This window comes from Drosophila yakuba, chromosome 3R, assembly GCF_016746365.2.
Source record: "Drosophila yakuba strain Tai18E2 chromosome 3R, Prin_Dyak_Tai18E2_2.1, whole genome shotgun sequence".
In the NCBI taxonomy this organism is placed as follows: Eukaryota; Metazoa; Arthropoda; class Insecta; order Diptera; family Drosophilidae; genus Drosophila; species Drosophila yakuba.
The window spans coordinates 10,232,051-10,781,053 of NC_052530.2; the positions used below are offsets into that span (position 1 = coordinate 10,232,051).

General features: G+C 43.0%; 77 protein-coding genes, 3 long non-coding RNA genes, 7 other non-coding genes and 1 pseudogene across 140 annotated transcripts in view; 43 read left to right on the forward strand and 45 right to left on the reverse strand.

Annotated features, from left to right (window-relative positions):
• Positions 1–310: 310 nt before the first annotated feature.
• On the forward strand, positions 311–43,406 carry LOC6536232 (dopamine D2-like receptor). 2 transcript variants are annotated; one of them, XM_015192130.3, is made up of 7 exons: positions 311–666; positions 13,206–13,940; positions 32,878–33,110; positions 33,412–33,640; positions 35,417–35,555; positions 35,639–36,028; positions 38,997–43,406. In XM_015192130.3, exons 2-7 carry the CDS (start codon positions 13,532–13,534, stop codon positions 40,327–40,329), a joined length of 2,733 nt encoding a protein of 910 aa, XP_015047616.2. In that variant the 5' UTR covers positions 311–666; positions 13,206–13,531; the 3' UTR covers positions 40,330–43,406. The 2 variants fall into 2 exon arrangements, with proteins under 2 accessions (XP_015047616.2, XP_039231451.1); XM_039375517.1 differs by lacking the exons at positions 311–666; positions 13,206–13,940 and adding an exon at positions 26,705–26,916.
• A 4,400-nt stretch (positions 43,407–47,806) lies between these two features.
• On the reverse strand, positions 47,807–51,530 carry LOC6536233 (putative odorant receptor 85e). Its single transcript, XM_002096788.4, has 3 exons — positions 50,725–51,530; positions 49,543–50,083; positions 47,807–49,477 (listed from the first exon to the last, which is right to left on the reverse strand). Exons 1-3 carry the CDS (start codon positions 51,510–51,512, stop codon positions 49,403–49,405), a joined length of 1,404 nt encoding a protein of 467 aa, XP_002096824.1. The 5' UTR covers positions 51,513–51,530; the 3' UTR covers positions 47,807–49,402.
• Positions 51,531–57,847: 6,317 nt separating this feature from the next.
• On the reverse strand, positions 57,848–57,940 carry Trnay-gua. Its single transcript has 2 exons — positions 57,904–57,940; positions 57,848–57,883 (listed from the first exon to the last, which is right to left on the reverse strand). It is a non-coding gene; the product is annotated as a tRNA-Tyr (tRNA).
• A 241-nt stretch (positions 57,941–58,181) lies between these two features.
• On the reverse strand, positions 58,182–58,274 carry Trnay-gua. The gene is made up of 2 exons: positions 58,238–58,274; positions 58,182–58,217 (listed from the first exon to the last, which is right to left on the reverse strand). It is a non-coding gene; the product is annotated as a tRNA-Tyr (tRNA).
• A 143-nt stretch (positions 58,275–58,417) lies between these two features.
• Positions 58,418–60,896, reverse strand: LOC6536236 (probable cytochrome P450 313b1). The gene is made up of 6 exons (XM_002096789.4): positions 60,638–60,896; positions 60,193–60,582; positions 60,069–60,138; positions 59,891–60,017; positions 59,659–59,838; positions 58,418–59,608 (listed from the first exon to the last, which is right to left on the reverse strand). Exons 1-6 carry the CDS (start codon positions 60,789–60,791, stop codon positions 59,021–59,023), a joined length of 1,509 nt encoding a protein of 502 aa, XP_002096825.1. The 5' UTR covers positions 60,792–60,896; the 3' UTR covers positions 58,418–59,020.
• A 2,481-nt stretch (positions 60,897–63,377) lies between these two features.
• On the reverse strand, positions 63,378–66,516 carry LOC6536237 (dual specificity mitogen-activated protein kinase kinase 4). The gene is made up of 5 exons (XM_002096790.3): positions 66,209–66,516; positions 65,206–66,047; positions 65,007–65,147; positions 64,643–64,728; positions 63,378–64,571 (listed from the first exon to the last, which is right to left on the reverse strand). Exons 1-5 carry the CDS (start codon positions 66,237–66,239, stop codon positions 64,397–64,399), a joined length of 1,275 nt encoding a protein of 424 aa, XP_002096826.1. The 5' UTR covers positions 66,240–66,516; the 3' UTR covers positions 63,378–64,396.
• Positions 66,517–66,707: 191 nt separating this feature from the next.
• LOC6536238 (28 kDa ribonucleoprotein, chloroplastic) lies at positions 66,708–67,223 on the forward strand. The gene has a single exon (XM_002096791.3). It carries the CDS (start codon positions 66,842–66,844, stop codon positions 67,115–67,117), a length of 276 nt encoding a protein of 91 aa, XP_002096827.1. The 5' UTR covers positions 66,708–66,841; the 3' UTR covers positions 67,118–67,223.
• On the reverse strand, positions 67,115–68,660 carry LOC6536239 (dihydroorotate dehydrogenase (quinone), mitochondrial). The gene is made up of 2 exons (XM_002096792.4): positions 68,467–68,660; positions 67,115–68,412 (listed from the first exon to the last, which is right to left on the reverse strand). Exons 1-2 carry the CDS (start codon positions 68,512–68,514, stop codon positions 67,240–67,242), a joined length of 1,221 nt encoding a protein of 406 aa, XP_002096828.1. The 5' UTR covers positions 68,515–68,660; the 3' UTR covers positions 67,115–67,239.
• A 96-nt stretch (positions 68,661–68,756) lies between these two features.
• On the forward strand, positions 68,757–69,632 carry LOC6536240 (protein SYS1 homolog). The gene is made up of 3 exons (XM_002096793.3): positions 68,757–69,046; positions 69,116–69,237; positions 69,323–69,632. The coding sequence occupies exons 1-3, from the start codon at positions 68,882–68,884 to the stop codon at positions 69,516–69,518; spliced, it is 483 nt and encodes a 160-aa protein (XP_002096829.1). The 5' UTR covers positions 68,757–68,881; the 3' UTR covers positions 69,519–69,632.
• Positions 69,573–70,459, reverse strand: LOC26534974. The gene is made up of 2 exons (XM_015192131.3): positions 70,355–70,459; positions 69,573–69,911 (listed from the first exon to the last, which is right to left on the reverse strand). The coding sequence occupies exon 2, from the start codon at positions 69,883–69,885 to the stop codon at positions 69,649–69,651; it is 237 nt and encodes a 78-aa protein (XP_015047617.1). The 5' UTR covers positions 69,886–69,911; positions 70,355–70,459; the 3' UTR covers positions 69,573–69,648.
• A 748-nt stretch (positions 70,460–71,207) lies between these two features.
• On the reverse strand, positions 71,208–76,518 carry LOC6536241 (ATP-dependent RNA helicase bel). Of its 2 annotated transcripts, none has more exons than XM_015192132.3 (4): positions 75,734–76,518; positions 73,762–74,134; positions 71,712–73,562; positions 71,208–71,644 (listed from the first exon to the last, which is right to left on the reverse strand). In XM_015192132.3, exons 1-4 carry the CDS (start codon positions 75,776–75,778, stop codon positions 71,526–71,528), a joined length of 2,388 nt encoding a protein of 795 aa, XP_015047618.1. In that variant the 5' UTR covers positions 75,779–76,518; the 3' UTR covers positions 71,208–71,525. The 2 variants fall into 2 exon arrangements, with proteins under 2 accessions (XP_015047618.1, XP_002096830.1); XM_002096794.4 differs by having other exon boundaries at positions 71,721–73,562; positions 75,734–76,517.
• Positions 76,519–76,692: 174 nt separating this feature from the next.
• LOC6536242 (Hermansky-Pudlak syndrome 5 protein homolog) lies at positions 76,693–79,665 on the reverse strand. The gene is made up of 3 exons (XM_002096795.3): positions 79,405–79,665; positions 78,822–79,322; positions 76,693–78,763 (listed from the first exon to the last, which is right to left on the reverse strand). The coding sequence occupies exons 1-3, from the start codon at positions 79,486–79,488 to the stop codon at positions 76,868–76,870; spliced, it is 2,481 nt and encodes an 826-aa protein (XP_002096831.1). The 5' UTR covers positions 79,489–79,665; the 3' UTR covers positions 76,693–76,867.
• Positions 79,666–79,903: 238 nt separating this feature from the next.
• On the forward strand, positions 79,904–83,145 carry LOC6536243 (peroxisomal N(1)-acetyl-spermine/spermidine oxidase). The gene is made up of 5 exons (XM_002096796.3): positions 79,904–80,499; positions 81,226–81,631; positions 81,694–82,468; positions 82,526–82,646; positions 82,706–83,145. Exons 1-5 carry the CDS (start codon positions 80,233–80,235, stop codon positions 82,886–82,888), a joined length of 1,752 nt encoding a protein of 583 aa, XP_002096832.1. The 5' UTR covers positions 79,904–80,232; the 3' UTR covers positions 82,889–83,145.
• A 478-nt stretch (positions 83,146–83,623) lies between these two features.
• LOC6536247 (transketolase-like protein 2) lies at positions 83,624–89,476 on the forward strand. Its single transcript, XM_002096797.4, has 4 exons — positions 83,624–83,816; positions 85,303–85,741; positions 87,458–89,056; positions 89,125–89,476. Exons 2-4 carry the CDS (start codon positions 85,638–85,640, stop codon positions 89,300–89,302), a joined length of 1,881 nt encoding a protein of 626 aa, XP_002096833.1. The 5' UTR covers positions 83,624–83,816; positions 85,303–85,637; the 3' UTR covers positions 89,303–89,476.
• Trnay-gua lies at positions 83,898–83,990 on the reverse strand. The gene is made up of 2 exons: positions 83,954–83,990; positions 83,898–83,933 (listed from the first exon to the last, which is right to left on the reverse strand). It is a non-coding gene; the product is annotated as a tRNA-Tyr (tRNA).
• Positions 84,465–84,558, reverse strand: Trnay-gua. The gene is made up of 2 exons: positions 84,522–84,558; positions 84,465–84,500 (listed from the first exon to the last, which is right to left on the reverse strand). It is a non-coding gene; the product is annotated as a tRNA-Tyr (tRNA).
• Trnay-gua lies at positions 84,905–84,997 on the reverse strand. Its single transcript has 2 exons — positions 84,961–84,997; positions 84,905–84,940 (listed from the first exon to the last, which is right to left on the reverse strand). It is a non-coding gene; the product is annotated as a tRNA-Tyr (tRNA).
• Positions 89,477–89,788: 312 nt separating the features above from the next.
• Positions 89,789–90,933, forward strand: LOC6536248 (39S ribosomal protein L19, mitochondrial). Its single transcript, XM_002096798.4, has 2 exons — positions 89,789–89,948; positions 90,001–90,933. Exons 1-2 carry the CDS (start codon positions 89,885–89,887, stop codon positions 90,855–90,857), a joined length of 921 nt encoding a protein of 306 aa, XP_002096834.1. The 5' UTR covers positions 89,789–89,884; the 3' UTR covers positions 90,858–90,933.
• Positions 90,934–90,965: 32 nt separating this feature from the next.
• Positions 90,966–92,317, reverse strand: LOC6536249 (protein unc-50 homolog). The gene is made up of 3 exons (XM_002096799.4): positions 91,883–92,317; positions 91,268–91,627; positions 90,966–91,212 (listed from the first exon to the last, which is right to left on the reverse strand). Exons 1-3 carry the CDS (start codon positions 92,211–92,213, stop codon positions 91,076–91,078), a joined length of 828 nt encoding a protein of 275 aa, XP_002096835.1. The 5' UTR covers positions 92,214–92,317; the 3' UTR covers positions 90,966–91,075.
• A 306-nt stretch (positions 92,318–92,623) lies between these two features.
• On the forward strand, positions 92,624–93,953 carry LOC6536250 (putative transferase CAF17 homolog, mitochondrial). 2 transcript variants are annotated; one of them, XM_002096800.4, is made up of 2 exons: positions 92,624–92,762; positions 92,828–93,953. In XM_002096800.4, the coding sequence occupies exon 2, from the start codon at positions 92,829–92,831 to the stop codon at positions 93,873–93,875; it is 1,047 nt and encodes a 348-aa protein (XP_002096836.1). In that variant the 5' UTR covers positions 92,624–92,762; position 92,828; the 3' UTR covers positions 93,876–93,953. The 2 variants fall into 2 exon arrangements, with proteins under 2 accessions (XP_002096836.1, XP_015047619.1); XM_015192133.3 differs by having other exon boundaries at positions 92,638–92,762; positions 92,811–93,953.
• On the forward strand, positions 92,631–94,688 carry LOC6536251 (cysteine-rich DPF motif domain-containing protein 1). Its single transcript, XM_002096801.4, has 2 exons — positions 92,631–92,762; positions 93,990–94,688. Exon 2 carries the CDS (start codon positions 94,002–94,004, stop codon positions 94,464–94,466), a length of 465 nt encoding a protein of 154 aa, XP_002096837.1. The 5' UTR covers positions 92,631–92,762; positions 93,990–94,001; the 3' UTR covers positions 94,467–94,688.
• On the reverse strand, positions 94,672–95,786 carry LOC6536252. The gene is made up of 3 exons (XM_002096802.3): positions 95,678–95,786; positions 95,590–95,615; positions 94,672–95,530 (listed from the first exon to the last, which is right to left on the reverse strand). Exons 1-3 carry the CDS (start codon positions 95,736–95,738, stop codon positions 94,679–94,681), a joined length of 939 nt encoding a protein of 312 aa, XP_002096838.2. The 5' UTR covers positions 95,739–95,786; the 3' UTR covers positions 94,672–94,678.
• A 4,803-nt stretch (positions 95,787–100,589) lies between these two features.
• Positions 100,590–100,841, reverse strand: LOC26535028. Its single transcript, XM_015192134.2, has one exon. It carries the CDS (start codon positions 100,839–100,841, stop codon positions 100,590–100,592), a length of 252 nt encoding a protein of 83 aa, XP_015047620.1.
• Positions 100,842–106,854: 6,013 nt separating this feature from the next.
• On the reverse strand, positions 106,855–113,824 carry LOC6536253 (protein hunchback). 2 transcript variants are annotated; one of them, XM_002096803.4, is made up of 2 exons: positions 113,336–113,824; positions 106,855–110,025 (listed from the first exon to the last, which is right to left on the reverse strand). In XM_002096803.4, the coding sequence occupies exon 2, from the start codon at positions 110,005–110,007 to the stop codon at positions 107,728–107,730; it is 2,280 nt and encodes a 759-aa protein (XP_002096839.1). In that variant the 5' UTR covers positions 110,008–110,025; positions 113,336–113,824; the 3' UTR covers positions 106,855–107,727. The 2 variants fall into 2 exon arrangements, with proteins under 2 accessions (XP_002096839.1, XP_039231608.1); XM_039375674.2 differs by lacking the exon at positions 113,336–113,824 and adding an exon at positions 110,278–110,411.
• Positions 113,825–126,378: 12,554 nt separating this feature from the next.
• On the forward strand, positions 126,379–128,700 carry LOC6536254 (sterol O-acyltransferase 1). Its single transcript, XM_002096804.4, has 2 exons — positions 126,379–127,165; positions 127,575–128,700. Exons 1-2 carry the CDS (start codon positions 126,517–126,519, stop codon positions 128,603–128,605), a joined length of 1,680 nt encoding a protein of 559 aa, XP_002096840.1. The 5' UTR covers positions 126,379–126,516; the 3' UTR covers positions 128,606–128,700.
• On the reverse strand, positions 128,625–131,987 carry LOC6536255 (cyclin-dependent kinases regulatory subunit). Its single transcript, XM_002096805.4, has 3 exons — positions 131,823–131,987; positions 129,173–129,249; positions 128,625–129,102 (listed from the first exon to the last, which is right to left on the reverse strand). Exons 2-3 carry the CDS (start codon positions 129,229–129,231, stop codon positions 128,871–128,873), a joined length of 291 nt encoding a protein of 96 aa, XP_002096841.1. The 5' UTR covers positions 129,232–129,249; positions 131,823–131,987; the 3' UTR covers positions 128,625–128,870.
• Positions 129,681–131,748, forward strand: LOC6536256 (transmembrane protein 216). 2 transcript variants are annotated; one of them, XM_015192135.3, is made up of 3 exons: positions 129,681–130,050; positions 130,371–130,812; positions 131,323–131,748. In XM_015192135.3, the coding sequence occupies exons 2-3, from the start codon at positions 130,596–130,598 to the stop codon at positions 131,514–131,516; spliced, it is 411 nt and encodes a 136-aa protein (XP_015047621.1). In that variant the 5' UTR covers positions 129,681–130,050; positions 130,371–130,595; the 3' UTR covers positions 131,517–131,748. The 2 variants fall into 2 exon arrangements, with proteins under 2 accessions (XP_015047621.1, XP_002096842.1); XM_002096806.4 differs by having other exon boundaries at positions 130,376–130,812.
• A 782-nt stretch (positions 131,988–132,769) lies between the features above and the next one.
• Positions 132,770–133,951, forward strand: LOC6536257. The gene is made up of 2 exons (XM_002096807.4): positions 132,770–133,192; positions 133,421–133,951. Exons 1-2 carry the CDS (start codon positions 132,937–132,939, stop codon positions 133,612–133,614), a joined length of 450 nt encoding a protein of 149 aa, XP_002096843.1. The 5' UTR covers positions 132,770–132,936; the 3' UTR covers positions 133,615–133,951.
• A 1,059-nt stretch (positions 133,952–135,010) lies between these two features.
• LOC6536258 lies at positions 135,011–136,555 on the forward strand. Its single transcript, XM_002096808.4, has 2 exons — positions 135,011–135,229; positions 135,288–136,555. Exons 1-2 carry the CDS (start codon positions 135,208–135,210, stop codon positions 136,424–136,426), a joined length of 1,161 nt encoding a protein of 386 aa, XP_002096844.1. The 5' UTR covers positions 135,011–135,207; the 3' UTR covers positions 136,427–136,555.
• A 143-nt stretch (positions 136,556–136,698) lies between these two features.
• On the forward strand, positions 136,699–138,431 carry LOC6536259 (transcription factor Ouib). The gene is made up of 4 exons (XM_002096809.3): positions 136,699–136,887; positions 136,961–137,478; positions 137,661–137,909; positions 137,977–138,431. Exons 1-4 carry the CDS (start codon positions 136,768–136,770, stop codon positions 138,209–138,211), a joined length of 1,122 nt encoding a protein of 373 aa, XP_002096845.1. The 5' UTR covers positions 136,699–136,767; the 3' UTR covers positions 138,212–138,431.
• Positions 138,432–138,568: 137 nt separating this feature from the next.
• Positions 138,569–140,336, forward strand: LOC6536260 (transcription factor Ouib). Its single transcript, XM_002096810.4, has 3 exons — positions 138,569–139,332; positions 139,397–139,836; positions 139,894–140,336. The coding sequence occupies exons 1-3, from the start codon at positions 139,135–139,137 to the stop codon at positions 140,252–140,254; spliced, it is 999 nt and encodes a 332-aa protein (XP_002096846.2). The 5' UTR covers positions 138,569–139,134; the 3' UTR covers positions 140,255–140,336.
• Positions 140,337–140,508: 172 nt separating this feature from the next.
• On the forward strand, positions 140,509–142,039 carry LOC6536261 (transcription factor Ouib). The gene is made up of 4 exons (XM_002096811.4): positions 140,509–140,721; positions 140,779–141,326; positions 141,395–141,640; positions 141,694–142,039. The coding sequence occupies exons 1-4, from the start codon at positions 140,602–140,604 to the stop codon at positions 141,974–141,976; spliced, it is 1,197 nt and encodes a 398-aa protein (XP_002096847.1). The 5' UTR covers positions 140,509–140,601; the 3' UTR covers positions 141,977–142,039.
• Positions 142,013–143,339, reverse strand: LOC6536262 (transcription factor Ouib). Its single transcript, XM_002096812.3, has 4 exons — positions 143,144–143,339; positions 142,527–143,083; positions 142,229–142,474; positions 142,013–142,171 (listed from the first exon to the last, which is right to left on the reverse strand). The coding sequence occupies exons 1-4, from the start codon at positions 143,261–143,263 to the stop codon at positions 142,060–142,062; spliced, it is 1,035 nt and encodes a 344-aa protein (XP_002096848.1). The 5' UTR covers positions 143,264–143,339; the 3' UTR covers positions 142,013–142,059.
• A 58-nt stretch (positions 143,340–143,397) lies between these two features.
• On the reverse strand, positions 143,398–145,127 carry LOC6536263 (transcription factor Ouib). Its single transcript, XM_002096813.4, has 4 exons — positions 144,893–145,127; positions 144,121–144,824; positions 143,818–144,063; positions 143,398–143,714 (listed from the first exon to the last, which is right to left on the reverse strand). Exons 1-4 carry the CDS (start codon positions 145,031–145,033, stop codon positions 143,549–143,551), a joined length of 1,257 nt encoding a protein of 418 aa, XP_002096849.1. The 5' UTR covers positions 145,034–145,127; the 3' UTR covers positions 143,398–143,548.
• Positions 145,128–145,487: 360 nt separating this feature from the next.
• On the forward strand, positions 145,488–149,337 carry LOC6536264 (VPS35 endosomal protein sorting factor-like). Of its 4 annotated transcripts, none has more exons than XM_015192136.3 (12): positions 145,488–145,625; positions 145,692–145,782; positions 145,846–145,959; positions 146,017–146,191; positions 146,251–146,906; positions 146,967–147,133; positions 147,192–147,474; positions 147,530–147,840; positions 147,903–148,234; positions 148,293–148,601; positions 148,659–148,927; positions 148,992–149,337. In XM_015192136.3, exons 1-12 carry the CDS (start codon positions 145,531–145,533, stop codon positions 149,097–149,099), a joined length of 2,910 nt encoding a protein of 969 aa, XP_015047622.1. In that variant the 5' UTR covers positions 145,488–145,530; the 3' UTR covers positions 149,100–149,337. The 4 variants fall into 4 exon arrangements, with proteins under 4 accessions (XP_015047622.1, XP_002096850.2, XP_039231965.1 ...); XM_002096814.4 differs by having other exon boundaries at positions 146,020–146,191; XM_039376031.2 differs by lacking the exon at positions 145,488–145,625 and having other exon boundaries at positions 145,692–145,786.
• Positions 149,338–149,371: 34 nt separating this feature from the next.
• Positions 149,372–161,229, reverse strand: LOC6536265 (PP2C-like domain-containing protein CG9801). 2 transcript variants are annotated; one of them, XM_015192137.3, is made up of 3 exons: positions 160,882–161,229; positions 152,268–152,581; positions 149,372–152,196 (listed from the first exon to the last, which is right to left on the reverse strand). In XM_015192137.3, exons 2-3 carry the CDS (start codon positions 152,399–152,401, stop codon positions 150,201–150,203), a joined length of 2,130 nt encoding a protein of 709 aa, XP_015047623.1. In that variant the 5' UTR covers positions 152,402–152,581; positions 160,882–161,229; the 3' UTR covers positions 149,372–150,200. The 2 variants fall into 2 exon arrangements, with proteins under 2 accessions (XP_015047623.1, XP_002096851.1); XM_002096815.4 differs by lacking the exon at positions 160,882–161,229 and adding an exon at positions 159,032–159,252.
• A 232-nt stretch (positions 161,230–161,461) lies between these two features.
• On the forward strand, positions 161,462–167,883 carry LOC6536267 (protein NASP homolog). The gene is made up of 5 exons (XM_002096817.4): positions 161,462–161,625; positions 165,851–166,188; positions 166,296–166,900; positions 166,958–167,235; positions 167,295–167,883. Exons 2-5 carry the CDS (start codon positions 165,872–165,874, stop codon positions 167,574–167,576), a joined length of 1,482 nt encoding a protein of 493 aa, XP_002096853.1. The 5' UTR covers positions 161,462–161,625; positions 165,851–165,871; the 3' UTR covers positions 167,577–167,883.
• LOC6536268 lies at positions 162,057–182,172 on the reverse strand. The gene is made up of 5 exons (XM_002096818.4): positions 181,647–182,172; positions 168,267–170,007; positions 167,939–168,178; positions 164,528–164,665; positions 162,057–164,461 (listed from the first exon to the last, which is right to left on the reverse strand). Exons 2-5 carry the CDS (start codon positions 169,450–169,452, stop codon positions 164,181–164,183), a joined length of 1,845 nt encoding a protein of 614 aa, XP_002096854.3. The 5' UTR covers positions 169,453–170,007; positions 181,647–182,172; the 3' UTR covers positions 162,057–164,180.
• A 1,198-nt stretch (positions 182,173–183,370) lies between these two features.
• LOC6536269 lies at positions 183,371–185,177 on the forward strand. Its single transcript, XM_002096819.2, has 4 exons — positions 183,371–184,016; positions 184,077–184,352; positions 184,410–184,595; positions 184,671–185,177. The coding sequence occupies exons 1-4, from the start codon at positions 183,513–183,515 to the stop codon at positions 185,025–185,027; spliced, it is 1,323 nt and encodes a 440-aa protein (XP_002096855.1). The 5' UTR covers positions 183,371–183,512; the 3' UTR covers positions 185,028–185,177.
• Positions 185,167–186,742, reverse strand: LOC6536270 (phenoloxidase-activating factor 2). The gene is made up of 4 exons (XM_002096820.3): positions 186,511–186,742; positions 186,247–186,449; positions 185,934–186,190; positions 185,167–185,873 (listed from the first exon to the last, which is right to left on the reverse strand). Exons 1-4 carry the CDS (start codon positions 186,677–186,679, stop codon positions 185,285–185,287), a joined length of 1,218 nt encoding a protein of 405 aa, XP_002096856.1. The 5' UTR covers positions 186,680–186,742; the 3' UTR covers positions 185,167–185,284.
• Positions 186,743–187,425: 683 nt separating this feature from the next.
• Positions 187,426–187,826, forward strand: LOC6536271. Its single transcript, XM_002096821.4, has 2 exons — positions 187,426–187,595; positions 187,662–187,826. Exons 1-2 carry the CDS (start codon positions 187,464–187,466, stop codon positions 187,785–187,787), a joined length of 258 nt encoding a protein of 85 aa, XP_002096857.1. The 5' UTR covers positions 187,426–187,463; the 3' UTR covers positions 187,788–187,826.
• Positions 187,827–188,310: 484 nt separating this feature from the next.
• On the reverse strand, positions 188,311–193,828 carry LOC6536273. Its single transcript, XM_002096823.4, has 5 exons — positions 193,142–193,828; positions 189,339–191,917; positions 189,201–189,278; positions 188,992–189,135; positions 188,311–188,931 (listed from the first exon to the last, which is right to left on the reverse strand). The coding sequence occupies exons 1-5, from the start codon at positions 193,719–193,721 to the stop codon at positions 188,644–188,646; spliced, it is 3,669 nt and encodes a 1,222-aa protein (XP_002096859.2). The 5' UTR covers positions 193,722–193,828; the 3' UTR covers positions 188,311–188,643.
• On the reverse strand, positions 191,799–214,221 carry LOC6536276 (intracellular protein transport protein USO1). Of its 3 annotated transcripts, XM_015192140.2 has the most exons (12): positions 213,717–214,218; positions 211,567–212,284; positions 210,888–211,119; positions 208,097–208,210; positions 207,208–207,471; positions 200,780–201,007; positions 200,611–200,712; positions 199,631–199,909; positions 198,215–198,367; positions 196,289–198,001; positions 196,141–196,239; positions 191,799–191,917 (listed from the first exon to the last, which is right to left on the reverse strand). In XM_015192140.2, the coding sequence occupies exons 2-12, from the start codon at positions 212,139–212,141 to the stop codon at positions 191,903–191,905; spliced, it is 3,774 nt and encodes a 1,257-aa protein (XP_015047626.1). In that variant the 5' UTR covers positions 212,142–212,284; positions 213,717–214,218; the 3' UTR covers positions 191,799–191,902. The 3 variants fall into 3 exon arrangements, with proteins under 3 accessions (XP_015047626.1, XP_015047625.1, XP_002096862.2); XM_015192139.3 differs by lacking the exon at positions 191,799–191,917 and having other exon boundaries at positions 194,784–196,239; positions 213,717–214,221; XM_002096826.4 differs by lacking the exons at positions 191,799–191,917; positions 208,097–208,210 and having other exon boundaries at positions 194,784–196,239; positions 213,717–214,220.
• LOC6536275 lies at positions 193,964–194,644 on the reverse strand. Its single transcript, XM_002096825.4, has one exon. It carries the CDS (start codon positions 194,568–194,570, stop codon positions 194,037–194,039), a length of 534 nt encoding a protein of 177 aa, XP_002096861.1. The 5' UTR covers positions 194,571–194,644; the 3' UTR covers positions 193,964–194,036.
• LOC6536278 lies at positions 208,219–210,880 on the forward strand. Its single transcript, XM_002096828.3, has 3 exons — positions 208,219–209,065; positions 209,177–210,337; positions 210,399–210,880. Exons 1-3 carry the CDS (start codon positions 208,818–208,820, stop codon positions 210,820–210,822), a joined length of 1,833 nt encoding a protein of 610 aa, XP_002096864.1. The 5' UTR covers positions 208,219–208,817; the 3' UTR covers positions 210,823–210,880.
• Positions 214,222–215,891: 1,670 nt separating the features above from the next.
• Positions 215,892–220,645, forward strand: LOC6536280 (T-complex protein 1 subunit eta). Its single transcript, XM_002096830.3, has 5 exons — positions 215,892–216,049; positions 216,228–216,488; positions 216,558–217,377; positions 217,471–217,794; positions 220,273–220,645. Exons 1-5 carry the CDS (start codon positions 216,047–216,049, stop codon positions 220,497–220,499), a joined length of 1,635 nt encoding a protein of 544 aa, XP_002096866.2. The 5' UTR covers positions 215,892–216,046; the 3' UTR covers positions 220,500–220,645.
• Positions 217,961–220,182, reverse strand: LOC6536281. Its single transcript, XM_002096831.4, has 2 exons — positions 219,588–220,182; positions 217,961–219,521 (listed from the first exon to the last, which is right to left on the reverse strand). Exons 1-2 carry the CDS (start codon positions 219,892–219,894, stop codon positions 217,987–217,989), a joined length of 1,842 nt encoding a protein of 613 aa, XP_002096867.3. The 5' UTR covers positions 219,895–220,182; the 3' UTR covers positions 217,961–217,986.
• Positions 220,646–220,768: 123 nt separating the features above from the next.
• LOC6536282 lies at positions 220,769–221,920 on the forward strand. Its single transcript, XM_002096832.4, has 2 exons — positions 220,769–221,056; positions 221,111–221,920. Exons 1-2 carry the CDS (start codon positions 220,843–220,845, stop codon positions 221,659–221,661), a joined length of 765 nt encoding a protein of 254 aa, XP_002096868.1. The 5' UTR covers positions 220,769–220,842; the 3' UTR covers positions 221,662–221,920.
• Positions 221,921–223,339: 1,419 nt separating this feature from the next.
• On the reverse strand, positions 223,340–225,719 carry LOC6536283. The gene is made up of 2 exons (XM_002096833.4): positions 224,133–225,719; positions 223,340–224,072 (listed from the first exon to the last, which is right to left on the reverse strand). Exons 1-2 carry the CDS (start codon positions 224,268–224,270, stop codon positions 223,503–223,505), a joined length of 708 nt encoding a protein of 235 aa, XP_002096869.2. The 5' UTR covers positions 224,271–225,719; the 3' UTR covers positions 223,340–223,502.
• A 948-nt stretch (positions 225,720–226,667) lies between these two features.
• On the reverse strand, positions 226,668–228,834 carry LOC26536001 (annotated as a pseudogene).
• A 1,389-nt stretch (positions 228,835–230,223) lies between these two features.
• Positions 230,224–235,077, reverse strand: LOC6536284. Its single transcript, XM_002096834.4, is given in 4 exon segments — positions 230,224–232,176; positions 232,179–232,250; positions 232,252–233,644; positions 234,333–235,077. Coding segments are annotated over 3 exon segments (951 nt in total). The 5' UTR covers positions 233,083–233,644; positions 234,333–235,077; the 3' UTR covers positions 230,224–232,128.
• A 1,217-nt stretch (positions 235,078–236,294) lies between these two features.
• LOC6536285 (vasotab) lies at positions 236,295–237,227 on the forward strand. Its single transcript, XM_002096835.3, has 3 exons — positions 236,295–236,453; positions 236,827–237,024; positions 237,082–237,227. The coding sequence occupies exons 1-3, from the start codon at positions 236,426–236,428 to the stop codon at positions 237,138–237,140; spliced, it is 285 nt and encodes a 94-aa protein (XP_002096871.1). The 5' UTR covers positions 236,295–236,425; the 3' UTR covers positions 237,141–237,227.
• LOC6536286 (iron-sulfur cluster assembly scaffold protein IscU) lies at positions 237,213–238,583 on the reverse strand. The gene is made up of 4 exons (XM_002096836.3): positions 238,378–238,583; positions 237,754–238,197; positions 237,657–237,697; positions 237,213–237,433 (listed from the first exon to the last, which is right to left on the reverse strand). Exons 1-2 carry the CDS (start codon positions 238,462–238,464, stop codon positions 237,820–237,822), a joined length of 465 nt encoding a protein of 154 aa, XP_002096872.1. The 5' UTR covers positions 238,465–238,583; the 3' UTR covers positions 237,213–237,433; positions 237,657–237,697; positions 237,754–237,819.
• Positions 238,584–238,827: 244 nt separating this feature from the next.
• Positions 238,828–241,733, forward strand: LOC6536287 (armadillo-like helical domain-containing protein 3). 2 transcript variants are annotated; one of them, XM_002096837.4, is made up of 5 exons: positions 238,828–239,024; positions 239,103–239,304; positions 239,367–239,823; positions 240,024–240,979; positions 241,034–241,733. In XM_002096837.4, the coding sequence occupies exons 1-5, from the start codon at positions 238,971–238,973 to the stop codon at positions 241,486–241,488; spliced, it is 2,124 nt and encodes a 707-aa protein (XP_002096873.1). In that variant the 5' UTR covers positions 238,828–238,970; the 3' UTR covers positions 241,489–241,733. The 2 variants fall into 2 exon arrangements, with proteins under 2 accessions (XP_002096873.1, XP_015047629.1); XM_015192143.3 differs by having other exon boundaries at positions 239,370–239,823.
• Positions 241,734–242,017: 284 nt separating this feature from the next.
• Positions 242,018–328,446, reverse strand: LOC6536288 (tight junction protein ZO-1). Of its 16 annotated transcripts, XM_002096838.4 has the most exons (15): positions 327,255–328,442; positions 293,544–293,619; positions 280,843–281,356; positions 257,419–257,588; positions 253,718–255,280; positions 253,058–253,655; positions 249,863–250,096; positions 248,955–249,538; positions 248,744–248,892; positions 248,578–248,677; positions 247,340–247,580; positions 246,974–247,265; positions 246,761–246,893; positions 243,460–245,642; positions 242,018–242,900 (listed from the first exon to the last, which is right to left on the reverse strand). In XM_002096838.4, the coding sequence occupies exons 1-15, from the start codon at positions 327,793–327,795 to the stop codon at positions 242,677–242,679; spliced, it is 7,602 nt and encodes a 2,533-aa protein (XP_002096874.1). In that variant the 5' UTR covers positions 327,796–328,442; the 3' UTR covers positions 242,018–242,676. The 16 variants fall into 16 exon arrangements, with proteins under 16 accessions (XP_002096874.1, XP_015047641.1, XP_015047635.1 ...); XM_015192155.3 differs by lacking the exon at positions 249,863–250,096 and having other exon boundaries at positions 327,255–328,443; XM_015192149.3 differs by lacking the exons at positions 293,544–293,619; positions 327,255–328,442 and adding an exon at positions 281,452–281,894.
• Positions 277,896–277,968, forward strand: Trnar-ucg. The gene has a single exon. It is a non-coding gene; the product is annotated as a tRNA-Arg (tRNA).
• On the forward strand, positions 278,945–279,017 carry Trnar-ucg. Its single transcript has one exon. It is a non-coding gene; the product is annotated as a tRNA-Arg (tRNA).
• Positions 301,918–302,963, forward strand: LOC120321839. The gene is made up of 2 exons (XR_005561567.1): positions 301,918–302,452; positions 302,508–302,963. It is a non-coding gene; the product is annotated as an uncharacterized LOC120321839 (long non-coding RNA).
• Positions 328,447–331,635: 3,189 nt separating the features above from the next.
• Positions 331,636–334,985, forward strand: LOC6536291 (maternal effect protein oskar). The gene is made up of 4 exons (XM_002096839.4): positions 331,636–332,246; positions 332,489–332,927; positions 333,035–333,799; positions 333,859–334,985. The coding sequence occupies exons 1-4, from the start codon at positions 331,676–331,678 to the stop codon at positions 333,959–333,961; spliced, it is 1,878 nt and encodes a 625-aa protein (XP_002096875.1). The 5' UTR covers positions 331,636–331,675; the 3' UTR covers positions 333,962–334,985.
• A 271-nt stretch (positions 334,986–335,256) lies between these two features.
• On the forward strand, positions 335,257–339,733 carry LOC6536292 (succinate--CoA ligase [ADP-forming] subunit beta, mitochondrial). Of its 5 annotated transcripts, XM_015192158.3 has the most exons (10): positions 335,257–335,327; positions 335,390–335,464; positions 336,339–336,442; positions 337,186–337,338; positions 337,400–337,562; positions 337,623–337,890; positions 338,015–338,017; positions 338,124–338,548; positions 338,609–338,778; positions 339,372–339,733. In XM_015192158.3, the coding sequence occupies exons 2-10, from the start codon at positions 335,396–335,398 to the stop codon at positions 339,529–339,531; spliced, it is 1,515 nt and encodes a 504-aa protein (XP_015047644.1). In that variant the 5' UTR covers positions 335,257–335,327; positions 335,390–335,395; the 3' UTR covers positions 339,532–339,733. The 5 variants fall into 5 exon arrangements, with proteins under 5 accessions (XP_015047644.1, XP_015047643.1, XP_039231771.1 ...); XM_015192157.3 differs by lacking the exon at positions 338,015–338,017; XM_039375837.2 differs by lacking the exon at positions 339,372–339,733 and having other exon boundaries at positions 335,259–335,327; positions 338,609–339,284.
• LOC6536293 (beta-catenin-like protein 1) lies at positions 339,731–341,749 on the reverse strand. The gene is made up of 4 exons (XM_002096841.3): positions 341,652–341,749; positions 340,161–341,594; positions 339,912–340,107; positions 339,731–339,850 (listed from the first exon to the last, which is right to left on the reverse strand). Exons 1-4 carry the CDS (start codon positions 341,679–341,681, stop codon positions 339,765–339,767), a joined length of 1,746 nt encoding a protein of 581 aa, XP_002096877.1. The 5' UTR covers positions 341,682–341,749; the 3' UTR covers positions 339,731–339,764.
• Positions 341,750–348,951: 7,202 nt separating this feature from the next.
• LOC6536294 (ichor) lies at positions 348,952–359,660 on the reverse strand. 2 transcript variants are annotated; one of them, XM_002096842.3, is made up of 3 exons: positions 359,367–359,660; positions 359,025–359,165; positions 348,952–350,855 (listed from the first exon to the last, which is right to left on the reverse strand). In XM_002096842.3, exon 3 carries the CDS (start codon positions 350,768–350,770, stop codon positions 348,989–348,991), a length of 1,782 nt encoding a protein of 593 aa, XP_002096878.2. In that variant the 5' UTR covers positions 350,771–350,855; positions 359,025–359,165; positions 359,367–359,660; the 3' UTR covers positions 348,952–348,988. The 2 variants fall into 2 exon arrangements, with proteins under 2 accessions (XP_002096878.2, XP_039231864.1); XM_039375930.1 differs by lacking the exon at positions 359,025–359,165.
• A 19,874-nt stretch (positions 359,661–379,534) lies between these two features.
• Positions 379,535–381,512, forward strand: LOC6536295 (beta carbonic anhydrase 1). Its single transcript, XM_002096843.4, has 4 exons — positions 379,535–379,798; positions 380,542–380,626; positions 380,691–380,878; positions 380,947–381,512. The coding sequence occupies exons 1-4, from the start codon at positions 379,706–379,708 to the stop codon at positions 381,346–381,348; spliced, it is 768 nt and encodes a 255-aa protein (XP_002096879.1). The 5' UTR covers positions 379,535–379,705; the 3' UTR covers positions 381,349–381,512.
• LOC6536296 (ras-related GTP-binding protein A) lies at positions 381,431–383,063 on the reverse strand. Its single transcript, XM_002096844.4, has 4 exons — positions 382,937–383,063; positions 382,779–382,878; positions 382,330–382,714; positions 381,431–382,258 (listed from the first exon to the last, which is right to left on the reverse strand). Exons 1-4 carry the CDS (start codon positions 382,946–382,948, stop codon positions 381,820–381,822), a joined length of 936 nt encoding a protein of 311 aa, XP_002096880.1. The 5' UTR covers positions 382,949–383,063; the 3' UTR covers positions 381,431–381,819.
• A 398-nt stretch (positions 383,064–383,461) lies between these two features.
• LOC6536297 (nuclear factor related to kappa-B-binding protein) lies at positions 383,462–389,343 on the forward strand. Its single transcript, XM_002096845.4, has 4 exons — positions 383,462–385,007; positions 385,183–387,673; positions 387,748–388,508; positions 388,574–389,343. Exons 1-4 carry the CDS (start codon positions 383,802–383,804, stop codon positions 389,102–389,104), a joined length of 4,989 nt encoding a protein of 1,662 aa, XP_002096881.1. The 5' UTR covers positions 383,462–383,801; the 3' UTR covers positions 389,105–389,343.
• Positions 389,344–389,478: 135 nt separating this feature from the next.
• On the reverse strand, positions 389,479–391,653 carry LOC6536298 (zinc finger protein 687b). Its single transcript, XM_002096846.4, has 4 exons — positions 391,356–391,653; positions 390,478–391,306; positions 390,375–390,422; positions 389,479–390,319 (listed from the first exon to the last, which is right to left on the reverse strand). The coding sequence occupies exons 1-4, from the start codon at positions 391,542–391,544 to the stop codon at positions 389,616–389,618; spliced, it is 1,770 nt and encodes a 589-aa protein (XP_002096882.1). The 5' UTR covers positions 391,545–391,653; the 3' UTR covers positions 389,479–389,615.
• A 373-nt stretch (positions 391,654–392,026) lies between these two features.
• Positions 392,027–393,565, forward strand: LOC6536299 (WD repeat domain phosphoinositide-interacting protein 3). Its single transcript, XM_002096847.4, has 4 exons — positions 392,027–392,234; positions 392,318–392,404; positions 392,482–393,243; positions 393,311–393,565. The coding sequence occupies exons 1-4, from the start codon at positions 392,168–392,170 to the stop codon at positions 393,415–393,417; spliced, it is 1,023 nt and encodes a 340-aa protein (XP_002096883.1). The 5' UTR covers positions 392,027–392,167; the 3' UTR covers positions 393,418–393,565.
• A 449-nt stretch (positions 393,566–394,014) lies between these two features.
• On the reverse strand, positions 394,015–402,543 carry LOC6536300 (facilitated trehalose transporter Tret1). Of its 7 annotated transcripts, XM_015192160.3 has the most exons (7): positions 400,583–400,703; positions 399,138–399,399; positions 398,896–399,032; positions 398,263–398,465; positions 397,821–397,937; positions 394,478–395,851; positions 394,015–394,386 (listed from the first exon to the last, which is right to left on the reverse strand). In XM_015192160.3, the coding sequence occupies exons 2-7, from the start codon at positions 399,185–399,187 to the stop codon at positions 394,117–394,119; spliced, it is 2,151 nt and encodes a 716-aa protein (XP_015047646.1). In that variant the 5' UTR covers positions 399,188–399,399; positions 400,583–400,703; the 3' UTR covers positions 394,015–394,116. The 7 variants fall into 7 exon arrangements, with proteins under 7 accessions (XP_015047646.1, XP_015047647.1, XP_039231779.1 ...); XM_015192161.3 differs by lacking the exons at positions 399,138–399,399; positions 400,583–400,703 and adding an exon at positions 402,432–402,543; XM_039375845.1 differs by lacking the exons at positions 399,138–399,399; positions 400,583–400,703 and adding an exon at positions 402,447–402,496.
• Positions 396,472–397,545, forward strand: LOC6536301 (venom allergen 3). Its single transcript, XM_002096849.4, has 3 exons — positions 396,472–396,624; positions 396,685–396,753; positions 396,815–397,545. The coding sequence occupies exons 1-3, from the start codon at positions 396,505–396,507 to the stop codon at positions 397,466–397,468; spliced, it is 843 nt and encodes a 280-aa protein (XP_002096885.1). The 5' UTR covers positions 396,472–396,504; the 3' UTR covers positions 397,469–397,545.
• A 314-nt stretch (positions 402,544–402,857) lies between the features above and the next one.
• On the forward strand, positions 402,858–404,194 carry LOC6536302 (MYG1 protein C27H6.8). The gene is made up of 3 exons (XM_002096850.4): positions 402,858–402,978; positions 403,045–403,354; positions 403,412–404,194. The coding sequence occupies exons 1-3, from the start codon at positions 402,954–402,956 to the stop codon at positions 404,151–404,153; spliced, it is 1,077 nt and encodes a 358-aa protein (XP_002096886.1). The 5' UTR covers positions 402,858–402,953; the 3' UTR covers positions 404,154–404,194.
• A 54-nt stretch (positions 404,195–404,248) lies between these two features.
• On the reverse strand, positions 404,249–405,075 carry LOC6536303 (proteasome subunit beta type-3). The gene has a single exon (XM_002096851.4). It carries the CDS (start codon positions 404,947–404,949, stop codon positions 404,332–404,334), a length of 618 nt encoding a protein of 205 aa, XP_002096887.1. The 5' UTR covers positions 404,950–405,075; the 3' UTR covers positions 404,249–404,331.
• Positions 405,076–405,338: 263 nt separating this feature from the next.
• Positions 405,339–406,951, forward strand: LOC6536304 (E3 ubiquitin-protein ligase Iruka). The gene has a single exon (XM_002096852.4). The coding sequence runs from the start codon at positions 405,591–405,593 to the stop codon at positions 406,731–406,733; it is 1,143 nt and encodes a 380-aa protein (XP_002096888.1). The 5' UTR covers positions 405,339–405,590; the 3' UTR covers positions 406,734–406,951.
• A 449-nt stretch (positions 406,952–407,400) lies between these two features.
• Positions 407,401–409,225, forward strand: LOC6536305. Its single transcript, XM_002096853.3, has 3 exons — positions 407,401–407,608; positions 407,690–407,881; positions 407,944–409,225. The coding sequence occupies exons 1-3, from the start codon at positions 407,558–407,560 to the stop codon at positions 408,970–408,972; spliced, it is 1,272 nt and encodes a 423-aa protein (XP_002096889.1). The 5' UTR covers positions 407,401–407,557; the 3' UTR covers positions 408,973–409,225.
• Positions 409,226–409,227: 2 nt separating this feature from the next.
• Positions 409,228–413,913, reverse strand: LOC6536306 (E3 ubiquitin-protein ligase Kcmf1). Of its 4 annotated transcripts, none has more exons than XM_015192166.3 (7): positions 413,766–413,913; positions 412,310–412,493; positions 411,824–412,248; positions 411,027–411,287; positions 410,652–410,927; positions 410,344–410,582; positions 409,228–410,235 (listed from the first exon to the last, which is right to left on the reverse strand). In XM_015192166.3, the coding sequence occupies exons 2-7, from the start codon at positions 412,323–412,325 to the stop codon at positions 409,635–409,637; spliced, it is 1,818 nt and encodes a 605-aa protein (XP_015047652.1). In that variant the 5' UTR covers positions 412,326–412,493; positions 413,766–413,913; the 3' UTR covers positions 409,228–409,634. The 4 variants fall into 4 exon arrangements, with proteins under 4 accessions (XP_015047652.1, XP_039231781.1, XP_015047655.1 ...); XM_039375847.2 differs by having other exon boundaries at positions 410,344–410,585; XM_015192169.3 differs by having other exon boundaries at positions 410,344–410,585; positions 413,687–413,846.
• A 65-nt stretch (positions 413,914–413,978) lies between these two features.
• Positions 413,979–414,371, reverse strand: LOC6536307 (splicing factor 3B subunit 5). Its single transcript, XM_002096855.4, has one exon. The coding sequence runs from the start codon at positions 414,275–414,277 to the stop codon at positions 414,020–414,022; it is 258 nt and encodes an 85-aa protein (XP_002096891.1). The 5' UTR covers positions 414,278–414,371; the 3' UTR covers positions 413,979–414,019.
• A 13-nt stretch (positions 414,372–414,384) lies between these two features.
• LOC6536308 (abasic site processing protein HMCES) lies at positions 414,385–415,848 on the forward strand. Its single transcript, XM_002096856.3, has 3 exons — positions 414,385–414,525; positions 414,575–415,274; positions 415,340–415,848. Exons 1-3 carry the CDS (start codon positions 414,506–414,508, stop codon positions 415,754–415,756), a joined length of 1,137 nt encoding a protein of 378 aa, XP_002096892.1. The 5' UTR covers positions 414,385–414,505; the 3' UTR covers positions 415,757–415,848.
• LOC6536309 (aryl hydrocarbon receptor nuclear translocator homolog) lies at positions 415,784–419,022 on the reverse strand. The gene is made up of 2 exons (XM_002096857.4): positions 418,863–419,022; positions 415,784–418,721 (listed from the first exon to the last, which is right to left on the reverse strand). The coding sequence occupies exon 2, from the start codon at positions 418,667–418,669 to the stop codon at positions 416,744–416,746; it is 1,926 nt and encodes a 641-aa protein (XP_002096893.1). The 5' UTR covers positions 418,670–418,721; positions 418,863–419,022; the 3' UTR covers positions 415,784–416,743.
• Positions 419,023–419,348: 326 nt separating this feature from the next.
• LOC6536310 (protein neuralized) lies at positions 419,349–438,573 on the reverse strand. 2 transcript variants are annotated; one of them, XM_002096858.4, is made up of 3 exons: positions 438,275–438,573; positions 421,111–422,852; positions 419,349–421,046 (listed from the first exon to the last, which is right to left on the reverse strand). In XM_002096858.4, the coding sequence occupies exons 1-3, from the start codon at positions 438,297–438,299 to the stop codon at positions 420,798–420,800; spliced, it is 2,016 nt and encodes a 671-aa protein (XP_002096894.1). In that variant the 5' UTR covers positions 438,300–438,573; the 3' UTR covers positions 419,349–420,797. The 2 variants fall into 2 exon arrangements, with proteins under 2 accessions (XP_002096894.1, XP_015047657.1); XM_015192171.3 differs by lacking the exon at positions 438,275–438,573 and adding an exon at positions 432,409–432,949.
• On the forward strand, positions 422,859–430,368 carry LOC120322029. Its single transcript, XR_005561785.2, has 2 exons — positions 422,859–423,208; positions 423,263–430,368. It is a non-coding gene; the product is annotated as an uncharacterized LOC120322029 (long non-coding RNA).
• Positions 438,574–438,875: 302 nt separating the features above from the next.
• On the forward strand, positions 438,876–441,429 carry LOC6536311 (parafibromin). Its single transcript, XM_002096859.4, has 5 exons — positions 438,876–439,196; positions 439,272–440,415; positions 440,576–440,738; positions 440,804–440,945; positions 441,015–441,429. The coding sequence occupies exons 1-5, from the start codon at positions 439,066–439,068 to the stop codon at positions 441,049–441,051; spliced, it is 1,617 nt and encodes a 538-aa protein (XP_002096895.1). The 5' UTR covers positions 438,876–439,065; the 3' UTR covers positions 441,052–441,429.
• A 179-nt stretch (positions 441,430–441,608) lies between these two features.
• Positions 441,609–449,611, reverse strand: LOC6536312 (bifunctional methylenetetrahydrofolate dehydrogenase/cyclohydrolase, mitochondrial). 3 transcript variants are annotated; one of them, XM_015192172.2, is made up of 3 exons: positions 449,433–449,611; positions 441,962–442,749; positions 441,609–441,896 (listed from the first exon to the last, which is right to left on the reverse strand). In XM_015192172.2, the coding sequence occupies exons 1-3, from the start codon at positions 449,444–449,446 to the stop codon at positions 441,769–441,771; spliced, it is 930 nt and encodes a 309-aa protein (XP_015047658.1). In that variant the 5' UTR covers positions 449,447–449,611; the 3' UTR covers positions 441,609–441,768. The 3 variants fall into 3 exon arrangements, with proteins under 3 accessions (XP_015047658.1, XP_015047659.1, XP_002096896.2); XM_015192173.2 differs by lacking the exon at positions 449,433–449,611 and adding an exon at positions 448,247–448,399; XM_002096860.4 differs by lacking the exon at positions 449,433–449,611 and adding an exon at positions 447,563–447,903.
• LOC6536313 (nuclear factor NF-kappa-B p110 subunit) lies at positions 443,268–447,097 on the reverse strand. The gene is made up of 2 exons (XM_002096861.3): positions 445,662–447,097; positions 443,268–445,386 (listed from the first exon to the last, which is right to left on the reverse strand). Exons 1-2 carry the CDS (start codon positions 446,565–446,567, stop codon positions 443,371–443,373), a joined length of 2,922 nt encoding a protein of 973 aa, XP_002096897.1. The 5' UTR covers positions 446,568–447,097; the 3' UTR covers positions 443,268–443,370.
• A 290-nt stretch (positions 449,612–449,901) lies between the features above and the next one.
• On the forward strand, positions 449,902–451,302 carry LOC6536314. Its single transcript, XM_002096862.3, has 2 exons — positions 449,902–450,208; positions 450,268–451,302. The coding sequence occupies exons 1-2, from the start codon at positions 450,042–450,044 to the stop codon at positions 450,821–450,823; spliced, it is 723 nt and encodes a 240-aa protein (XP_002096898.1). The 5' UTR covers positions 449,902–450,041; the 3' UTR covers positions 450,824–451,302.
• A 263-nt stretch (positions 451,303–451,565) lies between these two features.
• LOC6536315 (jmjC domain-containing histone demethylation protein 1) lies at positions 451,566–462,355 on the forward strand. 3 transcript variants are annotated; one of them, XM_015192174.2, is made up of 6 exons: positions 451,566–451,719; positions 452,640–452,875; positions 457,016–457,176; positions 457,429–458,807; positions 458,874–459,634; positions 459,700–462,355. In XM_015192174.2, the coding sequence occupies exons 2-6, from the start codon at positions 452,732–452,734 to the stop codon at positions 461,305–461,307; spliced, it is 4,053 nt and encodes a 1,350-aa protein (XP_015047660.1). In that variant the 5' UTR covers positions 451,566–451,719; positions 452,640–452,731; the 3' UTR covers positions 461,308–462,355. The 3 variants fall into 3 exon arrangements, with proteins under 3 accessions (XP_015047660.1, XP_015047662.1, XP_002096899.2); XM_015192176.2 differs by having other exon boundaries at positions 451,583–451,667; XM_002096863.4 differs by lacking the exon at positions 451,566–451,719 and adding an exon at positions 452,400–452,518.
• LOC6536317 (protein Red) lies at positions 462,245–464,178 on the reverse strand. Its single transcript, XM_002096865.4, has 2 exons — positions 462,502–464,178; positions 462,245–462,439 (listed from the first exon to the last, which is right to left on the reverse strand). Exons 1-2 carry the CDS (start codon positions 464,083–464,085, stop codon positions 462,359–462,361), a joined length of 1,665 nt encoding a protein of 554 aa, XP_002096901.1. The 5' UTR covers positions 464,086–464,178; the 3' UTR covers positions 462,245–462,358.
• Positions 464,179–464,327: 149 nt separating this feature from the next.
• LOC6536318 (adenosine deaminase-like protein) lies at positions 464,328–465,565 on the forward strand. The gene has a single exon (XM_002096866.4). It carries the CDS (start codon positions 464,500–464,502, stop codon positions 465,511–465,513), a length of 1,014 nt encoding a protein of 337 aa, XP_002096902.1. The 5' UTR covers positions 464,328–464,499; the 3' UTR covers positions 465,514–465,565.
• An 87-nt stretch (positions 465,566–465,652) lies between these two features.
• Positions 465,653–549,003, reverse strand: part of LOC6536321 (maternal protein pumilio) — a 177,995-nt gene continuing 94,644 nt past the window's right edge. For 4 of the 8 annotated variants that reach the window (XM_002096869.4, XM_015192177.3, XM_015192181.3 and 1 more), the window contains 5 exons: positions 479,510–479,974; positions 478,668–478,884; positions 471,109–472,386; positions 470,859–471,027; positions 465,653–470,793 (listed from right to left, as the gene is read on the reverse strand). In XM_002096869.4, the coding sequence (XP_002096905.2) occupies positions 470,301–470,793; positions 470,859–471,027; positions 471,109–472,386; positions 478,668–478,884; positions 479,510–479,974 (2,622 nt within the window). In that variant the 3' untranslated portion in view covers positions 465,653–470,300. Of the gene's footprint in view, positions 470,794–470,858; positions 471,028–471,108; positions 472,387–478,667; positions 478,885–479,509; positions 479,975–491,514; positions 491,563–498,030; positions 498,073–541,154; positions 541,167–549,003 lie in introns of all 8 variants that reach the window. The other 4 variants (XM_039376763.2, XM_039376764.2, XM_015192179.3 and 1 more) reach the window with 4 other exon arrangements.
• Positions 500,929–510,638, forward strand: LOC120322027. Its single transcript, XR_005561783.2, has 2 exons — positions 500,929–510,019; positions 510,079–510,638. It is a non-coding gene; the product is annotated as an uncharacterized LOC120322027 (long non-coding RNA).

Here is a 549,003-nt window from a genome sequence, read left to right on the forward strand (position 1 = left end):
TGTCTAAAGAGTTCGCGTAAAGTGATATCCCTTAGTTTTATTTAAAAAAGGACCAAAAAGCAGGAAGTTAACCACTAATGACGACTGACGTGGCGCCCACTTTGAGCCCGCTCATCAGCTGTTTTGGCCCTATCACAGCAGCTGGTGCCGCTGATAAGAAGCCACCTCCCCGTGCCACCTGCTCATTGGAAGCGGTGCTGCAACTGGAAGGTTACGCATCCTCGGCATTTTGGTCAACGGTCGGCTCTTCGTCGGCTGTTGTCGGCTGCCTGCTTTTGGCCACTGTCGCAACAGTTTGGCCAAAACATCCGCACGTTTCAGTTCCTGTACGGCGTTGCACGTTGACGGTATTAGCGGCGTTTCAAGCGGAATAAAGTTGGTGGCGGTTGCCAACAAGTGACGTTTACAAATACGATTGGTAATAGTGATCAAATGTGTTAGCAACGATCTGAAAAAAAAATTATTCCAAATTTGTTCTCTGAACAATTTGGACACTGAATTCGTGTTAGAATGTATTTAATTATTTAAAAAAAAAATAGTTTGTTCAAAATTAAACTGCACAAGGTGTCTAACGCGGCGTATACGTTATATTAATAAATAATTTGCCTGCGTCTACACCAGCAACATATGTAATATAAATTGACAGAAAACTAAAGCCGATTGCTTGTAAGTCATGTTTATTTAATTGAATATCTCAATTTAAGTGGGCGATTCAACTAGAGATATTAAATATGTATTTTTGAATATTCAAATAACAGTAATTGTTATGGTGAAGTAATCAAGTCTTCGAAAAGCGATAAAGTTATTAAAAGCTGTTATTGAAAAATGTATTATAATTTGGAACTAAAGTTTTTTTAAATAATAGTCGTTTTATAAAAATGGGGGATACAATTACCTGTCACAAAAGATCCAACCCACTTTGAAATTAACCTCAGATGTTTTAAGATATTTATTTCGAGTTAAAGTTTAATTTAATGAAATGCATTATAAAAGTTAGTTAGCTATCACATTTGAATATAATAGTTACTAACGCGAAATTATTCTTATAACCTGTGAATATGTAGTCACTTGCCTTGCATAATCCTGGCTTAGCTGTTTCAATGCGAATGATGTACGTGGGTGCAAGCCAGAAAAACTGAAGTCGAAGGACTCCGGCAAGGCTAAATAATGCGGAACCACGCCAACAAGTCGGATTGCATCCTTAAGCGCAAAATGCCGTGGCATGTCAACGGGCAAGCAACAACGAACCACAATATTGCGAGACCATTAAGAACCAGCAAACACTAAAAACCCCAAAATAACAATAATAATGGCATAGTCGAGGGCCAAAAAGAAATGGTGGGAATGCAGGAAATTCACTTTCTCCAGCGACAAGCAAAGCAATTTCTTCCCTTTATGTGCCGAACTCGTTGAAAAACCACCGAATGAGGAATGGCAGGGGGCGGAAGGGATGCGGAGACTGGGGAGGTAGCTGGCATCCACAAATGCATTTTCGGCTTTTGCCACCCACTTTCCCAACACCCCACAGCCACACCTTCGTCTCCTTCATGTTTTCTTTTCATTTCGCTTTGCTTGTGCCTGCAATTTGTTTTTCAATGACTTTGTAATTGAGTTAAAAGTTTTGTTCTAATTTCGTCTGCACTTTTGCGGAATTTCAATAACAATAGACTTTTGACAGCAGCCAAATCGATTCAAACCGAAAACCACCGCGATAATATATACAACCATATCTGCGTAAAGCTACCACCCAGTTGATTAAATTATATGACATGAGCTTCATAAAACTCGTTTGTGGCTCAATAAATTAAACAATTAATGGTCCGGCGAAGGACATCAATGAAATTGCAGCATCATTCCTCAAGCGGCGGCCAATGAATCCTCGATTCTGCGTGTCGGCTTATCCATTGCCAGTATAAGGACTGTAAGGACTATAAGGACGATGAGGATGGGAACAAGGACGAGTGCGAGCCGATTCCAAATGCGTGGCGGACAATTAAAAAAAGCTCATAAAAGAGAGCGAAAGACGAGTAAACGACCATCGAACAATTTACAGGCGTAACCAAAACGGGCAACGTCATCCGGACAATGGCAGGAAAATCGTTGGCCATCAGAGCTCCATGTCACGTTTTTTTTGTTCGCCTTCATCTCCACCCCGCCGCCAGTTTTTCCTCTTGCATTTCCCGACCTTCCATCCAGCAGCTTCACTCGGCCAGTTATTAAGGGTAAAATTTTTAATTAAATTCTCGCTTGAATTAGCCTCGTTTCAGTCACGTGTTAATAATAATAATCAAATGTCCAAGACAACTTCTCGGACGTAATCATCCTCATTCTCATTTCTATCCATGGTGGCCATGACGCAGGATCCCTCCCCTTTTGGCCGGGAAAATCCAGCATAACAAGTTAAACTCACTACGGCCAATTGATTTTTTTTTTTTGGTGCTTACGTACTTTTTTGGAATTCAGAACTTTTTGCGGCCTCTATTCGTTTGTTCGAGATTTATGGCCAAAGGTTCGATCGGGCGCAGGGCTACCCTGATTAAAATATTGTTTGACGTTGGCCTGTTGTTGATTAAGGCCAGTTATAATCGCCCATTGCGGCAGGTTTATGGCAACCGAACTGAACAGAACAGAACTGAACTGAACTGGGAACTGGAATAACGCAGACTGGCTTATTTATACGAGCCTTTATTGACAATTGAGGTAGGTGCCGAAAGGCAATATTGTTGTTTACGCCAAAAATATGACTATTTTCGTTTCATTGCAAGGCAAACATTTATCCAGTGCGCTGAGCTGCGGCAAACATAATTAAACCAAAAAAAATGCGTCTGTGTTAAAACCCGTGTTTATCACTTAATTACATTTTTAATTTATATAAACTTCATATGCCTTTGCTGAATTCCACTTTGGTACTATGGGTTCTATTTGTATGGCACATAATATAAAAACTAGCTAGCTACTTGTGTTGCCACTGAAAAACTTTGGCTTAAAATATGTCAGCAATGTGGGCGCCATATATTTGCATATGCTCCAAAGGAAACACGGAATTCTGTCTAGCCGCCCATTCTTTAGACCAAATATTTTATGACAAAATACTGGGAAGTATTCAAAGATGCCGCTCCTTGCTTCGTGGAATTTGTGGATATCCTTTATGCAAATATTTAAGCAGTAATGCTTGACAGCTTAAGGGGGTAGCTGTAGACTTCTGATTAGCAGGGGGACGGGCTCCAACTTTAAAGAGGATCCCGGGAACGCTAAGTACGCACCTAGCCACCTCCACCAACATAATGCAGCATCCACCATCGCTATCACCATCACCAGCTCCATCTCCATAGCCCACGTACCCACATAAGCATCCGTATAGAAGCCGCCACGTCCTTGTCGCCGTGTTTAAATCAATTTACGCGCGCTTTGGCATATTTAGTGGCATAAAACAGCACAACATGCTGGGGCTGCTGTGAAAGGGGCTGCCCTTCCAGCGAAAGTGAAAAGTGCCGTTGACAGATTTTTCTCGTTTTCGGCTGGCTGCCATCTACCATCTACCATCACGCACCATGCTCCGCGGCAAATGGTTGGCGGGAAAAGTGGGTAAAGCTGGGGGCACTGACATGCCGCAGACACTGCAAAATTTATGAGCGCCAGGAAAAAATAACACCAAAGTGGCGCGGAATGCGATGCCTCGCAGGTGGAGCTATGTTGGCCAGAAATCTGAATGATATGCCATACTTGTGTGCATGTGAGACAGCAGTTAATTAGCCAAATTGTATGACACTTTTATTGGCCTGAAAGGTGTTCATTTATTTTAAAGATGCCTCAGGCATTCAAATTGATATTTATGAATTCACTTTTAAACATTTATAAGGTGGAGAGATATTTTAAAGAAAAAACGCAATATTTTGGATTGTTCACTTAAACTTAAGATAAACTTCTTCATTTTATTGAAGCACGTACCGCAGCTAATAAACTTATAACTGACCAAAGTTGAGCTGCCACAAATAAATCCCAAATTCACCATTCCAGTTTTTTAGTTCCCGAGGAGAAGAAGTTCTTGCGAAGTTCTGGAACAATATAATTTTCGGGTTTGGGAACTCCAAATTCATATATAAAGCAGCTGCAAACTAAAAAAGATTTAATATAGCGTTAAAGTGGAGGCAAATTAGAAACAGGCGTTTCCTATGTGAAGAAAAAAAGCCCAAATAAACACATGGATATTGTATACACTCAGCACATATGCCTACATATACGTACGTATTTACATATTGATAGGTTCAATTAAGTGCTTGGACGCTCTTGGGTTCAATTTGCTTAGGCGACCCTTATGCTATACGCCCATACCCCGAAAACTTTTTATTGCCAATTTTTGAGCCTTTTTTCCTTCCGTGTTATTGTTGCCCAGCCTAAGCCACAGCATAAATATTTAAATTTGTTGTAGCCGCCGGGTGAGGAAAATTGATAGGATTTAATGGCATTAGGCAGGAGACAGCCACGCCATCGATGCTGGCGCTGCGATGTTGAGTTCCCGATAAGCCTTCGCATAATGCGATACTACCACTGCATATGCTGATGCCTTTGCTGATGTGTTAACTCATACGAACTGCCACCCATTAGAGCCGCCCCCTCATCCAAGGCTTTGATTTATGGCCCGCACATTTTGGGGGCTCATTAAAAAGCCATAAAGTGCTGCCATTAGACAATAACCCAATTTCAACCAATAATAGCCTCATTAGCTTAAGTGTGAAAATGGTCTGAATAAAGATTTGCATGAAATGAAGGGGCCTTCTTAGGTATTCCTTATTAAATAACATAGTGTCCATCTTACCGACAGTAGAAATAACTTTACGTTATCTATTTGAACTATTTGCAAATATCCCAAGTCCAATTCAATCGTGCGCAATCCGGCAACATAAATACTTGTATGGCGATATCACTCTATCTAAATGCAATTTACAGTGTTTGCAACACAAAACGCTGTGCAAATATTTCAAATTGCACTTATCAATATTTGTTGCCATTGCTTTTATGGCTAAGTACTGGTGTGTGTGTAACAGTTATTATTATCATTTGTACTTTTACCGTGCGCTCACTCGTTCGTTCGTCGATTTCTGACGTAGGTACGTAGGTTAAACGGCCAGGCATTCACATACATTCATGTAGATACATATATATATATAGATACATATATGGGAGTCTCGTCTTTAGCCCGTTTTGGCCACGTTCATGGCAGCAAAGAGTCCAGTGGGGAAATCACATGGAGAGCATTTACAACATGCATGCGAATGCCGAGTGGCAGCTATTTGCCGAGCTGGCAACTTAATTAAAAGGCCAAGCCGGACCAAGTACACAGTTGGACAATTATATTTGCCAATGAATATTTGATTTCATTTTAAAACTCTGGGTGTGGGCAGAGTGGTGGCAGAACTTTTAGCAATTGCTACCATGTAACTGCAAATTAGATGGCTTTGGTTTCTCGTATCCTTGGCATAGAAATGCAAAAAATACTTTTAAATATGCATCGCACGGTTTTCGTTGCATATTCGTAGGCCAAAAAGGAAAAGAAAATATTAAAATTTGAATTAAACTGCTGCCATACAGTATCATTTACTTTACTTTTGCTCGTTTTCGCATCGCCTGACAAATCGCCTTGAGAATGTGTACCTCGCTGGAATTTTAAAGTGCCAAGTATAAAAGTATAAAATAAATTCTTTATGGGGCACTTAACAAACGAGATGCGTTTGTGCAGATCGATTCATTCGAAAATGCATGACTCCCAAAGTTTCGTTGCACATGAAAAGGGGTCCTGAATGCATATGTTGCACGTGTGTATGTGTGTGTGTGTGAGTGGTAAGTACATTTTGGATGCATTGTTGTGAATTTATAAGGGTGCATGAGATTTAAATTTAAATGGGTACACACGAAAAAATTTAAAAGAACAGAAGTTATTTTAGATAATTTTGATCATAGTAAACTAGTTGTAGTTCTTTTTAATTATTCTCAAATCAGATCAAAGATGCTATCTTATAAGTATATACTAAACCTTATTTAACTTACTAAATCCTATTGCTCTCGATTGTGGTTGTAACATGTCGCTCAGTGTAAAAATCCGTCTTCACATTGTAGCTGCAGCTAGAAAGTAACAAAACTGTGTGGCACGACTGGCAGGACGTGGTCGCAGGACATCTGACTGTGAAAACTAACCAAATTGTAGCGATACATGTTGCATGTTCGCCAGTGCGGAGTGTGCGAATGGCTGGCTTGCCGCATTATTCATATGTCGGCTGTGGGAAGCAAGACTCACTATGCGGTTGCCACCGATTTCAATTCGTAGTCTCTATGCCGATGTACGTAGGTGGTTGCAACATGCGGGCCACGGATGCATCCACAATTGATTGTCATGATTGCCTGGGAGCCAACATTGTCGGGTGTTTACTGGTGCTTGTGCTCCTGCGATGTCTGCACTTGTTGTGGCCATAATTGAATTTTATGGCCGCTTATTTTTATTGCCATCCCCCCGCCCCCCACCCACTTCGCTGCCCCACCGCACACAGATGCCAATTTATGACACAAATCGAAATTGACACAGGGAGTTGGCGGCGGTGGAGGTGGTGGAGGTGGTGGAGGTTATGTAGGTGGTGCGAAGGCGTTGTGCCCCACGGGAGTTGTATAAATAATTGATGCACGCAAATAGGTAAATATCCCATCAAAATTTGCTACGAAACTCGTGTTCAGAAACGTAATGAGGAAAATTGGGAAATGCGGTCAACTATTTGATAGCTTATTCACTTCCTGTTCTTCACTACCCGCATGAAATCATTCAAGAGTCCATCGACTTCAACAACTATTAAGACATTATAAGTATTGTAAGCCAGTGTTTAAGCCATTTAAGCCGCTGTTGTAAAATTGAAGACATTTCTATATGAAAATTGGTTTAGTTGAATACTCTACAAATTGCATAAATTTATTTGCCATTTCTAAATGTCCATTCGAATACTCAACAAAACACGTTGAAGAAAGGGTATTTAACTGTCATGCCAGACGTACATACTGCAATTTTTCTTGTTTTGTCACTGAGCAAATCAATATAATAAATTATACGTGCTGATATAATACTTTCTCCTTTCGCCTTGGCCGACGATGAAAACTTTCCCCTATGCGCTGTCCTGGGTTTTTCCACTCCGGCACACTGCCTCCTTCACACCTGCGAATCCTGGCCAAACAATAATGGAAGACACAACGTGAAAAATTGAAGCCAGCTGTCTGTCCGGCCTAATGGTGAATATGGCTAAAAACAACAACAACTACAACAGCACGGACAGGATCTACAGTGGCAGGACAGAAAAGGACGCGGACTCGGACTCGGAGTGACCTAGACACACATCAGTGGACTCATAAATCTCAATTTGATTTGGGTTTCCCGTGCTTTGTCTCCGCGTTCCTTCGACTTTGCACATTCAACGATTTTTGTGGCGCCCAGCTCGCCATAATTTATTTGATTTTCCCGGATATGTCTCAGTTTGGCCTTGACTTCTCCCTTCGAAATCCTTATTTCTGGCCGGAGGCTGGGTAAAGGCGGTTTCGTGTTTGTCTGTGTCTGTGTGTGAGTGTTTGCCTTGGCCACGCCCCATTGTGCCCAGAGTGACAGTGTCCTTCTAATTGTTTTGCCATTGTCAATTTCCCGTGTAATTGCCTAGCAATTAGGCGGCTGTTAAATGAGCTTACATAACTCATGTGGGGGCGTAGGGCGTGGGCGTGGCAGCGGCTCTGTGCGTTTCCTTTACTTTCGTGCAAAGCAATTAAATGGAAAATCCAGGAAGAAAAAAGAGTAATACAACTGGTGCACTTTCAAGAAGGTTCTCATATAAAACAATAGTAATCCCCAAATAAAATACGACATATAAGATTTATTATTACGGATCCTCATACAAAGTCATTTTATTTATAGTAGTCGTTTTAAAGTACCATGCTATCTTGTTTACATTCTGTGCGATGCAGGCTGACATTAGCCGCAAGTGAAGGGAGTTCCGATGAGCTCGATCCCGGCTTTGGTTAATTAGTTTAGCTCGCTTACTAATTGCATCAGCGAGTGTCGCAGCTCCAGGCATTGCGCCACTGGAAACTTGCGCCTGACAAGCTAATGAAATTGTCAATGGAACCACACGGGTAACCATCGCCCACTTCTCCACTTCCACCTCGGTCATCCCAATCCGCCCGAGCGTCCTGCATCCCGCTGCCAGCCCTCTCGCATAAGAATTTAATTTATAGCCCAGGACCTAAGCCGTGAAGGAAGCTCAAGGGTCACCGATGTCGTGGGTGGGCGAGATTGCTCCGTGTGCTGTGGCGGAAACTATGACAAGGATACTGAGAAAGATGTCCCTCTAGATTAGCATCGATTCATTAGCTATTTATAGCGGCAGAGGCCCCAATGAGTTATTACTGCATCATTTTCATCTAACATTTAACATTTCATCTTTTTAAACAAACAAGTTTTTTCAAATATTTTTTATATTATATAAAATATTTATAAGTCCAATGAAATCATTTGCTTTCCCTGTGTAGCTGATGCACATTAAATTGTCCTGGCCATGTTGCGAACTGTGGTGATCCTCTTTCGTCGCGAAAGAAATGGCTGGGCAACAGTAAAGAAATCAATTAAGTGTGTGCGACCATGTGGGCAGTGGGTGGTTGGTTCCGTGGAAAAGTGGGAGCCGGGAAGTTTCCAAGTTTCCGGCGTTTCCTGCGATGGCGATAGATAATAATGAACGATAAGTGTTAGAGTTGCCGCCTGCCATCAGTCACCACGCCCATTCAGGGCCATTCGGGCCATCCATCCGGATCCAGCCACCGATGGATGGGGTTGGAGGTGAATCCTTGAGCTCTTCGAGAGCATTGTTTGGCATCGCCAGCCCGCCTCTTCATTTGTTGACTTCGAGCTGAGTGCATGTGTAAATTTAGCTAACATTTTAAGTGTCAACTTGCTATGACAACTAGTTGGGCTCCCGCCTCGCCCAGGAAGTCCGTATCCGGAAAACGGCACTGGAGGCAGCTTTGTGTGATTAATGGCACGACGCAGCGCTTATTACGATGGAAATGGAAATAGCATGGAATATTTCTGAGCATTGAGCCTGAAACTAAAATTTTCCTACCTTGCGGGCATATGAGTCTTTAGTTTTGCATGATTCATGTTAGACAAAATACTTGGAAAGAGGAAACATATGTACGCCGTAAGTTGAGTTGACATTTGGTAAATCATATCCTTTAAATCTGACTTTTTAACTTATGTCATCTTTATTTGGAGTTGAAATTTCAATATACATTTGTAGATACTTGGAAGTACTAGTTTTTCATAGATATTTTCTTAATAGTAACTATAATTTCCAAGCTTAACTCTTATCTGATTCCACAGCGCAGAGCAACTGCGTGGAAATACGTGCAAAAGTGTTCTGCAGTATAGTCACTGTGATTAATCGTTGATGGTTACACCGCAGAGGGTGCGGTTCGCTAGGTTGACGGAGTGAAATTGTTTTCGGCAAGCCGGAAAAGTCTAGTTAACGGAATATTACGCATTACATCAGCGCCCAAAGTAGTCGACATGCATGCACATAATTCTGGGTGACAGAGGGGAGATGGATGGAGATGGGCCAAAATTTCCACTTTCTGGTGAGGGAGCTGGAAAATTGTTTCCTGGAAACAAAGCTTGATAGTTCTTAAGACGATTTAAGCCCTTTGTCGGCTGCTAATATGACTTTGTGTTTGGTTCACTTTCGAGCGTCATATAAAATTCATTCAATTGCGAATTCGCAATGGAATCTCACAAGGAAGCAAATGTCATCGCTCTCTACCATACTGAGTTTACAAATTCAAATTTCATTGGCCCCGAAAATTTTTGTGGGCTTCAGTTCGCTTTGATCGTTGCAGAAAAAAAAAGAATAATAAATAAATAAAGCGAACAGAAATTAAATCAAATTGCGTGCTTAAGCTGCCGGGGCAAATAAAAATACCGAGCGACCGCACCTGTCTCAGTTTTCCATTTTCCGTGTTTCCGAGCGCCCGCGTTTTCCGGAGTTTTCCCTTTCCGCCATTTCCCCCGTGGCCGCTTGTCGCTGACATGTGAAAGATATTTTAAAGCAAATATTTGCGCAGTGTTTGCGGTTCCTCGGATTGTATTTTACTTTTTTCTTTTTTTTTTCTTTTTTTTGTGCCCCATAGGCAGTACACATTCGCAGAGCGACTGAAACAGATATGCGCCCTTGGGCGGGCCGACGTGGCGTATGCGTGATGCGGTGTGTGCGCTGTGTGTGCGATGTGTGCGCCACCCTGGCAAGCCGGCAGATTACGCTGCGGATAAGGAATGTGAGGGGGAATGGGCGGCAGATGAGCAATGAGCATGCGATTAGTTGCACTCCTGCCCTCGGGAAACCTCAATGGACTTGGAATGGCATTCTGCCGGTGTGGAATTGAGTGGAAACACTGATCGGATTGGGGACTTGAACTTGATTTCCCCGGAAGTAATGTCGATTTCGGGATTTTAAAGTTTTTTTACTTTTTTACAATAAACGAATATGTCTATGTTTGAATAGCAATTTAGATATAAAAGAAAGTGATTACATTTTTCTATAGATAACAAAGCAATATAAACTTGTGAATAAATAAAATATTGTATCGATCGTAAATAAGCAGTTGCACTATCTATCATTTATTACAAAACTACAAAAAAAGAGAAACAAACCATTTCCTCCATTTTATTTGCTTTCTGCGTCTTGACCAACTTATGTAAACGCCTAGAACACCTCAAATTTGTGCCATTTACTTATTTATTGACTTTGACGGGGCGGCAAACAGCCGAAATTGACCCACATAGTCGGTTTATGTCCATCAATGAAGTGACAGACAAACAAAAGTCGTCCTCCGTCGCCTCGCCCGAGTTGAGTTTTTTTTGAGTTGTGGACCGGCTGCCTCGCATTTTGGCTACCTTTCGCTGTTTTACGACTTAATGACTCCACCGGGATTAATATGACTAATGGTGCTCCGCTTTTTATTCGATACCTGCCCACCTGACCACCTGGCTACCCATAGCCACGGCCATAACCATAGCTCGAGCGCCACAAAAATATGGCTTTTCTGCAATTCATGTCCATTGGTGGTCGGGTGTGGGGAGTGAATAATAATTATGGGCTCTCGGGCTGACTTTGTTGGTTCTGTTATGTGCTGACATGCTATTTTTCGCCTGAAAAGCATTTCACGTTATTTTTACTCTTTAAAGAACGGAATTTGATGGGATGAGGAGATATTCTTGAAATTTATAAGCATTTCGTGTTGTTGCTGGCGAAATTACAATAAATATCAGTTTTCTAGAAAAATATAATTTCTTAGAGGGTCTATAAACCTTGCCCTTTCGGAATACATAATTATATTTATAAATATTGAACTTTAAAAGGTAATAAGCCACGTAGCCCTTGAGCCGTTCTATCTGTCGCAAATGCCTGTTTCGTGGCCTGTATAACCAAGTAATCTATAAATATAACTGTAGCAGCTGGAAATTTAAACACTTGACACCCACACAAAGGCAAACAAGCACGCACACACCGAGAGGAGTACTCGACACGCACCCGACCTTTGACCCATGTACAAGCCCATTTCAAGTGGCCGTTTGGCTGTCATTAGCTGGCTGCAGTGACAGAGTTAACAGCAGCAGCAACAGCAACTACAACTTGGCCAACAGCGGGGCAAACAAACAGTTTATCAAGTAAAGGGTCAGCCAGAAGTCAGAAACCAGAAGTCCGAAGTGCCCCACTTATCTGGTGGCATGCATCAGTCAGTTAGTCAGTCAGTCACTCAGTCAGTCATTCACTCATTCAGATAGCCAGTCAGTCGGGAAATTAATTAACAACAACATTGACACTTGAGCATTTGGCAGGACGTGCAGACAGGAACGGCCCCAGCTCCTTGCAAAGTCAACAAGGTGTTGTCAAGTTGAGGTCCTTGCCGAAGTTTCCTCGACTTGCTGTACAAAGCCAGCCCAACCCAATCCACTCCACTTCATTCCTTCGATCTCGGCAAATGTTGTGTATTGTTTTGCAACGTTGAGCCTGCTGTTATGGCAGCACTGAGGGAAAATGCGTTGTAATAAATGTAATATAATTGTATATGATATATATGCTAAGCTGCATTGCAGCGCTTTAAAAGATTCTCTTGTACATTATTTTTATTTCTTATACGCTGCACTTTTCTCCAAGTGTAGCGTACCTAGTTGTGTGTGTGTCCATCCTGGAACAGCTTCTAAAATAGCCCACTCGTGTCCCTACCCCCCAACGTGACCACTCTAAGTTATGCTTCTGCGGCTGGGGCATTGTGTTATTTGTTTGTTTTGGAAATAAATTCGATGTTAGTGCTGTTTTGGGGCCAGATACTCCACCGCCGCCCGTGGTCTCCGTCTGCGGTTTCCTGGGCTTTTAGGGCTGTTTTGAATTCGGATATTGGCCCTGCCATTGTTTCTGTGTTTTTGGGGGTCTGGGGGCCTGTGTCTGTTGCGTGAAATATGTCTCAATTAATTATCCATGTTTGTGACATACGCAGGCGGGGAATTGATTTGATTTCTGTTATTGTTGCTTATCACTATCGATTTCGATTATTCAAAGTCCCTTTTTGCCCTGCGGCCAGTGGCGATTGCCCACAGTTCCTGCAAATCAAATGCAATTATGTCGTTCAATCGCCTGAATGCTGAACGGTAAATCGAGTAAATAAGTGTGGGCGGAGGTGGTCTAAATAATTTATGACCGCCCATTAATTATTACTCATAGAGCGGTGCTATGACTTATCGACTTTAAGCCAAATTGGGGCGGGGCTAAGGCGCGCAGGCCAACTCGATCAAAGCCAAAAATCAAAGTGTGGGCATTAGTGTGTATTTCGAAAATTAGAAGGCCAATTTGAAAGCAATTCCTGTTTGTGATACAACTGCTGACCTCCATTGTACTCATAGTGCTTCTAGGAATTCATTAAATGTATCCAATTTGCTGTCAAGGTGATTTACTTGGCGAACAATTAAGTTCGGGTAGCAATGTTTGGTCATTCGAAAGTTATGTCTATAAAATAAACTTGGTATAAATTGTATGTTCTATTCATAATTAAGCAACTAGACTGTAGTTATTCCTTATGAAGAGCCTATTAAAATAGTTTTCATTAATGTTTTAATTCTTTCCTTTTCTCGATTGCAGCTCAAACTTCCGACGCTTTGGTGGCGTAAAATGTTTGCCACCAATATCCGTTCGGTGGCCGTAGAAATCGTCCTGGTGTTGCCGTGAGCGCTCGTCCTTTTTCCTTTCGCGAGTCCTGAATCCGCGTCCCTCGCTCATTTCCGGTTCGCCGTTTTACATTTGCAATTCGAATCGAATTTGAATCGGAATCAGAATCGGCGCGAGGACATTTCCATTCCTTTCCATTTTGTTTTTTTTTGCGCTTTGCGTTGCATATGCGAGGGCTAATTAGCATGCTGCATTTCCAGCAATCAGAGTAGAGCGCACAATAGGAATAATAACGCGGAATGGAAGAGGATGTGTATGCCTCGCTAGGTGCCTACAACGACAGCGGTGGCGAGGATTGGACCAGCTCCGAGCACCTGGTCCTCTGGGAGGAGGATGAGGCGCAGCGGGTGACGGTTAATGCCAGCAATCGGCATAATCATTTGCATGTGGCCAGGTGGAATGCCAGCGGCAATGCGAGCATCACCGCGAACTTCGAGGACGTGCCCTTCGATGCGAACAACTACTGGGCACTGTTGGCCCTCGTCCTCGTCCTGGGAACGGCGGCCGGGAACATCCTTGTCTGCCTGGCCATCGCCTGGGAGCGCCGGCTGCAGAATGTGACCAACTACTTCCTCATGTCGCTGGCCATCACCGATCTTATGGTCGCCGTGCTGGTCATGCCGCTGGGCATCCTTACGCTAGTGAAAGGTGAGTCCTTTGTCCCATTCAATGTCCGGAACAGAGCTATTTTTTCCAGCCACCTTTTGTTGAGGGACTCAATGCACACCTGAGTAAGTCACTTGTGCGCCAGGATAGGCTTGGGGTTGGCGTGGCTAATCTTAGTCGGAAAAGTTCTTTTTCCATAATTTTATAGTTTACTCTACCGAAAATGAGTTGGTCGAAAAACTTGTTGAAAATTAATATTAATTACTCGGGGCAAGGGAATTAAGAAAGGAGTGAAAAGTTTTGATGGTTGTTAATTTCCAAACGCTTTAAAATAGTGCTTGAGTATACTCAGCAAGGAATCCAGAAATGGAAAAAATTTACATCATTACTTTATTAAAATCCAATTTGCTCACCTTCGTTACTATAAAAAGGTAAAGTCTTGCAAATGAGTGGTTTAAAAAAGTGTCTGCAATTCGTGGTGCATACGAATCAATTGAATAATGTACACAGAATTGAAGGAAAATATGGATATTTACGGATTCCTTTTGCTGCAACTCAATCCGCATAATAATCTCTCCAAGTGGAAGAGTATAATAATCAAAACCAGCGACAGGAGCGTGGCAAGGACATTCAGGCCAGGACCTCCTGCGATGTTGGCGACAACACGAGGCAGGAGTTGCATTTAATGAAGCTGCTGGTGGGAATGGCGTTGGCGGTGTGCAGATTGCATTATGTCTCAGATATTTCGATCAAAGCTGGCAAACGTAAGCCCGGATAGAAAAATGGCATCGCTGGCGTGTCCATGGGATGGCAGGGCGAAGTGGAGCTGAGCGGCGTCGTTAGACAATTTAATAAGTGCGCCCGCCTTTGTAGCCTGGCCAGGACGAACCGCTGGCGCAGACAGGGAAGCCCAGAAACAATGCCAGCGAGATGGCAACGGAAGCTTCCAAAGCCTTTGCAGGCGACGGAGCAACTGCAGCATAAGAATTGCATTAGGGGCGGCAAACGAGCGCCGGCGAATTTCGCTTTGACTTAGTTCGGCTCTGGAAACTGGGAACATCTGCCGACACTTTTCTATCCTGCAATCACACTGGACAAAACACTTTTAAATGCAGCACTATTTCAATCATTTCTTTACTGCGTTTCATCGTGTGCTTACGAATTTGCACTTGAAAGTTTGAAAATATTCAATAGTTTTATTCAGTCTAGAAAGTGGTGTTTTAATTGAGCTTTGAACTATAGTTCATTTATGTTAATACTTTTATTTTAAATCCAAACTCTCAAACTCCCAGCTGGCTACACAAATATCATACCAAACAGAAGTTGGAAAAGCTATTGCTGTGACTTTCAAAATGCGTTATTCGATGCTTATTTCGTTGCTGCATTTATGTGAAAGCTGCTTCCGGCGCCAGTTGTACGTTTTTTCTTCGATTTTCGAGAACGAATTGCTGATTTAAGGACTGCATTTATCTGAGTGCTGCTTCCGCCTCCTGTGGCAGTCCTTTTTGTGCCACCCCCTGCAGATGCTGCAACACTGATGACAGTTTTGTTTGTGCGCTTTGGGAGCCATTACAAACACAAACACAAACACAGACACGAGCACGGGCACCAATACAAACAGAAAGGGCGACGCACACACGCACACTCGTACATACACCTGGAGCAATCCTTGGCAAAGTGGGCAATGTAGCAAGGAGGACCAACAAATGGCTGCTTGTTATATCAAGTGTGAAAAATATTGCAGTGGCAGTGGCAGGAGCAGTTGTTGCTGTAGTTGCACGGGCACACGCCCGCCGACTGAAGGCAGAAAAGGACGAAATCGGGATTTGCCTGCTGTCGACGGCTTTGCAGAGGGTCCTGCGACGGAAGCTGAAATCTCCAGGGAACAGCAGGTATTAGATTCCAAGCATTAAGCTCTTTCAATTCAAAGGCACAATGACACAAGTAGCAACTGGATATGAGTAAGCCGTGCAGTACATTAATTGCATCGGTTAGGTAAGTTACGTGTGGCATACAATGGCATTGAAACCGACCCGCATTTGTATTTCTATCTGCTGTTGAGAAGTATGCAAATCCTACTTTCTTTATAGGCTGAGGAATCGCGAAAATTATGCCTATGGCCAATAGGCGTAGGAGTAATATTACAAGTCAAAATTCTTAAAAGCAATATAATATCAAACATAATTCAACAAATTCATTCAGTGTATGGATAAGGTGTAATAATATTAAAAATTAAATTTTTGGCAAAAACAATTTGATTCGTTTAGTATAATCTACTATAGAATGAACCAACTATAGAAATGAATGAAATTGTTAAAATAATATCAGCAGTAAAGTCAACTAACAGCTTAGTAGAAATTAAAATTGTATTTTTACTTAGCTACAGAATAAAAAGGTTATGCTATTATGCAAAATTCTCGGGAAAAGCCCAAATGCCTACATCCTTTGAGTTTGAACTCCGAACATACTTTCCACTTGATCAATCGACCTCTTGACCACAAGACCAAATCAATTAAACGGCGTGAGCGATGCGTTGATGCCATTTTAAGCGATTGCAGTCGTAGTGCGAACACGTGAATTATGATTACGCAAGAACAACGTAATTAATGCATAATTAATTTCATTTTAAAATCTGCATTAAGCGCCAGTTAATTAATAACAGTAAACGCAATTACTGCATAGCCATCAAAAGCCATGAAAAAGACTGTAAATTGAATTACAGCATGCCGTCAATGGTCGTGAATATTTAAGTAATCGCGAAAAGCACGCAAATGTTTGCAACTTAATAAATTATGCTTGGGACGAAAAATGATAAACAAGAGAAGAGCCGCAAATATAAAAAAGAAAAGCCAAGCGAAAAAAGGCGCGAGACGAGAAGCAGGAAAATTAATTGAGCGCAAATTGGTGAAGCTGCGATTTTCTGCGTCAAACACAACACAAAACAAGGAAAACAAAATAGGCAATGAAATTTTACACAGATATCTTACTGTGCTGAAAATGGAGTTTGTGGCAATGGAAAATGGGCAACTGGGAAATGGGCAAGTGGGATGTCAAATGAAGGGGATTCTCTGGGAATGGGGGCTGAAAGACGGCGCGTGGCTTACACGAGAAAAACCATCTAAAAACAGTGGGAGGGGGAACGAATTTATCATTCTACCACTGGCATCAGACAGTTTGTTGCTACTATTATTGTTGTTGCTATTCTCGTTGTTATGCTTGCTGTTTTTGTTGTCAAAAAGCATTTTAAGCGCTTAAGCCAGAGCATAAGCTGCGACACGCACAAATCTCGAGAAGAAGGGTGGCCAGGACCCCACTTTAAACCAGTGATGCCAGGGATCCTAAAAAAGTTAAAAATCAAATTTTCTATATTTTACTTCAATGTACTAAAGTATCTATGTAATGTTATTATATCAAAAATAAAAATATAATATATTATAACTTTTTCCTTGACTTTAAAAATAATTTGAAAAATGTAGAAAATGTAGAATTACATAAAAAAATAATCTATAGATCATAATTATTTATATAAGCATATATATCAACTTTTATCTTAGCTAGTACCTTTTCCATCACTGTCAATAGAATACGGAACCGTTCTGCTAGCAAACACAAAAATATGGAAATGCCCCTTCATCGAATTAATGCACAAACTGTCATCAATAAAATACAATCAATTTCTGTGCTATTTGACATTTTAATATTCAGAAAGCTGCATAAATTCTGATAAATCTTTAAGCAAACTTCTCGATATTTCAGTTGAAAGCCCCCACTGGGAACGCTTCGTTTGGCAATCAGATTCCTTCATTTCATAGATAAACGAGCCGCAATGAGCCAATGCCGTAGTTAAGGCCAAAGTTGGCTAAACTTTCTGGGTCACCCCGCCCCAATTTTGGCCCCACTTTCTCCTCACCGATCCCACTAGTTGGCTTAATCATAAATCTTTAAGCTACCTGGAGGCCCTGGTGGCCAGATGGTGGGTGGTGTTTTTTGGGCGTGGGGAATTGACATGTCTACGCATAGCAAATGGCAGGCACAAAATGGCAGCTGTCGGCCGGCTCACAGCAGCCAATTAATTTTTGGTCAGCTCCCGAAAGAAGGCAGTTCCACCATGCTCCCATTCCACCACCCACTCATACACCCAACTTACCCATCGTAACATTCGGATTTGGGGGCCTAATGAAGTCGGCCTCCCAAAATCGGTTGAGTTTAAAGCACCGTTATGGAGTGCGACGTAGGTGAACTGGGGCGTGGCCACGAAACCCTTTTGGCAATCAGTGCGGAATTTGTTTTGTTTTTGCGGTCAGCCGGAGTAAAGAGCTCATCCGGCTGGCTGGGAGTTACGATGGGTGTGGGGTGTTGGGTGTTGGGTGTTGATGGCGGCGAAGGATGATGGAGGATGTCCACTGGAGCAGCTGCTCGCCGCCCGCACATCCATCAAGATGTCATGGAGAGGACTCAGCAACTCACATGTCGTGTCCCGGAAACTATACACTGGGAAAAAGCGAAGCATTTAGAAGTCATTATAGCTAAAACTAAACTCACAGCAAAATTATGAGATAACCCGTTTAAGGAACCACGTATTTATTTAGTGAATAAATTATTCATTGAATGCAGATAGTATAAAATGTTCACCTATTTTTCCCTATGATATCACTATGATTTTTCTCTCAGTGCAGCACTATCCTTTCGGTGGCCTGAGCGCGTGTGTGCAGCTATGTGTAAAAAGTCAGGGGGATCTCTCGCACTGCTGCGCATCGCTGGCAACGCTTTAGTTTCAGCTTTTGGCCTGGTCCGCCTTCGTCCTGCGTTCAGGATCTTAAAGTCCTCGCTGTGCCGCAGACACATGCATGCAAGGCGGCTGGCGCGGCTCGCCTTCGCTCATTACTTATGCAAAGTCCTTTTTAGCTGTTAAGTGTTTTGTGTCTACTTACAAATGTAGCTGTAAATCAAGCGGAAGTCGTTTTTGCGGGGAAACCCCCTTTCTGGGAGGGGGTGGCGTGCTCCAAATGGGGCGCAATTGACTGCACGGGTTGTGGAGCCATTAAATTTTTCATGCGTTTACTATTTCCGGAGCGGCAAAAGTACAGCTCTTCATGGCCAACTTACAAGAAAAAAGGGCTGAAGAAAGAAATATTAAAGGTTCCCCCATGGCCCCCCATATATGCAAATCTTTTCCTCTTGAGATTGGGCACGAAAATTGATTATAGCTATATACCGCCTGGCGTGAGGACAAAAGTTTTGTTGAGTCCATTAGGCCGATAAACCTGCCCATTTGTTTCGATGATTTAAGGTCAGCTACTTAATGCATGAAAATCAGATTCCTTTTCACTATACTCCAGGTCAAGTGTCTGATTCCATTAAATTCGTCTATTACTCAGTTTTAAATTTTGATAGAAACCCTTAAGTTTCAAGGCACTCATTCCTAACAGCTTTATACGAGGTTGCTATTATTTTCTTTTCGACAGCGACAATTGTAAAATTACACAATTAATGATTAATTGCACAAGTGGTGCCAAAAAGCATTCTAGAGCAGAGAAAGCGAAACAGAACAGCAGAGCAAATGCTAAAAGCCATTACTCTAATAATATTTGACTTGAATCGATAACTTGTCTAAATTGCAAATAGCCAGAATAAGAGGTGGGGCAAGTCGCAAGGGGATAGACACAAATAAACAAGGAGCTGGCAGGATAAACAGCCGGCAGACAGGGCAGAGTGGAGAATAAACAAGGCAGGCAGGTGCAGTGAGACGAGTCAAGGAAGTGGAACCGAACTAAAAACCAGCTAAAGGTAACCAAGACCCAGACCGAAGCCAAAGCCAAAGCCAAAAACCAAGACCAAGACTCTCTCTCACCGGACCGCCTTGACAGTCAATGCCAAAACAATTGAGGTTGGCCCGGCGCAGGAATGGGGCTCTTTGGAGGGTCGACAGAGAGAGTCCGAAGGACGAAAGGACGTAGGAACGTGTGATGGGAACAGACATTTGGTCGAGGAGCACGTATGTGTGTGCCTTTGTGGCAGTTGCCTCGAGACTAGAGGCCCGCACTGGGACAGGGCCAACGCCATGGAACACCCAGACCAGACCCAGGTCGAGGTCGCCAAGAAACAGACTGACTGGCCGGCAGCCAGTCCTCCCACCAAATGAATGACACACTTCCGTAACTTTGGCAAAGCAATGACGTATTTCATTGATTCTATACTAGGAAGACTATTAAAAGTTGTAAACTAATTTAGTCAGGATTCAAATCTATTCTGTAGAAATCTATGATTAGGATCTATTCTGTAGAAATCTGGGCATGATTAAGATCTATTCTGTAGCAAGATAGCAATGATTAAGATCTACTCTGTAGAAATAATTAAGATATTTCCTGTAGAAATCAGCTATGATTAAGATCTATTCCGTATCAATCTAGCAATGAGACAGTTTGCGAGCCAAAGGATAACTTGTGAATTGATAATTAGCAAACCGATTTAAGTTCTTAAAGAGCTTGCCATAAAGAGCTTGGTGCAGATGCGGAAGTTTGGAATGCACTTTTGCAAATTGCCTGACAGATTGCTGTTGTCGCTCCATCGTCTCCGCATGTGAGCTGCCGAGTAAATTGTGGAAGGATGGAAGGGTGCAAGGACTCTGCCATTATTCATTCATCGATTGTTTGCATGCGATTGTCTGAGTGTCCCGAGGACTCACGAGGTGGGGAGCTGCAGAGAGTGGAATGAGTGGAGATGGTGGACCTCCCAACGAGTGCAGGCATTCGCTCGTATATTATTTTTAAGTAAATGGCAACGCTAATGGATTAAGAATTGCATTTTTCATAGTCGTCACCGGCTCTGGGGGGCTTTAATATTTAATTCGGGCAATGGTATTGTGAAAGCACTCTTGCACTTTAAGTGGCCGCAGGTTCATTTTGCTGGGCGCAAAGTAAGTGCCATGTAATTTATGTGCCGGCTGGCTGACATTGCGAAAGAGTGCGAAAATTGCCGCAAGTAAGAGCCCCATCGCGCAGTGGCTTTGCCATCCTTTCATGGCGACTTGAATGGCGCCCCCAGTGTCCTTTTGTCGCTTGCTTATTCAGTGGCAGCTTAAAGCGTTCAGGGGATTTTTCTGTTTTCTGCTTCTGTTTTTTTTTTTGAATGCACGCTTTCACAGAGTGTTTATTTAATTAAGGAGTCAAAGAAGTCGTCGCATGTAAAATAGCCTGCATGCAAAGTAGCCAGCCCGCCAACAGTTGGGGTTGGGGAAATCCATTGGATTCCGGGATTTCCAGGCCCATCATTGGCCACTTCATTTATCAAGCTTTGACACTGACAGGCCGTCCGAGTTTGCATCAAGTTTCGGCTATCCTTTTTCGGGATTTGATTAACGAGCCGTGGCGCCGGACAACTTTTGGCCAGCTCCGGACTAGTTAGCCCAGCCAAAAACAGCAACTGTTGAGCAGCGGCAGTGCGGAATTGTCAAGTCATATTTCATTTTTGGCCAACGCCCACGTCGGACAAATTCGAATGAAACATCATATCGCATTTGTATCCCGCTGCTTGCCACGACTACAAGGGGTTTTTCAGGTTTCTGGGGTTCGAGTGTCAGGCGACAAACATTTGCGACGCATTTGCGTGACAAGTTCGGCCCTGTCGGCCTACTTCAAGTTGACTGTCAACAAGCGCGACGACCTTGCAGCAAACTTACCTGAACACGGCCAAAAAATAGCTGAACTATAAATAATTTTACATGAATAATCCATCATCGCATCAGTTTCCTCAAGTTCACTTCCTTTTTTGAGGTATTTAACTTTGTTTGATACAATTGGGACGTAAGAAAATATACCTAATAAAACTAAATGTTTTCAATCGTAAACTTGTTGGAAGGATAGTAATATTTGAATTAATCTTATCAAACTGTATGCAAAGTAGGCTCAATTATTCACCGTTTAAGAAGAGATGTTGTTCTCTGTGTATCTGCACACGGCCAGCTAAGCGCACTTAAGAACTGAAAGCCCAATTCAGGCGGCAGCAGCACGTGCTTGCCCTTTGACAACGTGGCGTATGCGTAATGCGGTATAAGAAGCTCGCAATGCGCGTCCCCTGTCGTTCTGCCGGCACTCCTACTGTTTTGGCACGTGAGTTATAAATAATTATAGACAACCGAGTAACCAAAAATTATACCGTTAAGCATGAATAAAATGCCAGGCACGTTTTAGCTGCCTTTGGCTTAACTACGCCTGCGATTCGAATAATTGGAGAGGCCGAGGCTCTCGAGGCAGCCCACTTGTACATATTCAGCGGTCGCGACCGCCACAGGACGTGACAGGCCCAAATTGGAATTATTGCCATCATGTCACTCGATTAGTGGCGTTAAATTGCCAAAGCCACCTCCCATCGCAGGATCTCAGGATTCCAGGACCCGCGATATGGCATCATTTGCATCTGCTTTGATACGCTCGCTTCGTTCGGTCCAAAAAAAAATGCGTCTGCTTCGCATTCTGTTTAGCTGCCGGCTATCATTTAATATCCTGTCACTTAGCGAATGGCTGGACAGGCAGGACCTTTTTCGCCTCTGTGCTCAATTTAAAGTTGAAAAATATTTGCAAGGAGTTTAAAGGCACTTTAAGGTGCGGTAAAATGAAAGCTTTAAGGTGTTTGTTGAAGCTGTCTGTGCAAATATTTATATATTTATATTTTTTATTTCAGACGTTGCCCGTAGACTTATTTAAATTATACCACTACCTCAATGCTATATGAATTTCCGTAAAAATTCTAAAAGCAATTAAACAACTGTTTATTTGGAAGCTAGTACGTTATATTGTCTACGATATATAAAATATCATTGATGCACATTCTAGCCATGTCAATTTGTGATATGTTACTGGCCTCTGCCTAAAATCACTTCTGTTTATTTTGGCCTTGTTGAGAACGTGCAATGGCATTGCTTGTTTTGTGCAACCAAAATCTCCGGTTGCAAACATAAGCAACAATCTCAGGATACCAAAAGCCACAATGGGAAAATGCATATCGTGTAAATTACATCTCCATATGTGCATGGTTCTTTAGCTCTAGAAATTTCCCATTTAATTAAATCACATATCCGATGTGTGGGCAGCATTCTCCCTCTCCGCTTTTGAACATTTCGTTCGACATATTGTTGATTTTTTGCTTGACCATTTTGAGCCTTTCATTAAAATTGTAGAACAAGCTACTATGCAAATATGAACAGAAGCCACCGGCACTTGGGAGTGTCTTTGCACATAAAACTTAATATTCCTCTAGTATTTCCGGCCTGACTTGCCAAGTCAGCAAGTCAGCAACTTGTGAAGTGCCTCTTTTAAATTGTAATATAGGTAACAATCTGGAAATTTTACCACACACGTCCAGCTGCTTGGGTAAATATTGAAACTGACACGTGTCGAAAATGGCCAGGGAATTAAAAAAAGGCAACTATGAATTGTATAAGAGTGTGCCAGGGACATTTTCATGGAGCATGTAGCAAATATAGCTCATGGTTTAGGCCAGATTCGACGGTATTAGCCCCGGCAATGTGTAGTATTTTTAGATCAGTGGCTTTGAGTTTATAATACCAAATCGAGCATACAAAGCCGGGGCGTCGGAGCAAAGTCAATTCAAATTATGCATAAATCTCAATATAATTGACATTGAACGACAAACTTTTGCTACTTTGCGTTGAAATTTTCCCGAGACTATTTTTACCATTTGAGAGGGTGTCCTTTGGCCGCAGACGGGCCATTATATCCGAGTCAAGCCCAGTGACTCACAAACAGTGTCGAAAAGTTGGCCAACGTGAATGAAAGGATGAATCTGGCTTACACCCAACACCCACTTGACATATATGTAGTAAACATATATAAGTCCCTTCGTGTGTACACGTTCATTGTGAAAATTATGCGAAAACTTTTTCGTTTCTCTGAATACGACGGCTGAAAGTGTATTAAATTTTGCATTGCACTTGGCATGGCCAGTTGCACTTTCGCAAAATCTCAGCCATACAAAAGCCTCTAAAATAGCTCAAAAGCATTTTGCGGTTTTGGCTTTCCGGCCTGGGATGAGTGTCCATTGAGACTGCTCTGCGGTTGTCGGGCTGTCTAAAAAAAAAGATACGAGAAATGCCTTTTCCCCCAAAGTTTTCGGTACTCTTCCGGTCTTTAAATGGGGGCAATGGGTGAATATGGCTGGCACTTGTGAAATTATGTTTAACGGGCCATCAAAACTTATTGTTGGAAAATGGTTTTCGGTTGGAAGTTCGAAAATAGTTTAAAGTTTTTATTCCTTTCGAATATTCAACCCAAAGATAACATAAGAAGCCGAGTTGATATGTTCTAGGATAAACGAAATTTTCAAAATGACTTTAATTCCAGTTTAAAAATCTGGCAAAAGCCTCGAGAAACCATAAAACTAGTCCTTGTAACATTAAAATGCCTGCTTTTGCAGCTTATTTGATTAACTGGAAACGTGGGTTGGGGGAAAATGCGAATTAAGCTGTGCCAGGGAAACATCTGCAGATGAAATTCTTGTCATTGTGGTCGTCGCATAAATGTCTCAAAAATATGCTCTTGTGCGGCCGCAAAACAAAACCATAAAGATGAGATATGTGTGTGGGATTCGTGCATTGCTCACATGCTCATATGCTAAATTCGCCCCGGCGTCGACATCTTGTAATTTTATTTTATTATGCCCAAAAAGGACGAACTGTGTGTATGTGTATGTGTGTGTTGGTGTGTGTGTGTGTGTCTCCTGTGTTTTCGGACCTTTTATATCCGCAAGGAGAAAAGTTTGTAATATCTTGTGATGTTCCGGTTGTCTCAACAAATTGGCAGGGAAACATACTAAATAAACTGCCGGCAGCCGGTATTGATGGCATGGCTAATGACCTTGAAAGTGATATGGTATCCCTTTTCCTACCTTATTGTTTTGGGGTTTGTTTGTGCAAAGTTTGATCATAATTTGATTGAAAACAGTTTGACGACCCTGACCAAATCGCTAGCAGTCTGTGGCGCCGGGGGTTGTCCTTTAAATTATTAAATAGCTTTATTTTCCTTCTGAAAGCTTTGCAACATGTTTTGATTTTGTATATTGTTATGAGAATTTTGTTGAAGACAGTTTTTGGAACTTAAAGCCAGCTAAACGAATGCTACAGATGTTTGTGCCCTTTAACAAAACAATAGCAAACTTTTCCAAAACCCTTTAAAGTGATGGCACGGACTTCCGTATAAACTTCGTTTTGTTGTTTGAAAGTTTTCCTAATGATTGGTTTTCTTCATTGATAAATAAAAAGATTGAAGAAAAATACTTTTAGGAAGCCTATAAAGGCAATCCTAAACATTCCTTGTTTTTCTCCGTGAAACTTTAGTTATTGGCATGTTTTCCTTACTGATATAAACTAAGGAAAGTTTTCAGTTGGCGCGAGTTGTAACTAATAGATGCTGCTGGTGAAAATGCTGAATGGGTTTTCATTGGGTTTATATATTTAAGCAGAGTTGCAATAACTATGCGATGCACAACGGCAGCGGGAAAACAAAGGTATTACAAGTGCTTTGTAATCTATTTGAAAACTTTTCCCCCAGTCGGAAAACACACGCAAGCCAGTCAGGCAGCCAGCCAGCCAGCCAGCTAGAACCCAAAACGAGAATAATAAAGCTGAAAATGGGAGAATGGAAGGATGGCAGGATGGGTGGATGGGGTGGAAAAGTGTGCTAAAGAGTCCATAGGAAAAACTCTCGTAATAGACAAACAATGAGTATAATGAAACGTTAAGGCGTCGTGTAATGACGCAACGGAAGCGAAGCAATTTACGCAAGCTTCCACAGCGAGTTAGGAGTTTAATGAATACCAGGAATAGAGCGCTCAGCGTAATGACGCTGCTGAATGCCGCCGAATGGTGGAAAATCGCTGGGCGGAAAATCGAAGCAGTCGCCACTTTATATGCCACATTAGAGCAATGTCAATTGCAGGAGCAAAAGTTGCGGCCCAAAATGAAAGCCGGAAGGAAGCATCTCACCCAGAGACACCTCAATCTCCGCCATTTTCCCCTCGATTTTTTGCGCCAAGCGAGGTGGAAACAATACAAAAATAAAGCTGTGTAAATATAAAAAGTTGGCAGGAAGGGAATAGAATGGCGACCAGGGCGAAATGGAGGGCCAATAGCACTCGACGAGACATCGAGAGCCACAACAATTATGGCAAAAGTTAAATGAGTGGGGCTATGCAATGTCGAACTAACAAATACCCTATAATATGGACAATAAGATTTATATTTCTGAAAAACCTTTTAATATAGTAACCATATTAATGCAGTAAGTTAAAGAAACTCAAATATAAGGTTTATGCTACATAAGCACTGTAAAATCGTATGTTATTCTTGCTTATTTTATAAAAATTTAAGTTTAAGGTAACATTTTATATCAACCATTACACCGTACTTTATTAATTCCTCCCTAACCAAGCGGTAACTCATTAAAGCTGGACAATAAAGGACCTGTTGAGTACACGGCTCGCCCAACATGGGTTCAACTTTTCAGGGTGTCTGAGCTGTCAAAAACGAACAAAAACGCAGACAACATAGATACGTATTAAAAATTCAATACAAAACACGAGGAATGTGCTTAAAAAAAACTTGTTAGAAATTTAATTGAATTTCGTGTCTTGTCCTTTATCTGTCTGTGCTCACCATGTGATTTTCCAACACAAACAAGCATTTATTTATATACATATATTTGCTTGGGGACCCAGACGAGGACCATGGACCCAAAAGGACACCAGCTTCCACTCATATGGATGTATGAAAATTTCTTGTAGTTTCAGTTTTCCGCCCTTGCTAAGCTGGCAGCTGTCAATGGCGCGAGTTTTGGGTAGAGGAAAAGCGGCGAAGGTTTGCTTACTTGCGCTCGGAAAAGTTGAAGACCGTGCCGAGTTTTCCTGAGCATATGGATAAACACTGGCTTCATCTTGAGATATAAGAAAAAGGCGAGAAAGTTGTCAGTGGAAAATTTTGATAAGCCGCTCCTATGGCTCTTGTGGGGTAAGCTGATTTTGTATTTCATTATTCCCAAAAAAGGGAAAACTATTCAAGAATTTGCTGCACACTGAAGGCTTTCGGGGGATTTGACAACCTCGTACAGATAATATTGAACTTTTATAATTGCTTTATCATATTTTATGTGCTGAAACTGAGGGTCTTTAAATGACATTTAAATGATGTATTCGAATTTGTGGGTCAATTATGAACACAATATCATTGCGAGTTCGTCCCTAAGAATAACATATAAAATACGAAAACGAATTAAGTTTCTTCGTAAGCGGCTCCATAAATCAATCACGCTATCGACCGCAGCATTTAAAATGCAAATGCAATCAAAAACCATTGCAAATTCATAGCGTTTTCCATATTAAGGTTTTAACCATTCGGCTGCCAGCGGGCAGACATCAAAGCAAATCAGGAAGCACTCGGTTCGCTAAAAATAAAAGTGTCAGCGGCACTAGAAAAATTCCCAACAAAGGAATCAAATGGTAGAAGCAAAGGCCAAAGTCAGAGCCAAGCACCTGGCAGCCAGGTGAGGACGAACTTGTGGGTCACACGGAAGCCGAAGCCCAAGCCCAAGCCAAAGCCAAAGCCATTTGCATTATTATTGTCGGCGGACCCAATGGTGGTGTGGTGGTTGGGTGGGTGGTGCGATGGGAACTTGAAACGAAATCAAAAGTCAAAGAGGGCGACATGGAGGTAGTGGCAGGGTGGCAGGGTGCTGGGGCTGAAAATGAAGATGACTCTGTTAGGGCGAATTGCGTAAGGAAAACGATTTCACCGGGCCTGATAAGAAGGACGTTCGTGGTGGGCCATCCCTAATCGACCTCCAACCACCAGCAGTGGTAACCTCGATTCAGTGAACAGCTTTCGATTTCCGTCCGAGATCCGATGGCCTGGGAAAATGCGTTTATGGCACATCGATGGAAATCGAAAGGCCATTAAATAGTTTACTTTATGCATGGCAGGCAGATTTCTACCCTAAGGTTATTTACTCGCCCATACATCCCAGACTCATCAGCATGATGTTGTTTGCGATGATGATGATGGACCCGTCAAGCGCTTTGAGCCAACTTAACATCAACCACATGAACAACTTTTCTTTTCTTATTTTCCACTTTTTTGGCCTAGCACGTAGTTACCGCATGTTTCGCTATGAGTTCCTTGCCTTTCCGGATTCCTAAGTGTCCTGGCCAGCAAGTTGTGCGGAAGTGTCTATCATATGCATGCTAATAGCTTCCCCTAAGGCAGTTCCTGGGCCCAACTATATTACGTAGTGATTATGGGTGTATTTTCTATGCATTCAAAGCCATTCACGTTTGTAAACCGGCTCAGGTGATTCGGATGTGTGTTAGTATTCATAAAAATAAAATGTGTCCTTCATAAGGGTTCTTTACTTATTAATTATTGTTCACCACAAATACTTTCATAGATAGAATCCCAACTCGTCGAGTGCATCAAACGCAAGGAAAAAGTCGCATTGTATGTAACGGGAATCCCTTTGCGGATTTTCCGCATGGCGTTAATGTTTTTGCATGCTGTCAACACAAATATTTGACCACATTACAAAAAAGTTGCGGAAACAATGCCGCCGAACAACAGAGTTTCGCAGCATCGGTTACAAACAGCAGAACAACTAAAGTTTTTTTTGCAAGCTGACAACAGATTCATATGTGTGGCAGTACTCGAATTGTATGTGGCCATCAAAAAATAATTGTGGTGAAAAATTGTTGCAATTTCTATTTTATATTACTCAAACATGTTGCATGAGTATACTCATTGTATTGGTAGTCTATCTGTCTGTAAACATTAAATAAATAGACCAGGAATTATAAAGAAGTTTTAAACAAGTCTTTTATACCCTTTGTTACCTATTCAGTAAGCTACCCAAAATACAACTCGCAGGGGTCGAAGGTCGCAGATTCAAGCAGACTCAAATATATTCACATGTATTCACATACCCAGGCCATACATCTGCGTATGAATAAACATATGCATGACCATGCAAATGTGTCAGCGGGACGCGCGAAATGCAAATGAAAATGATATGTGTTTACATGCTAAGGGCTAAGGGCGAAGGGCGAAGGGCGAGGGGCTAAGAGCCAAAAACTGTTGTCAGTCAGCGAAATAAAAAGGGAGCTGCGAAATCCCCGCCGGACTAAAAACAGTCATCTCTGGCCTCTTTTCGCAGCTCCCCATAAATTTGGATGACAGCCGAGGTGACAACGTGTCAACAAGCACCGCGGGCGGCTGCCACGCCTCCTCAATCATAGCGCCCACGCCCATTCACACACACACACATCCACGCACATGAGGGGTCATAAAGCGAGCATCAAATGTCTGGCAAATCGGGCAATTAAGTATCAGCTTTAAGAACACGAGTGTGTCGCAGAACAGGCGCTCTCTTTAAATGATTGATTATTCGCGTTCGGAAATCAAGGGGAGCATATCGATGGGGATTCTAAGACTGACCCCCCGCCATCTATGTTCTTTACCTCAGGCGATATCTGGTGAGGAATACAGTTGTTAATAAAAATATGTATACAGATATTGGGAAGTCATTATTGACTTGAGTATACGGATGGATATCTAGAAGAGGGCGCATTTAGTTTTATGTAGATCCCCCCTTGGTTAGTTTCCTACGCCCCTGTCAATATTTCTTATCACTGTTATCGTGACTGTTGTAAGTGGCTGTCGCTGTCATCTGCCAGAAGCAGAAAAATAAAGGAAATGGAATCAAATTCGACACTTGGCCCCCTCGCTGCTGGTTCAATTTGTTTTCCTCATATTTCTGTGATTTGTTATTGAAATTGTTATTGTTGCTGGTTGTTGCCCCCCTCAAATGTGACAGCAGCAACAACAACAGCAGCAACACGGGCTTATTTTATAATCACAGCAATTTTCAGAGCTTGGCTCAATGATTCTTTCTTTTTGTTATCTCACATATTTGCATTTTATTATCGCTCGCCCTTTTTATTGACACAAATTATTTGGGCTTGGGTATATGCACGTTTTACTTTTTGCTCGCGTATGTGTGACTTTTATTTGTCGTCAGGTATTTGATATTTTATTTCTGATTGCCTTGGGATTTACGTTGATGTTTATTTTGTTTGCATATTTGCCAAATATTTTCAAAGGATTTCCCACGAATTGTAACCAATTTAAAGTGACAAAAATACAAGCACAGATTGAATTATTTCCATTGACATACGATGTAAATTTTGTGAATGCTATTCAGTAGCTTAAATTAGATAATTTAATGGAAATAAACCATAATTATTATTTATGCCACACACCTAATGCGGGTAAATGGATTTTAATTGGCGATAAAAAATGTTACAGTTTAAGGGTAATTATAGGATTTATTTTCAACTGCAGATGAGCTCATTATTCCTACTGTTGCTTGCTGGGAAATACATTATGAAACTTCTCCCAATCGGTTGACCTAAAAAAGAAGAAACGCAAACCCTTTCTGGCCAGTCATTTCCCTGTCATTAAGTCCGTTTGCTGGGCAAACACAATTTTCAGAAGACTTGTATCTAATTGACGACGGGATGCTGTGTTTGAGCCAACTGAAACTAAAATTGAAATCGATGCCGCCAGAGAAAGCAAAGTAGGAAAGTCCAACAAAGGCACGTTCACACACACACATACACACGCACACACAACAAAACACACACACGTGTGCGAAATCGCCATTCATAAATCATCATATTTTCACCCGATTTTTCCCCATTTTTCCGACCGTTTTCAGACCTCTGCGGGAATTGTTTGCCTTTGGCTCAGCAACGCAGGAAAAAAGTACAAATATTTGTTATGGTAGCTCACACAAAGGCTTATGTTGTCATGGACCGCGTTGTATGCCATACATATATCTTCTATATTGTATTCACTGTTTTCATGGACAGTGGCATGTTTTGTCATTCACTCAATTTGGCAAACAACCGAATCATTAGCCCGACTGGACCCTACTTTCCATTGCCATTCTGCTGCTGCCGCCTCTATATCCACTTAAACTTACAACAAATTAAATAAGTTTCAACTCATTTACCAAGTCATTTTCCTGCCAACTTTGCTCGTCATCAGCTTCGCCGGCTATTTGTGTTTCAGTTTAGTTTTATGACGAGCCCTCCGCCCAATTTTAGCCCCATTTTATCCCCATTTTGGCCCCATGCAAAGCGTATTCTACACAAAAGAAATCAGCTAAAAATTTATTTACCCTGACTTTGGCAGCGGAACTGGAAAACGTGAAAGTTTTGCGCTTTTGTTTGAAATTTGTTTCGCATTTGTAAGTTGAAATGCTTTCCCCAAGAAAGGAGGCATCTCAAAAAATAAAAAAAGAAACAAAACACAAAAAACCAAAATAAAGACAGAAACACAAATAAAAGCTTTGTGCTGCTCCTCAAAGGAGAAGTAAGCGACCTGGGCACTGAGGTTCCAGGAAAACCATCCCCCACCAGAAAACCAGACCCCAAATCTCAGGTTCCGTTTGCTGTTTTCCCTGATCAGAATGTTCCCCAAGTTTCCCTTTTTTTTTGTTTTTTTTTTTTGCTGGCCAGCTTTTATTCAATTTAACTTGCGCCCCCGTTTCCATTCGTCTTTCAGGTTACGGCTTAAACAAATTTCGTCCATTTTAAAGGTTCGGCTACCGTCTGCTGCCCAAATTGATCTTATTGACACTTTACTTACGGGCCAAATGGCCTGGACGGCACTATTTTTAGCCGAAACCAATGGCCGTGTCATTTGTAACATTTTCGCTACGGACTCGAGGGCTCAGCATTATTGCAATTTGAGGGTTTGATGGGCGCGAAATAGGGGGCTGGAAAATATTGCCTGGCCATAAAGAAATCCTTATGGTTGTTTCCGAAAAGAAAGAATGAGAAAAGCTACGGCATTCAACAGATGCCAGTGCCTTCTCAAGGGCATTTCGTTAAGAATGAATTCTGAAAAATGTATAAAATGAAATGGACTCGTCATTAGGTCAATTTGTTTGGAATCAAAATTTACAAATGAAATGGTTGTACATTTCGGAAAATGAACCTTAATTTCCGCAATGAATACTTATCGGAATATTGGCCTTTAAGCGACTTTAACTTATGAAAGTTATATTTAAATACATACAGTTTCAACTGAAACTCTTCCTACGCCTTATCGATCCATCTTCCCCCAAACTTATCCCACTTTCTGTGGGCTATCTCGTTAAGAAATTCCTTTTCCCAGCGGCAATATGGATTCATGTTCCACCAGATTCTGGACACAAATCCCGCGCCCAAATCTCAGGGCACACGCAACAACAGAGTAAACACAAGTATCACTCACCAAATATGTGGCGTATTCAACCTACAAACCTACAAACTAGCTTCACTCAGAAAAATTAAAAAAGGAAAATGAATGTTGTCTATAAATTCTATGTAAGATAAGAAGATTTTTGATAATAGTCTAGGAATAGTTTGTATATCATCCTTATATTTGATATAAGTTGGCAGAGAACTTTTTTAATGATATTCTAAGGAGTTTTTTGCAGTGCATGCACAATTGTACTTTTATGGGAATAGGGCGAGAGTGGTGCGCTGAGTTATGACGTCCAACAGCTGTGCAAAACGATGGCCACAGCATCGGGAATAGCCGCTCATATGTGGGCCAGTTGGCCTGAAATATGTTGCATAAGCTCCCCTCGGGAGGGGGGGCAATATCATTTGGCAGCTCACGAATGAACCGTGGCTCCCGGGAAAATATGGCCAACATATAAAAAAACGAAAAAGCTGGACAGTATTAAATAAAAATGGCTAGCCGCCAGTATGTTCTTGCATTGTTCGTCCGACCAAACCAATCGTAAATCGTGTGTACACATACCCGTATAGGTAGAAAATGTATTGCAGCCACTTGATACAGTCATAAGTCGGCCAGGGAACATTTACAAGCTGGCCAAAGAATACAATGCGGAATCGGTTTCCTTTGCAGGCTACTTTCCCTTGGGCTCGGAGCACTGCCTGACCTGGATCTGCCTGGATGTCCTCTTCTGCACGGCCAGCATCATGCACCTGTGCACCATCTCCGTGGACCGCTATTTATCGCTGCGCTATCCAATGCGTTTTGGCCGGAATAAAACACGTCGACGGGTCACTCTCAAAATTGTTTTCGTTTGGCTGCTGAGCATCGCCATGAGCCTGCCCTTGAGCTTGATGTACTCGAAGGTGAGTAATTCAGCTTTTCTTTCATTTAGGAATATTTAATTACTTAAATTAACAAATTGTTTCTAACTATGCGACCGAAAAATAGTGCCCTTTGGCATTCTATGTTTTACATTAAAATAATAGTGAAAATTCATTAAGAAAATACATTGTAATTAAAGTGTAGAGTAAAATTAACAAAGACTGTGCCAACGCAATAGTTAAACCCGCAGGGAGACAAATGTCTGAAATATTTTGTGCATATGTCCTTTACTTAGCCAAATTAATTCCGTGCTCGCCCTGCTATCTCCCCGTTTGATTCCAGAATCACGCCTCGGTGCTGGTGAATGGAACTTGCCAGATACCGGATCCGGTGTACAAGCTGGTCGGCTCCATTGTGTGCTTCTACATTCCGCTGGGCGTGATGCTGCTGACATATTGCCTGACCGTCCGCCTTTTGGCCCGGCAGCGCCAGAATCTGGGTGGTGGACAGCAGACGGCGGCGGCCACTCCCGGATGGGCCAGTGGATGGCTTGGCCAGGCACCGGCCTTGGGTAAGGATGCTAGACACCACACTTGTCCGCCCACTTTTAACCCAGAAGAGTCCACGAAGTGCTGCAGCAGCTTAATATGATTTTCAGTTTGCCTAAAATTTGCATTTTGTTCTCCGGGTTGCACTTTTTGCACTGCAGAACTTTACACGACACTCGACAAAAGTAGAGAAAATGGGCGGATCAGAATCCAAATCAGGATCAGGAATGGGAACGGGAACGGGAATGGGAAAGTGCTGAAAGTGGAGGAAGGACAACACTAGACAAACAATGCAGAGACATGTGCCGGATACGCCCTGAATCCGTGTCCCTGGGATTTCTGAGGCCCAAAGTGCGACTAAGCCGCAGCAATGCACACAAAATCGACATTGTCGTCGACATTGAACCGGATGAATGGGGTGCAAACACCGCAGGACAATCACCCAGCACACCCACCACACACCCACACACCCACTTGCACACACAACCTTACAAATGGGATGAAAATCCGGCCCACATGTGTAGATAGCTAATTTCCACGATGCCATGAATCGAGCGAGAGCCAGCAACGTAAATGGCTTGTAATGCTCTAAGAGCTTTTCTATAGTGCTCAACTAGTTTTAAAACCGAAGTTTTGAGCACCAACTTTTCGACGCAGGCTCGTTATAAACTCGTTGCGATGGTAGTTTTTAAAAACTCAAGAGCTGGGCTATACTTGGAGTTATGTTAACCACTTTTTGAAATTTCCATTAAACTTTTCCGCAAATCCAAAAAATATAAGGAGATCTATGAACTCGTAGCTAAAACTCGAATTGAAAAGGCTTCTACAGGCAGTTCCTTTATATTTAAAGAGACTTAATTGTTTTGTACATCCCTAATTATCCTTCTCGTATTAAGCCCAGTTTACTTGAGCTTTTGGCTAAAAACAATTCAAGATTCTTCGCTTCCATTATCCCCTTACAATTCAATAGACCAGATTCAATTTATTTTAAGCATAACTAAGTGGGTCCTAATGCCTTTGTCTGCCCACAGAATTTATTCAGCGCTCCCATTTCTCCATTTCTCATCCGATTGGATTGCCTTGAGCCCCAAAGGGGACAGAGAGTAATTTTCTGGGGGACAAGCCAGAGCTGTGGATGCCGAAAGTCAATACAGTTGGCGAATATTTAATGGACTGCTGGTGGTGAATGGTAAATGGTGATGGTGATGGTGATGGTGATGCTGATGGTGACTGCAGCCGAATCGCGTGCACTGCAGGGCATTTTTGCGGATCGCAGCAAGCATTTAGGGGCGCTTCGCAGGACGCGGTGTTCCCGATTCGTCTGAGTGGATTTGAAGCCTCAGCTGCAGGCATTAGGGTGTGTATGTGTGGGTGGGTGCGCATCTGTGAGCGCTCAAGTGCGACTGTGTTGGTGCCGTGGATTTTGGCAGTTATTTTAAGCCAAATCTCTGCTGTAAAGCGTCCGAATTTCGGTCAGGCACGTAGTTCGATTTGCCATATTGTACTTTTTACACGGAGAGAAATATCCTGACATCTCTCATACAAAGAATCAATATATTTAATTAATATAACAATGATATTTAATAGAAGTTGGACTAGTTTTAAAAGCTAATTCACAAGAACTGAACTGGACTAGGGTGAACATTTTTCTCAGTGCATATGTTGAAGGGGCATTTGAGTGTGCTCGTGCGAGTTTATTAGCGAATTTGTGACTTCTCGTAGCGCACTATTGCGCTATTGGACTGAATGCAATTTAATGGAAACCGTAGATCCGTTTAACTCCTGTTCGTGCTCCACAGAACGACGATGCACCTGGCGACGCCTTTTGAAGCCGGGTCCGGGTAACGCCTCCTCGGTGCTGCACGCCCACTCGGCCAATTCCACGGACACGGATCTGAGCACTCTGGATAACCACGAGCTCTGGCTGCCCGATTCCAGGTGAGTTATCGAGTGGGCCAATCAGTGTTGTAGTGCAAATTACCATATATGTACATATATATATATGATTTATGTTTATGTAGCATAAAGGAGCCAACGCCCACGACCATGACGGCCCTGCATCAGTTTGGTGCCGAGATGCTGAAGCTATCCCGTGGCCTGGAGTCGGTGGCCTCGTCATCCACCACTGGTTCACCCACCAAATCCGAATTTTCCCTATCGAACCACCTGCAGCTGCAATACCCCAGCAGCCCCCAGCGATATGCCACCCACCAGCAGACCCACCATCAGCACCATCAGCACCAGCATAACCACCAGCAGCATCCGGCCGGAGTTTACCACCAGCAGGCATCGCCCAAGGGTCGCCACGGAACCACAGTCCTGGGCCTGTCCACCACCACGCTGGGCATCGAGCGGGAGAGCACCCGGAATTCCCTGGCCAGCAGTCGCATGGGCGGCGAACAGAGCGATGGGTGAGTCCATAAACAGTAACACTCTGGAATATGAAATACTATTAAATAATGGGCCGTATCCCGCAAGGATGTAAATTACTGAGTACCAATAACTTGTAATACAATATTATTACAAGTCTGGAAAATGGCGTTACTGCAATTATAAACCACGGTTGCACTTTGTTCTTCTAAACCTTTACAACTTCCTAAAGATGTAAAAATATACCACTTAACCAGAGCAAGCAGGGTCTCTCTAGTCACAAATAATATTAACACAGACAATTAAATTCATTTAACTTTATCCTGCCTGTGGGTCGCAATTTTCAGTAGTATTGTGGCAAATTCCTCGAAAAGCGTAGACAATTCGGAAAGGTACCTGGGAAAAACGTAAAGTTTTCTTGGTTCTTCACCTGACAAAAGGACAAACAGCTGCGATGGGCAAACCGTTTTGCCAGAGTGATCCTTTCTAGGCGCTCGCAGGACCTTTTGTTGTCGCTGTCTCAGCCGGTTTTCGAGTTGGCCAAGTGTGCTGACCACACCAAAAGCCAAGAAAATGCTCACCTCGAGTTCTTTTTGTGACTCGTTCACTTTCTCCTTTTCCATTTATTTAGTTTTTTCTGTGAGCTCCTTTTTGTGGCATTGCCTTTTGTTGTCCTTCCGCCTTCGACTCGTTGTGAAATTTTTCGTAATAATTAATTTTTTTCGCTTTCGTTTTCCTTTTTCTTTTTGTCGGTGGAAACTGTTTTTTTTTTTTGCCCTAAAGGGAAAGGCACTGCCTTTTTATTTGGCATTCGAGCCGCTCAAGTGATTTTGGCGTCGACTGAGGCCTTTTGCCGAAATGTGTTTTTCATTAATTTTCTAATTTTAGTCGACTGGCTTATGCTGGGATAAGTGATGCGACGGGAAATTCAATTAAAAAACTGAATTCATAGAAGACGAATGTTTTGAAAATCCCAAGAATTTAATAAGACATCAAAAAATGTATATACAAATAGATAAGGCGGTGTATGTTTATGGCCATTCAGGTGGAACTAATAGCAACTATTTAATTGCGTATAATATAAAATTCTATAGAAAAGCCTGAAAATTTAAAAAATTGCTTTTCTTGACACTTGTTCACGCATTTATTTTGATTTAATTGGGCATCAGATTCTGTCTGCCAAATGCATCCAATAAAAGATTAAATTTTTCGCAACGAACATCACTGCAAAAACGAACATTGATATCTTTAATTCCCAGCTCGATTTTAAGCTTGAATAAAAGGCAGCTCAACTTACGAAATGACTGCACATTTTATCTCGCTCATATTTTCCCATTTAACCAATCCCTTATGCACGTTTGTATCATACTATAGACTATATATCATTGTGACTGTGCGCTTTTCAAACAGATGGGTGGAGTATTGGAAGCACTATGTGCCACATTGTTTGACAGTTGAACGAATTTGCACAATCAATAAAATGGATTTGGCTTTGGCTTCCTTTTGTCCGCAATGGATGGGATACCAAGAGGGAAAGGACGAAAACAAATGGAACGGGGTCAAAGTCGAGTGGCTTTTAATTGTTGCACAATTTGCCGTCTCATGCGGGAAAGTTGACAAATGATGCTGGCGATATTCTAATTTTTGAACTTGGCTTGGCACTCAAAATCAGCTTAACACTTTGCCACATAAGATTATATACTATATATATGTAAATTCTCGTATATGCATGTGGGGTCGGTCCCCTGTGATGTCCTGATGAGCTTGGCGGCTGTTTAATTCCTTTGTGGGGGAAACAATAACAAAGTTGGCATCAGCTTGGCTTTGTTTCACTTGCATAATGAGAGGCTGGCCCCAATCCCCCATCCCCAGTCCCAACTGCTTAGCCCTGTTCCAACGCATCTCAATTTATGCGCACGTCTCGTGCACACAAATCAAAAACGCGAAGGATGCATAATGAGCTGACATCCTTATCCTGCGTCTTGGCAGCACCGAGCATCCCTGCCCTCCGCCGCTCAGCCACCTCCACTTGGCCTTCTGTCTGCTAACGCCTTCATTAGCAGCTAACCACGCCCCCATCGCCACCGCCCCTCCGTCTTGGCCAAATAAAGTTGGCGCGCATTTGCATGCAGGGAAAACGGGCGGCAGGACACAAAACCGCAAAGGCAGCTCGCAAATTTATGCGCTTTATTAAAATGAATGCAAAATGAGCCGGTACAGAAAAAAAGTTAATATATTTATATGCACACACTTTCAAATTAAAGCTACAAATATTTTTTAATTAAATATTAAATATTATACCAGACTCTAAATTGCTTTAAAGTACAGTAAAGTTTACAAAATGTTTTTAATTCAATTTTAATCGAAAATTTATAAAAATGTATAAATATGCCTATAATTCAAACTCCTTAATTGCAGTTAAATAAGCTAAAAAACTCAAGAACATTTCAAATAATACTGTAGAAAATAATGCATGATTTTTCTAAGTGTAGCGCGAACAACGGCGCAAATGAAAGGAAAACCTCTCAAGAAAAAATGTTAGAAGGCGGTAAACCACAAAGAGCAAACACAAAAAATGTTGCCTACTATTCCCGGCAAAACAGGTGAAAGAAACGAGATGACCGCAAGGCGTGTTGCCTTTTGTTGAATTGCTGTTAGCGAGTGTTCACTGCATTGTTTTAGGCACCTCGCCTTCGAATAGAGTTTTGCCAATTGGCTGCGCAATTTTAATTAAAAATGTACGTCGCCAAAGGGGAGAAGGTGAAAGAAAATGGCTGGATATTGGGTACTAAATCAATAAATCGGTGGGGTATGACATAGACATATTTTATATATTTTCGTTATTAAAACCACATGGTGTGCTAGGCACCATGCAGCTTTAACTTGGAGCGGGGAAATCGTTTAATAAACCACAGTTTTAACAAGAATTTTAAAGACTTTGACTTGATATATGCTATATTATATTATATAAAGTTTTGATTATTTAATTAAAAAAGTTGTGTTTTTTAGTACTCTTTCACAGCTTTCTCAACGATTGCGTGCGTATAAAAAGCGACGAAGAGCTTCGTCAGCTGTTCCAGGACGCGACCGACGTTCGGGGCACGAGGACGCAGACGAGGATGTGGACACGCCCACGTCAACGCTGCGCCGTCACAAGCGCCATAATAGCCTGCCCAAGAATGCACTCTATCCGCGGCACACCACTGTACAGGAGAGCCTCGATGATGACGACGACGACGAGGAGGAGGAGAGTCCGCAACAGAAGGAGAAACAGGCGAAGCCGAAAGGCTGCCACTCGGACACTGAGCTAGATCCTCCGCAGAAGGCGAAGCAGTGCCACATCGCTGGCCAAAATCACCAGACGGACTACCTGCAGCTGCCCTCCGTTTGCACCTGTCCGTATTTCGGGGACAGACCGCTCCAGAATTGCGTGAAATCGGCGGAGGTCAAGATTATCTCGTCCGCCTTCCGAGTGACCACCACCACGACGGCGGTGAGCAGCTCGCCCAGCGAAATGGAGCTACTCATGTGCAGTGGCGGCAACAAGAAGTCACTGACCTCCAGTGTGAGTGCCGGCACGACTGGTGGACCAGCAGGAGCAGCTTCTGCCGCAGTTGGCTCCACCCTGAGTCCACACTCTGCCCACAATCAGGGCAGTTCGCTGACTGTTCAGAGCGATGGTAGTGGGTACTTGGCTGCGCCGGGGACTCCTTGTCCTGGCCGACGAAAGCTGAGCATCTCAAAGACCGCATCGGTGGTTACGTGGGATTCAAGTCGTCATCGGCGGCGGGGCAGCAGTTTTGGTGGAGTGCGCACATCCCTGCTGCTGACGCCCACCAAAACAGCGACCGCCTTCAACTCATCGACACCCTTGAGAAGATCGGCCACCTTGAGGAGTCACCAGAACATGAACTACCAGGGAGCAGGAGATTGTGGAAGCAAGACCAGGACGACCACCTCCTCGCCCTGCATGTTGCAGCGGCAGCAAACGGTGCGATCTCATCACTCGAGGAACTCCAGCGTGATCTCCAGGAACTCCTCGCGCCACGGCCGGATCATCAGGCTGGAGCAGAAGGCCACCAAGGTGCTGGGTGTGGTGTTCTTCACCTTCGTCATCCTGTGGTCGCCATTCTTCGTCCTAAACCTCCTGCCCACCGTGTGCGCGGAATGCGAGGAGCGAATCAGCCACTGGGTATTCGATGTGGTCACCTGGCTGGGCTACGCCAGCTCCATGGTGAACCCCATCTTCTACACCATCTTCAACAAGGTGTTTAGGCAGGCGTTCAAGAAGGTCCTGCTGTGCCGGTATTCCAGCACGAGTGCCTGGCGACCGAGCAGATAGCAGACGCCCGTTAAACCGGGCAAACTCAAGACGAATACCCACAAGTGCGCCAGTGTGGATTTTCAGGATTCCACTGCTCCGGTGCGGGGCGTTCTGAAAAGAAGTGTGGCAGTGGCAAGTGACATATAAATACGGCAAGGAGCGGTCATTTCGCCTGCGGTCCACCGCACAACGTGCCGTATACGCAATCTCGAAGGGACGATAATGCCCACCCACCCAGCACTCCACACTGCTCACACGTGTGTCCTTGGGGCTTAAATGCTTATGTGCCTCTAATTAATTTCAAATTCAATTTGCATGCCGTTGAAAACACATGTCCCAGGCGTAAGAAGTGGAGCTGAGTGAATTAGTTTGAAGTGAATCGGAGTCGGATTCGGATCCCCGCAGGATTGCCAAGGGTTGGGGATTAAACTGGACGCAGACAACAACATAACGAGCTTGGTACTCGCCCCATTGTGGTTCCTTTGCAAACCACCATTTCCCACAGCTTTCAGCCTTCAGCAAAACGGCAAGGATGCAATTAATTGCGGAATGTTTGCTTTCGAATAACGTTGTACCGGCAAACACATTTTCTCTTCGACCAAGTTCTTGCGCACAGAAATTTCGTGTCAATCTGAAGATATATAAAACCACTTACTGCGAAATTTCTTTTAGATTCACTACGTACTATAAAAAAGAACTTCTCTTAGAAGAGAGTTTGAAAAGAATTTTGGTAAGTTTAAAGCTTGTCTATAAGGCCAAACTTTAAAAATTCCTATAATAGGAAAGCGCCAATGTAGCTTTGCAAACTTCGATCGATAAACGCTATTTTGTTCGGCTCTTGGCAATTATACATTAAATTTATGGCAAATTCGCAAGCCGCAAATGCACAAAGAATTTCATCGGTAGCCATTAAAGAAACCGACACGTACACAAATCCACGGCAATTTGTGACTTTTGTTGTTTGTTTGTGTGGTTGGACCGGCAGATTGCTATTTTTATTTGAAAAGTTCATTCATTTTGTTTTATTTCTGTGGCCAAATGAAAAATTTCAGCTGGTCACGTAAGAATTTGACGGTCAGGATGTGAATGGCGACTTCGGTGGCCGGAAGGCAGCTGAGAATCCTGTTGGCCGAATCGAAACCGAAGTCGGAGCAGCTGGCTGAATGCTGAAGGACATCAAACAACAAGGGGCCAACTGTAATAACGAAAGCCGGATGAAAGTTTCGAATGTGCTGCCAAGTTTTAAAGTCCCAGATGAGCGGTACACTTTTTGCTTGGTTTGGGTGGTGGCAAATGATAGGTAATGACGCCATTAGTGACAGCCACTCAAAGCCCCTGTCTCGATGACACCTCACCAAAAAAGAAAAAAGAAAGCCGGCAAAATTTGCGCCATTTTTGCTGACAAATTTGTAGCGTCCCCGCACCGAAACTTCGCACAGCAGGCGGCTGTGGAAAATGCTGAGAACAGACATAAGGAAACCCCCGTGGCACTTGGAAATTTATAGCAATTTTATCGCCGGCGGAAATATTTTTTCCACTTCATTGAATCCTTGGCAGGAGCAGGTCGCGTCCCAGTCTCGAAGTGTCGCACTCGTGGAACTTCATTGAACTTTAATGGCAGGCCGTCGGGCAAACAACAAAGCCAGGCCATCAGAGACACTCGATGGACCTGGCTGTAACCCAGCTTCCGTGTCTCCTATCACCTCGCCTTCCGCTGATTCTGCAACATATGTAAGCCCGTTTGGGCCAAGAAAATAAAAAACTAACTGGGGGCGCACAGCCATTACAGTGGCCCAAATACCTGGGAAAAGTTTTTGGAACTCATTTTAGGGCCGCAAAATGCAAAGAGTGTAAATGGTCGGCTATCAAAAACTTTCTTCGTTGTTTCCTTCGCTGGTACATTTCTTCATTCATAGAACACTTTACCTTTCAAAAACGATTTCCCTAACAAAAGCATTCTGGGAAAGTCTACCTTCAGGGTTGTTTAAATCATATCAACTATTTTTCCCTGACCACTACCAAAAGTTTTTCAACTTTATTGGTCTGATTAAAAAGTTGAAGAGCTCTTATAGTTACTAAACGGCAAAATACATACACAATAGACAAGTTTTGATTGTAGAAAATACTCAACAACACATGGCATGAAACCATTGTCTGAAGCACATAAGACCTAAAACAACTTCACAATAGCATAAGTTTAAAACGAATTTAAAACCAACTCACACAGCACAGTAAATATAACTTGTAATAGATGTTTCGAAAGCGAATTATGTACTACCCACTAAGAAGATAGAACTCTGTAAATTGTAGATTGATTAATCACTGATTTAATAAGATAAATCAGGAAAGGGGAGCATTGTGACAAAACGCTTTTACCAGTAGTTATAAGGAGTGGCACTTAGCAGTTGCCAACTCTGGACCTAAACTGACCTATGGAATAAGTAACTCTTGTATATACTTCAACCAAACAACAATAACACCCTTGGGGCAATCAAGTTGTGTATTATTTGTGTTTAGTCTAACGACCGGATGATTGGAGTAGAAAAACCCGTCAAGCCCTGCCCTGATTAGATTAGATTGTAGTGTAGCTTGATGGGGATGTTTTGTGATTTGTCGACAGATGGAACATGTTTTCTATTAAAAAACTAACTATCAAAACACCTCCAACAATGGACAATGAAAAGCCGAGAGCATTTTTTGAGGGTTCAAACTTAAGGTTTCCACAGAGCGAAACTTTCGAATTTGTAAAAGAATTTAGAACACCCAAACCGAAACCAAGCTTAAATTGCTTGCGTGTTTTACATGATATTTAACAATAAGCAGCCGAATTAATCAAAATTGCTTTCAATGATACAACAAAGAAAAACATATTAATAAACAATAACAAAAGTCTAAATAGCCCGAAATGACATATCCCCATGTATAAGTGTGTATTTTATGATATAGCCATAGCGTATCCTTCCTAATCTAAGTCAAAGACACTAAAACGTAGATAAAGAAATATGTGAAACATATTAGCTATAATGTTTTATGATTTGTACAAATGTTTTCTGATTGTATTCGGTTTGTATTAAATGTGCATTACATAAATTGCCCGCCACTGCGTTTTATTGAAAAAATATTATTTGCAAAATGAATGAAATGTAAATGGCAATGCTGATTGGGCTGCCAGTCAATCCATCGGAACTACGTTTTATCTCAAAGGAAGCGCTTTTATGCACCTCATAAAACTCCACATTAATATCCATATGGAAATCCACTTAATTAAGCTGCGAATAAGCCACGTTTATTTATATATATTCCACTTTAAGCATCGTTTAAGTGGAAAACGTTTTAAAATATAAGTGAGTCTGCAACAAAAGTGTGCAAAATAATGGTAAGTAAGGAACATTTTTTGTCTGAAGTATTCAAATAGCAACTGTGTTAACCCTTTTCTAAGAACCGTTCTCGTGGGTAAAACAAAAATAGAACATTTTCCACAGACAGCCTTATGGCACATCTGCAATTCAAACTTAATTTCTGTTGCCCACGTAGTGTCCACTCAACAAATATTGCGTATACGACCAGATGGTCTTTGTGAACCGCATTCATTTGCAGTGTGGGCGGCACTTAAAAGACAAGCCAAACAGAAACGAGCTTGGTGCATTATCCTCACAAGTTCAACGATAAAATGATAATTATGCCCGGCCACTTGACAAATTAATGCACGCTAATGCGGCACAAATTTTGTACTTCAAGAGGCCGTTGAATTTTGCAAAGTGCGCAGGGAAAATCCCCCAAGCAAAGTAGCCAGGCTAAACCGACCAAAAAAAAAAGCCCGTAAAAAGTGAGCAAAGTCAAAATTGCGACTACTCAGCGTCTGTTAATTTTATTTGCAGCTTTAAGGGCTCGTAAAGTAGCGCGGAAAAAGCGTAGAGGCCGTTTAATGGATTCCCTTTGGCCCTTCTCTCCTCTTCAAGCTGGCTAAAAAAAAGGTACCCTGCTCTTGAGAAAAAGTTACCATAATAAACGGTTTTTGCGCGATGCGACAACGCCGACAACTTGAAATTTTTGGCCAAGAGCGCCTGCGGGTAGGCAGCAAAAAATGCATAAAGAAATGGAAAGCATTCCCGAAACTGTGAAGCACTTGCATGCGCTTTCAATCTGCATATGTGTGCGAGCTCAAAGGTGCGGGTGATAATAGTTCTTTTTTTCGCAAATATTTGCGAATGCAAAAGCGGTTTTTGCGAAAAGTGTGGTGACGGGGTGAGGTTGTTGCTGCACTTAAGTCTGCGGGCCTACAACCAAGCGGCGAGCGGAAAAAACCCACTCACATTCTGTTTGTTCATTGGTCGCACATATCAGCGAAACAACAAAGGAAAGTGAAGCCGTAGTTGGTGTTTAAATATTTTTGTTTCCCCAATAAAAAACACCGGTTAAACACAGTTGAGCGACTTATTAATACCCTACTAACGAGAGAAATGCACTGGTACTTACATATTTTTAAAAGAAATTGATTGTGCAGCACCATCAATTGAAAAATATGTTACCCATTAGGACTCACTTTGCATTAAAAGCAGGAACCTGAAATCAGCTTTAGCATACCACTTGGATTTGAGTGGCAAGACGGATTGTGTAACAGGATTTCGCAGTGCTTATGTTCAATTGCCAACAAATTGTGTGCACTTTCTGTCGAACTGCAGGGTATGAAAAGCCTCAGTTGTTGCAAATTCCCATTTACCATTGGCTTTCAACCAAATGGACATGCAATCCTACACATATATATATATATATATATATATATATATTATATCGCAGCTGGGAAGTGGGGAAACCATGCCACCTGCCATGAAAACTGTATACATTGATTGCATTGATTTATGGCCCAGATGCTGTTCCATGCGGCTTGTTGCGCACTTTATGGCCATTTCGATTGGCTCTTTGCATCAGCAAAAAAGGCTGAATTGCAATGCCGTTCCTTCTGCCAAGTGCCGTGCCATTCTGCAACAATTTAAAGCCGCTTTGTGGCAAAAAGCCAGCCAGAAACCCACGCCCACGCACGGGCCCACAAGAGCCAACTCACAAGGACTATAGTCACATTATGTCGAATCACATTCAAATGGCAAGGCGCTGACAATAGGCGGATGATTTCGAAAGATGCGGCTGAATGCCGCATTACACTGTTCTTGATATTCAACATTTTGGGTGTGCTGTGAACGTGATGAAGTATAAAAGGGCAGTTGCAACCATTTTTGTGAAATTGTTCCAAAAATATCCCGAGTGCTTATAACCTGCAACTATTTTTATTCGACATTTTAACCAGAACCAGACCTAAGATGTGGCAGGGAGAAAATCTGCATGAGGCTAATTGAAAGCCCGCATCTGAGTGTGCGTGACAAATTGCCGAGCTGGTAAAGAAGCCGTTAACAAGGATATCCACTCACCGGCAATCCGTAATGGGAAATTATGGGCGACTTTGTTTTGCTTCAGTCTGCGTGAGTGTGTATGTGTGTGTGCCTTTCGGGGAGGAGGTCCTTTTGTTCCGGCCACAGGCGAATGGCCGTTGGCTGAATCGTTTGCAATTTATGTGACAGCATCAGAGAGGCAAAAGCAAACAGCCACACACAAAACCCTATTTACCTTTATGTGTGCCGTCTGATATTGCGACATGCGACATGTTGCACAATCCGATGGCAATTGGGCTCTGAATTTCACAATTACGCGCCCAGCTGCGGACAGCACGCAAATGTAATATGAAGTAATAATGAAATTAGCAAACAACGGACGAGCTCTTTGACATCAGCAGGGCTGTCCTGATTAGATTACCTCTCCCCATAATGATGTTGATGGAATAGCAATTTGGCAGGTGCCTGGCTGGTCCTTTGCTGAGGTGTGAATGGAATTGGAGTTCATGGGATCACAGCTCAGGTTGGCAGTTATAATGACTTTTAATAATTGCATTTTGCCTTCTAGTAGCTAATGTTTCCTCACAAATTCATTTAAGTAGATGTGTTGATGGAGAATGCTTTAAATAAAGCAAGTTTGCTGCGTAAGCACCGTCGATTTTTTATAAATTTTAAGCTAGGCATTAGAATGATTTGAAATCAAAATAGTCGCCATCCTAGACAGCTGTCGTTTGGTTTCCTCAAGCATAAATTGGAATTTGGTGCTGGCGATAATATTGATTGCTTTCAATTAAAATACCGCCAGCTGACTGCCGAAAAAGTTGACACGGCATGCCTTTGTGTTAATTTAATTTCAGGAACCCTACTACTTCAAAGTTGTTGACTGCGGGGCCAAAGTGCCAGGATATTGACAGCAATGCCTGCGGCTAGATCCTGTCAATTCTATGCGGGCACAGTTTTCAGTCTACACAGTTTTCGTTGGCCCAATGCCAGTCCGCTGACAGGACGACAGCCAGGATCCGAGTGGAAATTCTGTTTTCATTCAACCACTTAACTTTAATTCACTCAGTTGTAGCTACGGCTTAAAATCAAATTATTTTCTTTACACACGCGTTCAAGTTTTTATGTAAAGCTAATGGGTCAAACGAAATTAAAGACCATTAACGTGCTCCTTTAAATCCTTTGCAATTTACAGGCACGCAAATGTAAGCCCCTCTGGTGCATTTTTTATGAATAAATAAAACTGGATATTTTAATGGATATAATTAAAGGCCGTTTTTCCTCATTATTAAAGTATTTGTGTTTAACCAACTTTAATTAAAATGTTTCCTCTTTTAAATAATATTCGTATCGGGAAAGACAATTTTGGTATTTATACCCGTTACTCGTAGAGTAAAAGGGTATACTAGATTCGTTGAAAAGTATGTAACAGGCAGAAGGAAGCGTTTCCGACCATATAAAGTATATATATTCTTGATCAGGACCAATAGCCGAGTCGATATGACCATGTCCGTCTGTCCGTCTGTCCGTCTGTCCGTCTGTCCGTCTGTCTGTCCGTCTGTCTGTCCGTCCGTATGAACGCTGTGATCTCAGGAACTACAAAAGCTAGAAAGTTGAGATTAAGCATACAGACTCCAGAGACATAGACGCAGCGCAAGTTTGTCGATTCATGTTGCCACGCCCACTCTAACGCCCACAAACCGCCCAAAACTGCCACGCCCACACTTTTGAAAAATGTTTTGAAATTTTTTCATTTTTGTATTGGTCTTGTAAATTTCTATCGATTTGTCAAAAAACTTTTTGCCACGCCCACTCTAACGCCCACAAACCGCCCAAAGCTGCTACGCCCACACTTTTGAAAAATGTTTTGAAATTTTTTCATTTTTGTATTGGTCTTGTAAATTTCTATCGATTTGACAAAAAACTTTTTGCCACGCCCACTCTAACGCCCACAAACCGCCAAAAACTGTGTTTAAGACTCTCCTCCCTTCCACTAGCTGAGTAACGGGTATCAGATAGTCGGGGAACTCGACTATAGCGTTCTCTCTTGTTTTTTATTATTTAATGGATATAATTAAAGGCCGTTTTTCGTTATCATTAAAATATTTGTGTTTAACCAACTTTAATTAAATTTTTACATTTTTTAATAATATTCGTATCGGGAAAGACAAATTTTTCCAATATTGATATTAATGAATTCCTTTGATTAGCATTTTAATGAGCCACCACCCAGTGAGATAGATCCATGCTGATGCTTCCAATGATTCCAGATGGCTGGATTCATCCGGGCAATCATAGCGCCAGCTTATGTCTCCATTTACGGACTTTGGTCGATGGGCGATGCAAATGCTCCTGCCATTGAATGCATTATTTTTCCAGCTAATACCATGGAGACCGGCCACTTGGGCAGTGTGCTTGACCTTGGTCCGTTGCCGATGCCACGATGGCCTGCCTCGCTTCCCGTTGCCATGGCATCGAGTGGCTTTTGTGGGGGAAATATGGCAGAACATTTGTCTGCGGACCGGCGAGCTCAACTGTGCAGTGCGCTTATCAAATATCGTGTAATATAAATGTCCTGCTGGCTCTGCGCGTAGACACGCATAAAGGTAGTTAGCATGGAGAGGAAGCGGAAGTGGAGAAAGTGAAAGGCATTTCCGCTGACGAAACCGAACCGAGCGAACCGAGCACAAAAAGCACAATACAAAGCGAACAAAAAGGTAATCATCTAAGCGCTATGGGTGCCCAAAGTAGGCGGCAAAAACTGAAACAAATGAGTCCCTATAAATACACACGTAGCAATGCCCCCCATTCACATGCCTTATACCTCATTCCTCATTCCACATGCCCCATTTCGCATTTCCCACTTTCCCGGCACCGCCAACCATTTATCCACCCGGATCCAAAGTTATAGCAAGTCAGTGAGCAAAGAATGAGAACTTTTTGCTATGTGGGTGTGGGTGTGGGTGTCTGGGTATTTTGTGTCTGTGACACAATGAAAAATGCAAAGCGCAAATGAGTTGAAAACTTTGCCATAAGTTTCTGTGCGTACGACGTGCAATCGCAAAATTAAAGTCGACTTTTAGGCGTCTTACAAAATCTGAGAACTTTGCACAACAGATACGCGTAGGACATTACAACAAGGCCCATTTTAAGTGGGTACATTAGCTGGCACTCAAAATTCTGTCAAACAGAATATTTTTGGAGCCTTTTGCATTTTGGCTTGTTGAAAATACTACAGACTTTAAGCACCAGTGTGTGTACCATAGGAAAAAAGCTTTTAGTGTTTAAATTGAAAAATCAAAACTAATAAATTTGCATGAATAGATGGTACAATTTCGTTCACTTATTTCTGACGGGCTCTAGAACTTGCGGAAGAAAAAACCCAAGTACACCTTCCTCTAAAGAGCATCTAATTATCGCCTTACAAAGTGCTTAAATTTTCAAAACGTGGAATCTGTCCCGAAAACATTTTTGAGGAATGGGCTGTTTATCAGTGACAAGCCGAGGGCAAAAGAGACATGGGACTCAAAGACGCTCTCGCGGAGGTTTCCTGCGACCAAAAGTGAGTGGGACCCACAATCTGGCTGTGCTGCAAAATGTTAAGCAAACATTGGTACGCGGAAACGCAAATATTATTTGCATTTTACTCGACTGGTTTTTAATGTGCAAAATAAATATCAACGCCTACGAACGAGTGTGCTACCAGATTAGAGGTCCGATTCCGTCTTCTTGGCAGCCAGCTTTTGCAGCAAAGTCAAGAAGCTAAAGGCCTGCGTTATAACCTGAAACCCAAATTGTCTTTTCAAATTAAATGGTTAGTTTATAAAAGAAGAAAGGATTTTCTTACCGATCTTAGGCGATTCACATCCATCACATAAAACTTGCCAGCCGTCACGTGAACTGCCCGTCGACTATTAACCAGGAAGATGAGGATGTCCTGGCGAATGAAGTGGGCGTGCTGCCACCACGCGCCCCTCCAAAAGGCGTCGCCAGATCGAATGCTATGCCGACTGAGGAGTTCGCCGCAATAGGTGAACATCAGGAGCTCGAAGATGGTCAATCCCAAGTACTGCAGCTGGTTAACAATCCGCAGGACCTCCCGAGTACCCGAAACGCCCACAAAGACCAGCAAGCAAAGCTGGATGGTGATCTGCAGGGACTTGACCAGACAATATGGGCTGAATAGGTTCTCCAGCTCCTGGGCACAGTGCAGGATGAAGCGATGCAAGCGAACGCATTCCACCAAGGCGTTGTGGAATGCATTGCCCTGGCCAGGACATTTTCGTCCTGCCGACATCCTTAGCAGATCCGTCGGGTGCTCCTGCAGCAGAGCGTACTGATTTAATTCCCGGGTCGCGTCTCCCAGCAGCAACTCCTCTTGCAGCAAACTAATATAAGCAAGAGAGAACGCTATAGTCGAGTTCCCCGACTATCTGATACCCGTTACTCAGCGGCTGGAAGTGCAATTTCCACACTGGCAGGGGTGCGGGGTGTGGTGTAACACTCTAAATGCTAAACATAAATAATATGAAACATAATATTAAAACAATAAATTCTAAACTTAATGCTTTTTTTTTTATTGATGAAAAATAATCAATATTTTTTATCGATAAATAAAAGTAGTTGTCCAAAAGAGGAATGCCATACCTCATTGAATTCGTAACCAAAATCACTATCCTCCTGTGTTAAAAAAGAAAATTCTAATTTTTGAAATTTTTTTTAATAAAAACATTGGTCTTGTAAATGAAAAATAAGATTATTTCTTTTAAAACTTCAAGAGACAAGAAAATTTCGGATGTGCGGTGCGGGGTGCGGGGGGTTACTCTATGAGTAACGGGTATAAAAAGGCACTGGTATTAACTAACTAAATGTATGCATCTGGCCACAAAGGTTGCAGCTCAGAAAGTATAAAAAAAGAACAAACAAAAGTTGAATTAATTAATTCACTTAAGGTTGCAGCTGCTCGTACACAAAACAAGCTGCAAAAACGGAATGTTTGGAATTAAATGACTGTCGAACAAATACCAACCTTAGGCCGTTTATAGACTCCCCGGACAGCAGCTTGGAATGGGCATCCAGGTTCTTCAGGCTGCAGTAGAGCACATCGAACTGGCCCAGGAGCAGCAGGCTCAAGGTGACGAACAGGGATCCCCCGAATGAAAATGTCATGCCCACGAGGATCTGGCCGAAAAGTTGTGTGGCATACACCGCCGAATATGTGACGGGTCCCAGGGCATCAAAGGGATACCAACAATGGAGCGGCAGCATACGTATGCCCATCATCAATGGCGAAACGCCCCAGAATATCACGCCCAGCAGGCAGGACATCATCCACGCCAGCGTAAAGTTCCTGGACATCCTGTAGGCCGCATGGCCACTCACAAAGGTCACACCAGCCAGCGAATGATGGCGATATTCCCGGTTCATGTGATCCATGTAGGCCAAAAGGCGCCTGGAGCGCAGGCACCAGTAGATGGTGCCGTAGCCCGTGAAAAAGTATATTATGGTCATGGTGAGTGCATCGGTTATGGCCTGCAGCTCCCCCGTCGGCAGGACATCCAGTGTGGTTTTGGTGAACAGGACACCCAAATGCAGCGAAGTAAATATCACCATGGAACTATAGGCCTTGGCCAGCACTTGGCCCATCATTTCCAGCCGCTTCGGCCACCATTTGGGCAACCGCGGAGATGGCCGCGTGCCCATCGCCAACTGTTGTCTCATTAGCAGGCGGAAGAGGTTCGATTCCCTAGCCGGATCCAGGCTAATATCATACCTGATGTCCGCATTGACATTGCCGTGGAACTGAAGACTGGCCATCGACTGAATTTCGGGTGCCCAATCGAACTGCTTATGGACTCCCAGAGTCTTTTGGGGCTCCTATTTAAAGGACCCGGAATTTATGCATTAATGAGTTTTTAAAAGTTTTCCCCCACCGAATATGGCAGGGTGTCTGGCTGGGCGTGGCTCATAATTAACCGACTTAATGCCTAATTGCTTCTAAAAGGCAAAGTTGGCGAATATTTCGAAATATATAGCTCAATTTGATCACGAAGTGTTCTTATAAATTATAATTTACAATGGGTTCAAGGATATAGCAAAAATCGATGCTTTCTTCGCTTCTGTTTATACTGAATAATGAATAATGATGTCTAGATAAATCTGGTAAATTAATTTATTTAGGGAAAAGATCGGAAAAGTTTCTCAAATATTTTGAAACGCTATATTCTAGCTCAAAATTCGTTTTATATAGACAATTGTACAACTTATTAAAACTATCATTCATCCTTTAATAATACCCATGCAATGTGTCATTTCATTCGTTTTTCCAACAAATGCCAAGCAGGATCAACAACCATTTAATAACCATATTTACCCTCTTTATACATTGTTTTCTTTAATGCAAACCTGAAACCACAAGCAATTGACTTGTATACATATGCGTCGTTATTTCCAGTGAGCTGTCCTCTCCTACGCATTTTTGCATTACAGACATGCGAAATTGCGGATAACGTCAAACTTGACCTTCGTGACAGAAATTATTAAGTATAATTGCCGCGCACTTTGCATTTATTGAATATGAACGTAAAAATCCATAAGCCGTATTACGAATGCCTAATTGCCCCCAGACCTTCGAGGCATGCCCCTTTCCACATTCGAGAATCGGCATTGAGGAATCAAGAAAGGAAACGGGTGAAATGGCTCATAGAAAATGCTAATTGCCGAGTGAACTTTGCACACCTTGCAGGTGGCAAAAACCAAACCATATGCTAGCGTGTCGTGATCATGTAAATTAGTTCTGCCGTCGAGCTATTTAATTAGCCCCCAGCGACATGCAATTAACTGAACAAAATATTTAGCGAGCGGTTCAGGGTTCAAGTTAAAGTTGACAAGTGTATTTGCAGCTTTTGAGCGACCATGGCCATGTCCAATACAAATGCGAACTAATTTAATACCCTGCGGGCTTCATTTTTATTTCCAGAAATTGTTACACACTGTTGGCATAATGGTGGTCCGAAATGGTCGTCGTTTTGCAGGCCTGCGGGTTTGGTTTATGTCCGATTTATCTCTGGTGCTTGGCAGCTACTTGGCCAAATTGTTGTCGGGCTGTAAATGGCGAAACTTTAGAGCTCCATCGTCCTGCGGCTCCTGGGCAATACGTTTTATATGTAAGTCGATTTCATTATATATGCATGCCCTCCTGTTCAGCGGCCCCGTTTCGAGTTCCTTTTTCATTTTCCAGTCTGTCAGCGTGTTCTCACGCATGTCGGAGTGCCGTGTTTCGAGTGAATTTCACCTGCTGTGATTTATTCAATCAACTTGGGCGACGTCCTCGAGCTCTCGAGTTGCCTTTATTATTTAGACATCTTTGTTGTCTCTGCCGATGCGCCTTATGCGAGTTTAATGCCACTCGTAGGCCTTCACAATCTTGGCTGCCACATTTAATCTGCATAATTTTTATGAAAATTACAATGCACAACTCGGGGGGAGGACGGCAAATAAGATACAATTTTACTCATAGCAAAAGAGAATTACTTCTAAGATGTTCAGCAATCATGGTGGCGCTTTAATTGCCGTCACACGCGGCGTATGCTTAATAAAAATGTTCATTTCTGCGTTTTAAGTGGTTTTGGTGTAGCAATTTATTGCTTGTTGCAATCTACGTTAAATGTTTTTATAAATATTTATTGAATTTTTAATTTTCGTGTTCATATACATTATTTATAAACTGCCTTTTTTTTGTAAGCACTCAATACAACAAATGGCCGTTTACCTAGATGTATTTGTATTTTAAAGCCAATACATAATCTGTGTTTAAAAAACACTTGTAAGAAAATAAATCAACTTTTGAATATCAACGATTCATATCGGACTATTTATATGCATTTGTGTCAAAAATTGATTGAAATAGTTCGCAGCAAATCCTTTTCCATTTTTAAAACTCCCTTTTTTGCACAATTTCAAGTTCGTTTATTTTGTTCATTTCAGATTCCCGTAATCCAGTGATAAAATACAATTAACAAAAAAAGAATCCACTCATTTCGCTTTGGAGGCACCTGGCGTATGCACAGTTTTTAATTAAATGTCGCACCGACATATATGAAAATAAAATATATTCCCCACCACCTGAAAAAATATTTTTAGAGCTTTGCGCCACCTACCCCGCAACCTTTCGCAATCCCGTGGATTCGGGATTCCGAGGATCTGGGTGCGATTGCATTGTGCAGCAAACTTTTTAATTAATTGCGCTGGCCAATTTTTCGGCGGGGGCCAAAAGCTGTAATTGCAATTGAGTGTTGCACAGAGCAGATGACCGGATAGCAGAGTGGACCACACGGACATCGCTAATTTGCTGCCATCAGAGGAGCGGGAATAGCGGAAGAGGCGCGGAAACAGCGGGTCAATCAGTTGGCCATTTGGGTGGCCCAGTCGCCCAGTTGGCCAGGTACTAAAGGTTCTCCAGTCACGCGCTCCGCTTGCCTCATGTTTGCTAATTTATGCGGCACTGCAGCCGCAGGGCAACAGTCAACAGCGAGCGGTAAAACTTTCCCAACTGGCACTGAACATGAAGAAACGGTTAATCAGGCAAGCCGGTACTTGGAATACCCTTTCCAAAGATGTACCTTGACACTTCGTTTCCAATTTATCACATGGGTTTTCGAAACTTTTATCTCTTTAGGTCTGAACTCACACGTTAGTAGTAGTATTTATAATAAGTTTATTTTATGAATATAAACAATTAATTCCAAATATATTTAGATAAACATAAATATAGCAGAACAAGATCTACTTTAGTGCAACAGGTATATATATGCCGTGAACGTTAGACTTTCAGGAAGGGAATAAAAGAGCGACACTGTTGGCAAAGCGGAAAATGAAATGGAAATGAGAAGTGGAAAATGGGAAATGGGTAACAGGAACAGGATCGGAAAAGGTCTGGCTCCTGGCAACGCCTGTCATTGTTTTTGCTGCTCTTGTTCGCGTTTCAAACTTTGCTCACGCCCCGATGCCCCCGCCCACATTCATTACACATTGATGGCCAAGAGGTCCGACCGTTGAGCCACCCAACGCACCCAACCACCCAATCCTGTCCAGGAACTCCGCCCACTCCTCATCCGCTTTACAGTCGAATGTTGCCTTTTATTTCGCTCGGCCGCTGCACAAAACAATTTGTCAAACAACAAGCGAAAAACTTTCTTCACTCCAGGGAGGTTAAGGTTCAACACATTTCCACTTTTATGAGGGCTCCTTAACCCCACACAGAACCAACCATTTTGAATTGATAGAAAAAGTTTTAGTTGCACTCTAGCCAGTTTTCATAATTCATTTCATTTGCATTCAGCACCACTTACGACCATAATTTGCATAACACCATTAATTTGAGGTCTACAGCCTGTTTAAATATTGCAGATTTATATTTTATTTATAAATAGCACATATATATTTGAAATCTTGGCCGTCAACGGGTTAAGTCTGTTTCAGAGGTGAACGGCAATACAGCAGATTCTTTAAACTTTCGTTTAAGTTGGCAACTGATACGATGAACACAAACTGCCGGAGTCCAAATGCTCAACTCGAATAGCTGACATCCCTCGGAGGCTTGACTTAGAATTCGCACAGTTTGTTAGGCATTTTGTTCGGCAATTTCGGGCTGCCTGACAAACGGAAAAAAGTTTCTAATGCAATTTTGTTAAATATTTTTGCTCTGATTTTGTTTGGCTCACCCGCCCACCTCTTTCCACACAGCAAATAGTTACGCAGCCCAACGGCAATCAAAATGTACCAACTATAAGCTGTGATGGCGGCAGGCTCTACTTTTATTTTGAGGCAAGTGAAAACTAAACTTTTCGACCTGCCAAATTGAGTTTGGAAGTTGCAAACTGTCTCAACTGGCAGGCCACATATGAGGCTAATTCAATTTGAGGTAAGTGCTGGCACTTTCCCTCCCCACTCCCCCTTCCACGACCGCCCAAGGCCATACGAAGTACAATAACAATTAGCATTAACACATTGATGAGGTGCCACCCCGCCGCCACACCCCACTCCACTCTGCGGTTTGTTGTCCTAGTCAATGTGGCCGGGATTTGCTTTGGCGCGTGTCTCGTAAACGAGAGTAAACTTAATTACAGCCAGGATCTGCAGCAGCAGCAGCTGCTTGTTAATGCGGTTTTTGGGGAAATACCCACATATAACTCAAACTCTGGGCTTATACATAGGTATGTATGTGTGTTTGGTTTATTAGTTACGCCTGGCGGCGGCTTCACAAATGTCTTACTGTAATTAACGCCCAGGGCTAGGCAAACAAAAGCCGTCTAAACACACGCGACTGGTAGGCGCTGCATTAACAAAACTCAGCCAAGTGTTACCTGCCTTGCGGTTCAACGGAAATCGGGCCAAATTCTTTGCAAGTGTCAAAGGGGAATTACAATTAATGGTGTATGACTAAAACGCAAAGGCGTTGAATCCACAAAGGCGCAACTAAATTGTGAGTTTCTCAAATGCAAATAAATAGGGGGTATCTAATAAAAGTTCGGTTTAATCATAAAAATTCTCTGTTAATATGACAAAATCAGCGACTAATACTTTATAAATATTTTATCTGCAGAACTCTTTTTACAGCGGTTAGAAATGTCATAGAATTAGGGTAATTGGACAAAACCAACGAAAACTGAAATCTAAAAAAGTAAAAAACGTTTCGCAGTAGTTCACTAGCTCTATCCATCTAATCAGGCTTAGGTGGAATAAGAAATCGTATTTCTGAATGAATCGCCATCCAATTAGGAGACGGAATATGTGCCCATTAAAATCTGATTTCGTATGCAGGCGAACAAAGCCGCCAGTCTGCAAATGAAAGAATCATGTGACGTGGAAATCGGAGACCTTGACTGCAGCTAGATGGCCAACAGGTGAGCTGGTGAACTGGTGACCAGGTAAATGGAACAGCAGACAGCCAAGCTGTGGCCAGTCTTGGTATTCGGGCACCTGCTTGCCCTAATATTCAATTAATCACATTATGCAGGCTGTCGACTCGGATTAGCAAACCCTGGCCGTGTCCCAAGTGTAACACAGTAATCAACCGAAACCGAATCCGAATCCAAATCCGACTCCAAAGTCCCGGCTTGTTATACAAATAACTGGTGGGCAGTCAATTACGGCGACTGGCCAAGGAAATCCAACTAAATATTTTATTATGAGCCAGCGTTTGTCTTGATTATGCGCCAAGTTGCTGGAGGGGAGCGCAACTAATTGAAAACTTGCTAAAGTTTTTCTCATTAATAATAAGCCAGACCGACCGACCGGAGCCACTGGCGACTATTTGCTTACGGCGCGGAGCGACTCCTCGCCATCGTCCTGCTCTCATCCAGTCATTTTGATTTGTTGTAAATGATTTAATTACTTATTGCAAGGCGCTGGGAAAGCTATTATTAAGTTGGATGCCCGCCAGGCCGCACTAAACACGCGTATTAGATTAATGTTGTGATTACACAGTCATGCCCAACGATAGATACTTATCCAAATGGTAAGCATTGAGTTTTCGTATATTATTCACTCTGAATAAGTCAAACATTATTTATTAAGCTAAAACGGAAGTATAAACTTACTTAATCAAGTCTAAAAGTATTTTCCTCGTCGTTAGTAATAGACTCCTATTATTTTGCCCATAGCTGTCTGGCACACCGCACTCCATCTCCCGCTGTATTTTGAAGCGTTAACGAGTCGCAATCGCTTATTGCATACTTTTCAGCTTCCGTCGAGGGGCTTCCCCCTTCTCATTCCGTATTCCGCAGGATTCACGTTGGCAAGGACGCAGCTCCTGCTATTGAATTATGCATATTTCGTTGCAGGCAGTGGAGCTTGAAGTGAAATGGTGGCTGGAGGCGGGCTGCCCAGACAGCAATCTATTCGTTTGTCGTGAGTTGGTGGCGCGGGGAAACGTTAGAAGCGGGATGGGCGGTAAATAGAATTATTACCTCGGCAAAGTGTTGATAAATTGTATTTGCAACAAGTCAATGATTAAGTTATTTAACAACAACTACGAACCCAGCTGACCAGCAGTCTATATTTTCATTCGAGTTTCACAACACACTCTCATAATAGTAACTTTCACTTTTGTAACGTTTTAGCACATAAAAAAAATATTACTAAACAAAAAATCCTTCGAGCCGGATTTGAACCAGCGACCTATGGATTTCTATTGCTTGTTTTCCAACTACAGTCCACCGCTCTACCAACTGAGCTATCGAAGGTCGGTGAGGGACGCCGTGTTGGGGGGATTGATGTGCTTTCGGAACTATACCTCCAACATTTATTCGAACAAATTTCGTGGTCAGCTAAATTCGCTTATCAGTTGGAGCCCGGCGGTTTCGTAGTAATGAGACTCTCCTAAAATTAAAATGCTAGCTAAACTAAAATCATATCTGTTTTACTTTCTAAAGTAATTGCAAAATTAAAATAAAACTTAACATAAAATAAAAAAAAAGCAAAAAATCCTTCGAGCCGGATTTGAACCAGCGACCTATGGATTTCTATTGCTCGTTTTCCAACTACAGTCCACCGCTCTACCAACTGAGCTATCGAAGGTTGGGAACTCGGGTGGCCAATGTATGTTTTGTGTATATGTGCGAGCGAGCGAGCGCTGGCTGAAGAAACCACTTCGATCTCAACTAATGACGTAATATCTTGATCAGCAGCAAGTTTATAAATAATGCACACCACAGCCGAAATTTATTATTATTGGAGTTTCTAAGGAAATACTTTATTATGCATTAAAAACCCTTTTTGCCACATTTTTTATAACAATTTTAAATTTCGAACACTATTGTAGGTCTTTTAAAAGTCATGATATTTTATATCTTAAATTTTTTTTGATATTTTATCTCTTAAATTTTTTTCATAGGGGGTGTATTTCTCAATAACAATAGGTAATAGTTTTCCAATTGAGTAATGAAAAGTGATGAATCGGCAGAACGGATCCACCACCTTCGAAATCACCTCCTCAATTTCATTGGGGGCAGGAACTTTGAACAGCCCTCAACTGCAAGAGATAGCACTTGCAACAAGCAGTCTTCGAAGGAATTTAATCAATTATGTGCCGTATACGCAACGTGTGCTGCAAAGTTGTGGGTGAGCTGGTACAAGTGCAAACTGAAATCCATTATAGCCATTTGCAAGCTGGCAATTTGTGCAAGGGGGGAGATGGTCATCGTTAACGAGGTCAACAGCAAAAGATGAAACAAACTCAATTTCCTACGATGGGAAAATGCAACAAAAATGGCACTTTTAATTGGAAAATTACACCGACCAGTTGTGGGGCATGACCCTCTCTGTTATCTCCGTTCCACGCGGCACAGCGGGTAATCCTTAAGCTTCAGGGAGATATTACCCTTGACCAACAGCTCCTCCAAGCGGGCCTCCGTGCTGATTCGATAGCTGCGAAAGATCTTCGCCAGCAGCAGTTTCATCAGCATTTGGGCGTATCGGTAGCCGATGCACATGCGCAATCCCTTTGTGAAAGGGATGAAGGCAAAGGGATGCCTTTGTGGCGAATCCAATCCGAAATGCGCCTCAGGATTGTAGGTACGCGAAAGTGGTCCCCACACCCGTTCATCCCGCTGCATGTTGTAGATATCGATGCCAATCTGGGTGCCACGTGGAATGAGGAACTCCCCGTCATCGCGCTTGAGCTGAATGTCCTGATCCGCTGATCGCAGTACCATGGGCACTGGTGCAAATAGCCGCATGGCCTCGTTGATGACCATTTCAGTGTACTCCAGTCGTTGTAGCTGCTCCAAGGATATGTCGCCATACGACGGCAGCTCTTTGACCAGTTCTTCGTGCAGCTTCTCCTGGTAGCAGGGATGCATGGCCAGGCAGAGAATGGTAAAGTACAATGCCGTCGATGTGGTCTCGAAAGTCTATAAAATGAGTCATCATACGTTATTCTTACTGTATTTTTTGGACATACCGCTGCAATGGTCACATTCGCCTCATCCCTCACATCCTGCCAACTCAACTGACCGCGCTCCACATGCTCCCGCACCTGCTCGATGAAAATGGCTTTGGACTTGCCTCTCATCTCCAGTTCCGAGCGCTGCTGCTCCAGACTGCCATTGGCGGCCACCACCGAGACTATGGGTTCAAGAAGCTGTCGGAAAAAGAAGCTCACCATGGGTAATCGCATAAGTACATTACCTTACCTGTTCTATAAACCCGAAAAGTATGCCCACGACCTTTTCCTGCAGGCGGAAAAGTCGGGAACGACGATATATTAGGTCCGGATAAAGCCAAGGTGATAGCATTCGTTTCACACACACTTCGGTCAAGCTAAAGAAAAATATTCATATTAACCAGTATTGTCTTATCCTATTAACTAACCCATTATATGCTTTAAATATGGCTATAGATCCGTCGTGCTGGAAGTTCATTTTCTTGCCCATCGTTGTCTCTACAAGTAATGCCGATGAAATATAAACGATTGAAACGACATGTAAATACTCACGACAAGCTGCCTCCAAAACGATTTTCTTGAGTATTTGGTAAATTTCCAGCCTCTTACCATGCTGCACTCCCTCAAGCTCCAGCTTCTGCAGAAGTACCTCGGCTTCGCCATTAAAAATGGGCAAGAAGTTGCTGAGAATCTGGCGTCCAAAGGCGGGATTAATGAGGCGACGATGTTTGTGCCAGCGAGGCGAACTGGACGTGAACAGTCCGTCACCTATGGCCGAACTCATGAATCGGTAGAAATCGCCCTTATTGGTGCAGTGCGTCGAGTTGAGTATCTGTTCAACGCTGGATGGATCGTTTATGTAGAGGAAACAACTGGTACCCATCCATGAAATGAAAGGCGCTTTAAACTGTCGCGACAGACCATCCATGTACTGCAAAAAGGCTGTCAAATATGCCAGGTTACCGAAGGCCTCACGAAAATCCTGTCCAGCTCTTACTCTCCGGGTTCATCATCTGTAAGCCCATGCCTATTAGGGGCCAGCCAATGGGGCCGCGCAACTGCCATGCGACTTTATAATACCTTCGCCGGCTCCACAGAAAGTATATCCACGCCAATAGCAGCCAGCCGATTAAAATAATGCCGGTCAGCATGTCGATGAACCTGGTAGACTGGGAGGCGACCCGTATCCGTAGTCGAAAATTTAATTGCTCCTCGCACAACGTTCGACGGCAGACTGAGCTAGCAATTTCCAGCTTTAAGATCCATTCAGGTTTCTATATGTTCGAAACACACAATTGTCAATTAATATGCAAAATACACAAAAAAAAAATGTAAGCCATACTAATTGACAGATTTTATGGAATTATCAGGGAATACACCTTTAAAAAAAGCAGCCTTATCGACTGGCTTTTCGAACTGAACTCATCTGCTTTTCTGCTCGCCGCCTCGTATTCTGCCAAAAGTCGGTCAGAGAAGGGGGTTTGTACTTGTGTACCTATATTTTTCTAGCTGGGGATTACGCATTTGCGCCTTTAATAGCTCGCTTTCCATGCTCACCGCGTTGTGGGCCGATTCTCGTTTGGGTGGCGATTTTCATTCGAGTCGCGTATGCCAGCCAATGATAATATGCATCAGGTAACGACAAAATTTCAGATACTCTTACCTTTAAAATAAATAATAAATACTTCTTTGGGATACGTAAAATAAATAATAAATACTTCTTTGGGATATGTAAAATGTTGTTGTTTTTATTATTTAATTCGAAGTTTAAAGAATCAAATTATAAAAACAAGGATGAATATATAATACTAGTAGAATAATTTTAAAGTCAAAATACGAATTTCAGGAAATTATACCCGTTAGTCGTAGACTAATGTCTGTTTTATCTAGAAGAGACAAGACCCCCACGCCACAATTATTTTGAATTAATTAGAATTATTTATTTTATTATTTATTTTTACTTTGTTTTTTTTTTTGCCAATTTCTATTGATATGCCAAAGAGAATGTTGAATGTTAGCTAAGTAAAAGGAATTTGATAGTCCAGGTTTTTTTAAATATGAGCGCAGACACTTTGCCATTAAAATCGTACTCATGCTCAGTTATCTTGTGACGAATACCACCAACGTATACGCCAGTTGATTGGGCCACAAGTTACGATGCCCAATCTGAACCCCATTTAAACAGCTATTACGCATTAATTGAGTTTCTGAAATATAATTTGTATTTGCTATTAATATTTTTACAAATTGTTTTATTTGTGGTGTTTAGCCTTTTCAATTTTGTTCAACAGTTCTATGTTATTAATCTGAGTGTATTTTCTTGCCATGACATTGAATAGTTCCCTTTCGGTATTTGGTTATCCTTGTGTAGTTTTAGTTTTGGCTTCTTGGCCGACTTGACGGGATTATTCATATATAGACTGGTATTGGTATTCAGTAAAACTTAGTGCACTAAGTGTTGAGTGAGCGGCTCCCGATTCCGCAATGGGTTTCATTTAGGATCTGGACCCGAATATTAAGGATCCCACAATGTTTCGTAAGTCAGATGTAAGCTAGGTTTAAAAGATTGCAAATATTAATATTGTTGTGGACGTTGCGTTTCCAGTTTTGTCATTGGTTAGATTTAGTTAGATTTAGCTTTAGGTTGTGGCATATTTTAGCAATTTAATATTATTCAAAGGCCTTGGATCATTGGAAGCCAATTACTGGGGGTTCTTGGTGTTAAATTTCACTTGGGAATTTATTCGGCGATTGACAGACATAAGTACCGTACTTGACTTGCAACTAGTTCATAGATAAGTATATATAAATATTTGCCAGTCATATGTCCTTAGTATATCTACCATATATACACAATCCATATGTCCTTGCCGCATCCCCTCGAGGGACGTTTAGTTTTCCTTACTTTACAAATAAATTATACTCCATTTATTGTCAAAAATATTGACGACTCGCGATTGCATTATTCCTGGCATTACACATGAGTTGTATAATATGATTATTATGTTTACCTCTAGTCTTATCAAAAGTGATCTGCCCAACTACTTAGGTAATTGTTTTCAACTATACCACCTTGTAATTAGGTGATTAAATTCAACATTGCGGTCAGTTAGTTTCAATAGCCACCATTGTCATGTTTTGTCTGCAACTGCAATAGAAACGATTTTATTGGAGCTATAGATGAGTTTTTCGAATGGAATGTTAATTAACTTTTGTCTTACGATGCTCCAATGCAGATATATTTAATATAATTACTTTTCCCTCGGCTCACACCGCACTTTACTTGACAAGTCTATCTGCAAATTCTGGGATGTTCTGTGGGCTTAATAAAAATATATTTCATATTTTTATGTGTATATATGTATGTATATCCGCTCTAACTGCTGCATGCTTTAGGATTTTATTTCGCAAACAAACTTTGAAAAAATAAAAGAGAAATGCAGGCCCTTGTTGCTTTTCTTACTCTATATGCAACCCGTGCAAATATATTATGCATGTATATATATGTATACAAAATAAACTTTGCTTTCACATTGACGCTTGCGTAAAAATGTTAATCAAAAAACATTGGTTTCACGTTTTTTGTTGTTTTTACCATTTTTGTTATTTTGAGACGGGGACATAGACGGTGCAATTGTTTGGCTGTGAATATTTGGGCGGGAATGGCATGGAATATGCCGTACGGCTATATAAGCGGGGTTTAAAAGCTAGGCTAAGGATTATAAATGGCTTATGTGTTTTTGATTAAATTTAAATTTTAGTTCTCTTGGTGAGTGTTTATCATTCGGTTTATACTTAGGCACAATACATTTATTTTGTTTTATTTGTAGTTTTCACATGACTTTTGTTTTTTGTAGCTGTAACTTTTTGCTAAATATTTTCGCTTGGCTTACAACTAATTTCTACGCATAAAAACGTGTGTAATATATGTGTGTGTGTGTGTGTGTGTGTGTGGTGTGGATGTGTCGGTGTTATGGCTAATTATTTCATATATTATGGGATTAGCTTTGCATTTATCTGCAATAATTTCTACTACAATTTAAACATCTCAGCCGCTTGGCAATTATTTAAAGCTTTTCACAATCATTTTCATATATGCAAATTAAAAAATATAATAGGATTACAAAATCTTTTCAATAAATAATGTAAAGTTGTTTTTCTTGATCTATTTATTTACGCATATAAACGCGTATTGGTGTTTCTGTTAGTTTGTATGGGTAGTTAACTCTCGTTATTACGAGGTTATTTACAAATATTGCTTAAGTTTCGCATGTGGTTGCTTATTAACGCAAAATGCTTTTCCAATTGGTCTGGTATCATAAATTATAATAGAAAAATCAACTGGAATATAAAATGCTCCCATGATTGAGGCTAAATAGGCTTTTGGCTGGGAGTCCGCAGCTGGTCAAGTTATTGGCCGATGTATTCGCCTGTAACCGCCGCTTGCCTGTTGTAAACACAAATTTATTTTCAACACAAAACTTTACGCACAAAACTGCGAATACAAAAGTTATTGAATTACAATAGGCTTTAGGGACTTTAAACTATACACACATTTTGCTTACTATCAGCTTACACACATTTCGCTTAGTTTTGTTTTTCTGTTTAACAAAATATGCGCTAGGTTTTCTACGAATGCTACAAAGTAGACAACAATTAAAACTTTTTATCTGCTTTCCATCTGTTTAGTTATGCATGTTGTTGTGATCCTCTTGAATCTTAGTTAATTTATGACTTGCATTCTTGCTTAGGGTGATTAACTCTCCGCCGGCTGGTTGGCCGTGAACTGTGTTATGCCATCTTTCTCCATTGACTCCAGAATATCGGCCACATAGACGGCAACATCAGTGTGGCTCGTTTCACCACGTCGAATGAAGGGCATCTCCAGCAGCCGGCTATACTTCGGTCGATCGCTCTCCTTTTTAATTAGGCTTAAAAAAAATGTGCATTGTTAGACAATGTTTTGAAGATTCACTAGATTCAATGTTTTATTAGTGCTTACCAAGTATTGACAAAGTCCACAAACTCTTTGGAGAACTCCATGCCGTTATAGGATGTCAAAAGTCGCGGCGGTTCGCCTTGCACAACCTAGAATAGGGTAAATATAAATACAAAAGACAAATTATTAACAAAACTAGCTACTAATACAATGTTCTAATATTTTTTTATATACAAAAAACGAAACACGATAGGACCAGCAGAAAACAAAATGAGTCATTAATCAATCTACTTTATCTCTGTAAGATAATTCCTTATGACGAAGGGCACAAGACAGGAACGTTATTTGTATCGCATTTTCAAAAACAGCATTCATTGAATTAAGAAAACTGTCTCATTGAAATGTTGACCAGACATTTTATGTTTACCTGACACAACTGCTCGAAAACAGAGTCCCATTTGCGATAGGGGAAATTACCGGTCGCCACCTCCATCAAAGTTATGCCCAATGACCAAACATCGCTTCGTACATCGTAGCCCTTGGCACGCTCTGGATCAATGCGCTCCGGCTGCACAAAAACAGACAATTGTCGTAAAAATGTTGTTGATTCAAATAAGTTTCATTACCGCCATATAGGGCCTGCATCCCGCATCCTTGGTCTTGGCAATAGAGTCAACCAGCTGACCGGAAATACCAAAATCACACAGCTTTATGTCTCCGCGACGATGCAATAGAATATTACTCGGCTTCACATCCCGATGGATAATCTTAAGCTCCTCCTTCAAATAGTTCAGTGCATTGACCGTGGCCACTGTTATCTTAGCCAGTATGGACTCTGGAATGTGGCGCTGCTGTTTTTCGTAAATGTACTTGTAGAACTTGTCCAACGAGGTGTCCATCAGCTCCATACAAATCCAGCAGTCACCCTCCTTGAACAGTGCGCCGTAGAACTGAACAATGTAGATGCACTCGTTGGACTTCATGACCACCTCGAGATCCATGAGCAGTTGCTTCTGTTCCTTTTCGTCTACGGTGGATCGAATGCGTTTCACGGCCATTACCTTGTCCAGTTTCTTGAAGATCATCTTGTTGACTGCCCCAAATGCACCGCGTCCAATTTCGCCCTCATCCTCGAGATCGTCTGAAGTAAATGTGTGTGTATTGGCGGCACCGTCACCAAACTGTAGCTTGCCACAGGCCTGTTGCCGAATACGCTCCCGGTGACGATCGGCAGCGCTGCTGCTCGATGCTGCCGGTACCGGTGGCACATGACTGCTGGCCACCGGCGGGGTCTGCTGTGGCTGCTGGGCGCCAAAACAGCGGGTCACATGGTTGTGCTGTGATGAGGAACTTGAGCCCGAGGATGTGGATCCCGAAGATGTTGACGACGTAGACGAGGGCGGATGGCGTATGCTAAGGTTGTTCAGGCTTAGCTGATCCGGAGGATTGCGGGAGCGACTGGATCCGGCTGGAAGGTGGAGGAAATGGGAGAATTTAGGAGGCTTCATGGACGGCTTATCGCCGCTGCACCCGATTCCCGAACTATGCGTCACCCAGCGAGTATGTGTACCTCCTCGCCTGCATATGTATGACCTGCGTGGGCGGCCCGAGACCGAAGGGGTAACTCACTTGCAAACAAATTTTTCGGTCGCTCGGCCATTGTGTGCGGTAGCTAAAAGTATCGATGTGCCTTTGTGTGGCTGTCCTAAGGATGTTTTGTCCGTTTTCTGCAGGCGCCGCGCCCCGAATACAACACGTCGACTGGATGCTCCTTTGGCCCTCCGATCGCCTGGTTACTGGGCCGCCTTTGATGGGCTCTTCGCCGTTTGCAACGCAACTACTTTTTCAGCAATCGAGCGCACCGATATGCACTTTTTCCGCAATTTCGCTAAACATTTACATAAATAGCAACCAAAACTTAAAAGAGCTAGAGATGAAACATTGATTATTTGCGTCCAATCGATAGCCATCGATAGGCTGCGGACTAGATAGCGATAGAGATAGCCCTGCAAGGTGCAAAAATGGTGAGGTGGGTAATATAAAGAGTTTAAAAGTGTCATTTAAAACTATTTACTACTTTAATAACATGGGTTATTGATTTTTTTTCATATTAATTCCCCTTACGCAAGTGTTTATCTAAAAAACCTCCGTTCCGTCATACGTGGGGTGGTCGATGCATACGAATACCATACTGTGCGCCACCTTAAAATCAGTGCACAATCGCCAGTAGTTTGAAAACAAAAAATTAAAGCCTACATAATCATGTCCAGCGGATTTGTGCGCAGCAGCTACAAATTGTTCGTAGGCAACCTGCCGTGGACGATAGGCAGCAAGGAACTGCGGACCTACTTCTCGAAATACGGGCACGTGGCCAACGCGGAGGTGGTCTTCGACCGGCAACTGGGTCTGTCCAAGCACTATGGCTTCGTGGTGTTCAGCCAGCGGGATGCCTTCAACAGCGCCAGCAACCAGAACACCCACTTCCTGGAGGGACGAGTCCTTACAGTGCAGCAGGCCAATGAAAGCCCTCAGAGCTAATAGATGATGAATTTATTTATTTATTGGTTATACCGAAAGGAAAGCATGAGAAATGGCTGTCGGAGCAGCTTAGTTGTACAGAAATGAATGCAGCACTTGTTTCAAATCCTGGCATTTTTGATTCATTTGTTGGGCAAATAGAACTTGCTGTTGGTACCCACAACGTCCGCAACATTGGTGTGACCTAGCCGGGTAATCAGCGCCGACAGCTCCGCCTTTATGTCGTCCACGAGTGCGGGTCCCTCGTACACCAGAGCCGTGTAGAGCTGGACGTACGAGGCCCCAGCTTCGATCTTTTCGTAGGCGTCATAGCCGGAAGCCACACCGCCGACGCCGATGATAGGAATCTTGCCATCGGTGAGCTGGTACATCTGGGCAATCATCTCTGTGGAGCGGGCTTTGAGCGGAAGGCCACTTAATCCGCCAGTTTCCTCGGCCAGTTTGTTGTTTCCGATGTTTTCACGCGACACCGTGGTATTGGACACGATCAGGCCATCCACGCGGCTTTTCTTGCGCTTGATAACCCACACAATGTCCCTCATGTCGTCCAACGATAGATCCGGCGAGAGTTTTAGGAGTATGGGCACATTCTTGTTTTTATCCAGGGAGTTTTTTGTATCGTTGACTTGCTCCAGGAGCTCTCTTAGCTTCTCCTTGCTCTGCATATCTCGCAGGCCCTTGGTGTTTGGACTGCTTACGTTAATGACCAGGTAATCTGCTACGGGCCCAAAGACCCGCACACCCTGTACATAATCGGCTATCGGGCTCATGGTGGTCTTGTTCCGGCCCAGATTGACGCCCACAACTCCGTTGAAGTTCTCCTTTTTGCGAAGCAGGCGCAGTCTTTGGAGCACCGCCTGATGACCCTCGCTATTAAATCCGTACCGATTGATGATGGCCCTGTCGTCGGATAACCGGAAGACCCTTGGCTTTGGATTGCCCTCCTGGGCAGCTGGGGTGACTGTGCCCACCTCTATAAATCCGAATCCTAGATCCTGCAGGCCGTCCACAGCCTCCGCGTTTTTATCGAATCCCGCGGCAATGCCAATGGGATTGCTAAGCATTCTGCCAAAGAACGGGGTGTGCAAGTTCTGGTCATCATGGTACTGTGAAACCGGGCACAGGCGGTACTTGCACGCCAGCACAGCCAGTTGATGACTGGTTTCCGCCGGAAGCAGTCGCACCGCTGGCATCACAAAGGTCCGGAACAACTGGTCCTGCTGCTTGTACGCCGTGATGCCTGCCACCAAGGCAGCTGCTCCGACTGTAACGATGCCCAGCGACCGCAGACGACCCTGTGGGCGGAATCATTCTGTAATCCGCCCCAGTTTAAGCCGTAGTTTACTCACAACTCTCCGCGTGGCGTTTTTGGCATTCTTCAAGTGATCCTGATCCATGACGACTATCGCCGGATATCGATTGTACCCGATAAAGTATTAAAAGTATAATAAGTAAAAAGCATGTGTGGATTCTAATAGACTTTTAACAAAAATTGAATTTGGGAGAAAGTCGTGTCATTTTGAAGGAAAATTCATGCGATGCCGTACTTGAGTAAGAGTTACTACGGAACAAATTTATATTCCCTTTCTAATAGGATTTTGTTTCTTTCTGTGTAGCAAAGGGACCCCTTCCATTTGCCGTCCATGACTTCAGAAAATCGATAGTCCGTCAGTGTCATCTCTAATGACTGAGTCAGTTTGTTATGGCCAGCTGAAATTTGGAACTTTCGTTCTCTAAGCGCTGATTTGGCAACCCGTGGCAACCATGAAGGGCGGAACCTTTCGCAACACCCAGTGGGATCCCACGCTGCTGTCCTCCCAGATTGTGTCCATGCAGTTCTGCGTGTACTTCACGCTTGGCCTACTCGTCTTCGTGGCCAACAAGTTGTCCGGGGACAACTATAGTCTGGATCACTTATTCGAATACCATGTATGCCATATAATATATATTTTATGCCGTAAACCTCTTTCCTAACACTCCATTTTTTCTTGCTTAAAGGAGATCCACATCTACGACATGGGCGGTCGACTGGTGATCTGTGCCTTTGTACTAAATGCATTCATAGCTTCCCTGACACTGTGGTGCATTGTAAGAAGAGCCAAGCTCTGTCTGGACTTCAGGTGGGCATCTTTAATGAGCTTAATAAGGCGAAGAAATAAACTTAATCAATTGCTATTACAACTCACCCTTTCATTTTTACGGCAGTTGCACCTTTCACGTCCTGCATTTGCTCATCTGCTGGTGGTACAACCGATCGTTTCCAGCGAACGCATCCTGGTGGCTGCTGAACGTCATCACCGGCACAATAATGTGCATAGGCGGCGAGTTTCTCTGCCTGCAGACCGAGATGAAGGAAATCCCAGTGGGCTATGCGGCCCTTAATCAAAAGTCGGACGTCTGACTGTGAGCCACTAACTTGTGATGCCTGCTATTCAACCATGCCACCCAAAGCAGCTTCTGTGTACATTTAATTTATTGTTAAACTAGCGTAAGAATACATAGCATATAAACACTACACTATACTGCTTCTTTTAATGTAATATCTGGTAAACGAACGGCGGTCTTTGCCGAAGTTTAAGTTCCTCAGGTACTGCTGACGGCGGCATGGAGTACTTTATTCTAGTTCCACTGTAATTGTTGGATATCATAGACCAAAATGACTCCTCGCGCGGCACAAACATCCAGTAGCTAAAGGCCAGCATAAAAGTGGCGATCAGCGATGCCAGAAGAAGCAACATCCAGCACAAACCTTGATGTGGCTTCTGCATGCTCGTCGTGTTTATTAGTTGGGAGTCTGAAATTGACACAGCTGAGATCCGCGAATACAACAGAGAGTGCACTGAAAATTCCCGTCAGACCGCCAAAATAATAATAAAACGGGGTGTGGCCTAGTCAAGAGTCTACGCTGTTTAAAATTGCTAAATCCAGCGATCAAGAGGCGGAGAGCTTTGCTCTTCAAGCAAATTTATCTGGCAAACAACGAATCGACAAGCTCCCCTCCAGAAAACATCAGAGCAAACTAATCAAGTTGCCCTATCTAATCTAATTAGCAAGCGGGTAGGCATCGCCACGATCGTCACATCCTCGACACGTTCTGATGCATTTTCCGCTTACATTTGCTCCCCACGAATTGAACTTTCAATTATACTGATTGCTTAAATGTGCATAATTGAAGCTTTGCGGCAGGGAAACTGGTGACAAAGCTCTCGTCTGAGGAGCTTCTAAAGGTTCACTAACCTATTCTATAGATATTCCACTCTTTAATTCAACATATATGGCCAGCAGATCGTCGCAGATAAAAATCCGACTATGTAAGCAATCGTCTTTTGCACTGAAACCGAAACGTAATGGGTCGAAAACCCTACTGAACTAAAAACAAAGAACAGGTAACTCGCCATTTCTTATCGATGGAGCTAATTCAACAAATGATATCAGTAAGTAAATAAATCTTAATCGAACAAGTTTGGGGAAAGATAATAGGGCGCCCAAGGTATTAATAATAAATGTAGTTGCTTTACAAGCGATATCTGACAATCTGGTAACCAAAAGACCTCTGTTACACCAAATCCAGATAAAATTAAAACAACGATAGATCCTTTTCCATTTGCTAAATTATTTATTTTAAGTTTAGCAAACTTGTTTTTTTTAATTACTTGTTTGTGTTGGTTTCTTGTTTCATATAGTACATTATATCTCGATCTATATATTTATTAATATATATACCATTACTATTTTTATGTTTTCTTCGTTTAAAATCATCAATTGAAGTTCAAGGATTTGCGCATTCATCGTTTCGATTCGATATCGACAATATTTATGTCTATATATATATATATGAATATATATATATGTATTTTAAGAGTTCCAAGAAAAATGATGTGTGAGAATTGTAACTTATGGACAAAAATTCAAAATTGTATCATTTGCTTAAATATTCTTAATATTTGTGGTTGTTTAGCATATTTTAAATATGTATGTTTGCATATCCTTCAACTACGCGCATCGAATCCATAAAATATATGTAATGATGGAGGAGATGGAAATGGAGGGCTTGGGCTTTTTGGGCTGGCTATACATGAATGTAATATACTTTCGCGATGGATTTGCACAGTTTATTATTAACGTTTGCTCCTGGTTTTTGAGGTTGTGAGAGAGGAGTGAATTGCTAAACGAGGGTGGAGGGTGCATCTGTGTATTTTTTCTGTATTTTCGTGTTTTGTGTTGCGCTGCGCACAGACAGTTTCTCTTTCACATTTGCTGTTCCTATATAGTATACGTGTGTGCACATATATATATATAGTTGTTATCGACTTTGTTTTTCTCCGTTTGGTTAGTTGCGAAAGTGGCTACGATGCGACTGCTGATGCTGCTGCTGGCCCAGGTCCTTTGCCTGAAGCTGAGGCCTTGCTCATTGAGCCCACCAGTCGGGCGCGTTGGACGAGTGCGAGGCACTACCGCCGTAGGAGCCGCCATAGGAGCCACCACCGGCGCCGCCGCCATAATATCCACCGCCGCCTGAATTGCCGCCTAAAATGAAAATTGTTAAGTATACACGTTCAAACTGGTAATTTCTGATGGATGGTTCCACACTCACCAAACTTACCGTACGAGTTTCCATTGCTGCGGTAACTTCCACCGCCGCCTCCCGATCCAGAGCCACCGCTGCGTGGTGGTGGTCCACTGCGTCCGCCACCGCCTCCGCCAGAGCTTTGACGGTAATCCCTGGAGCCGAAGCCGCCACCATAACGTCCACCACCGCCGCGTCCAGCCCGCTTGGCTCCGCCATGGCCGCGATCCGAGCTCATGTCCTCCATGAAACTGGGGATCTCCTGCTTCGTTTCGATCAGCAGTTCCAAGAGATCGGAGCAAATGTTGCGGTTCTTCTCGTTGAAGAAGGAGGTGGCCACACCGAGATTACCCATACGTCCGGTACGTCCGATACGGTGGACATACTCCTCCACATCCGAGGGCAGGTCAAAGTTGATAACGTGCTTCACGTGCGGAATGTCCAGGCCACGAGCGGCCACAGCAGTGGCCACCAGGATGGGGCAGTCGCCCGAGCGGAAGCAGCGCAGAGCCTCTTCACGCTCCTTCTGCGTGCGATCACCGTGGATGCTGGTCACGGGATGGTTGCACTGGTACAGGAACTCCTCCAGCGAGTCTGCACCCTTCTTAGTCTCCACAAAGATCAGCGTTAGGCTGTCTTTGGTATATTCGGGGCCATCGCGGATAGACGAGAGCAGATCCAGCAGATACGAGCGCTTATCGGGCTCGTAGACCCACAGGATGGTCTGCGTAATGTTTTCAGAGGTGGAGCCCACACGACCAACGGCCAAGAAAATGTAGTTGCTGAGGAAATCGCTGGCCAGCTCCTGGATCTGCTTGGGGAATGTGGCCGAGAACATAAGCGTCTGGCGCTGCCCGGTTGGCGGCATGTTCAGCTGTTCGACGATGCGGCGGATCTGCGGCTCGAAACCCATGTCCAACATACGATCAGCCTCATCCAGAACAAGGAACCGAATGTTTTCCAGTCCCACTTTGCCGCGTGTAATCATATCCTCCAGGCGACCGGGTGTGGCCACAATCAGGTGGCAACCGCGGTCCAGCTCGCGCATCTGCTCACTGGTATTGTTGCCGCCGTACAGCACTGCCGGGCGCATCCGGGAGCGATAGGCGAACTTCTTGGCCTCCTCAAAGATCTGGGTGGCCAGTTCGCGGGTCGGCGCCAGCACCAGACCCAAAGGATACTGCTTGCGCCGGCTGTACTGCCGGGTGCTTTGCGGCGGGGGCACATGCCCCAGCTCGTACATCTGGTTGAGAATCGGCACCAGGAAGGCGGCCGTCTTGCCGGATCCGGTCTGGGCGCAGGCCATTAGATCTCGGCCATTGATAATGATCGGAATGGCGTACTTCTGCACCGGTGTCGGTTTGTCATAACGTGCTAGGGCCACGTTGTTTCGGATAATCTCCGTCAGCTGCACATCATCGAACGATGTGATGTTCGGGGGCACATTCTGGCCCGTCGCTTCCACGGGTATATCCTCGTATTTGTCAAAATTGATTCCCGTATTGCCCACGCCGAATAGCTCCACCTCCAGGCGCTCGTCTCGGGCGCCCAGCTTTGTGTAGTCGACGTTTGAGCCGCCGCCCTCCTTCCAACGGCTGTTGTAACCGCCGCCTCCGCGCTCGCCACGATTGTTGTAGCTTCTGTTGCCGCCGGCAGGCGGTCCGCCCTCGCTGCCATCGAATCCGGCAGAGCGTTCTGGCTCCTGCCAGCGATCGTTGCGTGGCTGCTGCTGCTGTGCCTGGCCATCCTCGGCAGTCTGCTCGTTGAGGTTACTACCGCTTCCGCCGCGGTATGATGGTCCGCGTCCAAAACCGCGACCTCCTCCGCCTCCGCCGCTGCGATTCCAGTCACCGCCGCGACGCGAGTCGAATTCACCACCTGCAAAAGTAATCAAATATTCTATAATAAGTTTAAAGAACCAGGCAGTATGCTTTTAGCATCATAGAGATAATTACATTACGAAGATAAAAACTACTGAAAATCCAGTATCCCTGTATGTAGAATATACTTTTAAAATAAAATCAGCATGTCCTTTTGAAAATGTCCTATATACCCGTATACTTATAATAGTACCCACCGTTGTAGTTGTCCTCGAAGCGACCACCACCTCCACGTCGTCCTCCGCCGCCGCCGCCGTTTCCGAAACCGTAGTCGCCGCTCTGGCGATTGAAGCCGCGACCTCCACCGCCGCCGCCTCTGCGGTATTCGCCTCCGCCGCCGCGCGACTGTTGCGGGTCCCTACTCTCCTGGCGCGGATTCCCGGATCTGGAGTCGAAGCCCTGGCCTTGTCCTTGGCCCTGGCTTTCTGCGTCCGCTGCGTTGTTATTGCCACCACCACCACGAAGATGCGGGGGCACATACACACCACCGGTGACCGAGTTAGTGGAAGTCTTGCTTGTTATGGGGCCGCTGTAGTCAGCAGAGCCGCCATTCAAGTCCAGACCAGCAACCTGCAAGTGGGAGAGATTGAATCATTAGTCTTGGTCAGAACTTCAGCATAATCACCATTCTGTTTAATATATAACACAATAAATAAAGGAAGTAGTAGTTTCTATTTTCTGCATTTGACACAATTAATTGACACTGATTAGGAATCACTAGTTTTCTTTGTTATATATTAATAGTAGTGTAACAAAGTGCATTCAAGATAAGAACTAAAACTAAACTATATAAAGAATCGGTGCTCCACTAATGTAAATAATGTGTTGTATATGGCTAATTAACATATGATTGGCCGTGTCAGCCGGCACCTGTTCAAGTTTCAAGTTCAACAGATTGCCCAAAAGATTCCCCAGGGCAAATCTCCTCTAGAACTCCCAAAATGAATTCGTGCCCGCTTAGCAACATGTGCTATTTACCGCTCTTCCTCTTAGCAACGCAACGTGTATATATACATGGGTACATATGTATGTACGTGCAAATCTCTGGAATATATATACAAAGATAGAGAGGCGCAACTAGTTTAAAGCTTCGAATTTAGTTCTCTCTCTGTAAGCGTCTCTCTCGCACTCGCAGGCAACCTTTTACACAAAGAGAGACCGCCTGGCCACCCAACAAAAACAACACGTGAACGAGCCACCCACACACACATAGGAAAATAAATCGCACCGTAGTGGCAGAACACTAAGCCCGGTTGTGGAACCCAGGGGAAGAGAATGTGGAATGAGATGGGAGAACTCTTCTAAAAAATACTTTACAAATATGAAATAATTATTATTGTCGTATAGCTTGTAATATTAACCATTAATTAACAAAGACAGCAACAAATTGAAAGCGAATTTCTTAAACGTCTGGAAATATTCTAATTTTTATACGGGGAACCCCACACTTTAATTCCATTGTGGTTGGCACAAATGGTGAAGCATATAAAGCTAAAAGAAAAGGCTTAAAGCAAATACACTACACTTATTTATTTTAAACTATTATTTTTATATCACATATCTAACACAACAAACAGTTGTGAAAATAAAGTACATGTAAAAGCTTCCTTTTTTTTTATAACTATTTTTTTTTTTTGCAAAATCACCCTTGAAATTAATCACCAGATCGCTAACTCCTGGCAACCCTGCTTACAACAGCTTCCACATGTGTGCGCAAGCGAGAGAGAACGAGATATGACACACACACACACACACACCCAGCCTTAGAACAGCGGCACTGCTCACACACACACACGACACACTCAGCATGAGAGGCCGAATGAAAACTTTCATATGTATATAATATACACGTCAAATTGGAGGCAAGCGAGCAAAAATTATACAAAAGAAATTACAAATTGGAATGACGAAGAGGAGCCCAGGCGCACACACACACACACGACGCATGCAAACCATTGACACCGACACGATTCACCGTTGTAAAAAGAGCGATAGAGACATTAGTGTGTTATGAAATCAATAAATTTCTAGGCGAACTTTTTCAAATAGCCGCATGAGCATCACGCACACACACAGGCACTCATCGTATATACATACACACATATGCATATACTATTCTTATATACATGGTAAATGGTAATTTCACCAGTAAAAAACGCTACTACTTACTTGCTGCTCTAGACCTGTGCCATTTTGGTTAATAGCATTACTCATATTATCCTCCAATCAGTTGCTTTTTTTTTCTTGCTTTCCGTTTAGGAAAATTTTGCAATGGTTACGCTTTGATTTTTTTTAGGTGCACACTTGCAATTTGCGACAAAAAAATGTATACGATCGTTGTGTTGGTGTTGCACTTTGTGTCTATACGTTTTTCCTTAGTTTTTCCGACAAAAACTTCTTACGTTCCACAAGCTACTGCGTTCTCGTGTGAAATTTCAGGGGTCTGTACTTTTTTTTCGGTTCTTTTCGTTCCTCGCACACAATTCCTTTTGTTCGGCTTGAAACTGAGACGTTTCCGTATCGGATTTGGCTGGCCTGCTTGTGCCAACAATTACAATTACAAGCGCTATGGGCTTGGAAAATGCTGCTTTTCCGACGAGTTCACGTTTTTTTCCGCTTTCAGACGCGTGTCTAAAAAAACAGGGCTGCTTAAGCACGTATATCGATGAGGAATCGATAGCAGAATCGAGGAAAGCAGAGACTACAACCTGGGCTCTCGGCGGCGGTCAGTAACGGAGACTCTGGCAAAGGCGTTGCCAGATCGGTTTGCTCGTCTCGCGGTCTACGGAATTCAAATTGTATTTTGTTCACTTTTGCTATTTCGGTGCGTCGATCTCTTCTAGGCTGTTGTTGTTTTTTGAATGGAAGAGAAATGAGGCTGGGCAGTTAATTTTGTTTCAATAAGGCCAAAAATTTTGTGTTTATGTTCAGGGGTAGTTGTTTATAAAGCGTCAGTCGCTGTACCCCATTTTGTTATTTGAAGCAAAAGTCGAAGAAATTCACATTAAATTTGTGATTTTATATAGGGATTCACTTAAAAAATTAAAGCGGTAAAGAAGAATTTCGAATGTGTGGACAACAACCATATTCAAATTCTCATTAACTCTACCAAAGAAAACTAAAATACGAAGTTTCGAACTCTGGAATATATTCATGCACTTTCGTCTATAGAATATACATATTGTGGGTGTACATGTTTATATAGAATAAATGCTTTTGGTATTGGCCTTAGCTTGAGATAAGTTAGTGGAACAATAAATATGGCTATAATCGTATGTATGTATATATAATTTTATCGATCGTTTAGCCCTTGAGCAGGCAGCGGGAGTAAAACTCCCGGTCGATAGCGTCGTTTGGAATGTATGAGCTCCACTTGAAGATCAGCGCCAGCGTGTCCCCGGCGGACATGTGGTCCAGTGCGATGTTGAGGAAGCAATTCCAGTTGTAGAAGAAGTGGCGCCCCAACTGCTCCTGCTCCACGCCAGAGATGCACTCGCAATTGGCGCACACCAGTCGCCCGCCGCGTTGCAGTTCCACGAACTGTTCAAAGCAGCGACCCCATGCGCCAACGCTCAGTTGCTTGCCCACGTCCGCCAGAAGTTCTGGTAGTCCATAGTTGAGGACGATGGCCACCACCTTGGTGAGATTCTGTTCGGCCAAGTAGAATTTAGCTAACACGTCTAAAAGTGCCGGCACGGATTGAACCACATCGAAGCACTTAAGTTGCTCTCCACGGGACCAGAAATAACGCAGGAGCACTGCTCCAAGCTCATGATACTGGCAGGAGGTATCAAAACGAAGTGGGAACGAACAATGCTCACACTTCACAATCTCTGCATTTTCCGGGGCATTGAGCAGCACAAAGCCGGCAGCTATGTGATCCCGCGTAGCATCGTCCACCTCCCAGATCATCTCCGGATCCAGGTAATCGAAATACATCTCGTAGCAGTTACGTTGCGCTTGGTCAGGCTTATCACCATGCTCCACCATCACCTGGGCTAGTTTCTCGAGCAGATTCACCAGCTCTCCAGCAGCATACTCATCGAAGACACCTCGATAGCGATCGACGCACTGCGTCCGGCTAAACTTCGCGCTTTTGGCGATCAGGTAAAGGTTGTAAAGCGTTTTCTCCTCGGGACTGATGTGTGGTGCCTGGGGTGCCGGCTTTTTACAGCGCCTTACAATTTCCTCCTCCTGATCCTCACTTCCCGACTCGTAGCGTGCCTTGATGTCCTTGAAGGGTAGAGAACGCTCGCTGGCTGGAATTAGTTCCCTGACCAACTGCTGCTGTTCCTCGGCGAAAATATTGAACTTGTACTTTATGATGTTCTTGCCGAATTTACCAGTTACCGTCAGCAGGGCATCCTTGAAGTGGCCCGTTTTGAGAGGCTGCTTCAAGTTGTCACAAAATGCGTTTTCCAGCACGTACACTCCCTTTGGCGGAGCTCTCGATGAGCTTCCTCCGCTCAAACTGCGTTCAGTGGTGGCCGAACTGCCTCCCGAACTGTGCGTATCCAAAGCACTCCCTGTGCACTGAGTTATGGCATCAAATATCACGGATATATCGTTCAACAGCTCGTACTCCTGCCTCTCGATGAGGTGCTGTTTCAGTGGATTTAACTGCTTCAGCTCGTAATCCTCACGAGCCTTGTCCGCAAAATATCGGACATGCTGGCGGAGTAGATTGGCGCAAGGCAGCAATTTGGATTGTTGTATCAGAGAAACTGCGTGCGATTGCAGCGTCTGCAGCTGGACACTATAAAGAGCGCCGGACTGCGTAAACACAAAGATCTCCGAACCCGAGGAGCGGCAGTCGGCGATTCTCTCGAACTGATTGGACCACAGCACCACCGCCGATCGTCGAACATCAAACACATACAGTCCCAGCTCTGTATAGGCCAGCAGGAAGTCCTCGTTCAACTTTTGGACCTTAGCGAACTGTAGATTCTGCGGCTGATAGTCCAGCAGCTCGGCATTGGCGTCTAGTTCGTCTGTGCCGCTACCAGGTCGCTGAATCCTGGCAGGAGCGGTGGCTAGGGCGCTCTTGAACTGGTGCGTCTGTATCACCTCGCCCTCAAAGTCCACCTCCCACACACGACTGCCTGGTCGGGCGCAGTAGATCCGCGATGGCTGCAAAGACTCCTGCGGAGAGACAAAGAAGCAGGCGCCAAAGGCTCCATCCCGCGGACGGTTACCAATCTGAAAAGAATTTGACATAGGGTAAGAAGGTAATCGATTGGTAAGTATCAGAACGCACTTGTTTGTATTCCTCGTACTCTGTGTTGCACAGAATGCACTTGGAGCAGTTGGACACCAGCAGTAGGGACTCAAAATCGTCGATTTGTACGATGGGAGAGTCCAGGTAGAGCAGCGGATGCACTGTCATGTTGAACAGCAGACTGTGTCCGATGAACGAGGAGAGCAACACGAGGCTGACCTGTCCTCGGGAGTCGCCATAGTAGAACTGCTTCTCATCCTGCGTCCAGTGGATGCATGTCACCTGTACGGACTGGTCCAGATGAGTAAAAATCACTTGCGGCGTGGCCTGGGCGGACAAATTCACGGCGTACACACAGATCAGCGAACGTTGCGTCGCAAAAGCCACATATTTGCTGTTTGCCGAAATGCTGAGGCTGGTGATTGCTCCATGCTTGTTCGGTATCAAGAGCAGGAACTTGCCGTTCCGATTGAACAGATACAGCGATCCGGATGAGGCCCCGAATATGATATAGCTGTCGGAGATGTCGAAGCAGGTGTACTGCAGGGAGGAAGGGGGGGCATTAGTGGGTGGCCTGCTATCAAATTACTGGTGAGATGCGATTGGAGTGGCTTGCTCTCACCTTGATGCGATTGTGGTGTTTCAGCGGCAGCGACAGCGACAGCGAAAAATCAATAAAGTTTGTCAGGCAGTATGTGTCGGCCATCTTGCGGGCGTTTTCGTAGTCTAAGTCGTTGGTTAATCACATCGCTCGCTTTTTAATCGCGATTAAGTCATTGTCTTGCACATCTCAAGCAATTATTTACAGGAGTTGTGTTTCTTTATCTGTGCCACCAGTAATTTGTGTACACAGGTCGTTGGAACTGTCTGGCAGCTCTGTTAGTGCTGGCAGGTGGTCGATAGTCAGTGGCTTATCGGGCGACCTAAAATGATTTCTTAATATTATACTATTCTGATTGATGTTTAACAAAATGATTCATCATTTCCAAACTATATTTAAAACAAACGTTTTTTGAAATCACAGTTCTTGAAGTATCGATACATTCAGTGCTGCAAAATGACAGTTGTCTTGTTTACCTTCACAAACTTCAAGTGTGGCAACATCGTAATCAACAGCTGTGGTTCAACTTTGACCTAAACTTTCAATTAAAATCAGTTTTCCACAAAGAAGCGCTTGTCAAACTGCCATACCCAGAAGTGAAACTGTTATAGCACAATGTTTGCCATAAATAATTGCATATTTACAAACCAATCGAACAGCTGTTCTCTGCTACCTCCCCCAACCCATAAACCTGCTGTCAAATAAACGTCAAAACAGTGGCGCGACTCGCCAACCGAAAAAACCAGCAGAAAAAGTGAAATGAGGCGTGATAGACAATAGAAGAAAAATAAATAAACACCGGGGATCCACAATTAAATCGCTTATGTACATAGAAGCCAAAGTGTAGCAATGGTCGACAAGGAGGAGCCCGTAACACCCGCTCCCTCGCCCACGGAGGAGGGAATGGCCACTATTGGGGCTGCTGGAGCCGGGGATCAGCCACAAAGTGCAGGGAATAATACCAACGTTAAGATCGTGATTATTGGAGCCGGAATGGCTGGCTTATCGGCTGCCAATCACCTTTTGCAAAACGGCTGTGAGGATTTCCTTATTCTGGAGGCACGAGGCCGGGTGGGCGGACGCATAGTGTCCATACCGCTCAGCAATAATCAGAAGGTACCTATTGTTATATAACCTCCTCAAGTCCAAGAACCAAAACAAACCATCATATGGGACCATATGACGTTAAAAGGAAAACACTTCCGACCACGGAAAAACCACAAGCATGCTGTAACAGATTCATCGCCCCAGCGAGTTGATTATAGATTTTTCCAAGCACTGCGCAGTCGGTCAGCTGTTTACGCTTTTCATTAAAGCTATTTTTATACATGTTCCTGTTCCCTATTTGCCTATTGTAAGTTTCATTTGTTACACATGCTTACATGAGGTAATTCATGTGATTGCATCCGTCGTGATTTCTACTCACGATTTTCATTGCGTTTATTTGCATAGTTTTGACCGGTTTGGCGGCACTTTATCAAGAATTTGTTATACAACTTTCTTCGGCAACGTTTGGCAGATAAGATAGGGTTATTTTGTGAATTAAGCCAATGATGACGTATCCAGTGCAATGCCCTAAAAAACTCACGGGCTTGCGGGCTGACGATCACGTAGTCTTAGTTATAGGACAGAAAAATGTATTATTATTATTCCAGTTTTCTATATTGTCTGCTGAACTTCTTGTTAACTACATACGCCCCTTAAATAATCTAATATATGTAGGTCAGTTCTTATCTTTTTATTACTAGAAAGTTAAAATGCTTAACTTTAGCTACTTATCTTAGACATACCTAAAAATTACCTACTTAAATACTTCTAAACAATCTCACTTTAAAATCACAGGTTGAACTTGGCGCCAACTGGATACACGGCGTCTTGGGCAATCCCATCTTCGAGCTGGCCGTGCAACATGGTCTAGTCAGCGTGGTCAACGTACCAAAACCGCACAAGGTGGTGGCCACCACGGAGGACGGGCACCAGGTGCCCTTCAACATACTTCAGGAGATCTACGAGGCGTACGTCTGCTTTCTGAGGCGCTGCGATGAGTATTTCCTGTGCCAGTACAGCCCGCCACCGGATATACACAGCGTGGGCGAGCACATTAACTATGAGATCGAAATCTACCTGAGCGAGGTCCAGGATCCCAAGGAAAAACGCCTCAAGCAATCCATATTTAACTGCCTGCTCAAGCGAGAGACCTGCATTACCGGCTGCAACAACATGAACGAGGTGGATCTCCTGGAACTTGGTAAGGCTAAGTTTAATAATAATTAATACTATATTACATTAAAAATATATTGTTTATTTTAGGCAGCTACACTGAGCTTCAAGGTGGCAATATAGTGTTGCCATCTGGCTACAGCTCTATTCTGCGACCGCTGGGTGCTCAGATACCCAAGCAGTCCATCCTGACCAAATGTCCGGTGAAGAAAATCCACTGGAAGCGAAAAAAGACCTTCACTGGACTGGAGACGGTGGACGAGAACTCGGAGGACGAGCACTCGGATGACTCTGAACGAACGGTGACGGAAGTGCCGACGGGGGATCTTCGTGGCGCCTCCGTGGAGTCCAACACCAGCAGCAATTGTGATTTTCCTGCAGGCAACGTGCGCATAGATTGTGAGGACGGTCGAGTGTTTCATGCAGCCCATGTGATATGCACCATACCGCTAGGCGTACTGAAAAACACCCATCGCGCTCTCTTCGACCCTGTGTTGCCGCAGTACAAACAGGAGTCCATCGAGAATCTCATGTTCGGCACCGTGGACAAGATCTTCTTGGAGTACGAGCGACCGTTCCTCAGTGCCGATATATCAGAGATTATGCTTTTGTGGGACGACGATAAGCGGGATATGAACAGCTCCGAGGAGGAGCTAGCCAGCGAAGATTATCTCAGTAAGAATTGGTTCAAGAAGATATATTCGTTTGCCAAGGTGACGGACACGCTGCTCTTGGGCTGGGTTTCGGGCCGGGAGGCGGAATACATGGAGACACTCGACCATAAGGCAGTGGCGGAAAAGTGCACGGAAATACTTAGGAATTTCCTGCAGGATCCTTACGTGCCCAAGCCAAAGCGATGTGTTTGGTAAGGCAACGAAACATTGTTAAAAATGTTGTCTATTAACGGAAAAACTCATTCTAGCACCAGTTGGAAGTCGCAGGACTTTACCGGAGGGGCATACACCTCAATACCGGTGGGGGCAACACAGGAGGACATCGAAAACCTCGCCCAGCCCCTCTATGCCACGCCTCAGGCTATGAAGGTCGGTTCAAAAGTCTTTTTACATCCAACATTGGTTCTTATTTTATTATGTTTCGCCAGCCCGCCATAGTTTTTGCCGGAGAGCACACCCATTCCAGTTTCTACTCTACTGTACACGGCGCCTATTTGAGCGGACGGACGGCAGCGCAGCATTTGCTGGCGAGCGATGAGCCAGACGAAATCATCATGGAGTCGGACGGCAGTGATCTGAGCGCCTGGATACAGGGCATTGCTCTGGACTGAGTCTAGGCTAATCAACGACCACTCATCGATTTTGTATTATAATTTATTATCGTTTTTTGTACGCTCTTGAAACGCTTTTTAGCTAGTGATATTTAATTTGTTTGATTGTAATTTATTTTGCTAGCGTCTTAAAACAATTCAACTTATTTGTGTACATCCCTTGTAAGCATTTGTTTTATTTTGTTGATGCAATTATTTTGTAATTTATTTGGAACCCGCTTGTACAATACTATAAATAAACGTTACCATTTAGCTGAGCTGATCAATGTGCTGCCAACTCGAACAGATCGTGCACCCGCAACAGCTTTCACTGTACTTGGACGAAAAGTGTGCACAAAGACATAATGTTGTTTAGACCTAATTACCGATTAGCAACCATAAGTGTATGAATACAAATATATTGCCTATTTTTATAAATTCGTATTTAACGTAGAAAAGGTTGCACCAAAAGATTGACACTTAGACGGTCAAACACTGAGTGCAACTAGTGTATATTTGAAAGTAACTATTGTTAACGTTAACTATTTTGCTAACTAAATTATGCATTGGTTGACTCTTTAAGGCGGTAAAACAAAAGTTGATATTCATAAGTCCGTTCTAACACTTGGATCTGCATAATTATTTGTATTTGTGACAAAGATATCGACTTGTACGCATAAATGAATAAAAGAACACGCTAAATTATTGAAGGAAAATGTTTATTTTTGAATAGTAAAGCACTGTAGAAGGCCCTTCTGATCTTTTAACAACGGAAAGTAATTCGTACTATAAAAATCAAGTTGTGCTTTTTGTTTTAGGCCAACAAAGTCTATAATTCAAAATATATCCTAAATTAGTTGAAAATCTTTGGAGTTGCGCTCATAAATTTTTTGTGGATACATTTACACGAATTTAACTGAGGTGTGGTAAAATATCGTACAAGTATAAGGTAGGTGAAAACAAAATAGATTAACTAAGCTTATTTAAAAAAAACACTCACAATTCGTTTATAAAAAAATTGAACAAAAAATCCTTCGAGCCGGATTTGAACCAGCGACCTATGGATATCTATTGCGTGTCTTCCAACTACAGTCCACCGCTCTACCAACTGAGCTATCGAAGGGGGCGTGCTGGGGTGTTGGTTATGCACCGGGTATGCGTATAATCGCGACTAAACTTTGGTTGGCCATCGCTTAAATTAATACATATTTTACTTTTTAAAGTCTTTTTAGTGGATTGAGGTCACGGTCAAATTATGTAATGTCTTGTATATGCATCTCTTTCCGATTGTTGCTAAGCCTAAATTTATTTATATTTAATATACATACATATGTACATACAAACAAATTAAATAAGACATGTGCATTTTTCACCTGCTTTTAAAATTGCTATATTTTTAAAATAATGATTATTTTTTATTACATAGTGGATTTTAAGCCAGCTATATTTAATTTTCGGTACTTTTTTAAAATGGTTAATGCATTTTCTTATTTTTAATATATAATATATATATATATTTTGTACTGGATACGGGTCTTAAAAAATATAAAATATTTAATTCTAATATAAAAGGAATATTAAAAAAATCGACAAAAAATCCTTCGAGCCGGATTTGAACCAGCGACCTATGGATTTCTATTGCACATTTTTCCAACTACAGTCCACCGCTCTACCAACTGAGCTATCGAAGGTTGAGTTTAGAGTCGGCCAATGCGCGTTTTCTGCATGGGCACAAGCAAAATGTACTATGTTTTGGTATTTCTTTTTCTTTCGCTTACTACTTATTTGGGTGAAATAAAAGTGGTCAGCTTTCTCCATTCAGTCAATTGCAGTAGTCTACAGAGGCTAAGGCCAAAGTGTTTGATAGCGCCGGCATCTTACACAAATTGCTTATTTATATTCTCTATTTAGTTTCTGACATCTATTTATTTCTTATTTTATTTTCATTAGCTTAAAATAATAATAAAAAATTGTAAAATAAAATATTAATTATAATTAAAATATAATATATATACAAAAAAATTTTACATCTTCTGATCCTTCGAGCCGGATTTGAACCAGCGACCTATGGATTTCTATTGCATGTTTTCCAACTACAGTCCACCGCTCTACCAACTGAGCTATCGAAGGTTAGTTTCAATGACGGCAAATTCGCCTTTTGTTCAGGAGCGAGAAGGGGAAAGTAATACTGATGGTCAAATAAATAGGGCCCTAAATTCTCGTAAACTAATATTAAAAGTAATAGCATTCTAAATCGTTTCATGGTTTCAGTTCAGACCAAACTCTTGCATGAAGTTAGAAAGCCAGCTATACACTATTTGACCTTGGTTTCACATCGTACGTAACTAGTTATCCACCCGACGCTGTACCCAGATAAGAGGGTGGGGTGCAAACAAAGCTGATGTCTACATATACATATATCCATCTCGTTCCAGCGCCGACGATTGAAGCGCGACTAGAGCAGTCCGACTCCACATAGACGATAACGATACCGATACTTTGCGAGTCCGCTCCCCAAGATTGAGCCCCCACAGCGTAAAAGCGACCGAGGTGCCGGCGACGAGAGCAGTTCGTTTCCAGAAGCCGGCAGCAGTGGTCCGTTGACAACTTCGATTCCAGCTACTCATCCACCACGTCGATACTCTTGTCTGTCTTTTGCAAACATAGAGGAGTCACCCTTTGGCTAACGAATCCGAAACTTTCGAGTGTTGTTGTGCAACATATTAAAAACCGCATTTGTTCGGATCCAATTCACATTCGTATTCGCAAGATGTCATACCACAAGCCCGAAGCCAAGACTGTCCAGGATCTGAAAGATCTGGCCCAGAAGCTGCGTATTCACTCCATCAACGCCACCCAGGCCTCCAAATCGGGGTAAGCTATCGAATATAACTAAGAGCCCATTAGCAAATTAAAGTGTGCATATTTTATATTTGTGTGTACATAGCTGCGAATTTTAAAAGTTGTGCACCTTGCACTTGTTGCTTCAAAGGTGACCCCTTCCATTTCAAGGGTGGCTGCGAAAAAGTTTTGAAAGGGGCTAAGAATTTGTTTATTATTATTTATTGTTAAAACTATTACGCATATAGTTTTGTATCTATGTAAGATGTTAGATATAGGGAGACCGGTTCCTTTAGTAACCCCCTTCTGCTCCTGAGATTCAGCTGCCAAGCCACGTGTTGTCCAATAGCTTTAGTGAATTCGCGAATTTGTTGCCCTGTTTGCGTGCTCAGTGATAAGCCGCGTTCACCTACATACCTTAAATTGTGAGCTAATATTTTTTGACCTTAGACAACCTTGAAAAATTAGCTTTTTCTCTTACTGCTTTTTAATTTCTTTTGTTTTGTGCGTGGCGTTCAAAACGCCGAAAACACACACAAAGCCAAATGGCGTACAAACAAACATACTTAGATATCAAAAAGCGGCATTTAATATATGTACATATGTATGTACATGCAAGTGTTGGAAAGCACAGCTTGTGACGGGAATCGAATGAGAGGGATAGGAATAGTAATGAAATGATCCCCTACACTTGAGATTTACGACCTTATGGCTTTTAATGTAATTATATCTCGGATAGACGCGATCAAATTATTACTGCAACAGTAAATAAAAAAGTTAGTATGCTGATAAGGAATACACTTTTATCGCCTCCATTAGTTTTTTCCTTTTTTTTTTTTGTAACGGTTCCAGATAAGATCTGTTCTGTTTGCTCTAAATGTGACCTCTGGCGACGAGATAAGCCGCGTTTGGTTACTCACTGGCCACGATATGACCGATTAGAGGTGACCAGCTCAAGTGTGTTCCCCGCATGATAATCGAAAATCACTGAAAACTGATAAAATAAGCGGGCCGGGTCACTGCTAACACTCGGTATCACCTTCATTAGTTCTTGATATGGTTGCAGGAAATGGGGACGCACTTGGGAACTATCTAGAAACACGTGATCAACACAGATCACCATGCAACTCCATCGTGTAACCCAAGAATCTCGTTTTGAAGGCTGTTGTTTAGGTTTTTTGGGGATCAGAAAAGTACAAGGGACAGAAACCGGTGAGGATTGCCATTTCTGTACATATGTATGTATACTCACATCTTGACAAACATAAAAATCACACCAGAACATGCATAAGTATTTACTTATGTCCGTGATTTGGTTTATTTATACGTCTGGGGTAAGACGAGCCCCCCTTTTTGTCTAGGGTTGCGTGTTTTTGCGGTTGGAGTTGTGCCAGATCTGCGATTCTGCAGATTTTTTTTGGAATTTTTGTTTTTTGTCGGAACACGATCGCATGGGAACACTGAATTCTGAGAATCCACCCTATCTTATTTACATATACTTTGCAATTGGATACTCCAGAAGTCTTCTTTTAAAAAGGGGGGAATAGGGGCTTTGAAGATAAGCTGTAATAGACAAATGGATTTCATTTATTAAACAAAGTTTTTAGTTATACTTTTCCTTTATACATCGGCCTTCACTTACCTACGTTAAGGTCGACTTCTAGTTTCATAGGCACCTACCTTAACCTAGAACTGCAAACACAATGTTATTTTACAATCTAATATTTGGCCCACTCTTCCCCTTTATAGCCATCCCACATCATGTGCCTCGATTGCCGAGATCATGTCCGTGCTGTTCTTCCAGCAGCTGCGCCTGAACTTGAAGCACCCGCGCGATCCCTCCAGCGATCGGTTCATCCTGTCCAAGGGACACGCCGCCCCCATTCTGTATGCCGCTTGGGCTGAGGCCGGTCTCTTCCCGATCGAGGATCTGAACAACCTGCGCAAGATCGACAGCGATCTGGAGGGTCACCCGACGCCTCGTCTGAACTTCATCGATGTGGGCACGGGATCCCTGGGACAGGGTGTCGCCGTCGGCGCTGGAATGGCCTATGTGGGCAAGAACTTCGACAAGGCCGACTATCGCACCTACGTGGTCGTTGGTGATGGTGAGTCCGCCGAGGGTTCCATTTGGGAGTCGCTGCACTTTGCCGGCCACTACAAACTGGACAACCTTTGCGTGATCTTCGATGTGAACCGCTTGGGTCAGTCGGAGGCCACCTCCCTGCAGCATAAGCTGGATGTTTACCGGGATCGCCTGGAGGCCTTCGGCTTCAACGCTGTCGTTGTCGATGGTCACGATGTTGAGGAGTTGACCAAGGCCTTCCATTGTGCTGCGATCACCAAGAACAAGCCCACCGCCATCATTGCAAAGACCTTCAAGGGCAAGGACTTCCCCAATATCGAGGATTTGGACAACTGGCACGGCAAGCCACTGGGCGACAAGGCCGCCGAAGTGGTAAAGCATCTGCAGGGACTGATTGTCAACAAGGATGTTAAACTGGCCCCCAAGCCGGTGTCCAAGACTGGTGCTGCTCCCGATGTCGACATCAGCAACATTAAGTTGAGCTCGCCACCCGCCTACAAGCTGGGTGATTCCATTGCCACTCGATTGGCGTATGGTACAGCTCTGGCCAAGATTGGCCAGAATAACCAGCGTGTGGTTGCCCTGGACGGAGACACCAAGAACTCTACTTTCTCCGACAAGCTGAAGAACCTCGACCCGCAGCGCTACATTGAGTGCTTCATCGCCGAGCAGAATCTTGTGGGAGTGGCCGTTGGAGCCGCCTGCCGTCGCCGCACAGTTGCCTTTGTGTCCACCTTTGCCACCTTCTTCACCCGTGCCTTCGATCAGATCCGTATGGGCGCCATCTCACAGACGAACGTTAACTTTGTGGGCTCCCACTGCGGCTGCAGTATCGGTGAGGATGGTCCCTCCCAGATGGGTCTGGAGGACATTGCCATGTTCCGCACCATCCCGGGCAGCACCATCTTCTATCCCTCTGATGCGGTGAGCACGGAGCGTGCCGTCGAACTGGCCGCCAACACCAAGGGTGTCTGCTTCATCCGTACGTCCCGACCCAACACCTGCGTGATCTACGACAACGAGGAACCCTTCACCATTGGCCGCGGAAAGGTGGTGCGCCAAAAGAGCTCTGACGAGGTGCTCCTGATCGGAGCTGGAATCACTTTGTACGAGTGCTTGGCTGCCGCCGATCAGCTGGAGAAGAACTGCATCACCGTCCGTGTGATCGATCCCTTCACCGTGAAGCCATTGGACGCCGAGCTGATTATCGAGCACGGCAAGCAGTGCGGAGGACGTGTGGTCGTCGTTGAGGATCACTACCAGTAAGTGTTCTTTGCAGTCTTTCAATAGTAATCCGTTGCTAACTCGGATTTTATTTGACTCGTTATAGGCAAGGTGGTCTGGGCGAAGCTGTGCTGAGTGCCCTGGCTGGCGAGCGCAACTTCGTGGTCAAACATTTGTACGTGCCCACAGTTCCACGCTCGGGTCCTCCGTCAGTCCTCATCGATATGTTCGGCATCTCCGCCCGCCACGTCGTCAACGCCGTCAACGAGATCCTCAAGGATTAAGGGACGAGACTCCAACGGTCGTCATCTGGCTACATTCATTTACCGCCTACAGGAATTCCCCCAGTTACTACTTACTTCTACTATTACCCCCACCATTCCCTCTAAGATTGTTAATTACTTTCGCTGATTTGATCCTTAACATCATGAAAATAAAATATCTTTAATAAAAACAAATAAGCCGAACTATATTATTTGGTTTTCTGTTTTTGAATCAAGCTAACTTATTTTATAGAGGTGAAATGGCGGGTCGATTTGCTTTTGGTTTGCTGTGGATTGTTTTTTGTTTGATATGGCTTTACTTTTGGTTTGCGTTGGGAACAAAATGTATAGATATAAGAAGGAATTAAATATATTAGCTTTGGTTTAAGCTAAGGCATATTGTTACAATTTTAAAATTAAAAATTTGTTTTAGATTATTATTTAATTTAATTCCGAGGTAAAAACTAACAAGTTGGCAGTTACCTTCCAATTAGAAAAACTATCGATAACTATGCTATCGCCATCGCTGGTGCCAGCTGATAATCGTGCGGCATGATTATCTAAACATTCATTTGTTTCAGCGAATCCCGAAAGCCATTAAAAATGAACTTAAGCACAAGAGTTATGCTGAATAGATTGACGCAGCAGTGTGTCTACAAGCGGATTGGTAAGGACAGACATTTTATCTAGTGCCACACATTCAAGACGCGTATTTTCAGTCACCTTCTCCACCAAAACTGCGGAACATGCAATTGAAAATCAGGAGGAACAGAAAAAAGAGGCTCCGCCAACCACGCCGACTCCACCAGTGAACCGGAAGCCCATCATTCCGGCAAATTATCGGTTTGTTTACCCAGAATTCCTGCCCGATCCGAAGGTGGAGTGGCGCAACCTTGTGCGCGAAAAACTGGAGCGACTGGACATGCTGGATCGTCGCAAACAGATTGATCTGCCCGAGTTCTACGTTGGATCTGTCCTCGCGGTGACCAGTTCCGATCCCCATGCAGCCGGAAAAACCAGTCGATTTGTGGGCATTTGTATCAATAGGGATCGCTGTGGGCTGCGCGCTCGATTTATCCTTCGCAACGTGATCGATCACCAGGGCATGGAGGTGGTCTACGAGCTGTACGATCCTACTATTCAGAAGATCGAGGTTTTGCGGCTAGAGAAGCGACTGGATGACAGTCTTCTCTACCTACGGGACGCTCTTCCTGAGTACAGTACTTTCGACGAGAACATGGAAGCAGAACCGCTCGAGGAGGGTGCTCCGGTGCCCGTCAACGACATTAAGGTGGTGCTCCGTCCGCGTCCATGGCTGGAGCGTTGGGAGCGACAGAATCTGCGTGGTGTAGCCAACATCGATGAGTATCTGAAAGACAAGCATCGCCTGTCGGCGGCCAAGATGCAGAAGCCATGGGAGAAATACGACATGATGAAGGACTACCGCAGCTCGATTCCCGAGGAGGAGCAAACGGAGATCTTCGCCGAGGTGCACACGGAATTGCACACACTGGAGCTGCAGCGAAAACGCAACAAGCGCAAGCGCACTTTCATTAAGCCCAAGCAGCTGGCGTAATTGCATTTGTTGTCCATTTTGTAGAATAAAAATATCGAAAAATGTTGAAAGATAAAGGTTTTAGAGTTTATCACCATTCTATGCCTTCTACTTTATCAAAACGTAAGATTTCAATTATAAGGTTTGGATAACGCTAAATTAATTAGTTTATTAGTCATAAGTGAAGTATAGTGGCTTAGCAACTAAACGCAGAATAATTTACAACGGACGTTAAAGTACTAATATACGCGATACTTGTAGAAATTGACAAAGGATATCGTTGCGTTCCAACCAATAATTGTGACGACCAGAAACAGCAGAAAGATGATGGGCAGGGCGATGAGAATGATGCGGGTGTTTTTCAGATGCGGAATGCCTGCAGGAGGAAAACTTATTATTTAGAGAACTTGTTAATGCATAATATAACTTACAATTGTATCCCAGAAACGTGATGTACACATAGTAGCCCATGCCCATCAACCAAAAGGTGTTGCCCAGAAATCGCGAGATGAACCACGTTTGGCTGATTAGCCAGTTGTAGAAGAACAGCTGGATGAAGTGCAGCAGCATCAGTGGCGGAAAGAAGGCGTTCAGATGGACATCGAAGGCATAGCCCCACTCGATATCCGGCTCCAGACTATTTGTGCGCAGATACCGATTTGTCACCGCCCAGAAGAACGACGCTATTATGATGCCCACGAAAATACAGTCCACAAAGACCACGTAGAAGATGAACGAGATGCTCTGCCAGAAGGACAATCCCAGCACATACGCAAAGCCCAGGGAAGTGACTGTTGAAAGATTAATAAGTTATCGGTGTGTCCTTGATTTTTTCAAATGGTGTATATTCCTATATAAGGCTATAGTAATCTAATTGGACACTGATGAAATAAGTTACTTTTCCCAAACAGAAAACCGATTGGTATAGACAGTAGAGAAAGAAGTGCTGATCAATTTCCTGTCTGTAGATGTAGAACAAGATGGTAACCGATGAAGATGGGATCTCCTCCGCGGAGGTGTGTGAATGCTTGGGCGTTAGAACTCACCACATAGACAGACGACCAGGAGCACCAGAAAGGCCGGATCGTCGCGGGCAAACTGTGACTTGGTCTGTTTCCGGTAGTTGAAGTTCCGGTACACCTTCTGTGGCGCCACAAAGAGATAGAGCATCTGCCACAGGGCAAACTCGAAGTCCATCTGATTGAATTTAAGCAGACGTCGCAGGTATTTGTAGCTCTTAGTGGTCGCCGAGAGGCAGTCCCTCCGGTGGTTGGCGGGCGGCGGAAGAGGTGAATGGAGCCGCGAGGCACTCGAGTAGCCAGAAACCACCGACGGCGTCGGCGATTGTGTATACTTAACGTGGCTATATTGACTCATTTTGTTTTGTTTAAAACAAAATTTCTTGTGTTTCCAGCAGAGTGGCTGCGCCCTCAGCGCCACGAAATACCGATTTTCCGTGTATAATGTGCTAAAATAGGCCAGGCAAAACAAGATGATGTGGAGTCACGATAAGGAACAGCTGATTGGGGATGGGTGCGTGACACAGTTTTATGGCTACAAGCAAAAATCCGTAAGTGCAGTGAAATATTACAATTATTAAAATTAATATGATAATTAAAAAAGGTATTACAATTGAAACTCTTAAAGTAAATGAAATTTTAAGCATGCACATTACTTAATAATTTTGTTGCACGGGCCACTGTAAGAGCACCAACAATGTGTATTGCGATATATATATATTATGCACCTCAATTCGTGTCACGTTATAAAAGTGATCAATCTCTCATCTCCAACAAACTGTCAAATCCAAATGTTATGAACCGGGTGCCAAAAAATCAGTCTCTTGCTCGACTTTGTTTTGAGTACCAAATTTAAGTTTCTGCTGCTAGATCGATCAAATAAATTAAGTCAAATTTCCTGCACAAGGTAAGAGCGATTTCCTTTGGCATTTCCAGTACCAATTGCAGGCAACAGATGCCTCCATTTTGCAGCATGAATAGATGTTCGAATCCGTGGTTTCTGCGCGCCGTGCGCCAGCACATACGTAATATCCACGAGATGAGGATTCCGTACGCCCGTCCGGTGGGCCTAAGTCAGCGCAATTTCACATTGGAGCCACTGGGCAACCGGGAACTCATCCGCGTCCACGGGGCCGAGGTGGTGCCATTCTTGCAGGGTCTCTCGACCAACGATGTGGCCCGGATTCGTTCACCGGGGGGTCCTGCCTCAATGTACGCCCACTTCCTCAACAAGGCGGGCAGGCTGCTGTACGACACAATCTTGTACCGCACCAACAATCCGGAAACCATCCTAATTGAGTGCGATCGGGAGGCTTCCTCGGACTTCCGACGCCACCTCCGCACTTACCGCGTTCGCAGACGCATTGAGGTCGACAGTGTGGACGATGAGTATACCACTTGGGTGATGTTCAACCTTAAGGACGCTTCGGAGGCTGTACCCAATCCACATCCGGACTTATTTGTGTCCCTCGACCCGAGGCTGCCCGTCCTTGGCACACGCATCCTGGCTCCTACCGACATGGACTGGGCCAAGCTGTCGAAATGTTTTGTCGACTTTGGAACCGCCACACCAGCCTCTCCTGATAATAATTATCAGCTTCTTCGCTACAAGCAGGGAGTGGGCGAGGGCTGCTCGGAACTGCCTCCGGGCAAATGTTTTCCTCTCGAAGCAAATGCAGATTACCTACATGGCGTGAGCTTCCAAAAGGGCTGCTATGTCGGCCAGGAGTTGACCGCCCGCGTCCATCATTCGGGCGTGATCCGAAAGAGATACATGCCCATCCGGTTGACAGCTCCTATTGATTTGGGTTCCAACCAGGACGTAACTTCTGTTGCTGGAGCGAAACTAGGACGCGTCTTTGGTTTTGCGCACAAGCATGGTGTTGCACTGTTGCGAATCGAGAAGGTTCTCAACGGCCGTCCGGAGCTAATGATCGATGGCGAGCGTTGTTTTGTGGAACGTCCGGAATGGTGGCCAGAGGATCTGCCTGGAAAGCGTCGCATGGCGTTCGCTGAATGACCTACGAACTGAATTGACCAACTATTTGTTATTATACCATTGTTATAAGTGTAGTAAATGTAACTAGTCTTCGTAAAAGATGCCCAGTTCTATGTTTTTCTATTGGTCTTTTAGAAAATCTCTATCATGGATGACGATGAGGACTTCGTCCTGGACAATGAGGCAGAGGAAATTAAACGATTACAGCTTCCCGAAGAGGAAAAGAAGCCTATTGATCCCGAGGAGGCGGATGAACGAATAGCACGCATCGAGTTCAACTGCTCTGGCTGTGAAATGCACGAGATGGTACATTATTTTGGACGGAAACCGCCTTTTGCTCTAGGAGTTGAGTACCCCGAGGATAACTATGTGATGCGAGATCCCTTCCAGCCACCTCCACCTCGTTGGCAGACACAGCCGGAATACTATATCACACTGGGCACTAAGTGCTCCACCTGCTCCAAGTCAGTGTGCAAGGATCCCGGCTGCAGTTTTTACTACACAGCCTCTTTTTGCTTGCCTTGTGGCAAGGAAGAACTAAAGAACTGGCCAGTTGAGGCGCAAGCTCGGATAAGAAAGCAGTTGTCAGCCAGTCAAGGCAAAAAAAATTAAAAAAGTCTGTAAATAAAAAATGGTAGTCTGTAAAAATTATATAGTTACTGAAAGAGTTTTTGGTTAGAACGGTATAACTATGTACGAAGTCTAAAAATTATATTTTAGTATTGAAACCCGTAAGTTCTTAAGTGTATTGTTTTTAACACAAGATTCCCATTTTAAAACTAAGCCAGCACATGTGAAATAAAACGAATCTGAAATCTGCAATGTTAATTCAAAGCATATGTGCCTTTATACAATTTCCTATTATTATTAAGGCAAGACCTTACATAATTCGATTCGACTAAAATGTCGTGCTTTTTCTTAATGGCTGCAAACATTGCACGTCCTAATTCTTTTTTTAAGCGAATAAGGTGTACCTTGCATGGATTTTTTTCATTCGGTATTTGCTTTGTAAATTCCCCAATGCGGATTGCCAAAGCTTTGTCCAATATTGCGCGATGTTCGTCATATTTATTGAATGTGGCTAATGCATCCTTTTTAAATTTTTGCTCTTCGCTGTTTATGGCCATAAAAAGGATCCATATTTTTTCGTCGAACTCCTTATATGTCTTATTTCCCCATGGACGCGTATGATATTTGACCAAAGTTTTTACAATGTCTATATCATAGTTATGTGGCTTGGAAGTTGTTGAAGTTGGCTCGATGAAAATTTGCTGCAATTCAACATTTTCACACTCTGGACTCGGATCATGCAATAATTCCAATTTCATTAGGTTCGATTGATAGAAACCTCTGACAAGTAGCGATTGCTGATCCCCAAAAAAGGTACGACACTTTGGTAAAAGGTTTTCCAGCTTTAAAAGTCTCTCCGCCACTTGTATCTTTTTGAATATTTTCCTTTCGAGTTCTACTCGGATTTGATTATAAACTGTAAAATCAGTGTAGGTATCAATTTTGGTCGCTATGTCGTACATGCTTAGGTTCAAAGCAATTAAAACTGTTTGGAAATTCTTCTCGAATTCCGCATTTTTCTTTATGTGCGTCGGTCTGTTGTGAAAAGTGGCATTTATCTCTTTCAGTAAGGCAGTGTACTTAGCATCGGTCTTAGCCAGAGATTCCTGTAAAAAACATATATATTTAATATTGCAATTAGACTATGTGCTAGGTTTAACCTTACCAGATCTGAAATTTCTCCTTTTCCGTCTTTATCGAGAACAAGATTGTTTAATCATCGTCATAAACATGGATGGATTAGTAGTACGTACCAACTTGCTTAAGAAGTCTTGCCAAAAATATAATTCCAATCATTTTCGTGCTGATCTTCATTGAACTAACCACCAGTAACGTTCGAGTTCTACTGATAACTCACCATATCTGTCAAAAAAAATAAACTTATGGGGTAAAATATAATTTAAATTGACACGAGTAATTAGTTTCACTAGATTTCGTGGGGGCTCTCTTAAGTTTGACAGTGGTGCAATGCAAGATGTTTTAGAAAAGTAAAAATGAGTTACTACTTCTATCAAACCATCGACGAGATTTCTTTTACAGACATGCAATAAATTAGGGTGTTACACGTGTGAAGATTATAAGACTACGCCTAAAGTCGCGCAAAACATACGTTAAACACCCACAATTGAGGGTCAGTTCAATGGAACCCGACGGTTCCAGCTGCATGTCCCACAATTAAGGCATCATTCAAGGCATTTCCGTGCAAACCAAAACCCTTAGTCGATGATCAACGATAGCCCAGATCAAAGGTCAGTGATCACCGGTCTACGGGCAATTTATGGCACGGTGTCCAAGCAATTGCACAGAAAGACAAAAAACAATCTTTATCACATTTATTGCAATGCCCCAGCTCTTTTGTCAACGATCCCGAAGGCGAAGGACAAAGGGCAAGCGGGTGCCAAAAAAAAAGGAAAAGGTCAGAAGATGACCCGGAGGATGCGAGCAAAGGACACAAAAGGAGCAACGCGCGCGCTTCTCTCAACTCGCATCTTTGAGGTCGTCTTAGAGGTCAAGTTTGGCCCAATGCGGAAAACTCCTGGGGTTTTGAAATCAAAGGAAAAGTATCTCAAAAGATATTCACTCGATCTGCAGCTATCTCAACTCAAAGTGAGTTGAGTTTTAAAATAGGGGTGGATTTATGTTCTTTGAGGATCCAGTGAGCTATAGATTTTTTGTTTTGAGTATAACTCTCTTTTACTCACTTTTTGAGTGGGCAAAGGAAATCCACTTGGGCGATGGCCATCGATCCTTGTCCACGCAGGACATTTCCGGATTGCATTCAATTGTCATCCTGCAACAATTGCGCTTTTCTCTGGATTCTCCATTTGTTTGTCTTCTTCCGATTGCCTGTCACATTTTTGTTACTTCTATTGGTTTTTTAGCTCATGTTACCTTCTTTGTCCAGCTCATTGTTCCAAACTGAATACGGCCAGTATAAATGGCAAAAATTGGCCGGGTATTTCTGTTAGCATCCCAGCAGCAGACATCTCCTCTTTTGGCGCCCATAAAAATTAAACAAAAATTAAGCGCAAACATGAGAATTCTGTCACATAAATTGTAAGGCAGCCTGCACCTTGCCACCAACTATTTTTAGTCCTTCGAGCAGCTGTGTTGGGTTTGTCCCTCCTTTATTACCCGACTTACACCAAAATTAGTCCATCTGCAACTGAGTTATGCGCTGCTGAGGCTGCTGCTTGATTAACACATGTCCTGCTAGATGCGGGCGTGGCAAACAAGCACCTCCGACGGCAACCCAGATTCCGAATCCCAATCCCAATCCATAACCGTGTCGAGGTACGATGTTCGGTAGTCCCACGCCTATATGTTCGTGCTTCGTTTGTTGATGCTCTTAACTCATTCATTATGAATTGGAGGTGCTAAATGTGCCACATGCATCATGTGTTGCCGCTGCTGCAATGTCGTGTGTTCGCGATAGATGCAACAATGAAAATAAGGACATATTTCTCCTAATAATTTTTAAGTTATATAAAATATGCCTTGAAGTTTAATCCAAAATTGAATATACTTCATTATTAGTTTAATTTTTACTTATTTGTAATGAAGGTATATACGTAAATGTTATGTGCTAAATTCGGGGCATTATTCAAAATTTTTCATGCATCATTCAAAGACACTTTTTCATTCGCTTCAGCTTTTCTCCGCTTTTCATTCATCCGACCGTTTGCAAGAAAGATGAATTGAGTATTTGTCAAATAGAGGATTCCAAACCAAACGTTACACACACGAGAATGCATCAAAGATTCATCATGCACCAAACAAAATTCCACAAGATTGTGATCGTGGACGTGGAGAAATCATGCGAACAACAATCGTTACAAAACACTGAATCAATCATAAGACGCGCAAATCCTCAAGGAAATCGAACAATGGCGCGCAGATTGAAATCGGGATGAGGTTAGGGTCGCTGGGTCGAAGGGCAAGGAATTGAAGGATCAAGGACTCGGGTCGCAGAGTGAGGCAATGTTGCGCGTGCGCGACGAACGCTCCCCTTGAATGTTTACGCCATTAGGCTCAGAGAAAATCAGGAGCCAAAGGAGCAGGCAAGGAAATGAGCCTATTATGATGCCTTGAGGCTCGACCCCCGACCCCCGATCGTTCGGGTGACCCCGATTTTTCCGAGACGCCGAACCCGGAAAACACAAATCTTACGCGCCAACACGCGACATTCAGATTTTTTCAAACGCTCGCACGGCATTTGACTTAGGGTTGATCCCGTGGAGTCCTTCCCCTTCCGCAACAAATGATTTTCTTATGTCTGCTCCTTTGGGATTTGAGGATCGGAATTTGTTTGCTTTCCCGGGAACCGAGAGCCCTCATTCAAATGAGCTGAGCTCCTTGGGCGATATTTGTGTTTAGTGTGATCTTTAGCAGCTTGACATCTGCCCCTGGCTCCCGACTGGCGAGTTATGGAGTCATGCCCTAATTTCTGGTAGTTCTTGCTTAATTTTTCGACCCGGGGAAATTTGTAATGCCCCCAAAAGAAAGGGGGTACCACATACTCTCTTAGCAGCTGCTGAAATCAAACCGCTGCGCATATGAACTCCATCAATGGGTTTTAAAGTAGTCATGCATTTATCAACCAAATAATTTGCAGGCTACTTAGAGCCTGCTTAGATATAAAAATAATCCAAGATCAAAGAATAAAGTCCATTCTCTCGACTCCTCAAGCCAAATGTCAGCTCGAATTTAACGCCAATTGCACGCCCCTGGAAAAGAAGGCCAGGTAAGAATGGATCTTTAGAGACATGGACGAGATTCAGAGCTGGTCCATCGGATGATCGGACTCTGATTTCATAGCTGTCCGCTTAGAAGGACAATGACTGGAGCGGACCAATTAGCCCAGATAAAAAACAGCACTTCTGCTAATCCTGTCGGCGTGTGATTGGCCTCAGAAATGGCAAAGCTGCAAAAGAATAGATGAATGGGACGCATGGTTGACTGGGAAATCTGAATTCAGAATTCTGATTGAGCACCAAGATTGAGATCGCTGGCAATATGAAAATGTCACGCTTATCGGCAGGGAAACCTGAACGGACCGATGGGGGATCTGTTGTGGTTTGGCGGAAAGGAAGCGAAGTTGATGCCTCACCCGGCAGTCCGATTTTGTCCTCATCATCGTCGCCTTTGACTGGAGACTTCAGTGCGGATTGTTTTTGTAGCCGTTGTTGTCGGCCGCTGGCTGTCAGTCAGCTGAGGCCAAACCGGATGGAACTCGAAAATAATAACAATATACGCACATGTATCCTGTGCCAGGATATTGCCGTACACGCAGAGAAACGAAAGTTAAAATGTGAACAGGTATGGCGCAACAGCCACTAAAATGTTCAACTGGCAAGACAAATCAGTAAAATAATACAAAAATATTTTCAATTTTAATTATAAATTGATAACCTATTATTATTATTTTTTCAATTCCTGCTTCTTTTTTTCAGGTGCATTAAAAACAGGGAAACAGAAGTGAAGAGATTTGCCGAAGTCCCTAAATGAGATGCAGGCGTGCATGGTTCCTCTCCCACTCCTCGAATATCCTTCTCAGGACCTCAACCACCTTTCGCCTATATACCATACACTCCGACTCCGACTCCTCCTGCTACTCCTACTGCCACATCGATCCTGACCGCGTGCGTGGCCATTGTCCTGACAGCCGCTATTTGAATGACATTTAAATTTTGTGCATTTGCGTCCGCTCGCTGCACTTCAATTGTTGGGCTCTCCTCTGTTCGGCAATTGACGAGTCCTGCGATCGCAGCCAGGATCAGCATTCGATGTGATGAATTCATTATGCGCATAATTTACAATAGCACAGCCTGCAGATGAGGACCGAAGTATGCCAAGGGATCTAGGAATTGCTTACTACTGATTCGTAATAAGGGAAAATTGAATTTCAATAAGATTACTGCTATTTGGATTTCTGTGTTAAAAAGCACCTAAAATGTACATAATAGATATAAGTAATGGACAAATCATATTCAATAAAAACTACCTTTAATATATAACTAAATCTGCCTATGAGCTACCATGCAATAATTATTACTCTATTACGAGTGCAAGTTAAACACAACAACAAATCACGAGGTTGATAAAAAATACTCCCTGTGAAAAAAACCGACCTTTCCCACAGTAAACCACGCCCTTCAAAAACTCCCCTCCCCTACAATTTCCGATGAAGTCAATTACATAATAATGGCTTCATTTCGAGCATCCGATACACCAATTACCATGTCAACTTTTTTGTACTGCCTTTGTTTTTTACCCTCCCCAAAAAAGAACTCACCCCATATGCATATCGCAGGGATAAAAAAAAAGTGGCCTCCTGTTAAGTGGCGCTAAAAATCAAATTAAGGGTGTTTACCTAACGACTCCTCGATTACGAAATGGCCTAAAAAATATCCAAGGGGAGCAACAGGCGAGGGATCGAGGATCCGGCGGGGAAAACAATGAAAAAACGGAAGTTGTTTTCCCTTCCCTTTTTTTACATTTTATGAAGTGTTGCCTTTTTATTGGTGGTTAATTTGAGAGCTCGTACTCGATGCTTGACGAGGGTACAATCCAATGGCGGTGGCGATGATGAGGACGATGATGCAACAGGCGAGAGATAAAAAGATACAAAGGGAAAAAGGGTTCCGACGGATGGCGTGAGTATGTTTACTTTATTTTTGGATACACACTCGGGTTATTCATGTCGGATTGCCTAAAATGCGATGAAAGGGTCGACTCGCCAGTTGTCTGCGGCACGTTTCTCGTTTTCTCGACTCCTCGGCACTTTTTCAAGTTCAATGACAAAGATCTTGCGGTGCCACACGCCCAAAGAGCCTCTAATCCCTTCGCGGTGATTGGCCCCTCTGGATGAAAAGGGGGGAAACGTCCTAGGGGGCATCCAAAAATAAATGAAAACATTTCGGGCACTTTTCAAGGGTGCACTCGCCTTAATTTCATTTTGTTTTCATTACGCCCCCTAAATTGCGCCGAAAGTCGAAGAGAGGGGCTAGATTTTGGGGGACTGGAGTGCGACACTTTTAAAAATAAAACCAACAAACGGTTATGAAGTGTGGCTGAGCACGAGGGGTAAAATGGAGGTTGAAGCCAGGAAAGGGGTGAGTTTTCCTCACCAGGAAAAACTTCAAAATGGCGAAGGGCGTCAGGGGCAAAGTTCAGTGAAACGAAAGGGGTGAGTGAGTGGAAAATTTCTAGAAGGCTGTTAAAACGACATTTTTAATTTATATTCTAATTGCATGGTACATGTACGATTTTAATGTATGCAAGATGTTTTCAAATATGGAAATTAATCGGATGTATTTCTACATCTATGATTGATTAGGTATTTCTGTAAATTTTGTCAAATAATATTTCGTTTTGAAATTATCAAATGAAAAGCAGCTGTTCCAATTAGCAACATTTGGAAACCACAGTGTAACCACCATAGGAAAATTCAAATAATGGAAAAGGGTTCACTATTGAAGCAGAAATTTTAACACCTTTTATTCAGATGTTACTCCCTTCGTTTTTGGCAAGAGCAAAAATTATTGCAATTTTTCCGGAGAAAAGCAAGAGGAAAATCAGTTCCCCTCGTTCTGAAAAGCGAAACGACATCCTTTTTGTCAACCACAATGACCAGCTGAAAAATGCAAGTAAACCAAACCCTTGGTAAATCGAAGCAGTAATTTTTGCCTCTTCACTTTGCCAAATAGTCGCACACATCGGAAAATTATTGATGGATGTCGGATGAGCACCTGCAGGGAAAAAGGGGGAAATAAACTGGGGGGAAGGGCAGCTGAAAATGAGAGTGAATCATGCAATGCGATTGCCAGATGTCCTTAATCGAGGACACAAGCCAAATGGGCGGAGGGAGGACTTTGGGCTGCCAAGAACTTGATTCCTCGGTGGACCAGTAACGGAAACTCGAGACCCATATCCGCCCATCTAGCATCTAGCATATAGCATTCAAGTGCTGACAACTTGCATCGGGAGTATCGTTTAGCACCTGTAGACCTATGATACTCCCCATATCCTTCGTCGTTCGTCGCTCGTCCTGATACTGATACATCATCTTCGGGGTCCTCTAATTCCTCACATTACACTCCATCTCGCTACAGCTGACATTTGCACTTCGAACCCGGCACAAAAGACCAATAAGTCGATTTACCCAAACCAAATAAAGAGGATTCCCAGATCCCAAATCTTTTCATAGGCACACAAAACACATGTTGCTAAAAAAGTATCTCTTACAAAAAGAAAAGTGGGAAAACTATACCTTACCTGTTTTTTATTCACATGTCGGGTTCATCCCTCAACCTCCGCAAAAAAAAATATAATATCGATCCATTGAAACTATTTGCCAAATGGTTCTTTCCATTTTTGTTTTCTATTCGGGTTTTTTTTTTGCAACCCTCTATGAGGTGGTGGTGGTTTGCTATCCGTACCCACCCCGCATTTCCATTTCGGGTAGTTTGGGTTTCGATTTTTTGGCTCGTTTTTAAGGAGTGTTTTTTGTGTGATATTTTTATTGGTGGTAATCGCATTTTTTGCGTGAAATTTCCTCTATTTGGATTGTGTAATAGGCGTTGCATTGACTTTTTGGCCACGATTTGATTGGTTTTGATGGCTCGATTAGGGAGGGTTCCTTCATTTTCACGGGGAAAATCATGAATAAAAAAGTGGGGGGTCTACGTCAAATACATATGAGTTATGTGTATTTTGATTACTTGTCCATGCTAGGAAATGTGTTTGATTTTATATCTTGTAAGGTGCATTTATATGGAGTACATACACTTTACAAAGAGAACCTATACCGATCTTTAATTTAACAAATAAGTAGCTTTTAGCGAGTTAGACATTTAATAAGCTAGAATTAGCAGAGGCTGCAGAAAACGATTGTTTCTATCAATTAAAGAGTGCCCCCTGACTAAATCTTTTAGTTTACCCTTCCTGAATTTCGGACTCTCCCAGGCATCTATGATTTCACTGTTGACTTGAGGACGATGGCATCTGGTGGATGTGTTTCGAGGGCAAACAGAAAGTAAAGGATGCCAAAATCGGGAATTCAATCGAGTGGCCCGCACGAAAGGCGGCATTGTTTGTAGCAAACTGACCAAACGAGTCCAGCGGCTGGACTTTCTATAGTGCAAATATGGTATGTGGCAGGCAGGGTGCAGGACTCCCAGGACACGCGTATCGTATCTGTGCAACCCCCACACTCACACTCGCACTCACACTCGCATTCACAGGCATTGAGGCACACGCTGTTGTCAACTTCCTTCTTTTTTTTTTTTTGGTCTCTTCATAACGGATGCTGGACATTATCGATGGAGTGGAATGGGATTCGGAATGGAATGGAACTCTGGATGGTATTTGGTATTGGGTATTGAGCATAGGGCATTGGGCATTGGGAAGCCGGAGTCCGCTTGCATATATTTTTAACCTTTTGTTGTTTTTCGTTAACTAAAGTGCCATCAGGGGCAGATGTTTTTTCCATCCCACTCGGAGTTTTTCTCCTATATCTCCTCGTATTTTTTTTTTCTGTGTTACCCATCCATTTACATGCGGAGTGGACACGATGGACGCATTTTGTTTGCCGAACTGTAAAAATTGTTTTGTTACTTTCGCTGTTTGCTGTCGCGAGTTTTCCTTAGTTATCCGCTTTGTTTATTTCCCTATGGACCGGTGTTTCCTTCATGGATCTCCATTCTCTATTCAGTTTATACGATAAACCCCACCACCACCACCATCATCAACATCATTATTATCTTATAGATGTGCTCAACACGGCTTTAATTTTCTACAGTTTTGCATATTCATCAACTGATTCAGTGCAATTAGTTTTGGTTTTTGCCTTTGAAATGCATTTGGAATTTTGTGGCTGAGTGGAATTGTTCTCGACTAGAATGATTAACTATCATGGTGGGCATGCATAATGGCAGTTGAATGGCTGTTTTAGTTGGGGTTGGGCTTGCTTTTAAATGTGAATTCCTTTGAAACGTATTTTAGGATAGAACCAAAATTATAATGCTTTATCAAACTTCACGGACTCAGTAGGTCTCAGATGCATTTGAATCTGAATATCTGGTTATCGTGCACTGCACATAAAATAATATAGACTAATTTTATAAAATGATATTATAACAATAATAATTAAATAAGAACGTATGTATCTTCAGTAGTACTTCCAGTAACTCCAAAGAAGCGGCCACGCGTCTCAGAAGAAGATCTGTCATAATTCATTGCCTTGCAAACACACATAAATTGGTCGAATGCCAAAACTCAGATGGTCAGCTCATCCTTAGTGCTCGTTAGCGGCGTTGACCACTTAAGGATTCGCTACACCCACCTCAATCTCGCAGGACGAACGCTGGTCAGCTGTTGGACGAGGTGAAAGGATGCGCTCCCTCACACTGCCATACTGGGCACAATTCCAGCGAAATGCTGTTTACAGAAATAAATTATCGGGGGTTCAACAAATCCTTAAGGTGGCTCGCACATGACGTCACGCTTGAGACGTCGAAAGGATCGCCGCTCATAATTAACCCACACACAGATGCTGGCTCGGGTCCCTTGATCCGGGTACCCGGCACTGATCCCATCCCGGCCCTGGCCATTTTCATAATTAAAATGCGTAAAGTTGTGGAAAAAAGTAGTAGTAGGAGAGTTTCGATGCCTGAATGTGGGCGCCGGCTTTAACTGATGCAATCAACAGCTCATCGAAGGATGCCGACTTTGCGGGGGTGGATTGCTGGATTGCTAATCATCGGATCGCATCGGATCCTGCATGTGGCCATTGGACACCCCGGACGCGTTCCAATCAACCAAACACCCACAACATGTTTGTTACCCCCCGAGTAATAACGTATATACTCGTATATATTTTTGGGTGAGTGGAAACCCTTGTTAACCCCTTTCCCCTTTTCAATATTTGCTATTTTGGTTTTCTGTTATTTTTAGTGGCACTGCCGCTAAAAATGGCCACCGAATCGTGCACCGTTGGAACCAAAAACTCAATCCGTAACCCACACCAAAATCCGTATCACATCCCCATCCCAAAATGGCGAAGTCGGGGTGGTGGTTAAACATAAATACCCTATTTATGGCGTTGCTTAGCCCTGTGGGATATATGTACATGTGCCCAAGCGACTATTATTTATACATACACTGAGGAAAAATAAATGAAAGTCGTTTAATGTAGCAATGCCACTAGGTCACAGACCCTTTAACGTAAAGTAATAATCAAATTTCCAATGAATATTCTAATTTCTAATATATTTTAGCATGCTTCAATTCCTCAAAACTATGCATTCTATGTTTGTCTTAAAAACTTTTTATTTATTTATGTTTTTTCTATATATTATATTAAAAAATATTTGTTTTAATTTCCAAGTGCACATAATTCTCTAGACTTAGCTTTCATTGATAATTGCCGATTGAGGTGGGGCAGTGGTAAAAGCCCAAAATATGTATTGTGAAAGCGTGCCATACGCGTGTCCTGCTGATCAATCGGAGTTGGGGGGTCAAAGGTGAGTCAATAGCTGGGAAAGGTGGATGGCGAAGGCAGCTGCATCGAGAACATAAGACAAGGGACCCTAACAGGACCAAAATTACACCTTTCAAATGGTCAGCAGACGGGCAATTGAACTATTTGAAGAACTCCCAGGACACAAAGTGGCCAGGACTCGCCGCTTCACCTCCACCCACACTTCTGCTGCATTTTTTTGTCTATTCGCAAACAATGACGGGCAGCAGAATGAAAAAAGATGCTACAAAGCCACAAGCTGAGATAAGAGGCCAGGAACAAAACCAGAAACTAGGGATCGTTAGCTCAGATGAGGACAATGCGGCAGGGACTCCCTCCTCGATAAACATCTTTCGCTTGCGGCGGCCACAAGCCAAGAGTTCATCCGGTACAAAGGGCAAATGGCCAACTTAACTTCGCTCAAATGAGCAAGGATCTGCAGATCCTTCTGGCTCTGGCTTTAATCTAAGGGGATATGCAAAATCTAATTTGCGATAAGATCAGAGGACTTAAATCATCATCACCCTTGACTCCGATCGAAATTAATTTCAGCCATAAATATCAATTATTGGAAAGTTTTTAATGAGGAAAAACGGCATTTAAATGAAATTTACATGGAATTAATATCAAGAGAAGTGCATTCCTTCGGCATGTACGTATTCAACCACCAATCAGAAGCAGCCCGGGGAAAACTATTTTTATAGTACCGAGTTTCCACTCGAGACCCGAAAATCGAAGGAATTTCCCCTTGTCCACGCGCCATTTGGCTGAAGTGCGTTCGACGCATGCGCGCCAACCCCAAGATTCCGAGGATCGATTCTAAGTGATCCCAAGTGATGCCGGATCCCAGAAGGAGACGCCTTGCTGCGTCATCTTCCTGCCACTCCTCCAACTCCTCCAGCGCGTGCTCATGAGTTTTTCATTATTATATAATGCCCCTCTCATATGCAATGCGAATTGTGCGTTTTCACGCAAAACGTCAATAATCCATCAAAATTCTGTGCATAGAAATGTGAAGAAAGAAAGCAGAATATTGTCCAATTTGTTGGGTTGCGCCCGCACACAAGTTCTGTTGTATATTATTCCTTTTTCCTTTTCATCTAACAACTTGGGTATTTAGCACATGATGGAGCAGTTCTTCAATTGAAAAGATGAAACATACTTACATTCTTTTCCCAATATATTCAGTTGCTTTTTTGGTGGGGTGATCGGTTGCGATAAATCATGTTTAAAGATCGCGTGTCGACAGTTCCATTGGTCAGTTATTGGGCATATGGTTGGGTCAGGGTTACATTATAATATGCTGGGGTTCAGTATTTATATGCGTAAGTGGTCAAAGTTAAAGGAATCCCCAGGATAATGAGTTTTCATAGTAAGCAGATAAGCAGATACCATATCGAAAACACCAAATATAATAATATCTTCATCTTTATTATGTTAATGCATAAAAACATTTCGTGGGCAAATCTTAGACTAGTTTAATTCACTTAAAAAGGGATCTATTAAGGATTACACTGGGCGCACATCCTAAGTCTCGAAATTCGTTTCATGAACTCGACTTAGATTTTATGGGTTAAATACTAATTTTGATCCGTTGCTCAGATTTTGTGCATCTCAGCTACTCATTAAAAATCTCTAAATTTGTACTTCTTCGTTCGTCAGTTTCAGTTGCATCGAAAATATTGTCATTATTGCCAAAAGGTTAACAAAATAAAAGTAAAAACTTGTGAAATTAATTGAATAAATTGTATTTATTTGATTTGATTTCGTTCGATTCGAATTCGCTTTCAACTAACAAAATACTGAGAGAATATCAGAGAAAGAACTGAGTGTTATGTGTTATGTATATATAGGGTAAATAAGACTAAATAATTATTTTATAAAACATACTCATTATATATATGTTATAAACTATATTTTATTAATTTGACTTTGGACTGTTGGTATCGTTTGCTCGTTTCGCTTGACTCGACTTACAAATTAGATTTAACTTAGGTTTACGCTTCTCCATGCATTTATGATAGTTTTTAAACCGTTTTCAGGGTTTTTAGTCGATTTCGAAAATACAAGAGAGTTTAGAGACAGATTGAAAGGTGGCTACAGTTCGATACAGTTAGGATAGTTAGATAAACTTAGGTCTAGAATTAGCGGCTTAATTGGCTTATGTACAATTTTCGACAACAAAATAATGTTTGGAAAACTTATGCTACGAATATATACAATTCTGGACAACGATTATGTGATAATAGTGATAAATAATAATAACAAGGTGAATGAGGGGACTTAGGAGTGAGCATTCCTGGCCATGTGGACGAAGAGGCCGACGGGTCCGTCGCACTTCTCGCCGCACATGTTGCACTTGAACACATCGTCGCAGCTGTGGTAGCCCATGTGGATGGTGTAGAGCACGGCGTCCTTGAAGAAGATATCACAGTACTTGCACTCGTAGATGGCGCCCGCCGCCGCCGGCGTTCCGGATGCAGGAGCTGCAGCCGCTGAGGAGGTACCATTGCTGCTGGAATTGCTGCTGCTGTTGCCGTTGCTACTGGCATTGGAGCTGTTCCCTGAGCTGGACGCCGTGGAACTGGCACTGGTATTGGCCTGCGGCACATGGGCCGTCTCCATGGACTCATCCGCCGAGCTGGTTCCCGAGCAGTGATCCTCAGGCATGGGCTTGCGGCCAGCAATGGGCGAGGATGCAGTGGGCATGGGTGTGCTGGGTACTTTGAGTTGCTCGGGAGAGGTCATGGCCTCCGATCGCAGTTGAAGCAGAGTGTCCAGCTTGAGGACGCGTCCCTTGCGCCTCGAGGCATTCGAGCTACTCATCAGCGGCGTGGCCTCCTCCTCCACCTTGAGATTCATGGCGAGCGGTTGCTGCGGTTGTTGCTGCTGCTGGTGCTGGTCATCCTCCTTCACCGGCGTTCCTTGGGACAGATCCATGGCGGAGTCCACCGACTTGCGCTCGTACTCATCGTCCTGCTCCTCCTCTTCATTGTCGCTCTGCTGCTGGTTCTGTTGCTGCAGTTGCTCTCGCATTCGTGGCGACAATTGGGCCAAGACAGCGGCCTGCTGCTGGGCAGCCAGCATCTGGAGATTGAGGTTCCAGTAGGGGAAGAAGGCCATGTTGCGGTTCTGCTGCAGAAGGCTGGCCAGAGGAGGCAGAAGATTGGCTGGACTGGGCAAGCTGGGCGTCTGTTCCACGCTGGCCACACTCTTGGCAGGTGAGGCGGGCAGCGGGAGCACTGGAGATGCCGCCGGAGGAGCAGAGTTGCTTTGAACCAGGGGGAATCCTTGCAGGGCAGCACTCAGCTGAGAAGTGGCTGGTTGAGCTGGCTGGGATTGCTGTTGCTGCGGAGCGACAGCTGCAACATTTGGCTTCCGGCTGCCGCTGCCACTACCTCCACTGGCAATTGGTCCACCATTCTTGCTCTTCGGACCACGACGCGTGCCGTAGACATCGATGACCAGCGAGGGATTCGGGGTGCCATCTTCATCCAAAACCATGCCGGGCTTGTGGCCATACTTGCGCAGATGCAGCTTGAAGCTGTGGCAATACTTGGTGGCGTAATCACAATCCGCACAACGGTACTGATACACGGAACTGTGCGACTTGCGGTGCGAGTTCAACATGGATTTGTTGACACACGTGTAGCTGCATTTGTCGCACTGGAAGGGCTTTTGGTTCTTGTGCTTCCGGATGTGGTACTCCAAGTGGTGCTTGAACTCGGTGACAAACGGGCACTTCGGGCACTGCAGGATCTTGTCGGGTTTCATGTGGGTGCGAGTGTGGGCCCAAAAGTCCACCTTGGTGATGGCCACCACGCCGCAAGTCTTGCACTTGTAGTTCTTCATCTTGCCGTGCGAATTGTAGATGGGCATCCGGATGTTGGTATCATCGTCCTCGGACTCAGCCATGTACTTCATGTCCTCGCTGGAGTTCGACATCTGATCGTGCTCCTTCTCGGGCTCAATATTCGATTGACTAGACTTGGCCGGCGACTTGGGCGGTGTGACATCCATGGGCGGTGTAAGCGCCTGCAATTTCTCACTGCTGCCGGTGGCAACTGCAACGGGGGCAACTGTGGAGGCGGATGTGGGCGTGGGCTGCGGACTGGGACGCAGATTTCCGCCATAGAAGTGCTGCATGGGATTGGGCAGACCAGGTGGCGTCAGCGGATTGAAGCCACCCATCAGATGGTGATGGTGATGATGTTGCTGCTGGGCTGCCTGGAAATGCTGCTGGTACTGCTGCTGCTGCAGCAACTGTTGCTGCAAGCTGGCATCGTAGTGCTGCAGGCTGTTCTGATCGTTTTGGCTGGGGGACGGGGTCATGGCGCATAGGGTATCCATGGGCTGCTGCTGATGCTGCTGCTGTTGCTGCTGCTTGAGGAACTGTTCCAGGTGATTGGTCGAGGGAATGGGCGATTGGCGCGGACTGCTGGCCACGCTATTCCCATCGAGATGATGACCCGGCTCCTGTTTGATATTGGCCGCGAACATGCTGTTGTACCAGGCGTTGTGCTGCTCGTAGTTGGTCGTGGCTGTCGTCTCCCAGTTCTGCATCTTGGCGGCTCTAGACGGCTGTAATGCGAAAAAAACAGAGAGAGTGGGGTTAGTGGCTATATTCATTCACTGCGCCTGCGTCGAGTTTTTTCCTCTTTTTTCGCTTGTTTTTCATTTTATTTTTCCTCGGTTTTCTTTTTTTTTTTGTGCTTGCCACACCACCCCTAACAAAAAATATGCCAGGGGTGGTTGGGCACCCACCCTCTGAAGGGGATTTGAGTGATTTTGTGAACAAAATGGAGACACTGGATAATGACTACAATATCCTACCGTTTCGTGGCCGCTCAGTGCGTTTGATTGCGATTGTATCGAAGTATATTCCAAATTTGTCGGGTTTTTCGTAGGGACTTGCAAGGATATTGCTGCTGCTGCTACTGATGCTGCTGCTGTGTTGTCGCTGTGGTAACAAACTCGTGACTGACTGAACAATTGCAACAGGCATTAGTTTATATATCGCTCAGGTAGACGGGCGCACGCGTCAAGGGATTAGATGGGCAGAGGTGACGGGAAGTCAGGTACAGGTCGCGGATCGGGAATCGAGGATCGCGGATCACGGATCGCGGATTGAGGATTGCGCTCTTGATCCATTCTGGATTAGAGCAGAAACAAAAAATTACGCGCACTTGGATTTGGATGATCCGGGAGCTTAGCGGATGGCCAGCTTAACAGCGAGCTGCGAATTTTCCCTCGGTTTTCTATGGGGATTAAGTTGGGCTGGAGAAGTAGGCAGCAACCGAGGGCAGTTTCGTTGTTAATAATAAAAAGTGAAAAAGGATTGCGGGATTTAACTAAATTAACGGATCAGAAGTGCTAACACCTGCGGGAAAACTCTAAGCACTAACAAATATGTACCATGACTGACTAAACTATATGCAATATCATAAATTCTTTTTTAGAAATCCATATATAATAATATTTGCTGTATAGTTATTACACATTTTTCCACTTAACTTTTTATATAATTCAACCCATTGAAAACAATTTTGAGTGAAAAACATTTTCCTGACAACAATTTTCCGCTAGACATTTCACTTTGATTTGCGTAGTTCTTCAAATAATTCTTGCTTGTTCTACCGCAGTTGCCTACTTTTTTTGAATTTCCAATTTCACGCTGAAAAATTGTGCAGTTGCTGCATTTTTGGCCAATTGTTTGTGCTTTTAAGTAAATATTATTAAAAACGCAAAACGAGTATGGGGCATATACGGAATATTATTATGGGAATGGGATGGTGCTGTGCTATCTGGCAGCTAAAATATCTACAATACTTGGGCATAATTGATGGTTCAGGAAACAGAAAGTGCACACAAAATGAAGCTTAGCATATTTATTTAAATTCGCTTTTGTGGATATTTTTAAAGAAAGCCAAAATTAATTGCTGTGCCACTGTGTGCGTATGTGCGTATGTGAGTGTGCAAGTGTGTGCAGTATGAAACAAAGAGAATTTTCGCCTTTCGTCTGGGCTTTTTTGTGCCATGCCCAACAACAGCAACAAAGCCAAACTAAAGGCCAAGTGTAAAATTAATATTACGCCGGGCAGGGGCGTGGGCCAAGGGGCGAAGGGGGGAATGTAGTGGAGCAGTGGGGGCTGGTGGGGTCGGCCACAACGAGTGCAGCCAGGCAACCGAAACTGCAAAAGTAAACTAAACATGTGCTAGTCGTTTTTGGTGCGCCCCCCACCACCCCAACACCGCCCCCTTTTTACCCCTCTAAAAATATCATGAAAATGGCAAAAATGGAAAAATTCGCAAACGCAGAAAATGCGCCACACAAAAAATGTTTTTGTTGAAAAATCCGTACAAAAAGCAAGCCAAGAGCAGGATATGCCTGCAAACAAACGAATATACATATGTATATGTATCTTTGGTATATAGAATAAACATATGTACATATATGCATATGCATTTGCAGTCGTTTGGTTGTTGGCTTAGAACAACTTGTTGTTGTGCCTGGTGAAATGCATATTTTTTTTTGGAGCTGCATTCGTTTAGGGAAAACTGCACTGCTGCTGAAGTGATTCAATGTCATTTGGGGTTTATAAATATATCCCGTATAATATGTGCATATTTATTTTTATGCGCCTAACAAAGCCCCATTTGTTTGATTTGCGCTCGGTTCTTTTTGTCAGCAAACATTAAAACTGTCCGACTGACAATCAATTCTACAAAAGTATCTTGCCCACGATGATGGGGATACTAAAAAAGCCCCGCCAACGACCGTCGCATAGGTGTATTTAATATATTCGAAATGCATTTTGGCAAGTGCCAAACTATTTGCCATTAAAAAATTGCCACGTTGACTTTGAATTATAGTTCGATGTCTAAATTTAAATTATTAAAAAAGAAAAGTCGAAAATGCATTTGCCGAAAGAAGAGCGAAAAGAAATGCTAAAAATTGATGGGGTTATTTGGGAGGGGCGGCGCAGGAAGGCGAAAAAAAAACAACATGAAAGTCGACATGTAAACAAATAAAATTAGCTGTCAGGCGTAGAGGGGGGCGTGGCCAGGGGCGGTGTTTAGGCGGGGTGAATGGGGGTGGTGGGGGGCTTGGGGTTGAATATACGCTGCAGTTCTGGGCAAAAACAGACAGCGCGGGCAAAAAACAAGTTCACCCGAAGATCGGCCAAAAGCCAGACAGATTTTAAAATATTGTTTTAGAATTTTTGCCGTTTGCATTTTTAGCAAATGATTTACCACTGCCTATGTGTGTGTGTGTGTTTGTGCCTGTGAGTGTGTGTGAGCTCTCTTGTTTGTGTTTCTAAGGTTAGACAGTAAAAGAAGCACTCGATTACAAACAACAAGAAGAGAAGGCAGAAGTGCAGAAAGTAGAAGAAAGTTGAGTACTTGGGATTAAAGGTGATTATAACCAAGAATAAGCAAAATGCTTATCAGTTATCAGATTAGCCTGAATAAATAAAATAAAATGCATGAAGCAAAGAGCATAATGACAAATAACCGAACTTTCAAATCCATGTCTTTTGTAAGACAGCTATTTTGAAAAGCTATCACAAAATCTATACTAACTAGTTGAAATAATATTTTATACATTCAGAATGTGTATTCTAAAATTGAGCTTCAAACTGTTTTATAAAAATTTGTAACTCTTTTAAAAGTTTCATAGTACATATGTGAATCCTCTGGAAAACTGTGTATATTACTGGATACCCCAACAATTTGGCATTTGCTCCCGCAAATGCAATTTGTTGTTCTTGTTTATTTGTTTATCCGTGGAAAGCTTTTGCTTTCCCACCTCCATGTGTTTTTTACGATTTATTGGAGGTCGAATGCACATGTAAAACTAGGATACTGGATGGTACGCCCATTTACTTACCTTGTGGACAATCCAAGTGCAATTCTCCGGGAGAATTTGGAAACGGGAACCGGGAACGGAAGTTTTCGCTTTTCGCTCGCGGATTCTCTTTTTCCCACTCTCTCGCTTCACCGCGGCACGGTTACCGTTAGACCAACACGCACAGTGCGTGCGAGGGGGAGCGACGATGTGGGAGCTCCTTGCTCTTCGTTTTTGTCTATTTTTTGGGCCTCGCTTTTTAGCTTGCTTTTGTGCTTTCTTTTTCGCGGAATTCGCGCATGTGCGGGAAGTGGTCTTTGCCAAAAAATATAAGTTTTCGGTACAAGAGTCTTTTTAGCAACTTGTTTTCTTTTGGCACACACACGAAGTTAAATGTATTTATTGGCAATATTTGTTTTGATAGCAGTTACGTTTCGTCCTTTGGTTGTTTGGTTAGTTTTGTGTTTCAGTGGCTGCCTGTCAATGCTGGCGACTTTCGTTTTCGGGACTCGGAGCACTACTGACTAAACTCGCGCTCAGCGGGCTCTTCTAATAGTCGAAAATCTGCTCCTCGCAGCACTGCACTCGCCAAAAAAGAACTCAAATCTAAAATCTCAATTGCAAAGCAAAAACAAATGCCAGAAGTGCAACAACACAAAGGCGCACGAGAGCCGTTACACGGAGCAGCAGAAACTGAATTGAGAGAGCAGGCGGAGAGCATCGTAACGAAACTCACTCAAAACGGACACGGATGCTAGCTGTAAATCTGAGTGACTTTCCCCATCCCCCAAACGGCAGTAAGCAAACAGCATCCCCGTCATGGCATTGGCGTTCGCTCTTTCACTCACTCACCCACTCTCTCTCGCTCTGACCCGCTCATTGTATCCTTTTGCATTTTCTGGCGCTGCATTTTGGCCGATTGCAGCTGCCTTTTTGGCTCTTTGCCGTTTTTTGGCATCTCCGCTTCACTATTGATTATTGATTTCTGGCCCAAAAGTGAGAGAGCGGAAATGGGGAGGTTGGGTGGTTGGGGGCGCCTTCGCCAATTGTTTTTTGGGCAACTTTAAGCCCAGACACATTAACAACTTAGCCAACTGCAATTTGGCCGATGGAAAGTTTGGGCCGAGGAGATTCCTTGTTGCTTTAACACATTTTCCTGTTGCTGTGCGTGTTAACTTAATTTGAGCAAAGCTTTGGCACAATTAGCATCCGAAATTCAAAATCTCCCTTAGGTAGTTTGTGCATAATGGGTGTATTTCGCCTTTTTAAGCTTATTTCGGTAAATGTATCTTTGTTGGCTTGACAAGCATAATGGTTAGCAATCAATGTTTATCATTTATAGTATCACTCGGTTTCGAACCATTAATTACCCAAGCAGAAGGTTCGCTTTAAGCATGATAAATTAGTTGCGATTTAAACATTTGAAACTATTATTGTATATATAGTATACCAAGTATAACATATTATTTGTACGGATCAGCGTTCTTCTAAAGAAAACATATGCATAAGCGTATACATACAAATTCATAATTAAGTTCGAAATTTATGTGCCGCTGGCTATTTTATTCAAACTCCTGTTTATGTTTATGTGCGATATTTTGACTAAAACTAAAGCGGAACGGGGGGCAAATTAGGGCGTTGGCAGGGGGTGGGGAAAATGTAAAAGCAATATTTACAAAACAACAGAGCAAACAAAACGCCGCCGGAATGCAAATTACACAAGTTGCTCTCACATATCCAGTGGAATATGTGCCAAAAGGACGACACGGGGAACAGGTAGTGCTCGGCATAGAGACCTGCCATTGACGTTGACATGGCAAACCGGATTACGAACTGCAACCGGACTTAGCGGAGAAAGGATTAAAGGACAAGGACGCGAGTGGCTACCTGAATCGGCCCGCCTAGTTCATTAATCCGCGCATCCGAAGAAGTGCGACTCGAACTAGAGTGATGTGGATTTAAAAGTGATTTAAAAGTTGGCCCGCCGTACGGCTGCACAGGACATAATCCAACATTACGCAGTACCCAGGATCACGCAGGATCAGCGCCGTTGATCCGGAGGATCCAGTTAGTCCCGAGCGATTAGCGTTCGCTGATCAGCCCGATTAGCGTTGCTTAGGCGGGCGGGTGTGGATCCTACCCAGGATCCTTACCTTCGGAAAGTTATGTAAAGTTGAAGTTAAGGACATAACAAATAATCCCAAGGACCGTCACGCTTGACCTTTTAATTGATGAGCTGTGATACACATACGAGTATGTACCTATCTGTGATTGGGACAAACACAAACATGCTGATGATCATGATCGTCTAATTGCCGAAAGTCCACGCCACGTATGCAAATGATCCTTATCCTTAACCTTTGGCCTGCCGCTGTCTCAACAGAAGATCCTTTGAGGGGAAGATAGGGCAGATCAACAGGGCGGATCCGCACATCTTTATCTCCTGATCTTCGCATCTCACAGATATGCAAATGTATCTCTAAGATGTGCAGCCAAGCGCTTGGGATTTTGTGGTTGACCGATTCGCCCCTCGAGTACATATCTCATTAGGATCCCTTTTTTGTGTTTTGATTTGGCGCACTCTTCTGCTGACCTTTGTCCTGGCGGCCTGTTGAGATATCACCTTGAGTTCGTAAGCTGATTTCATGCCAAGGATGATTTGCCATTTTACTTCAGGTTTTTTCCCTTCTGAAGGGAATCCTCTTTTTTCGGCTGTTTTGGTTCGTGTGGTTATTGTACGGCGATTTGGCTCTTTGATCTTAAGTGCAAATTGGTTTGGCCACACAATTACTTAGATTTATGCGCTACTGTTGAGTAGAGTGCACTTCTAGAATAGTTTGATTAAAAAAAGTTGCTATTATATAATATAAATATTTCTATTTCGAAGCAATTTAATACCTATCAACAAGGTCATCACAGTCTCTCAACAAACGACGTGAGTTTTTTTTTTCAAACATGTGAAAAAGGATAGTTTGGAAAGAAAAGAGAAGTGCGTTTTAAATGTTGAATGTTTGATATTTTTTGAAAACCTATATCTGACTAGAACGTTGTGCTTAGACACTACGTGGCTTCCATCCTAACAAAAACCAAATAGTTCTGCGTCCCTTAGGTAGCACAAAACACTTGCTTTGTGCAAAATTCGCCAGCGAATGTAGCAGGGATTTGCTACATTCGCTGGCGAATTTTGCACACTTCTAAAGCATGTCGAACCCTTAGGAAGCCGCAAAAATTAGCATTTCGCATAAATCAGATGCGAAAAGTGCTCGCGCGTTACGCCCACGAAATGGGAAAATTCCGCCGAAATGTTATGGTAAACAGGACGGACTGTGGACGGGCGTTTGGCCAACATCCGTAAATCCTTTTTTAGCACGAAAAACCGAAGGATTAAAAAAGGAAACTAGAGCAGAGGTCCCGGGGACAGGGCGAATAGTTGCTCTAATTTTCATTGTCCGCCTTAATGGTTACGCCGTAAAATTGGCTATGCGGCCAAACAAAAGTGCGAAGGACGACGGCAGGACACGCAGGACAATCGTCTGGTGGATTTCCAGTCGACACGCCACGAGATTTTATGAAGGCGACTCGCTTTGCATGTTGTTCTATAGATTTCGCTTCGGTCCCGTTTGGTTTTGCTCAGGTAAAACCTTCGATTAACAATGAAAGTAGCTGGAAAATCGCGAGAAACTTCTAAACATACACAGGGATACAATATCCATGAGTCTAATGGTTATTAGAGCGGATCGCTCTACATACAATTGTACCAGCAATCGTGTTTGAATCTTAAAAAACGTCGCAAAAAACACACTTCCGCGTAAGGCATCCCATTTCTGTGGGCGATCGTAAAATATTTAGTTTTTTATGACCAACAGTGGTGTAGGCAGGTAGCTGGCTGCCGTTTTTTGTGCGCGACCTCAACCCTTTCACCCATTAAGAAAAAATCGCATCCTGTGAGTGTCCTTGCCAGTTTCCCTCGAAACGGCCCACAGTTTGTGTGCTTTGCGTTTTCTCTTCTCTTTTTGTTTCCAGCTAATGTCGGCGTCATTGTGTTCTTTATGACGCCTCGGTTGTTTCTTTTTTATGGTGTCCTTTTGTCCTGTGAGCCTCATTGCACGGCCAAATCCCTACTTCCTCAACCCTTTGGCATACGAGAAAGTTGCTCACCGGAGAACGGGTTAAGCGAAAAACTCCATTACACTTTTTACAAGCCGCGATCTTCTTGGAATTATTTTTGGTCATTAGGCGAAAGGGTTAAGTTCGATGTTGGCTCGGTGGGTTTATTGGGTGAATTCAATGGGTTAAGGCGAGTGAGGAAGGGTTATACTGTTTTCACATTTTACTACTTGGAAAGTACTGAAAAACTTGTAGAAAATCTATCCAGTTCGTTTCGAAGCAATATACAAATTTATGAATATGAACGTAAAACCCGAAAGTGACATGTATGCTAAGGTCCTTAAAAGTATTCAAAGCATATCAAGTTGTATTAAGAAAAAATTAAAGTTTTTATATTACTTTTCAAGTATTTTTTATGATTTTTAAACGGGAAAACAAATATTATTGTTTAAAACAATATTTTAAGTCCGTGAATTACTCATGACATTCTGAAAAATGTGAACACAATTTTATAATTCCATTGTCAAACATAAAAGCCGTTTAATAAAATAAAGACTTAGTACAGAAAGAAAAATCATTTTAATGTACCATCCGTAAGTAACGGTCCTGGAAAATTTCTGAAAATCCCACAAAGTATATGCGATCCTTATGGCAGAACATTTGGCGCGATTACATTCGTAATTCGCTGGAAATTAAGGCCACTAAGTCGCCAGCGAAATGCATTCGGACATTGGACATTGGACAAATGTAAAAAGGACTTTTCAGCCCAGAGCCATGTCCATTGTTGAGCGTCCGGAGGATCTGAAAACCAAACCCAAACCAAATCCCAAGCTTAGGCAATCGGCATTGGGAAATAAGCGCCAAATATTCGAGCACCCACCCCAGAGATCCTTGGACGCAGGACGATGTGCCGTCTAATCAGTCCACATTTTCACACTTTCGTGACCCCTGCGGCGCTACAGATGCGGCGATCGGGGGTTGGCCTTTGGCTATTGGCCATTGGTCAGGATAAAACAAAGTAGAGTAAAAATAAAATAAAAATATATATAATGAAATTGGGAACGCGCGCCAGCGTTCTGATCCTGACCCCTTGTCAGCGTCAGCCAGAGGTTAAAATTAATGCGAATACTGTGGATATGTGGATGTGCGGGGGGGAGAAATTGCATCAATTCGGGGTCACGGCTAAGACGCCTTAAGGAGAGCTGCCAGTTCACAGGGCACATAGGGGTGGCTAGGGTCAAATTTATGGCTCGACATTGAAAACTGTAACAGTCGAGCGAAGGATTTTTGCAGCTCGCCGAAATTTGCGCTCCATTGTTTAGCATGTTGTGAAAAATGGTTCGATTTGGTACGAAAATTGTTTGGAGGTGGGGTCATTCCGGGTTAGAGCGATTTTAATTGACCATTGGGTGACCCTCACCCGTAACCGGCGGTCGCCTGACCTTTTTCCGTCTTCACATTTGCGAATGCTGGGTCGCTACGCATTTAAATAATTTTTCATTGCCAGCCAGGTTTGTTTTTATTGCAAATGGCATTTAATTGTTGACCCCTGAGTTTCCCACTCGAGCCAACTGCAAATGTAACGTATTTCTCGTCAACGGCAGCTGGAAAATGCTGCTCATTTTCCTGCCCAACTCGAAGCTTCCACTCCTTCTCTCTCTCTATATCCATCTTTCTCTGGCCGGACCAAAAAGAATTAGCTAATGGCCGAGGCTCTTTTGCGGAAAATGTCGGTAATGGCCCCGGCAAAACTAAGCCGGAAAACGTACGGCCCAAATGCGAATAAAAAATTGAACTTCTTACGATAAATATGCGAGCCTATTACTCGCACAGTCAACGCCATGCCAAGCTGGCCAGAACAGAACCATGGTCAGAACATGGACAGCAGGCTTTTAGGCCAGGCCAAAAGCCTATGTCAAGCGCTGAATAAGTAATTCTTTTTCTAAGATTGCGGCCATCAGGACGATGGCCAGGACTCGTCGTCTCGGCCAAGGTGTGGGCGCCAAGAACAAAAGGCATAAAACGTTAGCACGGATAAACAGGTTGCGAGAGGACAAAGCAGAATATTTTATTTTCTAATGAATGCGTTGAAATGCCAGTATCCGGATTTATTTTGGCAGCCCCAGCGTTCCTTGCTTGAAGGATACCCTGTAATTCTTAAGGATACCAAAGCTCAAGTAAATATTTTATTATACGAATTCAAATTTACACTTAAGTATAACTTATCTTAACTGTGATATATTTGCCTTATATGAGATTTATTCTTCTAAGATCTGCTCCCCAGTCTTTTCTCGCATTATTGTTATTTCCCAGCCAAACCACCGAATAGCTCGTATTTCTGCATCCCCCAAGAAAAAAAGAGGCTGCATTAACACTAGGACCCATTCCCCACATAATCCCCCAAATGGGGATTTCTCGTATCCCCAGCATTTTCCTGGCTCACCGTCAGAGTGTAAACACCACTGTCATTTATTTTCGTATTATCATAATGAGGAGTCGTATATTTTTATGTGAATTTCTTGCTTTTTGTGCCAGAAACATTCACCAGCAAAAACCAACCACCCAAAGGGGGAGTTTGCCACCCCCTCACATGTCACTCACTTTCCGCATGTGTGTTGTGTGTGGCTGTGTGCGCGTGTGTGTGTAAAAAAGGCACCCAAGCAAAAATAAAAGTAAAACACAAAAACATTTTCGCATTGGCAATTTGGTTTTGTTGTTGTTAAATTATCACCCAGTTCGAAGCCATATAGAAACCATATATCCACCCCAAGTGGCGTGGCTAGACTATTTAAGCATCCACCCACCAAGCAACTCAATCCCAAAATCTTCTGCAGGGGCGTAGGAATTTATATACAGATTCTTTAATCAAATTATGTATGTATATTTAATTTAACAAATTATTTATATAATATTATATGAATACATATTTTATGGTTTATCACGTTAAACAAAATTACGAAAAAGGCATGTTTAATAATTTCAGCAAATACATAAACATCTGATTTAAATATGTGTCTTAGATATAATTGAAATTATGACCCCCTTTGCCTGAGACTCTGATGGGTTTTCCGTACAATCTTCGATGTTCGACTTGTAAGAAACTTATTTGTCGTTGTGTTGACTTCATTACGTGTGAAAATTCCTCCATTAGTTGAATAAAACATAGTAGCTTAAAATATAATTTATCTGCAGGAAAGTACTATGAAATTGTTTATAATAATAATAGCAACGGTTTTTTCGTTATATATTCGCAGTTGTATTCGAAATATTCTACGCATCATTTTCCCCGCTTTTTTTCTTTGTTCCATTGCTAATCGCTTATCAGCAAATAAACTTCCAGTCCCCCGTTTAAGAAAATTAAGTTGTGTGGAAAGTGATCAAATAAGCTAAAGATCAATCAATATTTGTTTGAGAATAAAAAATGCAAATATGTGTATGCTGAATTGTGACGGTCTCTGTTTGCTCGCACTGATAAAAATGTTTTGATGTGTTTGCCCAATTGGTCAGTCAACTTTTTGTTCTCAATGGAAAATTTCGGAAAATCAGTGCAGATAGTAAGCAAAAGATGAACTGTAATCTCAAGTAAAATTCTGGTTATCAAACCTTTCATGCTTATTTAATTAAAAGATTGTGCATTGCAAATAATGAAGACCATTATTTATTTTTCTGAAGGTAGCGTTTGAATTTTTAACTATGTATATACTTATAGTACTTTTATTTAAAATATGAATTTTACACATGTATTACAACAAAGATTTAACATTGAAAATGGTTAGGTTTCTAATCATGTAAAACTTAGCCCGATTTACTAACGAAGCCCATGGCTTTAAACATGATTTCCTTTCAAAAGTTAATTTTTTATGGCCAATGAGCTTGGCAAAAATCATTGCATACTTTTTCGGGCTAAATAACAAAGCCTGCGTCAGCCAATAAAATCCCACGAGCATCGCCATTTCTATCAGCAGCCACACAAAAACTAATTCCACATAATGGGCCAATCTACATAAAAAATCGCTCGTTTGCTGGATGGAATCCCCCCAGCCTTCGTCCTTCGTCCTCAATGGCCGTCAAAAAATCGATGGGCGGAATGGGAATGAGTCACTGAATCGGCCGCCCCCCGCATAAATTTCCAAATAATGTAATGCTAAAAACAAATCCACACTTGTGTGCGAGCGAGACGGACTGAATGGGCGAAATTGGGGGAGGGAATAGAGTTCGAAATCATGAACCATACAAAATGAAAATCCACCCTCGAAAAAAGTTGCCAACGTTTTTTCCGTTTGTTTTTATTTTGTTTTCTTTGCTTCCCCATTGTTTTGTTTAAGTGGGCAAAAAAGAAGAGCGCAAAAAGCATTGAGTGGGTGAGTTTCTGCATGCGTGTGTGTGTGAGGGTGGCTGAACGTATTTATCTGTGTGTGTATGTGTGCTTGTGAGTTGGCATGGTGGTACACTATGAAAAAAAATGAAAAAAAAAATTTATTTTAAAATTCCTCTTAAACAGTAAGTGAGGGTATATATATGTATATATCTAATAAATAAAAGGTAGTTGTTTTAAAACATTCACATGATACAGTTAAATATAATATATTTTCATTAAGCGGTATACATTTATTTCATTTTCGAAATGCAGAACCCATTTTTCTAGGTGCAGCATTTGGTTGATTCCCAAAGATTGTTTCGCTTTGTTTGCAAAACAATCAAAAGCGAACGTAGTCGCCATGTTCATTCCGAGTTTTCCCCGCTTTCCCCCCTTTTTTCCCCGCCAGTTGACATCGTTGGCGACATTAAATATTGCTAAGAGTTCTTTCTTCTCCACCGATTCTCACCGCCTTTCCTTCTGTCCCTTTTTTCCGGCCAAAACCAATTTCAAGCATATTTTTATGAGTCCTGTGTGCTGGCGGTGGGGTCAAAAAAAGTCCATTTCGGCTGGCAGGCGCAGCAGCTTTAGTTTATTTTGCAAACGTGTGCCACCGGCCACGCCCCCCGTTCGTTCGAACGCCCCCAGGAGCCGAGAACGATGCGAAGCCATGTGTTAGACGCTAATAACGTGGCTGGCCAAAAGGCGGCAGGAAATGGCCAGAGTCCAGCATAGAATCCTGCAGAGGGTTCGGCTGGTTCTGGTTTTGGATTCCGGTTCTGTGTTTGCTTCCATATGGTCGGATTCCCTTGGTCTGGACGTGAGGCTAATGAAGCTGCGAGGAAGTGTTCCTGCGCAAATTGGGGATTGACTAGTGCATTACCAACGGGCAGTAAACTATCTTTGGATCATGGAATATAGCAAGATTTATATTTGATTGGAAAGTTAGCTACTTAGGTAATATTTTCTAACAGTTACCAGGTTTTATGAGGCAAATATTCAAACACAAATACATTTCTGTGACAGTTATACTTCTTTATAACATGGTATACATATGTATATCTTTATAATGTATAAACTTTGTTGAATTACCATATAAACGGAAATACGCAATGTAAAACAAAATATATGTTTAATATCTCGGTAAAGTAATTATTTACCCATTTTAAATTCCTACATTCAAGTCAATACTTTTGTTTCTATGCTTCATTCAATACTTTTCTTCTATTCCCCATGTCCATTGACTCAGCTAAACTTTCTTTAATATATTTCAAAACCCTATAAATCATAGACTTTAGTGTTTCCTTTAAAACTGTTCGTGTATATACATATGTATATTTATCGGCATGGCTTCTATGGATGTTACATCCGCTGAAACTCTAATCATGGCTCATGGCATCATCGCTGGCAATTTCACTGCGTTTTATGGTCCTTTTTGCCAAATTAAAAAAATGCGCCATTTCTAATTTGTGTGTGCTTTTTGCGTTGTTGCTGTGTTGTTGTTGTTTTCATTTTGGGACACACAAAACGGTGCGCCTATAAACCAACAATACAACGACAAATAACGGAAATGACAAAACCTGCACACACACTCGCATATGCGCACACCACCCACAATCCGACGCCCCCTTTGGCCATCCCATTTTTCCGCATGCCCAAAAATATGCAACATTTTTTATATGTTTCTGCTTCACAAAACTTTTGCGCAGGCAGGATCATAAAATTTTTTCTGCTGCTGCTGTCACTTTTTTCCTCCTTTATTGTTGCTGTTGTTGGCCCGCTTTTGGTTTGTGGCCAGGCTTTTATGCTGCTTTCTATGTGTGTGTGTGTGTGTGTGTGGCAGTGTGTGTGAGTGCTTTTTATGACCCAATATGGCCGCCACAGAGCGGCGTACGTGTTTGCCTTCCCGTGTTCGTTCTCCGGTCTCCACTCTTTACTCTCCAACTTCCCACCATTTCATTGGGTCAGTGATGCCGCCGATCTATTTCAAAATGCCCATATATCATCCATAATGAGATGTTCACCTCCTCTCAACTAACTAACTAACATTCTACGTGAATTTGTATATCAAATTGGAGTCAAATATCAAATTCTCTATATAAATTTATTCATAGCAAAATAAAAACATGAAAGTTTACCCTTGCTTATACAAAAAGGTTCATGTTTTAAATATTGTGAAATATTTTTTAACAATCCAACATCTGAGGAAATCGCCGCAATGCCATCACTATTCCGAGTGCGGGTTTATGAATTATATAGATTTTTATGCGGTCGCATAATATTTTTGTTGCCTTTTTTGCTTCTCCCTCTTTTTTGTGTTGGCCCCAACTCCACGGTTTTGGCCTCCTTGGCCTCCGTGTTCTCCCTGGAACGGAATGGGGGGCAATAAAAATGTCTTTTTATGTGTACGCTTGTCTCCTAGCCCGGCCAAAGGATCTGGATCTGCCGCCCGTTCGGATGCTCCGTAATGGCCGCCTTTGGGCGTCATCTTTATGAATACGCTGCGACTTTGACTTCGACTTGGTCCTGTTGGTCCTTTTGGGTCGCTGTGCTTTACGAGTGCTGGTAGTGGAGCAGCTTTTATTATTCCTATTTTCATATATATTACACTCTCCGTTTTTGGCTGTTATTTTTTCGCTCTAGCCATCGCACTGGCTGCTGTTGTCATTTTTGCATTAATTTCATATTTGGTTTATGGTTGCGTGTGTGTGCGTTGAGTTTTTCTTGCCGCTGCTGTTTATTTCGCATAAATAATAAATATTTTTGGTTATTGCGTCTGCACAGTATTAATATTATTTCCAGCACACTCACACACCCGCACACTCGCACACACACACACCGCGTGCATCCTGCGAACCGCAGGACTTATGGCCGTGAGCTTTAATTTCGGCTCATTTTTCGCTATCAAAACACTATGTTTGCGCTCGTATTTGTTTTTATTCCACTCATCGGGACGCGCACATACAAATATACATATGCATATACTTACACTCTCGTAAATATTTGCAATTAAATATGCCGAAATTCATCGAAAATATACAAATACACACACACGCACATTTATCGCAATTTGGGCCAGGATTTTGGTGCAGCAAAGCAATACGAGTATACCCAATTTGGTATACTTTTTTGGCTCTGAAAAATGCGCTAATTAAAAATTTCATAATTTACACACAAGACAAGTATTTGTTGAAAAATATTTGAGAACCATTTTTAATGATTCAATGCACTTACTGGAAGCACACAGCGAGAATATAAATGTTGTTTAATTATTGCATTTAGAAATCATATGTGAGTAGTTCAATCGGTAAAGGTAAGCCGCTTTTAACACTCTGATCTCACCTCATGGTACAAACCCTTAACTCTTTACTGAAATAATCTACTTTTGAAACATTCTTGTTGCGTAAGCGTAAGATAAGAATTATAATCAAAAATTAATTTTAAGCCTTCAACGCTTAAGTGATTCATGCAATAACTATTTTTCAAGTCAAAAAACCAAATACCATCGGAAGTTTCTTAGCTTCGGTGCTCTTGGGAAATACCTCGAGTACTCTGTCCTTATAAACCAAGCATTACCCCGACTTTTTCCGTAAGTACATCACGATTACAGGTGCGCTTAGCCGCAAAGTGATTACAAAACTTGCTTATCTTGGTAGTTTATTAGCTGCTATCAATGGAACCTATGAACTTTGATAGAGATATCTCCGTGCAAACAAACTTTATGGATTTAAACTTATAACACCGCGCTATATTGTAAGAACAAAGTGTTCATTTAATTATAGTAATAATAATAAAATGTATTATATATATAATATAATAATAAAATCTAATATGCAGTATATTTTTCTGCTAATCAAGAACCAGCTGCAAGTGCATTTCTTAAGGGGGGCTATAAGCGAGGCTCCACTGTGCTGCACCCCAATCGGGTCAGCATCATGTAAACAAATCGGGTGCAAGTGCACTCGCATTCGTCTCCTGGGAATGGGAATCAGAAGCCACCACGAGGCCAATGGACAGCGCTTATCGCACTTGTGGCGTAGAATAGGCTGATTAAAGTGCCGTTGACAGCTAGTCAGTCGGCCGTCTTGCTCAAAGTGCGAGATATTAGTCCAAATGTATTTCAATTACAATTGTAGCGCATTTAAACTTAGCATTAGGGAACTCGAGACCCGGCCCAGTGTCGCGGGCGTTTCGAAGTGGAGCTCGATCCCACAAGAAGAGAGTGACTAAGAGAACTGAGAACTAAAGCTAAGAGAACTGAAAACAGGGAGGTAGTCTTAGTGTTCATGCTAAGTACCTAGAACTTAACTCAAAAATACTATTATTTTAGAGAATAAATTATAATGACTCTGTTAAAACACCATCTAAACACTTTAAGAATATATAATAGGATATATAGTATATGAGAAATTTAGAAAAAATTGTATTTTATAATTAAAGTTGTTATACTTTGAACAATTAGGAATAGTCAAAAATTTAATTTAATGTTTTTGCTTGATTATTAATTTATTAGGTTAGTAATTTATTTTAATATGTACTTGATCCCCTTTAGCGCCGCCCCTGTCTGCTAAGTCAGCAAGCGCCGTTATCGCCGCGGATTTGAAAACAACACAGCCGGGCCAGCGACGCGTACATTGTGCAAACTGACGTCCCCGGGGGCAGTCGCTGCTGTAAGATCCACCAGCTGGATAGGATTAACACCGAAAGCAAAGGAACAGTTTCAGAATCAGACGCACAGCCCAACATTTGAGAAACAGTCATGGCCGCGGAAAGGGTAGAGAAACGAGGCGAGGAGGAGGCGCAGACCAGGTTGCCCGATCTCAGCTTTGTGCACGACAAGCTGCAGAAGTTCCAGTCCAAGATGGTGAGCGACTTCGAGCAGCGCCTGTCCTGCATGGTGGAGGATGTGCTGCAGGATCTGCGACAGCGGGAGCTGCGTGCCCACGAGTTCCCCAACTTCGAGAAATCCGATCGAAAGAGCACCTGGCATAATCGCGTGACCAACCAAGCGCCAGCAGACGTCAGTGACGCCCCAAATGGCCATGCAAATGGCACTCAACCAAGGCCACCGCTCCAAAGCGAAACATCCGTCCGCAAGCAGCGACGACAACTGCCCGAAAAAGTGTTTGTTGCCCGGGAATCGTACCTCACCGCACTGCTGCAGGTGGAGCACATGCGCACCATCTACCACATCTTCTACATTATTCTGGTCATGTTCCTGCTGAACGTGATCTGCTACGATTACTTTGTGGATGGCCGCTTCGATCTGGGACTGGGCACCTTCCGTGGCGGACTGCGCCGGCTGCACTGGGTGCTGGGCGTTTGGCTGCTGGAGCATGTATTCGTCCTGGCGCTCTACTTCGCCTTCCGCGGATGGGCCTTGGTCAGGCACAGGCTGAAACCGCACAGTAAGTGGGCTGGTCCAATTATCGTTAACTAATTAAGTTAAATTATGGTCACTAATAGGATGAGTCGTAGTTAAAGATTCTAATGATCATTTATGATACCATATTGCTTTATTAAAGTGCAGGTAGTTAAACGCTAATAACACAAGCCTTTTGTTGAGCCACTTGACCAGCAAATTGTGACGACATCGCTCTTAACAAAGGAAATTCACATCACAATTCACTAAGTTACTCATCTCGGTTGAATTGTACAACGTTTATTTGCGCATTTGCTCTGATTGTTAAAAAATGCGCTTTCCATTAAGCTTAATAACTAAGAATAAAGCGATAAATGTAGGAATATAATAGTACTATCAATTGAAGGACCTTATTTCTAGAAACATAATTTCCAATCTGTTTTCCCATCCTGCAGGTTCCCTCCAGCGCTTTTGGTCGCACAGCTGCCTCATCCTGTACATCAGCTCCCAACTGGTCTTCTGTTTCGTGTCGACGTCGCTGTGCCTCAAGTTCAACCTGCCCTTCGTGAGTGCGTGCGTCCTGTTGCTCGAGAGCACGCGACTGCTGATGAAGATGCACGCCTTTGTCCGGTATAATGCAGAGCGGGTTCTGAACGGCAAGGCCAAGAAGGAAGATGCGCAGGAGGAGAAGGAGGCCAGTGGGCGACCCTTTGTGCCGCCGCTGAGCTGCTACACGTATTTCCTCTTTGCACCCACGCTTATCTACCGAGACAGCTACCCGCGCACCTCCCACATCCGCTGGAAGTTCGCCCTGAACCGCCTCTTGGAGGTGGTGGCCATAGCCTTCCTGTACGCGTTCATCCATGAGCGACACATCCACGAGCACTTCGGACAGTACGGCCTGGAACCAATGGGACCCTCCCAGCTGATCCTCAAGCTGTTCGGCATGATGCTGCCCTGCGCTGTGATCTTCCTGTGCGGCTTCTACCTAATCCTGCACTCGTGGCTGAACTTCACGTCGGAGCTTCTCCGCTTCGGCGATCGAATGTTCTACAAGGATTGGTGGACGTCGCACACGTACGATGGCTACTACAGAAACTGGAATGTCGTCGTGCACGACTGGCTGTACGAGTACGTGTACAAGGATATGTACACTCATGTGTTCCGAGGTTCCAAAGTAGGCGCCTCGCTGGCAGTGTTTATGATCTCAGCTGTGGTCCATGAGCAGGTGCTCGGCTTCGCCCTGCAAATGTTCTTCCCAGTGATGTTCTTCTTATTTGGTGTCGTAGGCGTTGCCTTGGTATTCCTGATGCGGAGTGCTCCCAAAGTGATGGGCAACATCTTTCTGTGGTTCTCTCTGATCCTGGGAAACGCCACTCTGATCTCACTATACGCCATGGAGCATTACGCCCTAAAGAACTGCAGCCTGAGCAACCGGAGCTGGACGGATCGCCTCCTGCCGGCGGTATGGCGTTGCTACAATTAGTCAATTAATTAATCACTACTTTTAAACTGTCTGTACACAAGGCGTACGCTTCGATTTGTATTTTAGGTAAATAAACTTAATGAAAATAACAGAAACGATGTCTTCAGCTCGTTTCGTGTCTTTGAACTTTCCAGCTGAACTGCTCCCTAAAGCTATGGTTTGTAATTTTACATCAGATTTTCTGATGCTAACTTATAAAATACTGCGTGAGCATTGGTGAGTGCGTCCTTGGAAGAGCGATCCTTGGCGATATAAAATTCCCGGCCTAACCACACAGATTCGCTATGGCCTGAGCTGCATTGGCGGCTGCCACCTGTGGAGCGTCCTCAGCCGGAATGCGTTTGCGTCGGAATAGAATCACATGCGGCTCCGGCGCGTGGACCATGTAGTGCACCCAGCCGGGACTCTGCTGCACGCCCAGGTTGCGCCACTCCGTCTCGGTCATCAGATGAGCCTTCGGCACATGTTTGGCCAAATCCGGTGGCAGGATAACATGCCTGTAGGGAGGGAAAGCGGGTTAGGTGTAAGCAAACGGTTGACGGGTGCTGAAACGCGTGTCGCACTTACCTGTATTCAAACTCGTCGTCGAAGTACTTCTCCGAGTATTGAATTTGATCGGCCGGCATTGCGAAACGCAAGAAAACCTGAGGTAAATAAAACAATTTAACCAAAATAGGTCAATAAAATCAGATAGAGATGCCAGAACTATTAATCGATTTTAAATACGACAGCTGTGGCTGCAGCTATCGAATATAAAGCTATCGTTTGGTTACCAGCTGTGCAATTTAACAGCACCTTTTGCGGCTAATTCAAATATGCTTTTTTTTTTAATCCCTTCAATTGATTACGTTCTAACTGATTTTAATGTATATTTAGAAATGTACGTTAATGTGTAATATTATTTGTTCGTGTGTTGCCAATTAAAAAAAAGTTATGTACTTGGAGCTTCTATAATAATTGGTAACATATTTAGCGAATGAAGAAACTCAATGGGATAATAATTGATTTCCAGTGTGACCGGAACATGCAGGCTCTCATATTTTCCAATTGGAATCGACAATTTCTCCGTTAGTGGTCCATGGCCACACTTGTGCATGTGCGTTAGAGCGCGGGGAGAGGTTCCTTTCCTCCTGGGCAGAGTTTTTTATATAAGCCCCTCTATGTGCCACTCGTCTCTCGCCAACAAACCAACAACAACAACCAGGCAGGCCAACGAGCAACAACAACGCACACGCGTATAAATAAACGTGAACGCATGTACTTAATATTAGCATAGAGTTGTCGCCTGCGTGCATTGCATATACATAACATAACATCCATACACTCCCATGACAACGGGAGTTCATCCAGAAGGAAGGCAACAACAGTAACGGCGGAGCAGCCAGAGGAAGAGGAAGAGCAGAGGCGAAGGAGAACGGAAACAAGAAGAAGAAGCAGTGGAAGAGGTAAGGATGACAAGTAAATACAGTCAAACTTCCATAAGTAAAAACGTCATTACTACTGCAATCAAAAGAATCCTCTAGTGACGACGAAAGTGCATTCTAGAACCTAAAAGTACTTTTGTACATATATGTACTCCCCATTGTCGCTAAATGAAATTACCGTTAAATTGGTAATGACCTAAAATGGCGGTCAATCTTATGCTAGTAAATATTAAAATATGTATATTCATATGTATTTGCACCTATAAAATTCGATTGATTTACGCTAGTTGAGGAAGTTTGACATATATACAAGCAGACCGCAATTAGCCAAACTTTTTCAGTCCAGCAGGCACTCACCACAGACCGCCCAAAGGTCCCAATGCTGGCGTAAAGAAGCCGAAACACCTGCTGCTGCCAGTGGAAAAGCGGGGGAGCTGCTCCAAACTGCCCAGGTGACATCCAACCGGTTAGAGGCGACGCACCTGCCGCCTTGAGGAACTGGGTGCTACGCAGAAGGACACGGATACGGCAACGGTCACGGACTCGATTCCGCAGTAGCGGCCACCATGAACGCCAGCCTCATCTATGAGATACTTATGTATCTTAACTCGTTCTACTTTGGCATGTACGCCGCCTTCGAAGTGGGCGTAGGCGTTCTAAAGGCCATCAATCTCAACTACGGCGAGAACGCATTGTCCCGGGAGGCCAGCATCCTGCTCTCACTGTGCATCATCGAGACCGTGCGCATTGTCTTCGGCCGGAAGAGCAGTCTAAGCGATCGTGGTGAGTACTACTTACCACACTGGCATTGTAAGGGTGGCAGCGATGATGACATGGCGAAATTATTTGTTTGCCCGGCCACCATATCCCCTGCCCATTTCATGCCATCCCCCTGCCACCGCGGTTATAACCCATAAACGTTTGGGCGTACATATGTATATGTATGTAGCCCACACGGCGTATGCGTAATTATGGTCATCATCCCGGATGAAAATACGCGTTTCGTGGTGGCAGGGGAAAGGCGCCCTTCTGGCACATTAAGCAATATGCAAAGGAAATCTATCAAAGCGAATCATCAAAATGAGTTATTGGAAAAGTAATTGGGGCTGTAAATATTATCGCAATGCGTTGTGTTGGATAAACATAAAATGATTAGTATTATAGTTTAAAACACTGAATCATTTTCAATCGAATAAACCGAATTAATCAAATGAATTATAAACAAATTAGATGGATTATATGATTTTCCGTGCATCTGTAGCTAACATTTTCCTTGTGTTTCTCTCTTTGCAGGCTGGCAAGCAACCGCATCCGTAATATTAACACTGCCCAGTCTTGCTATTGTTATCTACTTGTGTTGTTTTCAAACCTTTGTTCTCAAACTCGAAATTATTCTGAGTGCCTTAATGATCACCCTACAAGGTGCTGAACTAGTCTACGCCAGCATATTCATTTGTACAATGTGTCGCCCCGTCACATACACCTAGCAGTTGATTAGCTGCGTTGCCGCCGCCACGTCAACGACCAAGATCGAGATCAAGACCAAGCCAGCACTAACACTCCCACCTGGAGGAGATGGAGAAGAAGCATCCACAGCCGAGCGACGACTACGACGAAGACGATACACTTTCCTTTGGCACTTTCACATCAAGCGATTCGCCAAGGCCTCAAAACTAAGCCACTTCAATGCAGACTAAGCCGCTGCACACAAAAACCAAACAAAAAACTACACTAGACCGCCTCGGGATCCACGCTATATCCGATATTGAAGGAAACTGCGTAGCGAAACATACCCATTAGGTGGCAGCTGGGGAGGATTTTCAACAAGGTACGTGGACCTTTATCAACTTATATAATCCGCACAGATCATTCGCGCCCGCGGAAATCACAACGCAACGAAACACGACGCGTCCGATTCTATCAAAAGCAAAGCTGCATTTAATTTGCATTTCTTGGTTGCATTCTTTTGTCCGGCCTTTGTGGCGTTGCCTCCCTGCTGGCGCATTTGCTCCTCGTACCCGCTCGGTTCTGATATTTTTATACGGCTCTGATGGTCTAAAATTATATGCGAACTGCATGGCTCGTGCAACACTGCTGCTGTCCCCTAGGTGCAATGTACACTTCTAATTTGAATGTAATATACACGGCCCACTGCGGCCACGTTAGCCTGGCTGTAATGGCCAGATGAGAGGGCTGTTTATTGTCAACGAGCTCTCCGTTCGGTCTTGGCTAGGCAACATGCCCTGTACGATTTTCAGGAGAGAGCTTCAGCAGACATCAGCGAGACAGAATGAATATAACGCTTTATGAGTTCTTTTTATTATACGCCTTCCAAGCGAATGTAAAATTACATTTAAACGCCACCGATGCGTGTCTTTTATACACCCAAACCTGCCCTGCACTCCAAGGTAACCATTTAATGGCAGTTCTGTGCTCTGGGGAATACTCCATCTAGGGAGTCTTAATTAGTGTTCTTTCCTAGTAGCCTAGTGATGACCAGTGAAATCATTCGCACCCACATTTCTAGGCAGGCTATCTGCCGGTCAATGCTGACCCAAACACCGAGCAGAGAAAACAAATAAAAAAAAGGCGACAACGACCAGCAGCACATTATTCAAATAAACAGCACATTTCGCAGCGACAAACCGTGAGACCGCCGTACCGATGGCGATGGCGATGCCGCAGCCGCAGGCGCTGCATTGGCCAAGCGAGCAGCACGGCAGGTTCGCGTTATTATTATGGTCAGTCTATAAATACAGTGCCCAACGTGAGCAACGCCGCCGTGTGAGCGATCCGGGAGATCAATTCGGTCCAATTTGCCAGACAATTTGTAGACATCAAGAGGAAGGAAACAGGAGGAAAAGTAGAACCAGCAGTCAGAGGAGGAGGTGCTAAGCCGGCAGAAAGATGCCGCCCAAGCGTCCGCCACCGCTCGTGCCGAAGAAGCCCAATCCCAGCATGAACTACGAGGTGTTGATCTACCTCAACTCGTTCTACTTCGGCATGTTCGCCTGTTGCGAGATGGCCATGGGCCTCCTGAAGGCTATCAATCTCAGCTACACGGGACATACTTTGGCCCTGGACACGGGGGTGATGATTAGCTTCATTGTCTTCGAGACGATCCGATTGATAATGGGGCGCATGAGTTCGCTGGCCGATCGAGGTAAAGACACCCGCCCGCTTGCTGGTCTAATTATAGGATGCTAAAACAATAGCATCACCCTCAATAGCGTTATCAAGCGTTTAGTTTATCAAACTGAACCACTAAACTTAAAAAACCCAATAATGAGCTCATTATCATGTTTATATTAGATTATCTTATTATAGTAGGATAGTATTTTTTCTTTGAGAATCATCCAATCTAATCGACACTCTTTGATTTCGCTTACAGGCTGGTCTGCCATACTGTCGGTCTTCATGACCGCCCCCTGCTTCGTGGGCGTCTCCTATCTGCTGCTGCTGCAGACCTACCGACTGCGCCTGGAGTACTGCCTGTGCACGCTGCAGATCGCCCTTTACCTGACCGAGGTGTGGTATGCCATCGTCTTCGTTTTCTCGCTGTGTCGTCCAGTAACTTATGATTAGCCACATAGACAGAAACACCAGCCAACTAGCAGCAAATATACATGCGAAAGTTTAGCAATCTACACGATCGAGAAAGGATATTGTGCAGTGTAATGAAATGTAATCTAGCTGATTAGCAGTAGGCAGCTGAATTGCTCATGGCCGAGAAGAAAACCAAACAGAAAGAAAACAAAACAAAACAAAACACATATGTAGCATATTAATAATTATGTATAGTAAGGTTTATGATAACATACACACACTCTTATATACATACATTGAACGGTTTTATATACAAAAATTGTTAACATTTAAGCATCAATTGGAACCAATATAAGACAACAAGCAAAACCTAAAACTTGAATAATTTTCACAATTTTAAGATGACAATTTTTTTGTAAAAAAATATCGAAAAGCAGCATAAAAACAAATTTAATGAGTGGAAATAATAATTTATAATAGTTCACAGATAGCTCGAATCTTAAAAACAATTGTAAAAAATCAGTAGAATATCTCACAAAATCTAGTCAAAATCAGAATGAGAATCATGAACCAGTTGGCCGAAAGGGCATTCAAATATTTCATTACCACTAAGAGAAGCGTTTAATATTTCATACCAATATTTAAAAGGAGGACAAAGCCACGCATCATGAAGCCCAGTTAAAAGTCTAGACCATGTGTGTACTTTAATGAAACTACTTTATATAAAACTAGCAAATAGCGTAAATAACATGTTCAAGACGGTACTAAAAACAAACCAAACCCAAGCGGGCAAACGTTTACAAAGAAAGCGAAAAACAAATTAGCTAAATCTATCATAAATCATATTCAACATTGATAGAGTGTTAACAACTAGGCGACAACCCTCCATTTTGGTGCCGCAATATCCTTGCGAAACACTTCTTCTCCCAATCTGCCTATTGGCAACTCAAAACACCCAATAAATCACGCTCAATTATCCCCGCTTGAACCGAGGAACCGAAAAACAGAGGATTGCAGCTCCTCCAATGCTAGTCACTAATGTCCACAAACATTGTCTAAGCTACACCGAAGATTGTGTATAATTCGTAAGAACTTTGTGTGGTTTCATAGCAAAATAACGCACAAACCGATCACAAAAACTCGCAACAGTCCACAAATCTCATGCTTTTAAAACAAAAGAACAAAGAAGAAACAATTTTACTGAAACCAAACAGCTAGAAGCTGCAAGAAAACCAAAGCCACAATCCTATGTTGAATAATTTACCTGTATAATATTTATGTAATTTCGTTAAACGCAAAATGTTAACATACTTTTAAAGCGCGTGTAAAACGGATAGTTAATAAACAAAACAACAACAGAATTTAAAAGAACCTATACACTCGATGCAAATAAATATTAAAGATCGAAACAAAGAACCAACATCTGTTATTAGTAGGCCGTGGGTTCAGTAAGATCTTTTCGAGTATGATAGGTGTATTTTATTTCGTGCCTCCAAAATTTCAGATATTCAGCTACACACAGACAGGTCTCCCAAATTAGTAAGCTCTATAAATTCAAAACCAGAACTGCTGCAGGCCAGTGGCAATTTCGAGGATCGGGCAAAGTTGATTTGTCAGCGGAAAGTAATCGCCATGGATAGAAACCACAAGTCGGGTGAGTCAAGCGAATGTAGCATCCTTAAGTCGTTAAACCCATGTGTTTCCTTCTCCAGAAGAGACCTTTGGACGCTCCATGTCCAGTAGCAGTCGCCGCGTCATGTGGAAGCTCAACGAGGAGGAGGAAACCTTCGACTCCTTGGTCAACTATCGGCGCCTTACCTCGCGCAGCCTGAACCGAAGTCAGGCGACCGATGTGCCCACCAAGAGACGCACGGCCTCAGAAAGTTGGCACCTGCCAGCGCAAGAGGTTAAAACAAAGAGCGCCAGCACCGGCGAAAGCGAATTGGGCAAAAAGTCAGTTAGCCTACGGGAATCGACCTGGAATGTTAATCAGTCATCGGCCACCTCGCTGCCGGAGCCCAAGGAGATCAGCTCCAAAGAGCAGGCGATCATCTACTGGCGGCGTCTATTCGACGGAATCCACAAGCGTCAGCGTGGCGCAAAGAAAGTTGCAGCAACAGAGCCCGAGGAGCCGACAGATATCGTGCTGACGACCAAGCCAAGTCTGGCATTGCGCTACAAGCCCTCTCACGAGTCGCTCAAGAACAAGCGGAGCAAGGACCTGGCTACCGAACGCTGCCCGAGCACTTCCCAGGGATCAACATCTTGCAAACTGGTAGCGGACCTCAAGATGGAGTCGTTCAGCCTGCCGCCGCAGCAGATGTGTGTGGTGCGCGAGGTGGAGCCTCGGTTTGGCCAGCGTCGGCGCATGTCGTTGGCTAACGACACGGACTCATGCTACTCCGGCGAGCTGGAGGTACCTAAAAACAGTCCCGTCCAGCATCAGCACCAGGAGCCGGGACCCTATTCGCGCAGCGAACTGATCAGCGTCCATGTCTCGGCGCCCACAACTCGGCGGAGCACATCGCCAATAAGGCGCAGCACTGCGGCGAGCAAGGTGGCCGCCGGGACGAAAGGCGGATCATCACCAGCAGCACCAGGGGGCACCAAGTGTCCCAGTGTCAGCAGCGGTAGTGCAGGTACCAGCCAGCTGCCCACTTTCCGCCAGCGGCAGCATGAGCTCCATCGCTATCGCGTTAAGATCGAGCAACGGCGCCTTGATCTCCTAGAGCTCAAAATAGCCCGCGAGCGCGAGGAGGCGCTGCACAACGAGGTGCTGTTCCACAAGGAGCTGCAGATCAAGGAGAACATGATGAAGGCGTACGAGGACAACGACTGCTCGAACGCCTAGGACTTTCTTTAATCCTACCTCTTATTCGGTCCAAAATTCATTAAGGTTTCCTACAGTTCGCAATGGCCCTGGCCTCAGTAGTTCAAAGCACGCAGTCAAATAAAACCGAAACTCATTTAGACATCCCAATCAATCTATGTTTTTTATTAACTACTTGACAAAGAAAAATCTCTGAAAAATGTTCCAACAAATTCTTGTTGGAATTCCACCACCTTGGCGCGCAATTTCGAATTAAATGTCCTTGTGCGTTCACAACACTGGCCGTGTGTGCGTTTCGCTGTGAATGGACATATGCCCACAACCAACTCTTTTATTTTATTTGTTTAAACCAAAAACGTGAAATGTTAATAAATGTGTGCCGACTTTGCGGCAGGAGCCGGCTGTGCCCCAAAGCCGTGGCGCTCTTCAAGCCCGGTAGACAGGATGTTCTACGCCGCATCCAACTTATAACCGGAATTCATGTGAGTTGAGAAATCAAAATGGATCGCGCAATTTACATATTTATGAGCACTTCCTTTCTTTTTTATTACGCAGCTTCAGCAGATTCCCAATGCTCCGGATATGGTGTGTTTCTGCTGCCAAACCGATCTGCATTCGGCCATGATTTTCCGGAGGCAGTGCATCCTGCAGCAGAAGAAATGGGTGCCCCTACAGCAAGGTGATGAAGTGGGGGCCAACGAGGAGGAGAAGGTAGCACCCAATGATTCCTCACCCAAGAAGAAAACGAACCAGCGGCGGAAGGGGCGAGCCAGGGTGCCACTGGAAAAAGTGGATATTGTCGTAAAGAACGAGAATAAAGCTTCAGCGGATGCACCAGTTGGTGATGACGAATTTGATCAGCCGGTGGAGATCTCCAATGAGCCGGAGGCCACGGATAGCGATGTTAAGCTGGAGGAAGTCGATCTTCCAGATGAGTATGGCTTGGAGTCGGATCACGAGTTGCCCAATGTTCAAATCCACCAGTGCGCCACCTGTGGCATTATCAAAAACAATAAGTCATCTCTGGACAGGCACCAGTTTGAACACTCCGGACTAAGGCCCTTTCCCTGCCAGTAAGTGCAACTCGAAGATAATATACACTTACCTGTGTATATGTATATAGGTTGTAACCATCTTCTTTGTTATCTAACTTCTTGGTATCTCGTCCGCTATCATGAATCCGATCAGCAAACATTGTACATCCATATGTAAATTCATTTTCTCTGTATGCACATTAAGAATCTGACTTTTTCAGGGAGTGTCCAAAGACCTTTTTAGCAGCGAGTGAGCTGAAGGCCCACAATCTCACCCACCACACCGTGGAGCCCCCGTTCGCCTGTCGCTACTGCGATCGTCGCTACTTCTCCGTGGTGGGCAGGAAGAAGCACGAGCGTGTCCACACCAACGAGCGGCCCTTTGTGTGCGAGCAGTGCGGCAAGGCGTTCACCAGGACCTGCATCCTGAAGGCCCACATGGCGTCCCACCAAGTTGTGAGGAAGTATAGGTACTTGATGAAATCAAAGCATTCTCCTTAAGAAACATTCTTTTATCATATGACTTTTCCTTTTCAGTTGCGATGTCTGCGATCGTTGGTTCAGCCTGAAGAAACACCTGGCCACCCACTACATCTCCAATACCCACAAGCGCAATGCTGAAGCCGTCACTTCTTCGTCGGAGTACATGTCCATGCTGAGTTATGAATCCGATGAAACCTGGTCCCAAGCCACCTCACTGACCCCACTGACCATTTCCGTTGACGAAGATCTGGTGCAGACGCAGTTCGACATTTTGTGCCAGGAAGCTTAATTCAGCTCAAGCTGCCATATGATTTATTAATATACCAAAAACAAAAAACATATTTAGGTAAGAGCTAATCCACAAAGACTTAACAGCAGCTAAAACCTCAAAAGACAATATCAAGTATGGGTCTAAAAATGTGGATCAAATTTGGAAATTCCTTTAAATCAAGCAACAGTAAGACAGCTTCGGAAAATATATAGCTTTTTATAGTTCGTAGTTTTTCAAATCACCTCTCAATGGCCATGTTTTTAAGACTTTTTGCTATTTTTTGCATAATTTACATGTGCATTGCAATTGGTCGAGTGCTTCCTTAATATCACAAAAGTGCCTATATTGTCTTTTAGAGACATAAATATATATACACACATACTTATTGGGCTGAAAAGGTATTTTTACTGAGAAAATCTCAAAAAATCTTATAAAATTATACAAGGTAATCTCAAAAATTATATTACAGTTTTAAAACTTTTACAGTCGTCTTCCAAAAATCGTGACTAACGAATTATTGATAAATTTCATATTTAAACCAAAAGTACTAACACTAAAGCGGTAGTTATTTAAGATATATTCAAACATCAGGTGTTAACCCAAACGGTACAAAAACGAACAAACATTTTAAAATGAAAACTTTTTCTGAATACATATGACACATTTTTACGTGGTCTATGTGGATTTATCAAAACAAAAATATAAAGTTATCTGCTTTGTTTTTAAAAGTTGAACTTGCACATCCTTATCTTGCAGATGTTACTTATTTGAAGTATAATACGCTTCAATACGTTCAGTTTATTGATTTCATTAACATTATTTACACCTATTATTAAGTTTTAACTTTGTAGGCAGTTTCTGTTTTATCATACTGCTCCAGTTGCTAACATTGATCTTATTCAAATAAAGATTCGAACTTTACAAAATTCTCTCTGCCTTGAATGCATAATTTATATCGTTTTTCTCCGAATGAAATCACCACACAATTGCCTGTCTATCAGTCGAGTTTAGTGATCGAGATGCTGAACAACGTCTGTAGAGTCTGCGGAAGGCAGAAGATTTGCGAGAAGGGCCTGAATCTCTTCGATTTGGCCAACCGAAAGTATCTAAAGCACTTGCACATGATAACCGGACTGCGGGTGAGTGAAAAGGTGGCTCAAATCGGTGAGATATAATATCAGTACCTATGTATGTGTATACCAGTTGTTGGAGCTGGACGATGTTCCCGGTTTCATGTGCTATTGCTGTCAGTCGGAACTCAGATCGGCACTGGCATTCCGCAAGCTTTGCATCAAGACCCAACGTAAATGGCTGGCCATCGATGACGACTCTGCGTCGGATGAAGAAGATACCAAGGCCAAATCGCAGCTGAAGTCGGATAAATGCGTGCTGGTCGAAGAAACGTTTCAGGTACTGATTGAAGAGGAGTCCACGGACAACAGTCTGATTCGAGATACGGAAGCGGAGCAGGAGGAAGCTGAAATGGATGGGAAGTGGGTACCTTCCCGAAAGGTTCTCAAAGTATCAACCAAACTGAAAGACAAAATCTACATATGCGAGCTGTGCGGAACCCATGCCACATCGAAATCCGTTTTCCAACGCCACATGAGGAAACACACAGGCGAACGACCCTTTGGCTGCAAGTAAGCCTCGTCCACAGATTACAATTGTAGATTGGCATGCTAATTCCGCATCTTTAGGGATTGTAAAGCCAGGTTCCTCTCCTCTGGTGAACTACGTGCCCACCACCGTGTCCACACCGGTGAGCAACCGTTTGCCTGTCGCTTCTGCGAGAAAAGGTATGTCAGCTACATGGGCCGCCTGATCCACGAGAGGACTCACACCAACGATCGACCCTATGTCTGCGAAGAGTGTGGCAAGAAGTTCACCACAGCCTACGTCCTGAAGAACCACATGATCATCCACACGGGCGAGCGCAATTTCCGGTGCGACCCATGCGATCGCTCCTTCCAGAGAAAGGCGCACCTGATCACGCACTCTCGTTCCATGATGCACCTCCAAAAGGTGAAGAGTCAGAAGAGCAGTGGCAAGAGATCTTGAAGAATAAATTGGCCCAAGCTATTGAGTTACTGAGACTAACCTAACATGAAGTGATATAGTAAATATCTTTACTAAATCTAAATGAAATAAATGGGTAATTCTTTTAAGGGTAACTATCTAACTTTGTAGGACACAGATTAAAATAAATTTGTATTGATTGTATAACCAGTTTGATTTAAACTAGTAGCAGCCGTTACTATTTAGTGGTCTTATTAGACGCCAGTGCTGCATAACGTCCCAGGTGGAACACAAAGTACACTGCTTCGTGGCAAATGGCAAATCAGTTTTGGTTGGCTGTCTTGTTTACAATTAGAAATTAACCAATTAGTTTCGAGTAACCTGGTAAAATGCTGCAAAATGTGTGCCGCGTGTGCGCCAGCAGCACGGACAACTCGAAGTCACTGAGACTGTTTAACAATGGTGCCCGGAAAGTGCTGCAACAAATCAATTTGCTCACTGGTATTCTGGTAAGCCAACGGAATAAAATAATTTCTTCAATTCAAATGTTATATCTAATATGGCAGCTGCAATGTGAACCCGATTTGCCCGACTGGATGTGTGCAACCTGCCAGGCGGATCTGAATAGCGCCATATCCTTCCGCGATCGCTGCCTGAGCAGCCAGAAGATTTTCGAGGAGTCGCTGGTCAGGAGCGAAGAAGCCACATCCCGCTCCTCAGTTCGTCGCAGTGTCCGCTCCCAAAGGCAGCGGCATGAAGACGCCGCTCCAAAGACGCCAGCCAGTCCGCTGGAGGTAATGATTAAGCTGGAGAGTCTGAGCAATGGCGACGAGGAGGACGACGGCATCGATCACCTGGACTCATGCAACGAAGCAGACATGGAGCTGGCCATCAAAGCGATGTCAAGCTCTTCCGAGGATGATGGACCCACCTCACCGGTCAGGTTGAAAAGAACCCGGCGTCGGGGCCTTAAGAAAGGCGGTAATAGTGAAAATCGCCCCAAGGTTACGCTTCCCGTGTTCTTTTGCGATCAGTGCGGCAACAACATTACGGGAAAGTCCTCCTTCGACCGTCACCTGCGCAAACACAGCGGCATTAGACCCTTTCAGTGCGAGTAAGCAAGCATTTAGCTATACAATTGTTTGATCTGATGATTAAATGTGTAACTTTGCACCCATGCAGACTTTGTCCCGCCCGCTTCCTCTCCTCTGGCGAGCTGAAAGGACACCAAGTGATGCATACTGGAGATCGCAAGTTCCAGTGTCGATACTGTGACCGCACCTACGTCAACTACAGTGGTCGCCTGCGTCACGAGCGGACCCACACAAATGATCGACCCTTCATTTGTGCGCAGTGTGGCAAGAGCTTTACCAATTCGTACATACTCAAGAACCATATGCTCATCCATACGGGCGAGCGCCTGTTCAGGCTAGTAAACTAAACTTGCTAATGTCAACGATCACTTAGCGTATGCTTTGCAGATGTGAGCTGTGCCATCGATCCTTTGCGCGACCCACCCACTTGAAGACTCATTTCCGCTCCAATACTCACAAGCACAACGTGGAGAAATCGAAGGCAGACGCGGGTGTAGTTCAGCTGTCACCATCCCAGTCAGCGGATCAGGTTAAATTCGTGACGGAAAAGGCAGAACCGGTGGCGGATGCCTTTACGATAGAAGTGCCTTTGCCCGCGGAACAGGTGCAAGACGAGTCTTTGGGCCTGGCAGCTCTGGAAACATCCACTCTGATGTACAGTACAAACTAGACCTTAATGAGTTCACCTCAACCTTTTAACGCCAAATATAGTTCACATTTTGTTTATTCCCTACGACATTTTTGTAAAAATAGTTATTTGGTGTACGCAACAGTCGCTTTCTGCATGTTTCGTCTGTGAGCATTTGAACGATAATGGGTACTAAGGTGCGTATCGCGACTGAATGACTTATCGCACAGGTCGCACCTGCAAAAGAAGAAACTTATTAGATACGTTTAGGTAATGTTTTGATTTCCCGCATACTTAAAAGCCTTTTCGCCGGTATGCACGAGCATGTGGTTCTTAAGAATATAGGATGTTGTGAAGGCATTGTTGCACTCCTTGCAGACAAAGGGCCGCTCGTTCGTGTGAGTCCGCTCGTGCTTCAATCGAGTGCTGTAGTCCGAGAAACTGCGGGAACAGTGTCTGCACTTAAAGGGTTTCTCTCCGGTGTGCCTGCGTACGTGGCGCTTTAGTTCCGCCGGCGTGCAAAAGCGATCCTCACAGAATCTTAAATGAAGGCTATAAGTTAGGGGCAAATTTAAGTAGAATAGCCACTTACTCGCATCCAAACTCCTTGACGCCGCGATGTCGCTTACAGTGCAGTATAAATGCAATGCGTCCTTTTATGTGATTTCCGCACTCCTCGCAAACGTAGGTGCCATTGGAGTCGCAGGGCTTCCGACGTTTTCTTCTTTTCTTGGGATTCTCAGAGCCTGATTTGAGGTCCTGCTTTTCATCTACTTCCGGATCGCTTTCGTAAATGAGGTAATCCACTTCACTGTAACCAATATCGTCATCATTATTGGGCTCGTCCTCGTGGATTTCAGATTCACTAAGAATGTCTTCCAATTTAAAACCGGAGCTTTGCATGGGTTCTTCATTGAGATCGTCCAACCGCTCGATTTCTATGCTAATTTGTGACGCTTCCAAGTGCTCCTCCGGCTCAAAGCCGCTTTTGGGAGATTCCTGGCAGATTTTAAAAAACTCTTCATCATCCAGGGAATGAAGCAGCTCCCTCTGGACTTCCAAGCAGCGTTCCCGAAAAGATATGGCTTGTTGCACACAAGTTTGGCAGGAGGCACATAATCGATTTGGCAACGTATTACAGTTCTTAAACTTTAAAAACAAAATCGTTGGTAAGTTCAAGATGCTGTTTACACATTAATATGCTCTCACCGCAGCGCCAGTTAGTAGTTTGATGTGTTCCAGTGTGGTTTGATTGCGCTTTTCAAATATATTCAATGATCTCTCGGCATTTGTGCGCTTTCCACAAGTGCGACACACTTTCGCTTCCATTTTTTAGCCGCTAAAACAATTGAAATAGAATGCCTTCGAATTTTTTGTAAACAATGCTACTTTCGTTTCGATCAGCTGTTTGGTTTTGCCATTCGCATGGATGCGAAATCACGAACGAATAGAATATTCAGTACTTGGGATTTGAAGCTTGGATTTATTATTCAAGATTAAGTTCTACATATTACAAATGGTTTTGTTTATTCTTTGCAGAAATGCTCCTTGGCTGTGCGCCATTGTCGTTCTAGCATCGCCTGTAATTGCTATGTATATATAAATGGGCCAGATTTAGATGTGCAGGCTATCCTCCTCCTCCTCCTTGAGTTCCCTCTTCTGCTCCTGCTCAAGGACCTGCTTCATCTCGGCCTTCTCCAGGTGCCGCTTGTGTACGCCAGACCGGAAGTGGGTGCTCAGGTGGGTGGGCAGCATGAAGGACTTGTCGCACAGCTCGCACCTGGAAAGGAAGATTCAGCATTAGATCGGTTTTTAAACATATTAGTGACTGTACTAGTATTAAAAGTTTATGGTAACTAATAATATAATTTCGTATATCGTACCTGTAGGCCCGCTCGCCGGAATGTATCAGCATATGGTTCTTAAGGATGTAGCCGGTGGTGAAGGCCTTGCCGCATGTGCCACAGACGTAGGGCCGCTCATTGGTGTGGGTTCGCTCATGCTTTACACGGGTGGTGTAGTCGGTGAAGCAGCGTCCACAGTACTGACATGCAAACGGGCGCTCCCCGGTGTGCTTGCGCATGTGGCGTTTTAGCTCGGAAGTTGTGCAGAAGCGCGACTGACAGAGTCTGTGGATAAATCCATTTAGTCTCAATGCATCCAATAAAGAGTAGAAATATACTCACTCGCAGCCAAATTGCTTGTCCCCACGATGGCGACGACAGTGGAGTTCGAAGGCCATGCGTCCCTTGATGTGATTGCCGCACTGTTCGCAGATGTAGACTCCTCCAGTGCCACGACGACGCGGATCATCCGAACGGACCTTCGGTTTCGGCGGCAGACTACACTTCTTGACCACAATGTTTTCATGCTCGTACTCATCATCCAGCACGTTGTCAAGAACGGCCACCTCATCATCCGAATCGTAGACGTAGGCGTCGTTGACATCGCCTACAATGAGCTCAGTGTCTTCGTCCAGCTCCAACGTTTGCTGCTGCTCTTCGTCTTCGGCCATGATGGACTCATAGTCGGCCTCCTCAATCAAGGAGGCTGCGTCGTCCTCGCCGACGTGTCCCTCGGCCACTTCGTAATAGGTATTATCGTACTCCACCTTGGCTTCGTCGATCTCTTCCTTAGGCTCCTCCATGACTATTTCCTGATAGGTGGCATAAACCTCGTCATCGTCGGGCGGCTTCACCGTCTGAACAATATCCTCCCCCATGACAGCCGCCCGGTAGAATGCGGAGATGCCCTGGCGCTGCTCATCTGTCAGTCCGATGAGTAGTTCCCGCTGGGCGGCGATGCAGCGCTCCCTCAGCTTAATGGCGGAGGCCAGTTCCATGCTGCAGCACTCACAGATCTGATCCGGCAGGCAACCGTAGTTCTCCAGCTAAGGAAAGCACCAAAAAATTACGCTTTAACTACATAGATGCCATGAAGGTGCAGTGGAAAATTTACCCGAAGGCCTGTGAGCGCCTCAATGTTGTCGATCATCTTTGTGTTGCTCCGCTCGAATATCTTCGGCGATCGCTTGTTGCTTGCGTACTTTGCACATACGCGGCAGGTGCTCTTTAGGTGTTTCAGCGCCGATTTCGACATTTTTTCATTCGCAATCCGAAATGAAATCGCTTTTAAGATAATTGTGAACACAAAAAATAAACGCGTCGCTTGTCAACTGCATTTGCCATTCACCCGTTGTTTCGATGTTACTATTTGTCATTCGCCCCGAAACAGCACATGTTAGTGGCGTAGGCAAAAGGGTTTTCTGATGCCAAAATTTCTGTATTTCTTCGGAAAATAATAGTTTTGTTCACTTCAGTAGTTCATATCGTTGATAGTTTACACTATACTTACGTAATTTGCATATTTAAAGATAGAAACTCTATCTTTAGACTATATTCTACTCTTCTTAAAAATAAGTAAGTAAGTAAGTAATTAGTATATGTTATATGTTATATGTTACCTATGTAAATTTATATATTATAATTCATTTAACCGTTCATTTAACCGCTATTCAACGGTAAGCAAAAAAAAAATGAACCATAAAATGAGCTCCAAAGATAAATCCGTGGAACAAGTACAGTTTCTTTGAAGAGATGCATCCCTCACGGAGTACGCCCATGCCATGTTGCCGAACAGCTGTCAGGAATGCCGACAACAACAACCACGACGCTATGGCGAACTTGGAATGGTAATTTATTTATTTTCCTTCGTAAATAAACAAATAAACGTTCATAAATATTGCACCCGACTGCAGGGTGTGCGTGCCGCGATGCTACGAGGTCCGGAAGAACCGCCTGGCTGGCCAGACCACGCTGGAGCATCCTCTAAAGCAGCAGACGGTGACGGTGGGTAAATATTACAACGCCCTAATCTCTAAGTGATTCAAATGGAGGCACAATCTTCACCAGGTGGTGGACAGCAATCCCTTGAGCAGAGCTCTGGAGGGCACAGATCCGCTATCGCAGTTTGCACGCCAAGATGATGAGCTCAACGATCCGCTCAGTCAAATGGTCAGCGAGTTCGTAAGTAGAGTGGTGCACCGGCCAGGAACATGACTAAGTTTTTCACACTCTGATCAGCAGGATCTCAAATCAAAGCGTCGCGAACGGGACCGAACGGAGCCCGAGGACAACACACTGCAGTGGAGCAGCCGACGACTGGGCATCCTCAATCGCTTTACCACCAACGAGAAGCTATCGCTGTCCACCAGCTTTCTGGTTGCATCTGGTAGCCTGGACGGCGGCACCGAAAGCAGTAAGTTCTGGGGTGGGAATTTGTTAGTCCGTTGATAACTCTTAATCACAATCGCTTAGTCAAAGCACAAACAGTTGTGGCCGACAAGACAAAGTTTCGCTTGGAGCAGTTAGATCACTTCGACGATGGCAGCATGCGGCACATGATGGATCTCACTCAGCAGGAGTACATTCAGCGATTTGAGCAGCTCAAGCAGGAGCTTATCCAGTCCTGGCACAACGATCAGCGAGTAAAGGCTCTGAAGATAGCCATACAGTGTGCCAAGATGCTGGCTGACACCACTGTGCTGCAATTCTATCCCAGTCAGTATGTACTTATCACTGATATCCTGGATGTTTTTGGAAAACTGGTATACGATCGACTGCGGGCTAAGGCCTCTGGAGATCCGGCAGCCTCAGCGGCCTCCTTAGAGCGGGAACGAGAAGCTGCCCGGGATACGTGCCAGAATTGGTTTTACAAGATTGCCTCGATTCGGGAGTTGCTGCCGCGACTTTACTTGGAGCTCTCAATATTCAAGTGCTACGAATTCCTGTCATCCTCGCGCGAGGAGTATGAGCGAATACTGCAACGTTTAACCCATCAATTAAGGGGTATAGCTGATCCCCTGGTCTCGACCTATGCCCGCTGCTACCTTGTGCGCATGGGCGTGACCCTAACGCCCAGTAAGACTTACATAAGGGAGAACTTTAGCGATCTGTTCCTCATATATCCTCAGGTGAGAACTCGAAATATTAAACAAATGAATACTATTTCTATAAAATAAATGCTTTTGAAGATCTTTCGCTTTGTGGCCCGCTTCAATTTGCATCCGGAAATCGTCACCGCCAGCTCCTACCTACAGCTATATGCCCCAGCCTTTGACTACATGCTTCTCTGCCTAGTTCACAAAAGCGAACTGCACACGCAGGATATTCTCAATGAGAGCAAGCAGCTGAAAAACAAGTAAGTAATTTTCTTTCAGAAGTTTAACAGAAATAATTCGTATTGCATTTATTTACAGCGGTGCTATTCTGATGTCTATACTAAGTTCCTTCAAATCAGAGTTCATTGCCACGAATGCATTAGAATTTATAGAGATTATTAATGCTTCCGAAACGCCCGGAATCTCCAAGTCCCAGTTGCTGCGCTCGCTGGGTAGCTGCGTTAGCAGCTGCGCTCCTCTGCAGGAGCAGCGGGTAACTTTCCTAAAAGCTGCTTTCGACACGATCAACAAGTTGACTGATCCTAATGAGTATATAAACTGTGTGGAAACATGGGCCGTCTTTGTGTCGCAGTATTTTACGGTCAGTTAAGTTTATATATGTATTGTAATCAATGATGCTTACATCTTTAAATTAGATACACGAGGTAAACAGATTGCTCGGAGAACTGAATGCGCGAATGTGTCTTGGCAAAGCCTATGAAAAGCACTATTCCCAATTGCAAAACATTCTTAGCCGGATAATGCAAAACTATCGCAGCATTGAACTGCTGCTGATACAGCCCCACTTTCTGCCCTACTTGGATCTCTTCCAAAAGGAGTCGGTGCGTGTCGAGGTATGCAAAAACATTCTCAGTTTCTACAAACAGAATAGCGAGCAATATACCTGCGACGCCGTGGTAACGAACGCATTGATGTATCTCGGAAAGATCCTGAACGATTCAGTGAAGTGAGTGCTGCAATAAAGGCAAAGTAATATTTTATAATCAAATTACACAACTATTAATTCAGTGCTTTGTCCGTGGATGATGAACGTCGCCAGATATCTCAGCTCATCAATGTGTTTATTCACAAAGTTCATTTTGGAAACGACTTGGAGCAGCAACTAAGTTTTTATGTGGAAGCTCGGGGCACGTTCAGCAATCTGGATGCAGTCTACGTAACATTGGTGCATGCGGCCTGCAAGCTGGCCACCCGAAAGCGTTCGAAGTCAACGGGTTTCGTTAAGGCCTGCATCGCCTACTGCTTCATTACCATTCCCAGCATTGAAGCTGTTCAGCAGCAAATGAATTTGTACTTGCTATGCGGACAGCTGGCTCTACAGCATCTCTGTCTGGGGCAAGGCTAGTATAAAATCAATTTTGTTTGACTTTTTTATATAAATTTACTTCTCAACAACAGCTGATGCTTGCTTTGAAGCCGCATTGCAATTGGTTAATGAGCTGCCCGCAGCCACGGTGGACTTCGATGGCAAGCCCCGCAGCTTAGAGCCTTTCCTTGTCTCGTATATGTGTAATATCCTGGCCACATTGATCGTGGTACCGGATAGTCCGGAACAGGGCGTCCTCTATTTTCTTCGCCTTCTGCTAGAAGTGGTTGGCAGACATAAATTCAAAGCGGACAGCTCAGCGCCTAGTATCATCTATCTACATTCCCTCGATATGCTCTATGTGCAAAGTCTGGAAAGGTTTCCCTATCATATAAAAGGAGGTAGGCTTAAGGACTACAATTTGTATGTCGTTATCGCTGACTAATGCTTGCTTTTAGTGGTGTCCAATGACGATTTGTACGGCCACGATCCCAAATTCTTGCAGGAGGTAAACAATATGTGTGCTCAGGTTGTTGATGCCATCCTTATGCAGCTCAAATCCTTGGGAGTAGCGCAGCAGCAAAGATCGCAAGCTGAGCTAGCCCTGGAACTTTTTCTAAGGATTGTGAGGTACGCTGACCTAGAGAGGGAAACTATCGCTCAATTGGCAGTCAATCTGTGGCTCTTAGCCAACAAGGCGCAATCACAATTGGATGTGAAAACCTTAGTAAGTGCCAGTATATTTATCACCCATGTCGCATTTATTTATTAGGTTTGTTTATCTTTTGTAGCCCCAAACTCTGCGCAGTGTAGAGATCTTATATAAACAAATAAAGGATGTATCAATCACAAGAGCTCAGGCTATTGCCAAATTGCTACTGCGCATGCGCAGCAGCTGAGAATCGAGCTTGTAAATCATATGGCTATTTGCTGAGATTACATATTTTTATGTGCATGAATCTTTTACGGATTCGTTGCCCGGTTCTGTCCTGCGTTTTTGCTTATTTATCCTTGACGTGGAACCGATCAATTTTGTATTCAATTTCTGTGCAATTACAAGTATGTTATAACGTTTAAAGACATCATTAAAATATTACCTGCAATGTCGAGATGGTTGTACACAGGTAATAAAACGCATATATAGTAGATGGTTTCATTCAACTAAAACAACTTTTTATGGTGTTTGTAAAAGCGCAATTTTCAATGCGTTTACGCAATTATTTATTGCCCAGGCCCGTTTGCCACAGCCCATTTAGCAACTTAAGCTGTGCGTTACCAAGTATATACGCTACCACATTTTAAATTGTATGAGACAGCTGGTGTTACAAAGAGTATATGTTATAAATTCACATCGGAGCACTGGTGTAAAAGTGGCATATACATTGAATTACGAATGAGAGTGTAAAAATACGGTGTACATGTGTATTCTTATTATTTTTGGTAGTTTTAAACATTTGAGGCATTTCTGTCGTTTGCAATTTACAAATAAATGGCTAAAAACTATGGCTGACGAATGAGAACACCAAACTAAAATCAACAAACTTAAGCGAAAGCTATATGAATATTGAAGTTACATGTGAGATATATCACCACGTAAATATATGAGTGTTTATGTAAATATATATAAATATGATTTCAAATGGGTACTTCTTTGTCAAAGATAATAACTATTTTCCGAAGGGTCCTTAGTAGGTAACCCTTTTATTGGTATCGATATAAACTATTTAAAACGATTTTATTATTAAACTTTTCCAAACTAAACAAAGTTTTGGCCAATAATTCAACAAAATGATAACGATATGTTTATGTACAAAAAAAAAAAAGAAATTAATTGGCACTTCTCGCATCAATGTATAAATAAAAAGCCAAAACGTAACCTTCCAATTTATTAGAGACCCTAAAGAGAATTGTTTTTACTTTTGAGTTGGAACTACCCATGGCAGAGATGAGTGGGAAAAATGTATAAAAAGCTTAGTCGGCAGTCTAGCGATTCCTCGATTTTAGAAATTCGTCTCCTTAAACTCCTTGGATTGCAGTACAGGCGATATAGCTCCTCCATCGCCGTTTTCATTCCCATTATTGTGCTCCTCTCCGCCGCCCACCGTGTAGGCCATCACAGTGGCATGATCCAGTTTCCCGGGCAACGCTATAAAGGCGCTGCTGTCCACCACACGCTTCCTTGCCGCACGATGCTGCATGCGGTTCAGTTGCACCTCGCGCTTGGCGCCATCTGGTCCCGTGGAGAGTTTATAGAAGAGTTCCCTTTGTTCCAGAGTCTTCCTTCTGGCTGACGTAATCATCCTTACAAAATCGATGAGCAAATGGCAAAGCCTGCGGGCCGATACGCAGGGCGAGAACGTGCCGTTGATGCCGTAGCTGAGCAGATCCTCCAAGCGGTACAGGGTAAGCGCATGCCGCTGAGGACCGGTAACAAGGGGCAGTCCTGAGATGGACTTTGGAATGCGTTGGGGCACCACTGATGGCGGTGGCGGTGATGCCAATCCTTGGCGTGGTTCAATGACCGTTTGGGAGCGCATATACTTCGGCCGACTAGGCGCGTTATTAGGCGGACTACCCGCCTTGGACTGACGAGCTGGCCGCGTGGGTGGAGTCGAAGGATGCAGACGGGCATAGATAGCGGATGCACTCTTGTTCTGTCGTTTGGGTGCCAAGTTGGCAGGCTTGCCATGTCCCGACGTCTGGAGCTTGACATCCGGCGTCCAGGCTTCGGCAAACTTGCCCACCACGGGATCGAAATTATCGCTGATTCCATCCGAGGTTAGAAACACTATGTCTCCGCTTTCAATGCAGGTCATCGAGAATGTTAGATTGCTCAGCTCCGGCTTGTTGCCATCAGCCGGTCCAAGGGCGCCCAACGCATCGCGCATGTCTCGCATGGAACTAATGTCGTGGGAGGCCTGTGTCAGTTCCCGCACTCCGTGCTTCTTGGAGTATACATAGCCCAGGGAATCGCCAACGTTACACGAGCACACGACATATTTTCCTGGCGCTCCGTCCAGCGGCAGCACCACGGCTATGGTCAGAGTGGACAGGGCTCCTCCCACTTCCAAGATACATCCGTGTCCCTCCCAAAGACTACGCAGCAAGCTCACAAAAACCTCCTGGGTTGTGGTGGCCCGGCACTCCAGCGCCTGGCCGAAGACCGCCCGGTCCAGATAGTCCAGGCAACCGTGAACAGCAGAACGGGCGGCCAGGCGAGCGCCATCACCCCAGTTCACACCATCTGCCATGGCCATGGCAGCTGAGTCTCCGCGCACGACCATTCCGTAGCAGTCGGCGATGGGATTGCCCATGGGTTCTTTAGTCAGCATGTTGGTCTCGTAGAGAGACACCGAGATTCCGTATGCGAAGTCGCACTCCATGCGCCAGTTCTCCACGCCAGCGATCAAAGCTGCTGGAGCTGAGCCCCCCTGGTTGCTCACAGCTTCGCGGAGCAGGCGTTCTCGCTCCGAATTGGGATCCCCATCCGTCGAGACCTCAGTCTTGGCATTTAACACATTCCTGTTGTTCTGATCGCTGTTGGCTTTTCCAGCATCCGTGACAGCAGTCGCCGCGGCCAGATTGGCTATGCTGCTCTTGGAATTCTTCCGGGAACGCATCCCCGACGCGGGAGCTGATCCGGATGGCTGCTCCGCACTGCTCTGTCTCCGAGGTCCTGCCGGCGGCCGTCCAAATTTGCTAGTAAGTCGTGTCGAGTTCTGTGTGGCCACCTGGACTGGCTGTGTACTCTTTCGGACGCCATAGCAATCATCGTTCTCCTGCTGCGTATCTATGAAGTCAATGTCATCCGCGAAGCTGGTGCTCAAGTGCAGTTTGGAGCGCTTGATGCCGGTGAGCCCTTCGTCAGGACCTGTGCATGCGGCTGTTATGGAGCAGTTTCCAGCTTCGTATGCATCCAACTTGAGAACGGGCATCTCCGTGGGATTCTGGCCATTGTAAATCTCCGGCCCGTCAACAAATTGTCGCTGCATTCGGCTGTCGGTGAAGATAGACAGGTAAAATATTTTAGCAACTTTTCTAGGCTTCCCGCTTTTCTATTTACTTACCCCTCCAGATATTTGGTTATGAAGCTACCATCATCATCCTCGTGCTCGCTGGCCCGCCGGCGACCCTCGCGTGGCTCCGCGATGAAGCTCAACTGGCGGAAGTAAGTGGTGACCTTCTGGCGCAGCGACGGCATCTTTAGCCGAGTTGCTCCTTCCTTCTCGCCAGCAGCAGTCTCCCTCCAATTAGGGTTCTCTTAATTGCCAGAGATGGAGGGGCTAACAAATGGATGCTGGGATGCTGACCAGTTCGTTCACCTCATCAGTGGCAATTGTTGTGGGAGTCGCGTCACTCCAAACGAATCCAGCCGCCGACCCTGCAAAGAGAGTTTAATTTAGAGCTTCATTTAATTATCAATAAATTATGCAATTAAACAGGGCAGGGCCGACACGACAGAATTACAAGCAAATTGCAGAGGCAGCCGCATAACTGACATCACTCCCTCCTATAAACAGCGTGCTCCTAATGACAGGATGTGCTTTTTACTTGCCGCAGGCCCTGCATCCTTTCCCTGGCCACACAAACCCCTCCGCTCATCAGGAGCAGGATGTCAGGGGTGGAAACCAACCCTGTGAATGGGCTTTCACCCAACTCATTGCGAATGCAGTAGACACTGAACTGATGCGGACACAGAAATCCCATCCTTCCTTCGGGCTTCAGATGACATAGCTTTTAGCAGGGTGCCCCTCTGCTCCTCTGCATGTGTGCTGAGCCAGAGATGCCCATTTGATTCTGTGCTGAACCTATTTAAACTGTTTTTGGATTAACCATGTACCGAACTCTTTGCTTTCCAAGAATAATATTAATGTAAGCGAAAGCAATACTTTTGGGACTTGATTTATCAGAACATTTATTGATATTCAGATGTGAAAGACATGTATATTAAACACTTTCCAGGATCAAAACTTAAAATAGTCGTCATCACTGGTGTGTTGATGATTAATGAATGGACAAACCAACTGCCTGGGGCGACCTGCAACTCCAGCAGATGTTGGGTTTTCAAATTCTGACAGCTTCAAGTTCGGATTCAACGGAAAGATGATATCATATAGGGGTAAAATAAAGAGAAGTTGGCTGACAAGAAACCGAGGTCTGCTGTACAATTATCTAACTCACCGCCGCTATCGCAGACGACTTTTAATTGCCGTGTTAGGACATTTAACTACCTGATCCATTCTCGTAGACAATGCAACACCAAAGCAGCCTTCATCTCGGCGAGATTACAATGGATTGCATACACAATAAATGCTAATCTTCAGCAGCAATTGCCGTGGCGATGCTTTTCCTTAGACGCCGTACACAAAACGATTTGTATAAATGACAAACAACAACAACAAAAAAGTCGGCACGGAAAGTAGTTTCGTTGATGGGGGCAATTATTCAAGAGGCCCCCTTGTTTTTGCTGATATTTTCACAAATGCTTCAAAGAAATAAATAAAAATAAAAAACTCAATCAACCACTTTAATTTATGGCACAAGTACTTGAAGTGACAAGTGAGTGGTCCATTAGAAACTACGTCGATTAACGGTGAATAGTGTGGGACGTAACACCTTTCTATGCGCTTCTCATAAAAGGCAGTTAAAGGCACGCGAAAATCGCATGAGCCCTGAACCAATTGTTCGAGTTTCGTTGAACTTGAACTGTATCAATCAGCGAGTAATGTAATTCAATTTCAATCTGATGGCCACAAGATGCGCGATTTCTTGGCAATTGTTGGGCACTGATCTGATTGCCACCACACCCGCATTCCTTGTGGCAAGGCATTAAAATCAAATTAACCCACATAATCATTAAGTGCAGGAGTGGGAGATTTCCCATTACCATATCCACATCTCCCAGATACAAATCAAATGAATTGAAAAGTCAGAGCCGCGAGACAAAGTCGATCGTTGGACCAAAGGGATGGATATCTGAGTGCCCATGTGGTTACATAGATATAGATATACTTTCTGTGAATGCATTGAGGCGCAGCCAGCTGTGTGCACTCGATGCCGGTCCAGGCCAATCAATCCGGATGATTGAAAAGGCGGAGGTGGGCACCTCCACAACGCCGCAAAACAATTCAATTTGGCCGCAACAATGTGCAGCTTGCGATTAAATGTGCAGCCAAAGAGATTACAACTGCACCACCACAAGAGCCAACATCGAAGCTCAGCCACAAGCGTTTTGTAGTTCCCATCTGGAACTGCTCCCATTTCTTTACGCCAGCACTCTAGATCCGCTCATCCACGTCAATCAGAGTCGTCATCACTTGACACACAAAGGGCAGCTGACTGTGACTTACTGGCCTCTCAATTCCCAGAGCTTTTTTGCTTATGAGTACCCATTGTGGGTGCTCACAAATTATTTAAGATCTTGCTTTTGTCCACCTGACGGCACGTGCTGAGAATTTTTATAGGTTTAATAGAGATGGAAAATCTCTGTATTAAGAAGTGAACTCATGTGAGATGCACCCGCTTATTTTACCCATTTATTCATTGCAGATGTATCGTTAACATGTATATTACTTTTATATTCTTTAATTGCATTTTACGTATATATGAAATGACACTCCCCCAAAACCAACAATGCTCTAATTCGTGTGCCGCAATCAATCGACACTTCGATTGGATTTCGGGACCATCGAAATTTTCAACACTTGAAACTAATCAAGCGTGGAAATGGGGAAATAGTAACGAATTGTTGTGAGATCATTGTGCAAGATCTGGGTGGGGCGATCCACAGTGTATAAAAGCAACTGAGTAAATATTATCGGATGTGGCACAGATCTCGTGAGTCTTTCGAACTTTGTTTATGCCCCAAAACCAAAATAAACCATTTGTGCTTCCTCCAACTATAAATAGTTGTGTTGGCCTGTATTAATAGCTGCCACCCGTCAAAACAAAATGACTGGGAGCACTTTTCGCTTGAAAAACTCATTCGGCAGGGCATTGAAATGCATATTCCGGCGACTCCGAACACAGCTAACTTTTCTGAGTTAATCAGATGCGCGGAATCTGTTTACACACTGGGTTAATTAGATGTGGAGATTGGTTGCTCTGCTCCGCATCGAGATTCTTTTGTGCTCTTTCGGCTTTGTGCATACTTAAAATGTGTGTGGATTTACGAGGGAGAAGTGCTAAAACCCAACGCAAACAAGACTTATTTGGGGATCTGAGCTTCAACCAAATGCAAATACACCCGTGACATTCAGGGACTGAATGCACTTGAGGCACGTTGAAAGCGACGACCAAGTGACAGCGAGTTGTCGGCAGATTATGTGCCATGTATATGCTGCATATTGTGGAATCTCAAGGTGCAGTTGGTGGGCCAAAGCCGAAGTCAAAGAAAAAGTCTTAGCACAAGTCAAGTGCAGCTGCTCAAAGCCGTTTTTGTGTGTTTCTGTTTGGGCCAGACAACAAACAACAAGAAGCTATAAAAGCAGAGACACGAAAGTGAAAATTGCGTGTTTCTTCGAAAGAAAGTTGAAGGCCGTTAAGCAGACGATAGATAGAGCTGTCTGCTTGATTACGAGCTCCCAAATATTTCAATCATTTGGAGCGACCCACTTATCTCACTTTTGAGGCCAATTTCCTCTTAATTACTTGATCATTTGACGTATAAGTTGTGCAGATTTAGGTAGCGAAGCACTATTAAAAGACTTCCCTTATGAAAATAACTATATGTGGAAACAAAACCGGTTGCATTAACCACAGGCACGAGTCAAGTGCCGATTCAACCGCAGTAAAGGCAATCCTGGATAAGAAATACATGCCTCAATTTCATTTCCTCATTTGCAATTTTTTTCCATTCAAACCGCATAAAAATAAAATATTAAGAAGCAAATGCATTAAGCTGAATAAATAGGTTCCCCAACTCAGAGTTCCAACCGTTCTATACAGCAAACTGGAGAGCTTATGGCATAAACCTTCCCCCAATATTTGACCATGTGATGACTCATTGGACAAGCCGCCAGCTGCATAAATAATGGATTAGACCAGGCCCCAGGACAAAAAATAACCCCATCGGGCCAGAGTGGAAGCAACACGGCCTGGGGCTTCATTAAAATCTGGCAATTAAAATGTTTTACATAATGTAAACCGCACGAAAACAATCACTGGAGAGTTCCTTCACCTCGTAATGGCGTCGTGAATATGAATATAACGCGATATGTGGGGAAACAAAGGAGGAGTTAAGGAGTCTCGCTTCCCGGTTTCCAAAACATTTCTTATAAATTGCCACCTAATTGGCGTGTTCAACATTGTGACTGTGCGTGGTACGCCTCATTTCCTGTTGCAACAATTTGCATTAATGGGGTCTCATTCCACAGATTCACTTCGAGATCTCCCCATTCGAATGCGAATCTATTCCAGTGACTGCATCTCGGTGCCATTCAATTGACGGCGCGATGAAATGGAAAGTTAAGATCCCATTGGGGCATTGGATGTGTGTCAAAAGTTGAGAAACATCCTTTGTTTTATGTGCCTTCCATGTGCATTCACACTTAACGCCAATGCCAGGACCTAAGTCCACCCCAAACCCACCCAGTTTTCCTCCACTGCATTTCCGCTTGCATGTTTTCCCTTGGTTTTCCGTTATTGGGGTCGCGCCACTTGGCCCGCTTTTCGGCCACGAAAAACTATACTTGAAGAAATTGCCACAAGCCGAATACAATAAACTAAAACTGGGGCAAGGCGATAGAATTCGGGCCTAGAGAAGCAATATCAAAGGAGTGCCGGGCTTATGTGTGGTATTAAGGGTAAATTACCTCTTGGACTTGCTGGTGAAGTATCGAACCACCCTCACACAAAACACTAAGTATGATTGTTTTTAAAGCCATATAATTACGGAGTAGAAAAGCCATTTCTATGCCATTCGACTAATTGGTTGATTTTTTTGTTTTTTTTTTGGATTTCGCAAACATCTGGCGGAAAGTTTAACTCCACACACATTTGGCAAGCCCACAAGATAATTTGCATAAATTGAATTGAAGTCTTCATATGTTGGCCAGGTAGCGACAGCTGTCGTCGACTTATGTAGGACTTATATGCGCCTAATCCTGCATGAATAAATTAAATGGGAAGCCTCAACTAAGTCTGTCTGACGGCGGATGGGTCTTGGGTTTGGCCTCCGGTGCAGACTTCTTGCCGAGCATACAAATAAGTGGAATCCAAACTCCTGGGCGCTGTCACTCTATGCAAATCTAGCGAAATCAGTAACCAGTTGATGTAGGATAAAGGAGGGGGACGGTCTTTCGGGGCACTCAACTCACATATTAAATTAAATGTGGATGGCAACAAAGACAATTCAAACGGAGTCAAGGCCCGGGCCAAAGAACTGCCGCAAACAAAGAAACAAACACCAACTTCTCGACTGCCCCGCAGCAATTGAGCAACCAACGAGCCACTTTGTCCGCCCCAGATACCCCGCCCACATCCCAGCCCCTGTCCACCCGTGAAATCGGTTCCCCGCGTCCACCTCCAGCTCCAGATAATATTGCAGTGTTCGGTGTCAAATGGCTGCCCACTGACGGACTTCTCGGTTTGTCAGGTGCCATGGTTGTTCACCTACAGTGGAAGTTGTTGAAAGTGGAACTTCTTCATCTAATAAAGAATTTGCCGAGATACTTTTCGTTAAGTGCTCAAGAGAAAGAAGATACTTATGGCATTCACTTACTATAGTTTGCTTAAAAATACTGAAAGACTTTCCATTGGTGGTTATGTACCATAAATCATATGAAGAATGTCAGCTTGTCGTCAGAAAGGAGTGCACCTTAAGGAGCTCTTACTGTACAAGACCTTGCAGCGGGTTAAGTGACCGATTGGCTGTCAGTCCGCGACCAACCACCCTCACCTCTCCAACTTCTAGTTTTAATTTGAATTTTATTCCGTCTCGTGTGGTGGCCAAGCGCTTTGGTGGCTCGCTTAGTCATATCATTCGGCTGACTAATCATTGGAAGCGGAGCGTGCTTGGCGAGAAACCTTAAACCCCAGATATACCCCTTCTAATTCCAATCCATTTACCGAAATCTCCAAGCCGAAACCCCACACAGCTGCAAATTCAATGAACTTTTGCTGCTGTTGACTGTGCTGATTAATTGGAAATTGGCAAAATGTTATATATTTTCATGCGGCTGGTCTAGCCGAGAAATGGATGCTTTTCATCAAAGGCACAACGTTCTATAAATGTTCCCAGGCAAATTGGTTTTAATGAGGCGGAAACTTTTTCGGTTGAGCTCGGATTTTTGCGGGATTTGTGGGACAGAAGGAGCAGCTACTTATTGTACCCGATTGGCTTTAAACAAACATGGACATACTATACTGAGACAACTTCTTCAGTGGCTCGCTAATGCATTATAGAAGAATGAACTCCTTTGCCGGCACGGCCGAGCAAACAAACTTCAACTTTCCCAGACCAACTGCGTCATAAAAGAGCCAATGGCAGCGCCATTCGCCGTTCCCCATCTCCGTTTCCAATGAGACAACAAAGGATGGCGGACGCCGGGTAGCAGGAGGAGCGGGAGGAGCAGAACCTGGGAAACCCGCCAGTTGTGGATGGAGCGCAGACAGAACAACTTCATGCAACCCCATCCCCTGGGAAAGAACCAGACGGCAGCCAGGAGTCTGTGTGCCTGCTCCTCGGCAGCTCGCAATGAAAAGAAGCCGGCGAAAAATATATAAAATGGAGAAACAAAATATTTTCCCAATGTGCATGCATAGTTCAGAGTTAGTTTCAGGCATCTTTACCACCACAAAACTACACCACACTCCCCACTACTTTACTTACAAGAGGAATTGTGAAAATTTTCTGGTTGCCAAGCGAAAGTGATTGAATTCCTAGGGATTTTGTCGGGCGCCAGTTGAAAAGGAATTTTCGATATGTTTAAGGGCCGAAGTTTCCCCAAAAAAGTTTGGTCTTGATATGGGGTTGGTATGGAGTGTATTAAAAAAGAAAAATGTTGAAAGTTTTTGAAAAAAGAGCTTAACAATGATGTGTGATACTATGAATGTGTGTTTTGCTCTGGAAAAGTTAAGACTCAATAAAAAACTTAATAACCTATAATAATGAGGGTGACGATGTTTATATTATGCAAAATAGTGTTTGGTTTCCGTGTAGTGCGGTTCTCACTTTTCAATGGAAAGCTCTGATAAAACTAAAGATTACTTATCTAATAAACCAATTTGTTTACTACTGCGACTGGTCTACACCAAAATGGTGAGCATACTAATGCAATCGCTTTGGAAGTGTGGTAGGTAATCCCCGTTCTCAGCCGGAAATCACCCTCAATAAGAAGTTTAGATAATCTTAGATACGGTATCTGCTTGTTGTTTGCCACATGCAACTACACCCTGGATTCTAAACTTGGTTCCCCCAAAATATCTGACCGCGTTGTCCCCTTAAATTTACAGTTTATATCCGGCATGTTTTTCCCCCGTTTATTTCTGCCGCAGTTTGCGCCAGAAGTTGTCAAAAGGGCAGACCAGAACGAGTTGAAAGTTCCCATTGGCATGCCCAATCCAAGCCATCCTGTTCCCTTATTCCGTGGCCTCTTTTTTCCATTTTCTATTTTCCGTAATTCCCAGCCAGGCGCCATCACGTGTCGGGTTTTCTCCAAGGTATTGGGCTTCGTGGGGAATCGATTTTGTGGCCTGACGAGCCTGTTATCCTTGGAGCGAGTGCTTTCGGCTTGTTTCAGGACATAGCAATTGCCTGCTGCATGTCCAAAAGGCTCAAATTATGCTAGCTACATACACTGAAAACCAATTTAAACTGCAGTTCAAGGAACTCAGCAAAGATAAGGTACCACTCAGAAAATCAAGTGTAAAACATATTATGGTATTCAATTCGTACTCTAGTAATGTAGTGATTTTGGTTTGATAAAATAAGGGTTATCCCGCATTTCTGTCAGTGCACGAGTAGCGGTGATTGCGCAAAAGAGAAGGAGGAAGCATCCATCATATGCAACTGAAGTTGGCAGGTAAAAATGGTATAAAAAATGAAACTGACATTATAAGAGGAAAAGTTTTTGCCATTTTGCCATAATTTTTGTACTGCGTCAAATTAAACTACTTGCCAATGCTACCGAAACCCAATAAATTAGCAAGTGCTCCCCATTTGAAAATTATTGCCACTTTTTCCGGTCATTACTATTAGTTAGTTTATAATTATGTGGGTAACAAAGCGCTAAAATACGCCAAACGAAAAACAACACCAGCTATTAGCACAGTTTCGAAATACGATAAAGCTTGAAAACCGGTTATTGCACCAACGAAAGCTGACTTTTGTTGTTCTGTTTTCGGTTGTTGTTGGTGGAGCAGCTGAGATTTTGCAGCTGCCCGTGAAGTTGAAAACGAAAATAAGAGAAAAAACAAACGACAGGTGAATCAACAGCGGTTCAAGCGCCCAACCCACCCACAATTTGATGTGAGGACGGTGTGGAAAACAAAAAACAGGAGAATAAAGACGTAAACCCAGTTGAATGGAAAAATCAAGGCGAACGAACACACACGGAAGCAAAAGCACAAAACAAAAGGCGACAAAAACACGTCGAAGGCGGCAAAAAACGTTGAAGAACCCAAAAATCAATAGAACTTCGATATGTCCATAGACATGTAACACAGTGCATATTCACTTACAATAAGTGTGCTTTCCTCTTCTGGGTTGTTTTCTTTCTTATCGCTGCTTTACATATGTTGGCGCCACTCGTAATGGGAAGTATGTAAGTGCGTGCGTTCCGTTGGTGGTGTGTATAAATATTTAACAATTGCCGGAGGGTGGTTCCACCGCACAGAAATCTGCCCTTCTGAATGGAACTCGGCCCGAATTCTAACTTAAGTCGCGCTGCACAGTTCAATTTAGTGTGTTGCACTTCAAGTCTGATTTGGTTACCAATTAATGTCACTACGAAATGGAACTGCTAACGTCTGTTTCGTTCGCTCTGCCGCGGACCGAACGTTTCTGCTCCGATTTGAAATTCGAAGTGAGAATGGCCCAAAGAGATAGAGCTGAGTTAATCACTCTCGATAGCATTGCTTATCGAGTAGTCGATAGAAAACGTTTTCCACATTAAATCTTAAAGCTTATGCCAGCATTTACACTGTCAGTGTAAACACACCATTATTTGTAAAACCAAGTTGGCAGGTCCAGGGCTAATCTTCAGTATGTTTTCCAGTATATTAATTTCGCCAAGCGGCTTTTTAAAGCGCCCCCAGTGCGTTCACATTGTCGCTATTTTCGCAGCATTTCGCGGGATCTGTAATTTTTATTGGCGAGTACTGTCATTTTAATGGTCTAACATTGATAATAGTTCTATATTTACCGAGAATCAATTGGTTTTAGTGTCTATTGCTTTGAAAGCAATACAAATAATCGAGGATCAAGTAAGTTTAAGCACAGTTTTTACAGTTAAATGCCGATGCAGGCATACACGCACACAAACGCAGCCAAAACAGCGACACGCGAATTTGCGAATTTCGTTTTGGCCCGTTGTTTGTGTGTTGTTGCTGTTGTTACTACGGTGTTTGTGCTAAACATTAATTAATTGTCGCAATTTCTGTTTCGCTATAAATATGCGAAACGTGCCGTTGTTATTTGCGCGAAACTAAATGGCCAATTGCGCTTTACCGGTGTTAGTGAAGGTGTATGTGTATTGTCTGTGTGTTAGTGGTTGTTGGCGCGGGCGAATGGCGGGCAATCCCCATACACTCGCACTTATTTTTTGCAAAGGGTTTATGCGACATTTCGTTTTGATCACGTTTTTGAAAGCTCAAAAAGTTTACAATTGTGAAAAGAATTAGGCTTCGGATACATCTCTGCATAAAAAAATCAATATATTTAGATCTTGCCCAAAAATAAGTTAAGAAACAAAAGTAGAACAATCATTCTTTAGTAATTAACTTAATTTATATCTAAACAGTATTGTATATTATTGTTCTTAAACTCATCCAAAAACTAACAGAATTGCTCAAATGATCCTTAAGTAAATGTATATACCAATTGCCCTTTGCATGTAGTTTCCATTAAGAGACATTTTATCTTTTCACGAGTTTGGCTAACGCATAAACACGTAAAAGCGCGAAACAGACACAACGCATACAGGTGAATGAACCTTTTTACGTTGTTTTGTAATCGCAATTTGTTGTTGGGCCGCCGCGCAGTGTGTGAATTTTGTAATTGCTTTGAGCGCGCGAAAACAAAACACACACATGATGCGTTTTCCCCTACATTTTCCTTTTGCCAGCTGTTTTTCTTATCTCTGATAATTGTCCTGCATCATTCTGTTCTACGTGGTGCCTCCGTTTCTCGTGCAAAAGCTCGCGAAAGTGTCAGGTTTTCTTGCCAATTTTTTGCGAGTTCATTTGCATGTTTGCTTAATTTGTTTCCACAGCAGCTCCGCAAATGTTAATGAACCTTCCAGGCCGACAGAAATTCGCAATACAATTTTTACAGAATTGACTGCTAAATGGAATTTCATAAATGTGTGCCGGTTATTTATAGACCATGCTTCATAAACAAAAAGCGGTTTAATTTAATGTAAATAAAACATGGTATACTTACCTGTATGCTGTAGTTTTACAAAAATTCCTAGCTAAGCTAAGTATCCAAACCGCCATTAAAAGATAAAAACACATCTTGTAAACTTTTAAAAAGAAATTATCTTTTGTATTTAAATAAGTTGTTCTTGTTTGTTTGTTTTGTTTTTTTTTAAGGCAAAGCGTTTGCATAAAAATACATTTTTATACTTTTAGCATTTTGTTTGGTTTGTGTTGTGGTGGCTTCTATACAAGTACAATACGTTTTGTAAACCATTTGTCCTAAAGCACTAAATGATCTCATAACAATATGCTTCGTGTACAACTGTTCGAGCTCTATAAGTACTCGCCAAGTTCTACAATTCATTATGCTTCCATGACAAGCCCTAGAATTCTACTAAACCAACTGGATGGAGGGCAATGAAACGGGGAAAGTAAGTTTTTGTTAAGGCGTCTGTCTCATCATTTCATGCGGGCCAAAAAGCAAACTGTTTTATGAATATCGCAAGCACTTTTTTAAATTCTACCTGATTTTTTTGTTAGTCGTATCTTATCCCTCCCCAGTCAGTTTTTCTAATTTGAAGCAACTGTCACACCCAAATAACTATTTTTGGGCTGGGCTCAAGCTATGCAGGCGAACTGTTACTAGAAAGCACTTTAAAGCCAAAGCCTCACCTGGAATTCCTTTTCCTATTCCCATACCCACTTCGCTCGTCACGTGTAAATAAATGTCTCACATTTTATCAAGGATTAGTGGGGTGTTTAGAGGTGTGTAGAATTAGAGCCAAATCGAGTGTATACAAAAAGGTTTACTTGTAAATAGAGAGTGTAAATTGAATTTACAATTGGGTTAAGTTAAGTACAGCGTATAATAAGAATAAGTATAAGATTAAGTTGTATAAGTTGTGTGTGTATATATAAAGAACAAGGCAATTGAGTTTTTAGTTTGGTACATTTCCAACATACATAGCTAACTAATATGGGGTTTACATAGGGATGAGTGGGTGCACTTCCGAAGAGGTTCAACTTATGGTTTTGGTATTGATTTGCCAAAGTAGTATAATATAGCCAAAATGAACCTTAACAAGGTGAAATTACTCAAAAGTTGTACAAGTACTATAATCATAAAACCCTCGGAAGCCTATCCCAAATAAGTTGAGTAAGGGCTACTATCCGGATCATTAGACAGCTAGATTGGGGCAGGGCATCGCCTACAGGATATACTTTCCCTTGCCCCTGTGCTCTGCTTGCCGCGTCGACGAGACCGCCGCCAGGAGGAAACTGGAGCTGCCGCCACTACTGGTGCCGCTGTGGGTGTGGGTGCTCCCGTAGCTGCCGTAGCTCTCACAGCTGCCCAGACTCCCGTAGCTGGCTCCGTAGACGCCGAGCGGCAAGGCGTTTAGCTAAATCATGAGCGCCGAGAAGGGGTTGTACCGCATGATCTTGGAGAGCAGGATCCACAGTACCGAGGTGATGGCGCACAGCACCACACCGCCCCATCCCAAGTCGAGGCTCCACGAGGTGAGAAAGATGCGCGCTCCCAGCAGCGGCTTGGCCATGATGGCCACGCCACCTGGTCGCGCCACTATTCCGTCCACCGTTCCATCGTAGTCGCTGTCCAGCATGGGACGTCCCTGCTGCCGCTTGAAGTGAATGATCATGAGCGTGAAGAGGGCAAATAGAGCTGTTGGGTTGTAAAAGTTCGGTTGGTTAAGCAACTAAAGTAGTAGTTTAGTTTACTTATGATTACCTGCTAGTAAATACATCACTCCTGTGATCAGAATGGCGCTGATTTGGCGCTGGCAGACTCCAAAGGCGCCCACGAGGGCAGCACTGCCCAAAATGATGAGGCAGACCAATGAGCAGGATATGGAGAGGTTTTGCATTCCTATCGCAGATTAACATTTGATTAGAAAAGGTTTCTAGATGTGTGAATACCGAAACTTGGTCCTTTTTACAGTGTTGGGATGAGAAGCGAAAGCGTAGTTAAATATGTGTTGGCATTGTGAAAATGTGTTTATGAATAAGCAAAGGATTAGGATTACAACTGGTGCTACAAATGCATCCTTTTGTTAAGATTTCGGTTGATCTTCTAGTGGGGGACTTTCATGTACATGTTAAACCTAATTGCATTTGCAAATTCATTGTGGCCCAGCTCAGTTCTCCCATTTCCGCTCACAATCTAGGCAACTGTAAAACCAATTACCCAATAGCACCATAGCAATTAAATCGCATGTGGGTGGATGTGTTTGGTTGCAATGAGGAACACAATAAAAACTACAGCAAAAAGTTCCAAAGTGGCAATTGCGATTTTTAGAACGCAGGAGGGAGAGGATGAGGCAAACCAAGCCACACGGTGACCCATATTGGAAACACCCAAACCCGTTCCCCCGCCGTTAGCTAAACACAGTCATTGGCAAGGAACTCTCGACACGGACATGTTTCATCTTCGGGGAGCGGGAGACCGACCGACCCGTATTGACAATATAGAAAACCGAATGCAAGCTCGGTTAGCTGCTGTGGTAATTACTTTATATAGACGCTACAAGGACATTCATTGTTCCTGTCCATGTTCCCGCTCCCGGCCATTGTTGGTCCCTAACTTTTGCTATTGTTTTTCTATCTGATGTGCTCCGGGGATACGTTGGAACCCACATCTTTGAGCTGCTGCAAATGGGATTTGCGGTAATGACTTGTGAAATGTGCGCTGGCTTGGAGCTAAAATTTTAAGCCAAGTGAAATGAATCTGTGTGAATCATTTGGCGGTTGGTGCCCAAAGCTTGTGTGCTGGTGCGTTATAATAGAATTTACATGAATTTGTAGTAAACAAAATTAATATTGGTGGTCTTCTACATACATCGAAAGTGACGTCTAGGGCTCAACCTACGAGGAATATTGGAGTGTGGAATGAGGGGATAATAGAAAGATACATAAACTAAAGCAGTTGGGATGGCGAAGATTAAATAAATTAAAGCTTGTAAGCACCATAAAGTTCAAGAAAATATGTTCAAAACTGGAATATAAACTGCTTAAATAACAGAGCTATTCGTTGTTCTCCCCTCTTTTTTTTTAGTTATTTATTTAACCACTTAAAATGTCTGCTGAAGCCGAAGCAATCGTCACAACGGCCGCTGCCGATGCATCATCACCAAGCAAGACAGTGGCTGTGGAGCCTGTTGCTGCCGATACAACGCCGGACAATGTGCCAGCTGTGTCCACAGAGGGTAGCGGAAAGGCAGAGCAGGAGCGCGCAGAGAAAATACTTAAAGGCAAGGAGCTGTTCAGCCAGGGATCGCGGAACTTCCTGGTCAAGAGCTACGACGAGGCAGCTGACGAGCTGAGCCAGGTGTGCCAACTGTACGAGGAAGTCTACGGGGAACTGGCCGATGAGCTCGGCCAGCCCCTATTGCTGTGAGTACGACGAAATTTTTGGACTAAAAGTCCCCTACCCTTTATACATATTCTGCAAGGCATGAAACTTGTATAAAACCCTCCCTAATCCTTTTCTCTCAATGCAGCTATGCAAAGGCTTTAATTGCAATGGCCTTGGACGAGAACAAAGTGATCGATGTGCCTGACGAGGCTGCCGATGACGATGACGAGGATGTGGACGACGACGAGGAAGAAAATGCAGAGGATGGAGCGGCCAAGAAGGAGGAAAAGAATGTCACCAAGGAGGCCGAAAATGGTGCAAGCAGCTCGAACGGCAAAGAACTAGACACCATCAAGGAGGGGTCCGATGAGGCCGATTCTACCGGAGAAGCCGAGCAAGCTCAGAGTGAAGAAAAGCCCTCCAAGAAGGTACCAACAGGCGTGGATGAGGTCAGCAGCAGCAATGGCGGCGGCGGAGCTGCCGTCAACGATGACGAGCGACCTAGCACATCGAATGGTGAAGTCACAGCTAGTTGTTCCAATGGTGCAGCAGCTGCTGGAGAGGAGGAACCAGAAGAAGAGGAAGGAGTAAGCGGAAGTCTGCAGTTGGCCTGGGAAATACTGGAAGCTGCTGCTCAGATCTTCACGCGCCAGGGCCTCAGTGGTCTCCCCTACTTGGCTGAAGTTCAGACTGAGCTGGCCAACATTGAGTTTGAGAATGGAATACTGGAGGCGGCACGCGAAGATTATGGTGAGTTTAGACAGTGTTGTGGTCGGTAGCATAACTAATGTAAATCTGACATTATAGAGAAAGCACTAAAGATCCACGGGGAGCTGCCCACAAGAAACCGACGTGCTTTGGCCGAGTTGCATTACAAGATCGGTCTGACCTATTTGATGCAGCAACTCAACAAGGAAGGAGCGACAGCTCTGCGGCACTCCAGCGTGTTGATCGAAGAGGAAATTTCCGAGATCAAGGGCAAGGACGAACCAAGCGAGCGCGACAGGAACAATATGTTGGATTTGGAGGAAACGAAGCAGGAGATTTTGGCCAAGATACAGGAAATCGAGGAGATGCAGGCCCAGGTAAATAAATATATAACTTAATTGTGACATTATCTATAAAAACTCGTTCTTTCTCTTAGACCATTGCTGAGGTGAGAGCTGCCCTGGATAGCTACATCAAGCCAATGAGCAGTGGCGATGCAGCTGCCGCCTCCTCCTCGTCGTCTTCGTCAGCCAATGGAGCCGCCAGCTCTTCGTCGTCCTCCTCTAAAGGTGCTGCGGCGGCCTCCTCATCATCGACCATTAGCAGCAGTTCGGCCAAGCCCACAGACATCACACATTTGATCAAGCGCAAGAAGCCGGAGGATCCCAGCTCGGAAGCTGAGGCCCTGTGCTCGCCGGCCAAGCGTGCCGCCGTCTAGGGGAATCATTCCAGTTGCCCAGTGGCACACCTGCACCCACTCACAACCAAGCCCTTAAAATACACCACACTCATCGGCTACTTAAACCAACCCACACGCATTAAACACCATTCAACTGTCCTATACCTCGAACCTATTTATGCTATTTGTTTGCTGTTTTCTACCAAAATTCTCTGTAAGTCTGTAAGTTTACAATCACAATTAGTGCTAAGTGCGTACATAAAATAATGTTTTGTATTAAACGAAAAACTAAGTAGGAAGGCAAAAAGTGTACACAATAAATACGGGAGACTCCCCCAGAAAGTTAGAGCGGATGTGGATCTGGATTGGGATTTACATACGGGTTGCCCCTGGATACGTACTCAGATGCGGCTGCAGAGTGACCTGTGACTCACTGTGCTGCCAGTCGTTGCGCTGCTCCTCGCCGCGTGCGTTTTCCATTGAGCCGGCCAGGTAGTTAACACACGGCGGAGCACCGCGTGGGAACTTGGGATTGCGCCGAAGTTCCTGCAGCTGCTGAATGGGCAGATCAATGCACAGCGTCCAGATGCCGCCGTGCATGGGCACCAGGAAAACGGAGTCGCGCCGAAAGCGATGATCGGCTGGAAAAGGAGAAACACACCGCAAGATTTAATATTATCCTTATGGGTGGATACAAACATGAAGATACAATTAAGCTTTTCGGCTCACCCCTCTTGTCCGGCTTGAGCATAGCCACCTGGTCGTCTAGAAGCCACTCCAGATGCAGTCCCGACCGATTGGAGTAGCGATCAAGGCTGTTGCGGTCCCATGTGACGTGCTCCCAGTGATCAGTCATGATGGCGGCGCACAGCATGGCTGTGGCGCTTGTGGTCATCAGCAGCGTGACGAATAGGAAGAGCACCGGCGGCGGGCCCATGCAGCAGCTGGAGCAACAGGCGCTGCCAGCGCCTCTTCCGCCCATGCCCATGCCCAGTCCCTCCATCTGGGAGCCCAGGGAGTTGGGTGAACCACTACCGCTCCCGCGACGCTGAATGACCTTGGCGCAGCTGTTCTGGCGCAACAGGATGCTGTTGCTCCGCCTCAAACTCTCGACTGCCGCTGCCGCTGCTGCTGTGGTCGTTGGATTATCGAACTGCAGGGATCCCCCAACCACCGAGGAGGGGTGCTCATAAATGCTGTTGTGCCGGCTGGGTGCAAAGTAGTAGCACGTGGTCTGGCGGTTATCGGCGGAACTCGAGGCTACTGGTTCGCCGCCGGGCAACTCCTCATTGCTGCTGGAGTAGACGATGGACTGCTTAAACTGATTCGAGTAGCAGTTCTGCTTGAAGCTCTGCTGTTGCTGCTGCTGCTGTTGCACGTACAATGCCTCGTAGTCGCAGTGATGTGGATTGCGGTAGATGACGGGCCAGGAGCGCGTGGTCTTGGAATTGTGGCTATAACGCTGGCTCGAAGTGGTTGGCGCTACAGAGCCGGGCTCCTCCACCAACGGCGTTAGCTCATTGGGCGGTTCCGCCGGCTCGGACAACTTGCTGTGCGGCTCCTGTGCGGAATGCTCCAGATCCGGATCCTCCTGCTGAACGGTGGTGGCCAGCTGGCGCTGAAGCACGTTCTTGGTGGCTGCACCACTGCCGCTAGCCAAGCTGAAATCCTCCTCCTCGACCAAAGTGGCCCCGCCTGGCGTGGAGAAAAGGATGTTAGACGTCGGCGGCGAAGGTTGCGAGCGACTGCGGAGCAGGGCAAAGTGCTTGGGCTGGATGGAGCCGCTTGCTGTCGTCGGCGACGTGATGCTCACTTCGGGCACACAGCGGGCCGTCACCTTGTACCGGCTGCCGCTGCCAACGGCGACGCCGACGTTGACCCCGACGCCGACGCCGACGTTGCCCTTGGAGCGCATCAGTCATAAGTCGCTCGCGTCCCGCTTCTTGATCTTGTTCAGGCTCATGTGGTTCGTGGTGGCGATGGTGGATTGTTGGATGTTTGCGGTTTCGGATGGATGTTGTATGTTGCTCTGGTTGCTGATGTTGCAGATGTTGCAGATGTTGCTGTTGTGTTCTTGGGTTGTTTTTGTGTGCGACGCCTAAGAGTCTACGTTGCAAAATATTACTTTGCTTGGGTGCCTCGGCAAAAAATGTAAGTTTTACATAAATATTGTACGGTTTTTGTTTTGTTTATAAGGATTTTTTTATCTACTAGCAGCGGTTGTTGTTGCTGTTCTTGTTGCAGTAACTCTGTTCTTGTTTCTTGTTGTTGCTGTTGATGTTATTGTTGTATTTATTGTTGCTGTTGTATTTGTTTAATCTGTAGCTGTTGTTGTTGTTGCATTGGCAATTATGTTTAGTTTATCTGCATACCAATATACATTTATGTTTGTCTTGTTTTGATTTGGACTTTTGATTTTTGATGCTATTTTTTCGTTTGTTCAGTTACTACGATTTTGCTTAGCTTGAAGCTATAAAAAGAAAGTAGAAGAAAACAAATGTACAACATGAGTTTGAGGATAGAGAGTCGAGAACTAAGACGGGATAGGAAGAATTCTTCTACGAAAAGTGCAGTCTATTGCGATTATCACAAACAGTAATTTCTAGTGTGCAAGAGCAACTACACATAGTAAGGTGCAGATTATTACTAAAACAATATTGTAATACAGTGTAGAATATAGAGATGTGGTTATGAGGTATTTTAATCAGTTAATTTACAAATAGCTTTTTTTGAAAGACACTTGGGTAACGAAAAACAAATTGAAATTATATTTTAATTTCATTTCGAATAGCTTGCCTTTTCTGGCTAAAAACAACGAGTTTGCACCTAATAAACCCAAATTGCATTTAAAATTCCTTGTAAGCATCACACCCCCTAGTCTAATCTAATCAGACTTCATAGTTGGCAACTGCTGGTGCCAAATATTCAGCTGAATTTGAATTTGGCGCTGTTTGAAATGGCCAAGGATTCAATTGTGTGCGCTGCGACCTGAATCCGGCCGCATAACCGGCGAACGGAAGAACAGTACGGCGGAAAAGTCCGGAGGTTTGGGCTGAATGGCTGTTGCATATTGCATGAGGAGGCCATGGCGCCCAGCGGATATCCGGTGGCCCGGACTGCTGGCCAGCTACCATGCTTCGCCACCCACATTACGTATCCGCCCCGTGGCAAATTCAATTTGCTCCTTGCGCCCGGCCACTTACCAAAGTGCAGCAGGTGTACCAGAGGTTAGATGCGGGTTAGCAACGCCAGTCATATGCGGATGTTTATGCGGCCCGAAACCGACCGCATTTCCACCCATTTTCCCAACTGGCCACATCTGGCATGGTACTCCTCTTTTTTTTGTGGCCAGCACGTGGGATTGTCTTTGCTTTGCGGTCGACGGGAATTTTAATTTTATTCAACATTTTCATTTGCTTTGTGCCGTGGAATTAGGACAATGTAGGCCAAGTTTGGATTGCGCATATTGCTTTTGGAAACTAATTAAACTACATTAATTGCTTTAGTGTTATTTGCTCACGTTTTCAGCATTTAAGTGATTTCAGTTAGCAGTGTTAGGGACTAGCGCTAGCCCCCAGTATTCAGATGAGAAATATTTGTGTATTTTCTTTAAATCTTGTTTTAATCCTGTGAGAGCCAAATACTTTTCAAATAAGTCAGCAGTCATCTGCACGTCGTTGACTGGATCCCAGATCACCTTGCCTGATTTTAGTCGCCAGGCACGTGCCGCTGCCGTCATTCCAACTCACATTTGCACTAGTTTATTTAATTTTTAATGCAAATGAAATGAGGGAGATGGGCTGCGAGACTACCCAGCGTTAGCATAATTGATCGGCAGACACACACGTGCCTCCTGATGTCGGTTTGGTCAGTAGGTCAGAGAGCAGCGGCAGGAGCATCTGGAATTAATTAACACGCATGATGACCCGGTGAGCCGGAAGCCCAGGAATCGGTTTGGTTTGGCGGCGCAGGCAGGAGAATAATTTGATTACGCCATGAGTTGGCCACTTGTCAGTCGGTTCAGCACTTCTTTTCAAAAGTCTTTCCTACTAAAAGCAGAGAAAAAAAATCCGAGCGAGTGGTAGACTATCATATTACTAATATTTAATCCTAATTGAGGATGTTTTTGGTTGAATCTATTTATAAATTTCATTACAGCGCGAAAGGTTTCTCAAATGGATTCTCAAGTAAGAATTTTCCGCTATTTGAATTATTTTCTCTCAGTGCATTGTCCCCAATGCTGCACACTTACGCAATACACTTGGCATCCAGCACGTTCCTCAGGCACACATGCAACGTAGCGGGACGTGAGTGCCTTACAAAAGTTGGCTAAAAGTGCATCAGCCGAATGCGAATACTTGAAGCGGGTGAAAGGAGCTGAAAATAGGATGTGTGTGTGTGTATGAGTAAGTCAAGAGTTCGCCACAAAAGCGGGATATAGGATATAGTTTCTATAGTCGCTATAGTAGCTATAGTAGCGGGGCAACTGAGGCACTGTTTACACTCCTAACGACTGAAAGACGAACAAGAGGAGCTGCAAAAGTTGGCAAATGTTTGCCCAGTGTCGAAAGTTTTCCATAAAACGGGTATTGGCTTTAAAGTTCCCTGTGCCTTATAGGCAACACACACACACACACACACACACACAGAGGCGAACTCAAATGGCGGAAGATGCAACAAAAAAGAAGAGAGTGATGGGTCTTCAGGGTTTTATTAAAATTCTTGCAGTATATATTTGACCATTTTATAATCACACCGTTAAACTACAAGTGTTAAAGAACGGAGAGCTCTCACGAGAAAAAACACGTATACTTTTCAGACTTTTCTAGACCAACCATTAAAGTTTCCATCGCAATTGCAACTTTAGCACCGCTTTTGCGAGCAACAATTGGACTGGAAACGTCTTTATTTTTTATGCGACCAATTAAAAGCAGCACTCGATTGAAGGTGGAATGTACATACATATACTATAGGTATGTGGCAGCTTTAAGTCGGAATTGTTAGTGTTGTTGCCCGGGCAACGTTTTGCGGTCGCCTTGGCAATCAACTGCGGCGGACGGAGGGCAACGACGGCCACAGCTGGCGGAACTCCGCAGGACCAAGTGCTCCTCCCCAAAGGGGTCAACATAAATTACCAGAGCGAGCAGTCGGAGTGGCTCCTGGCCAAGCGCTGCTCCTCCTTTAGTGGCTCCATTGTACAAATGACGCAATGCAAATGAAAAATAATGCGCGAACATTTGGAGCCAGAGCGAAGGAGGAGGTCCTTTCCCGTGTCCTTTGCGCGGAGAGATGCGAGTTTCCTCGAAGGACTGTGTTTTGGTTTTAGTTTTTACATTTTTGATATATGATATGATAATATGTTTCGAAGAGATAGAAAACTTGTTTTTTGGGTTTCTAATATATGTATGTTCAACATTTTCTTAAAAATTCAATTGTACAATATTTCCCCCTTTGGAAATAAACAGTAAGAGAATTTCGCAATAAATTTCAGTCACCTCCGCTGAAGGTACAACCGCGAGTATGAAACTGTGGCCTGCTTTTTTGGGCGTCGAGTGGAAAAGTTTTTGTTTATTTTCCTTGCAGGCTGCTCCTTGCATTTTCGTCGGAGGGTGGAGAGTAATCCGTGCTGTTCGCGCAACGGATCCGGACCCGGATGAGGATGAGGATGCGGCGTCATCCTCAGAAGTTTCTTGGCTTCTGGCTGAACTGCAGGCCACTTATTTATTTAGCATTTCGGGCCGAGGCTGCTGTTCTCCGCTTTCGTTCTTTGCCCAAAAGTTTCTCCAACTAATTAAAACTAATCTTATGCAATTTCTGGCTAATTATGCACATAAATCACACTACGGGGATCCCAGCATCTTTTTGCGGAAGCATACGAGGCGAAAAGTGCCGAAAATTTAGTTAATTGAATAAGATCCCAGAGGAATTCCCTGAGGAGTTGTTTGTATGATGAAAACTTAAGTTTTATAAATGAGTGTTTAACGAAACAATTGTAGCAGATGGGAAATTAATGAATGCGATTAAGAGTGTTTGCAACGAAAATGATATGTGATTCAAAATTTATTTGCACTTTAGTATCTTTAAAATCAAAAAGAAGAGGGAAACTCTTAGCCATTTTAATGAAATCCTGTTTAATAATGGAAATTCCCAATTCAACTCATTGCACTGCAGACCGAAAGCATTTATGTAATTATAGGGGTAGCCTAGCACTTAGATATCTTAATGTCAGGCATTGTCATTAAATTATTCCTTGCCGCAGATACATATAGTACATGTAGCCACTACCAGTTGGTGAGCGTTGGTTGGCCGACATCTGTTCGTGTACGTTGTTGCTCAAATGACACAGAAACCCAACTCTGCCGGCAAGTTAATGGGTTGTCAGGCTGGAGAAAAACTAGATAAAGGCAGTTAATTTTGTGAAATGCCCACATGCAGCAAAAACGCAATTGCGGACACACATGATAACACCCACCCCACCTACATTAATGTGAAATTTCATGCATGGCACCATAAACAGTGTCTGTATGCGAAAATGGTCAGCGTTTAATTTATTCAAGTGGTTGCAGAGGTTGAAAAGTGCGGGTGGCTGTGAAATCCCTCACTAATTGCACGCTGCATTATTGCGAAATATATGTACGTATAGTATGTCAGTTGGCGGGATTAGTTCCGGCAATTCCCAACTCACTATGGCCCAGTTTTTCTGGCCGAGATTTGGCCAATTGCCCGTGGCTGTTTAGCTCCACTTTCACTGCCATTGTATTTGGCCAACGCGGCGTATGCGCGATACGGATGCTAAGTGCATTCAAGGGCGCAGCCTGCCGGCAATCTGACACATTTTCCCCCCGTTTCCCCCCGGTTATTTATAACTTTCGGGGCGCCTGCTAGATTACATTTTCCCGGCGATTTTTCACTGTCTGTCTGGTTGGTGCCGGCAGCCTCAAGGCCAAAGTCGTAAAGTTTGCCAAACTTTGTTTAACGAGAACATTTTTATGAGCGGCGAAAATGCATAAATTGAATTCTTATGATTTTCCCAGTCTGATTTCGCTTTGCGCTCCCCAACCTTCGAGTGGGATGGCCAACTTAAGCTGATAAGAAGCTCAGGACTCGGCGGCAATGCCAAGCTCATTACACTTTAGGGCAGGTCGGGTCGAGTTGGGTCAAGGTGTGAGCCACCCCAATCGAATGCCAACTTTTCTCCTTGTCCTCAACTTTCTTCCTTGCCCAACTTCTGCCGTAAATAGTTTTGTCAATACGGGCGGGGGGATTATATGAAATGCCGGGAAAAGCGTGTGCCAGCGATGATGTCAAAGGCTTCTGCTATTCGGGTCAATCTAAAAAATTTATGGGGCAATCGTCAGGACATGCCAAGACAGCCAGGCAGCGGCATCATCATGTCGCCACCCGCACTCTCCTCCATAAAAAACTTTTGAAGAGTGGGCGCGGCTAGGAACCGCCCCTGGGGGCGTGTCCTCCAACTTGTTGTTGCTGGCACCTAGTCGCCAGTGATGCCAGCGACCTAGTTCAATGATAACTTTAAGAAAATATATCTATATACTGTTCTTTAAATATTTTTCATTTCCTCTTTCCTTAAGAATTTAATTGAAACGTATGCCTTTTTTTAGTAGATTTCTGAAATAGACAGATCTGAATTACAACTGCCATCTCTATGTTAAACTCTGGACAGGATTAGATGGTGCCCAGCTGCTTTGCTTGCACTGAACAGCAAGTTTCCAGGCCGGTTTTTGTCCAAGGCCAAGCACTCGAAAATATCAAATTGAATATAAATATTTCAGCCAGTAAATGATGCAGCAGAATTTTGTTTTCCTACTTGGGTTTTCCTCATTTTCATCGTCAGAAAATCGATGGCGGCAAGCAATTTCGCAGTTGACTTAGGACCTTAATCCTATGAAATATGAATTGTCCTGCGACAACGCCCATGGCAACCTCTTGTCGTCATTCCCACTTTTGCAAGTACTCTAAGTATGTGGTTAGCCACTTAGCATTTTCAGTTCCTCTTTCCATTAGGACTTTCCGCTTCTACCAGCAAACCATAATCTATAACATAGTGCTTATCATAATTTAAAATCCAAACATAAATTTATCCTCGAATGTCATCGCTTTACGGAATCATAAAGCTATGAAGCCCAGCGTTGAAATTGCGCATACGCCATGTTGCCCTCTTTATCGTAATTGCGTTTGACTTGAATCACTTTTCTCCCTATTTTTTCCATCGCAACTGGCTTTGAATATGAAAATGTGGGTGTACGTGTCGAACATGAATATGAATGGCTTACCATGTTTATTGAACGAGTGAAAACGCATTAATATTCATATTTTCCCCGTTTTTCCGTCATGATACAAGGAAAAACCATCGTTTGGCCCTATACGTGTGTATCTCATAAGCAAATGCATGTATGTGTAAGTACTTCATTTCGTATTCCAAACTATATCGCTTTACAGCAGATTTAACAATTTCCCATTCTAACCCCGTTGTATAACAATTGTAGCAGATATATATGTGAGATTACTGTATAAAGTCCATTTAATTCGGCTTATAGTTTTTTGCTTGTCTTATTTTTTTGTGAAATGCCTGGTCCTTGGGCTTTGTTCGGTCAAGGGAAGTACTCTTCAGCCAAATTGTTTGGCAGCAGCAGTGTGGGTTTAATCCATATTGGCAGCTCTAAAGTAAGGAGAAATTACTTGTAATCCCCAAATATTGATCTATCCACAAGTTGCAATTTCCATTTCTAACTTTCGCATGTCCGATGGCCATAAAGCAAATCAAAGTTGCAATTGAAAGTTTGCCTCTTGGCGGCGAGACAACAATTAAACGGCTCCATGGGCTGAATAAATTTGCATAATTTCTCAACTTGTTGAGGCACAAGTCATAACTCGAAGTCATGTCCTGACATCTCACCCTGACATTTGCGTGCGCCCCAGTGCATTTCGAAAATTGCGAAATTTTGGGGCAGATCCTAAAGATGTGGCAGGTTCTGCTGCGTGTGTCATTTAGCTGTTGTGCTGTTTCCTTTTCGTAGTTACTCGTTTTCCGTTCGCCGTTTTGCAGCAAATCAGGTGGAAACATCAGCGAAATGTTTGCATGTCCCATGGGTCTGTATATGCCCTCTATAAGGACGGGTTGTGCGAGTGTGGGTGAGCACTGCATTGACGTCAAGCCTTAATTATTTAATAGCCAGGAGTTGCGGTTTGCCAGGTGGAACAAATCGATGGACTTGTCCATATGAAAAAAGCTTAATTGAACACTCTGGGGAGAATGGTCGGGATTTTTTGTGCACACTTATTGCATGTATTAACCCATTTTCATTTTAATAAAATTATACGATGGAGACAGTTGAATGGAATGCTTAAGAGAACTCTGCGTTATGCAATCAAAATGGTTTAATTTTAGGAAAATTCCGTTCAATACCTTTTATGTTCAATAATGTGCAGTTCAATCAGCTAACCGCTGTAATTTATTATTTGCCTTGTTGCATAAAAAGTAAAGTGAATTTATGAAAGTTTACTAATGACACATTTATAACATTAAATTTTTCCCAGAGTAGATGTGCACACCTCATTGTAATCGCTTTGGCTTTTGCTGGCATGCTTGGTCATTATAAATAGCCATTAACCTTTGTGGGAAGCAATTTAATTTTAACCTGTATACCATTTGCAACAATTAGCTCATTCCGCTCGAAAGCCAAACGAAATTTAATTAAATATTTTAGCCATTGGCTGGCAAAAGTGCCAATTGGCCCGCTAACGGGGCGTATACGCACTGACTTCATATGCGTGTATATTTGTTATTTGGTCTGGATGCATTATTCAATAGGTTGAAGCAGCCGAGGGAAATGGTGCGAGTAGCGTGAAATACAAACTCGAGAAAACCCATTGGCAGGCGGGCAGTATTTTCAATCAATTTCCAAAGCACTTGTAGCATTTAAGATAACCAACTGGTCGCCTTCACGACTGTTTGTTTGTCCCCCAAGTGGGTGTGAGTATCTGTGTGTGCGCGGGTGTCGGTGTGTTTGTGTTTACGAGTCGAAAGTCAAATCAGCCCATTTATCAAGTCCTGGAAACCCTTGGCCGGCCAATATCGCCACGCAGCTCGGGAGCTGTTTGTGCTCATTTTTCAAGCTGGCTGGCGGACGGAAAGTTGCCCTCTGCCACATAATATATATTGAATATATATATATTATTGAATTTCAGTCACTTGTTTTTGCCAATTTTCCAAATGCGCATTTCAATTGAGCATTGCCCGTAAGTTTTCATTTTCGACCAAAAAGAAAACAGAAAAACCATTTACACAAAAATACAAAGAAAAATACCATTTCAGTGTTTGTAGGGAAAAGTCGGAAAAGTTTTCTTTGAATTCAAGATTCCATGGACAAATCTGCTAAATAAGTTTCGCAGCAATAAAGTCAGTTGATAACGAGCTAAGTCTGCCGAAAATGTGGTTCGCTACAAGTGCTAAAATCAAGCAAAATATTTGAAGAACTTTTTTGTTAAAAATATTTGTATTTTCTATAAAATTTTCCTGCAAAATATACTAAAATATCTTTCGATTGCCCAAAAATGGATTTAAAATATTTATAGGGTATTCTGAACTTGAACTTGAAGTTGATATCCATTAAGGCATTAAGAAGGCCACACCCACTACGCTGAGTGGCCATAATTTGATATAGCAATGGATATTATATATACGTATGTTTATGTATATAAACGACCTTATCTCTGGCATTGCTTGTTCCTTAATTTTCTTATTTTTGCCGGAATTATTAATGCCACTTTGCTCACTTTGCATAATGAAAAGTTCAACATTGTTATCATCATCAGTGAGTGCTCTCAAATTAGGGCTAAAAATGTCGCATGTCTTGCCAAATTTTTAATACGTATACATTCTAAGAACGTGTAGAAAAAAGTTTGCCTCAAAAGTCTGGGAGAATAAAAGGAAGAGCGGCCACATTTTGTTGACTTGGCCATGGCCTAAACCACCACCCACCGAAAAGTCACCCGCTGACAGCAATTACAGGCCATGTTTTCGGTGCTTTGTTACTGTCTTACTGTTTTCATGTCATATAACAACGTTGTGCAATAAATCAAAAGTTGCCAGCATGAAATTATTGTTTATGCTGCCTATACTTAGCATACCATACTTAAACGTAGCGATTTGTGGCTAATTTATTTATTGCGCGCCCCACATAAAACCAACCAAAGCCAACACTTTGCCAAACAAAGCCAACTTATGACAATGAACAATAAGCGCCAACAGCAAAAGGAAACACACCATAACTATAAAATATTGTGACGTGCCACTCGACTGTGTGAAATGGAGCACAAGGCCGCCCAGTCAAACAATGGCTGACAAAGGAGGCCGAGACCGTCAGCAAATAGTGCCAGTCTTCAGTTTTCGGCACCCAGTTCTCCGTTCTTGGTCCTGGCGCCACAATGCAGGACTCGCACTCCCCCAGAAATGCAGCAGTGCCGATGGGGGTATCCATATGAAGATTCTCTTTAATCCTTAAAGGATTCTTGTATTTTAAGAAACTTTCAGCTGCACAAAGGAAAACTGCTTAAAAGGAACTGCAAGAGCTTAATGAATATGACATTGAAGATCCATAGATTCTAGCTTACGTTTTCCGTCGGTAAAAATGTAAGGTACGTATTGAACCTAGAATAGATAAAAGCATCTTGTTTTCCGATTTTGGCAAGTGGCGCATCTGAAAAATGCTTGGCTTCATGTATAAGGTGCCACTCCACCTGGCTGGCTGTCTGGTTGCATTCAATCCATACCTTGCACACGCCGCGTGGCGAGAACACACAAGAATGGAGATGGGGAACTCCCCTGACATGTTGGTCACATGTCAAACGCTTCGATTTTTTTTGCCCTCTTCCTGGAAAACTTTCAGCCAGCGGCAAAAGAGGTAGGAGCAGAAGGCAGGTGGCGATGTGCCATCCTAGCCAGATTGACATTGCCTGTTCTCCTCAATGGATCGAAGTGCTGGTGTGCGGGGATTGCATTGTAGTCCTTGCACCTGATCGGAATTTTCCGCCCTCCGCGTTCGTTGAAGTGCTCAACGTGGAAATGTTGAGATTCCCAATCAAAGTTATCACCATTCGAGGAACATATCTGTGACACGGGCTTAGCTTCCGGCAATCGAATAGCAACATTTATTGGATACCTCTCAGATGAATACCACGAGTGGGTAAATAATTTGCGACCTGAAAGGCTATTAAGCATATGACTGCATACATCAGTCTTATGGTTATGCTATCGGAAAAAAACTAATTATTTGTATCAAAATAATAACAAAATAATTGTTGTCAAAAACATGATTATTTCAATCGGCGTTTTTACCATAACTTGGCCAAAAACGGTGACAGAGCTGAAATGAAGACCCATTTCACTCGAATGCATCTCATGTGTCATATAAGGAATCCGTCGCACAACTGTGAAAACCTCGCTTGTCAGCGCCATCACTCATCATTTCAAGATACTCTTCAAAGGATACTAATGTAGTCTGTTGTAACAACAAAAAAAAGTGCAGCTCTATTTTTTGACAGGATTGTCTGAGAATCAGTTTTTCTACCAAACGGATTTTTAATTTATAATATTTATAATTTAAATTATTTATATAATTATATAATTATAATTATTATATAATTATAATTTATTTATATTTATAATTTATAATATTTGGTTCATCTAGCACTCAGATGCAATTCCTTTTTTATTGGCTTATGGCTTAGTCCTATTTCCCTAGTATATTTTTTTTCCCCAATTGCACATATTTTGAAAGATTTTTAAAAATTATTCATTTTTCCATTACATTTTCAGGGCATTGACCACATCGGCTTGTTGCCACAACGCAGTTTTCCTTGTTCTATTAAGAGCTTGTCGCTCGGCTGGTGGAAAATGCATGCATTTGACGCGTTTGCTTAGCTGATTGCGGTCCTTGTGTCCTGCGGCGTGGAAAAGTGGAGGATCGGGTGACGGTAGGGGACACCACGCGTACCCATATCTCTTGGCCACGCGCACAGCGGGAAAGTCCACAGAAGAGAGTACATGGCACAACAAAAAGCGAATTATATTTTCATATTAAACGACGTATGAGTAATCCCTCGTTCGTGGAGGGTCAGCAGGGCATGCAGGACATGGATATGCCATCGTAACAGCTCCTCCACCCGCGCTACACTCTCATCCACCTCCCCACAATTCTCATTTATTTATAGAGTTCTCTAGAGTCGAGAGCTAATGTCGCTGCCATCGCTTGCAGATTGACAGGAAGCGGAAGAGGCCAAATCGAAATCGAGATTTAGGGGATATCGCCGTAAGTGCGAGCGTAAATCTTTTAAATATTCATGCTTATAAATAGGTGAAGGAAATTACACTTAAGTTTGGCATTCGATCTAAAAAGCAAATGGCACATTCAAGAAATAAAGTAGAAGAAATCAAGCAAAATTAAAGTTTCAGGCCAAAAAAAAAGTTGTATTAATTTTAAAACGGCTTTACGTAATTTAAAATATGCAATAGATACACATGCATTTCATTTCAGCATATCTCAATTAAGCTAGAGTGTTCAAAACTGTATTTGAGTGGTGGACATGAGCTGGATTCGAAAGATGTGTTTGATTTAGGAATGAAGACACGGGTTTAGATTGGCTAGTAGACGGCACACAGACAATGCAAGGCACTTAGTTAAAGCGGAGTGTGTGATATTTATAATTAATTGAGTACTTATGGAGGAATGCATGTGGATGTGGGAGGACACTTACGTAAAACGGCACAAGGACCTGCTACCTGCAGCTAATTAGCCCAGGAGGACAAAAGCAATGCACGATGTTTGGACAGTCGATGATTCAGGTTTCAGGACTCAGGACTCTGGAATGAGGACTCTGATTCTGATACTGATTGGCATGCATTCTGGCACACAGACACCAATGCAAACACAAACACAGGCACAGAGACAGGCACGAATACAGGCGACATAATGGTGTGCGTGTTTGTGTGCGAACTCAAGCACACAAGCACAAATGGCGGTTCGCGTAGACAAACATGACGTAAACCCAAAAAAGTATGCTACAAAACTTGGGTTGCCTTTCGCTTACTATTCGTTTTCGGACTCTTAATACGGTCGTTCATTTGGGGCTCTCTTTTTATATCTGTTTAATAATTGTATTTTTGATTATTTTTGATTTCGCTGGCATTCGGTTTCGTCTTTCATTCTGCAAAGGAAACATCAAAGAGCAAACAATTTAATTGGCATTAAATGTTTGTGGGAGGGGCGTAAGCGCCGTCGGCTTGTCACTGCGACTTAATGGCGACATGAAGGCCATTAGGCCAAGTCAACTAACAACACTAGCAAAGTGTGTCACATGAAAGCACGGCCAGTAATGAGGAAATAATACTCCGTTTGATGACTATAGATAGTATTCATCTTCACTGGGTTACACAACACTGCTTCTGGCCTCTGGCTTCTGGCTTGGCTGAAATCAAGCGAAACAGCACTAACACTTTCTAGCATTGGCTATAATATTGGGGCATTTGTTGTTGGTACCACTTTGAACGCTCTGCACTCGCCCAGTGTCCTTTTTGATCCGAACTCGCGACTGTAACGCTCGAAAGCCGAGGACGGACTAAAGAAACTCCGTCTAAGGACTCGCCGTTCGGTTTCGGTTTCACTCGGCTTTTCGAGTGAGTTGCAGTTGGCAGTCGGCTGTTTGAGTGGGTTTCGGTATTACCATGACTGCCTTTATGGCTGAATTGTTGCTTTGCCTTCCTGTCGTTTGCCGCTTGCATTTTTTACGCGCTTACTCGGTTCGCCGCTTATTTTTATATCCTTTTTGGATTCTCAGTTTTTTGTGCGACGTGATTCATTTCCGGTTTGCAGCGGAAGCGACTCGAGGTGAGTCGGATGCCACATTAAATCATTGGAATTCCCGCAGACAAATTTTAGTTATGCTAAATACATTTTTAAAAGTTTTTCAAAATATGTTATATGAGCTAGCATGTTTTCCAAACAAATGATTATTGGTAGGCTACATTTATTTTGCATAACCTAGTATTATTCGAATCAGATATTTAAATATATCTAGCAATTATGATTTATGATTTAAGTCAGAAAGCTGAACATTTTTCGTCTGTACCACTGGTTTTATTAAATTGGACCGAAATTCATAAAATATGCATGCCAATTTCACGCCGTGAATAAGGGAAATCGGAGGGGTTAGTCGGGGGGATTAACCCCTTGGGCATTGACTGCAAATGAGTGGCTTGTTTATGAGTGGGACGCAGTTAAGTGAGCATCAAATGGCCAGAGGTGTCTGCCTTTGGGATTGTATGTGTGTGTGTGTGTTTGTGTGAGTGTCTGTGGTGTGGTGTCTGTCTGCCCATCCGTGAGTTTGCACACACTGAAAGCAAAGGAAACAGATGGCTCGGGCAACCTGTTGGCTTTTGGGTATAAATTTAACCCGACTCCGCTTGTTTTACCTATGTTTTCCTGCCTGTGTGAGCCGCTCTGGTTTTTTACCACCCGTCGGACATTCTTTATGTTCGCAGCGCAGCAACGGGTCGTATGCGCAATTATTGCCATAATGGCTTCACTTAAATCGTTGGCCCAGTAGGGCCTGGCGCCTTTAAGCCATCCAAGTGGGCGAGTAACTTAAAGTGACTCGCTACGCAAGTGAAATCACTAAGATTACTTAGCCCCCAGCAGACCTTGACCTTTCTGAATGGTCCCAAGTAGTAACTTTATTTACAGAAATAAGTATTTGACCATATGCATTAAAGAACATCATCAAGTCTACTAAGTTTGTAAATTTTACATTTCAGCTGGTGTGTTACACTAGCCTACAAGCGCTGGTTGTCATAGAACGAAACTCGAATGTGTATTGAACAAACAAACTGAACGGAAATTCCGATACTCCACCGGTGGCAGTTTCGCTGTATATTTTTTGGACACACCAGTCGCAGTCATGTCCTTTAGAAGGGACCACCAGTATGGATCGATTGTGCGGAACACGATTGTGGCGCGGTCCAATCGGCCAGTTATCAACCGAATGTTGCGCTCCGCTCGACTGGACTCCACGATTGGCCAGAACCCAGCCAAGGCAGCTAAGGCCAAGCGGATGGAGACGAAGGCGCAGCTCATGCAGAAGGAGCGATCATCCAGCACGGGGATGAGCGGCTTCTCCAAGCTGACAAGTCGTGATGGACTGGTGGGCAAGGATTACTGGAACGCGGCCATTGAGGATGTGGAGTTCAGTGCCGCCTGCCGCTTCCAGCCGCGCATTCCCGTCATTGACTATTCCCTTGTGCTGCCGCCTCGATTGCGCGAGCGGGTCAAGCGCATCCAGAACTACGACTACTCCAAGTCGGATGAGGATATCTATATCAGGGACGAAATGCAGGAGGTGCGACCCGAGGACTACATGAGCGCCGAGAGTTCCGAAAAGAGTGACGAGGAGGATGACCACGTGGTAGATATGGAGTAGCTTAGAGCCTCAAGACCTAGTTGAAAAGATAATTTGATAATTTAGCTGCTTGAAATTGGTCGCAAGAAGGTGGAGGAGTACTTCAACGAGAGTGACCACTCGGATATTGTGCGCATGGAGCACGAGTTCGAGAAGTTCGATCTGAAGCTGGATGAGCCAGTGGGCCACACCCATCGTGTCGTGGACAAGTCCAGTTGGTACGCGAAGTTCCTGTGCGCCCCGCGCGATAAGAGAGTCAGCTGGCAGAGTCGCGTGGAACATCCTGGCCAGAACTACTCCTTGGTCACGCTGGACGAACAGGCTGAGAACCTCATGGATGCGGTTAGCATACTTACTCTGTTCCTTACCATAATATACTAATGAAACTCATCTCAACAGTCAGCGGAACGTTTTGTCGAGTGGCTGAACTCCTTTGGCACCTTGGAAAGCAACTTGACCCCGGAGAAGGTTAAGAACCTTTTTTCCATCAAGGGGGATAGAACTCTGTTGGCCTCCGTGAAGACAGATCCCAAGGAGGTCAACGCCATTGCTCAGACTGTGGCCGATAAATGGAACAAGCCCCATGTGGGTAACCAATGGGAAATTCCCTGATAATCAATATGTAACGTACCCAAATTATTCATCTTAATCCATTTCTAGATGGCCATTGAGCTGAAGTACGAGAAGCACATCAATGACCACGCTTCCCGAGTGAACCAGAAGCCCCTGCTCAGTGCTTTTGGACGCACTGTCCCGCTGAAGGATCGTCCCTGGCTGAAACGATCCGGAGACACCGCCATTAAGACGGTCTATCCGGAGGATCTGCTGACCCGCGAGAAGATCTTCAAGGGCATCACCCACCTGCGAAGCACCACTGCCCTCATCGACTTCTATCTGGCCCATCCGGAACTGGAGCGGCCACAGTATCTCCTGCAGAGCGGTGACTTCGAGGAGTCCAGTGCCAGTGAATCCGTGGCTGAGGTGCCGCTTTACGAACTCCTGGGATTGCGTTATTAAACCATTGATTGCCAATAAGTTTATTAGTTAAATTACCAGTTGTCTGTATGTCAATGGTAGCAGTCCAATACGAATTCATTTAGAGAAATATGTACAAATTAATCAAAACACGTAACAAATGTAAATCCCATTAAATGAATGTGTTGAAAATGAATGTTTATATTCAATCGGTATAAAATTTTGAATGTTATATTAAAATCTATGAACTAAGAAGAGAATATGCAGCAGGTCGTAAACTTTATTGCTCACAATTGGATCTATAAAGTCAGCGTGGTTTGGATCCAGGGCAGATAGGTGCCCACATTCACATAGACACCCGGAACTCCTGCCTGGGCGCATCCAATGCCCCACGCCACCAAACCCACCACGTACCAGACGCCGTTGCTAGTGCAGACCAGCGGAGAACCCCCATCCCCGGTGCACGCATCCTTGCCAGCTTCTCCGCCGGCACAAATGAAGCTGGTGGGACTGAGGACGAAGGAGGAGCCCAGGCGGGTGGCCTGCAGCGCCGCTTGGCAATTGGCATTGGGAATCAGGGGCACGTCCACCTGCCGCTCAATGGCCTGGTACGCACCTGTGGCACCGAAGTCATTCTTGCCCCACCCAGCCACCCAGCACCGCTGACCTACAAAACTGGTGGTGGGCAGACAGACTGTGCCCACCGTGGATTTGCTGGTCAGCGAAACGGGTGTGGACAACTTCAGGATGGCCACGTCGTTCTGCAGATTGGTGGGATTGAAGGACGGATTCACGTACACATTCGAGATGTACACATCCTGGGCGGGAATCGGTTCGCTCGTACTACTGGCGTCCCATTCCCCCAGACGAACCTTAAACGAAGTGAGCCTGCGCGATGAAGTTGAAAAGTTGGACAGGGATCTTGGGTAAAAATGAAATCGAACTTACGCCAGATTGTAAACTTTGTGGGCGGCGGTCAGAACATGTTGTGCGGTGATCAGTGCTCCACCACCCAGATATACATCCGCGGTGGTCAGCAGTGCGGCCTGCCAAGGATATGCTCCGAAACTGGCCTGTCCAGGTCCTGCGGCCGTGGATCCCGGTGGAGGAGGAAACCTGCGCCCACACTGATAGCTTCCCGCCTGGCAGCAGGCCACCAGACCATAGCTACAGGTCAGCGTGGAGGATGTGGTAGGAGCAGTGGGCTAAACAGGGGTAGTAGCGGAATTACCCAATTGTTATATAATTATTAATGACTTACATAGCCTCCATTGTTCACAATCCTGATGTCTATCTGGCCACTGCCATCGCTGGGTGCGGTGGGCAGTGGATTGGCGCAGGATCCGGGTGGAACGCACTGACAGTAGCTCGTTCCGGGATTCACGATAGAGGGCACCGGTGGCCAGGTGCCCGGCGGAACCTGCGGTGGCAGCAAGGTGCCCACAATCAGCTGCCTGGCGAGTACTGATGGGCAATAAAATTGCATAAAATAGCACAAGGCTATTCGTTGATTGGATCCACTTACTTGTGTGATTCGCTGTGCTCGCCACATCGCTGGGTTGGGGCACTCGACTTGTATCCTGGCTGGCGTCCGATTGAACTGGTCCAAAGCTCCAAGCACGCACACCTAATCCTGATCCGATGAGGAGCCACTGCAGCAGTGGCAGCCAACACAAGCGACCGAACTGAGTCATAACCAATGACAACTAAATCGAGACGACGAAACTGTGGTCGACTATATAGCGATGGCCCGTCCATAACTCCCCCTATTAAATTGACTGACGAATGGCCTCCTCTGCTCAGGGATTTTCCCCAATGCATAGAAGCAACAAAAAGGCAATCATAAAAAGCAAATTAGGGGAGTAGTAACTGCACCACGAAGTGGGGTTACTCTTTTCGGTATCTGTCCATATGTAGTATGTTTTTACTATATCTATCTATGTTTATTCCACTTTTACTGAACTATATTACTATGTGTGTATATTGCACAAGTAATTATTTATTAAGACTTAACTTAACAAAAGGGTATTTCGGTGAGGTACCACATAAATAAAGTCTAGATGCGCCGTGTTGACAACTCTCTGGTTCGATACTTTTTTTCAGCTGAATACTTTCATTGTTCAAAAACAATTTTGTAGCTGCTCCACATATTTGAGCCATTAAATTTGATTCTAATAACTTAATAGTTTAATTGCAAACAATTTGGCGTCGATTCATGTTTGACACTTTCCGCTTGAAATGCAATCGCATTTCCCCCAACGCCTCGGAAAACTGTTAACAACTTGGCACCAGAATTTGTTTAATGATTCACGGCCCACAACATTCCGCTCGATCTAACACTAATCCCCCTCTAGAGCTGTTAAACTGGGCGAATGTTAAGTCCGCGATAGGAAAAGCTTTCGAGCTTTCGTATCAGGTGTAGCTAACTATGTGTAACTTGGTCAGGTTTAATCAGTTCGTGCGGCAAAGTGGAACGAAATGGGTCACCTGCAGTTGGATTTCCATGCCATACCCAAGCTCCATGGTCGGGAGAACTATTGGCAGTGGCGCATCCTCCTGAAGACCTATCTGGAGGCCAATGATCTGTGGAAGCACAACGAGCCCAAGGAGGTAGCTGTCCTAATCTTACATTCCAAGTATGCGTTATTTTTAACCTTATCACCAACTAATTTCCAGAGCCCGGAAACTAAATTCCTGATTTTGGCCAGCGTTACGGCCGATAAGATTGAGCCATCCTACGATGACCAAAGCTGTTCGTACATTTTCCAAAACATGGAGAGTCGATTCGGGCCCTTTAGTTAGACTTTGAATATATAAATATATTTATGTTTTGATCATTGATCCGGTTTATTTGTTTTCTTCTTTACCGCCTCCTTTACCTCCAGTTTTACCACCTCCATCGCCACCACGTCCAGATCCTCCGTCCTTACCATCCCTTGGATTTTTCTTGCTTTCATTAAATTTCTCATCTGTTCGCTTTTCACCTTCGGGATTTCCTGATTTTTCGGCTCCACTCCTTCCTCCTCCATCTCCACCACGGCCACCAGCTCGACCACCACCACCACCGCCACCTCCTCCTCCATTTCCTGATCCCCCTTTTCCGCCAGACATTTCTAGCTCTTAAACTTACTGATAGATAAAGTTGGCTACAAAATGTGAATTATTTATACTTTTCCAACTGCTGAAGCAATGAGTTGTGATCAAATTTCTTTACACATTTGCTAATTCAGAAATATTTTTAACAGTAATAATTAAGCCTATAAGTCTACCAAACATTGGGTAACTTCCAGTGTCAGTTTAAACTTGGAAATATAATAAGCTATTATAACTTTTTCATCTCTAACAATGAGATTCATTTATTCAAAGTGATTTTGGTTTTTGTGAACTTAAACGTGCCATCTGAATGGAGTTATCCGATTTCAATTCCTTTACAATGCATGATCTTTGCTTACGATCTAGGATTACGTTTTAAGGCACTATGCAAAGCACTACGTACAGATAATTTCAATTGGTATCCTCCAGGTAATGAACTCTTAACAAACACTACATATAAATACGCTATATGTACAAGCTAAAAAGTGAGGGAGCATTCAGCTCCTTTGTTCCGATAACGGTGATATCCAACGATATATATTCGACATATGATTCTTGACTAGCACTATTGCACGCCCTCCGACGGCGGCATTTGATTGGGATCATAATAGAAGAAACTGGGCGACCACGGCCTCTGAGCTCCCGCCTTCAATTCGGGATGTGAAACTGCCATCTCCTGGCAGCCGCAGTCCTGGCCCCCATCCTTACCGGGACCCTCGCCGGGGAATTCCTGACCCACCGCAAGGGCACGCAGCACAATCAGGTGCGGATTGGTCACATCCACATTGGTAATAACTCCGGCCTCGTGACGAAAACTGTAGAATCGGTTCTTCAAATGCCCATCCATGTAAATCTGGAAAGCAGAGAATCGTTTAAGAAGCGTTTTCTTAAATCTGCAGGACTTTTTCCTTACCTCATATCCTGCTATAGCGCGACAGTCCTCCACATTCCATCGGACGTAGAGAGCGGTGTCACCCAAACCGCAAACACCTGTGATTTTGACGGGAAAACTATCGCCCGGTCCACCTTTGTAATTCGCTGTTTTTGCCTTAATGTGCTATAGTATTTAAATAGGAGAAGATTATTAGGGAAATGGATATTATCGAAGGCAATGGGCCTAACCTTTGGTTTGGCTTGCTTGTTGCCGAGCACACAGTCCATGGCATGCATATCAACGATGATCGAGTCTATAAAGTATTTCTGCAAAAAGATATATAAGATAAGATATACAAGATAACTTGTAAGCTCATGGTCTCTCACCATTTCGCACAGTGGATCACACATTGCGGAGCGCAGGGTATTGGAAACCGTCTTGCACTCCTCGTCGCATATGAGAGCGCGACAGTGGCAGCAAAGGCATCCTTGTTCTTCCTGGGGACACTCGTCATCGAATTCGTCGCACTTTTCCAACGGACAATCTTCCGGGCATTCCTCACAGTCGAGCGCGCACTCTTCGCATACATCATCCTCGCAGGAGTGCAGACTTCCATCGTCACCGCATAGTCCACAATCCTTGAGAGCTTTCCGGAGGAGCTGCTCGCAGAGGTTTCTCACATCGGGTGGCAGAGGTCCTTCGGGCAACAGTCCAGTACGTGGACCCTTGGGCGGCGGGCTAGGTGACTCCTTTTGGGCACAGGGATCTAAGTTGTAGGGGAAGTCTGCCCAGTCCGTTTGCTGTGTGGTCCAAGGAGGACAGGACACCATGCCTAAATATGGACACTCAATCTTTTCGGATTTCTCCTCTTCTTCCGGTGGCGCCGCGACTGTAGGTCTCTCACAGATTTCCTTCAGTACTGTGGTGGGTGTTTTTGGTTCTTCGCCTTCATCGACTTCCTTGTTGATCTCCTCCGCAAGAATTTCTTGCAGTTCCTTGTCGATGAATGCTTTAAGAGATTGACACAGATCCGGCTCTCCAGTTGCTCTATCATCGTCCTTACAGTCGCACTTTTTAGCATCCTCGTCGTCCTCACAGTCGCGAAAGAAGTCATCATCCAAGCCATCACCCGAACAGGTTAGTGCATTTCCAATGTCAAAGAATGGCTCCGGGCACTGACAAGGTTTCATTTTGTCCTTTTCCTCTGGAGATTTTGGCGGTTCGGGATCTGGTGGAAAGTCCGGATCCAGTTCGAAAGCATAGATGTCGGTTTCAGGGATCTGAGGTTCCGCCGGCGGCAGGAAGCACTTGCAGAGGTATTCCTCCAGCTGATGGAAGCACTCGACTCGTTGGAGCTCCCTCTTTGACAGGGGTTTTTCGGCTGGTTCCTCTTCCCCATTGCGATCATGTTGCGTGGCACAGCACTCATCGAAGGTCAGAGGTGGTGGGCTTGGCTCATCCGCTGGAGCAACTGCATTCTCTTTTTCTGATCTCAGGAGTAGTGTCAGTTCCCGGAAAAGTTGTTGGGTCAGGCAGGAACGAGACACGCCGCAATCGCACGATGGACTGGTGAGTTTCTCCATGAGGATCATGATGCGCTCTTTACGCGAACAGCAGGCCATCCCGCATGGATCCTCTGGTGTCTGATAGCCAGTGCCATCCTGGGCACTTTGCATCCCCCGAAGGTCGTCCTTCGAAGAGCACTGACATTGCTTGCTGACACACGTTAACTTTGCGGGTTCCTCCGGTGGAGTGGCATCGCCTTTGCACAGGCAACTAGCACCGGAGAGACTCCTGTGCGTATGAAGACTGGTCTGGATGGGATCGGACAATTCGGAGTCGTTATCAGAAGCATCACAGTCGCAAAACTCATCGCGACCCTTCCTAGAACGGGAAGAGGGACTGGGGTCGAACTGAGAGGTCTGACAATCGTTGAACTGGGCAAACCCGGATGGATGCTGTATTCTTGTGGAGGGGCATGGCACAATCTGGATCTGTTCTGCGCCCTCGGTGTACTCCCGATCGGCCAGGCTCGAAACAAAGCCCTTGGCGGTCTGATGCTCCGATCCGCATAGGCAGGTGACCTTGCCCACAATAGACTGGGATCGTGTGGTGGCCGAGGTCTCCTCGCCTACCCCAAAGGAGAGTTGATTGCGCGGGTTTATCACCCTGGAAGTACTTGATTTGGATGTCATACTGCGATAGTTTGGGTGGCTCTGAGGATGTGAACTCATTGAAGGCTCCTGATCAGTCTGGGTAGCGGTGTAGGTAAATGGAGGACATTTCTCTTCTTTGGCAGGGCAGCCTTCACTCTCCGGATCCTTTAAGGCGGACAACCAAGTGACACCACTCTGGGTTGGCGGGTTAGGTTTACTGGACAGACTGGCCAAACTCTTGGAACGACCAAGGCTGGCTCCTGGTTTATGCAAGGGAGCGAGAGTGTTCGAACTCTTAAAGGATTTGGAGGGGTCCATTGCCCTACTGTAGGATGGACCGGTTACCAAGTTGCTTTGGCCAGCCCAGTATGGTGGGTTGGTGCCACAAGAGCAGGGATCGAGGAGCTCCTTGGTACAAGCTGTTATAGCACTCTTGAAGGAAGTGGGCTCTGGTCCCGTCCCCGATGACTTCTGGGAGCAGGGCTTCTTTGAGCTGGGTTTCTCCTGATGACCCAGCCCACATGGGTGGGCTTTAACAGCTGGTGGATCGGCGGACTTGGACCTCTTCAGCGAGCATGAGCAGGACGGCCCATTATCCGGGTTCGAGGGCGTGTGGTGTTTCCGGAGAAAGGAGTCCTCCGTCTGCGAAGGCTTTGCACGTGGGTCTTCACAGTCAGATTGTTGCGACCGTTGGGTTTTCGACGGCTTCCAGTGATCTCTCAGGTGGGATAGCTCGGTTTGTTGGTGGCGGGAGTTGGGGTCGCTGTTGGAATGTCGCTCATGGTGCATGTACATCAGAGCCGGGCATTCTACGGATGAAATGAATGGGAAAGAAATACTTAACAAAGACATTAAACATCAATTATAGAACAAAAAGTTTCCCTTAAGTGTCCCCCATATTTGTTTTCGAATCACAACCGATTGAATAAGGTAAGCCACAAAATAAAATCGTACCACTGTTTTCAATATGAGTGAAAACGATTTCAAGGGTCAAGCCCGGGAAGGAAACTTCAATACAGAAAGTTAACACGCTTTCGTTATTGTGGCTATTAAGGTCCGAAAAGATGAGCGCTCTTAACCGATACCGAACCGATACCGATACCGAAAACCGTTTCGGCTCGATTCCCCGGCTAGAACACACATGATTCGATTTGATTTGATTCGATGAGCAAACACATTTTATTCGTTTGGATGGTTTGGGGGTACGAGCAGTTCCTTGATCTCCGAAAGTCGGATCTCGCGACCCCGCGTAATGTCCGGACGGGACCACATTTCGGCGTGGTACAACTCTAGGAACTTGGCCTCCGCCTTTTCGCGGCACGGACAAAAATCAAATTGGGAGGTCTGGCTGCAGACCTCCCGATCCTCGAACTTTGTGAAGATGGTGCCGCGCTGTACGCATCGGCAAACCTTGACATTGGTGTGCTGCTTGTTATTGTCGAAGGAGCGTTTCTTCCACGGACACATGCAGCAACCACAGTTGCCGGGACAAAACACATTGCCATCCTCGTCCATAATGGGACTGGGATCGAAGCGGCAGGGCGAACAGTTGGAGAACTCCTTGTTTTGGGGCAGTGCAAGGTAGTACCGCTTGCTACCCGGCGGCCGTTCTTGCGGCGGCCGTTCTTGCGGCGGCGGTCCCATCTCTTCCTCCGGTTGCGGCTCCAACACCTCCTCCTCGCTGGACAACAGCTCATCGGACTCCTCCGACTCGCTGGTCGGGGGTTCCGGCTCTGGGGCAGGGATTACAAGGTGCTCCTGCGGGGCCGGTGGCTCTAGCTCCGCCACTGATTCTTCAATTGGCAGTGGCTCTGGTATGAAAATGGGCTCTGGTTCGATTTCCGGCACGGACAGGTAGCAAATCGAGATCACCTCCCGTGCCCCCGGGTCGAGCCAGCTGCGACATGTGGTCGGTGTGCAACGGTTACAACGAGATGTTGAATCCCCACAGCTTCCTATGTAGACCGTACTGGCTGACCTTTCGGTCAGCTGGCGCGATTCACATGGACGAAAGTGTTCGCTGGCGGATTTACCTGAGCTGGGCTTTGGACCCCTTGGAGCGGGACGCGAACGCTGCAAGCGGCACTGACACATGGTCTCCTTGCGTTGCCTGCCGACCGGCGGTTTCTTTTGCTGGCACCTGGCCACCTTGCCGCTCTGCGGATTGAACTCCAGCGGCATCTGGACGGTGACGGGTTTCCCGTGCAGCGGACAACCGGCGCGACCCTTCTTGGGGTCAACCAACCGAGCGGTCAACTCCAGGGTGACGGCACACGGCTGATTCCAGCCGGTCGTGTCAAAGTTCTTTAGTAGCATCTGAGTGGCGTTGGCCGCCCGTTCCAGAGCCTCTCGTATCGCTGCCGGATCATCCAGCTTGCACCGGCTGGTGGCACTTCGGCCCTCCTTCGGCGAATCCTCCCCCGGACCCTGGCAGTCGAAGAAGAAGTCCTGTTCGCTGCGCGCCTGCTGGAAGTTTTCGCCCTTGAAAAGCAGTCGGGTGGAGTCATATCCGCGAGTCAATGTCATGGAGCTTTGGTTCATTAACCGACCACGCGAGTAGTCACTTTGAGCGATGCTCGAATCGATGGGCGGATTGGAGCGTTCCTCGTCCATCACGCTAAAAGTGCTAGAACTGTTTTCCCCAAATCAAGCTCTGAACTCACATTAAATTTTTAAGTGTGTGTTGCCTGCTCGATTGTGTCTAAAATACTGACTCCGAAGGGACCGAAAATGTGACAGGAGCGAAAAATTGACTTCACTGCCTGCTTCTCTTCTCTTCTATGAATTTATAAAGTTTCAATGGTTAATGAACATTTCAACCTCTTGGTGTGTAGCCAAAACAAAGCGAACGCTTATTGAGTTACATAATCCAATTTAGTCACCAATGAATTTCGAAAAAAAAACAAATGCTGTTTATAATTTCACAGTTCACGAGTTTTGATAAGGTTCCTGGCAATCGGGACATACTTCGTCCTTGTTGGACCATTTTACACTCGATCTCCTGCTTTTCGACGTGTTCTGATTTCCAGGTGCATTGCATCCGCAGAAGGTGCCAATCGACTTGGGCTGGAAGATGTTGACTTTGACCTGGCCGCTCTCCGGATTCAGTTCGATTGGCAGCTTCAGGGTCACTGGATCGCCCATCAGCTTGCACTGCCTGTCCTTGGGGCAAGGACACTTGTCGTCCGTGTGTAGACGGGCACTGACCTCCAGGGTGGCCGGATAGAAACGTGTCATCAAAGGACGAGTTGGCACGCAATCAGTGCCTCCATAGCACCTCAACAACCGCTGTGTGGCGGTGGCTGCCCGCTCCAAAACGGCTCGAATCTGGACGGGATCGTCGAAGCGAGGCGCTTGCTTGCAGATCACTTCATCACCACCGCCCACTTCAATCTCTGGAGTCTCCTCATCGTCACTACGACAGTCATGGAAGATGTCTGCGTCTTCAAATTCGCCAATCATAATGCTCAACGTTCAAACAATTTTGAGTAATCTGATACCTATATGAATCTGCCGATCAAACTACTGTCTACTCTATACAGAGAAAATAATCTCAGGGCACTATTGATGTGGAATTATACTGTTACTCATACCTAGATCCCCCGAGATGTCTCAATCCATCATCTAAAGATCTTGCATATGGCATCCCCCATAGAGACCAAAAACAAGGGACAGTCAGTGGTAATTTACATTTATGCATGGAGTATTTACATCGAAATAAAGGCTATTTGGCACCCCTGAACAACGTCGAATTGCTCCTCTCCACAGGAATGTAGACAGTGCAGCAGAACTCCGATTCCGCCTTCTGGTTGTGGAAGAGCAGCAGCCTTGTGTGGATTCGCCGCTCGATCTGCTCGAGAAGCGCCGAAGATGCGGGCTTAAGGGCCAACTTCAAGTTTTGCACACAGTCCAGAGCGGCCACAAATCCTTCATAGCTATCCTGCGACTTCTGATGACTCTTTTCTGTCCACATGTCCTGCAGGAATTCGAGGCGCTCCCGGAAGTCCTCTCCGTCCTCCCATAAGTGAAGAAGACGCGTCCGGAAGGCGGATACATCAAAGAATCCGTCTACGGCGCCCTGAAGCAGATCCACGAAGCACCTGGTTCTCAGTGGCATCAGGAGCAGTCGTTGCTCTACACCCACATCGGCCTGTGTTCCACTCTCCACGGTTTCTGGTTTAACTTGGACCTCCTGCTCATTGCACTCCGCCGTGACCTGTACCTCCTCTTCCAGGCTTTTTAGCTCCTCCGTTTGTACAATAGACACGCTGGCTAGAGATTCCCAATCAAGATTAACAACTTCGGCGTGGAGGGAGTGCCGGGATATTCCCGATCTGGCCGAGTGAGCCGAGTGAACTGACAACAGCGAGTGGAAACTACCGCAGGAGAGGCTCTGCTGAAGCTGGAAACCCAGAGTTCGATGGGATTGGCCATTGCGCATATGCGCGGGGTAAATGCGACGGAAGAGGAAACGCCCTATTTTTCGCTGGCGATTGTAAGTACTTGAATGCTTATCCTCCTTTGCCCGCCTTTTGCTTTTCTTATTGGGCTCTGGTTCATGCTTCTGATCCACAGGATTAACCTCGTCGAACAGCTGCATCATGGAATAGGGCACCTCGCTAATATTCTTCGCCTGCTCATCCGCTGCTTGAATTACCTTCAGATCCGCCGGGCTATCCGATCCACCAAGATGTAGTTCTAATTTTTGGGCTGATTGGCCAGCTAATTCCCGTCCCTTTGGATGGCATGTGGATGTCTGGACACTAACATAACTGGATTTCTTGCTGCTAACGAGATCCCTTACTTGACCTTCCAGACTTTCCAAATCGACCTGACCTTCTAGACTTCCTCGACATTCTTGAACAACCTGATTATCTTGACTCTCTTCAGTTCCCTGGCTTTCTATACTAGTCACAGTCGATAGTCCTGTCTCACATAATCTTTCTGAAGAGTCATCCTGGACCGTAGCCCAACTGATGCCTTCTGGTTCCGGAGCAGCTGGCTTGGCCGGCTTTTTGGCTTGGAGACTCACCTCGGACGGACTCTGTGAGAGGAGGGTATCCGCCAGCTGCTTCACACTGGACGCAATCGCTTGGAAGTCCTTGTGGAGGGGTAGACCAAAATCACGACCCTGTAAAGGCATTTAGTAATAAGGTTTGAGTAATGTTGGACAGACTCACCTCTAGATCAAGTAGTGCCACGCCCAGTCCCTGGCTAGCGGCCTGGAGGTTCGGCACCTCATCCTTCTTGGCCCGCTTTGCAGGACTATCATGGAGTTCATCGGCCAGGCTGTAGCCTTCGGGGATAACACCCAGTTTGCGTTCCAGCAGCTGGCATTGTTCGTCCTTGGTGCGCAGCTCGTCCTCCAGGCAGCGTGCCCGTTCCTCCGAATCCTTCATCTGGTTCTCCATCTGGCGGATTTTGTTCTCCAGCGTGCCCACCTCCTCTTTCAGCTCGCTGTTGGTGACCTCGATGTGCAGGTACTCCTTCTTGATGTTGAAGATCTGGGTGCGCAGTGCATCCGTCTCCTGTCTCAACTGATCTTCGGTGTTCTGCTGCACCTTCTTGGCAAAGGTGAGGTCATCCATTAATGCCTGGCTCTTGCGCCTCTCGTTCTCCAAAGCCTCCGTCAGGGGCATCTTGTTCTCCGCCTCCACATCCATTTTGGCCATCAGACTCTCCAGGCTGCACTGTAGTGTGCGATTCTCGGTGAGCAGGTCACGGTGCTCCTTGGTCATGCGGACCAGGCAGGTCTTCAGTGCCAGTTCCCCCTCCTCCAGCTGCTGGATCTTTTCGGTCGCTGCTCGGGAATCCTCGCGGAGGCAATCCTGCAGTTGGGCTATCTTTTGCTTGAGGCTGGCCTCCTTGGCTTGGTGGGCCTCCTCGCGCTCCTTGTACTGCTGCTCCAAATCCACCCAGTGGGAGTCTGCCGTTTCCATGGCCTCATAGTGCCGGGCATTGAGCTCTTTCAGTTGGCCACGCAGGCTCTTGACCTCTTCCCTTAGGTAAACGATCTCCCGACCCTCTCCGGAGTCGGTAAATCCCGCTTGACCGAGGCCAAACTCCGCTGTTTGGATCTTGGCACTGGAGTCTCGATCCTGGTGCATAGAAGAGGTGTAGCCCGAGGAGAGGCGGGGGCTGGCTTCCGGGGTGGACATCTCGTTGCCCATTTTGGCAAGTGATAACAAGCGAAAGATCAGGAGTAAGGGCAGCGATCTTCGCAGATCCTGTAGCTCCTTTCTGGCCTGCTTTCTTTCGGCCTGGAGGTGCTCCAGTTGGGTTTCAGCTGCTGCAAGGTCCTCGCGAAGGATTAGTACCTCCGCCCTGCAATCCTGGTACTTGGCGCCCAGTGCTTCCTTGCCGAACTCCAACTCCACGTTGCGCTGACGAATAATTTCCAATTCCACCTCGTTACGCTGCAAATGGAGTCGTGTATCGTTCTCGGCCTCCTCGAACTCACACTTGGCCTCCTCCAACAGTGCGTTTTGCTCGATCAGCAATTCCACGCGGTCCGCAAGCTCCTTGAGATCCTTCTCCAGCTGCAGTTCCCGCTGCAGTCTCTGGGCCAAGTGCCGGGCCTGGGTCTCGCCACTGCTCTCGTAGATCAGCAGCTTGCCCTCCAACTGCTCCAATCTCTCCTGGTAGAACTGCAGGTGCGGATGGGCAACGGGGTTCGAGGGCAGATCGCACTCCACGAACACTCCGCTCTCGCTGAGGCTGCTGCTCTGCCACGAGCTCACCTGGCTGCAGTGCCTCTTGCTGGGCGTGGGCGGCGCTGTGGGCGTGGCACAGTTGCTATACGGCTGAACTGTGGCTACGATCCTATGGTTGTGACCTTGACTGTGGCTGTGACTATGCGCTGGATTGTGCCTTCTGGGAGTTTCCGTCCGGTTCTGTGTGGATAGGAAGAAAATAAGACTTGAATTTTAGCGACCTCGTTGTCCTCGTTGTAAACAAGTAAGGGTAATGCAAATAGTGAGTTGGGACTCAATAAATATATGACAACAACGTCTGTAAGGTTTTCCACGAATAACTGACAAACATTAATGTGCTAGCTATGCTGTGGAGTTTCTGAATATGTATTGGGGCTAAGGGGCGTTACACACCTGATCGCCTGGCATCATGGCATCCAGATCCAGTTGCTGGACGCACTGCAGCAATTGTTGCAAGCAGCGCTTGTCCCGATCCTCCAGCTGCTGGGCAGACTGCTCCAGCAGATCCTGCAGACTCTGGCAGTGGCCCTCGCAGGTGCTCTCCATCTAGATCGAAACAGATCGGATTGGGAATGATGCGATTAGATATAACCCGCTGATTAACAGTTACTTAGGCAAATTAACACTGGCTTAATGCTCCACTGCCACCACTGACACACTCTCATGTGCACACCAATCTGCGTCTAATTTCACTTTGCTGGCTGCTCGAATAATTACTTTTGGTTATTGCAATTAGACGAGTGAATTGGATTTTTCAAGCTGAACGACTTCACTGCTGCTGGCTGTTGGCTGTTGGCTGCCAGCTGAAACTGTTCGGCTCTAGAAATTAAGCGTACCGAAACTGAAAAGCAGCAGAAATGATTGACGGCTTAGGGCATCGTACTGCGGATACCTCTTAGGAAAGTTTATGGATAAATAAGCACTACCGCTCTAAATGCATTATTAGCCCAGAAAAGTATTTCATTGAATGAAGTTCAGCTTTTTGTAACCACAAAATATATCATATTGTTTTACTCCTATTCTTAGGGTTTTAAAAATGTACTAAAAGTTTATTTTATTTAGTTCAAGCAAGGTGTTTTAAGCTAAAACTTCAAGTTTTAACAAAAATCACATAATTTCTGAGCTTCCCTTATCTCCGATATACCTTTATTTGCTCCACTTAATGGTCACCACAAGGTGTGGGGCCAACAAAGCCTTTTGCCCGATTTGGTTGTCTATGAGTAATGACAAAACACTCATAAGTATAACAAGATTCGTAGATGGCATCCACTTAGGGCGCTACCCTTATAAGTAGCGTTTTAAGCGCTTCAACACTGATTTGGCTAAAACAACTCTTAGACCAAAGCATCTACATGGCCAAGAAGCAATACTAGCATGGAGAAAATTGTAGGCGTTGATCACAGATCGCGGTAGTGACATAAATTCAATGTGCAGATGGAGTCACTTACGATTGGAAAGTTTAACCACAGTTTTCAATTCCTGAATATTTTATAACACAGGCTAATGAGTTAGCCATCAACTGCGGGTGCTCCAGTGAAACAATTTCAATTGGAAAATAGAAAGATTGTTGTTGCCGTTAAACCAAAACAATTTCCGTGCTGGCTTAGATGCCAAACAAAACTAAATGAGACTCCAGCACACCAAGTTGGCCAACAACGCTAGCTTCGCTCTGAGCCAACTCAAGTCGGGTTCGAATGAATGGCTCAATTCATTCATAAAACAACCGCCAAGTGAGTCACTCGTTCGAGTGGATTCGCAAACTGGTCTTCGAGTGAATCGTGCTCTGTGGTGGGGGTGCCGTTTGCCTACCTTATCGCTATCATCTTCCAGCTCGAGTATGCGAAACTCAAGGAGTTCATTCTGCTCCCTCAGTTCGCTGGCCTCGTCCTCCAAGCTCGACTGCTTCTCCTCCAGCTCCTTGACGCGCTGCATCAGCTCCCCGATCTGAGCCTGCTTCTTGCCACTGCTCATGGCCGCCTTCTCCGCGGCATCCAGCTCCTGTTTCATCAGCTGCACCTCCGTCTGCAGGCGTTCGTTCTCCTTCTGGTACATTTCCGCTTCCTTTTGCAGCTTGTCCATGTCCTGCAGCTGCAAGAGAACGGGGGTGGATTCGGATAAGATCTAAAGGAAACGGTTCTGCAAACGGTGGGAAAACTATCTAGGAAACTATCTTCAAATCTGCGAAACGTTCTTTAATATGGGGATTTGGTCCTGAAACCTTTTGTTTATTTATCCCACAACATCCAAACTCAATAAATATTTACTTTTTATATATTATCCTTTTATGAGTATATCTCATATAACAATCTAAAAAACACAAATATAGTTTACTTTATCTATAGGTAATATTAGCGTGTCATGTATATAAAGTACACAGCAATTCAAAACCATTATAATTATTTTATAGAAATATTTATATGAAATCCAATTGAGTTAAATAAAGTATTACATTTATTATTTAGAAGATATTTTGCATCTATTGAAAATTCCAATAACTAAAATCCAAGTCAACCTAAATAATCTCGTGTTTATTTTGGAAGCAACCGTAATATATCTAAAGCGTTTAAGAGTTATTAAGAAGAAAACATAAGTATATTAACTGAGAGATCTAGCGTTGGGTGGCTAGTAAAGATAACTCATTAGCCATGGGCTATCATTAATCATTCGATTTAAAGCCAACTTCTCATGATCGAAATCTGATACAAGTCCATCAGATTTCGATCATGAGAATGTATTTTTAAAAACCAACTGTATGTAGGTATATCTCTTGGCTAAGACCCGGTACTTACTGTCTGCCAAATCACGCCGCTGTCGGATCCGCTGGAGGGCGGCTGCGGGCTAATGGAGGGCGGGGCCGAGGACAAGGCCGAGTCCGTGTCCGAATTGGGATCCTTGGGAGGCAGGGAGGGAAAGCGGGGTTAATCGAATGCCAGAATTTCTATGTTATGACTCACTCACCTTCGACTTGGCTGCTGCCGGATGGCTGTGAGTGTGGCTGTGGCTATGGCTGCCTAGCAGCGTCGTCATCCAAGTGGTGGCCCTCATCTCGTCGGGGGCCCTCATCCGTGTAGGAGCATCATCCAATCCATTCGGCTGACTGCTCTTCATTGTTGTGCGCATCTCGAGCGCTGATTTATGTGCATTTTTCGTATTGTTGATTAGCTCAATGTTCTTGAGTTGGGTTATCTGCGGGAAATGGATGGGGAAAAATTAGAAAATGTCGTGCCATAGTTACATTTATTCACCACTCCATCACTCTCTATCACTCCATTTACCCACGTTTTCTTCGGGCGACCTGGCCCAGAATGGACAAAGCAATTAACAAAAGAATCTGTTTTTTATCTGCTGTTCGTCGCGCGTACATATGTGTGTGTGCGTGTGTTTTATGCTATATAAAGAGGTGGGGGATTGGGGGGCCACCAAGAACCAAGAACTTTGAAAAGAACGCTCCGCTTTGCGGTGTGCTCTTTACATGTGTGTTAACAGTTATGACTTGATTTCTTGCCACAGACACACTTTTCGCTTAAAAAGCGCCCGATCATTATTATGGACAGGTACAGGTTGTTTTGATCCGGACAATGGGTACCGCAGTGGGTCCCAAAAGTGGGTTCAATGACACGCTCGAGAGATCGGAGCAGAGCGGAGGGGAAAGGTGCGTTTCAATCGCAGATTAGCTGGGCCAAGGCACCCGGCCTTATCCACTGTATCCACTGTTTCCACTGCACCAACCATGATCCTGGTCGTGAATCACGAAACTCAACGCACTATTGAATTTACCATTCAAAAGATTTCGCTTTATCGCCGGGTCGCATCACGACTTTCATGGTCACGATGCCATCCATCAGGCCATCCAGCTGTCAGCTAATTAGCCTCTAAGTCCAACGCCAACTTACAAACTCAAAAATCAAGCAATTCAAGCCGAGCCCACGAACGCAGTTCAAAAAGCCAAATCACTTTCCAATCAAGCAACGCCCAGTTATGTTTTACTTTCATGTCAATCGCATGTTTTATATAACACCCATAATAGCAGTGTTATTATACGCATAATGCAGCATTATGCTAATTTGTGGGTCTCGTTGGACATATGTGTGTGAACATGTGTGTTTGGGGCCGGAGAAATCATTAATCAATTGTGAAACGAGCTATAGGCACGTATATTCCGTATAGCCAAAGGTTTCCAGAGAGCCAAGTGCGTTCAGTGCAATGACCAACCGTACATCGCTTCATTTCACAACTGACCGCACTGGGAAAAATTTGTATACCTCAGCAACATTGAGTTGATCTTTAGATCATATAGTCTTGACTGCACTAATAAAGGTTTCCACTCTTTAATAACTATCTTGAGATCTTCACACTTATCCATATGTGGCATGGGTGATTGAACGATGTCACTTTCGTCCTACTAAGAATCAAGTTATTGGCTTAGAGAAAGTGTTGATCAGTTATGCTACTCTTAGAAAGGTCTTAAAGTCAAATCCGTCGATTAGTTGCTTCCAGTGCAGAGAGACACTTATATGATACGTGAATATCCAGGGCCTGGGCCCAAGATGGAGTTGCCTTTGCTGAAGTATTGCTGCTGGCGTTGGTGTCGCATGCCTGCACGTCTTCGATTGAAATTATCGGCTGGCGTGGAGAGCCGGGCCCCGAGATTGCCCACCGATAATGGCCACCAGACTGAGCTAACCGTTATGGTAATTTCTTGGATCGATTCCAAAAGAACTTTTTGCATAACGGCCGGTTAACGAACTCGATCAACGTGCTCGGGGCGATTAAGCAAGTGTCTGAAGCTCCGGGACCCAATCACAGAGACCCATTCCCCCGCTTCCAATCCACTCACCTCGCCTGAGTTTCAAGTCGGATTATTCCGGGGACTTTTTGATGGCTCTATTGATGCCATATGCAGATTGCGCTAAATGCAGCGTCGACGTTGCGAGACGGAGATGCGCCATCGGGTCGATTTCAAACGCTCGATGGATTGTTTGTAAATCTGTCGGCAGACAGCCAACCTGCTGAGCCATATACGATGCGGAGATACCCAGATACAGAGATACCCAGACACTCAGATACTAAGACACAAAGATACTCGCAGACTAGCAGACTCGGAGACTCGGATGCACATGGGTGTGTTTATGTCTCGCTGTCGGTTTGTTTGCACAAGCCGCGGGCCAAGTGATTGTGATTGTGTGAAATGATTTTCCTTTCCGCAGGCAGGTTTCACTTCGATCAGTGCAACTGCCACTGCAACGCCATCCACTCCATCTGCAGCTCCAACGTTCCGGGTTCGACTCCCCCGGTCCGTGGACGTGGACGTGGACGATTACGTGTAACAGCATCAAAAGGCATCGCCGGTGTCTTACAAACAGCCATGGCCACACTAATACCATCGGGATGCATACGACCTGAATTCTGGATCGATCTAAGCAATTAACCGTATGCAATGGCATTTTTCACTTTATCTTGAAATTTAAATTATTTTTATTGTCGCTAACAATTTTATGCCATTCTAGAGCTATTCGATTGACCCCAGTTGTGTGTACCAACTAGTAGGCATGTATATTTTCTTATATTTGCATTTGGCATTGTAATTCAGGTTTGGCTCTGCACAAAGGCACTGCTTTGATTTGATCTTGCGAAAGCGAAAGTTTATATGCGCTAATGAATTATATTGTATTGCAGATGGTATTTGGTGTATGGGGTATATGGTATATGGTATCGGCAGGGCCAGCCAAGCGCAACTGCCCGCCGATGGGATAAGCTAATTGAACTAATGAATGGACTTGTGGGGCCCTGTTGACATACATGCATTGCGTCCGTTAATTTGCATCGATATCGCCCATCGAACCCATGGATTATCCGGGGTGTCCAACTGTGGCGATAGCCGACTTCCTCGAAGTCCGACTTCAAGACGAAGGCGAAGGCGAAGTCGAAGCCTTTCCCTTTCGATCTGAGATACCACAGAGAGGTAATTATTCATCCGTCGCGGCCTCAACTGTTTTTGATGATGGCCCCTTTTGTGCTCAAAAATTTGCAAGATTTTATAGACGCTGTGTGGCAGAAATGTCAGGCAGAAACCACTTTTGATATAGCCGATTGATAGTTAATCACCCGAGATGATCTTTTAATGGTTTTTGAAAGTGGATTGAATTGGGGCCGATAAGCTCCAGTTTTCGCTTTTCGGGCAGCCTACTACGCATTATATTTTATAATTTAATAAGTGTGTTTTGCGATTGGTGCCAGCTTTCGTAATGAAGTTTTATATCAATACTTGTAAACAAGTTCGGCTTCGTAAAATAACCAAGTTTTACAAGCAATTTGCTTTACAGAGAAAAGTTGTTAACAAAGATATTGAAGTTACCGAATCTCTTATTGTATCCAGTGTACAAATAAAGTTTAAATTGGCTTGAAAAACCGCCGAAAATCATTAGTATTAACTAACCTTCATTTCGAAGAGCGGAAACACCAATCTAAACAGTGAATAATGTCTCACTTGATTCCTTTCCCTTTTTAAATGGAACATCTTCGCTGGGTGAATTCTCAATAAATTAGGCGCCAATTTGACAGCTGTATAAGCAATACGCCCCACCATTCCATTCCCATAAATCAGATTTCCCACACAAAACTAATTGTCTATGGAGTACGCGTCGTATGAGCAATACCCGTGAAATGCGAAATGAGTAACAAGTGCTACCAGAAATAGGAATCACTTAATGGCTTAAACTATATAGTATGTATGTTTGTACGAGTATATATTTGCTCTGGCTTTGGCAGTGGTCAATTACCTTGACATCCCTCCGGTTGTAGTAGTAATCCATTGTCAGGCGTATTTATGCATTATTCCCACATATGAAGGTGTGGATTTTGGTTGACAAAAAACAATTAACCGCAATTTTCAAGTTTTCGTCTCTTTGATGGCGAATAGTTTTCACCGTGGTAATTTCACTAAAACATCGAAATTTATAGACACATTCCGGCAAACGATCCGCGATTTGCATATGGTTCACATTTCCATTTCACACACCCCTTTTTTTCTCTCTCATGTCGTTTACTTTTCTAGTTTTTGTTGTCTGCACAGTTTTTGTGTTGTGATTACTTTGCATATTGGTCGACTAGCGTCTTGTTTTAGCAACATCATCATCACAATCATCATTACCATCCCATCCCATACAATTCCATACCATCCCATCCCATCCCATCCATTTCCATCCCATAGCTTTTACTGTCGTTTGGCGATGGCAAAGGCGATGGCGATGGCGATGGGAAGTTGGGGATGACTAAATTTTTGCAGGCGGCCGCGGCGTAGTCATACTCGTAGCAACGTATCGTATTTAAAATAGCGTTAACATTTTAAAAGCTTTTCACTGACCCCAATTGGTGGTGTGCACACACACTCCCCACAACCACACACTTTTTCCTTAAAGACTCTTAACTTGCAGGCGAGAGTGGTGGCTAGGTGGCTAGGTGGCTACTACACAGGCGAAAACATCAATCAATAAGGTGAAAAGATCAATATGCATTCAGCAAATAATGCCACAACGTCTTATTCACTGCAACACTTGGCTAATGCAAAGCTATTCTGTTTATAATGGTAAAGCATAGTAATTGTCTGTTTTTAGCTCTTAAAGGTACACCTTCTTCAGCCACGGAAATTTTACCTCTGCACTTTTCTTTATTTATTACTCACAATAGTTTTTAACCACATTTTAAGCTGTTCAGTTCCTAACTGTTTGCCTCTCGTAATGACTACATTTGCAAAGTGTCAATTTAACGTTCATTTTGTCGCTAATTATAACTATTTTTTATTTTAAGGTTACCAGCAATGTGACTTTTCATTTCAAATGGTGCACCTTTTGGGAGTCGTTAAATTAATAAAATCTTTTATGGAGCAGTTAATGGCGCACACACACTTGAATGTCTTCCCAGGTTGTTACCCTTAAAAAGGCGCTAATTTAACGCTGTTGGGGTACGCTTTTTCTCTGAGTCCATTTATCGACGCGCATTTAGTTCTTGCTGCTGCTGGATGACATCGTTGACCGATTGTTGATGATGTTGCTGCTGCAATTTGCTATTTTGCTATGCAAATGACTGCTGACTGCTAGAAACTGGCGCACTGGCCGACATCCGATCGCGGATTAAAGAGATCTAGCAGATGCGAGCCCCGATTTCGATTGCGAATCCGATCCACACCCATTCCAGATGATACGGCTCGGTGATCTCGGGATCTTGGCTCTGCGACGTAACCAATTCTCGACTACTTTGGCGGCAATAAAACAATTACGAGATATAAAACAGGCGAGATTAATGAACTGTAAAATCGAATTCGATCACTGGAACGTAGTGCGGCTATATGGCCACAAATTGCACGTTGTTCGCAGAGAGAGAGAAGAAGGGGCCAACGGTGTGAAAGGCAATTAATTTTGATCGTTTTTGGCATGTTTCACTAAACTATTATAGTGTAAAGTCGGTGAAATTATGGTTTCGTGTGCGTTAAACAATGCCAAAGAGAAAGACAAACTGCGAATCGGTTGTCCTATTCAAAAGGTAACGATTGTTTGTGGCGGCATGTATACACATCAATGTGTGGCATTTGGTTCCTTCATTTTCGGCATAGAAAATCAGACAATGCACCCCGATACACGGCGATTTTCATTAGCGCCTCTTTCAGAAACCAAGCCGATTCTGGGCCGCGAATTTCACCTGATTATGCACCGCTTGAACTCGGATATATACCCATTTGATTTGTGCACTTCACTGGCTGTATGCCTATAGGATTTTGGTACTATATAGGGGCTCATATATTGCTGAGACACCTGCGACACCTGCGACCGCTGCGAACTTAAAAACCGAACTGACGGCCATTCATGCGAGCGGTAAACTCTCGAGCGGCGGGAGAGAAAGTGAGTGAGTGAGTGAGTGGTGCGAAAAACCGGCTTGAAACCGACCGCTCCACTCTCTTTATCGCTCTTTCTCTCTCGCTCCCGCCAGCGATCCACTTGCAACACTTGCGCTGCTGCAACTGCAACGCTGCAACTGCCACAGCAGGTTTTTTCTCACTTTTTCCCTTTTTTCGTTTTACTTTTTTTATGCCCACCGCTTATCGACGCGGCGATTGTTGTCTTTGCCATTCTCATAACTAACGCAAAATTATATCATAGATCATGCCAATAGTGCATAACCACCGGGGTAAAAGATACAGATACTCGGGCACCAGACACCAGACAGAGACAGCAGACAGATACATAGATACACTTGCATCCCGAGATACAGATACTGTATCTGGCCGAGCTCTTAACTTTTAACCCGACTCTCCGGCAAGTTCAAGTGCTCCCACTGCCCCCACTCCAAAAAGCTAAAATAAAAAAGGCCAAAGAAACAAAATACAGACTCACCTCAGGTGTAACTTGAGCCTGGCGTATGGGATTTTGCTCGGATATATCTGTATCTGTATCTGGTTCGGTTTTAGCTTTTGTTTCTCCCGCTGGCTTCGTAGTGGGTTTCTTTGGCTTTTGGCTCGTTTCGTTGGGGTTCGTTTTGGGTTTCGTCGTCGCTGGCACTTTGGCTTCATTCTGCTTCAGCTTCTTGGGACTCTGCAGTGCCAGCAAGTCCTTCCTCAGTTGTCCTATATTACGTTCTTTGGTCTTTATTTCCTCTAGCTGGAACAGTAAGATGCAGAGATTAGTTAGCACCACACTGCACATATGCCGTTTAGAGATATACAATTATAAAAGCAATACGTTTTCATCCATCTGCAATACTGCTGTATCAACCACAATTGGTCCAATAGTTATACAATCCAATGAGGGGTTTCTCATTTCCACCAAATTTAACTTGAAATCAATGTGTCAAAGGTATACACAAGGACTAAACAACTTGCTGTGAATGTTTTTATGTTTTATGGCGAATAAATGGCAGGTAACCTTATCCCATTAGTTTGGTGTAAGTGCCTAAAGAAATGTATATGGGTTCGCCAATTTAAACTGAACACTCTCAGTAATAACGAGAAATGGAAGTGTTTATATATGATCGGTAAATCAAAACGATATAAAGCTGATAATATGAGTACTTTATAACTGCTAGTTGAATATGACCTGTTTTCTTGCTGTGCAAATTCAAAATGCACGTATGGATTTTAATGGTGGTATGAAAAGTTGCCCGTCCGCTTCTGAACCGCCGGGTTCCGTTCCGTACCGCTTACCCCTCCCCCTTCCCCTTCCCCTACCTCTACTTCTTTCGAGCCAAGTTTTGGTGACCCGTTAGCAGCCGCTACGCACAACTTACCAAACGTGTTATTTCAATTTTGGCTGATTTCTGTATGTGAGTCAATCGGTTTTCGTACGCGTTCTTCAATTGCCGCATATCGGCAGCCTTGAGTCTATCAGCCTGCCCCATAATCTGCAAGAAATGGTCGAATCATACATGTTTGCGTGTTGCCAACTTTTTGGGCTCTTTTTACGGGGCTCCAAGCAGCGGGAGATTCCAGAAGCAAGTTAATCCATGCTGTTAGTTTGCACTTTGCGATTAGGTCGCACACGTCCATTAACCAAACGAGACACAAAAACACACAAAATGCTACAAACAAAAAGGGGAAAGGAAAGTTCTTGCCACAGTCGAAGAATCGCATACCCTTTGTAGCGTAGCAATTTAGAAACAGAAGAGAAGTAGAATATCAAAAATAGCAAACACCCAAAAACTTTCACTTTATTGAGTTATGTATATGCCTATTTAAAATTCAACGCATATTCTGCGAAATTGTGAAGGTGCTAAAACCTGAAGTTAAAACAGTAAAGCAAAGAATATTTCTCTGGTAATCAGGTAATGCAAACTGAAGGCAGAGCCTCTAAAAGGTCCTTAAAGGGTATGAAAGTGCAGAAGATATAGCATAATATTTGCTTAACGCCCTTTGCCGATATGGCAAGCATTAAGGAAATTGCTATATCGAAATTGGCTCTGGGTATAAAAACAAAGGTGACATCCTGCTGCTCAAACAGTTGGCATTGCAATGTTCATCCAGTGGCAAAAACACCTCCTGCTCCTAACCATCCTGGTCAATTTGGCCGGTGCAAGGGAGAATCACATTTCGTTGGATATGAAGGAGAGCTCCAACCTGATGGTCAAGATGAGCGAGATCCTCTGCAAGGCTCGAATCAAAGTCCTGTTCGTCTACTTTGAGAATAAAACCTTCCACGAGCACACGGGTCAGATACTCAGAGAGGTGACTAAGTGCGACATATCTTACATAGCTCTGAGGTGTGTTGATTATTTATTATCTTAATAACACTGAAATACCACACGAAATAACTACACCGCACTATAAATTTCATTACAGTTTCTAAAAGTGTTTGCACATTTTACTTTCAGGAATCAAAATAGTCCACTGGAGGCGGTCAAGGATGATGGCATACTCATGTACATGGTGATGATCATCACAAACATATCACAACCATTGGAGCTTTCACTTATCCGGAAGAAATCGGCTGCCAAGCACCGATCGCATGTTTTCCTCTTGGTCAGAGACTCGGATACCGTTTCCGATGCTTGGATGCGGGCCAGCTTCCGGCAATTCTGGAAGCTATGGCTACTGAACATCGTGATCCTCTACTGGCGAGATGGACGACTAAATGCCTATCGGTACAACCCGTTTATGGACAACTATCTGATACCAGTAGACAATAGGCCAAATGATGTTCCAACTTTAGAGCAGCTTTTCCCAAAGGCCATACCCAATATGCAGCGGAAACCCCTGAGGATGTGCATCTACAAGGACGATGTGAGGGCAATCTTCTCCAGGCAGGGAATTATCCTTGGGACCGATGGCCTGCTGGCGGCCTATGTGGCTGAGCGACTGAACGCGACCATGATGATAACGCGTCCGCACTCGTATAACAACCACAATCTCAGTTCGGACATATGTTTCCTTGAGGTGGCCAAGGAGTACGTGGATGTGTCCATGAACATCCGTTTCTTGGTTCCGGACACCTTCAAGAAACTGGCGGAGAGTACGGTATCCCACACGCGTGATGATCTTTGCGTGATTGTCCCGAAAGCCAAGACTGCTCCCACTTTCTGGAACATATTTCGTTCGTTTGGCTCATTAGTTTGGATTTTAATTCTGGTTTCTGTTCTGGTGGCGAATGTATTCTGCTACATCCTAAAAACTGAAGTGGGTAGGGTTCCCATGGAACTTTTCGCCGGAGCCTTGACGATGCCCATGACCCGGATTCCGCTAAACCACGCGCTTCGGTTGTTCCTGATATTCTGGCTTTACTTTGGACTGCTCATTTGCTCGGCATTCAGGGGAAATCTCACCAGCATGATGGTGTTCCAGCCTTATCTGCCGGATATAAACCAATTGGGTGCGTTGGCCAGGTCCCACTATCACATCATTATTCGTCCGAGGCACGTGAAACACATCCAGCACTTCCTGTCCCTGGGACACCAGCACGAGTCCAGAATCCGGGAGCAAATGCTAGAAGTTTCCGACACCCAGATGTACGAAATGATGAGGAACAATGACATAAGGTATGGTGGCGCATGTGGATCAATTTCAGTAATTTCCAATCCATAATATCTACTTTCCCAGATTTGCCTATTTGGAGAAGTATCACATCGCCCGCTTCCAGGTGAACAGTCGTGTGCACATGCACCTGGGTCGTCCGTTTTTCCACCTGATGAACAGCTGCCTGGTGCCGTTTCATGCCGTTTATATCGTTCCCTACGGCTCACCCTACTTGGGTTTCCTGGACTCGCTGATCCGGAGTTCGCATGAGTTTGGTTTCGAGCGATACTGGGATCGCATCATGAACTCCGCTTTTATTAAGTCGGGAATAAAGGTGGTAAACCGTCGACGCGGGAGTGGCAATGACGAGCCGGTGGTCCTCAAACTGCAGCATTTCCACGCCGTATTCGCTCTGTGGCTGGTGGGGATCGGGATGGCATGCATTGTGCTGGCCTGGGAGCACTTGACCCACAACTACAATTTGGCGGTAACAAAGCGGCGGCACTAACTATCGCATGCAACATGCAATGTGATGTGGATGTGGATGATTGTGATGATGGGGCGTCCACTTACCTGGGTCTTCTCCTCCTTGTTTCGATTCGCTTCCTTCAGCACGGCAATCTCGTTAGTCAGTCTTTGGATTTCATAGTTGATGAGGCCATCGGCGGTCACATGTGTACCACTCGATTCTGGGCCCGATTCGTTGGCCTTCTTTATACCGTTGCTCTTCTTGGCCATTTCCAGCGTGTGCTGCAGCTTCTTCACTTCACTCTTCCACCGACGACTATCTGCGTCATTTTGAGCCCTAGGTTAAAAAGGAGCGATAAGCTATATTATATACTATTCCATATATACTATCATTCTATATATTCATCATATATTATCATATTTTAAGATGTTCAAATGACACCACCAATAATATTTGAATGCACTGTTCAATATATAAATAAATAAACTGCTTGCATGTATACAAAGCGAGATCTGTAAGCTTTAATATGCATTGATTACTTTGAATATACATTTCTTGGTTGGCAGATTAAACTTCTGAGTTTACTGATTGTCAATCGTCACTTTCATGAAAGGTCAATTATGGTTTCCGTGCACAACTACATTTAAGAAGAATGTATTGATAACTCAATTTAAAACGATTCAAAACATTTTGCAACATAAAATCGTACGATTAAGATAAAATACTGTAACACTTTTGAAATGGAATTTCATGTCTATTTTAGTTATATATCAATGGAATTACCTTAAGGCCCTCACTGCACCGCGTTCTGTGATCAGACTGGACTTCAGTTCATTCACCTCCAGACGCAGTTGCTCCGTGAGGGCGTTTAGCTTCTGGATGGTGTCCATGTTCTCCTGCAGTTTCCTCTTGATCCTCTGTGGAGGTGCTGCTATCACATTTGTGGTAGTCACGCCACCAATGATTACGGGTCGTTCTCGATCCTTTTCTGACTTTCCCATTAGCTTCTGGGATCCTGTAGTTGGGCCCTTCTCTGCCTCGAAGGATTGAGTATCCTTGGGTCGCAATTTGCCGCGACAATGGAGCTGTATGCCCTCGATGCGGGTGCGCTTCTCCTGATTCACCGTATCCCCCACGGAAGTCAGGGAGCTGCTCAGTTTCTTCTTGCGTTTCAACTTATTCTTGGCCATAGTTTGCCAGTCTTCGATATCGTGCTTCCCCGTCTGGAAGCTCTCTTTGAGTTTGGAGCCGGGATCCGTCCGGCGGCCCACAGTCCCATTGTGGGGCGCCAGGATATGGGCGGTCCTGCTCATATTACATCCCTTGCTAGAGGTCGTTTGTGTTTGGTTTTCAGCCATTTTTATGTAACTTTAGTATATAAAAATGTTGCCGTCGTTTTTTTTGGGTTTCTGCTTTTTCAAGTACTGCATATGCGGTGCACTCCGAGCCTGCCGAAAGTCCCTGCTATACTTCACCTGGTCATCGTTGGATTCTCCTCAATCTGTAAACGAAATGTTAAAAATAAAGTATTCAATAATGTTGCAGACATCAGAATCACGTAAAAATAACTTATTATAAAGTGTATGCCTTGAAAAAGTATACAGAATTCCGAGTCTTTGCCCGCAAGGAGGTTGTTTCTTCAGAATCGCAAAGATTCCCCTTTGTCTGTCAGCATTTCAATGGCTTCTGTTTAGCCGTTGACTCTTCCACGCTTTTCTTCACTGGGTTGAACTAATCAACAAGTTTCCCCCATTATTGATTTCAGCGGAAAAGCTTTTTCCTTCATTTCGCCACAACGGGTCGGGCCACACATGAATGAAAAACGAAACATATAGGCACCCTGGGACTGGGAAATAGTTTACAACGCCAATTGCGTTGGTCTTTCCAAATAAACTGGTCCCGAATGGCCTTTCTTAATGACGTCATGTGGCGCGCCTTGTGGAATAGAACAGAATATGTACATGTGTTTTTTGAGGTTTCCCTCTGGGGCTCTTTACACGCAATAAAACCGCTTTTCATTACTTTTTCTGTTCTAGAGCAGAATTCTTTGCATTGCTCCCACATCCGCCGCAAAGATTATAACAAAGCATCTATATATACTGTATGAGGTGCACACACGACACGAGAAGGCCCTCAGTTCATATGTTCATAGAATGCTCTCCGAGATTTCTGTCCGATCATCTTTATCAAGGCCACGATCTATATACACATATAGAGCGACAGATGTGTGTACTTAGCAACCTTCTGGCGCTTAATTGGAATTTGATTTGTTTTTCCAGCTCGATCCATTAGGTGTTTATAGGGAGGGATTTTAAGTAGGTGGTGCCCAAGTTTATTACTTCTGGGTCATCAATAGGGAAATATTTTTAGGGGCATGTTTGTATGAACTTTACTATATAAGAGAATGACTCTTGAAATCATAAAACAAAAACGTGATCCATTTAAAAACCCATATGTCTGTAGAAAATACTACCCTAAAACATATTTCACAGTTGCACAGTGGGTTAAAAGTAATATTTATTTTGTGGTGTAAGTATACGATTTCATGATTCGTATTCCTATAGGCTGAAGCACTGGGGCTAATGATGGCTCTCATGTTGCATTTAATTTAATTAAATTTAAAACCACTACCCCCAGTCAACTCCTTAATAAAGTGTTTTTGGGTCGACATACACGCCATGGTGACATCACAGCCTCGGTGTCACCGGCTTGGATGGGATTGGTTTTTGTTCGAGCGAAGCCACCCACTCGATTTCCATCCACATCCACAGCCATCCACATGGGCAGATGAAAGTCTCTTTTTGGCTCTTTAAGTATGTATATTTTCAGTCATATATCAATTTGAAAATATTGCCAAACGATGAGTCGGACAGCCGTCGAGTGTACAGTCTTTTGCTCTTTCGGCTGATTCACTGAAGATCACGTATACGCACCATTAGCTTTGAAATCCTTGGGCGTCGTAGACCAACAGTTGGCGTGCCTCAAACTTCTGTATGTGTTTATTTACTCACTCACTCACTCACTCGCCCGACGATGTTGTAATGTAAACAGTTTATTTACTGCCTGCTTGCCACTGTTTCTTGCAGTGTAATGACGTCAATACGTTAATTTTCAATCAACTTTTTTTCGCGCACACACCAAATAGAATATCGTCGGTATGTGGAGCACTTCTTCGGCAATTGTTTAGCAAAGTATCCTATATTTTAGTTCAAATATTAACACAGTTCGTACAGGAAGTTCACAATAGGTTACACAGTAGTTACACAAGTTCGTCGGAATAGAAGTGAGTTATGTTCGGTTCGTTTGCGGAGTATCCTAATTAGTTGCAATCAATTTAAATTGTAAATTAAAAGAAGTGTTCTATACTAGGTAAATTTCGTTTGCTCGGCGATAGCAGAGATCTTTCGTTTCGGCCGGACACCGATTGACTAACTCGGCCTCTCGAGCTTTCGCAAGCTCTTTCACATTTGCCTCCATTTCCATTTAATTAAAAGGAGCTTTGCCATTTACTTATGCACTTCTTGGGGTTACGAAGGGTGGGTGGCAAAGCTCAGTTCTATGTGCGTGCCCCAAAGAATGAACGACACAAAGCCGGAAGAGTCAATCTTTTGAAAGCCGAAGATGTTTTCCTCCCGGTTCCCGTATTCGTAACAAAAACAAACCAATCGCGTGTTTATTAATAACCAAAATATGCACACAACCCGCCACGAATTTGGTCAAAATAACGAAACACTGAAATAAAAGGTGGCGCAAGTTGAGATTGATTGGATATTAATTCGGTATATGTATGACAGAGATATGATATGGCATTGATAACTCGAAGAATACTTTCATGATAAAAAATTCATTTAAATTGTTATCTTTGTATAGACATTGTTATAAGTACTTCCGTATGATTTAAACGGATTTCTAAAAGTTATATCTGCACAAAGCATTTGTGCTAGTTTAGGTTAAAGTGCAATCTAAAGACGTGACATTAAAGCTGTTCAAGCGTGTCTCTATGATTGTTTGTTTAAAACCAGAACTAAATACGTTGGATAATAAACATAATAGCAAAACATTTCAGATGATTTAAATAGTCTTATTTTTAAGGTGATGAAAACTGAAAGTTTTAGTTGTTAAATTCCCTTTAAATGCCTAACGTATTGCATACTAATATCTTCATATTTATGAACCCCGACAGCTGAAACTTCACAAATCACATACAAATTTGACAATCGCCTCAACGACGCGATGAATGATGGACACAATTAGAACACATTCCGATTCCAGTCTGTCAACAGGGGGAAATCTAAATAAAGGCACAAAAGGGGAACAATCTTTGCACTTTGCTTTGAGTGCCTTATCATGTGGGAGCCACAATTTACATATTTCTTATTCTTACTCACTATTTGCATTTCTCTTAGTCGGTTCAGCATCCTGATTTGTTTCGTAATCATTCGGCGATTGTCTAGTATCCGGTTAGTATCCGTTGGCATCCATTGTGATTCGATGTCGTCGTTAAGAGGAGTCTTGGGCAACTAAAATTCCAATTCCACATGACCGAATTAGATTTAGACTGCGTGCTTTCATTTGAACCTATTTTCGGTTGAATGTTCTAGCGTTTTGGCCTTTAATTGACTCTTTTTTATTTTCCATTTAATTGCTGCTCGGTGCACAACTCACTCAAGTTGAGCAGTAGGAACAAACTGAAGATGCGGCGCACTTTCTAAAATGGAATAAGCGACATGCGTGCGTGCATCGCCAAAATTTTATAAATAGAAAGAATCACAAATCTATATTTGAAGTTGGGAGCAATTTCGAAAAACCACTCACCGGTCAACAGTGACGTCATGAAGCCACCGATTACTTTTTCGATAACTACAACCAGTTGCATCTAATATGTTGTAAATATTAAAGGTTTTAAACGCTCGACATTCGACTCCTTTAATTTATTTGTAGTCCATTTAAAAACGTTGTAAGTTAAAAATTAAAAATACTTTATAGTGCAAGTTTAAGGAACTTCCCAAGATACAAAAAAGATAAGAAAAAATTATTCCTATTAAGTTAAGATTTCAAATTTCGCCTGAAAGTGCGCCTAAGACCCGCGCGAACGTTCACACTGATTGCAAACATCGATTAAAACCGAAATAACATCGATTAATCGATTGGCCCATTACTCATCGCGGAAAACGTGAACGAAAAGCAAGTTGCCGCCTGTCTGCTAGGAACTTTATTGTTTTAAACTGTAATACGTGCTAAAGGCCAACCCCATCACATAAATATGGTAAGTCCTGCCGCAAATAATCCAAGGATAAAGAGGGGAACCCCAATCATGGACTCCTCTGCCAGCGGCATGCGATTGTAAACATAACCTGCAAAGAAGCTTCTCGCAAGCCGACGACATCTGCTGACTAATTGGAGACTTTAACTATATATTTTTGCTATATCCGTATGACCCACAGCAACCGCAAATTGTGCTCCTTAAAGAAGGCACTGACACGTCGCAGGGCAAGCCGCAATTGGTGTCTAACATCAATGCCTGCCAGTCGATCGTGGACGCGGTGCGGACCACTTTGGGTCCCCGCGGTATGGACAAGCTGATTGTGGATGCCCACGGCAAGGCGACGATCTCCAACGATGGAGCCACCATCATGAAGCTGCTGGAGATCATTCACCCGGCGGCCAAGACCCTGGTGGACATTGCCAAGTCACAAGACGCCGAGGTAAGCGATTGGCCCCTGAGAAGCCAAGCACGTGACACAGCTAAAGCTTTGTTTCGCCTTCTCCTTCAGGTGGGTGATGGCACCACATCTGTGGTTCTGCTGGCCGGCGAGTTCCTCAAGCAGGTGAAACCGTTCGTGGAGGAGGGCGTTCACCCGCGAGTCATCATTAAGGCCATCCGCAAGGCCCTGCAGCTCTGCATGGAGAAGATCAACGACATGGCTGTCCAGATTGTCGAACAGTCCAAGGACCAGCAGCGTGCTCTCCTCGAGAAGTGCGCAGCCACTGCCATGTCCTCCAAGTTGATTCACCAGCAGAAGGACTTCTTCTCCCGCATTGTAGTCGATGCTGTGCTGTCTCTGGATGAGCTGCTGCCCCTGAACATGATTGGCATTAAGAAAGTGACCGGTGGCTCGCTGGAGGAGTCGCAGTTGGTGTCGGGCGTGGCTTTCAAGAAGACCTTTTCTTATGCTGGCTTTGAAATGGCCCCCAAATCGTATGACAACTGCAAAATTGCCCTGCTCAACATCGAATTGGAGCTGAAGGCTGAGCGCGATAACGCCGAGATCCGCGTGGACAACGTCAAGGAGTACCAGAAGGTGGTCGACGCCGAGTGGCAGATCCTCTACAACAAGCTGGCCAAGATCCACGAGTCCGGCGCCAATGTGGTGCTCTCCAAGCTGCCCATCGGTGATGTGGCCACACAGTATTTCGCCGACCGCGACATATTCTGCGCCGGCCGCGTTCCCGAAGAAGATCTTAAGCGCACCATGAAGGCTTGCGGTGGTGCCGTGATGACGACGGCCAACGACATTAAGCCCAATGTCCTCGGTCTGTGCAAACACTTCGAGGAGCGCCAGGTGGGCGGCGAACGTTTCAACCTCTTCCAAGGTAAGAGTCGTATTCGTCTACTTAATTGTTTGCCTTTGTAGAGGACTCAATTCAACAAGCACAAATTTTCGATTTGATTTTTATTTTTAATAGGCTGTCCCAATGCCAAGACGAGCACCCTTATCCTGCGTGGCGGAGCCGAGCAGTTTCTGGAGGAGACTGAGCGATCTCTACACGACGCAATCATGATCGTGCGTCGCACCATCAAGCACGATTCCGTGGTGGCCGGCGGCGGTGCCATTGAGATGGAATTGTCCAAGCTGCTGCGCGACTACTCGCGCACAATTGCTGGCAAGGAGCAGCTGTTGATCGCCGCCATCGCCAAGGGCCTGGAGATCATTCCTCGCCAGCTGTGCGACAACGCCGGTTTCGATGCCACCAACATTCTCAACAAGTTGCGCCAGAAGCACGCCCAGGGTGAGTGTCCCAAAATATTTACCCGTACAGAGCCACCTTAACAATGAGTGAATTTGAAATTTATATTTGAAATGCGGGGAAAGAGGTTTTTATTTTAAAGATCTTGTGTATGAAACTTTAAACAAAAAACATTTGTTCCTCTGTAACAAATTTTAATATATTCTTATTTCCTTCGTCCAATTGTCTGTCCGATTACTTCTTGAGCTGCTCATGCCAGAGCAGGAAGCAGGGTTCCTGGCATAGACCTGGCTTATCCGGACAGGTGTTGCACATAAACTTGCTGAACTGCAGCATTCCGCCCTTGTGGCAATAGCGGCAGTTTTTCTTAGCCGGCTTTCCGTTCTGCTGGATAAGCACGGGCTCGTGAAGAATGGTCTTCATCCTGGGCTCGGGCACCGGTTTGTTTTTTGACCGCTCATATGCATCCGGTTTCTGGGGACTAACTGTTAGCGGTTCGTTCGTCACTTCTTCTCTTAGAAGAGACTTTATTATGATCACCCGAAACTCCGAGTAACTTTTTAGATGTCCGACTCGCGCATTCTGGCCATTGGCGAAGTAAAGCAAATAGGAATTGTACACGAGAATGTTGAGTAGAAAAATGGTCAGCTTCTTGTCCGCCGGCAGCTCCTGGCAGGCAGCTTGGTAGTGGATCAGGTGGTGGCGACCATCGTTTCCAGGTCGCAGTTGAAATTCGAGTTCCTGGATCAACTTGGGTTTGGCATTCGTTTTCTGCATTGCCATCTCCTTGGAATAAATGGCCAAGCAGTCGGAGCTGAAGAAGTACAAGCTCTTTGCCCTTCGTCGCCACTTGGCCATCATCAGAGAAGTGGCATAGCTGGTAGAGATACTGTTGGAATCCAATCGTTGGTGCACCAGTGCCTTACTGTTGCCGTACCTATTCCTGTCCAGCAGACCAGTACAATAGGTGCTCTTCTTAGCCAACTCCTGGGCCAGACCATAGCTTCCATAGAACTTTGATGCGTACACAGTGCGTCCTCCCTGGAATCCCTCCATTAGTTTGAGGGCGACTTTGTTACGGTGCTCCACCAACTGCCGGGAATTGCGTACCCATGCCGGTGCGTCTTCCTTCCGCACAATCTCCGGCAGAAGTTTCACCACCAGTCCGCTCTGCTCAGTTAGCATATGCAGCAGTAGTGAGTTGGTGCGGAATTTGTTGGGAAGATCCTCATGGGAGCTCAAAGCTCCTTTCCACAGAGTGATAGGTTCATTAAGCACCAGTTGCTGGCCACAAATGTATATCTCTTCCATGCGCTCGTTGATAAAGTCTAGCAGTGGAAAGTCCTTCAGCTTGGTTTTGCCCGTTTGTAGCTGCGGTGCATCAAAGTTTAGGCAGTGCAGCAGCTGCTGATACCGCTCCAGGGACATCTTCCCAGAGAATCCGACGAGACCGTAAAACATGTTAGTGCTCCAGTAATCCGAGAGGTGCTCCAGCTTTAGGTCACACATAAGCAGGGAGAGGCCCATAAAGATTTCCATTTCTTCGGCAGTTGTGGGCTTGGACTTGAGCTCTCCTCCCTTTAGGTTGCAGCTTTGGGCCAGGGAAGAGAAGAACTTGGAGCGGTTTCCCAGCAATTGGTTGAAGTAGTGCTGCGGTCCCTGGAAGCGTTGTCCGAATTTCAGGCCAGTTTGCTGGATGGGAAATTTAAAGAGTAATCTGGAGCCCGCCTGCTGGCTGCTCCAATCTGGATCGTAGTCATCCGCCTCGTCTGGTTTGTAAAAAGGGAAATTATGTAAGTTAGGGATTGAGCGGAGGGGAGGGGCACCTAACTAACCCTGACAGAAGACATCTGCCGCTTGGTAATCAAGCTCCGAGTAGCCATCCTCGTCGGAATCGCTCTCTTGCTGCTCCAATTCCAAGCGAACGGTAGTGGTGGTCACCTGCTGCTCCGCTACCAGCTGCAGTTGGAGTTCAGTGAGATCCGGCTTTATATCGGCCGTACTTAAATCGTAGTCTGCGAGCGCCGGATAGCCGTCCAAGGGTTCCGTTTTGATGTCCACACTGCGCCGCTTGACCGGCGACCGGTGATCATCCTGGCGCGGCTTCAGTTGCTGTTTGCGCTTTCTCCCGGAGCTGGACATTTTGCCCGTTGTGTTTTTTCCAAATAATGCAAAAACAGCGGAAATTTCAGCCGCAGCAACGCGTGTTTTTCTCCGCCTTCTCTGTCACTCGTCCTCTCTCACTCGAGTCACATGTGCTGTATGGTGTGCTCTTTCGCACCTTCTCAATTCGTTTATTGCGCGGGCTGTATGCGGCGTTGCCACCTGGGCGGAGTGTTGCCTGCGAAAATCGTTGGCAAATTCAAATCGGTAGTCTAATTTGGAACTTTAATTAGTATTTTAATAGACTGCATTAATTTGATAAAATTATTCGTGATCATGTAACGTTATAATATAGTAAAGTTTAGATTTTATATTCAAAGTAACAGTGTTTTGAAACTAAACTAACCTTTTTTGCAGGAGGCCAGTGGTTCGGCGTCGACATCAACAAGGAAGACATTTCGGACAACTACGAACAGTGCGTCTGGGAGCCGTCTATCATCAAGATTAATGCGCTGACGGCGGCCGCCGAGGCAGCCTGCATGATCCTTTCCGTCGACGAGACAATAAAGAGTCCCAAGGCCGGAGAACCACCGATGGCCGGCGGTGGCATGGGAATGGGCCGCGGAATGGGCAGGCCCATGTAAATAGAATCATTCAGAAATCCAGAGAACACTACACCCTAATCATCAACACTCACTTGCATTTCTCTCCTAATTTAACACGTACACGTATTACTCGGTCATACCTTCGCATTTCGCACGCTTCGAAGCAAGAACAACAGCAACAATAATCCACTGACCTATCTGTATATGTTTAATAATAAAACACAAAATTGAAAATTGTATTTTCATAACATACAAAACGTTTTTAGTTTGAATTCAGGGCGAGGTGGCAACTCTGCGGGGAGTGCTGTTAAGCGGTTGACGTGCTGTTAAGCGCAAGCAACATATTGTTATTCCAATCCATCCCGAAAATAAACAATAAATAATGGGCAATCATAAAGTTCTCCGCTCGGCGGGAAATAATTTGCGTTATTCCATGTACGAGTTTATTGACGCGGTACACAAACGATCTATTATATGGGAACGAAGCCACCCTAACTTCCACAATCGTGAACTCAGAGATGAGGCCTGGCAGCAAATTGGCCACGAGCTTTGCGCGAATTTTGACGACTCCAGCGAGCCGGAGAGGCAGGAAATAGGTGGGTGCTGCTCAAATCATTATAATCAATATCATACATAGCTTCCAATTCCAGTGAAAACCCTGCTTAAACGTTGGAAAAATACAAGGGACAGCTACTTACGGGTAAACCGGCTACGCCAAAGTGGTGAGGAGGTGGCCAGGGCTTCCTACATCTACGAAAGGGAACTAAGTTTCCTTCTAAACGTTAAAGCAGAGTCGGAGGACGATGTGGAATCCTTGAAGGAGCAGCCCAAGTCACAGGGCAAACGGAAGCGAGGGAGCACCGCTGCACAGAGATCTGCAAAGACTCCACGAAAGAGAAACTCCGACCAGGAATCGAATCTGGAGCCCGCAATTCGTCACCCAGCCATTCCAGACAACCTAAATACGGTTCTGGAAGATCTGGCCTGCACAAAGGAGGACACCGCTACTCCGGAGATCGCATATATTCCGCAGTTACCACCAGATCCACCCTGCAGTACAAATAACGCCTACTTGTCCGCCGATCCGGATCAGGCCTTCTTCGACACCATTAAGCCGCACATGCAACAGATGTGCGCCGATCGCAAGCTCGACTTTCAGATCGAGGTTCTGAAAATCCTACGCAATTTCAAGCCGAATTGAATATTTGCCACAAAAGTCATATCATTTTTTGTTTTGCATTTACATTGAGAGCAGATATATTTAACAGCAAGTTAACATAGGCAATAAGAACATAGTTAATCGTTATCGTTCATCGTCTAATGCTTAGGGCGCCAAATTTGTACTGTAATTTGTAATTTAAAATACAAACAAAAATTTTCACAAACTTTAATGGAACCAATGATTCAATATTTTTTTTTTTAGATTTAAAAAACAGACAATAAATTTTCTCATAGTTACATTTCTTTTGTGTGCAATGTATATATTATATGTTTACTTGTTTAGTTACTATAATTTCTATAGTTGTAAAATTAGTTAAGACAATGGAATATTCTTAAGAAATACATATATTAACTAAAATATAAAAAGGCATATTTTAATTTGCTTAACACAATAGCAAATCCTCATTAATAGACTTACACCAAGGTTATTCTATAAAAATGTATATGACTATACAAGTGTGTATTCATATTCGAGTACATTTGTACTATGCAAGCATGCACATTGTCCACATGTGGAATTGATATCTTGACACAAATCCTCTGTTCTGTTTTTCATCCCCCTAGCCACTACTTTCTTGGGCCGGATGCTGTCTCAATACATATTTATCGCCTGCAGCGAAATTTTAGTACAAACATAAACTGTCAAAAAGATACATAAGCCATCGGATAGCCGATGTTCCAAAGCCGTTCGACCAGTTTCGGCTGATGTTGATTAAAAAAAAAGAGCTTAAACCTGTATTCAAACAGCTTGTCCCTCTTATGCCAATCGAGTTTTCATTATGTATACCGATTTCTTCATGGTTTTTGCTCAACACAAAGGCAAATTTATGGATTGTACGAGTGTATTTATAAGTCGACACTCCAGACGACACCCCTAAAAAAGAAATCGCTGAAAACCGTTAAGGAAGCCATAGGGGTAACTCAGAGATTTGGAATCGGTGTCGCCTTTCAAGCGTTCCACACTGCTGGGAATTCCCTGAGTACCTCCTATGGGGGGTACGAAATCGTTACCCCGAATACCCGCCCCCACACTTCACTCGACAAATGGTACTCGTAACGTCCTGATAATGCTGTTCTCCTCGGGATCGCCCCATTCCATTTCCCACTTAACTGCATATGGTATTTGTTAGTGGTTGTTTCGGGTTTCGGAAATTTCTGTCTGCGATCGGGACCCTCGCCGTACCCTCCACTTCACCCATTAGCAACGGCTCTGGCAGCTGTTGTGCCCTATTAACTGCTCCCTTAGATCCTCGAATCCGGCTACCTGCATCTGCTGAATGGAAATGCACTGAGAACTTTTTTTTTAGATTTTCGCCATAAATGTTTTTGCCATCATACCATACCTTACAAAGGGAGCTTAAGCTAGGAGATATAATTTTTTGGAAATAACGCAAATAAAAATTAAAACGAATTTTTAATTTGAGTGAAATACTTATGTATGTATCAAGATCTCTTACGCTTCTCTAGCGTATATCTATATCTATATATATTTTTCGCAGTGTACAAAGGCATTCGCAGAGTTTGTAACGTACTTTTCAGCCCAAACGAAACCGGGCACCGAAGGGGATTTACGGTCTTCTACCCCTGGAATTGGTACTCCCCTCGCATACCTGTAGCAATTCTGGGCATTGCAGTGAAATCGAATAATAGACAGGAAGTCCCTTCGATGGCTTTTATTCCTTTCAAGGGCCGAGCCGCTCTAGTAGATCATGGTGCGGCGATTGTCTTGCCAAATGATGCTGGTCTTTGTCCTGTCTTATCCTAAAACTATATTCCTAATATGGTCGGCAGGACCAAGAGCCCTAGGCAACTGAGACCGACTCAGGTGGAGTTATCCAGTAGAACCACCTGCGTGTTTTGGTATCTTCGCCAGGCACTCTCCGCCCTTTCCAAGTATTCACCGATCTCTTGTCGCTTGTTGGGAAGGTCGTACTTCTCCAGAGCTAGCTTGAGGAGTACGTACTCCAGGCTACGGATACCTCCGAGATTGTTTGGATCCCTTAGGTTATCCACTAGGGTAACGAATTTCTTGAGCAGCTCCACCAACTGCCCAAAGTTGGTCAAATCTTCCAGGCCAGCATCCACCTCGTTGACGTATCGCATACTCTGTTTAATTCTCCTGGCCAAATCGGTGCTCCTGCCAGCCAAGGGTGATAGCTCCGTATTTAGCTGTTGCACCGATCTGCGCGTATCGATCACCTTCTGCAAAGCGTCCTGGTTATACTGATCCTGATCCGTCCACTGGGTCATCGGAGCCTTAGTAGTCGTCCCTTCGTTGTCCACCATGGATATCCGATTGTTCTCCACAATAATGGTCTTGTCGATGGTGTCGGTCGCATTCGGGGGCTGCAGTACGTGGAAATCCAGGGTGAAATGAAACCGCATGCTACCCTGTAAGGATTAGGAATTGTTTAGGACCCATCTCAAAAACTTGCACAGTCAAAAACATGCCTGGACTAAAGTAGACGCTGCTAAGAAAACCAAAATATTCGTAGAAGACCACATCTTGCCGGCGAACTGGGAAATGTTTGACTGACTCCAAGCTGAAATCTCCCGATCAGACCACTTCATGCAATCCAAGCTCGACATCGCGGCATATCAAGCCACGGGGTTATCACACATCGTCCCCACTTGACCGATAACAGATCCATTCAATGAGTTTTCTAGCTATAGAAACCAGACAGGGAGCCCTGGGTGGGGGGAGAATTTTCCATAGCCAGACAAAGAGCAAGTCACGTGGTCGCCGAGATGAATAGTCAATACCGTGAGGTGAGCGTTTGCCAACCTAAAACCATTTCAAGGTGCTTGGAATAGCAAGTATTTCAATTTGTTGAGAGGTTCGCATCCAATATGACCTCTCTGAAAATAGTAAGTTCTTTGAACCTGTCGAGGGTACACAGAAATCTGAATAATGTCAAACTGACTGAATGTCATATATGGCCTATTAATATTAATTACAGTGGTAATATCTGAATGCATTTATAATCAATTGTTCCCTTTTCGAATAAAAATTAAAACAATTTAAGCAGAAAATGTGCGCAATATACGTACATATACATATGTGTATATTATACACTGAGCAGCGCCGTAAACTTAATTCATGTGATATAAAAGATTCGATGGACTGGTTAATAGCCCGCATGGTTATTTGGAGTGCGTGAATCATCCACCTTTTTTGGGAACTCATTTCACAGAGTCATTTCCGTTACGAACTCAGCCGAACTGCCGAATTTCTAAGGGCCAACATCTGCTCGAATACTACGCTTATCATCCGTCTGAGGTAACAACAACCACTCTTATCACCATACATATATAGTTTGCTGTTTACGCGTGCAATAATAATTATAATGTACACAGAGGCACTACAGCGATAAGGTGCGAATGCTATCGCAAGTCCGCAAGTACCCCACATATAGTATAGCCCACAAAGTCGGATGTTTGTTTGTGCGAATGTATGCCTTAATTTAGAAAATGGTATCAAAGCAAAAGCAAACGCAAAGCAAAGCAGGGCAGTTCATGGAAGCGAAGCCATGGCGATAGGGGCAGGCCAAAGAAAAGCATAAAGTGTGGGAATAGCAATGGGAATCAATAGTAGAAATTGCGCAGCAGAACGAAATTATTCCACTGCCTGAAAATAACAAAAATCCACAGGGAAGAAAAAACAAAATAACCGTTGACACACACTCACATGATTGCTCATAATATATTCACAATTTTTACACATAAAAAAACTGTTGATATCTTTAAGAGCACAAAAAAAAACAAAAGTTCAAAAGGAGTTGCTCAGCTGGTAATTTTCTTAAACAGTTTCGATAAGAAAACGTTCTTATAGATAACACAGTTCTCCAATGAAACAGCTGCAATAAATGAAGCCCCAATATATCAAATCTTTATAGCCCATAACTACAATAAAATACAGTACCAACGTTCACTTGAGATAAATATTTTTCTCTTGTGTGTTTAACTTATTTTTATATTTAAATTTTCTTATATTCATCCTCGCCATTTGCGTACTTTGCACGCATATGTACATACATACATATGGCTGTACAAAAATACAGGGGACTGGGGCCAGGGGGACGTAGGAGGTGGGAGGCCAAGGGGTCGTCAGAGACCAACGCACAAAACTTGTAAATACGAACGTAACCCATCTCGCTCCGCCAGTATCTCCATCCCGCTCGGCACCGAGCGCGTGTGGCGGCACAACGTGAGCGTTTGGATGTGTGTGTATCTTACAGATACCAATTGCGTAGATACAGATACATCTACGGGCCCAGTTCGAGACCAGTGCACGCAACTTTTTGTTTTGCCTCATCTCGTTTTGGATACCCCGCACAGGCCGTTCGCCAAGATAGGGTATATTGGGCGAAAGTATACCCGTTTGTATTTAGAAAGATTTTGTAATTAGCTAAATAACTTATATTACATTCAGAAATTCAAAGTTATAACCAATGTAAACTGAAATGCAGTCAAAATGCCAATCAAGGGGTATAAACCTTTCCACTAAGTCACGTTTCCCCATGATTTATGTATATGTTTTTTCTCTAGCTCTGGGCTTTTGTTATTATGTTTGCAATCGCCAATTCGAACGGACGTGAGGGAAAGAGGCGAAGTATACCCCCTTACCGGCCAACCTCTCTGAAATCCACTATCGCCGCCGCCATTTATCGTTTGCAATTAGCTTAAGCAAAGCGCCATAAAAATAAAAGAGTAGCGACCAAAAGCAAAATAAAAACAAAATTGTTTACGCTTTTGATTTGCCTTAAGTTTGAGTGTAGTCATACAGACATACACACACCCATGGCAACAAATGGCACACAGATACACCTCTTGACGAGTTTGAAAACAACAACGCACGAGTGCCTCGACTACCGGATACCCATAAATATTAAAGTTATATCCAAATATTGAACGGTTTAATTCGAGTTTTGAGTTTTAACACCAATTCTGTTAACATATATGTTACACGGCTACATATTTCCTCGGTGCTTTTCGTCACTACGTAGCCATATTTACATAGTACGTAGTACGTACATACATGCACATATATAGGAACGTGTGCATATATTTCTCGGGGGTGGCCTGGAAATCGTTGAGAGAACAACAAAAAAATTAAAGAGTGCGGGCTTCAGCACTAAACGAAATCAACGGGGGGAATACGCTTTCGATGCTCAAAAATGGACAACCCGTACAGTTATTGTCTTGTATTCGTTTTCATTGGACTCGATCGGATATAGTACATATAAAGTACAAGCATAATGGTACGTACACATGTACATATGTATGTACTATGTACTGCATAGGTAGCGAAGCGGTAAACAACGACACCGAATTCAAAACCCATGCCCATTGCCAACATAGTGTGTTGTCTGTGAATCCAGTTTTCTTTGCGACATCGTTTATGAAGAAACCCCAAAGCGGCGAGGTAAAAAAAACCGAAACATCAAATGCAGAGAAACAAAAGACAACAATTGGGTGGATGATTCATGTCAGCCAAAAATGAAAACATTTTCGATGTTTATCAAAGCACGTTAAAATAGATGTAAATGGGACTTAGCAAAAAAGTATACAAATTTCACACATATTTTTTAGAAAACCGATATTGAAACGTGTAAAGTTGCAGCATATTTGTTTCTCTGTGGAGCGGTAGGTGCGAGATGTGCGAGAGGTGATTCGAAGCACGTTCACCACTCGCAGCTCGGCGTCTGTTTTTTCTTCGAGCAACCTCTAGAGAAATCCACCTAGATAATACTAGTTTGTACTGCCAGTGAGTCACATTCGTGTTTTGCCCACTTACCTCTGAACTGAACTGAACTGATCCAACAGCTCTCTCCACTGTCCTCCTTCTGGGATCGCCACTTTTCGGGGTTCCATCGAAGACACGGACACTTGCTTCTCGCCCAACTCGAAGTATCCAAAAATGCATCCATATTCACTTCAACTCAATTGCAATTTTCCAATCAGCCAAGCTCTATTTTTGGACAACTAATAGCAATTCATAATCATATGTAAATGGGTTTCTAAAATGGAAATTCCCTACTAATCGCTGTTGACATTCAAAACTCGAGAAGTTGCCTTGACTCATTTTCCCTAATCGAAAAAGTTAACTCGGAAACACTTTGGCTTTATAAGCAGTTTTCAGTTTGAAGAAGTTTAAAAACAAGGGCGAAGCCAATGGATTATAAGCTTATTTCTGGTCCAAGAGTAAACTGAAAACTTCAAGTTAGCACAAATAGGAGCTGGGCTGAAAAAATCCAATTATTTGTATGGCATGCGGATTTTCGGACCGGAGAAGTTGGGCGGCATCTGTTTGGGGGATCTCTTTGGGGGGTTTCCATTGAAAATTTGTGTATCTCTTTGTTCACTTTTTAGGGGATTTGGGGAAGTGGATGGGGTGGGAATGGGGAATGGCAAATGGCAAATGGCAAGTGGGGATTTATCAAGTGGATGGGATGTTTTTTGGGAGGGGATTTACACATTGATTGTTTGATCGTTAGGCAATTGTTTGGTATGCTTGAGTTTTAACTTGACTTTGATGCTGGCTGAGCTCTCTGCGTAAGATCTTATCGGTCTCATATCAATATATATAAACTTTTTATACATTTATGTATCTATTTTGTGTAGTGGTGTGATAAAACCTTTAAACATTTATCGTTATCATGCTGACTGCTGTGTAAGAATCTATAAAATGCTTAGATGTTGCGTATATAAATTTCCTCAACTCACAATGACAATTCGCACTTATCGCATAGGTATAGATGTTTATGGATTCGCCGATCCAATTGCGATTACACAAATACTAGGCATCTATTCAGAACTAACATAGGAACAATCAGGATAGTTTTTCACATCGAAACGGAGCTGGAAATGGTTCTATTGCCCTTCGGCTCTGTAAACTTGCTTATCGTTTTATTATTTTACTTTGTGTGTGTGTCGCAATATCTGGGTGTTTGTGAAATCGCAGCGCAAATGCAGCTGCATTTATTTATATTTATATGCATATGTACTATATGCGCATTTTCCTTTGTTTCGATCTCCTAGCAAAGCGCTTTTTATATTTCAATTTTATTCTGATTCCGTTTTTTTGTATATGTTTTGTGTGGTTTCTCGCTTAGATATCGTGCTGAAAACAAAAACATGTGAGAACCTCGGTAGTGGAATTTTTCGGAGCACATGTGGCCCGACTCTTCTGGAATGTGGAGGGGGTTATAGTAGGGGGGATTTGCCGATTAGCTCTGGAATTAAAATTGCCAACGAAAAACTGTACGTGATAACGCAAATGAAAACACAAATTTGAGGATTTTTTTTTGGTTAATTATACAAAGCTTTAATAAATTACTTTACGAAAGCCATGTACAATTGTTTATTTGTTTTTTTCTTCTATTGTTTTGTTGTTGTTTGGTTTGACGGGTTTTTCTTTCTTTTTTCTCAAAATTTAAAAGTTGACTTGGATTTAACACATTTCCAATATTGCTTTACAATTCTTCTCAGATTTTTATTCACAATCGTTTCTATAATTACAATATTGAATGGCGAGTTTGCTCTTCATATTCGCATTCATCTTAATGGTCCATTTAAGGTAATGGTGTGGGTATTTATTTAATCGTTTTCTCTTCAGTTGTATTAATTTGTATATATACCAGGTTTAAAAATATAGCAAAGTATCACAAAAAATTGCAAATTAAATTGTAAATTAGATCAATGGAGAAATTAAAAAAATACATAGTGCTTGGTTGCTTTCTTTTCATTGTTTTTTAGAACGACGAATCATGGTTTCGGCTTAAATAAAAGAGGTTAAAAATAATATTCGAACTTGGTCGAATCGTCGTCGTTACGCTTTAAGTTTAAATTAAAAAATTGAATTTGAATCATAATTTCAGGGGCCTTGGACTCGCAGTTGCCTTGGGTGGGGGACACAAACGCCTTGGACTCGCACGGAGAGCTCCGCGAGCGATCTTGTTTCGGGCTCCCAACTTTGAAATGGAAATTAATTTGTACTGATTGGTGTTGAAGAAGTCAGCGGGCCGGAACGTTTGTGCCCACAAGTCCAAGGCAGAGCAGGCGAGTCTGGGGCTGTTTTGGTCTGTTTTAAATGGTTTTCTCTTTTTTTGAATTTTACAAATAGGCGTTGTATCTATCCTGCTTCAATGACATCTAAGCTGTTCTCTGCTTAAACTGACGTCCAGTAAGTAACAAACGTTATGCTTACACTTAAAAAAAAATGCAAAATTCTGCGCGACAAGTTTTGAGTTCTTCTCTGTGGGGTGTGTAGTGTGTACTTCGTATGGGGCGGGGGGAAATGGGGGTGAGCTGGGGATTCCCCGAGCACTGCTCGAGTGACCCTTACTCGGTTCAATACTCTAAGTAGTGGGTATGTGGATGGGGTGTACTTGTAGTGTAACTTGAAGATACAAGCTTTAAAGCTACCAATATATGACAACTTGCTCAGTAAACCTAAACAGTACTTGACTTTTTTGGCTTTTCAACATTTTTAAAACTATCATCGAGTGTTTTGTTATAGTTTCATATCTTTTCATCTCTCTTTCTCGTTTCATAATTTAGCTGGTTCAGGAAGTTAAACAATATGCGTAAACAAAACTCAAGTGCGTTCTTATTTCTGGGGTTTTCCTCTATCAATTACGTTTTGGGGTTCTTTTTGTTTTTGGCTTATCACTTCGGTGCCAATTCAGTTGGCAAAAACACATAACAAAACTCACGCTGCCTCTTTCTACGCAAAATACAAATAACTTTGGATTGGCTGGGGATCGGGAAGTGTGGGAGGGGGTGTAGCTTAAATAATTTACATACATATTAATGTTAACAATTAATAAGTAATGCTAATAATGAAAATAAGGTACTGGGTTCAAGTGTTTCAGTATTGAGCATCAACGAATAGTTTACATAAAGTAGTTTCATTTCTTCCTCATCTCGCGATATCTATATCTTTTCCTCTCTCGTAAAGCCATCGCTTTTGGGGATTGCAACTTATATAGTTTTTAGTTGTTTTCACAATTGTTTCCGCTCGGCGCAAGATCAAACATATTTTGGAATAAATAAAATCTTGCTTGCGCCAATTGCGTGCTAACACATTTACAAGTGCTCATCTTATGATGATCTTATTCTTATTGTTTATCGATTTCTCGTTTTTAGAAAATTTTATTTGAACATTTTAGCGTTGTTCCCTTCTATGTACAATTCAAGAATGTTTAAATTAGAATTTTTTAAAGCCATTTTGCAATTACACATTAAGAATAATTAAACATGTTCGCAGTTCGCATATGTAGCTCAGTTTTTTTGGGCAATTGCTTCTCTCTCGCGCGACGTAAAACTAAAAGTAATGGAAGTATCTAGGTTGGTCAAAATTACAATACAATAGTGGATCAATTTATCTTAAGGTAGAGGAGAGTTACAGATGTTGATTTGCTTTTCATAGGCAAGTTGAATGCATTTTGCGCTGCGGCTCTGCTGCTGCTCTGCTGCGGCGGCTGCGTTGAGTTGTTGTCGTTGAGTTTTTGTTTGAATTAGTCTTTGTGATTTGGTGGGTATACGATTTATAGTAGTTGCATTATTATTATTATCAGTTAGTAGGTATTATCGTGTCTCTTGAATATACTCTGATAGCTTTTGCTGCCCTTTGCATTTATTCTTTATCAACATTTAAGGTACGTTGCACATTTTGTCCGCTTTTCGGGGGATAAACATAAACTGTACGTTATGTTGCGCTTCTAGCGTCCATTTTTGAATTACTCATAAATATTATTATATTTATAATTTTACTTATTAATTAATTTTCAAGTCTATTTGCGTATCACGTTTAAAACAATGTTCAGTTGTGAAGTATCCGTTGTTAGACATATAAAGTTCTCCTTCCTCTGCTCGGTTTTTCCTCCGTTTAGTTTAAGTCCTCTTTCCATTTGGTTTTCCTTCTATTTTAGCCAGGCTTCCATTGGGTGTTGTACTGGTTGCAGTTTGTCGATTGGCTGTCTCAATAAAGTTTGCGCATTGAAGTTGACAGTGGAGATTGTGGGTTTGTCTATATAGAGGGGAATTTTGCATCTTTTTCGCTGTGTTTATTTGTTCTCATTGTCGTTGTTGATGTTCATTTGTCGGTCGGTTGTGTGAGGACAGTTGTTTGTGTGTTTGTAGTCTGTTTACTTTCAGTTTTCCTTGAAACAGTTTTTCTTTTCTCCCTTTATAGCTTCTCAAATTGGTTTAATTGTTTTATGATACACACTTGAGATCACAAACATTACTCTTGTTTTTTTTTGTTTTTGTTTAAAAAAGTTCAAATTTCCAGTTGAAATGTTTTCGCTTTTTTTGTAAAGGTTTTTTCATTTTCCATTTTTTGTTTTATGTTTTTGTTAATTTTTTTTTGTTGGTTTTATGTTCATTTCGATTTTTTTGCAACTCATTGACGGGTTCGGGGTCCACCGGGTGTTCTAGCCATTCATGTCGGTCCTCCAGATCCATCTTCAGATCCAGCTCTAGATCCAGATACTCTTCCTGCCTCCCTGCTCCAGACACTGATCCTCCAGCACCAGTGTGGTTACGACTGCACATTGAGCAGCAGCTTCAGGTTGTGCGTGTCGAAGTCATCGAGGAGATTCCGCTTCGAGCGGCCCGTCTGCATCGGCACCTGGAACTTGGGCATCGACGGCATCGTCATGGGAAGCTTACCCTCCGACCTGGACAGTGTCCAGTGCTGGGGAGGCTTGGGCAGCGCCGTTGGAGCTGGTGCATCGAAGCACTTGCTGCCCGCGAAATGCGTCAGTGCGGTGGGTATGAGTGGGTGCTGCTGCTGCTGCATCTGGTGCTGAGGCGATATCTTTCCGCCCAACGAGGGGCTCTTCCTCTGCTTGCGAGCCGATCCTCCGACGATTCCCGGCGAGAAGCCTCCACCCAAAATGGTGGCCGGTGACTGTCGCACCTGCATAGCTCCCTGGGGCGAACGACCTCCTCCGTTTCTCCGGTTGTTGTTGGCAAAGAAGAAGCCTCCACCGCCCTGCTGCTGCTGCGGCGACTGGCGCTGCTGCGACTGCTGATGCTTGCTCTTGGATCCGGTCGACTGGGATTGGGACTGGAGTTGCCGCTGCCTCTGGTTGGGGGGCGTGGCAAGGGCGGATAGACCCAGGCCAAGACCGAGACTCGTGGGCGAGGAGCTCAGGAAAGGGGCGTTATTTGTACTGCTGGCAATACTGTTGGAATGTGCAGTTACCAAGGGCGTTGCTGGTGCGGATGCGGATACGGATGTGGGGGAGACGGGTGCGGATGTGGGCGAGGGGGTGGATGAGTTGGATGCGGAGGTCGCTGATGCTGCTCCCTTTTTTAATCGTATGGACTTGGTGGCCGATGCGGTTGTCATTCTGATGTTGTTCCTAACGCTATTGTGCGAGTATGTCATAGTAATTTCGTCGCTTTACGATCTCTGGATCGATATCTCTGCTCTGCTCTCCTCTTCTCTTAATCTCTCTGGATCACTTTCCTCTTATTAAAATTTCTGCTGTTTTGCCTTTTTGTTTTTGGTTAATTCGCTAAATTAATGCTTAACGTTAAATATCACACGCACTTAAATCAATTCTTTATAAATCGAAACCAAACGCCTTCTGCTTCTGCTACTATTGCTATTGAGATGTTGATCTAGCTGCGCCGCTCTGTTTTCTTTGGTTGCTGATAGTCGCCGAAGTTGAGATGACCTCCAAAATGGAAACGAAAAGGGCGACGGGCGGCCGAGCACGTAGCTGCTTTTCCACTTCTCCTGGTTCTGGGTCTCGCCTTTATGTTTTATGTACAGCTGCTGTTTACTTTACTTTATTTAGTTTTACTTGTAACGTTATGTATTGTTTATCAGTCTGTTGATTTATCTCTTTTACTCCGGTTAAGCTATCCTTAGCTATAATTTCGCAAACTCTTCTCTGTTCTTCGCTGATTCAACTGCTGCTTTCGCATTCCAAGCCGTGCTGATCCTGTTTTTTTGGAGAAAAGAGAAAGAAACCATTGAAAAATTGAAGCGTCACATGTTGGGTTATGTTAAGTAAGTCCTATTTCTTATAAAATCAGCCATCAAACCATATTAAATACAAAAGCCTAACAAAATGATGGTAAACTAGCGAAAAAGCTATTTAGATTGTTAAAATATATTCTGAAGTGAAAATGTCTATATATAAATTTAGGTTTAGTAAAAAAAAGGTAGTTGTGTACATATTCATTTGGGGGAAAACCTCATTATACATCTGAATACCTTTTTTTACCTGTGTACGAAATGTAACGTTTCAAAGGTAAAACAAAGCAGTTATATTTCGATGGCCGTGTGTGTGTGTGTATAATAAGAAACGGGAACCCAAAAAGGGGAAATAAGACATGTAACGATTACATTTCCAGGTAGCAACAACCTGTAACGTAGTGCTAACTACGTAACGGCTGCATTATCGTCCCTGCGTTTGAGTGTGTGCTGTCTGTGTGTGCTATTTACGTCAACAAAAGGTGTTTGTTTGGCTATTCAAGCAAACTTGGGACGTCAGAGGGACGGACCCACATGTACACACATTTGTACATATGTACATTTATTTTGCGAGAATACCTGAATTAATGAATCAACACACACACACGCATACATGCACACACGCAGCGATAACCAACACAATTGCGACTTACTTTTTTGCCGTAGACCTTCTCACACCAACGAGCGTGCGTGCGTGTGTGTGTCGCAGTTTTCTCAGCCACTTCGTTATACAGATTCCGATATTTCGACAAGCGTTATATACAAAATGGGTTGAGTTTGGGTTAAAAGTTGCCTTGATCTAGATGTTTCACTTTAAAATGTTGCGGGAATTGGTTTGTTTTGCGTTTTTTTTATGCTCTTTAATTCGGATTTTATATGGGGTTATATGTGTATGTGTTCGCAGCTGTGTATATACGTGTGTGTGTGTATTGTAAAATCACTTTCAAAATGGCGACGGGCTGGCTTCGTATTTATATATTTATATATATATAGATGTAATTCCGCTTAAAGCTTTCTCTTCACTTACAGACAAAGGCTCAAAAAAATCACACTTTCAACTGATTCTGATTCGGATTTTGTTAAACTCTTATGTACACCACCGTCTATTGCGCAGCGTTTATTTCGAATTCGATTTCCGTTATTTTCGCTCGCCAAGTACTTCACTTTAGTGTGTGCTTTTCTGTAGCCTCACTCGTTGTACTTCGACGCGTATTAAAATATTAAACTTTACACAAATATTTGATTTATATCACTTAACTTAGGACATTTACAATATGCGTTACATATATATTTATTTTTGTAGCAGAAATTTTAATCGATATCTTTATCTTCTTCGCTTATGCTTGTTCTTTGCGCATCGGTACGCTTGCCTCGAATTTTCCACCATGACTCACACAATCGCACGGCTGCGCGGGCTTATATACGCCCGATGGCCGCCGACGCAGGGTACATATATTTGTATTTATCGACCAATTATTGGGCAACTCTGGGTTCGTGACATGGCTGGCCCAGCGAATACTCAAATCGACTTAAGGCCTGTTCAGACCTGCGGCGACTGCGATTAGGAAATTAATGAACATTTTTTTTTAGAAAACCATTGTTTTTACTTCACATAGTAAATGTTTTGGATCATGGGAAATACTGTTAAAAGGTGGAAATAAATGAAATCTCGCTACCTGCAATCGATTGCTACCTACTAGAGTTGTCACATCTGCCGTTTGAGATACAAAGTGCGCGGTATATTTGAAATTGATTATGAAACGACAGCTGGCCTTTTGGAGCTGCATTATGCCTAAGTCCGGACTAACAAATAAAATATTCGTTTTTTTTTAAGTATATCATTGTATAATAAAGTCTATGTATACAATCAAAAGTTTTAGTGCACGTAAAATGAGAGCGTCACGTTTGCAATTGAAAATTAAGGCATTAAAACACGAAATTGACCCAATTAAAGATTGCCATCTTCTCCATATTGGGTATACTATCTTAATTTTAATGGTTTAAGCTCAACTTGAATGCAACGCCCTTGCCATTTTATTGTTTTAGGCATTTTGTGTTACACAATCTTTTTAACGCAGAATATAATAATAAAATGCCTGCTACTAGGTACATATATACTGCACGAATTCAAAACATTAGAAATTAGACACAAATTTTTTGTTCCGCGTTAAAAAGTGCCCGATGGGGTATTATGACATATATTTTTCAGGATGTCATCGTGGGATGCCCCGTTAAGTGGATAAGTAAAATGAAATAAAATAATATGATGAGAACCGCTTACAACCGGCGACGCGTGTCACTCAAAACCCGCCCGTGCTCAGATCCAGCCTGATCAAACCCATTATCTATCCAAATTGCTGCGACAGCATCATCATTATCATCTCGTTGACCCACCATTGTTATCCCCCGACGGGGTACCCATATAAACAAGTGCACTTTATGTTTACTTGCCTGTTTTTAATACACATCAATCCGCGATTGTGTGGGTTGAGGTGAGAGATACGATTCCTATAGTACTCACATACATATATACTATATGTGTCGCCGGTTTGTCCATCTATATATTCTGCAGCTGTATCTGTGCTGGTTTTCTATTGTTCATGAGCCGGGCTTTGTATATAAAGGTGATCAATCTCGCAGTCTAAAATTCAGTTCACTTCAAACGCGACTCGAAGCCGGTTTTTGCGAAAGTCGAACCTTTTTTATTCTACTTGTGATTTCGTGGAAATTTTGATTGTTATTCAAAATGCGTTTCGCTCTGTTTGCTTTTCTAGGTACATAATAACATTTGTTCCTTTTATTATCTACAAAAAGTAAAAAAGGGTGTAACATAGGGATCAAAAATAAAATATAAATTGAAGAAAATTATACATCTTTGGATTGATACAAGCCACTTAAATTGTACAATTGAAAAGTGCAAAAGTAATCAGATATCCATTAAGACCAAAAACCCAAAAGAATGATCTCACTGACAGAATTGTGTTGTGATTTACAAAATTAAAATTAACTTTGAAAGGAGAAGTAATTAAATTTGTAAAGTAGCAATACATTTTATTCTAGTTTTTGTTTAAACATATTAGTGTAAGCACTTCCAACTTGAATCTGAGCGGCCTTAACATAGCCATCTTATTTTTTAAACTCATTCAGCGCTCTGCTTGCTGGCATTCGTCCTGGCTACTCCGGCCAAGGACACCAAGAAGCCGGCCACCAACAGCTGCCAGCGAAACTGCGGTGAAGTCTACGAGCCCGTTTGCGCCAAAGCCAAAAACAGCAGCAAGGAGCGTCTCATCACCTTTGGCAGCCCGTGCGTCATGGCCAACTACAACTGCCAGCACGCCGACGATCGTAAGAGATCCTCCGCAATATCCCTACGGAATGAAATATGATTTTATCCATTCACAGCATTCGAGCAGAAGTCCAAGGGAGAGTGCGGTGGCGGAGTGAGCGTTCGTCTTTCTTAAGAACTGGAAGTCCAATTTCAACAACTTTTACAATTGAACATCTTTCACTAATGGTGCAATAAAATATTCATGTATTTTTTATTCCAACGGGAACGTTTTATTTGTTTTCGAAGCAAGCTTGTATTTCGCATAACAGAATAAAAAATTTAATTAGCTCTCGGGATTACTTAGAATTTCCCTTTAAAATACACACGTGCATATGCATTCATACAAGATCAGTTCCAGCTATCCTTTAGTATCAATGAAATTGTTTTCTAAACTCCTATGCACTTATCAGCAGTCACGCGGCCAATCTGCAATCGAAATCAAAGCGTTAATCAGTTGGCACGAGTATTATTGTTATTATTGCAGTAAAAGCGAGTTAAGAGCAACTAGCCAATTGGCAATAAAGGGAGATTGTCATACATAGAAATACCAAATCACCCTATTTTCTTTTATCACATTTTAAGTTATTTATATTATAAACAAATAGTTCCTCTTAACCGCCATTCACTGTACTAACACCATTTGACTCACCACTCACAGAGCTCTAGCGAACAATAATCGCATACTACGACCTAATGCCAAGTAATATATAGTATATGGTATTGTATTGTATTGTATGGTAGAGTACTTATAGTTGTTTTTAGTAGTTGTTCAGAGATACGCTCCACTACATTCACAGATTCCGTTCCGCGCCTCAGTTGGCCACCTTCTTCTGCTGCTTGACCTTGTAGTCAGCCAGGGCCGCCTTGATGGCATCCTCGGCCAGCATGGAGCAGTGCAGCTTGACGGGCGGCAGACGGAGCTCCTTGGCGATGTCCGTGTTCTTCAGCTTTCCGGCCTCGTCAATGGACTTTCCCTTAACCCACTCGGTGGCCAGGGAACTGCTGGCAATGGCCGATCCGCAGCCAAAGGTCTTGAACTTGGCGTCTATTATCTTGCCGTTCTCGTCCACCTTGATCTGCAGTTTCATCACATCGCCGCAGGCGGGAGCTCCGACCAGGCCGGTACCCACTGTAGCATCCTTCTTGTCCAGAGACCCAACGTTGCGCGGGTTTTCGTAGTGTTCAACGACCTGTGCGTGGAAATAGGTGGGTTAGTCACTTGGGGGTTCTGCTTATCGCGCTTATCACTGTGCGTGCCGCCTGAAACGCTGTCTATCAGAACGACAACAAAGTCGTTTCTTATCTATATTATACAGCTTCTAGATATTACGAAAGAACCTTCCGCGCGGCAATTCCGAGTCCAAACTTACATTTTCATGATACAATGCCACCGGGACACTCTGCACGCGCTTCAGCTGCGAACGCAGCAACCGGGAGGAGTTTCGCACCAGGGACATATTTAAGAAGTATTTGTCAAGTAAATTTATCAATTTATTGAACAATTGTTGTGAAATTCGAAGAGAACGGAAAAACACAGGCAACTGCGTGTTAGAAACAGCTGTTGGACAGTGTGCCCGTTCTAGGTCAGATGTGAAAGGCCAGCAAATGTCGTTGTCGATATGTTATCGATTTTCAACAGATTTCTTATATTATTATTTACCCCTTCTAAATAATAATTTACTCTTTCTAAGAAAAAACAAAGTACGGCCCATCAAATTACTTATAATAAAAATAAATAATACAAGTAAAGATTAATAAAGAAAGTGCCCTCTTGCATTTGAAATTACACTCTGAGTTGGCAGCTTCTCAGGTATTTCGATCACTCACTCCTATGGTCACTCCCCAATCACAAAGTTTACTATTGCCCACCCACAATTTCTGCCAACTTCCGATATATTTTTACAGCAGCAGACTATGAGTTTCTGAAACCAGTCCCCTAGGTCAATAATATCCATATCCAGTCATGACCTCACGCAAGCGAAGTGGCAGCGGCTCCACCAAGCGGCCCAAGGAGAAGGTTCGCCGGAGCACCGGATTTGTCGAGCTCCGCCCTTGATGATTTGTGATTTGCCTGACTAATTGAACTCTATTGCAGGTGGTCTACATATACGAGCTGTTGTGCCGGGGCGAGGATCCTAGCAGCGAGAGTCCCGAGTTCTGGAACGAGTTCTTCCTGCTGCAGCCGAACTTCGAGGCACTGGAGAATGAGATTGGCAAACTCAACAACGAGCAGCTGCAGCTGGTGAAACCGAATCTAAACACCCTCTTCCAGAGGTGCATAGAAATGCTTGACACGGGTAGACCAGTTAGACATGTTAATATATACCTCAAGCCATCTATAATCCTTGATTTCCCCCAGAAGATCATCCCAAGCGCCTGTGCAACAGTCTACAAACGCTATGCTCCATGTTCTACGGGATCTTTAAAAAATCTAACGCAGATCCCACGTTTAACATATTAAACGAGATCTTCGGCCACGAGAAGATGGACGAATGGCTGAAGCTACTCATGCAGTACTGCAATCGCATCCTCCTGGGTGATGTGCCCGAGAACGCTCGCTTTATGTGCCTCAAACTGCTCCAGGTTCTGGTCACGGGAACGGATAACGTCAACCAGAACTCCCTCTTCGAGCACCTGATGATGCACAGCATGTTCGACGCCTTTGTCCGGCTACTCAGCGATCCCACGTTCCGCAGTCAGCATGGACACGACATCGTTATCCTACTTACGATTCTGGTCAACTATCGCAAGCATGAAGCCACGAATCCCTATGTGGTGCAGCTCTCCATACTCGCTGATGAGCTGGCTTTAAATGGGTAAGTCCATCTAGTCAATGCTTGAATTTGTGTACTTTTCTCGGAAACCTCTATAATGAATGTTAATCAAATACTTAAACTATTGAATCACCAAGTTCTTTTATGTGCAGCAGCTGGTGACTGACGTCATCAAGCAGATAACTTGCCACGAGCTCGCATGTCTTATTTCGATAGTAACCCAAACTTTATCTTCATTCCAGCTACGGCCAAATGATATCGCAATCGCTAATTGACTTCTGTCGCCAGTACATTCAGAGTCTTAACAATGTGCAATCCTCTTCCTGGTTTTCGTCGCTGTCGAATATCGTGGGCAACATGTTTGTGTCGGATGAAGGATGCGAACGGGTGCAGCAGATCAAGGCGAATAATGGCCTTTTGCTTGCCCTATATGAGGCAGTGCACCTGAATCGGAACTTCATCACAACTCTGGCTCACACACAGGCAGAGTCCAGTGCCCCGCCCTCGCCCAGTAATACCTTGAGTTTGGCCCAACCTGTGCCGGATTTATCCAATGCACCCATCATTGATATTACACAGTATCCCACCAATCTGCTGGTGGCCGTATTTCAGTACTGTTCCATTGTGATGCAGGACAATAAGAACGAGTCGAGCATTGCTAATCTGAAGCTGTGTTTCCTCATCCTCACCTGCATTTCAGAGGACCAGTATGCCAACTCGATGATGCACGACAGCAACCTTACCTTCAAGGTTATGCTGCATCGGGCGCAAATGCGTCATCGCAAGCTGAATGTGGATCGGGTAGGCAAATCTCAGCCATTGGCAGCCACTTTACTGGACCTCCTGGTAGAGTTCATTGTATCGCATTTGATGAAAAAGTTCCCGATGGAGTTGTATCTGCTGTGCATTGGTGTTATCCATCGAATCTTGTGCTACCAAAAGCGATGTAGAGTGCGCCTCAACTATCCGTGGAAGGAACTTTGGTCGGCTCTAATTGGCCTTCTGCGGTTTTTGGTCAACCAAGAACAGACACTGGTGAAAAAGTGCAACATATTCCATTTGTCGCTACAGGTGGTGAATATATTTAATCTGTTCATAACGTACGGTGATACTTTCCTGGCCACAACAAATAGCTATGATGAGCTCTACTACGAACTGAACCGCGAAGAAAAGGTATTTACGGAAATACATGCCATGGGTAAGAATGATAAGATTCTATCTGTAAAAACAAAACTAACCATATTCAATTTAGTTCTTCGCTATACAACGATGCCGGACTGCGAATACAAAGACGATGTAATCAAACTCTTAAACGCTTTGGTTAATATCCTGGCCATTGTTAAACACTTCCAGAACAAGATCAAGGAATGGCTGGCAGAGCAAGGCCTCTCAACGCCCACGGAGGAGCAGATACTCGATGTGGTGCGCAAGAACTACGATCTGACGCTCAAACTGCAGGACTCCCTGGATCAATACGAACGTTACACAGAAACGCCGCTGCACACCAACTTTTTTAAACTGATGGTTCGCGACGTTGTCAATGATACGCGCAAGCACATTTACGGCTATGTGAAGGAGGCCGTATCTGTTATTCCGGACCAGGAAATACTCCTCACCTCCTCTATGACATCCGTTTCGGCCGGTACAGCCACTCCGGCTTCAGCAACAGCAGTGCCAGAAGCAAAAGCGTTGCCTTCTTTTGCTTAGTTTTGTAATTGTATTTTAATATAAATCAAATCTCTGGATGCGTAAACTCGATGTAATCTATAAGATTTAAAGTGCTTTGCGAGACTTTATAGCTAAAACAGTGCACTTAAAGCAAAAACATATTCTGTGCAAGTTTTTTACATAAGTATACAAAATATATAAATATTACGTGTATATAAAATCAAACACAATCACCTCCTTACCACTCCTATTTTCTATTAAAGCATGCCGAATGAGTAAACTTACCTGGCAATTTTTTTGAGCTGTTTAAATGTTAGTTTGGAAAAGTCGCCACCTAATCTTTGTTGAAAACTATTTTAAAGGTAGCACCGGATTTCAAAAAAGGATATTTCATTCAAAGCAAATTTTCACGCTGGCCCAACTAGTCCAATTTCTTACATATCTACTTTTACATTTTCAATTTCGTATACTACTTTCGTAAACTCTTCCTGTGCGATTCGTCACTACGTGGTATGTCGTCCACAGTGACAAATTCGCATTGATTTGCAAAATGATTTAGACAGTGTGATTATTATTGTTGCTCTTTTATTTATTCCCAAACTTTCCACGTGTGTATAATCTTTAATTCAAAAATGCGTATAAATATTTGTAAAGTATTTCTTCTGGTTATACAGGCGTGTGTATTGGCTCTAAGAATATCGCTACGATTTATAAATGGTATATGTTTAACTTTAGCATGCAATATTTGCACGCATTTAACAATTGAATGCATTAAAATTGATCATGGGTCGAAGCAGTATGCGAATATCTAATAAAATGTCAAATATATCATTTAAAATGCGTTAAAGATATGAATACATTTAAAATACATAAGAATTGGATGATTTAAAATATACAAAATAATTTGTGTATGAAATTAAATTCTAGTCGCTTTATACAAGTATCCATTGCATTCGATTGATTAATTTCTAGCTCGATATAATAGTTCAGAGGCAGAGCCAAACGATCACTTAAAGGCACAATTAACAGACAATATCGAATTAAATTAATAATATTATATAAGCAATGCCTATATATACCTCTTTGCTGAGCTCATTTCGTTTGCCCTGGAACTGCGGCCCTAAGGTTACATATATGATAGTACGGATAGTACGGATCTATTTACAATTTCGCATATCGTTCAAGTTGGCTGGTGAATGGTAGGAGTAGTGCTATGAATCTTAATGATTAGAAGTGATCCACCTTGACGGAGACCGTGTGGGCGGCGGCATTGCTGGGCAGGTCGATGTTGTCCCACTCGGTGTGCAGGTTCTTCTCGCTATCGGTCGCCTTGAGGGCCAGTCCCAGTGATGCAGTTCGTCCGGCGCAGTGCGGTATATTGAGTGTAACCGGTACCAGGAACTCAAGGCCCTGCGGCCCGCACATCACCAGCGGTGACAGCATTGTCTCACCTACGAAGGCAAACAACAAGGCCATTAGTAAGAGAAATAAATCATTTCCTGGGGTTTTCTAAATGAAATTATAGTTGTGTTTAATAGAGTGTGGTAAGTCGTGTAGGGTTACAGGCATAGACTCCATTCGGTTGAAAACACAAACGAATCGTGCAAGCTTATAAAGTCTTCGGATAGAAAATTGAAAGTATTTTAGGGGTATAGAGGTAAGAAATAATGCAGCTTTTTCCTAAGAAGTAAGTACAGAGTGTTCAGTATAGATGTAGGTTTCACTAAAAATGTATATGATATTACATGCAAAAAGCAAACTACAAGTTAGTATACATAGCACTAAATCTAAAACTAATGTTTAGACTACATCAAATCACCAGCCACCATTAATAAAGGTTAAGTACGTAAGTCATAATGTTAAATAAGAAAAACACAAGACAATGCTGTAATAAAAACAAAATCAAAGAACATGTGTTTAATTTCAAAAAAGGTTTGTGGTAGTGGCGGTGGTTTTGGTGGATGGATACAATACGAAGTAGAGTGGGTTTTTGTGTTAAGTGGGACCAACCATTTTCCATGTCCAGCGGAGGACCGCCGACGGCTTGTCCCATTCGCGGATCGCTCACTGTGAAGTAGATCTCTTGTCGTACTCCGGCCGGAATGGCACCCGGTGGGATTTGTAGTGAGACGTGCCACAGCTTATCCGCCAGAGTGCCGCCATTGGAGTCAAAGAATCCGCGTGAGGTGCTGGGCTCACGGGGCAGAGTGGGGAAGGGTCCGTTGGCCGGAGGTTGGTTATTTACGGGTCCGGCGATGGGCAGTGACATGCTGCTACTAAACGGCGTACTGGTGGCATTTGGTGGGCCCACTGGCAAGCTGGCTTGAGATGTGTACTGGGTTTCGATGGAGGTGCAGCTATCGCCCATTGGGGAACTCGGAGGAGGTGCCGTTCGCTTTAGGATATTTGAAATGTGGAAGGGAGCTCGACCGGATCGCGGGGTTGGCGGTTGAACAGGACCTGGAGGAGGAGCCAAGGGAGAAACCTTATCGGCTGCTTCGAATACGTCATCCGACTCATTCTGTGCTTGTTCCACCATTCCCTCGTTGTGTAGATTATTTTCAATGGCCGTTGGAAGCTCTGTCTGATCCACAGAGCTCTCAGCGGGATCATTCTGATCCTGAACCTCCTCCTCTTGGTCGTCATCATCTACCTCATTCTGCACAAGGGGAGCTCTCGCTGGATTTTCTATCACCGTGTCCGAAGATTTCTGCAAGTCCGAACGACTCAAGGTCGAGTCTTCCACCTGTTCTTCCGGTTGAGCGTTAATCTCCACCTGAATCTGCTCGGTTTTGCACTCCTTTTCCTTCTTTTCATCGGTTTCATTTTCTCGCGACTGCAGGATGCTCTCTTCCCGGGTCTCATAGATAGGAGCCGGTCGGCCCATATCCCTTTTGGACACATAGATCGGTTCCGCCATGCTGTCCAGGGCTTCCCGTCTAGTCTGATAGATCTGATCCCTCAGTTGTGCCCGCGTTTTCAGAGCACTTTCCTTGGCCTCCCGGCGACTCTGGTATATGGCCTCCGGGTTGGAGGCCTCCGACTGGCTGCTGCTGCTCTGGGGACTAAACTCTCGCTCCATATCCCTCTTGCCCTGGCTAATCCTCTCCTGCATTTCGCGTTTTGATTGGTACAGATGATTCCTCTGCATTTCACGCTGCATTTCGCGACGGGACTGGTAGAGGGGCTCCTCCTCAGTTTGCTCATTGGCAGCGCCCGGATAGAATCTCCTACGGGTCATCACCTCGGAACTGGGCGCCCTTCGCTGATCGGGCAGCATGTAGGCTCCGTTGCGGGTCTGGTAGATCTCTTGCGGATCCTGCTCATAACCAGGACTGATCATGGGCCGCCTGGGCGGTCCCGGATTTCCTCCTCGATCCGCAGTGGTGGTGCTGTGCCGCCTCACAATTCTCCTTCCATTTCTTCCGCCAGAAGCTGCAGCAGCCTCTGCTTGTCTTCGTTCGAGATCGATGCACGCTCGATTCGCATAGAGATCATATTGGTCATAGCCGTAACCATTGTCCTGGTTATGTGGCATTCTAGGCACTGTGTTGCCGATATTCCCATAGATATCCTCACCCTCCAGATTCTGGTAGGTGCTGTTCATCATCTCCTGCTGCTGCGACGTGTAGTGACCACCCCTTTGATAGTAAGCCTCTTGCGGGTGAGGTTGCATCATGCCTTGCCCGCCATGGGCACGCTCCTCAAAGCCAGCTGGATAGGTTGGATACTCATCCGGATAGTAGGGTCTTTGCACACCCCTCTCCAGCATCGACTGCTGGCGTCTAAGTCCCTTCGGTTTCCTCTCCGGTTCCACCATGCTGTTCATCCTCCTCAGGGGCCGCGTACTCTTAAGCAGCGCATTCTTTAGAGCCACCAGTGGGCTCTTTAACACCGATTTCTTCTTCTTATGTGGTGGCAGTGGCGGTGGACCCATCTCCATGCCATGTTCATCGTAATACTGCTGCTGGTGATGCTGGGGATGCTGGGGATATTGCTGGCGCGGCTGACTATGTCCCCTAGACGTTCCATAGTGGCCGTAGTAATTGGGATCTTGGGTGTGCGGAGGTCGCTCGTGGGGATAACGAGGAGCAGAGCGGGATCGCTGCATATGGTGCCCTTGGGATGGGTGGGCGGCAGGGGGTGGCATGTTATAGTAATCATCGTATCGCTCATCGTACGGCTCCATTTCGCTAAAGATTTGTTATATGATTCGAGATTTGTGTATGCAATTAGCAAGGAGTTTTCAGTGTATTCGAAGAAATTGAATTTTTAATTCTGGGTTTTTATGCAGTTAAAATTTTTTATTAGAAAAGTTCACCAGAATATGTTGTCATTCGAGGCGATAGATTTCATTTAAATAAGGGAGGTAGAAATATTCGTTTAATCGTCTAACTGGCAATTTATTCCTGCAAAACTTTCGCTTAAGACACACAAGAAGCGCACACGTCAAATATATTCATAATTTATAGTAAATACTTTGCATATTAACCAAAACTGTAGAATAAACACCATTTACCAAAGTTTTAAACTTTATATTAAAGTAGTTTGTTAGTTATCGTTTTTAATTAAAAGGCTCATTTTACCCAAAACCATAGTTAGATTCAAGATTAACTTTCAAATACCCGAGAAATGTATTGAGAGTAGTTATATATTGAAAGAACCAGCTAAAAGCATGATCATATTCAAAATAGTATTACGAGTTTGAGTTTCAGTTTGAGAATAGAGAAATGTGGATACGAATCTGTACTGTAAACTAAAATAGCAAGTAGAAGTTAACCCGAAAAATGTTTTATTTCCGTTTTCATTTTGTATGTGCGTGAAGCGCTCAACTCAGAAACCTTAGCTTTCGTTGTTTTTGCAAATTTTGTTAAGCTTTAATTTATGGTTTGGTTAATAATTTTGGTTATTGCAAAATACAATAATTATTAAATTTATGTAATATATGCGATCTGTTTTCGTTGTGCGTTTTTCGTGAAATTTTGCATCGAATAATTTGTAATGACCATCAACCGCATGAAAGTATGAATAGATTGGCATAATGATTGACTGATTGATTGATTGATTGGCTGATTGTTTTGGCTGACTGAATGTTTGATATTTGATATAAAGTACAAAAATGGCATTGAACAAGAATATAAAACATTTTTCGTTAACACAAATGTTGAAAATTGGGGGGAATCAATAAGAGTTCTGTATGTTTATCGTGTGTTTGATTTCTTTTTCGTTTTACTTGTGGAAAGGAAGACATCCTTTTGGGAGAGCAATGGATTTAATCAGGGAGCTACGGGTATCTGACGGATGGACTCACCTCATGTTGTGATGGTGCCCGGCGGTTGCTCCGATTTGCGGTTTACGATACAGTTCGAAGGCCGAACCACGCTGCTCCCGACTTCCGGCCAAGTCCAGGGCATGACGTTCGGGCGTGTGGGGCGGTAGGTTTCCTATGGGTAGCATTATGTTAGATATAATGGGGATTCATGGCTTAGAAGACTGAACCCCTTAGGATGGGGGTACCACACACCTATTGGCGGTGGCATGCCGCGATGTGGTGCTATATAGGGTCCTGTGCCGCTGCCTCCGTTGTAGTGATGGCCATTCCCATTGTAGCCATTGGCCTGCGGATAGGGTTGAGGTGGTGGCGCCTGTCCATAGGTGCCATTACTTCCGCCGTAGGTGGGCTGCTGCTGCTGCGGCGGCGGTGCCTGCATGTGGCCATTGCTGGGTGAACCGGGAGTCGCCTGCTGGCCGTAGTGATGATGCGAAGGCGTTGGTGGATAATAGAAGCCATTTGGAGAACGTGGCGAGCCAGAGTCCTGAAATTTAGGAAGTTTACGATGAGTGGAAGGTCTAAGAAAGCGAGGATTGGATGTCGAAGGATAAAACTTACCCCATTCTCCCAAGGAGTGGTGCCACCGCTGCCACTGCTGCCACCACTTTGCACCGGTGGCCTATAGTTTTTGGGCTTGGGTGGCGGCACCGGCTTGAAGGGTCCACTGCCATTGCTGCTGGGCGTTCCACTGCCATTCATCTGGCTTTGGCCGTTGCTCACATTCGGCGGAGGAACCACTCCATGTGGCGCTGTCTTCGGCAGCTTTGTGTAATCCGCTTGTGAGACGGAGTTGTTCCGACTGGTGGTTCGTTGATTCATATGGTTTAGGGGATGTTGGATTGCGTGATATAAAATGCGTTATGGGTGGCAGTGGTTTTGGGTGTGTGAGATTGAGTTTTGTTTTGGGGACAAACAGTTGATGATGGCGAGCACAATACATAAGCAAAAAAGAGAAAAAGTTTATGTAATTATAAGGACATGTGTGGTAAAAATATGATAAATATTTATGGTGCTTAGACGGCATACAAAAATCTGGGGCAATCAGGTTTCTATCAGTATCGTTTATTGCACTTTGGGTTGGAGCTCTCGAAAGAGTTTACTATTTACATGGTCGAAGGTTTCAATACAGATCATTGAGAACACTAAAGACTTTAACCATCAACTTGAAGGTAAAAGGTGAAATAAGAACAAAGTGTTTTAAGTGGACAAAGTATGTACTAAGGGAATGTTTCCAGTGCAGTATCGCATACAAAAAGTCGTAGTTAATCTATAAAATAAGTTCGATTTCGAGTTCGTTGCTTAGACGAGTGTATCGTAGGCCGAGGCACTGGACATCAGTGCTGGAGGTGGCAGTGGTGCCATCAGGGCATGCAGACGTGGTGCAGCAATGGGTCGGCGATCGAAGCCGCCGGTGGAGAGGCGGAGCAGCTGCTGCTGCGTCAGCTGGAGGCCGCAGGACATGTGAAGGGGCAAGGACGAGGGCGTAGGTGAGAGCGACAACGAGGACGAAGGTGAGAGCGAGTGCATCATATGCAAGTGCTGCAAATGGGGCGCATGTAAATGATAGCGTCTATTGGGCCAGGGACACATTTAGATACAAATTATTCAGAACGATACAAAGGAATATTTACGACACAGTCGATACAGAGGCATGCGAGTGAGTTGACACAATAACGACGGCGCAGGAGAAAAAGAAAGTAAGAAGTATGTTTTTTAATTTTGACTGAGCCTCGCGATTTATACAGTATTTTGAGGGCATTTCCAAAGCTATGCATTTTCATCACGCCTATTCATACCTGTATTTGCCGTAATCCGTTTTCGTCTCCACCAAAGGCTTGCGTGGGCTGCTTTCGAGGCCCAGATTCGAAGGACGCTGTGGAGTGCCATTGCGTGGATCTGTCGAGTGATATCAAGTACGTTTGTTAGCTGTGAAAAGGCCATCGAGTATAGCGGTATACCTACCGATATTACGGGACGCATTCATGTCGTGGTAGTGCGGTCTGCCCGGACTGCTCTGTCGGTTCAGATCGTTGGGTCCTCCGAAGCTGCGATGGTCGTGCGGAGTGCGGCCGTAGTCGTGCGACTGACCCGTCGGCGGCAAGGGGCGTCCACTGAGACAATTTGGGGAAACAAATAAATAATAAAGTACATAAGCTATATTTTATAAACTCACCTTGCATTTGGCACTGATTTGAGATCGTCGGGTGCATTGGGACCCAGTCGGCCAAGGTTTTGCATGGCCATTTGTGTATTGTTGTACGAGTCGTAGCTGGAAACACTGTCGTAGGTCGATGCACCTCCGGCGCCTCCTCCGTTGGCCTTCAGCTGCGCATTCAAACGAGCCTGGCGCTCCAAGGATGCGTGGGTTTGCTGCTGCTGCTGCTGGCGATCCAGGGTTTCAGCTGCCCCGGAGCCGACCAGAGCATTGCGGGTTATGTACTCCGCCTGGACATCGTCCTGCACCACAGCCTTGCCGAACAGACGCTCCTGGGCACTGCGACCCAGGGTGCCATTTCGCGATGACGAGCCCGAGGTGTTCAGCGGTATATCCCCCGGCTTCGACTGACGATCGATGCGGGGCGGCAGATCGGGCGCATTAATCCCGTACAGGGATTGCGGCCTCACTGCAGCCGGATCTCCTCCTACGCCGGGCTGTTGCGGCTGCGGGGGCACGTTGGTACCGTAGATGCTGTACTTGCTGGAGTCCATGGTCTGGCGGCGATTGGGATTCGCGGGGACACCATGGTCGTAGGGTACCTGCGGCAGGTGCATTGCAAGGGGTTCGTGAGTGGGTGGTGAAATAGATTAGCACACTAGTTGAACTGGTCAGCAAAAATAAGACTTCTTGAGAGACGTAATGGAAAATATTGAGCTTGAAATCTCATTTATTATTTGTTTTATTTTGGCTGACCATTGTTATTGTGATGAGAATTGGATGGACGCTTAGAAACTTCCCAAGTTCTGGTTGTGATTTCTCTTTTTCAGTTTAGTGTAAGCGCATGCCATTTCTATGTTTTGTTTTGTTTTGTATGCTTGTTTGGTTGTTTGTTTGGTTGGTTGGTTGGTTTTTCGACCTCTTACCGTATATGGAGGTGGTAGTCCTTCACCAATTATGTCTCTATCCCTATCCAAGTTATCCTGATTAGTGGCAATCGATGGATCTGAGCTCGCTTTAACCAACTGCGGCAAATTGCCAAGCGACAATGATGCGGATGGGCCGGGACTCAGTTCCAAATCGGATTCGGGACTTGATGCATACGAGAGTCGGGATGTGGTCATGGGGAATAGGAAATCGTCGGAGAGGGATTCTACTGGCTGGGTTTTGGTAGTTTGGTAGTTTGCAGGTTTGAAGGTTTTGGGCGCAAATTGTTGGCAAAAGTTAATTGAATTTAGCGATAGTAATAATGTTGGTTTGTTCGAATTTAGTCAAATTTAGCGCCAACGTTTGGTTTTTGTTGTCAATTAAAACGCAAGAACAGCAACAAGAAACGTTGATGAAACATTGAAAAGTATATGATTGATTCGATTCGATTGATTGAGAGGCGTTCGATTGCGAAGCATTTGGATACGTAATGTGTGGACGAACACAAGATATTTGGCATTTTGAGTATATTTTGTTGTTTTGTTTTTTGGTTTTTTTGTTTGTTTTTAGTTTTGGACGAGGACATTTTGATTATTTTTGGTGGTGTTTGTTTAATTATATGCATCGGGTTTTACGGGTGATTAAGCGGGGAATGACCATGATGATGTATATTTGGTTTTTGTTTTTGGTTTTGGTATGTAAATAAAAGAAACAAATGAAACGAAAAACATTTAGTTAGCAACTTTATAAGAATATTTGCAAAAATTTGCATGGCGATTTTTGCGTAAATACTTAAGCCTAAATATGTATGTCAAATTGGTTCGATAAAAGTGGTTTATTGATAATGAGTTCGTTTGGAGTAGGAAAACTGTCATTCACTGGGAGTACAAAGTGGAAATGTGAGAAGATAAGTATTTAAATTCGTATAAATGCAGATCCTGGATCTCTTGAGATTAAATAGTGTACTTTATACATCCCCTGGAATGACAATTTACTTTGTTTTGTAGGATTATGTGGTACTCATGATTTTAGCAACACGATTACACACATTTATATGTACATATTCAACGAATAGCGGGCTACACGCAGTATTATTGTTCTTGATCATGCTACATGAGGAGTTTCGGGTCTTATGAATAATTTAGTACGAACAACTACATGCGATAATTACACAGAGAAGGGCTTGGTAAGAAGGATAGAGGAGATTCAGTTGAAAAGTCTTGTGCCCCCAGCGAATTGATCTATATAAATCAGATCTCGCTTCTTTCGGAAGCTTTTCAACTAAATTAACACCGATTCTCATGCAATGCATTCGTTAGTTTGGCCAACATTGTTGTTGGAATCAGCATTATTAACATGGCTATTGTTGTTGGTATTAATATTGTGGCTATGGCTGTTGCTGTTGTTGTTGATGCTCCTGCTGTTGCTACAATTATTGTTATTGTTGTTCAGGCTACTTGAATTATTGAGACTGGCTATTTGACTGGTGAGATTATTGAAGGCCAGCGTAAAGCTGCCCTCATCCGCCAAAGTGCCATCACTGCTCTCGTGTCCATTGCTCAACCCATTGCCATTGCCATGGCCATTGGCCAGAAGATTGCTCAGTGATCCCGAGGAGGAGGAGTAGTTGCTTCTGCCCTGACCATTGCTAATCAATCGCTGCTGTGGCTTGGCCATCGGTGCCCTTTTGGATGCATTCGATGCATCTGCAGCAAGATACTGTTGCTGCTGTTGCTGCTGCTGCTGCTGCTCCAGCTGCAGATTGCTGTTCTTGCTCTTGGCCAGATCCGGCTGCTGCTGCTGCTGCTGCTGGGGCAGAAGATTCAGACTGGAATCGAAGAGATTCTTCTGCAGCAGCAGCTCGTGGTAGTAGTAGGGCGTGGTCCTACGTTCCACCTGGGCATTGGACCGCAATCCATAGCGGCTGACTGCCGATGGTCCGGGCTGAAAGGGCCTCATGGCGGCGTTTGAGTGATTCGATTGATTCACGGCACTCGTACTGCCGCCATTCGAATTCGAGTTCAAATAGCTCTGACTCATTAGATTTGGCTGAGAACTGTGATACTGGGAGTTGGATCCCTGGCCATCCATGGCCAGAACACTATCATCCAGTGGCATCATGGGAGCGGGCTCAACGGGCGGTGCCAGGCCACTGGGCATCGAGGAAGCGGGCTTTATGATCGGCACCATCGTATAGGACCTGCGATCTCGGGGCTTTTCAGCCAAACTCTGGCTGTGGGCGTAGCCCACGGGCGGTGGGCGTGGCGGCGGAGGAGTGTGTGCCTGGTTTTGGATAAGCGAATAGGATTTGCTCGGATTCTGGCTCAGATTGAGATTGAGATTCAGATCCTGCGAGTAGCGTGGCACTGAGGTAGATGAAATGGGGCGGCAACAAGCTAGCTGGCATGGCTGGGCGATGTAGGGGGGGAATAACATTTCGGTGGGGGAATCGGGGAACTGTTAATATGATTTTTTTTGTTTTTTTGTTTACGGTACGTTGACAACAATCATGGGCATGTTTGTAAGTGTGTGTGGTTGTGTGTGTTTTAAAAAACGAATAAGAAAAAGTATCGAAAGTAAAAATTAGAATATTGACCATAACCATTTGTAGAAATTATAGAGTTATAGGGCTTTCAAATTAGTTGAAGGAGTCCATTCGGTAAATAAGATTATTTAAGATTGGAAAAAACTATTGGGCTGGGATATCATCGGTATAACTAAAACTATATCAAATAAACTGATACATAGACGCAGTAAAAAACATTCCTTTCTTAAATATTGTTGTCTACAGTTTTTTATGTATACGTATTATGGTAGTTACTAGTGTTGACATGTTAATTGACCTCTAATCGTGCTAAGTCGTTCTTAGTTTTGTTGGAAAGAGGGAAAAAGAAAGCCAAACTGGTTTTCTATCTATTCAGAATGCAGTTCCTATTAAAGTTTGGTAAACGAAACAAGGTGTTTGTGTTAAATATTTGAGATCTCCTAAAACCTACATTTCTACATACATTAATCCATCACCTGCTCGGAGAGTTAGGACATCGTTAAGTTAGAGATTACAAAGTTATCAAATGGAGCCACGACATCCAGTAGATGCTTGGTTTTTAATTAGACTTAAGGACTAGCTACATTGGACAATACTCAGACGACGACTAGGATGGACTTGAAATCCGAACGGGAAGCAAAAGACTCACCTTGGACTCGGACATCCACACGGCGCCGCTCTGCTGCAGATCGATCGAATCGCGCAACTTTCGGTACCAGGACTCCTCGTCGCTCAACGCGATCTGGGTGCTGAAGATGTGCGACCAGACGCGCTCCAGTTTCTGGCACTGCTCCAGGAGCTTCTTGGAGCTCTTGTGGGCCGCCTTGGGTAGTCCGTGGCGCAGCTGCTTGATCACGTGCTTGCTGTCTGTCTTCAGGAAGATCACTACCGGATAGAACTGGGCGTAGTTGAGACGATCCACGGCATTTGGCGTTATATCCAGCAGGGCGTGCTTGCCACGATCCATCACATCGCGTATATTCGAGAGCCTGACGATGCGGCACTTTCCACTAGTTGCAGCCGACTTGTCGTCATCCTGCAGTGGAGTCGAAAACTTGTCGGGGAAATCCTTGGCCAAACGCTCGCGGGCCAGATCGGATACGGGTCCGAACAGCACTACGGGTCGCACGAAGCCTGGATGGCGGAGAACGACACGCTCGTAGGCGGGGAATTTGGAAATGCTGTCGGAGAAGACCACATCGTCCCAGTTTTCGCGGGACAGACTCTTCGAGCGTCGGTGCGTCGAGCTGTTGGTTAACAAATAAAAGTTATTAGGTATTCGGTTTGTGTAGAAGACCAATAAACTTACCGTCGTCGCCGGAAGAAGTTGCCTCTCGATTCGTTGGCATTCATCTCCTTCTTAGTGGCATTGAACTGGGCAGTGGCCAGCTCTTCGGCCCGCGACTTGTTCGGTATAACGCCGCGCTGCATCTCCTGGTGACCGCGTCCGATCTTCAGCACTTGCCAGGAGCCGACAACGCCATTGTGCAGGGTGTCGATCACCCGGAACACATCGCCCGCCTTGAAGGCCATCTCGCCTTTGGAAGGATTATCGCAGTGAAAATGTGTCTTGATGTGGAAGGAGTCGCCACGTTGGTTGGTCACCACCTCGTCGTACTCCTCCTTGCAGTACTGCACAATCAAATCGATGCGATCCTGCAGGCTCAACAGAAAGAGCACAGCCTCCTCTCGCGTCACTCCGTTCATGTCCATGTCGTTGACCTTGAGGATCTTATCGCCGGGCATTAAACCCTGCAGCGAGGCTGGAGATCCCGGTTGTACGGCAGTCACAAAAATACCGGCTTCATTGCCGCCGGTTAAGCGGATGCCCACGCTTCCCTCCTTCTGGAAGGAAATGAATCTCGGCTCGGCACTCTGGCGCTCCTCGTACAATTGCCTGCGAGAGCTGTAGAAATCCTCTTGAGCTGCTCCACCGCTGGATCCTCTAGGTGGTGGCGGGCGTGGCGGCTCGTCGATGGCTGCACTCCTGCCACGCGTTGGTGTTACGGGTCTGTCCAGCTGCTGCAGAGATACCCCATCCATGATGGGTCCCCGGGAGCGACCTCGCGGTGTGAGATTGCTCTTTTCGTCGTTCAGCCCATTGCCATTGAGATTGGGACCATTGGAGGTGCGTGTGGGTGGCTGCACGTACAGATTCTGCGAGGAGTAACTGGCTCCGCCCGGCAGATATGGATCTTCGAGATTGTTGTTGCTGCCGCTGCATCCGGATACCTGAGGCTGATGAGTGGCGTATATATTCGCCGACGCCTGGTGGCTGGCTGAGTTGTTCAGATTCAGTTGGCTAACAGCTGCTTGATTGGTGATGTCCCGTAGAACCACCAGATTCAAGCGCTCCTTGCAGCCATCGATGATCTTCTTCGCCTCCTTGAGACTCATCGTGTCCCCGCAATTGGTGTTGTGGATGCGGGTGATGATGTCACCCTCTTGCAAGCTGTAACCATTGGCATTTAGTTGCTCGCGAGCCTTGGAGGAAATCTCCTTAACAAACAGCCGGCAGCCGAGCACCACACCATAGTCATCTTTCTTTCCGCCCTTCGTTAGGGTCACCTTGATGGGCTGACCACTGCTGGCATTCTGCACCAGGGAGGAGTTCAGGGAGTTGGGTTGACTCAGACTCGTCAGGGGGGTGGGTGCAACTCCTCCACTTCCGTTGGCCATTAGACCAACCGAACTGAGACTGTGCGAGTGCTGATGCTGCACTGCACCTGCAGCATTAATGGGATTGAGGGGCACGCGACGCTTGACCACCAATTGGACCGTGTTGCCACTGTCGCGCAACACCTGCACCGCGGTGGCGTACTCCACGTTCTCCAGGGAGACGCCGTTCACCGAGATTATCCGATCGTTGACTCTGCAATGTGGAATAGAAATGGCTTTAGTGTCGGGCGCAATAATATGGATCACTTGGCTTGGTTAAGTAATTGTCGGTCGCGTAGCTCGTAAACCCTGCCCTAATGACCGAATCGTGACGAAACTGGGAGAACAGAGGTTTCTGTTTCTGTTTATATGCAGGTCATTAGAAGCGACCTTGTCCATTTCTACACAGTCATTAGACCTGCAGCCATAATAAAGGAAACATTTTGGGATAGTCGCAACTTGAAAATACTCAGGAAATATATTGGCCTCTATTGAAATTGGTACGAAGGTCACTATAGTAATCATATCAGCTAGTTTATTATTTAAAACACTATCACACTGACCTAAATGAATAGTATATGAATTTAATCATAATGTTATCTACCTGAATATATATTTTCCAGTGGTTTACTATCACATGCTTGCATTTGCTCAATGTCACAACTGAGTACAGGGTATTGAAAACAGTAGCACACATGATATTCAGCTACAGATACAAAGATACAATTTGTTTCGGATCATTGAGTGCAATGCGATCGGACAGGCAGAGATCAGACTTCTCACTCTCAATCCCCCAGCAACTTGAAGTGAAATCAGGTTAGTTTCGGATTGAAGACATACGCTAATAAACCGGCAATTGTCTGAGCTCTTCAGCATGACTAGACCAGACTGGAAGTAATGAAGAATACCGAGGCGTCTGCCATAAGCGGCTTCCTTGGATTTCTGAGGAATACGAGTATCGCTGGCGGTACTTGGTTTGTTTGTACAGGCCTGAACAATTACGGTCCGTTCTTGGAACGGAACTCAGAAGTGGCATTAAGTGGAGGAATGAAAAGTAAAAATGTAATAGTAAATAGCACATGACGAATTAACGACAAGAATGTTATACTTTAGATACAGATACAGGTACAGATACAATAGGTGTGTGTTGCTCTCGGCGCGGCAGACAAAGTGCCTAATGATACAAATTATATTGCATGTCTGAGGCGAAACATAACCATAATTAAGTTGTCTACGAGTGCAGAAAGAAGCGGCAACCGAACCAAGTCAACCTGAGCCGCGTTTTACTTTCGGTTCGACATGGCTGGAACCATTCGGTCTGTTCGGAGCGGCTTAGCGATTAAGCTGGCCAAAAATGCGGAAAATGCGCCTTGGAATGCCTTGAGTTTGGTTGGAAAAACTCAGTTGTGTGCTAAGAAAAATGTGTTACACAAGTCTACAAAATATATAGATTACCTTTATTTAATAAAAACAATAATTAGGTTGGTAGTTTGTGAAGCAAGCTCAGATGGCAATGCATAAAAAATGTTATTTTCGGGAATGATGAATATTCCCAAGTGATTAATTTTTCTTAGTGTATACTAGTTGCAGCGAAACTTTGGCCATAGTGAACCCACATGCCCTTAGCCAGCTTTTCAAAGACATGTGCTGGGCTGCAGCTAATTTCCACTTGTCTCCGCGCACTTTGCCAACAATTTTCCAGCCTCGGCAGCGGGATTTTCCTTTTGAAATCCTCCGGCAGTCGCAGGTAAGGGACAACGTGAAAATAGTTCTCTGCATGTCTGGGCCAGGGTAAATAGTTTCTTGGGAAAAAAGATTATGACAAGTCTACAATCACTAGAGCCTCTTCGCTGTCTATTGAAAAACGCTTTGGAATTTTTATTATCGCCAAGAGAAACAGCTTCAGAGGCACCGAGTTCGAGTTGTCGAGGCGTTGGTTTAATTAAATACCTTCTTATTTTTTTTTGGGACCGACTCTACGTGAGTTTGAAGTATTGAAGTGTGCGCATTTCGGGTTTTATATTTGAAGGAGTGGGTATACGAAAAAGAAGAAAAAAAGAAGTTCTAAGCCCAAGATTAACGATGTCAATTGTCAGCAGCATGTCGGGAATTTATAATGCCCGTTTTCGTTTGGAGTAGAGAACAACTAGTTCTGGGCAACTAGAAGTCTTCTATATTGTATTTGATCAGCCTGCATGGGGGTCTATTCAGCATGTCGGACCTATTCCGAACAACAATTAGTTTCCTGCCAGATAATAATTCAAAATGCATTGAAAAGGTCTGCTTCCCTGCTTCCTAAGGGGTCAGTAACTTCTGTTGAGTCATCCCGCGGTCGTCGTATCGAATACTCACTGCAATCGATCCTCGGCGGGGCCACCTTTCAGCACATCGCTAACTGCTATCGAGGGATCGCCGTTGGCGAAGTGCGGATTATCACGTCCACCGGAAACGGCGATGCCGAATCCATAACCCGGCACCCGAGTCACTGCCACCGTGTGGTACTCCCAAGTGGTTCGATCACCCTGCAAAATCGAGAAAATAATATGAAATATGTTAAATGCTTTCAAATTCTATACAAAAAGTACATATGGAATATAGAAAAAAAACGTAAAAAATTACTATAAATTTGTAGTAAAAATTGGTGGGTAAAATTTCCTCTCTTTGCTGCATTTCCCAATTTATTTCAATATAGTTTAATTGAAATTTGTTAAGGACGGCTGCCAGGCGGAAATGCACATGTGACTTCCGCACTTCCATTATTTTTACACACTCTTGTATGCGACCTGTTGCCCATTCCCTTGAACGACCCATGAATGTTTAGCCACTCGGACACGATTCAATTTTATGCACTAGAGGTTCCAGCAGAAGTGCGTAAAGGGGGGTAGTGGTGGTGAGTTGTAAAAATAATAGTACAAATAATGAAGGAAATAGGACTTGTTGGGTGTGCACTCGCTGTGACTGAATGGGAATTTGTGGAGCTTTTGCTTTTCATTTGTTGTTTTTCTGACTGAGACACACCTGACACAAGAGCGGAACTAAATAAAGCTGAAAACGATTTGTGTACAATTGAATTCTATTTGGAAATGCCACGAATGCAGTCGAATCTGCATACAAAAAGCCAGCAGAGATAGAAATATTTCATTTTCTTTAGCACAAAAGAAGTTGGGAATGAAAGATGAACAAGAAATGTGAGTTATAAACATGTAAATGTACTTTTTAATGGCTAGCGTAAATATTTCTTTTCTCATCTTCATTTTTCTATTTTAATTATGAGCAGTGGGCACAAAGGGCACGTTATATGCCTGCATTTGTGATTCTATTAACAGTGTAATGCTGGGAAAATCAAATACATTTAGTTCGCCATTCAACAACTCAATTAAATTAATGATTTCAATCGGCTGGCACGCACTTCCTCACCCAATTTACCACCTGCAATTACAAAATCATTTTAGTTTGACTTCATTTACCCTCACAGCAGGTGCTCCTCCGCCCAGCCAAAATCGCAATTCGACACACTTCCCCCATATGGGGACCAACTCAATTGAGAGTTCCAGATCCAGTCATTACACAAATCCAATATACAATGAAGATAAATCAATTAAAGTCAAATCCCATCAAGCTGTTGCCCAATCCAGTTTGCATTCAATTCACCGTGATTCACTCGACAAAACTCCACAAAAACCATTCGAAAATGCAATCAATTTCGGATCTGTCGTTCAGCGAGCCAGCCAATCCCCTAAAACAACAAAATTTAAGCGAAATTTTCATGCCTGTCTCAGGTGGGCGCCACAAACCAAAAAAACGAAAAAAAAAATCAAAATATATATAATTTTAACAGACAGACGCAACACGACGCATCCAATTACAAAAAGTCGGAATAACATACCACGCGTGGGCTGGTATAAATAATAAACGAAATTAACTAACAAAAATACAAATTTGTGCAGTCGCGTGGGCCAAGCTGAAGCTAATAAATATTTATAAAGTTATAAGTCTGCTGCAGGTGTAGTAGCTTCATAGCTATGTATATATGTGGATTTGCATCGGACATCAGTGCACATCCACATCTGCCCAGAAATCTTTGGTTATGCTTGGCTAGCATAAAACAAAAATAAAACGCGAGGGAGCCGAAAACATGAAAGAAGATTTATGAATACGTTTGCTGGATTTTTGACCGACTTTGTGCATTTTGATGGGGGCGGTAAAATTATAATTAATTTAATTGCAAGTGAAATTAGTTGGAAATTTAATGGGGTGCAGCAGAAGTAAGGCGTGCGTTAAAGACTTTCTTTATAGAATGGATATGGCTCATAATTAATCAAGTCGTGTTCGCGTTGCCAAGTTTTTCTTTCCAATGAAGTTTGGTTGCCACATAAGTTTTCCCGATTCTAAGCTGTAACCGTAACCTTCATCTTCATCAGATTGTTTATCTAGCTGGTTCTGAGACCCTAACCATTCTCTTTAGTCATAATTTAAGTCGCAACCACTTGATTTATGGCCCAGTTACACACACTACACTTTTGTCTTAATCACTTTAATTATAGGGAAACAACTGAGATGTTTGCCCCTGGTTTTTGCTTACCACCAACATGTTGTTTGGAACATAATCCGGAAACTTCATCGTGTTTGCTTTTATTTGGTTTCGTTTGGCCGCAAATTGAATTGTATCTCAAACAATGCACTTTGAGCGAATCAAAGCAATTAATTTGACTATTTAATTGGTTTCGTATGACATGTTTATAGGGAGTGTAATCTCACTTGTTTGCTTTGCGATATGAATGCACGTAATTTGGCCACTTGGAGCATACACACACAGACACAGAAAATAAATATATATTTTATAACAAATGGAAATAATAAGGCACAGAAAAATAAATAAAGTGCAAAAGTTGAGGAATTTTGCGATAATAAACTTTCGCAGCTGATGTCACTTTCAATTGTTGTTAACACACACGAAATGGGTAGTTGAATATGCCAATTCATTCGTGGAAAATCCCAGCTTATTGAGGTAATGATTTATAAATAAACTTTTACTTATTTGCTGCAACTTCACGCCATTCAAAGTTTGGTTTCGATTTCGGTTTCGAACTCGATTCTATTCGATTATATTGGCAGTAGTTTTGCATATGCTAATGTCTGGTTGGCAAGAAATATCTGAACGAGGCGTCATCGAGTGACTCTCGGAGATACTTTACACTCCCATAAAGTTTCGGTGCAAATTAGCATGAATAGTCACCAACACCGAGACAATCGCTACGTGGATAGCAAAAGTAGCTCATAGATACACTGAATATATCTCTCTCTTTATAGAGACATTTGCATCGTGCAAAAGGTTTCTTGCCGTCAAGAGGCAAAAGCCAATGACCAGCAAACTTTGCGTTGCAAATTTGGAGCGGCGTGCAACAATCGCTCGTATCTGTCGGATGCACCGAAAGTGAAATGTTCACAGCTGCGCTCCGCTGAGCATTACGGATTGCCTTTTAGGTCTTGGATTGCGGATTGCACTGGGCCACGGTTTCTGGTTGCCGGTTGTTAGAAACCCCTAGTGATTCCTATTTCTCTATAAGGTATTTATTAAGGGTTTGCAAATATACCGATTTTGGACTTGATTTATCTAATTAGGAAGGTTTGTTGCATAAAACCGTTGAGTAATCATCGAAAATAACATATGCACTTTTGGTTTGAATTGTTTATCTTTGTTGTCTTGTTAATTTTTATATATATCGTAAAATATCTTTAGATTGAGCAGACGAAGTGTGAGTGTACTTAAATAAAGTCGTGCTCTAAGTGATATTTTTTCCTAATATCTTTTGCGAGTATCTGTTGATTATAATGCCACCGCGCACTTGAATAAGCTGAGCCAACTTATTAACATTAACACTTTCGTAATGAACACACACAGCAGATGGAAGATGAAGAGGGGTGCAGATAGATAGACAGATATTCGTATCTCTCGGATACGGCGCGCCGTCGCAGTTGTCCGCTGGCGGCAACCGTTGACGTTGACGGCTTGAAACACGCTTCGAAACTGTTTTTACCTACGATTGTGGACTCGTCGATGTGGATGCCAAATGCCAGCCAGCAGCAGGCAACGCGATCCAACGAACGAAGGCGCAGCGCAAAACAAACACGAGAATAAATACCGGAATGTGTGTGTGCGGTGTGTGGTGTGTGCTGTTGTATCTGTGAGATACGAACGTATCTGGGTGGATGGTGTTGGCGGACATGGGTTCCACTTTTAAATTAAAAGGCCGGAAAGGCGAACACGTAAATGTAAACAAAACAAGAAAGAAAGAGAGCCAGGCGTATAGAAAATATTTGATAAAATTGTGTATGAAAGAGATTTTCAGATTGGAGTTTCTTTTCACAAAGTGCGGGTCTACGAAGAGTGCCTTTGTGTGTATGTGTGTGTGTGTAAATGGGTGTGGAACGTATATGTGGATTAAAAGAAAAGGGCTGTGAGGAAGGGAGTTTGAAAGAAAATGATCCGGTTTGATGTCTGGAACTTCTGCCGAGGATCAAAGGAGATGTGCCACATCAAACAAAGGGCGGAATTTCATCATGAATTGAAAGTAAATGCAAAGAAATATTAAATTTCATCATACAAATATAACTGAGTAAACTTAAAAACCTCTGCAATCGCTGCACAGAATCTAAAACTTCCTCAAGCGATGCAACAAATCCCCATCTATTCAAAGATTTTTCCCTTTCTTTGCCGCGCCACTTGAGAAGTGCTGAAAAGTTGAAAAGTTCATAACTTGAGAAAGGCAACTTCAATTCAATTAACTCTCTCTCTCTTTTTCGTTCTGCCCGTCTTGAAAGCAATCCGAAAGATCATGTGCAACCGGTCAACAATGGCATATTAATTCAATCAAGAGGTCGCTTATTAAACGTTTAAACGTTTTAAGTGACAAACATGAGACTCCGGAGCGAAGGAGCCACAGAGATCACTCCATTATGCGACTACTGAACTAAACTGAACAGAAATGATATGAACTGAAGTCGCAAGTGACAGCAGAATATTCCGTGAATTAAATTCTGCACATTGAAGTGCAAGCGATGCAGAAATTGCTGCATTCATGAATTTTAGAGGCAGCGAAAAGCTGAAAGTCAGCTTTAAAAAGTGCCCCGGGTGGAGGGTTTCATATGCAGATAAACACTCACAGTGGAGCTTCTGTATGGACAACTATGAATGAGATGCTATAACTCAGCCCTTCTATTACTTTAAAGTCTACTTCCTACTGAAATTCACTACCTTGATTCTTGGTTTAAGTCCTCAAAAGTTATTTATTCCAGTTGCGCTTATACAAGCTGCACTGTGAGTAGTTATTCATACATGTAGATGGGTAGTTGTGTAGAGCAAAGTAATCCACCATCCAGACTGTCAGCAACTAAGACAGACTGCAACCGACTGCAGCATCCCCCGCCTTCTCCCCCGCCCTAAGAATCGCGCATATTTATGCAAAATTAAAAGCAAATCAACAAGGCAGTACGATTTCCATTTGCACACGCCATCAGCATAGTTTTTCCCCCACAGTTCCCCCCCGTTCGTTGGCAAAAAAAATATGTAAACGACTCTGACGCCATTGCCAATACCACAAAAAGCGGCCAAACAATAGAGCTCCAGTCTGGAATTCCTATAAAGTAGAATTTCTTGTTGGCGGCGAGTGAACTTGGTGCCAAAATAGTGGGGAATAAAACAAAAGCCCGCCGTCTCACACTCGGTCAGCAACAAGCCAACTAAAACAAAGGCAAATATTGTTGGCCAACGATGATATTGAATTGCTTAGTTGGGGTCAAGCGGGCAGCAGTGATATACCATTGCATACCATTGCAGATACATAAATCATAGAGTGCCCCAGGTCAGATCGCATCTAAATGATCGCTTAGATTGGTTCAACACCTACTGAGATTCGAGAAAAGGGACTAAACCCTTTTTGATGTCTGGGCTCTCACGCAATTTATCAACGATTTAATGAATTTTTAATCTATTTCTATTTCTTCTGGTCTATTGGCCGTGTTGTACAGTCTGTTTCTGGGATCCAGTGAGATCGGTCAGGTAGGAATCTCTATTGCTAGCGGCGTTTCAGGTACCTAGGAGGGAGAAAACATGTCGGGACACGACCTATGTGGATGCTATTCTGGTTCCTGACACAAGTTCCACACGAAGAACCCCTCTTTGTGTTTTGTGTACCTCAATTGATAAACAATTGACTCTTGTGCATCGCACACACACATATATATATATGTATGTATGTGCATGCATACATACAGGCACAAAAATGCAATCAGCCATGACAATTTTAATTTAAGTACTCCCTTGATCCCCCCTCCCTCTATTCTGGGTTTCTGTTTTTTGTGTGTTTTTTTCTCGGCGCAGGATAAAGTTTTGTATATAAAACTTGGCAGAGCGGTTGAATTTGGCCAGCCAAAAACTTGTGTTTTTCCCGTTTTTGCCTACTTCTTTTAAGCCGCATTTCATTTGTCGAAGAGGCACGAACGCGAGTAAATAAGTTGGCGAGCAAAGGATTTTTATCGAGTTCTGTTCTTGTTTAATGATACACCAGTCTGTTTGTGTTTTTAGTTGGCCTGTTTGCAATAGGGTGGCTCAGCAGATGTTGAAGTTTTTGTTTTTTCATTCAATGAAAAGTATATGTACACATGTTGGAGGAATTACTGGGAATTTCAGCGACTTACTGGCGAAATATATTTGTGGATTATCGAATTTCTCAATAACATAAATCAGTTGTCGGATGAGTTCTTAAAATGATTGTCACTTGTTTGGGTGAAACCATCAGGCGCCTCCAGAGGAAACACCCGCTTGATCTCCCCCACTTATAACCCACTACAATGAACCCCCGACCTATCTACAACTTTGTAATCCCTTAAGTTAATGCCCCCCCACCCAAACATTTAATTATTGTCCACATGGACAGATTTTAAATTAATAAATGTACGATACAACAAAAAAAAAAAAAAAAAAAAACTTGTTTGGGATATGTGAAAACTCGATAGTGTATAATAACGATAACCTAAGTTTTTAAATTCTGTGGAATATTTTGCATAATATTTGTAACGCTCTTCACTTGTTTACGCTTTTCCAATAAATTTTAAATTCGACCATGAGCCACCATATTGCCACATTGACACTGCATGTGAGGCAGCTGTGACTCTTCTACTCGGCAACTGATTCGCATGCATGGCAGAGGTCCTTGGACGTGTTCCTGTGCCCAAGTTGGCCACTTGTCTGCTGGGTGTTAAGCGACATCAAACAGTGCTTTTACCCCTTCGGCGCCTCTCGGCCCTGTGGTTGGTTGCATAGGAAGCGGGGACTGTCGGGATTGTGGGGCATGATTGGAGGACACCACAGGCGTATCCGCAACAACGACAACTGGTCGAGGTGGCGTTATCCTGGCGGCCACGTAGATGACATACGACTTGTCTGCGGCGATTACCAAAACGGAAGGACGATGGCCCGGTGGTAATGGCAATGTGACAAGGTGGGTGGCAGGATAATGGGTACAGTGGGGCTGAGCAGCCCACCCACTTGACATGTCGAGGCCATTTTGGACAAGAGCTTTTCAATAACAAAATTTGCATATTGCCTGTGCAGGCACTGGAAATAATCGTGGCAGATACTATTTTACATTTAACTTGATGTGTTTAACAATTACTTTACATCCAGTTGAATTAGTTATTTATTTCTTACAATATGATACATTTGAACATACATAAGTTATGCTAAACCCCCAACGGCACTGATCTACTTTTTTTCCAGTGCATTTGCGTCAGACCAAATAACGCGTCTGAGTGTTTGTCCTTTGGGGAGCATTTAACTGGTTTTATGCCGTCGCGACGTGTTAATGTTTTGCAGTCAGCTTAAAGCTTAAAGTGCGACAATCGAAAAGCGAGGCCCAGCATGAATTTGAGTCGAGAGTATCTATATAAGTGTATGAAAACTTTCAAACCAAACTCGGTGCGCACTCATGGGCATTTTTTGTTCGAAAGAATTTCTATCTGTGCCCATTTATCGAGTGTTTTCTATTGTTCTTTAGTTTTTCGCTTTGTGCGTGGTACGTGCTTGAACTACAAAACTCTAGATTTCATTTCATATATATAAATTAGGCACCCCTCACCCCCCTCGCGTTGCAATTGAGTTTCCAGCAAAGTGCGTTCATGTGTTTGAGTTATGGTGCGCATGCGTGCCACTTGGAAAATGGGAAATGGAAATGCCCTCGGGAGTGCATTCATGTCTATAGATAGATTTTAGCTGTCTAATGGAAATGACCTTAGGTAACTTATTTGGGTCAGCCGAGCAGGATAAATTAAACTCGGGGGCAGACTCAACCAGAATTTGGTGTTTCTTGAAATTGGATATCTCGAGATCAAACCCTTAAAATCCAAGGTAACAATGGAGAAATGTGGCAAACGATAATGGGATCTTAACCCAAAAAGGGAGTAAAGTAAGATCTTTTGATTGGTAATATCGAACAATGCTCCAAAATGAAAACCTTTGCTTCAAAGCACAATATTATTATATTCTTGTGATAAACGTTTGAACGAAATTTTGGAGTTCTTTATATCCCCTTATATAAGAAAAACTCAGATTTATACCCATGAATAAGAAGATGGTCATGATTTCTTTGATTTATCTACAACCTTTTTGGTATTTTAAGGAGATTACTTTACTTAGTCGATATCTTAAAGGCCTCCAAATCCTTAAAGCTCAACACTTTGACCCCTCGCCATTGTTATGGGCCGCATAAAAAACATTCGAGCATCCTTTCACTTGTCAGGACGTGTTATCCTCAACACACAATGAGACTCTCTCTATGTGTGCCTTTCTATGGCCCAGAGCAAACACCTACTCCATTTTCACTTCTTTTTGTATAAGAACGATATGTAAACAGGAAATGGGATACAACAGGATACAACAGGATACAGGCTACGGAATACATTCTACATGGCTCTTACATCTTGCTACTATCTGTTCTTGCCGTATGCAAAGAGTAAACACTCTGAAAATGAGTGTGTAATTTTCCAAGGCAAACAAGGAGTGAGGGGACTGAACACGAAGGAAACATGAAGTGCCAAAGGAACTCGGAAAATGCCGACTGACACGTCTCCGGTTTGAAATCATTGTGTCACATTCTAATCACTGTGTGCATTGCGACTGGCAAAAGTGGAGCAAAGGTGAAGTTTCCTTGAGATCCCTGCCATCGAAAAATTATGTAAGGCTGGCTGGAAAATGTGGCATGGAAATGTGAAAAGCAAATCGAGTCAATCGAATTGAAAGGAACAAACGAATATAATCAAGGAATGTAAATATGATTTAGACTTCAATCAGCTATCTGAAATTCTCTTTTATATTTCCATAACAATGTGTAATCAAGCTCGAACTTTTGAAAGTTTCAAATGTTTTCAGAAATTAATAAAATTAATCATCATGAGCATATGTACGTTGCATTTATTTGCCTAACGAAACGATCCATAAAAAACAAATTCCATAGCAATTAGTGTAACTGATTTTAGTATGCACTCAAGACTATACATTCAATTGAGCATTTAATTTTTTAAGCCTTTGCCAAAGCAATTCTCCACTCAGCAATTAAATCGCACATACGAGTGTTCGACTTAAAACAGATCACAAAACCCACGCGAAGGCATGGCATTCAAGTATCTCTTTGAAAAAAAACAGACTGAAAATGTCCATAATAGTTAATGTTACTCGTTTGTAATATGCATATGCAAACTATGTGGTAACCATCAACACCGCAAAAAAAAAAAGAAGGAACAACCGCAGACGATTATCGATACCCACGCAATCGATTTAAGTGCAATTTGCATGGCTGCGGTGTCACTTTAGTTAAACGCCATGAAAATAATTGATATGGCTTTTGGGGTGCAGTGTTTGGAAAATGCATTCATAATAGACAGAATTTTCCTCACAAAGAAATACTCAATTATTCTGCTGAAAGGTTGTGTAATACACAGTGTAGGCTTGATGTCCACACCTTTGATGCATCAATGATTCGTTTGGGCCACCAAGCCGATCGCAATGAAGTGCAATCCCATGGAATCTCGTTTCTCCCGGGGGAAGTCAAGTGGAAAATGTATGAAAAACTGAACCCAAATGACCCGTCGCCCCAGCGCACCAATAAACTAGCTTACAATGCATGGGAGAGTTTGGACCCAAAGTCCATCCATCATGTGAGGCCATAATGAGCCCGCAGCGAATCATTCACTAGTCGGGAGAAGGTTCTTCCTTAATTATGCTGAAATTATTCATACTCACGAAAATGCCCAAAGGGCATGCAAATTGTTTTAAAAGAACGTTTAACTCACCTGCAAAGAGAGGGAGAGAAAACAGAAGCAAAATGTTTAATAATTATATAATTATAAGCATTATAACTAATAGTAAAAGGGCCCTGCGAAAAAATCCCACATATCATGCATATCAAATTGGTTTTATATTTCCCAAACCCAAATAAACAGATTATACTCTATTTTGTTTACCAATGAGCACATTGTCGATTTTCAGGTTTTTTTTCCAATGATTCATAGGTTGCTGAATCCATCAATCTTAGGCTTTATCTTTGTATTCAAATTTCGATTGAAAAGACGGTCAAAAGAGAATCAACATAAAATGCGTACGTACATATATCTGATAAACACTTTCCGATGGCTTTTAAAAAAAGTTGAAATTAAAAGTTGAAGTTCGCAAAAATGCGAAACAAATCTGCTCACAGAGTTTGTGGTTCTTTTTTGGCTCAGTTGGAGTCTTCGTTTTGCTTTACCCTTCGATGTCTAATGTTTTATTCAGCCGGCTATTGATTTGCATATAAAATTGCTCGTTTGCATGTCTCGCCTGCTTCTGTTTTATCAGGGTTAAATATTATCCACGAAAGTAACTTTCACATGTAATTCTCTTAATTTGCGCGAGACAGAGACCTAAATATTCAAATTTAACTTTGACATTTAAGTAGGCGACTGGGAAATCGCAGACTGTGAAATTAAATGAGCCGCATATGGGCAAGAAAATAAGCAAATAAATGTATTAAATTCATATTTATTAAATTCATCAACTCCAAATGGAAATTCAATTATTTCATTAAATATTCATATTCTGTGTCGTCGTGGAACCCCTTTTATGAAAATGCAATGCAAACAGCGAAAAAGCCAATTACTTTTATCAGGTTTCGACAGCTTTTCAACTGTATAAACAAAAATAAAGCTGGCAGACCAACTGCCAGCCAAAAAATAATATTTATGACGAAAAATCAAACGAATAAATACTTGGCATAAATCGAAACAAAGGAAATTTATTGCAAACCAAACCGAAAATGGAACAGGAGAAGAAAGAGCTCTTCAATGGACATCGAGAGGCGTATGAATCACAGAGTGGCCTCATGAAAAGGGAATTAATTGAATGCAAATGAGGAAAGCCTCATGAAACCGCAGGTATTGAGCCAGGTGTGTCGGATTATGCATGGAATTCGCTGGATACAGCGGTTCTGCCTGAGTTGATGTGAATAGATTGAAGTTATGTCGACGTATGGGAGAGTTACTCATAAATGCACAAAAAGTTAAACTTCCTCAAAAGGAGTTAAAGTAAAGGAGATAAAATTTTGCCGCCACTCCTTTAATATATTTATTGTAATTTATTTAAGTAATTATTTTCCAGTGTATGCAGAATGTGTGTCTTTGCTTTAGAACAGGTTTTTCCTTATAATTATGAATCAATCGACAAGAATTTGAGACTGGGTGCGGTGTGTGTGCGGTTTGGGGCAGCGTGTCAAGTGAAGTTGTCTTTGGTTTTGTACTCGTACATATATCCACCAACTGCAAAGACACAACTACAAATTGTGACCATTCATTTCCCAATCAATGCTGCTACTACCTCAAAGCTCAGTGTTTGTTTCTGAGTTTCCATCGAGTTGGTTTCGTAAGGGGCCAAATCAAAAACGAGAAAAAAAACTAAACAAGTCTTGGCCACCACAAAATGCAGCTCTCAACGCATTTTACATGTTTTATTGTGCATTTTTTCGAGTCTTTAAAACTATGCAACTCTTTGCTGAATGAACCACACATATCTTGGCCTGATGGGGTTTTGTTTTGGGGTTTGTGCACCAGTCGCAGTCTGAAATCCAGTTTAATGTGCTGCATCTAGATTGTCGCTCTTGATTGCAGATTTCCATTTCCAAATGCTAATAAATCTTGGCTATTAATAAGATCGTTTTGCGTAAGTGTTGTGAGAAATGTTTTTTTTTTTTCCATGGCTCTGAGAAGTGGAGCAGGTGGAACGAGTTAAGAATTGGAAGGCGAAATCAGATATATTTATGTGTATAAACATAAATGAAGAGTTTTCAAGGTTAATGTTTAGTAAAACATCAAGTTCGCTATAAGTCTTTTGACAAAATAAACTGAGAGGCTAATATCTTGATTATATGCCAACATGATGAAAAGAAAACCCACACCCCTGCCAAAATCCTTTTGTTTTCAATCAAATTTTCACATGAAGCCCTACCCAACCCCCTAAAGAAAACCAGGGAATTACAAAGGAATGCCTTCATCAAAGTGCAGCCAACGAAAAAAAACCAAAGTTAATTTGAAGCTCACGTGACTAACACAAGACAGAAGCTAAATTAACAATTTTACAGCTGCAGTTGGCGGGCGGGGAAAGTGGAAAAGGGTTTTCCCCGATTGCAGGCCCAAACAATTTGGCGGCCCAACTTGGCAGCATGGCAACCAACTGGGCGGAGATACATAGATACAGATACAAACGGATTTCCAGGGTGCTGGGTAATTGCCTGAACATGGGAAGGGCCCGTGGCCCCAGCGAGTATAAAAATCACTCAATTGGCCCCGTCCGAGATCAATACAATGCAATGCAGTTCATGGCCTCATGACTAGATAACTTTCCAAAGTTCGACTGACTGGCAGCTGCAGCATAATGGCGTTAAATTACCAATATAAATCAATGGGTTAAACATAACGAAAACCAACACCCGCATCCCACCACACACACACACATACACACACGGAAAAAGAGATATAATATTAGGGAGCGGTTTTTCTGGGGGGTGGGAGGATCGAAATCTCAGAGTCTCCAAAGGGCACCGGCTATCGTTTACGTAGCCAGCAAAAACCAGTTCAACAACTTGACTTGGATGCTGGCCAAAGACTTTTTCTTTCTTTTGAAGCGGGTTTATTTTTATCTGAGTGGAACTATGGACATATGTATGTATGTATGTACGTGTATAAGACCCGGCTCACTCAATCCTTGGAGAGTTCTCGAGTCTTAGGGCCACGAATCGTGTTTCTGGTTCTTGGCTCTCTTATTTTATTTCCAGATCGAACACCAAGATCGCTTTTTTCCTTTTCTTTATTTTTTTGTACCATTTTTATGGTCGTGTGAAACTGGTTTGTGCTCGATGTGGTGGTAGAGATTCTTTATGGGCCTGCTGTATTTGCTTTTCCAGAAATCGGTTTAAAGGATTTCACAAACTTGAGCAGCGGCGAGCATAAATTGCGGTTTAAGGTGCTCGAAAATGTCTTCATAAATATGGGATATCTGAACTTGGCAATGGTGTATATGATAGAAATGAACATCTTGTTTATGAGGGGATTAGAACTTGGTCCAACGGATTTTTCATAAGTTATACTTATATTTCCCATGACGGATCATTGGACTTCCACTTTCTATGGCATCCGCATATCGAAGATTCTCATAACTAGTCATTAGCATTGGCATCTAAACGCCATCGCTGAAAGCTCATAAAAACAAGAGTTGAATCCACGGAATGTGGCCAAGTCAAGTCGATTAACTATAATCAATACTATATTTTTATTATTATTTGCAGCCATGAATTATGCATTCCAAGCGGCGCTTACAGATTGCTGCAGGTCTTGAGTTCAACTCAAAAAGTGAATGTCATTTTATGTCTAGTCTAAGCAATGTCAAGTTTTTTAAGCTGGCTGATCTTGATGGGAAATATTTTGAGTAACACAAATAAAATTAACCATCGCTTAAGAATCCAATAAAAATATATTTACAAAAGAGTTTAAAAAACCACCTCCTTTTGTTGACTTTCTTTCACGAAATTTCCCTATCTGCCTGGCCTATCTGAAATATTTAAAAGCTGTTTCCACATTCATTTTCAGAAAACACTCGAAAACCTGAATCAAAGTTTCACTTTCGAAATATTCATTAACTTAACGACTACAAGTTTTTGGGTTGGCAATTTCTTGGCCCATGTTTATTGCACTGCTGACGGGTTGAGGTCCTCGACTCACGGGGTGGTAGTCCTCTCACTCATCAACTGCAACAATTTGTGGTTTTGTTAATTATTTCATAGCAGAGTTGGTCATATGGAATTACACACTTTATGTTAATCAACAGTTTCCTTGGACTTCCGTTTGTTTTTCGCGTTTTTCTTCGATTTTATCATTGGCAATTTTTGTGATTGAACTATTCCGGTGAAAATAAAGGGGCTTCGTAGTGTTATCAAACTTTTGGCATCGCTCTAACCATCAATTTGTGCAGTTGAAACCTCAAACTTTGTTCGTGTTTTTTTGTTGCCTTTTCTTTATAACCTTTGTGGCTGGGGGTTGTCTGTTCATAAAAAGTTTCCTCGTCGTGTTTTTCAATGCATTTTCACTTACTGCAAACTTGGCACTTTTTTCCCCATTTGGCCTGGCTTTTTGCTGATGAGGTGAGAGTTTTCAAGCAAATAAAGAGTGTAAACAGATTTTGCCTTACTAATGAGCGGCAAAGCGGGGAGGGAGAAAAGGATGGTCTTAAACACACTTTACATGTGTTTCTTCAAGTTAATTAATTAAATTGTTTTCAGAGTTGTCCATTTTGAATTTTCTTGTTAATTAATTAAATTTTTTTCAGAGTTGTATATCTTGTCCATCTTGAACTTTCCTGTTAATTAATTAAATTGTTTTCCATTTTAAATTTTCCTGTTTGGTGATATCTTATGATGAACTGAAAATCTTATGATTTAAGATCTATAATTTTTACTATTGATTTGATTTAAATATTTATTTTTATTGTTTCTATTGGTCATCGCTCTTTTATATTTTCCTAGCCCAAGGTGTCCATTTTGTTCTATTTAATAAGTCTGTTTATTGCTAATGATGACATTTAATTACACAAATAAAAATGGCTTTTGGGCATTTGTCCGTCAATTAAACTATTAAAGTTGATTTTAGCAGTTCAACAGCTAACATCTTTTACAGAACATCTACCTATAAAAAATAACACAAATATGTGCATATTTTAACTCCAAAAACCCTCAGAAAGTTCGTTGGAATTCCGGTCTTTACCTGTTGCTGAAATGATTCATGGCGAAAATGATTGTTTGGCAGGACGAGCTGGTTGCCCGATGCCGATCCGCTGACTATATCCATTTTGAATTGATTAATTTGCGCGTCTAATGGAGGTTACTGTGGTTGCTGCAGTCGCTGTTGCTGTTGCTTTTGCTATTGCAATTGCTAGTGCCACATGTTGCACATTTGAAATCTCGCTGGCAGAAATGTAAATGCAAGATATTCACAGAAACTGGTTTCAAAGCACTTGGTTAAAGCATTTAACTGGCAAAGCACACGAATGACACTTGAATTACATTATTTCTTTGGGGTTATTTTCGTGTAATTTTCGCTTTTGGTATTATTATTCGTGTGGTGTTCTACATATCTTATTTCTTTGTTTTTTTCTGCTTAATTAATTGCAGTCGCGAGACGCGCGCGTGACAAACGAAATTCATCGGCAAAGTTCGAAACGACAAAAAAGTACAGGCGCCCCCAACGAAAACGGACAAATCAAAAGAATCGAGAGTGGTGTGGTTGGGGTGCGAGGGGGCGAATACAAAAATATTGAAGAAATCGCCGCGATATTTGGTAGAAAAATTCGTCCGTTAATCGCGTCCACTCGCCAGCAAACGTTGGCCACTTTTGAAATAGACTCAAGAAAGCAAAAGCCGACCGACGTACGTGGAAAACGTTCAGTTCGAAATATGCTCAAAAATGCCCACTCACCAATACCCCCACAGGTGTGTGCGTGCATGTGAGACAGGTAAGCACACACATATAGACACACTCACACACCTGCACACACAGGTAGACGACAGAAACACGTAAACTTGTTGCTGGCAACATGAGCGAAAAATGTTGCCCGGCAACTTTTCGCTGGCAACCCGGTTTGAACCTTATTTTATGGGACACGTTTGCCACTGTGTGTGTGCGCTTGTGTGTGTGTACAGGTGAGTTGTGTAGAGTTTCGGCTCACTCAAAACGCTCGAATGTGTGGTCAGGCGACAAAGCCACAAAATCTGAATGAAAATGGGCAGCACTGGCAACGGGTTTCGCCTTGATTCGAGACTCATTTCGTTAACCCTAAAAGTTTCGACATTTTAATCCTTTGAATATGATTTAAAATACAATTTATAATATATTTATATATTTATGGGAATTTAATTAAGTTTCGACATGAAATCTTGTTCTTTTAAAACATACTATTTATATACTTTCAGTTTTTTTTTAATTAATAATATTGTAATAATGTACTGTAGGTCCACCCATTTTGGATGTATATCAAAGGGTTAAGCAGGAACTTATCCCATATGTCCCTCTCTTTTTTTTTATTTGTCCCCCTTTTTGTGCGAAGGAGTTACGCAGTTTTTGTTGCTGTTCAAGTTTGCAATCAAAGATAAAAGAAAAACTTGGCAAAATTCTGATGATGTTGTTGTTGGTTTTTTGCTGCTGGCAATGCAGCAGTGTGAAGTTGGTATTTATAGGAATGCTGGTTGCTGTTGTTGTTGGCCGAGCTGCTGTGAATTTGCAATGAGCGAAATGGTTAAGGAACTTAAAAAACAGGTAAAAAAGGAGCTCAACAGATGGCTGCTGAAGTGCAGTGAAAATGCAATGAGTCAACGGCTGCAAGGGCGATATTCCACATAAATATATATGTTTTCGATTCGCAGATATGCCACGGAATTCCATAATCTTAATAATTGAAGGGCAAGGAGGGAAAGGAATTTCAATTGACTAGATGAAGAAAAACTTTAAAGTATTTTACTAAAAACAAGGCAAATAGAGGAAGTACAAACATTTTCTTTGAATTTCAATTAGTAAGATAGTTTTAGCTCAAATTATTTAATTTTAACCGTTCTAATGCATTCCAAAAAGTGCTTGATATTTTCTTTTTATAGTAACATGTCCTAACAATAACAAAAGAAAATAACTTTTCATTTTGCTCAAGTGGCTGCAGTGAGTAGACAAAAAGTCCAGAGAAATGGTAAAGAAAAAGCGGAAAACCCAAAGACCAATGGGTCAAATAGTTGAGTATTAACCTAGGTCATGCTGCAACTACACATATACAAATACGTTGCAATAATGAGTTTCAGAAAATGGGAAGTCAGTAAACGTATTTCAATTAAGTTTTTGATTAGTTCTGCCCGATAAAGTCCGTCTAGTTTAGATGTTTTTGTTTTTATTTCCCAAATTCAATTACCTCAAACTGCTTTTTGGAGGCGCTGATTTTTATCTAGTAGACGGGACTTCGTTAATGACCTCGCTTATGTGAAGCAATTACCTAAAAACTTAATGCACTGCCATTACTGTATATCCCCGTGTTGTTGTTGTCTTCCTATTTGTATTTTCTTTGAGCTGTTGAGCACGTGCAACATTTCAAATGGTCGGTGTGTCTTTATAATTTTGTTCGTTGTCATTTTTTTGTTGTATTTTGACACAATTGTTGCTCTTACGAAAAAGCTGAAGTCGGTGACTTCGCCACCTGGTGGCTACTGGCGGGCATTACGAATTTTTGGGCGGGGGGAGTGGCAAATGGGGGTTTATACACAATAGTCTTGCAATTGGATAATTTGATTTGTACACGAGAGCGCTCTGCACTGCAACTACACTTTTCGAAACTTCTGCCAAGTCTGAAAACTCCCTTTTCTAAAAGAATTTACTAAATTTAAAACCTTTATTTGATATGTTATATTAATAAGTAAGCGATAGTATATACCAAATGTAACATGACTAAATAATATTTGGTTTAAATGCAACTTATATTCTGGTAAGTGTAATCAAATTGGTATTATTTTATTGCTGCGCATGCATAAAGTTTCATGGCCCGTAATTTTTGGCCAAAATTATTTAGACCTGAGGGGATTTTACCTAAACAAAATTGTGCAATAATTGTATGCATTTTAAATATTATACTTTAAATGTTTTTCTTTATCTGAACATATATTTTATTTTTCTCTTTAACTGTAGGGTCTCTACTAAAATTATTTCGACATATACATAACTAGTAAGCTGCCAGACTTTATTAAGATCTCACACAGTTTTCCCCCTTCTTTCTTGATTGAGTTTATTCTGCCTTGCATTTTCAATAAGCTGCAACAATTCGTCTACAAAAATATCTTGGCACGTGACTGCCTTGGAATACAAAATTAAGACAAAAAAAAACTGTCGGCAAAGGAAAATCTGTAAAATGTTTTAAACAAGTTACTGGCACAACTTTCTTCGCTTCCCCAGCGGAACCACAAAAAGATACCACAAAGTAGGGGAATGGGTGACGAAGTCGTGTGCTTCATTCGATTTACGAGGCACTGCAGCCAAAGGGGAAGTCCCCAGGCAGACTTGAGTTGCATCGCAATTGTTATACCCGTTACTCGTAGAGTAAAAGGGTATACTAGATTCGTTGAAAAGTATGTAACAGGCAGAAGGAAGCGTTTCCGACCATATAAAGTATATATATTCTTGATCAGGATCAATAGCCGAATCGATTTGGCCATGTCCGTCTGTCCGTCCGTCTGTCTGTCCGTCTGTCCGTCTGTCCGTCTGTCTGTCTGTCCGTCCGTATGAACGCTGTGATCTCAGGAACTACAAATGCTAGAAAGTTGAGATTAAGCATACAGACTCCAGAGACATAGACGCAGCGCAAGTTTGTCGATTCCTGTTGCGACGCCCACTCTAACGCCCACAAACCGCCCAAAACTGCCACGCCCACACTTTTGAAAAATGTTTTGAAATTTTTTCATTTTTGTATTAGTCTTGTAATTTTCTATCGATTTACCAAAAAACTTTTTGCCACGCCCACTCTAACGCCCTCAAACCGCCCAAAGCTGCTACGCCCACACTTTTGAAAAATGTTTTGAAATTCTTTCATTTTTGTATTGGTTTTGTAAATTTCTATCGATTTGCCAAAAAACTTTCTGCCACGCCCACTAAAACGCCTACAAACCGCCAAAAACTGTGTTTAAGACTCTCCTTCTCCCTTCCACTAGCTGAGTAACGGGTATCAGATAGTCGGGGAACTCGACCATAGCGTTCTCTCTTGTTTTTACTTGTTGTTTGCTTTGCATATGGAAGTCACACTGTACGCATTTATCCCCGGCAAATGAATTTATTCGCCGGTATTTTGGCTTAACCCTTTTGACCTGCGTCTGAAGCTAGAATTTAAAGAGATATATGTATGCTCATTTCCCATAAGTTCCCAACAGCAATTTATTTCGTTTTCATTCGAGTTCTAAATGGATTTATACACACGGCGGAAGTTGAGTCATGGGCGGAGGCGAAGTACATTGGCTTTGTGTTGGAGATATATTTGAACAAATTCTTGAATACAGTATAATTTTAAATTATTTTTCCTATCTACATATGTATAATAATAAAATAAAATAGTATTTTTTTGTTGTACCTTTTCACCCATTTTCTAAATACTACTTGTTAGCAATCTTCTCCCACTGTTTTGACCATGTTTAAAAGCACAATCAACGAAACCAATTTCTCAAACTCAAGTGCTCCTCAGAGTCCGAATCTGGACTCGAAACAGAAGCGCATAAATTGTGCCCCAGGCGAACGTAGAATTAAGCCAAAACAAAAACTATATGGATATATATCCACTAATGACGATTGCGAATAAGAACCAAAAAAAAACAAAAGAACAAAATCAAACCGAGAAAAAGACTGAATCGTCATGGAAGCCTGAGCAGCAGCGGGTTAAAAATGCATAAAATGGTCACAAAAGAAAAAAGGGCCTGAAATGAAAGAGGTAAAAGGAACCACAGCCGAGCTTTGACTTTGAAACCTTTTGGGAAATTGAAAGGCCGAAGTGAATATATTTTTGGGGCAGGTGTGTTTGAGGATGCCAAATTAGCAGCTACCGTCTGTCCAGCTCCTCTCCTCCCCTCCATGTCCAACTCCCTTTCGCCTTTGCCAATCTCTCACCTCGTTTATTTCTTCATCCCATTTCCATTAAAGGCCCCAGGCAAAATTTTGAACATCATTAATTTTAATTTTTGCGCAGACGCACCCAAGGGGCGGTAGGCTTCACTGCCTCCATTCTGGACACTGCAGACAAGCCACGAGTGATGACTGATGATGACCTGGCGGAACGAGCCACAGCACCTCCATACATCCACGAATGTAATTAAGGTGGCCACATGGAAAAAAGGTGCCACGGCGACAATTGAAAGTGTTGCAACGCGTGTTGACAAATTTCGATGTTATTGAGCAACGCAATGCAATGTGGTGATTGATTGCTGAGGTGATGGTATGCAGTGGCGTGAAGAATTTTGAAACTGGGAAATCAAGGAATTTTCCTTAAATTTAACTGGTATCTGCAGTGAAATACCCAAGTAACGAACGACATGTGCCGCTCGAAGTCCCGTCATAGTCATAATTATCTTTTCTGCTTAATTAACGAAGAGAGTTCAAGTCTTATAAACGAAATAACAAATATTTACTGTAAAGAATTAAATAATTTGTAAAGCCTGTCTCTATGCCAGTCCTATTTTTCGGAGTTGCCAGCTGACCGTGTGGCCTAATGGATAAGGCGTCGGACTTCGGATCCGAAGATTGCAGGTTCGAGTCCTGTCACGGTCGAAAAATAATCTTTTTTTTTTGTAGCTTAAATTCAATCCACATTTTATTAAAATGAGATTTAAGGGCATTTGGTCGCATTTATCATGCTTTGTAAGTCTGTAGCTCACCTTTTTGAAGCGCCTTCGCTGCGATGAAGAGTGCGTCGATGCAGTTTCGAGCAGATTGCTGTTGTGATCCCCATCCCTTTTGCCCAGTGCCTGGAGAAGATCGTCAACGTTGCGTATATAGGGACGATCTCGATCCCCGGCGCGTTCCCTTTCCTTATCGCCACCCCCTCCACCGCCTCCCATGCAGCTGGTTATGCTCCGATTGCCCACACTATTGCTGCGGGATCGGGATCTGGTCTTTTGCTTGCCCAGCCAGTAAACCTGATTTGCCAAATTTATTTCAGCGGCAGCCGCGGCCTTTCTTCTGCCCAATTGTTGTTGCTCCTGCACCTGCTGATGCTGCTGCTGATGCTGCTGCTGTTGCTGCTGCTGTTCATTGGCCAAATATTCGCCGGCTATATGCACCTTGGGTGTACTAACCAACTGCAAGCCAGTGGCGCCGAATTGATGAGGGAATTCGTGCAACTCGAGGGGGAAACGGGGATCCATGGTTTGACCCGGTTGACGCGGATACATATAACCGTCGCGCAGAAACATCTTGCTGGTGGTATAGACCCTGTCGTTGATTTGGTACACACCACTCGAGCCGGGACCTTCGCCGCCGCCAATAATTCCGTTTCGGACATAGGCCGTTGGGCGATAGCGAACAAGCGGGTTATAAACATTCGATTTGGGGGGTTTCGTCTTGAAACTGCGACGTCGCGTGCTGCTGGGCTTCATATTTTTGTTGTATTTAATAATTCGTTTTTGTTTGTATTTTCACCCCTCGATAACAGTATGTGTTTGCTATACAGAAAATCCACCCCTGTGCTGTGGGTTGCGTGCGCACGTATCAAATGTTTTCGAGTTTAAGCCTGCTTGGAACAAGCGACCGTGTGGCCTAATGGATAAGGCGTCGGACTTCGGATCCGAAGATTGCAGGTTCGAGTCCTGTCACGGTCGACACTAAAGTAATATTTTTTTCTTTTTTTATTTTTTTGTAGGAAATTTCTGTTTCTTTTTCTCAAAAAAAAACTAATAATGCTGCATATTAAAATCGTAAAGTAAATCCACACAGGCCAAAATAAATTAAAAGATACACTTGATTTTACAAAAAATCTACACGGTGTGTAGACTGACGCTTTTTTCAATGTGGAATGCTTTATGACTCGTACAAAGGTTCGAGGTTTTCGTTAAGATTATTAAATATAACAAATATAGCAATATTTATTAAGTCAGCGATTTTGTAAACGGCTGACAGTTTTTGTTCTGTCAAAAGTAATTTTTGGCCGCTCAAAAGTATGCTACAATTATGGATGCCTTAGTGATCACAGACTTCTTTATTAAAAGCGCACAAGGGTAGGCAGCAATTGTATTTTTTAAAAACGCCCAAGAGATGCCAGAAAAAATAGATATGAAACTATATTGAAAATAACCGATTTTTTGAGGTTTTTACGCGACCAACACGTTCGGCACACTGCACGTTCAATTTTCCACTGCAATTGTTTGATTTTATTGCAACAACTTTTTCTGCTTTTCTGTTGTTTGCTGGAAGGCACGCACTGCCAATCCAATTAGCCGGGGTTCACCTTTCGAGCCGTCGTCTTTGCGCAAGGTAAATTGTTTTTCGAACCCAAAGTATTGACACAGTTTTCAAGTCACTTGTTTTGTTAGACACATTCGTCTTCCTGAACTGTCACCGAGCTGTCATATGGACAGAATGGGCAGAATGGAGAATATAAAGAGAGAGCCATGCTAATCTGTCAACTCTGAGTTGGTTAATTAAAGACTGATTTGGCAAATAATTGTGGCTTAGCCCTGCTCGACCCCAATACCAATTTACAAGCTAAAAACATTGCGAAAAAAATTCAAAGGTACCCCGATTGGGTCAATGAATGTGCGGTCTATTGAACTTTTGATAGTATTATTGACGCCCCTTTTTCGCTTAATGATTGCGAATTGAGTTCAGCCGTCGGAAAATACTTTCAAGGTTACATTATAGGGATCGATTTTTGAAACATAATATGTTTCCCTATAATATTCAAATTAATAAAATATGTGTTCAAATAAAAGTCACTCTGTCTAAGTGCACATTTCTCTTTTTTTATATATCCAATTTTCCCTTTATTTTATCAACTCTGACACTCCACTTGATTGAAAAGCCCTTCTCCGTTTCAATCGGTCAACTTTGTATTAATTCCACCATATCTATTTTAGGTTTGTCTTACTAACACTTCCGCCTACGAAAAGCGTTTATTTTTTGTGTGATTTCTTTTCGTTCGAAACGCGACGAGGTTCAAATACGAACTAAACTGAAATGAATTCAATGAATTTGAAGAGCCTATCGGCCACGAGCACATTTTCCAATGGATAGCGTTTCCAGCTGGAGGAGAATACAAGAATACAAGAACAAAAGCGATTGCGATAAAGCTTGGACTGAGCTGAGCAGAGCCCAAGTGAAATGAGACGAAATGAAGGGCTTAAGCCAAACAAATACACCCCCTAAAAGCGTTCATTGTGGACTGGGGCAGATGTTTAGGGGCGAAAACAAAGAATGGAAAAGTTCAAATGATGCGCCTGCAGTTAATTAAAAACCGCACCCAAATATTTAATATATTAAAATTCACCAAATATGCACAGGATTTATGTTATGACAAAAAACAAAATCTATTTGTTTTTGGAAATGATTTGAGAAAGTAGCTTTCAGTTTGAGAGATCCCAAATAGTTTTATTTTCCCAAGTGACTGGAAATATATATATTTTCCTTGCTTCCAATTATTGTACTTACAAAGAATTCATCCTCGATGACGGGATCGGCGAGCATCTCAATAGCCTCCGTCATGGATCGGCAGGTGCGATTCGTGTTCTTCTTCTTCTTGAGCTTCCGGCCCAAGGTAGCGGCATCACTAAAGCGATGGAGCAGCTTGTCCCGCTTCCGGACCGCCAGCGGACTGGTCGTCGAACTGGCGTGACACAATAGCGAACCATAGCCATTCGTGGAGGATATGGTTCCAGTATTCGCGTAGAAATTCTGCGGTTGATATTGCGCCGGAGCAGTGAGCGTACTGTTCGAGTCGATTTTCTGTATGAGATTGTACTCGGATTGGGGATATTTGCTGGCCAATTGCGATATGGAATCCGCTTTGCTGCCCAATTGCGGCTTGGGTGGCGGCGGTGGGGGTGGATCCTTCATCAAGGCCACTCGACGGGGGGCGGCGCGGGGTATGGTCGCCGAATGGGGGGAGGAGGTGACGTCACCGCCATAACTAACAGCCCGACGGTTGCGATCGTTTTCCTTTTCCCTGGAAAGAAAGGATATTAAAATTATCATTGTAGGTTTTACTAGATTATAATAGGTCGAAATAAGTTTTAAACACTAAACACTGTGTAAATCTACCTATAACGCCTCCTCTGCATCGGTGGACTAAAGAAGCAGTTGGGCGACAGGGGTACAAAGTAACCCCACTGAGGATCTCGATCCGGTCCTTCATGGTACATTCCCAGCTGGGGCGTCATCTCCCTGGATTGACTGGTTCTGAGAATGGGCATGGAAACCCTCTGGGGACCGAAGCTTCTGTTGGAGCGATACCGATTGCGATATATATGACGTTCCAGTGAAGATGTGGTGGTCGTAGCATCCGATTCCAGGGTGCAATCCGAGTGATCCTTGTTCTCCAGCGTGACATTGCTGCCCAGCTCATCGTCATCATCATCCGTGGAGCCCTCGGGCACAGTGTAGCAGGTATAGTCGTATTGCGACATTTTACAATCTCTTTTTGGTGTCTTTATTTGTTTGCGTCTTGGTTTGCACACACATCTAGTTCTCTGGCATTGTCTTTGCGACTCCCACGTAAAATGTTTCAATTATTTAATTAGTCTGCAACTTGCTGCTGTTTTTATTTAAGTGTTTAACTTTTAGTTTTCCCTGACAAACGTTAAATGACAATTTCAGTTGGACTGGCACCTAATTGCTCCACTCGAGTTTATCTGTGTCTTGGATATTTTCTGGTGGCAAGAGAACATTAGACAGGCCAAGGCATTTATCATGTTCACCCTCTGGACAATCGTGCTTCCTGCCACAAAAAAAAACAAGTCGGGGGTTGTGTATGTCCAGTGGGCACAATTAAAAGTCGTTTTCGGCCTCTGTCGAAAAGTTGGCCTAATGAGGTGTTAAACGGAAGACGTTCTAGTTATGATATTTAACTTTGCCACGACCTTTCACAGACAATTTACTTTGGTCCAAACACAAACAAAATTGGTGGGAAAGCTTAAACGTCATTTTACAAAGGTATTTTTAAAAAATGGTTAAAGAAGAACTTGTTCTTTTCGGTATCTTATTTTTAATGTACTATATGTATTTACACGAACAGCAAATTTAACTTTCGTTGAAGTCCACTGGCTAGAAAATTTGCAGGCTGAAAGTTCATTACCAATTAATGGGGTGAAAAAGGAAAGTGTCAACAGTGAAATCCATCAACATGCAATTAAAATGTCAAACAAGGAAACGACTGAGAAGCAGACTCCACTTTAAACCGCACTTCCTATTTACCGAACCAAACCAACCCCCCCAAAAAGCTCCACATTATTTGCCTGGCATCCGCAGCTCTCTTTAAAGAGGCTCCATCGTAATGATGATGCAAAATGTGATCCCGGAGGGGAAAATGGGTGACTGGGGTCCAACTGCGGAATTCGCAGACAGCGAAACGCCGGATATGAAGATTACAACGGATTTGGGTTGCTACTTCTGCAGTTGTTTATATTTATTTTATTGTCGCAATTAGTATCTTCTTTACAGCATAGAGCTGCATATTGGCGAAATAAAATATGATTGATGGCAAACGAGAGGAATGGGGGAGCAACCGGATAGGCGAACTACTAAAAATATTGCTCAAAGAAAAATTAGCAATTGAGGCGCCAGTGTTTATGGAAATGGGGAAATCAGTCAGAAAAAGGGAGCCAATCTTTCATTTTATTAATAGATAATTGGTAAGAGCAATTACTTTAATTATAGCACATTAAATTTTATAATTATTTCTTTTATTTTTTATCACAGTATTTATATTGTTTTCTTTGCTCATTTGTTTATGGCGAGTCCATTGTCCACACTGCTCACAGACTCGCTCATAAATTATTCTAAAAATACTTTGATTGGGTCAGCGAATTTCCCAGTAATTTTTCAGAAAATACGCCAGTTTTCCTTTACTATATTATTTACAATTTTTGTTAACAAAATACGAGCACGAGCACACACGAAAAAGTTCGTAGACATAAACTAAGGCCGATAGAAAAGTTCAAATAAAACGTGATTTTTTCTTTCCGAATAGAACTTTTCACTTCACGCCGCGGCTGTTCAAAGTAAATGTGCTGACCGCCGGCAATTTCCGAACTGATTTCGAACAGAGCCACGGAAATCTCGTAGCCGCCGTGGGGCATCAGCAACAAATACAACCCTCTCGGACGGAAACATGCGCGACAGACTCGAAAATCGTCGAAAACACTGAGAAAATTGGGAGAGTGCGTTGTTGGGCGGGTGGAGAAGTGCGCGGCGGGGGGCGGGTGGCGGAAGACGTCAAGCGGAAGAGAGTGCGCCAAATAAGAACAAACATTGTGTTTGACTAAATTGCTTAATATCGGGGGACCAAAATAAAAGCATCAACGAAGAGTGGCAGACAAAGGAAGAAGAAACAAACCAGAGGAAAATATTAGCTTGGATAAGAGACCTAAGACTGTAAAATACCCATTAATATTTAATGTAAACAAATATATAAAAATCTTTTTATTTATAAACTTTATTTATTAGCTTGGATAAGAGTAGTAAGACTGTAATATATCCTATAATATTTAATGTAAACAAATACATATATAAATCTTTTTATTTATAAACCTCTATGACTAATAAAGTATTTAATAATAGATAACATTTTCATATTAGAAAACAGACAATAAATAATTTGAATTATTATATCATATTTATGGTAGGATTTGTTATGCCATTATTAAGTCTCAAAGTGAACTCTCGTGTCAGCCAAGTTCTGGACCTAGTGCATATACCTTTTCCAAGGGTATGCGAGAACCGAAAGCATTCTCTGTGGAGACAATTCCCTGGATAACGAGGTGCAACACCCAAAGTTCCCATATGCCTGCGAGTCTTCGTGTGTGAAATGTCATGCAAAATAAATGTCAGCCGCTTAAAAATTAGTCCCTCTCTCTTTCTTTCCCCTTCTGCAGCTTGTCTTCTCGTTCAGAGCAGCATTAAATTGCCGTGACTCTTCAGAAAAATTGAAAAATAAAAAAAAACTTTAAACTGTTTCTGTTGTTATTGGTGTTATTAAAAATAAACATGGATGAAGTGTTGGTGTTGCTGGGGTGCCACCAAGTAAACGCAACATTTTCACTTGTCACGCATTCATTTCCCCATTTTCCATGTCCGAAAATGTGTGTCATTTGGGCCAAGACGACGCGTCGTCTGCGGCTTTTATTGACATCTGCCTGTTCACTTGTTCACTCTTGTGGCAATTGGTAAGATTTGATGAAAGGGAGCAGTGCACCCGGTTCGATTGAAAGTTCTATCAATTACACTTGTTAATTAAAGTTGGGTGTGGATTAGCCCGCATTGCAAGTACTTCCCCGGGGGTGTGTGCGAGTGTGACTGTGAGTGTGTGGCGGTGTTTTGATAACAATTGCATGACTGCCGCACAAATGCAATTAAATCAGTTCTAAAACGGGCGTGCTGGCTACATGGAACTTAAGTCCAATTGCCCGAGAGCGTTAAATTAACAATGCAGGCAGCAAATGGAACCAAATGGAATGGCATCGATCGACCACTCTATACTCGTATATATATATATATATATATTATTTTATAAATGTGCATGTGGGTTGCGAACGGCGCAGAATTAATTAAAGCACTGCAGGAGGGGCGAAAAAAGTAGATCTTTAAGATAACAGAGCAGGAATTCGTGCTATAAATAAATGCAGCCAAAGACAGTTGCATAAATCAGGGATATATTTTTTTTTTGGGTCTTTAGCTTAGATAAATGTGTGTAAAAAGAATGCGGCAACAAACTATTTGTAAATAACACAAATTCGTTTGTATGTTATGTATATTGCATTGTAAATAATATCAACATTTTGCTTCTGATGCGAGCCAATGTCGGAATGATTAATCACAATTTCTAGTTTATTTATAAAGCTCATAGAAATGTTGTCCCCTTCTAATCGCAGTATTTAAACCACTTGACATCGTTTACCTTTCTCGACCCCAACCAAACCAACTGAAGTCGGGCGGCAATTTTAAAATGTGTTTAATCGATTCGATTAGTGTCACTCGGGGATTAATTGAATTAAACTGCACGTCGCGGTCGCAGACGTTGCACTATGAAAGCTATGTTAAGTGTAATTACAATGCACAAGATGTCAAATGATTTTAACCTCTTAGCTCACAAAAAAGGGGAAAAATAAAGTGAGAGGCAGCTGCAATTTTCAGGGAGCTTCAAGACAAAGAGAAATGTTAAAAAAATATATGGCCAAGACTCAGATAGTGCGATTAAGTAGCGCTGACAGTTCATGTGATAGATACTGGCACGTGGTCTTAATTTAATTTCTGACCGAGAAAAATGATAATTAATTATGAAAATGTAGTGGACATTTGTAACGTGGAGTACATATGGATATGCAAACAGGTTTCTTTACAAGACAGAAGGCTGAGCAATTTTTACATATATACATAAATATACCTACAGAACTGGTTCAGTTCTAGTGAAAAGTTTATATTCTTTTTAGTCCGCAGAAGTGTTGTACTTTCCATTAGTACAAACATATCTCAGAGATTTATAGCCTATAACTCATCGCCAACATAAATCGTGAATCAGTTCCGTAAGCTTGCCTGGGGAATAATGTTTCATGGCAATACCACAAACTCTAAAAGATTTCAAAACTTTAAAATAGCGACGTTAAAATGTAGACGAAAGGTGGAGCAACACAAACATTGCCCTGCATTTGTCGCTATAAATAACAGCCACAGCCAAAATAATAATCAAAGAAAACAAATATACACACATAAAACTTGGCAACCCTTTTAGCCAGCTGCTGTGTGAGAAAATAATTTAGGAGACAATGAGGCATCTATTCGATAGAATCGTAAAAATAAATATTACAGTTGGGCAACTCGAGAAGAAAGAAAACGTCAATGGAATTGCTTTTTTCCTTGCCGCATTTAATTTCAGGTCATAAATCAGGGGCAAGACAACTTAACTGGTTTCGTTTTTGCCAAATGCAAAGCGCGTCAAAATAACCAAACAACTTGAAATGAAAACTTATTATGGGAACTGCTTAAAAATTACTCTATTATTTTCCTCTCCCATTTAAGCCAGCCTCATCATTAAATCTCATCCATAAAAAATCTCCTTAAATGCTGGTATTGATTTCACATAATAAGTAAAATGTAAGGGCCATGTCGGCAGGGGCCCACCCACTTTAAACAGCTTTTCGATGAAATCTCTACGTCGAAGTGAAAGACCTCCCGTTGCGGACTGGAGATCTGGTTCCGGTTAAACTGTAATGGAGCGCCTTAATTCCCATGATATGTAAAAAATGTACTGTGTAATTAAGGTAGGCGTGTGAAAACCACGAACGTAATTTGGCTTACTTATACAGTAAATGAAGCGGGAATTATGGCGATTAAATTGCACAAAAAGTGGTAGCAAAGTATGAGAAAAAATATATATTTCAATTTGCACTTAAGCTCATTTTAAAAGCATTAAATATTTAATATAAGTATATGAAATTTTTAATTGCAAATAAATCGTAAAAAACACAATTACTGGAAAGACACAACTTTTGCTTTGGCTAATCATAATTTAAGCCCATTAAGGCCAAAGCAAAAATCCAAGGTTATTTTTTTATTATTTCTAAACTGCAAGCAACCACACTCAATCTCATAAGTCAAAACAAGTTTCCAAAGTGTTTTTGGTGTATGCATAATTTTTCATACATCACTTTGGTTATTTATTTTCTAATTTTGTTTGGGATTAACACATCACCTAAACGCTCTAAAGCAACCAGTACCAGGCAGAACAAAAAACAGGTAGGTTTTAAATTTAAGACGGGAACCCAAAAGGCAGTAAAACAACGCTGAAAGGTGTTGAAAACATTGGTCACGCAAAGCCTTCAAAGTGATTGACACATGTTCGATTCCTGTAAAAAAAAATAATGACCCCACCCAGAAAAACAGACGAAAAAATCACGAAAATGTGCAGAAAATTTAAGCAAATTATAGCCGCAAACAAAAACATGAAACTAAATCAAAGCACACACACATAAAAAGGTTGCACTAATTTGCTTTGGGCCAATTTGTAACTACAATTGCTCGGATTTTGGGGTGTAGTTGCCAAATTGCAATTGGCCAAAAGGATTGATTGAGTCATAAATTGGAAGAGAAGCAATCAATTCCTTTTCGTCGACATCACGAACGCAGCCAGCGGCCACAGCTATTGATGCAAAACCAGTGGCCAGTGAATTCGGTCTATTATTATCATTTGTATCCATTAGCCCCGAGTGGAATCCTTTTGCCATTCAGCTCTATTTCTCTGTCGAAAGTTAATAAATCTATGCAAAATTAACCGTAGAGAGCCTCAGCAAAGACATCAATTAGAAACACACAGACACAAGCCGAGCTCCACAAAAACTGAAACTAAATCATGAACAGCTGCCGGAGAAGGGGTTTCATTTCTTTCATTTCGGACTTGGCCAGAAACAGACAGAGTTGGCCCAAAGGCGGGGGATCGGGATTGGGATCGGAATCGGGTTCGGGATCCACAGAGCCATCTGCGACGCGTGTTGCCAATTTATCTTTGAGCGAGTGACCCAGCTGGGGATTTGCTCGAGCATGACTCATTCACCGGGGATAAGAGATAATCCTGTTTTTCCTCTTGTCCAAGTCCGACTTCCAGTCGACTGAAGGCGGAGTACGCTGCTCTAATGGAGGCTGGCAATGTTTGTCCACCACTTGAAACTGGGGAGCAAACTTTACCTAAGGATGGCAAAACACGATTCAAGAACACTACAATAAAAAAATACCTTAAGAACAATTTGCTTCAAAAACATTTATAGAAAAACCTTTATTTTAGGCTTCGAAATTCGAAAAATAATGTATTGTTATAGAATTTAAGCTAGTTGGACTTAAGTAAACAAAATGTCAGTACTCTGAAGCCTTGAATTAGTCAGCTTTCCAGCTGTCCCATCCATTGTGATATAATAACCCGGATCAACATTTAATATGCCTAGACCTATCCAACGATAAAAAAGACCCTCACTTGGCCATAATAAACCCATGTGCAGTAGTCAATTGTTGACGGGTGCAAGGCATACAAATTTCGCCATAACTCACAAGGCTCAAGGGAGACGCTTTTGTTTACGGCCTGTTAGGTTAGCCCGGCTTTGTTTATAAACTGGTTCAAAATTTGCACGTCTTTGGCATATAAATTCAAGAAAAATAACCGAAACTGCAGAAAAGAAAAGGCTGCCACGCCAACTTGTTTATCTGTCGTTTTCAGCTGGCTGAAAGCTGACTGGCCAAACGAAGTCCGTCTGCAAGTCCTGGCTGTCTCCCCCTCCAACGTATTCCTCTAACATGTCCCTCGTATTCCCCAATCCCCAAAATCCCCCCGTCCTCCTTCATCCATCCGGATGATTGTCAGAGCAACGCCAACAGCTGTCGTGCAAGTTTGTTTCCATCTCGTGGAGCCCGAGTGTTCATAAGCCCCCTTTGAAAGTCTGGCTTAAAGCTGCAGTTGAAGTTGAACGATGATCGGATCGCTGCTTGCATGCTAAGACCAGTGTTATATGGCCAAACAGTTTATAGTTATGTTTTATTGTTGTCTGACCAAGCAGGGGGCAAACTATGTTAGATTTCATGAGCTACTCACGTGTGCTACCTTCTTCTGCGCTCCTCACCCTATGCTAATTTCCCACATGGCCAACGTTTTCTGAATTTTAACTTTTACTCTACTAGGTTCTAGTGGCGCCCTAACGGTGTTGTCGGAAACTTCCTTCGCCGGGAAAGGTACAAATTTTGACTGGGCAATTGCAGTTCGTTTTTCTTACTCAGCGGCAATCTGCATAATCAACAGCTTTGAATGGACGACAAGCAATTTAGGTGCCAAGAAAGTTGAAATTTTTACAGCTCGCCGCCCAGAGGTGTAAATTACTAAAATTTGCAGGGTTGGGAATGGTATATATGGTTTTTCTAATATTTTATCATATTCACTTTAAAATTCTAGGTTAAAATAAACGCGCCTTAATTAATCTTAGAGGTAAATACAAGACTCTCATTAGAATTGCAATGGAGCTCCTATTACAATCTTGATCTTGATGTAATGAATAACACCCATTTTGGGTTAACCATTTCCTCATGTATTCATTTCGTTTTCCATTAGCCAGTTGAGAAACATAACTCCGACACCGCCAAAAAAGGCACCAACGCGGTCTCCACCTCGTAATTTACTTGTCTCTCTTTCGGTTTTTGCATTTCAACTTGGCCAAGGCTCGTGCCATATGCCCCCGCAGGCCATAAACGTATTTTTATGTATATTTTTTCTCTTTTATTGTTGTGAAAGCGTTTTGCACCAAGGTGTGCATAGAATAAAAACATGGAAAATAAAAAATAATCAAAAGATTTGGCAGCTTTGACCTGTGCGCTGTGTCTATTGTCTGTGTTCCAATAAAAATGCTGCATTTAATAATGCCTCATAATATTTGTAGGTGGTCCAAGACACAGATATATACAGAAGACAAAAACATTAGCCTCAACAACAAAAATTGGGGCACTGGCAAAACGCCCACAAGTTGTGCAAGGCATATATACGGCTGCATTTTAGCCATTTTCCATCATCCATTAAAACGCCATAAAATATTTCGTTTCAGGTCTTTGATTGCATTTCAGGCGTAGCCGGATGATGTGTTGCAATGGAAAATCCGATAAAGGATAAATGTTTAATTAGAGCGTTAAATGTTTGCCGCCCCTTTCCTCCTCACTTCGCAAAAACAATAACTTGATTGTCTTTTTTTCACATATTAATTTATCATTACAAACAGATTTATTGTCTATTCGGCTGCATGACAAAACAAAAGACTTAGGCGACAAACTCGTTTCTTTGTGCTTCAGCCAGATACATTACTGATTTGCATAGATTGCTATGGTATCTGGGTGGGAATTTGGCTTTGATGGATCATCGACGAGTGCAGTTTTTTTCGGTTGCAGTAACAATAATATTTTTAATAAATTCAACAGAAACCAGCTTCGGTAAAATATAAAATGCAACGTAAAGTAAAGTTTTTTTGAAGGCGCACGGATAGCCAAACTGCATTCAATAATTATTTATAATTTTATGCTGAGTGTAGTAATTACATCGTTTATAGCTCTGCGTGAAAGCTTAACAAATTAGCTTATCGTTTATGTTTGATCATTATTTCGAATAAGTAAATCCCCCAATTTGTATCTGCTCCTAACTTTGCCCTAAACCTTCGACCCTTTGAAAGCTGCTTTTAAATCGTATTTATTGTTTCGATCTCGAATTTCTGTTGTGATTCCGTTTGCTGGGGCTTTGCTTTTGTTATGCTAAAACCAATTGGTGGCAACCTTTTGGTATTTAAACTTGACTTTAGCCAGCGGCAGCTAAAACAAACTTCTCTTTATAGCATTAAATGCTGGTTTGTTGTTGTTGCCGTGTTTTGTGTTTTATTTGTGCCTTTTCGTTGTTATTGTTATTATAATCTGACTGTTCGGCGTCTCCCATCAAGACGTCACGTAATAGACGATCGGTCGGTCACTGGATACACCTGTTTTAGCGCCGTCTTTTGGGGGTTTTTTTTCCGTAAGACATCGTGTAATGATATGCCAGCAGCAGGGTTTACAGTTACACGTTTTCCGACTCAATGAAAAGTTCATCAAACGCATCGGCATGCCATAAGTGGCAATTGGCTGCTCAAACTATAATCTGCAAAAGTCTTTGACTTTCGGTTGAGGAAAATCACGGAAAACATACGGAAGAGCTCTTAAATTAAGGGGGAAACCCAAATAACAGCAGCCATCCTTAAAACTCCTCCTTCTTTTTGAAAACCCAAATCGGCAATTAAAAAAGACAAGTGAAAGTTTCCATCCATCTTTTCGCAAACGAAATGTCGTAATCGAACTTCCAATAAAACTTGCTTTGATATTCGCACGTTTTTGTGGTTTTCTTTAGTTTTTTTCCTCCCAAAATGCTAATTTAAATGCGTTTCGTTGGGGCGACAAATTGCCAGTTGGAATCGTGCGTTTGTTGAACTTCATTTGCATACGTGAGCTGAACCAGTTTCATGTTTTAGTTAACGATTTAGCCCAATCCAAAGGTCTTTGATTTCTCGAGTGGAAAGTGAAACGTATCCCAAAAGAAAGTGTTGCCTCCCGCACTGAAGAAGCTGAAGAAGGCCTTTTTTATATTTGTATTATACGACGATGGTGCCTCATTAAGTTGTAGGAGTTTGAAATGACTGGGATGCTTGTTCAATTTGTTTATTTATCTAAATTTAAATGCATTTGATTAGCCAACCGAGATAATATTCTAATTATGGGTCAGAGCCACGCTAATGATGACGATTTAATTTATGGCTAAGTGGTCGCGATGACTTTTAACCTACGCCAAGTCGAATAATTATGTGAACACCGATACGAATGGATAACGTTTTAGGGTTTGGCCTGAAATTTGTTTATGGCCAAAGGAAATGTCCCGCCTCCGCAAAAGGTGTAAGTAAAGTTGAGCTTTAAGTTCGGTTTTTATATGTTCAAAAAATGAATAAGTATACTTTTGGCAACGTCAACAAAGCAAGGTTTTTAACTTTCTGTTGTGTAATCTCTCAAAATGCTGTATTTTATTAGTCCAATCGTTAAGCTTCTTTTACAATGCTTGATTATTGCAAAAACCTTTTATTTTCAGTTCATTTTGTCGCCCCGATCTCGTTATGTTTTTTCTCGTTTTATGTTGACTCTTTCCAACAACTTCCACTTGGGCCTTCAATCTCAGAGTGAAATTGATATAGTATGGGAAGTTAATTAAGAAGAAGTCGCCAAAGAAGTGGCAGACATGGGAACTTGTTTCTGATATTGCATCAATTGGAAACCAGAAACCAAAAAAGTGCCGCACACAGGCATCAATAATGTGTAGCAAGTCCGGCTACCTGACTGAATATCATAATTATTTTAAGTCATTAAACTTCACAAAATCAAATCTCAACTACATATCAAAAGTTAACCAAGCAATGGCCAAAGAAAAAAAGCCGAAACAAGAAAATCCCGCAACGATAAGGAAATTATGTATTAAACACATTGACGATTGGACAGCCCGCCACCGCCCGTAAAACAACATGATCTCGGGACAGTTAAAAAGACTGCAAAAAAACAGTTAACAAGTTGCCACAGAGCGAAGTACGAAAAAAAAAAAATGAAGAAAATCTCGCCACACCAACCGATTTTGGCGGCTGTTTAAGTGAATTAAATATTGCGCAACATCTGGGGGAATACGCTGAATAAGAAAAAAAAAAAAACTACTTCTGCAGAAACTTGCCCGTGTTCATTGGCCATATAAACGGTAACAACTTCGACGATCCAAATCTCTCCGATGTTGTTGCATTTGTGGTCAAGCTGTCGCTCAATTGCAGTCCGCAAATGGCTTAAATGCGCGCTCATGACCGCAGGCAATAAAATAATTAAGACGAACATAAAAACGCGGACAAAAAATGGCTGCATAATTCACACTTTGAGCTTGTTCCAATGCTTCGTTCAAGCCAAAACGGTACGAGGTTTCATACAAAAGTTTAATGAGCCTTTTTGGTGGTGAGAAGTTGGCCATTTGTACAAGGGAAATTGATTTGGCTTACAAGCCCTTATTAGTTTTATTTCTTGCAAATTACAGTGTTTTGATTACTACCTATGGTTATATATTTTTGGTTCGAATTTATTTTATAATTTCCCAACCAAATATCTGCTGAATATAAACAGAGATTTCTACAATCGAAAGCAATAAAGTTTCATCGCACAATCGGCAAATTGTAGAGCAATCAAGCAAAACAACAATAATAACACCCAACTGTCGTCGCAGTGTTTTGTCAATTTTGAGGATTGGTCATCGTGTCGTATACACAATTTGCACAATCGAACGCGAACGTAAACATTGCAGCACCGCAGCCAGCAAATGAATAGAAACAGTCGACAGCAGCCAAGGAAACTTTAAGTGCGGCACTCTGAGATTAGTAAACAATTATGGTTTTCGCGAAAATTGCAACAAGTTAATTCTCCTCCACCCAGCAATTGGCGGCGAATAAATTTACTCGTAGGGCGTTAACCAGACAGAAAACAGGAAAATTGCACAAGTTCAGGCCGAGACCTGGTAATTGTCCACTTCACTGACATGGTAATTCATTTCTTGCAATAAATCCAACTTATTTGTGACCACTTACTTGTCAATGTAATCGATCGTTTCGATTTCCTTTTGCATTTTTTCCCCCTCCCGACTGTCATCCAAATTGGCGGCATCTGAAACATGAAAACAAAGCGCCATAATTAGTTTACACTTATAGATAGGTTTTCGTGTATATGGTAGAACTTTGCCGTTGCATAAATTATAGTTGCACAAAATTTATGAGTTGCATTCTCCGTAAAATGGTTAACACATGTCACATCTAACATGACCAACATAAATTATAATTAGCGTGGCAAAAAGTCGCAGACAAAACAAGAACTCTAATAATGTAGGCAAATGGCAAACAGACAAAACTCACGCACCACACTCGAAACCCGAAAAGAAAAAGGTGTACAAATAATCCTGTTTAACCTTAGAGTCACATGTTGGGTATACAAACTATATACGAGTATGTTCATATACCGTCTGTGCAGACATATAAATCGTTGTTCGTGGCATGATTTACGAGACAGCAGCCACAGCTGAGCGAAGCATATAGATCACTTCAAATGCCGGCCAAATGTCAATCAACACTGAACACACATATGTACGTATGTAGAGCGGTGTAATGAAATCGGATGGGGTAATGTGTAGATATATGCGCTATAAAGACACCCTGACAGACACTTTTGAGTTGAACTCCCCGCCAAAGTAAGTGAGATCAAAGTGATAGCATTCATTTATGGCGCAAAGAATAAATATTAAACGCACGCAAGACAAGGTAAGTAATGAACACAAATAAAATCGAACAAAAGATACCCTAAGCTGAACTTATATGGATAGGTCAATACTATTATTTTATCACTTATTGAATCTTGCCTACAACTACTAACAGTTGAGCTACTCATAATATTCATACTATTCATATTGCTTAATCTTTCTATTTCTAAGGTAGCTTACTATGTAGCTTTAATTCGCTGAAACGCACTGTATTTGCCATACACTTATCCAGCGACTTGTCCAAATCTAGGCAAGTCTTTTTCGGTATTTGAAGTCAGGGGAGCGTCACTCCAAGACAGACACTTCAAGTTCAATTGAAAACTGTGAAATGAGAATAAAGACCAACCGCATTGCCAGACAATGGCAAATCGCACACTCGGATATAAGTAAACAGATCGAGGCTAGGCTTGATCTGATCTGATCTGCCCCAGCTGCTGCTATAGTTTTGGACAAGTTTCTGATTATTCTTGCAGCTCTACAGACACATAAATGTATGTATGTCCGTATATATGACTGTGTCTCGATCGTGTCTGAAAATTAAAAACTGAAAACTCCAGCCGAGAACTTCAGACAAGTCAAGTCAGCTGAACTCGCAGTGCAATTTCATGCATGCAAATTAGTTTTTCAACCTGTTGCAATTTGTTGCAACCCCCCTGCAAAATATATATATATCCGTATGTATGTTCTGTTCCCAAGCGGAATGCTAATTGGAGAGCAGAAAAGCTGGAGAGACTCCTCGCGTCTGGAATGAACTCATGAAAAAATAGTTCACAAAATTATAATAAGTCCCCGTGTTGGTAGCAGATAGTATGTAGGTACAAGTACAAGTTCAAGAAGCTCACTCGTGCATATCCTAGAGACATGCGTGAGAAAATCATCGCAGAACTTCTCACGGCAGCAGCAACTGCAAATTTATGCAATGCCAGAAGCTTCAGCGGTTGAAAATGGGCTACATACTAGACACCAGAGTTTAGACCACAAATGAAACTGCAGCTCCTGATGGCCATCGTCATTTCGGCCGATTTCATACTTGTAAATTACGCAGACGAGATGAAGATGCTCGGCCGCAAGGGGAATGTGAGTATGTGTGGCATACAATGTTTTGCATATGACTGCAGGGCAAGTTTGGCACGTTTTTAGGTTGTTGCCTCTGTCAGCGATGTGGATTGATCACCCTGGAATAATGTTCTAAAATGTTACGATCGGAAAATGTGTTGCAATTGCGCCGGCAGCTCTTTGAAGGTTAAGTGCAGCGATTTTCATAGGTAGCATAAAGGCAAAATGCATTCAAACTGATACGCGATTTCCATGGAGAACAGTGTTGGGTTGACCTGCCTTAGTTTATTATTATTCACCATAGAGTTTTGTTAGCCAACATTCTATACCTTCTGCGGTAGTACATTACAGTAAACTCACCGTAAATGGATCAACATTTTATTGCCAAAACATTCGAGTGAAAAACTCTTTCTGCGGTTGGTCTGAGGTGTTAATAAAAACGAAACTTAAGCAGACAATGAACTTCTCGCAACTTCCAAGTTGCCAGTAATTTCTCCGCAAAAACTGCGTAGGGAAAAGCAGAATTCCTGTCGCAAATGAATGCAAATCTAACCGCAAGAGAACATAGATTAATGTTAGAATATGAACTGGTAGCTAAAGAAGGGCCAAAAACGAAAGGAAGGCAAATGATGCCGCAGCGGGCCAAGCGGAAGCGGATATATCTTTAGCCAAGTTACGGCAATTTGTGGTTTTTAGAGCTGCTCTCCCAGCGGTTTTATGGGTTCTGTAATTGAGAAGCCAGAACTCGGGATCCGACACCTCATGCCGGGTGACAAATTGCGGGGAACAGAAGAAAGTCACCTCCTATTTCTCCGCCTTATAGCGAAATACTTTTCCCATCTCCTGCAACGTGACGAATGTTGGCCGATAAAATATGCAAAGTATTTTTAGCGAAGAAGTTGCGGTGGCTGCACAAATTACAGAAGGGGGAAAAAACAGAAGAAGTTTACAATTACTGCAAGTGAAAAACTGTTTCCAATGACTAAATAAATCAGCGTGGGAAACTGGCAAAGGAAAAAAGGCAAAAATCATGGGAGAGAAGACCCAAAACAATAATCATAAATTTTATTCAACAAATTTAAAGCAATTGGCAGCCAATAACAAATATGGTATTAAAGGAAACATGAAACGGCAAAAAGTCAAATACACAAGCACTTCAGTTTAAACTCCACAACCTTCCCCCAAAAGTCTTTGCAGCTACCACAAAGTAAACCCACCCAACCCAAAACTCACAGTGAAAAAGCCAAACAATTGTCGCGACAGTTTTACTTCGAGTATCAAGTTACCCCAGACAGTTTTATGCACAATGCAAGGAAATAAAGAGAAATAAATAAATAAATAAATAAATAAATCTATATATATACGTGCATATATAGTCGACAACAATTACAATGTTTAGGGCTCAGAGAAAAGCCGCAAGTGACACAATTTCTTATGTTTTTCTTTGAAAGAGCTAAGGCGATTCAAACAGACACTCAAGCCGAGAAATAAATTTATGCGGATGATTTTCAATTAAATAAAAATTGTGTAATGTCTGCGGAGAGTGGAAGGGAAGCGAAAATGAAAGTGGGGATTAAGTGCGTGTGATATATGATATGTGATATTGGGGCTGGGGCTATACATACGGGAAAAAAAGGTCTGGGAACTTTTTAGCGAAATGAAAATATGGAAAGAAATGCAAATGCAGAGCCGTAAAAGTGAGAAAGGTATTTTATTAGCAAACATCTTAAAATTTTAGTTTTAAAAGTTTTACGATGGGACAGCAAAGCACAATGCACTTTCGGCCTTAAACGCTGACATTTAATTGATCAATTAAATATTAATCAAAGCATAATTATCTCATTAATGTGACAAAATGGAATGCACACCCGATATCTGTGGAATGTCGGCACATGGAAAATCGCTTAGCATCAAACATTTTCCACATACCGCTCGAAAACAAAAAATGATTAAAGCGATGCTTGAGGTTGCGCTATGTAAATACTTTTGAAAGCGGAAAACGCACGCTTCGGCGATTTATCAATGAAATAATGACCCCCTCAACGCTGTCAGTCAAAATTTAATTTTTATCCCCAGCTTAACATAAAATTTCACAGAGATTAACCCTCGGCGGCCAGAAGTGTTGCAATGTCAGAGTTGTGCCACCGAAATTGTTTAAAATAAACTGCGGATTAGACATGTGAATTACAAATCGATCTGCGTTGGCTGCTGCGTTGACTGACAATTAATATAAACTTTTTATACACAGAAAACAATTAGCTTATTTAGAGCTTTTTCTGTTAAATTTAATAATATTCGACTTGATTTGTAAAATAAAAGTGTTATTTTAAATCCTCTTTTAAACTCACACCAAGACAATACATTCAATTTGTAACAGGTTGCCAAGAGAAGAAACATTTTCTTTAAGTGCAGAAAGCCAGATAGGAATTTAAGCTTGGCATGAGTGCGTGGCAGACTTGGCCCTGACAGTCATCAATCTGCGTCATGGCAATCAATTTTATTAGCATTAGATTCAAATTTTGTTCTAGTCTCGCTTTTACAATTTTTTCAGCTTCCTATTTAACTGTTGGTGGCGGGGATTCTGGTTCCGTCTATCGGCCTGGAAGTGTTCGAGTGTTGTAGCACTTTTTTTTCAAGTACAATTCAAATGTACATAAAAACGCACCAAAACAAAAAACACATCAAAAGTCAATGGTGAAGTGCGCTCAAGTGCGGCAACTCATCAAAGTAACGAATGGAATTATGAATGAGCTGGCAAACTGACGGATTGTACGAGTATCTTCTAGATCTGCGTGAATGACAATGCCGTTTTCTCGTATCTCTATTTATAGTCGGCTGCGATCTGAAGGTCAGCAGACATAGGCCTAGGATACCCATAATGGATCTTCCAAATCGAAAACGAAAACAAAGAGGTAAACGCAAAGTGGCGATTAATTCGATGGCACTTCCATATTTGTAGGCATATAATTTTGAAGAGGCACAAAAAAAACAACAAAAAGCCATCTACTGAAATTAAAATTAGATATATACGCAGGCATAATAAATTATAAACAAACTGAGCTTGAGCTTTAATCATCGTGTGGGATTCAGCAACTGGTGACTGTAACATATTGCTTTTGGCTTACTTTAAAGGAAATCAACTTATTATTTTTGTGCCATGTTCATTTTTAAGCTTTCACAATGCCAAATTTGTGACTGATACATAGATAATCTATAATTAACTTAATTGTGCCGCCTCACTTAACACATTTAGAAAATATAATATCAATTTATCTAACTAATACTTCCGTTTCCGTTTGAAATGCAGTAATAAAATCTGTGAAAAGCAGATAAGCTTAAAATTATAAAAGAAACACATCCGGTTAAATAAGTTAAAGATGTATATTGCACTGCTAGCTTAACTAAAAATGAACGCAATCAACACATTTATTAAGTTTATATATTTTCAATAATGCTTTCGGAGCAAAAACAGACAGTTAAACGGAATTGAATTTATGCAGAAATGATTAAAACACTAAAAAGTACACTCTGGCATAAGCGTTTCGAATTTTTTTCGACGACATCCTTCCTTGGCGTGGGTTTAAGCAGAATGAAATTCGACTGGGATGCAAATGCACTGAACCGAGTGCATTTTGGGGGGGAATATGTCGGCGAAAAGGGGGAAAACTTGGGGGAACGGACAGCAGGCCAACAGCTGCAGACGACAAATTTCGCATATTTGACTAGAATTTGCAACAAAATTCGCCCAAACTTTAATGTTGCAGGAGCAAAAACGAGGGGTGGATGTGCAGGTCGCTGAGTGCGCAAAATGGGTTGGCAAAAGCATCCAAGGGTTGCAGATTGTGCACTGCACGAAATTCTGTATAATATTTACAAACTGAACACTTCCAAATAAAATCATAAATTAAGCTTTTACTAAACGTTTGTTTTAGTTGTGAGGCCAATTTTTTTCTTCAACAGAACGATCGAATTTTTTCAAGTGCACTGGGAGTGACATCCATGTGCAGAGGATGTCGGGGGAGTATCAAATTTCCCTCAAAATCATAATGAAAAAACGCTATTTGCCTTTGGGCTGATCTGAGGGTCTGAAAGAGAGAGGCACCTGCCATATGGCCTTCCGTCATGGAGTGTGCGTGTCATGATGTCCCGTCCCTTCACCTCCTTTTTTGGCCTCGAAAACAACCCTATCTGAACCCTTTCCATGCGAAAAGCAAAGCAATTACAAGCACAAACACAAGCCAAGACCAGGATACAAAACACTTGTTGTAATGTCAGCTGTCAATAGCACGAGTCGCCTCGAATTGGGTTCCATTTCAAAGGAGGAGCTGGAGTGCAGATTCAGTGCAGATTTCCACGCCAATTGGGGAGATTTTTATCCAGCCCTAAGCGTTTGCAGTCTGCAGCTGTCGAACGTGAATAAAATGGGGGAAAATTATTGGATTTCGAATGGGCAAAGCGGTGCTGGATTAAGCTACTAGAATAAATCAGCAGATCAAGATAATAGAACCAGATTTAATTGAAAGTTAATGAATCTGGTATATAAATCATACATAAGTAAGTTTCTTCGTTTAAACCTTAATAGGATCATGTTAAATGACCATCATCTCTTATATTCAAGGCCCTCTGATAAAGATCTTCACGTTGTTAAATATAGACCCCCCCTGGGACCTATTAGCAATTGTTATAAAGAAATCATGTTGCACTTACTTAGCCCGACTTCTCACGCAATTATCTCGTTCCCCTTTCTCTGTGTTAAATGAACTCCATTAAGTGTGGTAGCTTTAGAATTGCAATATCTCTATTGCGAATAAAAAAGAATTCGCAAGGCAGGGAAAAAACAGCAAAACAATTATGACAATTCTTAACCTACTTTTAGTGCAGTTCCGTTCGGTTCCCCTTTCGTTCAACGATTTCTACGCAATTTACGCGCACAACCTCAAAAAGCGAATTCCATCTCCAACTTGGTGCCATCATGTCATTAAAAGCAAATTTCCCCAACTAATTGCATTGTGTAGGCTAATTTGAATGTTTTTTTTTTACTCTTCAAAGTTTTCTCAATTGCATTTGAACGGGCAAACTGGAACGTGCGAAGGTCTGTGATATGTAGAATAGGGAAAACATTGCGATAGAGAGTCGAAAACATATATGTATAGTCCATAGTGTAGACCAAGTTTCATTGATCTCGGGTTCAAGTTTCCCCTATGAGCTACTGATTGTAATTAAATCAACTGCAAAGTGCCGCCAAAAGTTGCACACGATTCGTGCGGAGCAACGAAATAAACAAAGCGAAAAAAGGAGAAGTAGGTTAACTAAGTTAAGTCGACTTCTTATATACCCTTTAAGCCTGAAACAGACATCAAGGTGTTATAAAAAAATATATAACCTACAGATATCGCAATACTCATTGAGAATATTAAGCAAATAAAGCTGTATTTTATTGGTAGTACTGTAAAAATGTTTTTCTTTGAAATGATATATACCCCTCACTTAAGAGCACCAAAGCAAATCCCAATTCAAAGCGAAACATTTACGGGTAGTGCAATTATGATGGCTGCAACTTTGGCGGCGGCTTCGGTGACTTTTGGGCCTGACTTTGGTGACTTGGTAATTGTTTGAGTTAATTGCACTTGGCCGCTTAATTGCAATTCAATTGTCATGCCACCACATCGGTGTGTCTGCGTGTGTGTGTAAGGGAAAATCGTGTGCTGTAAGATGACTGCCACCCAATTGAAGGTTAAAATGAAAATCGACATCATGACAAGTGTCTCCTCCGTATGTGACTTTGATGCATCGTTTTTCCATTGAATATCGAGTGCCCCACAAGTGCGGGCCATAAATATGTATCGCCTGATTTAAGCATATACTTATATACTCATATATAAACATATATACATGTAGTCAGACACAAAGGCATCGTTACATGCTGACTGTCTAATCGAGTCCCAGCGGTATTGATTATACCCGTTACTCGTAGAGTAAAAGGGTATACTAGATTCGTTGAAAAGTATGTAACAGGCAGAAGGAAGGGTTTCCGACCATATAAAGTATATATATTCTTGATCAGGACCAATAGCCGAGTCGATATGACCATGTCCGTCTGTCCGTCTGTCCGTCTGTCCGTCTGTCCGTCTGTCCGTCTGTCTGTCCGTCCGTATGAACGCTGTGATCTCAGGAACTACAAAAGCTAGAAAGTTGAGATTAAGCATACAGACTCCAGGGACATAGACGCAGCGCAAGTTTGTCGATTCATGTTGCCACGCCCACTCTAACGCCCACAAACCGCCCAAAACTGCCACGCCCACACTTTTGAAAAATGTTTTGATATTTTTTCATTTTTGTATTGGTCTTGTAAATTTCTATTGATTTGCCAAAAAACTTTTTGCCACGCCCACTCTAACGCCCACAAACCGCCCAAAGCTGCTACGCCCACACTTTTGAAAAATGTTTTGATATTTTTTCATTTTTGTATTAGTCTTGTAAATTTCTATCGATTTGCCAAAAAACTTTCTGCCACGCCCACTATAACGCCTACAAACCGCCAAAAACTGTGTTTAAGACTCTCCTTCTCCCTTCCACTAACTGAGTAACGGGTATCAGATAGTCGGGGAACTCGACTATAGCGTTCTCTCTTGTTTTTTATTCGAATTGTTGTATTTGCACATTACGAATGTTTACTGCAATCACATGGCGAATTTTATTAGAATTCCATTGTTCAATTAGCTTTGAGCGCTTATATAAACGTGTAAGGGGATTTATGAGAGCTGAACTAATGTGAGTTGATTTCGTGTTCATTTTTCCCTTGTTGAAATAAATTTATTGCAATGAGAATATTGCAAAATTAAATCAATACGAATAATATCGTACTTAAGAGAATTAGAGAATAGAATTTTTATTTTGAATTATTAAAACTTCCTAGCTCATTAGTCATTACTTCACTGACTTACGCTTCGAGTTATAATTTATCACCGCTATCAGATCCTAATTTCTCTAACACGATGCCAAACATCTTAATGACAACAATCTTTTCGCCGGCATTCAGTTCAAATCACAAATCTGTCTCACTTTTTGCACTACAAAAATTCCGCCGATTCAATCACGAACATCGAACACTTGTCAAGCGATTGTGACAAAGTGAGTGAAAAGCCCGTCCGATTTTCCTTATTTCAGGTTGTCATTCGTTTTGCAGGTCAGCGATTGAGTCGAGGCGAAATCAAAGTGTAACCAATTACCAAGTGACTAACCAACTTTAGTCGGAAGAAGTCGTCTGGGGATGGGAAGATGCAGCTGGGGAGACTGGAAAACCAGTTGGTGGTGCAGTCCGAGGCGATTCCTTGGAAAATCATTAACGTGTCTTAGGCATAAATAATTAAAAAATCAAGCAGCTCCGTGGACGACTGTACCCGTCAAGTCAACGTCTTGTTTGTTGGCCAGCACATCCTGGTGCTGCACGCTGAAAGCCTTTCAGCAGATACAAAGATACAAATGTATCTGCAGCTTGTTGTTGCTCCCATTGCTGCAATTACACATAGGGGATAGATGGATGGGTCGTTACAGGCAGTACGCTTGTCAATATGATGGCTATGTGTTTGAAAGTGACATCCCGTACACAGAGAAAAATTAATATGAATACGATATAACAAAAGACGTCGCAAACTTCATTTTAAATGGGTCAATGTAAGGCTTCAGATATTTTTCTTTCGTGTACTCAAAACCCTGGGAGCTCGGCTTGCCATTTGTGCGGTCTGCCTCGAGAAAGTTAACCTCGGAGACGGGCATTCAAGAGAGAGAGCCTCTCGACAATCGGTTGATATCGCATTTCCGGTGCGGTTATTGTGGCAATCATTTGGGAAAATAAAAAGGAAATAATATCATATGCAGGAAAAAGCGAAACTGAATTAATGACACTGCAGATTAACATCTCATAGTCAGCTACCGATTTAGACGGCAAACATTCGAAAACAATAAATCGTACACACATCAACAATTTATCTATTCTGGTAGGGAGAGACCTGTTCCAAATATTTATAATACCACTTAGTGCCACTGTCTAATGCACCAAATAAATCAATGCAAATATTTAGCATTCATTTAGCACTCGCATACAAACATACGAGTATACACGAGTAAAGCCAACCACCAACAACCAGACATTCTAAGCTGACTCACAAACTTGTCTTTTGCACGCTCCCACATTTAATAAATATTTAAGCGTTTTTAATCTCAACCGACTGGGCCACTCCAACAAATACGAGTAAAGGCGAACATGGCTAACATATAGGAACACAAACCAAACCCAACAAGATCTGCACGCAATACCGACTGCTACTGTGTTCAGCTCGGCACAGCTCCACTGACTCCATATTTACAATAGTCTATAGGGTATAGAGTACACACTATATCTGTGCCTGATCATCTTGAAGTCCGCTGAAAAGTCGAAGGAGCGCTTGCACAAATATTTTCCTTTCGTGAGTGCGCATGTGAGTCCGAGACAATAACGCAGTCTACGTACACAAATGACTAAAGTTAAGTCAAATAAATGCTCAGTGGAGTCAATAGATAGGAAATCTTTTCAAATTCAAGCAGGTTAACAAGCTGGTCTGCCAAAAGTCTACAGTCATCTAACTAATTTATTTAGATCATAAAAATCGTATTATTTATTACAATTGAAAGCAAACTTGTGCAAACATTAAAGTGCTTTTAAAATATATAAAATCCAACAAATATATTTCTTAAAGTTACAAGCTTTGCGAGTTAGCCAACCAACCTTGAATATCTTGTTTTTTTTCAATAAAATTAAAAAAAAAAACAACTTGGAAAACAACTAAAAATTATTTATGTGGGTGAAGTTCTGTGACAGCCTGCTGGCCACTGGCGTTGTGTTAGTTGTCAGACGGTGTGCGATGGCCAAAGTGATTTTCGAATTGAAAACCAAAAAACCGACACAAGACACAAGAAAAATAAAAGAACTGCTGTGTTCAGACAGCGGCACGTTTTGCCTTATAACGTCGGTATAAAAAATAACAATAAAAAAGAACCAAATCAGAGGACTTCTCATATGGCGGCAAACCGAGTCATTCAAATGAAGTTGAAATAAAAGCCATGAAAAGGCAAACAAAAAAAAAGTTGTGAAACTTTTGCTCTGAGTCTTTGGGCTTGGTTTTCAAGGGATTTGCCTCTGGATTTTGGTTTTCTTTTTTCAGCCTTGGCTTTGGGTTTCTGTTGCTAATGAGTGGAGTTTTAGTTTGCTTTTTGGTCCGTGTCGGCGGGGGTAATAAAATTTATTAGGTGTTTTGTTATGTGTTAAAAAATATTCTGTTTCTCCTTCTTTAATTCGATGTGGAAGCGTGCTCAAAGCTTTGCATGTGGCTGGACCAAATGAAGATTCATTAGACCGGGCTTAGGCAAATTATATGATTGATGTCGGGCTGATTCCCTGGAAGTCACGTAATCCCCATTAAGTAATCGCCGCAAAAACAGGATTGACAAGTTTTAAATTTTGCTGTTCGAGCTCATAGTTAAGATAGAGCTTTGGCTTGAAGTCTACCATGAAAATAAACCATCCGAAAGTGTCAAATATTTTGGTTTATTTCACTTGCTATGCCCTTCACAATTTATAATAATTTGTTGGAATTTTAAAGGCGCCGCCAGAGATTTCAATGGGTTATCATAATTTATGGCCAGTTAAAAGGTTATGGGTTATGGGAGAGTAAGTGCAAGTGTCCCACCTGAATGCAAAAGGTAGTTTCAGTGAAAGTTTTCAATTTGTATGCATAAGGTTTACTTAAGCAGAAGGTATACGATTCCAGCACTAAAATGCGATTGAAAAGTTTAAGTCGTTAAAAAGAGAGCTAATTTGCTTTTAATAAGCATTTAAGAAACTTTGTCTCATGCTAAATTCATTTGCATATTTCTCCAAAATATACTTGCAATCCATAAATCTAAAATTATAAATCTCTTTCAGTAGCTGACAGAGAACGTGAGCTGAAATCGCATTATGCGCCACTTCGCAGGTGGAATTCATAAATTCTAAGGTGGCTGACCAATTCATAAACAATACCGGGAGGTAGCTGAATATCAACTTAGTGCCCCGCAGAACTCGGCACCTCTCGTAACTCAGAATCTGAACCTAAATCTGAATTGATATATCAGAAACGGTTCCAGCCACACCTGACATGTTACACACATCTTGTGTGTCGCCTGTAATATAATACCCGAAGATAACGTGGACAGCAAATAATAATAAAAAGTGATTTTGTATGCCAAGAGCGTGGCGTAATAATATTATTTAGCTGTTTCGATGCTTTTTTTTTCGTTTTTGCATTATAAAGCCCGAGGCGGCAAATTGCAAAGCAATTATTCGAATCACACGTTTGGCGGCGGAGGTGGCAATAAAAAAAAATGTTTTGCATCGTTGCACCTGAAAAGGCGTCACAAATATTTACAGAAACCCCAACAGAAAAAAGCGATGAAGATTATTCTGATGATGTCATTCGCACCATTCATTAGGGCCATAATGAAGATAAATTCGATTTTCTATTTTTCGTCGCCTTTGTCTTAAGCTATACTCGGCTATTTGCCAAATCTTTGGCTCCGGTTTGCGACAGCCACTACATATGTGAATATAAATCTGATTTTGGCTCCAGTTGCTTTGGCGCTTTGCGAGTCCAGAAACTGCAGAGATATTAATACCCTGGAGCTTATAACGAAAAGTATATTTATTCGATGAATAGTTGATTTAAGTAAATGTTACAAGAAAAAAAAAGCTACAAATATTCGAGTTTGCTTCCCTAAATAATAATATTTAACCTCTCCAATCGAACAAAAGTGTAGTTGCCTATTATTTTGATTAATGGGTATCTTAAAGCCTTTACTAGTTTATAGTTATGCTCTTATCTTTTTTCCTTCTGACCAACATACTTTTTGGCAAGACTCTGTGGCGCCGGTTATTTTTTGTTTATTTGTTTTGCTTTTATTTTATTTTTTTCCCTTCAATTATTTTGCGGTGATCAACAATATAAACATAAAATTGGCGCAGTGTAAATACGCAGTGTAAGTACCAACAAATAAATAAATTGACTCGCATGAGCGGAAAATCAAAATCTGCAAAGTTGTCAATATATTTACAAATTTTTTTTCATCCATTGGTTTTTCTGTTGATTTTGCGCAATGGCGCAAAAAGGCGAAATATTTATAATTTTGGCGTTTTTGTGTTTTTCTGTCTAATTTTGCCACCTGCATTTTGACATATTTGGTGGGTTTGGTTTCTTGGCTTGGATTGGGTTGGTTGGCTGTTTGGCCGGCTGGCTCTGGCCAAGATTTTGGGCAATTGATGAATTGGTTTTGACCAAATGCGTTAGCAGCCAACAGCCAACCCAATGGCAGTCGGCCGAAAGGGTGTCTCAAATTGGTCAAAAATGATTTATTAACGTGCTCAGTTGTTTATGTCGACTTAGGCTAACCGCTTTTGGTCAAAAGCAAATTTGTTATTTAACAATTTGCAATTTCCAATGCAATGCGATCCATTGCAATGCGATGCGTGTAAATGTTATAAGCCAATTTGACAATTTTCTTGTTCAATTTGTAATTCCAATTTTACAAGCCGAACAACTTACATTTTGATATAGTTATTAGATATGGTTGCGGATTGTCTGATCATTTAATTGTTCGACTTTTATATGGCCTGGTTGAAAAAACGGTTGATAATTTAGACATGGTTGGAGTTTTCATGATTTTTTAATTTGCTGATGTTTTTTGTTTTGTTTGGAAAATCAAGTAATTTGTTAGGTGCAATAAACCTTGACAAATCTGGCCACTAGTCAACTTTATTTTCTTTGAGCCAAAACCATCATAATTAAAGCTTCAAAAATAGACAATTGGTTATATCCTTCTTTGCTCATTTTTCCCATTATATTTTTTCCATTTCTATTCTCACATAAAACACGTGCAAAAGAACACAAAACGAACCTAAAACCACAAAGCAAGAGCATAACAATAAGAATCATTATAAAATAGAGAAGGAAAGGAAAAGCGGCGGCAGAAAATCAACAAAAATATCATAAATAAATGTTCAAATAAAATGGCAACAATAACACAGCCATGGTAATCAGCAAGACAACAAACAATGGAAGGCAAAAAAAAATCATAGGAAAATAAAACGATTGTTTGGCAAAGGTTTTTGACATCAGAACGCCGGATAGCTTAACGATTATAATAAAACCATTTCGGAGGCATTCAGATTGACTTCTGTATTTGGCTTGCGAGCATTGTAAAGCAATTTGCAAAGGCGTTTCGATAAATTGCTCGGGAGCAATGAAAATCCATAAAGATGCAAATTTTAAAGTGGTGATTTATAATTGAGTTATTCAGCAGTAGAGATGATTTATTGAGGATGTTTAAAATTATACACATACGTTGAAATACGTACAGATATTGTATTGGTATTTGTAGGATATGCATGTTTGTGGAAGATTGTAATGGTGAAAAATATCACTACCAATTACCTGCAGAGACATACATAAAAGCCAGTCAAAATTCAGCTATTACCAATAACCTTACAAAGAAGAGCAAAGCTGCATGCTTGGGAACTCATATTACGCTTCTGTATTCATACAATAAAGCCAGCCAAGATCCGTGTTATAATGCCATCGTAAACCGTACAAACAATCAATGCTTTGTTAACGACTTAATCACCTGACCGTGATGAGTATCCATAAAAATGCAAATCTAGGCCTTCACAATATAACGACGAAGAATTTCAAATAGATCTTCCACTTTACAAGACATTAACTTAAATGGGATGGCCAAGAAGATATTTTAAGTATAGCCACCAGTTTCAATTATCTATTGTAGAAAAACATGTAATTACTTATATGAAAGGCCCATCACTTAGTTTTATAGAGACACAAAGGATAAGCATTTCGAACAGGCTTTAAAGATTTATACTGTCATTTCAGCGTACACAAAAACTTGTTATATTCTGTGCACGCCATTGTAATTATCGTTTTAATGAAATTATAACAGAGTTAACGGATACGAACTAAATACTCTGCCAGTCGAGTTTTGCGTAATGGAAAAAAAAACTGTTTCTGAGTGATTGGAAATTGGCATGATCTCGAGTTTTCCTTCTCCCGGGGCACACGTGCTGTTTTGGACTTGGTACCCAATTGGCCTCCATCGCCAACTCCCCCCTTAAATCTTATTCAATCTTGGCTCGATTGTCTGCCTTCTTCAGCTCCAACTCCGGCCAAAGATCTCGGGGAGTATTCAAAGCACGCGCGTTTACAAATTGAAAACTTGTTAAGTGCCAGGCCCGACTTGGCCAAGACAACAGGTGAGCCGGGCTTGAATGACTGCACTCCGAAAAAAAATTGATCAATATCAACTGGTCTAGTTAAAACAAAGACAAATAGAAAATCGACTAATAGTAGAATACAAAAAGAGTCCTATCCAAAAGTTACATTTAAATGGAAGTATAGGTTTACTGTAATCCGATTTGGTAAGAATTTCGATGATCTAATAATTCTTTCTTTGAACCCTAAGAACACATTTTTTCTGGCAGTGTACCTGTTGTTTGAATGTTTGCCTGGCAAGTTTGGCCATCTCCCGGCCCGTTGACAGATTTGTGTTGCCAATTTGCGTTGAAGTTGACGTTAGAGGTTTTCTGAAATTCGCTACCAAAAGATTGCGGGCTCCGTATCTTTCTGGCTGATAGAGTTGTTAACATTTGGCCGCTTTGCTTGTGGCCCAAAGTTTATGCAAATTTCGACGAAGTCAAAGCCAAAGGGGCACAGCGCACACCCACAACATAATGGTCAAATACGTTTGAATACATACCTGCAACGAAAAAGAACAAATAAAAAACATTAGAATGTAATAGATACTTTTAATGATTGTTTTTTTTGTGGCATGGAAATTGGGTTAACGCATTCTTGTCGGCTCTCAGTTTTTGGTAAACAATTATCGAGCGTTGATGTTGCTCGGTTGGTCTACCTGTGTGCAATTGCTTTGATTCTTGGGAAAACATAAACATAATTCTTCGGTTTCCCTTGCAGCGCAATTGACCCAGTTCTCTAATCGCCCAGCTCTTTGGGGCACACATTTCCACAGTCGATTAAATGGCCCTGCACTTTGCTCCCCAATGCAATCACAGTCGGCGTTTGGAGTTAGAAATCGAATCGAATTTGGAGCTGGGGAAAATGCAGTTTGCACTTGAGCAACACTTGAGTTGCGTCTAAACAAAACGTTCGCTCCACAAAAATATTTTAAGTGCATCGGAAATGTTTTCCTTTTGAGTGGGAGAAGTGATTGTGGTCGAAATCATATGGCCCATTCAATTGGAGTAATGAAAACAATTAGAAAGCCAGCATCTTAATGGCAAGATAATATGGGTATTCTGTATTTTTTAGGTTATTTTTAAATGAAAGAAAAGAGATATTCTAGCTAGATAGCTGGTAAGCAAACACATTTCTTTAAATATTTTATGCTTAACAATTTTTTAAATCCTTTTTGCATTTTTCCTAACCGCAGGAAATCTATTGCGTATTCAGTTACTACAACTTCCACCACAATCTGCAAATCACAATTCATCATTATAGCGACTTCAGCTTATCCAATTACACAAACAACGAGCAGAAGGAGAGTTCTACAACAAAACCACTCGAAGGCGGCATTTACATTGATGTGTGAGCATTTACATATACATATATACTCGTATACGGGTGTATATAAAGGGAATATATGTTTAAGGGCAGCGAGTACAGTGTGCTGTCGACAAAGTGGCCTGTAAGTAAGCCCAATTGACACTTGAACATCGTCGGTAGCCGGCGGTCCCGGCCATCAACGTGGTGGGTTTGGGTTCTCCACGGATTGCGACCATGTTGGTGGTGGTTCCTCATCGCAATCCTCCTCATTCCCATTCCCATTCTCATCCTCAGACGCTGCCCTTCCTCCCACTCGTGTCCATTTTGGGTTGACGTTTTATTTGATTTTACGCTTGGTTGCATTTTTTTGCACTCGTCTCGACTCGACTCGAAATGGAATGGAACGATGAGGAGGGGAGTGGAGTGGAGTGGATTGGATTGGACACTCGATATGCATGGGCCTTGGCCATCGATTTTCAAGAGTGCTCTATGCTGTGCACTTTAAAAAGTATTCAATCACTTGAAATACAACATACAACATAGAAGGTGCCTATCATTTATTCTTTTCCATAAATCGTAGAAGATGAAATATTAAATTTTAAACTTCTGATAACAATACTTATAATTTATGTTAGCAAATAGCACAAGTTTTCCTAAGTGCAAGCCTTCTCTTATCCATATTGCCATCTCGATTCCTAACTCAACTGCTGCATAATTTATAACTATGACACTAGCCGGAGCTAGAACAATGCCCAAGATTAATGGTCAAGGGATGGCGTATGCATATTGTGAGGTGAACAGGATGTGTTTGAGTGTATGACACTTGGCTTGCACTTCTGCCATTTGGAAAATTCGTAGGAAATTGCCTGCAATAGCTGACCGAAAAGTGTCCGTCTCATTCAACTTTAAATGACTTGAATATTTCAGGGGCATAGGGATTGGATTGGATGGCATGACGGATAAACGACCAGGGAGCATCACTTAGTTGGACATGTAATTTACGGCTTGGGTATTCGTATGACTTCATTAGGACGACCATCATCATTCCGTTCCAACACCTCACTGCAGTGGCATTGTCTACGATTGTCTGTCAGATGGTTCAGAGGAGCCCCACCGCAAAACCCACTCCGTAATGCTTCATTCTGCACTTGACATTGTGCTCTGTGGTGCAAAATAAACTAACAGGATTATTGCGGCAACTGCTGCTGGCCTTTTGTAATCCTTTAATGCCATGCCAGGACTACCAACCAGTTCCCTTTACCCCCTCCACGTCACCACCATCCCCCATCCCGGGTGCCTCCTTGTGGCAATTGTTTGCCAGCGACTCCATGTGTATGCAAATTTATTTACATTTTGTGCTAAAAATATACTTTTTTTACCATATGTAAAGGCAGCTAGGAGAAACAAAAGAGTGAGCGGTGGGCTAAAACGGGGGGAACTTGCAACACGCCACCGTGCACAAGGACAATGACACCAACGACAGGTAAGTCCTTCTTGGGTAAAGTTCAAATTGCTTTCAGGCTTTTTAACGAGGAAAATGTTAGCTTTGGAGCGGAAAAGCATTGAAAGAACAATTAAATCCTTTATTACTTTTGTTTTATAAGAAGTGACCTCACAAAGAATTAATAGCCTTTATAGCTTACACTTAATGCTATCATTATTAATTGTAATGTTATATCAACCATTCACTTGTTCCATTAATCTTTGTATCTAATTTCGAGTATTCAAAATGCCCGATCAAATTCGATTAGAAAATGTGCAATTATATATTAAATTGATGTCAGATTACAGTTCATTACAGCAGATTATCTAGTAAATTCGCAGCATGTGATCTCAACTCCCAGTCAAAAATCTTCGACTTCAAAAGCCATCAGATGAAATAAAAGAAAAACCGGAATAAAAGCGGAACGGTTGCCAACAAAATCAAAAAAAAAAATGAAACTTAGTTGCTCCCAATTGCATTTGGATTTTTCATTCAGGAAAGAGTCAAGGAAAAATATTGTCTACTCATGGCGAAAAGTAAAAATCGAACAAAGCTGACAGCACAAAATGCAGAAATACACAACTAAAATACAAATAAAAAATGCAACCGCACAAGAAATCAACGAAAAAATGTAAATGTGCCACGATTTCGAAATGTGCACAAATGCATTTAATGGATGGAGCATGCTGGATGTAAAAATAGAGGAGCTTACAAAAGGGAGCACTGCTCTACAGAGCGTATATTTATATACAAATTCGGTCGGGAAGTCTGGGGCACTTGTTTTAATTTTATTTTACAACGGATTGTTGATTTGCATTCGAAGTTCTCAACTCGAATTGCTCCGATTCGGTCGGCGGGCTTTCCATGGAAATGTGGCACGTGGCACCAAACCAAACCGAATAAAAATAAATTCATTTCATGGAACATATCTACATATCCACATAGCCCGCATGTGCATATGCTCGTTTCCCCTTATTTGGTCGGTTTTCCCGACCGAGCATCTGTTTTACATTCTTGACAAATTAATAATAATTACGCTTTCCAATTTCACATTAAGTAAATTCTTTACACCCGCCTGAAATTCCAGGAAATTCAAGTTTTTTCCGTTAATTTTGATGGATTTGCCTACAGTTTTTTGACAGTTTTCGGATAGCGTGATATGGGAATAAAAACTGAGGAATCTAACCAACAAGAAAAGGGTTTTGTAGTTTAGAGATTAGGCCTGCATGGTGGCTCAGATTGGCTATGCTTCGTAACTTGTTAAACACGAAATGTGCATTAAAGAGGTAGAATTTAAACAAATTAGGATTCAACTATGCACATTTGTATTTCTTTGAAAATCATTTTACAGAGTTCTTCATGCCCGCAGACCTATTTTCTCAAGTTGAACATTAGGTACTTAAAATTTACATACTTCTTAATCCTTACAAGCGATCCACAGACCGCCTTTGGTTACTTTAGTTTCTGCAAAGTTATAAATTACGTACGTAAGAGGTACCCAAAACGCGATTTCAATAGAACCAAACGAAATGGAGGAGGGAGAATGTAGGTATCCCCTGGGCTCTTTGGGGTCTAAAGCGCTTCCATGAAGTTCTGGCTTCGATATGCATCTCTGCCAAAACCAAAGCGAAACGTACTGAACTGAACAGAACTGTGCAAGTGCAACTGCAACTGCAACTGCAATTTATACCACTTAAGCACTAAAGTTGCACCATTAAAGCCAAAAAGGCGTTAACCTGACTCCTTCTGCACTGTATAAAAAATGCAAACGAGGCTGCTGCAAATGTTTTATGGGCTTCTGTTTCGCTGCTACTCGGCCACAACCGCAAAATGCAGAAGCAAAATAAACTATAAAAAAATGCAGAAGGACGAACCAAAACCGGAGAAACAAAAACGTTCTGACCAAGATAAACCGATGGGGATGTGCCCTTATTCCAGCCAAAAACGCTATCCTCCATTTTTGCCGACATGCAAAATGTTAATTCATTTCAGTGGTCCTGAACCGGATTTTTATCAGGACGAACAGGAGCTGTACGTAGTGCAAGAATAGCTGAGCAATTTGTTGTCTATGTCAGGACTAAAATAAGAGCAGAAAAAAAGCACTTCCGTTTCCTCTTTCGACCAAATGCGGCTTTTAGTCTCAAAAGACTGTTAGTTCAGTTTCGGACTACTGTTTAACTTTTTCCCATGTGCACATAGCACATATATTATTAAAGACCCTGCATGAACTGCTTCACTTCACATGTTTAAAATCTCATCTATCATCTGGGGTGCTCAACTTTATAATAACTGAATTTCCGTCATTTAACTTCATTGCAGTGAAAAATATTGACTTTTAATAACTTTGTAACCTGGGGCAGTGCGCTTCACTGTGGGCGCCGGACTTGTTGAAAAGCTGGCTTAAATTAAATTATATATGTTTTTACAAAATATATTCGATGCTTGGCTACTCAACCAGGCGAACAGAAGGCGAAAGCTAATTGACATTAATGAAATTCGACAGAAATTAAATTTCAGCTGGGAAGTCATCAGTTTGGGCACTTAATGAGCGGAATTGCTAATAACACGAGTTACTTATGCCTGGTTAACCCCCAAAATTATTGGCTGAGCTAATTAAAAAACATTTAAAAGTAAGTAATCCAAAATGTTTTAAGCAAATTAGGAGTACGTAATATTGTAATAAATTCGCCATATATTTTTTATTATACAAAATATCTTCTCCATAAACTTTTATCATACAGAATCGTTCAATCGAATTTTCAAAACCAGATCAATGTCTTAGTGTTAGTTATTCATGAATCCTCAACAAGTGATTCAAGCTATCGATCGCTGAATACCTCTTTGCTCACTTAAGCCCAAGTTCAAAGATGAACCATTAACCTTTGACTAAGCGTTATTTGCCACCCAAACACAAGCGACCTTTTCGCCTACTCCCGACCCACTGTACAGTGAGTACTGGCTAACTTTATTTGGTGGTGTATGCTGAGTGCTTTGCCATTGGGAGTTACAAACTGCGAGTATGCAAAAATGGAACCCAATGGGGCTGAGGAAAGCGACTAGCAAGTGTGGGTGCCAAACTACATGTGTATGGCCCCCAACTGAACAACAAAATCAGAAACAGCCACAACGACAAAATCAGCAACAACATCGAGGTAAAACTACTTCGACATCGATGTTTGTCGATACTCGTAATGGTTTAGTTTGGCGCCCACTCGGCTATCAAAAAGCGGATGGAGAAATGGATAGGAGTACAAGCTTGCACTGAAAAATAAAATCGATTTAAACTGGTTAATAATTGTATCGTTATTTATAGAAGTATCACATATTAAAATATTAGTACCAAATACTTTTTAGTCAAAACATATCCAAATAAAAAAGTTTTAAATATTATATTATTTTTTTCTCTATGTAGGGCTTGGGGATTGGGAAGAGTTTCCATACGTGGACAGCATGGGCTGACCAAACTGACGTCCTAACTATATGGCGAGCGTGGTCGTCGAAGGTTTCTGGTGATTCCAGGGGAACTTCGGGGGACAGGTGAGAGCACATTTACATGACGCGGCGAAAGTGAAACGCGCCCGGAGCTGTGATTAGATGCAGATGCAGATGCAGGTTCCTGCTCCCCAATGGCGGGCATGTGGACATGCGGCGACAGGCAACATCAGCGGCATTTGACATGTGTTTGATTGGGCGGACAAAGGAGCAGGATCGGGGGGATGCGGAACTGGGGGCCACGTCGGAGTGGGCACTATTATATCGAGGCAGCAGCGGTGGAGCAAGCAAATGGAAAAGATAGCTGCATATCGAAGCAGCAAATATCCTGTAATGCACAAGTACCATGGGAATAGCAAAAGATTTCGATATAATTTAAAAACTTTAGAGAAAATAGATACTTCTTAACAAGGTGTGAATTTCCAGATGTAAGAGGTTAACTAAAATAGCCAAAGACAAATTATTTTACAAAGTTAAAGGGTATATCTAGGGTGGTACATATTCTAACAAAATGCAACTCTGTTGACTGCCATTTTTACAGTGGGAGTCGTAAAATGTCTGACTGGCGGGCACAAATTAATGCTCATGGCAGAGCTGCCGCCGAAGTCAGGAAGGTGGAAGTTCCAAGTCAAGTAGCACGGGTTTGGGTGCCCCAAGTCCCCACTATTTCACTCGATTTTTTGAGCGATGAGCCGACAAGGCGGGTCCGTCAGCAGCCGAAAGACCAGCGTTGCACTGATGAGGTTGCTGCTGCTGCGGTGTTGCAGTTGCTGCTGCAAATGCAGCTAATGTTGCTGCTGCTGCTGATGATGATGGCGGCAGTCGCTCAATCAGCTCAAACATCTGTTGCCAGCAGCTAACGTGACAGCAGTGACATGAAGGCGGTCAAGAGCGGCATTTTCAGTTGGCCTTATAATTTGCTTAAAAGGAATAGGCAGAATTGATAGTAAAAGAATCGGATGTCTGATATATCTGATCTGATCTGTATATCTGATTTTTGAATTGTCTTTAGATCTTCCAGGGATTCTCCCAACCCCACACTTGAAAACAACTCTTAGTTTAATGGAAAACCTACTCTTCAGATGCAATCAATTCACTTAGGTCTATTTTAGTGGCATGTATTTTCGTTATTCGGAAAACCAACTGAGCCATGAAAATGCATTACGATGCATTGTAATTTATAGCAACTTCCTTCTCGCTGTGACTGCAGTTTTCGTGTTTGGCTCTCTGATATGGAAATTTTATACGGCCAAGGAAAATTTATTAATTTATGCAACACTTGGTCTTATATTTATTTGTTGTTGTTGTTGTTGCTGGCCAGCTAGATGTTGATGTTTTGGTATGATTTTACGCTACATTTGGCCGTTGCGAGCAGAACAATTTATTAAGTCTTCGATGTGGTTGAGTTCGCTGAGTTCGGTTGGCTATGCAGTGAATTAATTTAATGATGGAGGCAAGGAAACGACACGACAGCCAACCACGCACTCTGCCCCCTTCGCATGTCATCTAATTGCTCTTGGATTTTGGTTTCTTTACTTGGAATTTGCTCTTGTTTAGTTGCCACCACTTGGGGACACGCCCACCGCCCCCATTTGGATATGTGTGAGAGGGCACTGAGAAAAATAACCAAGTTTTCTGTTGTAACATATAGAGTTCTTGTTAGCTGCAATCGAAAACCTTAAGCTTGAAGTAAACATCATGTTTTGGTAATTAAAAATTACCTACTTTTTCATGTGAAACATGTTTTTTCAGTGCATTTGCATTTGTAGGCGTACGTTTCCTGCTGCACGCAACGCACACAACTGCACTAATTTCCATGTAGGGCGTCGTGTTTTTTCCATGATTTCTGTTTTCCATCTTTGTTGCAGTTGCAGCTATTTTTCGAGACTGTTACATATCTTGTTATTAGCGCTCTAATGAACCTCTTTCCAGCTGCCAATCATCGGATGAGGAGCTTGCGGGGGCAGTAGAAGCAAACACTTGTATTTATCGGGGCTAGTTAACATAAAAAAAAAAAAAGGTTGGCGCAGACTCAAGTTCACATAATCGGTGTCCAAACGATATGCATCCGAGTTCACAAGTGTGCAAGTTTGTGTGGGAGGCGTGAAAAGTGGTTTTTCTTCGCCTCTTCAGTATTTTTGTTTCTTGGTTTCTTTTTGTATTTTTCTACATCACTCATTTAAATTGGTCACTGACACTGGACAATTGGCAGGGGAAAAAAGGGCGTGGGTAAATGGTTTATAGAGGAAATACTTGAAAGTTATTAGGCCCATAAATACGGTATAATGATCAGACAAAGGGCACATAAAAATGCATAAATCCCTAATGTTGTTATTGAATTATTACTATTTGTTATATTTTCCTTGTCAAAAGTCATTTGCGCTGTATTAACCCTGAACTTCTTATCACATCAAGACGGTCGCTTTGATTAACTTAATCTCGCAATGCATTTCATAATTGAAAGGCTTCATCAGTCAACAAATCGCAGATGAATACCCACATTGTTGTTCAATCATTATACATAAATTCCCCAGTTAATAAAATTCCAGTCCCTGGACAGAGAAGTGCAATAAAAGCTGATCCACTAGTGTTCCCTGTGGTCGAGGATCAGCAGACGCATAATAAATAACAATAATTGTGCGAAATTAAATTATCAATTGCAGACAGAAGCCATAAATAAATGATGAGTGCAAGTTCTGACTGTGTGAACCAAAAATGTTGCAGACAGCCAAAGGGAAATTGCATTTTCCCACAGGACAAACGCAATGTGCTTCGATGTTGAGGGGTGAGGGTTAAGGGGCGAAGGAATGGTGGAAAATTGCATGCAATAATTGCACAGCGAGTGGTTTTGTGGCCAGCCAGCGGAAGGGAAGTTTCCATTTCCGTTTCAGGGTTTTGTGATCCTGGGGCACGTGCAAGGAAAATATTTACACACCCGCTGATGTTTCGATTCGCCGCCTCCCTTTTCATTTATTTTCCCCTAATTTTTCCTGCAAAATGTATGGAAATGTGCGCATATTGCTGGCCATATATCACGCCCCCTAAGCTGCATTCGTTTGCCAAAAATTACGCATCCCATAAAACCGAGAATCCATGGAGCTTCAAAGGAAAAGGTAAATGGTATTCGCTTTGCTTTAGATACAGATCTATATATTTATTCAGAGTTTCAATTAATAATTCATTAAAAACAATGTTGTAGAACTGAATACCTTTACAAGAGAGAACAGTTTTCAAATATTTATTTACTGTTCCGTTTTTTACTAGTATTAACTTCCGATGGACTACTGTATTGCCGTCTAAAGTAGGCATTGTAATGACGGCAATGCGTTACAGTCAACGCCAACACATACCTACTATTTGAAATTTAGTGATGTTTTCGAGTTGCGTTGAATTGTGGAGCTGCAGGGCAACCACGCCTCGTCATCAAAAGCTGCTCTAATTTGGCATTGTATTGCATTTTGTATTGAATTTATTACGTTTGTCCACACATGTGTGTCACATGGTGGCCCCAAACTAATGGCTTCCAATCAGCGATGTTTGTTCAATGTTGTTGCGGTGGCCGCGACAGGTGCGATATAGTATAGTATTCAAAAGCGAGGGAGGTACGGGATATTGGGCAGTAGTAGATAAATAAACTGGGGTTAGGCATTCATTACGCCCACCTGGTGTAGCATTTATTTCGAGCTCGAATTAAAGCCAGTGAAATTTGCATTCAATGAAGTCGAAAATTAATTAAATCAGCCGAAATCAAAGTGGCCAATTGCATTTTTTATTTAATTTATATATCAATGAATTGGCCACGAGTGCTTTTCATTCAATGTACTGCCCAAAAAGCGATACAAAGAATAAAATCTGAAGTGGTTGAGAAAATATATTAAAAAGTGGGTCCGAACAACAAAGAACCAAAAATAAACAAACTCCTGAGTTATTTAAATAAATAAAATCGCTATAAATTTGCATAACTTAGGGTCTTAAATAAGCATGCCAAATCTGAGATAATTCAATCAAAAGCAGAGTGATCTTCCCATAAAAATGTGTACATACTTAGTGACGCCAGCCTGGATCTTGATTAATATAGATCAAATCACAGCAGAACAACCAGAACAAGTCTACTGTGGCGTCTGACGACCAGTCCAGCTGCTTCAATTAAGAAATTTCATTAAAGGCACGAAGAAAATAAAGGAAAAAAAAAAGAAACCGGCCACCGAAAGGGAGAGTGGAAGAACGAAGAAGGCATAGAGTCTTCTGAAGGGGAAAAGACTCGAGGAGGAGATCCCCTGAACTTGGAACGACCGTCGATGATTGAGATAAACAACGCAGGTCCAGGTCCATCGCAACCATCCAACTCTCGATTCGCCGGAAGCTGCCTGCACTCGCGCACATAAAAATCATAGTGGCGCCCCCTAGCCCCTCTATAAAGTGCTTACAGACCTATTCCGAGCACTGCAAAAAAGATTGTTATCTGAAGAATATTATTTACTGGCACTTGAAGAGGTCAGGCTTTGCAGTTCTTCAATGTTAAAGGCACTGCTCATTATATTCAACACCTTACTAACTCACACAAGTAAAACCATTCTACTACAAAGGTAAATCGTTTTCATTTTTAACAGTGCACAAAATTCGCTTTGCTATAATTTAGAAAAAATCTTCATTTTTATAGCATGCATATTAGTTTTTGAAGAATATTTATGGCCCGAGCTGTTGAGTCGACGCCTCCCCAGATAATGATAAATGCGCCTAGATCCTCAGTTCCGATTAACATCTCACAGCTAGTTAGTGCAGCCCAAGACGATTCAACTTACTTTTCCAACTTAATGGTGATTGATAATCATATAAAAAATCCATTTTACGCTGATTTATGTTCGACACAACATAGCAGCAACTCAAATTGAACGATATATTGGAAAGGGAAAACCAATTTACGCCTACATATTCATTAAGTATTATTTTAATATTAAAAACAAAATGGTTCAGTTCCTATTCGTTCCTATTTTATTATTTTTCCTAGAATACTTATTTATTTATCGTCATCCAAAAACCCAATAACTTTAAATCATTGTCTATCTGACACTCGAAAAACGGAAAAATTTTTAATCTTTTGATAATAACTGATCAATTTATCTCCCGCTTAGTTTCATTCAAGCCACATTAAGCCACATGTGAAAGTCATGAAAAATTGAATTAATTTGAATTTGAATCGATTAATTGACTGACTATTCATAGCCAATTTCAAAATCATTTCGAAACACCCAAGTGAGACTTGTTTGCTTTGGCTTGGCCAAAATGCATAAATCGGTTTATTTTTCGCATTGCCTTCATATTGTTTTGTTGGGAGCGTTTCAACAATTTAACGCCATAAACAAAATTTTGTTGGTTTGCCAAAAGTCAGCAAAAAATGTTGTTCGATTTGTTTATTTGTTAAAGAGCTGCCGTTAATTTTTGGGGCCATCTTCCCGGGAAGTTCAACATCAAAGTTTGTCTGGAACTTTGCAATGGATTACATATGTATGTGCATGTGAAGTTCTCGGGGAATTTGACCCACTGGGGCCATAAAGTTTGTATTACCATTTCCGCCTGAGGCGGCATAAAATGCTGTCACTCAAGCCGCAAGCTGACCACACAGCGAGAAAAAAGAGGGGGGAGGACAGCTGGCTATTGGCACACTCCTCTGTGGTGTCTTTGTCAATTAAAGTTGAACTCCAGATGACCCTCTAAAACCTCATAACCGAATAAATAGAAGGCGCAAGGGAAAAGAAAAACACACAAAAAATAAAATCATGTTCATTTTCTGTCTTTGGTTTGATTAAAAGTAAATAAATTATAGATAACCATATCACATTACTGTTTGATGATACTCGTTCCCTTCTCAGTTTTTATTTTTTAATTTTATGGCATTTTCAGGGTCTCTGAGTTAATGGAGTGTGTAATTGTAGTTTAAAAGCATTTTGTTTGCAGCTTGCTAAAGTGACTTTTTATCGAATAATCCACCCAAAGATAAAAACGTAAAAATATTAATCAGAACATTTTATTTTATGATTATTTAACAAGTCATTTGTATTTAAAACCTTCTAATTCTCCGTCGTTCAAAAACTGAAATGAGATATCAGATCTTGTTTCTTTTACTAATCAAGGTAATTCATATGCCATATTTCCTTTTTCAATGTCAAATTTTCGCTTTGATTAATTTGAATTATTAACCGAGTTTGGGCGTATTTTATTTAGCCTTGAAATTAATGGTTTATTCAAATTAATTGAATTTATCTGGCTTACAGTAGCTACCAAGCGTAGCGAATTTCATTTGGACTTGTTGACATCGCCTGAACTCCCCCTTCTACCTCTGGTTTTTATTATTCCCCCATTAAGTTGTCATCGTCATCATTATTAGGGGGATATCTAAACAAAGGCCAACATAACAACAGAAAAAACAACAATAAAGGCGCTTTTTGTGCAATTGAAAAAAAAGAAAGTTTTGCGAAATTAGACTTTGTTTTGGACTGAAAATTGCTTAAATAACAAAACAAAAAACTAAAGAGCGAAAAAAACATTGCGGTCATTGTTTCTGCGTTGTCCAACTGCGAAACTCATTTTAAATGGTCCCCCAAAAGGTTAAAAAAAAATCAGCAAATAATAGTCTTAATACTGATGAGTGGGGGAAAGTGCTTGTAATTTGAAAATAATTGAGTCAGGCAAAGAACTGAAAATGGGGCATACAAAATGGTATATACAAATGCTTTCAATTATTTATGATGTGTTTGATTACTGGCTCCATCATACAAATAATAAACTCATTATATTAGTTTAATAACCATTAAATTAACTAATAATTTCAATTGCTATACATGTTTTGAAATCTGCCAACCGAATCTAAGACAACTCCATTAGTCAAAGGGTATTTATACACTCGGGATCAACAAAGCGTTAAATCAAACATTTGCCCAGTCAAACAACTCGATCACACTAATTAATCATAATTTTGAACAACACAAAACATCGAAAATAAAGATTGCAAACGAACTTCAAGGGATTGAGTGTTGTGGGATCAATGGCCCACCAAGATTGAACTTTCTATCGGAAAAAAGAGAATCATAAAAAAGACTTTAAATGGGTTGGGCAGAATGCAATGGAGCGGCAAAACAGATCGATCTCGTTGATGCGTTTCCCAATGCCAAGAAAATGAGGAAAACCATTTAGGGTGCTCTTATTGAGCAGAACACGAACTATGAATGAAACTAACCATGTGCTTCATCTTCGTATTTGTAAATTAAAGCTAATGACTTGTACAAAAACCATAGAAAAAGAGTAGAAATTGAAAAAAGATGGGAAGAAAATCCCCTGCATTCGACTTTTTTGTGGCTGCTGCCGGTATGAAAGCAGCGGGTCAAAATGCAGTAAACACAACGGCTCTCCTGTTTTTTCTCACCTTTTCCAACCATCTCGAGTACAGTGGTAACTCGAGAAGATTTACTGGAGATACGTTTGCAATTGTTGGTCTAAAATGTGTAAATTTCGAAGGGGTCATAGGGTTCTTCTACGTTAATGACCCAATGCAGCGTGTATAAGTATCATATGGTTCGTTTATATCGAAAGACCCCTGTAGCGATATCCAGTGGGAACAGAGACGGCCAGCGGAGAAACAGTTAAAGCGGCTTCCAGCTGCAACAACTGCAACTAGCAACTTGCAACTTGCAGCAGACGCCAGCAGTCTGGAACCGATGGAGCGGTGCCCGTTTTTGGAGAATGGCTTTATGGCCCCGGTGAGTCATAGCTTTTTTACTCATTTTCATTCTTTGAGTCCAGAACGAGCGTGGAAACGGCGAGAATGGCCGAAAGAGAGGTAAACAAGTTACCTGCAGGGGCAAGGAAATGAGGATCGCGGGCTGATTGCGTGACAGTTGTGTGGGTAAGCGGCTTAGCAGACTGTCCCAGACTCAACAGTTCCATGGAGTTCGGGATAGAAAACCCCCCGTATCATGGAGCATAACTTGCGATCAGCTACCGAAATGAATAATGATTTCATAGGGCAGACTGCAGACCAGAAGGAAATTAAATTGTAATCACTGGAATCACCATTAATTGTCAGGTCGTCTTAATCATCAGCATATGCCACCCAGGAGATCTAATTCGACTTAGATTTAGTGCTGTACCAGTTTGTGTTCCAGTTCGAGTTGAACAAACTAGTTGGTTTGGACATCCAATTAAAAAATTAACACATTCGCTTGGGATCTTACGAGATTCAAGTCAATGATCGGAAAACGACTACAACTTTGTTGCAGCCGATGGGCTAAGATAAAGCGAAATCGAAAAAGCGTCAAAGCGAAAAAAAAGGTTGGTATCTCGCAGTCTAGACAACTGGGCAGCAATTTGCTTGCAATGATATAATTAAAGTTTATAATAATTGAATTTGACTCATTTAAAGATGTAAAAACATTTATATAAAAAATATATACAAATGTAACTAGCTTTATAGAATCAAACATCATTCACCCAGAAAAAAATGTTGTAAAACTGGCTCAAGATGCATAAATTTAAGTAATTTACGATTGGTGTCGACCCATTTTGCACTTTTCCTCCACTATTCTAGGCACTATTTTTGAAAATTAAATGACGACAAGTCTTCAGATCCTGAACCGCAAAATCAAGTAAGTTTCCCTCCTCGGGCTAAGTGGAACGGAAGAGAAGAGAGGCTGGAAAATCAAAACGCAGGAGGCAAAAAACAGAACAACAACAAACCTCAAGACCTACTTCAACCGAGAGAAAGAGATGGCAGTAGAAGTAGGACAAAAGTGGAAAACAAAGACGACCGAAAACAGGATGCGCATGCGCAGTAGAAACGAAACGAAATGGAACGAAACTAAAGGTGAACATCATTATCATCAGAAGTAAAAAAAAGGAAGAAGAAGAAAAAGCGAAATCAAAGAAATCAACAAATAAAACATAAAAGGAAACGATTCTCAGGGGCAGTGCAAACAGACACAAAAGATGAAGCAGAACGCGATAAGGCAGCCCAAAAAGGAAATGGGGGAGGAAGGGAGAGGATGGAAAACAAGGGAGCAAAGATACCAAACGGAGGGGACAAATGGGAATGGCAAACGATAAACGTCATCGGCCAGATTATGCTGCATAAATTATCAAATGCAAAAAGACACTACCAAAAGGGAGCGCCGCACAAAGTGGGAAGAAATCCGAATGCGAAGAGAGCAGCATTGCGCGCTGTAAATAATTGTAATTTACGTGGAGAAGGGTACCGACTCTACCCTAGCATTAACGATTGTGTTCACAATATTAGTAACAGTTGCATGCGTTTAAAAATAAGCAATTTTGCGTATCAATTATTTTCCATATCAATGCTCACTCTGTAATAGCGGTATTGATTACAGAACTCTAAAGATAGATTTATTTATAATAATAACGATAATAAACCCAACTTTTTTTTACTGTTGGCAAATACTACGTACATCTATCATATTTTTTACCAACAAATTGATAAGAAGCAAGTTCTATTATTTGCACCTGTGCTGTGTGTTCTACCTACCTGAGACGCCGCGGCAAAGGTAAAGAGAACCTGAGGATGAGGATAAAGAAAGAGGAAGGAGAAGTAGGCAAGAGCAAAGCCAGAACAGCACGTACAAGAAATTAGCAAACACAGAACGAACTAAAGAAGCAGAGAGGCAAAGAGAGCGTGGAGGAAGAGGAGGAGCTCCAAGAGTCGTAAAGAAGTAAAAGCGAAACGGCTGCGCAACGGATTATGATGTTCCCCAACCTGATCATGATGATGATGAATGGATTGGTCTACGACTCGCATAGACGGCCGGAAAATAGAGGAAAGGGGGCATAGTCCAATGAGAGGGGTCAGGGAAACCGCCTGCGGGGGCAGTTGGGCAAATGGAGTTACTAAAAAAAAAACACACACCAACACAGATACGACAATAACATGGACATGGACCACGCGCTCTCCTTCACTCCCCACTCCTCAGTCATCTGTCTCTTTCTTTTTTTCTGTAATCGTGGCCGGAATCGTAAAACGTGATCGAGGGCTTTATGTGTACAGTACGTTTTGCCATGGGTTTGTTTTTGTTGTTATGTTTTTAGTGTTCTTGTTTTTCAGATGATATGTATGTTCTTGTTGTTGGCACTTTTCGATGCCCTACAAAAAATCTAACTTATGATTCATAGGTAATGTTTCTAGAAATCTTGAAGAAGGATTTAGAAGTAAATCAAATGACGGTATCTTGTTGTGTTAAGGATCGGCACTTGTACACTGCAATCTTAAATTTGTGTCCCCTAATATCAGTAGAAATATTTATCTGTTAGTATTTTTTCCTATGTTCCTATAAAGAGCAATTCATTTGCATCTGTGACTCCTCTCTTAAGCCCAAATGTTACTTTCTTGGCCACTTTATTTAAAATCATTTTAGTTTTCCTACCTTTTACTTTTTTTTTCTACTTCTCTATCCAATGTTGTGTGGATCTTGTATCTCAATGTATGATTATTTTGTTTTCTACTCCCTCCGGCCGGCAACTTTTTCATTAGAGCGGAATAAAACAAGCGAAATCAAAGAACAACAAGGGTTATTTTTTCGTGTTGCTTTTGTTATTTTAGCTGCTTTCAGTTGTAATCTCAATTTTCGGTTTTAGCTCTTCAGATTGCCACCAACTCCCTCTACTTTTCCTGTCTTCTGCCTTTTGGTGGGTAATTTACAAGTCTGGGCAGCAAAATTTACATGTCGACACTGAGTTGTTGTTTTTCATGAAATGTTGCTGTTGTTGTCGTTGTAGAGCTGTTGTTGATGTTTTTGTTGATTTGTTGTTGTAGACCACTGGATGGGCTTGGCTACAACTGCTGAACTTGTGGGTCAATGAATCAGCGCGTGGATCCGCAACAGCTGTGCGAACTTTTGACGGATCGTTTGGAGGAAGTTCGTTTAAGTAGGAGAAATGGGAGTGGATATAGCAAAGATGCTCAAGGTATGACCTCAGAAAAAATCACTTAGCAAAAATGAATAACAAATTTGAAATGGAATGTGGGAGAAGTTAAATTGATCGATACTCCCATATAAACTGCATTCTTTCTCATTTTAGCTTAATAACTAATGATTCACATAATGGGACGAGAAAGATGTTTTGCTATCTTGGTTGAGAAATCTTTAATTTTGTCTATCTAAAGTCATTCTGTTTATAGAAAATGATTCGATAAAAATACGTATGCGCTTATCACAGTTGAGATAAAAAAATAATAAGACCTAATGAAATGCCAGGGATGAGAACTTACAGATACAGATACATTGTTTTAGAACGTTCAGAAGTGTGTTTCAAATTCAAAGGGATGATAATGTAGCAGCAATTGGATGAAATGTAAGAAGAGAAGATTATATGCTCCCTCATCCCTCGGCTGTACTTCATTTTGATCACCACTTGATTTTTTTTGACGAAAAGCAAACAAGAATTTTCTTATCAGGCAGAAATAAAAGGAAAATGTCTTGAATTGCTCGTTTTTCAGTTGTTGACTCTGTTTTCTATTCAGTCTTTTATTTGAATTTCTAACACATCAGCAAGCGTGTTCCTTTCGATAAGAGTTTCTTCACAGAAAACTGGTGTTAAGTTCCAAGTATGTACATATATAACATTTATAAAGTGTGATATCGTTCGAAACACGCTTGAAATGGCACCTGCCATCTCATAAAAAGTATTTGCATAAATATTAAGACTCGGTAATCAGCACCATAATCTCAAATAATGCCAATTATTATTAACGCGCCACTGTAAATGGTAGGTGTTCCGCCCACTAGCACACCTTCTAGACCAACTCCCACGTACTCATGGTAAAAAAAGCTTTAGCGACGAAAAGAAACTCGAAGAACTACACAGTAATCCCTCCCAAATTGGTATTAGTAATATATTATTTGTAGCTTGATTTATTTTCACATATTTGGCCACCTACAACATAATTACAACCTTCATTCTTCTCTGTTAAATTTCGAAATTGGACTATGTATAAAATATACTTATCGAGTGCTCCCTGTACTGCAAAACCAATTAGCAGAGATGAGAAATTCGAGAACCGATCGCGAACAATTACGTGAATAATTTACAGCTGAGATATGGGCTACTAAAGCTGCCAACGCATTGTGGGATCAGGTAGATCATACAGAACCGGTTAAGAGAAGGTGTTTTCGTGTTTTTAAATCGAAAGGTGGTTTCTACACAAGAAATGTACTATATTGGTTATATGTACCAATAATACTATTATATTTCGATAGAAACAAATACCCCGCAATTGTGATATTTTCTCACCGTGTAGGCGATTAAGCCAGGTACTTACCGGTCTTGAGACGATCGTTAATTAGATCCTCGATGAGCTGAGGGCACTCGCACTCGATGGCGTAGCAGAACTGCTTGAACTTCTCGAATCCATTCTTGGCAATGATTTCGATGAGATTGGAGCACTGGACTCGCAGGATTTCGGCGTCGTTTAGCCCCGAGCATGGGCCCCCGCCAGAGGGCGTTAGTGAGCGACTATCGCAGTTGGCGTCGCCGTTTACACTGGCGCACCTGGAGGATCCACTGCCCCCGCTGCCGGCACTCCCCCCACTGGCCGTACTCCCACTACTGGCGACGGCACTCAGTTTTCTTTTGGTGAGCGAGGGTGCACTGCCGGGAGGCTCCACTGTGGCAGAGGCGGCGGCAGAGGGCGTGGGCGTAACTGCGTTGTAGGGTTTCAATAGAAGATCCTCTTCCGATTGACTGAGCACCGAGTTCTTGACCAGAACCGCCAACAGATCGGTACTCCCCAGGTCTAGCATAATCCGCTCCTGGTGACGGGAGAGCAGGGAGCGCACCTCTTCCTCTTCCTCGCGGGTCATCTTGGCTTCCTCCGTTGTTTACTGTTACTTCGTACTGTTATTTATTGCACTTCTCCAGCTACACAAACAAATCACATTGCCACTTTTGCGGCATTTTCTTATGAGACATCAAATTTATACGAATTAGATTCACTTTTATATTTTCTCTATATAAGCTTTTTGTTGATTATTTCAATGGGTTGTACGGATATATATTCGATCACTAGTAGTTTAAATATGTTTAACTTAAAAATTTCTTCACTGGCACTTGTATGTTTCTTGTTCGCTAAACAAAAAACACTAGCTGTGGTTTCTAACTATTTAATTTTAATAGTTTTATTTTAACGGTTATTAGTTTAAGCTTTGTTTAATCCTTTTTCTTAAAAATTTCCTCACTTTAAGACGAATAACATGTAAAATCGCGCGCCATTTATTTTCCTTCGCTTCTTATTACACCGCAATTCGCTAGTTGATCGTTAATTCGTGTGCTGGTTAAAAATAATTTATATTTCCGAGATCAAACATTTATATTTCTACCGGCACTTTGTCGCATTCGTATTTGTTTGTTTATATTTTAAAACGCCTATATGGATTTCAAGTTCACGACTCGGCCATTTCAACTCTTCCGCTCCGAACAACCGCACAAGCGCGATAATTTGAACCGAATGAGAGGCAGAAACAGAGACCGAATTCGAGTGAAGCAGCTGCAAAGCAAACGCAATTGTCAGAGATGCGCCGTTGCGGCAGAAACCAGTTTCTGATGGGGAAATGTACAAGCAATATAGCTAAGGCATAAACCACAGACCTATGTCTGCTTTTCGAAGATTATATTATTACATTGTAATGTTATTAGTAAATGTGTTCATTATTCTTTTAAAATTTTTAATCTGTACTATTTTTCTTTTGCACTAAATAAGTGCACTGGCTATTTTGAGTTGTTGATAGCCTTTTAGCTGGTTACCGCTAAAGAATCGTCATTACTGGTGAGTAACAAGAAATGTTTAATCGAAAAGTTATCGAAAACTTAAAACGGCCAACCGTTATTGACTATGCATTTTAAACATTTTAACAAGAAAATTAATCTAAATTAATATAAAAAGTTATTTCTCAAAAGTGAAAACTCACATGAAGAGCTGATGTTAAGACACTTTAGAATTAACAAAAGCTTTTATATATTTTTTTAAAGTGTCTTACCTTTGTATTTGGAAATTGTGTTTGCATTGACTTTGAGTTTGTCTTTGCCAGTTGCCTTTTGTTTTTGACTTTCCTGAATTAATACAAAAACGTAAGAGTTAAATAAATGTCATTAGTATGAAAACCACTGTAAGATAATTACTTTTGAAATTTTTTTTAAAAATCATAAAATAATAAGTACTTTACGTTCTACCGAACACTTGAAATCTCTTTCAGGTATTTATTATTTTCGAAAATAAATATTAAAAGTGACTGGCAGCCTTCCGTCAAGACAGCTTCGAATAACCATATCGTGTGGGCATAATGAGGACTTTCTTGGGGTCCAAAAACCGGAATCGGAAGCAGTCTTACGGTCTGCGACACCTAGCCTTGATTAATTGCCAACCGGCCACACACTCAGCCAGATGCTTAGCCGTTTATCTCGAGTGTTTTGCCATTTTACAATCTGTTGGCCAACTTGTAACCGGTCATCATAAAGGAGGTAGCCATGCACTGTGCAAAAATCCAATGACAAACAGGAACTTTAATCTACTTACGCTCGAAATAAGTGATATTTCTTGATACCTCCCATGATATTATACTGGATTACTTATTATCTAAATTCGAACTGGATTAATGTGTCATAACAATGGTTCTGCATAATTTGTAAAGTTTTTTCTCCACTGTATTTCACATCCACAGAATTACAGCAGGGCTCTAATTACGTGTGTTTGAATTGCGGCGCCCTGATTAAGGCCCTTTTGCAGGGCAATCAATCGATTTGCTGCGGAGTAATAATAACAGATGTTAAGCCAGACTCTGGAAACGGATAAGGATAATTACTGGAAATTAGTGATGGAGCTGGGCTGCCGACGAATGGCGCTCAGATTCAGATTCCAATGGGGTGAACTTCTGGTTAATCGAGTGCAACGCAATCAGCATTCCTGAGATTTTCCGCCTGTCAGCATATTAACAGGTGTCTCCGCCCCCAAAAAGTGAGGCAATAGCTGAATTGTTCGCATAAATTGATTACAATAATTTGCCTATCCCCCCAACTTTCAGCCGCCCTCAACGACATAACCTCGCTGCTGGTGCAAAATTCTAAAACAGCAGTTAGAATAACAACAAGTTGCGCGGTTGGCTGCCATAATTTATGCAGAAATGCAGTCGAACCCAATGAGAAGTGTCGTTCACAAATCTAGGCGGTAAATTGCTTTTTGCGATTTCAAATGCACTCCCACCACACGCAAATGCAAAAGTTGTCAATCAAAAAGGTCTTCAATCATGGGAAAATGAGCGAAGCATAAGTAAGTGCTCTATGGACAATTTTTAGTAATGACTCCAGAAAAGCAGAGAGTAGGAAAATGTATTATTCACTTGCTATTTCCTACAACCACGCTTACAAAAATACAAGGAAGCTTACAAAACAACATAAATACATATTTATTTGCCACACAATCGAGTGACCACTGTAGTTCTTAGGTAAGAGTAGAGAGAATAGGAGAAGGCCTGGAATGCAAATTACTATTATTACCGGACAATTGCCCTGTGCTGCATTCAAAATATTTTAAACACCACCCGAAAGGGAAAACTGAATGGCACACAAATCTGGCTGATTCATCATCCCACTCTAAATTATTGGGCTTACACATTCAGCAAACAGAAGGGGAAGAGGGGGCGAGATTTATCAATTGGACCACATGTTCTTGCCCAGTTTTTCTATATTGTATTGCTCGTCACGTCTCCGCAGCTTCCTCTGCAATTAAGACAGGGGTGGGGGAGAAAGTATACAGTCAAGCATTTATAGGGAAGTACTTCTCTGAACTATAGATATGCTGGTTGGAATTACTGACGCTTGACTGTATCAAGTTGCCAAAGCTAAGAGGCCATAATCCTCCTTCCGATTGTCTGAGCTTCTTCCGGGGTGCCGGAATCAACCCGAGATGTAAGAAAGCCCCTGAGTCATCCATCAATCGCTGGACTAAACCCCAGACCCAGACGCAGAGCAAGTGCGTCCATTACCCTTCTCGGAGTTTCAGGTGCACTTGCTGGATGGATAATCATCTCCAGGGGAATTGCTCCATTTGCCGATTAGCAGACAGACCACCAGACCACCAGAGCACCGCACGTGGTAACGCTCGTCGGCAGCATTTTGAGTTATTGTGGAATTTATATGCTACTTCGTAATTACTTATCAAGCAATGCAGTGCAGACACAGACCCACTAGCGTGCTGTTTTCTAATCTGGACCAGGAGAAAGGCCATTAAAACGAATGTCCAGCTGGAACGGAGTGCAAACTGCTTTGTGTAATGGTCGTCAAACGGCTATGCAGGTGGTAATATAGTTTAATTGTTTTTACTGGCTTCGTTGCCCGCTTTGAATGCTAACCTAATGGTGGTTAAATGGTAATAAATTGATAAAAGCCAGAAAAAAAATTAAAGATTATTAAAACTTTAACACCAAAAATAGTTGTTTGAGTTTCTGTTTTTTTTTATTTTGGCTACCATTTTGGTTATACCACCCTAATGTATTTTTGCCCGTTCTTTTGATCTGGAAACATTATCTCTGCGAACTGCAAGCACAGTTACTTCTGCTGCACCTGCTCTTTCGCCTTCCAGTACGAAAAGCCCCGTAAGTCTCCAAAAGTCTCCAAAATCCAGATGAATGGAAAAGTGCAAAGAGATGGCGAGGCATCCAGGAATTGGATTGGATCACTTTCCACCAAGCGATGGCCGCAGTCACAAGTGAATTCCCCAGCAAACCGATCAGTTATACCAGCACCAATACTTCTGCCAAAACCTATTATCTTAAGTCCGTGAAAAAGCGGGTGACCACGTGTTTCCAGCAGCTGCGCGAAAAACTCCAGGCATCCGGTTCCTTTCGCAAGAGCTCTACCAGCCGCCTCTACAAGATCTTCGTAAAGGCCGATTTCGCCGCCTGCGGTGAACGCTTTCAAAGGATCTTCAAATCAGCGCGAAAAACCGAATCGCCGGAGTTGTGGAAGGTGCCATTGGCCCATGACCTCACCACCACCAGCCGGCAGAGCAGCCAGCAGTTGCGAATCGTAGCCAGACTCTTCTCATCCACTCAGATTTCCACCAGGGAAATCACCTACACCAACAGCAACAACAGCAGCTATAGCTTCAGGAGGCGGAAAAGCGAGAGCCACCGGAGCAATATGACCATCATCGAGAGCAACTATATAGGCGTGCGCGAGGATTATCCCGATATAGATACCGAGGTGCGCGCCATATTGCTGAGCCACGCCCAGAATGGAATCACGATATCGAACATCAAGAGTGAGTAGCTTTATGTTTTCTCAAGCACTCTTTACGAGCTTTTCTCTTGGAAAAATCTTTCTAGAAGTTTCGACTTCATAAAGTACTTTAGAACTTTCTCTAAATGAGTAAGAATACTGAAATTATCAAATTTAAAATATTTTCAATTTAATGCTTAAGTAAACACGTGTTATGGAATGCATTTTGAAATAACCCTGTTGTCTGTATACCCTTTAATAAATTCTCTAATTGAAATCTGCCAGGTGAATATCGAAAACTGACGGGCAATACATTTCCACTGCACGACAACGTGACGGACTTCCTGCTGACCATTCCCAATGTGACCGCCGAGTGCAGCGAGTCCGGGAAGCGGATCTTCAACCTGAAGGCGAACCTGAAGAACCGTCACCTCCTGGACATGGTTCTCAACCAGAAGCAGCGCACCGGCACAGCCAACGGCACCAGCGACTACAGCAGCGGAGCTCAGTCCGTGGAGAACATGCCCCGGGCACCACCACGCTACTGGAAGAATTCCTTCAAGCGTAGGGCTCTGTCCCAGCTGAACGACAACCTGAACACCGTGCCCAAGCTTACGGATGAACAGACCAAGGAGAGCGCCACCAGACAACCGGCTTCGCTGCACCAAATGGCCAATGAGGCAGCGGAGTCGAACTGGTGCTACCAGGATAATTGGAAGCATCTGTAAGTACTAAATAAGTTTTTCTGTGTGATATAGCGATATAATACCAAATTTGAATTTAAAATAACTTTACTAAATCTGAGTACATTTTATTTTACTAAATTTCTAGAAACAACTTCTACCAGCAATCCAGCGTAAATGCGCCCAAAATGCCAGTACCCGTCAACATCTACAGCGATGCCCCGGAGGAACGAATCCATTTGGATGCACCTGGGCATCAGCCAAGCTGCAGAACCCAAAACCAGAAAACCCAACAGACGACTGAGAACCGCCACTTGGGCATCTTTGTGCATCCATTCAACGATATGAACGTAATGAAGAGACGCCACGAAATGACGCCCACGCCCACGATTTTAACCAGTGGAACCTACAGCGATTCTCTGCTGACGATTAACTCCGATTACGATGCCTATCTGTTGGACTTTCCGCTTATGGGCGATGATTTTATGCTATATCTCGCCCGAATGGAGCTAAAGTGCCGATTTAGACGGCACGAGCGAGTCCTTCAGTCAGGACTTTGTGTATCCGGACTGACGATCAATGGTGCCCGAAATCGTTTGAAAAGAGTGCAACTACCGGAGGGTACGCAGATCATCGTCAATATCGGATCGGTGGACATTATGCGGGGCAAGCCTTTGGTTCAGATCGAACACGATTTTCGGCTGCTGATCAAGGAAATGCACAATATGCGACTTGTGCCGATCCTCACAAATCTGGCACCGCTGGCCAACTATTGCCACGATAAGGTATTGTGTGATAAGATCCACCGATTCAACAAGTTTATCCGAAGCGAGTGCTGCCACCTAAAAGTCATCGACATACACTCCTGCCTGATTAACGAACGGGGTGTTGTGCGATTTGATTGTTTTCAGAGGTAGGACTGTATGTCATATAAGTACCTCATAACAATTTACAATTTGTGCCATTTTTCAGCTCACCACGCCAAGTCAGCGGTTCCAAGGAACCCTATCTTTTCTGGAACAAAATCGGTCGGCAGCGCGTGCTGCAAGTTATTGAAACGAGTCTGGAGTATTAAGTTGGGTTCTTAATCAAGATATATACACATTTTGACTGGGCTGGCTCCGGAACCAACGATTAGGAACTTGATGATTTTACCATTTACGCTGATGGATCGCTTACGCTTTTACGGAATTCGCTTAGTTTTAATATGTTTTATATGTATGTCCCCTGTCTTCGTTTATATGTTCGTGCGCTTGTCCTAGTCCATTATTGTATATTACTGTGTGTTTTGTGTTCTTTGTTAGCTTTTAACTCCTTTAATTTTTCGCTGCCTGTGATTTATTTTGCCAATGCAATTGATTTTGTGCTCACTTTTTGCTGCTATCCCAAAAGCTGTGTAAAATAATCAAATGCAAAACAAGTGCAAGCAGCTTAAAACTTTTCCTAAAACTTTTCCGCTTTTCCCAAAACCATTTTGCCTTGAGATCTGCTTTCACCAAATCAGATTACAATGCGAAATGGAATTTAAATGCAAATCATTGCAATGCTTATAAACTGTTTTTTGTTCTATATATTTTTTGTGGGCCAAAATGCGTCATGCTCCTGTATCGCAACCTGCCACTTCCAACTTTAGTTTGAGGGCGGAGTGGGCGCGGTCCGTATACATATGAGCCATGCTGGATTTTGGCCGTAATGAAAATGCACTTGCTTTACTTGGAAAATTCGCTTGCACAGAATCAACGCCGCGGCTGATTTATTATTAATGTGCTCAAGCAAATTCAAGTGAAGCATTTGCGCGATTTTCGTCTTCCTGTTTCCGTTTGCAAAAAAGTTTATAAAAAGCTTACACTCTGCTGCAGACACGCCACCGGAAGTGCGCACTAAGCGCTTGTTTGTAGCACAGTGTAGAATTCTGATGTAATTTACAGCTCTACTTTAAAGTCTTCTAGATAGCTATCTACTATTTATAAACTTATTTATTGTCTTGAATGTATGTTAATTGTATGTATTGATGGTGATCACGTTTTTTTTGTCCTATAACAAGCTGCAATGTAAAATCCAAAAAAAAATGAAAAAATAATAAATTAAAGGGAAAACTACGATTTTTTGTTTTAACACAAATTACAAGTTATTGGGAACTGATGGAGGAAGTTTCGCAATAAATAAATAATTGTCTAAAATAAAAATTTAAAAAAACGTACATGATTATAAACCACAGCATATTATGAAACAACGTTAGATGAAAGCCAATTTAATTCCCATGCAATTTCAAAAGTTCGCGCCAAATTGGTTTGAATCATTGCTAATCCATCACAGTTTCCCACCTGCAGTTGAGTTTGCGATAGTTTTGCGGCCTTTTCGATTGTAAAAGCATAAAAAAGTCCATGCTATCGAAGCTCTACCACCTCCATCAGCAGGCGACGGCAAAAAAATCTTGAAATGTAAGCAGTAACGTCAAAATTAGCTTTCAAATCACTAAACTTACGTTTCCAATCGATTTCAGAACAAAATGGCTTCATTCTTGGCACGAACTGGCGGCCCCCTAATCGAAACCGTTAGGCCAGCGGCCGTGAAAAAGGTGAGTTCGCCAATTAGTGGTCATTTGTGTGTAAAAATGCAAAAATCCGTTGCTTTACATAATAAGGCGAAAAGAGAGAGGTGAACCCCTACGCTCTTCCTTTCTCACTCTCTCTCTTACTCACACATGCGATATGCACGATCGTTTATCGGTAAAAAAAAAAAAGTGTTCAACTATCGCGCTAATTTAAGTAAATTGTGAACTAAATAATTCTCCAGAGAAACGGGTAGAATGTGAGATTTAAAGAGAGTCACGATCGGCAAAGACACCTGACTTTTTGATTGTATCAGTGTGACGCAACTCTGCGCTTTTCTTACGCATGTGTGTGTGTGTGTGAGGGGACCTTGAAAGCCCCATTTATTCCCCTACTTAATTTAGTTTATTTTTTGTCAATGAGCGGCTGACAACTGTTGCTTATCGTTTGTGGTTGTTGTTGCTGCTGTTGCCTTTGTCGCCAGGCCCTCTAATTAAATTCTTAATCTGTGAATTAGTTTTGGTTATCGCCGGGAAACGCCGTTAGCCGGACGAACTTGCTCTTAACCCAGATTTAGTCTCTTTTCCTCTTTTTTTGTTTATGTTTTTTGGATGAATCACCGCGAACCAGTTTTCTTTATGTTTAATTTTTGCTTGGCAATGACCTCGTGACTGGAAATAAGGTTTCATTTTTAGGATTATAAAATAGAGTTCTCAGTTCTAAAATCGTATTTATGTGTTGTATTTTTAAATATATTTTAAATTCATTTTTAAAATTATATAAATTTCTGCAAATTCGTAGCAAAAGAAACATTAATACCCATTTTACAAATGCAACTTCTCATTCTTAATTAGCATATAATTTCCTCATACTAACATTCCAAAACTTCGATATTTTCAGATTCTTGGCCTGGCTCCCATCGCCGTCCAGCAGCTGAGGAACCTCAATGTCCAGGAACACGTTTCTTACAGTCTCCTGAATGAGGCCAAGATCCCAACACCCCGGTGAGTAAACCCAATCGAAATTATCAAAATCGCGGGCAAACAAGCCACCATTTGCGTCAAAGTCGCGGTCCAAAGTTCAATGAAAATGCCGCGTTGTGGTTGCGTCGACTGTTTCTTTGGTTGGTGTGTTCGTATTGGACTTTGTATGAACTTAATAATTTGCATTGGCTACTAAATGGACTACGGGGTAAACAAACCAGAAAAACGCAGCCGCCGATGATAAGGGTGATAACAAGTTTTATACTATACTACTCTTTGAACGGCGTAAAGTGCCAAGGGTCAGTGACGCGGTTTTTTTATAATATGGATGAGGAAAGATTGTCGGCATTAGGGTACGTCTTATCATAATTATAAAAAGCTAGAGGTTTAGTTTCGGTTTAAAAGCATATATTCTAATGGTAAATATACCTGTAAATTTAACGTATAAACAAAATGTATTATAAAGGTACAATTAACTCTAATGAATTTGATTTTAATTTCGTTTTTTTAATTTTTATTGATTAAGCCAATAGATACGAGTTACATTTGCGATTATTCAAGTAAAATCATACGACTGTTTTTATTTCTAAAAGTGGGCTTGTCATCTCTCGAATGACCGAATAACCTTGTCTCAATTTGTAAGCTTTGTGGGTCTACTGATAACAGAATTTACGTGAAATGTTCCTATCAACAATTATTCATGGGCATCGTAAAGAGAGCTCCCGAAATAATTTCCCCTACTAAGTGATTCATTACTTTTGCAGTTTCGCTGTTGCCAAGAACGGCAAGGAGGCCAACGATATTGCCACCAAGCTGAAGACCGATAACCTGGTGCTGAAGGCTCAAGTTTTGGCCGGAGGTCGAGGCAAGGGAACCTTCAAGAATGGCCTGAAGGGAGGTGTGCGTGTGGTCTACGAGTAAGTTGTGATATATTTTTAATAAAGTAAAACATAAAAAACAACCAATCTTATTCTGCAGCCCCCAGACCGCCGAGGAACTTTCCAGCAAGATGATCGACCAGCTTCTGGTCACCAAGCAAACAGGAGCAGCTGGTCGTATCTGCAAGAAGGTGATGGTGGCCGAGCGGAAGTTCCCCCGTCGTGAGTTCTACTTCGCCGTGATGATGGAGCGTGCCTTTAACGTGAGTCCTGTAACCATTTATTTAATCCTGTGAAGCTATAAAAGACGATTGATTTTCTAGGGCCCCGTCCTGATCGCCTCCAAGGAGGGTGGTGTTGATATCGAGGAGGTGGCTGCCAGCAGTCCCGATGCCATTCTGTACGAACCCATCGATATTGGCACTGGTTTGACCAGTGAACAGGCCGAAAAGATCGTCAAGAAGGTTGGTCTGGGTGGTGATGGTGAGGACACACATGTCCAGATGCTGTTGAATCTGTATGACCTGTTCGTCAAGAAGGATGCCCTCCTGGTTGAGATCAACCCCTATGCCGAGGATGCCATGTCCGGCTGTAAGTTTGGTTATAAATATTCTCCTATGTGATGTGTTGTGGTCTAATTCTAATGTCTGTCTCATCCTAACAAACTAACTCATTTGTGAATGTCATTGTACTGGATTTCATGTTTTCTGTCCAGGCTGTAAGTATATTTCACCCATGTCAAGCTTATTAACAAATTCCCATTTCTCATTCATTAAACTATGTTTAAACCATCTTTGATGATTATAAACAATGCTTTTCCGTAGTCTTCGCATTGGATGCCAAGCTGCGTTTCGATGACAACGCCGAGTTCCGTCAGAAGGAGCTGTTTGCGCTCCGCGATTGGACCCAGGAGGATCCCAAGGAAGTCGAGGCTGCCAAGTACAATCTGAACTACATTGCCCTGGACGGCACCATCGGCTGCATGGTGAACGGCGCCGGTCTCGCCATGGCCACCATGGATATCATTAAGTTGTACGGTGGTGAACCGGCCAATTTCCTGGATGTCGGTGGTGGTGCCACTGCCGAGGCGGTCAAGGCCGCCTTTAAGATTATCACCTCCGACCCGAAGGTGCTTTGCATTCTGGTCAACATCTTCGGTGGCATTATGCGATGTGATGTCATTGCCGAGGGTATCATTTCCGCCACCAAGGATCTGAATCTGAACATGCCCGTGGTTGTGCGTCTTCAAGTGAGTTTAGCAAAATACATTTATCGGAGTCTATGAGTTATAATACTGTTTGCCTTGCAGGGAACTAAAGTCAAGGAAGCCCGCGAACTGATTCGCACATCCGGACTGAAGATTCTGGCCCGCGATGATCTGGACAAGGCTGCTGATCTGGCCGTGCACTTGGCGCAAATCGTCAAACTGGCCCGCGAAATGAAGATGGATGTGAACTTCGAGATTCCCGATGCCCAAAAGTAGATAGCTCCTTCAGTTACCGGCTAAGTCAACACTCATAAGCACACGCAGACACAAATGAAAGTCGACAACAAAGTAGAACCAAAACCTAACATTTACTCTAGCCACACGTAAACTACTCAATGAAACTATGTCATCGGTTCGTAGTTAGAGCATTATGTATTCGTAACGATCGGTCGAACAATTGATGAATTAATTTTGCAAAAATGTTAAGTTTAAAGCTGTTTAAAGTCCTAAGGATATGTCATAGATAATTCGAATAATCGAGCAAGTTGAGTGTTCTCTTTGCACCTAAACAATTTCTATATTGTATCTTAGTCAACAATAATTGCACGTGAATAATAGAAAATGGAAATGAAAATACGTTTTAATTGTGATTTTTGCAAAAGTTCATTTTAATTTTATTTATTGAAATGCGAATCTGCTTCCAAAGCAGATCCATCATCTTGTGTATTATGCTATTTAGTTTGCTTTAAATTAAAACACCAAACAATCTTAATCCGAACCTGCCTTTTACGTTATTCAAACTATGCTTTAAACAGTAACTTTTTTAGTTTTTTTTTTTTTACTAACTTTAATTACTGCACCTTAGGGGTAAGGGCGATTGCAAGAAAGATCAGAAAAAGGCGGACAGCACGAAGTCAGAAAAGAAAGATGACAAGAAATCTGATTGCACAAAGAAAGAGGAAAAGAAAAAGGAAGAGAAGAAAGACATTTGCGCAAAGAAAGAATCGTCTGACAAGAAAAAATAGAGGGATACAAGTTTTGAAATAAACAATGCAGGATCGAGCCGGATGTGTTTAAAAGTTGAACCATCAATGAGAAGGAAGCCATTGTTTAAATTCAAAATCCAAACTTGCCACACAAGTTTCATTGTTCAAAGTTATACTCTCAAATTTCAGATGTAAATTTCTGACCAAATTATTCCCACTACATTTTCAAAGATGTTCGTAATTGTTATGTTTTGTTTATTGTGTGTGGAGCCTTAGAAACGATCGACTAGAGATAGTATGTGGGTCTGCTCCTGTTCCCGCCAGTCGGTGTCTCCATCGCCCAGGTTGCCAGCGTATTCTGTGAATGAATTTGGCAAATAATATTTAATTTTTACTGTGCATTCACACTTGTGTTATACCCCTCATAATGCTGCGAATGGTCTTCATGGATGCGCCGCGCAAGTTAAGTATCTGCAGAACACGCTGCTTGACGGTATCGCCAGTGGCGCTGACCTCTAGCAGGATGTAGTCGATGCGCTGCAGCGTGAACAGACCGCCAGTCAGTCGTTTTATGTAGTTATTCTCCGCCTCCTCGTCTTCGTCAATGCTGGGATCCTGTGTTATGTTATTGATTAGTTTTTAATCACAAATAAAGCTTCATTTTGTACCTTAGCCTGCTGATCGATCTCCTTGTCGATGGCCTCCACCTTGGCCAAATACTTGAGGTGCAGCTCCAGCAGGCGATCCACCTTCTCGTGATCGTTCTCGGTGAACTTGGCCAACATTCGCTGGCGGTGTGTGCCCTTGCAGTTTCGCAGCATCGACGCAATTACGGAGGTCACATGCTCCTCGTGCTCATCGGCGGAGATCAGACGCTGCTTGTTGCGCTTGGGCGTCTTCATGAAGAGTGGGAAAATGGTGCGCAAGCCGAGGATCTCGACAAACTTGTTGCAGTTGTCTCTGCCATCCTGGCCGGCCATGGCGTGATCCAAAACCTTGAGCGATCCATTTCTGGACATTTTCTTCTCGCGCAGCATTAGGTTCATCAGCTGCAGACCCTCGCCGCTGAGGAAACGATCGCGATTCTCGCGGGCCATCAAGGCGGAACAAAGGCAATTAAAGAGGTTCTGCATGTACTCCTGCTCCTCGTTGCTGGCGGGATCGTGTCTTTTGTAGACAGCCAGCTGTTGGAGCAGCACATCCACTCCATCCAGAGAGCCCAGCAGTAGTCGGTTCTCATTCTCCGTTTGTATAAGTATGGAAAGTATCTCGCTGCAGTATAATTTGTTGGGATCGAAGGGCGACTTGCCGCGCAGGCGTTTCAGCAGCCAGGCGAGTAGCCCCTGTTCAGCGGCTTCCTTGACGAACTCCGAATCGATTTCGGTGAGGTTCTCCACTATGGCCAGGGTATTATGCACGCCATCGGCTTCCTCCTTAACCTGTTCATTCAGTCGCTCCAGATTCTGGACAAGCAGCGCACAGATTTGCTCTTTTCTCAGGGCTTCTATCAGGGATTCGGCGCCCTCTTGACTTTCGCCCAGGATATCAACATCGGTAACTTCCTGCAGGAGATCCACAACGGCCACGGCTATGTCTGTGTTCTGATGTGCCAGCAGTTCCAGCAAGCTGTGCAAGCCGTGCAGTTCCACGAGGATTGGATACAGATCGGGTACCGTGGCCACGCCCTTCAGCTCCTGGATTACCGTGTGCAGCTCCACCTCCGAGTCCATGAACTTCTCGGGACTGTCGGCGAACTTGATGCGCATCTCCTGGTTCTTCAAGTTACGTTTCTCGAACACCAGTATCAGTTTCTTGAGACTCTGCTCATCCAGCACATCGCCATCGGCCTCCTCGTTCTCCACGTACTTCAGGATGTTCAGGCGCTCCTCCTCCGTCAGTTCTGGATCGAATTCAAAGGCGGAGGTGCCGCTGGCACCGGTGGAGCCTCCACTTTGCTTGCCATAGTGTGCCGACTCCTTGGCTTCGGCGATGCGCCGCATGCGTTTGATTTTCTCATCGCCACCGCCCCGTTTTCCGTGCGAGCTCTCCAAATCGAAGTCGTCGTCCTCGTCCTCGTGCGGACGCTTTGGCGTCTGTTCCGGCTACAGTTTGCAATGGTCCAGATGCGTGAATATTATTGGTATCACCTATATATTTACCTTAAACGCCAGCAGTTCGCCGATGTCCATTTTTGCGGGCCTTAAAAAACAATTAGTGCTGGCCCGTACGACGATTCCCAAGCGATACTATTGAAAGTGAGCCACACGTGAATGTGAGTGCGCCCAAATAGGTGCAGAACCGTGATAAGCATGACTTAGCGGAGACACCAGCCATTTAACCCTTACACGGTGTCATTTGCATTTGTTTCATGCATATTCAACGATAAATTAATTCATAATTCCGATTTAGAAAGTTTAGGCTTTGGCTTATATTATTATTACATACTGAGAGTAGATAGTGCAATATCAAATTCAGATCATAGATGTTTTTAAATTTCGAGTCACAAGACAATTACAAATAATATAATTACAATAGTTACAAATATATTTTCTGCTGCTCAAGTTATAATTCTAAGTGTTTATTTTATTTTATTATTTTATTTATTTAAATTTATAAACCTAAATTATAGCCTATTATTTTTTTTAATAGTTAATAATACTTATAGTTGTGCCTACTTGGGTCCATTAACTATTTCTTGCGCCTATGACCATGCCCACTCAGCCTCCCGAAAAAGGGGCTTTTAACTGTTTTAGCCCTGCGCCTGCGACTATGACGACGAGTTTACATAAATTCCTAAAGGCCAAGCCCCAAAAATAAATTTACAACTGCTTTAAGCTCTGGCAATTCAACAAGTTGTTTGGCTCCATGGATGTGTGTGTGTGTGCTTTCTTCGAGCCAGTCTTTTTTTCAAGTCAGTTCGTCAGCGTGATTTGGCGTTGTTGTTGCTGCCTTTGCAGTTGCCAATGGTATTGGTATTGGTATTAGTATTGTTGCTGTGGCTGCTGCCGCTTTTTTTATACTTTTTTCTGGTTTGTTTCATGCTGACCCACTTTTGGTGGCAATACGTGAGCTCGAACAGTGGGTCAACACCTTAGAGAAAGCTGCGTTCTTAAAGAGCTTTTAAAATGGGAAATTTATTTATAAAATGAGGATTTTAAAATGATTATAAATATTATATTAATAAAGATATAAATTGTTTATAATTGCAAATATTTTTAAAATGAAATAAACGATTTTTATTCTACAGTTGTAGAAAATATTAACTACAAAACTTCTGCTCTGGTTGAAGTTTATGCGTGTTGGCCACACGGTGCCGGGCAAAAAAGTCATAAACTGAATTGCCAACAGGTTATGGCGACTACCACGAAGACGACGGATGGCTTGGTTGCTGTTTTTGTTGCTGCAACTCGACGGCGCGGCGGAGTAGTAAAAAGGGCCATGACAGTGACACTTTGAAGTTTGAGGTTAAATCGTCAATGTTGTTGCCTTGGTCTTGCTCTCTGGCTGCATTGGTTGCTGCGGATGTGTCTGTGGCTGTGGCTGTGGATGGGGCTGTCTCTTGGGGAATATAACCCAGCATATTTCGTGCGGCATTATTGTGTTGTGCCTGGCCTCCTCTGATGCTGATCATTTTGGTATTATTGTACATCGTATGCTGCCTGGCACTGCACTCCATTCAAAAGACTTAGGCAGCGAACTTGCCAAGAAATTACTTTGAACTCACGCATGCTCGCACGTTTTTTATGTTTTTCTTATTAATTATTTTTTTTTATTTTTTGCCTGCTTGCCCGTATCTACTCACACACGAGCTGGGATTTGAAAAGTGAAATTTCAAAGTAGAACAAGCGGCAGCGGCAGCAACAACGCACGTTTAGAGGTTCCAATAAAAATGGGGTCACTTGTCGTTGGCCAGTCGGTTGAAATGAAGCCCCCCTCCCGATGGCCCCCCGAGCAACCACAACTCGGAACCCCACTGACCATTGATCGCATAGATCACGCGCCGTCTACTCATGTTGTTGTTGCTGCTGTTGTTGTTGCTGTAGTTGTTGCCGTTGTGCATTGTAAATTAATTGCAGTCGCGTCGCGTCTGTTTTGGATTTTTTGGCTTGAACCGTTCTCAACCAGTTTTAGGCCATCCATCGTGTGTGCCATTAAAATGCAACACGAACTTGACAACGAAACGGAATAAATGGTGAAATATTTCTCTTCGAGCTTAAAGACTTTCCCTGTGAATAGAAATATGCACTAAGTTCTGTAAAGTGCTTTTCGGGCACCTCGTTTGCCAAACTGACTTAAGCCATTGCACTGCATATTTAAAACTATCAAATATCCCTTATGATTTTATATCCGGTTTATTCTTGCCTTTGATCTTGTTACAATAATTTCAGAACAGTAGCCTTCTACATTTTTGGATCGTAACAATAATCAAGTTTAATTGCGTATTTCATAAGATTTTCGTTGTGCACTGTTTGCTTTTGCTGCTAATTAAAGTTTTCTGCAGAGCTGCAAGGAGAAAAAAAAATAATAAAACCAGAACAACACTTAAATATTAATAATTGATTATAGTGTTATTACAGACATGATTTATTCTCGTTAGAATCTTGGTCAGCGGATCGGCGAGGCGTGAATAAAAGCAGCGATTGTTGCAAAATCAAAAGTTGCACTTCGGTTATGAATTACATTTTTTAATTGCCGAAAATGAGCGAGTGCATAAATTATGAAAATTGCGAAACTTCAAGCCAAACAAGTCCATGTATGGATCTTCAGCTCCTCCACTTCCGGCACGCGATCCATTTCCGTTCTGCTTTGCAGCTCTGCTGCTTCCTGCCCCACCCCCCACCTACCACCCTCGCCCGTCCGTCCACCTTGCATCAATCAAAGTCTCAATCAAGAGCAAAAGTAATCAAAACTAATAGCAGCAACGGGGGGGTGGGGGAGGGGGGAAAAACACAATCCGAACAAATAAAGCCAAGCACACACAAATCATGGCCGTAAACAAAAAGGGAAGAGGTCGGGGCGCGACAAGAGCAAATAAGGCAAAATCGTTAGAAATAACAATATGTATGTGTGTAAAAAATGGCATGGCAGAGGCGACAGAAACAGAAACAGCAACAGCAACAACCCCATCGAATGGGCCACGAAACACAAAAAATAACAAACAAACTACAATACACACTCACACACACACATACAAAATAGAAATGGAGAGCAACTTTCACCCAAGGTCATTGTGTCTTTAACTGCGCCACAGCACAAAACAACAAGGCAGCAGCAAAAGCAACAACAGCAGCAGCAACAACAACAGCAGCAGCAACAACAGCAACAGCAACAGCTACTAGCTACTTGCAACTACTGGACAATATGAATATGCGACGGCGACTCGACACGATGGTCTAAACGACCGACGCCCGATTTGATACTTTGCTCAAAAGCCAAGCAAGCCTTTTTACTTAACCTTTGCCTATTGCAAAAGCCAATAAAATTTATTATAAATTTTATTCATTTAGCATAATCTAATATAATTCTACAGCAAAAACAATCAATATTACAATATCCAAAACTCCTTTTAACTAAAATATATATATTTGTATTTAATTTTGATTGGTGAAGAAGACCATATGCTTGAGCAGTATATCAAAAGTTTAATAAATATAAAAAGTATTTATTAAAGATATTATTGCAAAAAACTTCCAATAGTCTGAACACCCTTTCGAAGAGTATATAAGCACCAGCTAGCCTGATTGTCTGTCAAGAGGAGCAGTGATTCAGCGAAGGAACTGGAGAGTTCGAGGGGCAAGAAAAGAAGTTTTCTCTTGCATTTGCTACTGCATGTGCCAAAAATAAACCGAAGCAACTTGCAGACTGAAGTTGCAATTGCTGATCGCCGTTTTCTGGGAAAGGTCGAGTTGAATCTAGCTGATCATTTGCCACATGGTTTTCGTGACCACCCTATTGGCAGATAATCGAGCAATGAGCTGTGTAGCATTCCCTTCAGATTATCCTAAAACTTGTTCACAATCATTTTGAAATTTCCCTAATATAACTAGTCCTAATCATTCTGTGAGGCATCTTCTTCACTCTCCATCCTCATCAATCAAAGACTTCCATGCTGCTTAAGCCAACCTAAATGTCTGCTTAGGCATCGCAATCTTGGGCACTTCAATCTTAGGATTCCCCCATCGTTCGTGTTATCTACGCCGACACCTTAATCTGGGTCATGCTTAGCCACATTGTTAGCTGAATGCAATTAAGTGGCCGAAAACTTTGGGATGAGAGTGGAAAATTACTTTTAATTGACATAAAGATAAATTAAAAATGGAGAAGAAACCAGATATCTGAAATTCCACACAAATGTTTGTCTTTTAAGTTTCTAATGCATTTAAAATTACTTCGTTTAGTGACTTTTTTGCAAACATCTGAAAAGTAGTGAGCTGTAGATAAGCAGAGAAATAACTTGCAATAAAATATCTAATATAAGAGCTAGTGGATTTTTTCTCAGTGCCTGTATAACAAAGTAACAAAAGCTTAACCCATGACAGGCGGCGCGTCGCAACACGTAGCACAGTTTGATTAGAACAAAACGAAGCCGCAGCAAAGGCAACAGAAGAGCAACAGCAACAGCAAGAGCAAAGGCAGCAGCCGCAGCAACAGCAGCAGCCATGATGTTGCATAAATTTAAGTGCCACAGATACAAGGCGCAAGATACAGAAACGAGTTACAGATACATCAGAAGAAGCAGAAGCAGGCGCGCCACAAGATGAGGTCTCTCCTCGCCGCTAAAGTCAAAGTCGCACTCGGAGTCGGCGGCATAGAAATGCGGATGCGAACTGGAGACCCCACTTCGCATATACACACACACACACAATGTATAGTATATATATATATGGGTGTGTATATCGGTGTGTGCCTCTAGACGGGCTGCGGTGAAAGAGCAAAGTATCTTAGTATCTTAACATTTCAAATCCGCTGCGGTTCTGTGTGGAAACGAGTCTGGAAATTGGGTCAGTGGCACAGTATGCATGGCATTCTCTGGCTCTGGCTCCGTCTTCGTGAATGTATCTGTATCTTTAGCTTTTTTTGTAGACGTACCCGTAGCTGTGAGGTATACTATATACATATATCCATACCGACATACGTACACTCGTATTGTATATCCCCTACAACCGTGTGGGCTTCATTTCTTCGCCACATCGGCTCTTTCTTTGGCTCTTTCTTCTTTGGCTGGCTTTCTTTGTGGTCAATATAATGATTCTGCCCGACTGGCTGGTTCGGTTTAGTTTGGTATGGTTTGGTTTCTTGGTTTCTTGGTTTCTTGATCGCAACTTGACTTGGCTGCTCGCATATTTGTGTGGCTACTACTCCATTTTATGCCTTTTTTCTTTACTTTTGTGGCCGAACGTGCCTCAATGCTACGCCGTCAGGTTGGTAATGGGACCCTAAAAGCGGCTCCGTGGGGCGTGTGGGGCATAAGCAATGGGGCAACACCCAAATGTCACTCGCTTACCTTTGAGATTCCATCTAATGCTAATTTCCATACATTACGCATACGACATGTGGTCCGCGGAAGCTCAATAATATATATATCAATAAAAACACTTCGGTAATTCGTAGGCTTAGTTTGTTTTGCACATTTTGAATGACATTTGAATTTATTTAAATATAATTAACTAAATATTAGGTATTATAGTTACGAAATAAATATTTACAAATCGAAATGTGTTGAACAAAATTCAAGTTTGCTTTTGTAAAAATAAATAAAATTGCACGATAACTAAAATAACACAATTAATATTGTCTTTTGTTTATAGAAATTATACATACATATAAATTATAATTAAACTATTTTAGGGTTGCTTTTTAATTGCAGGGTTTGATTTCGGGTGCTGAGTGTGTCCACGGATTAAGTATAAATAATTTCGGGTATGTCGAATATAATTTATGTTTAAGATTAACGTTAAAACTTTAGTAACAAACTTTTTAAAAAACAAATTAACAACGCATTACGATATTGGCTAAATTAAATCGAGTTTATTACTTGAGTACATTGCTAAAACGATTTTCATCACTTCCATCGATTTCGGTTTAGATTTTTCTCCATTAACTTTCGCATATTTCGCAAATTGATTATTATGAATAATATTTTGCCAAGCCCGCTACAAATTCTTAGACCTATACATGTTTATAAATAACGATTTTCCATTGGTTTGTACATTTTAAGAATAATTTAATTTAAAATTGTTATTGCTTCTGCTGGATTAGTGTTAATTTAAAATGTAATTTGTATGCGACACTTTTTCAGTTTTCAACATGATGAGGTACAGACAACATTCAGAACTTTATACAACTTCCGCTCAATCCCCTCCTTAATTGGTATTATTGTCTAGATTGTTATTAATATGATTTACCTGTGCCAGGACCTTGGTTGCTCGAAGTTCGCGTCCCTGCATCAAAACAGAACAACAGTTGCAGAATGACAATTGGACGCTTCGTTGTTCTTACATTGCTTGTGGTCTCTTGGGATTTTCGCTAACTCTTCAGCTAAAAAACTATGCCAATCTCCTAAAACATGTTCTTTTTTCTTGATTAGAGGTAGTAGGTTGATGTCAAGCTAACCTGTCCAAAGTATGCTATTCGAATTGCAAAGGCTAAACTAAACTGAACTGAATGGCTTAAGCTGCCTATCAAATACTATTTTTAAGTAAATTTATCTATATCCTTCTTGATGTTTTTAATTTAAAATGTGTTTAAAAGTCATTGATCTAAGCATTTGTTTTTTTTTCTTCTAATTTTTAATATTCACTAACTACGAATAAGCGAAGAGATCAAAAGCAACCAACAACAACGAATAACAAAAGGTGTGTGTATGTCACTGCGTGGCCCATTAAGTATTGCTCTATATATACCACTAATATATAGACTGGAAAATCTCCGAGTTCTGAACGATACTCGGACATTATCCTGCCCAGCACTGACTCACACACACACAGAGAACGCAGGGAGAGACCATTCAACAGACTATTTAGATCCTTGGAGAAACCAAATGACAGAAAAATATAAGAGTATAGACACTAAATAACAAGAATTTTCATATCACTTGAAAACAATATTTAAGGCTTTTAGTGATTTGAAATCACTTGAAAAGCTGCATAGTATGTAATACACTTAGGCACATTTTCAAGAGTTTTTAAATCCTAGAGACTTCTGTGGCTTTCCCCACTTTTGAAACCCGACCTTATTGTTTTTAGATCTACAAAGTTTTCTAGCATTATTCCTTCTTAAAATTTGGCGGTTTTGGTAAGTATAATACACTTTTCAAAAAGTCCACAATGTCAAACTCTTGAGAATGTCATTGTGTGGTTTTTGAAATGTTGGGATTATACCGATTCCGGTTTCGCCAAATCAGTGTGTGATCTTATTTTTCTGTGCTGGGAATGGAATTTCTCCCTGGGAGATGCTACTGGTTGTTCGGCTATAACATAAAGCTCGTGGAGGAGCGTCAGTCACGCCCAATTCTCTTGTGTATCTGTTGATGTTTGAGCAGGTGCGCCTTCTGGCGAAAGGCCTTGGCGCAGACGTCGCACCGGAAGGGCTTCTCGCCCGTGTGGGTGCGCAAGTGCACCTTGATGTTGGACTTGTTGAGGAAGCCCCGATTGCAGATGCTGCACCTGTGCACGGGCTTCTCCTTGCCGAGCAGGCCACTCAGATCGCTGGCACTGAAGCCGCTGGGCGAAATGGCGCTCATTTGGGGCGTGGTGGGTGCTCCACCGCCCTCCCCCTGCTGCTGCTGCTGTTGTTGCTGTTGCTGGTTGGACTTCTTCTGGGATCGGGATCTCTTGGCCTTGGGCGCTCCAGTCCGCATCTCCGAGCCCGTCGTGCTGGCCGTTGTCGTATGCGGATAGTTACCGAGGAGATCCGGCGAACAGAGGCCATTATCCTTGAGGGAGAGGCCCGATACTTGCATGGAATAGCCACCCTGCTGGTGGAGATTCCCCGTCGCCTGATTGTTGGTCGGATTACTCAAGTAGCGCGGATTGATCATCAGACCATTTGGATTGTCCGTGGTGCTGACCACCGAACCGGGTGGACTGCAACTGCTGCTGGTGGCCGCCGCAAGTTCATTGCAGTACGAGGTAGATGTGGGCGCCTGTGGATCTCCCTTGATCCCCGCTCCTTGATTCGCTCCTCCTCCTCCTCCGCCGCCGCCGCCCGAGGAATTGCCGTTTGGCGGGCCATTCTGGAGGCGATTCTGCAGCAGGGGCATGTAGCCGTGGCTCAGTAAACTCTGGAGCGTGGAACTACTGGCATGCATGGGCAGTGGACTGTGTGGCAGGATAAAGTCACCCAGAGAATCCTGCTGTGATACGAGAACCTTGGCCGACTCCTGCTGTATGCAATTACCGTCGATCCAGGCATCCAGATCCATCCAGCTATCCCGTGTGTCGTTGTTGTCATCCTTGTCCAGTTGATTGGGCACCGTGGTGTCCGCAATGGCGGAACCAATGATGGCGGCAATGTCATCAATGGAGTTCATGTCCACATACTCGGTCAGATCTTTGTAGATGCGGACGCCGGAATTGTGCAGGGAATCGGCCACCTGGTCGATGGGCGTTAAGGTGGCTATGCTGGGACCGGCTCCATTGCCATTAGCTCCGGATCCCGAACCGGATCCGTTCATCACACAGCTGTCGGCCACGGAGTAAAGCTTAGAATCTAGTTGACTATCGGCGAAGAGCTTCACGTCCGCCAGGCAGGCATCGTTGCCACCACCTCCGCCGCCGCTCCCGCTGAGGACACTTTCTGGTAAGCAGGTGGAGGAGGATACTATGTTGTGCTCATTGGAGTTGTTGGAGTTGCTATTACTGCCCCCGTTAGATTGCGTGGTGGATGTGGGGTTCGATTGGTTCTGCGGGTGATAGGCACTCTGCATGTAGTTGTTATTGCTCTCATCCGGCAGCCTCTGGGCAATGGCATGGTAATGGTGGCCGGAGATCCCATTGATGGACAGGTGGCCCGTGTAGCCTGTGAAGGGTGGCAGTGGCTTCAGATCCGACAGCGCATTCAGCGACGAACCGTTCAGCAGCAGATTGTCGAGCACGTCCAGCGAGTTCTTCTGATCCGCATCGCTGGGCAGGGAGTCCAGGTCGTGCTCCAGCAACAGCTTGTGCCCATCGAGCAGATACTGATCCTGGGCGGAGGTCTGGGGCGGTCCCCAGCAGGGACTCATCAGCAGGCTCTCAACTTCCGATTCACTTGGGCCGTTCATGCTGCAAAACTTCATTGTCAGTGGACCCAGGCGATCGAGGCGAATCTTCCGGCGATCCGAGGGTTATCAGATTCTACGCTATCCAAGGGCCAAGTTTTAACTGGAAAGAGGTTAGAGCAAAAATGTAATCTTTAAGTTATATGTGGTATAATTGATTGATAATTAAGATATATGGCTAGGAAATAAGTTATTCGGCTTACAAATAATAACAATGCTAAATATTTTATAGAAACATGAAAATAATTAATTAGTCTTAGTTACAGATGTATCCTAAATTCCTGTGACTGTGGTTTCAAGTGGAACTTCATTCATCAAAATTAAGCTTGCCCCACTGATTCATTCTTAGATAAAACATCTACCAAATTTCTTTAAGACAAAGAATAATCTTGGATAATAATTAAGCTCATACTAGCTTTCCACTGTGCTGACCCCACCTCTGTATAATTAATATCAGGTTCTTTCCGACTCACCTTACCGCCCTGCACTTGCTGACAACCTGACCCATCGACCCATCGATCCCGACCCACTGATAGCCCTCACTAATGATTCTTTAATATGAAAATATTAAACAAAAGCCGAGCCCGCCCGTTGACCAAAAATATATCTTTCCACGGGGCTTTCCCACTCCCGCCACTCTTTCAGCCAAATAGAGATTAAGTTAAGACATTCGATAAGCCTTAATGTCCGTAAACTGAAGAAAGAAGCGGCAGTCACATGGGATGCATAGGAAACGAATAAGAAACGAAAATCGATACCAGAATCGGCCAATAATAATTTCCAACCGGTATTTGGGTCAAAACATTAATAATCAGTTAAATTAGCATATAAATTGGTGGCGAGCGAGTGAGATGGCTATGCCAAGTGGGAAAGAGAACGCATTTGGCTACGAATGTGCGATCGTATTTGATATTTGTATTGCGATGGTGCACGCTTGATTTGAATTGGAACCCAAGTGGAAGTTCTTCAACGGAGCGACATCATATAAAAGACCGACAACGAAAGCACTACAAAAACACACAGGTGTAGACCCAAAAAACTACGAGAAGAAGAAGCAAAGTCGGCCCACACTGGCCATCAACAATTAAATACACTGAAAAAATGTTCAGTAAGGAAATAATGTACTGCTAATTTAAATCGATAGTAAAATAAAATATTGGATAAATTGATATAAATATTAAATTATGTATTAATAAATACTACAGTGAAGACTCAGTCAAGCAACATTTATTTTAAATAGTATCAAGTTTTTTCTCTAAGTGTATAAGTTCATTTGGTTAACTAGTTGGAACACAAAACGAAATGAAATGAAAGAAACGGTAAAGCAGCAACACCCCCCTCTTTCTTTTTCGCTCCCTCTCTATCAGTTCACCGCCTTTTGTGCATAAACAGTTAACTTGATTTCGAGGCTTGGCCACGAAAGAAGAAGACAAGGGCGAAGAAGAGGCAGAAATCAAAGCTAGACACTGTCCAGCTGCAAAGAGAAAATTTCGCTTTCAACAGGTTGGCGTTGGCAACATTTATAGCCCCATATTGCCGGATCTACAGCAACATGTTGCCAGTTCAGCTAGCATGCGGAAAGAAGAAGAAGAAGAAGACGAAGAAGAAGCAGCAGCAGCAACAACAACTGCGGCTTAGTCGGCGTCGGCGTCAAGCCAGCTAAGCAGGCGCAGCTAAGCGTGGCGGCAGAGGAGCGGCAGAAAAAACTACCGTTACCCGAGAGACGAGAAGAGACCTGCTGACATACTTCCGCGATCGGCAAAACCCGAACGGCAGTTGCCGAAGCCCGTCTTCGTTGTCTCCCCCCTCTCTCTCTCCCCCGCTCTCTCCCTCTCTTTTTGAACTCCCTCTCTCGCTCTGGCACTGTAATAATTGTGGAGTTTTTGGATGCTCACGCTCATTCTCATTACCAACTTTTTGTTGGCACAGTTTCGGGGGATTTTCGTTGTTGTTTCTTTAAGCTCGTCTTTGATTTTATGAATTTAAGATTGCAAGCGAGTACACTCAGAATAAAATAATGCACTTACGTTTTCTGAACACATAAGTATTACTTATCAATTTCTCTGAAAATATTTTAAAATTTTTAGAAAATGTAACAAAATTTGTGAATTGCTATTCAAAAGTAATAAAATCTTTTCAAGAAATCAAAATATATTAAATCTTTTTGGGTTTACTTGTTGAATAATTCAAAATTAAAGCTTTGAAAACTGATTCATGATTTATGAAACCAATTGAAACATTGAAAATAATCCCAATAGTTCTAGTGTACTTTGGGGGCGCTAAAAGCATGAGTGAGCGGGTATTGAAATTGGCGTGAAATATTTTATGGCAAACAAAAACGCCACTCATCCCCATTCCCATTCCGATTCAGATGCCGCATTCTGAATCTGAATCTGAATCAGAGTCTTCTATTGTTATTGTTTGACTGCGCGTCAGATTTTACACATTTTTGTTTGGCCGGCGTTTTATTGTGGCTGCTACATGAGCATTTTGCTTTTAATGAGCCACATTGTAACGGTGTTGTGCTGGTCCGTTTGCATTTGAATGCCCACCGTCCCACACTAACGCACACTCACACACACACACCCACTTGGAAGACCCCAACACCATCACACGATTTGCGGGGGCGCGCCGCACAATGGGCCCCTATTGTAATTTGGGCTTGTAAATGGTCAGAAGCCCCCACAATGGACAATGTCAGCCAGATGGACAGACAGAGATCGGCTGTGGGGGCATTATAATTACTGCTATGTCAGTCAACCGGGCTAAAAACCTTTAACGGTTATTCCGAACGAATTAGTGCGAATTTTTGACAGCCGAGTGATTTTATGACCTCTCAGCTGCTTTTTATATCCCGTTTAATGTGTTGATGATGCTGGGGTTAGATTTCGGGCAATGGCTTAATTATAACTGACAGCTATCTTTTAAATTGTTTCTTAATAAATTAGATAAAATGCATGTGAAAATAGATTTATTTCTAAAGTACACTTCACTTTACGGTGAGCAAAATACTAACTAAAACAAAAGACTTAAGACACGAACTTTACATTAGAATAGATAGCAAACAAAATCGAACTACCATACAAAGTAATGCGATTAACATTAAAGAATGAATATGGAAAATAGTTCAGAATGAATTGGGAAACTATCCACCATTAGCTAAACGATCTGCTTATTCAATATGGTGTAAAATAGCCACAGATAAGCCAGCAAAATCCCTTCACAAATTCCCTGGACAATTGATCGGCCAACTATCTCAGGTCGAAGACAAAAAAATAACTTACTTAACGATCTAACAGGCAACTAAATGTCTGACCCAAGCAATTGACCAGCGAAATGAACTCTAAACTGCATCAACAACACGAACCGAACAACAGCTGCTGATCAGATGGAAATTGAGTTCTTAACGTTTCCTAGAAAACTCGAACGGAAATTGGTCTTAACCTTTGGCGGCAATCAACTTCCGTTTAAATGTTCGAACACGATGCGGCGTCAAAGGTCAAAACGTTTTGGCCAAAGTCAAGCTGCAAACACTTTCCACCCTCCCCCCTTCCACGGACCCGAAAATGAAAAGAAAAATCAGGTCGGCATTGGTGTTTTCCGCGGGGCTGCCGCAAGGCGGATCGCTGGAAAAAGCGAATGAAAAATTATTTGATTGCAAAATTTACAACCGCAAGAACCAAGAAAAAAATAAACAAAAAAAAACCGCACGTACCAGCTTCCACCATGAAGGAGAAAAAAAACTTTGACCAAGACCGAGAAGCCGAAAAAAAGCCTCGGAAACGTGTGGCTTGCATTGAGGTCGCCATCAGTCATTGAAGGTTTGCGATGCTGTGAGCTTGCCACCGTGCCTCATGCTTCATGCCCCTGCCCCATCTATCTTGGCCCACTCGGATGTGGATGCAACAATTTGCTGGCAGTGAAAAACGAACGAGCCGAGAAGCGAAAGACTCCAGTTGGCTAGTCGGCCGTCTGAATACTCTTGTGCGCTCCTACTTAAGCCATAATAAGCCGATTTAAATTCTATTGGTAGTGCCTGTCTGGGTTATCAACTAGAAATTGGGAGTAAGCTGGTGCTTTTACTTAACATTCTTCAGATAACTGACCTATTTTCCGATAGGCAACTGTTCTATGTCGAATTTTAATTGATATTTACAGCAATACCCATTAAGAAACGTTTAACTAAATATACTTTTCTATCAAGGGTGTTTCGGTTACCAAGAACTGGACTCGGAAAACAGAAAACTGAAAAACGGACTGGCCAAGGCAGCGGTGGGAAACGTGCTTGGTTCTCAATTCTCAATACTCGATGCTGTGCTCTTGGTTCCAGTTCTTCATCTCCTTGGCAGCTGCGCACTTGACCGCACATGTGGCACGTGTGCCATGGTGGGGAATGGCCTAGCTGTGTGAATTGTGGCATGCCCCCTGCGGACCCCACCGGAATGCCTAACTAACCCACAGACAGACGGGGAGCCAATGCCAAGCCCATCTGCAGACTGGTCAGCAAATAGGCGCAGCACTTCGCCACAGACGCTATCAAAATCTTGTTTTCTCAAGTGGACAGAGAAAGAAATTTGGAGTTGTACTTAAGATCACTGCTACTTATACTTCAGCATTTAGTTGTAATGGAAAAAGGAAATTTTATACATTTTTTTTCAACTCCCCAAGGTTTTGAGCAGACAGCTTTAGTCCTTTTTTTGTCAGTGCATATGGAGAAGCATGGCCAAGAGACTTCAGGACTTTAGCAAATGGGTGGGCGTAGTTGCCTGATAGCTGTCTATCTGCGCAAGAATTATGTTGTTCGAAGTGTAAATTAGGTTTAAATTAACTACTCTCGATGAGATGGAGAAAATGAGAAATTGATGTTGTGGCTTGCTCTACATAATTTTTCGAAAACCCGTTTGAGATAACAAAATGTTTTTCAATTTTATAAATGTTCGAAATTCTTTGCTGATATAAACAGGTTCTTCGTTCTGCTTTACCACTACACCAGATATTCTTGCATCTCTCGCTCCACACATCTGTTTAATCTTTCATTAAACTGTTGTGGTTTTATCGTTGGCTGTTTGTTTTAGCCATGAATGAACTTGTGGCACACCAATTTGCTCTGGTCGGCACTTGACTCGCCTCGACATAACTTCCCGGGCATCCAGGTCTGGTCTGGTCGGGAACTACAACTGCCGTTAGCTTCCACGGGCTCCACTCCCTTTTTGTGGCCAACATGTGTCCAACAAGCCAGATGACAAGTTGGCGATGGCGATGGCAATGGCCATGGCGATGGCGATAAGGCCGCTCTGAAAGGCCAGCAGGAAGGCTTGGCTTGGCTTGGCATGGCCTGGCCTGACTTGGCGATACTTTTATGACCGAGGCTGTATACGAGTACGAGATGTACTGGAACTGGCACTCTGCATTGGTAGAGTGGACCCTCCACGCAGCGGATCCAAATCCACTCCCTGGAGGCCCAGCAACAACTATGCAAATTTTTGTGTAGTTTTTATGACGCTTAACTATTTTTAGTCGCCGCTCTTTTTGTTGTTATTTAAATGCGAACCGCCGCAGTGTGTGTGCGTGTCCGAGACTCTATTATTATTATTATTATTTTTTGTTCGTGGGTTTGCTGTGGTCATCGGAGAGCAGCTGGAGGCAACAACCATAACAACAACCACATGGACAGCATGTCTGGCAAGTCCCAAAAAGCATTGCCCAGGTCAGCGAACTTTTTTTTCTCCGCTGGCTTTTGTGAATAATATTTGCGTAGTTTATTCCATTTGTAGTTGTATTCCTTTTCGATCTGCAGCTAAATGTGCAAATTAAACATAAAAGTATTGGGATGGGGAGACTCCTTGGCAGTTAGCGGGTTAAAAATATTTCTGAACTCATACATACATAGATATTCGCCAAATTATTTGATCATCTTTAGATGTTTAGTAATGATCGCCTAATGACTGAAGTTGATTGGGCGGTTTAAGCTGAGAAATATTCGCAGACAAAAGTCCCCCTTTTTTATACAGTTCATAATATGTTGATAAATGTATTATAAATCTTTTAAGTTCATAACTCACGTAACCTTTCGTGTCATCTTAATATATATTTTTGTTCTCTTCATCTGAGATTGTGGAAAATTTAAAATAACCCCCAACAACAATTAAGCAAAGCCCAAATACTTTAGTTCCACCTAAAAACATTCTCATTTCCCGAATTAGTGCATCAAGTTAAAGCGATACCTTAATTATAAGAAAGCTCAGACTAAGCCAAGCTCAAAAACTTAATTTCGTTACAATTCTTGTAATTGATATGTTATGCTCGCCTTCTCATTTTCTGGCTCCACGGGAAAAGGCTTCCCTAACTCAGCCAGCACACCTCTTAATTAAAGATCGAATCGCAGCCGATTGTGAGCTCAATTTTGAAATTCAATTAAAACCGAATAAGAAAAAGAGGAAAATCTGAGCGAGAGAGATATGGAAGCAGCAACGAAAATCTTTAACCCAAAATGCAACTTAATGCTCAGCGAATTTGTTACGCTCATTGACGACGGCAGACAGCTGAAAGAGTTGGTGTTGATCTTCGTGTTGTTGCCGGGCCTATTCCATGTACCAGATCACTCTGGCTTACACTGAGAAGAAATCGGGAAACAACTATAAGTGATGTGGTATCAACCGGATATCGGATACAATACAGTTGTTTTTAATATATATGAAATAAATTGATGTGAAGATTTAGGAAGAATAAAACAATAATGATAAACTTGAAAACTTTCGAAATAATTTTTTATATTTAACTAAAAATTAAGTTTGGCTGCTCAAAGATATAATATAATATATCTTAATATAGCTATTCTGTTTAAACACCAAACACTATTTGGTCTTCACAACTTGTGCCACAATATTTTCCGCAGTGCATCTCTATCTCGCCCGCTTTGCTTTGTTTTTGGGGGAACTGCCGCTTGCCGAATGAGTAAGCGTAATTTTGCGTCATCTAACGGTACAAACAGCCGCTACTGTTGTTTTTGCTGGTGTTTTTAATTTTTTTTTTTTTTTGGCTGGCATTGCCATTCCGTTCTTACCAGCCTATTGTTGTTGTATTTTAGACCATTTTTGTCAGACAAACAAACGGTTTTATGGTTTATTTTTAGCCCGTCCAACGGCTTGGCAACAGTAGCCGTCTTCCCTCCCCCCGCTGCCGTGCCCCCCCCGAAAGCTTCCCCTTCCCTTTTACCAAAAATATAAAAAACGCTTAAGTGCCAGCTGTAAAACGAAGAGGGAAGAGGAGGAGCACTGCTTCTTACTTCCGACTGCAGTGGGGAAGTTCGTTTTGAGGTCGCCTAAAGACGCTTAATTGTTTTGGGATCATTATTTTTTCCAGCTTGTGAATTCTGGCTGCACATTGCGCATACGTCACGTGGGAAGAACCGGATTGAATGCGGAAAAAGCGTAAAATCCAATCAACCTAAAGGTTTGTGGTGGAATCTTGGAATAGCAGACTACTTCTTTATGTTTTCTAATAATAACAAAAAATATTTTAAATTGTTTAAAAAAAAGTAAGTAACTAAAGAATTAAATAATGCAGAGTTTCTCAAAGTTTCCTAAATCAGCAGGCAGAGTTTCTCAAAGTTTGCTAAATTATTTTTCAGCGCAAAGTCCCATTGCTTACAAAAGGAGTTCATAAATCTTAAACTTTTATTCATCATGAGATCACAATGTGCTTATTCACCTAAATGGCATGGAACAATCCAGGCCTATAAAAACTCGTACCTAACACATTTGTAAGAACATTGAATTTAAGTATTGAGGCTGTTCCCTAGCCAAGAATTTAGTATCTTAGCTAGAGAGTTAGTTAATGAGAACATACTTCTGCAATAGTTTCTTCACCTCTAAGAACGAACTCAGCGCCAAAATCCGTTCCCACTTCTAATTAGCATTGTATCCATCTCGGGATGCCTTGTCACTGCTCATTAGTGGGATGTGAATTTCACAATTGTCATAAGAGGAGCCCTACGGGTGCTACCCCTCGTTCCTTAGCCCCCCGCCCCCTCACGATCCACCTGCCTGTCTATAGGCCGTCTATTTGTATTTCATAACAGGTGAGTAATATACGAACATATCGGAAACGAATTCGGTCAATGACTTTTGCCTGATTTGTTTATAAGCCAGAACTGAGAATATTCTTCTTATTTGCGGGGCCGTTGACTTGAGGAATTTCGGTTTGTTTGGTTTTGCATTGGCTTTGGCTTTGGCTTTGGTATATTGGGGTAGAATATTCATTGCTTACTTACTGTTACGAAATTGCAGCTTCAGCTGATAGACATTTTGAAAAATATACTCAAAAAATGATCAACGTTCTGTGTCTGTTGTTTTCTGGAGCTTTCTGTTTAAGTTTTGCTTTGCGGTAATCCGTGTTCAATTATATAATAATCCTTGGGGGTTGTAATTTAAAAATCCTTATTAGGTTGTCGTTTATATATTAAATTTTAATCATTTATTTTTAATATTTAGATAGATTCAAAGCATTTAAGATAGTGGAAGATGGCAAACACCAAAAGAGGATAAATAATAAAAGCCAACACCGAAAAATAAAATGAGGGTAAAAAATAAAAATAATATTTTTGTATACTCACAAAAACAATGGGAGGAAGACATAAAACTATGCAAAAAATAATGAACGGGTAGTAGTACGAGTAGATTGTTTATTATGTGTGGGATATAGATATGAATTGCAGCACTGCAATCTGGGATGATAGTTCCGTAGTGGATAGTAGTTTAATTTAGATTGCTTTCCAATATTCTTGGTTTTTATCTGATCTTTTGTAGTATGTACAATGAACCAGCGCAACAATTTCCGGGTTAAAATATTTACAACAGTGTTTTTTTAGAAGTATTTTGCATGTGTATTTCGTATATTTTGTTTTGAATTTTAACTTTTTGTTTAGCGTATTTCCTTTTTATTGCACTGTTTTCTTTTTGTTCACTTTTAGCACTTTGTTGGGGATTTTAGTAGTTGGATTTGTAATGTATTTGACAATTTCTTTAGCTCTTTGTCAACCATTTTCACAATTTATTAGCCGCATTTTAGCTCAATTAAAATTTTGCTTTTTTATTCACTTCTCTTTGCGAATTTTCTTTCTTTTGTATTTTTGATGTGCGTTTGTTTTAATTTCTGTTGCTTGCTCTTTCGATTATTGCCACTTCACATGTTCGCCACTGTATCTGTATCTCAATCTGTATCTCTATCTGTGTGGATGTCTGCGAAGAGATGGAAGAAGTCCACGTCCACAATCAAATCGAACCGAACCGCGAAAAAACGCAGACACTGGGTGCGCACAAATCCGCAGACGTCAACGGTAGAAAGCCAACTGTGCGCAGGCGCAACACGAAAAGAAATTTCCAAGCCGTTGCCGTTGCCGTTGCCGCAGATACAAAGATACAAATCACGTTCGGGTTTGAGTCGGGTTTGAGAGCATCGCAACATGTTCGAAGCGCGAGCCTCGGCTCCAACGCGAGTTCAAAGTCAGGGCTAAGTTTGTTTATGTTGCTTAAATGTCGGCAAAAGCGGCAGATTTTTTGTGTTTTCGGAATTGTATAAGTTGCTATGAAACTTTTAATGCTTGACTATTGTAAAAATCTTAAATCAAGAGCTTGATTTATAAGTTTCATTGCTTAAAATATGTTTTATTTCTGTCTCATCATTTTGTTTTGAAATATTTTGCAATTAATTAATTTTTAAGTTGCATCTAATAAATACATTTATTTTGTTGTTATCTCTACTTATCTTAACATTTATTTTATTCTTAAATTTCATTTGCTGCTCCATGCTCATACCTGTTTGAAGCTCTCATGCAACATGACCTACTTAGTAAAAATTTAAACATTTTTTCCTGTTATTCCGCCTTGTAAACATGTTGCCAGCAATTTACAGTTTGCCGGGGCCAGCAACATGTTGCCAACGTACATTTTGCTCAAGAAATGTTCAATTTTTATTACCACTCTTTATTATTTATTTCTATTAAAAATAAATCAGTAAAAAATCAATAATAATTAAGTAGAATTTCTTAGTATATTTCTTTACAATAAAAAATACACATGCATGATTTTTTCTCGTACTTTAAAGTAAATTATTACATATACATATGTATGAATTATTTATATGGAATTCAGCTGCGGTTGCATTTCCTTCTTGGCACTTGCCATTGTTGTTCTTTAGCCTGATTGTTGTTATTGTTGCCACTGGAACTGCTGCTAATATTGTTGCTTTTCTTGTTGTTGATTTTGCAGTGCCTGTGCAGTTAACGGTATTGCTTCGAAAATGAAAGCTCCGAGCAGCGCTTACAGGTTGCAAAGTTTTGTGTGGATTTTTGTGTTTTTGCTCACGACTTTTTTGCCACAACAGCCGTTGTTGTGATTTTGTTTGTTGATTCACTACCCTGCCAAATTGGTATTATTATAATTTCTGAGAGAGATTGTAGTGATTATGAGGATTTTGCTTAGTTTTCCATATATTAATATCTAAAATGCATTATGTTCTGAAATATTTCTTGAAAATAACTGTAAGAGTTCCTAGTTCATTAGACGACTATCAGGGTATGTGACTTGTCGGCTTGCGGGGCTACCAATCCCCTTTGCAAGTTAATATCGCTGTTAGTTGGCACTGGCATTAGCATAAACAAGAGCCGCCTCATCACCGTGTTGACCAAAATGCAACTGCGTCACTACGGACTTGGTCGCTATGGGTACTTTCCCCGTCGCCTCCGCCGCACCCGTCTGAATTGTTGGTCATGTTTATGCCTCATGATTTGTTTTTCATCTGCCGCCACATCTTCTTCCCCCTTTTGCAGCCGCAGTCAATGGTTCGTATTTGTGATGTCTGATTTTTCTTCGCTGGAATTAACTTGCGTTTTTTATTTCGCAAAAGTATTTTATTTGCATGCTGGCCACTTTTTTTCATATCAAATATTTTTGGTTTCTTTCCATGCGTGACTCATGTCAGTTAATAAAACTTTATGTTGGGATTGTCTTGAACTTTGTCACCTACTTCGAAGGGAAGGTTTCATGGCCAAGTTTGCTGCACAAGTCTTTTGTTTGGCTCGGTGCCGGGTGTATGATTAATAATTGCCAGCAAAAGAATGGTCTTGCATATAATGGTTTCTTTAATTGCATACTTGGGAAGCATCTGTGTAATTAATTTTAACTGCAGCATTATAAAAATAAATATTAAAATATATGTGTAAAATAATTAGGTTCTGCATAATGATTTATAATCCATTTAGAATGAGTACCATTTGAATACTATTGCATTACATTCAGATACATTTTTATGTAAAACAATTGTTAAATCAATCAAAAGATTGACACAAAACAAAACGAAATTCAGTAATTGCTAACGCCAGAACAAAAACGAAGTTCAATTAAAATTATGAGCTTCATGCGAAGCGCCCGCCAAGTACTGAGTTCCAACATCAATAATTTTTATGGCAAAAGCCGAGACAAGAGGCAAACATTCTGGCAAAGGGAAAAATACAGTTAGACAAATTCTATGCACGTCAAATGTCAATCTGCATACACATATGTACATACACAGCCTCAGCTTCAGACGGAATCAATCTTGGCATTAAAGAAGTTCGGCAAAACTTGTGAGGAGCGCATACAAAACTAATTGAACTTGGACAGCGTGACACTTCACCCAAAAAAAAAAATTGAAAAAGGAGAACCAAAGCGAACAATATGGGTAAGTGCCTCTGGAGTCAAGCCATCAGTCAAAGCATTTTGTTCCAGGCAAATAAAGGCAAGCAATCAAATTCAGGCAAACGCCAAAGACTTTGAAAACACATTGAGGGGCGGCCGGGGGGAGAGGTCAATGGGGCAACGGTAAAAAAGTAAAAGAAAATAAAACTCAACCGCACATTGTGTAAATATTGACACGAGGGTCAGGCCCTCAGAACAAGATTTGTGCATTTGTCAGGAGAATCAGCTTCAGTGCTTCAGTGCTTCCCTCACATACACACACATTTGGGTTAGACAAACTGAACCGAAAATAAATGCGCCGAAAACAAAATGAAGATCTTCCGGAGATCGCACTCCATGGGGGGTTCAGTTCGCTTGACCGCAAAATATCTGTAAATTAAGGTGCAAATAACAAATTGCGCAGAAGTCAAAGCAATTTGCAACGCCTGCGAACTGCACCTTTCTATTTACCCAAAATAAGACCGAAAACGAACTGCAAATGTGACGGAATCCGGAGATGGCACATCAGGGGAACACGTACTCAAGGGGTGGTCAAGCATCGATTCTACAGGTAGAATTTATGTACCTTTAAGTGTCTCAAATTTAATTGCCAGTTGTTTGACTACTGAAAACTGTTGTGATCCAGTCGGCTCTACAAAGGGAACTATCTATTTTCCTTCACTTTCCATTCTTTTTACACATTCCACTCCTATTCCGTTTGCATAAATATAAAAAAATACAACATATTTCGCCCTCATGCCTACCACTTTCACATCAAAAATCAGGAATATATTCATTGCCATCAAAAATGTTGCTTTGATGCTCTGCCATACATTCCCATTTTTAGATTTTGTACATCCTTCTCTTACCATATCCATTTCCAAATCTCGTGTATCTTTTTGCCTAACCAAAACTACGAATTGATGTCAAACGTTGCATAAATTTCGCATCATATCTAACAGCTACAACAGCAGCAATAACAAGAACAAACATCAATAATAATGCAAATTTGGCATGCATAATTTTGTACTCTTCAGCCACTTCTACCTTCTACCACTTTTTTTCTTGACTTTGTTTGTGAGCCAAGGTGCGGGCGTCAGTTAGCCCAGAAAGAGGCAGACAAAGAGATGGCGATAGAACATTTCTATGTGGATATCCGCGATGGAGTCGCTGTCGATGTGGAGGCTTATCAACGTTAATAACACGCAAAAGACAACAAAACAAACCGAACCGAGCAATAAAGGAGAAGGAGAGCAGGAACGAGAACAACAAAACGAGGCGGCAATAAAAATGGTAAATAAATGGCAACATGTGTGCGAGTCAGGAAGCGAAGAAATGGATCTGGGAGAAATATGAATGTAGTGCAAAGTGTGGGAGGCCTTTCGGGTGGGTGACAGCGTACAGAGACAAAAAAACCTACAAATAAGTTTAAATGCTCTTTAAAAGTATATTAGTTTAGCCATATGAACAGGCACTTTTGGGCCATGAATACAAATATGAATTCCTTACAACTAGTATATAAACATTCAAACACTTGTGGTTGAATCTCAAATTGATTTTCTTCTGTGTTGGTTTTTCGGTGGGTGGCTTGTGTGGCTGGGTTGCGTGGGTGGCTCTGCAGCTAGGCAAAGGTGAAGACGAAACGCAATTGACAGCGCGGCAGGCGCATTCACAGCCTCGTGCAACTGCAACTGGCAGCACCGGAAGTGGGTCAACGAAAACCGGATCCGCTTCAAACGCAGCTGTGTGTGGAAAGAGATAAACAACGAATGGCAACAGCAACAGCAATAGCAACAGCACAGGCAACACCAACAACCACAACCAAACAAACAACACAAAACAAACAACAGACAATGCAAAATGCAATTGAGATGCAAATGCAAATTGCATTTGCCACATGTTGCAGATGCCGTGTGCTGCGCCATGCCGTGTGTGCCAGCAACATAAATAAACATGAAAATAATGCACACCATTAACATTGCCAATGGCCCCCAAAGAGCAAAGGGTGCGGGGACCACGGGGAGGGTCTGTTGAATGGTGGACCCAAGAAGGCAATGTTGGCCAGATAGACGAGCGGCCAAAAAGCTCTATGTCTGTGTGCCGAGTGGAGTGTGTAGTGTCATGGGCATGGCTTTGGCTGACTTTGCTCTTGACAAACTCACTGCTGCATCTAATGAAGTTCCATTCGACGAAGAAAAGGTGAACTATGAGACCCATAAACATTGTCATCTATTTTAGGGCTGATAGGCTCTGAAGAAAAGTTTGGAACATTTCCTTTTTGGGAGTTTGTCTGTTTTTGCACTGGTTTTATGAATAATAAATAATGTTTTTAATTTCTCCTAATGTTTAGGGTCCCCTCTCTTGTATCAAAATGTAAATAAAATAGACTCTATTCTCAGCTATACGCTCAACCATTTGGTCTCTACGATCTATGTTACACGCTCGATCCTCTGCGGTCCGCAGATCAGATCCCACAGATCCCGCCAGAGATCTTGCCGCATCCCGCCATGCTTCGCCATATAGTCATTAGTTTAAAGGGTAGAGCGTGGAGTGCAAAGACACACTGGACAGAAAGGCAAAGACTCAGGCAACGAACTTTGGCGGTTAACATAACTGGAAAAGGGCAACCAAGCTTAAAGAATACTAACACCAACAATCATAACGGCACGGTGAAGTCCCAAAATGATGAATAAAGAAGCGCATCGCATCATTTGGACCGACAAACGACAACGGAACCTATTCCACTTTCCTCGTATCTACAAGATACAAAGGGGCCTGCACCTGCTCAAATGCATTGCGACCATTCCAATGACAGGTCCAAATCCAGGCCGATGTCCGCTCATCTTTTGACTGGCTTTTTAATTGAATTTTCCTCTACTTGTGCAGCGGGAAATGCTTTTTGGAGTGAATACCGTTTAAGCGGCTCAACTGCTTAATTGTCATCAGATAGGGCGCATTATAAATTTACCTCCAAAATTTCCGTTCCCGCTGCTTCAAGCCTCAGCGTAGCAAATTAATCAATTTGCAGCGAATCCGACGCAATGGTACCAACTTTTTCTGGCTCAACTGCATCCATATCCAGCGAACATCTTTGCTCTTATTCGGTTCACTCCTCTGTTAGTTTTTAGCATATCGGCGGGTGTCAGTTGTGTCTCTTTCCGTGTCACTTTGCAATCAGTTTGTCATTAAATTGAGCGCGCCTCGGGCCAACTCTACATTGTATCTGCCAGATACTTTGCCTGGCACGGCTGTGTGGTAGAAACGAAATTCTGCGCCAGCTGGTGCTGCAACGCCAGTAGCCTAGATGCAACCGATAGCCAAGCCAAGCAGCCGATGTTCGTTATATGTAATATATATATCTATATACATATTCAAAGAACCAAACCGTATTTCGACAGTAGTAAAGATTTAAAAAGATTTTAATTTCATTAAATGTTTCTTTCTAAAATAATGTTGGTAACTGAAACCAAGTTCGCTGCCTAAGTCTTTTGATTTCCTAGAGATATTTGCTAGCTTTCCACCCAGAAAGTTAAATGCATAAAGTGCACAGATGTAGCCTTTCTTTCATCAGTCGCAAAAGCCCATCTGAATCTTTTCGAATTCTCATTAATTTTTTACATTATGTTGCACGCGTCACGGCTGTCAAACGCCAGGAAAGCGATGAAGCAGTGGAAGCAGTCGCAGATGAACTCAGCGCGAATTTTTCGCTGTTCACCTTTAACCACAACACCGCAAAAATCTTGGCCAAAACTTAACGCCTGTCAGGCGCTGTCGAAAAAACGAGAAAATATAAAAAAAATAAATAAAAGAAATGGCGAGATGGTAGGGAAAAATGAAGCGAATTACTGTCCGCTCGATGGTGCCACACGAAATTAACCCAATTATGAGAGGCGCAACATAATCAAAGCGGACAAAGGATGCTACAGTATCCTGCTCATTTCAAGTCACTCTCTTTAACCCTGCCTTCTACACAGTTGTAACCAAATAAAAGGGTAAGGGTAATAAAAACACGCAAACATTTTCTTAAATATCTAAATAACTACATATTTATAGTTACTTTGAAGATTATTGCTTATTAACTCACACGTTAGAGCTTTAATATATAAGCATAATTTGTTTTTATGTATTAAATTCAGTTTTGGAAATTTAATTTTAAGTATGGAAAACCATGCAGAAAACCATTCAGAAAACATGCAGTAACTTACTGTTCAATCGTATTTTTCTCTGTGTACAATAAGAACCATCACAAATTGGGTCACGTGCTTGGATCTGACATTTTTCCGTTGCTGGGCCGTTCGTGATCCGAAGAGGCCGCCGGAGGCTGGGTGTGCGTAAGGTAGGGTGTCCACCGCACTCTACCGCACACCATCCACCTCATACAGCTACCCCACCCCACCCCACCCCCTTCGAACAAGTGCAGTGCGTTTGTCTTCCCGGCGTCCGCTTCTTCTTGGCCGCCGTCTGCGGTCCTCTGTTCTTCGCGTCGCGCCCATAAATTAAATGCACAAACAAGTTTCGCATCGCATTCGGAAGATAAACTGAAAAAGGGGGACAACAACAACGACTATCTGTTATGGTGTGGCGGTGGAGAGAAAGGGGGCGGGGGGTGTGGAGCAGCAAGGGGTGGTGGGTAGTTGCTTTCGCATATAATTCAGCTTTGGGCTACATAATTAATTCCGCCAAGCGGCGGCGTTCCAACTTTTTATGTGGCTCCCAAGGAGGAGCTGGAGCTGGAGCTGGAAATGGGGTGCGGTGGGATGGCGGATTGGCGGGGTGGCGGGAAGGCGGCCAGAAGGTACGTGATATGGGCCAACTGGTTTCGGTTTTGGATTTTGTATGGTCAGTCGGCGCACTTGTTGCCATCGACCAAATATAAGAAATGGAGAAAAAAATTCATATGCGTCTCGTTTTGTCGTTTCGTGGGTTTTTTGGTCAAGTGGCGAGGGGGACCAAGACCCAAAAAAACGATCCGTAGCCCAAAAGCAAAAACAAAAATAAAACCGAACCCACAGCGATTCCACTTGATTTGATTTTGGTATGCACCATGAACCGTTATTCAAAATATTCGAAAAACGTTTTCAGTGCAAGTGTATGGGTGCGTGTGTGTGTAGCGGGCACCTTTTGAGTTGCAACTTGCAATATACTTTATACCGGTATGCCGCTGCAGCACAGTGGAACCAAATTGGCAGTACATCCTGCTTCCTTAAACTGCCGATTACTAATTAGTTGTGAATTTATTTCTTTTTTGCTTCCGGGCAGTTCCTATACTCATAAATAAGATGATTAAGTCTATTCTATATTGTATTTATATGGTTTTAACTTGTAATTACCTTACTTATAGACCTAATGATTGCAAAGCGAGTGTACAATCGAAGCTGTTCGTTTTTATAATTATACTACTTATTCAAATGTTTCTTTGCACTCCATGTAATTTAATGTATTTTGAAAACCATAATTAAAATAAACTATATTTTTGTAAGGTAATTGTGACCAACTACTACTCTATTTGTTATAAATATTTACAAATATGATATAATTATAGGACAACAAAGAATGATTACATATTTATATTACTTAAATGTTGTTTTTACACTTAACAACATGTTAAAAAATGCCATTTAAAATAGCGTATTAACATTTTTTCTATAAAGGAAAAACATTTGTTATTGCCCATTAGCAAAGATATGTAAATGTAATTCCTTAACCACCGTTTTTATAGGATCCACGGCTTGGGGCAATAATTTTAATTACCCAAATTATTGGCACATCAGGAAACAGCTCCCCAGTGGACGCCACCAATCTCAGAGAACTTGTATTTTTTATTTCTTTAAAAGTTTTTTTGTTTCACTACATTTTGGATGTGAGAGAAGTCGGCGGGTAAAATGCCGGCAGCTCGACCGCATTTGCAAAGAAAATGAAAATGGAAAATTGTGCGGGCTCAGACTAGACCAGGCCAAGTGTGGAAACTAGTTAAAGTCGGTATAATAATTGTTATTGTTACTATCGTTGCTGCTTTTCGTTGTAGTTGTTTTTGCTGTGGCTCGGCATGGTAATGAGCTGAGCAGCCAAGAAACAGAAACAGAGTCTGATTATCATGAGTAAGCATGATTATGCTTATGAGCCGAGAGTAAAAGTGAAAGAGGCGGAGAGTGTGTGTAAAGAATGCCTTGAGTGTCTGAGTGCCTCGTATGTAGGCCAAGTCTATTATGCGGCTAGTGGTGGATAGTATGCCGTGTCTACAGCGGCTCAAAGTCTGGCCAGAAGCGGGGGAAATATTGGGAAAATTGCTGGAAAAAAACCAAGGTGCTGAGCCTGTGAGAAATTGTTTTTAAAGTGCTACATCTATCAGAAAGATTTATTATAATATCGCAGCCTAGAGTTTGCATATGGAGGCTGATTTAAAAAAAGCCTAGAGTTGGCTTTTATAACTTTTATATATTGAGACTATAAATAACGACATAATTTATTGTGATAGCCAGGCTGTTACCAATTTACAACTATTCTTACCGTTTTTAATAAGGACATAACCCGTGAAATCCAATGTTTTCTTTCCCACCCATGTATATTTAACCCACTCGTGATCGATTAATGGTAAATTCCGCTGCCCAATGTCTTCCTTTGCTTTCACTTTACGAAAAACCCCAACTGGGAAACTCCTCGTGCCCCAAGGAAATTTCCCATCGCCACATGAAAAAGCAAAACCCAAGACGCCCGCACTTTGACTTGAACCTGCTGTTTTGACCAGACCCATACCCAGACTCAGACGGAAAACTGAGACGGAGACTGCGCCCGGGACGATTCAGGTCCACAAAAAATGTCATTAGCTAACACGACTAGAAAGCAAAGTGAAGTGGGGGGCGGGGGCGGAGGCGGAGATGGGGTAAATCATGAGGTGGAGTCAAGTCTGCAGACTTCCTTGTACATGCACACAATTTGGTCAAGTTTAGTGACGCATACAGGTCCGGCTGCGAGCTGGTCGAGTCATTCATGGCAAGTTTACCCCTGGCCCCCCGCCTGTAAGCCGCCTTGTTTGCCAATTATGGTGTCCTCTTTTAGATTCGCTACCATGCCCGCTGGCTGGCCGTCTCTTTCTGCGCAACAAGTGTTGTCTCTATCGCGCGCTCTAGCGTCGCTTGTCATATTTGTCTGCATCGCGTTCGTTGCCTGAGTCTTTCGTTTTTTCCTCCGCTTCTTTCTTTTTTCTTTTTGATACCTCTTTTTTTTTGCGTCGTTCGCTTGCCAAGTGGGTCACTTGCGATTTCATGACCGAGTTTTTGTTGTTGGCTCTTCTCTGCACACATTTCTTCGTTTCGTTTCCTTTCCTTTTATGTTGCTAACTTCTGGCTTATTGTTATTTTGCTTAAGTTATTTATGATTGGTCAGAGAATTTCTTTCTTCGAGCCAAAGGTTTTCGATAGCTATTCGGTTGTGTTTTTGTGTTTTTCCTAGAAATGCAAATATGTGAGAAAAAAAAGCATCAAAATTAGCATCTTTAAAAGCCACTCTTTTTTTTATCAATTGATTAAAAAGTGACAGTTACAGTCTTATAAATATGTATAATGTTATTAAAATTATTTTTTCGCCAACTAATTCTATTCTTTTCAATTTTTCTTTTGTCGTTCTGTTGCCGCATTCATGCTTCAATTGCCACACAGAGGAAGACATATATAGTAATATATCAATTTGGCCAATTAGGCTTCCCCTTGGGCCATGACCAATACATGGTCATTATACCCCGTACCTGACCCCTCCCCTTGCCATCCGTGCATTTCATGCTGCTACGTGATTTACCGTACAAATATAACTCACAATTAAATTTAAACAAAATTATTATCTCAGTGTTTGGCCATAACTGTTCCTGGTACATCACACAGCCCCTCTACATTCTGGCTCTTTCTTTCTTCTCTTTCTACTCTTTCTCATCTTTATTGGCCACAAAATTGAATTTAATTGCCGTATCTCAACTTGATATTTTTTTTTGCTTTATGGTTGGTGTTTTTTATGGATGTGCTGAAATTGTTGCTCAATTCTATAATTATTTATGCATTCTGCGACTGCAAACGCGGTTAACATGTCTCGTTAAAACTTTATTGAATATTAAAAGTGGGCATGGCTCGGCTTTACATTCAACTCGGCAAAGAAAAGAATGAGGCTCAGCGATTTGTATGACTTATTTTCCGGCTGTTTCGGTTCTTCTTATACAGAATTTATGCGATTATAATGGCTGCAACACGTAAATCTTCCTGTATAAATGCGGTAGTTAATAAAGTAGGGCCACTGCATTACATTAAATCATTACAAAATTACTTAGCCATAAAAAAGATCGTGCTTTTGGAAGACAACGTTTAATATGGTCGAAAAATGTCGAATACTTTTGACACATTTCCTATTTGACTGAACGTCAGCTGTAATAATATTATTGGTTCTTTAAATTGAGCAAGAGCAATTAGTATAATCTTCCATTCGAAGCTATAAGAATCTCCCTTTATATTTTGTCACGTTCTCGATGATCTGATAGTAAATGACAGGCAGTCAAGAGACGATCTAGCCGAGCTAATAATGCACAAAATGAGCCATGGCACTAAAGTAGCCGCACCAACTATAACAATAACAAATAATAACAACAATCAAGAAAGCAAGCAACGCGCTGGGGAAAAGTAAAGAATCTGTGACAGTCGACGGCTCGACGCTCTAAACGACAATCATCATTTGAGTGCTTCAGGTGGTGGAACATCAACGCGGCAATCAAAAACGATTAACAAGATCGCACCACTCCACTACCAGCACCACTTGCCCCACCAGCTGACCCACTTGGCCGCTTTGACAGATGTGTGTCAACTGCAGCAGTCGGAGAATTTTACAAGTTGTTAAGTGTTTTTGATACAACAACTAGGAACAACCTCAGCCTGGAACAACTTCAGCTGCGTGTTGAGTTCAGTGTTGGCTAAAAATAGCTGATAACATGTTTTCTTTTCTTTAGCTTCTAATACCCTAAAAGTAATTAAAGCATAATATATTCGATAGATAAGATATAACACGGATTAAATTCGATTTAGGTATAAGAAACGACTTATATATAATTTCCATTTTCATAAACATTAAGTGGTTGAACTATTATACAGATTGTAATAACTTTGAGGAATTAAGCTAGCCAGAATGCGCTAAAATATAGCCGCTTTGGCGACTCCGAACTGTCTTCAGTTTCCCCTCAATAAAGCTGACTAGTATCCGACATGTGCAACAAGTTTGGCAACTGCGGCGATGACGATGCCAAGCTGAGCTCCAGCGTCGACTCCGGTTTGAAATCCGGGTGCAGGAGCCACAACAGCTAAATGTAGTGCAACATTTGGCTGCTTGTTTGTTGGTTTTTGGGATGTCTGCCACCGATCCCCGCCAGCCCTCGAGTCTACGCACTTTGGCAACCCGTTTGCTGTCAATGGGAGCAAGCCAAGTCAAGACGCAACTAAGCCAACCATGACTTGGCCCGGCCCCCAAAAACAGGCACACAAAGTTCCTAAAGTGGCCAACATAAAACAAAAAAAGAAATATATATTTTTAATTGCCAATCATAAAGTGCGGCCGCCCAAAATATTTTTTGGAACAGAACCAAAAGTTTAATAAGCATGACAAACCTGAGGCTATATTCCTCGATCTCAACTCAAGACCTGGGTTCAATTACGGTAATACACCTACCTAGGGCTGTTCCTCCAACTACTTCCATACTCATCCACGGGTGAGAGGAGCCGAAAGCATAATTATTTTGGGGCTTCTTTATAATTACACTATCTGTGATGTACCATATGTTTGCGGGCATATACAACAGATTTAGAATAATATAACTTAAAATAGGGTAATACATTAAACGTAACGCAGCAGAAGGCAAGAATATGAAGTCAGACAATTTGGAAACATAAATTCACTTCACCTCATACAATGTTTTTGGAGGTAAAATAATAATGAGTATTATTTTGCTGAATAGCATAATATATTTTCTGATGTCCTCGATTTCCTTATTTATTTCAGCCACAACAATTACCCACCTTCTTGAGTAAACACACGCACATACAAAACTGCAACAATTTAGGGCTCCGTGAGCAAGTTGAACAACTTTCATTTAAGTGCTCACCTTTTTGTGCACTACCCCCAAAAAGTGGCAGCAACACCACGAAATTCCGAATCCCATTGAAATCAACGTCTCAAAAATAAATAACGAAAAAACTGCGGCAACAAAAACAGTTTATAACGACGTGATTCTTTTGCATTGTCTGCGAGTTCCCTCATTCCGTCCGCTTTTGGCCGAAAGTGTGCTCATAATTAGCCCTTTTTGTTGACGTTTTTTTTTTTTGGGGCCAGGGCAATGCACAAAATTAGCAACTATTACACTTCTATTATTCTGTTGTAGTTGTTGCTGCTGCTGACTATAATCTCGGCCTTTAGCTGATGTGAAAGTAACAGTTTTCCTTCCACCATTATGTATCCGTTTGTTATTTTTTAGTCTTTCTGCTGGCTGCCATTGAAAACTCTCCCATTTCGAGCAATCATAATTTGAGTCATTACACTAAGTGCGGTTTGTTGTGGATCTGTTTGTGCTGAAAATATCTGATGATTCGTATTTGCAAATATATTACATTTACTTAATTTAGTGCTTTAGTTGTAAATAAAACAATATTGTTTTCAAGTTCGCTTTCCAAGTCATTTGTTTCGTTAAAACTATATTTTGATAAGGAATTCCATTTGAACAAATATTTAAAAGATTATATATGAATTTGGTGATTTAGCAGGACAAAGAACATTTTCCCATCTCATTCATGCACAATCAGTTAACTAATTTGTTTGAAGGTTGCGCAATGTTACCACCCATGTTTCCTGCGCCTCACATGTGTGTAAGTCGTGTGCCGCACAAAAGGCATAATGGGCACACTCCTGACTTGCTGGCATATTACATAACCATTGAAAACACATTCCTTGATCTAGGAACATTTCACTATTTGAAGGTCAATTGTCACACAGAGAAAAATGTTGCTCATTGATGTGGTTATAATTCAACAACAAAATAATTCTGCAATTGCTTGTAATATTATATTTTTGCGCTTAAATACACTCATATATGAAATATCTACGGATTTAATAAATATTATTTAACTTTCATTCAAATACTTCATCGATATACCAGAAGTTCTGTTTACCTGCTTCTTACAAAGGCGTTTGTTTGTACACAAATATCTTCGAGAAGGGTTTTCGGCAGTGGCCAGACTGAGGAAATCGAGATCGGATACGCTGCGGATTAGTCTGGGAAATTGGGTCAATCTCTTGTCACTCGGTCTGTGTCACATGCAAAACATTGCCGCATGATTTACGACTTGGTGAGGGAATGAGCAACTACCATTGCAGATTTTCAGTTGAACACATCGGTGCAAGAGTGACTGCTGCTGCTGCTGGTGCTGATGCTGCTGCAATGCGGATGCAACATTTGTCGCCGCTGTCTTTTGTCATGGCCATAAAACCTCTGTTTCTGCCTCTGACTGACTGTTTGCCGTTTTCCACTTAAAGTCCGCCATTAAATTGTAAATTTCACCGTTTGCCGTCCTTTGACATTGTGCTGGCCCTCTTACCTGCCCGCCGAATGATGCAAAATTCATGCCATGGATATTTACTTAATGACGTCCTCGCGCGAAGGGTTAAGAATGCTTTTACTATTCCCCTTGAACTATAAAAAATTCTTTCGCCGTGTAATGCTGAGCTCATGCGTGAATAAACAAAGGCAAGGTAGCGAAAGACTGAGTGGAGAAAAAAAAAATACAAATAATATTAAAATTGGGTCATGGCACACCCCTTTATAGCCAACGGCTGACGGCAACGCCGGATTCTTGTCCATCTCATATGTATAACTCATAATAAGGTACGCCCACAGCAAACCGAATCTGTTTTCTTGCTTTATTATTTTTTTCACAAATCGACACCAAAAGTTGCCCACGGAATGAGAGATTACACAAAGAATGTAAACAGCACATCTGGACATTCGAGTATTTGCCTAAAGAATTTTGAATTCCAATTTCTGAGAAGTTTTACAAGTCTGTGGTGAAAAACTTAAGTACCATTTTATCCGTTCCAGCAGCAAATTTATTGTTAAATTTAAAGCCCAAAGACAAGTTTTTTGCTAAGCTAATTATTTAAATTTATATTTTATTTTATAATTATACCCGTTACTCGTAGAGTAAAAGGGTATACTAGATTCGTTGAAAAGTATGTAACAGGCAGAAGGAAGCGTTTCCGACCATATAAAGTATATATATTCTTGATCAGGATCAATAGCCGAGTCGATTTGGCCATGTCCGTCTGTCCGTCCGTCTGTCCGTCTGTCCGTCTGTCCGTCTGTCCGTCCGTCTGTCTGTCCGTATGAACGTCGAGATCTCAGGAACTACAAAAGCTAGAAAGTTGAGACTAAGCACACAGACTCCAGAGACATAGACGCAGCGCAAGTTTGTCGATTCATGTTGCCACGCCCACTCTAACGCCCACAAACCGCCCAAAACTGCCACGCCCACACTTTTGAAAAATGTTTTAATATTTTTTCATTTTTGTATTGGTCTTGAAAATTTCTATCGATTTGCAAAAAAACTTTTTGCCACGCCCACTCTAACGCCCACAAACCGCCCAAAGCTGCCACGGCCACACTTTTGAAAAATGTTTTGATATTTTTTCATTTTTGTATTAGTCTTGTAAATTTCTATCTATTCGCCAAAAAACTTTTGGCCACACCCACTCTAACGCCCACAAACCGCGAAACCTGTCCTTCGCACTTACACTAGCTGAGTAACGGGTATCAGATAGTCGGGGAACTCGACTATAGCGTTCTCTCTTGTTTTTCTATTAAATCTCCTTTTGGGCTTATTCTTTTATGCGATACTTAAGATAACATTCTCTTTTAGATACCATTCTTTTAGTAAACTTGAATACAAATATTGGCTACATCGGCTTCTTTCTTTTTGGCAACACGAAAAAATTCGCTTAAGAAGAAGCGGAATAAGTAGGGTTGACGTATTCAGGTTAAAGAGATGCGACAAAAGCCCACTTTTGATCTCATTTGTTTTGCAAAGAACGGCTAAAACATTCTGATTCACTTTCATGCGCCGAACCATCTCCGATTGTTCGGGCCCAAAACAAGAGGAAGACAAAACAGCTAACAAAAGTGGCCAGGAAATGCAAAAACAAGCCAAAGAGCTTGGAAGATTTTATTTGCTTAGCCAACGCTGTGAATATTTAATTTGCGCACTCACACACCAGAATACATATTTATATACATACATCCATACATTCATATGTATGTAGAAGACGAAGAGTGGCTTTAACGACACTGGTGACCCAGATTTTAGGGGCAAGCTTAAGCTTAAAAGCTACAACGCTAATAAGAACAGCAATGCCGCCGCCATTACCCACACAAGCACACATAAAAATACAACAAAATTAACACAAAAAAATACAACTCAAACGCCAAAAGCATTGTTGTTGTTTTCTTATTTGTGCGTGCTGAGGAAAGATACTCACTAATTAACCCAAAGCCAAAGTCAGAGCCAAAAGAATCAACCAAAACCCATTTGCAAATTGTGTCTGAAAGAGATAGGCACACACAAAATGAAAGAGACAGCAAATTGGGGGCTAAGAAGAAAGATGTACAGCAGAATCCGGAGACTTTCGGGAGGAGGTAACACCCAAATATAAATTATGCTTAGGAAACCCAAAAAAAAGAAATGTAGAAGTGTGCACGTCTGTGTATTCGTAAGTTGGCCAAGACAAATACATATGACATCATATCGAAGGCCTTATTGTTGAGGTAGAAACACAATAGCTTAAGAATACAACGCAAAGAAATTATAAATTGGTGTGGGCATTTGTTCTTCTGAGAAATTATTAAATCCTAACAAGATGGCTACAAAAAGCATGGGATGCATGCCAAATTAGAGCGAGCGAGCTAAAAATAAATAATTGAAAAAATAGTGATTATTTTTTATCAAAACAATAAAAAAAAAAATTTTCGGACAAAAACGTGATAAATTTTTAATTGGGATTTTTTGGCAGAGATTTTTGATAAGTACAATCATCAAAATTTGCGAAAAATGGCCAAAAATGTAAATTTTCCTTTTTGAGCACAGGATTATAGGTAATTTGGTTACGAATTCAATGAGGTATGACATTTCACTATAATATTTCTACTTAATTTTTCATTATTTAATCATTGTGATTTGGCAGCGATAGCCGCTTTTAACTTTAGTTCGATATTATTCGAATGACTCAGCGCGGGTTAAACCCTTTGGCACCTGCATACCCCTTTTTCTTTCTTCGGGTTTCTGATTTCACAACACCCACAATAACTTTTGGGCACCCACACAACCAGAAATCTCGCACACACACACACACACACACGTTCACATTTGGAGCTCATTTATTGTTCAACATTGTTAAGTAACCATCATCATCAGTCGAGTTTTTTTCCGTTTTATTTTCTCAATGTTTACATTTGGCGCTTTGGCCCAAATATTCTGAAAAAAAAATAAAACCGACAGCGGTTCCCAACTCGAGTCTTTCAATCTTCGAGTGGAAGTGGGATGGCGAGTGCTGCGGGCCGTGTCTTTCCTTATATATTTTCTTCTTTTTAGTTTGGCCTACAGTAATCATTGTCATGCAGGCGATTCTGCTTCATTATTTCGCCTGCCGTACCCACGCTTCTTGCCATCCGCAACTCCCCCAAAACCCCTCCACTTGATAGCCATCGTAATGAGCTTGAAGTTAAGGTTCTGATCATCATCTCATGGCGGTTTTTTCTGTAAGGGGGGATTTTTTTGGGAACGAGATGAAGATGCTGCTGGCGCATCACCATCGTCATTTGTTGGTCACGCCGAGACTTTTGTTTTAAATTAACTTTCTGTCCGTTGATTTTCAAAAATGCTTTGACATGGCATTCTAAATCTGTAAGGAGTAAATAAAGATATATGCAAGTCCAAATATTTTCTTAGTTGTTAACCAAAGTATCACCATAGATGAATTAATAATTATTTGTACATCAAAACCAAAAAATTGTAGTTATTATTCTAGAACTATAACTATTATTCTTAGAGCATCTAACCTTCGCCTTGTGACTCCCATTCGAAAATGCTATTTCTTTCGATTTCATTGCCTCTGCCTTGCTTGCTTAACCAATATTTTGCCGCTCGATAATGAAAGGAAAGCAAAACGGGCGACTGGAACTGGAACTGGGGGAGCCGGAGGTTGTGGGGGGTTGGGATGCGCTGCGATATGGTGGGATGGAATGGAGACGGTCAGTCAAGTTCCCAATCCCAACAGCCAAAAACCACAAGGCCCACTACACACAGCAAAAGCTTATAATCATCAAGAGTGAATCTGCTGGTGAAATGGGCCTGGTAGTTGTTATGGATTTTGCTTTTCGGCGGCGACACACAGTCAGTGGTGTTTGTGGTTTAGACTTTGCTTTCTTTCGCGGCGGTGGGGATTTCATAATATTTGCATTGGTGTTGGCCTTTTTGCCGCACAGGTGTTTGTGTGACCCACTTTCGGAGGCATCATCCCGGCCGAGATGCCTGAGAAGTTCTGACAATGCCCGAAAATCAGCAAAAATGCGCTCACCAAATGATGCGGTGGGCACTTCTCGGAAAGGCTAATATTACACTGACTAAGAGCCCATTTCATTCGAATGGGGTACGTGATGCTCCCAGGCCAATAAAAACCCGCTGTGAGTTGCAAGAATTCCAGTGTCGTTACAAATATTTATTTTAATGGATCCGAATTATTAACAATAATAGCTTGCTTATTGTTTTGAAATAGATTAGTATTTGTTTTAAGCTCCAAAGTGACACTTAACTTAAGAACCATATAGACCAAAAATAAATGTATGATTTTATACTGATTAGACAATATAATTGAAAAGAAGTCCTCACGAAAGAACTAACAGTTTAGCCAACAATAAAAACCGATAATAACATTATTTATTTTACATTAAATCAAAACGGAATGACAAATGAAATTATAAAAATATATTATATGTACACGTTTTTCTACAATTACGCAGTAAGTGGCGCCGCCATCGGCCAACATTGGAACTTGTACTTACCATGTAGAAACGATGTAGAAATATTTATTGGCGGACTTTTTCAAATGGGAACCTCAAAAACAAATGTTCCACATTTTATTTTTGAGCTAGCGATAAGCTTTTTTATAATTTGTACAATTTTGATAATACGGTTAGTAGTTTCACTGAAAGAAGAGACAGTAAACTTTATATTTCCGCTTAGGTAAAATTAAATAACTACATATATTAAGGAATAAAACATATTGAACTGACATTGACTTCCAGAGATCAGGAAGTCATCAGAAAGTTCCATCGAAATATTGATTAGGAAAGGCTACAGCAAAATAAATACAAAACGTGGAAGCCATAATATCAACATCATCAGCTCTTCGAGTCGTTTCCCACTCTGCTCCACTGATAAGCCGTCTGGCGAATAAGTTGACTTTTGTCGCTGGTCGACTGTCTGGAACTTGCCAGAGATTTTAGCTCAGAGAAATGCCATTAAGCCATCGATTTGCGCTCCCCACAAAAATATTCACTGGGAAATCATTGGGAAGGGAGAGCCTTTAATTGTGGGTGGGGAATATTATATTATTTCTCTTATCTTTGTGATGACACCAAGTGAGTCTCTTAGATGGGTTTATTAAAAAACTTATTTGTACAAATATTGTTTGGTTATTATAAGCAACTAATAACACTTTTGACAGTTTTTTTAATATGCATTCTGCATCTCAAATGGTAGATAATTTATAGATATGAAAAACTTTGAATGTGGGTATCGTGAGTGCTGTAAGCTCGAGAAATATCCAATTAACTTTAAAGTTCTTGCCGTGTTTATTTATAGATGAAAATAATTAGCACCTTGAAACTATCCCCCAAATAGCTCTCGTATTATTTCTCTTAATGTCTCCCCAAGAGAGTGGGGAGCACGCTCCCAGAGAGACAACAACAGCTGCTCGCCAAATACATCGCGTGTTTTGGAAGCAACAATTCCGCTTCAAATGCTTCACCGCCGTCAACAGAGCTCCATCGTACTTTTGTTTGGCGCGAGTGCGTCATTACTATACACAAATCGAGGAAAATCAATTGTGGTGCCAAAGTGCGTGAAATTAAAGTGTCGAATTAAGTTTCAGAAGCCCCAAAAAACAAAACTACAAAATGGAGCGTATTTTGAGGGGAATTATGCGGTACAGAAATACAACGAGGGAGCAAATGGTCAAGGAGTTCCAGAAAGTCCGCGACAATCCAGAAGTGAGCAGCAATACGGTTTATAGGTCAAGATTTCGGAATAAAACTATTTCACATTCACAAAAAAAGAACTTGGAGCATGCGTTTGCCTTGTGGGGAACAAATTGCCCGTATTTATATCATTATCACATTTTTTTCGACTTGTCTGTCGCAAACTTGGCGCTCTCCCCACATTTCGCTCTTTATCTTGGCTCTCTTTTGGGTTTTATTTGGTAAACAAACAACAAAGGCAAACCGGTTGACCACCAAATTATCCCCATTCACCCCCTTTTGTTTGCTTTATATTAAATAATATGTCCATATACTTAGCTGATGGCTTTTCAGTGCTCTTGAATGTTGCGCACCTTTGCTAATTGTCAACTTAATGTAGTTCTAATTGGAAACAATTCTAAAAAGTGTGCAAGGAAATATCACAGATATGAAAGACTAGAGCAAAATATTTAATATTACAAGAAGGAGGAAAGAAAAACTTGTTAAATTAAATAATTTAATGGCAAGATCAAAAGAACTATTTTATCAGCAAAAATAGTGAGCAAAACATGGGCAGAGGCTTTCTCCTAGATATGCTCGTCCATCAATATTTTCAACATATTTGAATTTCCCTGTTGTACAGCCTTGAACCCATTGACGTATTGGCCATTTGCCAAGTATGTCATAACTTGGGGTGGCTATATTTGGTGTATATTGGCACATTGGCCGATAGATATGTGTTCTAACATTTAATATTGATAAACTTTATCATACAGCCCAAGGCCGTCTTCTTCACCTGCATGGACAGTAGAATGATTCCCACCCGGTACACCGACACTCACGTGGGCGATATGTTTGTGGGTGAGTAACTCTAGTCGAGTAGATAATTTATGACTTAACATTCCTGCCTAATCCCACGGTTAAGTGCGAAACGCTGGCAATCTGATTCCCCATGCCCAGCACTTCCAGGATGAGTACTTCAGCTGCGAACCGGCAGCTCTGGAGCTGGGATGCGTGGTGAACGACATTAGACACATAATAGTCTGCGGACACAGCGACTGCAAGGCCATGAACCTGTTGTACCAACTAAGAGATCCTGACTTCGCCTCCAAGGTATTTGAGAAAGTCAAGGTTCTAGATCACCACTAGCTACAATCGAATCACTCACCTTTCTCCACCAGCTTAATCGACGCCTCTCACCCTTGCGATCTTGGCTGTGCACCCATGCCAACACCAGCTTGGAGAGGTTCCAGGAGTGGCGTGACGCTGGCATGAAGGATCCACTGATCTTCTCTTCGGAGACTCCGCTCCGCCGCTTTGTGGCCTACATCGATGAGGAGCAGAAGTTTGCCTTGGAGGACAAACTATCCCAGATCAACACACTGCAGCAAATGTCGAACATTGCCTCGTACGGCTTCCTTAAGGCACGCCTAGAATCCCACGATCTCCACATCCATGCCCTCTGGTTCGATATTTACACCGGAGACATCTATTACTTCAGTCGCGGAGCGAAACGTTTTCTGCCCGTTGATGAGGACACCGTGGATCGATTGTCCGAGGAGGTGAGGAGATTCTATTCGTAGGCGAAACAGGCCAACAGTACCAACTGGATTATCTGTGATATGTGGGCCTTATACCGCGATCGGCATTTACAAGTTACCAATATTTAGGATTGTTTTGTGTATTTATAAGTGTGTAATTGTTTTTGTATATAAACTTAAGGCCTACAAAGGTTTCAACTTACAAATCTACGAAAAATCAACGAAGGAGATGGCAATCCATCGCTCACTCACTACGACCTCCATAACTTAAGAAAGCTATTATGTGAGATGCGCACTGCCATATTTACAATTACACCATTAACTATTACGGCAGTCATTAAGAAAGTGAGCGATAAAAAACATATATACGTATTTATAGTTACGGGAAGCTGTAAGACTTTGGGGCGGCACCTTGGGCGCTTCGATGTTTGCACAACAACAGACGGTATTCATGTCTTTTTGAACGGAGAACGGCTAATTGTGTTATGGAAAGCAACGATCCTCGTTTAATCATCAATGGTACTTGTGGCCATGATGGTTCATGGCACTGTTGCTTGGATTTTCCAGCTCCTCGAAGTACTTCCTAGCATTTCTTATGTTGACTAGCGTAGCCTCCGAGGGCAGCGTGGGATCCGACATGACTACCATCACGTAAGTGTTGCTGGTGAAGGTGTCAATGAAAGCGGCAAATGCGCTATTGCGCACTTCCATCGATTGGAACTTGGCGCCCAACTTGGAACAGCTTAACTTGAACTGCTTGATGATGTTGGACACCTTTTCAAAGCGGTGCGAGTCGCGGTTCTTCTTGCTCTGGCAATGGGAGATCACCAGAAAGGTGGCCTTTTCGAACAACAGCACCTCATCGGCCTCAATGACATTTCCGAAATGTGTCACAGAGTTCTCCAGAGCAGCAACATTCGGTATCAGCATCGTGACAATGGAAGACCAGGCTCTAAAGCAGTTAGAGGTTGAGTAATAGTTGTCTTTCAGGTCAATTCTGTATAAAACTTTGCGTATACTAACTTGTATAGTGTTTCATCCCAAATGCTGGTGCGGAAACAGGTGACATTCATGGGTTTAGACAACTTGATGAGATCCTCCATGCGTTCAGTAAACACACTCTCACGAAGGCCCTCCGGCACCAGGTCCATTTTGTGCACCAGACAGAAGATCTTGGCCTCAGGCGAATTCTGGAGCAGTGCCTCCAAGCAGCTCTGGTAGTAATGGATGTCCCGCTCTATCTCCTGGCTCTCCACATCAAACACATAGATCAGCACCTCCACATTGCGAAAGATGTTGTCCCGCTGCTGGGCAAAGTACTGCTTCATGAAACCCTCCTGACCGCCACAGTCCCAGAGATTGAGTACCAGATTGCCCAGAAACCGCACATGGGAGTGCTCCACATCGACTAAGGAAGGATAGTGCATGGTAGGATCAGTTTCCGTCCCTTCCGACTATATAGTACTACTCACTTGTTGCTCCAAGGCGTGTCGTATCACGGGCGATATAGTTAGCAAAGATAATGGAGCGCATGCTGGTCTTTCCCGATCCGCTCTTCCCCATCAGCAACACCTGGGAATACAATTATATTATACTTCCGACGCTCGACAGGAACAAGCAAAAACCACACCTTTTTCTTCATCGTGCCGCTGTTTTTTCAGATCTCCAGGAAAATAATCAACAATAAAAACAAATAATAGGCTGGGCTAGTGATGCTACACTTTCGATGACACTATCAAAAGTAACGCGAAGTTAAATGGATCGTTATCGAATTGATTCCGTACCGTTAGATTAAAGATAATAAAAATATACTTATTTTAGAACATTAAATTATGTGTATGTACATAAGCTCAACATGAAATGCCATTAGGATGATAGATACAAAAGGGTATGTAATAAAGAGTCTTATAATAAAAAACACAAAACATGTCAGGCGTTATTCAGAAATTATAACATTATATTTAATTTCTTATTATGTTGTTACTTATCAATATGAAATAGGTTGTATTAAATATATTCATTGTTATTCTTTCGAATGAATGCCGATAAGGTGCAGTCACCATGAACGCGAACAACTCAAGGCCGTTTAATCGTCTCATCTCTAGCGGTTGACTTTATTTTTGCGTTTTCTTGACATTTGACTGTACCGTTTAAATGTAGCATAACTATTCGAAGAACCTAACCCCAAAAACTCGACGTAAGAGCTAGAAATAACCCCCATAATTAAGATGAGTGCTTTTTTTAAAACGCAAAAGTGGAACAACCACCGCCGCCACATCGTGCCATCTCTAGCGTGCACGCGTTTCGTGATGAATGGTGAGAAATCGCAGAGAAAACATGCTTAACAATAAAAAAAGAAGAAAACCAGCAGCTAACGCTGGCTGATTGATATAACGAGGCAGGACAGCGGCGTAAGAGACAAAAATTATAAGTTAGTGTAGAGAAAAAATCGCTCTTCGCGAAGAAAAATCTGGTGACGAATCGTTGGCGATCCGATGAGCAACATAAACGTAAACACAGTGCCCAGGCCGAGTCCAAATGCCAATGGGAATCCAAATGCGAATCCAAATCGCAGTGTGGACTCCGAGGAGGAGGAGGGCGATGGCCGGATGAGCGACAGCGGGAGCAACTCGGCCAGCAGCCAGAGGAGTCGTACGTCGAGCAGTAGCTCCTCGGATTCGACGAGCGGTTCCCTGGATGATGATCCGGATGGCGAGGACGAGGATATGACCGACCAGGACGCGGGCAGCGCCTCGGAAACGGAGGACGACACCACCACCTGCCGGTCGGACGAACTGGAGCTGGCGCAGCTCACTGGGCGGGATATCTTCCGTTTGCCGCGGGGCTTGTGCGAAAATGCAGCCATTTTCCATGAGTTCTTCTCTCTCGAGACCTGGCAAATGCTGCCCCATCACCTCCAGGCCCGTCTACAGCCAATGCTACCGGACTTCTCCCGTTTGGTATCTGGACAGGCACAGGCCGGTGCCGAACAGCAACGTACACTGGTGCAACTATTCAATGGTGGCCTTCAGCGCTTCGGTCAATCTCCACTGCTTCAGCTGCAACGCCAACTGGAAGAAGGAAACCTGCGCCCAGATGTCCTTCAGCTGCGAAGGAGCATTCAGCACTCGGGCAGAAGAGAATTTCGTTTCCAACAGGCTGAACGCTTAAGCCAGCTAGCTAAGGAGCTCTTTCTATCAAGGGAACAGCTTCTGCAACATGCCTACACCTCTGCTCCACCCTCTGATGGTGCTTTTGGTAAAAATCTGCCAAGGCCGCGTTCCCGTAAGAGAAAACCGCCCACATTCTCGATGGAAAACAGATTTTGTTCGCAGCGTGCCAAGAAACGCTATGCCCAAGAGCTTCTGGAACTTATGGGCGGGCTTGATGCAAAACCCGGCGACATTAGTGCGGAGGAGGAGGAAGAGGACGAGGAATGCTCACAGCTCATGGACCGCTTGGCCAAGGCCCCGCAGGAATTGAAATTGGAGGAGCCCAAGGCTCCGGAGCCGGCTGGTCCTGGCAGGCCCTCGAATGCGGCAGACAAGAAATGCATTTACAACACCTTCTTCAAGCGGCGACCTGGTGTAGACGACGACCTTGTGCTGCGCTCCATGCAGGCGGAGAAAATTCCCCAGCTCAACGACAAGAACTTCAGGAAGTATCTAAGGGACTACAAGCGTCGGAAATTGGAACAACCGGTAAGTCATTGGCCTGTTGTGTAAATACAGTTGCGATCTATGTCCACAATATGCTAATTGGTACCAGTTGTTGTTTATTTTTTAAATCAAATTATCTTTTAGGTTTGCTTTATAACTTAAAACGTAGAACAATTTCCCACAAGAGTTTCTAATTGAGAAAACATTAAAATTCCAGGAGAGTCCTGAGTTCGATACATCGGAGGTACGACTGCGCGACATCTGCACTCGAGCACAGTTTGTCGGAAGCTTTAAGCCAGGTCGAAAACCGAAAGCACTCATGGCCCGCCTCAATCCAGATCCACCCGCTCTTGTGCCCATTGGAGTAACGCCTACGAAAGAAGAGTTTGTAGATGAGGAGCCCATGCTGCTGGATGAACCGCACCAACTGTACGGCCGCCGAGCACCGGAAGACCATCCGGACGAGCATTTGCCGCACAAGGAGCCCCCGCCTATGCCAAAGAAAATAATGCCCGCTCCCGTTGTTCTTCCACATCCCGTGCCCAAGCTGGAACCTTTGAATGGACCCATAACAAATCCTAAGGCGAGTCCCACGACGCCCAATCACTCGAAAAACACGATTACTGTTCCTGCAACCGCTGGACATATCACCGGCAGCCCCACCCGGGAAGTGCAGATTCGTCCGCCAGCCTCACCTCGCCCTGCCTCCTTCTTCTCTCTGCTGAGGGATCTATTTGTATCCACACCGCAGCACAGGCTAACATACGGCGAACTGCAAATTTTGTTGTCCAGCTGGCGGGAAATCAACTCGGATGCCGCAATACCTATCGGGGAATGGCCAAGGTTCCAGCCAGATTGGTCTAAGCTGTTACAATCGGCAATCAATTTCTTATCGGGTGATTCGGCTTCCGTTCCTGCCGATTACGTTCCCTATATTGAACACAAAACTCAGTTGGGAATCTACCAGTGGATAGGAGCTGGTCGGGACTCGGATGCAAGGCTCCTCAGCCTATGTCAGTTCTGGTTGCGAACCCAAAGGGAGGAACAGTCTCAACTAAGCCCAGTTTTGATTTCGGGTGTTCACCTGAACTCGATGGTGGATGCGTCACCAACACCGCCTCCAAGATGTCCCACCACCTGGACTGTGCGCTCAGCAAGCCAGGCGGAGATCCTTGAGTTCCAGCGCCAGGAGAGAATACGCTTTGAGTATCCGCATCGACCGTTTACCTATCGTCTCAATGGGTATGAGAGTGTGGTGGGTCCAGTCAAAGGAATCTATACCCAAAGTCTGCCACTGAACAAAGCAAGGGGTCACGCAGTTATGGTGGATGACCGACCTCCATTTGTGACTATCTTGACCCTAGTACGAGATGCTACTGCCCGGCTTCCCAATGGAGAGGGAACCCGCTCCGAGATCTCCGAACTGCTTAAGTGCTCCCAGTATATCAGTCAACAAGCTGCGGATAATGTGTTACAGACCATTGTGAGTGGTGCCTTGGATCGTATGCACGGTGGTCCGGATCCTTGCGTCAAGTACGATGCCAGGCGCAAGATCTGGATTTATTTGCATCGAAACCGCAGCGAGGCGGAGTTCGAGAAAATGCATCGGCATAACCAATCCTTAGTTAAACAGAAGCAGCAGCAAAGAAAGCAGCTGAGCAGACCTAAGATACCAGACGACGGCTCTGGCTTAGCTGCAGAGCACCAGCAGGAGCAAGTTCCCGCCTTGGTTCCATCAGTGGTCTCACCGGTTCCAGTTTCGGTGCAACAACCAGTAGGTGCCGCTCTGCAGATGAAAAAACCTCTCGCCGTTAAATGTCCGCCAGTGCCGCCCTTAAAATATCATGTACCACCTGGCACGCCAAGTGCAGGAACAATTGTAGCAGCCACAGCCAATATAAATGCAAATCAAATCCCCATGCAGCAGATACAGAAATCTCTGCTTAAGCCTGTGGGAGTGCCCAATTCCGTTCCATCGCCCGTTCATCGGCAGTTGACAACTGCTAAATCTGGCACCTTCGCGATCTCCAAGATCAGTCCAACGCGTAATACCACGCCCATATTGGTATCGACTCCCAGTGGCTTGCAAACAGTGCATGTAGCAACCACTCCAAATCAAGGAGGAGGATCCGTTCCCTCTACGGTTGCCAAAAAGCTGACCATCAAAAAGCCCGTTCCTAATAACAAAATAGGAAACTTTATCATACCTTTGGATCAACAGCAAAGCGGTCAGCAGCAACAGCAGCCGGGACAGCAACAGGCACAGCATGTGAAGGTACAACCGATTGCTGGAAAACCCAAGGCAGTCACTATCACCCCGCGTCCTCAGATGCCGAAGAACATTATTCGTCTGTTGCCTGCTGGAGGAGCTGCAGTATCCGGGAACCCAGTAATAGGTACCAAGCCGAACTCTGTTCAAATCCTCGGACCCCGCGTAGTTCCGCAAACCCAAACGGTGCGTCCGGCTCAGCAGAAGATCGGCGCTGTTTCCGTTGTCGCCAACAAACCAGTTACAAGTATTGCAGCTACAGAAACTGCAAGTCCTGTGACAATGAGCACTATCAGTTCTCCTGTTACGGGGGGCGGTACGATAGTAAAAATGTCACCTCAAGCATTTGCCAATCTTCAGCAGCAGCAGCAACAGCTGAAACAGAAGGTGAACAATGCCAGCCCTGCCCTGAACTCACAGCAGCAAAGGATCATTGTAGGTGAGTACGGCTGTTAGTGTATTTAAGCAGTTGTTATAGAGATTATATTATAAATTCCATATTTTATTTTAAAGGCAACACGGCAATTTCCTCGAACAAGAAAATCGTATTCCAGTCGCTAACGAAAGCAGCACCCAAAATACTCACTACATCGCCAAGTGGCTCGGTAACCAAAGCAACGACAAATTTGTCACCGCAGCAGCAGAGAATTGTGCTCCAGAACTTCAAGCAACCGGTAATGGCTACCAATCAATCCGGTACCTTAACGGCAGTGGGAGGAAATGCAACGCGCGTTATTCGAGCTACTCCAGCCACATCTGTAGGAACTGGAGGAATAGTGGGAGCGGGAAACCCTCAAACAGCTGGGCAAATCATCACTTTGGATAGTCTGCTACAAAAGCAACCTGCTGGGGGAAAACTGCTTACAACCGCTGGCAACAACATCTTCCAGTTGGCCACTTCCTCAGCGGGAAATGTAATTACACTTAGTCCCAACCAGCCGACGAAGCAGTTACCCACGATGACACGAATTGTGAGTGCTACCAGTACTACTCCAGCAACTGGAAACACATCGACTGTGGTACCCAAAATTATTGGAAAAACTACTGTGCTTCCGGGAAAACCACTACTACTGCACGCCAAAACATTAAAACAGCTTGGCGGCAGTAGTGTGGCCACTACCCAGACCACTACAACGACGACGACAGCAGTTGCATCAGCGGCAGTGGGAGGAGCAGGTGGAACCCTGGTTGCGGGAACTGGAGTGACTAACAATGCCGGGCGAACAACTCAGAATATTGTGATTGGAGGTCAGACGGTGAAGCTGCAGGGAGCGGTAAGTGATCTCGACCAGATCATAAGCGTATAGTATTTGTTCTTAATCCAATGTTTAATTTGCAGATTTCCGCTCGAGGTGCCGGCGCACCCGTTCAGACTGTCATTATGGGCAACCAACTGTTGCGACTAGCCAGTAGCAGCAGCAATAGTGGAACTACTTCCACTAGCGGCATAGCGACGGCGCCAAAAACGTTGCTAATAGGACCGGGAGGCACTCAAACCTTACGCTTGGCCAAGAACGTACTGGTGGCCAACAAATCAATCACTAGTACAGTCAACAGCAGCGTTGTAAACAGCTCCACAACGACAGCAGCTCCAGCTGCGACAGCGACGACAGCGCCTGGCAACAATCTCGTATTCGCCGTGCAAGGCAACGGTGGACAACTCTTCTTCTCACCGGGACTGCAGGGCATGAACCTGAAGCCACTGTCCAGCTTAAAAGTGATACCCATGGCAACAGCATCGGCTGGTGGTGCAGCGGTAGGTGGAAAAATCTCTGTGACGACGGCGGCCGGGGAAGCGGGTGCAAAGACGCTGACTACAAAACTAATTCCGGCTACGGTTCTCAAGACGGCCACAGGGAGTGGCAACTAGGAGGCTCAGGAGCGGAGAGGCTTGTTAACCACGTTGAATATCCTTACCGGTTACAATTTCTTCGATTTTGTTTTTGAACACGTGTAATTTATCTATGTAGGCAGAAAGATTGCAAATATTGCTTCGTACTAAGTAAATTTAATGGACACTGATGTCCATTCCAGCAACCAATTTTATGAAACAGTTTATAAAATAATATATATATAGAGACACCCAATAAAACTCAAATGAAACCAGAAGGGCCATGTTTGCTTTCAGTACAAAAACAAATGTGCTTTAGTTTCAGTTATTCACTTGCATCGCTAGATAAATGAAATATCAGCAAAATTCTTGCTCTTTAATTTAAATAAGGAAGTAAGTATATTCCAACCAAATACGTAATAGTGAGAAAATTTAATGGAAAGATTTCAACGTTTGCATTTGGTAGACCAATGGGAAATGATAATTTGGCTATAATTTTTACAAAATGAATGAATATTGAATTATAGCTATACGCTAGAAATGCTACAAACTAAACGACATTTTGCGGCACCTCCTTGTGCTGCTTTAGATGTCTGTTAAGCTTAATTTTCAAGTCAAATGACCTGCCGCAAATGTTACACGAGATGTAAGCTTTTTCTGGCACCTGCTCGGCAGGGGAGCTGTCGTTGAGTGTCGCTTCTGTTCTGGTCTCCTGCTGGGCGGAGCTATCCATTTGGGCAGAGCTGTCTTCTTGGACGATGCTTACATCGGACTCGATGGTTAACTTCTTGTTTATCTTTGCAATAGGCGACGTTAGCATTGCCTGAGTGGGCTTTCTCATGGGTGATTTGTGTTCTGAAGAGCGACGTCTCTTTCTTGTCCTTGTGTGTCTGGCCAGCACATGAGCCTGCAGCTGCTGAGCCTCTTCAAATGTGTAGCTGCAAAATGCGCACCTAATGACACGTTCAGTTGGCACGGATGAAACAGGAACTTCAACGTTTTCAGGTGTGTCCGTCGGACATTGGGTGTCCGTTGGATTGGAAGTCTCTTTTGCAGGAACACTGGAGTCCTCGGTAACATTAGAATATTCTGGAAGAATATTCGAGCCCTTAGAGGCAGTGGTGTCTTCAGCAGCACGGCCCTCCAGTGGAGGGGAAGAAGATAACTGTGGAGATTGAATGCCTTCCGAGGGGAAAAGTTTTACTGGAAGTTTCTCCAATAATTTAAGATGCTCGGCAAGTTCGGCTTCACCCTCTACGCATAAAATATAATGTTAAAAAAATGAGACCGTTGCATTCTTCTTACTGACCTTCTAAGTGCTTTTTCAAATGTGCTTGTAGCATTGCGTTTTTCACAGCTGCAAATGCAAATGTTTATACATTAAATTTGCTATATAAATGTACTGTACTCACTTTTGCCACAGTAAGTGCACTTGGTGCGTACGTGCACAGCCTGCCTGTGCTCCTTGAGAGTCTCTTTGGAGTTGCAGATGAACCCGCAAACGGGACACTTAATGTGCCGCTGTAACTTGTGATACTTTATGTGGAACTTGATGCGCGATTCTTGGGCATTTGTGAACTTTTTGGCGCAAATATGGCATTCCCAGTCCTTGAGGAGATGGGTGCGGCGCATGTGTTCCAGATGCGCATCCTGGTCGGGGGATTCGTAATAGCATAGCTTACAAGAAACAACCGGCGAGTAAATTGGGGGCGGAAGCGGCGCTGTCGCATCGTTGTCATCATCGTATGTAAATCTGACTATCTCCTCCTCCTCCTCTTCGGAGCCATCGTCGGCCGTTCCAGATGCATCATCAACAGACGGCGCAAACATTCCGGCCGTTAATGCATCGTTGTCGATCATGTCGAAAGTGGAATCAACCGGCGATGCAAAATCTTTGGGCTCGGGTGGCTGAAACTTGTCAATATTCTGCACTGGCACTCGGGCCATGTGCTCCTCCTTAATGGGCACATGCGGTATGTCGAAGGCGGCGCACACGCGTCTACTACCGTCCTCGTCGCTGATATCCTCCTCGTCAGTGTCCAGATATATAAATCCGCAGAACTTATCCTCCTCCGGCTCAATTTCCCGTTTAATCACGATCCCATTGTGTTCGCGCTGATACTCGAGCTCGCTAAACTGCTCCTGTGTCTCCACACAGCTGCGCTTGAATTTAAGCAGCCGGTGGAACTCGGCAATGCAGGCGATGCACATGTACTGCGGTTGTCCGTCCTCCCTCGCAACCTTTGGGACATAAGTTAGGTCCAGATAGTACGATTTTATGACTACTCACCTTTATGTTCCAAGCACTCATCTGTTCAAGGATCTCCGCCATGCTTGCGACGGCGGCGTCATCCGAGCCGAAAATGGGCTTCACAATTGCCTGGTCCATGTCCATTCCCATGGTAAAGTAAATTCCGCATGTCCGGCAGGGTTCGATGGAGTCCTCACTGATGCCATTCAGATCCGCACTGAATTCCATTGTGCGCTAGCATATATCCAATTTTCACAGGAGTACGCTCCACAAAGCGACCATTTATTTTTTTGTTATTTACCGAAATTGGAGGTGGAGCATTTTGGCAGTGTTGCAAAATCATACACGTCGGTCGATAGTGAAGGATTGGGGGTGATAGAGATGATGGAAATAGATAATTAGCTAGATACCACTGATAATAGCTAGATCTGTAATATTGAAATGGCTAGATCGTTATATTCAAAACAGCACTGTGGATCATTTGAAAAACATCAGAATAGTTCATTGTGTTTGTAAACACTAATATAATAATAATATAATATGGTATGAATTAGGTTTGCTTACATTTTAATTTTATAAGTTTATTGTGTTGACACGTAACTGCTTAAGAACTCATAACAACAAGTTTTTAGAGTTCAAAAATTTCTTGATTTAGATGATCGCCGTAGGTCATCGAAAGTTATCGATTCACTGCCCGGCCACTTATCGACGACTTCCAGCACTGTGTCATTGTTTTTATACGAAAAAACACAATCATCCGCCGTCCGACCAATTGTTTTCCTGCCTGCCCAGCAACTGTATCGGAAATCGCCAGAGCCGAGCGCGGGTTTCCAGCATCCCCGGAGAGAGCAATGAACCTCACAGAGCAAAACCCATATGGAAATGGGCTGCTGTACGCAGCCTTCAATCAAGACCAGGGTACGTAGATACGTGCGGATGTGTGCTGTTTACATATACGATACACCTTATCCGTATAATATAACTGGCTTATTGCGTTGCAGGATGCTTCGCCTGTGCGACGGACACGGGATTCCGGGTCTACAACTGCGATCCGCTGAAGGAGAAGGAGCGCCAATACTTTCCAGAGGGTATGGTTGAGAAAGAGAGAGTGCGGGAGACTCCCACGGCATAAAACCAAAAACCAATTCCATTGTCTACAATGCAGGTGGTCTCAGCCATGTGGAGATGCTGTTTCGCTGCAATTACTTAGCCCTAGTTGGAGGCGGCATTAGGCCGCTGTACCCGCCCAACAAGGTGATCGTGTGGGATGACCTGAAGAAGTCCCCGGCCATATCGTTGGACTTCAATCAGCCCGTGCGGGCGGTACGACTGCGTCGGGATCGCATCGTGGTCGTGTTGGAGGGAGTGATTAAGGTGTTCACCTTCACTCAGCAACCACAGCAGCTGCACGTGTTCGAAACCAGCTCAAATCCCAACGGGCTGTGTGTGCTGTGCCCGCACAGCAATAAGAGCCTCCTCGCATTCCCCGGCCGTCGAACTGGCCACGTTCAAATTGTTGATCTGGCCAACACAGAGCGGGCACCGCTGGAGGTGATCGCTCACGAGGCTGGTATCAGCTGCATTGCCCTGAATCTGCAAGGCACGCGACTGGCAACCGCCGGGGAAAAGGGCACCCTCATTCGTATCTTTGACACGGAAAGTGGAAAGAAGGTTTCGGAGCTGAGGCGCGGAAGCAACCATGCCAACATCTTCTGCATCAACTTTAACCACCAGTCCACAATGGTGGTCGTCGCCTCTGACCATGGCACCATACACGTCTTCAACCTTGAGGACAACAAGCCCCGTGAATCCTCGCTGCCCATAATACCCAAGTATTTCTCGAGCCAGTGGAGCTTTGTCAAGTTTTCGATACCCCAGGGACCTCGTTGTGTTTGTGCCTTTGGCGCCGATCCCAATTCGGTTGTGGGTAAGTTGCAGCTGGAGCAGATCCCTCTCTGGGAATTCTGTAATCAACATTTTGTTCTCTTATCCAGCCATTTGTGCAGACGGCCACTATTATAAATTCCTATTTAACAACAAGGGCGAATGCAGTCGAGACATCTGCACACAATTCCTTGAGCTGCAAGACGATGAGACCTAGGATACAAGTCGTACTGTTGCGAACGCCTTTGATGCATCTATACAATTATATATCTCCATGGAAATGTGTTATACAATATTACTTATAAGCATGCTTTAAAATACGTTAAAAGTCGAGTTCACATAAAAGTAGTTAAACCTTGAGACAAGATTGTGGATATTTTATATTTTGTTCGAAACATTCACCGATAATCCTATATGCTCATTTAACTTTAATTTAAGCCTCATTTAATGCATTGTTACGCCATCTGTAATTTAAATAACTGAACACATTTTTTTTCCTCCACTTTGGTCCAGTTTGAGAATTTAAGCTTTACTCATTTATTTTCAATGAACTGAGCTTATCGTGTTTGGTCATTTGCACCTAAATTGTTTATTAGTTAAAGGGACTTTGCTCATTTCACTACCATTTCCGTCAGCTATGGTATAAAGTTTTTTATGATAAGTAACCCTTCTGGAGAAATGGTATCTATGAACTTTTAAACGTATTATTGATAAAGTTTGGTAGTGAATCATTGCAGTATCTTTGCTTTAACCTACAAATAAAATAGGCGAATCCCATTTCGAATTAAACATGTTACATAAAAACCAGGTCGCATTCATAAAACTAAATTGTTAAGTTTATTTCTCAGAAATATCACTGGAATGTTAAGCACTTTTAAATAATGTTTAGGTGATGACACAGTCCACTAGCAGCTCCTCACAAATGTGTGGTGTTGCTCTCCTCGAAAGCCGGATTGGACATCCCAACTCCTGCTGTTCTTCCGTTTTGGGAGCGCGGCGTAAAGTCGCTCTGTTGCAAATGGATAATCTTTGCCTGTTGCTGCGATGTGATAGGCACTTGGAAGTTACTTTGCATATTAATGGTATTCCCGGGGAACTGTGCTTCGTCCTTGATAGGTAACTTGTTGCTGGGCTGCTTGCGAAGCAGATTCACATCGGATTTCTTAGAGAAATGAGCTTCGATTTCCTACAATGAGTATATTTGTTCAAAAGTAAGATTATATTCTATATACGTTTCTAATCCTATAAGTAATTACAAAGCAAAATTGTATACTTACACCCAGTGTGCGGCCTTCAGTCTCTGGAAGCGTAAAGTACAGGACAATGGTGCCAAAGAAGGCCACACTGGCATAAAAAGCGAAGGTTCCGGGCAGAGTTAAGGCACTCAGCATCACCAGGAAGAGTTTGTTTGCCAGGAAGCCAAATATATAGCCCACTCCGCCGGCAAATCCCGATGCGGAATTACGAATCTCAGCCGGAAACACCTCGCCAATGAGAATCCACGGTAACATTCGTATACCCAGATGAGAGAAGAAGGCGGAGAGTAGTAGCAGGATGAGTGGCACCCAGACCAGGTAGTTGTGTTCTTGTTTCGGCACCACCAGCAAAAGTTCCTCCACTAGGGGTGGCTTCAGCGAAGTCGATGGTGGCGCCAGCGATGAAGATGCTATGGGTTCCGCACTGCTCGATGGCTCAGGCCACATGGTGGTGTCCATTGGTGCATCGGTGGTCATCATTTCATCCACCTCCCTCTTACTGCGATTATAGATATTCTGATCGAATATTGTAGTGGTTTCCATGTCGGGTAATTGGGTAGTAAAGCGCTCCGTTTCCTGCCTGATCGCCTGTTGTTCTGTCTCAAAGATCCTGGATATATTTTGCTGAGAAAGAATACCCTCCTTGGGCACAATCGAGGAGGCATTAACCACCACGTTGTTGACGGTAAATCCAGGCACTTCACTCAAGAAATGGGCATAAGTGGCAGTGCCAAAGAAGCACAGACCGGTGCCCACCGTTGAAACCAGAACCAGAGGTCTCTTTCCGGTGAAGTGAATTAGGACAACGCCCAGGATGGTGGCCAGCATCTCAGCCACTCCCAGCAGAATTGTGGCATGGTACTTGTTCATCGGAGCCTTGAGGGTGTGGAAAATCTGCACAGCATAGGTTTGCAGTGGGGTCTTTCCGGAAAAGTGACCCGTGAAAAAGGAGAACGAAACCAGTAGGAATGGCACCAGGAAGCTGCGTTTCCGCCACATCCTCAGCCGTTGACCCAGTGTTCGGCGTTGACCCGGCGGAGGAACTCCATCCGCCGACAGTTCGATGGTCTTCTGTGTGATCAGTTCATCGTAGAGCTGATTGAACTCCGCCTCGATCATATGCTCCGGAACCCAGCCACGTAGCCATTGCAGAGACTTCACGGCCTCCCGGAAACGCTGCTCCCGGATCAACCAAACCGGACTCTCGGGCACAAAGCACAGCATTATTATGGTGATCACCGGAAAAGCCGAGCTCACCGCCGCCACACTCCGCCAGTCCATCAGGGATCCCAGGATGAATTGTATGAAAACACCAGTGATGACACACGTTGTGCCCAAAGCGGACAATATGCCGCGGTATTTGGGCTCCGTAATTTCCGCCACATAGGTGAGCACCTGCAATAAATCAACAAGGTTAGTCGTTAGTGGAGTTCGTTTTTGCTTACTTCAAATGTGATTTACAAAGATTTATCTTTGTTAACCCGCCAAATGTCAGACAAATTCTATATTTCTATCGAAAAAAAGCTTTAAGAAGAAACACTAGATTTAAAAATGCATCAGTAAAAAAAAACACAACATATCTTTCCTCTTATCGCCTACCTTCGTTAATTACTTTGTTTATTAACATGTTGAGCTAGAGGGTTAATAGTTAAATACCAGAGGCTTGCGGCAATCTGAAGTGGCAAGTATCAAGACAACCAAAGTTCTCAAGGAGTTTGGCCAAGGTGAACAATTCTGGCAAGAGAACTATGTGGGTCAGTGTATGCAGTCACGGAGACAATCGACAATTGACATAAACATACTGAACTTTGCGATCGCAGATGCTACTTAATGGCCACGTGTGATGAGTGTCTATGCAACAGGTTAGTTTTGGGGATAATATGTGATCACATATCACGTCACAGTTTTAGTGAGTATTTTTTAGTTCCCACGAAAATCGACACAATCCGTGTACTTCTATAGTAATCTAAGCATACAAATTGCAATCATCCGCAGCAAATGGTATTCCATCATGAATAGCATCACTTTGAGTTTCGACACTGGGAAAGATGAAGCTCTTGTGTTTTTTGGTGATTGCAGCCGAACTGAAAATTCATACTAGCAACACTGTATTCAGAACTCGGTGGCCCACTTATGTCCAGAAAATACACTACAATAATCCAGTGAAGGTAGGAAGTTCTTGTTGTGTATAAGAGGAATTTCTTATAAAAAAATCTCATCATTTAAAGCCACCCGATTACTGCAATTCCGCCATTTGTCCGCCAAACAAGAAGCACATCACCTGCGGCATAAAATTCGTGAGTAGCTAATTGATCAACGCAGCAATCAGATAAATGCTTAGTTAAAATTCCTTTCCAGTGGTCACCGAGATGCGGTAAAGACCACGAGGGCGTTAGGATGACCGATTATCGAGCTGATATCGTGCGGAATGTGAACAACTTCCGGAGGCAAGTGGAGAGGGGCCTGGGCATTCTCCCCAAAGCGGGCAAATTGAAGAACATCAAATGGGACGACGAGCTGGCCGTGATGGCGATGCGGGTGTCCAATCAGTGCCACGAGCACTCCAACTCACCCTGTGTAAATACGTTCCTCTACAAGGATGTGGGCGAGTCCTCAGATTTCGTTAAGATCAACGAAGTTTCCAAGGGCTTCAACGTGATCAGCTTCCTTAATTTGTGGTTTAGCTACCACAAGATGATGAAGCGCAGCTATGTGAGAAGCTTTCCCGACATTTCCCCGCAGGACCACCTAATGGTCTTCGCCAATCTGATCTACGTGAAGAACAAGAAGATCGGCTGCGGAATGCTCAAGTCCGGCAAGGGGCGCTACCTCACCTGCCTCTTCGATAAGAAAATCAAGCCGCACGAGCCGCTCTACTACACTCGTTTGGCTCGCACCAATACATCTGACTACTACTACGTAGACCAATCGCTAGATTCGAATGGTAGTAGCACAGAAGCAACTGTAGCAACTGTAGCAACTGTAGCAACTGTAGAGACCATTGATATTTGAATTGAATGTAACTTGGCTTAATCCGATGCATTCAATTCATTTGGCTAGCACATTAAAAGCCAGAAAAATCTAGAAAATATTTTTGTTTCTTTATCTGCAACGCGATAAGATCAGCTACTTGTAAAAAGATTAGTCATAGAGTATAGCAGTGATTCCAAATAATTTTGTGGTTACAACAGCTAGGCGTTAAAATTCGCAAGGTGTCGAGAAAAGTGATCCCCCTGTACGATGGGAAATATGCCAATGAATAGATAAACAAAAAGTTTTGGGGGGGAGGGGATATCGGCATTGCGTTCGCACGTGAGAGGTAAACACCCAGTACTACTAATCAGTGTGGTTGGGATTCACTTACCGGCGCCTCCATTAATCCGCCACCGAGACCAGCCAAGCATAAAGCCGCATACAGGTGCTCCGTGCGCGTCGCAAAGTGAAACATCAGCCAGGCGGCCAGAATCGGCAGGTTGACAAACTGCAAAACGCAAAGGAAGTGGGTGGTTAGTACGAATGGATCGGTTCGAGTGGATAAACATAATTGCATAAGCCCCACAAAGTCACGCAGCTCGATTCCAGTTCAGTGTGCCAGTGATGCGATCTGATCGGTGAGATCGGTAATCGGAGGAGCACCTGATGAGCCGCAGATGATTGCGGTTGCAATTTGTATCTTTTCAGGTGTGTGCCAAAATTACACCCTTAGCTAGGGCTAAAATTGCTCAATTTGGTTAACACTCTCGATAGTGGAGATGTACGGATCATTAATAGCTTGGCTTTTCATAACCCCAATTTATTTGCCTTACCTGCATGGCTCTTCGTTTGCCCAGTGGCTGCGTTAAGAGTCCAGAGAAGAGGCATCCCAGTGGCACACATATCAGGTTGATGGAACTGAACCAAGAGATCTCGTCCTTGTTGAGGACTATGTCGCCACTGGTCTCGCTGCGTCCCTCGCCTCCCTGAATGGCGGGTATCACGATCGTGGGGAAGCCCAAGGTCATGCCATATCCTTAAAAAAAACACGAGCAGGTGTTGTTTCGATATAGCAATCAAAATTAATTGAGTTATACTATTGATTCCATGTTAGGGGAGTGAAATCGAAGTTAAAAAGCTAAGCAAAAGTCAAGGAATGTTAATCATACAGTAGCAATGCTTGGAAGTTAAGAGACAGAAGACTTTATTGATATTGTTTTATTTTCTTACTTTGATTTAGTGTTGAGCTGCTAACTCAACAGCAAAATGATAAATGTTCTAAGCAAAAGAGGTTTTTTAATGTTCGTATAATTACTGGCAGTTTCGTTTAATCACTGACTTTAATTATGATTAATAGGCATGAATAAAACGCAAGCTATTTACGAGGATATAAAACCAATCAGCTGAGGTTTCCTGAATTTCATTCCCCTGGGAATCTGGGTAGCTGGAAGATGTGTGTTATTTACCGAATAGCAATATGTTCTTAATACTAACAGCTAAAAACTGTGGGAGGGCGCGTCGGAAGTTGCTGACTTCCACATCGCCGGTCGCAATACGTCCGCCGTTGCTGTTTTGCATAAACAATGGCCGATCGTTCAGCGAGCTGCAATGGAAAAGTGTGTTTTTTCATTCGATTAGTTTCAGCTGGCAATTAACTATGGTTTATTGTTTGAGCGGGAACTCTGTAGTGCATATTATGCGATTTTACCCGTTTTTCTCAGCTGTTGCGCCAGCTGTGGCAGCCTTGCCATTGGACATCACTGCGTATACTTGATGCGCGGCGTATACTTAATGCACCTTTCTGTTTGCTCAAGTGGCTGCTGGCTGCTAGTCTTTGCCTTGTGCGCAAGGTTTTTGTATACCGATCAAACTGTGGCTCTTTTCACTTAGTTGGCAATCATTTGGCCATCGTTATTGACAATTATCATTATTTATCGATGGTTTCGTTGGAGAGTGCTAAGTGGCAAAACCTTTCAAAGTCACAGACAAACAAAAAATCTTATAATTGGACATTTATTGGTCTTCTTGTTTCGGCCGCTTTCTTTCGGCTTACTTATTATGCGATTGGGAGTGCTGAAGTTTTTGACACAATTGAATGTTACGTGTTTATATGTAAGCGATTTGAAAATAATTTCTTTTTATACTCTAACGCGGAGCATTTTCACATTGGGGACGGGCACAGTTATGTAGGCACTTTAAATATATTTAAATAGTCACAATATTATAATTCCACTTCAGATATGCAAAAGAGAAATCTCTTAGCACATATTAAGCAAATATAAACGATATATTGGACATTTGCATGCAATTTATGCATATGGGCAAAGTAAACCGAAGTTTGGAAGCAGCCAAAACAAAAAGAAGAGCCGAGCCTTGAGCATGAAAACCAGCTCATCCGAGGTGCATAGGGTTCGAGATGAGGTTGAGTGGTACGGTTGGTAGGTTGTCTATGGGATTCGTAATAAATCGAATTTTGGTCACGGGACCCAGTGAAACCGGTTGAAACTATATTTTCGAGATGAGCCGAAAGACGTCTATACGGACGACCCACCGTTTAATGTGGCGCACCCCAACTGTCTGCCGAAAATGTTAACGCGTATTTTCACTTATTTTCGGCAATTCTTGTTTACATTCGTGCATTAAAAGAAATTTTTAAATTTACGACATGATATTTCAGTACTTTGTCTTTACGTTGTTTACTCGAAATGAATTTTTTGCAATGTAGCTTTATATTTAGGGCATTGCAAATAAATAATCAACGCGGTTCTTGCATCGCGTATCTTCTATTTGCAATTGTCTTCTTGAGCCCAAGACAAATAACATGGTTGGCCAGCTGTTGCAAAATGTACTCTCTCATTAATGCCAATATGTCAGCGGTTAATGGCCAAGATACGGCGGCCGAAACTGCAAACTTCTGGCTAAATAAGGGTTATAACCGCGATGTCGGCTAAGATTGCGTGCGACGGAAACAACTCGCTGCCGAAACTGAAACACTGCACCTAATCGATGTCACATATAATATACGCAAGTGGGACATTTGTCATGATATCCCAAAAGTTATAATCGGAGTGTTGAACTTTCGAATGCGGGTTTTTGCCCGAATTTCCAACTGGTTTTAATCAGCGGCCAAAAGGGTCCGTGACGAAGTTTTACCGTGAGTAAGTAAGGTGTAAAATATAAAGACTTTTTTGTATATTTTTAGTCAGACACCGATTTGCTGGAGGACTTAACGCTAAGATCAGAACGCGTCGCGCGGTCAAAACAAACTGAAACCGAAACCGAAGCCGAGCGCGAATCTTTGTCCCGTTACAACAAAGCTTTCCATTAAGCTGAGCTTACAAGACGGAGCTCAGCAAATGAAATGCGACGAAAGCTCGCTTGGCATTTGTGCCATTTGGAATATAGGCAAGCAAAAGCAATTTGGTAACCAATTCGGCGGCTAGAAAACAAAACAAAACCCCGAAATCCCCCAAAATGTTATTCAATGAGCGGGAGAACAATTGAGCCGCGCTGACAAACCAGTTTGTTGTATTGTATTTAACTGATCATTGCCCGGGTACTAAATCTTCCCACTAAATCAGCATCGAATCGATCTGACATTCATAAAAAAAGCATTAATTTCTTTCTGAATTAAAATGAATTCTGTGTCGTACATACGTAGGTTCAGGTCCAGCATTCCGGTTCGAGTTCACGAATATAACCACAAAGCCGTGTTCTATACGTACGATGCAAATACGAACAGGAAAAGGTAAATTCTCGCCATAGTTAAATGACAGTTGCATAAACCCGACACACTTGAATGGAACGTCAAGCGGCTTTGATCTCGGCTCTATAAATACAGTAAAGCTACTTAAGTTCACTTAAGCTCAAATAAATAAATCTTTGCAGCGTCTGCCATTGTGATTTCGCACATCAGAAAACTCACAAACGAGAGTAATGTAATTTATTAATAGTGGCAACTTTATTAGATACAAAATCACCACCTCCCCATTTAGTAAACTCTTATTTAAGTGCTCCAGTTAATTGCTTTCAAAGTTTTTTTAACACATACTCACATATTTGTTGTATTAAGCAATTTATTTGAAAAAAAGACGGCGCTAATATAAGTTAAATGGGCGTATACGTAACGAGAGTCTCAATTCACCGACCAAATGTTACCCTGTATGTGCTATTAGCCAAAAATGATTTATAAACCTACAAGCATATTCACCTATTCATATTCTAGAACTGATAACATAATATCACATATCTGAAACACAGCAATTTACTTGGTTTAAGTACCACACGTGTCACAATACACCTTTGAGTTTCAGTTTGGTGTTTGCCTGTGGAATTTGCTTATTTGTTCAGGGGCGTGAAAATATAATTACTTGGGTAATTGTGAAAACAAGCGCATTTTTCGCACAGTGGCAATGAACTTCTAACGTAATCTCTATGATAAGCTTAATTGCAAGAAGCTGAGGTCAAAACGAGTCCAGAATTTAATAAGCGTGTCTGCATCGATTAGAACCTCAATAAACCCTGTGAAATTTTTGATTTGCCAAAATGACGTCGACGTCGGGGCAAATTGCACTTTAATTCGAGCTGAATTTCGCATTTCAATGGGAGATGTGCTTTTTCAAACGAGTTTTATTTACCCAGGTACTTCCTTTTCCACTCAATTTCCGAGCTTAGCATCTTTTTGAAGGTCGTGGGATGCTGAAAACGGGAAAAATGCCTGTGCAACAATTCGAACTTAACGTTTTGTGTGCGCTCATACACGTGATCATTGTTGTCGGCAGTGATTTATGTTTTTTACGCACACACAGACGGTTTGTCTACTATCTGGGTTTTAATTATTGTTCGCCAGTTTCAGCTCACAATTAACGGAAATGTGAAATTTAAATAACTTAAGGCATCAGCCGATTATATAAGCAATACCACGCAGTGGGTCAGCAATGAATTTTTAAACTTTCCGATTCCCGTGCACTTTTTAATGATCTTCTTAACTAATCACTCTTACATTGCGGGTACTTGCCGACTTATATTTCGGCGCAAACGGGCTTCTGCCATTTTGGAAAATCCTTGTATTTAGTCAATTTTATCCAATCTATCCATGCGTGGGTCTAGAGCTCCAAAGGCTTACTGAAATTTCCAGCCCATAATATTTTACTAAACAGCCCGAAAATTGAAGTGGTCCCTATAAGTTGTTGTTTTACAAATTAGCAAACGAATGCTAATTTATTGGATCGGCAAAAACGCCCATGCATTCGAGTGGTGAGAGACGAAGTTCTCTGTTAAGCTGGCAGTGCTTGGTACAGATTTCACAAAATTTGCATTTATTTAACATATAAAATTTAAATAATATTTGTCTATAAAACGTATATAATTAAAGTTTTATTTGTTATATTTTGCGCATTAAAAAACCGTTGCCAGTGCTGCCACGCTGCAGTTTTTTTTATTTATTTTTAAGTCGACTACGTTGCCATATCAAGAGATAAAAGCATAAGTTATCGATTGTCATCAGAAGAAAAGTCCGTCGCTAATGTTCCGATTGTTACCGCGTTTTCGTAAGTTCTTAGGAAGAATCCGAAATTAATTGCAATATCTGAGCTTAACTGGATGTTTTGAAACAGGAACACTATCTATAATGTCTGGAGGTACCCCACCAAAACGCTCTCCCCTTTGGATCGGCACCCACAGCGGGACTTTTCACTGCGATGAGGTGGTCGCATGTTTTATGCTCAAGCAATTGGAGGAGTATGAAAACGCAGAGATATTCCGCAGTCGGGACGACAAAGCATTGCAGGAAAAGTGCGACATAATAGTGGACGTTGGCGGCGTTTATGATCATGCCAAGAAGTTGTACGATCACCACCAACGAACTTTCAAGGAAACTTTTAGTTCACTTCGCCCAGAAGTAAGCGAAGACTTCAACGTTATCAGGTAAATTTGCGGTTTTAGTTTAAACGAAACCATAAAATCCAATGTTATTTCCTCCAGGCTAAGCAGTGCTGGACTGGTTTACAGTCACTATGGGGAGCGTGTCATCCAGAGCATTTTGCAGCGCGAAAAGGGAATTAAACTCTCACCGGAGAATCTGCAACTGGCCTTCATTCAGATTTATAGGAACTTTATCAGCGAACTGGACGCAATTGATAATGGAGTATCCATGTTCGAGGGCGCCGAGCCTATATACAAGATTTCCACCCATCTATCCGCGCGCATTGGCAAGCTAAATCCCTCCTGGCAGGAAACTGGCGTGGACATCGAAGACCGATTCAGACAGGCAATGGATACTGCCGGTCGTGAGTTGGTGGACAACGTTGTGGAGGTGTGCTGCTCCTGGATTGCAGCCCGTGATCACGTACGAGAGGCGCTGAACAATGCCAAAAGCGTCCATCCAACCGGCGAGATTCTTGTGCTAAAGAATTTCTGCCCCTGGAAGTCTCATCTGGCAGATCTGGAAAAAGAGTACAAAGTGGAGGGTGTGCCCAAGCTGATCGTCTTCAACGACGGCAGCAGTTGGCGAGTGGCCGGAGTTCCAGTGACGCCTGGCAGCTTTCAGGGTCGCAAATTCCTGCCTACCCCTTGGCGGGGATTGAGGGACGATGAACTAAGCCAAAAGGCGGGCATCAAAGATCTCATATTTGTCCATCACAGCGGCTTCATTGGCGGGGCAAAGACCGAGGATGCTGCCATGTTGTTGGCCAAGAAGTCCGTCGAGTGGACAGAAGAGCAATAATTTAATACAACTTAATGTGAAATAACAATTTTAAAATAGAACGCATTTGTATCTAAATTTATATATGTACGTTTTATAAAAAAGAAATACGCATATGTTGTACCTAAACAAATTTTATTTGTATGTGTATTTCGGTAAATGTTGTTTACAAAATCACCAATGAAACTCCTAACATCATCTAGTCCATGCGGGTCTTCAGTGTGCGCTCCGTGATCTTGTCCTTCTCGATAATGTAGACGGTGGCGCCCCAACCGCTCATGGCGTCGCGATCGAAGGCGTTCACAATGGACTGGGCGATGACCTCGAACAGCTGGTCCGGCTCCAGATCGGGTTTCCACAGAGTTTCGCACATGCCATACAGTTGCTCCGCACAGGTGCCGGCCACCACAAAATCGTCGGGTGCGTTGGGGCAGCCGATCAGGTCCATGTTGCAGATAAAAGGCTCCATGGTCTTGGGATCCAGGCCGGCAACGACCGGCTCAATGAAGTATGGGCCAAAACGGTGCTCGTACAGGAAGCTGGACATCATGGCCGAGAAGGGCTTGGGGCACATTTCGCGGTTCTCGCGTGTCTCGTACAGATTCTTGCGGAACATCAGGCGATCGCGAACTGTCAGGATGTCCGTCTGCAGGCCAGTGAGTCCGAGGAACATCCGTGGGCCGATGTGAAAGACCTTCTTGAAGTCCGTGGAGATCGTCTGAGCCTGAATACCGAATCGGTGATCTGTGGCAATGGCCACGCAGTCCTTGCCGCGCATGGCCACGACACATCCTCCGTTGTAGGCTAAAATCGACATGGTCGCGGTGCTGTTCGCTCAGCTCAATTTAATCAGCAGGAAAATAAAAATTTTGCAAAATGCTAAACGCCGCCTGGGATGATGACTTTTTGTTTCTGCTCTGCGTTGCCAGACTACAAGTGTAAAATGGGCTAATATTAACTGGCAGCATAGGAGTGAGGTGGCAACGCCTGCTAAAGAGATTTTAAATCGAATCGCATATTTTATAGCTAGTATTTTTAATCGGTAAAAACGAAACCATTTTTAAAATTCAAAAATAACCCAGCGAATGTTAAAGCGTATATTCATTATCATTAAGATCCTTTATAAGCAATAATACAACCAAATGCCCCTATTTTTCTATTTACTAGCTATTTGGCTTCCAGTGTGACCAAACCGCGCCAACCAGCTGGATTTATTCTCTTCTGCGGCAAAGGCCACTTTGTGAAGGCCCTTATTTATAGAAAAATTAAATTCTATTCCTTAAACTCCCAATTGATCCGACCGAACCCAATGACAGGGTGAAGCTAGGTGCGTGTACCTTGTCCTCCTCTTGTCAAAGCAACGTCTACAGCCGTGAGCAGTCAACATCATCAGAAGGCGACAATCTTGCACAATCGTCAGCGGAGTCGTTGCCAAGAAAATAAAGGACCTCCCGCAGGATGGCAGAAGCTATGGTGGTGGAGGACCGCCCCGCGGAAACCAAGCGATTCTTCTGCCACATGTGCAACGTGGAGATCAACATTCCCAACTCGGACTTCACCTGCCCGCTGTGCGCCAACGGTTTCGTGGAGGAGCTGCCGGCAAATGCGCCGGAGATGGGTTCGTCGGCGGCTGGAGCATCCGGCAGTGCCAGATCTGGAAGCAGCGGTAGTGGCTCTTCTGGCTCACACGACACCCTGAGCAGGGGCAGCTCCTCGGGCGGATCTCACGTGAATGTTGAGTCGCTGCGTAACGATATTGTGTCGCTTCTGAATATGCGAAATGTGCCCAATTTGGAGATCACCATTGAGCCAAACAGGCGGCACAGCAATGTGCTGCATCTGGGCGGCTTCGCCGGTCCCTCGGGTAGTGACTCTGCTCGCGGTCTGACCGCTGGCGGACGAGTGCGCCCGGCCAATTTGGACCGACTGGACAATGTGCTCTTTGATTTTCTGCAGAGCCTGCCACTGGCCGGCGCCACAGCTGAAATAGTAACTGGACCCGGTGGCGGAGGAGTCGGCGGCGGCGGCAATTCGCACATGTTCTTCATGGGCAACCCGGGAGATTATGCGTGGGGCCGCGAGGGACTAGACACCATTGTCACTCAAATGCTCAACCAAATGGAGACTTCAGGACCGCCGCCGTTGTCGGCGCAGCGTATAAACGAGATACCCAATGTGCAGATCAGTGCCGAGGAGGTGAACCGAAAGATCCAGTGCTCCATATGCTGGGATGACTTTAAAATTGACGAGACGGTACGCAAGCTGCCCTGTTCGCATCTGTATCACGAGAACTGCATCGTGCCATGGCTTAACCTGCACAGCACCTGTCCTATCTGCCGCAAGTCACTGGCAGACGATGGGAGCGATGCGGACGACGAATTTGTCATGCTCGATGGCTTTGGCCCAGAGATGGCGGCCGATGGCAGCAATTCCGCCAGGAGCACGGCCAGCACCGCAACAGGAACGGACAATCCCTCGCCGGCCAATAACACTAGCCAGGCCACGGCGGAAGGTGGCCGAGCACGTCCGGATGCTAATCCCGCCCAGGCAGCACGCAACAACATCTTTACCTTTGACGACGACAACATGTTTCTGGACTAGCTGGTAGAGCGATGCTAAATCGAAGTGAAGCGATGATCGATTGATATTCAAAATTAAGCCAAATATTGGCCGCGGCTTTAGAAGTATAGCCCTAAAACATAATTAAACATATATATTTATAATAGTTTCTCCTCACGCTTAATTTTGTTGTTGTTCAAAATAACGATTTGTAATAAACAAAACGGGACGTACGATTCCGTTGGCTCTGCAAAAATCAACTACTGTTGATCGTTGTTGCTTATATTTTTATGTAATGGAACATGTATTGAAATATGCTTGTCACTTATACATATTTACATAATGTAAATAGGCCCTGTCTCAGTGCTTGCCTCAATAAATTTAACTTAATTATTTTAATTACCTGCTTTCGATTTAAAAGCGTGCATAAAAGTAAAAGTAAAACAAAAATCTGTAATACTGTTGTCTGTGAAATACTTTCTAAAATAAACATTTTTGATTGTAGTTTAGACAAAAAACTTATTATTATTTATCAATTTTATTAATCAACAAAAAACACGTTTTGTGATTTGGTTTTAAAAAACATATACCTAAAAATCATAAACATTTTGAAGCACTTTTTTTTTATTTTTGTCTCCTTTTTCTTTTCTAATCCTGGTTGGGAACTTGGGTAAGCTCTAAAGGAAACTTATTGGCTTGTGTGGTCTGGTCATACTATTTTGTGCAGCATATGTTCCCTACAAGGTGGCAGCTCCGTCAAATTGTTTAAATTCCTATTTGACTTAAATCGCCACTTAACCGTTTAAGAACTGCGCCAAAATGCGTAAATTCGATTGAAGTGAAGAATATAAGCCCGTGACCAAAGAATGCATACGACACACGAAGGAAATAACGATTTTGTGGTCCTCACAGACGTGGTATATCCTGAGAACTAACTAATTTCTGTTGTGAAAGCGTTTGGCTATTCCTAACTTTTGTTTATTTACATAACTGCGTAGGTACGCAAGCAATATGTGCTATATTTGGAGCGCCAGCTGCAGGAGAATGTGTGCGCCTGGGCCAATCAATCTCGTAATCGCCACAAGCCCACTGCCTGGGCCTGTATTCCCGCGAGCTTGGAGCAACTGGAGGACAAGGCGAAAAAGGCTTGCATGGCTGCACAGATCTACCAAAGAGCCATGGTCAAAACGGTACAAAAATCTGAGCAACATACATATATTGAGCCATGTTTATCAAATTTGTATACCTACAGATAGCTGCGGTACGGAGGAACACCCAGGAGTGCCGTTTGACCAACATTCTATTTGAGCAAATGCAGCTTGAAGCTGGAGAGGATGTTATGCCCATAAAAACTGACCGCCTACTGGTGGATAAGGCCACACAAACAATTGACATACAAGCCCAAAATGGCCACGATTCTCCTACGGAGGAGTGTGATGATGGTAGCTATGAGCTGCGTAGAAAAATCGATATGTTTCAGGCTAGTCTGGAACGGTCGCAAGTTCAGCAAGATACTCCATGTCCACGTTGTCGTAGTAAGATCATAACTCCTGAGCACAAGCCCCTTGCCAAGCAAAGATCACCCTACTCCGAAACCGAAGACGCTGTGGCCCAGGAGCTGGCTATGCTGTTTGGCGACGAGCCCACTGATCTTAATCATATATTCGGCATCGAAGCAACTGCTGTTACTGACGATCCGCAGATCTCGGCCATACTAATGGAAATAGAGAACGCTGAACTGCCTGAAAAAATGGAAGAGCCGCCCACATCTCCAACTGCCACACCTCCAACTGGGCATCACAGCGAAGTGGATCTTCGCCAGAGTCGCTGGCCTTGCGAACTCTACGCACAGAGAAGGCGGCTCAATGCCTGTTTGGTTCGCTTACTGGAAGCGGATTGGCGCTGCGAGGACCGCTTGAGATATAAGTTTCACCTGTTTTTTGGCGAAGACAGCGATGATGAGTTCCTCAACCAGTTATCCAGTCCGTCAATTGATCTAGTGGACGAAGTACTGCTGGCAAGCTGCGTGCTTCGTATACGCCCATGGATTGTACGACATTTGATGTCTCCTCTGGCGGAGGGCCTTATCGCCAATCGATTTCTGTTCAAGAAGCTAGCCAAGATGCTGGCGCACTCCATTGTCATGGTCAATCCATATTGCACGGAGCAGGAGATCAAAAAGGCCGTGGAGCACTTGTTCTGTCTTAGACCTAGAGGAGTCCAAAGCGCGTATGATCTGGACAATCTGCCACCCTTGGACATTTCAAAATTTGAAGTTTAAGGACAGCCTATGGATTTTCGTTTTAAAATATTCATATACATAGATATGTAGTTGCAAAAAACTATGACCCTCAGGATAATAATAGTGTTTACAAATGATTCTAAGCAATAAGAAAGGGGTTTTCAATTGAACTCACATCGAATTTAGCGAGAGCAATATGGATTATATACTTTAGTTTGTATGTATTATAAATGATAGCTTCCATATCCATACGATAAATGTTGTGTGTCGAATAAAGCCAAAGCACAGTCTATGTTTTGTGGTTTCTTTAAATTATAATTAATTCAATGATTACAATAATTTTTCTTGCTGCACATCCTCTCATCTTTTTATAATTATATAAATTTTAATATATTTAATAAACGATACATAATATAGTTTTCCTTTTTGACGAAATTGCTGCGGCGATTGCGTCAGCAACTGCTTAAGACGATTCGGATTTCTCCAGAGCAGCAGCTATCCCCCACTCCGGTTGTTACTTTAACGGCTGTGTTGGTTCTAGTTCCATCTGTTGTTGTTGTTGTTTCGGCTTCTGCTTCTTTTGCTGTTGCGGTGTTTCGTGGTGGTGACGACAGATTTGTTGTGGCTGCTGCAGCTACATTGGGTGTGGTTGCTGTTACTGTTGTTGTTGATGCAATTTGTGGTGATCATCATCAGAGGCACTACCTAGTGTCGGGAATTTGATTTGTGTTTGCCGCCGTCGCTGCATTCGCATTCTGTTTGTATTTTTGCTGAGACGCCGCCGGATTACCCGTGGACTGCTGCTGCTGCTGTGGCTGCTGCGAGCCCGTGGCCATCTCTCCTGGCGGCGGACGTCCGCTGCGCCTCTCGATGCCTCTATCAGCTGTTGGCTTAGTGCCAGCTCCACTAGCACCCCCACCTGGGGCTGCAGTTGCTCCTGCTCCCCCCAATCCTCCGCCCACTCCACCGATTCCTCCGCCTCCTGTACCGCTCGTTTGTGTTGTGTTGGCCTTTTTGTTTTTATAGCGATACTCGTCGCAAACAAAGTCCTCTGGCGAGGTTTGTTGCATTTGATTCACCTGTCGCACCATCGCCGGCTGTGGCTGTTGCTGCTGCTGCTCCACATCGGCATTGTTGTTCAACAGCGTTTCCGCTTGCGCCTCGGCCTCGGCATCCTCTTGTTGCTGCTGCTGTTGCCCCTTATTTACATTATCACTCTTGGCCAGGCTCTCGTCGGAGGCGTTTAAATCCAGTGCCTCGGTGCAGAGCATCGATAGCATCAGCGACTGCACAAACATGGAGCTAAAAGTAAAGGTTATGGTCAATAATAAATGGTACACATTGTGGTTCCAGGAAAATAACAAATTTCAAATTAAATAGGTTGTTATCTAGCCATGTGGAAACACTCACCGATCTGCTCGCATACTCTCCACGATCGCCCATTCGGCCTCGGTGAAGGTGGGCTGCATGAATTGGGCCAGCAATAGTGACTCGCCAGCTACCGCACCCTGACCTCCTGCCTGTCCAGCTCCACCAGCTCCAGCTCCCACACCGGATGAACCAGCTCCACCGTTGCAGTTGGCCGTTCCGCCGACGCCCACGCTGATGCCCAGGACATTGCTGGCTGCACTGCTGCTCGTTCCGATCGCCTGCTGAACAAGACATGGGGGATTAGTGGACATTTGACTTAAGATATGCTGGCCAACGGGATGAACTACTTCTCTGGCATTGAGGCTGTTGGCGGCCAGACTCGACTGAGTCTGCGAATGATTGCTGGCCGATGTCGAGAAGCTTGCTGTCACCGGCCACTCGGTGGTGCGCAGGTTGGGCGGAGCAGTGGCCCCGCTGCCGCCGCCGCTGCCGCTTCCAACTGCGCCACTGCCTCCACTGCCGCCCGCTCCACCGCTGATCACCTCGGCCATGGCGGCATTCGAGTTCGATGTTGAGACTATGGGATGCGCACGCCTTGGCAGCCGATCGATTTGGCGCGATGCCTAAAATAATGCAAGCGCAAAAGCAAAACATCGAAAGTCGCAGTTTCCTTATACACACAAATATAATGGATAATATGTGGTGAGAGGACTCTCCCTTACCGTCACCTGCTGGCGATCCAACTGCATCTGCATCTGTAGCTGCTGCAGCTGAGATGTGGGCGGTCCGCCCCTCCGCACGCCGGAAAGCTGCGACAATAGTTCCGCGATGGGATCCACCGATTCCCGTCCCGAAGGCGACAAGGCTGACAGACCGCTAGACGAACTAAAGTGCATGTTGGACCGACGTGTCCGTGGTCCACCGAGGGTGCGTCCTGGGATGCGGCGCACTCCACCGCCATGACGGATGGCCGAGGGCTCGTCGTATTGTCTATAGGTTAAGGCAACCAATCGATGGGATTTTTACATTTATACTTATAACTAGCTGAATTTTTTTTACAAAAATGTCTCAGCTGCATCGCAAATTTTTCAAGGCTTTTCTGATTTGCTCGTTACAGGCTAGTCAGTAAAATTTAAGCCTGTTTATTACGACAATAAAATCAGTCAAAATATATAAACGGTATATAATTTCCAAAACCAAACTGAACCGAATTGAACTGCTTGTTATACGAAACATCAGGTAAAATAAACTACACATTTGCCAAATGATCTAATACAATACCTAATAGAGGGTTGCGGATGCTATGAATTTTTATGGTGTTACATTTTGATTTTTGAGCATAATTTACAAGCGAAATCTAGCTTTTTACATTAAATCTTTTAAAATGCTAACTCGAAATAGTGCACTGATTGCCTAGCCAGGCGGCATTTTTAAAAACATTGAGAACAAGCCTTTTATATGGATGCAGTTGGGCATTGAAGTGTTGCATTGTTTGATGCGTTTGTTTGAAAAAGGATATCAGAAAGGAAATCAGCTCGCGCGGTCCCTGGCGATGCTCCAGGGTGAGGTGACCGGCAAAGTCATCTGTGACTAGATTCGGCTCGCCGCCCGGCAGACCGGCACAGACCGGGCAGACCACCTCCAGGCTGGTCTCCGTGTGCTCGGCGGAGACGTGCTCCAGCAAGGTGGCGTCGCTGAAGCCCATCTTCTTGCAATAGGGACAGGTGAAGCTCTGCGGCTGGTCGGAGGCTAGCATCTCGCCGCCGAAATACAGCTCGATATCGGAGCGGGTGAGGATGCACTGCATGGGATGCTCGACCAAATGGCGCGTGGAGGTGACACCATCCTCGTAGCAATCGGCACACAGGTCGTAGTCATAGCAGATCAAGCACTTGTAGCGCCGTCCGTTGAAGTTGCTCTTGAGACATGAATCGCAGCTGACACCTGGATTGTGGATTAAGTGGGTAAGTTACTATCAGGGTTATCGGATGCTCCAAGGACTCACCTTCATGTCGACTCATTATTCGGCAGCGGCAGTAGGCTTGGCTTCAACTTCCAAGCGATCAGGAGAGCGTCTCCCGCTTAAGATTGAATTGCTTTTAATTTCGAGCTATGTTCAGGTTTTATGTGGTTTCCTTGCGGGCTTCGGATTCGGAGGATTCCAGGAATTGAATTTAGATTTAGAGGATCTAAAAGAAATCAGTAGCAGCTATTATACATCTGTTGTTCCACATCTCACTATATAAAACTAAAATAAAGCGAACTCCAGTATTGGGATTAACGGAAACTTAAATTGCAGTGTAAACATTGCAGGAATAAGGATATGGAATTTTTTTCTTTTGTTTTCCCTGCGCTTTCTTAGTTCTCTTCTTTTGTATTGCCCACGATTACGGTTCTTTCTTTTCGCCATTCCGTTTGCATTCCAAAAGGCAGTGGGGAGAGGCACACAAAAAGAGAGGGGCTCCCTGCACTCTCCCCCCGGCGCAACCCCCTTCAATGAGGCAACGAATTATTCAATACAATCGAACGCGAGCCATCGAAAAATTACACTTAACACTGCGACGTCCGCGGGGCGTCGAGGGGTTAATTGCGATTTTCCCCGCAGTCGCGATTCCGCTGCACAGTAAACATTTATTTTTAACTTTTTCGGTTTCGCGAAAATTTTCAACTCGACGATGTCGTGGGCTTTTTGTGCACCCGCCTCTGTCTCCTCACCGAAACCCTCATCTCCTGGCCCTGCTCCCGAAAAGCAAAGCGCAGATATGCGCTGGTGTTGCCGTATTTACTGAGGGGCTCCCGTTAGCAAATGCTGATAATTAATGCTTATTATTACAGCGATTGTTTATAAACATTTGCAGCCACTTCACACACACGGGAAATATGCAGACTTTTCGTGTTAATCATGCCATGAGCACTCAGTTGGTGAATTACGCTTTTTCTCACGCACATCTGGCAACGCCGCCACTCATGGCACAGTGACGGCCGTGCAGATATACACGGTGCTCTTTTTGGTAAAAAGAGCTTTTGCAAGAACTTTGGGAAGACAGGCTGATATGGGCAGCTGGGAAATAACAGTAGGTCTGTTTTAGTTTGTCACTATTTATATGCTAATGCGTCGTCTGTATCTTGCTTTTGTTTTTCGGCACATTATTCATCGGCGCGCAATTTTCGTGCACTCATCTTGACATACACACAAGCACTTTGCGCTGGTGTGCTATGTGTCTATGTGCAGACACCAATATGTGTACTCTGTTCTACGCAATTGCAAATTGCGCCTGGGATCTGATCTCTTTTGTTCGCCGCGATTTTTCATTTTTCGCACAAGATGCTCCGCTCACGACGTGTTATTGTTGTTGTGGGTGCTGCTGTATTGCAGTTTTACCGTTTTGTTTCACACCGATTTCGTTGGGATTTAGTGGATTATTGATTTCTTTTATTTTGGGAATAACACAACAACGTACTTTACTTTAATGCGGCATTGGCTTTTTACGGTAACTTTATGACACTAGCCCTCGAAAATGAACAATTGAAACGAAAATAAGTTATATTATATCGAGTAAAAAGCTTTTCCTGACCTGCAGTGCGACCGTTTGCTGTTTAAGCGCAAAATACCAAATGTCAATAACTACCACTGTTAATATTTATCCGACAATCCACCCCTGGAAAATTCCATATTCTTTTCAATTATTTTCTTTATTATAAAAATTGTTTTTATTTAATCCTCAAGCTTTTCTGGTGGCGGTCCACATGGCTGCAGCATTCGCTCCATCAGATTGAAGCGCACTCGTGCCTTGGATTCATTTTCCGCTATGGCAAAGTAGTTAAGAATATCGTAGTGACCCATGTAGCTGGCCAAGGAGTCGCGATGTTGATTCGTTAGCCACTCGAACTTGGTGGTATCCGCGTGTCCTGTTCCAATGTACTTGCTCTGCAGATGCTCCAGCTGGCTGTGGATGTTGTAGCGTTCACCCATTTTCCTTTGGTTATTTTAGTATTAGCCGAAGAAATAGTAAAAGTGCAGTGGGTTATTTTGTTATTTGTGGCTAAGTGTGCCCAGAATATGAGTAGGTTGGTGTTTTTAGTACGCCTGTTACTTTGGTATTTTAGTTCACTGGCGGCAACATTGGTATTTAAATTATTGCTTTATATTTGTTTACATTCTGCATTCGTCAATTAACTTAAATAAGTTATTTGTTGAGCAATGTGTGGACGCACCTGCTTGTAAGTACATAAATATGGATTTGTAAAATTCCATTAAACGCTGCTTCAGAACTCTAGATCCTGATCAGGTAATTTGTGCCTGTAAATATCCCAAGAAAACTACCAGAAAGGAGACCGATTCCAAAGAGAAAGATTATTTCAAGGATAAGAAAGGATCGGAAATGGAGACTCCCGAGTGGCGGGCGGAGTTCAACCTGGGAAGACGCTACCAGGCCTCCTATAACATTGCGCCCACCGATATAACGCCGGTGATCGTATCTGCAGCTCATTTCTCAGACGCCGAGGATCAAAAGTGCGCCCGCGTTGTAATGCCCATGATGTGGGGCATGATTCCCTTCTGGCACAAGGGTGACTACCGGCGGCATGGGCTTACCACCAACAATTGCCGGCTGGAGCACTTGATGGACTCCAAGCTGTATCGAGGTCCCTTCAAGCGCGGACAGCGCTGTGTAGTTATTTGCGAAGGATTCTATGAGTGGCAGACGGCTGGACCAGCGAAGAAGCCTTCGGAGCGAGAGGCTTACCTGGTATTCGTACCACAGGCGGAAGATGTGAAGATCTACGACAAGAGCACGTGGTCGCCGCAGGATGTGAAGCTTTTGCGAATGGCTGGACTCTTTGACGTCTGGGAAGATGAAAGTGGCGACAAGATGTACACCTACAGTATCATCACCTTTCAGTCCAGCAAAATCATGTCCTGGATGCACTATCGCATGCCAGCGATCCTGGAAACCGAGCAGCAGATGAATGTGAGTACAGGAATTACCCCATTTGCAAGCTATACTAATTCCAAGGGAATGCGCGCATATTCTAGGATTGGCTGGACTTTAAGCGAGTAAGCGACACTGAAGCCTTGGCTACATTGCGTCCGGCTACCGAATTGCAGTGGCATCGAGTGACCAAGCTGGTAAACAATTCGCGAAACAAAAGTGAGGAATGCAACAAACCGATCGAATTGGCGGCAAAGCCCGTGAAGCCACCGATGAACAAAACGATGATGTCTTGGCTGAATGTCCGTAAGAAGCGGGAAGAACAGATCAAAGCGGAACAGAGTGACGCCAGTTATGGGGAGAATGAGGAAAAAGAAGATGTAACCAAACGACGGACCTCCGCTGACGGTTCACCCGTTGACAGTCCCGCCAAGCGACCTAGATTCAGGAACTTTAAGAACGAAGCTCTTGAGCGGAGTGGCGGCAGCAGCGATTGTGAGGTAAAATCGGCCGAAAGATAAGCCTCAGCAGTAATTACACTTCCATAGTTGTAGTACATTAAGTTTATTTTCATTAAAAACCAAAATTTTTATTCTCAATACCCAAAGTTTAAGCATTATCATCGTTGTGGTTGCTTACTTACAAATGTTGGGACTTAGCGACTAAAAAGTGGTTTAGAATTTGTTCTCTCGAAGTGAGCTTAACTAACTAATGTAATGTTTGAACTTGACGTAATTAAATGGTCTTATTTGAGTGAGTGCGATTTCATTTTGAGCGCCATTGTATTGAGCTTGGAAGTTTTCGTTGTCGCTGCATATTATGCAATTAAAACCAAATGAAAAGCTGCACATTAAGCATGTGTACACATACCGTAGAGCGTATATTGTTTGCTTCTTTGCGTCTACTTCTGATTGCATTGGCGAAAAATGAGCAAAAATTAATGGGAAATGGTGTCAATGTTGTTCGCGGGAAAAGCGTGGAAGTGGCGCACTTGCTGTGTTGCTTACAAATATCAATTTGTGGTATATTAAGCTACGAATTTTATATTTATTTATTTATACGTTGCATGAACTTTGAAATGCTCAATGAAAAATACAAATGAATACTCTGCACACAGTGTGTCACTCATGAACTTAATCCTATAGAATCGATGAGAAAGTTTAGAATTCATAGGCTATATAGCGGTGTAAACACATTGCCTTTAGTTACGAACAATCGTAAGGCCTTAATTGTAAATACTTTTGCACGGCCAATGAGCGGGTTAAGTGGGAGCGGGTTGGGCTAATGGAAACGGGAGGTGGAAGTGAAGACGTAGCACACAAAAATAAAGATATCTGAATCGTGTACGTGACTACCGCTATGTACTTAAAATGCTATTTACGAGATTACAATTTGCATGCGTTTGGCTGAATTATTTCAACAATGTAAGATGGATTGCACTTGAGAAGTGGTTAAGAGAGACACAGATTAAGTGGGGGTAGTGGGAATCGAAAGAAATGGTGTGGGGATTACTCAAACGGCGTGCTGAACATGTTGATATTCAGATCCTCAAACGTGGTCGGCGTGTGATCCAACATCTGCAGCATATCTGAGAACTCCTGACCCTGCGGCTGTCCTGCTCCTGCCGGTCCTCCAGGATGAGCGTGTGGATGGTGCGGATGCGCCGTTGGGTGCGGCGGATGCGGGTGACCTCCAGCCTGCTGCCAGTCCCACATTCCCGGTGCATTGGGAGGCGGCGGTGGACCCGGCTGATATGCACCTGGCTGCGCTTGCTGGCGATTTCCGTTCCCGGCACTCAATTGGGTATAGGTTGGACCACTCGGCGACCTTGCCGGACTCGTCTGCTGGTACTGATAGCCTTCGGTCACGGGCTGCTGCTGCTGTTGCTGCTGGGGACGCAGTGCTGCCCAGGAGTTTGGTGCCACCGGCGTGGGAGAGGTGCCGGACTTGGGTATCTTAGCCAACGGCGATGGTCCTCCAGCACTGTACGGCGAGTGCGTGGTGTCGTAGGTATATCCGACAGGTGTGGTTTGCGCCGATCCTGGCCGTTGCTGTTGTTGTTGCTGTTGAGGCGTAGGTGCCTGCATGGCCAGCATGTGCGTCTGGTACATGCCATCGTTCGTGGCACTGCCCACTGGAGTTAGCTCGCGGCGCGCATAGTCCACTCCTGGGGCAGCCTGAACGTAAACATGTTGCTCCTGCTGCTGCTGTTGTTGTTGCACTTGTTCGGGCGTATGAGCAGCCGCAGCATCCAGTGGAGCACCGTGCATGGTCTTGCCAGAGCTGTTGGTGCACACTATGTATTCCACCTCGTCGGTGTACGGATTCAGAAAGGCATAAGCCTGTGTGCGGAGCCAGACGTACTCCGAATTCTTAGCTCTGGCTCTGTACAACAGCGAGAACATCTGTCCCTTTTGCTTGAGCACCTGGTCGAAGCTCTCCTTCATGTGGCTCTGGTCCTCGGGATGAAAAAAATCATAGCAGATCTTCCCCAGAAGCTCAGTAGGCGTATATCCCAATATGTTAAGAACACGCTGATCCACAAACGTAAACTTGCCATCCATTGCGTGACGTGTGATGAACTCGCTTTGATTGTTCGATCCACTCATATCGTTAGCCGCCGTAGAGGTGACCTGCAGACGACCGATAGCCACCAGGCAGCAGTGCGAGCTCATATCGTCGACATCGCGCTCCATGTGCATGTTGGGGAACATATCGGTGGGCGGCCAGTTCTTGATATAACCCGTGCAGTGCACCACGGCGTAGTTGGTGCCATCCCTTGAAGGTCCGAGGGAGTTTCTTTGTTTGAGACGATTCAAGTGCCCAGAGACCATGGACTCCGGGTTTACATTGCCCACCCGCATGCGGCAGATGAATCCACGACGAGCACCCATGCTCAAGCGCATGCTGGACTGGTGGCCCTCCTTTTTCACAGTTCCCGATTTAAGGTCCAGGATGCGGCCGGCATTTTGCGACTCCTGGGTGGATAGTTGCTCGCGTATTTTCTCGCGATCATCGGGATGAATGTGCTCATACAGGCTAGTGCCGTACCAATCGCTTTGGGTGTAGTTCAGCACGGGAGTTACCGAATCAGATACATAGATCACCCGTCCGGAATCGCAGGATACCACAAACAAGAAACCATCGGCCGCCTCCAGGATAAGGTGCTTCAGCTCCTGGTCGGTTAGGAAAGAGGGTTTGTAGGTGCCATCGGTGCTGGTGTTGCCGGTGCCACGCAGTGCCTTCATGTGGGCCACTGCCATGCGGAGTATGGTGAGCTTGTCCGGTTTGCGGGCCAGGGCACTGCAGGTGGGCACCATGTCTGAGAGTTCCGTGATGTAGGCGGTCATCTTGTTGCGGCGACGTCGTTCGATCTCGCAGTGGTTCTCGCGGCTCGCGAACCGCTCCTTGTCCTGTATGTTCGCCTCATCCATGCTTGGAATGCGTAATTAGAAAACGTTCGTCGTAATTTGGGTCGCCTGTGCTCTGTGGAAAAAGGTTCGTGGAATTGAAAGAGGGGTGGGGTAGGGGTAGGGGTTAGTATTTTGTCTACGTTGTGTGTGTGTGTGTACACTTGCTGGCTGTTCAAAAAGCTGATTTCCCTCGCTTGTTTAACCTTTTACTCACAAGTGGGAAGTGTGCAGAGGTACTTGGTTTATCCAGGCACTTTTATTTGGCTGCTCTCATGCGCTTTTACCATTAATTCTGTACTTTTCTTCTACACTACACGATAAAATCTCTGTTTACTGCGCAAAGTGTGACCGTAGTAAGAATTCACTAATTTACCACTGCAGTGTATAGCACTTCGATAACAATGCGCTAGGTGGCAACGCAGGTACATTGAATAATGCCAAGTGGCATTACTGAAAATTAGACCGTTAAATTTAAAAACTAAGACCTTAAAAACAAAGAAAATTTCCAATAATTCCCATGTAATTTAAAATCAATTTTTTCAAAGCTTAGCTATCTTTTGGCACTTCAACTCTTTAAATACAAAATAAATAAATTTACCTTGTCCTGCCTTGAATATAATATAAGCTTTGTAAAATATTATTCATGATCAACGTCCCTTATAAAAACACTTTTCCCAAATAATAAAGAAAACCATAATAGTTTCTGATATTGTTGTCAGTATTTAATGGTATTACAGCATTGCGTTTTCTTACATATATCAAATATAATTTCATAAATACATTTAAATGTTTAGTCATAACTAGGCGCAGTATCGTAATTTTACGAACTATGATTCTTTAAAAAATTAAAAGTTAATTATTAATAGTGGCAATAACATGTCTTCATTTACTCCTATCCGGATGCATTCTTATAACAAAAATAGTAAGCTTGCGCTCCATTTCGCATATTTCTTTGTGTTCTTTGCTTATTACATTTTTTTTTCAGTTTTAATACAATCTTAGGTAAAGTTTTATCCGCTTTGCTTGTCCTTCATGTTTAATCTGCTTGGTATTGATAATTAATTATTGGCAATTTTCTAACTGCATGGTTTATTTAGATGGGCATTCCATATTCCATTTTCCATATTTCTCTCAAGCTGTTGGTACAACATACAAGTCTTTTGTTCTATGTTTAAAGTTAAATATATTTAAATCTCCTTTAAAATACGTGCACTACTTAGATGTAATTTAAAATGCGGCTTCATTAAAATTGCTTAGCGTGCTTAATACGTCTTTTGTGGTGTCTGTGTTGGATGAAGTCCGGTTTAGATTTAACTTCAGCATAATTCGTTGACTAGAAATTAACTTAAGTACTTAGGTCTAGACTAACATTAGCTTTCAACACGCTCTTGCAGTTTTCTATTTTGGTTTACGTGCATAAGTGTCTTCTGATCAATCTTTGTTCATTATTTTGTGCTGCAAACTTATTTGAGTTGCGTCGATTCCCATTTCCTTGCTGGAAAGTAGTCAATAATTGCTTCTTGTGATTTCATGTCAAATTAAGGTCATTCGTAGTTGCTGCAAGCTTAAACATAACTTTTCAAATCCGTTAACAATTTTATTTTGCCTTTCAAAACATTTAGCACCAAAATGATTATTCGCCAAATAAAGAATCGTAATTTGTGTTTGATAATTTTGCACATCGTTTGGAGTTTAGACATAGAGAAAAACTAAGTAAATTTGCAACAACTTTCAATCAATTCAAATTTAAATTCAAAATACTATTAATTCCTATACAATACTTTGGTTTTATAGTACGCAACGCACAAATGCGCGGATCAAGGTTTGAAAAAAATTGAAAAACGAAGAAATTTCTTTGTTGGATTGAACAATACATAGTTTTGGCTCTGAGGCGCACTTACTTATAACATCACAAAAAAATTAAACATACGTGATAAATTAGGTGTTAGTTTCGTACACTAATCTAACTGCGTAAACTATCTGATCTTTAGTCTGCAAAAATAATGCCTATCTCTCCAATATAATATTCTTTGCGCTCGATTGCGTTTGAAATGCAACAACTTGTGTGTATGGTATTATGTGTAGCTTTAGTAGGTTTGATTGCGAGTAAATGTTGCTTGGCTAGGAAACTCTCACGCCTACGCCCTTTCTACGTGGTGTAGGTGCGGATGACGTCCCGGATCACCGCCCGGCACAGTGGGCACTGGCCACCGCCCACTCCCCGCCACTGCTCGATGGCGCAGTCGTAGCACATGCACATGTGTCCGCACATGTACAGCACTGAGTCGATGGGATTCTCGTAGCAGATGGTGCACTCGGCGCTCGAATCGGTGCTCTGCTGGTCGCTCAGGCTGTCCTTCCACTTGTTGGCCGCATTATTTGTGCTGTTGGCAATTGGCTGCAGAAAAAAAATGGCCATTAGTATATTTCTAAGGAGTAATGCACAAAGCTTAGACACTCACCTCAATGTACTGGCTGCTGGTGGTGCTGATGAGGGTGCCGCTGGAGCAGGCTCCGGCCAGAACACCGCTGGAGGTTACCGTTGCCGTTGGCCTGGCCGCCAGCTGTCCGTTTATGTCGTGCGAGCTGCTAGCAGGTGGCAGATTGACCACCAGAACGGTGCCACCACCATTCGGCTGGATCTGGAGAATATCTCCGTTGGAGGGCATGCTGATCATACGGCTGCCGTTGACTCCACCAGCTGAGGCCAAGGTGCTCGTACTCTGGGCTACGCTCAGCTGAGAGGGATGATGCAACAGCTTGGCAGTGGCTCCGGCATTCAGACTGCTCATCGACTCGGTCATGGGCAGCATGCGCGAAGTGGAGGCAGCGTTGCAGGCGGACGAGCTGCTGGCATTCACATTCACCTGTGGCTGCGACGGGTACGCAACCATGTTGGGCAACTGCTGGCGGAACATCCTCAGCGACTGTGTCGAGCCGTAGACATCCAAGAAGGCCCACAGCTGAAGGGACTGGTCGACATGCATCACCACCACAGCCGGTCCGTTGTTCTTGCTGATGCTCACTTCGCCGTTGGGCGCCACGAAGAACGCAATCTCATCGCCGCGCTGAGGAGCAGCTGCAATATCCTTGCTGACCACCCAGTATTCGGGGCGATCCAGCAGGAAATCCGAATCGTTGGGCAAATCATTGGGCTGCAACATGGCCGGATTGCAGGAGGTCAGACCCAAGGCTAAGGCACCCACGTACATCTGCTCCGTTTTCAGGACCTGCACAATCAGCTTCTCACCAATACGAATGGGTCGGGCAGTGAACACATATCCCTGGCAGAAGTCGGATTCCGTGCGCGAAGCCACAAAGCGATCCTGCGAGAGTCGCACATTCCGGCCCTTGGTGTTGTGGAAGGGCACTGGAATCAGTCGTCCATTGGCATTGTAGCGCAGCGGAGGCAGTCCATTGGCCAGATCATGAGCAATAGCAGCCTGCTCCACGCTGGCCACGCTTCCACCGTTTCCGGTCAAGTGAAGCGACTGCAGCGAGGGCATCACATGGCGCTCCAGGTCGTGCTCTATGGCGCCAGTGTGTCCTGGCAGGGATCTCCTCGACTGCTGATGCGGGTGATGGGGATTCAGTGCGGAGGAGGCGTTGGAAGTTGGCTGTGCCATCTGCTGTTGCTGGGCGGGCACAGTGGTCAATGGCATCGCCGCTGGTTGCTGCTGGTACATGTAAATGCGAGAATCGAGAAACTCAATGCCCGTGCAGTTGCCATAGATATCGATCACCGTCCACAGCAGACTCCTCGTATCGATGCCGGACAGTATCACACCCTTCTCCTCGTTGTTTATACCATAGATCACATCGCCAGCTCCATTGACATAGTAGTAAAGTATGTTGTCCTTCTCGCAGTACTGCTCATGCAGAGCTTTGGCCCAGAAACCAGGCCTGTTGGTCAGATCCGGACAGGCGTACTTGGGCAGCGTGCCCTCCAGCGTCACGGGATCGTTGCTGGTGAATCCAAAGCGAATTCCTCCGTTCCAGTTGTTCGAGATCTCCGCAAACTTCACGCAGATCCTTTCGTTGATGCGAACGGGGCGGGCTGAAAAGGTGATAGCCCTGCAGAAGCTCTCGAAGCGACGGGCGAGGGTTCCGTCCCTTGAAATTCGGATGTTGTCGCCATGCACGGTGTGGAATTGTAGCGGAGGCAGGTTGTTTGGCCCAGGACATGAGGAGGGTGAGCGGCGAACTGGAATGGTATAGGTGAAAGTTGAGTTAGTTAGGATTTTACAAGTAAAGTATATATAGTATTATGTTTCATTTGAATTTCTTGCAATACAAATAAGATTTGAGCTGTTAGTTTTATCCCACAAACCATATTAAAACCTTGAAGATACTTTCGCATTCACGAAATGCCGCCTTCCCACAATCCATTTATCTATTAGTTACATCTTCTGCCACATTGTTTTAAAATCTTTTTCTCAACGCCAGCTCCCCGTATCAAATTACGCATCTTCGAAAAGATGCGAGATGTCTCCAGGTAGCTGAACATCCAACCATGTGCTAGCGATCGAATTACGCAGAAGCCCAAAGCGATCTTCCTGGGTGAGTCAATAACCCCCAACCCAAGACCCAAATTTAGTTGGTTTTCAAGCACAGGGCACGTGACTGGATGGAAGACTATTGAACCATTGAGTTTGGGGGATCGGTTGCATTGGTAAAATGCCATGGAGAACGTAATCAACAGGCGAACTCAAAAGGATTTACCATGGTCATCGTCAGCTGCTGGCCCATTTTCTTGGAAAATCCCAGTCACATACGTGTGAAGTGCAAGAATTACTTCAGGAATATATAAATATTGGTGTAGGTTAGGTTAGGGAGTTTCTTACAAATTTCAAGCGGTTTTACTATTCCTAGGTATCAGATATATATTTTTCTTTTTGGTAATAGTTTGGGGGAATAGTTGGTGTACTTTTGCCTTGGCTATCAGGCTCATGGCAAATTCTTTGCAATTATATAGGGCAGCACTTCAATGGCAGAGGAATACTTTGAGAATCCCTAAAGCATATTCCCGAAATTGGCTTAATTATTGCACCTTGCAAATCCACGTATATCAGCAGCTGCTGACAATTACCACAAGAGACTGTGTCAGGGCAGAAAAACCTATAACCGATCCATATGGCCATATAAATAATTACTTGAGGACGAGGAGTCTTAGGATGGCGACAGGTTTCTGCTCAGATCGCTGGAATGCCCAACATCAGACGATTCCGGCGGCATGCCAACAGTTGCAGTGAAAATATATATAAACCCAGTTTATAAGAAAGCCATGGCGAAGGACCTGAAGCAGATGAGGCTGATGTCTTGATGGTGATTACCATGTTGATATGCGGCGCGTGGCACTGAAGATCAATGTGTTTGCATTGGAGCGGCATGTGGCAGCTGTCCTTTTTCCCTTTTTCCCTTCTTCTCGATTCCTTTTGCAGCCATTGTGCGGAGGAAGAAATAGGAAGGTCAGAAGAAAGCAGCTGTACGACTGGAACAGGTAAAACAACCCCTATGGAGAGCGTCTGTCCCCGTTCATCGAGGGTAGTTTTCAACGTTTTCAACGTTTTCGATCGCTTAGGGGTTGCTGCAGTTCCACGGTCTGCAGCTGTTCAAATTTCGAAAAATGAAAAAAATTAACACTGCAAGACAGATACAAGATACAAATGCTTGGGTATCTGCAAGATTCCCCTGGTTTGGCAGTGTCTTTAGGGTTGAAATTTAATCCTAAGCCAGGGCCAATGACTTGCACACGAAATCAGTACTGTCTGCTTCCCGAAAAAATCCTCAATCCTCAAGTGCTTCCGCTGCAGGAAGTGGAAAGGGAGCACCAGCTTCCGGTGGCTCCCATTCTGAAGGAAAGAGCCCGCCTTTGGAGATGCGGATTGGAGGAGAAGCAAGGTGGAGTAGAAAGCCGGCCACGAAGACTTCTACCACTACTACCACTTCTACCGCTGCAATACCCAACCATCCATATTTATGAAGTGACCGCGACGAGGAAGTAGGAAATCACGTACTACGCACATATACGTGTATTGGATTGGGGCCTATTAGCTGCAGGATGTTGTCGTCTCACTAGCCTGGCCAACTGGCGACGCCTACTTTTTATCGGCCCAGACAGTCGTCAGTCAATGGATGGAATTGCAGCGTCGATTGAGCGAATGAATGAAATACGCGCCTCGCTTTTTTCCTTGAAGTCCCAGTCCCAGAAACGGTGCTTCATAGACGCGTTGATACTTTCAATTAGCCAGGCCACAATTAATTAAGTGCAGCGATTGTCTTCGCTCGAGGCTTTAATGATACTCTCTAACTAATTGTATTAAATATATAAACGATCGACTTGTTGTTGGGGCGAAAGCAATGGATCGGAAGCAATCAGTACGCATTAAAAGTAGGAAGTCATTAAATGAGTATTGCGGAAGGGCTTTCTGGGCCCACTCTTTAGTATTAACAAGGACACATAAATATAGCACTTGCGAAGAAATCAGCAACGAGGAGCTAAGAATGATCCATTTCCCAGGCCCTGCAGTCATCCAGTTTCGACATAATTTGGCGTAATAACAGAATAACTAAAGATGAAAAGTTCAAACTTTCGGTGGTGGTCATGGGATGCGTTTGGAGTTCGCCGCTCTGCAGCCAAAGGTTCCCAAACGCCGATGCCCGAATGGGGAAAAACGAAGACCCTGCATCCGATCCGATCGACTGCAAACGATCTGGCGGCTGCAGTTGCAGTTGCAGGCAAATTTTCGTAGTTTCCAAAAAGGAAAACCTGATTTACCGTTCGGTGCGGCGCGGCTTGGATCGGATCGGATGGGGGACGTCTTTGGATTCGCCACCAGCGAGCACAGCAAAACATTTCCCACGCTGAGCTGAGCTGAGCTGAGCACTGGGCAAAAATCAAACACAAACTCAGTAGAGACAATTCCCACGACTCCAAATTTGTATATATAGGAGATATATAGTAAATTTGCGGCTGCCGAACATCGAAAACCTGTAACAAGCCTCGGTAATTGCGAGAAGAGAGTGCGGAGTTGAGTTCGCCGTTCGCCGTTTGGATCTTCCCGAATCTTTGGCGAACTGGAGAAGCTGCAGCTGGGTGATCGAGCGGGTGGAAAATGTGAAAATCATGCAGGTGTCATAAAACAAAAGTCTGCTCCGACGACCAACAAAAATAACAAAAAAGGAAACCAAATCTGCGATTGTGCGGCCATCGTTAGGCGAAATCATTTTAACGATCTGATGAAGATCTCCAAACATTCAAAATCCCATTGAGCGCAGACATCATTACATTTCGATTGGCACTCGTGAGTCGAGTTGGCCATCATTAAAGCCAGATTACGTTGATGTCTGAATGAAGGCTTACAAGGGGATCCAATGTGAAGCTAAGCATCAGCTTATTTTAACGATCGGTTCTAACAAATCACTTCAATGTTGATTAGTTCGGTAACATTCAGGCTGTGGGAAACGATTGGATTGCTTAAATATTAATATGCTTACTACAGTATAAACTGATTTCCAAGCTATTTTCTTAGAGTCTGTAAATTATATCTGTATGGAGCATTTACGCATGACCTAAACAACCAACCATTGCGCATTGCAACATTGTCTCAACCACCCACTTGAACTCCTTCCCCGTCTGCACCGATTGAGGTCACAGGTCACGTGCGGCCCCGCCCCCTGCGCCGTTCCTGTTCTTGTCAGCCCACGTGCGTGAGTCAGACGACGTGTGCGGACAATTAACACGCCCGAGGCCGCTTAATTGCACCGGAAATGCCCCATAAAAGCCGGGGCTTTCGGGCAAATGCCGGCTTGGCATGCCGAGTGGATCAATGGATCATTTACAAATTGTATCAATTGGTCAGGCATTTGGCATAAATTATCGGCATTTTGCAGCGCCGCAATCAGTCAGTTCGAGTGGGTGAATGCGTCGGATTGAGTTGGACCTAAGCTTTCTGACTTCGACGGGCTTGTCAATGGATCGACCCACGCCGATAAATAACTTATAAGCGTATCTGGCCACTCCGCATAGTGTGTCTTTTATTTTCATTTTCGACATATCGGTGAAATTAGTTGAGGAAACAGCGTGTGGGTCGTTTGTTAGTTAGTTAGAGGCTTGATCTGTGGGCAGAAATGCCAAGCGTTGGTCGCAGCTTAGGAGCTGAACAAGTGTCTATCGAAAGGCTTGTAAAACAATTCTCACAGCAATAAAGGCAATGCTAAATTCTTGTCTTAAACGTACGTAAATGAACCTAATGAATGTTAATTAATCGCTCACAAACAAACAATTTGCGTGGGGCGGGACAATATGAAAGTTTTCGAGACAACAAGTGAAATTTTGTTTACAATATCTTCATTGTTTAAAACTATTTTGCCTTTATATAGTTTTCCCTTTTAACCACAAGTTTCCTAGCAATTCATTCTCCAAATGATATTGCCAATCAATTTTCCAGTTTGTAGTTTGATTTGCAGCTAAGCGTACTTAGTAAAGTTCGACTGAAACAGAAAACCCCATTGAGTGGATCCACGATGCGAAAACCACTTCCGTTCTGCTCGAACCGCTGACCAGTGCAGCGGAAACTGCACTGCGATCCACTCATCGCGAGCTGCTGGAGCGGGAAACTCTCTCTTCTGGTGTGGATTCCCCACCGGTTTGGCCCCTCCTGGCCGCGCATGTAACTCTAGAAGCAACTTAGCAACAATGGACACAACATAGACTCTGCAAATATAATAAAAATAATTACACAACGGAAAAAGGGGCCGACTGGCGGCGACGGCGTTGACGGCGTTGACAGCGATGAAACCAGAGGTCAAACTATGCCAAGTTGCTGCAACCAGTTGTTATTGTGTCTGAGCAGCTTTACTTCTTCCCAAGTACATTGCACTTTTCATGCGATTAAGCGAAATCTGATACGGCACGCCATGTGAACTAAAAATCAAAGAAGTCCCAGCAGCAGAAACTCCAAGTATATCAACCATTCATGTCTGCGCAATAATCAATAACTTTGTTTAGGTAACGACTCGCGATTGAAGCTATTGACAAAAATATGGAAAAAAGTGACTAATCAATTAAAGTGCATCAGAAAAATTCCCATCGGAAGTTCAAAGTAATCAGGACCATAAAGATAACCGGGTATCTAACTATACATGAAATGGGTGTTCAAAATGCTTGCATTTGCACTTGCACAATGCAGCTCCTTGAGGCATCCACCTTACATCACACCTCTCTCAATGGGTTCAATGACTCCCGATGGCTTTTCTCCGCGTTCGGCGTAAATTTTCCGACTTTCCACGCACACACAAATTAGTTATAAACACCCGGATGAGGCGCAGCTCCCCTTCTAATATAATTAGCCACCGAAAAGGGAGGGATATAGAAAAGTACATATATGCAGACAGGGACGGAAAAGCGCTGGAGGGTGGGTGGCCAAATCAAATTTACATGTTTATTTTTACAAGCCTACAGCTAGAAACCCGGTGGAATGGGAGCACCTCTCTATCGATGCACACGATAGATCCGCGTGTATATATATAAACATCTATGGTTTGGTTTTTTATTTGGGCGCTGAAGCATGCAAGAGGCCCCAGCCAAGAAGAACGCAACTTTTTCAGCTCCGAACAGACATAAAACCGATCTAAATATACACGCGTGGATATAAGGAAGCAAGCGGAACATGAAACACACAATAAACAACATTGTCTCTGAGGTGCTGAGGGTTTCAGCCGAGTAAATCGTATGAAAGAAATTTGAAATACTTATAAGAGTTTGATCTCTTCTTAGTTGAAGCAACTTAATTGTTAAGGAAGCAATTAATACCGCGTTTCAATGCAGTACTGTACTTTGGAGAGCCAGATACGATAAGCCCGGCTTTCTTCCGCTACGTTTTGTTGCGCTTTGTAGGCTTGCTGTTTATCGAAGCGTTGCAATTACTGCGAAGGGCCAGTGAAGAGGTCCACATAAATACATACATATATACGTAGATACGAGTACAATATAGAAAAGTTGATAGTTACTCCTATACAACTTGCATTTCCTCGCACTTGACTGCACAAGACACCCCCCATCCCGATTTTCCTCAGTCCGCGAACGCTTTGTGTAATTAAATCACTCGAGCGTTGAGGGGGAGCCCACAATAACAGCTTGAAGTTGCGCCGAGTGGCATGGAATGGACTCGAAGAGTCGTCTTTTGATAGAAACACAGAAACACATCATTATTACATTATAACGTTATTATTGTTATTACAATGGCAGACAGACCATTCAAGTGTTTTGGGCTCGGAATTCGATAGTTTTTGGTGCCACTGGTTGCATTGTTACCCGTTTACCTCATTAAAACCTAGTGTTATAGCCAAACCATGCAAATTTCTTAGATTTTAGCATATTAAATACCCCGAGCAGCTGCAGAGCTGAACCAAATCTAGTTCTGGTTCCTCCCCAAAATAGGTGTACATATTAATTACATTAGAGTTCTGCCCGAAATACGAAGCACAAACGCTTAAGGCCGAAAATCGAATTTCAAAAAACCCGATCTGACCAAGTTTCCAGCGATGGATAGCCGAACAGCTGCTGCTGGACATTGAGGCATAGATTAAAGACCCGTAGGTGTTCGAGTCGAGTAGAAACCGACTGTGATTTATGCCTAGCAACCAGCAGTTCGCCCGCCCGCCTTAACCCGTCTGGGCTAACACGCCCTCCCGAAAGGAGGCCTACAAAACTGACCCAAAGATGCCTTTGGATATCTTTTCGTCTCACTTTGCGTGAGTTAATTGCAGCCGATTTCTGGGCCAGGTATACTATGTGCTTGCTATACTATATAGTACATACATATATAGCAGCGGTGTGTCTTACCTGTAGCTACCTGAACTCCACCTTTTGTCTTGCGTCAGTTGCAACACCCTGCGGCGTAGCGTTTCTATCTAGTTTTATCTTTATCTATGGGGTGGTATGCGTTGTTATCTCTTGGCCCAGACAAAATGTTAACAATTTTGTACTACACATTTGGGTCGAGAGGCGAACTACGGCGATACGCTGATTATATTTATAAATATACTTTTATTTTTAAGGTAAAATAATTCACAATTGCTTTTAATTACACACTTTCTAATTAAATATGTGCGAATTGGAAAGGTTATGAACTTAATGTGTGATAAATCGAAAAGTCTCCGCTCTCCGATGTTCACTGTACTCGTCTTCAAGCTGCCAACTTAGTTCAATAACTGATAAACAAAAGATGTGGGAGGCACTAAATAGGTCACGAGATAGCTTTTTAGAAAAAAAGTACAGCGCAGATCGTTGTGTATATCCCCAATCGTTAACAACTGGTATTTATAGCTAATGCCAATCAGTTTTTAACAGCACTTGCAGAGATAAACACTATTTCGCTCTGTTCGTTATCAATAGCGCGAAATTATCAATTATAAATGGCAATGCCTTGTATCAGCTTGCACAATTATAAACGAACTTTAAAATGACCATAGGATGTGTGACGCATCACGATGATGACCTCATGAGGGGGAGAAAAATGACTGAAAAAATACTAACGGGGTTTGTATAAGCGGATGCCTCAAAGTGGGAAAATATAGCAACAGATGTCTGGAGCGAGAATGCTTGGCATACAACTATGACCAACAGAAAAGTACTTGCTGCGAAATCAACAACTAACGCTCACATTAAAGTATGCAAAGTCTTTTAAGCATTAAATTTACAGATTATTAACTGCAAATAGGTTGAACCATGAATTATTTTTTGGTTTTTTGGGAATAGCTTTTAAACAGAAGTTTATATATGTACATATGTATGTATATTTTGACCACCATTGTACTTGTGTATGTTTGCATATATACCAACTCCCTGCGGGGGTGTGTACCGCCACTAACGATTGACTATTTACTTTTGGCCAACAATCGAAGGTCGGGCGACAATTTGTATTTGTGTGTCCCATAATCGGGGGCTCAAAGACGAGTTGGCAGCGCTCAATTGCAAGCACACGCACGGCCAAACAAACCATTTCGAAAAGTAAACCGTGAGAAGCTATGTGAGTAAAAGCCAAGAGCAGATAAACTTTTTAGCCAAAGCAAACGTGGCATGCCAACAACACACACACAGCAACAACAAACAAGCTACGAAATGTAATAGAAAATGCAGGTACAAAAAAGCAAAAGCAGCTGACGCCGACCAAAACAACAACAAAGTAATTTCATTGATTACCGATAGGCAACGCACGTTCAAATCAAACGGATTGGAGAAGCCGCCGCATAAGAAACATGAAACATAAAACATAAACCATTGCGGGCTTAAACGCTCAGCTGAAGAAAAGACACTCAAGCTTCAAAGCCACGCCTCTTTCACTTCCTCTTCCCATCCCGCTAGCCCAAGCTCGCTCTTCTTCTTCTTCTCCTGCCGCGGATCGTTTGCTGTGCTGTTGTTGCTACCTTTGTTTTTGCTTTTGCTTTTGCCGATGGCGGCAACGGCGCTTCGCGTACAATTCCCCGTAAAGCAACAGCAGCAACAACAGAAAGCAATGCTGAATGAGGCAGATGCAAAAACAGTGGTGGTGGAAAATATAGAACCTCGAAAATACAGTGGATACAGCATAGCCAATTCTCACTAGTACGAGCATTTTAGTGCCAAAGGACTAACTCTAAACTTTTTTATATCAATTTATAGTGTTCGTTAAATTTCAGTTTCTAGTTTTGCGACCACAACTGTTCGTAGGACGCCAGTTAAAACAACAACAAGAATGGGGTAGAGGCTTAGCCTATGCGTCACTGGCTTTGCTTTGCTTTTGCTTCGCCTGTTTTGGCCAAAAGAGAGCATTGAAGCCGAGAATGCAATTGAGCCAAAGCCAAAAAAAGGTGATTTGTTGTTTTTACTTCTTCTTTTTTTCTTTAGCTCAGCTGCTTGCAACCATAACAAAAACAAAGCAACGAAATTCCCCAGCCCAGATAATCGTTATGATAAACATAATCGCTCCTTGGGAAAATTGCTTTCGGTGGTATTTTTCTTCAACTCGAGATCTCCCCCAGATCTGAACTTCTCGATCAATTTGCGGTTACTTGGGTGCGATTGAAAAATGCAGTTTTCGAGAACTGACATTTCCGGCGAAAAAGTCGGAGTGTCGAGGTTAAATTCTGCCGAAGAAGCCTTGAGAGAATTTCACATTTAAGTTTATTTCGGCTTCTTCTACTGTGTCTATTTAGTCAGAAAAAACAATTACTATTATAATAGCAAACTGGGCGTGCTCTGGCAAGCATTTTAGTCATTAGCTTTTTGTTTTAAACTAACTCATACTTTTTCGCTTTTTGCTCTTATCTTTAATTTCATTTGTTATTGTTCTTGAGACGCAAAATGCTAATGTATGCATAAATGTTTGCGGCTGGCTGTGTTTCTCGCTTATTTATCTTGCCGCTTTAATTAACCGAATGAATGAATGGGCGATAGGTCAGACCACATGCTAATATTATGTGGGAATCGCTGGGGATAAAAGCAGAGCCCCAGATCAATGAATTATGTATTTAAGGCATTTTCGCACGGGGTAATTACATTTGCTTCAAGACTTTAATGGTTAGATAACACGCAGGAAGTTTTTTAACATTGAAAAGTACCATAATTCTGATATTGAAAACATTTCCTGGGTATTCCGAGAATTGTATATATAGAAAAAACCCTTAGAAGAGAACTGCAGATTCTTTTTTATATGTATCCAAACGTAACACGTTATCCTTAGCCCGATTCTTAGCCTGGTACTAATGCGACTACTAACCCAATCCAAAGCGCTTCTTGATCTTCTTGAGCAAGTGCATCTTCTTCTTGCTGGAGAGCTTGTCCTTGGTGCTCATGAGCAGCTCGTTGGACTCCATGGCCAGGACCTGGGCGGCCTGCTGGGCGGGAGTGGGCATGGCGTTGTGCAGCTGCTGCATCTGTTGCAGATGCTGCAAGTGCTGCTGGTTCTGGTGGTGCTGCTGCTGCGGATGCAGATTGAGGTGCGGATGGCTGCTCTGCATGTAGTTGGCTGGTATATCCGATAGACCCATGGTAGTGGATTATTTTCTTTCTTATTTAAATTAGAACAAACGAACAAACTAAACGAACACGCGTAATGCTAATGAAAATCCACAAGCTGCTTGCGTATTTTATTTGGCATTAAATTTAGCGATAGAGTTCTTCTTCGAATTTGAATGTTTTCCGTTAAAACATTTTGAATTTGGTTGGTTGTTTGTCTGCGCGCAACGGGAACAAACGGAACGAAACGAACGAAACACGGAGACCGACGACGACGACAACCTTTCGCTGAGTTTTTTTTCAACAAATAAAAGGTTGTGCGGCCTTTTATAGCTTCGCACCAGCGCGAGAGAGCGAAAATGAGAGCGCATGAGAGCATAATTCGAGACGCCACCTCTCTCTCTTGCGCTCTCTGGCAGCTGTTTCTTATTTACTATGGTTTCGCTTTGTGCCTGCCATTCGCGTGTATTGAGCCTCCCTTATAATTTACCTTTATGCCTCTAACTCTGCACCTTGATCGGGGATTCCTCCACATCTTCTCCCGCTCCTGCTGTTGCTTCTCCTGCTTTTTGTTGTTGTTGCTCTAGGCCTGCATTTGGGATCTTGGCCATAATGCTCTGGTCTCCACTAACAGTTATTCTGCGCACCTTAGTGTGTGTGTGTGTGACAGTCCGCTAGTGTGTGTGTGATAGTTCAGCCAGGTTCAAAGCAATTCTTTCTTTTTCGCAGGGTTTACAAGGTCTGGCTCATATAACTGGCAAGCTATTTCAATTGCCCTAATGCTTTTGATCGTGAACTTTGCGGGTCAAATTTCACACGTATGTACATAGTTTCTTGGACCCATGGGACTGTTCTTAAACACACTTTCTATAGCTTTTATTTTTCTTGAAAATAATAGTGTATTTCTTGTCCTCATTTGCAGCAATAGAATGTTTTATATAATTTGAAGGTGCAACAGGGAAAATAACTATTTCTTACATTACATTTTATACAGAATAGTATGCAAGATATGTATGGGTTTTGGATAGTAAATGTTGAGCAACAGATCCTTAAAAACAATCTAAACAGATCTATACATTTGTATATAGAGAATATATAAAAATAAACGGGAAATAAAGTTTGTAACTCATTTTCCGTTTATGTAAAATTTTGCTTATGCAGAAACCAAAAAATGTAGCTATGATCTGGGACACATGCCATTGTGGTCTCATTTGTTAAGCTTTAGCTTTTGTGGTCAGCAGGATAACCACCGTCTGGCGTCTGATCCTGATCATCCTTTATTCTTTATGGATGCCACGCTGCCATTGATGGAGGATGATAATTGTGCCGAGCGCTCCTCAGCCTCCTCAGCCTCCTCAGCCTCGTCCTTTTTGTCCTGGATCGGCAGACGGAACCGGGCAGACCTCACAGCAGATGCAATTTTAAGATCGGAAGGGATCAAGACGGGGCAGAAAGCATTTAAATTTTGATATTAAAGTGGAAATGCATATTCAGCATCCTGGCAGCAGGCGCGCGTCCTGGAAATACATCTGCTGCTGCTGCTGCTGCTGCTGCTTACCCGATTTCCCCCTCCTGTTCGCTCAGTGCTCAATGCTCAGTTTGCGAAAATGCAAAAAAGGTCGGAGATGGTGATGTTGGCGAAACAGGAACCGTCGAAACAGGACATCGAGCAGCGCATTGGGACACGAACAACCCCAAAATTGTCAAAGAATACAGTGAATATTGGATAGAAATAACGTTGGTTAAGTGAAGGTATTAAAAACGCCAGATGCAGTTTAAACATCCGAAAAATATCCTTACAATATCATTTCCAACATTAAGTAAGTCCGTCTGTTTTTAAGATTACATTAAAAAATCATGCGTAGTATATTCAGGGTTTATTCTAGTTGTTCGCCCATCGATAGCCACTGTACCCATCACGATCACCAACGAAAGGTGTCCATCTGCGGTTGCAGTTGGAAAAAGGATCTGAAAAGGGTTTGCTCTACTGTAGTGCGTATCCCCGCGCAGCCCCTGTCCTGAGTTCCGCTCCGTTCTGTTTGTTTGCCAATTCCAGGTGGAAATTCATAGCAAAAGATACGGATACATTTACGGGTGGAAGGGGATTGTCGAAGCGGAGAAAGAGGAAGCCAGCCGACCACGTGCCAGGTTGAAATCGAAAAAAAGAGACGTGCGCCAGTTGCCTTGGCTGATAAGGATGTGCTCTACTTCTGCGGATCGGTTCGAACTTCTTGTGCGATTATTTATTTTTATATATCCATATTTCGCCAGCAGACAGCTGCTGCTTCAATTCTTCCATTTGCATTTGTCGCCTTGATGGGGGAGATATCTGCAGTCTGCTTTTTTTCGTTTTTCGTTTTTTGCTCCCCTTAAAGTATTTTGTGGCTAAATTTAGAATTTGGCACATGTGCCCCCACAAGTCCCCCGGTACAGTGCAATTTTTATTTCTTTCCACTTCGGTCTCCCACGAACATCTGGCTTGAGAATATACGAATATCGCTCATGTTCGCTCGTCTTCTTCACGGGATTTGCTGGTTTCTCCTTAGACCCGCATTACCCTCTGGCCTCACAATTGTCCTCTTTCGACCATTGTCTCGAGAATGTCACAGCGATTTACCTTTCAGACAGTTCCTTAACCCAAGATCCCTGCGGCTATTCGGAATCCTCGTCTATGGAGAATTGACCCAGGCAGGCGTTTAATGAATATGCCAAACGATCATTTTGCACGGCAAGTGAGCAGATTCAAGGGAAACAAGTAAGAGAAAGGGGTTCAGAATTTGAAATTTCTCTCAATCTACTGGAACTTTGCTCAAAAAATAATATATCAGCAAAAGGCATTTGTGATTAATCTTCCAAAAAATGTTAAGTTCCGCTTCGAAAGATAAGCAAATCACAGCCTGTTTTTATGGCCTAATAAAAGGCGAAAATAAATATACGAGTTACACAAATTTCCATACATACATATATGTACATATAATATCCATAGGTTTCTTATCATAACTACCTCCATTACGATGGAGTTACTACCTTCACCTTGGACACCCTGAAGTCTGTTTATAGATAAATGAACTCACAGATATATTTATGAGCGCAATAAAATAGTTTTCAATTGAACAAAATCGAAATTAAACGATACTTATAGAAAAATCGAGTGCCAAAACTAATTTAAATAGAGGAAACAGCTCAAGTGGGCCAAAGATAAGTGTGGGGAAGTAATTTGGTAGTTATCAGCATTGATAGTATGATTTATTTAATGAAGAAAAAACGCAGTGCAAGTAAATAAACGAAGAGATACAAGAAATTGGCAGCTGTCGAAGGAAAGACAGCTGAGAATTCCCCGGCTCTTCGCATCGATCGCCGATAGCCGATCAATATACACATAATTAAGTAAAAACTGTAGCAAATGCCAGTGTTTAATTAGAAAACGACATATGCAAACGGGTCATGGGGAAAAGGCAGCGTTGTTCGAAGGAAAATAAAAGCGAAAGGACTTCAGACAGGCCAAGGAAAATGAAGGAGCTGTGCAAGGAGCAGTTGTCGAGTCTCGTATGTATAAATACCCGAACTAATCCTGCGGATACAAAAGGGAATTCGGGAGAACAGAACCCAAAATCGAATTGCGCAAGCACTTGAGAAACAGAGCAATGGAGTAGGAGGTATTCCCAGTCTGCAAGGATCGAGGGTATGGTTGATTGGATGGTTGTATATATCACAGAGTTTGAGAATATGGTACAAATTTACACGTTGGCAACGTTGGTCAATATTGTAGATTAATAGCATTCAATTCCTGCTTCGCAGACAGGGTTTCATTAAACATGTTCCTTACAAAGCTGTGACCTGATAAGACCTTGAAGGTTCTAATGCACAGGGTAACTTGCCGTCTAGATACTCTGCTCAAGAAACCTGACTTATTCAGAGGAACTCCTCCATACTTTGAGGATACCTGCGACAGCAGTTGGCTTCATCCCGAAACCCCGATCAAGATCTAACAAAAGGGAACTAGAGGCATGCATTTGGCAACTGCAACTTCAACTTCCACTTCCACATCCATGTTCACATCCACTTCCCATTTCCGCATCCTCATGTGCGTACGCTAATCAAATATCAACATCAGCGAGGAATAACCGCCAATGCAACACATGCGGGGGAAACTGCGATCCGTTAGTGAAATATACATTCTGTTGGCCAAATGTTTGCCTTTTCAGGGGGTTTCGGCTTTCACGGTTTTCACATTGCAGTTTTTCCCGCCTGTAAAATGGAAAACCTCCCTCGTCCCACGAAAAACGCAAGATCTGCGCCTCGAAGATACCTTATACGAAAAGGTATCTCGGATGCAAACAGGACATTTGGCAAGTCATAGAGAGAGAAGGTCCTGGCGGGTTTTCAGCCCACAGCATGTGTTTTTTGTCTCAGGGTCAGCGAGTTACAGCTCGGCTATCCTACCTGAACCCAGCGCCTATTGGGGTTTACTCATTCTCTCCTCCGCCTTTGTGCGATCCTTCATCCTCCATCCTTCGTCCTTCGTCTTGTGCCCGTTTTGTGAGAAATCATTGCCATAAACTCTATAATTTATTATCCACAGCTGCATGGGCATCTTGGGTCTAATCGAAGCTGATACGATTCGATGGAGTCCCTGATGATGTGGTAAGCAGAAGCAGGTAAGTGCAGTCCTGCCATCCAAATACCGCCAAATACACCTGTAAGGGTGAGATGTCCATTGCGCTAAGCTTCGCGTCCCACAACCAGAGTTCTTTTCCTGAGCTGATTTGATGTCGGGATTTGTGCGCATCTTTATTTCCAGATTTATACCACCTTAGATTGTTGACTTTTCGGTAGCCTAAGCTGCTTACTAGTTTGATATCCTTATAGGCGGGTTGGGAATATTTGTTGATTGTAATGCAGGACATGCATGGGAAAATATAATTGGGATATATAACTTTTGCTTTTAAGCCCAGTTTTTGGGGTTGGTTTTTGTAGAACATTCCTGGTTATGAAGTATAATTTATTTTCTCCACTTGATTGACTTGTAATAACCTAGATATCCAGTTTTTAATGTTTCGAGATATTGGATATGTGGTTATTCTAGATTCTTGTGAATCGAATGTGATATGATCGAGTTACATGAGTTTTGATAACTGTTTTTAAAGAAACAATTTAAGAATATTTTAAAATCTCCGAATTCTTTTGGGAAGATTTGAAACCCCACAGGTACAAGGTTGAACAAAGTCCTGAACAGAAACAAAAGCTATAGACTTTTTTTAAATTCAAACAATGGTAAATAATAATTAAAGGCAGGTTTCACACCTGCAAATTTAAAATCAAGCAACAAAACTATCGGCACGAACGCGCAGCCAGCGGATGTCATCGCTAAGGGGAATCAGCTGTTTGCCAACATGTGAGTGTGTGGGTGGTGGGAAGGTCACAAACCTATTGGAATGCCCATAGTTTTTTAATTCACATTCAAGCGAAGCTTATAACTGTCATGCACTTTATTACAACCTAAAGATTCCATTTAAAATAGAAAGTTTACTAACTTATGATAATTAGGCTTATATATTCTTAGATGACGAGCAAGCAAACTCCTCTTTACGACACATCCAAAGTAAACTAAAGCCTTGATTACTTACCAATTTTACCAGCCGACTGACCCATTGCTTAATTAAAATCACAAACTGCGTGTTTCGCTTCCCGAAAGGCACAAGAAACAACAGCCACAACAACTAGGACACACACAACTTCTTTGGCATTGAATTTTCACGTGGCCCAGCCCTCGGATTCGCTTGATATTATGTGCACCGTGAGCCGATCATGTGCAATTGGCAGGCTAGCTCACTTCCGGAATTATAGTCGTTAATTGTGATGCATTTTAAAGCTTTGTTTAATTGTTATTTGGATGGAGCTGCCGGTCGCAAGGCTTTTTTTAAGTGTGACCGCGTTAGTGTTTAAATGTGACAGGCGAACTTTACCAACGGCCATCCAAAAATATACCAAGCAATACAATTAGTAAACAAAACACTGAACCCGCTAGAAAGCCCATTTACTTTGTTTATAAATAAAATAAAACCATTAATATATGAATTGATCTAAAGTGATGACGTATCAAAAAGAAAACTTATTGGGAATAAATCACAGGATACGAAAAGCCGTGATTTCATGCGATATTTTCATTAAGCGGAACTACGCCGATATATACCACACAACAAGCGATTCCTTGGTATTTTTGGCCACCTCGCCTGCGGTCACACTCCACGCAACCTCTGGCAAAAAACTACGCGAAAAATATGCCATAAAAAGCGAGAATCGATCTTATTTATATATCTTTCGCGGATTACAAAGTGCGTAGCAGCCGCGGGCCGACCAGAGCCCCGCCAACCAACAACTCCCGCCGCCCAAGGACACAGAGAAAACCGGCAAGAAGATGGCCGATCCGCTCAGTCTGCTGCGGCAGTACAACATAAACAAAAAGGAGATTGTCGAGCGCGACAGCCAGATTATCTTCGGCGAGTTCTCCTGGCCGAAGAGCGTGAAGACCAACTATCTCAAATATGGGTAAGTGGCGTCAGGATGATCTTTAAGTCTGCCAGCCATACCCACTTTCTCTGACACTTGTCTCCCATCGCATAGCTCCGGCAAGAAGGGCGCTCCACGTGAGTACTACACGCTGGAGTGCCTGCTGTACCTGCTCAAGAATGTGATGCTGCAGCACTCGGTATACGTGCGACAGTGCGCCGCCGAGGACATACCCGCTGTGAATCGGCCGGATCGTAAAGAGCTCCTGGCCTATCTGAATGGAGAGACGCCAACCTGCGCCAGCATCGACAAGAGTGCCCCGCTGGAGATCCCCACCCAGGTGAAACGAGCTGCGGAAGGTGAACCTTCCAGTGTTGAGGTGGCTGCCAAGAAGGCGCGCTTTGAGGAGACTCAAGTGCAGAAGGTGCGCGAGCAACTGGCCGCCCGATGGGATGTCAACCAGAAGGAGACCGCTGTCAACATGGACAACATCAAGTCGCTGTCCGAGACGATGTCCGTGGAGAAGATTGCGGCCATCAAGGCAAAGCGTTTGGCTAACAAGCGAACGACCATTAAAAGGACGGACAATGACGAGACCATGGGCACTGATTTGCGTGCGATCCTGGACTATGATGTGGACTCCACGAAGGACATTATCAGCAGAGAGCGACAGTGGCGCACGCGAACATCGATTCTGCAAAGCACGGGCAAGATCTTTGCCAAGAACATCTTCGCCATGCTGCAGGGCATCAAGGCGCGCGAGGAGGGACGCAATCGTCCGCAGGTGCCTAATCCCATCAAGATGCCGGAGCCGGCGCGAATAGCCAAGCCACAGCCGCAGCTATCGCAATACAATCGTTACGATCAGGAGCGCTTCAATCGGCAAAAGGAGGAGACCGAGGGCTTTAAGATCGATACGCTCGGAACATACCACGGTATGTCGCTGAAATCCGTGACGGAGGGCTCACTGGCTCAGCGTAAGGCGCAGGCCAACAACTTACCGGGAGCACCGGGCGGAATACCAGGAGCAGCCGCCGTTCGGCCCAAGGAATTGCTTCCTGCGGCTCAAGCCCGACAACTGCCCGCCAACGGCCCATCGAAGCGACCCTCTCGCACCCCCATTATCATCATACCGTCTGCCAACACAAGCCTCATCACCATGCTCAACGTGAAGGATATTCTGCAGGAGCTGCGCTTCATGTCCACCGCGGAGAAAAAGCTGCAAGGCTGCCAGCGCGACAGCGAAGTGCTGTTACAGGTGCGATTTAATGTGACGAATTATCTTCAAATGGTTTATATAGCAAAAGGTGTTATGGCATTTGTTTCCGAAGATGTATTCAGTTTCCTATTAAACCATTAAAGAACAGAGTGGAATACACCAATGCTAATTTACGTTCTCTTACATTCCCACCAAATAGCGAAAACGCAACAATCAGACTGTGTCTTACCGGGTGATAGACAATCCCATCAAGCTCTCGCAACAGGACTGGCAACGGGTGGTGGCCGTCTTCGTTATGGGACCCCAGTGGCAGTTCAAGGGCTGGCCTTGGGACGGCAATCCCGTCGAGATATTCTCAAAGAGTCAGTAAAATCTCTCCAAGCTCTTGAATTTGATTCACTATGTTTCCCTTTTCTCCCCACCGCAGTTTGCGCTTTTCATTTGTGCTTTAGCGAGTTGAAATTGGACTCGAACGTGGAGCGCTGGTCTGTAACGCTGCTGCGACTCTCGCAAAACAAGCGGCATCTGGATCGGGCTGTGCTCAGCAAATTTTGGGAAACTTTGGACAAGTAAGTGCCTACATTGTTACATTCCACTATTGTCCCATTGCAAAACATTCAAAATGTATTCTTTTTTAGATATATGGCCAAGTACAAGCCCGATCTGCGGTTCTAACCCTTACCGCATACTTAAACGTTCTGCTGAATAACGACACCTGCACAGTTTCCAATCCCACTCCGAAGTAGTTACCATTATATAAATAACAGTCTGTAACTTTGCAACAATCGACGCAAGTATGCAACAGTGACCCGAATCTGGGTCATTTGGCCAGTCCAATTTCCCGATTAATCCCTGTCCAGGACTCTCTCGCTTTTGGCAGCCGCATTACAAGTCGCAGGCCTGCGATGGTGCAAATAGGCCCAAATAGGCAGTTAGAGGTTAAGATTAAGAGTTTTTCGTTCGACTTGTACAATGTAAACTATAAAACACACGGATACGGATCCGAAACCAAGTAATTTGTATTTTTAGTGATAATAAACAGTTACAAGCCAATTTGTTTCGGTTATGCAACCAGAAGGTAACATAATTGGCATTTATTTGGCTGTCATCAAGGATATTTACTTGCAACTATTTAACCTTTTCAAAGTTCATATTCATATTCAACATGATAAGAACGTGTTCATACCGCCCGCTGTTGAAGTCGCAAATCAAACGTTTCAACGCCGTAGTAGTAAGATTTCATTATCTCTGTTTATATTGCGAAATACGTTCACATGTAGTGTACAATCGTCATGTTAGCTGGTGGTCAGTAACTTTACTCTCTTATATAGGTTAGCGATTAAATAAAAATACTATAGCACAGAGTACTCTGTGACACTTCCCGGCGTATCTTCAGGAGGACTTGCGGTCGTCGAACTGCCTCCTTGCCGCCTTCAGGGTGTTGTGCATCAGCATGGCCACCGTCATGGGGCCAACTCCGCCGGGAACCGGTGTGATGTGGCCGGCGACCTGGCGAACTTCTGTGAAATGATAAGAGACAAGAGGATTACGAGAAGATTCAATCTCATCCGAATCAGCAGCTCACCTTCAAAGTCCACGTCTCCGACCAGCTTAAACTTGCCGGTGCTCTCGTCCTTGATGCGGTTGATGCCCACGTCAATGACACAGGCTCCGGGCTTCACCATATCCTTGGTGATCAGACCTGGCTTGCCCACAGCGACCACAATGATATCCGCCTGCCGGCAATGGCGGGCCAGTTCCTTGGGCGGTGTGTACCTGTGGCAGATGGTCACCGTGGCATCCATTGCCTTGGTGGCATACTTGCCATCCGCGTGCAGCACGATGGCCATCGGAAGGCCGACATTTTTGGATCGCCCCACCACCACGGCATTACGTCCAAATGTCTCGATTTTCATGTGCTCCAACAGTCGCTTGACTCCGAGCGGCGTGGCCGGAATATTGGCATCCATGTCCAGGGCCGTACGTCCGATGTTCACCTCGTTGAAGCCATCTACATCCTTGTCCACATGGACGGCATTGCAGATGGTGCGCTCGTTGATGTGCTCGGGAAGCGGCAGTTGCACCAGTATCCCCGTGACCAGCGGATTCTTGTTCAGATCGTCAATCTGTTGCAGCAGCTCCTCCTGCGTGGTGGAGGCGGGCAACCTCTTCGTCTCACTGGAGATGCCCACCTCTCGGCAGGCGACCATCTTGTTAGCCACGTACTTCTCGCTAGCCGGATCCTCGCCCACGATGACGGCCGTGAGATGGGGCTTTGGATACCCAGCAGCCTCCATTCCCTTCAGCTCTTGTGCTAGCTGGGTGCGCACCTCCTGGGCTATGGCCTTGCCATCGATGATTTGAGCCATGTTGCTGAAATGGGAGCATATTTTTGAATTGGATGAAAATTAATAATGCAGGATTCCTTAAAGCATCATTTAGTTGAAGTTATCTTCCTGAATTCGCATAGTAAGCAAGGTCATAAACGGGGAACGTCGCCCACTGATAAGGCTCGCTGGTAAATCCCCGCCTGTCACTGCGGTTGCACTGCAGTACTTCCCCCAGATCGCACTCTTGGACGCATAAGTGTATCGTGTGATTCACCCACTTGTTTACCAAGTGAAGTGCGCGAGGGGCGGTGGAAAGTGTTCTAGGTGATTCCCCGTTCTCAGAATGTACTTTTTATGGCTGCGTTCTGAGCTATCGATGGATACAGATTTGCTCGTGATCTCATGCAGGGCACCGATTGTAATTGTTCGTGGAAACAAGTTACCATTGCTTACAGACTACAGATTCCCGGGAATATTAAGGGTAAATAAATAAATGCTAATATTTATGTTTAGCAAGAATCCTAATTCCACCTATGTGTTTTTCATTATATAAGAGGCGTGTTTATAGAGTTAAGTAGATGTAAATCTAAGGTACTTTATTGATCAACATTCAATACACAAGCAAGTGGTATCATCTCTGAGAGAGGATGGGGTAATCCAAAGCCTAACGTAAGTCTCGATCCAGCAGGGCGTAAGCCTGCGGATCGACTGCCTGCAGGGCACGAACAAAGGTTGCAAACTCCACACTGGCGCCTTTTTCTCGAACGTGATCCAACAGGCCGTCCGCACCCAGCCATATGAAGGTGAACTGCTGCAGATGGGACTGGCGGGCTAGGTGCTTCCATTTGGGCTCTTGGGGATCGGAACCGTATCCTAAGGGCTTATTCAGCAGCGAACAGAGCTGGTCGTAAATGAATTCGTTCGAGAGGAGCAACCGCAATTTGATTAGCGGGTCCTGCTCCTTTTCCGTGTCTTTACTGGAATCCACCTCCATTCTTCGACGACCACTGCTTAGGTCCAGCTCCACCGACTCCTCGTCCTCTGTTTTGATGTCCATTTCCTCGGACTTGATCTCCAGCTGACCAGCATCGCTGCTTTCGTCCGACGACGTATCGATCTCCTCTTTGACCTTACGTGGAATCCAGGTCATGGCCAGTTCCCCCTTCTCCGGATACACATTCTCCAGCAGCTTTACCACCCGCTCATTGGCCTTGTGCCTGGCCAATTCTAAGGGTGTATAACCGGCTGCATTACGTGCCAGCAGGATGTCGGTAAGGTTTTGATTTTGGGCATCCAGAATGAGCACCAACAGCTCCACACTCTGCTCCAGAACGGCCATGTGCAGAGCATTATTACCATCCATTGTGTTGGCCACGCTAATCGAGCTCCGATCATGGCTGATCAGTTTCTTGGCCACATCGTACTTGTTCTGCCGTATGGCCATGTGCAAAGGCGTCAGACCATCGTCGTTTTTCAGCGAGAGGTCCAATTGTACGGTTGGCACTCCATTAAGGAAGCTTTCCACGCAGTTCAAGTGCTCCTCCTTGACTGCCAAATGCAGTGGGGTATTTCCCGCATGATTTTGCTGATTTGGACTGCAGCCCATGCCCAGCAAAGGGCGAATGTAGTGTGCTCGGTCTTGTTGGCACGCCACATGCAGGGCACTATCACCATCCGCATTCAATGCGCTGTTGACCAGCTCCTTTAGGTTGAAGTAGTTCATCACCTGTATCGTCTTGATGGCCAGCTTCAGATTGTCCTTTTTGTGGCTAATCACTTCGTGCAAGAGCGTGTCATTATTTTCGTTATTCAAGGCATGATCCGTGAACAGCTCCTCCACTTGGCGGTGTGAGCTTTCCGTCGGCGTTCGGCGGTCCTGATCGAAGATTTTGAATATGGTGTTCAAGTATTTACTGGTGAGATTTCGACCCGATGCCACTTCCGCCCGTCCATGGCCATCCTTTACCAACTCTCCCATGCCTAAGTCGCAAATCTTCTCGAGATCAGTAGAGTTCTGCTCGATAAGTTTGCGGAAATTTTCGGAATCCATTAAATCATTCAGATGCATGTCGCGTCCGAACTCCTGACTTATCGTCTGACCATGCTGCGAAAGGTTTGGCAGGCCATTCGGTGGCTGAGCCAAGCCCAGCGTTCTGGGCAGATCCAGAGAGTTATTGGAGCTGCCAGTTCCGGAACTGCTACTGTTTGCCGAGGAGCAGGTTCGACGGCGTTTCCTGGACACAATCACGTTTCGTGGCTTGTAGCGGAAGGGCAGCGCAGGGAATGAGCGCTCATCATCGGAGGGACGAATGAGCTCAATATACACGTTGACCTCACGATCCACATCCTTGTCTTTGTACGCAGGCGTCTGGCACACAATGGCATATTGGTGGTGTACATCCGATTCGCGGAACTTTGCGTATGCCTCCCACACGGTTTCTCCATCTTCATCCTCCTCGAAGAACCGCACCTTGATGTTCTTTTTGCTGACCTTTTCCACCAGCAGTATAAGCTCATCGTTGCCCATCACTCCGCCAGTAGGTTTGCTCAGACGGACGATGCGCAGCTCTCCAGTTTGTGCTGACTTGCGGTTATTGATCGCATTGCTGTACACAGGCGGTGCAAGTGGAACCCATGCGCCGTTGTCCTCTATTTTGAATGCCTCGAAGCAGAGCCGCACCTAAAATGGGCGCATAGGAATTAGTCAGTGTATTAAATTCTTTGGTTGGTTGTTTGCTTTTCAGTAAGTTAATTGTAATAGCTTGTGAAAAGCACATGTACGCGAATAAAATAGATAGTTTATAGTTTACAGTTAACAGCCCGTTTAGCCAAAGAGACTAAAAGGTGTCAAATGGAAGCTATAATTAAATGAATTAAGCAGCCTCAAGTGAGCAATTAAACGTGTGAATAACAAATGTAAACGTATTCACATTGTTTGCACGCTGGTTTACCCACCTGGTTCAAGTTCATGTCCTTGGCCTCACGCTCTGTCTCCTGATGCAGTTCCTGGATCTGTTTGGTGGACAACTCGCGGCGATTCATCTGAAAGACCAGGCGATCCTGCTTCTTCTTGCACAGCTCCTCGAATATGTACTTCTTGGCGGTGTGTATGATGCCCATGTTGATAAACTGGGCCACATAGCCGCGCTCCTTGGAGACGTGCAAATCATGCGGATCGCACACATCCCGCTCGTCCTTGCGCACGACCAGCTGATGGGAATGTGGGCTGTCCAAGTTCGTTTGGAACAGACTGCACCGGATGACGGCGGGTCCATCGTAGTTAGACAGTGTGACTTCCGGGAAGGTCTTCGGCGTCCGCTTCGAGTTGGCGCCATTAAGCGATCCATGTGTTCCATGCATCTCGCTCTTGTAGCGAAAACGGAACTTCTCCACCGGTTGCTCCACGATCCGCAGCTGCGGCACGTGTTTGATATCGCCGTCAGACGCCAGGCCATTTTGATGGTATCCGAAGTGCTGGGCCGGTGGCACAGTGGTCGGAGCGGACACAAAGTACTGGTGATCCATATACATGTTCCCGAAACTGGTGACATTAGCAACGCCGACACCAACGCCAGCGGAGTTGATTAAATTGGTAGCATCCAATTGGCAAATTCCGTCGTTGTTCAACAGCTGATGCTGGTATGGTGAGTTTGCCATTGGCGGTTGGTGTGGTGAATTGCCGCCGGGCAAATTGAGATTGGCGAAATCCGTTTGCAGGGCCATGGTTTCCGGGGAGTGGGCTGGCGACAAGGATTGGGTGGTGGAGTTGGGTGAGTTACCACTGCTATAGCCACTGGTGCTGGATGCATCGTTCATAAACAGCACATTTTTACCCTTGTCCAGGTCGTAGTACTGATTCATGTTCGTAGTCCGTATCTATCTATATCCGATATTTCCAATTAATTGCGTCTTAACAACTCAAAAGTGTACCGCTGCCTTCGCCGATCGGATCGCTAATGATCGAAACGAGCTCCACCGATGGCTGACCATTCGTTTTAGGTACTTCCCCGATGTTCGGCGGATGGGAAATTATCTGCGGCAGCCACGTCGCGATGACTCACGGGTTTTTCAGGCGCACCACTCGAGTGTGATTTTTTTGATCGGCAATACTATAAACATGTACGGAATTCTGGATTCGCGGGTGTTGTTTACACAACGAAATCACACACTGTTTATATGTATTTTAGCTAACTAATACATATATGCAAATGCATGGAATGTCGCCGCAGCGAATCGGGGAACTTCAGTACGCCAATGCTGGAACGAAAATGAGCGAAGCACTGGGCGAACACAAGTAATAACGCTCACGAGTCGCGAGCAAAACGCTCGCTGCCCTGATAACAGGTTTAAGCTATCTGCGCCGAGCTTTTGGGTCAGCTTTTCACGGAAACTAAGGTTCCTATTAATTTATTTGAATATGTAATTTCAACACACCGCACACACACTTAAATAAAAACATGGCAGAGTTGCCACCGGAAGGTAATTGGGTTGGATGGCAACGTACCAATCATGTGTTCTACAAATCTAAGGATGGGAGCGTATGCGATTGCTCGCTCCCATTGTGCTTAAATATTATAAATTTATGTAATAATCGAATATATATACTTAGTGTTATAATATAAAATAATACTATATATAATCAGGATTTTTAATAACATAACGCCATTATACACAAGTACCGATTGAGACTATTGAAAGTTTCTTTGGAATATATAGAGAACACTGTATAAAGCTTTTCATAAACTTCTCCTGTAATGCACCTATGTCACGCACACATCTCTAGCACACGCTTTTGTTTTTCTTCATTTGATATCACGTTTTAAATTGAACCCGATTCACTTTATTAACATACACACCTGGATACTGACTTTCCGGCATAATTCCGGGAAGCCAGGACCGCAATGGATCCTATAGAACGTCGTAGCATCGTTAGACAAACACCGAAATGATTTTTTTATCCAAAGGCACTTGTGCGAAATGATAAAAGACTAAGCATGCGTCACTGAACTATATACATACATACATATGTATGTAATTTGCGATTCAGTCAGTTTCCACTCCCACTGGACCAGCACACACACACACATACAACAGCTGACCTGTTGCCAGGCTGCAATTAAAGTATATATGTATTTTTAATCCCGTTGCACTTTTTTTTATGATTTAATCAATCTGCTCACTTCGCGTTCTTCTCTTCCTCTTGTTGCCATGCCAAGGTGTGTGTGTGTGAATGTTAGTGTGTTAGTGCTTTTTCACCTTATCAGTTGACGATGAGTTTTGTTTATTTTGATAATCAATTAGCAGGAAAAACATAAACAAATCGGGGTCTTGACTTTCCAATCACTAGTATGGGTCTAGACTCTATAGTTATAAATAGCCGGCTGTAAAATTAGTCCTAAATGCACTTTTATGCGGATAAAGGGAAAAAGCAAACGTGTCTTTAGAACGCCTGTTCAAATTTTCTCGAAGGTCAAATCTATGTAATGACAATTTCAAAATTTTTTGGGCTTAATATTAGCCGATTTTGGCCAGCAGCATACCTTTTTGTGACTTGCTTTGTGGGAAGTATTGGAAGTATTTTCCTTATGGAAAATTCGAACTGCACTGATTGTCGGATACCGATGGACTGTATAAAACAAAACCGATCTTTTAATGGGCCCCGCACGTGTTGTATATTTTGGATAAAAGCTTTTCGCTCCAGCGCACTGAAATGCGTGTGCGAGAGAGCGCGACTTAGAAGTTTTTGCTTGCGAGAGAAGCTTTCAACACTTACCGATAAAAGTATTGAACTAGTAATATCGCCCAGACGGGAATCGGGTCTTCTAGCAAAGGCGAAAACTGTTAAAAAAGTACAAAATATGCCTCTTTCTGAACACATTTTAGAAAAGTGCGCTTTGTGTGCAAAAATATTTATTTATAAAAATCGCAAACACGCTGAGAATTTCTTTTGTGCTTTTTATAATCAGTTGCACGGTCGGAAATATTTGCTGTTGTAAAATTTCCAACACGAGTTATTTTTCAATAGATTGTTTTTCTTCGACGCGGCGGATGACGAAATCTGATTTCCGATTACTGCACTCGGAGATTGAAAGATGCCATGAGATTCCGTTGGCCGGTGACGTCCATAAGCTCCACAGGGGGCCGCCACCAACGTCTCCCACTGATAAGCCTTTGAGTTCAGCCCCCTGATCGCCCATTACCTATTCCATAAGTTATGGAATTGATGCACAAACGCCTGGTAACTGGCGATTTTTGTTTTTAGCCAGTGGAGGAAAAACAATGCAGGCGTCATTAACAATGTTGTTCGCGGACGAAGATTGCTCCCGTTTTGGGTTGAAAAACATGTTATTTTCGAAAAGAGATAACCCGAGGAAAGTGCGAGTGGGCTGCCCAATGGGAGTGTTGAATCATGAGCATGCTATGACAGCCCTATTTAATTTAAGAGTGGAATTTTTCCCTGAGCATTTTACTATGCTTTGTTTTTGACCGGTTGCCTGCTAAATAATTGTGTTGCAGGGATGTGCAATTGAAATAATTGCGATTTTATGTTAAAATGATTCTTGAAGTACTGTCAAAATTTTCAAAACAAATGTTTTGGAAAACATTCTCCTGTAATTTCCATTGTAATCAAAGTTATTAAAATAATAATATAAGTGGGAGAAGCACTTAGCATAATTTATATACTATATTCGATGGTTATAACGAATAACATAGTTAAAAACTCACCTTGTGAATCGCATTTTGAAATGGAGTTTAAAATGTTCTTTTGATAACTTAAAATGTTTAATTTATTGTATTTTATTAAATGTCCTGTAAGTGTTTATTCCACTGATACACTTTTAATGTTGTTAAATATTGTAACACTTCTTGTTTAAGAGAATTCTAAAATAGAACTTGCTTTTGCACTTGTCGCATTTGAATATTTAAATGAAGCGCGCCACAGGCTTTATATGCCACTTACAACGGGTATTTTTTAGTACCTTTTGAGTTCGAAAATTCGAAATGGGCTTAAGCAATAAATATTCCTAGGGTGGCAAAATCGCGGGTTTCTCAAAGACCTAGAATAAAACGAATGTACAGTTGCATATGGACGATTAAAATGATTTAATTTGCGACTTTGTGTAAACCCAAAGATTATTTGTTGAGTGTGGACGGTCGAGCTGTGCAAGTGGTGGTGCAATTTGTTTGACATATTTCTACCAACGCTATCTGGGCACACTGCAGTGAAAAGGAAAACAAGAAGTCGCAAATCGAATCACCATTGCAATTTTGAACAGCATTCCTTTGCATAACTATTGCCTACGCAGCCGCATTTCTCATGCACACAGACTGGCGATGAAGCCCCAGAGCAAGCGGAAGTCCTTCCCCTTCAATGCGCCTCCTCCGGGCGGAATCATGGAGTTCGGATTCGGGAGCTGCAGCTCCTTCGGCAATCCGGTGGAGAATGACCTGGTAAAATGGCAGCACAAGCGAAAATCAGAGCAGCCGGCACCGACAGTGCTGTAAGCTATATCCTACTTACAACACCCCCTTCATATACTAACCATAGAATGCATTGCAGACCACCCAAAATGCTTATAACCGAGGAGAGGATCACCCAGCATTTCAGCGGTCTATCGCTGGATCCGAAGATCAATGTATCCGCGTCGGCCGTTGTCAGCAACAACAACAGCGTAGCCAGCGTTATGGGCGGCTTGGCCACGGATGATATACCGTCCACCAGCACCGGGAAGACCCACCATCCCAATCCCGCCTACCAAATGGCGGCCATGGAACTGGAGCAAAAGCTGCGCAATGCCAATCGCATCGTGATTTGTGATGGCCTCAAGCCGGGAACGGGTCCCGGTTCTGCACCACCTGTAATACCACCGGAGTGGCTAATAAAATCCATACCACGTCCCTGCACCGCCTTGGTGCCTTGGCAGCCATCGCCTCTTCAGATGCCGATGCCTGGAACGAAAATTGTGTCGCCCCAAATCGTAGCACCCATGTCTGGGGCACCGGTGGTCCAGGAGCTGGACGACTACGACGACGATCTGGAGTTCTTCGAGAACAATAACACGTGCAGCGTGAACCTTAACAAGTCTGAGCAGGAGCACATGGACGAAGACCTGTAGCGATAGCCATATAAAACCCTAAAGCATAAGTATAAAAGTGTAGATTTGTATGTCCGTAACCGTAAGAACCCAGTTGATAGCATGCAAGAATACTCCGCCTCCTTATTTTGTATTACTATTGAAAATAGATAGATGTATGTGATTCAATCTGGAATGTTCCGGAATATTCGTTATTTAAAGCAAGATAGATGACTTTTGAGAGACTCAACGGCGGACGTCAAACGAACACCTGGCTTAAGAAAAGTTTTTCTTCGAGGAACTAATTCATTATACTTTTTACATCAATTTATAAGCACTATTTAAAACACAAATGTATGTCTCCAGAAATGTCAGAAGGCGACTGCAGTATAGTGGATCAAACGAGCTGATTAAAATATACTTTACATTGTGTTTTTAAAGTGGAGTTTATTTGCTGATTACTAAAGTTAGAAAAATACGACATTTTTGCAATGGTCTTAAATAAAACTCCGTAAACTTAACCGAGTACGCTATTGTTTTTAATATACATTTTATTTACAATAACATATTATTTATATACAATAGATAATTATGATCACTGCAGTCAGTTTTTGTATGTACACGTAATCATTTATATCAATTATTTAATAAATTTTGCTAAGTTTGTTTTTCCGTTAAAAGAACTGGTTGATTGCGTTTTAAAATAGTTTAAATAATGAAGTTCGGTATTTGGTATTTTTGGACAGGGCGGTCGCACTGATATATTGGTGTTCGCCAACGCTCTGGCTGCTGTCATACTGTAAAAAACCAGCAAAGAGGTCGGATCGCAGCGCCGCTGTCCGGACTCCGGAGAATTTTTCAGCGATTCGCGTACGGAAAAAATCGAGTACGTCCGAGTGCGGATTGCTCAGAAATCAAGTGAAATAATTGTTTATTTGGTAATTATTATATGACATACATATGGGAAAAAGTGAGCGTGCGTTTTTTGCTGCTGTGAAAAGTTTAGTGTAGTGTAGTTGAAATGCCCCCACATTGACAGCCATACGTATTTATTATAATTATAATTTACTTCATGGCGCAAGCGAAAAGATTGTAATTCGGAGAACGAGTAGCCGAATCAGAACAAAAGCAAGGCGAACGGCAGAGCCACCACCACACTGAGGCACTCAAATCGCATCCGCAGCGGCGGAAATCTGACAAAAACTAGATACGAGGCGAAGTGCAAATTTAGAATTCTTATTACAAGTTCATGGGAAAGTGGCGAATATACGTGGAGCGTGATAAGTGAGCGTTTTTTGTGTGTTGAATGGCAAAACATCACGTTGACCGATGCACGAATGAGAGAGTATCGCGAGTACGCGACGCCGGAGTCGAACTCACCACGCTGGTTTGTTTTTCCGCTCTCTTCGCGGCTCTTCCTCCCCACGCTCTCTTTGCCTTGCAGTGGTGTAGCCCCGGGGCAGCGTCACATGCAGTGGGGGCCACCCCCTCTTGGGCCGGCGAGCCTCTGTACTTGCCGCGTGGTGAGTTTGCCGGCTGGGCCTCTGCTTTAGCTTCTGCTTCTGGCTGGTGGGTTTCTTGTGCTCGGAGCTCTTGGGCTCCAACCTCTTGTGCTCCCTCTCATTAGTCGGCCAATCGTGTGTGAGTGAGCTTGTGCCTGTGCGCTGCTCCGCGTCGCGTGTCGGACCGTTTGTGTGTGGGTGTGTGTGCGTGCGCTGGTCGTTCAATTTGTGTGAAGTAATAAGCGTAATTAGTTTGTTGGTGCGGCAACGTATTGCAATTCAGCTTGAAAACGCCACTAAACGTAAATGTAAACGTCTGACGCATCATCTTCATCTGCGATTTTCTGATTTTCCAGCTAGAGCCTGGCCAATAGAGGCCGTCGAGTGGAACCAGAAACGAGCTGCAACAATAAAGCGTTAACAAAAAAGTATAAAATAAAAGGCAGCGATGTCCACCGCCGTTGAAACGGGGTCGTCGCCTGCCAAGAGCAATAGCAACAACAATAGCAGCGGCGGCAACAACAGCGGCAACAACAATAACGGCAACGGCAATCTCAGTCCAAATGCAAAAGGCGTGCAGCGGCGTCAACTGGTAAGTACCGCACCCCCACTTTTACCCCTGCCCCCCCCTCGGTTCACACACTATCAATAACCGATAAAGCCACGACAACCTACAGTGGTACTCCCCTAGGGTGCATTTGTTAAATTTCACTCGATAAAACAAACTAACAGTAGTCGCTGTGTAAACCGAAACATAAGTGGAAGTTTATTCTTGTTTGTTGCCAGATGTTTGAATTAGGGAAGTCCACGTTTTAATAATTCAGTGCTCTGGAATTATCCAGTTAACTGCACTCTTATTAACAAAGCGAAGAGCTCAATTAAGTTCCTTTAAAAGTCAAAAGAGGGCGGATAGCTGCTCAATTACATGCGTTTTCCTAAGTCATGAGCCTGCTCCACTTAGCCACCCATGTGGGTGGTTCGCCATACGGAAATTCACCTGTAAGCATGAATGATAAGCACGCCGAGCCGAGCCCTAATAACTTGATGATCGGCGAAGGCAAAGGCAAAAAGTGCGAGCGAGAGATAGCATATTGGTTGTAGAAGCAAACGTAAAACTCATCATTAATCGGTGGAAACAAAATGCATTCTCACCCGACTGCCCCGCCCCCTCCCTATCCCACTGTCGCACTCGCCGCCCTCTGTTCTTGTTTTATTTTTCTTTTCTTCTGCCTCTTTAATTTTCCTTTGCGCCCGTTGAGCATTGGAGCTCAACTGAGGCCGCATGACCGAAAGCAATGAGCTTTATTTGCCATATTTGCTGTTTGTTATTCTCTTCTTCTGGCTATTATTGCCATTGTTGTTGTTTGCCTCGCATTTCGTTTTCAATTTGCCGCTGATGTTTGTGTTGGTGAGCGAGCATATGTGTGCGCGAGGGTGCTGGTGGGTTTGTGTGTGGTGTGTTTCTGCTTCGGTTTCTATTCCATATCGTAGATAACAGGGCATTGTTGCGTTGTTGTTGCCCAACATATTTACATAAGGAGAGAAAGAGGAAGCGAGAGAGGAAGAGCGGGAGTAGTGCTGACGTTGACAATGTTTGCTCTACACAGAGAACAAAAATGATGTGTAATATTTCCGAATTTGACATCGTAAGCTCAACGTTGCAGAACATTAATCCCGAAACCTACCTTGCTTCCATTGAATTTTGTTTCGGTGCAGAAAAGTGATACGTGGGCGTGGGTATTCGTGGCGGGGTTTTGCTTCAAGGGGGTGCCTCTGTGATTTCATATCGTTAGCCAACTTGCAAAGTTCACGTTCACTGTTCCCTCGGCCTGCGCATTTGATTAGCACCAAAATTGGATCAGCAGCTGCTGGCGCTCGTCGCGTCGCCTTCCGTTCGCTGCGAGCGGTGACGAAGTATTCCCGCCCGGCACTTGTCGGCGAAATCCCGCTCCCCCCACCGCACGCAATAATACCCTACCTTCCAGGGGTATCCATATGCATCACGTTAAGGTGTCACAAGTGTCACATACTTGGTCATTACCTCATGTCATTATCTCATACTTAACCTTTTCAAAACGTGGCCATCTCAAGAGAATCAAGAACTTTGAAAATCAAAATAGTGAATTTCACTTAAACGTAGCGCATGGTATCCTATCTCTTTCGGAAGCCATCTAACCAAATATCAACCTTGAGATTATCTCCTGCCACAGGAACGTAATTAATTCGCACTGCAGGGTATCTGAACAGTCGCTAGAAGAGCCTATCGCCCACTGACTTGGGTATCTATGCGTATTGAAGTGAAAAGCAGGGAAGCAAGCGGAGGGGAGCGAGCGCCCATTAAAAATGTATGGATTGCTGGGGAGTGGGAGGGCGAACTCTCATTATGGTGACTAACGCGGAGAATTATAGGGGGCTAGCGGATGGAGGAGCACGCAGAGCACATGGCAGATAAGGGTCCGCAATTAGCACCTTAAATAGAATACATTAGGGTGCCCAGGTGGCCACCTGATGGGCGGGGGATTGGTTGGGGTGGTGGGGCGAAGGTGACGCCACCACAACAAGAATCTGAAACCACTTGACTGGATTTGGATTTTGGTTTCTGTCTTACACGCAACTTTTTATGTGGTTGCGGCTATCGTTGTTGTTGCTTCCTCTCTTACACGGAAAGAAAAATGTGATATAATAGATAATCGAATAGGTCATCGAAAGTACCAGAACGTGTTATATTATTTGTAACTGAAGATCTTAATTTAATTTGAATACGTTGAAAGTATTTTGCGTGAAAATGAACAAACAAATATTTTGAGCTGCTGTCTTTTCAGTGTGCCTTTGCGGCTATCGTTGTTTTTGTTTTTTCTCTTACCTGCCGATTGTTAATCGGCCAGACACCAAAACAAGCTTTTGAGCCGAGAAAAAAAACAACAACAGTCGCGCAGCAGCAACAGCGTGGCCACAATGAAAAGTCACTAAAAATCGTTTAGAACATGCCAAACAAGTTTCAACATATCTGTGGGGCAAGCCGCTTAAAAAGGATATGCCACACACATGCACACTCGCGGATACAAACAAGCACAAACACAAACGAGGGCAGGCGCATCCATGTTTATAGATTTTTCGTTGCAAGCACGCCGCTCCCACCGCCCCTGCCCCAAACCCAACCCCACCAGTCGTCTCCACCTGCCCCTGCCGCCACACTCGCAGCGGCCAAAATAAACTCAAAGCAGGAGACATGGCAAGGCATTCCGTATTTCGTATTTCGTATTCCGAATTTGTTGTTTCTTCTCCGCTCCTTGGAGCAACAGTCTCTCATCTCAATCCCCGTCGCATCTCTCAATCTCTCAGATTCTTTGCCTCTCTGCCGGCGATGCACCACCACCAGTGCAAAAATTAAAGCAGGGAAAGAAAATCAACAAAGCATTCGCATGCAAAGTGCATGCGCACTGAAGGGAGACAGCAATAGCAACAGGAGGAGCGAGCGGGACGCCAAGAGCGGAGCAGGTCGTGGTGGACAACGCGAATCCCGTTGCCCTCTGTCAAGCAGTGCTGCCACCCCTTTGGGTGATACGGAAAAGCCTACCCTACTGAAACTAGTATTGGAGAAAATAAATATGGGGCGGAAAGGCATAGTTGAAAGCATTTTGTAGAATACGTATGTGTTTACCTAAAGAGTCCCATTTATATAAGTAAACACTACTACTACGTGAATGTTACTAAAATAATCAAAAAATTATAAACCGCATTATTTGCTGAGTAAATGCTGAAATCACTAAAAGGGTTACCATGCAATAATTGCTACGCAAACTGCCGGTAAACGCAAGTATGACATACGAATCTAATGGAAAACGGACATCTTTGCGGTCAAAACTCATCATCCGTTGTCAAAAATCTGTGAAAACATCAAATCGATCCTAAGACCATTAACATATTTTCGAACTTTCAAGTACCCCCACAAAATATGCGTATTATTTTCGACTTTTGTTGGGGAATCGAACGTACTAGCGGCGTGGCCGAAAATTTCCGATTGAAAAAATGTGGGCATAGCATGTTGCTTAAATAGATTTTTGTCTGCTCGCTCTCCTCATCGATGCTCTCCCACTTAGTCGGTCTCTCTAAATTGGTTTGACTCTCCGATTCGCTCTCGTTGGACTCCCTCTCTAATTAGGTTCGTCGGTGGCAGCCGATAGGAAATCTCACGCTCACAAAATTGAACCCATTTGGCCCCACCAGGTGATTAATATATAAATCAATCAAAATAAGCTTGTCTGTTCATTCTATTTATTTTCTTGAACGAATTCCGTTGTCTTTTAAATAGTAAAGTTCTTAACAAATTTCTAAAAGAAAATTAAACCGTGTTAATATTATGTTGACTTTTTTAATGCTGTAATAAAAAAATTAAATAATATTTAATTAGCAATCACGAATTCTTATAAACGATAGTTTTCAAAGTATTGACATCCCTATCGGCGAGCAAATGAAATCGAAATTACAGAGGCGGGAGAGTCCTCCAAACGACTAGAGAAAGTGATGGCAAGGGTCGCTGGGGGTGTGGGCGGGTGGTTGGCTGCCGAGGAGCAAATCACCGTGGTGAAGAGAGTGACAAGTGAATCATATCGATGGCGTCAGCAGCGTCGCTGGCGAAGGCAGCGGCAGAGGCAGAGCCTTCCGTTCAGTCGATGTATTTTTAGTACTTCACTCACTCAACTGTATTTGACTCTCTTCTTTCTCTTTGCAGCGCGAGAGGAAGCAGCGCAAGCTCTACCTGGAGGAATGGTCGCTGGGCGACGAGGATGGCGAGGGGACGCGCGGATTCAGCGTCGCCGAGAAGCTCGAATCTTCAAAGTTCGCGCAGGCGGGAATGGTGCGCGAGATGCGCGGATGCGATCTCACCGTCGCGTAAGTATCTCAAACTTTTGCAATATTTATCGCTTGCTAATCGGTGGTGATTATCGGTTGCCACCTAACGGATACGTTTCGCGTTGTTTTATGACCTACATCAAACGACGGATGTAGTTCTAGTTTGTTATAGAATGAGATCGTCATGCTGAGATTAATTAGCGTGTCGATTTTGTATAGCTTTTAATTAAACACAAATTTATGTTGATCGTTAATCCTAAACTTCTTTTGGGTTTCTCTTGCTCCATGCAGTTTCCTGCAACAGCACGGCTTCAACATACCGCTGTTGTTCCGGGACAAAGCGGGCTTGGGCTTACGAATGCCCGATCCGCAGGAGTTTACAGTGAACGATGTGCGACTGTGCGTGGGATCCAGGCGGCTCCTCGACGTCATGGACGTGAACACGCAGAAGAACCTGCAGATGACCATGAAGGAGTGGCAGCAGTACTATGACAGTCCGCAGAAGGACCGCCTGCTAAACGTGATCTCGCTGGAATTCTCGCACACCCGTCTGGACAGGTTCGTTCAGGGTCCGGAGATTGTGCGGCAGATCGACTGGGTGGATGTGGTCTGGCCCAAGCAGCTGAAGGACGCCCAGCGGGAGGGCACCAACCTGCTGGGCGGCATGATGTACCCGAAGGTGCAGAAGTACTGCCTGATGTCAGTGAAGAACTGCTATACGGATTTCCATATTGATTTCGGCGGTACTTCCGTTTGGTATCACATCCTAAGAGGGAGCAAAGTATTCTGGCTTATCCCTCCCACCGACCGCAATCTGCAGTTGTATGAGAAGTGGGTTCTGTCTGGCAAACAGGCAGACATTTTCTTCGGCGATACAGTGGAGAAATGTGCCAGAGTTTACTTAACGGCGGGGAACACCTTCTTCATACCCACCGGCTGGATACACGCGGTCTACACGCCCACCCAATCCCTCGTATTTGGCGGAAATTTCCTGCACTCCTTCGGGATAGTGAAGCAACTTAAAACCGCCAGTGTGGAGGATAGCACGAAAGTGCCGCAGAAGTTCCGGTACCCCTTCTTCACGGAGATGCTGTGGTACGTCCTTGCTCGCTATGTGCACACGCTTCTGGGCCACTCACATCTGGAAGGTGAGGCCTCGTTGAGCGAGGATGAAATGGCTGCCCGTCCGCACACTCATCTTACGCACCACGAGCTCTTTGGACTGAAGGAGATCGTTATGTACTTGTACGATCTGCCGCCGCAGAAGAAAAATGTGCCTAGTTTGGTTCTGGATCCGGTGGCCCTCATCAAAGACGTCCGATCGCTGGTCGAGCGTCACTGCAAGGATCAGCAAGATCTCGCCATAACTGGTGTGTCCGTGCTAAAATCCCCACCAGGATCGCAGCCCCCCTTTCTGCTGTATGATCGCACACGGGTTAAGCAGGAGATAAAGCAGGAAATCGCACGCAAAAATGCAGAGGTCATACGGGAACAGCAGCAATTGGAGGCGGGCAGAGCCAGGGAGGCCGAATCGGATACATCTCAATCCACTGGAGTGGGATCTGCCATCGGAATGGGGGCTGGAGTCGAGTACAGTAACGGAGTGATGAAGAAGGAGCAATTGGAGAATGGTAGTGGCGTCGCCGTTGGTGGGCACGGATCGCAGCCAGGTGCGTTAGAAAATGTTTAATTATTTTGCCTGAAAATAGTAATACTGTTCTATGCTTATATTACAGAGGCCACCTTTGCCCTGCCCACTGATACGCTTAAGTATCGTCCACCCAAGAAGATGCATTTGGCCACCGCGTTGGTGGCAGCCGCTGCAAGCAGCAGCACTGGGGGAGGTGGACCAGTTGCAGGAGTGGGAGGATCTGCGGCGGTGGGAAGCAGCCATAGTCCTACCGGTGGAGGAATGGGCCCAGGCCCAGGAGCTGGCGGCGCTATTAGTGTGATTGCCACCAGCTCCAGCTACATGGAAGGAGGACAGGTTGGAGGGATCCTTAACGTGGACAACTGTCATTCTCCAGAGGGGGGTGGCTCCAAGTTGTCGCCAAATCTGACCGGTACCGGACAACCAAGACGTCGCAGGACACGCTGCAAGAACTGTGCTGCCTGCCAGCGCTCCGACTGCGGCACCTGCCCCTTTTGTATGGATATGGTCAAGTTTGGTGGACCTGGTCGGGCGAAGCAAACGTGCATGATGCGACAGTGCCTATCGCCCATGCTGCCGGTCACCGCGCAGTGTGTTTACTGCCATCTGGATGGCTGGCGCCAGACACCAGTCTCTCCGCAAACCAAGCAACTGGCTTCCGCCGATGGGCCCTCCGCTCTAATGGAGTGTTCCGTGTGCTACGAAATCGCTCACCCGGACTGTGCTCTCTCGCAGTTGGATGGGACAGAGGATGCGGCGGATGCCAAGGGAATCGTAAATGAAGATCTGCCGAACAGCTGGGAGTGTCCCAGCTGCTGTCGCTCCGGGAAAAACTACGACTATAAGGTACGATGTTAATGAGCACTTGATTCCTTATTACAACTTTCTAATATAACTTTTTTCTTGTACAGCCTCGCCATTTCCGAGCACGTCAGAAGTCCTCCGAAGTGCGTCGAGTTTCCGTTTCCCATGGTCCAGGAGGAAGTGCCGAGGGCCACGTGGATGGAACTGCATTGCTGCCGCCCCCGGTGGGTCAGTATAATGACTTTGTCTTCACCAGTGAGTCGGAGATGGAATCGGGGACCGTCAGCGGCCATATGACACATTGGAAACACGGGATGAAGCGCCACCATCAGCTGGAGGTTAAAACGGAGCGAAATAACAGCTGCGACACCCCATCGCCCGGAATCTCACCCAATGCCATCGGTGGCGAGTCCAAAGTAGGGAAACGGCGCAAGAGCGACGATGGAACGAGCGTTAGTAGCAGCATGCACGAGAGCAATGACGCCCCGTGCGGCTCTTCGGCGGAGGGCGCTGGAGGAACGGGAACTGCAAATATATCCACCAATCAGTGGAGTGGAAGTGCCGGCGGCGGTGGTTCGCGCAAGAAGAACTCGATACGATCACAGCTGGCCCAGCAAATGCTGAACTCATCTACGCGAGTGCTGAAGAAACCCCAGTATGTCGTGCGGCCAGCAAGTGGAACCGGCTCCTCTTCGTCCAGTGGAAATGGAGGTAGCGCATCCGCCACCAATGGAATCAGCAATGGCAGCAATCAAAGCGGTGCCAACTCCTGTGGAGCTGGCAACGGCGAGCGAGGAACCAATAACGGAGGATTGAGCGGCTCCAACGGCTTGGGCAATCAGCACCACAGTTCATCACAAAATCTGGCCGTGGACCCTACTGTGCTGAAGATCATTTTTCGCTACCTTCCGCAGGACACGCTGGTCACCTGCTGCTCAGTCTGCAAGGTATGGTCGAACGCGGCGGTCGATCCCGATTTGTGGAAGAAAATGAATTGCTCCGAGCACAAGATGTCAGCATCACTTTTGACAGCGATTGTGCGCAGGCAGCCGGAGCATCTAATTTTGGACTGGACGCAGATCGCCAAGAGGCAGTTGGCGTGGCTGGTGGCACGCCTCCCGGCGCTCAAGAATCTTTCGCTGCAAAACTGCCCCATCCAGGCAGTGTTGGCACTGCACACCTGCCTTTGTCCACCGCTTCAAACTCTGGATCTCAGCTTTGTGAGGGGATTGAATGATGCTGCCATTAGGGACATTCTTTCGCCTCCGAAGGATTCGCGACCTGGCTTAAGTGACTCGAAGACGCGGCTCAGGGATCTCAAAGTAATGAAGCTGGCGGGAACCGATATCTCCGATGTGGCTGTGCGCTATATCACTCAGTCGTTACCGTATCTGCGGCACCTGGATCTCTCCTCCTGCCAACGTATCACGGATGCGGGCGTGGCACAAATAGGAACCTCCACCACAGCCATCGCCCGTCTCACGGAGCTTAATTTGAGCGCCTGTCGGCTCGTATCTGAGAACGCTCTGGAGCACCTGGCCAAGTGCGAAGGTCTCATCTGGCTGGACCTGCGCCATGTGCCCCAAGTGAGCACCCAGTCGGTGATTCGCTTCGCAAGCAACTCCAAGCATGATCTGTGTGTCAGGGACATCAAGCTGGTGGAGCGAAGGCGGAGGAACTCGACGACAGCAGCCAGGAGCTGGCACCACGACTGAGCCACTGACAGCTGGAGAAGACCCAATCAATCGTAATCATATGCATTAGGACAGCACACTTTCTAAGCCCCGATCCAGCACCCCCAATCCTCGCCGGAATGCAAGCCAAAGAGAGTCGTCGGGCCCTTTGCATTGCGTGTGGTTATGTTCTTAAATGCTAAGCTAGTCAGGATAGGGTTCAGGTTCAGGTTCAGGTCCAGGTCTGTTTTTCCGATACTTTCAGAGAATCTCAAAACTGTCCTTTTTCGAAGAACAATCCATTTTCACGGTTTCAATATTTTTAGGTATTTTATTAAATCAAATCTAATAACATGTTTAGATTGGAAATTGCTGCAATATTTTTCGAAGATAGGAAATCAGACATGTTATTTTCCGTTTACTCATTTTCACCTTTGTTTCACCCATTTCCTCAAACCACTCCAGGCAGTGTGAAGGGCTGAGCTTCGGTTTTTCCGAAGTGGAAAGATGCCACCCCAAGCGAACCCCATTTTATACACGTAGCCCCACCATCCTCACACTCGGACTTAGCGTAGTGATTAAGAATAGCATTCCCGCGATGGTAATTACATTTAATCAGTGTCATATTTCTAAGCATGCAGGAAACGTTACATGTTAGAGAGCAGCACTAGGTGCACCCATCCAGCTTAAGTAGATGCAGCTCGCACAGCAACTGAGAATCACAAGCGGTGCGTTTCGGGACTGTATGAGCTGTGCCAGCAAATGATGAGACCGATTTTATTTGAATGTCGAACCTCTTTTAAACTTCCCCCACATTTGGCCTTACTCGATGCAAATTAAACTCGCTTGGCGCGTCTTACAGTTCCGAGACGCACTGTACCAGCGCTATTGCCGCACATAGTCGATAAGTCAACCTGCCAAGCCCCTAAGGACCCAACGCCCCCACAGCCCCCCACTCCGGTAGCAGTTAAATTAGTGATAACGTTGCTAAAATATATTTGAGAGCATGTAAGATTAATACAAGTACGAGCATACTTATATTTAATGTTTTACAAAATTACATTGCAAATATAGAATAATGTTTCAAGAATTTCTAGTACTTGGCGGATTTGTAATCGGGTTCATCGCCGCCACCACCGCCGTCCTTGGGCAGTTTTCGCTTTTGAATGATTGTCTAAATGATACAGGCGAGCAAATACTTTCTGTTGTTCATTAAATTCTTTGGCGTATGCTTACCTGAATCTTCTGCCACTCCCTATCCAGTTCGGCCTTCTCGTTCTTCTCCGTCTTGTTCTTGCGCGTCTTGCGGCCATCCTGCATCTTGACGCCATATTGGAAGGCGGCCTTGGGCAGCGCCTCCTTCGTGCTCATGTAGTCGGAGTACTCCTCCTGCGTGTCAAAGTCCCAGCGTCCAATGGGCCCCTTCTTGTTGCCCAAATCCATCTTGGTGTAATCCACCTCATCGTCCGAGTCGTCGATGGCGTCGTTCATCTCCTCCAGTCCGGGATAGCATTCTGCGTAGCCCTCGGGTTCGGCGAACCGTGCGGCCATAGCCTTCGATATCTTGGGTGGCGGGGGAATACTGGAGATTATCGGCTCCTCTGATGCCTCCGGCGGGCCGTCTCCAAAGTAGGAGGGGGCTGGTTTTCCTTGCTCTTGCCGGTTTCGCTCCGCTCGCGTGGCGCTGGGTTGATAGTCCCCGATATCGTCGTAGATATTGTCGCCCAAGGGAGCTGATTTAACTTCCTTGTTCGATGAGGAGGAGGTGGCGTGCCGACTGGAGCCACCATTGCCGGATGATCCGCGTATGTTTTCCACCTCCTTTTCGTAGAAGAGCGGCTTGTCCTTGTCGCGCTTTTTGTTCTTCTTGTTGCGACCGCCGGCACGTAGATAGCTCAGGATTTGGGACAGCTTGTTGATCACAATGTCATTGGTGGTCAGCGTGGCCACATCCTCTTGCGACACCGGGACCTCGAACTTGGAGCGCTTCAGTGTGGTTGGAATATCCGATTCTCCTAGCTCGTCATCCAGATCGATTACATAGGCCATCCGTCCTGGAGCAAACAGCTCATTGCGGGGAACTTCTTTCGAACGCCTTGCCTGTACCAGATTGTAGATATTGCGGGCCTGTGCACCATTGATGGCATTAATATCCTCCGACTCGCGGCGCTCCGCTTCCAGTTGCTCGGCGGCGGCAGCAGCTTCGGCGAGCTTTTCCCTTGCGACGGCGGCAGCGATCTCCTCCTCCTCCGCTTCCTTGGAGTGCAGCTCGGAGCGCACCTTCTGCAGCAGGGCGTAATCAAGACCCTTCACCAAATGCGTATGCTGGATGTCACCACCCAAGAACTTGGACTCCTGAATGATACGTCTTCTTCGTTCCTGGGCATCGATTCCGGATTTCATATCTGGTGCTACGGCTCGATACGCATTGGTGCTGCTTCCGTGTCCCGGTGTGCTCACGTTCACGTAATCCGGATTGGCGCCATCACGTCGTTCTCGTGCTCGGTCCCTGTACTTCTCGGACAGCTCCTGCAGCTTCACATCCTCCTGCTTCTTGAGCGCCGCATAGAAGTTCTTTTTCTTGCGCCGCAGATCATTGCGCTCGCTGCTGCTCTGACCCTTTTTCTTCTCACCACTTAATCCTGTCGTGCCGGGGGCGGCGGAGGGCGTGGCAAAGGTGGCCGTGGCCAGAGATCCTCCAGCGGATGTGCTGCTCGTCCCTGAGCCAGGAGGCGGAGCCCGGGGCGTGGCTAGCAGCTTGCGGAAGTCATCGTTGGTCAGACGCACCGAGGGCGGTGCTTCCAAGTGGGCATCCGACATGGCGAAGAAGTTTTCTAAAAGAAAACTCGCGGAGAAAATCTATATTTACAAACTGTGCTTCTTCTTGGTTTTCCTTGCTAGGGTTGCCAGCGTAACGGAGAATTCAATGTTTTCGATTTTGGTCCCAAATGTAATCGATAACACTTTTACAGTGTTGCAAGTTTAGCGTCTTTGCCGATTAATCACGCTAGTTTTCATAAAATAAATACAAACAAAAATGGCAAGAACACCTAATTTTTAAGCTTCAGCACGTTTATTAATTGAAACGTTATTTACGTTTGGTAATGCTAGCTCCTTCTAACAAAACCCATATATCTTAATTTAACTCAACTACATCAATGTATATTTAAAAATCGATTTCACACTTTGCATCACTGTTTCTTAAAATGTGTTATTATTATTGTTAAACTAAAAATGCAGCAATTTCTAAAAGGTCTGCCGAAGGTAGAGCTCCATGCCCACCTCAACGGTTCCTTGGGCACCCAAAGCCTGTGTGATCTTGGCGAGCGACTGTATGGAAGCTCCTCTGAAGATTTCCAAAAGTTGTGCGCGCGCTTTAGCCGATTTAAAAAGGACATGGATGCATGCTTCGAGAAGTTTGCTTTTGTGCACGAGCTGACCTTGACGCAGGAGGGTCTGCGATTTGCCACGGAGCTGGCGATTCGGGACTTCGCCCAGGATAACGTCCAGTATGTGGAGCTGAGGACCACTCCAAAGGCGAACGAAAACTATTCACGCAGGGATTACTTGCAGATCGTGATCGATGCAATCAGACGAGCCAAGGAAACATATCCAGAAATAACAGTCAAACTACTGCCCTCCATCAATCGGGCGGAACCAGTTGCCGTGGCCGAGGAAACAGTTTCCCTGGCTTTGGAGTTGGCCCAGGCTCATCCAAATCTTATCTTAGGCGTGGATCTAAGCGGTAATCCAGGCAAGGGACGGTTCTCCGACTTTGCTCCTATTCTTGCCCAGGCTCGAGATAAGGGTTTGAAGCTGGTTATACATTGTGCCGAGATCGAGAATCCGTCAGAGGTGAAGGAAATGCTGCACTTTGGAATGTCCCGCTGTGGACATGGAACTTTTCTTACGCCCGAGGACATTGAGCAGCTTAAGCAGCGGAATATTGTGATTGAATGCTGCCTCACCAGTAACGTTAAATCGGGAACAGTGCCGAGTTTGGAGGAGCACCACTTGAAGAGAATCATGGAGGCGGATGCACACAAGGTTATCTGCACGGACGACAGCGGTGTTTTTGACACCACCTTGACAAAGGAGTTTCTGATTGCTGCGGAAACCTTTGGACTAACCCGTGAGCAATGCATCGATTTGACCTTGGAGGCAGTGCAGCATTCCTTCGCCAGCGAACAGGAGCGAACAGAGATGGCGGATAGGGTAGCTAACTACGTAGCTATATTGCCTAAATAAAGAAACAGAATTTAATGTCGCCGTCCTAATGCAAATAAATAGATTTTTTATACATTTGTAGCACCTTGTTAAAATCCTAGTAATTCCATGTTGCCACCAACCTGAGCCTGATCCCTATTTGTCAACGAAAAAGTGTGTATTACCTTTTAATATCATTGTTTTTATTCAATATGTAGAAGTATTTAGTTACAAGTTTGTTCATTAGTTATGTTCATTCATCGTACGTACATATGTGGCTAATAAGTTGTTATGTTTTTCCCATTTAATATCATTCATAATTGAATTCAAGTTTTCATTTTATTATTTTATGTTCTCGTTTCTGCCCTTCTGTGTGGCTTAGTTGGGGTTTAGGCATTCAAAATACAATGGAGTACAAGCTTTGGTCAATAGCAGGCTCTTAAACTGTGCCAAGTGAAGTGGACGATCGAAATGTGAAGAAACCAAAGTAAGATTTAGAAGATCGAATCTGTAGTTTGATACCACGTTTTGAGACGTAACTTTTGGGTGAAGTCTTTATAGAAGGACCCTCCACTTACCCAAGCCTGCAGATTAGATTTCAGTTGAAGTGGTTTGCCTGCCTGGTATTCCCTATATACAGTTTATCTATATTTTATACGCTTAGTTTTTTTTTTGCTTACTGCTGTGTTTCTACATGAGTTTTACTACTGTATCCAGTTCATTCCTTATGTCGTGCCTCAAGGAACGACCAGCATAGGAGTTTATTTGTATCGTATAGAAGTGTTTTTACCCCAACTAGAGAGCTCAATTACAAATCTATATATTTATATGAAGGTTTACATTTCTACAATTTGGAAAAATTCTACTAGTTGAAAATGGTATGGTATGGATTTTGCTGTTGTTTTCGACTTTATTTAGGAGTTTGGGCATAAGGTTTTGGTATTCTTGCTTTTAAGTATGTATAATTTTGTTAAAATGTACGGCCTGGTAAAAGTTTAGCTTGCCAAGGCTTATAAAAAAATATGTCTTGTTTACTTACTGGCTCATTATAAAAGTCGACCATTTTTTTGGGTAATATCATATAGACAGCTAGCCTGCTCATATATAAAAAATGCGCCGTATAAAATGCCTCGAACTTGCGCTCTCATTTGGTAGTTGTGCCATTTTCTGCGGTTTTGGAAGGGCTATAGGTTATGGTAAGTGTATATTATTTATCTATATTTATTTTCAGTGTAATGCTATGCTCGTTTATTGGCATGCCGTATTAATTAATATCAATTTTGATTTCAGATTTTTCAGATTTGTAGTCATCGCAGCCTTCCATTGAAGCCAATTAGTTGAAACTATGTGTGGGTGTGGGTGTGTGCATTTTGGTGTAAGGAAGAGACAATTAAATCGGGTCGAATTGAGAAATGAAACGTTTTCTTTTTGCTACATAATAAACTTGTTTTATTTTTTTCACAAAGAAATTAGCATTAATCGTATTTTGTATAATAATAATAAACATAAAAATCTAATGCATAGTTAAATCAAATGCTCGAATGCAATGCTGTCCAAATTGTAGTTATATAACTTGTGCCAATCGCTCGCGGTTTACAAAACTAAAGGTTTCGCTCTGTGTTTGTAGACTTGAATTTCTCCGTGTGTTCGAGTGTGTAACTACAAAATATTCTCGTAATTAATTAATTACTGTATATTTATATTTATATGTATGTATATGCTTTAATATATATTTATATTTATATATAATTTATAGTTTTACTTGACGCCAGCTCGAGCACATGCCATGCCTTTTAATTTCCGCATTCCTTCCTTCCTGTCTTCCTTCCGTCATTCTTTCTTTTCTTTTTACAACAAATTACAAATGGTTTATTTATGTCCTTAGCTTAGTTTACAAGGTTCTGCTGTCGAAAAAATTTTACAAATTTTTGCTTCTGCTGTATGCATTATATTTACTTGAAATCTTGGTTATCTATAGGGCTTTATCGTATTGGGCTTTATTTTGTTTTTACACTTCACTTTGCGAAAATTCCAAACCAATCGCAGAGGGGTCTTCAGATTTTGCAAATTCAAAATGCCCCACCTTTTTTTGCCTTTGGCATACAAAGAAATGCTTGCTCATTTCGCTTCTTTATACGTTTTACATGTTTACAGGGAGTTTTCGTACAGTTTTAAGTTTTATTGTTTACAGTTGTGGTTTGTTTAATATTGATCCTTTTTAAGTGGAATTTGCTTTAGGTTTTTAGTTTTCGACTTGTATACCCAAGTGTCTTACATGCGTGCAAAAAATTGTTACTGTAAAAACTGGGCGTGTGTAGAATACGCCAGCATATACGTGTAAATTTCACTGTGCCACGGCACTTCCGCTACTCTACACATGTATTTTACATATACATCCTTTTTGTTTCTTTAAAAACGTTTGCCTCACGTCAAGTTCAAAACTAAGTGTAGTACATAATTCTATATGCGTGTATATATGTTTAAATATTTATAGGGATTCGCTGGCTTACACTAACTACTACAGCTAAGCAGCTCGCTGTGTCCTTTGTGTCTGTGTGAGTGTGTAGATGTGTACGTGTTCGTGTGAGTGTGGGCGTGGGTGTCCTGTGTATTTTACACGTCAAATGTACACGGCGTGTAGCAATGTGTTTTAGCCTACAGAAAGCATCTCTACTTGCATTGTTCACTCCGTATCGAATTCGAGAATCCTAAATACAATGTTTATCTATGGATTATTTAAATTAAAATTATCAGTGCATTGCGCTCTAGAGACAGGCAGTTGACAAGTTAATAACTAAAAGTACCAAACAAATAATACCGAGCCCTGCTTGCGCTGTCGCTTGAAATGCGCTCACTTCTTCAGAGACAGGATGATACGGGTGTTGCAATGGGGATCAGGTTCAATCGTATTGGGGGTAATGGGATTAATGGGATTAATGGTAAATGGTGAATGGTTAATGGGATATATGTGTGCTGGGGGGGGGAAATGTACAGAAAATTACAAATGTTCAATGACTGGTATCCTTTGCTTTTTATATACAAAATACGACAACGACGACGGTGACGACGACAACAACAACGACACGACAACGAATTTGTGTGTACAAAAATATGCATAATACACTTTACATTGATCTCCAAAAATTGTTTTACATTGGATTTTTGTGTGTTTCGACGAAACCGACAAAAAAGTCTAAATTCGATTTTCTTACCATCTCTCGTTTTCAGTATTTTCAATATTTTAGTATTTGGAATAAGGCGTCGCGAAGTAATCTAAATTTATATCAAAAATGTACAAAATTCTTGGTATTGTTACTTTTTACAATATTCGTTCGTATGTATACATATACAATTTTTGTTTGCAATTTACAAGTGTTTCGATGACGTTTTAAAACAATTTTATACACTTACGTGAAGGAAGGGTTAATTATTTAGTATGCCGCACAGCGAATGCATTTCAAGCTTCGCAGGGAGCAACAAGCGCTTTCTGTCTAACATAACAAAGTTAACTCTCCACCTGATTTCGTTCAGTGTGCAGTTGAGAAAGCATATCGTGTCGATTTAAATCATATTTATACATATACATATATCATACATTAAGGTGGGCTAGCAAACATAAAAGTGTATCGGGAAATTTTGGAAAAAAATTGGTTTATTTTGAAGGTTATTGTTTTAAAATCCAATTATTATCATTTTGGGCTTACTTGGCTAACAGGTTCTTTTAGCTGGCCACCAGCGCAGCGAGATCGTTGCAGATCGTCGATCCGTGGTCACCAGCTAATGTGTATAAAATTATAAATACATGCGTGCAGTTTAGAATAGAATATGTATGAGTTACTTGCGACTTAAAAAAAATTTACAAAATATAGTATGTATACATTTTACAGTGAAACATTTGAAAATTACATGGTTTACATGGTTTGTTGTTTGGGGTTTTTTTTTATACAAAATTTTTACATAGTGCAAAAGCAACGTGAATGGGCTGAAGAGTCGTTCATTGTGTATGGGTGTATGCAACCGAGTGTGCGTGAGGGGGCGTGGGCGTGTCTCGTGTGTCTCTGTTTTCATTGTGTCTTGGTAGCTGCTGGCTCCAAAAACATTATTACTCTACATTCTACACTAAGTGCGGCTTCTGCTGTTATCCCTCGTATATATGTATGTATATTAGAAATGGTTCCTCTGTCTGCACTTATAAATTCTAGGCTAATACATGCAGCCCGCTCTTTTACTTTACTTTCCTTTTTTTTCAGCTCGCCGGCTCTTCAGTTGTCTTCTTATTAATTTACAGTCGAAACATTAATCATTTACAGATAGACTTGCTATATAATAATTAATTTATACAAAGTTACAACGAAAATGTACGCAGACACATCTGTTTCATTGACATTTTACATTACATTCATTTATGTTTTCTTGATCGCGATTTATTACGCATTTTTGTTTTCTTTCATCTTTGCGGTTCATGCTTTGTTTTTTACAATTTAAATATGCGAGCGCATTTTACAAATATTTTGAAATCTTGTTTCGTGAGAACGTTATTACTTTTTGTTCGTTAAAATACAAATTTCATTTAGTTATAGCTGTTAAGCTCTCTTGCTTTTTAGCTTGCCAGTGGTGCTTCTTATTTGTTTCTCTAGCTTGGCGCATGTGTGTTTTACTCATTGCAAATCTTCGAGAGCAGCTCCATTTTTTTGCTGCTTTTCCAATAAATAAGATTACATTTATATGTACTTTTTGTTTATGTTTAGCTCTACAGCTCCTAAAACTATACTGCGATTCGAGAAATAAGTTTCCTTTGACTGCCTGGCTTATTTCCATTACTATTTGCTTTACAGCACAACGTTGCCGTTGGTCGGGGGTCCAATGGGACCCAAGCCGCTGTTGACAGCGCCTGACACCACCGACGACGAGGACTCGGAGGCGTCCGGGGAGGAGGGCTCCACAATCATGGCGCTGCCGTTCTCCTGCACCGAGCAAATGGTGGGTGAGGCCAGGCTGTTGGTGGTGCTGGTTGTGGTGGTGCTGCTGCCACTGGTGCAGGCGGTTACCGATGCCGAGGTGGCACCACTGCTGACTGCTGCCGCCGACGAGGAGGCCGGCACTCCGCCAGCGCCTGTGCCCACCGTAATGGGATTGGTTATCTTCATGTAGTACTTCTCCAACTTGGCATTGATGTGCTTGCCGTAGGTGTACTTGCGCAAGGCGGCCATGTGGGGCCGGATCTTGGTCATCAGCTTCTTGAGCTGCGTCGGCTCCGATACATCGATCATTTTTTGGACCACATAATTGGCATACTGATCCTTCATCATCACGTGCAACGCGCTGTGTGGGGAAAATGAGGTTTGGTTAAGCTAAAGCTAAGAGGGATTCGATTTCCAGGCACTCACTTGTCGTTGAAGGTGCAGACCTCGTCTATGAGACCAGTACGTTCGCCGCGTGTGGCATGTGTGACGCACTTCTCCACAACGTTTGAGGCGAACTTGTGTTGCGACAGCACCAGTACCTTGCCGCGCACGCTGTTGATAAGAATGGACTTGTCCTCCTGCTTGCCGTGTTCTAAAAAGCAAAATCGTGATACTGATAAGTTGAAGTCTTGTCTCTAGGCAATATATATTAAATTATCAAGCGAGAACTTACCAAGCACATGCTGAATGACATAGTTGCCATATTGGTCCTGAATCAACTGTTCGGTGTGCTCATGCAGTTCGTCCAAAATGGGCGTGGTCTGTTCGGCAGTGCAGTGCTCGAGAATCCGCTGGATCACCCGGCATCCATACGGATGGGTGCTCAGCGAGTAGACCTGACCCTTGAACGCATTGATGATGAACTGCAGCGCCACCGGGTCCACGCACTCAATGCACTTCTGCACCACATGATTGCCATTCTGATCCTTGACGCACTTCAGCACATGTCCGTCCAGTTCGTGCACGATTTCCTGCTGCTGTTCCGGCGAGATGCTCTCCAGTGCCTTCTGAATCACTCGGCAGCCGTACATTTGCAGCGCCAGCTGCAGCACATGACCCTTGACCTGCATGCCCAGCGTGTTCTTCTGCTCGGGGGTGCCGAACTCAAAGAACTTCTGGATGACATAGTTGCCAAAGACATCGGTCATCAGGCTATAGGCTGCGGCCAGGATCTCGCTGAACACCATTTGCTTCTCGGCAGCGGTGGCCCGCTCCAACTTCTGTTGGATAAACCGCGAGCCGTGCTGATCCTGCGAGAACTCCACAATGTGATTGACGAGATCGCGTAGCTGAAGATTCGGATACCGCTGGTTGCGGAAATCCTCGAGAAGGCGAGATCTTCCCGGCTGTGGGGCACCACCCACTCCGCCGGCTGCTGCTGCCACAGCCGCTGCTGCCGCTGCCGTTGCTGCCACCTGTCGCGAGTTGGCGGCCGCTGCTGCTGCTGCCGCCGCTGCCACGGCTGCGGTACCCGGAATGGCCAGGGGGTTCGAGAAGATCGAGCTGTTGGATCCGAACATATTGTTGGCAGCCGCGGCCACCGCTGCCTGGGCAGCTGCTGCAGTCGCCGGCAGACCAACGGCGGCCAGCTGCTGTTGCTGCTGCTGCCGCTGACGCGACTCGGCTCCAGGTGCCCGACTGCCCAACAAGCAGGATTGCGCCGACGGCGGCGGTGTGAGTGGTGCGCCCAGCGGACTGGCCGAGGCATTGCCCGCTCCCAGTGCGCCGTAGGCTCCGCTGGCCGCTCCCGACATCGCTCCCGGCCACTTGCCACGCGCTGCGGCGGCTGCTGCGGCAGCTGCTGCTGCCTGGGCCACTGTGCTGTTCACCGCATTGGCGGCCGCTGCCACACCGCTGCTGGTGTAGTCCATGGTCGAGGGACTGAAGGCGGAGGTGCTGCGGTCGAAGGAGTCGCGGCGACCCGTCAACGAGCTCGTGTTCAAGGCGAGACCTGCAAAAGTTGCAATGAATATATGCATTAGTCAAGGGTTAGAGTTTATGAAAATTAAACAGATGAAATGAAATTAAAACAGATTTGCACACTTCAAATGAATGGATTTTGTGGCAGGACTTAAAGCAGAATGTTTAATGTAGAGCACACACATCTATGGGAACTTCATCGAGTAACGTACATCTATCCATGTGATTTTAATCGAGTTAGTTGCATCTTAGTTAGCTATTGCAGCTTGCCACACTCAACCGCTGCGGCGACAATCATTCGGAAAATGGAAAATCGAAACCCTGTAAAGCTGGCCGCACTTTCCATCCAGTTTACAGCCTTCAGCGGGATATAAATTGGATGTTGGCCCAGATATAAAACTCTGACGCAACTGTGCCATTATCCTTTCCGGTCAGCAATGCTGCTCAGTAATTAATCGGGAGAAGCGAGGAGGCAGCCTTGATGCGCCTGTAAAACTTAATTGCCCGCTTCGAGGCGCAGCTGCTGGCTTAGTTTTAGTCACTTAGCCATTTGGCATTTGCAATGCCAACGATAGACGTCCCTTTACCCGCTTTCCATCCCACCCCCGCGGACATCCATCTCCGTAAGCCATAATGTACAGCATTAATGGTGCGCGCACATGAGGCTGCCTGCAATCTGCGAGGATATGTAAAAGGATACAAGTGGGCGGTGGTATCCAGTGAGTGGATGTAGCTGGGCGAAAGACGGTGCCAACTTGATTGATGTCGTAATCTGTCACTGGCATTTGATTTGCCATCTAAGCTCTGGAGAAAGTGGAGAAAGTACAGAGGGAATGGCAAGCGAGGCGTTGAGGGATTTGCAGGCAGTGTCGCCCAATGATCCGGAAATGTGCGACTCGGCGAAAAGCGACAGTTCAGGCTGCAAGCCCACGGCCATAATAAATTCCTTCCTCAATCGCAATCTCAATTCTGCCACATTCTGCTGCACTTTGGCGTCCGTTAGAGGGAACTGCAGATTAATTGCTTAAATTTATATTGAGGGGGCGGCAAATACGCCATAAACGTGGCCAGGACACATTAAGTTATTTAGCCACCAGTGCAAGTGCAACAACGACTCAAACGGCGAGAGGGTGGCGAAATTCCCAGCTGGCTGCAGGTGAATAAGGAGTGGGTGGTTCTGACCAACTCGTGGGTTTTCCGGAGCAGGAGGAAAGCGGGAAAAGGGAAAGGCGAGAGAGGCGAGGCAAATGTTGTAAGTGTCAACACAGTGTGCGCAATTTGTTGACCGAGTTATTAAGCAATTTGTTGAAAGTTTCGGAATGGGGCTGGTAAATAATACACAATGTTGGTGCTTGTTGCGCAAAACTAAAATGCAGCAGTGTTAGCAGGTGTAACACAGAAATCGATAGTTAAAGTAGCTCGGATAAAATGTCTGTGTCTTTTTGAGAAAAGGGTAACTTCCTTTAACTTAAAAGTTAATAAATTGATTTCAAGATTGCTTAAGTAGCTTAAGTGGCTTGACTCTGTTATTGAAAACAACTTTCCGTTGAGCCTGTCAGCCGCATATCCTACCTCTGTGTGATTTCCTTAAGTAATACGTTTAGGCTTCAAGGATAATGTGACATTTAAAACGCTGTGCAATTCTTGAGCAATTAAAGCGCGGCTCTGTTTCCGTTACTTTGAAGCAGTGCTTTAGCACTAATTACATTTCATATAATGCCCCTTAAACCGTTTTTTCATAGCCTACTTAACAGCGCTTACAAAGTTGCCCGAGCCGAGAATAGTTTTCCAACCAACCCCAACCACCCACTGACGACCTTCCTCCCGACATTTAAATGACTCGCAGTTTTTATGCGTTTTCACTTTTTTCCCCTCCTCGTGCTGGAGGCGGTGAAGAGAGAGGAGAGAAGAAATAGGAGTGAGTGGGACGGACGTGGGACGTGTGCATAATGTGCACGTGTGTGCATTTATAATTCATAAAATCATTACATTAAGCTAAGGACGAGCGGCAAAGTGTCGTCTCTGGCGTCTAGTGCCGTCTCTCTCGCGCCACTCGGCCCCTCTCTTTCTATTTGCGAAACGTGTGCATAAACCACAGAATGTCGCCTGCAATAAACTTGGCGTCTTTTAATGCCACCCACCGCCCACCGCCCACATCGAGAGCAGTCATGTATCCACGTGCACTGCGCGAAAGAAAGGATCGAAATACAATAGCGTTCTTAAATAGTACACAAATTAATGACAACTCTCTTAGTTATATATAATATCTTTACAATTGGAAATTGCAACTGCATAATAGCATAGTAGCCACGTTTTTGGTTGAGTGTACTGCAGTTTCATTTGGCAAAGTGTCTCCCAAAAGGGGGACTGCTCCCACTCTAAGCTGATTTGAGTCGAGACAGACGGTCGTCGGGCAGGCCCTGAATTAGTGGAATGATGGGGAGATTGAGGGTGGCCCCATATACACTGCCAAATGGCGTCCAGCATCCAGCACCCACCACACAGCACCACCACCACCACCACCACCACCCGCACAAATTGCATGAATAATTCCCTTTTAAATTGTGCAACTACACGCACCTAACCGAAACCCAAAACCATGCCAGCCAAACGCATGCCCAGGAAATAGAATAAACAGACGGAAAACATACGCCACCGGGCGCCGTCGTCGTGGAAAACACCACCCCCTAACCCCTCACCACCCACCACCCACCGCCGCACAAAAAACACTTTCCTCGATGCAAATTGTTTGTGTTTTTCCGCCGTCTGTATTTGAAATTTAGTCTGCAATTTCGGCGAAGTAGAGAGGCGCCAAATTAGTTGCAATTTAAATGCAAGAATTACAAACTTTTGCTGGCTGTCATTAAACTACTAAGCATTTCACTCGGGATTTCCCCGTTTAATGCAAGAACTTTTCGCTGCGCGCTGGCAATTAGATTCTTGCAACTGCTGTAGACAGATAAAAGTTTGCTTTTATTTAGTTTAACTGCGATTCCCGTGCACATATCAATCATCATTAAAGTAGCTTACAGATGTACAACGATTTAACTAAAATCAAGTTTTAATGCAACGAACTTAAATGCGGCTACAAAGCTCAAGTGTTAATTAACGCTAGTTCTTGCAGTTTGCCCACTGTGTTACATCAATCTGTGCGGCAATACGATTTGACTTTCATTAAGCGTAAAGTGCACACACGACCGCCAACACCTCCCGACACCGCAGCAAGTGTCATCCGTGTGCTGTGGAGGATGCCCCTCCTGCTGCTCCTTCTGCTCCTTCTGCTCCAGCTGCTCCTGCGCTCTGTAAGCCAGCATAGCAATTGACATTTTACAAAATAAACGAATTCATTTGCACAAAAGGCTGGTGGAGAAGGAGCAGGGAGCTGAAGGATAAAGCAGCCGGCTGGCAGGACGAACAATGTGCTGTATGCATGCATTGTATGCAGAGTGGTTTCGGTGGCTGGGCGAAGCATTCGATGGGTGGTTTTCGAGGCCTTTCACTTTTCCACCTCTTCTTCCACCAGCCCTGTGTGATGCAATCACATGTTGCCAACATGCGAAAGGTGTACATAATAATTTAGCAGCCAAAGGAGGATGTCTCTCCTGCTGCTGCTGTTGCTGCTGCTGCTGTTGCTGCCCCCATTGTTTTCAAGGCAATACCCAAAATGGGTATGGCGGTTGCAAAGTCAAGCTGCTTTCTGTGTCAGCCTCAGCTTCGACTTGTGTGCCACCCTCACGTCTCTCGTGCCAATCCTGGAACCCGGTAGTCACATGCCACCCTTCTTTTTGGCCCGGCCGAGGCGCATTAACGTTTGTAATTGCAGCTTGTCTCTGGCGCAGAAGGGGATTCGTTCAACTGATATCCCACTTGCCACCCAGGGCCCCCGTTGCTGTTCTCCTTCAGTCAGCCACTTAAAACAATATAATCTCCATTAAAAAGCCTTTTTGACATTGCACGCAGTCAGAGACAGAGGCAGAGACAGTCGGAAAGGCAGACAGATAGTCAGCTAGTCAGCTAGAAAGAGGGTAACAAGGGTAACAAGGGTGTTCACTGTACAGCATCGATTGCACAACATAATGAGTGGGCTGCTGATGAGGTGCCCTTCCTCCTGCCAGCCTGCACTTGTTAGTGGGGATTTGTGCCGGCGGAGGACAAACTGTGGGCGCCATGTGCTAATTGTAATTGAGATGCGAGTGTGCAAGTGCAAATCGTTACACTCGCAGCAAAAAGTCAGCGAGCGCAAAGAAACTAATGGTTTTACATTGCAATCGATGTGTTAGGAGAAGGATAACCTATGTATTAATGACATTGCTATTCTCAATAAATATTTAATATAATAAATTATGACTTTTAAAGTGATTGTAGCACTCTTCCCTTTCCGATTTTAATAAACACTTTTCCCGCAGTGCAACTAATCCAAATTGGTTGTGCAGCATGTGCAGGTGGATCTGCGAATGTGGCACACTCCTCGAGAGACCCTTAGCCTAATCACCTGGCATCATCACGGTGCTCCGGGCAAAGCATGTCAGGACTTGACTTGCGTGCTCGAGAACGGATTGGGTTCGATTGAGTATTCCCCAGCCAGACACTCGAATCCGAAATGGATTACTTAACCGGAGGACTTTTGCAGATCGCAGCCCTTAAAGCGCGAGTTTAAAATTGCTACGTTGAAGACAACAATTTCAGTGATAAAAGCAGCGGGGAAAAACAAAAAAAAGCGAAATATAATAAAATACGTAATCACTCATACGTCATGTGGAACAACAGTGTGCCAGAAGAGAAAGCTGGAAACTTCATTAAACTGCCATATGAGGCAAAATGAATTAACGACATAATAATGCCAGCTCCCGACCATCAGACGGATGGAGGATTCGACTGCCATAGTCCGGGAAATTCGTTGCGTTAATGGAAAGAGCGTTTTTGCATGCGGTCGGGAAATAAAAACCGGTGGGTGGAAAGCGTAATAATTGATTTCGCCTGATTGTTAATGGAGTTAATGGAGCTGTCCATGTCTGATGTCCGTACCGGTGTGTATGCGTTTTAAGGAACTTTAACGCTGCCATTTATTCTTATATGTAGATAGCAAACAAATTAACAAAATTCTAACGAATTTAAAAGTGTTTCTCTTTTAATAATTGAAAACTCGTCGAGAGTATATAATTCTAATCTAGATTTAAACTATCATCGTTCTCCATTGCATTCCTTTTTTTTTCTCCAACTAAAAAGTAGGAGTTTCTATCCAAACTCATCGAGTTGCATGAGTCAGTTTTGGAAGACTTCTGCAGTTGTTGCAGTTGCATTAAAGTTGAAGTTGAGAGCCGAAGTTGCCGGGGCATTGGCAATAATAACATTTTGCGTGCTTGCATGCAATTGTTGTTAGTTTACTCCTCGATGGCTCTTCTGTACATTAGATATGTATGAAAAACAGGAAAATTTACTGACACAAACAGTTGGTTTTCATGGCTGCCATGGTGTAGAAATGCATTCTCGACTGGGTCATGCCACATTCATGAATGCCCTGTAATTCCATCTTGGGGAGCTCTAAATGTTTTGCTTTGGGAATTGAGAAATTTTTTTTTTCTTCGATATTCCTTTACAATACCTTAAACTGGAAAATAGTTAAACTTTGTCACTTTTTTCGTATTAACTGAATTTACTTTGGATCTATTTCTAACCTTGTTGCGTTGTGTTATACATGAAAATGTAGAGCAACAAAACACGCAAAATAATCGAAATGAAATTCGATATTGTAAATTGCACGATTATAATTGCACAGACGTGCAATGTGGCTGACAAGTTGCAATGACTTTTCCCCTGTAACCCTTTGTTCTATTATTATTGCTCAGACTCATACATATTCACACATATTCAAAGGCGTTCGGCAAGCCCGAATATTTGCTATTTACGAGCTCAGATCCTTTAAGTTCAAAGAGAATTGTTAGATAAGCAAAGATTAATGGCTATAGACATACACATGTACATACATACAACAAGGGAGTGAATTTTATTGGGTATGTTGATGAAGATGTGCAACACTTTACACTAATTACAATTTCTGTCACTCCACACTGGGCGAAATGAACGAATGAATTGCTGCATTATTGCAAGTGAAGGTGGTGTATATTTTACATTACTCATACGCACTGTGTGCCAGTTTGGTTAGGTAAATATTGCTCATACGCCATGTAACTTTTGATTATAACCTATCTGGCATAAACATTAGTTTTCATTCAATTTGCTTTGAAATTCATCCATATCATCGCTCAATTTCACCCACTGCGAGTATTATGTACAAAGGAGAGGAGCACTTACCTCCGACACTGCTGCCATTCTGCTGCGAGTAGAGATTCTGTTGGGCCGTCTGCGGCTGCGGCTGGTACAGCTGTGGGCCCTGCGGGGGCGGGGGGCCGGCACGGGTGGCGCCCGGGGGCACCAGAACGGGGGCGGGGCTAACCAGGCGCATCGGCGTCCCGGTGCGGGGTCCTCCCATCAGCAAGGAGCCCGTGTGATCGAGGAACGCCGGGATGACCTGCAGCATCAGTGGCACGATGATGAAATCACGACGATATTATACACGATTCGGATTTCGTTTTTGTACAGGGGTTAGATTTTTGTTTTGGTTTTTTGTTCATTGTTTGTTGGTTATGGAAGCGTGTTGTTGATGTTGATGTGAGTATAAAAGAGAGAAAAAAAGAGAGAGACAGAGCATAAATATACAACGTTTTAGGTCCGATTAACTAGTTGTGGTTACAATTACAAGGGGAAGCTTTACATCATTGTACAGTTTTTATTTGGAATTTACAAACGTACAATTGCAATGGCTGCGTAATAACTACTTTATGCTGCAATCGAAATCGATTTCAATGCAGTTTTAATATTCAAATGGCATTTTAATATGCTGAGATTGTTTCGAAAAGGAAATCCTTAAACTTAGTTTGTCTAACTGACAGCAGCGCTGCCGTTGCTGTTGCTGTGACCGCGAGTGTAAAGCCTTTGATACACTCAATTGACACCTGTCACATGTACAGCACCGTGGTGCCACAAACCAGTGCCACTATGTATGTGCATGCGCTCGGAGCTTCATTGTTAATCGCTGGCAACTGAGCCGGATGAAAATGCGCTATATGGGCTTCATATATGTATGTATATCTCACCTGATACGGCTGATTCTCGGCACCCTGCTGCGAGGGGGTGAGGGGGCGGCGCGGCTGCGTTCCCTGTTGCGGAATCAGATTGCTGGGGTACATGCCCCAGGGCGCTACTCCGTAGTACTGCGGCATCTGGGCGGCGGCAATCATGCCCATATACGGGGCAGCCTCCTGGCCCGGATTGATGACGTAGGGCGTGGCCTGTTGGGCGGCATAGGCCGCATTTTGCGCCTGCTGGGCGGCCAAGAATTGTTGCGACGCGGCCGCCATGTGCATCTGTTGCTGCTGCTGCTGCTGTTGCTGCTGCTGCTGTTGCTGCTGCGACTGCTGCAGCGATCCGTTGGGAACGGGTGGTGCGCCCACAGCTGCCGCAGCACTCGCTGCCGATGTGGCAGCTGCTGCGGCTGCTGCTGCGGCCGCTGCATTTGTGGCAACTGCTGCAAGGCCCGGATTCTGCGAGCGAAACAGTTGCTGCGGGGCGAAAAGAAATGAGAAGCAGGTTAGTTATCGGCTCATTGGTTTAATTGCAGTCACGCTGAGGGTTGGTAGTCCTCAGGGAGTAAGTACCTAGAGTTGCATTAATGACACAGTAGGATTTTAAACGCCTAAGGATTCATTCGTCTGTCTTTCATAAAATCTCGCGGATTTATCGCAGAGAAGTATTACATTTTCTGTAGCTATTTCCTGGAATAACTCATTTAGGCTTATGGTAAAATCTAGCTTAATGGGTCGCAACATATGGCGTTAAGTCGTGATTATCAGTCATATCAAGTAACCGCCCCGTTGCCACAAGCTTACTCTCGTTCGCAATACATACGAGTATGCACATAACCAGATGGCATCCGCTCGTGTTGTTCTAGCAGAACATACACACGTGCACCGGTAACATGATAAAGTGTTTTCAATTGGAAAATTAAATCAAATCCAATCAAATCAGCATGAGGAATGCAGAAAAGCGAGTGAAATAACAAGGAGCTAAAACGGGAAAAACGCATGACTGCGTGTTGTGTTACTTGTTTTATTTTCCCAGTGCTCAACATGTCCTCCTTTATTTTTCTCCTATTTTATGCCTTCTCTTTGGCCATGTGGATATATCATCACCAGGAGCAACAGCCACTCAGGCATTACAGAAAAAAGCACTGGAAACTAGATGCATAAATTGCCTTGTTGAAGGTAAACCGGATCTGAAGCTCATTTGAGCTGTGTGCTTGATGCTGATTAATTCGTTATGTACTTAACAATTAAATTTATGGTGAATATAGGAATTTGCCTTCTAGTTATACTCGTGTATACTTGTACTGCCCCGCTTTCCACACATTTCCCATCCACTTTGATGTAGTCGAGGCATTAGTGCCTTTTCCTCTGGAATCCAACGTATTCGGAGTATCCCCTCAGGAAAGTCAGTTTGAGACTGTTGTGCAAAAGGCATAAATTTGCAGTCCCCTTTCGGACGCACCTGGAGTCGTAGCCGAGCATAAGGATATGTGCATAATGGCTTCAATGACTGTGCTTCAATGACTCTGCCACGCCCCCTCCAAAGACAGTGCTCCCCGATGGAGTCTCATGTCGATTGCTTACATGGCGAATTGAAGGGGAAAAGCAAAGCGAATCTTTTGCTGCTGCTGCGAAACCAACTGGGATGACATTAACATTAAGGCGAGTGGGAAGCAGGAATAAATGTGAATTATTGATGAATGGTGCAGGGCAACAGTGAAAATAAAACCAAACAAAAAGGGCAAATAAAACTGAAACGTGGCTGAAACGTGGAATGAAGATGGCAAAGTAAAATAATAATAACACGCAAAACTTTTCGAAAACAACAGGGCCAAGCTCTTCCACGCCGAAATGTGAAAATGTGGAAATGTGGCGAAGGCGATAAAAAGCAAATATCGTGGCCTGCATACTTTTGGGCGCGTGATGCGTGAACTCAGCACTCGGCACTCAGGACTCACGATTCAGGACTCGTAGGACTCGGGGAGAGTCCTGCGACTCGGTGCGGCCCACGAGCATGAAATAATAATCAGAAGCCAAATAAGTGTTGAAATCTGAGCCATCGGTTGCCATGGCCCCCAAAGTCCTCGTCCCAGCCTCGCCAACAACTGCTTCTCCCCAGTTCCTCTTCCTTTACGATTATTAAAACGAAATTGAAAACAAAGGGAAAGTGCTGGAGAAGTGAAACTGGAGAAGGGACGAGAGCTGAGCGGAGCGGTGAGGGGAACTTATGTAATTTCACGCCCGTAAAGTATGCAATGCTTTGATTTAGTTGCCAAGTGATGTAAGTGCCGCTCCAATAAGATTCCTTTTTTTTCCCCCGAGAGCACTGAAGGAAAAACCTTTTCCTTCTTCAAAAGCAGAAGCATATTATATGATACGTTTTAGAAAGTCAGTAGCATCTGTACTTTCCTGAATGTTTCTGCTCTTTCTTCTTTCTTTAATTCCAAACTCGTTATAAAACTGCCTGGAATGCGTCTTTAATGGCCACATAAGCTTGCATACCCGCCACCCGCTGCAATATCCAGTGATTTATGCAAATGGCCGGGTCAGTGGCAAATTTACGATCCGCACATGACACACTCGAGTTATTGTCCTTAGGCTAACATTACTCAGGACATGGGAATTAAGGGTATTATGGCGCAAGGATTGGTAGTTCCAGAGCAGATTGGCAACAAGTGAAGCGCTGCCAGCCAGCGGCAAAATTATGGAAAAATGTTTGCCCAACTTTCCCGGTGTCGTGTGGCTCCCTTTTCGCATTCTCTGGCATTTCAGTGTTTCAGTATTCCAGTATGGCCCACAACTCGCGTTTTTTCACAATTCCCTTCCACTTATTTCGGTTCTCTGGCATTCCGAACCCTGCGCCCTGACATTTTTATTTCATTTCATTTGCACATTACTGTGCGGGGGGAAGCGTGCTTAATAAGCTCCCTGGTGTGCAATTTTCAGCGCTCGACTCGTAATGGAAATTATAGCTGATGTCATACACAGGGGAGCTGCCCCGAGTGGGACGCCCCACCACTGCTCTCACTATCTGCACTGAGAAAAAGGCAATCGTTCTTCATAATAAATGTACATGGCATTAATTACAGAATTTACTATCTATAATAATCAAACACAACCTAAAGAGCTTGCATTTTCGTGAATTCTCTTCAGTATTGGCACAATTATCACCGTGTATTTCTGGTTCTGGTTGTGGTTCTGTTTCAGTTCTGTGACGCCCTTCGAGTGAAAGTGAGTCAACTAACTGTGGCAACATGCCCGCCCACCCGGACCAGCGCCACCCAACTTGTTGCAAGTGGGTCGCCAGGAGTTGGCAGGAGTTCGGTGGAGTTGAGTGGGTGGTGGCAGCTCTTAATGTTGCCTCCGGCATTTGCCTGAGTGGATTAGTTAGTTGGGAGTAAGCAGCAACAGCAGCAGCAGGTGGGGCGCACTCAGCTAGTTGATTTATAATTATGGCCAGGCAACGAAATAAAGGGAAAAAAGCGGCAGGAAAACAGCAGTGGCAACAGCAGAAACAGCAAAAACAGCAAAAACAGCAGAAAGGCAAACAAAACGCTCGAGGACCAGGCCAAAACTGCCTGGCTAACTGCCTACCTCACCTTGTCTGCGGAAAAGCCGGAAAGTTTCAAGTGGCATATACACAAAGTTGTTCGGCTTGATTTGCTGCAATTGGTGGGTTTTTCTGCTTCTGTTTCTATTTTCTGCTTCGGGTTTTCCCCATTTTCCGCTTTCCACCAGTTGACATAGTTTTTTGTTGTTCCGTGTGACGTGAATAATCTCAAGTTGGCTTCAGCAGTTGGTCAAATTATTTCGAATTAGTTTTCACATTTTTCCCCGGAAGTTTGGGTTCGGATAAATAAAGTTTTATTAAATTTGATTGAAATATTAATAGTTCAATCATTGCATTGGAGAAAAGATTGGTTTTCCAGTCTCTTGAAAAGATCTGCGTGTCTGCCATAAACAAAGTATATTAAATTGGATTCCCTTTTCACTTTGAACAAAAAGTGCAGATTGTCCTTTTCTGTTTCTATTGAGCGATTGAAACTCTACTTGGCCACTTGATTTAATTTCCTCTTTTTTTCCAATTTCCTGTGCTCAGCTTGAACTTCTTACTAGCTCACTTTCCCCCAGCTGCTGACTCGAGATGCGATGACTGTCATTACTCACGCTCAATGTCTCCGTTTGGGTGGAAGGACTACGAACTACGCGTTCGTCCTTTTTGCAGGACACTCATGAGTTGGCAGCTACTTCAGCTGAGTTGCTGCGCTTTAATTAAATATCAATTACGCAGCCAACCCTCCGTGGAACCCTCAGTGTCCTGGCTCAAGCTGAAAGGCAATCAATTAAGTGCGCTCCTCGAGGAAGTGTCCATTTTCTTACCCCCACACCCCCAATTCACCCAAAAGACCCCACCGCTTTTCATTTCACCCATCTGCATAGCCGAGCAGAATGAGTGCAATTCAAATATTTGTAGTCTGTGCTAAGGCGCAATAAAAACAGAACGCAAATTGAATATGAATGATGGTGAATGGTGAATGGAGGAGCGGTTTAGCTTGACGTGCTAGCTGGTGGGGCAGCCCTTCGCTAATGAAAGGATAGCTAGTTGGGGGGACACTTTAGGGGAGGCAAAAGAAAGGGGTGGTGGGGTGGAGTGGGTAACTGGGGTGTTTGGGTGTTTGGGTGACCCTCGTGGGTACTCCTGCACAAACGACTTGTAAACAAAATTAATGCCACAAACAAACATTAGCGCACTTTCGGCGTGTTCTGTTCGCGTTGTGTGGCTCATTAGGCAATCACCCAGCAGTGGAAACGAGTGGGTGGGAAAATCGTTGGGGAAAAGCTCTAATAAACACAGAGAGAGTGTGAGAGAGGGTGGGAGGGGAGTTGGATCCAAAAGAGTGGCCAGCTTGCTGACCATTAAAGCGAATTACTTAATGACCGCACACGCGTGTGCTTTTGATGCCTACTTTTAGGCTCGGGACACACCCACATCTACACTGGGAGAAACGTATCTGAGTTGTTATTTACATCTCAGATTTGACCTTGAGCCAAAATAAGTAACTAAATCGAATGTAACAAATGATAAATGACTTTAAATTGTCTATACCTGATCAACGTCTTTGAGGACATTCATTGTACTTTTCTAGTTTTTAACAGTGCACACTTTGACTTTCTTCAATTTGAGTTTCAGCTTTCTTTTTGTGCTGCTGTGTGCGTGATTGCTGTTTGTATATTGCTTTTTAATTTTCCTCGTTACTCGCAATTTCCAGCTGAAACGTGAGCCACAAAAGCAAAGGCAGTGGAAAAGGCGGAAAACGAAAATGGTGGGTAAATTGCAGGGAGGGGAAAAGGAGAAAGGTGGGGCAGAGTCGACAACATTGTAGTTTCTATTTACGCCTCAACTTTGCCACATATTTCATAAGTTTTGTTAAACTTTCCTGCCGCCTTTTCTTTATTTTCCTTCCCTTGCAACCTTGCAGGAATTACGTATTTGCCCCCATTTTCCGGCTCCCTATTTTTCTTTGGTTCCACCCATAAATTCCAGCCACTCAAGGACATCGGACCGTGAAAGGAGTAATGAAAAATGGGTTAAGCTGGCTTACGTTCCTTTACTCAATAATGAAAAGTTCAACATTCGATGACAAACTTCTGGGCGAACTTTGGGAAACTATAGAAGGGGAACTAGTTTCACAAAACTGTGGCCATCCAGAAAGCCATTGCAGTTTTTAACGCTTTTATTAAATCTCAAGCTATCAACACAACAGCTAAAGTAACAAAAAAAATCAATTTAAGGCATTAAAACTCTCGATTAAGGTTAAGTTGTCTTCTTGGCCTCATTCACTATGCATAAGTAGGATTTCGGGGCCATTTCATTCCCCTACCGCAGAACTGGATTGTGTAAAATCCGAACCACTAAAGAACCCGCCAACCACCGAAATTCGCTCCATTTCCTCGCTCTCCCTGCCAGTGTTATTTTATTAATGAAATTACGCCATTTCCTTTTTACGTTTGCCCCGAGACTTCGGGGTTCACTTTGCATTCGCCTTATTTAATGATGACGCAGAGATGTGGAAATGTGGAAAGCGGCAGTGAATGTTCGGCAAATGTGACCTTAATTTGTGCAGCGGTTAGTACAATGTTGATATATGGATTGGAATACAGTGTGGTAGTCTTCATTTACATGAGGAGCACATTTAAAGTAAATTATTGCCAAATGCCGTAGGACAAACGCTCGATAGCCGCAGTGGTGTGGGGGCTCAAAGGATGCTGCCAATTACCACAAAGGGAAGCCCCTTCATATTCACCCCTCTCCCTCTGCATTACTCATCCCCCCTCATCATCAAACGAATCGGACGGACATAAAAATATCTGAGGCAAATGAAGCCATAAATGCGCAATCACGGAATTACATGGAAATGTGAAATGTGAAGGGCGGCAGAAGTCAATGTTCCCCGCTGCCAGCCAAAGTGTTTATTTATGCAGTTTTTATTTCAGCAAGTTTCCACTTCTCGCCGGTCAAGCATTGCGCATACGCAACGTTGTGCGAAGGAACTTTGAACTTTGCCCGCCGCCGTTCTTCGTTCGTCGTTCGGCGTCAAGTTTAATTGCCTTGCAAATTGCCAAGGGAATAAAACCATGCAGATCCCTTTGAATTTCATAACAAATTGCTGCAAATTGAAGCGAGTTCTTTCGCTTTTCTTCTCCATTGTCTTGCGCCAGCAGTGGAAAAGTTCGACTTGCTGGCCGGAAAACCGCCGCCCATTAAAACTATTTGCCGTAACAAACAAGACCAGCTGGCAAGACAACAAAAACAAAAAACAAAAAAAAGCGAGAAGAAATTTCTTGTGAGCGGCAAACATTTTTGGGTGGCTGTGGGTGGTTGTGGGTGGCATGCGGTGGTTTTACAGCAGCCAACTTTGATTGTCTGGCCAGCTTTGTTGCATTCTTTGGGGGCGCACACAACTATTTGCTCAACTATTAGAAAGTCAATTAGGTTTTTTTTCACGCCCTCCCTATTCGAGAGATTTCAAATTTGAAGCACACTTTTAGAAAAGCTGTACGCTTTTTTTTTGGAGCTTCCTGGCTTATTGAATTAAACCATTGCTTGGGGACACGAATGCACGTAATTTCAATTAAAATTTGGCATTCGTAGAAGCCACCCACACATTTGCGAGTGACAGTCACCTGCAATTCGAGCATTTTCCGCGGCTTTTCCAGCCCAATTGTCCCGTTTGACAATTGCTTTTTGATGGCGGCGAAAATTGCGCTGACAGCATTTCAACCGAAAAAATAGAGTTTGGCGAGAAACTGATGGTAAGGTGAAAATGTGGAGATGGCCAATAAATTGGACCGTTCCAGAAATGCCAGGCACAAACAGAAAAGAGGCTTGAATATAAAGTCAGAGTTTAATTATAGAGTCTCAATTAATTTGGGGCATTTGTGTTTTTATTTGGCTGGAGCAGGTGCTCACATTTAAAACCGATTTTATTAAAGTTTAAACAGCAAAATGCGCCATACAGTCTGATAGCTAAACTACGAGGTTCCAAATAATCTCCTAATTAAACGTTTCGGTACGCAAGCTTTAATTGTCTTCCTGCTGTCATATTACACCACACTTACATATTTGCTCTTGACTCGGCAGAAAGCCACTTCGATTGGCCTAATTCTCTTCTCGATTCATTTGCTCACTTCCCGAATACGTGACTTCCCCGGGATCCACACTTCATCGCCTGGCAATACTTCCTCTGCGGACTCCACAAAACTGCTATTAATTGACAGGAATGCCTTCATGCTGGCCTTTCCATTCCTTTCGCTGCTTTCTGCCTTGGCCAAGAGCATTGGGGCCAATATTCTTTTTGGTTATGATTGCTACGTGCTCGGCGTCTTAAATTCAATTTCATGCCCGACTTGCCTCTCAAATTAACTGAAAATCATTAATTGCTAAGCAAACCAACAATCGGTATTTGGATGGCGTACCGTACTTTAGAGTACCGATAAGAGGGGAATTGAGTGGGGTACACAGTACTTGTCTGCTCGTCCTTGTTTGCTTTTGCCTTCGGTGTTGCTGCCTGCTGCTAATTGCCGGTAAATTAGTTTCTATTTGCAAATTAAATAACCCACACCAGGTGTACAAACTGTCAAACTCTTTGATTGACCGACCGACCGCCCCCGTGTCTGCTGCATTTTCAAATTGAATTTCCATTTCAGTGGCCATTTTCCCAGTGGCCGTCGCAAAACTGCTTAAAGTTCCGCATTAAGCTGATGGTTCCCTCGACGGCAGGAGCGGCGTGTGTCCTCCCGTGAAAATGTAAACAGAAAGCATGCGGAAAAAGCGCAAGTAACACGGCCACGCCCCCTCTGGCTGCCTATGCCGCCTTCATTTCCTCAATTCTGGCTCCTTGTGTGTGGGGGAAAAAATCGATAGCCTGATTTTCAACGGCGAAAAGCAAACAAAAGACAAACTCACACACACACCGCAAACACACTCACACACATGGTGATCAGGACGAAGGAGGGAGCAGCACTTTCTGTCTTGACCGCCTCGTCCCTTGTCCTTCTGGCCGCCTCTTGTTTTCCAGTGTGTTTGAACTAGACGACGGCCACAAAAGTAGGCAACGTTTTGCTCGCATTCGCAACTACAGAGCAACAGAAAATGGCAGATTTCAAAAGACATAATAAGTGCCAGCCGCATGTAATGTCCTCTTCAAGTGTATTTAAGTAACCTAGTTCCTTATACATTTCGTTAAAACAGCATTATTTGCTCTGTAACTTTAATACATTCATAAACTAGTTGTTAAGCTAGCTGTATAACATGTATTATTATTTTTAGCTATCCACTTTAGTGTTTTTCTATTTTTCCATAGAATATTTGTAAACTTTCTTTATATTTTTTCGGTGCAGCTGCCCTGCACCCTGCCACATCATACAATTTTAATGTGTGCCCTGGCGGTCTTTAGGATTCCAGCCCTGTCTAGGACATAATGAGTGAGCTGGCAGTTGCATTTCCCTCGACCGCAGCCCCCTGCCCCATCACCTCCTCTTGAATGCCATTTTGCGGGCGTGTTGTCGTCTATAGGCGGGGAATTTCGCATTTAGAAAAGCGTACGAAGACCATGAGAAAAATTCATGAGAATGGCCCGAAGGAATGGAGGAAAGGCGCGCGGGGCAAGGGAGGTCACAGCTAAATGAAATTAAGCTGCCATATGTGGTGGCACAATGGCTGAGGTCCTTTCCTTTCCTTCCCTTTCGTTTCGTTTCCTCTCCATGTGGGTACTTTTTCAGAAAAAAATAACACTAAACACAAGCTACTGTGGGTGACTACGACACAAAGTGCTTGCAGATACAAATTTAATGCTGGTCTGCGAAGGCTTTAAGTTTACTTTGTATATATATATTGGAATATATGTTTTAGGAGCGAAACAAGTACATTTCGTTGAATTAACTTCAATTTCTCCTACGTTCAGCAACTTCAGTGCATCATGATGTGAAATCGATTACGTGAATAACTAACTGAATCCACCAACCTTTCCATCCCCTCAAATTGCTCGAATGTGCAGGTGTTTGCCCATATACGATAGTGACAGACACCTAATGAATTATTGGTTATTTCTGTCCCCATTTTATTTCCTAATCACAGGCAACCTCAGCGCCCCAACTCCCCTGATTTCTCTGTTTCCCTGTTTGTTTTCGGGCCACTCATAAAAACCAAACAAAAAACCAAAAATGAACGCATTTCAATATTCATTGATTTTCTGTCACTTTATCGTAGGGCAGTCATTTCTTCGGAGGTTTACTAACGAGACAGGCTGCCAGTAGAAGTGCCCACGAAATACATATACCCTCCACCGCACTATTAATGCCAGATACGTATCAAACATAAATCAACATGAAACTACTGCTCATAAAGCCCACAGAAAGGTTGCCATCAAAGGGAAATTCTCATTGGCACCCCACTGGTTTTTTGAAAACAACACTTTTCCAAGTGTTGGGATGTATTTAAAGGCAATTTATGACTTTCTTTTACTTCTCTTTTCATTTGAGTTTTCTTTTTGGGCAGCAAACTTTGGCTCGGCTTCTCCTTTTTTTTTTATCACACCCGAGGAAAAGCAGGTGAAAATGTCAACGACAATTGCCACCGCCAGGTGGCGCTGCTGCAGGTGAGGAAATAACAACAGCACCAACAACAACAACAAGAGCAATAACAGTAGCAACATCAACAACATTTGCATAAATTTCGAGCACCGTTTGGTGGGAAAAGTTTTCGCTGAAAGTGATTTACACGCCCATGGGGTAGTGGGTGCCATTTTCCCACACCCCCCTCCCCACTCCCCCCGCGGAGGGAAATTTTCTTGGCCCCAAGCTCAGGCTTTTCCACCGTTTGTTCCTTAAGTTCAGTTTAACTTTGCAATAAACTTTTGTCACGCCCCTCATCCTCTTGGCCCCGCCCACTTTCGGCAGGTTTCTGTTTTCATTTTTTTTGTTGTTTTCTGTTTTATTTTTATTAACCACATTAGTTGATTTTTGTCACGCGAAAAGTTGCCTCGCTGAAATGTGATTTATGGAAATTTTTCCTTCACACTTGCGCTGCTTTGTAGTTTAGCCACCCGCTTTTTCTCGCAGTGTCTTGCATATTTTAACAGTTTATTTATTTAGCGTCAAGACCAACTCCCGTTTATACATGCATAATATGGGTATTTTCTCCTGATTCTTTTTTATGGGGCCAGCAAAAGCATTTAGTTATTGTAATTTGCGTTGATTTGGTGGTTGCTGCCCCATTGGGTGGTTTTTTTCTTTATTTTGTGGGTGGTGCGTTTGGGTTAGGTGTGCGTGAGCTTGATTTAATGACCTCGGGCGTTTTTATTTATTCACTTCGCTGGAATTTTGTCAACAATTTGTTTGATTTGATTGCTTGGCTAATGGGGAAGAAAACAAAGACATGGGCACAAAGGTGCCCTTTAAGAATGTTTATTTTCTTAATATGGAAACTGATTTTTAAACAAAGAGACATCAGCTGTAATAAGCATTTGAATAATTTAGCGTATGATTGGCCAGTGATTGTGAATCCTTTGCCATAACGATACAATCTGCAAACCAGTTTTAAAGATCTTAAACAACATTTATCCCCCAAGCGATTACAGTTTCCCATACTCAGACAGACATCGATAAAGCTAAAGGACTTTGCCGCCTTATCCACTTACAACTTTTGGCCCACACATACCAACACACACACACACACAAGTGCAAATGCCCAGTGAATGTCATAAACTTTGATTTCCTTTTATTGCCTCACACACCCACACCGTTACACACCAGCACACACAAAAAACGGACCTCTTCGTGGTGGCTAATCCAAAATGGCTGCCATAACAGAAATCGGAGAGCTTTCAGAGTTTTTAGCTGAAATTTTTATGAGACCGCAACACGCACCCGTGCAACAAAAAACAAGCAACTGAAACTGAAACTGAAACGGAGTAGAACAACTAAAATCCGACTGCTGTGGCGACTGCTGTTTAATTTGTAAAAATCTATATATACTCGTACATACATATAGAAATGTGCACAATGTAACATGGAGTTAGCACAATCCATTTGGGCTGTGAATGTCATTTCTTCTACTGGTTGGTAACTTGAAAAATGTTTCGAATGTTGCATGTTTTGCCGGGGCGAAGTAGTTAGCATTTCTTTGGATTTACTTATTTTTAGTTTCGCATTCGCATTAAATGCCATGCATTGGCCAACGATGGCATTTCCATGTTGATTCAGAATGCCAGCAGAATGCTGCATGATTTGTGGTGGTGGCAACCCTGCCACTCCTGGGCAACCCAGGCAGCCTAACAGATTGTAACGGGCTTTTTATGGATCTGCGGCATTTTTCGGCTTTAGCCATTTCATTGTTTATTTGTCCCCCACTCACACACACACACAAGCTGCAAAGCTTGTTAAATTTTTCATTTATCAAGCGAAACGAGAAATGTTATTTTTATTCCTATGTATTCAATGCAACTCTGGGTACTTACAACACTTTGCTGTATAGTTTCAGGGGATTTTGAATGGCCGAAACTTACCTAAAAAGAGAAAGCAAGAAAAATATCGCATTAATATGGGATTTACGGGATAAATAGTAGATTAAACTATTGAATGTTAGCATCAATGCATTAAAAGAATAATATGTTTAATAACATAAAACCGTCTAAAACAATAGCAATAATTCCACATTCAGTTACAGTACCCGATTACCAACTAATGCGCACAAATTTCCAACTAATTCCAGCGCAAATCATTTGATTACAAATAAAACTTGAGCTGGGACAAATTGATTTATCAATCATGGCATCGTACAACGCCCTCTCTAACCCCACAATAATAATCGTATGCAAATTATGATGCGCTTAATTTGGGATCACGGGACCTTCTCCCCCTCCCCCTCTCTTTGGCTATGCTCCCCAGATAATTGGCAAAGTTTGAACTTTAATTAAAATTGAAAATTGTGTTGCTATTTCTGAATCTGAAAGCCCGTCTGGGTTGGGCTCTATGCCATTCCATGCCAGACCAGACCAGACCAGACCAGACCAGACCAGACCATTCCATACCAGACTAACCTGGCCCGGAGGCAGAACAGCTGCGATAACGTGTGGAATGGCTTTTGCGGGGGAAAAGGCGGAATTGTTTTCGGATTTGTGCAAATGTTTTGTCACTGTGCTAAATACAAACTTCAATTAGTTTGCCCGGTGGTTCTCGGCTCACTCAGATTTAGTTGGGCTTACACTGATTTTCCCCCCCGAACCGAAAGCCAGAACAGAAACAGCACGGAAACGGTCGAAACCAGCATATTTCAGGCTAAAATCGTTTGGCATATTGACAGGCGCATAATTAACACTATTATCAGCACATGCACAAAGAGATATGGCGTTGAGTGCTGCAACATTTCCACAAATTGTTGCTGGCCAAATATATATTTTGCTGGCCATTAAACTTTGGCCAGGCAAAGGTTTCGATTGCCATTTCTGTCATAATATAGGCAGGGAATTACATATATGTATAGCAGTACATCCAATTGCTTAGCAGAATTGGTTTATGCATTATTAATTAAATCCTTAGCGTATACGTCACCATCGAAAGAAATGGTACAAATCTAATTTCCTGCTTTCAAGTGAAAGTAAAAGTAATCACTTGAGCAAACAATTTTCTCAACGTTTCGGTTCGCTGATAGTTCGTGTTGAACCAAAACTGAGAAAGTAAACTAGGAAAATTAGGAAAAAAGAAAAAGTTAACTTATTATTTCTGTACGCTATGCTTTAATTTGCAATGTTTCACGCTTCGTAGCCGAGAAAATTGTGCGTAAAAACTGACAAAGAAATATAATTGGGAAAAATACGAAATAATATAATTGGAATAAGTCTTCATAATTTGGCTTCAAGGTTGATGATAAATAGTTAAGTACTTTATAAATTGTAGTATGAAAGATTTAAAGCTGATGTCTTGTGTAGTTTAAAAAACGGCACTCATTTCCTGGCACTAAATGTAAATTGTCTCGCTTATCGCTGACATATTTGCCCAACATTTAAAATGACAATCGAAATAAATACGAAAAAAATCGGGAAAGATCCTTTTTATCGGGTTTATTAACACAAGCCCTAAAACCAATATAACGCCCCTCGATTTGCCGCATTTAAATTACTACAGATTGTAGTTGCGGTCGTGTTTGTGAATACAATCAAATTACATTTACATTAGCGAGCACTTTTTTCCGCGTGTTTGGCAAAATGCATATTAAATATTTAATTAGTTGCACTGAAATTGATTGCATTAGTCGCTGTTCAATGCGGCAAAAATGTGCTTTATTGTTAATGAACTTTGTAAACTTTTCAGCTGCTCTGCGGGTTAGCTGGATGTTTGAAAATGTTGGAAAATTGCTAGAGTTCCGAGGAAGTTGCCAAAAGGACGGCAAATGTCATTGCCAGAGTAGTAATCAATATGTGTGGGTGGGCTATAAATTATACCTTATAAATGCCAAATAAATGGCAAACAATGCCAAAATGTAAAATAAATCATGATTTAGCTGAAATTGGGTCCAAGTTGCCTTTCACCATGACTTCATTGTATTTTATCTAAATGTTTATTTGGCCATCAATTAGTTTCTCTTATAAATATTTATTCCCTCTGATAGTTTACCTAATTTGAAAAATGCAGTAAGCAAGCTTACCAGCGAAGAGATATCCAATTAACTCTCTGAGTTCAACAAAAAAAGTGAAAATAATTTAAGAAGCAAAACCTCGGTTGAATGAGTTGTTTGAAGCGGAAAACCTGTGACCAGAATAAAAGACCGGAAATGAAAACGGCAGCAAAGAAGCACATAATGCCACTTAATTAGCGAACATACCATACACACACACACACACACACACAATCACACACACGTACACACAAGGGCAAACACATGCTTAATGCACATTAAGTCCCGAAATAAAGTAAAAGAAAGGGTTGAAATAAAGGGAGAAGCACGTGAAATCGAGCGCAGAAAAATTCGCCGCAAATCAAGAGCAGCGAAAAAGTCAAGAAAAATTAAAAACTGGCACACAGACTGCGGAAAAGCGAGAGGGATAAAGTGGCAGTACGAGATGGCGAATGTGGGTCAACTACTGCGTTACCCATTATCCACACACACACACACTCGCAGTCGGCTTTAATGTCATTTGCATTTTTTCCATTGCCTAGCCAAATGGGCAGAGCGTACGAGTATGCTGAATTTATTCCCTCCTTTTACTTGATTTAATTGTGCATAAATATTTCCCCATTGCTTCTGCATGCAAATTAGGAGGGGCAATAAGAAAAAAACGTAGGACACACATTGATGTGATGGAAAAACTCACATCTGCCCGTGTGTATCTGTCAAATGCAGTTGGAGTTTTCATTGTATAGCAAGTGTCTTGGCAGGAAATAGACAATCTAAGTCCCTTCCGGAAAAATGCAAATACAGAAATTAAATGGGGCGAAATAATTACATCTCATTTCAATGATTATTAAATGTGCGCACGAGTTAAACACAAATAAATAGCTTTAAGTACAAGCTTCTTTTTAATAGTTTGGCATTCAGTTTCCAGTTAGTAGCTCTGTAAGCTGAAATTTTTATTTTGAAACAGTTCATATGCTTAAATTTAGAATTGGAAATCTGTACCTATATATACTGTAGCATGAAACCAATATATGCCTAGGGCCACGTTTTTCTAACCTCCAAGCCAAAAAAGTGTGCTACAATTAATGGCTGTGGGACAACGAAAATAAAAGCGTCCAGCCTTCTATGGCAGCCCCTCACTTTTACCCTCTGATGCAATGCAATAGAGTAGCAAATTAAATGCAGTGACAAATTACACAAATTGCAAGTGCAACTGCAACTGCATCGGGAATTGCACTCTAAATTCGAAACTGCCAAATGCTGCAATTGCAGCAAATTGCAAATGCATTTTAATTGCAATTCGCATCGTTTGCCACTGCAACAATTTACATTCCCAAATAGTTTATTCTTTTTGTTATTGCTCGCCAGATCGAAAAACTAAAAATGAAAACAAAACTAAATGGTAATTTAAAGTTAAATGTTGCAATTGCAACTTTTCTATATCACACACCCCCAATACCCCCGAATTCGGCTGGCCGAGACTAACGAGCAACATTGTTGTTGATGACAATGATTAGATGCGATAATGCAAATGAGTCAACAACTACGTCTCGTAGTCCTTGGCTCCTTCTGATCCTTCTGCTGATGATGCTGATGGTGATGAGGCTTCTGCGGCAGCCATCGCCAAAGAAATTTGCATTTTTAATACATGTCCTACAGAAACAATTAAGTTCAGGATATTAGAACAAAGATTTTACTATCAAGCTATTGTATTTGCTTCTATATTTGTTCAATAATTGCCGAAAAATCTGGCAATACCTATTGCCGCGTTTAGATTTCCGCATTTGTCACGTATACGTAGTGTAGTACCAGGAAATTGATTGGAGTTGCTCAAATATATTCTCAGTTTGGCAGTGTTATTATTATTCTGACCGCAACTGTACACAATGAGATTTATATACGTGTGCATGCACAGGATCTCTACGTGTGGGCGTGTCGGATGGGGGCGTTCACAACAATGACAGCGATGACGTTGTTTGGGCCAAAAGCCGGCAAAAGGGAACATCGCTGATGACGTGTGGTTGTCATTAGAGGATGCCACAATTGCTGTTGTTGCTGACGCTGATGTTGATGCTGTTGTTGCTCGGCCCCCTACCTAATATCCCCCCACTACCCCCCAATGGTCCATCCATCCCGCCATACCTCCATACCCCCGACCATGTTTTGCATGGCTATCACTGTCGCTTCTACTGCTACTGCCGCCCAGTGTTGTTCTCCGTTGACAAAATGCCGACCACACTGACCAAAAATGCATACAACATGCTACAAAGGACCTAAAGGACGCGATCCGGGGGCTTGGATCTAGCTGTCGCTTTAAAACCTTTGTTTGGGCATTCATTTTTGACTTTCGACTGGGCTTTAAGTTCGAATTAGTGCAAGTTCAGTAGACCTAATACTTAAACATAATGAGTATTAATGAGGACATTTTTTAAATGCATCTAATGCTCTCCAATTACTAACCATAAAAATCATTAAAACAAAGGGCTTAAATTTCCACTTTTCCCCTATTTTCTGCTGCCAAATTATGTGCAGGCTGTTGCATAAAATGCTAATTTTTTAGACACTATATGGGTTAGGTTTTGCTGGCCTTTCATTTGCATAATAACTCGGTGGCTGCAAGTCGGGGTGGCAGATGCCCCTTTACTATGGCTGTGCCAACAATGAGGAATGGAAATTTGTGCTTAAATTTAAAAGTCGGTGCCATAAACAATACCAAAAAAACCAAAAAAAAAGTAAATAAATCGGGGCATATGTTGTGTCGGGCACCCACGTAATGACATTTTGATGACATTTTTTATTTACATTTGGCTTGCGTTTTGCTACACAGCCAAAGTGGAAATGCAACTGGCCTGGAGTTTATTTAGATAAACAGAAAGATGTGAGGATGTGAGGTTGTGAGCAATCAGCAACAGCAGGCCAATTAGTGAAGCCAGGCTAATAGAATTTTTGTGTTAATTTCATTGCAGGCTGTTGCGTATTCTTCACCCCTGCCTTGCACTTGCCTAATGACTGATTTCCAGAGCTATTAAATGGTTACACAGGATGCCAGGAGGATGGGGTGAAGGAGGATGGAGTAAAAGTCCTTTGGGACACCTCGTGCTCATTCCCCCAGCGGTCAATACAGAAAGCGAAAAGTGAGTTATCAAGCAAGCACTTTTCTAATTACGAATTCGGTCAACGCATCTCGGACCGTGGTTCATTCCACACTGGCAGAAAATATGCATTCTAATTTTTATAGGTTTTTTAACCTTTCCTTTAAACCATACTGAAGAAGTACTTCAATTGCTTATTTTAGCGAGAAAGTACCAAAATATGTTAAAAAGTTGAATTAATTTTTGCACATGGTTAAATAGGGTATATTTTTCTTTAAGTGCACCAGTCCAAGTCTGACTCTGACGGCCTGTTGACTGCGAAAGGACATTTGGGAGCTGGCTTTTGGGAGAGCGGGAGTGGGGATAACATTAGCCAGTGAAATTTCCCCAGGCCAATGTCCTGGCCGAAAATGTTGTTGTCTTTGCTGTTTGTGATGTTATGGATGCAACTTTAAATTGCTTTGCCAGCGCGAGAGTGTGAGGGTGAGAGTGAGCGAGAGACAAAGAGAGAGCACTGAGTTTTTCTAACAATTTTCCCCCCGGAATTTTCCCAACCGACAATGCAGAGGATTGCCACATTGCACAGACGGTCTGGTAGTGGGTTTATGGGTTTGGGTTTGGGTTTAGCTTTGGGTTAGGGCTGGGGTTGGGTTAGGGTTCGGGATGAGAAGGGGTCTCGATATTTTCATCGTCTGTCCGGAGCTCCGGTGGGAAATGCGCCACTGCACTGATTGCACTTTGGCTCAACATTTCACAGAGATACGACGAGGAGAGTGTGTTGTGTGTGTGTGTGCCAGGCGTCCGCCCGAAAATGTCTGAGTGCGTAATGCGTTTTCACGGAGGCCCCTCCTGGCCACCAGTGGGGGATTGTGGATTCGGGATTGGGGATTGGGTTGGGTTGGCGCCGGAGACAGCGGGACAGATATGGGTGATAAAGTGCAGACATTTGACAAATTAACTGCTTTGCGTCATGCGCCGGAAATGCTGCAAATCTCGTGCCGTCAATCGCCGTGTGCCTGCCGTTGTATGAAGCCCATATACCCATATACCCTTCTGCCCAATCCAAACCAGTCGATATTCCTGGACACTCGTGGCTCGCTCCGATCTGATTGATTTATGAAGCCAAACGGACTTAGACAAACAGGCCCACCACCACTGCCACTGTCACTGCCACTGCCACTGCCACTGAGGTGTGAGTTTTGATGCATTGCAATTGGAGACCCACCCACCACCGGTAAAATAAATGATAACAAACGAAAAACTCTTACTTGATTGTGGTTAAAAGCGAGCGAAAGCACGTCGTCACTTACCTAAAAAGAGAAAAGGGAAATAAATTATTAATTATTGTTATCATGATTTAAAGAACAATATTATTTCTAACTGGAATGAATTAGGTAGGGTTGATGTAAAACACCTTAGTCCTATACAACATTACAGAAACTATAAATTTGCTTTTAACGGATGGAAAAGTTTTTGAAAGCTCATGAGTAGCAGCTACATTGACCATTTTAATTCTGAAACCAAGTGAATTATATTTCACCCACGGGCAAGGGGAAGTCTTACATAAAACCCCCATTTCTGTCCCAGCTGCAACTAGCATCTAGAGAGTTACTCTCCTCCTGGGTTAACATACATAAACATTAGCCAAAGCATATAATAACCCAGCAACAAAGTCACCATAAAGACTGGTGGTGCTGCTGTTTCTGCTGGAGGGAAAGAACAGGCGTTCAAATTGTATTTAGTCGTAACATGCACACGCACACAAAGCGTGGAAAACGGCTTTTCCGAGAAACGAGGCAGCATGGAGAACATAAAACTATTGGCAACTGCGAAGCGGGGGAGGCCATATAAGAGCCATAATTTCGACACTAATGCCAGGCCACACAAAAATAGCTCTCCTCGGCGACCTTGTGGGTCTGCAAGTGGTCAGAGTTGGACATGTGTCAAAGGAAACCCTGATGGAGGGACGTCCCTCAAGGAAAAAGTGGGTGCTGGGCAAAGTCGCACCTGCGACTTGAACTATAAAGAAATATACTGAAAGAAATATGCGCTTAAACTCGAAAGATTCCTTCAAGTTGCAAGGAGTTATTCTGTAATCAATCAATAAGAAGTAGCTTTTAGGTTCCATCTAGCGATGTTTAGTTGCATCCCGTTGACTGAGTTGAAAGTTATGGAAATATATTTTACTTGCAGTGCATACGTATCTGGCAGGAAGCTTTGGTCATGACTGTGTCACGAACCTCGATAAAAATCAACAGTTTATGATGTCATGCGACGCATGATGTCCTTGAGAGTTGGGCACTGAAAGGATGCCACGGAGAGGACACGATGGAAATGTCATTTTTACAAGGCAACATCATCGAAAGGACATGCCAAACAGCAGTGGCCACTCCCCCCACCACCCCTCCAACGTTCCTATCTCTCCGAGGAGTCTGGCAAATGTATTGCCTTCTATTTGCATTTTCTATTTATTTCTTTATCCCTTTTTTTCTCTGCTGGCTGTCGCTCCCTTAGCTTCCTTAGCTCCCTTCGCTCGCCGAGCACTTGAGCTCGGGCCCGCCATTAGTGGCACGTCCTTGGATATTTCGTGTTTGTCCTGTCCTCCTCCACTTTGGCACTCATATTTTATTAAGTAGCAAAGTTGACAAGGGATTTGCACGGACAGGCGGTGGCGATGTCGGAGTGGAAGGTGGGTCTGTCATTTTGTAAAGTAAATATTGGTAATTTTTATTGAGGATTTTCCTTGATTTCCCTTTGAGCATATGGCTTATCCCAAAACTGGTCACAAACTTTCCCCCGACGAGCGAAATTAAGGGCATTTATTCTTGTCCACCCGAACAACTTGAACCCGAATCAAACTCAAATAACATTTGCGCAAAAGCCTAGCAACACTTGGAAATTAGACCAAAAAAAAAAGGAGAAATCATGGCAGAAAATTATTAGAAAAGTTTTTTTCCTTTCTCGGTTAATGGTAAATGGGAGTCGGTGCGAGAGCAAGGACGAAAACGCTTCGGTGCACAAATTTGTGGACCTGCGGCGCAAATTTGTACAAAATGCAACAGACCGTAAGAGACAACATAAGCGATAACACAACAACCAAGCCAAAACCGAACGAACCAGGCAGGAAGCTGCCTCGAGTTGTGTTCACAGCGGTTGCTAACAGGATTTCGCCCCTTCCCAAGGACCTCCTCGCACAGCCTTATATACACTCCCCCATCAACAATATCCATCTCTCTCCGCTGGTTACTATGGCGAAAAAGTGATACTGATGCTGAGAGGCCAAGTGTCGATGCATGGCATACGCAAATTGCCAATCGTTAAGTGAATTTCAAGTGTGTTGTCCCTCGAACTTAGTAAGGATAGATGCACAGAGAGAAAACGGAGAACTTTGTTTAATGTTAAGGAAACACTAAACTGCACTTTTTAAGTTGCACATAACATGCGCACAGGGGTATTTAACATTTCCATTGAACTCATGTCCTTGTAAGGAGGCAGTCCTTCTTCAGCGGCTGAATTACATTTCATAAATGTCTCCCCAAGAAGCCTTTGCCATGCATCATTTAACTTTGACGCCAACCTGTCCAAACACTTAAGTTCGTACCCAACCCGCAAAATTCCACGCTTCAAAGTCGGTGGAGCAGTTGAATCGAAGAGGTGTGCTACGCAACGTTTTCATTTTCATGGCTTTCAACAATAAAAAAAAAAACGGTTGTAAAATATTTAAAAATCATACCCAGGCGAGCAAACGAGCCTTGAAAACACCTAAAGAAAAGGACTCGCAAAGGAAATTGTGAAAGGAATGGAAAGATTTTGGCTTAAATATGCACAACGATGGATGAAAAAATTGTGTTGGGAGTTGAGTATGCGGAAAATGGTGAAAACTCTACTTGATTCACATATGTTGGCGTGTATATGCCCGAATTGGCCCACAGCATTGAATGTAGCATATACATATATATGCCAGATTCTGTACATATCATTGGATATGTGTGTGTGTATAAATAAAATACCATATTCCCTGACATGAATATTTAACAATGCAACACAACGACAGCCAGCCTGCTGCATTGGTAAAATATCACAAAATATTCATTTCAATTTCATTTGCTTTTTTCGAACTTCGTTTACATTTTTATTCCTTTTTATTTCATTTTCCCCCTGCCATTTGTTTTGCATTTTAGTTTTGTTTGTTATGGTTTTCTTTCCAGGGTAGTTTTTTTTTATATTTGTACTACAATTTATGATTTGGTTGCAGTTATTCTGTTATTCGTTTGTTAACATTAAGATTAAGAAATTGTATACATTTGAAGTTATATTTGTGTGCTGATTTTTGCACCAATTTTGTAAAAGAAGATGAATAAAAACCGCACTTCCTAAGAGAAAAATCCTTTTATTTATTAATTTTACGTTCCCAGTCCCAATTTATTTATTTGAATGTGTCGGTTTTCAGCGTTTTTTGACGCATAACAGCAGCAGCGCAATCAAGAAATTCCATGATGCAGTAATTTTGCATGACAGATTAATAAGCCTTCTCTCTCCAATGCGCCAACAAAAGAATTGACATTAAATTGTAATAAATAGGCAAACAAGAATACTACGACCCACTTCATGTGGCATGGCAAAACTCCAACAGAAAGCAACAGAAGCAAGGGAAACAAATTGCCATGGCAAACAGCAGGAGCAGTAGCATGTAGCATCCTGAAATGCTGAAATGTGTAAGAGGGCAAAAAGACTGAGCAACGTCTGCAGTTGAAACGAATTTAATTTTCTACTTTTTATTTTTATTTATTTTACTTTTTTCGCGTCTGCCAGACACAAACAGAATAACAAGCCGCAAGCCTGAGGCTGACATTTCTCCTTAAGCAACCTACCACCTACCACCTATCTTACCTTGCGATTTTCTTTCGCTTTTCCACCGCTCACCCCAGGTCGGAAAATAGTGGAAACTTTTGATAATTACATTTGGCGGCTGTTGCTTTGGCAGCTAAGCCAAAAAAAAAGTGCAAGCAGCGGTCTCCTTGGAAAAACCCGCAACCCAGGGGATAAGAAGTTTAAGCAATATGGTTGTAAGAAGTTGTTACGTTGACGAAATAAAATAAAAAATATTTCAAATATTTTAATGCCTGCATAAAACATAATGTTCAAAGTGGTATATTTCTTTGTTGTGTGTAAGCATTGTGTATCCTTCAATACTTGACTAGCCTTTATTTACGTAAAGTATCTGCTTTTTAGGCTTAAAACTCCGGCAAACCTTGGTGCTCAGAGGAATTCCTCCTGAAAGGCTAATCCACAAGTCATATAGAAACATCGTGTAGATGTTTTCGCCTTCTTCGACTTCCTTGCAGCCGCACATCTTTACAATCGAGAACAGAGAGCTGTCAATTTTTCGTAAAGAAATTTTAGCCCCTGCCCTGTGAAAATGCCTGCTTGAAATTTATTTCATTTTATGCTCGCGCTTTTCCTCTTTGTGCATAAAACATGGGAAATGGAAAAGCGAGGGTAAAGGGAAAAGGGCATAGACAGATGGCAGGGAGCCACCTTCGGGCAATTTCTTAAACTAATTTGGCATGAGGCGGCTGTGGTGGCGGTATTCTCTCTTCATCTTCGTCGTCATCTTCATCTTCATCTTCAGCTCTAGGGCCACCAGGGCACCAAAAACTTCGGCGTCGTCGTCCTCTCGGCGGTTTTGTGTGCCTTTTACGTGCAACCAAAAGTATGCAAAGTGAAAGCGTTTACTGGAGGCTTTGGTGGCGGATGGGCTGAGGGGCGGAACTTTTGATGTTTTTTTCCGGTCCTAGGGCTTCTGGGGCCGCAAAGTATGCGGCAATTATTTTATGGTCGAGCATCAATCGGTTTGGGGGCATTTCAGTAATATCCGGCTTAAAAATTTCAATATAGTTTCATCGCAATCGATGGGCTGGGGCGAATAATAGATGCCCAGAGTGGGAGACATGAGCATAGTTAATTGCTTTTTGCCATGACAAAACAGGGAGTTTTCAGAGTCTTTAGATGTATATATATATTTGTGCTGGCTGTGTGCAAGGCCTGAGGAATTTAAATAGTTCTCTGAACCTGACAGCTGAATGGAAGAGGAGAAGCTTTTCGGGGTGGCTGACAAACTCAAGAGATAAGGACAAGAGTCCTAGACTAAATCGCAGGACAATTAAACTTTTAAGCAGGCAAGCGACAAACGACAAAACGACATGATGAAATGCATGTAAATGGAAAATAAATATCAAAAGCAGTCAGAGATGGCGAGATACACAAGCAGGACTATCACATGCCACAAACGGAGACAGGACAACAGGACAACAGGCAACGGGATTCACCCGGATCCAGATACAATGGTTTCCAGCAACAAAATATAGCTAGAGAGGGATGGAAAAAAAGGAGTAGAGCCAAGCCGCTTTTATTATTGTGAGCTACAGGCTACTGGCTACAGACTACAGACTACAGAAGACAGGCTACACAACAGCCGCAACAGTTCACATGGCTCATTTTCTTTGGTCAAAGGAAGCAGGATATACTCCCCCGCAAGGAGCAGGACAGCAGTTTTTTACACAATACAATATTATTCATATTGTATGGTGTATGTTTATGAAATATGGCAAATGTCATTTAGCATGACAGCTTGATGATAATAATACGAGCAAGAAACAGCAACAATAGCTCGCAGGACAATGCGAAGCGCAGTTGGATAAAGTCTACGTCCAAAGACAGAATCTTCACCAGCCAGTTGGAGACTAAAGAAAAGGTGAAAGCCGTTCCAAAGCCCACCCCCTCAAAAAAAAAAAAAAAAAAAAACAACACAAAGCTAGGCAAATGGCCAAATGGCAGGGGGAAAGTCCTTACAGAAAGTATCTTCTTGGCCAAAAGAGTTGCCCATGACAGGTAATCAATTTGAGATTTATCAAAAGGCTGGTGAGCAAATGGATATTTGATAGAATGTAACATGACATGCAATACTTTTGTCAATTTTATATTAGGTTTTATTATTCATTTCCATTTGTTTCAGCCTAAAAAGATTAACAATTTTTGGTCCTGTTGAATGAAATGGAAATTTTTGCTTTAATGTTACTAAAATGTTTATACTCGCTTTTAATTAGGTCTACAGCATTTGAAGTTCATTTAGTTTGAAATGTTTATATGTTCAAAATTTGATGGTTTTCAGCCTATGGAAGCTCAAATTAAGATTGGAATATCAATCTGACACATTTAAAGCAATCAAAACGAGTTTATTAGCCATTGGGTGAACTTGAGCTCTCCCTCTTTTTTTTAAGAGGCGTAAAACAAACTACCTTTATCAGAAACAGGACGTTTTTCAAGCTGCTCGGACTTTTGCCCCGGTTGCAACTGCTGCCAAAAACCACAAAAGCGCATTTTGTGTAAACCGATTCGACCGCAAAGCAATTGCAAATGCGTACGCACATGGGTGCCGAAAGGGGGGCGGTTTTCCCAGGTCTGTTTGGGTGGTGAAGGCAGTGGTGGGCGGTGGGTGGTGGAACAGTTGGCAGCACACACACACAGTTAAGCGCCTGACTGAGCACAAGCGTCGGCGGCAGGTGTGGTGCACTGTTGCTGTTGCTGCTGTTGCTGTTGTTGCTGTTTCGCTTCCTGCTGCCATTTCTCGTTCTGCTGCAAGTCGCCATTTTGGGCAAAGCGGCAGCCGGAAATGCGGTTACATAATCTCCATATCCGGCGGGGCAGAGCGGTGTGGCATGTCAGAAACTGTAGCATACTTTTTGGCACATTATTAATTTTTAGTTTTTGCTGGCCAGGATTTGCGTTGGTCCTGCGCGCTCTTCTGCAGGAAAATAAATTCATTTTCGGTTTCTGCATCTGCCCGCTGTCCGTTGCATATTTGATGAATATTTAAAATATCAGCAGTAAAATGAATCGGTTACGCTGAATACCTTCCACAGAAATACAAATAAGTGAATTGTATAAACATTTTTTAGCGTCGAAAATATATTTTTTCAATAGCTACACATATCATAGTTTACTGTCATCTTTCAGGCACGTAACTATTGGGTTTGAAATTATTAAATGAATTATTTTAAAAGGAAATAAGGCTTAAATTCGTAGTATCCTGTCGCTGGGCTTAAAATATTGCAATAAACAATTGGACTTTTAAAACCGTGTTTGGAGAAACTAAATATTTCACTTTATCTCGCATCTTGCTTCCTTTGTGAACATCCGTTTGCAGAACCGCAATGAAAATTCCCGGAAGTTGTGCATAAAATGGGCTATGCATACGGAAATCATCAACTCAATGGCTGAACAAACAAAACGAACGAAAGAGAGGGGAGTAGGCAGAGCTATAGAGACAGAGCATGGACTTTTTGGGTGGAGTAAGCGGTGGAGGGTAACAATGGCAAATGCGAATGACGCCAAACGAATGACCAAAAACAATGCAAAACTGCTGCCAACGTCCGGCACAAAAGGACTATGCCAGCGGGAAAGAGACAGATAGAATGGCAATGAGAGAGACAGGAATAGGGAGTCCACCGCAGACTGTGCTGATGATGATGATGGTGATGGCGATGGTGATGGTGGGGTGATGGTCACCCCCGGCGACCTTCAGCGATGGCCTGTGTTATGAATAGTCTGCAAGTGGCCGGATTGAAAAAGAGAAACAGATAGAGAGGGGACTACGTGCAGCGAAAGAGACGGGAGAAGTTGGTCTGCTCAGTTGACCAGAAACCAGAAGTTCAGTAGCTCCATTTCGCTCGCACTCCTACTCTCACTCCCGCCGCCGCCGCCTCTGTCAGGGTCGATTTCACATTTATTTATTGTTTCAACTGCCCAGCCCATGGAAAATCGTTGGCTGCGGCCTTTTTCCCCGCACACCGCCACACTTTGTGCGGTTGAAAACTCGCATGACTCATTTGATTTCAATGGCCCAACTTGTTCATTTGGCAGCGAAAGTATTTAACATTTCCCCTGGAACAATGGCCAGCAAATTGAATGGAATGGTGCGAATGTGTTTGGGAAATCTCAATTGAATTAAGTGTTTGGCTGGGGCAGCCAAACGAACGTGATATATGGAGGATCTTTAAAGAGCGACTATAATCAAACTAAGTGAGTGCGCGTTGAAGGTTTTCTTCCCTAAAATGTATAGTTAAATGTGGAGTTTCTATGTTTTGAATTATTGGAATTATAAAATGAGCTATTTAGTGAAATACATAGAGTGTATGTATTCCCAATTTTCCACTGTTCTGCACCCAGTTGGTCATAGGTCCCAAATCCGATCTAATCATAATAGCAGTCGGACCAAAGGGGTCGGCGAATAAACCGCAGAATGAAATGGAGCCAGAATGATATGGATACTGATGTCCTGCCACCGACGCTGCTGAAGAGCTTTGCAGCTGTAAGCGCTTTACCAGTGGCGGCGAAGGCGGCGGTGGGGAAAAATATAACAGAAGGGGTAAACTGGTATACTGGTACTGGTAGTGGTTCACATCCCTGGCTGATTCCGTAATGCGCTTCTGCCGGACGGAAGCTGACGGGCAGCCAAGGGATCCTAGTGCACAGATTTGGTGTACATTTTGTAATAGTTGCTAAGGATTAAGCCCCAAAACCAGTGCATTGTCCTTCGGGCGAAAGAGATGGGGCGCCACCGAATCGAAAGAGACGGGGAGATACGCATAAATGTTTAATAACTCAAGTAGAAAATTACACATTTTTCGGTCGTGTTCCATTTGTTGTGCTGAAGAATTTTTTTTGACCGCGAGGAAACGACGAACCGCAAAAACATATTTTACATAATTTCGTAAAGTTCAACTTGATAAACAATTTCATTGAAAGCAAGCAAAAGATGCTTAACAGCAACGCCAGCCAGCCGAACAACAACAATGAAGTCTAATAAAAGGAATTTCGCTTTCATGTTCAACGGCCATAAGGGTGAAGGGGTACTAAGAATGGGATGCGAGACATTGCTCGCTTTTCCTTATTTTCCCTATTTTCCCTGCTACCTTTTGGGGGGCGGTGTGGAAACTTTGGCCTGCCACTTTATAAGCTTTTCCTCAACATGCACACACGTGCACACAGAGCAACATGCAATGTAAACATGACACAACAAAGGTGCGTCGTTCGTACTTTTATAACCCGCAGCAACTGAAACCAAGCAGCAGAATTACACGGAAATACTCTACGAAATTGGAATATGGTTATCTTTATCAAAACCATCTGCAAACCAACCTTTCACATTTGGGCATTTTGGTGATAAATAGTCTACATCAACATATTTCTTTAGGGCTTCTTATTTTCCCTGAGCTCCAATATTGCCAGTCAGTCCTTGATTTTAGAGTGTAAAATTCGTCGTACACGAGTTTATTTTCTTTTCAGCTTCTAATGCTTAAAGGCGTTTAGCAGTTGCTATTTTGTTGTTCCTGCTTTGCTGCCTGCTGCTCTCCCTTTTTGTTGTTGTTGACAAGTGCAGGCAACACATTTTTGTTTAAATTTCAATCAAAAACAATTTGAAAAGCTCGCCGTGAGGCTCTTGCCGAGCGAAGGAAATCCAGCAGTGGCTGGGAAAATTGGGTGTGAGCGTCTGAAGTTAGACAGGTATGCAATGTGTAGTGCAGTGCTTCAAATTATTCACATATGGCTGAAGTTCGTACTTGCTGCTTTTGTTTTACTTCTTGGCAAATGGCGCCTCGACTGCTGCAACAAGTTAGACAAACACAAGCACACAGCGAGTGTTTTCTACACACACACATACACACGTACACACACGCACGCAAACGAACAAATACAAACGCACTGGAAAATGCACAAAATTGCCGTTGGTAAATCAACAGAGCCGCAGACGCAAGCCCCAAAAACCTTATGATTTTCCTGCCCCTTGCATGCTATGCATTTCACTTTCCGGCTCATGGAATCGTTATGTTAAACTATAATTTTCCATGGGTTTTAGGGGGGTGGAGTGGAATATGCAAAAGACCGAATGGGGTTTGGGGTTTTTCTCGGCGTGTGCAACATGCTAAAGTTTTTTACATAATTAGAAATATGAAGCAGCCAGGGAGTCAGGGGTGTGCTTGGTGCAGCATGAATGTGGAGCCTTTAATAATGATTTGTTTTAAGGTTCATTTGCCCTGCCAGCCGCACATAGAAAGAGAGGCCCACACGAGCATAGAAAGAGTGAGCAGTATGTAGAGCCTTAGAGGATTTCTCCCCACTTTTTCTTTTTCCTGCTGAAGTGCAGTGTAAATGTCTTGACTTTTTGTGTTTGTTGAGCCCTTAAGCACTTTTTGTGAGAGGCACGTAGGCAAAAATTGTAACAAAAGATGAAAATATAGTGGGAGTTGTTGCAAAACTGAAGGGGAAAATAACTGGAAAATATGTGGAAAAGTGGCAAAAAGTGGGAAAAAGGAAGTCAAGTTCGTGCCTGGGCATTAATGAAAAGGCTGCTCACTCATCGACTTCCTTCCTCTGGAGCTCAGCTATTATGCAAAATAATATTTTTGACCCTAAATGTTTCATGTTGCTCGCACATAACGAGGTAAATTTGGACATTCGGTTTGCTGTTAGCCTTTGTATATTTTTAATTAATTAACCTTGTGTTGGTCAAACCAATTTACCAAAATGTTATAAAATTCTTAAATTATAATCGTCGTGGGCTAAAAGGATAATCTAATAAATAATTGTATATAAAATGAGAATAATAAATTGTCTTAACAAACTTTCTAGTCATCGATTAGCTATATAAAATATTCTCTGTAGGAAACCTCATTTCCAAACACATAATTACAGAAGCACCGAGAAAATAAATTAGCAATTAAATCCAGGCAGTTAAAAGCCTACCCGCAGGCAAATGAAAACCCACCCACTTGGGTTTTCCCCACTTTTCCTCACAACTTTTGCCTTCCTTTGCCCCTCGGAGGCATTCAAAAAGTTATACTAATTGCGTAATAATCTTATTACATTTAAAAATACATTTACAAAAGCATTTATACCTGCCCCCAAGGCCAATGACAACAGACAGGACGCGGGGAGGGGGACAGGAAGTAACTGATGGGGGTGGGGGTTGGAGAAAGTGGGGCGGGTGAAGGGCTTTCCTTCCAGAGAAAGCCAGAGAAAGGACAGACAGCATTCAGTCAGCGCGAAGCTGCAGACGAGCAAGAACAATGATCCACCGGAAGCATTGATAAATGAATGAGCCCACAACAGTCAACCAACCACTTTTCCTCATTTTCCTTCGCGCCCTTGAGCGGAAACTCCAATCAACTTGAACATCTTACAGCTAGCTAAAGTGAGGAAATAAATCTAAACATTCCACCACGAGGCAAACTGTCAGAATTATGCCAAAGCTTATGAATATGAAAAAGCCTGAGCGAAGAGGGACCGACCGACCATGACAAAAGTTTTCCTCCAGACGTCTTGGAATTTCCAGTGGTAAGAAACAGTAAGAAACCCCAAACATACCGAGCCCCAAAACCCATTACAAGACCTCTGGTATAATGAGTAAAATGTCACAAGTTGACGCAAGTAAATATTTAAATGTCAGATTTCCATGTGGAACGAGAAACAAACCCACGAAAAATATGTCTCATAATTCGGATGTAGAAGTTGAAAGTTGGAAGCTGCTGACATTACCCCGAAACTTTTTTGCTCCATGATATACCCCAACTTTAAAACGCAAAACGCTCGGCTTTGCGCTGGCCAAGGAGAAATGCGGGCCAGAAAACTTGAAAGAACATTTCCAAACTGACTTTGCATCCGGGGATGGTCTGCAGACAGATAGACAGGGAAACTCGCTTTCGCATGTATGTATGCAAAATATGCTCGACCGCCGTTTGACATTTACAAATGACAAACATTTGACAAACAAAATGCTTTTTCTTTGTTTGCACTCGTCTTGTGTGTGAGGAAAGCGTTTAATGTGGGCTCGCCCCAACAAAAAGAGGACTACATGGCATATATTTGCCAAGGACCCGCAGCAATTTCTTCACTCACCTTTTGCACTGCCATTTGGTTTATTGCGCCCCCGGAAAAACGGAAAAGCGGAAAAGCGGAAAAGCGGCGGTGGTAACAACAAAGAGCCAAATAATTAAATGAAATGCGAGACAGATAGATGTGGACTGAGCGAGAGAGGGAAGTTTATTCTCAGGGGTTGTGTGCCAATGTAAATAGAACTTTTCATGGCAATTAAAATAAATATGTTGGTCGAGGGAATATCCAAAATTTTAATGAATAATTTTAAGGACGAATATTATATTTAACTGCGTGATACAAATTCCCTTGAAAAACTTTCAGGTATTTATGGTTGGTTACTTAAGTACCAGCAGTCTTGCATTATATAAATTCATTTGCAGCAACTATAAACTTTGTACTCCATGGAACTTAAACCAGAGGAAAACTCTGGCCGCACCTGAACATTTCTTTTTGCAGTTTGCAGGAGAAAAGCTTGACCACAAGAATTGGTAGCAGAGCTATAGAACTCTTGGCTTAGAATTCTTGGCTTAGTTTATGAACGGCAGTTATGTTTAATTTACTTCAGGCTCGGAAGACTTTCCCCCAAAGCCATTTCCACCTGCAGTCGTTGGAGATGGAAGGAAGTGGAGCGTTTGGCGGCGGCCTCGGGTGGCAATATTCCTGTTAATAACTATGTCCAACATTCGCATCAACCGCCCACCCAACCGTTCAGTCCATTGCGACTAACAAGCTGCATGTCATTACTTCTAATAAACCCCAGGGAGTGTCCTGCACACAAGGGTCCTGTGTGTGGCCATTGTCAAGCTGCCCCGAAACGCACCCAGCTAAAACGGAAACAACGCACTGAATATTCACCACACTGAAGGAAAAGTGTGACAAAAACTATCAATATTTTGTAGTTTCAAATATTACTCTTACAAACAAGAAACTGGAACTTTAATTAACTAATTTACTACCCTACACCCTGGGTTTCTCTCCTCTTTCTTATGTCATTATCTTTTTAATATTTCTTTCAGTGCACCGCTGCCCAACTTGCTTTTTACCTTTAGCTATTTTTCCTGTTGGTCATTTGCCTGTGGAGGTGGAAGTTCTGCCTGTGTAAATATTTGGCTTTAATAGAATAAAATGATGAGCTGCTCGGTACCGAAAAAATTATTTACGGCCCTCATAACAAGGAAGAGCAGAAGGACGAGCCAACGACAGGAAAACGCAGGAAGAAGGAAATGGAGGAGAAGGAGGAGCTGGAGAAGGAGGAGCTATGGAGAGATGGACGTGAAGGACTCGGGCCAAGCCCTGGGGCCAAAACACTTAAATTAATAAAGTAAATAATAAGAATTACGCACAGGACGAGCCGAACACAGAGAGAGAGAGAGAGCGAGGAGAAATGAATAAGGACAACGACCAGGTGGCAGGCTCAAGTCCTAAAGCGTTGAAAGTGAATTAAATGCCATTTGTGGCTTAAAAAATGGCGCCAGGGAAGCGAATGAATTTTACGCGCAGCAACCTGGATGGGATTTTTGGACTCTTCCCGTTTTCCCACTTTTTTTTTACCAAAAATGTTGTCGAAAAACACTTGAATTTCGGCCAATGTTTTGGGGACGAAAATGAAAGCCAAAAGATGCCGCACTCATTTTGTTTGGGGGCATTTTTGCGTTCGCTGATTAATTTATGGCGGACATTTTGTGGCTCTAGAATGTAATCACATTTTAGCAGTTAGCGCCTAATCCCGCTCAATATGGCTTAGCTACGCCTGCTCCTACGGCCAGTCGTCCTTTTCATTCTGCTGGCTGGCAGCTTAAGGCTCCAAAGCCCCCTGATTGAATCGGAAAATAATTATGCGGACTCTTCTGTGGCTTCACTACGTCGAGTCCTTTTCTTTTTTTTTGGGCTTGGCGGTTTGTTGTTGAAGATCGATTGTTGGAAGGACTTACCTACAATGAGAAGACAAATTAAATTTTGATTAATTTTACAAGCAACAATAAATGGGCAGAGAAAGAATGAGAAGGAACAGCAGCTCAGGACGACGGCAGGCCTCCTTGTCAAAATCATTTAAATAAATTGCTTTCTTTTGCCTAATTTAAAGGCCTACTTAAAAATCCATTACAAAATTTGCATAAATCTATAAAAAGACAAACAAGTCGACGAGCGAACTGAAAGGATCAGAACGAAAGTCGTTTTTGAAATACAGTAAAGGAGTTTTCGTTACTCTACAGAGTCGTTAGACTTTGAAGTTTCAGCATACATTTTTGATAAAGTATTTTTAATAAAGATAATACTTCACATATATTTAAAATTCTTTAACGTTTATAATACGTTTAAAGCTCAAGAAAAGAGTACGTAAATTTCGTCGTGTTTGTCGCAGTCGCAACTCGGAACTTGATGAAATTGACAAGAAGCTGTCATTAATTTGCATCAAATCAATTTCCCTTCGACAGCTGCCGGGCCAAAGGAGTCTTGTCCTAGGCATGTCCTGGCATAAAAATGCAAATTTGTTTTGGCTTTAAAGGGCCAAGAGGCAAAGGACCTGGACCCGGACCCGGACCCAGACCCACCCTCTCATTGGCTTTGGCTTTGGCATATGTGACATGACAACAAATAAAATTGCTAAAATATTATTACAAGTAATAGGACCAAGCAGCAGGGAGGCAGGCAGGATGGTTGGCAGGCAAAACATAACGTAACCACACCCATTGAAAAAGGGTGTTTGGTGTTGATATCGACGCTGATGATGATGATGACGAGGATGCCGACGCCGACGCCCTCAGACGCTATCGATGGGCATATCCATGGCAAAGGCTCAGGCTCAGTCCTCCTTTTTCGAAGTGCGGTTAGACGTGCCCAAAATACATTAAAAGTTATACAACAAATGGCAAGGCGGTAAGGGGATGGGGTGGGTGGAAAATTGGGAGAAAGTCTCAACATTTTCTATACAAACAAATTGCTGCGTACGCGACTTGAAAGCCAAATTTGATTGATGTTGCATTCTATAGTCGGCTTTTAGGTTCCATAGCCGTATAAGTTGTAACACAAAATGGATAAATGAAAGTGGTTAATACCCTGCACTCAGAACTTACAGTCAGCACTAATAATTCTGTTGTTGCCGATTCGAAACGTGAAATTTGTTTACCAAGAGCAATCGACTCCCGCTGTTGTAGGGTATCGCTGAAACGTTGTTTTCATAATGCGATTTTAAGTGTTTATTGTTGTGGAATTAAACGAAACTTTCTTCGTCAAAACGTTTCAACAAATTTGTTACTCGAACTCGAACTCGAATGCTACAAGAATAAGAATCAAATTGAGTGTGACTGCGTTGATGAAGTTGTGATGACCAGACTTTCGGCAATGAGTCATTGCAGAATGATGGAAATGGATGGAGGTCGCCGCGCCCGGGGTTAGGATAATTGAAAATCTGTCAACACTTTTACTAGAGCATGGCGAAGCGAAATAAAATTGCAATTTCTGCAAACAAGAATGTCATAATTTTTCGGAGGCCGTCTGGGGGAGGGAATGGATGGGGGTGCCAAACTGTCGCAGCGACGAGCAGCTGTTGGCCAACGAGAATTCTCTGTTGGCCCTATTTATAAAACAATTTTGGTTGCCGTATACCGCCTGCCGTCTTCCGTTGCAGATTTATTGAAATCTTTCTGGTCAGTTGTTGGCCTGTGTCAGTTGATTTTGGGTCTGTATTTTTTGTAATTGTGTTTTTTTTCCTTCTTTTTTTTGGTGGCATAGTTGAGCCCATTTCTGTCCAATTAAAACGCTTCTAGCCTTCATTTGAAATTGAAATAACGAAATACGCAAACAGATTTGCTGCTGCAGCAGACAAAATGCATTCTAGCGAACTACAAATTTTCAAATTGGGCATAAAAATATAAATCCCGCTACAAAAAAGGGGAATTTTGGCATTATTTGTGAGGGATTAAAAATCAACCAATTGCACCGATATGTGCTCTTGGGAATAGCTTGTTAACGAGAACATGAAAAAGCTTTACATTGTGGGCACATTTTACGTTTAATTAATTCATATGCCGTGGCCATCAAATATTGTTTTGTTAATAAAAATACATTGTATAGAACTGTCGATACTACTAAAGCCAACATCTCACAATTAATTGGACTTATTCAAACATCGTGTTAACATTCCAAAATAACCATCTACAAAACTGAAAATTTGTTGTTTAAAATATCTATATCTATATGGGGAGCCGTCTTCTTTAATGGTTTCTCGTTTATAATGTTGCAGATGCCCATTAAGATATCAGAGTCACCAGCATGAGAGCATCAACAATCTTCGTCGACTGACTTCCACTTGAATCTCAAAATGGGTGTAAAATTCGCACTTAAAATTTGCTTTTATGCCCATATCCTGGCAATTGCACCGGGGTAACAAGTGGGCGTGGTCCTCTGCCCACACACACACACATACGAGCGCTTTTATAAATTTTAGGCCATAAAAACCCAAGTCGGGCCATTTTTGATGTTATGCGATATATGCGACTGGCACCGCAAAGTATGCAACATTTATTTTTAATGCCCGCCAAACATTTCCGTGCCCCATTTTCCACGAGCCAAAAAATAAAGGGTGGAAAACCCAACAACACTGCAGCACACACAAACATATATGCTGCACATAGATATATATATATTTTACGCGCTTAGAATATCAATTTGGCGAATGCGATTTGGTCATAAATGCCAAAAAAGGAACAACAATAAATTCAGGCGTGCAGCATCCGCAAAAATGGAGGTGGAGGTGGTTATGGCAGCTTTTCCGCCGTTGCCCTTTGGTGACATGTTTTCCTGCGGTTTTCCAAGCGCTTTTTTAATACCGCAAAAAATTGCGTTGTAATTTTTGGTTTCTCTGCTGCGCGACAAAATCCAGCTTTTCGCTGAGCTGCAAGCTGCAAGTGGACATGTTGTGGTTGTATTGTTTGTTGAAATTAAATTATGCGGTTGTAGCACAACATTCGAAAGAACATGAACATTGTGTAATACAAATGCGAAATAACGAGCGCATTTTAATTGGCAAATTCTGAACGCTGAAAGCTACGTTTTAAGAGCAACATTTCTGATTCACTTCGCAGAATTTGCTACCTAATTAAAAATGAGCGGGCAAAAATGCCAAAAGTCGCCCCGCTTTTGGGGTGGAGGACGGAGGTTCCATCTTCAGGACTTTGACAGTTTTCAGTTGTAGATGTCTCCCCAGCCGTTTTGCCGGCTTCCGTCCGCCATTTCTATCGCTTTTTTCGCTTTACAACAAAGCAATTTCCGCAGACGACACTCTTCGCTCAAAAAGAGAGCGCGTAAAAAAGATTTCTTCTTCTCTGTTCATAGGGAGGACTTTGCTCGTCGTTTTTTTTCTCGTCTTTTTTTTTTCTCCTTTGCATGGCACTTAAAAAATTTACAAAGTGCTTTGTGAAGGAGACCAAAACGCTTCAACGCTCCCGCGGCTCCCGCTGTTGGCAATGAAGTGCAAATTGCAGTGCAAAGTGTCCGCCAGCCACCTATCTGCCTCTCTTTCTATCTGTTCCATCGCTCCATCTCGTTCTGGCGCACTCTTTTTGGTTTTGCAACTTTTGCTTATTTGTCACACGAATTTTTTGCGAACTTTTTTATGCAGCTGCTGCAGCGAGGAAGTCACTTGCAGTTGTTACCGCGACTCCCACTCAGTTTCACCCTCCCTTTCACGCTTTCTATAGCCATCGCTTTCGTTCCGTATATTTCCCTCTTTTTCTCCGTGTTTGGCAAACTTTTCGCTGCCACGCCTTGTCATTTGTCCTGCCATTGGTCGACCGCCCCTTGTAGTTTTAATTGTGTTCGGTTTTTGTTAGCCGCGTTTCTTCAAGTGGCTCCCCAAAGAACGGAAAGGTATCCTAAAAATCTCAGAGGCTTTCAACATTACCTTAGTATTTAGGAGCTATTCTTGCCACACCTCTCAAACATTAAACTATGTTTATTCCTGATCTTTAACCACATCGGCACATCATTAAACTCCTCGGCAAGAAGTGGCTGCACAACAGAAGTGTTTAATTATTAAAGAACAATTTCAATGATAAATAAATGTGGGGCGTCCGTATTGTTGTGCAGTTTTTATCTCACTTGTGGCACACTATTTGCTTTTCCCGAAAGCGACAGCAATTGGGTATGGACTGAAACCCAACCAAACGTACCGTATAAATAAATGTTATTGACAATTAATTTCTGGCTCGCAATCAATTTGCGTTATTTATTGTACAGTAGTTCGTATCCTCCAAGCGACTGGGGTGAAATTTAAAAATTTAAGTCGTGCCAGTGAAATCTCATATTTCACTTTCCAGCATGGTCTATCATTTTGTTAGCGGAAATTTGCTCGCCCACATATTTGAGCGCCCAACTCTCCTGCGTCCCCTCACCCCGCCGAACAAGAGAGGAAGGTTAAATTGTAATATTTCGTCACCTTTGCAAGCAGTCCGGGCCAAAAAGGCAAAAGCTCTGCATAATTTAGCAGGCAGCAGACAGTGAAGCGAGCCCCATGATGTATGCTATGCTCTAGGAGAAGGCACAACAACGCACACACTCGCAGCTGCCATTACCATATCACACAGGACCCTAGATATGCATGTGTGTGTGTTAGGTTGAGGGAAAACATTGCCGGAAGTCACTTTAACGATGCGCGAGTAAGTAATAACAGCGAACAAAACGCCAAAGCAACGGGCCAGCCAGCCAGGCAAGTTGAACAGAAAAAATAGCGAAGAGAGAACGGTAAAAGGACCCAACGAAAACCCAGACAGGAAGAGACCGATGGGATGGCAAGAAGATGAAGGACATGAAGTACGGCCAACAAAATGGTTCACATTTGTCCTGCATGTGTGAGCGAAATAACGCTAGACAAACATTCCTGGCGACGGGCAACAGGGTGTCCTGCCCCATTCTATTGCCAAAAAATGTGCAGGTAACGAATTCCTGCTCCTTTCATTTCGGTTTTTTTTTTTGTGGCAGTTAGTTGGCAGTGGCTGAGATTGCCGCCAAACAGCCAGAAGCCACGATTCAGTGAGATTGCTCTCGGCCAAGTTCGCTACGATACCCTATAGTGATGGATTAACTGGGAAATCCTGGCGGGGATTAACCAGGATTTTGGTAAGCCACGCAAAATGGATTAAACGGTTTAATTTGCTAATTAAAAAGCCTCAAATAACTTCAGTAAACTTGAATTTAATTTAAACATTTTAAGATGAAAAGTTGTGCGTTTCGTTTAATATATAATATTATGAAAACTTTTTTGCGCTAATTTCGATTAAGATTTCGTCCACAAACAGCCACCTGAAGGTGATTTAAAATCTTCACCAAAGAAACTCTAGTAGAAATCTAGTGGAAAATCCTCGAAAGGAGAAAAACTGCAGAACATGCAAAGAAGATTGGGGAAAATCCACACGGGATTTTGGATTGTTTACTCAGCCGGCGGTAGCAGCAGAAGTAGGCTAGGATTGGAAGGAAAGGAGAGGAGAGCCAACGAAAACAGGGCAAAGAAAATGCAATTGCAATTGGATCTCTTCAATGTTTGCCATATCCTAGGGATACACAACCCAAACACATTCATACACGTGCATCTGGCTCCGCTGTTTGCATTTGCCCTGGTGTTTAGGCAAATGTTTGTTGTGATCCAACACAAGCGGTACGTGGAGGGGCAAATCTGGGGGCAAAATGGGGTTTAGGGATCTAGAGACAGAAACTGCCGACTGCTGGCATTTATGATGCTCAAGTGAAATTATGAGTCGTTGAGTAGACAACTCTGACAAGGACAACAGACGCGGACGTTGATGAAGCAGGAAACAGGACGCAGGACGCAGGATGCAAGAGGAGAAACTGCAGAGGGAATTGGGTAGAGAAAGTGCACGGGAAAACACGGAACAGGATCAAAAGAGGTAGCAGTGGCACAAGTGGGTAGACGATGACGTGGATGTCCACGTGGAAAACGGTGCCATGTTTTTTCTAGACACACTGATAAAAGATGCATGAACTGGGATCCATCGATTTTACAACATTTTACGCTGTCAAAAACCAAACAAAATCATCTTATCTTGATATAATGCAAATGGTATAAGTAGAACATAATGTTTATGCTACCTAAAAGGGTTCGATTTCTGCACTTTTTCTCCCGGTGCAGTGCTGTAACCTGTCATATGCATATCCATCCGCAAGGATGGCGAGCACCTACTACAGCAACAGCAACGGCAACGAACTACAGGGAGCACCGGAGGAGACTGCCAACTGCAATTGCCAGGAGGTAAACGTGGGCCAAGAAATGGGAAAATATAACAAGCAGACAGGCAGGAGAACGTAACAAATGTTGCCAGCCAAAACTGGGAGTAGACGGGAGATTGGCGACGGGGGGATTTGGCCGTAGATGAAGAGAAATGTGCAGCTTATAAAATGCGAAACGCAGTGAGAACGAGAACCTAAGTCAGTCAGTTGCATTGGCCTTTGCTTTTTTCTTTTGTTTTTTTTTTTTTGCCTCAAATGGTGGAAACGTGTGTGGGAAAGGCCTTGAGAAATGTTTACCATAAGCTTAGACAGAAACAGCCACCCATTTTCCACCTTCACTCACTTTGTTTTCCGAAACTGATGAAAGGGAAATTGCCATTTTCTTTGCTAAATTTTCACATCTTTGCAAAGGAAATCAAATGGAAAAAATTAGCATTCATCTGCTGTTAAAGTAGATTATTAAAGGGGAAATTACATAAGAAATGATACGATGGCTGCTAAATAAATATGTTACGTGCAACACTGCGTATGAGTGATAAGCCCACGCTTTTCTACTTTATAAAATCTCCTTTAAATAGTTAAATTTAAATTATGGCCTAGTGCTTCTCTTTTGTTTTTTCTAGGGAGATCCGAAACTGCATGAGCGCAGCATCAGAATTCGCAAACAAAGCTGCAAACCTTTTTTTTTTCGACTCCCTGGCACGTTCCAAATGAATCGTTTCTGGCGTTTGTCATTTGATGGGCCTGTATCTGAGTCTGATTCTGATTCTGATTCTGGGGGAATACTGTTCACCACTCAGGGGTGTTTTCCTTATCCTTTGTTGTATATAATTTTTTCTTTTTTGATTTTGGCCTTTTCCACACTCAAAATTCCCGTTGTTGTAGTGGCGGCGGTAGGACCGACGAAAAAATGGCATAAAAAGTAGCTAGCCGAAACTGAAACCTTTTGTGCCGTTGCAAATGTTCTGCGGTTACTTACCCACCCAAACTGCAGCCACGAAGGACTAGGGTCCAAAAAGTCCACAGTCTAGACATTGCCATTTCCGTTTAACGTGACTGCTTTTCAGGAAGGGAGTCGGAGTGACAACGTGGCGACTGCTTCCATTATCATCATTTTCGCCTTTAATTTGCGCGACTTTTGCTCACTTTCGGCTCTTGTTCCCACATTTTTTTTGTAGCCATTTGCATATTGACAAGAAAAAAGGGTTGCCAGCAAAAGAACCATTTTTTTACGCCAGGATCCAGAGCCTTGTACAGCGTTAGTTATAACAAAAAATTCTATTTATTAATGTTATTTTTTCCGCTGCCACTTTTTTGTTTCCACCTATATCGTTTTCGCTTTGGGCTAATTCACTTAGTCGTTCGGACCTGGTCTAAAAGGTTTTCCAACCACAAAATCCAGGCAGAAACTCATGGCCACACAATCGCTCTCTCGCTGGGTTTCAGCCATTTTTATATATATTTATTTTTAGTTTATCTCTGCCAACCCACACCGTGTATTTTTTGTTTATGACGTGCCAATGATATGAATTTAATCGATAAGCCACGCGAGAACGGAAAATGGTAAAAACCGCAGCAAAGCCGGCAACAAACGATAAGCTTCTCGTCCTGCGAATTCATACTGTTTTGACCACCCACTCGGCTGCCGTATGTGAGTTCTGTGGCTTTTTTTAACCAAACTGAAATATGGCGAAAGGCATTTATAATTTAAGCAAACTGACAATGTTTTGTTGGGATTAAAATTGCCAAAACAAACTGATGAAATAAATATGATGCTGATGTGTGGGCTTAGATTTGAGTGGTGAGTGAATGCTCTGCGGCCTAGAAAGCATATTTTGTGAATCGGATAAAGTTGTTAACCGATTTGGGTTAGTGGTGAGAAATATCTACGGCATGCTATAAACTATCCAAATAGCTTGGTCGATTTTTGGAATGTGTCACACTTAAATAATTTCAAATATCCACACGACATAAACCACAAGGCTCTGTTCATTTAAACACTTTTATTAAATGGATTGCAGTTAATATATCATTTGATTGGCACTATCGGAGCTAACTTTTTGCACTCATGCAAGGTGAATTGGCTGTTGGGGATATGTATAATATTATTGGCGATTCTTGCAATGTTTACCAAGTTGCAGTGCTGTCAGAAAGAGAGCGGCAGACTGACAGAGGGAGATGGGAAGTGTATAGCGATGGAAGGATATCGAGTGAAAACAAATTCAATTGCAAATTGAATTTTTATTGAATGTTGGCGCGGCATAGCTAGCTGAAACAAAACAAAATGGGGAATGTTTTGGAAGCCAAAAAACAGAAAATACACGCAAAAAAAAAACTCGCATACTCGCTACCAGACATCAGTGGTGGTTGGCTTGCTCTCGATTTGTGTTTTGCAATTTTTGCTTTTCAGTTTAACTTTTTCCTGCTGCTGCTGCTTTGACATTTTTGTAATTTTTTCCTTTGTTTTATTGGTGTGTTGCCTATGCTCGTATGAAAGTTGTGCTATGTTCGCTGTTGGCTGTCGGTGTTCTTTCCCCCAAAGTCAATAGCAGGAAATTCAATTTTCCCCGGCAAACTAAAGTCTGGGGAAAGTTGGCTCCTTCTCCCACTACATACTCTTGCTGTTGTTCATGAATCCAACCAACCCACTGCTCCTCATCCACATTCATTCCATTCTGCAGCCTGAATATTTTATATGTGTGTGAAGAATCTCTGGGTTCGAAAATCTAATATGCAAGGCTCAAGCCAAATTTCATGTGCCTCCAGAAAGGGAGTGAACTTTGCAATATGTTCTGCCTTTATCAGGAGCACACATTTTGTTGGCTGCCTTTATCGGGCAACACAGGAAATGTTATAGAATTTTTTTGCCTTATCAGGGCAAACCGCAAAACAACAAAAACTCCCGCATCGGCCTGACACAATTTTCAACTCGTTTGTTGACGAGTCTTGTGTTTTGTTATAATTAAAAACGAGAATGCTTTCGATATTGCTAAAAGGTATATCAGAGATTTTTCTGTATGCTGTATTATATAGAAACTCCACTTGAAACTTAGCTGCCATTTGACTTTGCCTTCTTGCTGCTCTATGTGTTCGTTGTTTTGAAGAAAGTTGAACTTACCTGAAAGAAAAAAGAAAAAACATCGGTTAGATATAATTTAAATGTATAAAAATGTATATTTAGTGCCCACAATTATAGGAAACCAGGACAACCAACTGACCAACAAAATTACCCAGAAAAAAAGCAGGTTATAAAATACCGCCTCTTTTTTAAGTACCTCGTCTAGGGAAAATCCTCTGAAGGTGGCGCCAGGCAAATGAAAAAATAATTAAAAGCTATGACAATTTGCTTTTATTTTTCGCATTTGATGGTGCGGATTTTTACCCGCAGAGTGCGGCGTTCTTTTCTTCCTACTCTTTTTCATTTTGCCAAGGAGGCTGGCCTGCGACACAAATCCCCAAACACGTCGCTCACATTTCAATTTACGCATGAAAATGTCATTTCCGACAAGACCAAATTTGCATGCAGGAATCCGGGGCACAAAAAAAAACAAGTAAAGGGGGCGGTAGCAACAAAAAACGAGGCTATCCTCTCATCTTAGACACGCCCCCTTCTTCCACAACGCCCCCGCCTGCTGGCTGTTACGCACGCCAGAAAAAGTGTAATAAAATTAAGAATTCCAAGCTGCCGTGACAAATATTTTTCTTCATGTTCTCTTCTTTTTCACTTTTCCTCTTTTCCTCTCAACGCAATGAATGGTAAGTGGACAAGAGGGGGTGCGTGGCGTTGCGTCGGAAAAGCGGGAAAACTGGGGAATGAGCAAATGAGTGACAGGCCTGAGGAATGGGAAACTCTGACGTTGAGTGCCAATTTCGCGCTGGAGAACCAGCAGCATCCATACCATTTCCACCCGACCCCAACCCACCCCCTCACTCATAGTTACGCAATTTTCCCCGCCACCCATGGCGAGAGTATATTAAGCCATAAAATTAGTGCGTCCATGGGTCGCCAAGGGGGGTGGTGGTGGAAATTGCAGAGACCAGGGGAAAATAACTCGGTACGTGCACGGCATTAGAGGCCAACAAAAGTAGCTCCAGTTGAAATTTGTTTATTTGTGATGCATCACATAATTAGAGGGAGTTTCGCCATTAGATGAAAAAGATCATGAGCTCGGACAAGAGGAAGTAATAATCCATCCAGATGATGGCTAGAATGAGGGTCACATTGGGGGGAAAAGCCAGCTTGACATAACTACGGGGTTTCTATACAATTAAGGCAATTGGAAATGAAGGGAAACATAATGGTTTGGTTTTGAATCTTAAAAAGAACAGGGGAATACAGACAGAATTAAAGTACAGAATTATATACCATACATTTGCCAGAGCTGAATTTTACAAATAATAAAAGACACTGATGGGAAAAGCGTTACATTTCCGCCCTTGAAATGCCTAATACCCTTTTAATTGGCATCAAATTTCTGGGAATCTTTACTGAATGAAAATCTGAAAACGATGCCATGCAACCCTCTTCACAATGACATCTGATTAGAATACCAATAACAAGGCGGTTCGGTGTATCTGTCAGAATAACAAGCGAAAAGCGGCTGAAGATGCTCCCAGAAGACATTCATACTCAACTCAACATACAACATTCTCATTCATATACACCCCAGCCCAGACTCATTGAGCGCCTAATCCAGTGATAAGCATCTAACTGCCAGACATCAGTCAGCTCGTCGAAAATCATCAAATTAGTATGCAAAAGACATGGGGCCAGATGGTCGGCGTTGTTCCAGAGACTTTGCGAGATGCTGAACCTGATGCTAAAGCTGATGCTGATGCTGATGCTTATGCTGATGCTGATGCGACTCGACAACAAGATGAGATGGAAAACAAATGAGTTTGTTATCATAATCACGAAATTATGAGCACTGCTTTATGAATAATTTGCTTTGAGAAATTGCTTAGGGCGGACACTGAAAATGTTAATCAGGTCAGATCGTTTTTAGTTTTTTTTGTCCCCCTTCTTTGTGATGATGCAAACAGCCAGCCAGCGAGACAGGATGGCAGAGACAAACATGGCCAGAAACAGAGACTGAAACAGGGCGGTACAGAAGCAGCCCACACAACATTTGTCAATTTAAATGAGCCGTTAACACTTTTCGCCAATTTTTATGATTAATTAAGTGTCCACATTAATTGCAGTCGAACATGAAGCACATGCAGCAGCACCACCAACACGACCAACATCACAGGAGGCGACTTTCGACAAGACCCCAACAATTTGCTGCCACGAAAAAGGCACCGAAACAAATTGCAAAGCAATCGCTGGCAGCCTCATCTGCCGCCATGCAACATCTATATAGCTGAGGGTTCCTACCGTACATATATCTATATATAGTCTGTATCTGGACACTGGCAGGTAATGCCGCGAACGTTCGCCTTTTGAGCCTGATTAACTGTACAAATGGCAAGACAATAATTTATTACGGAAACGTTGCGAGCATATTAATATAGCCAGAGCGAATAAAAAGGCATCAAATACTAATGAAAAACGTGGCATTGTGCGGAAGCAAAAAATACGCGGAAAATCTGTGAAGAGTAAATAAACAGTACTGATGGAATTGAATTGAAGTGTATATAAGCAAGGGTCAAGCAAATAGAAATGAAGGGTAATAATTCAAAAAACTTGATGAAATTATTTAGAATTAAGAGCAGGATTATCAACAAAATCTTAGGGGAGCACAAAAATTCAGACTGAAGGCATTTCGTAAAAAATGTATGTAACAATAAACAAGTCTGTGATGGGTTGAGCGAGCCAAAACACACAAATGGCAGGTGCAGTATGGCAAATTAGGTATGAGAATGCCCAGAAAGTTTCCGAGATTCATCCCGTGAGCTTAGCAAAAGATGCCCAGTTGCCAGTTGCCATCTGTATCTTATAATTTATGACACATATTATGGCATTAGATGATACATTTGAGAAGCCGAACACGATGGACCCAAAGCAATGGCAAAGAGAGAGCGATTTTGGTCACACGGGGCGGCGACTCGAGTCGGCTTAATTATAATTAGATTTGCAATTGCTTATGACTGCAATAAATGTTTCAATTATTTATAATCTTGCTCGGTATATATGTATGTATGTACATGTAATGGAAGCGGTAGAAAGCCTTGTGATTTGCGTAGCGCGTTAATTATGTTCAATTTTCCTATGAAAGTTGTGCAAAATGTTTGTGTAAAAACAACTGACTTTTATTTGTGGTATAAATCATGTTAATTAGCCACACAGATCTCGCTACATGTTCATCAGATAAAGACCGCTTTCGTTCAGTCTATAAGGGCAACTCCATTAGCATTTCGGGCTGGCCCATTTAAAGTGCCTAAAACTTTTAATGATGGACAATTTATTAAGTGCTTCGACTTTAATGAGAAGCAGCCCATCCCCCCCATCTGAATCTTTAGCAAATCTCCATCCCTCGAATCAATCCATTTGCTTGCGGATCCCATAAATAAATTCTGCACAATTTATCTTCCAAGAGCAAACAAAAACAATTTGAGCAACTATTTACAAACACTAGCGGGCGAGCTGAAGAAGGTAATGGTTCGAACATGTTGATTTGTGGAACCTCATCCTCACTAACCCTGAAAAAAACCAGGAAAAATGTATTCAAAGCTTGTACGAACAGATTTTGTTGCCTGTGTTGAACAACGCAAATTACGCAAAAACTTAATTGCAATTAAATTGAAATTATATCAGTAATTATGCATATGAAAGTAGTAAACAAATAAGCAACAATAATTACGCGTTGGTAAACAAAAGTGATGGGGTTCAGTTCAGCAGCGGAGAATGGACTGAGAAAAACAGACCGAAATATTGTTTCGAAATCCGGGCGAAGTGTAAACAAATATGTGCTGCATTGAATCGATGGACCAAAAAGTCGGTAAACAGAATGGGTTTGAACAAGTGGTAGAATCGCAAAAATAGTTAAATATATTAGCAGACAACGTGTTCGGAATTTATTGAATTTTATATGTATACAAGTGGGTCGTTGGCAAAAACTAAATCATAAATGGGTAAAAACAGGGCACCACTACTGTTTACATAACAAAACGCATTTAATAGTAATTAGATTTAAAGTTCAATATGAAACATATTTTCAATATTCTATAATACTAGAACCTGTTATTAAACCATATAAGCCAGTCCAGAAACATTTAACAAACAAACGAAATCCTGTATTCCTTGCCGCAAAATCGATTAAAGTGGAATTTGTTGGTGCAAATGCACATGATCCTCCCTTTTGTTTGCTTTTCAAAAACACGTCACACATAAATCGCCAAGTAAATACCGCCACACCCATCAAATTAATCAAACAGCTGGTGTGCAGGAACGACAAACCGCATAAACTATGTATAGAGTACTAGATTTTTGGCACACACACCAAACTAGCAGCAATGAAAGCGCGGGAAAAAAGGGGTAAAATGCTTTGGCGAAGCGCAACGAAAATGCTAATTAATGTGATTATGTGGCCATTTTAAATGTTAAACAATTGTTTAACGATTAGTCAGGCGTGAGAACAAAAATACGACGGGGGCATACACATTAACCAAGTCGAAGACGAAGACATGTGTTTGTCACTAACGAAAGAAGAACAGTGTAAAAGGGGCGCCTTAGCTGTTGCCAGCGACTTGATGATTAATTGTTGTGCCTTGGGTTAGGGAAAGTGCAGGAAAATCTCTGGCAATTTAATGCCAAAAAGTTTACATCGCTAAAATTGCACATACGCCCCGTGGGGCTCCTACACGCAGATTGAAACTTTTCCTACGCCATAAGGTTGCCTCTTTTTTCTTCTGATTTTTTTTTCTCTTTTTTTGTTTGTGCCAAGCTGCCACGAGGTGTTGAAAGTGTGGCAAGTTACGCACATTTGCACCTCCTAACTACCCAGAAAAAAGAATACGGCATAATAAAATGAAGGGCTGCTGGCAGAGGAGGAAGCAGAAAAAGAAGCGAACCTTGTTCCCTTATCCCCCAGAATGGCAACCCGTTAAACAGCCGCTGCCGCCAGAGAAGGTTGGCCAAATGTTTTCACTGATAAGCACAGACACGCCTCAACTTCACCCTGTGTAAAGCCCCACCCACGTTCACCCACTTGTACCCACTTTTCCTACTAGAACCACCCACCTGCACGAGCAGAGGCTAAACTGACAGCTATAGAGACAATGTGACGAGGGTTTTGGGGTTTGGGGTTTGGGTTGCAAACTTGCAGCCGCCAGCCAGGCAAATCAGTTCACGTCGGTGAAAAGAATCTCTGCACACACTGCTCCCTGAACTCACGCGTCTGTCTGGACTCGGTTATATGATACGTCGGCGGTTGTACGCAAGGTAACCTAAAGTAGTACAGATTTATCACTGGGCAAATATGGCTAACAGCTTCTGGTCTGATAACGAAAATTAGCCAAGAACTACGCGTTGCCCTTCGTTTTATATGGTGGTCATTATAAGTACTATCTTTAGTTATCACAAAAAGAAAAATCTAGTCTGAAACTAATAAAATGAAAACCACTGCAATGCATTAGAACATGATTATAATCTAATAGATATATACAAATTTTAAGCTATAATCTAATAGATATATCAAAATTTTAGACTCAAGATAATTGTAGCGAAAAAGGAGGCACCTTTATTGACTTTGTAAATCATTGGCCATATATTTTTCCGGCGAACCATAAGTTGCAGTAAATTCATTCAAAGTCGCATAAATAGCACTTGACTGAAATGTCTGTGGTTTGGTTTTGGGTAAATATATTTACCCAGCAATTGTCGCTGACATTGCGGCAAAGATAAAGTAAACTACAATGGGGCGTTGAAGAAGGGGCGCGATAACAATGTTTGTCATTTGCGGCTGCACACAAAAATAACACTCGACATCGTTCCACTCTCTCCGCACAATATACAGAAATTAACTTTTGCTGTTGTGGCGTTGAGATTTTCACCCAAAGATTTCCTACGCGTTCGTTAAACTTTCTATGTGGCACCCAGTGAAGAGGCTCTCCAATTATGGAATTGTCCCGGAAAAAGGTAAACATGACAAACATTTGTGGGTGATAAAAAGCGAGCGATAGAAATAGAAAAACCATTGGGGTCTATAATTGATTTGTCGCCTATATCGCTCGAGTAGATATCGCCCGACAATGGCAATCAATTGTCATTATGTTGGTCCGACCCGAGGCTAATTGAAAGTTGTTGGCCACGATAAGGAGATGCCCTCCAAAAATATAATCAATCGATCTTTAAAAGAGTCGAGTGGAAGTGGAGTGGCACCCCCAACTGCGAGTCCATCATAAATAATTCAACATTTACAAGATACTTTTTTGTAGCGCACAGTTTTCAAAAGGGAAAAAGCAAGAAAATCCCAAATAAATGCGCGAGATGTGGCACAAAAATCGGGGTAATCCTTCAGCAGCCACCGCAAAATAGAGTTCGATATATCACCAAAGACCGGCCGGACCACCCTCGCTGAATACTTTAATTCCACGCAGATATACATATATATGCGGATGGATATATATTAAATTTCGATTTTGCAGCCCAACAACAAAAGCACTCTGAGAGCGTGAGCACGTGCGCTAACCTTTGACATATGAGCATGGCGAAACCATCAAACATATTTTATGTATTAAGGATATGCGAGACGACGACCCTTCGCCATCTCGCTTACTCCCTGCTCGCTTACTGCCCTCTCTCTTTTCCGCACAGACAAGCAATAAACCCGAACCATACATACATATATGGGTGGGAATATATAAAAAACACGTTAACCAAAATAAGTTCGTCAGGGCAAAAAGGGGCAAAAGGGGAGGCAGTTGGGAAAAAAGGGAGACTGCGAGAAAGAAATCACGTTACAGGACTGCAAGGACACACAGGACAGCCTCTCTGGGGAAATCAAAACAGATCAAAATGTCATCTTTAAGAGCTTAAATTTGTATGAAATTGTGGCTCGTAAACCCCATCAACCGACGAGCGTGAACTAAGGTATTTTTGCCATTCCCATTTCATCTATGCCTAGTGGCCTTTTTACGGCTTACATTACCAAAGTGTTTACCTGATTTGGTTGACTGCTGTCTATTAAATGATTTAAATAAATATCAATTGTTAACTTTCAAATAATCTTGTCCAATGAGCATTCATTTAAATGTGTATAGCTTGGAGAAATTAGAGAAATAATGTTAGTAGCATAAAAGTTTTTATCGAAGATACTCGTTTAGTGCGAAACCTGGCACCAATTAGAGAAAATTCCTATGCCTTCAACGCCTTGAAAAATAAAGATATTTGGTTTCAAACCGCTTTGGCAGGTTGCAAATAAACGAAAAGAAATGAAACGATTTTACCAGCCATAAAAAGACAGTTCAATGCTTCAATTCAATTCCATATAGCTAAGAAAAAAGCAAATTCGACTTCATTGGCCACACACAAAAAAAAGAGAAGAGTGGGAAAAAGTGGGGTAAAAAGCCGGTTGGAAAGAAGAGATTCAAAGGCCACCAAAGACTCAATAAACACATCGTAAATGGATGTGAATGCAGCGAGAAGAGGACTCACTGAACAAATGAATCTGAATTGAATGAGTGAAATTTTATACGTCTCCGACAGTCATATTCCCCCCCTCTGTCTCTGTCTCCTTCTCACTCTCCCCATCCTTGTCTCTTACTAATAAAGAACCCTCGTTTAAGTCCATATAGACATCAAATGCATCACGCCCGTTCACTTTACAATAATAAGCCAAAAGCAAATGCTGTGATTTCGGAAAAACCAAGAGATCCCTCCCTCGATTTGCTCCCCATAAAAAAAGAACCCCTTACTTGACCGTCCACTTCTGCTTCTGGACCGGACGTACATCATCATCCACATCCATGTGGAGAGGGTGACAAAACCTAATAAAATTTAATTAAACTCAATCAAAATCCATTTAAGGCGGCACAAAACAGAACGACATGAACGCGACCCAGCCACTGAATGAAAGAGGGAGAGATGAGGAGACCACTGGAAAAAAAAAGTGGAAGAGGAACCCGAGGACTGTCCACTTATCGCGGCATTATAGTTTGCCTACGGCCACACTAATTGAATTCTTTTTTGCATTGCTGCAGCATAAACGGAAATGATGTCAGCACTCGCACTCGCACTCGCACTCGTGCATTTGGATAAAGGAAAGATCCATCATAAAAACAAGGGCGGGTTAATTGAAATATTATTGAACACAACTATACAACTGCGCCTGAAGACACCGTCAATGGAAATATCACCGAACACAACTGTACCTGGGCTAACCGGACAAAAGCTGATTAGCTCGGATTGCAGTGCAAGACATTCAATTAAAATTGACAATTGCTGAGTGGAAATCAATGCATAGCCTAACGATGCAGCTTTGTAGTATAAAGCGTCCACATCCCCTTTTCAAACCCCCTATAATATTGCCCGTTTAAGCGTTGAGTGGGTGACAAGCGACAACAATGTCAACCAATTTGAATTCACAACGTTGCCTCTGGTTGGTTGGGTTAATTCAATTTATTAACTGAGCCCCACAAAACGATGAATATGAGATGTGAGCTTGTTAGGCTGCGTTCAAGACAAGTGGGGTCAAAAGGTCAATTTATGCGGCAAGCACACATACATACATAAATAACGGCGAGTATTGGCCAAATTAGATTGTCGTATTTTTCAGCCAATCCATTTGGAGGAAATAAAAACAACCATTCAATTTCGACAAATTCCATTCTGCGTGTCATTAAAACGAACAAAATTCTCCAGACTCCTCCATCTCCTCTATATATAGACACATTTTCCGTATATATTTCACGTAATTTTGAACAATGTGTAAATTGCCTGCCATGCTAGCCAAAAGAAAAATATTTTTCTACCATCAAAATCTAAACAGGAGAAAAGGAAAACGGCAGAACGCAAAAAAGAATCCAAATTTTTCTCTCTATAGCAAATATCAGGAAAACTAAATACACATACATGAATGTATGCACATGTTTGAGTAACAGTAGAGTGGAAAAAAAATTGTGAAAATATTCTTCCAAATTAAAAATAAATTTTTACCTCAGCACAGCGAACGAACATCGGGCTGTCCGGCGTGCAGGTGTGTGCGGTGATGAGATATTTTTAGCAGACACTGTTGACTGCGCACCACTCGCCCGATTTCGCTGTATCTATATAGTCTGCTTAGTGAGTAATTAAACTAGCTGGGTGGAAAATGAGGCGGCGGTGGGCGGTAGTCGGCAGGCGGTAGGGATCGAGAGTGGCGGAAAATCAGAGCGACTGACCGACTGTCATATCACTTAAGTAGACATTAATTATGTGCCTGAAAACGGAAAACCTCGGGGGAAATCAGCTCAAAAATTAAATATTGAACACAAAGAAACTAGAAAAACTAGAAAGGTGACCCAGAGTTTTTGCATATTAAGGTACCTGGTGTGTATTTTTCCGATTCTTTTTAACCATGAAGGACATGATTATCAATTACCCAGAACACCTTGACACCAATTGAAATCTTTACCATTAAGTATATATTTCCGAGTATCGAACTGGCTGTTAATACAAAATACCCCAAAAGCATGGGTACAAAATAGGCCCTGAAATATACGCCATGTGCGCGAGTGTTGCACGTATGTTAATAATGATAATTTTTAAAATCTTTATAGGCCGAACATTATTGGTGTAATGTGGTATGGCAAATACAGTTCAAGGTGTTTTTCGCCGTCTTGAGTTCATTGTTTTGGTTATTAAACTGTGTTTTCATGAAACTAAATATACAATCAGGCATTGTATGAAAATTCATGAAATTTAAATACGAAAGCTTTTGATCCAGATGCCTTTTTGGTTTTAATTTACCACAGGTAAAACACCCATTAAAATTCAATTAAAAATGTTGTTTTCAATAAGAAGCGAACTAATAGAATCCAAATTAAAGGAAGGTTTAATTTGAAAAGTAATAAAAATATCTTCAGCACAGGAAATATGATAATAAAATGTGATTTACTTTGATTTGAGCATTAAAGTTCTAAATCAGGTTGAAAGCCACGGAAATGTAATTTTTGTAAGTAGGTTCCCCAAAATGCATTTGATAGTGTAATAAAAACCGAGAATAAAAAACCATTACACATGTGCTCACAACATCCGAGCAGGGTGCTAAAAGTAGAATGGAGCTGGTGTTCGTTCTCGATACTCCGGTGATGGATAAAACTTACCTGCAAAGAAAAGAAAGGAAATAAAAAATTAGATATTAAAAATTTATTTCGGATGCAACAAGAGCCAACGCGAAGAGCGAGTGAGGGGCATTTCAAAATATTCGTAAGTTCAAAAATGTAATAAAAATAAGAAATTTATGAAGAATTTAGTAAGTGAGGAGAGTTCGGTGGCTGAGAGTTGGCGGGGAGTGAGTGTGCCTCAAAAGAATTTATGGCTGTAAAAATGTTTATTGCTTCTGTATTCTCTCTTTTTTCCCTGCTGCCAGTTTTTTTCATGTTGCGTGGGTCGTGGGGTGGCGAAGGGGATGTATCCGTATCTAAATTGTTGCACTGCCTGCTGGCTGCCGCTGGCTGCCACTTGACAGGTAGTCTCCAAGGAGGGAAGCAGAGAACGGAGAAAGGAAGCCTGTCACTTTGAATAATGTTGGGGGACCACATAAATTGGGCACCCCGCATGTGAAATGTCCATGTCCAATGTTTGTTCTTGCCCCGTCTAATGAGCCAGCTAAAACCATCCAATGCAAGGCGCAAATTTCAACACTTTTTACGCCCCTCCACATCCCACATCAATCGTAAAAATTTTTAAATTAAATGAATGAACATTTTCCCCCGATGAAAGAGAGCATTTGATGAAAGTGTCAGAATTAACGCGGCCACGTCACATGCATAAAACATCATAACCCAGCAGAGTGGATTTTGTGTTGAGGGGGTTTTTCGTTTTTAACTGATGCCGCAGAATCAGCCCTTAGCAGCGGCTTAATCCTTCGAGCGGAGCTGCTTTCTTTTTTGTTTGTACTACGGCAGTAGCCAGAAGGAGAACAAATTCCATGGATGCCAGGCAAATAAAAGACGAATTTCAAATGTTCTTCTATACCATGATTTTGTATTTAATATAATTATTTCGGAATTTCTTTATTTGTGAAAAAGAATTTGTATTTTGACACCTTAAATATTATATTTCAAACGCTCAACATGAAAGAAACCACAATTTTATTATTATTTGCATGCAAACAAGATATTGTTGATTTGAAAAATCAAATTTGATTTAAATGTTAATGGAAACCGAAATCGAAAGCCGCACACCTTTTCCAAAACGGAGCATTCCCCATGAATAGAAAGAGCAAGCAGCTTTTTGTTCCCCATCTCGTGGACATATATATTTTTTAATCAAAATTCTCTTAAATAATTAAAATGCAAATTGTGCGAGCATAAAATAACAAAAACAACAGCTCCGATGGCAGCAACAAATAAACACAAACACCGAGAGAGCTGGTGACAGGACACACGCAAGGACAAAGAAACCGAAGGGACAAACGACAGGACAACAAGCAAAACAACAACTGGCGTAAAAAATCCACCCACGACAGGGGAATGATATGATGACAATCCTCCTGCTGTGGCTGCCGCTCCATCTGATGATGATGATGATGATGATGCCGCTGCTCGTGCCTGTGGAGGACTTATCGGGGTTGGGTAACCAAGGGGGTTTCATGGAAGGATGACGACGACTTTGACAGTTCTTTGTGGTATTTTCAACGCTGACTGACAAGATGAGAATGTCGGGTAGTCGGTGGTAGCCGTTAAAGTGTTAACGATGATAAAGTTGGGTGAAAACGCACGCCAGCTCACGCCCCACTATTAGTATTACTATAACTATTACTATCGCTGTCAAACTAATAACTCTATATTCTGTGAGTTAGTTATATAAATTGAAATATATTTCTACACGATTTTATAATAATATTAAAGTTAGTCTTTTTCTTTTAATCATTCCTGTTAATAGTTTTAAAGTAAAGTTTTACTACAACGTTACTAATTTCTCAATACTTGAAGACTTTCTAAACTTATTGTCCTTATTATTTCGTCCCCTGCTGTAGAGGTTTTCCTCCTGCTCTCTGCACCGATCTCACGCACACGCACACGTGTTAAATTCATGGCACAAGGCTCGCATACTCAAAAAGGGTTGCCCCAAAATGGACGTTGTGGTGGGGGGCAGGGTCTCCCAAGTGCACGTGTGTGTGTGTGCCTGTTCATTAAGCTGCTTATTATGTTTGCACTTAAAAATTCATATGTGACTATGGCAACCCCGCAAACAAATTGGTTGTGTCCCTTAAAGCCCATACACTTCCCCACCGCCACCCTCTATATTGGCATACTTAAGGACGACTACCATGCTTCATTAAACTGAGCCGAGGATTTGGAATTTTCAGCTGAGACCGGCTGTGAAAAGTTGCCACATCCTCTCGTCTTCATTTGTAGTCCCTGAAATTCTCTTTTTATTTTCACATGCGCGTGTGTCTGTGCGCTTTGCATATTAATTTATTGGCAGTGCCCGGGAAAATTAACAACTTGTAAAACACAAAATGTAATTAAGTATACGCCGTGTGGCACAATACCGAAAATATTCATTTTCCTCGCCTGCTTTTTTTTTTAGCTTTATTTTATAAATATCTAATTAGCAGTTTGAACGGGGTCAAGTTGGGTAATACTTGATGAGCAGCTGGGGCAGGTGAACGGTGTTCTTTCTGATGAAATGCCATTGCGGTGAACATAAATTAATAAAAAATACATGAATTCGCCTTGCAAAAGATGCAAAAAAATACGATGCAGTAACTGTCAAGTTGCTTAAATAAAACCGCAAATGCGGATTTTGGGGCAAAACGCGATAAAGCAAATCAGGGAAATGGGTAAGCAAATTTGGTAATATAAACATTCTATAAAATATTCACACTTTTCCTTAAACATTCATAGGATTCCATTTTAAGTAAACTACCATACGAATTATTAAAGCCTTAACGGAACAAATTGGTAAATGAAAATGGCTGAAAATGACGAGAGAAATGGCAAGAGGGAAACTGTGTGGCAAATGATGAAGAGGACTAGAAATTCATAGTCTGGGAAATAGGATAGGAAAGCAAAAAGCGTGCAACGACTTGTGTAAAAGCGAGAGAAAAGCGAGGGTTAAGGCGGCCAAAGTTCATTTAAGCGAAAATGTAATTTTATGCTTTTTAATTGAGCGAATATGCGTGGCGGCATATGGCGTCGCAAAACGGCGAAAAGGACGCAGGATAAAGGAGGAATGTGGACCTGTTGGGTCTGCTCCTTGATGAGTTTGCGCCGCACTCAAGCGAAATAATCAACGCAACGGAGTGCGATGAGAATAGAGAGATACCGAGTAGGTCTAGGTCCTTGTTTGTTTTTGGCTGAATGCAGGTGTTTTCCTCTCGAACAACACACGTTCCCAGCACAAGTACCAACTTTAATGTATTTAAACAACTGAAAAAGGATGGGGATGCTGGCCCGTTGAAAAGCAATAAAAATGCACCATTATTAATCATCATCAATCAATGTCATCCATCAAAACGCGTGGCTACCCCACCTTCACCTACATCATCTTGCTTTGTTCGCTTTTCTCAGCTTTTTTCTCCACCCACTGCCTGTTCTTTATCCTGTCCATTAACATCATCGCCGCCTTTTTAGCTAAAACACCAGACACACGTCCAGACATGGCTGATGAAAATGCAAAATCAGGGAAGGAGACCTTGATCTCAGGTTAAGGTACTTAAATCAAAGACTGAAGCAGTGAATGCTTTCAGATTGATTTTATTTTTTTATTGAGTACTTAGCTAACCATGAGTTTTAGCTAAAAAGCTTGTTTAAGGCCACAAGTAATAACTATAATTAGGGGAACCATTCGCAACTTTCCAGCAAAACAACGTGTTGCCAAATCAAAACCCTTTCCCAGCCAAACTTTGGAAAGGTTGTACTGACCCATATCTATCTGACACTTGGAAGGCGTTCAGGGAAAGGTTTCTTTCCGTTCCGATCCGCTCCCTTTGAAAGTCGGAGACGACTAACTTACTTTTTCGCTTCTTCCTTCCCTTGTCTGAAACTGAGGTTCAGTGAACTTTTCGCCAAAGTCAATGACCAAAAGAAAGGCACACCAACTAAACATGTAAAACCAGCTGTATCTGTGCGAAGAAAGGGGGCCTGTGGAAGTTGGCCAGCAGAATGAGAATAATAATGATAATGATATCATATGGCTAAAGCGCCGACCGCAATGAAATAAAAGAACTGAACTTGAGTCCACTTGCGGTTAAGTAGCGCATATTTCATATATCTCGTTTTGGTTCGGCATTGTCTGCATTCGTTGCACGTGTTACGTTGTATTACTGTTGCAACATTATATCACACCCATTGCTGGTCCTAATTTTCTCCTTTGTTTTGGCTCATTTAAATTTATTAAGCATACTGTTTTTCGGGGTCCCCCCCATTTCTTTCCATTTCTTTCACACTTGCCGTGAATTTAATTAACAAACTCGAGGGTGACCCCTGCCTTTCTTTTCCCCTAAAGTGAACTTCTTCACTCCCCGAAAAGTCTGCTCATAAACTTTGCGGCACTTCGCCGGCACTTCTTCTATAGCTTTTTCCTCTTCGCCCGGTATTTTCGTGAGTAGCTTGAATAGCAATTGACATACAAAATACTTTTGAGTGTCATGCCATGGAGCTACCTTTTCAGGTAACCTACCTACCTATATAGCCCCCTGCTCTTTTCTTTTCTTTTTTTGGCCTTTTCTTATTGCACCATTGTTTCGTAGACGTTACTGCATTTCTTTTTGGGTTGTGTTGAACGGTTGGCTGGTGAGGAATAAAGTTTATTAAACTTTAAGCCGACAGTCCTTGGGGAAATGCTGAAAACTTTCAGGAAGTGAGATATCTAAAAGGAATCTAGAAACGAAACACCGAAAACCAAATAAATAATGGAAATGCCTTGCATAGAGTAAGTTTGCAACTAAAATCAATTCTTAAAAGCATACATTAATTTGTACAACCTTTGAAATGCAGTTTGAATTCAAATTTATACAACTATGTTGAACTGCACCACAAAACTACAAATTTAGTCAAATGTTTTGAGTTTCTTTAATAACAATAATTTAAAAGTCGAAGGCTAGATCGTAACAGAAATATATGATAATTGCCTTCTAAATTTGGCCTAATCAATGGAATTCATTTGCTTAGTGAAGAAATATTTAAATCAATTTCAGCGGTCAAGTTCAGAAGAAGTCGATTTGGAAGAAGCATGACTAGATCGAATTTGAGACGTAACAATCGATGAACTGGATGAACATACAAAATAGGCACATAAATTGATTTATAATAAAATTTTCATTACCTTACACTTTAACTGAACTTTCTAAACTGCAAATTTAAGGCCTAGAGGTTTCGTACTTTCCAATTACTATCTTTAAGGTTCAACCAACTCTGGGCACCCAATTTCCTTTCCTTCTTAGTACCTCATTAGATTCACAGCATTTGTTTCCCAACAAACAAACTTGAGGAGCTTTCATTGAATGCCAATTGTTGGGGAAAAGTAACAAAGGAAAACCTGACGCACATGCCAAAATTCGACACACAACAATGGACCGCAGTCTTAACCCACTTTTTCCATAGCCACAATGTCTAAGCTTCACATGCAGGCGACAAATGACAAGGGCCAGAAAACTATGACTAAGTATTTCTTTCGGATCATCATCATCATCATCAGCATTATCAACGGCATCATATCATGCTCGACTCTCACGACCAAAGTGTCATATCAGACAGACAGACAACCAGAATTATGTTGTTTTCTACGCCCGCATTGTGACCGCCTTCTTTTTGTTGTTTTCTTGTTTTTGGTTGGCAGCAAAGTTTACCTGGTGAAAATTCCAAATGGAAAATACATACGAAAATATATACGCGCATTTTTGGCAAGCTAAAAATGAGCCAGCGCAATATTTATTTTCGTTTCCAAATTTTGGTTTTTGTAGCTTTGTTTTGCTGTCTCATTTCGATTTTTCACACTTTACTTGATGACAGATAGTGTTGATATATATACATATATGTTTTTAGGAGGTGTGTGTTGGCTAGAAAGTTCTGTGGGCTTTGGTTGGATGTCAAAGTGGCTTTAAATGTATCTGCTTGTGCCACGAATGAGTAATGAGACTAAAGATTGATCTTTTGTTCTTTACTGGTAGAGCATAAATTAATGGAGGAAACCCAAAATGCAGGGTGTTAAGAGATATTAAGACCAATAATATCTAATTAAAATGCGCAAAAGACCCGCCGAGTAAAGCAATTTTATATTTGAAACCGCTTGGTCAAGTTTCATTAGCTTCTGTTGGAATTCGGTTTCGGAACTTTTCGTTCATTTTCTGGGATAATCCAGGCCGACATTGTCAACTTAAATGCAACCTGAGGTCAGTGTAAAGTGAGAGCTGACAGGGGGCAAACGGGTTTTGGGGTGCTTGAATGCAGTAGACGTTGCGTTGCCTTTGCCCTTTGACTGACAGTTTCAATTTGCACTAACTTTGAGTCAAGAAATTGGTAGCAGCGAGGAGTGAGGGGTATGGTATGGTTCATTCCATGAAGGTGACGCCTTTCATTGGGTATTAAGGTCAAAAAGCGTTAAACCAAAACAACAACAGAAGCGAGAAGAACAGCACAGGTAAACTGAAAGCGGAGAAGAAGCTGGACACAAAAAAGGCCAACAGATTTGCAGCAACAACCGCAAAAAGCACAAAGCCATGAACAAGAACCAAACAAAAAACAAAAACAAAAAAACCCAATTGCTGAAGAGAGGGCATTGCAGTGGAAATAGGAGCTACAGGAGCCATAGAATCAGGTCAGGCCAACTAAGAACGAAATGTGCACCGCCTTACAGGCCAAGCGAAAATAATTGGCCAAAAAATGAAGAAAGAGCGGCAAGGGAAATGGCAAACGAAAAACAAACAAGATTTTGGCTTATGCACTTTTGGCTTGAATGGAACGAAATCCGAGATAGAGAGTCGCATAAAGAATCTGCCAAAGAGCAAAGCCAAAAGCCAAAGACAAAGTCAAAAGCCAAAGAACGACGGCGATTCTTCGCTGTCTTTGGTTCACCGTTATGTTGACCGCGTTACTTAACGGTACCAGCAAACACCCCGCATCCGCAGAAAAAGGGGAGGGGGTGGCTTTACGAGGTGGCAGTTCTGAAGAACCGGTTTCATTCCGTTTGACGGTCGGTCGCTTCTTCAGCATTGACACCCATTTGAAGGCAATGCGCCAGAAGAGTCGTTCGCTCACTCAACCGGTTCTTCCGACAGACACCCCCCACACCCTACCCCCCACCCAAATCTTCGGCTTCTTTCTTCGTGTCGCGAATTCTTAATTCTTAATTCCTGCTCTTTGACTGTGGCCCCATGTTCTTCAAGCTTTCCAAATGAACGCTGAAGATCGCCAGATAAACGTTAATTAGTGTGGGTCTTCTAAAGATTTGAAGGCGAAATTTGTCAATCTAGAGCAACTGCAGATGGCTATCTGCTACTTCACATGGGTGTATCTAAAAGATTTATTATTTGCATCGGAGAAATAGCAGTAGAAAGTACTAAATCGTATATCAAGGTGTTTCCATTCAAAACATCACGAATATAGTGCTTTTTGTCTTAGAATGCTCACCTCTTTTCTTGCATTTGTATTTGAATGGCTGTCGCTCTTTTGCATTTAAACCAATTCAATTAATTGTGAAACCGTCATTAGACACGATTATCGTTTATTATGACGGCTCAAAAGTTTTTAAGTGAATGATAATTTAAATTTTTTAGCAGATTGCATTGGAGCACATTCTAAGCGCATTTACATAATCGCGTTGTCGGTCAACCGGAAATTGGCCAACCCAGCAACACAATAAACATTTCAGATCGCTCGACCAACTTGGTTGCTTCCGTTTGATTACCGTTGCTTATTAACGCTCTTCTCCTTTTTTGGCTTTTTGTCTTTGTTTTGGCCAACAACAGACTTCAATCGAACCTACAGTCCGTATCGTTTTGTATTTCGTGGCGTTTGGTAAGAAATACAAACAAATAGCAATAAATCCAATGGAATCGATCGCCACCAATTAACAGAAGAAACCGAATCAAAACGAAAAAGCCAGAGAAATAAAAAATTGATTCTAATTAAGAAATACAAATATTGTGCAATATGTGAAGCAAGGTTTTCGCAAAGTTTGAGTGAGTTGTTGTTTGGATATTTAGAAACCACTATTGTGTCTCTGAAAATGTAACTCCACAAATAACGTTTAGCAATTTCCTACACAATTTTTGAAGTCATCGACTTTCTTAATTGCAATTGGTTGTAATAGAAATTAATGTTGCAAATTAAAGCAATGGAGTAAATGTAAAACCGTTTGCTTTGTTAACTCTTAGCAATTATTTGATTTTTATTAATAACTTACGTATACAAGCGAACAACGCAGCAGCTGATCAGCACATTTTATAAAAATTCCCATAGATGGCACGTTATGTATTTAAATTTGTGAAGTTTTGGTTTGTTTACGATCTTGACATTTTCCATTCAGGTATAACGTGCTATAGATTTCGATTTCGTTTATTTTCGTCAAGCATTGCTTGAAATTATGACTGGACTTTGGGAACCGACCTGACTAGACTGGTCTAGTTAATTAGGAAGTTAAATTGGCAGATGGAATTGCGTATTTGTGTCTATTTTACGACGCTTTGACTGACTGTAAAACAAAAGTTATATAACTTTAATGACTTCTTGGTTATATTCGCTTGAGTAACGATATGTGTTTGAAAACACATGGTGAAAGCAAAAATCTGGCTTAACTTTTTTAATTGAGTTCGTACTTTATGGTTGCATCACATTTAATTTGTGCATCTGGCTTGATATGTCCATAGATATTTTGGCCTGGCCATGCTACAAATTCTTTCACAAGTAATCAAATCACAAGCTGTCTGACTTGTTTTCAAAGTCAAGAAGATAAATTGCCAACTTGTTTTATTAATATTATATTCGTCTTTGTTTTGGCTTCTTTCGGACGACAACAATCCTTCAAAAAGCCGGTATAAATTTTATCAGCGTGTGTGCTAAACTCCTATATTTGGATGTGCCTACACATTTGTTTTTTATGCAAATTATGCATAGGCTTTAAGCCCTACTTCCACGTGCTGATCGATTTTTTCCAACGTCATATCTACGTCAGTTTTTTCAATGCAAATGAAGCGACCGAAACTCAATATAAAATAAAGTGATTTGGTTAAAGTTTAAATTTAGTTGCGCTGCCAACTGACCAGGCTGACTAAGTCAAATTTTTCTAATCAAATAAATTTAACATTTTAATACGTTTATACGCAGTGTTTCGAAAATAGGTGTGGCGTAAAAATAAACTAAAATAGACAACAAATTCAAGATACATATTATGGGGTGGAAGTGTTGATCCGGTGTATGTTTTTTGGGTCATTTCGAAAAATGCTTCATTATGCACAGATCACAGACATATTTCTTCTATAATAATTTCAGTCAATATATACCCCTCATCCAGGGTAGTATTCATCCGATGACGGGGCGTTGTTTTAGATGTCGCTATTTCAAAAGCTGATGACTAACCTTATGCCACCTCAGAAATTCCTCCATATATCGTGGATAAATTAATTGCATATATGTATATAAATACACAAATTTTGCAGTGTCCTTGAAAAATTGTATTTATCTTTCAGCAAACCAAATTTATGGTTCTCTGCGATGCAGAATCCGTAAGATATGTTTTAATTCACCTAGTTTGAGGATTCTGGTATCTGTTCGCTGTTTATGGCCTGCCATTAATTGCCTAAACAAAATTCCATTTTGGCATTTGGCTGCCTCACTTTAGGTTCACTGAATACAATTTAATTGCTAATATTTACCCCACCCACTTTTTGCAATGACGCACTTGGCCGGAAGATTTTGTTTAGCGCACGATTATATAACACAATCAACAATTGTTAATAAATAAGCCAATTTATGTGCTTAATATTGCGATGGTCGGAAGGAGGAGCCATCTGTGAATAACTTTCAGACAGGGAATACATGTGTACATCACCCAGGAGGCAACCAGTTTTGGGGATTGAAAGTGCAGATGGTCGGCCAGATATTTCCTACCAAAGAAGTTACGTACATTGTCACCTACCTGCAAAGAGAAATAGAAAAGGAACGTGTGTGAGCAATGGTTGCGGAAAATGCAATTTCAGATATGTTGACAAATAAATACGGTTAAGGTCTTGAGATTTATAACGACATTTCAGTGGGCGAATTGTGCACAAAATAAATCTTTCAGTTTAGCAACTAGAAGAGCTGCTGTACACGTTTGCTTGCTCAGGTTTATAATAAATTCAGATTAATATTCGTGTGTGTGTGAAAGATTTGTAATTGAGTCAGAATGTTTGGATCTTATCTTATTCGTTGTTCCTGCATTTTCCGCATAGTTATCCCGGGAAGTTCTCAAGTTCTAGCAACTAAATCCTTGGAATATTCATAGAACTCGCTGTTACACCGCAAAAGCCAACTTAAAATTCCCATTCAAGTCAAAACAAAAGGAGTCTTGCTCTTTGTTTGGCATATTCTTCTGCCGAAAAAGCCGTCAGCGAAAAACCACAAAAAGCAATAGCAGTTCAAAGGCGATACTCTTGGCCTAGGTTCGTTGGTTGTCAACTTCAATTTGGTCGCTTCTCATAAATATTGACGCGAAAATTGTCGCTTGCATTTTGGGCAAGGGGATTGAAGCGGCGGTGGGAATCAGCCGGGTTATTAAAAAATTCATGGCTTGTAAAATGCTGAAAATCCGGGCAATGGAAAATTTAAAATGCCTATAAAGGGAAAAGGGCGGAGGGAGCAACCCAAAGCACCGGACTGGGCTGGGGAAGTCGAGATGAAAATTGGCCGGCAAAGCGGCTTATAGAACGGAGGAACAGAAACCAATGCCGCTTGCCCTGTGGCCTTTTCCGACCGCAATGTTGGCGGATGGGGTGGGGTGGGGTGCTGGTGGATGGGTGGAAAAGCCTTCAGAGGTGGAAGGTGGAGCGGGTGGAGTGGGAGGAGCGCGTGGAAGGGGGCCGTGCGGTCTGTGGGCTGGTTGGGCTCGGAAAACATGACTGCGTTTGACGTCCACTCGAAAATATCATTTACATATCCGCGGAGGAGTTCGCCGTTGCTCAGCGGGAAATACATGAAAAGCTTTTAAATTTTTGATAGCCACCCGCTTTTCATCTCGCCAAAATAAAAAAAAAAGCACAAAAACCTGCGTGAGTTGTATGCTGCTGATCCCTAGCATCCGAATTTCCCTTTACTTTATCCTTTGATTTCTGGCATCAGTTGTTCATTACTTTTTTTTGTGCAAATTAAAATTAATTTCAATGTTTAAGGCCTTAATCGTAATAATATTTCATTTGGTTAACCCTTCCGGCTGTTACAATTCTAACCAAAGGTAAAAGCACCTTTATCTTTTATTAATATCCATTCCAATTGCGCTGTCTGTTTGCAACTACAGTTTTTAGGCACTCCTCTCATTTCTTTCACCCTTAATTTGGCTTAATTCTTTGTTTATTTACTTCTGCCCCGCTGGCTAGAGATGAGATATTGGTTTATGGCCAAAACAAGAAAGATAATGGAGGGGAAAAAATGTTTGTGCAGCCACATCTGTGCACTTTTTGCCTTCGGTTTGTTTTGCTCTTCGGATCTGTTTCTCTTGGCGTTTTTGTTTATATTTTAATTACGTTTTCGTGGTTGATTTATGCCCATGAAACCGCGTGGGTGGTATTAAAAGGGGGTGTGTGGAAATAGAGTGGTCGCAGTTGCTTCTCTTGGCCTTGAAAGGAAATTGGGTTATCAAGGGGGATTATATCATAATTGCCACAGAAGATTGCACGATGCAGAAGGAAACTCAAAAGAGCTAAGTAAAATGTTTGTTAAATACTTATACCCTTATTCTCAATACTTCCGCTTAAAGTTTTATAAATTCTCAATTATTTTTAGTATCTTCCTCAGAAATCGCAGCGCTCTCACCTCATTGTCCCCAAAACGCAACTTTCCTTTGTTCCCGATCCCTTCAGTTGTGCAATGCGCTTTCCATTTGTTTGGAGATGATAAATGACCGGCATTTCCCAACTATCCATCTATCCATCTAGCAGGCAGACCTTCCATGGACATCCGTGCATCCAACTAAGTAATATCTGTGTATCTATCTGGGCTATCTTTTTTGTGTATTGTTATTGCCTTTCGGTTTGAATATTTCCGCAATATACATACATACACACATGCATACATATAGGTACATAGAATATGGCCATCGAACGTTTTTCGTACTTGTAACTTGCAACTTGTCAGTTTCTGCACAAAGACCATCAATTTATTTAGTTTTATTATCTGCACACGCAGTGCGGAGAGTTCATAGATGGGAGGTGGTAGGTGGGGGCTGTGGTGTTTTTTTCCCGAACCAAAGTTCTTGTTCTTTCTATATTGGCTCAGAGGTTCTATTTTGTAGTTGTTTTGCTGGCCATTTTTTGCTTTCTTCCTTTTGTTTACGCTCTGCACGCAATGCATAGCACAGCACAAAAAGAAAAAAAAGGGAAAATTGTTTGTTGCAAGTGTCGTACCCCTTTTCTCCCCAAAAGAAAAATACAAAAATAAAAAAAGAAATATAAGGGCAAAAAAACAATGGAGTGAAAAAAGGAATATCTTGACACTTTATCGTTAGCCAAAAACTAGCGCAGCGTAAACAAAAGACAAGCGATGGGCGAAAAGTGGAGGCAGGCACAACATGACACGAGGGGCGTGGCATGTGGGCGGGGGGCATGGCAATGTAAGGTTTTGGCATTTTCGCGCTTGGCGTTAAATTCCCCTGACAGCTATAAAATTGCATTTTAGAGCAGCACACAGCACACTACAGTGCAGAGAAGTCAAAAACAAAGTGATGGGAAGGAAGACAGGAAGGAAGGAAGGAAAAGGCACGCAGCGGATACAACAATGTATCTATGTATCTAATAAATAGTTATTGCCGATGTGCAGCAGCAACAAAAACAACTAATACAACTACAGCGAAGAGAGCAAGACGAACAAAATTGATATTCCCCCGAAAGCAAAAGTGCGACATCATTATATAAATTGTGCGGTGGCTGGCCAAAGTGAGCATCATATGTTTTCTATCTGTATCTATCAGATACACTAGCCGGGTGGCTTGGCTTTCCTCTAAGTTTGAAGTGATTTCACACACATGTTTTCCCCAAAGCAACTTTTCTCCTCCCCTCCCCCCTCATTTTCCTCTCCGTCAACATGACCACAAAATGTTTCACAGCTGTGCGCGAAGGGAAAACGAAAAGAAAGAAAATATCTGAGAGAACGCGGGGGAGTTTCCCCTGGCTATTTGTCATTGATGGAGAATATGGGTATCGGGGGAGTTCGATCGGTGGAAAAACAAACAGAAACTCGTGCACGTGACACTGAAATCATATTTATCTGATGCACCACTGGAAAATTTATTCTAGCAGCGCAAAAAGTCCGTCTCAAATAATCTTTTAATGTGGCCGAAATGTATATTTCATTGATTGAATAATTATAAGGTATTAAACACAATTATTGGACATTGTTTAATTGAGAAATAAATTAAAATTCACTTTAAATGAAATATATCCCTTGTGGCATGCACTCTCATTAAATTTTAACGCATGAACACCAATTATTTGTGTTTTTTAGTTGATTTGTAGTTTCAGTATTTCACGTATAATTGATAAGAAAACTGCTCGCGTTGAAAACAGCAATTCTACAACTGTTTTCTAACTCCCTAACTCGAAATCTGTTCTATCCCCTTGGGGTTTCCATTTCCATATGCCTCGCACAAATTGATTCGATTGCAATCTTCGAGTGAGTGAATTTTTATGAGACATCATCCGAGCTCCGTGCCCGCTGTTCTACATCACACATGATGTAGATTTTTTTTTTCTCCTTAGGCCTGCAGCCTGGAGTCCTTGCGATAACAGTGCCTCATGACACGTGTCTACGCCACGTGTGTGAGGGCCCGTCTCTTTTTTTTTTTATTTTGCCCTTAGAAAGGGTTAGAAACTGACGGCCGCCTCTTCATTTCATTTTATTTAATTTTTCTGTGGTGGCTTTCACTGCCGTACCACTTATGTTGAGATTACACGCTTGTCAGCGAAGGCGTTTCGCTCTCAAAATTCTCGGAAAAGGGTTTTTGGGGTGTTGACGGAAGAAGGAATGGATATTCTTGGCGGAAGACTGATAAAATGAGCAATATGCTGGAGTTGCTCAAGTTAGATAAGTGCAGTACTTATAAGTGCAGGTACACGTACTTTGGGTGTTTAAGAATGCTTTCTATTCATGTACTAGAATATGGTATATTCATATTTATATTTAATGAATACCCTACATAAATCCTATTCATTATCGACATGGGCTAAACATTTTTGGGCCAAATTTCATATTTTTGGCAGCTCATTCAACTTTGCTCATCTTCAAAAGTGTTGAAGTGCAATTTAGATGAACTCAACTTTTGGATTACGATTTTGCTAGCATCGCCTCCTCACTCTATGCAAAAGTTTTTTATGGTAACTCCTCGTTTTTCCTCATTTATATATATACACACACTTTTGGCTCTGAACGATTATGAATGCGAATGAAAATTTAGACGGACAGTTGAGCGAAACGAAAAGGGGAGGAGAGCTGCTGGCTGTTACAAAAGACTCTTGGCTACTAAGCGGCTGATGAAGTAGATTCAACGGCAGGAGCCTGGCATAATTTGCTTAAATAATTTGTAAGTGCAAAGTTATGAATTGCTTGGATGAGCAGCAGCTTGCAGAGGATTATATTCCTCACTTTTCCCTCGGATCTCTCTCCTTCGCAGCCGTTTGCCATTTTCCCGGGAAACGCATTTTGCCGCAAATCGTTTTTAACCCCACCTCCTCCACCACACCCTTCCCTCGCCACGAAATGCTCTAAAATTTGTGCGCCCAAACATAAAATGTTAATTGTTTGTTTTTCCCCGTTTGACAACCCCATTTTCGTAGGCATTTTCAATGAGGAAATCAAGCTTAGAATTCACAGAACAGAGTACAACAATAAAGAAAAAAAGGTTGGAAAAGTGGGTTAAATGCTTAATGATCTGATGATCACGCTGGGAATGGGAGCTGCAGTAATTGCAAATGGAAAATTGCAACTGCAATTGCTGGCGCAGCACGTAGAACTCATTTCTCTGCCTGGTTTTCCACAATAAATAATCATGCACATGCGGATGCGCAGATACATCGTTACTGGGTGAAAGTTTCATTTCACACACTGTGTGTGCTTCCATGTTTAAATGCAATGAAATTGGATTTTCATTACGAATGCTCCACAGTGGACGATATCTTTTGCGGGCTATCAAAAAGCGTTTGCTGCTCTCTCCCAGTTTTCCAGTGACCATTTATGAATTACGACAATTTCACTGAGGTTGGCTGACGTGTGACACAGTTTGTCTGTGGGAGTTTCCATAATTGTTCTTACGTGACACATTTACCGACTCCTTTTATTCAGCAAAAGACATGGTAAACACAAAGAAGGAAAGGAACTGGTATCTTCCATATACTTTGACAGTTTTCAAACGCGCCTCACATGGCGGCACGTTTGGCTATAGGCTGAAAAGTTGACTCTTTGTCAGTTTGTAGGCAGCACGAGCATATGTATCTGTCAGATACTTTGGCCAACTCACGTTACACGTAGCCGGCATGTACTTCCCAGAAGAACGAACCGTGTTCACTGCACCGGGCACGTTTGGGCCAAGTGTATCTGCCAGATACTTGTCACAAAGAAATGCCATCCTAAGAGATGCATATCAATGGGCACTTCTTATGTATCCGCATCACAATGTAGAAATCCATTAGAATCTTAATCAATTAGCACAAATAATGACGGTGCAGCAATAATTTATATCCTGTATCTAACTATCCCAGCTGCACAACAAATCACAGGTATGCCCTGACTTATGGGTTAACTACCAATCAACGTGCACCAGCAAACAAACCGAACTGAAACTATAAAAACAAACACACACACACACACACAATAGCAGGAACAACAAGAAGTCGATGAAAACCAAAATCAAATCCAAAACGCACTTAACTCAATATGGCTAACTTTTGGCCCCTAGATCATATCCTCCTCTGTGCTCCAACCCTACATACATATGTATGCATCGCCCAGATTCCCACATCCCGGTGCCCTCCGCATCGACATCATTCAAATAGTCGTAGCTAACAAATTGCACTGTCGAATGCAATATTTTTGCTTTTAGCCATAATACCTTTTACATATGCTACGACAGATGGCAGAGAAGAGCATTTTAAGCTGCCATCTCCACCCACAAGCTCCAGCTGGCTCCCGTCCCTCATCATCCTGCATTGGACCCCACCTCTTCCCTCCTGCACTTTTGGTACACAGAGAAGAAAACACTGGTTACTTGTGAATCAAACGTAATATATCAAATCTAGAAGTTTATGAGTTACATTCAATATTATTAGTTAAAGAATATATTGAGTAAAGCCTTTACTCGAAGGATTAACATGTGATCCAATGAGTTTCTCTCAGTGCACTGATGCTCTCAAACCAAAGGTAAGTAACTGGCATGCAAGCCAGCCACAAGAGTCAGTTAGTGAGTCGGGATGTTGAGGTTGAGGGGAGAACTTGTTAGCATGAGATGCGGATGTGTCTCGGACCAAAGGAGCAGCGAGTGCAGAGAAGATACCCCAAGTGGAGGAGCAGCAGAAGGAGCAGCTGGAGGAGCATGCGAAGCAGGAGGATGAGGGTCTGCGGGGATGAGAGCGATGCCAAAGTGATAAATCCTTGCGGCTTTTTATTTTCACCGAGGCGGCGTCGTCTCCAGTGTATCTGTGTGTGTGTGTGTGCTCTTGCGAGAGTGTGTGGGAGTGAGTGTGATGATGTGCCACGCCCCCTTTGCAGCGCGCATTGCATTACAGGCACAATAATTCTTACTGACAGCTCTTGGGTTTCGTTCTTTTGGCTTTTTTTCCCCTTTATTCTTTTTTTTTTTTTGTTCATGCCCAACATGAAACGCATTAAATTTCCCCACTTAGCGCCCAATTAAAGAGGCAAGGAATCAAACCAAGGCAACCGGAGGCACCCTAAAAAAAAGTATCCTACTTTAGTATCCTTTTTTTTTACTTATCATACACCAAAAATTTACGCCTCGTTAATTTCAATTTAAGTGCAGACAATTTAAAATACAACCAACGGAAAAAAATCAGTACCCAACTGAAAAGGGGCGAGAGCGGGGAACAAAATAAACCCAAACTTGTGCCGTTTTCACAAAAGGCAAAGCGCAAATTAACGGCTCCGTTTTCGAGAGGTTTTCCAAATGGAACCATCCTATTTTCCGCCCCCACTCACCACACACACACCCATACAAACACACATTAGCTTTGGCATAAAAAAGTATTTTATCGTTGGCCAGGAAACAGTTTGGCGGAAGCCGGAAATGTTTCCACTTTTTGTTGTATTTCCCTTCTATTCCCTGGGCTGCTGCTCCTCGGATTGCCGCTAAAAAGGGTTTAGTTTAGCACAGGAGGAGTGAGTGGAAAGCGCCGAGAAGTGCATTAAATATTTGACTAATTAAAGTAATGGCCAGAAGCTGGAAGCGAAACGAAGCATTCGCAATTTATTTGTACAACAACGAGTTTATCATTTCGCATTTTTATATTTAATTGTTATTTACTTTTATGCTGCGCAGCCCAACCCTTGCTGAATAATTGTGTTTGGCTGGGCTTTCAAGTTGAACTCTTGTCGCTGTCGTCATTATTATTCTCATAATTGGGTCGACAAGTTGTCCACTTTGGACTTATTAAAAACAAACAAATCTAGAATAAAAAAATTCAAACTTTTTCTCCTTTTTAAACATAAATCATAGCATCGAACTTTGAGTAATATTTATTTTTTTCCTGTAAGTATTTGATTGTATAAATATGGCA

Bases quoted from the DNA above. Each gene is read 5' to 3' on its own strand.
- LOC6536312 (XM_002096860.4), bottom strand. From the start codon at position 447,633: ATGCTACGACGTTCTATAGGATCCATTGCGGTCCTGGCTTCCCGGAAT. The intron at 442,750-447,562 runs GTGTGTATGTTA...CTCCCATTTCAG, and splicing joins GCCGGAAAGTCAGTATCCAG to CAACATGGCTCAAATCATCG. The intron at 441,897-441,961 runs GTGAGCTGCTGA...ATCATTTCACAG, and splicing joins CGGAGACGTGGACTTTGAAG to AAGTTCGCCAGGTCGCCGGC.
- LOC6536306 (XM_039375847.2), bottom strand. The intron at 410,928-411,026 runs GTAAGGGAGAGT...GCATTATTTTAG, and splicing joins TGGATCGCCAGCAGGTGACG to GCATCGCGCCAAATCGATCG. The intron at 410,586-410,651 runs GTAGTTCATCCC...TGTCTTGTTCAG, and splicing joins ACAGCCTCAATGCCAGAGAA to CAGGCGATCGGAACGAGCAG.
- LOC6536314 (XM_002096862.3), top strand. From the start codon at position 450,042: ATGAAGCCCCAGAGCAAGCGGAAGTCCTTCCCCTTCAATGCGCCTCCT. The intron at 450,209-450,267 runs GTAAGCTATATC...AATGCATTGCAG, and splicing joins CAGCCGGCACCGACAGTGCT to ACCACCCAAAATGCTTATAA.
- LOC6536253 (XM_002096803.4), bottom strand. From the start codon at position 110,007: ATGCAGAACTGGGAGACGACAGCCACGACCAACTACGAGCAGCACAAC.
- LOC6536291 (XM_002096839.4), top strand. From the start codon at position 331,676: ATGGCCGCAGTCACAAGTGAATTCCCCAGCAAACCGATCAGTTATACC. The intron at 332,928-333,034 runs GTAAGTACTAAA...CTAAATTTCTAG, and splicing joins CAGGATAATTGGAAGCATCT to AAACAACTTCTACCAGCAAT. The intron at 333,800-333,858 runs GTAGGACTGTAT...GCCATTTTTCAG, and splicing joins CGATTTGATTGTTTTCAGAG to CTCACCACGCCAAGTCAGCG.
- LOC6536304 (XM_002096852.4), top strand. From the start codon at position 405,591: ATGGCAGAAGCTATGGTGGTGGAGGACCGCCCCGCGGAAACCAAGCGA.
- LOC6536295 (XM_002096843.4), top strand. From the start codon at position 379,706: ATGGAGCGTATTTTGAGGGGAATTATGCGGTACAGAAATACAACGAGG. The intron at 379,799-380,541 runs GTGAGCAGCAAT...TTTATCATACAG, and splicing joins AAGTCCGCGACAATCCAGAA to CCCAAGGCCGTCTTCTTCAC. The intron at 380,879-380,946 runs GTATTTGAGAAA...TTTCTCCACCAG, and splicing joins ATCCTGACTTCGCCTCCAAG to CTTAATCGACGCCTCTCACC.
- LOC6536239 (XM_002096792.4), bottom strand. From the start codon at position 68,514: ATGGATCAGGATCACTTGAAGAATGCCAAAAACGCCACGCGGAGAGTT. The intron at 68,413-68,466 runs GTGAGTAAACTA...TTCCGCCCACAG, and splicing joins AAAACGCCACGCGGAGAGTT to GGTCGTCTGCGGTCGCTGGG.
- LOC6536317 (XM_002096865.4), bottom strand. From the start codon at position 464,085: ATGTCGGATGCCCACTTGGAAGCACCGCCCTCGGTGCGTCTGACCAAC. The intron at 462,440-462,501 runs GTAAGCATACGC...TGTATCATTTAG, and splicing joins GGGAGTGGCAGAAGATTCAG to ACAATCATTCAAAAGCGAAA.
- LOC6536267 (XM_002096817.4), top strand. From the start codon at position 165,872: ATGTCTGCTGAAGCCGAAGCAATCGTCACAACGGCCGCTGCCGATGCA. The intron at 166,189-166,295 runs GTGAGTACGACG...CTCTCAATGCAG, and splicing joins CTCGGCCAGCCCCTATTGCT to CTATGCAAAGGCTTTAATTG. The intron at 166,901-166,957 runs GTGAGTTTAGAC...CTGACATTATAG, and splicing joins GGCGGCACGCGAAGATTATG to AGAAAGCACTAAAGATCCAC.
- LOC6536232 (XM_015192130.3), top strand. From the start codon at position 13,532: ATGGAAGAGGATGTGTATGCCTCGCTAGGTGCCTACAACGACAGCGGT. The intron at 13,941-32,877 runs GTGAGTCCTTTG...TTTCCTTTGCAG, and splicing joins CATCCTTACGCTAGTGAAAG to GCTACTTTCCCTTGGGCTCG. The intron at 33,641-35,416 runs GTAAGGATGCTA...CGTGCTCCACAG, and splicing joins TGGCCAGGCACCGGCCTTGG to AACGACGATGCACCTGGCGA.
- LOC6536259 (XM_002096809.3), top strand. From the start codon at position 136,768: ATGTTAATAAATGTGTGCCGACTTTGCGGCAGGAGCCGGCTGTGCCCC. The intron at 136,888-136,960 runs GTGAGTTGAGAA...TTTATTACGCAG, and splicing joins AACTTATAACCGGAATTCAT to CTTCAGCAGATTCCCAATGC. The intron at 137,479-137,660 runs GTAAGTGCAACT...TGACTTTTTCAG, and splicing joins CTAAGGCCCTTTCCCTGCCA to GGAGTGTCCAAAGACCTTTT.
- LOC6536276 (XM_015192139.3), bottom strand. From the start codon at position 212,141: ATGGCTGAAAACCAAACACAAACGACCTCTAGCAAGGGATGTAATATG. The intron at 208,211-210,887 runs GTAAGTGGACGC...CATTTCTTGCAG, and splicing joins ACAAGGAGGAGAAGACCCAG to ATTATGGGGCAGGCTGATAG. The intron at 199,910-200,610 runs GTAAGTACCGGG...GTTCTCTTGCAG, and splicing joins GCGGCGTGATTTGGCAGACA to CTGCAGGACATGGACAAGCT.
- LOC6536261 (XM_002096811.4), top strand. From the start codon at position 140,602: ATGCTGCAAAATGTGTGCCGCGTGTGCGCCAGCAGCACGGACAACTCG. The intron at 140,722-140,778 runs GTAAGCCAACGG...CTAATATGGCAG, and splicing joins ATTTGCTCACTGGTATTCTG to CTGCAATGTGAACCCGATTT. The intron at 141,327-141,394 runs GTAAGCAAGCAT...GCACCCATGCAG, and splicing joins ATTAGACCCTTTCAGTGCGA to ACTTTGTCCCGCCCGCTTCC.
- LOC6536270 (XM_002096820.3), bottom strand. From the start codon at position 186,679: ATGACTCAGTTCGGTCGCTTGTGTTGGCTGCCACTGCTGCAGTGGCTC. The intron at 186,191-186,246 runs GTAAGTCATTAA...ACCCCTGTTTAG, and splicing joins TTGTGAACAATGGAGGCTAT to CCCACTGCTCCTACCACATC. The intron at 185,874-185,933 runs GTAAGTTCGATT...TTCATCGCGCAG, and splicing joins CACAAAGTTTACAATCTGGC to GCTCACTTCGTTTAAGGTTC.
- LOC6536278 (XM_002096828.3), top strand. From the start codon at position 208,818: ATGTTCATCCAGTGGCAAAAACACCTCCTGCTCCTAACCATCCTGGTC. The intron at 209,066-209,176 runs GTGTGTTGATTA...TTTTACTTTCAG, and splicing joins ATATCTTACATAGCTCTGAG to GAATCAAAATAGTCCACTGG. The intron at 210,338-210,398 runs GTATGGTGGCGC...CTACTTTCCCAG, and splicing joins ATGAGGAACAATGACATAAG to ATTTGCCTATTTGGAGAAGT.
- LOC6536299 (XM_002096847.4), top strand. From the start codon at position 392,168: ATGAACCTCACAGAGCAAAACCCATATGGAAATGGGCTGCTGTACGCA. The intron at 392,235-392,317 runs GTACGTAGATAC...ATTGCGTTGCAG, and splicing joins AGCCTTCAATCAAGACCAGG to GATGCTTCGCCTGTGCGACG. The intron at 392,405-392,481 runs GTATGGTTGAGA...TCTACAATGCAG, and splicing joins GCGCCAATACTTTCCAGAGG to GTGGTCTCAGCCATGTGGAG.
- LOC6536256 (XM_015192135.3), top strand. From the start codon at position 130,596: ATGAACGCCAGCCTCATCTATGAGATACTTATGTATCTTAACTCGTTC. The intron at 130,813-131,322 runs GTGAGTACTACT...CTCTCTTTGCAG, and splicing joins GAGCAGTCTAAGCGATCGTG to GCTGGCAAGCAACCGCATCC.
- LOC26534974 (XM_015192131.3), bottom strand. From the start codon at position 69,885: ATGCAGAAGCCACATCAAGGTTTGTGCTGGATGTTGCTTCTTCTGGCA.
- LOC6536238 (XM_002096791.3), top strand. From the start codon at position 66,842: ATGTCCAGCGGATTTGTGCGCAGCAGCTACAAATTGTTCGTAGGCAAC.
- LOC6536283 (XM_002096833.4), bottom strand. From the start codon at position 224,270: ATGTCGAGCTTGGATTGCATGAAGTGGTCTGATCGGGAGATTTCAGCT. The intron at 224,073-224,132 runs GCATGTTTTTGA...TAATCCTTACAG, and splicing joins CAGCGTCTACTTTAGTCCAG to GGTAGCATGCGGTTTCATTT.
- LOC6536308 (XM_002096856.3), top strand. From the start codon at position 414,506: ATGTGTGGACGCACCTGCTT. The intron at 414,526-414,574 runs GTAAGTACATAA...ACGCTGCTTCAG, and splicing joins ATGTGTGGACGCACCTGCTT to AACTCTAGATCCTGATCAGG. The intron at 415,275-415,339 runs GTGAGTACAGGA...CGCATATTCTAG, and splicing joins AAACCGAGCAGCAGATGAAT to GATTGGCTGGACTTTAAGCG.
- LOC6536255 (XM_002096805.4), bottom strand. From the start codon at position 129,231: ATGCCGGCCGATCAAATTCAATACTCGGAGAAGTACTTCGACGACGAG. The intron at 129,103-129,172 runs GTAAGTGCGACA...CCCTCCCTACAG, and splicing joins GACGACGAGTTTGAATACAG to GCATGTTATCCTGCCACCGG.
- LOC6536311 (XM_002096859.4), top strand. From the start codon at position 439,066: ATGGCCGATCCGCTCAGTCTGCTGCGGCAGTACAACATAAACAAAAAG. The intron at 439,197-439,271 runs GTAAGTGGCGTC...CCCATCGCATAG, and splicing joins ACCAACTATCTCAAATATGG to CTCCGGCAAGAAGGGCGCTC. The intron at 440,416-440,575 runs GTGCGATTTAAT...CCCACCAAATAG, and splicing joins ACAGCGAAGTGCTGTTACAG to CGAAAACGCAACAATCAGAC.
- LOC6536268 (XM_002096818.4), bottom strand. From the start codon at position 169,452: ATGCGCTCCAAGGGCAACGTCGGCGTCGGCGTCGGGGTCAACGTCGGC. The intron at 168,179-168,266 runs GTGAGCCGAAAA...CTCCTTTTCCAG, and splicing joins GCTCAAGCCGGACAAGAGGG to CCGATCATCGCTTTCGGCGC. The intron at 164,462-164,527 runs GTAATCATAAGT...ACAACCCAACAG, and splicing joins AGTGATGTATTTACTAGCAG to CTCTATTTGCCCTCTTCACG.
- LOC6536292 (XM_015192158.3), top strand. From the start codon at position 335,396: ATGGCTTCATTCTTGGCACGAACTGGCGGCCCCCTAATCGAAACCGTT. The intron at 335,465-336,338 runs GTGAGTTCGCCA...CGATATTTTCAG, and splicing joins GGCCAGCGGCCGTGAAAAAG to ATTCTTGGCCTGGCTCCCAT. The intron at 338,779-339,371 runs GTAGATAGCTCC...ACTGCACCTTAG, and splicing joins GAGATTCCCGATGCCCAAAA to GGGTAAGGGCGATTGCAAGA.
- LOC6536305 (XM_002096853.3), top strand. From the start codon at position 407,558: ATGCATACGACACACGAAGGAAATAACGATTTTGTGGTCCTCACAGAC. The intron at 407,609-407,689 runs GTATATCCTGAG...ATAACTGCGTAG, and splicing joins TTGTGGTCCTCACAGACGTG to GTACGCAAGCAATATGTGCT. The intron at 407,882-407,943 runs GTACAAAAATCT...GTATACCTACAG, and splicing joins AAAGAGCCATGGTCAAAACG to ATAGCTGCGGTACGGAGGAA.
- LOC6536282 (XM_002096832.4), top strand. From the start codon at position 220,843: ATGGGCAATCATAAAGTTCTCCGCTCGGCGGGAAATAATTTGCGTTAT. The intron at 221,057-221,110 runs GTGGGTGCTGCT...TTCCAATTCCAG, and splicing joins GCCGGAGAGGCAGGAAATAG to TGAAAACCCTGCTTAAACGT.
- LOC6536285 (XM_002096835.3), top strand. From the start codon at position 236,426: ATGCGTTTCGCTCTGTTTGCTTTTCTAG. The intron at 236,454-236,826 runs GTACATAATAAC...AAACTCATTCAG, and splicing joins CGCTCTGTTTGCTTTTCTAG to CGCTCTGCTTGCTGGCATTC. The intron at 237,025-237,081 runs GTAAGAGATCCT...ATCCATTCACAG, and splicing joins CTGCCAGCACGCCGACGATC to CATTCGAGCAGAAGTCCAAG.
- LOC6536298 (XM_002096846.4), bottom strand. From the start codon at position 391,544: ATGGAATTCAGTGCGGATCTGAATGGCATCAGTGAGGACTCCATCGAA. The intron at 391,307-391,355 runs GTGAGTAGTCAT...TATGTCCCAAAG, and splicing joins TGAGTGCTTGGAACATAAAG to GTTGCGAGGGAGGACGGACA. The intron at 390,423-390,477 runs GTGAGTACAGTA...TTGCATTTGCAG, and splicing joins GTGCACTTACTGTGGCAAAA to CTGTGAAAAACGCAATGCTA.
- LOC6536271 (XM_002096821.4), top strand. From the start codon at position 187,464: ATGGGTCACCTGCAGTTGGATTTCCATGCCATACCCAAGCTCCATGGT. The intron at 187,596-187,661 runs GTAGCTGTCCTA...ACTAATTTCCAG, and splicing joins AGCACAACGAGCCCAAGGAG to AGCCCGGAAACTAAATTCCT.
- LOC6536258 (XM_002096808.4), top strand. From the start codon at position 135,208: ATGGATAGAAACCACAAGTCGG. The intron at 135,230-135,287 runs GTGAGTCAAGCG...TTCCTTCTCCAG, and splicing joins GGATAGAAACCACAAGTCGG to AAGAGACCTTTGGACGCTCC.
- LOC6536297 (XM_002096845.4), top strand. From the start codon at position 383,802: ATGAGCAACATAAACGTAAACACAGTGCCCAGGCCGAGTCCAAATGCC. The intron at 385,008-385,182 runs GTAAGTCATTGG...TTAAAATTCCAG, and splicing joins GTCGGAAATTGGAACAACCG to GAGAGTCCTGAGTTCGATAC. The intron at 387,674-387,747 runs GTGAGTACGGCT...TTTATTTTAAAG, and splicing joins GCAGCAAAGGATCATTGTAG to GCAACACGGCAATTTCCTCG.
- LOC6536240 (XM_002096793.3), top strand. From the start codon at position 68,882: ATGAAGGGCGGAACCTTTCGCAACACCCAGTGGGATCCCACGCTGCTG. The intron at 69,047-69,115 runs GTATGCCATATA...TCTTGCTTAAAG, and splicing joins ATCACTTATTCGAATACCAT to GAGATCCACATCTACGACAT. The intron at 69,238-69,322 runs GTGGGCATCTTT...TTTTTACGGCAG, and splicing joins AAGCTCTGTCTGGACTTCAG to TTGCACCTTTCACGTCCTGC.
- LOC6536243 (XM_002096796.3), top strand. From the start codon at position 80,233: ATGGTCGACAAGGAGGAGCCCGTAACACCCGCTCCCTCGCCCACGGAG. The intron at 80,500-81,225 runs GTACCTATTGTT...TTAAAATCACAG, and splicing joins CGCTCAGCAATAATCAGAAG to GTTGAACTTGGCGCCAACTG. The intron at 82,647-82,705 runs GTCGGTTCAAAA...ATGTTTCGCCAG, and splicing joins CCACGCCTCAGGCTATGAAG to CCCGCCATAGTTTTTGCCGG.
- LOC6536250 (XM_015192133.3), top strand. From the start codon at position 92,811: ATGCCTCCATTTTGCAGCATGAATAGATGTTCGAATCCGTGGTTTCTG.
- LOC6536294 (XM_039375930.1), bottom strand. From the start codon at position 350,770: ATGAAGTTTTGCAGCATGAACGGCCCAAGTGAATCGGAAGTTGAGAGC.
- LOC6536242 (XM_002096795.3), bottom strand. From the start codon at position 79,488: ATGGCCGACACATACTGCCTGACAAACTTTATTGATTTTTCGCTGTCG. The intron at 79,323-79,404 runs GTGAGAGCAAGC...TCCTCCCTGCAG, and splicing joins AACACCACAATCGCATCAAG to TACACCTGCTTCGACATCTC. The intron at 78,764-78,821 runs GTGCGTTCTGAT...AATTCTTTTCAG, and splicing joins AGTACGAGGAATACAAACAA to ATTGGTAACCGTCCGCGGGA.
- LOC6536269 (XM_002096819.2), top strand. From the start codon at position 183,513: ATGTCCTTTAGAAGGGACCACCAGTATGGATCGATTGTGCGGAACACG. The intron at 184,017-184,076 runs GTAGATATGGAG...TTGATAATTTAG, and splicing joins ACGAGGAGGATGACCACGTG to CTGCTTGAAATTGGTCGCAA. The intron at 184,353-184,409 runs GTTAGCATACTT...TCATCTCAACAG, and splicing joins CTGAGAACCTCATGGATGCG to TCAGCGGAACGTTTTGTCGA.
- LOC6536315 (XM_015192174.2), top strand. From the start codon at position 452,732: ATGTCCACCGCCGTTGAAACGGGGTCGTCGCCTGCCAAGAGCAATAGC. The intron at 458,808-458,873 runs GTGCGTTAGAAA...CTTATATTACAG, and splicing joins TGGGCACGGATCGCAGCCAG to AGGCCACCTTTGCCCTGCCC. The intron at 459,635-459,699 runs GTACGATGTTAA...TTTCTTGTACAG, and splicing joins GGAAAAACTACGACTATAAG to CCTCGCCATTTCCGAGCACG.
- LOC6536260 (XM_002096810.4), top strand. From the start codon at position 139,135: ATGCATAATTTATATCGTTTTTCTCCGAATGAAATCACCACACAATTG. The intron at 139,333-139,396 runs GTGAGTGAAAAG...TGTGTATACCAG, and splicing joins ACATGATAACCGGACTGCGG to TTGTTGGAGCTGGACGATGT. The intron at 139,837-139,893 runs GTAAGCCTCGTC...CCGCATCTTTAG, and splicing joins GAACGACCCTTTGGCTGCAA to GGATTGTAAAGCCAGGTTCC.
- LOC6536257 (XM_002096807.4), top strand. From the start codon at position 132,937: ATGCCGCCCAAGCGTCCGCCACCGCTCGTGCCGAAGAAGCCCAATCCC. The intron at 133,193-133,420 runs GTAAAGACACCC...TTTCGCTTACAG, and splicing joins GAGTTCGCTGGCCGATCGAG to GCTGGTCTGCCATACTGTCG.
- LOC6536288 (XM_002096838.4), bottom strand. From the start codon at position 327,795: ATGACCCGCGAGGAAGAGGAAGAGGTGCGCTCCCTGCTCTCCCGTCAC. The intron at 257,589-280,842 runs GTAAGTACAATA...TCGATTTTGCAG, and splicing joins TCATCGAGGATGAATTCTTT to GGTGATCGAACCACTTGGGA. The intron at 246,894-246,973 runs GTGTGTGGTACC...TGCTACCCATAG, and splicing joins CGGCATGCCACCGCCAATAG to GAAACCTACCGCCCCACACG.
- LOC6536303 (XM_002096851.4), bottom strand. From the start codon at position 404,949: ATGTCGATTTTAGCCTACAACGGAGGATGTGTCGTGGCCATGCGCGGC.
- LOC6536302 (XM_002096850.4), top strand. From the start codon at position 402,954: ATGTTCCGATTGTTACCGCGTTTTC. The intron at 402,979-403,044 runs GTAAGTTCTTAG...GTTTTGAAACAG, and splicing joins CCGATTGTTACCGCGTTTTC to GAACACTATCTATAATGTCT. The intron at 403,355-403,411 runs GTAAATTTGCGG...TATTTCCTCCAG, and splicing joins GAAGACTTCAACGTTATCAG to GCTAAGCAGTGCTGGACTGG.
- LOC6536275 (XM_002096825.4), bottom strand. From the start codon at position 194,570: ATGATTGGCGAATTTGAAGACGCAGACATCTTCCATGACTGTCGTAGT.
- LOC6536252 (XM_002096802.3), bottom strand. From the start codon at position 95,738: ATGAAGATCAGCACGAAAATGATTGGAATTATATTTTTGGCAAGACTT. The intron at 95,616-95,677 runs GTACGTACTACT...TTCTCGATAAAG, and splicing joins AAGACTTCTTAAGCAAGTTG to ACGGAAAAGGAGAAATTTCA. The intron at 95,531-95,589 runs GTAAGGTTAAAC...TGTTTTTTACAG, and splicing joins AAGGAGAAATTTCAGATCTG to GAATCTCTGGCTAAGACCGA.
- LOC6536281 (XM_002096831.4), bottom strand. From the start codon at position 219,894: ATGTCCAGCTCCGGGAGAAAGCGCAAACAGCAACTGAAGCCGCGCCAG. The intron at 219,522-219,587 runs GTTAGTTAGGTG...TTTACAAACCAG, and splicing joins GGCAGATGTCTTCTGTCAGG to ACGAGGCGGATGACTACGAT.
- LOC6536251 (XM_002096801.4), top strand. From the start codon at position 94,002: ATGGATGACGATGAGGACTTCGTCCTGGACAATGAGGCAGAGGAAATT.
- LOC6536263 (XM_002096813.4), bottom strand. From the start codon at position 145,033: ATGTCGAAATCGGCGCTGAAACACCTAAAGAGCACCTGCCGCGTATGT. The intron at 144,064-144,120 runs GTGAGTATATTT...ATTTATCCACAG, and splicing joins GACAAGCAATTTGGCTGCGA to ACTCTGTCAGTCGCGCTTCT. The intron at 143,715-143,817 runs GTACGATATACG...CTTCCTTTCCAG, and splicing joins TCCGGCGAGCGGGCCTACAG to GTGCGAGCTGTGCGACAAGT.
- LOC6536310 (XM_015192171.3), bottom strand. From the start codon at position 432,679: ATGGGTCTATCGGATATACCAGCCAACTACATGCAGAGCAGCCATCCG. The intron at 422,853-432,408 runs GTTAGTAGTCGC...ATACCATTCCAG, and splicing joins CAAGAAGCGCTTTGGATTGG to TTCGCCGCTCACCCTCCTCA. The intron at 421,047-421,110 runs GTGAGTGTCTAA...TTTTTTCTGCAG, and splicing joins CCAGCAGCCAGTACATTGAG to CCAATTGCCAACAGCACAAA.
- LOC6536307 (XM_002096855.4), bottom strand. From the start codon at position 414,277: ATGGGTGAACGCTACAACATCCACAGCCAGCTGGAGCATCTGCAGAGC.
- LOC6536241 (XM_015192132.3), bottom strand. From the start codon at position 75,778: ATGAGTAATGCTATTAACCAAAATGGCACAGGTCTAGAGCAGCAA. The intron at 74,135-75,733 runs GTAAGTAGTAGC...TCCCACTTGCAG, and splicing joins GCACAGGTCTAGAGCAGCAA to GTTGCTGGTCTGGACTTGAA. The intron at 73,563-73,761 runs GTGGGTACTATT...TTACTTTTGCAG, and splicing joins CTTCGAGGACAACTACAACG to GTGGTGAATTCGACTCGCGT.
- LOC6536300 (XM_039375843.1), bottom strand. From the start codon at position 401,211: ATGCAACTGTCATTTAACTATGGCGAGAATTTACCTTTTCCTGTTCGT. The intron at 395,852-397,820 runs GTAAGTGAATCC...GATTTATTGCAG, and splicing joins GCGGATTAATGGAGGCGCCG to GTGCTCACCTATGTGGCGGA. The intron at 394,387-394,477 runs GTAAGTATACAA...TACTCATTGTAG, and splicing joins CTGAAGGCCGCACACTGGGT to GAAATCGAAGCTCATTTCTC.
- LOC6536296 (XM_002096844.4), bottom strand. The intron at 382,715-382,778 runs GTGAGTAGTACT...ATCCTTCCTTAG, and splicing joins GACACGCCTTGGAGCAACAA to TCGATGTGGAGCACTCCCAT. The intron at 382,259-382,329 runs GTTAGTATACGC...TAACTGCTTTAG, and splicing joins TGGGATGAAACACTATACAA to AGCCTGGTCTTCCATTGTCA.
- LOC6536262 (XM_002096812.3), bottom strand. From the start codon at position 143,263: ATGGAAGCGAAAGTGTGTCGCACTTGTGGAAAGCGCACAAATGCCGAG. The intron at 143,084-143,143 runs GTGAGAGCATAT...TTGTTTTTAAAG, and splicing joins AACTACTAACTGGCGCTGCG to TTTAAGAACTGTAATACGTT. The intron at 142,172-142,228 runs GTATGCGGGAAA...CTTCTTTTGCAG, and splicing joins ACCGGCGAAAAGGCTTTTAA to GTGCGACCTGTGCGATAAGT.
- LOC6536286 (XM_002096836.3), bottom strand. From the start codon at position 238,464: ATGTCCCTGGTGCGAAACTCCTCCCGGTTGCTGCGTTCGCAGCTGAAG. The intron at 238,198-238,377 runs GTAAGTTTGGAC...TTCCACGCACAG, and splicing joins TGGCATTGTATCATGAAAAT to GTCGTTGAACACTACGAAAA.
- LOC6536249 (XM_002096799.4), bottom strand. From the start codon at position 92,213: ATGAGTCAATATAGCCACGTTAAGTATACACAATCGCCGACGCCGTCG. The intron at 91,628-91,882 runs GTGAGTTCTAAC...ATCTTTCAACAG, and splicing joins CCTGGTCGTCTGTCTATGTG to TCACTTCCCTGGGCTTTGCG. The intron at 91,213-91,267 runs GTAAGTTATATT...TTCCTCCTGCAG, and splicing joins CACGTTTCTGGGATACAATT to GCATTCCGCATCTGAAAAAC.
- LOC6536248 (XM_002096798.4), top strand. From the start codon at position 89,885: ATGAACTTAAGCACAAGAGTTATGCTGAATAGATTGACGCAGCAGTGT. The intron at 89,949-90,000 runs GTAAGGACAGAC...GCGTATTTTCAG, and splicing joins GTGTGTCTACAAGCGGATTG to TCACCTTCTCCACCAAAACT.
- LOC6536254 (XM_002096804.4), top strand. From the start codon at position 126,517: ATGGCCGCGGAAAGGGTAGAGAAACGAGGCGAGGAGGAGGCGCAGACC. The intron at 127,166-127,574 runs GTAAGTGGGCTG...CCCATCCTGCAG, and splicing joins GCACAGGCTGAAACCGCACA to GTTCCCTCCAGCGCTTTTGG.
- LOC6536318 (XM_002096866.4), top strand. From the start codon at position 464,500: ATGCAGCAATTTCTAAAAGGTCTGCCGAAGGTAGAGCTCCATGCCCAC.
- LOC6536265 (XM_015192137.3), bottom strand. From the start codon at position 152,401: ATGCCGTCGCTGCGCCAGAAGGTCACCACTTACTTCCGCCAGTTGAGC. The intron at 152,197-152,267 runs GTAAGTAAATAG...CTTCACCGACAG, and splicing joins ATAACCAAATATCTGGAGGG to CCGAATGCAGCGACAATTTG.
- LOC6536236 (XM_002096789.4), bottom strand. From the start codon at position 60,791: ATGCTGACCGGCATTATTTTAATCGGCTGGCTGCTATTGGCGTGGATA. The intron at 60,583-60,637 runs GTAAGAGCTGGA...CATATTTGACAG, and splicing joins ACAGATGATGAACCCGGAGA to CCTTTTTGCAGTACATGGAT. The intron at 59,609-59,658 runs GTATGTCCAAAA...CTCATTTTATAG, and splicing joins CGAATGTGACCATTGCAGCG to ACTTTCGAGACCACATCGAC.
- LOC6536237 (XM_002096790.3), bottom strand. From the start codon at position 66,239: ATGGCCGAGCGACCGAAAAATTTGTTTGCAA. The intron at 65,148-65,205 runs GTAATGAAACTT...GTTTTTGTGCAG, and splicing joins GATGCAGGCCCTATATGGCG to CCGGAGCGCATTGATCCAGA. The intron at 64,572-64,642 runs GTAAGCACTAAT...ATTTTTTTTAAG, and splicing joins GTGGACTTTGTCAATACTTG to CCTAATTAAAAAGGAGAGCG.
- LOC6536313 (XM_002096861.3), bottom strand. From the start codon at position 446,567: ATGAATCAGTACTACGACCTGGACAAGGGTAAAAATGTGCTGTTTATG. The intron at 445,387-445,661 runs GTGGGTAAACCA...CGCCCATTTTAG, and splicing joins AGGACATGAACTTGAACCAG to GTGCGGCTCTGCTTCGAGGC.
- LOC6536233 (XM_002096788.4), bottom strand. From the start codon at position 51,512: ATGGCCAGTCTTCAGTTCCACGGCAATGTCAATGCGGACATCAGGTAT. The intron at 50,084-50,724 runs GTTGGTATTTGT...TGCTTATATTAG, and splicing joins GAGTCTATAAACGGCCTAAG to TTTGCTGCAAGAGGAGTTGC. The intron at 49,478-49,542 runs GTAAGAAAATCC...TTTGGGTTTCAG, and splicing joins ATGTGAATCGCCTAAGATCG to GTTATAACGCAGGCCTTTAG.
- LOC6536293 (XM_002096841.3), bottom strand. From the start codon at position 341,681: ATGGACATCGGCGAACTGCTGGCGTTTAAG. The intron at 341,595-341,651 runs GTAAATATATAG...TGCAAACTGTAG, and splicing joins GCGAACTGCTGGCGTTTAAG to CCGGAACAGACGCCAAAGCG. The intron at 340,108-340,160 runs GTACAAAATGAA...AACATAACACAG, and splicing joins AGATCGATCAGCAGGCTAAG to GATCCCAGCATTGACGAAGA.
- LOC6536247 (XM_002096797.4), top strand. From the start codon at position 85,638: ATGTCATACCACAAGCCCGAAGCCAAGACTGTCCAGGATCTGAAAGAT. The intron at 85,742-87,457 runs GTAAGCTATCGA...TCCCCTTTATAG, and splicing joins ACCCAGGCCTCCAAATCGGG to CCATCCCACATCATGTGCCT. The intron at 89,057-89,124 runs GTAAGTGTTCTT...GACTCGTTATAG, and splicing joins GTCGTTGAGGATCACTACCA to GCAAGGTGGTCTGGGCGAAG.
- LOC6536301 (XM_002096849.4), top strand. From the start codon at position 396,505: ATGAAGCTCTTGTGTTTTTTGGTGATTGCAGCCGAACTGAAAATTCAT. The intron at 396,625-396,684 runs GTAGGAAGTTCT...CATCATTTAAAG, and splicing joins ACTACAATAATCCAGTGAAG to CCACCCGATTACTGCAATTC. The intron at 396,754-396,814 runs GTGAGTAGCTAA...ATTCCTTTCCAG, and splicing joins TCACCTGCGGCATAAAATTC to TGGTCACCGAGATGCGGTAA.
- LOC6536309 (XM_002096857.4), bottom strand. From the start codon at position 418,669: ATGGATGAGGCGAACATACAGGACAAGGAGCGGTTCGCGAGCCGCGAG.
- LOC6536264 (XM_015192136.3), top strand. From the start codon at position 145,531: ATGCATCCCTCACGGAGTACGCCCATGCCATGTTGCCGAACAGCTGTC. The intron at 145,960-146,016 runs GTAAGTAGAGTG...CACTCTGATCAG, and splicing joins GTCAAATGGTCAGCGAGTTC to CAGGATCTCAAATCAAAGCG. The intron at 147,841-147,902 runs GTGAGTGCTGCA...CTATTAATTCAG, and splicing joins ATCCTGAACGATTCAGTGAA to TGCTTTGTCCGTGGATGATG.
- LOC6536280 (XM_002096830.3), top strand. The intron at 217,378-217,470 runs GTAAGAGTCGTA...TATTTTTAATAG, and splicing joins ACGTTTCAACCTCTTCCAAG to GCTGTCCCAATGCCAAGACG. The intron at 217,795-220,272 runs GTGAGTGTCCCA...CCTTTTTTGCAG, and splicing joins GCGCCAGAAGCACGCCCAGG to GAGGCCAGTGGTTCGGCGTC.
- LOC6536287 (XM_002096837.4), top strand. From the start codon at position 238,971: ATGACCTCACGCAAGCGAAGTGGCAGCGGCTCCACCAAGCGGCCCAAG. The intron at 239,824-240,023 runs GTAAGTCCATCT...TCTTCATTCCAG, and splicing joins GATGAGCTGGCTTTAAATGG to CTACGGCCAAATGATATCGC. The intron at 240,980-241,033 runs GTAAGAATGATA...TATTCAATTTAG, and splicing joins TACGGAAATACATGCCATGG to TTCTTCGCTATACAACGATG.
- LOC6536273 (XM_002096823.4), bottom strand. From the start codon at position 193,721: ATGGACGAGGAACGCTCCAATCCGCCCATCGATTCGAGCATCGCTCAA. The intron at 189,279-189,338 runs GTGAGAGACCAT...ATCTTTTTGCAG, and splicing joins GTGATCCACTGTGCGAAATG to AAATACTTTATAGACTCGAT. The intron at 189,136-189,200 runs GTTAGGCCCATT...TAAATACTATAG, and splicing joins ACAAGCAAGCCAAACCAAAG to CACATTAAGGCAAAAACAGC.
- LOC26535028 (XM_015192134.2), bottom strand. From the start codon at position 100,841: ATGTTTTCATTTATTTTTGGATGCCCCCTAGGACGTTTCCCCCCTTTT.